A 479,867-nucleotide genomic window follows, 5' to 3' on the forward strand; every position below is an offset into this window, starting at 1 on the left:
TCCCTTGGCAACGTTCAAGCACACACAGTGCTGAGCCCCACCTGTACAGCACTGCCTCATTGGATTGGAGTCCTACCTGCCATTGCAGCTCCCATCATATACGGTATGTATACAGGACATACAAGTATGATTGATATGCAGAGATGAAGGTAGTGACGGCAGAGGAGAGGACAGAGACTGGATTTTTCCGAGACCAAACCAAAAGAGAAAATATGTGATCTTTAAAGCATCTTTGCTGACTCCCCATGAGATAACAGGAGGGGGTTACATAATTAAAGGGGGAGCGAGGTAAGGTTTAAGGTCAGGTTAAGGTCACAGGTGTGATCAGGGTATAGTTGTCGTTCACCTCAGCAGGATATTAACATGAGGAAGTGAGAGAGTGGTCGACTGTCGGTCAGATAGCAGATGGAAAGAGGAGGGAGGAAAGACAAAATGTGTGTGTTGGGGGTGTGGGGCTTTTTCAGACGGGTGATTAGTGCTGGATTGATAACGTTCTATATCGAGACTCAAAGGATCGCTCTTTCTTACATCCTTGTACCTCAACGCCAGCTCTCCATCACAGGCACGTGTTCTCACACACATACTCCTCACACACGTGTCTTTCTTTCTCACACTCACAATCACACACACACACACACACACTCACAAATACACTCACACGATGGGAAACACGGTAATAACTGACCCGTACATATTCAGCCTCGATGCAGCAACAGGGTGGCCAACCTGTATCTCTTTATTATACGATGCAAAATGCACACTCTGCACGGCCTTGGATGCCCTTTTCCACTTTATGCTCAATATGTTCTCACTAACTTTGACCCCCCAAAGCCCCCCACTCTGCAGTGGAGTGTCTAGCAGTGTCCACAGCCTGTCCCAGTCTTCTGTAATTCTAACAACGGCTCTCGCTCAGTGCTTTTGCATTGCGTCTCTCTCTCTCTCTCTCCTCCTCTCTCTCTCTCTCTCTCTCGTCTCTCTCTCTCTCTCTCTCTCTCTCTCTAATCTCTCTCTCTCTCTCTCTCTCTCTCTCTCTCTCTCTCTCTCTCTCTCTCTCTCTCTCTCTCTCTCTCTCTCTCTCTCTCTCTCCTCCCCCTCCCTTGCTGCCTTCCTGCCTCCCTCCCTCTCTCTCTCTATTAAATTTCCAGTCACACAACAGTGCAGTGGATATCCCTCCCTCTCTCTAACTCTCACACACTCTCAACCACCACATCCCTGCCTCCTTCTCTCCCTCCCTCTGTAGTCTGTGGAGTTGTTGTCGTCGTCCCGGATCTCTCCCTATCGCTTGGTCTTGATATTGACAGTTCTCTGCCTCCTTTACTTTGAACCTCTCAATCTCGCTCACGCTTGATACAAGGCTGCTCCCTTTTCACCTCTAGTTGTCTCATCCCTCCTACCCCCTTTGCCTCATTATTTAAAAGAGCCCCCTCACATTTCCTCCTCTTCCTCCCCAACCCACTCTGTTTGTATCTGTGTACTGCAGTGCTGCTCAGGCTATATGGTGTGGAGAATTACCTCCCCTCCTCTCTCCTCCTTAACTGTGGTGGGTGTGCAGGTCTCGCACCGCCAGGCCAGCCTTTAACTGACTGATTGAGTGGACACCACAGGCCGATGAATGAATAAAGATGGGAGCCACTGTGAGGATTAATGCATCTCACATGAAGACAGAAAGCTTGCCGTCTAGTATTTCTGCCTCTGCCCTGTGGATGAGGCTGCTCTCTCCGCCTGTGCTCTGCCTTGTGTTGCTGTGTGTTGTGCTGTGCTGGTATATTGGTTGAGAGACGTTCAGGCGCTCTCTTTGCCCTGGGTTATGTTCAGGTCCCAGGGCCTCGGTGGGTGAAACCTCTGCCATCGCCATGCTGTGCTAGAACGCCGTGGTGAGAGGAAGTGGGGCAAATACGTTGTGCTGTTGAGAACATGCCGCCTACCTTTCTCCTCCTGCCGTTTCTGCATCTCCCCCCTCCTTGCTCACACGCTATCTCCAGTCTGAACTCTCCACAGCCTCCGAGGCCCTAACTGAGCCCTGATCCGTATCTGATGGTGAAACAGCACGCCACCGGCTGTAGAGATTCCAACCTGTGTGATACCAAATTGAACACTCAGGGTTGAACGCTCCAACGCTTGTGTGTACACCCTAAAATGCTGTGTTTTCCCCAACAGAGAGAGAAGCTCTTCTAAACAAAGAGTAAACCAAGCTTGTATCTCCACCACTAAAGCCAATACTCCTCCCTTATCAGAAACAACCTTATCTGGCAACTGCATCCATTAGGCCTGATAGCACCATTGATCCTCCTCAACCAAAGCCAAGTGGACCTCAACCAGATGCGGAAGACAAATCCAATTTGAGGTGTTAAATGCTCCTCTGAACCCGCACCCTCATCCTTAATCTTTCCATGGGCAGACTAAACTCTTCTACCTCCACAACACATATAGGCCCCGTCCACACGGAGACGAAACGGGTTGTATCCGCTACAGTTCTCTATCGTATAGAGACGGTGCAACATCTACAGCAGGGTTGCCAACTTTGGGTACCTGGCTGGAGTGAGATTTTGAGATCATGGGTTTAATTACACATATGAACACTAAATGACTGCTATCGTGTCAGTAGCGGGACCTTAGCATATATATATGATATATATACAATATATACAAATACACAATATTGGGCACAAAGTTTCATTCACTAATGAAAGTCAAACACATGTTTGTTTCCACTGTTTTATTGACTTATCGTACGATAAACAAAAATGAACTCCATAACTTTTCTGACCTCCATAACTTGCCATTTACATGAGGATGTGACTAGCAGTTTGAAAGGATGTTACGGTGGCCCTGAAGTGCAAGACACCACAGCATTTCACAAAACGCCGCAGCATTTCACAAAACGCCACAGCATTTCACAAAACACAACAGCATTTCACAAAACGCCGCAGCATTTCACAAAACGCCACAGCATTTAAGAAAACACAACAGCATTTCAGAAAACACCACAGCATTTCAGAAATCACCACAGCATTTCAGAAAACACCACAGCATTTCACAAAACACAACAGCATTTCACAAAACACAACAGCATTTCACAAAACACAACAGCATTTCAGAAAACACAACAGCATTTCACAAAACACAACAGCATTTCAGAAATCACCACAGCATTTCAGAAAACGCCACAGCATTTCACAAAACACCACAGCATTTCACAAAACACAACAGCATTTCACAAACACAACAGCATTTCAGAAACACCACAGCATTTCACATTGGACGGAAAGGGTATTCCTTAGGGAGAACACTTCTTGTTTGTGATTGGACAGAGCCAGCCATAGAGCACTGCTGTTTTTGCTGCCAGTCAAGAAATGACGCTGCGTGATTGGCCCAACACATCAGCCGTTAGCTGTTAGCACACACTCAGAGCTCACAGCTCCTCATATCTGTTCAGAAACTGGACAAAAGTTAAACATATACAAAACACAGACTGTCTATGTCATTTTGAATACAGTCGCTGCTTTATTTATGTCTGTATGTATGACGTTGTTGTGAGTGTGGACGGAGCAGCTACAGGTTAGTTTAGCCTGATCGATCCGATTCCGATAGGATTTACATGGAGATACGGCCCGCCCCCTCTCCAGCGTCTTGTTTGAATAACCAACCCAGTCTCACGGCATTTCGTGTTCACCAACACGATTTGTAATCTATTGATTCGTGTTCACCAACACGATTTGCCCCTTTTCTTTCGTGTTGCACAGCACGATTTTAAAAGCAATGTATTTCTACTGCCTGCAGCACGTCTTTTTCTCCGGTCGGGTCGAGGAAGACCGGAAGCTGTGTGGTTCATAAAAACATGTAACATGTAACTCAATATCAAGCCACAGTTATTGCTTTGATTTGAAATCGTATAATTTCGGACTTTTGTTGCCGTCTGTGAGGAAAATAAATGGGGCTCAGAGCCTCAGAATACGGAAATCTGTATTTTTAAATATTTGTTTCCTTCTAATTCGATATTCTTTTCAAAATAACACACTGCTATTTACTCACCAATAACACACAATTATCCTTGCTTTTATTTATTGGTTTAATTCCATAATCTCGGGCTTTTTTGGCGTCCGTCAGGAACTGAATTTCAAAATAAAAATATCATGGCCACTGTTGCTCTGACCTAAACCATTCCACAGTAAAGAGCAGCCAAACAGCTCAGTCTTTGGTCAAATGTGAGGGTGTGTTCAGGGATGTAATGGGAAAGGTTAAGGGCACATTTGTTATGCAAATGTCGTAAATCTATATTCATACGTAAGGACCACAGTCTATGGTAAGGACACACTCTTAAGCTGTATGTTGGGATGCTTAATGCATGACAGGAGGTATTTTGTTCAACTTTCTTATTTTACAGCCATTTCATTTAGGGTTTTCAATATCTGTGCTGCATTTTTCCACTACTACTTTAAAGAATACCTCAATGTTGTTGAATTATGTGCTACGGGTGTAAATATGTAAGTTACAGCAACAGTTTTGCTGTATTGCATTTGGTTTCAGAGGAGAAAACATTGGGGTAAAATTGGTCACCAATAGAAGTCATAGAAATGTCAACCTTACAATGCAGATGCAGGGGGGAGAGAATAAGCTTTGGTGTAAAAGGCAGAATGGTTCAACTTTTTTTTGGTGACTTTTCACTGTCTCGTGCTTGGCAATTATCAATAGAGTTCCACCAATCCCATGCAGCTAATAATGGTCAGATCAGAGTTAATGGTATCACAAGCGGCCTTGAGTTCAAATTTGAATTGCATGACCACATCAATTTCCTCCTGAAGAAAAATAATGCGTGCCTTGATCTTCACACAATTATGAGAAATGTATACAGTAGGATCAGGACACTTGGAAATGTTTATGACATAACACAAACCCTTAAAATGTGTAAATTCTATAGCTAATTTGGGGCAAAGTAAGGTAGCCTACTTCTGAGAGTCGTTAAACATTTATGGCACACTTGGGTAAACATAGTGAGTTGTGGAATATCTAAGTTGCATCTTGATCACTAAATTACTTCTATTTGAATTAATACATGTTTTATATTCACTCAAAACATTACTAAGATGCTCTTCTTCTTAATCAGATGTTAAGGAATAATTTTGAAATAAAGGACTGATATTTGTAAAAAATATTATTACATTTTGATAAAGTCGCTACTCACAGCCAACAATCTTCAGCTCTCTGAGTGTATATAGACCCTGATGGCTTTGATGGCTCATATCAACAGCCTAGCATCCCCATACTCTCACAGCAACCCCCACATGACACCCTAGGGGACACCATCTCCACAAGTCCACAAAGCACATGTAGACAGCTGCCTCCACAATGGAGGCTTAGAACATCGCCCACTCAGTCACAATTTCTTCAGCCTACCCAGAAAGGAATGAAAATTCTTGTCTGAAAACGCACATTGAAGCCCACCTGAACTGGGACCAGCCAGACATTCCCAGTTCATCCTCACTACACTTCACAGGTCTGTCTGTCATTCCTGATTTCAATTTCAAGAACATTATCTCACAATCATGTTTTTCTTAGTATTCATACATTTTTGCTAAGCCATAATTTTAAGACTTAAAGTCACAGCTTTGAAGTAAAAGCCCCAAGTTGTCTTCATTAAATCGCTCACACATTCATATTTCTAGCCTATGTTGGAGAAGACATTAGTATCTCATCCAGTTATAGTGGCAGCCCTATGAGAGTCCAGTGCCGGGGATTAAAAAATGAGTCAACGGTTGACACTTTGGACAAACATTAAACACACTGTTTATTTCTATCCTGTCAAGTTATATTAATGTATTTCAGAACATTAAGGATTTCTACTTGTAAAAATGTGATAACCTAATCAGATCAGTTTTTTTGATCGGACCACAGGTTAATTCATTGAGTTTTTGAGATGTATAAATAAAATGTGGACCTAATGTACACAACAGTTTCACCATGAAGACTAATACCATGGGCCAAACAAGTTGAAATATAATTCATTAAATATTGATTTAAAAAGAAATATCATGAACTATATTTGCTGAAAGACCGTCTTGAATGGAGGTCAGTTTAGACCTCAATTTATTTACAACAGTTCATCACATGGACCTGTGAACATTGTTTTCTGTTAATAAAAGAGATACTGCAAAACTTATGAGCTCAGACAGGCGCTAATAGCTGGATAGTGAGATAGAGGCAGATAGATGGAGAGAGGGAGATAGTGAGTGAGAGAGAGGAAGATAAAGTGAAGCTAAGCCGGGCTCCGAGGGCCAGCCAGTGATTAAGGGATGGGAGGGATGAACACCAGCCACTGAGGGACTAGTGTCTATCTGTTTGAGTCCATGTGAAAGCGGGGTTGAGGAAAAAGCTCAGAAACAAGAACCCACTGTCACGGTATCTTAGCAACCGTCTCTGTCTCCCAGGTGACAGGGACTGACATCACTTCCTGTTGGTGAATGTGTGTGCATGTGTGTGAATACACAGTGTCCAAGTAAAAAAAAAGACCCACAAACCTATAAGTAAATGTGTCATGAACGTTAGTGTGAGGTTGAGCAAAGTTCCCTTGTTTCTCTCCTCGTGCACGGACATCTCGGCTCTGTCTCTTCAGCAGCACCCATCAGTCACCATCAGGTACAAGGATAGAGTTTGTTAATTTGAACTAGCATGGATTGTGTGTGAATGTGAAAGCACCTTTCAAAGGCAGACTGTGGGCATATACTTGGAGTCTGAGCCATGTGCGCATGCGATCAGCCTGATTGTACGTTATGCCAAGAGAAACATGGCCAACTGATGCCATCTGGTAGGACTACTTGGCACGAGGGGACTCTCTATGGTTCCACGACATATTGGAGTAGTTAAAATTAACACTGTGACACTATTTGGCAGAAAAAGATACTGAACTATCTATTACTGTGACTATTTCAGTCTCTCTCTTACCTTAAGGGTCCCAGCAGCATTCCCACAGGGGGGAGGAGGCAGGACTGGCTGAACATCAGGAACAAGGAAACATCCTCATGTGCATCAACAGGAAAGAACTCTTCACAATGATGCCACTTCTTCATCATTTTATTCTCATGAGACAACTTTATCAAAAATAAGAAAAAAAGTAATATCTCAAAGAAAAAAAAATAACACTTTCATATTGTAATGATAATATTCTAAAAAAAACATGTATAGAAAAGCAGAGTTTCCAGAAGCATCACATAATTTACTGTTTCAGATGGTTTGGCATCTTTAAGTGAGAAGCATGGAGGATTAGCATGCTGTTGGTTTGACCATTTCCATGAAAAACGTTCATTATCTGCCCCTAATTAAATTCAGCTTTTCAGAAAAAACTTTAAACTATTCATGATCCCTTAACTTTGTTGAACATTTGTAGCAATACAAATAACAGAGCAGATGCATGTGTCCAAATTGGAAAATTGGATGCAGAGTTTCAACAAAAATGTCAGTTCCTGACTCCACAATGCTCAATCAGATAAGGTCCATGAGGATTTCATCATCCATTGCACTGGAGACTAGGGGCATCCCGGGCTGGGGGGCCGCGCCTCTCTGACCTCCAGACATCAGCATCTGACCTGCACACAGGTTGGGGTGTAGGGGGGGAAGAGGAACATATGTGTAAATTAGGGATTCTCTAAACTTTTTCAGAAATGATCATTTCTGAAGAGAATACTAAAAGTATTGAAATGGCATCAAGTGGTTTTGAACCTCAAAAAACTAAACTACTAAGACTTGGTCAATTTTAGAATGTTTGGCTATGAACCTCATTACCCTTTAAAGAATACATTTTCAGGCCTATATTTTAATCTTAGATTTTCACTTGAGTCCCTTATGTCTGAACTCTTTCCACCTCTGTGGGGGTGCTTGCTGACCTGCCAAGGGCTGCCTCCACTGGCTCTGCATTTGAGCCCCCCCTCCTGGTGTCGGATGGACCAACTGCTGCCCTAAGCCCTGGTGAGACATCATGCCTTGCATGTGAGACACCCCACCCTGCTGCAAGGACACAGAGACAAAAAGTGACATTAACCTCCAAAAGACGCTAGACTTCCAGGAGAGAAGTTACTGTATGAGACATCCTGTGGCTGCTGTGCACTCTTACTGGCTGCTGTTGGTTGAGGAGGAGGCTGCGGAGCTGCGGGTTGGCTCCTGGGTTTGAGAGGCGGAGGATGGGACCCTGGGCTTGGGCCTGTCCGCCTTGTGCCACCTGGTTGGGTGGAGCACCTCCGACTGACGGCTGTTGGTTGGTTGGTCCGGTTGCTCTCATGGCCATCTGAAGGACATTTCAAAATGTTGTATTCCTCACATGTATTATGAATATGAATAAACCATCATGGGCTGCTGGTTGTGTGCTCTTCACCTCATGCACACTGCAAAGAGTTAAGATCAATTAAAATATAAAAACATGTGCATGCATGTTATCAATAAAATGTGTGCTTCCCAGTGCCGTGCATTAATCGGACAGGAGCAGGTAAAGTCAACACATGCTGTCCACACACCAGATGCTGAGCATTGGGAGTAAAGGGACAGTATTTCTGTTTGTATGTACAACACCAGGTTCTGATGAGGAAACAGGATGCACACAAGACCTACATTCTGTTTAACATCATTACAATACATTTTGAAAAGCAGCCTACTGACTGGTCATGTTTATATACCTTTTATCAGCCAAATAAAAACAAGGACAGATAAAGGACATGGATAAATGGGCAATGTGCTGGTACATGTGTTACAGGTTAACCTTCAATGACGGAAGATTAATTATAACTAATAAGTATATAATACTTTAAAACCCTTACCATTTCAATGTATTGCCTATGGAAACCCTAAAAAACATGGTGTTTATATGTTGGGGGTCTCACCATGTTGTTCTGCCTCTGCTGCTCCTCCATCATAGAGACCTGACTAACAGGGGGCATGCCCACCACCACAGACTGGACGCAGCACAGATCAGAGCGGAGGAAGGGGTGGTGGAAGTGTGAATAAAAAAGGAGGACAGTAGAGGAAAGGGTTACCAGTAAGGCATGCAGAAATCAGCGGGCACCTGGGCAGTAAAGGTTTCAACAACAGGCAGCGTGAAAAGAAAACTAGTGCGAAACCTGGGCAGACATGCCAGCACAGAATGCGTTCATTTACCTGCTGCTGAACGTTGCCGTGGGAGACTGGAATTGGGCCAGGAGGTCTGTTGAGGAAGTTCTGGTTGGGGGCGACCTGACCAGGCTGCATCGGCCCTGCACCGCCCAACTGCTGCATAGAAATGGAGAGAAAGGTATGTAGGTCGCTCTGGATTACAGCATTATCTAAATTAAATGTAAATGCATTGTAAGAAAGTGAAACAGCAGCAAGCATAAGAAACATTTCATAACCTTTATTTATCGTCTCAGTTTGCATGCCCTTCATTCTCACAGCCAGTCACCTTTAATCTTATTTTATCTTAAAGTTGTCCAGAACAAATGCATTGTTTTTTCTCTTGTTTATGTTAAGAGCTTAATGTAACTACACAACTTATTGAGTAGGGGAGAGCCATAAGGTCATTTCACACATTCATAAGCAATAAATAAATACATAAATACTCATAAGCCGTATACATTAAATACTTTACAGCTAGCTGCAAATGTTCTCATACTAGCCGCAGAGAGATCCCTTCTTTAATCAAGTTCAATGTGAGTGATGGGACTAAATCCTTGTTTTGTGCAAAATTGAATTCTGTTGTTCAGCAGAAGCTAATATGAGGCTTGAGCTTCCTGAGTTGGACAAATCAAGTGGGTATCTTCTGAGGTTAAAGTATTTTCAGTACAAACGTTGCTGTGAATTCTTGCAGAAAACAGTGTATTTTGTCCAACATCACTTACACGTAACTCTTTCATGATGGCTTGTCCGGATTAAACCAACTAGCAAAGAATGTTAACCTGTCCTTTATGAAGTGTATAACCAACAACCCTCTTATCAACCCTCTGATCTAAACATATATATGTTGGACAGACTTACGTCATAAAGTCTGATATCCGGATATTTTTGTATTGTCATAATCAATCACAATCTGTCTTTTTTCGTCAACATTGTTATGCCATGCAAAGGCTGTTACCGAACATATTCAACACACATATTCATGTTGTTCATGAGATACCTAACCCTAACCCATGCAGATGGAAGTAAAAACAAAGAGTTTGGATACGATGATGCACCATGGATACTAATCTTTAAACACCACCTGCTGAGGTGTTTGGAGTTCTCATTTTAAACAAACTCAATCTTGATGAATAAAGTGGTTCGGACAGTCGGGAGGGGGATAATGTCAGATAAAGTATCCAGTCAGAGTGAACTCTGAAGAGAAAGACAGGAAGCAACCTGTTACAGTGCCATTTTCTGCCTACACAGCTGCAAGGTAGGTTCTGATCACTCAGAAACATAACAGCTTTAACTGAAGATACACTGAGCACATTTCATTACACTTCTGTACTTAAAACAGCAATTTGACACCCAATGTACCTAAAGGGGATGGGTTACTGTAACCTGAAAAGATACTAAAGCTGTCAGATAAATGCAGAGGAGAAAAAAAGTACCATACTTTTTTCTGGAAGCTAGTTACATTACATTACATTACATTACATTACATTGCATTTAGCTGACGCTTTTATCCAAAGCGACTTACAATAAGTACATTCGACCAGGAAGACACAACCTTGAAGAAAACAGAATCATATAAGTACATCAGGTTTCATAGAGCCAAACATTTCAAGTGCTACTCAACTGGCTTTAGGTAAGCCAGTCCTTTATTAGTATAAAAGTGCTTCGTTAATAGTTCTATCGCTCGAAGTGGAGTCGAAAGAGATGAGTTTTCAGTTTGCGCCGGAAGATGTGCAAGCTATCTGCTGTCCTGATGTCAATGGGGAGCTCATTCCACCATCCTGGAGCCAGGACCGCAAACCCACGTGTTTTCGCCGATGGGAACTTGGGTCCCCCTCGCAGCGAGGGCGCAGCGAGTCGTTTGGCTGATGCAGAGCGTAGTGCACGCGCTGGGGTGTACGGTTTAACCATGTCCTGGATGTACGAAGGGCCAGATCCATTCGCAGCATGTTAAGCAAGTACCAGTGTCTTGAAGTGGATTCTAGCAGTTACCGGAAGCCAGTGGAGGGAGCGGAGGAGCGGCGTGGTGTGGGAAAATGTTGGAAGGTTGAAGACCAGACGAGCCGCTGCATTCTGGATGAGCTGCAGAGGTCGGATGGCACATGCAGGTAGACCAGCCAGGAGGGAGTTGCAGTAGTCTAGGCGTGAGATGACGAGAGCCTGGACCAGAACCTGAGTCGCTTTCTGAGTCAGCTGGGGACGTATCTTCCTGATGTTGTAAAGCGTGTATCTGCAGCAACGGGTTGTAGCAGCGATGTTTGCAGTGAAGGACAGGTTGTTATCTAGGGTCACACCCAGATTCCTTGCAGTCTGAGTCGGGGGGAAACAACTGAGGTGCCGATGTTGATTGTTAGGTCAAGAGTGGGACAATCTTTTTCCCGGAAGGAAGAGCAGCTCAGTCTTGTCAAGGTTGAGCTTGAGGTGTTGAGCAGACATCCACTGAGAGATGTCAGCTAGACAAGCAGAGATGCGTGCGACGACCTGGGTCTCTGAGCGGGGAAAGGACAGAATTAATTGGGTGTCGTCAGCGTAGCAATGGTAAGAAAAACCATGCGGGCTAATGACTGATCCGAGCGAGTTTGTGTACAGGGAGAAGAGGAGGGGACCAAGAACAGAGCCCTGAGGGACCCCTGTAGTTAATTGACAAGGGTCGGACTCAGACCCTCTCCAAGTCACCCTGTAGGTACGGTCTTTCAGATATGAGGTGAGGAGGGAAAGTGCAGAGCCTGAAACTCCAAGTTTTTGGAGAGTGCGAAGGAGGATCTGATGATTCACCGTGTCGAATGCAGCAGACAGGTCCAACAGGATGATGACAGAGGAGAGGGATGCTGCTTTGGCAGTGTGCAGTTCCTCAGTGACAGCAATGAGAGCAGTTTCTGTGGAGTGACCTGCCTTGAAACCAGACTGGTGCGGATCCAGAAGGTTGTTCTGATTGAGATAACAGGAGAGTTGTTTAAAGACAGCGCGTTCAAGTGATTTAGACAGGAACGGGAGGAGAGAGACAGGCCTGTAGTTTATAACATCAGACGGGTTGAGAGTGGGTTTCTTTAGGAGAGGGTTTACTCTTGCCTCCTTGAGACTGTTTGGAAAGTGACCAGAAGTTAGAGAAGTGTTGATGAAATGGGTGAGAAAGGGTAGAATATCAGGAGCGATAGTCTGAAGGAGGTTTGAAGGGATAGGGTCCAGAGGACAGGTGGTAGGGCGGGCAGAGGTAATGAGGGTAAGAACCTCACTTGGAGAGAGAGGGGAAAAGGAGGTTAGTGTGTGGGTGGAAGGAGGGTCTGGTGACCCAGCGGTGAGTAAAGGTGAGTCAGAAAAAGAAGAGCGAATATCATTAACCTTTTTTTCAAAGTGGGTAACAAAGTCGCTTGACAGAAGTGAGGAGGGGGGAGGGGCTTTTGGAGGGTCCAAGAGGGTGGAGAAGATGGAAAATAGTTTTTTAGGATTGGAATAGGAAGATTGGATCTTATCTTGAAAGAAAGTGCTTTTTGCCTGAGAGATCGAAGCAGAGAAAGAGGAGAGGAGAGCTAGTTGAGTAAAAGTAAAAGGTAACATAAAGAGAAAATACTTTATTAAAGTCAATGTTCCTCGAATTTGTACTTCAGTACGGTGCTTAAATGCTCAACATTTGAAACCGACTCAGTGCTCCGGGGTTTGTGTTGCTGCGGTGGCTTTTGTTAGCACACTGAGGGAGAGACTAGAGGGATGAGCACAAATTATTAACTACAGACTCAGAAATGTATTGGAGAGATATCTTCATCTTGCATAATCAGATTTACCCTGAGTGTGCTAATGTACAGTGTGTTTTTCAACCAATGATAGTGCAACACATACATGTAGGTATTTTGAGGGGACATACAGAACAGCTGCGGTTTTTTCTCCCATCTAGGATTTATCTTCTGTCTTTAACCCACAAACCTGTCAAATCCCGGAATAGGGCTCGCATCCCTTTCCAGAGAGAAATATGAAATGTTTTCTTGTGTAAACAGAACAAACAACAATCTGGTTTCCAAAGAATGCAACTCCAGGGCTTTGCACAGAAAAACCTTAACTACTGGTCCAAATTGAAATTGTAATTACGTTAAGATTGCTGTAGCGCTTCCCTATTAGCAATGCAGCACTGAATATGTTACTCAACAGCCAGAAAGAAAAAAAAAACTTCATTACAATTTCATGTCTTCTGCTTTTCTCTAAATGCACCGACACACACCGACACACACCCACACACCGACACACACACACACACACACACACACACACACACACACACACACACACACACACACACACACACACACACACACACACACACACACACACACACACACACACACACACACACACACACACACACACACACACACACACACACACACACACACACACACACACACACACACACACACACACACACACACACACACACACACACACACACACACACACACACACACACACACACACACACACACACACACACCTTCAAGTTACATATAGAGCTGACACGCTTTTGCAAAGACATACAATTAGTAGGGTGAGTAAACAAGCGCTATCACTGCTGATGAGAGCAGGCTGCAAAGAGACATTTAATTTAACTCATGTAAACCAGATAACAAGATTCATTTTTAAATGGAGACATGCTGAGTCCCTGCGACTGGATGCTGCATTGTTTCAGAGCGATGCAGCATCCCTCCTCAACGGATGCAATAAGTTGGAATGGAGCCCTGTGATGGAAAAGCCCGCTAATCCAAAAGACACATTTTAAATCACCTTGTCTGCAGGGATGAGGATGAGCAGAGAGGGAAAGTGACATTTCTATGTAATGTGGACAAGGCAGCAGCATTTGTAACCTGTAATGAACTCAGTGACGAGAATTGGTCTACCTTTAGAGGGAGGTTGAAAAGAGGGACCCTTCCTCTAGATTTTCCTGCCCTGAAAGATTGGCAGACACTTCTGCCTCTCCATTCCTTCTCCTACAGTGAGTCTCATGAAATGTTAAGATCTCAACACCCTAAACAAAAAAATTATAATATCTGTCCGAGTTGAGCTTAGTTTTAAAGGTCCCATGTCATGCTTTTCTGGTTATTACCCATCCCCTTGTGTGTTATGTAGCTTCTTATGCATGTAAACGGTCTGCAGAGTCACAAACCCTCAAAGTACACCCTGTAGCGAGAAAAGACCTGTCTATGCTGCCCAGAACGCCTCGTTGGAGATTTTTATTTTTCCATTTTTTTCTTCCAGGAAAGGTTGAAGTCACTCTCAGTGCTTCTCAAAGTGTGGTCCGCGGACCACTGGTGGTCCGTGAGCGCCCCCTAGTGGTCCGTGAGTATATTGGTAAAATTTCACATTTGAAATAAATACATTTATTTAAGTTTTTCGCACTCTCGCGGGAATATCTCCGCAATGGAACGAGCTTAAGTTTCACTTTCGATTGCATGATATAGCCCAGATAAGCACCTTCATCACACATGTTGCCACTTGTTTGTACAATTTTCAGGCGATTTGTAAAAAACGATGTGTTTTTGGATATTTGTGGAGTTAGGTGGTCCGCGAGTGTTTTTTTATTGGTTAAGTGGTCCTTGGTATGAAAAAGTTTGAGAAACACTGCTCTAGACCAAATGCACCAATTGGTCAAAATGGACCAATCCGCGGAGCTCCGCACACACTCACACTCACTCAGCCTTATCTTTTCTCAGCGGAGCACAGGCTGTGAGTGTGTGTGTGTGTGTGCTCAGGCTGAGCTCCGCGGTGTCTCGCTGTCTCGCAGACCCCACACAGCAACCAGGAAACGACACCAGTAATCCAGCTCACACTGTCCACTCCTCGAGCCTCACAGGGCGGAGCAGCGAGCCCCGCAACGTCCCTCCAACACGGCACCCAGACCCCACGCAGCATTCTCATCTGTTTGTCATTACTGGTGTCATTTTCTGGTTGCTAACAAACGCTATTGTAACACATAAACACTGATGTTCCGCTGTAACGGTGGTGGACTCATCAGAACAGAGTGGGCGAGCTGACCAATCAGAGGGAGGGGGGGCAGGAGCTCCAACAAGCCGTGTAGGACAGAGAGTGAATTCACATACTATACAGAGATGCTGTATGAGAAACCAATGTGAGTTTGGAACATTGAACAATATAAATCTATTCTAGTAGACCTCAACAATGGAATTATGATCAGTAGAAATTGCCATGACATGGGACCTTTAAACCAAATCTTACAACCTTATACATTATCAAAAGATGACAGTGAAACTACAGTGCAGATTCAGTTCTTAGGAATGTTTTAACCCACACGTTAACATTAATGTACTTTTGGACTGACCGGAAGCTGTATCCAGTTATCTTTTTACATCCATGGTATAACCACTGAAGACACTGCCCTATGTATCAAGAAGAGCTTAAATGTTGTGAAGATCTATGCATGTTAACACAGTATATTTACAAAAGGCAATGACCTAACACAGTACACCATATACAGTGTTACAGAGACAATTTAGTTAAGAATGCAATCAATTCAACATAAAGACTGCAGATGAATTGCACTTATATTTCCCTTGGAGTGATAATGAGGTGGGAGTGAAACGGTCATCTAATGTTGCAGTAGGAATTTGGCTAATGCTAGCCCCATTAGCCTCCACCAGAGTGAGAGACGTGAGTGGCTGCTGTGAAAGATACTGGGCAAGCTAAATGAAATGTCAATAACAATGCACCTTAATGCTGTAAACAATGCACCTCAATTCCCTGGTGCTGCTCTATAATGCCTTCTCATTATCACCTCCTTTTGGTCTCCCCACTCCACACTGAAAGCTTCCTCTCTTTCTGCTCGTATCACTACTCACCGCTCTGTGCTGCTGGACCTGCTTGTGGTTGGTGATGACTTGCCGGATGCCATTGACAAAGCCGCTCTGGTCGTTGGGAATGAGGCCCATGAATATTCTCTTTTTGGACGAGTAGAGCAGCATCAGCACCCTCACTTCACAGGGAGAAGTGGTGTGGGGGAAGTGAACGCACCCCGCCTGTAGGGAGGGTGGTAGGACAGATTAAAACCTTGACACTTGACTACTTTGTATATAGACTTTTTGTACTACTTTTTATATTTTATTATATATGTTGCATTGTTGGAGGAGCTCAGGTCAGAAGAATGTAATTGCCATTTCCACACTGTAGCTTTGTGCATATGACAATAATTGATCTTTTTGAATTTGAAAAACAGGCGACCCTGTGATAATTATCGGATAGGCTAAGGTTTGGAGACATAGCCTATTATTGAGCTCCTTTACCCAATCAAACATATCGGTTTCATGAATTAAATGCAAAATATTTCAATCCTTCATAAGGATCAGGCAACAAGGCAGAGCTCAGCTGAATACTATGAATGCCTCTGCTATTTGTCAATGGTACTAACTGGGTTACAATGCACCACACTGAAAAAATCATTGTGCTAGCCTTCTGGAAGAAATTCAAAACTGAACAATAAATATTTGTGTCTGATCTGATGGCAGAGTATGTTTAAAATCATAACATCTGGCGCAAAAGTGAATGATGTATGGCCTGGGCCCCCCTCTAGAGTCCTGCACATAGCACTGCATCACAGCTTCATGTTCAGAGCAACTACTGGACGGAGGTGGGAGCTGCACTCAGTTCTCACTCATGGAAAATGTATTGAAAAATACTGAATGATGGATAAGATTTGGGACAGGGAGAGAACAAGTATTCTGAACAAATTTAGTTTTGGACAACTTACAAAGCCGTTGGCCATAATGCGGTACAGGCCTTTCAGCGACTCCATGTCTTTGTTGGTGAAGAGAAACTGAACCATTCGAGAGTTTCTGAACAGGTGACCTAAGGTTGTCTACAGACAGAGAGTAATTAGTAATGCAACATTCATAAAGAAAACTGAAGTTATATGTACTAAACAAAGGCTAAAAGGTGTTCTCACCAGGAGTTGTTGTGGAATCAGCTGCATGATGAGTTTCTGTGGCCACTGCTCTGTGTTTCTGTTAAGAGACAGAATGGAATCTGTTAACTCTGTGCACAAAACAAACCACCCTTTACTAGAGATACAGTCCTAAATGTTTGATTGGCTACTCACAGATTTTCCCCTTGGTTAACGTGCACCTGACATGGCAGAGAACGCGTCAGTTTGGTGGTTGAGTCCATCGAAGCGGCTTTAGGCTTCTGCAGGAAAGGGGTGGTGAGACGACACAAAAAGAGAAGAAAAAGTTAGTCAGTTAGCCTGAAGAAAATAAATATATCTTATAACACATTAAAGTTGGATTCACACCTCCAGAATTATTAGGGGACTGGATGTTGCATTAAAATCTAACAGTTCTTGAGAAAGCCTACGCCAAAGTGCTGGACTCCAAATGACTGTCCAACCTCAGATTCAGACGTTATCGTGGCCAACATCTTTTCTTTTTCAAAACTAATTAAACAGATATTGGAAAGTTATTTTTTCTCTCCATGAAATGTTTTTATTTGGCCAAAAGCTTATAACTGCATAGTCCCTAAGGCGGTCTGAGGATGCCTCCAAACTGTCTCTTTCTGGAGGTGCTCTGGGAGTGAGCAGCTGCTGAAGACACCAGGGAAGACCCAGGAGGCGGGGGGGGGGGATTACATCTTCCAGCTGGCCTCGGAGCGGGCGGAGGATAGTGCTGAGGAGGGGGACATGTGGGCTGCACTGCTCACCCTTCTGTCACTGTGACCGCAATCAGGACAAGCAATTAAACAAAATGGATGGATGTTAAAGACCTGCAGATAATCTGTGCTTAGTAAAGTGTCAAGAATGAAAGAAAAAATAACTACTTTATAAGCACATCAATGCTGCAATCCCACAGGGGAAAAACAGCCAGCCACTTCATCTTCAGGACATCAATGAAGGATCAATGCTTAATCCATCACACATGAGTCAGGCCTACTGTAGTCCCTGTTGATAATGTATTGTGCCTGGCTTTCTCTGAGGACAAATGGCTTATATATCTTCAGGGATTGCTAAATCGAGAAATGAAAAGGAGCCTGAGATGTGGATACTAACAAAACAATTGTATTAATCTACTTTAAATGAGTGACTGATGAAACAAACTATTTTGTAAGGTTAACCTATAATTTAGACAATGAAAGCTTTTAGGAATTAATAGATTGAAATTCAGCCAAACAGGATGAACGATATTGATAACAAAGTACTGAATGCAAGCTGCAGCCAATTGTACTGGCATTCCCCTGAGAGAGTTTTTAAACAACAACCAAAAATGAGTGATAGTGGCAATTAATATTTCTCAACATTACAGATCACTCCATAGGAGAATCACGTCCAGAGCAGGTCTAATAGAGGTAGATAAAAACAGATTAAGGGTAATGCTTCATACTCCACTTTGCAACTGTTCATGCTCACAGGCAAGATCAAGAGTTTCCTGAGCCTCTACTCTTATTCCTGTCCATTTAACTGACTTAGATAATTTTGACAAACAGAAGAGGGATGATGAGAATATAGTCGATACAGGCGATTGATCCGAGTCGCTCCACAAACACAAACACTTGAAGGCCTGAAGGGGTTCCCATAAAATCCATTACCATCCATTTCCCTGGCTCAGCACATCAACTGCAAACTAAATTGATTGACCTTGAGCAAAGGCAATAGTAATTGGACAGTAAAATAATGGGCAATTAATCGTACGGTTCAATTATCAATGACAGGAGGTTATTAAAGCTCACAACAGTGATAGTTCCTAGACAGTGGTGATTTGTCGGCAGGACAGCCGCTCCCCAATCCAGCTCGAACAGTTTATAGCTGGGCTATTAGGTCAGCTGAGTTATCTAAAACATCAGTATTTTGTGAAATATGCTCGTTCTCTCTTGTTAGATTTAGATGAGTAATTCACATCGTCACCATGTGGTTACCAGGCCAGAGAAGACTCTAAGAAGGTAATATGTCTGCGCTAAGAAACCCCCGCAGACGCTTCCCCAGATAGTGCGCAGGAAGACCAAATGTTTATTGAAAATGACCCAAAGAATGACTCTAAATACATTGCAGGGAGTGATGAAAACAACTTTTAAAGGTTGCTAATATATTGAGCTTAATCCTCAGGGCACAAAGCATTCAGGAATCACAGCTTTTTCTTGGTATTACCTCTTGCCACTCCAGAACACCGGTCCATGCTACAATCTTATTGGCCACACTTTGCTGCTGTCCGATTGGGTTTGCATTGCCTTGAGGTACAGACACACCAGGCTGTCGAGATAAAAATAAGGATTGAAATTGTTGATTGAAAGTATAACAACAACAAAAAACACATTTTCAAAAAGTGAATAATGGCTGTTCTGATGATTAAACTGGAACGTTATTAGATTAGGCAATTTAGTTTCAAACAACATACAATTCAAAATGATATCAGTAAGTACTACTAGAAAGAAGAATGACTCAATGAGTTAGGAAAACAGAGGAAAAAACAACACTGAATGTACCCAGAATGGTTTTCTAGGGAGAATGAAACATCTTCAGGGTTTGATATGAACTAACATTTAAAATTCATTCTGATACGAGACTTCAGACAGTGCGTTGTTCTGAGCTCGGGGCTGCTGACGACACAGCATCACAAACTAAAGACTTGGTTGTATGATGTCTATATTGAGCAGGGACATTTACATGTAGAAATATTAATATTATTTAAACATTAAAAAAGTGTTTACAAGAGAGAAAGGATACCAAATAAAATCTAGGGGCTTGGCTTAATTTATTTTATGATGCTAAACATTAAGTGTATTAAAAAAACCTGAAGTTATTATTTGTTCATCTTGATTATCATGACCTACCATGTTGGGCTGTGCAGAAGGCACGATGGGCTGGTTGACGGGGGGCTGCTGCTGGGGCGGGGCCTGTGGCTGCTGGGGCTGTCCTGGGGGGGGGACAGGCTGCTGCTGATTGGGAGGAACTTGTTGCTGTGGCATCATGGGCAGTGTTGATGTGGTGACGGTTGCAATGCTGGGCACATTGAGCTTCACCCCAGCCACTGATGGGAGGGTTGGCTGTTGGGCGAACGGAGGACCTTGATTGACCATCCCTGGGACTGGAGGGGAAAAGTAAGAACAGATATATCACATGTAAAGCATGAGCAGATTGAAAAAGGAACATTCTAACCCTTGCACTGATTTCGGATGGCTTCTAATCTTTACATATCTAAAGAGCCCGTTATTATTATTACTATTACTACACTTATTAATAATAATTTGCAATTAAGTATCCGCCACCACGTTTTCTGCACTAGTATTCAATACTCAATGTACAATTATTTTACAGTTTTTTTATATGAATTATTTTACCTTCTATGTTTCTTGTAGTTATTAAATTAGCTCTCTGCACTGTTAGTTCACAGTTTTATTATCATGCTGCTGTGTTTATTGTATCTTTGTATCTCTGGAACAACAATTTCCTAAGTCCTATCTTATCTTATCTTATTATGGGTCCCTCCATTTGAGAATAAGTAGTAGATAACACAAATGTAATTTTAAAAAAAGTACAGTAATACAATCTTTAGAAAATTGTTTTCCAGAGAGAGTTACAGTAATCTGTACTGTAGAAACCTACACAGTCACACATACAATATGCAGACAAAGAACCGCCACTAAAATCTTGGCAAACATGAATCATTCAAAGAGTCTACCGGTAACTCACAGCGACTTTTCTGATTGTTGGCTGCCTCCACGGCCATCTGTGCCGCCACCTGAGCAGCAGTCATGGGGGTCGGATTCTGTCAGCAAGCAGATTAAAAAAAGACAATGCTTGGTAAAACGTTTCAGGGAAAAGAACATTAACACCACTGTTTGAAACTAAGCCAAAACCAGGCGACAGAAATGAGTCTCCAGGGAGCCTAGCGCTGTGCGGCTGCTTGCCCGTTACCTGATAAGGGTGGGTCGGGTTAATGGGTGGAGGCGGCTGAGAAGCCGCTCCAAGAGGCTGAATGGGAGCCAATGGCTGAGGAGGGAGGACAGGTTTGAGCGGCCCAGGGCCTCCACCTGAGGAAACTGGAGAGAGGGATGGATTTTTACAATGAGATGGAATTATATGAATGCTTCAATGTAGGAGTAATATAAGGCTTCACTGAGAGTGAAGGATAAGACATATTTACCAAGGATTTCACACCTACTCACAGAAAGTTGTAGGAGTAACATTTAGAAAAAGCTTTTATGAATGCTGAAGCTACCGTCAACTAAAGAATGGCTTAGCATGACCAATCAAATCGTCTTACAGTGGAATTTTATTAAATAACACACGGATATAGGACACAAGTATCTTACAACCATATCTATAGTGATGTAAATTCACCTTTTCTTTGTAATTTAGTTATTCTTCAATATTTGCGATATTAGCTGCTAGATTTCCAAGTTTCTGCTAGTCGCTAAGATCATCTTATGTTAAATGCTTGGCAAGTAAATGATTTTATCAGGGGTGAGATCAGTAAAAAATGAGAAGTGTGAAAGCTGTAGCTGTAGGGTTTTGTCCCTGTGTTTTCAACCATATAATGGTGTCAATGGGAATTAAGTGCTTTACTTGTGAATCACAAAAAAACTCTGCTTATTCAAATGCACAGATTAAAATTGGAGGGAAAAGAACATTACATCAACCATACAACAAATATTGTTCAACATATCCTCACAATGTAATTATTTTTCATTCAGAACAAACAACAGGTTTCTCACCAGGAAGGGAGATGCCTCTGACTAAGACCATGTGGAAGGGGTCCTGACTGTAGTCTGGATGGGGGTCACCAGCGCCTCCTACTGGAGAAGCCCGCTCAAACAGAGACCGGAGAGCAGGCAGTTTCCGTGGAGCCACAACAGAGAAGTGGATTCCTCTCTGAGAAATATAAAAATCACACAATTTTGTTTAACTATGTTTATCAAATGTAAACATCACTGATATAACCCTATTCATAACAATCTAAAATAATAAAACAATAACGTTTGATATAAGTCCCTTTTTGAGACAGTGTAAGTGTAGCCTTTTACATGTTCATCATAATTATTTGTTGCAATAATATATTTAGAGTCTTTTATTTTGAAGTCCAAGCTCACGTCTCGTTATGCTGTTCTCGTGTGAGTTAGAGCGAGAACGAGACAAAAAACTGAGAGTAAGATGCACAGACACTTTTACAGCTCCGTTAGTTTAAGTTTATTCTTATAAAGTTGTAAGGACTGAAGAATACTTCCCTCTGTTTTCAGAGCATGCAGCCAACGAGGTTGTTGTTGTGTTTGTATTTATTTTACGTTTATGACTTTGCTAAACTCATCTCACATGCTGTGTATGTTATTGTGTGTGTAACACAATACTAAGTTAGTCATTTATACTGTTTGTTTATGTGTAGTTTTCACAGTGGATTCGAAGAGGAATAAACCTGTTATGAGAAAGCCACTTGTGTCTGCCTGTGCTTCGAGGGAATTACAGACAGTTTAGGTGGTAACTCACATCTCTGATGATTTTGACCAAGTTATCTGCCGTGCAGCCGGTGTAGCTGACACTCTCCACAGCAGGAAGCAGGTATGGAGGAGAGTTACACAGCAGAACACACACCTTGTGGGTTTGACCTCTGGCAAAAAAGAAAAAGAGAAAGCAAAAAGAGTTAGCATTTGTAGTGGGAGTAAATCCCATCGTGAGTCACTCTCTAGAGCAGGGGTGTCAAACTCAAATACACAGTGGGCCAACATTTTAAAAAATGGGTACTAGTCGAGGGCCGGACTGGTTCAATGTTTATTGCAAAACTTGTTGAAATGAACTTATTGCACATATTAAACCTGGGACTAACAAAGCTTAAATTATTGCCTATAAAAACAACATTAAATAATCAGTTGCATTCATTTCTTATGGCTCTATCTGCAGAGTAATTTGTTATTATCCACAGGCCAACAACAGCTTCAAAAAAATAATTTCCCTCAAAGAAAAAAAGTGCAGAAGGAAACATCCATGTAAACTCAGTGTGCTGCTCTGTGATGCTAGTTCAAGCCAGATACTTGGCATCTCGTCTTGGGTGCAAGTTCATCAATGTTTGGGCTCAGGCTCTGAGCTGAGGAGACCCTCAGGATTGAGTGAAGGTGTGCGTGCAATATACCAGCGGGCCAAATCTAATAGTAATTAGAAATTATCCTGCGGGCCGAAATTAAATCCACCAAGGGCCTGATTTGGCCCCCGGGCCTTGAGTTTGACACATGTGCTCTAGAGGGCATCAGATGATTTACAGGTGATTTTGGGAGGCTTTATTACTCGCTTTTGGTTGTTGACATTAAAGAATATCAATATGTATTGAACAGGGAGATCTTTCAATTAACTGTCTCACTGAGCCAGCATTTTAGTATTATCAAGTAAAACATAATACAATTGTCCTTTAAGAAGTCTTTAACCTTGATCGCTCCCACAGATGTCTTTACTTCATAATGACTACCTTCCAAACTGTAATACACTAAGACTTAAATAATTTTAAAGGAGCAATCGTTTAGTAATGATCCTTCCATTAGTGGGAAATGATTCTACTTTAAAAATGTGTAAACTGTTCAAAGGAATTAGAGGGCAGTGTGAAAAAAGGCTGCTTTACATTTGCTCCCTCATCTTCTTAAAGTCATCAAACAGCTGCAAGGCCACCGAGAGTCCCTCTGCTATCAGACTGCAGCTTTCTGCTCCACCTCCCATGAACCTGTGTGGACAAACAGCATCATATTTACGATTAGGAAGATAATGCTGTCACATTTATCTCTGTGACGATAAACAATGTCAACTTTTGATATCAAGTAAACATGTTAAAGTTACTGGATGCTGTCGATCCATGAGACAAACTCAAAGGCAGAGCTGGTTGGTGCGTGACACTGCACGTATGACTCTGGAGCACAGTCTACTGTGTTGAACACCACAAGACCGTACTGTGTCCCTCCATACTACAAGGACAAAAGAAAAACAAGCAATGCAATTAACAAGTATTTTGTCTCGCAAGGGTTGCCAATGAACCCATTTTCAATGTATCATAAAAAGAGGGAAACACTCACATCTCCACCAAAATCTGTTTCTGCTGGGGGCCCTCCATTGAAATATCTATAGGAAATAAAATAAAGCATTTAGACATGACAACCTGAATATTAAAGGAATCAGTTAGCAAATCTTCGCAATCTTACTCAATAGCTGGAAGTATATAATTTTTCCGTAGAGATTCAAAGTAAGGTCCGAGGTTCGCCGTCCCTTCTATAACAAACACCACATCAGCCACCTGATTGGTCCCAGGCTTTGTGGATGGCTCCATGAGACCATGGATCTGGGCAAGAGGAGGAGGCAGATTCAACATTTACAATGAAAGAAGAAAAAGGTATCATTTATATTCTAAGTTCAGGTTGTCTCAAAAATGAGACCGCAGTGCGACTCAATAAGCATTCGATATTCATTACTATTAATTGCATGGGAAATCTGGAACTAAATTAGGAAGGACTATTCTCTGGAAGGGAGAAAGGAAAACCATTTTTTTGTTCATTTTAGAACTTAATTATATAACAAAATTCTTATCAATTCCATCCACTCTTAATCTGACAATATTCACTTGTTACTCTTCACTGCAGTGCAAAAATGAGAACGAACCATTTATACGGTTGTGTTTGTCCTCAAAAGTGTGCTTCCCTGGGCCATAAGCATTTTTAACTCCAATGTACAATATGATGACTTTAAAATCTTCTGGCTCTAATTGAATAATTACAATTGTTTTCTAGTGCAATAATTGCAATCATACGAGTGCAAAGATAACATATATTACATTTTTAATAGCGCATTAATCACATGTACATAACAAAGACCTGGAGTTAGTCTGCAGAGCAAAACTGGATGCATTCAGAAATACAAATCTTTACAGTTTTGAAAGAGAATTTGAACTTCATGCAACAATCACAGTAACCTCTAGATTCATACAGTATGTTATCATTCAACCTCAACTGCAAACTTTAATTATTTTACGAGTTTAACAACATTTTGTAGCTAAAGATCCACGTTTAACTCAACGACGATCAATACATGATACATGGTCAATACAGGTTCAACTAAGATTATTAATAACATGATCATGACAGCTGGTAATTCTCAATAGTTTAACATAATACATGAGGTTACTGTGTATGATAATATAGATTAAACTGAAGCATCGACACTCTATAATTCCATCACACAAACATACCAGTGGAAAATTAAATTGTATTTACTAAGAATCTAAGAAGTGTAGGCTGCTTTAAGAACAGAGCTCTGAATGCTTGTCTGCTGAAGTTGTTTTATTTTGGAGTTGTTTTCTGTTCCTGTTAACTTAGCAGGAGTCGAGCTCATTGTTTGGTTGTATTCGGTACAATATCAATAAATACTTTTTTAAAAAGGGTAACGTTTTATCAACCTACGATTAAATTATGTTTGTTAACTCAAGTTCTGCTGAACCCCAAAAAAGAAAGGCAGCTGAAGTAACAGCACCGGGGCTAAGCTAGACTTGCTAACATGTTAATATTAGTCTAACCTTACTCACAGCATAGGAATCATCGTTTATTTATATTATAGGCCTTTTTCAGTGTAAACGAAAGCAACATCACTTTGCACAGCCAAACTGGACAGAGCTTCATTCTCAGAGTTAGCTGTGTAACATTAGGTACGTCAGTGGGCGATATACGCACAATGGTTAAAATAACCTTAACTAGCCAGCGATGTATCTATACATGCATGTGGTGTAGAAGCGGACTGACCTGGTGTTGTACTGAAACCAGTCGAATCGCAGTTTTGCTTAGCTAAACACACATATATCGTTTGATAAGTTTGAATTAGCTCTCACATCACGGCATGCTAACATTTAACCCATTTGTTGTATTTTTGACGGAAGTGACAAAGAAAGCACCCGCCCACAAAATGTGACGTCACGAAGTCTTGCTCGTCCTTTTTTCAGACGGTCCGTGGCGGAGTGCTGCCTCCTACAGTTCAAAATATTAAAAAACAGATTACTTATTTTATGTGTAAAGGCAGCATCCATGGATGTAGACAGACCATCAGCATTCGTCCTTTTTTTCTTGATCATGTCGCAAGTACGGTAAGTTTGTATAGCATCTTTCCATACCAAGGCAATTCCAAGTGCTTTACATGAGATATATAAATGAAGATAGTTGAATTGAATGAAAAAGGGCATAAACAAGGGCACAGTAAAGCAAAAATAAATACAATAAATAATAACCATAATATTTTAGGGTCTAGAACAAAAAAAGAATATACAATTAAAGATGTCAATGTGGAAATTGAGAAACTAATTATTCTATTAATCTAGATAGAACATCATTGGCATTCAAAGTAGTTACAGTGCAGTGTAAGACATGAATGAATCAACAAAAAAAACTGAGTTGACTGTGAAGGGCAAAGAAATAAAAGCTCATATAGGATTACCTGATGTTTGGGAGGTTTAGTGCTGTACAAAAACAAAATTGTAAATATGTTTTGACACCCAATAAGTCAGTGCTAAGAACTGAGAAATGGTGTTCCACTGATCAATTTTTTATTGAGACCCGCACCCGTAAAAAAAACATTAGCAGTCATGCACTCATTTAATTAAGATACAAAATATAAATGTGCAACCCCATTTTACTAAATTTAGATGACAGCCTGAAATTATTTATTTAAACTGGTAGCTTTCTTTTGGTTCTTGTGCATAAACTTCAGATTTGAGATTCAACGTGTTTAATTCCCGCATGTGGCTGCACTAGCTGACTACAAAGGCACCTACAGCATTAGATGCCCACATTAAAAGGGAATGAAGCTTTGATGTGTGAGATTATCACTGAAGGTTATCTTGGCTTAAACCTTTTAACCTCACTCTTTGAAAGTGCTCTGCCAGTTAGTCATGAGAAAGGTCATCTGTTATCGTATCGGCCTCAAATCCATCTAATGGAGGCGGCTGTGGCTCAGTGGGTAGTGTGCTGGACTGGATCAGGGGGTAGCAAGTTCGAGTCTCACTGCAGTCAGCATGTCGTTGTGTCCCTGGGCAAGACACTTCACCCCAAATTGCTCCTGTGGGGATTGTCCACAGTACTGAATGTACGTAAGTCGCTTTGGATAAAAGCATTTAACAAATGACATGTAATGTAATGTAATGGCCATCCTGAAGTATACAGAGCTGTGTGCTTTCTTTAAGAGTAAATCTACACGATACTTCACATAATCCACACACATTATCATCCATTTCAATCTATTGTAAGTTAAAGATCATGTTCAGATTTGTCTTGTAAAAAACAACACTTGGTTACAGCTTTAACTGTGGAGCTAAGACTGGTCTGATGCCCAGTCTGGAGGGGAGATATTTTAGTCATAAACACAGACATAATCCTTGCGTTATGTAGCCAGCAGCAGGGAGGATGCTAGTCATGCGTAGAATCCACTGAATATTGACATTGCATACAGCCATTCAGTTTATGTCTGAAACATGCAGTGTTTAAGTATGCATTTCCATGTGTCCATAAGAAAGTCATGCTAGAAAAAGAAAAGAAAAATCACACAAGCAGAATAAGGACTCCTGAGAAATCATAAAGGTATTTTTACATTTCTTAAGAGATGACCTACTGTATATGTCAAGGTAGAGTTTGAAACTTCATGACATTGTTAATTAAGACAAACAAACAATTATATTGTGAACAATTAAGCATGTAAGGCTTTTGATATGTTATATTCTCTTTATATTATGGCAGCCAGACTTTGCAGATGCATTAGGTGGATTTTAGGCCAAACTATGACATTACAAAGAAAATATAGTTAATTTATCTTTTATGTTTGAAAAATAGCTCTCTGCAGTAACACTGGATAGTTTAATCAATCAATCAATCAATCAATCAATCAATCAATCAATGTTTATTTATATAGCCCAATATCACAAATGTTACATTTGTCTCAGTGGTCTTCACAGTTTGTACAGAATATCAGTATGACAATACGACACCCTCTGTCCTTAGACCCTCACATCGTACAAGGAAAAACTTCCGGAGAAAACCCACAGTTTACTTTTAGAGACTCTAGGAACAACCAACAACCCTGCATTCTTGGAATGCAATGCCCTAGTAGGACAGTAGGGTATAATGAGTTATTTAAGGTAAGATGGTGCCTGCCCATTAAGGGCTTTGTAGGCGAGAAGAAGAATTTTAAATTCTATCCTGTGTTCTAGGGAGCCAGTGTAAGGCAGCCAGAACAGGAGTAATGTGGTCCCTTTTCCTAACTCTGGTTAGTACACGAGCTGCAGCATTTTGAATCAGCTGAAGCGACTTGACTGACTTCTTGGTACACCCTGATAATAAGGAGTTACAATAATCCAGCCTTGAAGTAACAAATGCATGGACTAGTTTCTCTGCGTCGTTTTGAGGCAAGATATGCCTGATTTTTGCAATGTTACGTAGATGGAAGTAGGCGGTCCTTGAAATTGATTTTATGTGGGCGTTAAAGGATAAATCCTGATCAAATATAACACCAAGATTGCTTACAATCTCACTGGAGGCCAAATTAATGCCATCCATAGTTAGTATATTTTTAGATAATTTGTTTCGTAGATTCTTCGGGCCAAGTACAATAACTTCAAAAAATGTAAGGTCATCCACGTTTTTAAGTCCTTGAGGCAGTCTTGAATTTTATTTAGATGATTAATTTCATCAGGCTTGATTGATAAATATAGTTGAGTATTATCTGCATAACAATGAAAGTTTACAGAATGATTCCTTATAATATTGCCTAATGGAAGTATATAATGTGAACAAAATAGGTCCGAGCACTGAGCCCTGTGGCACTCCATGGCTAACTTTGGTTTGCATGGAAGATTCATCGTTGACACGTACAAACTGAGAGCGTTCAGATAGATAGGACCTAAACCAGCCTAAAGCAGTTCCCTTTATGCCAACTAAGTGCTCTAATCTTTGCAATAGGATATCATGGTCGATAGTATCAAATGCAGCACTGAGATCGAGCAAAACAAGAATAGAGACAAGTCCCTTGTCTGAGGCTATTATAATGTCATTTGTGACTTTAACCAGAGCTGTCTCTGTGCTATATTGTGTTCTAAAGCCAGCCTGAAAATCTTCAAATAAATCATTGTTTTTTAAGTAATCACACAGCTGTTTTGCGACCGCTTTCTCAAGAATTTTCTTATTCTCATCTATTAATGAAGAGTAGGCTGCTCTTGCTTTACGCAGTGCTTTCTTATATTCATTGAGAGTAATATGCCAAATTAAACGAGATTCTTCAAGTTTAGTGGAACGCCATATCCTTTCAAGTTGTCTCGACTTTTGCTTTATTTTGCGGGTTTCGGCATTATGCCATGGAGCTAATCTATGTTGTTTTATTTTCTTCTTTTTCAAAGGAGCAACAGAGTCTAATTGTATTCGCAGCGCATCTGTAGCACTATCAACAACATGATCAATTTGGGGTGGTGTACATTTTGTATACGTTTCCTCCCTTACATGCAGACATGCTATCGAGTGGATAGTATTGGTGGAATCTTTTCCTTAAATTTGGCTATAGCACTAAGTGTTAAAGTTTAAAGTGCTATATAACCTTATCTCCAGAAGGTGTCAGCAAATATCTACAGTAAGTACAGTCGATGCCTGTTTATCACAGAGACAAGGTAACAGATTGTTACTCAAAGGGCTTTGAGATTGTTTACCGAGTATTTATATGTTGTATATATTGAGACTAAGTGAAGCTAATAACCATGAGATCATGTATTTCCCTTAACTTTAAATATATCGTCTAACCATTGTCTTATGATATTTAAATCACATACAATTTTTGTGATTTATTACTGAGTCACTGACCTGGTTGTCAGGTTTAGCTGGTTAACATGTTTCCCTATCCTATTATTTCCCTAAATCCTTCCTTCTCAACACTTGCTCATCCTTTGCAAAACCTCAGAGCTCAAAATAGAAACATAGCATAACTACAAAGGTAACCAGCATGCCCTACTGTCAGATTAGATAGAGCTTTATTGTCTCCCTTAGGAGAAATTGGTATGGGCATCGAGATAATAAACATAAAACATTTAGGACAATCAGTCATAGATACAGAACAGAGATCACATAGATCAGCACAATGCACCACGTCTAACCTGTAGTCGTAACATCGGTGCTCTGTTTCTGGGTTCAACAACAGCCTCTAGTCCCCTGTGGCCCTTCAGCTCAGCACAGCGCTCAACAAAAGGCTTCAGAGCTCATCAAACTCAAAACCTCCCACAGTAACAACGCTCCATATCAATTAAACCCAAATCCTGGGGAGGGCAACAAGCTGTGGGCTCAAGCAGCTTTTACGGGCATCACAAAGCAGGAACGCTTCCAACGACCTAAGAGAAGTTATTTTGAGGAAAGGTTTATGCCCAAGGCTTCCCCCGGTTGCAAAATGCTTTTTTTATTTTCACTGAGCTACATGGCTAAATTAGACAGAATGTTTTGCGAACATGTGTGTGTGTTTGTGTGTGTGTGACTGTGCATGTGTAGGCACCCTTTCACTTTGCAACTCTGAGGCTTTCTGCTTTTCTGAAGGATATATTGTGTGTATCGCTGCTTTGAACTTCAACACACACATATCCAGCAGTTGCCAAGCAATTACAGAAAGCCTGCTCGGGAGCACCTTTTGGAAAACCAAACAATGTTTTGACTTTTTTTTTCCTATTTTGTTTTTGTTTGGTCAGAGAATGACATAATAAAATATGAATGAGAAATATGGTCGGTGCCTCTGAGCTCCATGTCTGCGAGGTCCAGGTGGCGAGTTATGACAATTCGTCTCCTGACCGCGGTACAGCTGGGACGCTGAGGGCCAGATGGTCCGCTCACAACAGGTAATCACAGCCAGCATGCTGATGCACTGACATCCTCACAAATGGGTTACCAGAACTAACCAGAGAATTTGGGACGCTGTGATAGTATCCCCTCCCCTGGCCGTCTCTGGGGCCTTCTATCGAGTCTGGCACCGGTGCTGTGTATTTTGTAAATAAATCCACATTCATAAATTCCCCTGTAGCTGTACTCATTCCAGGCCATGAGTGCATACTATAATGTCAAATGATGTTTCACAAAAGTTTGTTTGTGAAGTGAATATCATTTAGTCCTTTCATGAAAGCAATTTATAGCAAATGTCAGATGGGCCCAGCTCCTATTAAAGCTCCCCTGTAGAGGCAAGCTACTTTAATAATCCTACTCCTTGAGGTTTCCACTTGCATGAATTCATTGAATTAATTATTTTTGAAAGGTTTTGGTTATTATTTATAGTCTCGAAATAAAAAGTTTAAAACTGTTTACGTGGCATTGTAAGTGTTTTTTAAAAAAGGTTGGTGTGTGTGTGCGCAGCGCTTTCAAGGTGATGATGATGGGAAAACAAAATGTTCTCAAGAGTCACGAAAGGTATCAGCATGCAGGTACGGGTCATTGTATAATGTGAATGTTACATAAATATGTACTGGCCTACATGCAGATGGAAGATAATTGTTATACTAAAGTTAAGTATCACCAAAAGCTATTGTATTCGTCTTTAATAATGCAGTGGAAATCATTATGGATCATAATCAGATACACTATATTAGCAATAAGAGCTAATGCCCTTCTGTCAGTTTATAAATCCTCAGTACAAACAGCTCTATAATGCACACACCTCCCCCAGTCTCTAACTTGCTCCCCCTCCCTCTCTGCTTCTTTCAGCTCACTGAACTGAGTGAAATGTCTTTCCGACTAAATGATTTTTTTTTTGCACGGTGGGAACGTTGCCATAGAGACAGCAGCCCCCCCATCCCATCCCTCCTTCCACTTTTCTCTCTCAACAGTCTACACAGCATTAAAGCTGTGCTAACTGGTGCGTTGTTACGTGTGTATGTGCACGTGTGTGTCTCACTCTTCGTGAACCGTCAACAACACTGTCAGTGTGCTGCAGGTGCCCCATGATGAGTGCGTCTATATACAGAACCATCCTCCTCTACATCCTGTCTCCACTTCTACTCATACACACACACACCGCATGCAGCTTCACTCTCTTGTCCAGGTTTTCCCATTTGCGTCCTCCTCCTCCACTCTAGCATATCCCGCTCTTCATCCTCCTTCATCTGTTTAATCCTCTCCTACTCCTCCCTCTCTTCCATTCCCCTGCTCAGTCTTCCTCCTCTGCTGAAGCGCTGGAGTTGCATATTGCTACTGGTGTGCTTTTTCGCATTAACAAGAGATAATAACCACATTTTCAAAATAAAAAAGGGGGACAAATAGGCGCAGTGAGGCCAGATGGAGCTAAGCACACGGGGCAGGCAGCCATGCTCCATTTTGCATTTAGGCAAAATGCGGCCATTATAAAGAATTCATGACAAAGTGGCTGAATAATTACACATGACTTAATGCACAGTAGAAAGTCAGAGAGCTTAGTCATAAAAAAAGTTGAGTTCAGGCTGCTTCTGTCCAGGTAGAGTGTATTACCTCCCATGCCCGAGTCAAATAGACTATACATCGGAAATGCCCAGGGCCTATCATAATAAATATATATATAGCACACTGCATGGGATGTGTGACAGTAGCTTCACCCCCTCTCCAGCCTCCCAAGCCAGTGGATTAAAGAACTCAGAAACACGAAACTGGATGATACATATCCTTTATTTCCATTATCATTGCTTCAGCCACACTGTTACTTACACATTCACCGATATCCTGCGACCTGGTACAGCAGTCCCGACTGAAACAATCGCCTTGACTGAACCCCTCACTCAAATTCTCAGCTTTAACCAATAAAAAAAGTAAACTTCTTGAATAAATTAAATATAAAAAAACAATTGAAAAATAAAAAGAATACCAATTCGAGATAAATACAGCATAAACAATGTTATTTCATCATCGTTGTTTTTGACCACAGAGATAAACAATTGCTAGGTCTCCATTAAGTCGTCATTAGTAGTATTAGTATCAAGTTCATTGTCAGATTTTGCTTAAAGCATTACTTGTATAATTTTTCATTGCATCAAGTTGACATCATTCATGTTAATATAAGCATGCAAACATGTTTCCCCATTACCATTCAGAACTGCACTAACACGAGAAGACAGCGAGAGAGAATAGAGAGGACGGAAGGAGGGTGTCATACACAGAAAGAAAGAGGGCAAGATGGAGGGATGAGAGATAGCAGAGGAAACTGGAAGGTTGGGCTGGTGAGAAATTAGAGCGAGAATAGGACAAGTAAGTGGGAGCGGGGGGAAAGGTAAGGATTGCTGGAGGAGATAATGAGTAATCAGAAAGTAATCAGACAGACAGAAACAGAAAGAGAGGGGGGTGGCAAACAGAGGGAGGAAGAGAATAACGGAATGTGCTTGTTCCACTATGGTTTTGTAATCCATCACCAGGCAGTAACACAAGGGCTAAATAGGGTAGACACAAGCACAGAGAGAGAGAGAGGCTGGGAAAGAGAGAATTATGGGGCCTCGAGACCAATGGATCAATACCATATCTACTTATACAAGCTGGTCGATAATCCCCCTGCTGACATACCACGCAGAATACTTGCAGGTTTGATGCGGGGTGTGTCATCTCCTGTATACCCGATCAAGCACTACGGTGAGTCTCACAGCACTTGCATAGACCAAAGGTAAGAGAGAGAATCTAAGTCCCTACCCTGAAGCACACACAAACACCTCTGTAAAAGTGTGTGTGATAGAATGAGAGAGAAAGGGCAACGATAGCAATACAAGTAGCTGTAGTGAGGTGTTGCACTGTTGTTTTGCTGAGGTTACAGTAGTAGCGGTGACAGACATGGCTTTATAAGTCTGTATCGGTTTACACAGGAAGTGCAAAATCCCTGGCGCTTTCTCTCTCACAACACCTCCTCCCTGTTGTCTTTCTCTAAGGGGATCTACATTTGTCATGATCTGTAGGCCGTGACAAATGAGCCTTGGATACTTTGTTTCTTTTATTTTTTTTTCCTTCTCGTAAATGTAATCAAAACACTCAACAATTCAATTTTCAATCAGTGTGCAATTAGTTTTTTCCCTCGGACATACAGTTCACAATTTACTGAAAGAAGTACACGATCAACACAGTTACTTACATCAGGCAAAGAGTTAGAGAGGAGAGGGGTTGAATGATTGGCAGCTGATTTCAGAGACAACATAGACAATACAAACTAGTGTCTATGAAAGACAGTGTATCCCCACCTATTTCAATGAGGCACATATAGTACACACATACAAACCCACACACAAACAAAATGGCTCCTTGTAAAGACACGGGACAGAAGACACGTTTGGCTCCAAGACAAGCGTTTACGTCTGTGGATGCCGGGGATTTGGGGAGTGAAGGAGGCAAAGACAGAAAAAAGACGAGGAAGGGGGCGAGCAAAGAGACGTGTCACACACAAGGTCACAGTGACACACAGGCATACACAATCACACAGACACGCACAAATACAAAACAAACACGCCCATAAACACGGAAACACACACTAATAAAAGCAACACGGAAGTGTGTGTCCTTCTAAAGTCTTGTAAGGGGCATGATGGGGACTTGAAGATAGTCATTTAGTTGAAGCTGGATGATGACTTCTTGAGAAAAGAAAAGAGTCCTGGAATGATAGAAAAATCAAATAGAGTGGTGATATCCTTCCCTGTTGGATACATCCTCTAGCGAGTGCACTCCAAACAGATGCTGGTCCGATCCTAAACGCAGGTTTCGTTCAACCTGTGTAGTCCTACATTCGGAAAAGTCTGCCAGTTAGGCCAAAATGCAGAGGACGATCAAAGAGTCCATGTCTACTGGAAGCTCACACCACAGCATCCTCAGCGGATTGTAAAAATAGCATGACTAAACTCCTTTTCTGATGGTTATGTGTGTTCCGTATCAAACAGACAACAGAGCAAAATAATGATAGAAGTGTTGCCACTGATGAGCACCATAATAATGGTGACAAAAAGCACAAAGAAGAGGGACACATTTCAAGGTTGCGTAACATGCTTAAACCAATGAGTCAGTCCTCATTTTTCCCTCCTCTGACATCATTAAAGACCACTGGACGCTTTGTCGTCTTTCCTCTGGGGAAAATAAGCGAATTAAGTCTTAAACAATAGGACGTGGAGCCTGGAGAAGGCATCCAAAAGGGCTGGGAGAATCCACCTCAAATGTTTCGTCCTGCTAAGTACTACGTGAGATGTTTTTCCCATACAGTACGGCATATACTGTACACAAATATTGCAAAGAAAAATATCGACATAGTGATTTTCTTCTTTTATAGTCTGTACAAGGGCATGAACCTTTGGTCCTAGTTGAAACAACCATTTTAGGATGGCTTTCCTTTTTTTTTTCTTTTCAAAAAAGAAAAGTTTGTCACATCACACTCTTCCTAGATGAAATGCTACACTAATCTGAAGCACACATGAACTATGCACATACTACAAACTATGTGTGTATCTGTGTGTGTGTGTGTGTGTGTATGTATGAGTTATATGTTTTTTGTTCCCTTGCTAGATCCCAAATGTACACCTGAAATCACTCCTACTGTACCATTTAGTGTTAGCATGTGTTTGTTAATTTAAAGTCTGATGCTCAAGGTGTAGCTTGGGTTGGATGTTGTTTTTTTTCTCCCGGCTCGGTAAAGACAGCACAGGACTTGAAGAATTCATTAGCAGGAGCAAAACAGCACTAGCAGTAGGACACTAGTAGTGTCTCCGCGTCTCTCTTTCTTTGATGGAGAGAATTATTCACAGATGAGGAAAGAAAGGAAAGTCTGGAGCTGGAGAGATGATAAAGACCTGAGGAAAAAGGGGATAAGGGAGAAGAGACCGATTAAGCTAGAGAGAGACAGAAGGGGGCGAGAGAATATATAAACAGTATGCAGTACTGTACGTTTGGAAGGAGGAGGGGGAGATGCATTACATAACCCATAACATCTAGATTATACAGATGCTTCTGCCTTGGAGCTTCTACATCTGACAGCGCCACAGCCTCCACTTTATCACACACTCACAGCTAGGTCATGCCTTTAAAGACTCAACCACTTTTCCTGTGTAAATCTGTCTCGAGAGCATCTGCTGCACAGTACGTGGATGTACTTTAAGATTTTAGCATAGCGAGTTCTGTCCAGTTTACAAGCAGAAATCAAGGAGGCAGTGGATTTTATGTAAAATAGTGATGCAGATTCCAATAGCCTAGAAAATAAGAATACAGACTGTGTGACAGCATGCTGATAAGACGTTTAAAAATCAATATGTCAGATCTAAAACAGGAGAGGCTCACAGTTTTAATCGGAGTGAGGACTGTCCACCACGATGTTCGGCTTAGCGGAGGATTCTGGAGCAGTCTTCGACACAAATGTACCAATCGCTTTTTCCTGCAGGGAAATAGAGATTTTGCTTGCGTTAATTATTAATGGAAAATAGAAACTCTTTTTATACATTCAGTTGAAGTAATTAAAATGTTAATATGATCATATATTTAATGTTACTGTCATGCTTTGTAGTGGAGTACCACTACTATTTTTGCTACTGTACTTAGTGGTGGAAAGAAGGGTAGTAGAATTTCTCAACTCCTGTACATCAAGGAGTAGTTAGACATTTTTAGGACATTTTCTTATTCTTCTTCTTGCCAAAAGTAAGATTAATACCACTGTATGGTAAATATGAAGCTACCGCCAGCAGCCAGTTGGCTTAGCTTAGCACAAAGACAGGCATAACAACGAGGGTAAACAGCTATATCCCAGCTCCATTCAAAGATAACTAAATTCTCCTCTGAAGCACCTCTGACTGTGATATCATTAACATGTTATATCTCGGTTGATTAATCCACCCAATCAAAGTGTAAAAAAAAGGAAATCCTTTCAATAATTTACATGTTAGAATTGTATTAATGTATATAGATTAATTACCCAACAAGATGTAAAGTAATTAAAATATTTTGCAATTCTGCTTATTGCAAATAGTTTATCTAGAAATGTCACATAGCTAAATATGTTATTATGTATGCGAGACTTTTACTTGCTGAATAATTGTACCTTTTAGAACTTTCTTAAGAAAAAAAACACCTGAATAATTATGTTATCACTGCTGCTTTAATGTTAAAGTGCCATTACTTCTATTCTATTATCACAACTTTTGCTATTCTAAAGGCACACACAGTCATTACCTCCACAAGCTGATACCAATTTTCTATTGGTTTGCGTGGATTGGCCAGCATGGCTGTCCAGTGCTCCCTTCCTGGTCCTTCAGCCTCGCTGCCGACACGACACATCCCTATAACCTCGTTATGACCAATACTAACATGAAGCAAGGGATGGAAGCAAAGACAAGAGAGACAGAGAGACAGAGGGGGGGGTGATGGCATGGATATAATAAAGCAGAGAGGGAGAGAAAGGGCTTGTAAGAAACAGGCAGGCAGAGTCTAATCTATCAACCCTGAGTACTAGAAAAAGAATACAGTGGCTGTGGAGGAACAGCAGCTCGCAAATACATACAGCCTTGCATAAAAGCTTGATGAGAGCGGGGAAGCAGGCACGAGCACAAACATACAAAAGCATACACCTATGGAGATGCCAAATGAAGGGCAGTATACATAATAGAGGAGCAAGTATCTATTTACAAACACATCAACCAGCCGAATGTTGATGCAAGCGTCAGACAGACAAACGCTGGCAGGGTTACACTTCTTCCTGCCATTAGCATAAATCATGCTTATTCATGAGGTGCCCGACTATGTAAAACAGGGAAGGTCCACCAGGAGGCTGATTCATGAGAGGGCTCTCATCGTGTTCAACACAGCCGCAACACCATCAAAATGTTACGACCCAAAAGCAACAGCAAACACCACACTGCCAGCGCAAACACACATTCAATAAGCAGCACACTTCACAGTAATATCAGTTTCATGTCAAAGCACCCCAAACACGCTGCAATGTAATAACACTTGCTCACCAGTCATAGTCCATCACCGCAATGATGATGGAAACACTTTCTATATTTTCATTGGGAATGTCAAACACCAGCGCCTCGTTGTATGTGGGGTTCAGTGTGTTCTTCTTAATGGAAGTCTTCCTCTTTTTTAGCCTTCGCCCGTCACAGATCAAAGAAGCCTTCACATACGGATCTGAACGAGAGAGAGGAGGGAGGAAGCCAAGAAAGATGAAAGTGACGGGGTAAAAGGAGAGATAGGAAGCAAGTAGTGAGGGGGGAAAACAAGTAATGAAGAGAAGGAAAGGAGATGAGAAACAGCGAGGGAGGAAAAAAACGACCGTGAGGAATAAAATAAATAAGTGGGGACTCCTCCAAATGCTGTTGGGTATTATGCTCACAGGTATCCTGCTTTAACACATAAAAGGCATGGAAATCAAGTCACCTTGGCAAAGCTGGATTAAAAACACAAAGGGAGAAACGCAGCACAGGTTGAATCACTTCCATTATCCATTCAACATGTGCAGCTCGGAGACAGCAGCCAGGGAAAACACACACGCCCACGACTTCATCTTTATACTGCATTTTATGTATCTTTAAGGCACTGCAATTACCCTGGGATCACTGTGCCAATTATTACGGCATGCGGTCATTATCATTTCAGATTGTATTTAATCTAAGAGGGCATATGCAATATTAAGGTCTTTAAGTGAAGAAAAACTAAAGAATTAAAGGATTTGCTCTTGTTAATTCAATATTAGCGATTATATTATCACTTCAGTTTCACAGGTGAAACTCTTCTTTATCCACATATAATTAGTACAACACCTGCAGCTAATTCTGCTTGCAACAAAATACATTTAAACAATGTTTTACTGTGTTATTGTGTTAGTGGATAATAAACTAAAGGCTTCAGCTAATGCATTGATAATGTATAGATCTCTCTTTAGAACATCTAACCTAAGATCACTTTAACTGCACAATTATTTACAGGGGTTAATTAATCAAAAAAGTACTTTTCTGCATCTTCTTGTACTTCAGTAAGTGGTAAATAAAAATGTATTTGGTTAAAACCTTTTTGCACGGATGTGTTGATTTGTATCTGCCGGGAGAGGAAACTGATATGTTTCAAATCAGTTAAAATGCAAACTGTATTGTGCAGCTGTATTGCATTCTGGTCAATTGAGGCTACTGATGGGGAAAACACAGCTTCTTCATTTGGTGTAAAACGGCATCAAAAGGAACTCTATTATTTAAAGAAACTAGATCCATGTTTACTTGTGATCTTAACATGAAAAAGTATCCCAACTGCATGTTAGTGTGTGTAAGTGTGTGTATATATTTGTAATCCTTTACCTGAGAAGCCAGTGAGGTCCATGGCTTTGAGGTTGGTGGCCTTGATGACTGTAGCAGTGAGCCTGCCTGCAGTGGGCAGGTAACACAGCGAGAAATTGAGCTCCCCGAGATCAGCCTTCTCCTGTAGGTCACCACACACGCATATAGAGATCAGAAACTGAGCTGGCACAAAGTGAAGCACACACACACACACACACACACACACACACACACACACACACACACACACACACACACACACACACACACACACACACACACACACACACACACACACACACACACACAACACACACACACACACACACACACACACACACACCACACACACACACACACACACACACACACACACACACACACACACACACACACACACACACACACACACACACACACACACACACACACACACACACACACACACACACACACACACACACACACACACACACACACACACACACACACACACACACACACACACACACGGCATCCGAGACAGAGTCAGATAGGAAGAACATCAACACACAGATATCCTTTGGTGTGCTATGATTGTCTGTTGCCAGAAAAGAGCTACATCTGTGACGGATGGCGCTGACGGCAGGAATCCTAATGCGGAGAGGCAGAGTGTTTAGGCAGAGGGGAAGTGCCGTCACTGAAAATGAATCATATGCCAATCTGTCTATGTCCCCGAGTGGAGGAAAGTGTTAAGTAAGTAGATATGGCGATTCCTCAGGCTTTTTATAAACCCCCCCTCGCTGCCTGTGGTCTCAGTGGCACCACAGTAATGATACCAATGGTATTCAGGTCACACTGTGGCATGATGACTCCTTAGTGGCTTTGTGCCTCACTAATCAATACTTCCCCGGGTGAAACACTGAAATGCGCTAAGAGGTTGATGCTTTAAACTTATTTAATAAATGAAACCTTCATGCCAACAAAATGTACGACTTCTAATTTGCTAATAGCTTTCTATGAATATTTCATATAAATCTACTTGGACGCAGCACTGTGTGATAAAAAGTTTGGATATGGCCAGCAGTGCCTTTCCAGTAATCCATCTGGACTCTCCTGAGCTGTGTCATTACATTACCAGACTCCGAATGAATATATACACTGCAGACAATTTCCAGTCCACACCATTCCTGTGCATTCTCTCTATAGAGTACATAAAGTCAGACAACAGACAATAATGCACACTAGAAACAATAAGATACTGGAAACTTTTTCACCTGTATATAACCTTGAATTGATGGGCACTGCAATGTTTCATTTCTCAAAATTGTTATCAGAATTTCCAGAAGGTCATTTCAAGTTCTGCCATTTAACATAAGAAATTCCACTCAAGGTTTCTCAATTGCTCGTCTGAATAAATGTTTCTTGTGACTGACAAAACAAAACCTCAGGACAGAGGCAACCTGATAATTCAAACTTGACTGTATTGAAGAAGACCAGCTGTATTTTAGAAGCTTGCATACAGCAATACGTGAATAAAGCAAATACTTTAAACTGTGTTTTCCATTTTAAAAAAACATTAAGAAGGATGGTTTTAAAATTAAAGTCTGACAATACTTAAAATGATGTGGTGCTTTCATTTTAACATGCAGTATTTAGTGGTTGCATTTCAAAGTTATTCATTGACTGCTGATGCAGAATTAAACTGTGACCTTTCTTCTTCCATAGAGTCACTATGGCTATGATATCATGAAGTGAACAAACAGTATGAGACATAGCAAAACAGACATCTTGTAAGCATGCCGTATAGTATATCTGTACATTCAATATAACACACTATATTCAGCTGTTAATATACTGTAAGGCACACTATAACAGCAGCACATCCACATATTCGTTTTGTAATGTACTCATATGTTCACAAATCTTATGTTCCCATTAACCATTTGGCTTTATACTAAAATACATTGGACAATTGCATTTCTTATTTATCAGTCAATTTCTCTTTCCTCTTTGGTATTCACATTTTATTTCCAACCATGAATCCATGTATTTGTCCTGAAACTAGAGGGTCACGTTTGATATGCTCCATTATCTCTCTAACACTGGACTCTCCTGAGCTGTGTTTTGTGCTGGCCCATCATTTTCAGTGGCTGGATATCGCTACAAGGCTAATTTGAATTAAAATCTTATCTTCCCAAAATGAAAGTTATTGTTTTGCATTTGATGCAGAGCTTTGTTCTTACCGCTGTGCCCTCCACAATGTCCCTCCAGACGGGTTTGTCCCCGCTGCCCTCGCTGAAGTCCAGCAGGTTGTCCACCACTACCTGGCCAATCAGGTCGTGTCTGGAGAAGCGGTCGAAGTCGTACACAGAGAAATGCAACTTCCTGGAATGTAGCTCACTCAGCGGAACGCCAAACTGAAAGGTCTCATTGAACACCGGGTTCAAGGTCTTTCTGTGGACCTGCGAGACAGACAAGGACAGAGAGAGAGAGAGAATTTAAACTCTGTACATCAAAACTACAAATAACAATCATTATTTAGAACCTATAGTGTACCAATGGGTAGGTAACATGGAATGAGTACAAGGAATGATAGGGCAACATGTTTTTTTAACCCTTAGATGCACGAGTGACTGGACCCTACACTCTTCCACAAGTGGATCGAAAAGGACCCGTATTAGAATATGTTTTATGCCATTTTGGTTAAGAAAAATCACTTATTTTGGTTCACACTAGAAATATTTTATATTGAATTTTTCACTATTTATAATTTTAGACATTTTTTTTACATTTTGAAAAAAAACGTTTTCCCATAGGATTCCATAGAAAATGCATGCGGGTCATTTTCGACCCACTTATGGAAGCTTGGGGTATTAATACAAAAACTACAATTTCTTAAAATCTAAATAAAAAATTGGAATGGCATGATATACAAAACATGTTTTTTGAGGAATAGCTGTAATATGAAATGATAAAAAAAAATGTAATTACAAAGATACTTCAAGAAAACCACCTCACCGGGTCAAAAAAGACCCACTTATGGAAGCTTGGGGTAGTAATACAAAAACTACAATTTCTTAAAATGTATAACATTTAAATTTAAAATGGCATGATATCCTGGAATATGAAATGATAAAAAAAAAAAATGTAATTACAAAGATACTTCAAGAAAACCACCTGACCGGGTCAAAAAAGACCCACTTATGGATCTAAGGGGTAACACTACAATTACAGCAGAAAGGCGGTTAACATGGGACTTGCATAAGGGTTGCTCTTACACAAAATGTCAATGCTTTTTTTAGTGCTACCAGGAATAGCCATTACCTCTGCTTGAATTAGTCATGTATAAAAAACGTAAAAAATGTATAATTATTCAATTTCAGTATTCTTGCACTAAATACTGTCCAATTAAAGGTCGGTGAGTCAAAGCGTATATAAAAATATCAACACCATTTCCTAGATTTCCTAATTTCCTTGTTACATCAGACCTCCTGTTTTCTTTGATTAAATGGACATACTTGTATAAGTACACAGTATCTTATTTCCTGGTTGGTAAAGTACACTTTCACATTGTGACTTGATGTCTAGCACTTAGCAGAGTTCGCCTTCTGGCTTTTATCTGTGACTCGAATTAGTATCAATGCAAAACTCTTATATTTAGAAAGATTATCTTATCTTAGGGGCTCAGAACTTATGGTAAATACATTTTCTCTGAAAGCAGTAATGGACAAAATCCTCATATTCGTTTAATAACATATTTGGCACTGCACTCCCATTGGTGTTTTATTGTACTGAATATTTTCCTTAGAAAACATAAAAGGCATCCATTTCTATGAATCGAAGGGGTTCTCTCACATAGGAGAGTTGTTGTGAATGTAAAAGCTTTGATTAACAGTCTGTAGGATGAATCATAGTGTGCTGAAAGCAGCAAAACAGACATTATGGCACGCAAATGTCATTTTAAATTAATCTGCCTTTCCACAGAAACAGGACATTTCAGGGCACAGAATATTCCAGAGGGGTTTGTTTTGCCATAATAAAATGACCTCCAGCAACACAATTAACCTCTACCACACTGCCTGACCTCGTGGCTCAGCTAGTGGGATGAAAGTTAATTTGTTCCTTTTTTGTGGGATGGAGAATCAAATCAAACTCATTCAATACTGAAATGATATAAAAGACCTAAAACCAAATGTAAAACTCATTCTGTTCCCCAACACGTACAACATAGCCAGATGTCTTCCTCTTGGATGTGTTCAAAGATTTTATATTGGCAACTGTATTCATTCCAAGTTCACCTCTATTTTGAAGTTTGAATGTGTTCCTTCTCTTTTCTATCCGTCACATCAATATCAAGTAAAAAGAAACAGATGGTTTAAACCGGAGGACTAAGTCGGATGGAAAGCGAGCTGCTGTCATTTCCTGCTCGTCATATTTAAAACACATTGCAGAAACATTCAAATTTGTCTTCAATCATTCAATCATCAACGGTTTTTCTTTACTATTTGCTGATTTAGTGGTGGGATGTATTTGCAAAGAAAGCCTTTGATGTAGATGCTGTCATGCAATAAAGCTGGTGATAATTTAAATGACACTCGATTTTCCAAATCTAACTTTTATCACTGCATGACTGAGTCTGTCACTCCGGCTTATTAGCACTTGATGATTACTTGTTAGCTTTGGAATAAACACGCAGCTGATGGAGAAGCAGTGCCTTTAGAAACCAGAAACACAAAGCTTTAACAGCTACAGAATAGAGGTCTGTTTCTCTTTTGAAATTAGCTGGAGGGATAAAAGCAGGGAAAATATGAGGGGTCTGAAAATTCCACTTGATTGAAATTAAACAATAATCTACACTCTAAACAAAAGCAGGGCGTTGTTATGCAAATTACAGAAGCATTCACTCTTTTCAACGACTGAATCGGCTTTTGTAACATACAGGAGACAGTCGCACAAAGGGGGAAACCAAAAGGGAGACATTTCAAACGGGTACAGCTTCATTGTGACTGAAAGCTTACTTTTCACTCTTTCCTGGATCTACTGTCAATTGTGAAGGTTTTTGAATTGTTATCTTCAGAACGTTTCCCTGTGTAACCCATACGCTGTACAAAAGCACTGGTATAATATTTATGGATATAAAATCGAGAACTAAAACTTTCCACATTTGTGAGGGTTCAAAGCTAGTGACTTTTGATCTTCTCTACAGAGAATAGAGAAGATGATATTTAAGGGCAACGGGTACATACCCTGGTACAGAACATCCCAAAATGTACTCGATATTGACTCTAGGGAGCCCAATACCAGAATAACACAGGGGTTGAGTAGCAGTGCCTTGTAATAGTCTGAGGCACATTATCTTGAATACATTTAGCTCCAGATTAGATTACATTAGTGAAGCTGTAATGCTTCCCCATGAGGAGGCTAGGTCATCAGAGCAGCAGGAAACAGGCGGAGAGAAAACAGCCAGTCAGACGTGACGATGTTTAAATGTTGAGGAGGTTTTCTCTTTGTTTGTTTACACTAAGCAAACGAGTGAGTGTGGTGGAAGTGGGATTCACCTTGGTCTGGTATTTCTTCTTCCTGTCTGGCAGTAGGTAGATCTTTACATATGGGTCAGAGAAGCCGTTGGCATCCTTTGCTGGCAGGTCCAGAGCTTTCAGGATCTTCACCACCAACTGCTCCGTACTGAGACAAACACAGAAAACTCCGTTAAACTTTCACATTCCCATAAAAAAAAAAAGGCAGGGGTCGCTCACATTTACACAAATAATCTATGAGAGCCAGACAGGATCAACCCACACACACAAACACTTTTATACACACATAACGGTGTGGGAGGTTTTCGTGTCTCTGAAGTTAGGAAAAAACAAAATAGCATGTAAGTGAGTTTGTGTGTCATTCCTGCAGCTGTATTATGTTGCAGCGATTAAAGTAAGCAAAGATGTACAACGAGTGACAGAGAGTCTGCTTGCCAAGGAGAAGCTCATTAAAAAACCTTAACACAGTTCCCTTTATTCTACCCTCACTACGGTCCATGCTAGTGCCTTCCACTATCAAAGTATTATTTGTCTGTATTACCATTTTTTTGCTTTATTGTTCTCTATCAGGTTGCATAATGGATGAAAACATAGTCAATGTTTCTTTCATTATGTTTTAACATAAGGTTTTTTTCTATTTTACTTATGTTCTTTGTCATTTTTGTCATCATATTTTTTGCATGGGTGTTCCTTTCTCACTTTTATTTATGTATAGCACACTGGATTTCCCCTGTGGACAAAATGTGCCATGGAAATAAACTTGCTAGACTTTAAATCAGTACTGCAGTAAGAAAATACTGCTACACATTTTTATACATGTTTCATATTTGTCAAATACATATTAAAATGTAACAAAAATAATCTGTAACATTAGGATACAAGTAGAAGTGGCTCTGTTTATTAAATGATATATATATAATATTTTAAATTGATTTCATGAACATACTGTCAAAATTATATTAATTATTTGTTTTTATCCTCAGTTAATCCAGCTGCAAACAATAGTCAACCCTTACAATTAGTTAGTTAAATAATACTGATATTAATGTATTAAAGAACAGGAACTGGTATTAGCAGATTGTTTTGCATTTCGCCTAATGTATGACTCAAACAATGAATCAATTATCAAGATGTGCTGCATTATTGTTTGCCAACTAAATAGTCAAATAATCAATTCATTTTGTCAGCTCTACAGTAATGATGTCGTCTTTGTAGAAAGACGTGATATTTTCTGAATGAGGGAGAAAATGACATGAAAGTTAACACATTTAGACAATCAGCAGAATTGCGCCAACAACTGCATAATTGGTTCTCTAATCAGATACTCTCATAGAACAACTCTCACACACGTTTCACTATTTCTTTGTCACAAACACAAATATGAATAAACGCACAGTCGTAAGCGCACACAATACACATGTGTTTACATTCGATTGCTCCATCCAGAGTCATTGCTGCGTCTCATGCACCGTTTATTATGTATTTAATTACCAGATGAAGATGAGCACAGCTCGGAGGCCTTTGATCAGACCTCGTTAGGCTGTGTCTCCCCTTGTTAACCAGTGTGTCAGCACTTCATTAGCTGCTTAAGGAGAGCAGCGTGAATTTTGAGGCTGAGGAATGATCCGCAGGCCAAACGCCAGCAGTGACCCCAGCAGTTATAACGTCTTATGTCCGTGTGTACCAATCACAAGTAAGACATGCTTGTTGACGATACAACCGTGGCCCATCTGGACACGTGTTTACCTCTGAATCACATCCAATTATGGCAATCGGATAAATAAGCCCACTGTGCTATCACATCAAATCAGGGAGATGATGTTAGTGGAGGAAATTACATTTACAGCTCAGCCAGATAAATATTTTAACGAGGAAAAACTTGTAATATTCCCCTCTAACAATGTTTATTCCAGTATTATTTTTGGATACGTGTTGGTGGCAGACACACCGTGATTAGCCAGTGCGGTTCACAGCGATGCTCAAATGAACAAGAATTGGAAACGACAGGAACACACCTCATCATTTTCCCTGCATTGGTTGTTTGCTACAGAAACGCGGTCACGAATTCAAATGTCTTTTTACAGAACGAGATGTGAGCTTGGAACCCAAATTAAGGTTTTTACACAAGCATGAAGCGTGCTGTAGAGAATATACCTATTACTGCTCGAGCACAGAGGTAAATTCACGACCTTATTCCTGGCAGACAATGCCTGAAGGCTAGCTGTTATTCCCACAGTGGAAATGTGTCAGCTTTTAATGGGATTGTCAATAGAAATGCCTTTCCCAGAGGATCTGAGAGAGATTGACATTGTTATTCTGACTATTACACTCCAAACAGCTGGGTCTCACACATTAACAGACCGTATCACAGTTCCAGTGTGTGTATACAGACATGCCCACACACTAAATCTCTAACCTTTCTTCTGCTTCCCTAACTATAACAATGTGCCTACTATGTAATGACAGGCAACTAAAGCCAGACATACATTATCTTGTGACTACATAAATGGGGAAAAAGGGACACATGAATATTTGTCATCATTAACCTCACTGTCCATCCAATTTCCTTGCTAATTCTCTATATCTGTAACTCAAGTTAAAACACAGTCTGGTGTTATTATTTGTTGACAGGGGCTGCTGTTTAAAGTGGCTTGCCATATATAATTCATGCCTGGAACAGCGTCTCGCTCCTTTTCTTTTCTGACCATCAGCATTTTCGCTTGTTGTAATGTTTCTACATGTCAGGGCAGGCAGACATGGGGGAACTGCCAGCTGGGCTGCAGACAGAGCGAGCGAGCGAGCGAGCGAGATACACACTCCTCCCAACAACCCACAGCCACCTAGGACTGCAGTACAGCCTCACATTCGTACACACTCTCCCATTGAGATCAATGATCTTAATGGGATTTATCTGTATAAATAAAGGTTTGAAATGAAAAATTACCCAATCCTCACAGCATGGAATCCACCAATTACATACTCGGACCCAAATTCTGCAGTATAGAAGGTTCAAGAAAGAATCCTCAAAGGAGCTAAATAAATAGAACCAAAGTGTCTGCCGCACAGCACATAAAGACACTGAGGCTGCTTTGTCACTTACATTTAATAGTACCATTTTAAAATGTGTTGTATATTATTATGATTATCGTAAACAAGGGTTTGGCATATTTAAAGCCAATGCAGTAGCATTTCATTGGTTTGGCTTCTTGATAGCTTATCTACCTGTAGGAGTCTTGCTTTTCTGCATGTGTTTGTTCATGGTTAAATGCACTTATTGTAAGTCACTTTGGATAAAAACGTCAACTAAATGAAATGTAATATAATGTGAAAACAAAGGAGACCACGGAATGAATCTAGAGGTGCTTACTTAAAAAAAAAAAAAAAAAAATTTGCTCAAATTTGAGTCGGAGGCTTTGTTTACGTGTCTACTGAAGAGAACAAACACAGCTAAATATATTTTCCAAAGAAGCACCCTCTCTCTGTTCTGTGCCATGAAGGAAAGTCGGCCAACCAGTGTCTATTTGCACCATTCTTAGTGTTTGAAGAACTGAACACCCACTGCTATGATCAAAGTGGTGCAAAAACAGACGCAGCTACATTGACAGGAGACGGGCGAGACGGGCAAAACCGGCGCTGTGGCACTCAGACAGTGCTGGATTCATCAAACAATATTCAGTTCGTATTTTTAAGGATTACATTTCCCAGACTGTGCCTGGCTATCACAAGCATACAAAGAATGCAGAATTCATGTTGTTATTTCTTTATTTATCTATTGAGTTAGCGCCATGCATAGGAATGTTGTTCAGTCATTTTACCTCTTTGGTCCAGACCTAAACTAAAGAAAAACATAACTGGTTTGCCATGGAATCTTTGAATAAAGTTGTACCTTGTTAGGTGATAAAAAGACATGGAAAATAATTGTGTTTTGCAATGCTTCGATAAAAGCAGGAGGTGTTCCTGTTTTCCAGACAGCAAGTCGATTGGGCTCCCCACGGACACTGGTGCAGCATCTTCAGGCTAACCTGGTTGTGATGTAACCTCGATGTTTAGGTTTGAATATAATTGTCCATGTTAAAAGCCTACATGTTTCACATAAGAGGACATTGAAAAATCATTTAGCCTGTTTTGATGTAAGCTTGGTGACTTACTTGAAGGCGTAACGCAGGAGGAAGCTGATTTTGCCGCAGTTGTCGCCCGGTTTGCCGTCCCCTAGGTCGCCCTTGGGCCTGTAGAGCTCCGGTTTGATCTGCCCAATGCTGGTTACCTGCTCCTTCTCCTCGCCATGGAAATCAGGGCTGGAGAGCTGGTGAGTCATGGGCTTAGGCCTAAACAGACACATAAGAGGATGAATATTAAGTGAAGAGCCCAGCGTGCACACACACACACACACACACACTAAAAACGATGCTTTCAAATAGTATGATTCAGTAACTGGATGGGAGATGCAGTGGCATTTGAACAAACTAAAGTGAGTATAACAACTATCCGCATAGGCACACGTTTTTTACATATTCGTAGAAGTGTTATAAAATCAAGTCTAGTTGTGTGATGATGGTTCTCCTGGAGTACAAACCAGAAAACATGTATCAGTTAGAAATGGGGAATGTCCTACCAGAGTCCTTTCTGTTTTTGTAGAAATGATACCTGTAACTGTGCTTAGTAAATAACTGTTAATATCACCATCAGTTTTTAGAAAAAGACGGATGTTGTTCAAGATGAAACTGTATGTTCGAAAAAAGCCTTCATTAGAAGGAAGCAATATAGTCTTTTTCAGTATGCTCACAAATCAGCTTTTAAGCAGGTACTGTTTTCCTTTTCTTGAATCATTTTTTTTAATTTTATTGATTTTAGGAGTTTCCTTTGAGCAACAACTACGGTTACAAATGAACAATATGCACACACTCTTTTAAGCTGCAATATGTGAGGGATAGACAGAGTTTTTAGTTTACAATAGGCTTATATTAACAGAATGTGAAGAACCAACAGTTTTGACACAATTGCAAGACTGTGTAAGGTGTTGCAGAGATAGTATGCTTATCAGCTAGCCCTGGACGTCCTGTCTTAGAATACCACTTGTACCTAAGGAGGTAATAGTGAGTCACGGTAAAGTCTAGTCTGTCCTCAGTCCAAAAAGAGAGAAAATAACGATTAGAGCTGCTGAGTCAATCAGGTTGAAGGTAAAACCCCGGTTAAATTACGCAAAGACGGCTCGTACTCTTGGCAAATGACCTTTATCACAATCCTAACGACCTGCTCTTGGCAAGAAACCAAATTATGGTCAAGATAATAAGTGATATCAAAAGAAGCGACACAAGGGTAAACATTAGCATGGCTCTCCACCGTTGGGCAGCTCCTGGCAAGTGAAGAGATGAGGTGTGTTTCATTTAGACTGGTAAGTAACATCAAATGTTGGCTCATAGATAAATATATCTTTTGTGCAACTAATGACAAACCAAACCGTACCAGAATAACCATTACTAAAGACATGTTTGTTTTTGATGTGGCTGTTTTGTATGGTCTCTCTATGGCTACAACTGACCTGGGCAAACTATGCTATACATTATATGCCTGACAAACGTTGAGATTGTACAATGACACATTGCACCTTTTAACCCAAACACTCGGTACTGACCGGGAGGTGACCTGCTGCTGGGAATGGGCGTTCGGCAGGTCTTTATGGGGCTGGGCTCCAACCTCTGAGTTAGGGACGTCTGGAGACGTCTGACTCAGCTTCAGAGTTCCTGCAGAGTGAGAAATGGACAAACATGACTCGATGACTCACTTGTCTCTTTTATTAGTGCCTTAGTCATTACAGTGGCTTAGAGCAATGTCTTTTTTTCTAATGCAGGGTCGGCATCATCGATAGCATTGATTGTCTTACATTGATTTAACTGAGAGTTTTTTTAACAGCAGACAGAAGAGAAATAATTAACAGACGTTAACAACAGCAGAACATAATCCAGCATTAAAAAAGGCATAATACACAGATATGAAAGAAGGCACATCTAAGTACCATTTTGGCATCCAGAAAGCATTTGATGATTAATGATACTGATGAATCAGTCGGTGAAAATTGACCCGCCATTATACCGTTTTTGGGAAGGATCTCCTAAAGCTACGTTAATCAGTATCTTTATGTGTAATCGTGTTAAGGCTGCAACTAATGCTTATTTGAATTTCAAACATTTTTCTACAAAACATCAGGAGAAAGTGCGCAACACCAGTCAATGCAGATTAAATAATGAATTTGATTATAAAAAATGTAATCAAATAATTATCTGTCAATCAAGTAATTGATTAACCGACTACTTGTTGCAGCTCAACAGAAGAACACATCAACATTCTATGTGTGATGTGAAAGGGTTGCCGGTAGTAAAGGAAAAACACATCATTATTAGCCAAGTCGTAAGCTCCAGCGAGTTTCACTGCACACATGAGTTTTGAGTTCAGCGGTGTCAGGCAGCGGTTTCTTGCAACGAGCTCTGATAAAACTAGCTAGGAAAGAAAGTTGAACATACAGCAGCTAAAGAGGGATTCTTTCTCAGCGGTTGAATAGAACAAAACAGAGTTAAAGGAAAGTGAATAAATGAGTTGACCAGCATCATGAATCAAATGGCATGTTAGCAATGGGAACCTTAAAGCTGATTAGATCGCTCTGCACATTTCTTTGTTTAATAAACAAAAAAACCTTTAATGAAAATGTGTTTCATATAAGTGAAACTTCTCACAGTCACAGTCTACCTCTTTCTTAATGAGTTTCTTTTATAACCAAGTGTTTGTAATAACAGACTAGGCAAGTAACATGAAAAAGTATTATTCCTTAACTGTAGCACTACTATGAGAACAGCCATTTATTTACACAAAAATGGCCATTCATCACCCAGTTAAATGAGTTTGACTGTATGCAGGTAAATGTATTAAATTCAGTAACCTGAGAGTATATTCAAATAAAAAGTTATTGAGCGTGGAATTACATTACTCATTCTGACTGGGATTAAGAGTCTCTCCCTCTCACCTGCATTGTTGGGGTAGGAATCCATGTCCAGATAGGACGGCTCCTGGGTCTCCTGTGGCCCCCCCACCACACCACCGACCTCCCCCCTCTCCACTCCCACCAGGTCAGAGAAATGGGGGTGGTGCTGACCCTGCTGGCCCAGGGAGGGGTAGAGTGAGGAGGAGGAGTGACCCTCCTTCCTCTGCAGCAGGGGGGGTAAGAGTGAGGAGCCCCCGGGGCCTCCAAGGCTCCCGACACCTGCACTTCCGGGCAGCAGCCCCGACGTCAGGCTCAGGCCTCCGCCCTCCTTGTCCCTCCATGGCAGCCAGCAGAGCTTCCAGGAGACGAAGAGCGAGACAGAGAGGAGGACGATGCCACAGAATGTCACGATGACCGACAGCAGGCTGACAGAGATCTCTACAGAGGACCAGAGGAAGATATAAGGGGACATTAGAGGAACAAAGGGAGATACAGAAGGAAGCCATAACTTCATTATTAAAGTGTATATTTACACAAAAAGAAAATTTCAAAAAAGTGTGGGGGAAATGCAGTCGACTGTAGACTGCAGGCTACTTAGCAGTGCTGTAAGTCATAGCATTGCTGATCCAGTGTTTGTCTTTTTACGAATAAACAAATCATTATACAGCATCTGCAATCGGTTCAGCCCCCTGACTCCAGCCAAACTTAAAATGAACTAAAAGTAAGATTGTACTGCGGAACAGATGTTCTAATCAATGTTAGCTACCTTTGCCAGTCAGCCCAGCTGATTGGACAGGAATTGGCTGTGGAGAAGGAATGTTCACGAAGGAACTGAATCAAAGAGTCAACTCTTATTACATGCATATTTATAAATAGTATTTTTTTGGTTTTAACAGAACCAATAATCGAACTAATCTACACTGGTAAAGGTGGCGTAGGGGATGGGTATCGTTAAGGTTTTAACGGTACTACTACTTTTATCGATACCGCTTATCGGTCCGGTCTTTTAACGGTACTTTTATCGGTTCTTTTGGAGAGAAACAAATAAGGTAAACTAACTAAACAAATTGTGAACAAAACTAACATTGCTTTTTATTTAAATTAAATACATAATATTATTTCACATCAAAAGAAACAACGTTTTAACACATCGTATTAATTAAATAATCTGATGACAGAACTGTAAACAGAATAGCTGAAACTTTAACAAAATAAATAACTCAGTTACCTCTAATCATTAACCCATGTTTGTATAATGTATTTAACTCCGTGTGTTGCTGCTAGCATACATAACACCTGACGTGGAAACGTTACTCCTGGATGGGGCTACAGAGCTATAAAAGACAGTCGAACCCGGTGCATTTCTCCGTCTGAATGTGGTGCGCTTTTGCAAGATGTTTAGACAAATTGCTCGTGTTACCGCCCTTACAGTACATGCTAAACTCTTAGTGCACTTTAGGCAACGAGTATCGAGACGGGTAAAGTTTAACCACACCTCGGAGCGCGTTCTCTCCGCCATGTGTGTGTGTGCGTGCGTGTGTGTGTGTGTGTGTGTGTGTGTGGCTGCATGTAGCAGCCGCGTGTGTGTAAACTGCCCCGCCCCCTCGCAAGCAGGCGGGGGAGAGAGATCGAAAATACTAAAAATAATCATAGAAGCATTTTGCAGTCTTTTTGCATTAGAAACGGAGTTGGCGACACTAAAACTACAATATAATGTTTGTGTAGCAATAATACACATGACATATATGTTTTACATGTCTCCAGTACCGATAAAAATACCGTTAACGTCGGAGCTTAATGGTACCACGGTCTTTAATAATTCAGCCCCGGGGCCCGTTTAATACCGGGGCTCGGTACCCATCCCTACGGGTGGTGTTCAAATACAGGAAATGTTTTTTTGAGTTATAATCTTTTTTTCCAAGTATGTGTCCCAATTTTAAAAAGATAATTGGGAGCCAGTGGTGCTAAATGCAAGGGGGTCACTAAAGTTACATCCTGAGAGGGGCATGAATGTCAACCCTTTTAATAATTGTTGAGGCATTTAAACCACAAATGTGAACCTAATGGTCCTGCTGAGGAAAAATCAGGGGATCAATTAAGTCCGTAGGATTCATGGAATAGGTTTAATAAATGTCTGTAAAAACTTTCATCACAATCAATCCAACAGTTATAGAAATGTTTCACTCTGGACCAAATTGGTGGACTTGCCAATCATACATTGCCATCCATAGATACACAGTAAGCCACTGCATGATCAACAACCCATACGCCGCCTTCACACATCATCCGCATCATGACAAGGTGTCAAAAATCACAAATCACGAAGCCAGAGAAGGAACCCGCCGCTGTAGGCGTACATTGATGCAAACATCCCCTGAAGCTCATAACCAACGTTTGAATCCAGAGCCTAAAATGGGGGCAAACGTTGGCGGAGTGGATATTCTTAGGGGAGGAGAGGAGAATAGACGGATGTGGGAGAACGGAGGCAAACAATTACAAAGTAGCAACACCAACAATGATATCTCTCTGCGATGTCATCATGCATTTCCACATGGTGATGAGCTCTTTAATCTGTGACGGCTCAAGGACTGTGTTGGAGGGGTAAATAGGATCGGGGTTGGGGGTGTGGGGGGAGGATAAATATGGGGCAGTAGAAGATGTGTGTGTTGTGAAGGGTGGAGTATGACTCATCCGAATGAAAAAGTGTACGGAATAAAAAGAAAAACCGCAGTTTCAGCACCAGACAGCCGGACAGTTCCAGCCTCTGTTAAAGAGAGCAGAAATGAAAGTCCACATCAGCCCCAGAGCTCGGGGACTTAGTTCTGCTCATGGTTTTGAAGTTCACAACTGTACATGTCGGAGCCTATGATACGTGCATTCATAAACTCATACATTTGTAAATACCCTATAAATATGGTTTCAATATTTATAAATACATAGACTAAATATACAATGAATATTTATGCTGAGCCATTTGAAGTCTTTTTATAAATAGCATGATTTGGGTCTGATGACCGTCTTGATAAAAAGGACCAATCAGAGCCCACAATGAACTGTACTGTAGGCCCAGAGCCCTTAACATGAATATGTATAGGTTGTAGTCGACCGAGAGACTCATTACGAAACAGTGTGCAGATTTCGCTAACAGTAAGCTTCCCCACCTTGCAGTTTACCTAGAATATTTTCCTCTGGCCATCTTGGGCTCCGTCAAGATCAGGGCCGCCACTAACAATCCTTCCTGTCTGCCGGGAGATGAATCATAGCCTCATGCTGAACAATATTGTCTTACCGCCAGAGGAACATCTTTCCTGAACCACCGACCAGATTCTTTTCTTTAACCTTTACTTCAATGTAATTCAATTCAGAATGTCTTAAATGGCACAATAAAGACAATAAGTGTTACATCATAAAAAAGAAAATGACATCTGTAACAGGCTGACAAGACTGAGTGGAAACAAGACAGCAGCAGCCCATCCTCCAGCCCTGGGGGTACATCTTCTGGAATTTGGTTCGCCTTCTGTCTCCACCAACCGTGCCTCTCTTTCTCTTTCACTCTCGCCTCTTTATAATCCCCTCAGAAAACCCTTATTCCTCGCCGTCCTTTCTTTTCCCATGGCGTCTGCACGCCTCGACTTCATTCCTCTACTCAGCGGCTGTCTCTTTGATCGTCATTCCTATACCTCCTCTTTGCCTCTCCTTCCTCGCTCAGTCTTTGGTGAATTATTCATCAATCTGTGTATGTCATTAATCAGCACTTGTTCAAAAGATATGATTGGGGGGCTGCGAAGGGCGAGGGGACATCGATCTGTCGCGGTGGTGAACAAGACGGGTTGGGAAGTGAGGAGCAAGGGATTGAGAGAAGGGGTAAAAAGGGGACAAATAAAAGCCGGGCAAGAGAGAATGTGAGGATGGATATAAGGAGACGGGTAAAGGGAGGATGCGGAGGAGAGGAAAAGAGGGCAAAGGAAGGTAGGAGGAGGTAGCAACATATCAAAAGGATAGTAATGATTAAGGGGAATGGGGTGAAAAATGATGGAAACCACAGAATGGTCGACAGGGCAAGTAGAGGCTGGGAGAGAGGGTTAAAACAGATTGTTGCACATGTTGAAACGAACATATAAGCTGACTGGGTTTATTCCCTCATTTTTGTTTCCGAGGAGGAGGAGGAGGAGGAGGAGGAGGAGGAGGAGGAGGGTGAAGGGAAGGGAGGAGGGCTGATAAAGTCGATGCAACTACCACATGAAAAGGGATGAAACCAAAGAGGCAATGGAAGAGAGAAGAGAGAGAGTCCAGGAAAAGAGCGATAGAGGAAAACAACCTGACAAAGATTTAGAGCAAAACCTAAAAAGGGGAGGGGTTTGAGGATAAGAAAGGTTAATGTATTGATCTGGAGGGGGGAAAACAAAGAGAGGAGGCAGAGGAGTAGGTTGTGTGTGGTTGGCAGATCAGGGTGCGTTGATAAGACACGGCTGTGATCAAACGTGCGAGGGGACGCCAAACGGCGCTCATCCATTTATCTCTCTTTAGGGCAGTCGCTGTACCTTCACAAGCCTTGATCTTGCCAAAGATCCATCGCTTATCCACAAAGCATAAAAAGAGAGTGAGCGGGCGGGTAGGTGGGTGGTTAAGAGGCCTCTGAAGTGCACTGTGAAGAGGGACTGAGATTCCCTGTCAATCAGTGACTGATGCAAGCCCACTGGGAGTCGTACATTGCTCCACATCAAACACATTTCTGCTGCTTACACAAGCCATTCGCTGACAGCTTTCGGCGCCGCAGTCCTCGGAGGGTTCGGAGACTTCCGTCAGCAAACACCGAAAAATCACAGCTGGTAGGGGAGGGGGCCAACGCCTTAAACCATGCTGTGACATTTCTTCACAGAGCCATCCAAATCTCCAGAGGCAACATGCAGCCAATCCAGGCTAATCTACACTGAGCCACAGATATCCATGCTAATCTGCATAACAGCATATTGCACTTCCAAATGCTTCAATTAGAACCCTCACACAATACTCTACACACAGTTCGGTCAAATTGAAACAAAAAAGAAGAAGAGATAAATATATATGTATTGTAATCCAGTTTTAAGATAACAATCACAGAATTCTACCGAGACTCTTTTGGGGCTCTTAAAAGAAATGCGATGGATTTGTACTGAAGCCATTTCAATCTAGCAGATAAGTAATTCATGGAGGTTGTTTTGAGTGTGCACTACCTCGAACAATCCCTAAACATGAACACTTGTCTTAAAATGTGCCTTATCATACCTTAAAGTTTAACATATGTCATGCTGTACTTCAACTATTCAGACAATACTATAATGTTTCTGCTTAAGACTGTCAAAGAGGATATTTACATACACTATGTAAATCATACCATTTTTATGACAGACAATACCATTATTTAAAGTATCAAGAAGTTTATGTTTTATCAAGATGTAAAAGCAACTTTCAGACCACAATAATACTAATAATCTTCAATCGAGCTCATATTAGTTTTGAGTTGGTGATAAGTTCCTCAAAGCAATCCACAAAATATTTTCAGTATCAAAGACTCGGCCCCTGTAGGTTTGGAAGTTCTTTTCGATTAGTGTTTCCTCCTTCACATCTACAGCAGCTGTGGTCTGTTTTGATGAGGGCTGGGCATTTCAAGCAATATTTAAATACTATTCAATAATCACTACACACCTGTGCTGATACCGACCTGTGGTATTAACGTAAGTCACAAACTTTTTGTATAATTACATTTTGTAATTCAAAAACTATTCAAAAGTCATGACCCCTCCCTAATCTAAGATAAATGTACTTATTTTTGAATGGTGGAAAACATTGAGGATCTGGGCAGATGGGCAGAATGTTTTCCACTGAAAAATCTTGAATCAACATGAATCAAGCTGCCTATAGCCTCTCTGTTCTGTTAGAAGAAGGAAACTACCAACTTGTACAAGCCAACCTTCAAATGTACAGGGGTGAGCCTTTCAAACAGCAAGAGTACCTTTTGGGCAAAGAACATCTCACTGTGTGGCATGGTTCTAGGTATGGCAATGTTGGTCTCTCTATTAAATGGATTTCCATGAATTTCTTAAAGACAATATTGCCTTCATCAGGACAAACTGTAGTCACTTTGGTCGTTCCCCTGACTTTCCATCTAGCAACATCAACAGGTCAACATCTAAATGTTTGCAATGATATGGCTTATTATTAAATATATGCAGAGCTCATGACAACCCCATCAGCCCCAGCTGTAGTTTGAATTAACTGCTAGTAAGGAAATGTTAGCATTGAAGCATTGTCATTGTTAGCATGACGTTAGCATCTAGCTCAAAGCTTTGCCTCAGAGTAAATCCTCTAAGATCTGGCAGGGGAGAAACGTATTATTGTTACAAACTGTTGAATCCTCTGAGAGCAAACTTTGTAAAACAAATGTAGGAGAGTCTCCAGGTGTGTGAGTTGAGTTACCTGTGTCCTGTCTATTGCTACCTCTCAGCAGGTAGCTGAACTCCTGGCAGCGTTCACTTTGGCTGTAGCCTCTTGGGGAGTTGAAGCACAGTTCTTCCACCAACACCAGCGCCTTCTTACACAGGTCTTCATCCCAGTCCCCCGACATCCTCCAATCCGCATTGCACTCTCACCAGCAGTCAGCCAATGACAGCGCAGCCCTCGCCGCCCTCACCTATCGGACGGCGCTATGATAAATTGAATGTTGGCCTGTCCACCTTCTGCAATATATGTCAACTGAGTGAGAGGAGGCAGAGGAAGCTGCCGGCAATAAAGAAAGGAACAAAGGGTTCTGCCAGTGGCCTTGGTCTGGGTCACAGAGTGCCCATGTATGACTCAGCGTCACCCACCCCTCTCTCTTTCCCTGGAAGAGAAAAAAGGGAGAAAATTGGCAATGTGAGTGTAAGTACTAGTGTACAAATCAAGCTTTTAGCAGATTAGTCACCTTTCCTATTAATCAAGAACTCTGATGCGAGAACCATCAGTGTGTGTCTGATGGATCATTGGTTCTGGTCCTACAAAATATTACACTATACACTATGAAGAGTGAAAATAGATAACTGGCATCATGAAAGAAGTGTTTTCTCAGGTGCCGCTAAATTCTAAAGGCTAGCAAATGTGTTGATATCGTTAAAATCACATTAGGGTCAGGTTCCGTATTTGACCAAAAACACATTTAATTAAGCCTTTACCATTTACCAAGCCAAAATGCCGCTACCATCAACCACATGTCTCATTGTTGGTAAAAAAAATACAAGTAAAAAACAGTAAACAAGGCAGTCTGAGGGTATCCTCACCAGAGTGCCATTTATGCAAGGGCACATTGCTTTTGAATTGTTTCGAGGGAAACACATTTTTTTATTTCTATTCTCCACTGGAAAGGGATGGCAGCAAACGACTCCCGGGCAAATACAAATCACCATATGGTCTATGTATGGCCAGAAGTACCAGTTAGTTAATGAGCCTTAACCTACCCTTGAGGTGTGAACAAAGTATTTTGAAATGAATAAAAAAGACTCTGAAAGCTATGTGGAATTGCAGTTGTTGCCGATGTTGGTGTTGGTTCTTAGTGGGTTCGGCACGGCAAGCAACCTTTTTTCATTACATCTAATTTAATTCCATGTTAATATCAGAAGTTTCACCTAATGTATGTTAAAATATACTATCAATAAATTAGCCCATGGAGTTTTGAATTAAAAGGTAGTACTTTTCACATTTACCTCGAGCTGGAAACTTCCAATAGCTCAAATGTTGTATTTTATTCTCAAAATGTATTAATAACTTTAAATAAAGCCAGATGCTTTCATACTTTCTCAACATGATTCATATTTCATTAAGAGTCTTAATGATCTCCTGGGGATTCTGTGATGATGTTTGTGTCCAAAACTGACCAATGGTCTTCATTGTGACCAGAGTATTTTATATAATGATTAGTTATTTTGTGGAGTCCATAAAACAGAAATATGATGAAGGAAATGCCAACACTGTGAGAGAGAAGATAACTAGTTTCCCTTTTATCATTCAACATACTCAATTGATTGCCTTCCTCAGGCTTAGCTTTACAAATAACTAAGTCAAATCTATTGTACTAAAGAAACAATTCAAGTGAAAGCATTTTATCAACTTAAATAATGTCAGAAAACCATGGTTGTTTACCTTTATTGAATTTGACTGTTGAAGTTCTGGGCCATGTTGAATTTGCAGGACAGAGACACTCTACATCTAAAATTGTCTTTGCAAGCAAATTTGGCAGAGGAATAAGGAATTATGCCTGCAGTGCATGCATAACCTTTATCTTGTTATTTTCCTAACGGTTCCAAGACCAGAAAGGGGGCCCTGCGGACAAGTGGCTCTTTTTTCTTAACTTCCAATTAGGAACAGAGTGTAGTTCTCAGTCATCTGGATCCAACTGGGTCAGTGCAACACATCAGTTGTAGTGGTCCTGCCAGCACTTCAGCATTGATCTGCACCCACTGTCGGATTTGCGGAGACTCTTTTGAAGCTCTCCAACATAACCTGAAAAACAATGAAAATCAATCTGTCAAATAAGTGAAGAGACACAACAAGAATAAGAACAAAAAACACTAACATTTGGAGGATTTTTTAAATCTCCTTAAATATAAGATGGAGGTAAAAATCTGATTCATTAAGTTTGACTGCCCTGTAGTTGTGCTCCTTGTCTTTTCATCTAAGAAAAACAAGAGTGTTGTAGCATATTGTCTATTGTCTAAAAGCAGGTCAATGCCTAAACTCCAGTTTCTCACAGTTTGTGAGTCTCAAGGGACTCTGACTGTGGAGAACGAATGCAAAGTTGTGTCTAATAATACATAGCCATTGCAGGAACCCTGATATTGAAAATGTCCTGCAAATAATGTTGGACAAGCTGGAGTTTGGGTGGAAAATAAATCACTGGCAAAACAATGTTCATGGTGTGCTCACTTTTTCACCAATCTGTTTTGTCCTTGTAAAGCAGTTGCCCTATTTCTTAAGCAAGGTGCCTAGTCGGACAGGGCAAGGACTATTGATCAGTTGATGTATGTTGTTCTGTGAAATGTCAGTGTCAGTCTTTGTACATTGAGTGGCACCTCCCTAGCAAAGCGCTCCTTATATGTCCATCTGTCCCAGACCCATCAATCAATCACTGCATTAGGCAAAGACATACTTCACTCTGAACAAGTCCCTATCCAAATAATGCTTCCAATCTCTTTCGAGTTTTTCTCACTCCTCTTGAAAACAGAAACACACTTTTCTTTTCTTGTTCGCCCTCTGTTCCTGTCTCTTTTGAGAAGCGGATTGTCACATTAGGGTAAACTGTCAGTTGAGAAGAGACTCAGATAATGCACTCTATTTATCTGTCCACCACAGCTCAGCCTATAGCAGTTGGAGAAGAAATTAGCAAATCAAAACGTAATCCAGACCTTACATCCTACATCAGCCCTCCTCGTGCCCCCCCCCCAACCATTTTACCCATTAAAATAGTAAATCTGTCTGAGTGATTTTAAAACCTAGGATATCTCAATCTGAAGAATGGCTGTCTAGCACAAAACTGGCCGCTTCCAATGCCAATGACAGATTCAGGGGGAGGGAGAGGCAAAGATTTAATAGAGGAGACAGACAGAAATAATGATTGTGTAGCAAGACAGAGGAAGACGGAGAACGAGGGATATACGTCATTAAATTGGAGGCGAGACAGATGAAGAGGGTCGGAAAATAACTGGGGCAGAGAAAGTCCGAAAAAAAAACAGGAAGCTGGCGGCAAGGGGTGACACAGCAACAATGGTAATCAACGGTTAAGGGGGTGCAATTTACAACAAGCTAAATATTTACAAAGGCTCACAGACAAACATCAATTCAGAAACATGTTGATCAACAATTCGGCTCAGATAGCACCATGCCCAGAGATGCACATCATTTCTTATTTAGTGTACAGACCAATACTAAACCTCCCACAGAATCTACATTGACTGCTGTTGTGATGGGGATCAATACTATCAAGGAACAAATACACCACAACGAAGACCAGATGACCAGTGAGGTCACCGTCCAAATGGGAAGAGGAGGCAGGATGGCATGAAGGTCACAGTCTAATCACACTACGGAGAAAGCAGAATGGGAACTGGGGGAGGTAATTGCCCAATCATGGGAGAGGGTTGCCAGTCAGATCAAGAGCTAAATCTTGGAAAAAGGGAAAACTAGAACAGAAAGAAAGACCAGTCAGCCATATAGCCTCAATAAATATAGACGAAAATGTATATATGAGTCAGTAAGAAGCTGCAAGTTCAAACCTATAGCATGTGTCCTTCAGTAAGACTCTGAGCCCCTTGATGGCCCATCCTGTTAATCACTAAGGATAAGAGCATCAGCTAAATGTCTTCTTTTTTTTAATGGCTAAGTCCAGCCGTTACATCCTCGATAGCTTAAAGGCAACGAAGCAGATGAGGCATTTATATTTGTATCCCCTTATAATGAAGGGATCATGCATGTATTTGCACTGGCAGGAGTGAAGTCGCCATCAGGTGACTAGAGAGATGAGTAAAAAGAAGTGAGGATTATCATCCAAGATGTAAATAAAAAAAGCACACATTCATTATTTCTGGGACATACACCAATACATATTTATTTAATATCGAATGCACTCACTCATCTTTTATATATATTGGATTTCTATTTGTTGGCTCCGTGCTAGTCAAACAAGAATTTCAGGGGTTTTCTCCTTTGCTCAGAAATTCCACCGAAAAAGCTACAAACAAACACAAATCTTCAAGCAGGGCAAATGTGAATATGATAAAACCCATGGGGCGGGTTTTGAGTAACAAGGATCATGTTAGAGAGTGCGACTGAAATCTGAAATCTGCGTGTGCAATCTGTCTCTGAGGGATGAATCACACACCTAAGCAGGGTTTGGGAATTACAGTGATAAGGCATTTGAAACACTGCTGTCTGCTGAGTAAGAAGTAGCAGACATTTGGAAGCTTACCACAAACCTGTGATCTATTGCAACCCCATATCCTCGTTTGAAATTCATTTCCTAGTGAAATTATATGTTAGTCTTTGAATTGAATACAATACATTAAATATGAGTCTGCTACCATTTTAGCTTCTCCAGTTCAGAGGCAACTAACCAATATTATTTGTTGTGGCAGCGGTAGTATTACCTTGAGGTCGTTCTGAATATAATTATAGAGTTCAGATAGCAATCAGGCAGTTTAAAGATACTACCCTTATTCACTTAATAAAAGTTTATTTTCAGTCTCACCTTTTCTCTCTAACTGAAATTACCATTTAATGCTGACATTTACAAATGTTATGGGAAACACTGAATACCTTCCTAATTGGAAAATGTAATTGGGAACAGTCACAGTCTTTTTTGTTTGAGAACATAATGCTTCTGTAGACAATGGAGACTAATCCATTGGATATACTGTATAATAGGATATTACTTTGGATCTCAGTGAACCTGCTTTCAAGTCCTTCAATCTGCTGCTGCGCTCTTTCTTTTGTTTTCTACCGTATACCTGGAAGTCATGTTTTATTGGAATGCTCATTCTTGCAGATGTTTCTGTTTATGTTAAAGTCTGTAACATTGCTTAAGTGTTTAAGCTAATTTCACACTTCCAATGTCTGTGCTTGGCAGCATCTTTTGCATTATATATTTCCTTTAATAATTTTTCATTTACATTCTGTTTTACTTTACAGACATGGCCTGTGACCCTCACCGTTCCAGACTTTGATGCTGTCTGCTCTGCTGCAGCCTGCTGGGCCGTATCATGTTGTGTACCATCTCAAATCGATGTACTCATGTACCCTTAGATCATCCGCCATTCGTCGGGACTATCACTGATTCATAGAGGTCATGACCTCTCTCCACCGACACTGGCATATCCTCTTTTTTGTTTTGCATCACTTCCTTTCGAGGCCAAAGCGATGACTGCTCGAGACAATGCTTTCAACGCTCCTCTCTGCTCATTCGGCCGTGACAGATTGATGCACAGGGGTAAACGGATAGGGATACAACAACACATCTTTTTGGTTACTCCAGTGGAGCGCTACTTGCGCGGGACAGAGACAGCGGCGTATAAGGCCAAGATTGAGCGTGGGGATATTAATGTCTATTGACTAGAGGTAATAGCTTTGCCAAGTCTCTGCCTCGAGGTTGTTCCGATAATAGCTCCCACCCTTTCAGTAGTTCCTGAACACCATTTCAGCAAACAAATAATATGAGGTGGGGGAAAGTGTCATGAATGTGTGCTTAAGACCATACATCTCTATAAACATGCAATGAAACACGCATTCACAACCAAGCATACACATTTTCCTTTTTATCTCTACCTATTTCCATACCATATTTACACATATCAAAGGGGTTGCTGTTCAGGCTCTCCAAGCTTTTCCACAACTTGGGACTGCAAGTGTTTTTATAGTCTATAACATGAGAGAGGAAATAGAGAGCAAGTGGCCGGCCAGGAGCCTTCGGAAACTGGTGCTACCTTTCCTGTCTCTTGCTCAGCCAGTGTAGCTGCAGAGCAGGACCTATTTACAGACAGGGAGTGTAATCACATACACACTCATACACACTCACACCCACACACTGACACACACAGAACAGAAGGCTGCCCTTACTTAATTATTTATCCTAATGCTATGTCAGAGTCTGTATCTCCCAGTTTGAGGTTTCTTTTAATTATTTTTGCATAAAGATGGTTCTCTGTGGTGTGAAGCCAGAGCAACTGTGTATTTGATGGCTTGGGGAATGGGGTGTGGATGGGGTGGAGGGGGAATTACGCACGTCTTACGCACGTCAACCTGTCTTCTGTGTGTTTTCTGCGTGCTCGTGCGCGCATCCCACTGTCTGTTCATCTTATATGTTAAAGCGTTTGCGCGGAAGAAAGTTAAATCATCAGCAGCAGTGAGGATAGCTGCCATTGATACAGTTTTGATATGAGCCTGTTATCTGAAGGCTATTCCTATATAGCCTGTATGGACTGCCTCCACACAACATGCATCCCACTAACTCGAAACACACACATAGCCTACCAATGGAAGAATGCAATATGAAAGAGCCTGGGTGATGCACAAATAATATACATTAAATATGTATGGGAAACAGACACATGCTGCTAGATTTAGGGCATATTCAGCAGAGCCCAGTGCGGGATGCAGGATCAAAGGAGATGTGATGCAAATTACGCACACATCGCAATATCTCAGACCCGAATGCAAGCTGGTAACAGAATCAACAAAGGGAACATGTCCTACCTTGGCGTTGCAGAAACCACTGTATCCCTCTGTCCAATTTACTAGCTTCTCCGCTGTTTCAGTCAGATGCGACGCTTGTAAAGGGGCATTCCGCCCTCTTTTGCTCTGTCCACCCCCTCCTCTCGCTCACTCCCTCTCTTCTCTCGAAGACGCACCGAGCAATAAGCCCCGCAACCGGGATGGCAGACTGAGAGAAGGAAATTAACAGTATGTTATATCTTCCCTCCCCGCGCTTACCTTCCGTTTTCTGTGTTCTACCCTTATATTTTACCCCCTCCTTGTGTTTTCTCCTCCTCTCTGTTTCACTATCCCCTCCCTCTCAATCTCTCACTCGGTTCCTCGCTCCCTCGCCTTTTTTCCCTCCCTGTGCTCTGAATACTAATACTCTGTCTCTCTTCTCACTGCCTGTACAGCCCGGCCAGTGCTAAAGATATACTGATGTATGTGGGGCGTGTAGAGAGAAAGCCAGAAAGGCAGAGATGGTGTTAGTGGAGGTGGGGGGGGGGGGGGGGGGGAGTCCTGGGATGGTGTGGAGGGTAATGGCTACTGGGTAAAAAAAGAAAGCCTAGGAACTTGTTTGGTCTTATTATAGCTGTGATTAGATAATACCCCTGCAGATGCCCCTGGAGAGGTGGTGGTGGTGGGTGGGTGGGTCTATCGGTGGGGCCATAAAATGTAACTTCTTTTTATGGTAGCATCCCTGAGATGAGGGGATGGAAGAGGAGAGAGTGGAGGTAGGGGTGGAGGAGTGTGAGGAGGAGGTGTTGCTGGGATTTGAAGCGGCGGAGAGCAGAGATGGAAGGGAGGGCCAATGTTCGGCTCTGAGCCAAAAAAAAGGACATGGCTCTTATAGCCTGTTTGTACATGTGCAGGTGTGTGTGTGTGTGTGTGTGTGTGTGGTGTGTGTGTGTGTGTGTGTGTGTGTGTGTGTGTGTGTGTGTGTGTGTGTGTGTGTGTGTGTGTGTGTGTGTGTGTGTGTGTGTGTGTGTGTGTGTGTGTGTGTGTGTGTGTGTGTGTGTGTGTGTGTGTGTGTGTGTGTGTACCATGGAAACCTCAGCAAAAAACGAGAAGAGCAGATGAGCGATGCAGAGGCTATGATCTAGTTAGATTGAGACACAGCCTTATTGGAGTCGTGATTAGATTATGATATTCCGGCAGGCGTCATATAAACAGAGAAGGGACACATAAAAAACGTTCTGTGTTTTATGATAACATCATTGGCAGGATAATGAGGACTCCACGGTGGATCTGGAATAGGTAAGTAGCTGTTTTTTAAACGGTGCCCTCTGGGGTGCTTGACTTATTCCCAGAGGGGAGTCACCAAACAAAAATCTGGAAATTGTAATTGAAAAAATAACTACATTTTTTAATTAAGCTGAGAATGTAATGTAGTCCAATTATGCATCAAATCAACAAACATTTCTTCAAATCTATTATCTAACTAGCTGCTTACAGGGCAGTGAGCAAAAAAACAACACACAATAAAAAATAAAAAAAACATTGGCCCGTAGCAAACACAACAAATGTTACTTACATGTAAACAAATGAAGGATATTTGTCAAAAGGGCCTCAGACAAAATAATGAGAAGAAGGACTGGGTTTAATCCGTTAGATTGATGAGTTGAAAACATATCCCTTGCCTTAGGTTTTCTACTCTGCTTTCTGCTGCGACAGCGCCAACTTCATCAGTTAAAGTCATCCCTTTGCCCTTCAATATGTTCATTGCATTTAGGCCTGCTGCCATAGTGAATGAACATGGTGAACAGGGTGTGCATTTTCTTGATTCTTGTTGTTTTGTATCATTGAAAGCTTTCCCTAGATTTCTGCAAAACCACTGCAAATACACATAACCTAGTCAGTTATATGGTAAAACAGAAAGCTTTTTTATTTTAAGAGAAAGTCCTTCTACTGATTTATGTTGTCGCGGTAGAGGTATGCACCTTCATTTTTAAAGACAGCAAACCGATTAATTAATCATTCTCACAGAGTAGACTGTTCCCTAACAACACCTACTGGGCCACACAGCACTGAGAATACACAGGCCTTATTCTCCACTTTGGTATGGAAATTCTACCTTTATTCTGATAAAACTATTCTAAAAAGATGTTTTTTTTTCAACAATAGCTCTTATTAAACTATTATTTATTCATAAAAATGCTAATTACGGGCATCCAATGTTTTTTTTTTGTAAATTAGTGTGAAGGGGCACTTGAATTACCTTTGCTTAAGTGAATCCAAATTTGATCCTGTGGGTGTTATTTTGATAATAGAGAGCAAAGATAAAGACAAAGCTTTAAAAAAAAATGTGTAATCCACATCTTAAAAGGGTCACACAAAGAGAGCATTCAAAACTTATGTTCTGGTTGAGTAGGGATCTCCATCAGATTTGTATCAGACTCAAATAATATATAAGTGTCACTTTAATTGTAACAATTCACCCTGTACAAAATACTATCTTCAGGATCCATTACCTTATTCCACCGACAGAATAATTTTATAATAAAATAAATAACACAATGTACACACTGTCATTCTTATTACGTTGTAAAATAATATCTTGTCAGTCATCACATGTTTCCCTGAAAACGACAGGAATTATATTAAACGGATATAACACGTCATACAAAGTATAATACATCAACACCCCATAATTAAATGTCATTTTCATTGACATCCTCCTGGAAACAGTAATGGTAAAAGCAGGATGGAAAAAAAGCTGGTTGGAACCCTGCAGCTGCCGATGATTGACTGATGAATGAGTAAACAGTGACCTCTGTTAACTGTCACAGCGAAGCACAGAGAGAGTCTGAGACACACAACAGAAGAGGACAGGGACGCATAGCGAGGGAATCAGGATCACACAGAGGGGGGGGGGGGTGCAGAGGAAAGGAGAAGTCAATGGATTGACAAAAGATAGAACTTAAAGCTAAGCCAGTGGCAGCAGCTACTGTCAAATACCTTGTTTCCTCTGTAAAAGCCATCGGCATGACAATATTTCTTATTTATGGTGCAAATTATTCACTCTTAAAAATGTACATAGAACACACAGAGCAAACAGGCATACAATAAAGCAAATTTATAAGCTACAAGGATCTAAATATCACACGTGCATATATTTTTATATAAGTAGACCAAAGAAAGCTCAAAGGGATAAGAGCCTATGAGAGAGATTGAGAGTGACCGTCAGTGTTAACTCCAGAAGTCAAAATTCTAATTTTAATATCATTTTTTAAGAACAATTTTAAAGTTACATAATTGTTGATACGTAATAAAAATAGTGCTTAAGGAAGACTGTTTCCTGTGTCCTCTAAACTGTCCCTTAACATATACCACATTTAGCCTGAATAGTCTTGAGACACTTTATCCCCAAACATGTTGTCTGTAAAAGCTGGAGGACTGGTGGTTTTGTACATTTAACTAAATGCTTTGTTACATCTAAATTGTCAGTGAAAGTTACCAGTGTGCTCTTATGTTGACATCAACCAAAATCAATGGAGAGTTTTGTTTCCTGAAAACTGTGCTGCTACCTTTTTCTGGGTGAACAACATTTTTCTATTGGCGAGATCCACAAATCGTTACAACTTGCAAGGCGATGGTAATGTAACCAGAAATGTAGAGGAGCTAATCTCTTATGTAATTTATTGCAACTGGCCACTACTGATGCATGACTGTTCCACTGTTAGGCCTACCTTACCACCACATTGACTGTGGCTTCTGCAATTATGTTAGATGGTACAAAAGATTGTATGTTAAAAAAATGCTCCAATGGATACTGTAATGGAAACTGGAGCAAGGAGTCGAAACACAATGAGAACACGGTAGAGCCCCAAGTCGATGGCAAACGCTGAAGATGTATTTGAAGTTACAGCCTGAGAACTGACAAAGACATTTGCTGCAGCAACACATTGACACAGCTCCTGCTCAACGAATTCTGAAGATCTCCAATTTGTGTAGTTCAAGACTAAACTATTCTCAAGGAAAGAGAGAAAGCGGCAACCAAGGTTGCATGCCTGAATTCCTAACTATAGGAATAGAGTGATAAACTGCGTAAAAAGCAGATACCTTGGCAAATATTTTCCTCAACAGATACATTCCAGTCAAAGTATTTTTTAAATCACAATTTTCAAAACTAAACAAAAGAGAAAGAATAAGGACAGCAGGTTGATCAACCACCTTCTACATTTTGAGCATTCCATTTGAATCAGTGGAACGTTCATAGTTCACCTTTTGGTTGTTGAAATGGGAGGCTGTGGCTCAGTGGATAGTGCACTGAACTTGGAATCAGGGGATAGCAAGTTTGAGTCCTGCTGCAGTCAGCATGTTGTTGTGTCCCTGAGACATTTCACCCCAAATTGCTCCTGTGGGGATTGGCCACAGTACTGAATGTGTGTAAGTCGCTTTGGATAAAAGCGTCTAACAAGTGATATGTAATGTAATGAAAGTTTAAACATTGGAATACTTTAGCAAGTTTTGGCACAAGATGGAAAATTAATAACATGCATTGTAACATGATCTGTGATTGTTGGTCACCATTTATAGTTTTCATAAGTCGCCGAATGGTGCATCATTTTAAATGTTGCGGAAGCAAGGTATTGTGGGACTGCTCCTTCACCTTTCCTTGCTTAATGGTCCAGTGTATCCTATGCTAAAGGAGATAAGGGAAGAATTGAAGCCCCTTTTCTTATCTACAGAATTCAAACAGGTTTTATCATGGCTGCCACTTACTGTAGGTAATTCCGGTTCCTTTCACTCTGTTAGGAACCTTTCTGCGTAACCTATGTCTCACCAGAAGAAGAGGGGGTTGTCCCTCTAGGGAAGCCAAGACAGAGGAGACAGACAAAGATATCACTCAGGCCCGGTTCTACAGGGGTGCATAAGGGTGCATTGCACCCTCAGTTGAGTCGTTATGCACCCTCATTTAAAAAAAAAAAAAGTGAAAAAAAAGTGAATAATATTACATATATAATAATAGTAGTAATAAGGAGAAGAATTTAGTTGAAATAAAATAAATTGTAATTGTGGTTAAATAACATTGTCTGCTGCATTTATTTGGTCAATTTAAACGGTAAGTAACATTATTATGTCAGGTGCGCGTGACCTGTGCCGCTGCGCGTTCGTCATCTGCAAGGTGCTTACACAGCAGTCAGTGATGGACATCAGAACATGGTTAAAACAACCAGCCCTTATCGCCAGCAGTAACACTGCATCTACTGCAGGTAATAACAGTTCAGATCATGGGGACATTACGTTACCCGCGGCCACTGTCGTGGTCAGTCCTCCCGCCTCGCCCACGGAGGCGGAGCCCCAAACGCCGCCACCCCTCAGCAGCCCGCAAGTGCCAGAGGACCTCGGCAAAACAGATCCTGCCCAGGTATATTTAAAAAAGTACCCAACTCGCCTGTACAGTGGGGTAAGGCGCTCATTTTGCAGCTCATGGTTTCAAAACAGAGATTGGCTGGAATATTCATGTAAAAAAGATGCCATCTTCTGCATGTAGACATTTCGGTTCAAGTAAGTCAGATGCCTTCATCACAACTGGCTACAACAACTGGCGCCATGCTCTTAGGCTACGTGATAAGGGACTGGGAAGGCATGAATCAAGCAAAGAGCACATAGATCTCTTCATTTTGCTCTCAAAGTGCACCAGATTGATGCTTTTAACTTCAATATTTAAAAAATAAATAGCACTTTACCACTGCACCATCTCTAATCTCAGATGCACCCTGAGTCATTTTGTTCTGGAACCGGGCCTGATATCACTTAAAAAGCAGTACCTCTGTCTCTGTGCTCTATCTCGTCTTGCCAAAGGGGACAGACTTTCCAAGTTGCCCATAGCTCAAGGTTTTACTTTCCTCAGCAGCACCAACAAAACAAATCATAGGTAGAATGTAGCTTCTACCCAACAAAGTCCTCTAGCAAAACAATAGGACAAGCTGCTGTCCGGCAAAGAGCTCTCCCCAAAGTTGTTGCTGACAACTTATATACACTATAAAAAAAGGGTCCAACCAAACAGGACAAGAAAACAAAGCTTCAAACATGTTTTATAAAGAATAGGGAACTCAGGAAATGGTTGTAACAACAACAAAGGTTCAGTTACAATTCTTTATTGCCAAATGTGTTTAAAATATGTACTTCAAATCTAATATTTAAAGTATATGCAAGTGAAAAAGAAGAACCCAGAAGAGTGGGCCGAGGCCTTTAAATGGATAGGCAGGCTACTTGAGTGAAACTAGGGCGCTACCATATACTCAAAAGGTAGAAATGGCTGACCATGCAGCATACAAACATTTACAGGTACAGTATGAGGTTTTACCGTATCACTGGTGTGCAAGACAATGGCAAGCAGGACAAACTGTAAGGAAGCAGCAAAGGAGCATAACATAATACAGACTGAGGAGACCAATTTATCCATGTTTTAAAATAGACTGCCACCTGTACCATCAATCATGACAGACAGGGGCAAAGGGCAGAAGAAAGGCCAGCAAGTGCCTTTAATAAGCAGGCCTAATGAGGGGAGTGGTAGGGGAAGGAGCCATAAGCCAGGCCTTGAGCTGCATTCCACCCACTACCCACTTCACAGACAGTTTGCCAAATATAATATAAAATAACGTACCATAACATAACTTAACAGTGGATATGGTCAATTAACATTAACATGTTAACAAAAGGGAAATAAATGTGTGTCTGAAATGTGTTTTGGATTTGCTAATTTCCAGTGGGTTCTTCCTTGGCCCATACACCCATCCACTAAATTGTATGAAAATCCTGCTTGAAGTTTTTTCTGTGATTATGCTGACAAACAGTCAAGTAAATAAACTTAACGAAAGCATAACCTCCTGCATGGTGGTGATAAACCAATCGGCCGGGCCAAGAAAAATATCAATGTGTGTGCAATGCATGTGTGTGGGTGGCTGGTGGTCAAGGTTTCTATCGAGGAAGTAAGAGAATAAAAAATAAAGAGATAAAGCCAAACATGGTGGTTTGTTTTGGACGATTAAGGAAACATTAGCTGCGTCATGGCTTGTTGTTGCATGACTCTGTATTTCTTTGTGAGGGTGGGGTTCCTCTCTTGGATGGTTTTGAATGTGAACATACTGTGGATGTAATGGGTGCTGATGTACTGTGGGAGCCTCTATGCCATTTTTATTGCCTTGTTTTGGATGATTTGTTGTCTATTGAATTGGTTTTGTGAGGCTGTGGTCCAGGCTGGTGCTGCCAACAAACTGAACACAAAGGGGACATGCATAATGGAGGATCAGGCCTTTTTTTATTCAAAGGGGATAGAAACAACTAACAATTGGACTTAAAGAAGACAAAACAACAGAAAAGGAGATTCCCCAATGATGTGGTGCGGGAACCAGGTCAATTCTGATTGACCACTTTCTGTATTTAAAAAAGGTGCAATGTGTAAGATATGTTTTGTAAGCTAGTTCAGGCAATCAACTCGAGCCACAATGAAACACTTCAGAGGCCTTACCCCTGCCTACCAAAGAGATCTCATTCTTCACTTCACATCTTATTCTGGCGGAGAGGAGTAGAGTCTGCAGCCCTGGGGCGTGGACTGAGCTTCAGTTAGCACTTAAAGTGATCCTAAATTCAGCCACCACATCACCTGGTTTTATGCAGACTGCAAACTTTCTGGTGCTGCTGTTTCACATGTTAGACCCAGCTGTGGTTGGTTGCCAAGTGCAGGCTGTCCAGACTGCTCTCCTCTCCCCGGGGGGCTGCTCTCCTGACCGCGGAGAGGTTGAGACAAATGTGCGGGTCGTTTCTCGTTTCTGCCACTCTGGATTTGGTCCAATAAACAAACTAACAAAATGTAATCACACGGCCCATACAGCCCCCAGTTAGTGCCACAGTACATAAACAGATGGTTAAACTGTTGGCCAGCACCACACGTTAAGGTTAGAACAGCAGTGTTATCTGACTGGTGCTCAGACTTTCAGTGCATTGATGTAGATGTGAGTATTTCTTGACCTCCTGTACATTTTACTGTGAAGTAAAACTTAATTGTTAAAATAACAGATGATTGTAAATTGAGATTACATGGACCTAAAAGTAGAAATGCTGCTGTAATAACATCTGATTATGCAATAATGAGTTGCACAAAGAACCCAGCTAATTCATGAAAGCATTATTTAATTATAACAATTTCCCATGAGAGGTGATTTGAATGAAATGTTTGTTCATTAAATCTAGAGTGTAAAACGTATTGTTAAAACAAAATGTTTGAATACTTTTTCATCACATTTTGCCAACTCTGACATAATTATGTCCCGTATTGGCATTTCAGATCTAATGAAATTATGCATCTTCTGAATGTATTGGCACTTTCTTTCAGAGCCTTCTCCATCGCTGCCCCCACCCTCTGGAACTCCCTTCCACAACACATCAGAGACTGCACTGACCCCCCCCACTTTCAAAACACTGACCAAAACACACCTCTTCAGACTGGCTTTTAATTTGTGAATTATGCTGTGTTGCTGTTTTATAATATTTTGTATTCTATTTTATCTCTTTTTATCACCACTGTAAAGCGTCTTTGAGCACCTGAAAAAACGCTTTGAAATTAAATATATTATTATTATTCTTTCCAAAAGTCTTCTCTGATCAGTCTCAACATCATCATGATCATTGTTACCATGACAACTTGGAGGACAATCGCCCAAGCAGATTCGGCCCTCTCTCTCTCTCAGCTCTCTCTCTCTCTCTTCTCTCTCTCTCTCTACTCTCCTCTCTCTCTCTCTCTCTCTTCTCTCTTCTCTCTCTCTCTCTCTCTCTCTCTGCTCTTCTTTTGCTCTTCATTGTCTTCTTTGTCGTGACTCCCCCCTCACCCATCACCCACTACCATCACCCACATACATTTCCCATCAGAGGATTGCATTTGCTCATTTACTTAATTTGTTATCTTTCCTTTCTGTCTTTAGCTCTTTCTTTCATCAGATACCTGTGTGGGGTGATTCAGTAGCCTCTCTTCTGGAGTATCACCAGTCAGCACACTCACAGCAGCTGGCAGAGAACCCCTCCAGCAAACTCAATCAGGTCATTCCAGTCTCTTGACCATTGTCTATGCGGGGTCTTCCAACCTCGTTGCCCTAAGCCGGCGGCAGTTTGGACGGGCCCCATATGCAGTTTGTGTTAAGGTCAGGAACCTCAAAGTCCTACGATGGCGGCGGTTTTTAGAAGAGAGTTACACAACCAACTGCCTCATGGCTGTGTCTGAGGTAGCGTGCTCTGCCAGCAAACTGTCAAAATCAGTTGCCCAGTTGTTGTTACAACTCCTGATAGCATTGCCTTTACAATACGTTTATCTTAGATTTATCATTTTTTATTCTTTAGCATTTTATACCCTCATTTTTATTTTTACTTCAGTATTTTACCTCAAGGTGCTAAACCTTTTTTTTGTAATGTTATATATGACTGTTTGTACATGAAAGAAATTGCATCAAAAAGGAAACAGTCAAATTTAGAGACTACTAGTGAAAACAACAGAGCTTTTAATGCACAATGTCCCTCAAGAGTCGTTGAAAAGAGAAAAAAATATCTATAGTCATTAGCAACTAAGGTTTGCTACCAAGTTGAGCATTTCGGTGATTTAATTTATTTTCGATTTTCCACTGAGATTTGAGGGCATTCTGGATCAAAGGAAAAATAACATTGCCTTTTAGGTTGATATGGCAATTAGAAGGAGCCAGGGAGCAGTCATGGAGAGGGAAACATAATCATGCCAAGATTTTTAAGTTATTTGCACAAAATGTCTTGATAATTCATCACCAAGACAAAGTAAAACGTTAAAAGAATCTCTATCCAAATATACACAAGTAATCAGCAAGGGGCAGCTAGATTTTCGAAAATGACTCACATGCACAGGCAACATTTGTAAATTATTCAATTTGATCGCACAAATTAATCAAAATGCTGAATGATTTAATTAAACTGAGGAAAGGAACTACACACTGCGCACACTAATCAGCACATTTTATCTCAATGGTGAAAACTTGTTTTAGTCCAAAGAGGTGCAACAACTAGCAAGACATCGTCCAAGACTAAAACACTGACAGAACCGTTACAGGCCTCTCTTTCAAAGCCTCTCCCCCTCAGAGATGTCTGAATGTCTTGTTCTCTGACTGGACTATGTATTATTGTCTTAGTTATGAATATTTGGGGGCTCCAAATGTCAGTTTGTATGGTGGGAGAAAGGAGTCTGACTCACGACGTGCTACAGGGGATGGTAAACATGATTTCAGTGATACTTTAGATGTACACTGCTTTCTTTGTGTTTTCCTTCTTTGAACTTATCATATTTACTGTTCTGTCCTTTTGTGTGTTGTGTTTAATGTTAGTAATGTCTTATCCTATCCTGTCTCTTGGCGCTACTGGAGCCACAGAGCCGGACACTAATCTAATCATTTAGGCTCTTGAGTAGTAAATACTTTTCTTGGCATATCACAAGGTGTGTGTGTGTGTGTGTGTGTGTGTGTGTGTGTGTGTGTGTGTGTGTGTGTGTGTGTGTGTGTGTGTGTGTGTGTGTGTGTGTGTCTGTATTTATGAGTGTTGTGTAATTCTCCTCGCTCTTTCCAGTGTTTCTCACCATGCCCCAGCCCCCGAGGACAGCAGCAGCCCTAGATCATTTTCTTTTTGATCTTGTCACAGTGACACACTATGGTCTATATTTCATGTCACTCTGACTAAACTGCTCTGCTGTTCAGATGTCCACTTTAAAGCTTGATGCACTCCTTGTGTATGGATTTGGCTGCCATGCCAGCAAAGCACTTTGCCTTGAAAAGGAATTAAACTCATGAGGTTTTTCTAAAATAGATTAAATAGGGAGGAGGCTGAGAAGGCTGGGCTCATGGGAGGGGCACTACCCAAATCAACAGAACCCCCACCCCCCCCCCCCCCAAATGCCAACGGGTGTGGGTGAGGAGGCTGCCCTCTCTGATAGGTATCTGAACATGTGGGTGGGTGGTTGTTTGTGTACAATATGAGGATTTCAAGAACATATGCCTGTTTCTTTATATATGCATATCGGCTTGTGTGCACAGAAAGGGGTCAAGGAACATTACGTGGCAAACATTTCCAAGTTACATACTAGACAATATACAGTAGGAAGCCATCATGAAAATAAATGCTTGTTGATTGTTATTTTTTCTATGGCATCAATGTTGTGTTGATTGGATTTGGCATTGAACTTTCTCATCTCTACCTTTCTGATATTTTCCAGTTCAGGGTGAGTGAAGCGACAAAGTGAAAGATGAAGTGACAAACAAAGGAAGGTAATGCGCAGAAAGCCAAGAGAGGGGGGGATGACTTGGAATGGGAATTACAAAGATATAGTGCAGATCCGAGTGAGAGCCTGAGGAAGCCTTTGTTTGCTATGTCTCACATGTTGGTTACTCAAGCTAATGAGCAACAATAAAATAGCAGCCAATTAACTCTGGCTATCAGACTGAGACCGAGGTAAATGAAAAGAGAAGGAGCAAGATAGTGAGAGAAGGGGGAAAGTGTTGAGAGAGGGAGGGGAGATAGATGGGTAAATGACCTGGGAATCACAGCCGCTGTTATCTGCCAAGGATGTTCATGTGCGCGTTTGCATGCAAATGAGTGTGTGTGTGTGTGTGTGTGTGTGTGTGTGTGTGTGTGTGTGTGTGTGTGTGTGTGTGTGTGTGTGTGTGTGTGTGTTCCAGCAGGAGGAGCTGTGTAGGTCCATGTCACTGTAAGTGCTCTACATGACCATCTGGCTCTCACTGTCAGACTGGATGCTGAATTTACACTTAACTGTTTCAGTGCCAGCATCTCCTTCACATCTATATGTCATACATTAAAAAAACATGGACAATAAACAGATGCAGAGATTGCCTTTCTTTTGACAGTGAAAAGCACATATTTGGACAAAATTGTTATATGAACTGAATAAATCAACAAATCTTAACAAAGAATCAGAGATGCAAATGATTGATGAAGGAGGTGCTGTGATTCTGCTGCTCTTCTTGATGCCACTACACTGACAGATCGTGTATCTGCTTCACCATGGCGAGGGAAGAGAGCAAATGGTTCATTTCTCCTTCTCTGACTGCTGATGCAGTGTTCCAGCTGAACCCCTTGGAGAGTCTCTCTATGTACTCAGTGTACTGTAGTGCTTGCCATTCTTCAGAGTACCCTGCTGACCTCTCTTTAATTAGGCTAATTGAAATGTGAAAATAACCATTTTCTGGATTGCTTATTATTTTTGGGCAGTTTAGAATAAAAAGCATGTGTATACATTCAGAGGGCAAGAAGAGCTGTCCTACCTCTCTCCTTGGTTGACCTTGTTGCCAGGTTCTAATGAGTGTGGCCCCTGCCGGCTGGTACTGGTCTGTCCCCCTGGTCTCTGGAGTGGCCTTTGATCTGGTTTCAGTATCATCTCCTTGCACCTTTGGCATTCTAAATGCTACCTTGCCTCTGTATTTCCGGAGGGAGCATCCCCCACCGTCGGCCTTAGTGTTGTTTAGAGACAAGAGGGATTTAACAGACATACTTGAGACAAATGGTGAAAGACGGATTGTGCTCGAGTGCTCTTGGCTGGTCTACAGGTGGTTCTTGGGTTTTATTTGTGTTCTTAGCTCCTCTGTTAACCCCCAGAGCGCGCCCACTGTCGGCCCTAAGCATTGACAGGAGCCTCCCCAGGGCAGCATGAGCTTGTGGAGAGCAGGGTGAGAGAGACAGAGAGAGAGAGAGGATCTGAGGAAGAAAGCAAGAGAGAGAAAGAGAAAGAGAGGGGAGGGGGAGACGCCAAAGTACATTTGGAGCAATGTGCTTGATAGTATACAGTATGTGTATGTGGGAACCTGAGAAAATGTTCATATGTTTTGTGTCTTCCTGGTGAGGTGAGTCATTCCCTCAACACACTCATCTACACAACAAGTGTAGGCTACTGTGTACCAACGCTCCCACCAAACGACTGTGAGCACACACATACACTGACAGTATCTCACACACACACAATCTCAACTGCACGGGGAAAGATCACATGCTCATCATTACCCCTGCAGAACCAGCTGCAGCAGTGTACAGTTATGTTCACCTCATGATGTGACTTCAAACATCTATCATACGTACACATTATACACATATGGAGTCATTCGCTATGTGATTTCCTCATTAACTTCTCGAAATGTAATGAGTCATTGAACCAAGTTCTGTGGCTCTGTTAATTATGGCCCCATTTCAACAGCTCTCTCCATGGCAACCTAAAGTTCTGCCTGTCATCATATGAGAGATGAGGGAATAAAGACATTTTCCCATTATGCTACCACCCCAGCGAGCATATTTCTCCTCAAGACAGGCCTGCTGACGGGTAGCTGCTGATCCTTTAGCTCCCCCTGCAGGTGAACAGGACAACATCAAGCCAGTTGTCTAGTGTATGAGGACACACAATATGTGACTTAAGAGAGTGGTGACTGTTCACATTAGCTGTAAAGCAATGAAAACATTCATAAACAATCATGAAGTCTCATGTGATAAATAAGGTTATGTTTAAGAGGTAAGCACTCCTGCACTCAAGAGTGGGTGTCAACATGTTGGCCTCATGGATATAATTCGCTAAAACTTGAAAGTGTTGTGGTATCAAATTCAATATCATGGACTAATGCAAATGCAAATGAGCCGTTTCCACTCATTATTGTTCAGACAAACAAGCATCTGTGAATGCGTGTGTGATAACATTGCACCTACAATATGAATGAGCTGGAGCAAATGAATGTCAATGAGCAGAGTTTAGAATAGAGTTGTGTGCTTAGCAGCTAATTTGCCCTGAAAATATGATAGGGATAGGGGAATTCTAAATGGATGTAAACAAAACATGTGAGAACTAAAAAAAGGTTTGTTCAGGGTTGTAAATTGTAAGTCTTTTTTTGTTTGTTTATTGATTACAACTGAAGCATTAAAAAACATGTCACCCTAATGTACACCTCTAATGTTACTGGAAATACATTTAGCCTTGATGGAGATCAAATCTCTGCACCACCGGTAACAAGCCTTTGTGTGTGTCTAAAGTGGTCAACAAATGAAGCTGTCAAATCAAATGTCTTGAGATAGCTTGTAACGTGTACATTGTGTGTTTCTTATCATGTGGTATTTACATTTTATCTAACTTTGAATCAGCACAAGGCTTAACTCCCAACAGCAAAACAAATACTTATTTGAAGATGAGTGTAATCACTGGCAGTATAACCTTTTTAATGCAACGGTATGGTGGACCAAAGCCAAGACAAAATACAGTCTACACACCATAACAGAGCTGGCAGAGCACTCCGCTGCGGCACACAAGTTCTCAGGTCATGAACTCCGTTTGTCATTCCCCATAAATATACTCTTCAGCTTGTTGAAAACAAAATGAAGGATGACAAAGTGACTTCCAGTCAACCACTGCCTGTGGCAATTGTGCCATTTCTCTCACCTTAGTGCATTTTTAGGTGTCATGAGGGATTAAGTCATTGCTGAGCTTCTTGACAGATGGTTCCTGGCAACACCTCCTTACACCGACAAACTATCACTCAATGCAGTCAGGGGATGCTTAAATGAAACAGTTTAGCACGAGGAGAGATCCATCCATAGAAATTGATGTTCTTTTTATTTCACATTTAAAAAGACACATTTACTCATGAATCCCCCATGCGCTGGCTCGTGTGTCTTCCTTTCAAAACAAGAAGCCAGCGTCAGTCTTTCTTTTATTTTTCCTTTGCAAAGTATGTCCGTTTGTCAGCTAATCTCAGGCTCTTACTGTTCTTACTCACCTGTATTTATGGTCACAGATCACTCTACGTCTCGTCTACACTTAAGAAGTCTGTCATCAGGTAAGGAAAGATTCCTTAGGGTGACAATATTATTTCCATTACTTCTTGGAAACTGACATAGACACTCCTGGCTTCTTGTATTTACTGCAAAAAAAAGTGTGTGTTAAAATTACCAGGATTTATTATTGAACTTCTCCCTATCGTTTTCCTCAAACATAAACAGTGGTGTGGTCTGCTTGGCTGATGGCCATGTGTTGATGTCAGGCTGCATCTGCCTCTGTGGTGGCAAGATAAAGAGCAGCATTTGACCTGGACAGCCTTCCCTTGACACGGACACGAGGCCTTAAAAGTGTGTGTGTGTGTGTGTGTGTGTGTGTGTGTATGTGTGTATGTGTGTGTGTGTGTGTGTGTGTGTGTGTGTGTGTGTGTGTGTGTGTGTGTGTGTGTGTGTGTGTGTGTGTGTGTGTGTGCGCACTTTTGGACTCTAGAGCAGTGGTTCCCAACCTGGGGGGCGCCAGGCCTCAGATGATTTGAGGCCAAATATCATATTTAGATTTTTTTTACATATAATTGTAACGCAATACATGATTGTCACTATATGCCTTGTCTCTACATTACAATAAAAATATAAAAAATAATTGATTAATTAATTTGAATACAAATTCAAGTTAGTAGCTATTATAGGCATAAAAACACAGAAATGTATAATTCTTTCTTTAATAGAAATGTTTCTTCTGCGCGTAAAGTGTCCAAACCGGGATTTTCAGGATAAGCGCATTTTTAAAACATAGTCATTGTCCATGCTGGTTTCAGTTGGATTATTTGTCACAGTTGCTCCTCCATTTTGTAGATTATTTACGACTTTTGAATCCACATAAACACATCCGCAAAATCCGGCTTACTTTGAGCATGTGTTTTAAACAGTTTAATCCCTTTGTGAATTGTTTCCACTTCCGCGGCCGTCCTTTAATTTCTTCATACAGCGGGAATCCAAATGAATTAATCCTGAGTCCAATAACCATCAAAGTCACTCCAATAGTGCTCGTTAATTACGCTTTCATCCTCCTTTAACAACATACTTCACATTCATCCAGTTTGTGACAGTAGTTGTAGCATTTTGAGACTTTGAAACTTTAATTTCCGCTGTTGCCCCCCCCCCCCCCTTATGTGTGTGTGTGGGGGGCGCAACTTCCAACAGGAGTCATTTGGGAGGGCTCTTGGGAAAAAAGGTTGGGAACCACTGCTCTAGAGGACACACACACACGCACACACACACACGCGCACACACACACACGCACACACACACACACACACACACACACACACACACACACACACACACACACACACACACCAACTATCTCTTTGTGTCTCTCACACAAACAAACAGAGTCATTCTTTCCATACTGAATTAAATTATACAGTTTTGCAAATTTATTTCCAAAAGACAGGCAGCTGAAAATGCATAGTTGAACACACAGCTCATACACAGAAAGTCTACTGACGAATGCTAAGACAAGAGGAAGGCAAACCCAGTAGTTTCTGGAAGCCGTTTCCTTGCTTTGGTAAAGATGCCTGCATGATAAGCATTATACATGCAATATAGCAACAGATGATTACAGACAGAAAGTATTTGCAATGTAATGTAATGTATTTGTTCATAAGTACTTATCTTTAAGGAACAGTCTTACATGCTAAGAAATATGAATGTTTGGCGTCAAAGTGAGAATCTGATGAAGTAGAGAATATCAGTTTCATCACTAAACATTGTGTGCAGAGATAGCGCTACGTCTGGGACATGTTGAAACCTGGGTCCTGTTTGGCAAAGCATCTTGATGCTTAGACGTTTTTAGTCCCGTAAATAAATGCATAGAGAGTGGGTTCTGGCTTTATACAAGTCCTGGAAACAGGGAGAAACTCCTAGCTTCTTTCCATCACGATTGAAAAAATTATAAATAACCAGCGTTTATATAACAGTTTTCTATGTTATTGGGTATAATGCTTTAAAAACAGCTTGCTGTTGGTGAAAATGCCATGCAAGGGCATTAGGGCTATCTGTAAATATTGTGAGATTTAGTGTGGGATTTAACCACCAACCCTGCATGTAACGGACAAGCCGCTCTTCCCTGAGCCTTGGTCTGCAGAGCTCCACAGGTGTTGTTTTTATGCTTTTTACAATTTTCACTGAAAGCAGCTGCCTGCTTTAGCTGAAAACAACCCTGATAAGAGTGGTGGGACTGAACCGAAAGGTTGCAGGCAGAAAACCAAAACAAAGGCCTGAATTATCCAATAAAGTTCTGTAGAAGTGAGGGGTGTAATAACATGTGCAAGTGGAACATATTGATTATAGTTACTTTTAGTTAACAAGATCAAAAATAAGACAGCATCATGGTTACTGGAATGAATGTTGATGCTGCTAAGCTAGGAGTTCCCCCTGTACCTGACACATAGAGAAACTAAGCACATGTACTGTGTGTTTTACAGAAAACAACAGTATTATGAATAATGCTGAACTGTTTCTTTAAACACTGATAAACAGAAGAGAAACACAGGTTACTCAAAGTGTGCTTCATCACAGTATTAGCATCACTTTCTTCATATATTGAGGCTTTGTGGGCATTATAATAGCAATGTGTTGATGTGCAAGGAAATAAAAACAGTTCAAGGGAAAAAACGCAGTCCTGTAAAGCAATTTCAGCACCAAAAGGCTAGTTTTAAAATGTACCATAAGAGCAATTTTATACATTAAAGCATTGTTATCATAGGGCTCCATACAAATTATCTATGCGTTCTATATATATTAAAACATTTCTTAAAATCCTTCAAGAGATAATATAACCTTGGTAGTTTTTTTATTTCTCTGTTTGCTAAAACATCCTTATACGTGTGATCATACTCTCACCACAGACCTGATCTTTGGCTAACAGCTACTTGGTGTTTGACAGCATTGGTTTTATGTTTCTGACATTTGGATGTTATACCAGGTTGTGAATTTCCATTATATAATGAAGTATGTACTGTAACAAGATCTTTCATTTTCAGTCTACATGCACTACACCATCTCCACATAGTTTGCTGGGTAAAGCCCCTCACACCCACCATCGTTTATCCCCCGACACCAGCCCTGATCATCCTCATCCTCAATCTTCAAAAACTCTTCGCCTGCAGGAAGACACAAATAAAATAAAAACTAGGTTTGCAGCTAACAATTACTTTCACTATTGATGAAAATGCCAATTATTCTCTTGATTAATAGTTTGGTCTATGAAATACAATATTACAATGTAGCAACACAAAAAGCCATCACATTCTCCTGGTTATCAAATTGACCTCATAAGATTGCTTAATATTTTGTACTAAATAGTAGCTTAAGTGACAGAATATTCACATTTGAGAAGTTGGAATCACCTAATTGTTGGCAAAAGGTCTCAAACTTTCAAATAATTGACCAAATAGTTGCTGATGAATTTTCTAAAACCTTATTAAAAAGCACAATTTGACAGATGAAAAATAAACAACTGAAGATTAAATATAGAATAAACAAATAAGTTCACACAATATATATACACTTACACATCCTGTCAATAATGAATCCTACAGTCGAGTAAAGTAAGCTTCGTAGGGTGGTATTTGTGTATTTACCTGCTTTAAATGAAAGCTCATCTGTCTCCTGGCCATCATAATCATACAGAGCTCTTACTTTCACTCCTCCAATCATCACACTAGAGGAAGAAAAAGAGATGGAAAAACATCATTTTAAAAAAGAGACACAGATGGATTTCAATCAGCCGAACAACAAAAGCTACACAGCAGTAGATCACAGTCAAAACAAAATCCTGTCAAACTATTTGTTTGAAGAACATTTACTGACCTCTTCTCTATTGTTCCTTTCTTTTCTACTTCTTTTTTCCCTTTTTTGGTTTTCTTCTCAGGTATCCATTCCTAAAAATAATTAGAACAATATCGTTAAAAAACGTCACATCAATTTGTGAACAACAAATGGAGGTGGTCTTATGGAGATACCTGAAAGTGAGGCCAGTCAGTGGGCATGCCGGGCCCGTAGGTGTTTTTCCAACAGCGAAGGTCCTCATGCTCATCGATGGACATCAGTGTGTTGTGGAGCTCATTGTACACAGCCCTCACACTAAAGGAGAAGTGGAGAGTAAATAAGAGGAGCAGAATTGGAGGCAAACCAATGAAGAGCTACACTTGTTTTACAGAAGCTGCTATCCATTACCCAAAACACTTTTTACCATCTCCTGCACTCTTACCACTTTTACTTACACTGAAAATGTAACAAATGCTTCACTTTTTTGCGGCCAGTTTAAACGTTATAATTGTCAACATTGTTATTTTCCATATTAAATTATCAGCCTGTATCTGCCTAGGACATACTGTAAGAGACCATGTATGCTCATAAGGTTTTACATTGCATTGTAATCTGAGCATGGTATAATGAACACACCATGCAGGAATGTAGGTGGATGAATACTTTATGGGGCAGTTGTATGGTTAATTGCATAGTGTCTTCTGATGCTTATACTATAACTAAAGTTTATTGAAACTTGTAATTAGCACTTAATCTACTTGCACTGCCATCCAGCGTAAAGTAAAGGGCTGAAGGAAAGGGTTGCACAAAAATTTGGCGGATTAATAGAGTATATAATTACTCTACCCTTTATCCCCTTCAGATTTCAGTCATTTAGTTGCTGTCTTTGCTATAATTTCCTTTATGCTCATATGTAGTGGAACAGCAGTTATTTCATTATTATATTATTAATTTAGTCATTCTCATTTGATTGATTTTGACATACTGCCACACATACTATAAACTACACTAAACACAAAGCTGATCAGCACAGACAGCAACTTACAGCAACCATCACATGCACAGCATTGAAGTTCACCTCTCATTGTTAGTAATGTCCAGGTGTTTGTGGATGGACAGTAAGGCCTGTTTGAGGAAGACAATCCTTTTGCGCTCTTCGTCCTGCGATTGGTCAAAGATGGACTCCATTTCCTCCATGTAGCGTGGAACGTAGCGATTCACCTCCTCAAGGACTTTCTCATAGCGGGCACGAACCTGTTAACATTTAGAAACAAATTCAAAAAACCTGAGCAATGTTAAACTAATACCCGATTGACAACTAAAATGATGAAAAGTGTTGCCTACTTTCTCTGCCTCCTGTTGAACGAGCTCTCTGTCCTCCTGGATCTTCTTCTGTTTGTCAATGGCGACGTCCGGGTTTCCCTGAGCGTGTAAATCTCGCTCCCTCGCTGCATGCGCCTTTCGGCTAACTTTTTGGTATGCCCTCCTAACTTTATCTAGCTGTAGACAAAACAAAAACAGAACATATTATCTACAGTTGGGGACAGAAGAGGAAAACTCAGGACATCTTGGTTACAAAGGAAGATGTCTACATGGGTTTTTCACGACAACAACAATTGCAACCATTCAAGATGCAGCTCACGTCCAGAATAAAATAGTGGTGCATATCTCTGTGGTCAAATACTGACTTTGAGCTGAGGTCTGCTACTAAATGAGTATCCAATTGTGATTTTGCAATCTATTTAAGTGTGTATGATGTATTGATTCTCTAAGGGCCTTGGGTATATTTAGCGGGTTGTCCTCTTGTCCTTTACTGCTCTCAGATCAAAGAAAAGAACAAATTACTACAAATGTTATTTGATTGTTCTTATTTAGTTCTGAATATGAAATGTAATCAAGAAAAAAGGATTTCAACCAAAGTTTGTAGGAACTTTATGTATTTGTTCTTTTGCATTTTGCGAAACTTACAACACACGGTGTATTGTGTCTCATTCTCTCTTTGATTATAGGCTCTTCTGCTTGCAATTATTCTCACTTTGATTGGTACATTTTTATAATTGTCTTTTATCCCAACAGTGTACTTCTGTCAAGTGGGCGCTATTATGTTTTCCCTTTGGTCTCATAGAACACAGAACAAATTACTTACAAGGCACATATGTGTACTGCGTCAGATAAAAGATGCCATTTCATTTCAATTGGACTTTAACAGAGCTCTGTAGGTTTATCAGGCATTTTACATCTTCAAATGTGAACTGTCATCTATAAGTGAAAACTGCATTCATCTATTTGTTATCAATGTCTCAGATGAGAGCTTTAAATCATTTGTGCAACACTGAAGCTGCCTTCTAAATCTGACAAATCTGACCTTTTTAAGTCGCTTGGCCCACGGCTTCTGAGCACGTGTAAAGCCCGTCTCAATGTCCTGGGACTCCTTGAAGCCTCCAAATAACTTCTTGTGGAAGGAGTCCTTCTGCCAGGTCCTGACCTGGTCTCCATCCTCCGACACCAGGGAGCGACAGATGGAGGCGTGTAAGGAGGCCAGCCGGTCAGCCGAGGACAGAAAACACTGCCAAGCCTTCAGAAGAGATCCGTACAGAGGACCTGAGGAGAAGTAGGTAATGTTACCGTCTCTTATCACAATGGGAGATAGAGAGAGAGATATCTCACAGTTTACATGCTGTGGAAAAGAACTAGCTGGAGTTGCAGATACTTACTGGAATCCACTACTGGTTTCCATTTGGTGCTCCATTCACTGAGCTGCTGGGCGTACTGCCTCTCCACGCGAGCTCTCTCTTGGAAACACGCCACGATGTCATTACAGGCCTGGAAGGCATCTTCTGTTCGCTTCACAGTGGGCTGGTAGTTTCCAGGCTGCCAGGACACAGACAGAGAGGAAGATCAACTGTTTACGCAAAATAAACATGGGAAGGAGGGAGGCTTAGTAGACTTTGAGCTTTGATATTAGCACCCAACCACATAATGATTTGGATTAAAAAAGACAAAGTGGGCGATGTTTTTGCCAGTGTTAAATAGTCTTTTGGTTTGTGAATACAAAATTGAACATCTGCTCACCATTAATTCAGGCAGCAGCATGCCCACAAAAACGTATCCGAACAAATGAATGTAGAAACTAACACTGAAGATTTAAACAGTTCAAGCCAGACTCCACTCACAACTCATACTATGCTTTTACTGCATATACTGTAAACATTACTTTTGTCAATACAAGTATTACAGCCTATACTGCTTTCATTAATTGCAGTAGTCATGTTTTGTTTTGTTTTTATCTTGGGGAGGTTATGTTTAGTATAGCTTGTTTGTCATTATTTCAGCAGGATTACATACAACCTACTGGCCCAATTTATATGAAAGTTTGTGGAAAAAGTACGCTTCTAGTTTCTACTGGTCTTAGTAAGAGCAGAGTTCCTGCTCCTTCAAGTAAAGTAGCACCTTGCACAGCAAAAGTGTGTTTTGTGATACTGTGATTAAGAATATTCAAAATAATACATTAACAGTCGCTTAGCTTAGTTTACCATAAAGACTGGAAACAATCTGTCTCTGTACAAAGGAAACCACCAAAGAAGTTCAACAACAAGCACCTCTTAAGATCACCAGGTAACACATCTTATCTATTTGTTTTTGTCATTTAAAAAAAAAAAAATAGACAATTTGCTGTTTGACATGATGCTACAGTATGCGCACGGTGCATTCACTTTGTGTAGTCTCTTTTGGTTGTTTGGTGTCTTTATGCTAAGCTAAGCTGACAGGCTGCTGGCCCAGACAGATATGTTCTGTTCAGACGTGAGAGTGAAATTGATCTTCTCATCAAACACTCAGCAAGAAAGTGAATGAGCGTATTTCCTGAAATCTGTTCTAATCCCTTTAATGACTGCTTTGTTCCATTTACTGTGTCCCAGTCAGTGGTGCCAGCCTGCACAAATCCTTCAACTGCAACCAGCACAGCTAAATGGATTGTAGCCATTATTAATGTTATTAGTTAAACCTCTGTATAAGAACTGCCTCTTCCACCATTGTCTGGTCAGTCTGTCTGTCTGTCATAAAAAGGTCCAGCTTGCATTCTCATCTTCTTTCACAGGGATGCCACTCCTGCAGCCATCTAAGGTCAACCCTCTGCGCGCTACATGTGACACTTAACTGGCATTAGGTTTCCTGTGGTAAAGTCTAATGGCCGCAGCAGCGCAGGGTGTGGTGAGCGGACGTGAAGACGAGGCCTGGACATAAAAACCCAGACGGAGAGGGAGGACAGAAGGGCAGCAGAGGCAAGGCCCTGAATGTAATACCATATCTGTAGCAAATGTGTTGTTTGTGGAAGTAGTATTTAGAAATCTCTGCAATTCTCCTGGCAAGCGCCGTAGGCTCCTACTCTCCTCTTCACTTTCTGTCAGGCTCTATCTGTAGTTACTGAAACATTTAGACAGCCAGTGGAAAGTTTGTAGACACACTATATAGTTTCATGCTACGTTAAATCATCTGAAGCTATGAGTTTATTCCATACACTACAAAATGAACATAAACCAGAGAGAGACATAAGTGACCAGATTACTTTCACCTGTCAAATAGGTGTATGTCTGTCTAATAAATTAAGCTCACACTGTCTGCATGCTTTTCATTTACATTAAACATGTTTCACAAAATACTTGGCAGTATTTCTCAGTTCCTCCATGCTCCTCCTTACTTCTTTCTTTTTGGCAAATTCTCTGTAAGGTGATATTTCACTTCAGAGTAACTACTCACTCCAAGCAGACCACGATAACTTTGATTTGTCAGAGTATGTAACCTGATTCTTTAATGTTGTACGATTGATAAACAAGGTCTTCTATCCTAAAGGGACTCTTAATTAATCTTAAATTGAATAATGCATCTAAAAAGGGAGCAGTTTAGTATTTTTATGTCAAAACATATCATTGGTGAAGCAGCTAGCGTAAGATTAATATGCAGTCTTTTTTTCGATACCTATATTTAGTTAATATGCAAGACATCTGCAACACATTTATTTATTAACATTTCTTAATTGAATTACATATAGTCATTTCTAATATATTCTAATTAAACTTTGAGATTCTGCTGTAGTTTACATGTGTTGTTTAATGCATGTGATATTTTAGGCTTCAAGTGTAACACAGTAAACACAGCGTGTTTGAAAATGTGTACCAAGATGTTTACTTATTTTCTGCAGTCTTCAAATAAAGAATATTAGTCAAACATGCTTTTAATGAAACACTAGCTTCCTTTGCCCTAATCAGAATCAATCAGGGTACTTCTCATCAGCGGCCTTCTGTTTCTCTCTCTTTCCTTACTTTCTCTCTTTCTGCCTCTGTTGTGGTTTGCACTAACGCTCCTCACTCGTCTGAGAATTAAACAGAAACAGCTGAGGAATCCACTTTGAGGCCAACGGCAACGCTGCAGAGACCCAGTTGGCCAATCTGTGAGGCAGATGCAAATCCGCAACCAGATAATTTTGTCCAAGCAACAAAACGCAGCAAGGAAATGTCCACAGTCCTCCAATATAAAATACAATTACACGTATATAACCGATCCAGCCTATAAAGCGTGTCAGTGCACAGAGAGAGTGGTGGGAGCCACAGGCAGAAGAGCTACAGCATCAGCAACAGTCTTATTAGCAGTTATCAAGCTACTAATGGCTGCAGTTAACGTTGAAGTATAGTAGCTGCAGTCGCAATAGTAGCAGTAGTAAATACATAAATGGAAGTAGTATAAGCTAGTAGGAGCAAACTCTTATTTTTTTCTCCTTCCAAATAATATGTAGATCAATGCACAAAACATTTCATGAGACGCCTCACAGCATTATGGATAAAAAAAGAAAGCCTGAAGGAAATGTTTTTTGTTTTGAAGAGGCTAATCAACTCAATCAAACATTTACAGAGTCTGTTACAGATATAAATATCTCTTTTAGATTTGAAATCAGAAAAAAGGATGTGTTTAGAGAGACACAACATTAGAGCCTGAGCATTTCTCTGATCACAGGACGCCTCTATGTAATCAGCAGTGAGTAATACTGTGATGTGGGCCCACGGCAGCGTCCACAGCGTCATAGCACACTCTACAGAATACACAATGATTGCATATTAAAGTGGTGGTAACTTTGCAAATGTAAAACAAAAAGAGCTTAAATTGGCAGTATAATGACAGACAGCCATTGAGCGTGGCGGCAGGATGACACAGACGAGAACTGGCCTGGAAACACATCCAACACAACAGGAGCCAAAATGACAGGAGGGGAGAGATAAAAGTAGGGAAGTGCATCAAGGCCAACGGGAGACAAAGCCATTATTAAAGCGATAGCATACTTAAATTAGATGGTCGGGCACTTCGGATGTTTGAAGTGTTTACACACCTTTAAAACATGGTGGCAAAACAGTAGTGTGTCAAGTAACCAGAGTGCAGTGTATGCAATTCTGAAAAGTAAAATAGTATTATTTCTATTACTGGTAATTCATTAGATTAACATAATTATAAAGGTTATTTGTGTAATTAAAAGAAATGGCAGACATTTCTTAATCATTCTTCAAAAGAAGTGCAAATAACTTGAGTCTGCTGTCAGAGTAACTCATCATGTGTTTTCATGTGCTCTGAATGATGACTTCTGCAAGGGAGTTTATTACATTACATTACATTTAGCTGACGCTTTTATCCAAAGCGACTTACAATAAGTACATTCGACCAGGAAGACACAACCTTGAAGAAAACAGAATCATATAAGTACATCAGGTTTCATAGAGCCAAACATTTCAAGTGCTACTCAACTGGCTTTAGGTAAGCCAGTCCTTTATTAGTATAAAAGTGCTTCGTTAATAGTTCTAACGCTCGAAGTGGAGTCGAAAGAGATGAGTTTTCAGTTTGCGCCGGAAGATGTGCAAGCTATCTGCCGTCCTGATGTCAATGGGGAGCTCATTCCACCATCTTGGAGCCAGGACAGCAAACCCACGTGTTTTCGCCGATGGGAACTTGGGTCCCCCTCGCAGCGAGGGCGCAACGAGTCGTTTGGCTGATGCAGAGCGTAGTGTACGCGCTGGGGTGTACGGTTTAACCATGTCCTGGATGTAGGAAGGGCCAGATCCATTCGCAGCACGGTAAGCAAGTACCAGTGTCTTGAAGTGGATTCTAGCAGTTACCGGAAGCCAGTGAAGGGAGCGGAGGAGCGGAGTGGTGTGGGAAAATTTAGGAAGGTTGAAGACCAGACGAGCCGCTGCATTCTGGATGAGCTGCAGAGGTCGGATGGCACATGCAGGTAGACCAGCCAGGAGGGAGTTGCAGTAGTCTAGGCGTGAGATGACGAGAGCCTGGACCAGAACCTGAGTCGCGTTCTGAGTCAGCTGGGGACGTATCTTCCTGATGTTGTAAAGCGTGTATCTGCAGCAACGGGTTGTAGCAGCGATGTTTGCAGTGAAGGACAGGTTGTTATCTAGGGTCACACCCAGATTCCTTGCAGTCTGAGTCGGGGAAACAACTGAGGTGCCGATGTTGATTGTTAGGTCAAGAGTGGGACAATCTTTTCCCGGGAGGAAGAGCAGCTCAGTCTTGTCAAGGTTGAGCTTGAGGTGGTGAGCAGACATCCACTGAGAGATGTCAGCTAGACAAGCAGAGATGCGTGCAATGACCTGGGTCTCTGAGCGGGGAAAGGACAGAATTTATGTTTATGTTTGTTGGTTCACGGAAAATAACTATATTGGGTGGGATGAATGATCCAGCATGGGCCAAGAAAGGACCCATTCCATTTTGGAGGGGATCAACATCATGTTTATTCCGTCAAGATAAAAGTATCCTTACAATCAAATCGTTTGACACTTGGGGTTAAGGCTTATACTGTTGTGAGAGTTAGATGAGATGATCAATACAACTCGTATGTCTTTGCAGTAAATATGAAGCTATAGCAAGTTAACTATAGGTTAGCACAGACGTCACACCTAGCCACACTATGCAATTAACTAAATCTACCTACAGTACCAGCAATATTTTACACACTTGACATCAGCAAAGGCTTCAGGAAGTCAAAATCAAACGTTCCCTTCAAGTCACTTTGGACAAATGAATGTACATTTAAAACATTTTTAAATATATCTTATATCTGTTTAGGAGCTGACTATTTTTCCATATCAAAAAGAAAAACGCGACAAATAAACACATTTTGCTGCAGTGCTGTAGCACGACGAGGATGTTGCAGAGAGCAGTGAAGTGCATCCCCAGAGACACGAACCCCTTTGCTACACTTTGTCGAGCAAACACAGACAATCAAAAAACCTAATGAGCTGAGCACTATCACAAAAACCTTCCTGGGGCACATAACCCAAGCAAGGTTATTCAGAGAGTACAATGGTTGCTATTCAAATTTAAAAATGAAAGCACAGCCTTGTTCATGCTGATCCGTAGCCTTAACACCAAACAGTTTAGTCTGTTTTGACACGAAGGTCATTGAGTTTTGATACCAGGTGTAAAGCTATCTTGTGGATCCTTCTCTTACGCTCACTCTGAAGTAGCAGAGACAAAGACAGAGTAACACACAAAACACACAGTCTTACCATCCAGAAGCTGCGATTGCTGGCATCTTCAATGCTGTTTTCTGATGGTAGCGTCGACATCCTGTTCTCTGAGAGAGTAAAGAGTATGATTAGTTCAGATGGTATGACTCGGCCTTTCAATCTGCACACTGACCTTTCTGTAATCAGCTGCAGGTAATGAAGGATTTGGGGCTATTCAGCGACAGTGTGAACAATGAATAAGTATCAGAGTCAGACAGGTTGTATGTTTTATAAGAAAAAGCCTCTCTTAACAGAAAATCTTGTACATTCAGCTGAGAAGTGAACCCAGTCAGAAAATGTTTATGACTCATTCATTATACATATTATTCATACATGATTATGTCCCCACCTATAAATATAACCGTTTTATAATTTAGTTCAAAACCACTAGCACACATCCCTCCATATGGGAATCATTAAAAAACCACATATCCATTAGGAAACCATGTCCTCTCAACCATTTTGTAGGACATTGCCCACAGCTTGCCAAATGCAATCAAGTCCTCCTCAAGTATCGGACAATTACAGAGACAAACACCTCTCTAATGTACAGTATATGTATTTGAGGGTCGATCAGCATTTATCAGATAAAAGACTGCATTGTTCAATGAAGGCTTTGAAACCCTCAGAAAAGTTGCCAATGCTGTTGAAAGGTGATGTGTACAGTACATTTAAACCAGGAGGTGTACAGTTAATGTCTCACATGCTACATCAGAGAGCATGGAGTACCCTCTCCCAGCAATGCTGCCTCGAAACATGAGCTATCCTAAAATAAATAGGGGGCAACAAATCCTATCATCCGCTCTGACTCACTGAAAAACACAGACACACTTGCAATGCATAAGAAGTTCCGTCTGACTCAAGAGTATTTTTGCTCTTTTCATTTTACTTTATGGTTGTCTGTTTCCACTTCCAGTTAAATATTTAAGCACACAGCAGTTTTGCCTTCTGGTGTTTCAAACGCTCGATGAAATACTGAACTCCACCCAGACACAGCCCTCATGTCTTGCTTGATTTTCCTCCTTGCAGCTATCTCTCTCTCCTATGACTCTGTTAGGCGCACAATTAGATTCAATGATTTTCCTCTACGTCCTGCGGTTCACGGGGCATCACATGCTCCACTCAAAGCATAATGCCATGTCTCTACTGGCCTGGATCTTCCTCTGCTTGTGTATATCCTGTGTCTGATACAGAGGTTTCGTAGATACAACCCTGAGGACTGCAGGATGTCAGAAAAAATAATGAATCTCCTCTCTTTTAACCCTTGACTTGGACTTCCTGTCCCCTCGATGGCTGGCTCTCCCCGGGGTATGTCTGATTTTTTGAGAGGAACATGGGGGTGGAGGTCCTCTGCTGTGCCTGCCTAATAGCAAATCATTTGGTGCATTCCTGCAACTTTTACTACGTAGTCTCTCCAACCTCATGACACAAGCAAACTTCCTGTGGGAATTCAATCCCAACTGTAGGCTACATAAGATTTAAGTACACAAGCAAATCACAGTCTTAGCTGTGATCTAATCGCATGCCTCTCAAATAAGATTTCATACTCTTTAAAAGCATTATGATCTGTCTGTGTGCAGGAGAAAGCATGCTGTGCAACTTGCCTAACTACTGAAATCAATGTACGCCTTTTAAATATAATGTCATAGACTTCATAATCAATTTAAACATTGTCTAAAGGGCTTAAGTGGGCCCCGATTTAGCTGTGTCCTAATTATGTCAATAACGTAATGCAATCCTAGATATGCAAATTAAAATAAATAGAAGTAGGAAAAAAGCACGCCTGGAACGTCAAATGTTTGTCTTTGATAGAGGCCCATATTCCTTACTTAATGGTTTTCAATAGTAAGTAAGATAAAAGCAAATGGTAAAATATGTACCATACGAATCAGCTGTAGTTCAGGTTTAACACAGAATACACTTAAATAGTAATAATAATTAGTAACATTTATTTGAGCGCTTTTCCGAATGCTCAAAGCAACATGTAACAGTGCATACTGTGGACAATACCCACTTGATAACTTACCAACTACCAGCACAGATCTGATTCCACCATGGGTCCACCAGACGTTTTATAATCTCTTGGCAGGTCAGAAGGTGCGCCCCAGTACTCCCAGTATCCTAAACTCTAACTTTATATTTCAAAACTGTATAACGACTGACTAGACTGAAGGTCATTCAAATTAAGAGGTCCCATCTGAAGCTTCCAACCAACTCTTTCACCTCGTATCCTACACCCCTCTGGCACACACACTCGCTCCTCCCCCTGTCCCCATTTCTAACCCTGTCACACATAACTCACAACACACATACATTGCATAGAGGAAATATATAGTAACAAATGAACACACAGAGCAGAAATAGGAGCTCGATCACTCCATAAGATCTCTCTGAAATGCAACTACACAGCCATGGGAGGCTAACATGCTGCTCACAGTTCCTTACCTCTGTCAATGTTGGGGCCCTCTCTGCTTCAACCCCCTTCTTTCTTCTTTTGTTTGGCAGCCTAAAAACTTTTTATTTCCAAATTTGATTTCTGTACAGACTCTCAGGCTCCTTTTCTCTCTCTGTCCTGTCGTCTTTACACTTCTCCTTGTCTTCTGCAACTTTGATTTTCCACTCCTTCTGGACACTGCTGCTCCTGCTCTTCCCCTTTCTTTGGCCCACTGTTTGTCAGATGAGTTGGCTCCTTTTTTTTCCTTCTTTTCCCTCCTTCTCCTTCCTAACACCCTCCCTCCCTCTCTCTTCCCCTCTCTCTCCAAAACAGCTGCAGGAAGCTTCTCTTGTTCTTTGTGCTCCACCACTTGTTGAATATCGTCTATTTCTATTCCTCTCACTCGCCTCACCTCACTCGGAGAAGTTTTAATGAAGTGAGCCATATTGTTGGTTTGTTTATGTGTGCGTGGATGTCTAGGTGACTCAGACAATAGCTGACTCACCCAGCCAGAGGCTGTTTGTGTGTGTGGTGTGTGTGCGTGCGTGTGTGTGTGTGTGTGTGTGTGTGTGTGTGTGTGTGTGTGTGTGTGGATGTGTGTGTGTGTGTGTGTGTTGTGTTGGGTGTGTGTGTGTGTGTGTGTGTGTGTGTGTGTGTGTGTGATCAACTATGTTATACAATTTTACAAACAAGCTCAAAGCAGCATGACCAGATAAGGAGAACTCCATCCCCCTGTGCTCGTCCTCATACCCCCTCTTTCCTCTCCTTACGTTCCCCCGGGGTAGTTTGGTAAGGCCTGCCTCCACAGCTGGAGGATACATCCGGTGTGTGTGTTAAATGCAGAGATTCTTTGAAGTCAGAGACCCCTGAAGAATAATTGTTCACACTCCCAACTCCCGCTCTGACTTCATGCTAGGCTGAGCTTGTGCAACTTTGCCTTGCCAGAACATGTCAAGTAAATAACTAGACAGCTGGTATCGTGGCAAAGTCTACGCCCAGCTACAACTTGCTCTTAATAAACAGTAGTCCTGTGTTAGGTATACTATAATCAAATTTGGAATGATAAAACACATGTCATGAAAACATTGTGGGATCCTGTGATTAAAATGGTGATAACTAAAAGAGGCAGACAATGACAACAAGTGGAATGAGGTCACTGTTAATTAATGTTTCAGTGGCACAGCGTACATTCCTTAAAGCATAGTAACAATAATACTAGGAATTTGACATCAGCTTTCTTCTTCTGGAAAGTAGAAGCTGTATATTAATTATATCATAGCCCTAAGCAAAATGCAAATATAGACTTGAAACTCTGTCTACAAAGGGTTCACTTTAAATGAACGTTGTTTTGAATTTGTTTGGCTTGTGTAGTCAAGTACATGAACATTGTTTATGCTGATGTCAATTAAATATTAGTTTAACTTTGGACCAACAAATTAAAGCATCTCACGAGAGATTGTTTTTGAAAAGGCATTCTTCAGGCTACCCACCAAACTACTGCGGCCAGAGTGATGTAAAATATAATTCAAGACCTGCATGTTTAAAATCATTGACTTTTGTTTACAATTATTGATTATTTCCAAGCTTTTGACATCTGCAGAAAAACCTTTGTACAGCATCTGTGAATACTGAATCAGAACTGAGTAAAAATGTATATGTGAAATATATCTGTTCAGTTAAGGTTGTATCATCAAATGTATAGAAAGTAGCATGCTTTATTAATCTATTAATTAATTATTCATTATTATCTGTGTTTATTGAGCAATTGACACATCTGCCTATTAGTCGTCTCTCGCTTATGCTTTTTGTCATATTAGTGTTAATCTAAATCTAACAAGCAAGTATTATTTTGAAATGAATGTCTCCCGTTGTATTTTTTGTGAACATCTGCAGTTCAGAATCAGAATACCTTTATTCATCCCACAGAGGGGAGATTTACATAGTTGCATTCTGTGGGAACTATTTCAATAAACATACATTTGTCTGGCTCAAAGATTATTTTTGATTTTTACTATTAGAATATATTATGCATAAGTAAACAACATAAGTCTCAGTAAGAGATGAGGAACATATTTAGAAAAGTGTAAATTGATGGGTTTGATAAACAACCTGCTGCAGCTGGAGTAACTGCAACTGTAATCCATTTAAAAAAGGCGTGTTCGGTTCACAGACTGACGATTTGTATAGGCTACTATTACATCTATAAGGTACACTGTAAAATATTACCATGATTTCACAATATTTAGCTGTAATATTTTACAATAAATTACTGTTTTACCACTTTACCTGTAATGTTCACAATATAACACTGTAATTTAGAATGTCACAGTGAAATCAATACAGGCACAGTTAATTACTGTGAATGTACAGGATAAATGATTACCAGGATTTCACAACATGTTACTGTATTATTTCATAGTAAAATACTGTATTCAGACCATCCTCTGTGATAACACAACAAATTAAGTGATTTTCTTGCTTGTATCGCTCTTGCTTGGCTTTAAATACTAATTGATTTCTTTGGTGCAGGTTTTACTTAAATTGAAAGGGGCACCGCTGCATGTGCCTTAAAATAAATGAGGCAACATATACATCTATGTAAATTGAAATTGTTGTCTTGGCTTATTGTTTTCAGGTGCTTCCTGGGCATTAAACCTGAGACGGGCTCGAAAGCCAAAAAGAGGCATGGCAATTTAAACCCCCATGTCAGCACATTCTTCAGAAAAATTGTTGACTTTGAGTGGATGTCTGTGTAGACATGTGTTAAGTGCTCCCCTCCTTGTTTTCTGTGTCCCTGGCTCCGCCTCTGCCCAGGTGCACCTGGTCTGCCCCTGGCTCCGCCTCTGCCCAGGTGTTCCAAATTCCACTCAGCCGTGTGTATATATAAAGAGAAGCTGGAGGAGAAGGATGTCTCGCCTATCCTAACGCCGGGAGACAATCGCCGAATACCTCTTTGCCATTTTGAGCTGTAGGCCATATTTTTGCAGATGTGTTTATGTTTAGCCTGGAGGACCTGGTAGTCCAGTTTTTGCGGCTTTATTTTGTTTCCCACAGGGTTTATAATTGATTTCTGGTTAGGGGGGGAGATATGGGTCCTACGGCCCGTGGTGTGGCTGGCTCGGGTTCCCTCCTTCTGTTTGTTCCTTTTGGCCACGGCTCCAGACCTCTTTTTGTTTCCCGTTTCGCTTGTGTGAGGAAATGGCTGATTATCAATAAATGCTCGTTACCAAGTACCGGTTATTGCGTGTATTCTTTCATGTTGCGGGTCTCAGCACGAGCCACTACCGCGGAGTAGAGGTTGGGGCCGTAACAACATTTCCAAGACATTGTGAAATGTACTTCAATGGAGTAATAACAAGTTTAAATGGGCATTTTCTTTGTTTTTCTTTGTTGATTGAGCTGATTGAATTGTGTAGTTATGGTACAATCCCAGTCAAATTTACAATATATTATCGTATTATTAAGATTTGTATATTTACAGTAAATTACTGGCTACTGTATTACTTCTACAGTAATAGTGTGAACATACAGGTAATTACTGTAATTTATGTACAGCAAGGTACCATAATGCCACAGCTCTGTACTGCTATATCACAGTAATTCCATGGGCATGGCAACTGTAAAGTCATAGTATTTAGTTGTACTTTTATTCTAATTAACTGTAAAATATTTACAGTAAATTACCGTGAAATCCATGCAACTAGTAGCCAGTAATTTACTGTAATTTTACAGCCAAACATTTTACAGTGTAGGTAAGTGAAAATAAGTAAGTGAAAATAACTCCTTTAAAGTTACTGATATGTCAAGAAACATGTTGTAACGTTTGTTAAACTTGAACATTTCTCTTGTATTTTATATCCATTTAGTTTTTAGTAGATTTACTAATTATGCGTAACTTCATCTGTCTGTTGCAAACGTTTTATTTTGAAAGTATTATTCGGAAGTACTACTATATTGTGTTGTTTTGTTTACACAGAGCCGTATATATCTTCCACGGCTCTGGTTTGATATCACTAGAAAAGAGCAGTTGATATTCCTTATTTTAACCACTAGAGGCCATAGGCCTACATATTTCTGATTAAGTAGCTACTGGTAGGTAGACTGTACACACAGGTTGCCTGCCTCAGACTCGCAACCTGTGGTGCAAAGCTTCCCTCCTATTTTTCCTCAATACAATGTCAATCATCCCTTGGACTCATGTAAATGTTTTATTTTGAAAGTATAATTCGGAAAAACAACTGTGGTGTTGCATTTTACTTTACAAGTAGAAGGCAGCTGCAGTGACTCACTGTGACCACGAGAGGGCAGACATACACCTGATAGTACTACAAGCAGGTTGCCTCGCTCCTTACATGTGCTTGAAGCTATAGGCCTACTCGTTTTTGAAACCTGCTAACATACAGAGAAAATGCTTCAAGGCCTGTAGCATTTATCCTCATTTGACTGAGATTTGGTTGTGACAATGTAAAAATGTGTGCGAGTTTTCATGTATTTAAGCTTTTTAGTGTAACAGTGACGTAAATAAACACAATGTTATGCTTACAACACAGGAGGAAAGCGACACCTAGCCTATTTCAAGCTTTTATTTACACAAATATTGAGGTGGAGATACTTTCTCAAGGAATTTGGAATCTGCCACCTAAGAATATTATTAATAGTCACTGTTGGGACTTGTTTTTGGTCAATGTTCTGCTCCAGACCAGTAGGTGGCGACAATGGTTTTATAAACTGGCCTCAAACTGCCAATATTTAAAAGACGTGTAAACGCCAGCAGCAGTCACTTGCTTTCTGCCTGCCTCGACCGTAACACCGACCTAACTGGTAAGATAAAAAAGAAAATCGAAAAATAATTTCACTTCAATAATAACATGCTTGAGTAGTAGGTATTGAATAGTTAAGTATTGCATTGATGCAAATACAGCAATCCACCGACTTTTCCTGATCTGAGGATGAATAAGGGTTACTTAAACTTAACATCCACGCTAACGTAATTTACAACGTTAAAGTTGAGCAAATTATGTTTGATTAACGCTTATAAACACATTCTTGGAGGTTTTTGTGAAGGCTGTATAACAAAAAATACTTTGGTAATTTGAATGTGGACTTTAAAATGGTGACATGTGGTTAACACTCAAAGCATGTGCAACTTACAACACTAGTGTTGAGGATGTTGTAGGTCAGAACTAAACTCACCCATTTCTAGACCGTTCCTGGAATTTACATCTTTAAGCCGGTAAATCAGTAACCCAGTGGGCCTTTCTCCACGTGGTGAGCCTAGCAGCTAACATTAGCATGGTAGCTAACAGTCTGATGCAGTGTCTCCTCCCCTGATGACTTGCACTGGGCTCTGAGTCTGTATGAAGAGAAAAGTGCATCTTTGGCCCTGACAAGCCAGAGTTTCTGAGGAGAAAATCAGCTAATGTTGGTCTAATGTTATAGTCATGACAACACATTAAAACATGCTTCTGTCCCTTCAGATCACTTTCAACACGTGGAACCTCTCCTTGACTGGACTTTACAGGTATGTCAAATATAATTGCTCTACAAACTGTGGAGACATATACTTTATCAAATTGTTAATAAGACACCTTGTTCTGGATGATCATGGACTTTTTATGTGTTTTTTAAACGAACCATTCATACATTTCGCCACAATTTGTATCTGCTGAAGGTCAACGCTTCCTCTAATAGTCTGCTTCCACACCACGAAAAGACTAGGATTATACATTTGCATTTGTTACTTTAATAACAGGTGTTTAGGAGGTTATTCTTGTGTATCGAGATGTACATACCATCTACTGCCAGGGTGGATTTGGCTGTCTTTCTCCCCTGATGACTTGCACTGGGCTCTTAGTCAGTATGAAGATAAAAGTGCATCTTTGGCCCTGACAAGCCAGAGTTTCTGAGGAGAAAATGGGTTCATCATGATCAAAAGTAGGAATTATGACAAGAGACTAACTATTCATTTTGTTTCCCCTCAGGTGTCTCAGGCGGTAAACCCATTTAAAGACTGGACTTGCATCAGGTGTGTTTCATGAATCTCCTGCAGACACTGTGAATGTTGATCTCTTGTGATGTATAGCACTGGGCTCAGAAATACAGTGTTGACAGAAGTGCAGCTCTGCCCCTGACAAGGCAGGCTCTGAGGAGATGATTTCTGAAAGCATTTTGTTAACCTTGTGGGATTCAGACTATTCTGACTGCTCTTCTTTGCTCTCTTTCAGGTACTGGTCCTCTGCATACTTCACCTGCTTTATAACAATGTTGTAATGTGATTTGCTTGTATTATGTTTTAATATTCTGCATTTGCTTGGATTTTTAATCAAATAAAAGCATTACAATTACTTAGTTTTGATTCTTAATTTTTCTACAAATGTTACACTTGAGTAAAGAAATACAGATTATCATAACCACTGCATAAACTACCATTTCTGTTTATGGCCTTCAAGTGATTTACTCAATTGTTCTAATACAGGGTATCAATAAAACACTTGGAGTTAGCTTAATGTGCAGGGGCATGGAATGAATGTTTTATTTGTTGAAATAGATTTGATATCACTAATAATGGATTTGATCTCACTCTGTTAAAGTACATAGCATATACCCAAATTAACATGATGACTGTTTGCTGGCGTGATGATACATTTGGGACCTTAAAGTGAGTAAAAAATGTTTAGAAATGATTTCCAAACTCCACAGGGTAAATATACTGTAGGTGTCCAGGTGGAAATAAAACATTTTTCATTACAGAAAAAATAAAATAGAACTTTGTTTTTGTATCCTTATAATTCTAACAATTTATTATCTCTTAAAACATTTGAAATTCATGTGTATATGCATATCACATATACATATATATTCTGTAAGTTGCCTTTCACCAATTCATATTCTCATATTTTAAAAGATCTCTTAAAGGAAAATAAATGCTTTCTATAGAGTCAGACCAATTCCATCTTGTTCTCCTGACGGCAACGATGAGCCACCATATATATTCATTACTTTTAAAATGCAAAGAAAGGATTAAGGACAATTCTCCAAAAAATATGTTAATATAACTTAATGTGAACATCATTTTATCAGTATGTGATTATTTCAAGATGTCTTATCCACAGTTATTAATTGGCCTTATTTTCACTAGCAAATGTTTTAGAGACCTGAAGGGGACATGTACAACTCGGCTCTGAAATAAGTTTGGAAAGGATGCCACGTTCTGCTTGTTCACCCGATCAGAAACACGCCCTTTTAGATGAAAAACACTTTAAAACCTTTAAAGGGAAATGTGAAAAGCCAAAGTTGCTAATGGAAATAGGGTCATTGCATAATATGCTGGTAATAAACAATTAGCTGTGAGCATAGACAGCACATATGCACGACTGCAGAAAATGCCATGTAGATGCAAATGGTGGGAAACCGACTGGAGCTCTTCATACTGTCAGGTCATTAACAGTGGAAGATGTAGAGAACAAGTCAAACTGTATAGAAAGCACAACAGTTAAATAAATACATTGTAGCTTTATGTTAAACATTATTTGGAAGACAGAGATTCTTTAGAACTTTTGAGACTTTTTTTTTACATCTTGAACCATAATTAGATGACCATTGTTTTCATCGTCCTTATTGCCATTTCCCCTGCATTCAAATAAAATCCCTCCTTGACCACCAGCACCAAGCAATTACGGAGACAAAACCACTTTTGCTCATTCACGTGCTTGTGTGTATGTGCACTTTTGAAAAATAATTTATCTTTTTGCAAAAACAGTGAGGCTAGATAGCAGTAAGGAAACTCTCCATCTACACCTCGATGTAAATCGCACATGTGATATGTGTTTGAGGACTCGAAGCAGCAGGAGAGGTGAGCTGTTGTTCAAGGTAGAGAAGTCGTGAGAGAGCCCTTATATTTGATATCATCAACAGTGAGAAATCAGGACTGAAGTTGTAAGGCGATGTACATGTGCAGTGGAAGCTGATGGAGAAATAGAAGACATTTAGTACAATATGATTTGGAAAAACAATGACATAGATTTTTACTTTTTGTATTGGCATCCCTAATGTAAGAGTTGCTACACATTCAGTATCTGCATATTATTAAGTTGGCGACTAACTTTTAAAAGAGAAAACAAATATATATTTAAGCCATTATTGTCCTTGTCAAATGCCTCACAGTTTGACAAAAGAGAAGCAGTAGCCTAAGGAGAAAGAAAAAGAAAGTGTATCTGAAATGTGCTTCACATTAAGTTGCAATGCTTCTTATCACATAGAAGCAATGTTAAGGGTACCGTGCACAAAATAATATGCATCTTCAATTCAAAAATACCTATTTATAGTAAACACATATATATTTATATATATAACCAAGACAATTTTCTTCATCACAGTCAGAAAATAAACGTACTGCCCAAAGCGCCATATCAGCCACCAAAGGCAGAAAGCAGGAACCCTCTGAAACTATAACAGTAAGGACGATGAAAGTAATGATATATACTAATAATACATCTCTTCATATCAATATCAGTATTCCAGTATTCCCATTTAAAGTTTAAAAATTGTAAGAACAATCATAGTATTAAAACTCGATATAAGCGTTTCTCTCAGATCTCCTCGGCCGGGTGGCTGTTTGTTTCCTCCTGGATTTAGTCGAGAGAGGGGGGGGAGGGCTCTCCTGGAAGGAGAAGGGGGGATTGGTTGGGAAAGAGCAAGTAAATGGCAGTTTTTCCTCTTCCCCTCCCCTCTCCTTTCCAGTCTCCCTCGGACGGAAGTTCTGAATGGTTGTTCAACAGTTGTCCCGACGCTACGGAAGTCTTTCTCCATAAATAAAATCCTCGAGGGATATCTCTTCACATTGTTGAAAGCACAGTCTGTCTCCTTTTGTATAAGTATATCTCGGATCCAAACATATAGTGTGTCTATATATAAGGTGTCCCATAAACTCTAACACAACCACTTGCAAGTGCTTGTGGGTATGTGTTCGTCTACATGTTGGTGTATGCATGCAGGCGTGTATAGTATAACACGGGTGCCTGTGTGTGTATCAGTGTTTACATTTTTTATATTATTTTGTTGGTCTGGGCACTTATTTTTGCTACAAATGTGTGATACAGTGACCAGTCTGTATATATGTCGTTATAAGACTGCAGATGATAAAGAGCTATAGAGAAACACTGCAGATCCTGATCACAGGATCTGCAGTGAGGAAGGAGCCCTACCAGCGGTGAGGTAAAAACAGGACGTAAACCAATTAAAGCCGAACCCAAGCCAGCATCCTTGGTTTTAAATCAAGGACGCCAGTTATCGGTCTACATGATTTACTGCCCTGCGCCATCCTACGTTGACCATGCAGTTAGACAAAGCATCACACCTGCAGCCTCACCCTCAAATATGCATTCCTCAATGATATTCACACATATTTGAAAACTAACATCCATTCACACGGGGCAGGGTTGTCATTGATTGCACTCTAAATGTTCTTGGTGGGCTCCACTCTTAAACCTGAACAGATTTAACCAGCAGGCTGAGGGGTTAGAGCAACAAACAGCTGCACACTGACGGACACCTTTTCTTATTTTCAAACTCGACAACATCAAAACCTGCTTGATTTTATTCTAGAAATCTAACAGGCTTTTGATTGTTCCTGTCAAGTATTTGGTTCGGTTTCATCGCTTCCCTTGTTATATCTGCTCTCGCCATAGTGTCTTCGTATGCATTTTGGACTAAACTGTATTTGTGTTACTTGTTTGTTGATGGGTGTGACAGTGCATGCATATGGGGAGTGTACTTGTGTAAATCAGCGTGCCACAATTGGGGAGCGCCAGCCGGCTTCTTTATGGATCATCAGCTCTTTTTCCATGTGTTTCCATCTCCCTTTGGGAATTGCCTCCCTCTTTTTGTCGCTCTCTGTAAATATGTTCCCCCCTAATTTGTTGTGTGAATCCACCATGGATAGCAGCAGTTGTGCCTTCCTCCCTCATTGACTCAAACCCTTCTTTCCTTCTTCCTCTCTCTCCTGCCTCTGCGTTTGCAACCTCAGCTCCGACTCCCATCGTCCCTCCTCCTGTCAATCTGTCCATCCCGAGGTGAGAGAACAGAAATGGGAAATGGGCTGCTGGACAGCCTGAGGACAGAAGAACAGACACATCATTTTTTGTAAAACGATAGTGAATGGTGTTGTTTCATAGTGTTTTTGTAATGGAATCTTGCTTTATGAAACAAAAAAACATACAATAAATTACAATTTTAAATGAAAAGCTAGTTTAAATAAAATTGTTATAATGAAAACATTTTTCATGGAAGCTTCTGGTTCTAGGTGTTATTTGTATTAAATATAGTTTAATATGTATTTTGGTTACATCTGTCCATGTTAGGTTCTTTAAAAAAAAAGTTTATTAACAGAGAAAACTGCATGAAACCAAATGAAGCTTAGCAAGTTCAATCAGAAAGACTACCATCATTTTCATTCTGAACTCCTTTTCTCTCTCACTACTCTAACTCTAACCCTAACCCTACTAAGCTGACTATGGGCAGTCACTCTTTTAGCTCCCCAACTACATGTTGCTACAATCTCCAAAAGCCAATCATTGTGCTGCTGTCAAACTTTAAATCTGTTCACCTACCGTTGGCTGTAACTTCAGGCATCATCACTGCATCATCAGAAGTTTACTGAACATCTCAACCAGTGTCTAAACAATAGACTGTATACTGTATATGAAGGTCTAAGCCCACAGGTCTTTTGTTTTATACTACTTACAGCGGCACCTCTCCCTTAAGATGTGTCCATTAATGTAAATAAATATCTCTAATAAAAAAGAAAAAAAACTTTCATGATTGAAATAATTGACTTGGAAAGTTGAAGCCATACCTGTCCATTACTGTCCTCAGGGCACGCTCTATATTCATGCGATGGCCGACACGTGTTACACCCAGATCCAGAAAGTCGTCCTTTGTTAGGGAGGGCAGGTGGGAGCCGTCAATTTCGTTGTCCAGGAAACGATCTCTGTGCTCTCCCAGGTTCAGGTATCCTAACCAGTCTGCAACATCGTACTTGGTCCAGTAGGGCAGCGGCTTGGCGGCAAAAGGCTTTGTAGGGGAAGGGGGCGGTAGATGGGGATAACTCAGGCATGTAGGTGGAGGGTGAGGATGCATGGGCGGAGAAGAGGTCCCTGACAGGAAGTGAGTTGGGGAGAGGGAGCGAGAAACAACTAAAGCGTTGTTTGGAGGAGGAGGGGCACCAGAAGGGGCAAACAGGGGAGGGGAAGGCGAGAAGTAAGGATCTCCAAGAGGGTTTCCAGGTGATGGTGGGGTAACTGAACCCCGGAGGTCGTACATAGCACTGTAGAGAGGAGTGGTAGGGAGCAGCGGGAGGGAAGATGGTCGTGGTGGATCCACCTTGGGCCTCTCTGAGGGGGAGATGAGGGGGCTGGGTGCTCGCCTACGCTGCATCATGTGTGACTCTGCTTTACGGGACTCTCGACTCGGGATGAACTGAAATTCTAGTGCTTTGGTCCGGTAGACAGGTCTGTGTTTGGGGGAAGTTGGGTAAGGAGCATAACCTGTTGGGGACAGGGGGGATTGGGAACGTGGAGGCTGAGAGGCAACTTGAGGTTGAGGAGATGGGGAACGTCCCCAGTTAGGGTACTGGGAAGTAGGGGTCGGGGTCGGGGACGGGGACAATGATGGCTGCGATAATGAAATCGGAGACGGTGACGTGGATCGAGCTGGGGGGGGGCTCAGAGCTGAGGCTGAGTCTTCTGAAAATCTGTGAATGGAGAGGGAGAGAAACTGTTACAAGATACATCCTTATAGAAAAAACTAAAACAGTAAGCTGAAAATAATGCACACACATTAAGGGAAACATCATTTTCCAGTTATTTTAAGGACTTGTGGTCTTCAGCTTTTTGATTGTGTGCAAGTTAGTGCTCTACATGTTTAACAACGTTTTCTCTCCTTGCGTATCACAATAGGCGGTAAAGTCAAGCAAATGTGTGATGTTCTTCCTGACAGAAAAAAAAGGAGCGGAGAACCGGCACAATTACCTGTTTCTGCTTCTGAGAGAAACACATGAAAAGACAGAAAAATAAAAGGAGAGTTTTACACAGTATAGACGAAACACGTACACAAGACATAAACAGACAGTACAGCGTTTTTCACAGAAGGCTTCAACAACAACATGTTGTAACACTGAGAAACATAAAGCTGAGGCTCTCTCTGATGTGTACCTGTGTCTGCTCAGCGCTCTCTGGCTGCTCCAGGTCTCCTTGGTTCTTTGCTGCAGTTTACTGTTCAGCTCATTTATGATGCTTGGCTTCATACTGGATGCAGGAGGGTAAATCTTCTTCCCCTCTAAAAGTGCTGCAGATTGGTCACCGGCCATTTGCCCCTCGTCCCAGAGAGGCTTCATCTCAGGGGTGCGAGGGCGATCAAAGTACGGTGAAACGGGACGTCCCAAATGCATGTCCCTCGAGCCATACCGATCCCTGCCACTTTCATCCACTCCGTCATCAGCCTCGTCCTCCGTCTGCTCCTCCCTTTGTCTGTGGGAGTGGAAGGATGCAGGAGCAGTGCTGGTCTGCCTGTGGATGTCACTGGTGCGACCTCCCTCTCTGAACCTGTTGCTTTTCGGGTAGGTGGAGGTGGCTGCTGTCGCATTCTGCATCTCAAAAGATTGTCCGTCCAGATAGCTCATATAGGACTCCAGAAAATCTCCTCCCCTTTCTGATTCCCCTGTCCCGCCCTGTCCTCCCATCCGTCCTCCCCTCTCCCCACGGTCCAGCCTGTCTCCCCGGACCCCGGCCAGGATGCTGTCCAGGTGGTGGTCACTGCTGCTGCGGCTGTCCAGCTCTTCAATCCCAGAGTCCACTACCGTCTCCAGGGACTCTCCTTTCTTGGTAGTGGGGCTGGGACGGCGGTGCTCCCCTGTCTTGCGACTAATGGCAGTGGAAGATGTTGTGTGTGTGGTGTGTGTGCGCTCCTGGTAGAGCTGAGTGGAGGTGCTTGTTGTGGTGGCAGCAGCGGTGGTTGTAGCGGCACAGCTAGCGGTCATGGCATGTGAGGCAGCGCCCCTATGTGGAGCGGGGGTGGCAGCAGTGGTGGAGGGGGCTTGGGGACCACGGTAGGCCGGGGGGGGCGTGACTGTGTGTGGGGGAGGCGTGGGGGAGCGCCCAGGCGTGTGAGAGCTGTTGTAAAGGTGGTGGGGGTGGGACATAGAGAAGGGTCTGTGATAGGATCCAGGAGGAGGCGGTGGCGAGACTGAGGGGGGAGGCGGAGGTCTCGATGCTGAGGTGGGCTGCAGGGTAGAGGGCGAGTGAGAGGGCAGAGGGTTGGGTGAGGTTTGGGAGGGGGAGTGAGCGGACTGAGTCAGGTTAGCCACCTCGCTGTCATACGATGTGAGGCTGGAGGCAGTGGAGTCCCCTGCCTGAGGTGAGGGCAGGGGTGTGTGAGCAGGAAACCCACCTATAAATGATTCTTTTTGGGTTGTTGGAGGGGGAGGTGGTGGAGGAGGAGGTGGAGGTGGAGGGGGCGGGACCTGCTGTTGGCGGGAAAGCAGGCTGTTGGGGCGCATCCCGTGTTGCGAGTACCCTGACATTCCCCCCATCCCCCTGTCGAAGCTGTTAGCAAACTGTAACGGAGGTGGGAGAGGGTCTGCGTAGACAAACTCATCGTCCGCATCAATTGAAGGGGCAGGGGGAGGAAGAACCATCAAACCAGACCCAGTGCTCCCAGTACTGCTGGCTGTCTGCTGAGTACCGGTAGGGGGAGGAGAGGGAGGGGTGAGGGACAAGATATAGGCATCAGCTTGACTTTCCATCCTGAGAAAAGAGGGTCTCTGAGGCTGCTGGGACCCCTGTTGAGCAGCACTATCAGCAGCCTGCTCTGCCCTTCTTAAGTAACCCTCCCTCTCTTGTTCCCTCTCTCTCTCTCTTGACATCTCCCTCTCCTTCGACCTCTCCCGCTCCCTCGACCTCTCCCGCTCCCTCGACCTCTCCCGCTCCCTCTCCTTGTAGGATGGCTGAAACGGCTGAGACTGGTAGTGGTGTGTGTGGACCGTTTTATCTTCAGAAAAGCGAACTCTTAGCCCCTCACGTGCCCCTCCTCCTTCCCGCTCTCTCTCTCCTCCACCGCCTTCCTCATTCCACACACTCCCGACTCCTCTGAGGATTCTGGGTGAGGGTGGGCGGCCAACAGTGGCCGTGGTAGCAGCCAAAGAAGATGAGGTGACCAGGTAAGAGGAGCTGGAGGACTGGGCGGTGGAAGACACTGGCTGAGAGGTGACAGAAGAAGAAGGAAACCCCCCACTCGATATCTGGCGGGTGAAGTGGGGCTCTGTTCCCCTCCTTAACCTGCTGTCATCCCTCAGAGCACGCTCTCTCGCAGCGAGGGCGAGACCTAGGGGGGATGTGGGGTCAAGAGCCTTTCCTGTTAGAGGGTGAATGAAGGTGGTTTTACTAGAGGATGCGGACTGCCTGCCAGTGTAAAGGTCAGTAGGTACAGATTTGGGCTGATAGTCCTGGGCAGCTGAGGAGTACTCAGGTAGGTCAAAGGCTGGAGGCATACTGCGGGTGTGATGGATAAAGCTGTCCCCAGAGAACATGCCCTCATCAATAGACTTGGAGGGGCGCAGCCGTGTTGATGAGCTTTCAGCCTGTGTGCTAAGCTGTTGCTGCGACACTTGAGTCCTTGAAATGCCATCACTCCCTCCCCCAAGAATCACGTCCTCATCAGCAGACATGAACATTGAGGAACCCTTTCGGCGGAGTTCATGAAACCGTTCCCTGTCTCTGCGAGCAGCGCCAACAATGGCAGCACCAAACTGGCTAGTATAGTCCATATTATCCTGGGCACGCATTGAGGGTAAGGATGGAGGCGGTGGTGCTGGGATGGAAGGTGGGGCAGGGGGCTGCGGAGCAGGACTGGAGGGGGGAGGACCATGAGCTGTTTTGGCTTCATCTGCCTCCCCTGATGCAGGAACATCGGCCTCCACACTGCTGCCTTGGCTGCTGCGCCCACTGCTGCTGGTTGAAGGGGCCTTGACAATTATTGTGGGGATGGGGATGGAGCTTTTCTCCACTGTGCCTTTTCCCCCCAGTGTACCCTGGCTCAAGCGCAGGTCTTCTACCTTGGATTGCTTCACCAGGGGGCCTTTACCTCTCCGGGCCCCTCCTTTAGGACCGCCTGCTCCAGCTGCACTGCGCTCTGCGCGATGGGATTGGCTCTGGGCAGGCTGCTGTTGCTGGGGCATTACAGTGGCAATGCTGGAGGGGGGGACCGCTGTGCTGTAGCCTCTTCTAAGACCTGCTGCCTTGGCCCCTCCTCCAGCCCCTCCACCAGCCCCTGACCCAGCTCCACCAGGCTCTCCAGTATAGGCAACTTTCCTCGAAGCAGTCCTGCTTTGAGCAGTATGGGCAGCTGCGTGTGCATATGAGGTGGTGTGGTCCACTGCTCCACCACTGGGGCCAGTGCTGGGACCCCCTTCCCTTTCCCTGCCCCCGTGGGTGAAGTGCACTGGCTGGGAGTAGGGCTGGTAGTGTGCAGAGGTGGCTGTGGACTGGGACACAGAGACAGAGGGCTGCTGGGAGGACTTAGCTCTCCAACCAAGTGGCGGAGCAGAGGAGAATGGAGGTTCTGGTGGTGCTGTGGTGGGAGGAGGGGGGATTTCGTCTGGGCCGGGCACTGACAGACTGCGAGCAAACTTCATGGCTGGAGGATGCAGGAACTGCCTTTCGTCCTCAACCGCCCCTGCAGTAAAGCATTAATAAAAAAGAAAACAAATGGCGATGAAATAGGCATTAACCTACTGTATAATACAAATTGTGTAAAGTGAGAATAAGAACAGAAGAAAAGTTTGGGGGTGAATTAGAGTAGAGGGGAAATGGAACAAAAGAAAGGAAAATGAACGGTAATCTGAGAGTGTCTGTCTTAATCTGACTGCCCGTGTAACTGCTAGCAAGTCTGTCCTCAGATCTCATGTCTGTTAGTAGGTAAATCAGTTAGTGCTATGTATTCCACAAACAGGAAGCAACTGGGCAACATCACACAGCAGCATTCGTTTTGTTGGTCACCAGAGAGCACATTTCCATTTCAGGAGTGGAGATAGCAAAGCCTCAGTAAGCAACAAACCAGAAATTAATTCATTAGAATAAAATAAAGATTAGTGGCCATTCTTTATATAACAAGTAGTAGTAGGGTGAGTTTAACACAAACAAACAACTTGTTTTTACAGTACAAGTATAACATACAATAGCTACAGATACAGATAGGGTGACAGAAAGTGTGCACATTTTTAGGCACAGACAAGACAAACAGGTCGGCGCAGAGTTGATCTCTGCTGCTCCAGAGGACAGACAGACAGGCCAAAGGAGGGGCAGACAGAAAGAACAGACAGCCTCACCGATGGACTTCTGCCGCAGCATACCGTGCGGTGGGCCGTGACCTGAGGTGAACTGGCCACGGTCATAGCCGAGGCCCAACCCAGACGACATCATCCCCATCCCAGACTGATCCCCGTAGTTTGGCTGAAACGCCAAAAAGGAGCATGTGAAAAAAATTAGATTAACTTGACATTCAATTATGCAATACATGTGTGGGTCGGAGAACCAAAATCATTGGTTTTATGAGTCACACCTTTGCTTGGCTGGTTTGTTGTAATGTCAAAAATAATTATGCACGTTTATGCAGGTTTAAAATAGTCAACAATAACTGTTATTTAAAAAAAAAAACTGGTACAGTAGTTTAATTGTTTTCATATTTTTTAAACGTAAGGATGTTGCTGCAGAACTTAAGACGTTGCCATGTGTGTTCGGACTACATATTCTGCTCGACACAAATGTGAAAAATGTCTTGTGTTGTCCTTAAACTGGTTTATTACATTGCATTTAGCTGACGCTTTTATCCAAAGCGACTTACAATAAGTGCATTCGACCAAGAAGATACAAACTTGAAGAATCAGGTTTCATAGAGCCAAAACATTTCAAGTGCTACTCAACTGGCTTTAGATAAGCCAGTCCTTTATTAGTATATAAGTGCTTTGTTAATAATTATATCGCTCGAAGTGGAGTCGAAAGAGATTAGTTTTTAGTCTGCGCCGGAAGATGTTTGTTTGTAGCCTTTATTTAACCAGGTGAAAGCCCCTTGAGATCAAAAGATCTCTTTTTCAAGGGTGACCTGCAGGACATTAGTTACACATGTAACATAAAAACAACAGAACAACAATAAGGATGACATACAACATAATGTACAGGGTACAGTTTACAAACTCTATTTACAGAGACAGGTACCATGAGTATCAAACAGCATGTCACCCAGCCGAGTTTTAAAATGATGCAGGGGAACCAAAGTGCTCAGTTTTAAACATGTTTGCAGACTGTTCCAATTTAGTGGAGCTGCACAACTAAAAGCTTTCTTCCCTAAGACAGTCCTAGCACTTGGCACATTTAATAAAACAACATCATGAGATCTCAGGCAATATGTACTTTCAATTCGTCGAGAGATCAGAGAGCAGATATAAAAAGGTAGTTTAGCCAACATGGCTTTGTAAATGAACATGTACCAATGACTGAGCCTCCGTACAGTTAGTGAAGGCAGACCTGCCTTGGCATACAGGGTACAGTGATGAGTAAGTGCTTTACAGTTAGTAACAAATCTCTGCGCTGTGATAGGCGGCATCTAACCTTTCCAGGCAATGGGCAGGTGCATTCATATAGATCAAATCACCATAGTCCAGCACAGGTAAAAAGGTCACAGTGACTAGCCTTTTCCTGGCTTCAAATGAGAAACAGGACTTGTTTCTGAAAAAGAAACCTAGTCTAACCCTCAGCTTTTTAAGCAGGTTATTGACATGAAGTTTAAAAGTAAGACAATCATCAAGCCAGATACCTAGGTATTTATAACTGGTAACCACTTCAAGTACTTGTCCTTGCATAGTAACAATATCCAAAACAGGCTCTGGTGTCTTTTTAGCTTTTGTAAATAGCATTACCTTGGTTTTATCAACATTTAAAAGAAGCTTAAGCTCAGCAAGCTGAGTCTGAATAATGTTAAAAACAGCCTGTAATTTAACACCAGCCTCCTTAATGGAGGGACCTGCACAGTACATCACGGTATCATCAGCATACAAATGTAAAGTAGCTTCATCCACATTTTCACCTAAACTGTTGATATATATGGAGAATAAAAGTGGACCTAAAACAGAACCTTGAGGAACACCATTAGCAATGTTTAACCACTCAGAAGACAGCCCATCAAAGTGAACACATTGGGACCTTTCAGAGAGGTAGTTCACAAACCAACCCACTGCATGGCTGGATATGCCGATACTGAGTAGCCTTTGCTTTAAGATGCGATGATCGACGGTATCAAACGCTTTGGAAAGGTCAATAAATAGAGCTGCACAACTCTGCTTATCGTCTAAAATACTCGTAATGTCATTCACCACTTTCATTGTGGCAGTGATGGTGCTATGTTGTTTTCTGAAGCCTGACTGATGTTTAGACAGGATATCATTTTTACATAAAAACTCCTTTACCTGTTCACTCACTAGGCGTTCGAGCACCTTCGCCAGAACTGACAATTTAGAGATTGGCCTATAGTTATTTAATAAGGTGGCCTCCCCTCCTTTTAGCAAAGGCAAGACATAAGCTGACTTCCATACTTTTGTAATTGCATTTGTGCTGAGGGAGAGGTTAAAAAGAGTAGTAAGAGGTGGAGCAATAAAATCTGCAGCTATCTTTAAAAATAAAGGTTCTACGTTGTCCGGGCCAGCTGGTTTCTTAGGATCTAGCTTAGATAAGGCTTCATGAACAACATTGACAGTAAAAGGAGTAAAACTGAAAGGGTTTTCCAGACCACATTGTTCAGAGTCACGGATTGGGGTGTTCACAGAAGCAGAGTTAGTCACAGAATCAAACATAGAACCGCAGGACACAAAATGCTCATTAAAGCAATTTAACATAGTGGCCCTGTCCGATATAGTGCCAGATGCTGTGGTAAGGCACGGAGGTAGCTCATTACGGATCTCACCGGTGGATATCGATTTTATTGCTTTCCAAAATTTCCTAGGATTATTTAGGTTTTCTGTGGTAACTGACAAATAGTACTTTGACTTTGCACTTTTGACATTTGAAGTGAAGCTATTCCTTAGCTGCCTAAAACGCAGCCACTCTACCTCTGAGCCTGATTGCCTATCCTTTGCCCAGGCCGTGTTTCTCTCATGAAGGAGACTAGACAGCTCAGCAGAAAACCAAGGATTGTCTCGTCCCTTTACTCTAAATTTACGCAGGGGTGCATGTCTATCAATGATCTCCATAAAACCAAGATAAAAATAAGACCATGCGGTTTCCACATCAGCACACAGATCGATTTTACCCCAATCAAAATCAAACAGATCATGCACAAAACCCTGCTCAACTAAATGTTTTTTGTCTCTCTTAATGATAATGCAAGGTTTAACCTTTTGGACCTTAGTGTCCCTAATTGTGGCTACAACACAGTGATCGCTCAGATCATTTGCAAATACTCCCACAGATGAATATTTATGGGGAACATTAGTTAAAATGAGATCAATTAGGGAGGATTTATTAGGGGACTTAATATTTGGGCGAGTAGGACTGTCAACAATCTGAGTAACATTCAAAGAGATACAAAGGTTTTTAAAATCCTCTGACACTGCAGTTAACCAGTCCCAGTTAAAATCTCCAAGTAGCACTATTTCCTTGTAGTCTAGTTGTGATAAAAGATTTGCTAGTGAAGACAAGGAGTATTTGACAGCTGAGGGGGGTCTGTAACAACTCACTACCATGTGTAAGCTTTCTGATGTCAATGGGGAGCTTATTCCACCATTTTGGAGCCAGGATAGCAAACCCACGTGTTTTTGCTGATGGGAACTTGGGTCCTCCTCGCAGTGCGGGTGCAGCGAGCCGTTTGGCCGATGCAGAGCTGAGTGCATGTGCTGGGGTGTATGGTTTAACCATGTCCTGGAGGTAGGAAGGGCCAGATCCATTCACAGCATGGTACGCTAGTACCAGTGTCTTGAAGTGGATTCTAGCAGTTACTGGAAGCCAGTGAATGGAGCGGAGGAGCGGTGTGGTGTGGGAGAATGTAGGAAGGTTGAAGACTAGACGAGCCGCTACATTCTGGATGAGCTGCAGAGGTCGGATGGCACATGCAGGTAGACCAGCCAGGAGGGAGTGGCAGTAGTCTAGACGTGAGATGACGAGAGCCTGGACCAGAAGTTGCGTCGCTTTCTGGGTTAGGAGGGGACGTATCCTCCTGATGTTGTAAACAGTGTATCTGCAGCAGCGGGTTGTCGCAGTGAAGGGCAGGTTGTTATCTAGGGTCACACCCAGATTCCTTGCAGTCTGAGTCGGGGAAACAACAGAGGTGCCGATGTGGATTGTTAGGTCAAGAGTGGGACAATCTTTTCCCGGAAGAGAAAGCAGTTCAGTCTTATCAAGGTTGAGCTTGAGGTGGTGAGCAGACATCCACTGAGAGATGTCTGCTAGACAAGCAGAGATGCGTGCGACGACCTGGGTTTCTGAACGGGGGAAAGACCAAATTAATTGGGTGTCGTCAGCGTAGCAATGGTATGAAAAACGATGCGGGCTAATGACAGATCCGAGCGAGTTTGTGTACAGAGAGAAGAGGAGGGGATCAAGGACAGAGCCCTGAGTGACCCCTGTAGTTAATTGACAAGGGTCGGACTCGGATCCAGAAGGTTGTTCTGATGGAGATAACATGAGAGTTGTTTAAAGACAGCATGTTCAAGTGTTTTAGACAGGAATGGGAGGTAATGAGGGTAAGAACCTCACTTGGAGAGAGAGGGGAAAAGGAGGTTAGTGTGTGGGTGAACGGTGGTGACCCAGTGGTGTGTAACTCTCCAGCTGAAACTCTCCTTATTAATTTAAGCATTTTACTTATTAATGTATGCAGACAATAACACAATCTATGTGATTTTTGGATTTACCGTGCCTCTCAATTGCCCGTGACAGGTTGGCAAGGTCGATGAATCCTGAAGTTGCCCAAGGATTGTTCAGGGAGCACGAATCCTTGTCAAAAAGAAGACATGGCCAGCAAAATAGACGCTGAAGTTTAGCGCTTCCAGTTAGCCACTCCGTGCGGACATAATTGTCCTCATTGAACGTCCGATTCTCTCCCTTTTCCTCTGTGTACACACAGCTCGAGTGCGGGCATTGGCCTGTCATCTGATTTAATTTTCAGTTGCTGCTGTAGCAGAAGTTTAGTAAAGTTATGTTTGATTAAGTACGCCAAATCTCCACCCTCCATAATGCTTCATTTGCTTGATAATTTCTGACGGCGGTGATGACAGTTACAGTATTAAAACTGATGTTGATGTGATTTGATTGGATGGCAATGGTGAGTCGGAAAAAGAAGAGCGAATATCATCAACCTTTTTTTCAAAGTAGTTAACAAAGTCGCTTGGAAGAAGGGAGGAGGGGGAAGGGGCTTTGGGGGGGTCGAGGAGGGTGGAGAAGCTAGAAAATAGTTTTTTGGCATTGGAATAGGAAGATTGGATCTTATCTTGAAAGAAAGTGCTTTTTGCCTGAGAGATCGAAGATGAAAAAGCGGAGAGGAGAGATTGATAGAGTAGGAGGTTGTCAGGGTGTTTGGATTTCCACCATTTCCGCTCAGCTGCCCGAAGGATGGTTCTATTAGCACGCAGTTTATGTTTCATTGTTCATTACTAGCCAGGAGATAGATACAGTATATGTAAATCTCTGGAACTTAATCAGAATCAGAATCAGAAACAGGTTTATTACCAGGTAGGTTGACACGTACGAGGAATTTGACTTGATATCATGGTGCATACATAAAAGTAAAACAAAAATTAAAAACGCATATAGAGAACTATTTTAAGAAAACTATAATAACGTAAAAAATATATTAAAAAGTAATACAAAATATAGCAAAATATAGCATTATTTACATAGAAATAGAATATAATATAATCAAGGGGATCTTTAATTGTTCAGACTCTTTGATGAAGCAGTGACAGGATAATTTAAGTTGAAGTTGTGCCCGGTGCAGCATCCCTGTTTTACTGGTTGTTTGCTTTTCATTGAGTTGTTTCCGGCTGTCTCATACTACAACTCAACTTGTTCACAACCTGATGACAGACACAGTGAACACAGGAACCCGTATTTCAGGAAAATAGAAATTAAACTATAATAGATTTTTCTAAACACACCTCATTGCCATAGACACTTCGTCCTCTGTCTCTTTTTGGCCCCTGTCCCCGTGTCCCTGGTGCTTCATTGGTGCTGATGGTCTGCTGAGCTGCTGCAAGAATTTCATCTAGTTTATCTGAGATAATAAGACAGAGAGAGAGAGAGAGAGAGAGAGAGAGAGAGAGAGAGAGAGAGAGAGAGAGAGAGAGAGAGAGAGAGAGAGAGAGAGAGAGAGAGGGGCATACAACAATGAAACAGAAAAATGAACATCAAAAGTGAAGGAAACATTGTGTGGAAAGGGACCAACTGGATGAAAGTGGACGAGAAAACATCTGACAAACACAATCTCCCTTACTCAAAGCCATCTGATAGACTGTCCTCTTCTTCTCTGTGACTTGGGAGGATTCAAATTCTAAAAGGAAAGAAACTCAGAATAAGGCCAATAAGAGACTGAGCGGTGAGTGCCAACTAATTTTGGAAAGACATAAATACAATGCCTTAAAGGTCCTATGTCATGCTTTTCCGGTTATTACCCGTCCCCTTGTGTGTTCTGTAGCTTTTTATGCATGTAAACGGTCTGCAAACTCACAAACCCTGTAGCGAGTAAAACTCTAACAAAGATATAAGGTCTATGCTGCCCCAAAACGCCTCGTTGGAGATTTTTATTTTTCCATTGTTTTCTTCCTGGGTATGGTGACGTGCCCAAATGGACCAATCCGTGGAGCTCCTCACACACACACACTCTTTTAGCGGCGATGTCTCGCTGTCTCGCAGCAAGCAGGAAACCACACCAGTAAGCCAGCTCACACTGTCAGCTCCTCGCAGCAGCGAGCCAGTGGGCGGGCTGACCAATCAGAGCACACTGGGCTCACAGGGAGGGGGGGGGGGCGGGCAGGAGCTCCAACAAGGCGTTTAGGACAGAGAGTGAATACACATACTATACAGAGAGAAAACCAATGTGAGTTTGGAAAATTAAACAATGTAAATCTATTCTAGTAGACCTCAACAATGGAATTATGATCAGTAGAAATGGCCATGTCATGGGACCTTTAAGCAAGTGTATACCAGAGCATACCTGATTTTTTTTTCCAAGGGGTAGCAGCTGGAAGGAGGACAAAAGGAGACTTAAGTTTTGGCAGGAGTGAAAGTGCGATAGCGTTGTATACAGGGAATACTAATCATATCTCCTGGAGCCTGACAAAGTGAGTCCCCTCGCCAGGCTTTTCCATCTTCGATGTAAAAGAACGTACATAACACCCACACTTTAAGACAGCTGAAGCATGCACACTTATGTTACAGTAAACATGCTGCACACGCATACAGTATGCTTCTTGCTGTTACTCTCTCTTACACACTTGAAAACACAAATATAAATGTGGAATTAGTCTGAACTGACTCCCACCTCTCTCTACTGTTAAATGATTGAGATCCCGGCAGCAGTGAAGTGGGGACAAAGGAGAAAGAGGAAAGACAGAGTAAGTGGTTAAACCAGTGAACAGTAAAGGGATAAGTCTACAGGGGAGTAGAGAGGAGGAATTAAAGGTGACCCTTTGGTGTTTGCATCCGCTGGTGAGAGTGAGCTTGTGTGTGCGGACTGAATAGAAATAGGGTTATTCATAATACTCATACTGAGGCGGTTATATTTCATAATGTGTAGTTTATTGAGCCTGATTAAACATAAATTAAACGTAATGTCCGATGGTTAAACCAAGCATGAAAGGAATTTGAATGTGTCCTGATTTGATCTGTTACTTACAACACAAATCCTTTCAAAATTAAGCCATATTTTGTCCGTACAAATGTAAACAACATTTGGGTGAAATTAGTGTCAGGAAAACAACATTTATTTGGACTGAAATGCACTGCATGATCATTTCCATTTCAATGTCCTTGTTTTACTCCTTCTGAGTGAACTGGGACACTGCACCAATCACAGAGGTGAGATAGCTTAATAGGTGTCACAGCTAAATGAATTCTAATGCATTAGAATGAGCATATGGTGGGGGCTGACATGGCTTCATCACACACTGTGCCCCTCTCACCTTGATTCAGAAGGAGGCATAAGCAAACAGGGCCCAAGTTATTATAAGGTGTGTATTATAAAGTGTGCAAATACACTAGCCACATGACAAGGAAACTGGAGTATTTATTTATGAATGAACCTTTATTGATTCAAACTAACCATTTTATTTAAAAGCCTTATTTCCCATGCATAGCCCGACAAATACTGACATTTTTGGCGCCAATATGGATATTTGTGAAGAAATAAGAGTAAGATTGGCTCTAGTTTGGCTAAAATAAACTTTAGTTTAACATAATAACACACAAATAATATATCCAAAAATGAAAAAGATCCCTTTGAGATTTCAGTTTTTTAAAGAATGTTGACCAAGATACATATTAAGTTGGACATTTTCAGTTTTGTTTACGTATTGGCCAAAATATACACTGTACAATAAATCTGCAATAAGCTGTACCTGACTGACTTAGCTCTTGTACCGTGGCACTATTAAATCTCTTTATCACTTTAAATTATTCCAATACTGTACCTTGGTATGATGATGATGATGATGATGATGATGATGATGATGATGATGATGATGATGATGATGATGATGATGATGATGATGATGATGATGATGATGATGATGATGATGATGATGATGATGATGATGATGATGATGATGATGATGATGATGATGGTGGTGGTGGTGGTGGTGGTGGTGGTGATGATGAGGCTATTGTGCACAGTTAGAAAACAGCAACATGGTTACTGCTTTTTAAAAAATAATAATAACCACATCCTCTTAAAAAAAGAATGTGCCTTATATGTGGTGGAAGGAGAACAACTTCATGTTTTTGTTTTGCCAAAAAGCAATGAAGCAACTGTGTAATGTTTGTTTAAGTGATACTCTCTAGTCTAGTTTCACTGCATACACAGTGCTAATGGGAAATAAAGTGTATAGTGAGCAGTGAAGGAAAGATGGGTTTGGGGTAGAGGAAACTGGCACCTGTGTTCAGACTGGGTGCTCATGCTTTTTGTTGCTCAAGTGAGGTCACACCACAGAGAGGAGGCAGGTGAGATGAGGAAATTGGGGAGGAAAAAAGCAAAGGGCTTATTTATCTAGACTGATCCTGACTTACAGCATCAGGACCGGACTCAGTTGGTAGTTGCTGTTGTGTACCAGGCAAGTTTAGTCATTGTTTATAGGCTAAAGTACTGAAACCAGATCTGAAACCAGCTGATGTAGCCCTGCAGATTCCCCTCCCCTCCAGAAGCTCCACATGTTATCAGCACTCCTACATCATCAATTACTCACTGGGCATGCTCAGAACCAGCCAGCAGCGACACTTACAGCACCATAAATGTTCAGCAAAGATAACCCAATCACCAATAAAACACTGGCCAATTTCAGATCTGCAAATGGGGGTGTTGACCCTCACCATGCACTCTCCTCCCACTATTTTGCCTCAAATAGAGATGGCATAAGCATAGCCACACATAATGATGTTACCATAGCAACAGACCTGGAACAAAGTTGCTTTTTTGCTAAATTACTCATCTCAATAATTTTATCCTGGGCAAGATTTATTTTAAATTAATCAGAGACGTTCTCAACTAAATATTACACTTGATATGTTGCAACTTGCTCACTAAGACATGGAGACAAGACACTTAGCCATGATGTTTTCAGCATCTGGAAAAACTCTTCTCAGGTGACGCCCATTCCCCTGCAGTGTTACCTTGACGACAAATACTTGCTGAGTGTCTGTGTGTGTAGAGCAGACAAAGTAGTAGACTGCTCTGTGGGCGCTGGGGTTAAAGCTGTGGGCGGGCCAGGGAGGAGTGGGGGGTGCAGGGGGGTAAGAGAGGCGGGCAGTGAGAGAGGGATCACAGGGTGGTTAGCGACACTTTTTCAGGGAGGGGTTACCTGTAGTGGGTGTGCTGGAAGTGACAGTGTGGAACCTCTGAAAGAACAGTGAAATGCATTGAGACCTTCATCCACGGCGGAGCCACTTTTTCCTGTCCCCCTCCTATCTGTCCCTGAGTAACTTTACTTTCTTGCTGTCTAAAAATGTAGACCTAGCTCCCTCCCCTTCACACTTTCAGCATCTTAAACAACCCCAACACTCAGATCTCACACTGTCTATATTATCCTTTATCACTTCAATCTATTCATCTCCCCCTATTCAGCTTTAATGTGTTCTTCATATGTTTTTTGAATGTCCCTGTCTGTCTGTTGTTTCATTTATTGTCGATTTCCACCCATCCAAAAGTTTATGTAAGCCAATTTCTTACCCATCTCCTCCAGTTCTGAAGTCATGGATTTGGATCGTAGGGCGATAGCGGGGGTGCTCAGCCTCTTGCTCTGCTGGGGGACTGCAGAGGGGGGGGACAGACACAGGCAGCAGGGGTCAGTCAACAACTAGGTTCATCTATCGCTATCATTCATTTACCGCAGAACCCCAGGTTGCAGAAGATAGACTCCTACTTTTCTTCCTCGAACCCTCCTCCATGTCGGGGTTGCGGGTTACCATGACAACTTTCACCATAAGGCTGTTTCCCCCCTGCCGGATCATGTTGACGACCTGTCGGTGACCGACCTTCACCACATTCTGACCATTGACCTGGGAGAAACATGTAGAGACAAAGAAGGACAGAGAAGCAATTGAGTTTAATAACACGCCCACCAGCCGCATCCCCATCAGTTAAAAGGAACTGAACTAAATATTTGTTTTTGTTGCAGATCAATCGTGAATTAAAATATTTTATAAAAATAAAAAGTTTACAGAAAATTAAACATTTCCTTCACTGGAGAGGACTGTGAACCTTTCCTAACTTTTTACTTCCCCCTAAGGTTTTGTTTGAGTGTGTTTGTTAGCTTTTTTGTCTGGTTGTCGGCAGGATTACGGGAAAAAACTATTTGAATTTCATCAAAATTGGTGGAATGGTGTCACATTGGCCAACTTAAAAATTTGGAGCAGATCTGAATCATGGGGCAGATAAACACAATATATTTCACCTCTAAATTGTGCTTATAATTACAACCCATAATGCAGTAGTGAATCGTAGTATCACCTCTATCAGGAAATCCCCCATCCTGAGCCCGGCTCTCCAGGCGACCCCTCCCTCGTCCACAGACTCCAGGTACTGCAGAGCAGGGAAAGCCGGGGTGGGGGTGAACTCCTCGATAGGAGTCTGAGCTGGAGGCGCAATACAAATACAAGAATCCATTAGCATGTGATACAAATGTTAAATTATTTTATAAATTGCTAATACATTTAACCCATCCTATAAAAGCAATGGGAATCAAGTATATACGGCCAGCAGCTAGGGAGCAGCGTTTCAGAGTACCTGTCTGCTCCGGGACTTTAACCGGCAACCATCGGTTCCAGAGCCAACAGACTAGACTAGAGTAGAGACTGAGCTACTACCTATATAGCTATATGATAAGGACACAACCAACAAATGAGATTGCAAGGCAAAATGTTTCTTTAACATTACTTACCTTTGGCTCCTCTTAGCACAAAGCCGAAACCCTCGCTGTCCTTTTTCTGTAGAAGCACTGTCTTCTCCTTTATTATGTAGTCACTAGCAGAGATGGCACAGAAAACAGAGAGAAAGAGAATAAGAGATGACACAAGACTGAAAAGAAAGACAGGCAACTAGAAGGACACGCATTGTACATCCTTGCATGTCTTTATTAATCATTTAATCAATGGGATTAATGGGTGTAAAGGGAAGTTTTAAATCAATAAATAACAACATTTATCTCGCTGGTGTTACTTCCCCCCGTCGCCAGCTACACCCATCCTCAGCTGTCTGCTTCCAACTTCTTTTTCCCCCTTCTGATGACATCACCACCAGTATAAGCAAAAACATATTTCCGCAGTGTATTGGGTTACAACTGGAACCACTGTGTTTATGTATTTACAAGAGTAAACGTACTCGTCTAAATGTTTACTTTTGTATTATATTCCTGTTCAGGATTTATTTGTTGCTTTTTGTTCAGTTAACTATGTTGAAATTACATTGTAGCCTCCTGTTCTCATTTATTTTTCTCTTAGAGTGTGGAGAGGAGAATACTTTGCGGTCCTTTCCTAGTAAAAGGCATGTAGGCATCAAAAAGATGAGATTAGAGGAAATCCGAAATGAATATACATTTTCGAGCAGAACTCTTTGCTACAAACTTAAGTACATCTACAACCCCATAGATATAGCTTGTTGCCCTTTAGAGTAGGCTGACCCCTGGTTAAACTACCCAACTCTGTATACAAGAGGTAAAACTAGTCAAACTAGCTCCACCTTAGCCAGCAACAACCTACACTTTAATGCTTCAGTAATACAACTTTTCTTATAATGTCCTCTATAACACATTGGTGAGGGGTTCCTTTACTTTTAAAACTTTGAGTACATTGAGATGATAATGCTTTCTTCATAAGTTGGATTTGAATACAGAACGTAAACATGTAATGGAGTATTTTCACATTGTAAGTAAAGGAAATCTAGGATGCAGTTTGCAGTTAAAATCACAAATTTTGATAAACTTACTGTATGTTACTTAAAGAAAAATGTAGGATACCATTAAATCCTTAGGGTGTTAAAAGTGTCATTAAAATATTTGTTCCTGAGTTGTGTTGCCCATTACAAGATGCTTTTCTTGTCCTACTAGTAATAGAGGTGAGACATGTCACACACATCAATGCTGTGGTTTAAAGTGGACCTATCATGCTATATTTGAAACATATATTGTAGGGCCATACCTATACAAAACATGACAAGTTTTTTTTTCAAAATACCAAACAGATCACCCATTGTAGCCATCCCTCATACTGCTCAAACCCCTCTTTTGAAGCCCTGTTAGAGAAACGTGGATCTTGGGTCCCTAGCTTGGGGAAAAAAGAAAGAAGAGGAGGCGGAGCTAATGCCTGGTCAGAATTCTACCGGAGATAAAGTTAAATTCTGCTGTGATAAAACGCCATCCTGTTTAAACCACGTTTATTTCTGAAACAGTATGGAGTTCAAATGCTTTTTCTCTTGCAGGTTTGCCACAGGGTGAGTTCTTTTTTTATTTCCTGCTTTTTAAACACATATGCTCTCCAGTACAGGTTAGCTCTGAGTGTTAGCGAGGCTTGCTAGTGTAAACAAAGACGAGATTACGTCCAAAACACGTCAGGCATTGTTTATGATAGCAACTTTCTGTGGGTCCGCCGCCGATTTGATGTCATATCGGCAGCAAATCTGTATCCGCTCGTTGTACACCCGTTTTTAAAAGATTTGGGTACGGAGGAAAAGAGAGAGGGTTTTATTTTTCTGACGCTGCGTGAGTTCCCTGACACACCGGGGACACATATTTATGTATAAAAGACATCACAAAGTGCATTTTGCATGATAGGTCCCCTTTAAGTAACTTCTGTGTGAGAAACAGCACCGCCTCTCAGGGCTGCTGACCTCTCCGGACTCTTGTCTTCTTATGAATGGAAAGAAACATTCAGTCAGTCAGTGAGTCAGAGGGGTATATATACCGTGTCAGCTGTAACATACTGTAACCACATGCTGATAATCCCACTGGCACCAAATAGTCCCAGCCCACTCCATCTGTTCATCCCTCTCTCCTTTTCTCATGACTGGCTTTTCTCCTTTTTACATTTCTCCATCCTTATACTTCCCTTTATATTGACTTCCTTCCTTTGTTCTTTAATCTTCTGCTAATTTCTTTCTAATCACATTTCCCCCTTATGATCTTTTAAAGTCAGTCTATTGAGTGTGTGATGCTCTCCACAGGCTGTGTGAGCCTCTCTGTCTCTGCCAAGGCTCTGTCTCTTTGTTATTCTTGTCTTCTTCTGTCCATCTCTGTTGCCCAGCCCAGATTTCTAACACACTGAGGCACCAAACAAACACATTACTGTGTGCACACACGCATTCACACAAATCTTAAGGTAGGTCTGAGTGAGAGGAAATTACAATTGGGCAGTAGATGCAAAGTAATGTTGATGAAATATATACACACACATTTTTCTGTAGCTGTTCATCTGTCTCTGCAGGGAACACAAGCAACAAGTCGCTCAATGGAAATAAAGCATGTGTGCAGACAACAGACATATCAGTTCAGGAGACTTTACAGTTAACAGCAGATCATGTTTGCACTTGTTTCACTACTGACAGTGCTTAGTCTCGGTAGTAAATAATACAATGGATACATAGTTTCCTAGTTTTATGCAAACGCTAGACAACATGATTGAATGCCTCAAAACTTAAGACACACACAAAACTTAAAACTTAAAGAAATATTACATTGATCACTGGGGCTGATGATAAACTCTAAAATCTTGACTCATTAAAAAAAAGGCAGAAAATGCAAAATATTCCTGATGAAATATACTTTGTGAAACCAGCATTCAGAGAGAATTAAATACCTGGTCGGATCTGCTATTACAGTGACACACACATATGTTTAGTGATCCGATCACATTTGGTCCGTTTAAACCTGGCTGCAGAACTCATTGACATGTGAGTCTTGAGTTACCATTATCTCCTCAAATCTAATTTCAGCTCTGCTCCGGTTTGAGCGATCAGATCTCAATTTGACCTCAAAGCGCCTTGAGAGTATTCACACCTGTTCTTAGAGCTGTCCACTTGTGATTGAATCACAAGAGACACATGTCTATTCCCATTCTGAATAGGGCCAAAGTTACACTCACAAGTCTGCCAAGTCTTTCGCAATGTGAACAAATAATTATTGCAACTGCGAGTTTCTTTCTAACGTGTTCAAGAAAATGAGCCTGATCATATCTGTCATGTTTATGTTGTATTCTGTATCCTTTATTCACCCTGTTTGGTGTATGTGTGACCGCTCAGGGCTAATACATAGCACTCATCCCTAGAAACCCATCCGACCAACTCAGGCTTTGCTGTCTTCAAAGATATCATCAACTGTTCCAGTTCAGTGGCTCGATCAACCGAAGTCCAAATCATTTCCGGACTGAATGTTCCTCCAAGTTCGGCTGAGAAATAAAGCCTGCATGTGCAAAATACTGCACCAGTGAATCCTTAGAAGCCCCCATTGCCTCAAAGTGTACTGTGTGCTGGTCAACGGTATCAGAGAGTGTTGAGGCTTTCCTTTTCAACTTAAAAAGTTAGGAAGTATTACATGAGCAGGTCACATTTTAACACTGTTGGGTGTTAATCATCATCAAACTGTGTTTTTTTTGTTAGTAGCCTGCCTGATCATGTTGCACAAACAGGTTATTACGAAAACAGACCTTAAATCTACATATCTGCTAGGTAACATGTCATGTAAATGTGGGTATATTTCAACTTATCCCAGTTAATAACTTTGTTTTGACACTTTGTTGGGTGTTTGACAGAAATCTGCCAAACTTTGAAACTGTCTTTACAGGGTGACACCTGAACGCACCATTGCTTTTGCTCTTCGCTAGGATCCTGCAGCCACTAAACTGGTATCCAGGGAAAATGCCACTCAGCGTTGCATCCTCCTTATTAACCTAAAGTTGTGTCAGTATCTGAGCTGGACAAACCAGCACAGTAAAGAGATCAAGCCGAGATATTAAACAGATTTGGCCACGCAGGCTTCCGTAGAGGTGTCAGAAAGGAGCTGGAACTTGTCATGCATGCTGCATCTTTAAAACTCTCTCACCATGAGCTGTTTCCAATTTGTCGGCAGTCTCGCTCCCTCTCTCTCTTTCTGTCTCACACACACACACACACACACACACAGACACACACATTCTGGTAAACATACACACACCACATATTACACAAGAACACATGTAATTAACTGTCCAACATAGAAAAGGAGAAATCCCTCCCATTCCTCATCATTTTTGATGGACAACAGCAAACACCATCCAGGCACACACACACACACACACACACACACACACAAACATATGCATGCAGCCACTCAAACACACAATCAATCTGAACATCTGTAAAAACAGCAAGCATCACTTGTGCAGCATTGCTAGAGGACGTTTTTCAGAGAGCAATTTAAAGCAGAGAGAGAGAGAGAAAAACGGCACACACAAATGTTCATACAGCAAAACATAGAGCGGCTGCACTGCTCAATACCGGGCTGTGCAGCAGCAGCAGTCCGTCTTTACACATGCATCACACACACATACTCACACACACACACACACACACACACACACACACACACACACACACACACACACACACACACACACACACACACACACACACACACACACACACACACACACACACACACACACACACACACACACACACACACTCAGATTAAGGCACACTGTATATAACATCTTCATTGTCTGCAAGCATGCACTGCAACATCTGTCAATCTCTCTAATATATCCTGCCCTGCCATCCATGATGTACACATGCACGCATCCCTCTCTCCGCCCCCCATCTCCAGAGACAACTGGAGGGAGAGAGGGAGAGAGCGAGTGGAGGGTAGGGGGGTATAAAAAGCCATGGCAGGTACCTGTAAATGAACCAGACGCTCCTATTCACAGGGCCGAGTGACGGCCAGGAAGAAGAGAGGGAGAGGGAGAGGGAGAGATCCTCCTCGCCGCATGCCCCCATCGCCATTGCCTCCCCTCCCTCTCCTCCTCCTCCTTCTCCTGCTCCTTCTCGTCTTCCAGTGAGACAGCAGCGAGCACGAGCCGCGAGAGAGGAGGAGGACAGGAGGAAGAGGAGGAGAGAGAGATGGAAGAAGGGAAAGGGAGAGGGCCGAGCTCTTCCAACCTCTTCATACTTAAGACAGAGAGAGAGGAGGAATGGGAGAGAGAGGGAGATGGAGATGGTTCATTGTGACTGCGACACAGAGAGAGCAAGAGGGAGAGAGGAGCAGGGGGAAAGGGAGGGGGAATAAGGTGGCTTAGGAAAAAGGAGAGAGAGAAATTAGGTAATTTAGAGAGAGTGAGAGGTGTTTGGGTTTGTACGCAGGGGGGGTTTGATGCCCAACACACACACACACACACACACACACACACACACACACACACACACACACACACACACACACACACACACACACACACACACACACACACACACACACACACACACACACACAGTCCAAACATCCAATCATCTCATACACTACCACAAACAGCACGTACACTTCCTCTGTGTCCATCCTCTCCCTTACTTTCATCTGTTCTTTTAACCCCTCCACTTCCTTTACATGTATAGTATTCTCTCTTCCCATGTTTCCCTGTCATGATTTCCCATTCATAAAAACGGATGTGACTGAGATAAGATTTTTGGAATACAGTCCCATCTGATACAACATATTCAAAAGGTTTGATAGGAGGGTCTTGAAGTTGTAGAGGCTGCACAGGTATCCTCACCCTCGTCACGTGACATACTGATACAGGACAAGTCAGACCTTTGCTATGTAACATTACACATCTTGTGCAGATCTTTCTGGAGCCTCTGCTGCTGTCCTCCCTCTACTGTAGCCGACCGCACGTGCCTTTAAAACACACTTAACTTACCTCACCCACCAACCTCTAACATGCACTCACACACACATGCACACACAAGCACACACTACCCTCACATTTGATGTAAGCAAAGCATGAATGAGGGGCTACAGCAAGGAAAAGAGAGGGGGAGGAGGAGAGGCATCGACGCAGACAGGAAGAGAAGAGAAACAGCTGGCGGGTAAGTGGCGGAAGGAGGAAGAGGAGAAGGAGGAGGAAGAGGAGGAAAGAGAGAGATAGACGCAGAGAGAGGGGGAGAGATAGAGAGAGGTACAATTTTCTGGAATAGGCACTCACATCATCTCTCAGAGCCTCGTTCCACGTATGTTGAAGCTGTCCTTGGTCTACTTGCCCTCCCTCCCTCCTTCATATCCTCACTACGACTCCTGCTCTCTCCTTTGCCTCCCTCCTGCATTCGAGGACGATCACAGCCCCTTGTTCCCTCTCTGCTCACATCTCTGCCTTTTTGTTTCTCTCCCTGCATGTCGGGCTATACCGCTGTGATTCTGTGTAGAGTGTGTGTGTTTGTGTGTTTATGTGTGCATGCATGGGTGATGGGGGGGAGAGAGAGAGAGCGATAAAGAGAGGGCATCAAAGAAGGAGAAAGAGAGAGAGGGTCAAGAGAGAGCAAGAGTGACAGCGATAGGGTGAATTAGAGGGAGAGGGAGGAGGAGAGAGATGGGGAGGGAACAGGAGTACCAACAAAATGTTAACAGAAGGTCCACATGATTGTAGCTGCATGTCTGCCTGGGTGGTCCTGTATGTGTGTATGAATGTGTGTGTACATCATACAACAGCAAAACCTGATCATCCCGTTATTTTAGCCAAAAAGTCAAGGTGAAGTCATACATGGTAGTGAACAACTTTATATTGCACAAGAAGCAATGCATATATCTAACAAGGCACACACACCACCACCACCACAGCAGTGTACATCAGGGTGTTCTGCCTCCTGCTCCTAACTGTGTGTGCTCACTCGTCCTTATTCGACCCGCTGTTAGCAGAGTACTGGTCTCCTGCGGGCTGGGGAAGGAGCAGCTGCATGGAAAGATTGTGTACAGTTTGATCCGTGCAACTGCGGCAATGACAGAGATCTGAACCATCAGCTCAGAGCTTTCAACTCTTTTGTAATGAACAGCAGTGTTACAAGTCTTTTGTATGCCAGCAGATGCTGCTAAAACATCAAAGGTAGAAGAATCTGTGTACAGCCAAATGTTTACAGAACCACACAGATTTGTTAACAAATAACAAGGCTTGGGCGTGAAAGGAGGTTATGATTAGAGATTGGCAGATAAGACTCTCTTTATTAATGAGTATTAGAACAATAACTAGCTTCAGACCGAAGGCAATACTATGTTATTTTAGGATTGTCTACGAACCATAAATGTCTGTTTAAAACCTGGCAGTAGCAATCCATCCGTTTTATCCGACACGGCCAAAGTGATGGACCAAACTGACATTACAAACCTAAGTCGCATACTTTAATAATTGCCACCCTTTAAAGTCCATATTGGTCGTGGTTTGTTCTTTATAGTTTGAGTGAAAAAAGAACAAACACGGCAGAGGGCATTCTTCTTTAGACTTTCTTTCAAGCCGCTTTTGCCCCATGTTGCTTTCTCAAAAAACAATGCATTTGTCTCTTTTCACCCAATTGTAAACCTAAAATGCCCTTCTTCCTTCATCCAACCTCTTCATCCCTCTCCAACCCTCCTTTCCCTTGAGAGTGCCCTTCACCGTCTGACCTCCAGATGGAGACACCACAGGGGAGAGGGAGTGATGAAATGAAAATTAAAAAGTACAGGGGGTTAGATATACAGTGATAAATAGAAAGCATGGGAGGGATGCAGAGATGGTCGGGAGAGGTGGCCAAATAAAGACGAATTAAAGAAAGGATAGATGAGATATTACAAAGTAGGCGGTTCTGAGTCAGCCATGCCTGCCTGCCTGGCCAAACAAATAGTTTCTGCACAGTCTATGCAGCAGTACACAGCTTTCATTATCCATGATGTGTGTGTTTGCAAGTGTGCACAAACATATGTGTGTAAGTTTGCCTGGGTAAGTGCGTTAAATGTCACTGTTGATGAAAAGCGTGTTGATAATAAATGATACTGTGTGCATGTGAAAGAGAAAAACACAGTAACAGAGGCAAAACATGAGAAGCAAATAAAGCAGGCATGAAAGAGGAAGTTGAGGAATAATAAAGAATGATGATGAATGAAAAAGAGAGAAAGAGGGAGGGTGAAGGCGGGATGTCGTTTAAATAATTGATGTGATTGATAATGGATTTATTTCTATGTAAATAATTCTCTCTCTCTTCAGTCCAAGTCATGGACACTGGAATGAGTTTGCCTCAAAGCGACAAGGCGCTCGCCATGATGCAGATGGAAGGCATTAAAGGGAATGACATTATATTGGGGCGAGTTAATGAGGAGAAATCACACTCGCATAGTCAATACAGGACTCAGGCTCATGTGACAACAGACCAACTCCACAGAAGATCCAGAGAGGTTTCAGTTCTGACTCCATGATCAAAAAGCTAAATAGGAAGCGGTTTTCTGATGAAAACTGATGAAGTTGATCCGGAAGTAGCTTAGTATGTAGGGACTTGGCTTGAGAAGTGGAGAGTCACCGGTTCAAGTCCCAGAACGGACCAAGAGAGTGGACCTTGAGTGTGGACCTTGAGAGTTTGCTCCCGCTACCCTTCAGCAGGGCTGGTGCCACTACAGGTATAGTGTAATAATACTAGGATGGGTTAAATGCAGAGACTTAATTTCACTGTGCTGTGTACATGTACATTTGTGTATACAATCCATTTGCAGGTGAATGGTGTGTGTGTTTCAGCACAAGAAGCATAATGACCTTTTTTTTTTTTTAAAGTAAAGATCTCAGCTGCGTTTGAAGTACTTTTATGGTTTGTACCATGGCACAGTATTACAGTACAATGCATCAGTTCAGATAGTAGGGCAGTAATGATGACTGGGTGATTGTATAACATCGGTCAACACTTATATTTCAGACTTAGTCATCATAGTGGTCTGAAACCACCTTCATCATTGCTAAAAGGTTCAGACCACATAAAAACTGCAGCCTGGCAACACTGCATGCATAGCACCCTGAGCCAAAAGGCAGACAAACTAAAAGGAAAGTTACTCTTAAAACCCAATACGAAGAAATCAGCCCAGTTACTGTAACAACAACTCCCTGTCTCAACATGTGCTGTGTGTCAAACATTGCAGCAGCTGTGTCATAATGAAAGGATGTCAGTTTGACTAGCATCACCCAATGGGCGGATGGACAAGTTACATCATGCACTTAAGCAAAGAGCTGAACCCCTTCTTGGCTCAGTACTGTTCTGTGGACAATGGAAGCAAACATTGCAATAATCTGAATGTCAAGCTGCTCTTTTCTTAACCTTTATTTAACTAGAATACGTCAGAGTCATAATCTGACCCTTTCATGCTTCGTTCTGGTCCTCATATCACACTCAATAGGCATCGAAGCATCCAAAAGCCTTTTTGCTCAGCCCTATTGGTCCAAATTGTGTCCAGCTCACATACCCTTCTGTTAGGTGAAGTACCACTCTGTGGGAACTTACACTGGATGAACCCTTACCCCTAACCCTGTGAGCTTAAGCAACACCCTTAATCATCTTTGCCCCTTCGCTTAGAGAATAATGTGCAGGTTGCTTCTGCTTTGGAAAAAACTGGCACTCATTCAGTTTGCTGTACATCAGTGATGGCTGGCGGCAAGGTAACTCTTACCTGGGAGCATCAAAGCTGTCATAGGATCCCACCGTGTAATGACGGAACAGCCTTTTGGCCCGCTCTCCACGACTCTCTAAACAGAAAATCACATGATCGTCCTGCATTAAGTCCATTTGAAGGATTCATTATGCAGCAGGTACTTTTCAGTTACTGTATTACTATTACTATTACTGCCATCACAGGAGAATCTCTCTTTTTAACAGATAGTTTTTCACCGTTACAAGAAATGTGGTCTTCTGATTCAAATCAACTTAAACTAGATCTGCGACTTTAACCTAACGAGGATTATGTTGAATATATTCCATGTGCGGTATGCCATTTTAAAATGAACAGCTTTATTTGATCGACTGTTTGTCAGATCAACAAAAACAACCAAGTTAAGTTGTGAAAGGCATTTTGATTATTTTTTTATTTGCCCTTTTCACCTTAGTTAGAGAGAGTATACATGAAGCTAAAACCAGCCATCAGTTAGCTTAGCATAAACAATAGAAACATGGGTAACATAGCTAGCTGGTGGTAACTGACTAAATCCGCCTTCCCTGCACCTCTCCAATATACATTGTCTCATCAAAACTAGCATGTCTAACCATTGTCAGGCCTTTGTGAAAGGCTAAATTAAAGTTTATATGAGGTTAAATATGAAATTTGTGGCTAATGTTTTTTTTTTATTCATTGAAATTATGCTATGTGTTATGATGAGCCTGTGTATGTGAGTGTGTGTGACTACTAGTGATCACCTGATCGGTTGTCTTGGCTTCGAAGCATCACTTCCTCCACACAGTCAGAGGGGAACCAGCCTGTGCGCCCCCTGACCGTCCCCTCCCAGTACCCGCCCTCGCCAACACTCAACACTAGAGAGGTGGGCATGAAAGAGAAGCATGTCAGGAAAAGGCAACACCACATGCACCAACACACACACAAAGACACTAATTAAAAATGAACACACTCAAAAAGACAATATTGTACAGACAAAAAATAAATGATGTATACACACATGGACATGCAAACCTACATACTCACCAAGACATACCTGGCGACACCATAGACTCACTCACAAACACACACATATTCATACATGTAGATATTGAATACAAACATATATAGAGACCTTACACTTATGTTAAGACAAGGCCATTTTATAAACTCATTCCAAGACACTAAGATCTGGTCTGGCTGAGAATGATAGATCTCCTTAACAAGCATCTCCTGTCAGGCTTGTGTAATATGTTTATAAGTAATAAGCTAGGCATTGTTTATCAAAGCTAGTCAACTTAATGTTGTCTCAAGTGATCCTTGAAGTAATAGTTTGACATTTTGGAGAAAAAAAAAAATATTAACTTTGTTGCTGGGAGAGAGATGAGAATATTTATATAAAGTTATAGCTAGAACTGTCCTAAACGGTTGAATGTTACTTCTGTTATCAGAAATGTCGTCATATAATTTGCAGCCAGAAGCAAAATACAAAGACGTTTTAAGGTTCAGTTGGTAAATATTGATCAAAATAACATATTTTTCCCATTTGAAATTACATTTTTATTAAACTGTCACTTTTTATTTTAACCATTATACCAGCTGTGTTTGTTTTTGTTGATCATTTTAACTATGGTGCTTTGGTAAGTGGATATTTGCCAGTCTACAGTAGTATTAGCTAATGACAGGTAGATAAAGTACCTGTTCTTGTGATGCAGCATATTGCTTTGTGTCCAACATTTTTAAATAAATGCTGTTAGCTTAAAAGCTGCTAATTACATCTTAACTACATTTTTTAAACCCCTACAGTCAGCAGTTTAGATGTTATAAGGAACTATTTGGAGCGATGCCAAAGCCCTAAACAGAGAGGTATCTTCTACTTTAAGATATTTTAAAAAGATTCTGTAATGTTGCTTTGCATGTTTCTGAACCTGCCTTCAGTCTAAATCCGGTGTAAACAGAATCACACACACTGAGACAAACACTTTGAATATACATGGAGGACAAAATGTAGTATTATGCTCCAGCACACGCACACATACACATTGTGTTTCTTGATATGAAAATGAACATAGTCACCTTTGACCCTTTCACCCTTATTAAAGCTGATTTCCCGCTCTCCCTGGGCAGAATGTGATCGAGTAGCTACAAAGACTCGTCCTGGGACAGCACTGTAAAGGCGTCTCCGCTGGCCTGCGGTCTGTGCAGCCGTGGTGGCAGGGGCAGGCCTGGATTGGAGGAGCAGGAGATCAGAACGAAGTTTGAAACTTGAAGTTCCCTATAGGTATGGGTGACTTAATGACTATGTTCAACTGGTAACTTCAGATTGAATTTGAACAATCTTTAGGACTGTATGAGATAATGTTTCTATTTTTACTATTAAGTCAAATTGTATTGGTTTAATTTATGACAATTTTAAGGTGTGTACACTCATTTGACATATATTGCATTCTCCTTATAAGAAGTTGTAAAATAACTTATTAAAAGGCAGACATAAACCTTTTTTATTTATTATTGCTTATTCCTGGGTTTAATAATCCGCGTACCCTAACCAATCCTACAAAACAACTCATTGAAGAATTACCTCTCTCACGATAACAAAAATAGAAACTATATTTAAGACCTGAAAAATGAAACATTGACTTTTACAACCCTTTAATGACTTAGGTAGTAACACGTGGCGACCTATCAGTCCCATTCAGGAAGAGTACTTTTGGTCAGTCATCATTCTCGGTCAGAGCAATACAAAACTGGAACTCATACCACCTTCACAGCTCACTTAAAAACATGGTTCACTGAGAACTACACCTGCACACACTAGTCTGTGTTGAATATGGCGTGTGTGTTACATGTTGTGTTACATGTTGTGATCATGGATGTTGCCCCTCGTTTCTGTTGTGTGATTGTGATGTGCTATATGTGACATGTACTGTATATAGTAACGTGTGTTGTTTATTGTTCTCTTTTATCCTCTCTTATCCTTTCGCCTGTATCTACTTGTCCTTCATCCTTTTTTTAATTTCTTTTTTTTATAACTAATGCTGTTGATATATTGTGATTTTAAGGGTGTCTATTACCATCTGGCCGGGGACAACCGCTGGAAATTAGCCATGTCGGCTAAAGCTGCTCCATTTACTGTTTTTGTGACAGTTCATTGATGGGGACTGTCCACGACACTATAAATAAATAAACTAAATTAAACCAAACTAAATTACATCGAAAACATTTTAAGGACTCTTATGGGACCTGCAGACTCAATAATACTTTAACCAGCCTAGCTTAAAGACAAGTTCCTGTTCAGCAGCATCTTGTGATTAGATGCCAGCTGTTTGCCCCTCACCCCGGTCTCCGACTCTGCCTGCTCCGGTCCTCCTTGTCTCCGATTCTTCCTCGGGACGGGGAGCGCGTCCTCGCCCCTCTGGGACTGCTGGAGCTCCGCAGGGTTCCTGTATGTTTATAGCCCTAACAGAGACAGACAAACAAAGAAAGGGGGAGAAAACATATTTCTTTAAAGATGTTTATATGTAACACTATATTATTTCAATGTATACATATATTCTGTGATTTCACTTACTTTGCTTTAAAAAGCTCAAAATGTTTTCAAAAACAACATTCATAAAATGATTAAAACTTTATTTTTAATGCATGTACAAACATCTAATAAATGATGCTGTTTTATTCCATGATGTGGTATTCATATGGCCTATCACACAACATGGTCACTTGCCCAGACTAAAGTAGAGGACCATTGCACTGTTGAGGAACCTGCCATCTAAGTTGTTCCTACATTACATGATGATTAAAATGTAGTTTTGTATATGTTATAATAATAAACCTTGAATCTATGAACCTACATGTATGTATAGCTCAATCGAGTAAGCAGGATATATAAGCTGTAGTGAGAACTGTTCACCACTAGAGGTAGATAAAGGTTATGCATTATATTGTAAAAGTCCCCGTCAAATTGTATGATTTGCATATTAATCACAGGGATGAAATTGCTCAAGCTTCCATCTGTGCATTGTAAATATCCATTATCTGTGCATTAATCATTTCTCCAAGCTCAATCGTACTGAAATACAAGTTAGTAAAATACATTCAATACCTTCCCAGATAACTTCTGAATATGACAATACAATCCAGGAGTGTCATTTTGCAATAATCAGTGATGTGTGTGTTCATTGGGGATTAACTAAACATGTCAAATGCTCCAAAACCTAGACCTCAAGGTAGGGTTGTTTTGACAACTTCTGTTTCCACTGCCAATTATCACTTTAAACGTCAATTTTAAGTGAACATGGATGAGAAGTTTTAGAGATCTTATGAACATTTTCTTTATCATCGAAAATGTCATGGTGTCAGAAAAAGACTATTAATGAACATGACAGTAAACAACACACATGTGGGAGCCAGTTATCAGGGCCATCTGTTCTTCAGATCAAAGCTCAAGAAGCTACTAAATAGACTTAGGGGTGAGAGCTGTTTTCAATGTTCCCACACACACACACACACACACACACACATACCTGCACAGAGACAATATTGGTCCCTGGGGCATTGGGCACTGCCATCCAGTCTGGGAGGTTCATACTGCTGTCACTGTTTGCTCGGAGGAAGGGGTGAGGGTGAGGTATCGTCAGGGTACGGGTGCTCTCTCTCCTCTGCGGGGCGTACTTTGGAGATTCCACAAAGGGAACTGGGAGGGGAGACAGGAAATAGTGAAAGAAAAAGGTACATTGTAATCACATTTTTACTGCACAACCTCCCCATCCAGAGTGTACATACTCAGATGGGTGCTGTAAATGCTGCTCCTGTACATTCGTTATGTCATAGCTCCCCTATACTTGTGAATTGAACCTCTGAATCATCAAATGTTCAATGTCAGATAAAACAAAATGTCATTACGCAACGTTACACATCCCAAAACTGGCATGCAAAATGAAGCCTGACCTTAGCGACTTACCCACATCTGTGTCCCGGTGGTTTTTGATGATTTCTCCCAGCTCAAAATTGCCTGACATAACAGCCACCTGGCCCACAAACACACACACACATTTACAACTTCTTGTAAAATACACTCTTATGGCAAATGCATGCACAAAATAAAATGGTGTAACAGACCCTTGACTCGTTTAACCCCATTTTGTGTCCACTCTACTTGTACCCCTAATGGGCTAATTTACAAATTATGTAACAGATTTATGGACGTGGCATATTTCAACAATATTCACATGGATTTGCTGTTTTCTTGATACTAAAAGGAACAGCAAAATAAGTACATCCATGTGAGACCATGTTTGTGTTCTTTCCACCATTGCACAATTTTGCAATGGTGCAAGCTACAAAGGCCAGCACAAAGTCTGCCAAACTGGTGTTTTCTCCCTGTTGTCTCGTCACGTTTCCTCTCTTTCATGCACGTAAACACAACAGATTGTCTCAGCTGGCTTGTTCTGCATCGACAGAGTTAATATATCCAGATTAAGGGGTCACACGCATTCCTGCCACCTGGGACCTCCGTGTGCATCGCAGCACACTAATGGTTTGAAGTGAAATTAGGCCCTGGCATTTTCTGCTACGCTAACTTAATAAGACACTAAACCATAACACCACCCAACATGCATAATTACTCAGCCAGGCGCACAGCCATTACCTGAAAAGCGGTCTGCCCACTGTTGTTCTTTGTGTCTTTATTTGCTCCCCTGTAGAGCAGTATTCGCGAACAGCTTTCCTGCAACAAACCTCACTGATTAGTGTACATGAATTGTAGAATTGCTGTTTAATGTTGAAATGCACCTTTTCTGTTGTAAGCATTAGCTTAATAAAGCAAAGTATTACCTTCTATTGACATTTTGTACTATTGTACTAATAGTTAAAACTGATTTTTTAGAAAGGTATACCATACAATTCAAATCAAATATACAGGTATAAAAGTGTTCTATTTTTGATTAAATAGCAAAGATAAAGAGCATTTATGTTGCATTCACCTTGTTATACTGTATCTTTAAATGTTTTTATACTAAAGTGTTCTTTACTGTGTAGCTGACATTTGATCCCCGTTAAAAGAAAATGTGTCTACCTTGTTGTATAAAGCACAGATGTGCAAGGCAGTGTTTCCAGAGGCATTCTGGGAGGAAGAATCTGCCCCATAGAAGAGGAGGTGCTCCAGATGCTGCGAGTTACCATTTTGACAGGCCTGACAGAACATGAACAGATTGTGGAGGAGTCATGGTAGGACAGGAAGAGGTGGAAGGACAAAGAGTTTGTAAGGAAAGTAAGAAAATGTACCAACGAGTAAAACAGGAAGGATTTATAAGGTTACGTTTGATAGAGATAACAGAAAGGCAGAGAAGCAAACAATGATGAAGAACACACAGTGACAAAGGGACAGGAACAGGGTGACATGGATCAAGTGACACAACATTTAATTAACACCTAACTCAGAGGGTGTGAAAACACAGAGGGAACACAAGTGAGATCTAATCAAAATAATAATTGTAGAATCCATACAGTATGGTTACACAAATCCAGCCCATCATATAAGGGAAATCAAAACAGATAACTGTATATCACTTAGTCATAGGCAATTTATGGTGTTATCAATTATGCCATTGCATAATAAATGCTTATTTCAATATAATTTTGCGGAGAACAGATATTAAACTACAAGTTATCATGGCAACACTGCTTCATACTATACAATACCAGTTAACTTGGTTTGAAAATGATTAAATGAAATTAATAATAATGTTACCTTACTATTCAGTGGTAAAGGAATAGGAGAGGGAAACGGTATAGTGGGATTGATGAGAAAAAGTTTTAATTTGAAAAATGAAATGTTGATACCATAAACATATGTTAACATTGTGTAAAGAATCCAGCATCTCTTAAATTATTTAGTAATTGCTTAATTGAAGCCAATAACACAGGTTTCTAAAGATAATTCAATAATAGTGTTACTTTTTTATTATTTCGTCCATGATGATCGTGTAGTGAAAATATGGCAGCAGTATACAGCAGTAGTAAGGGCAACATATATATTTCTTTTTAACCTACACCTCAACCATACATTTTTCTTTGCAAAGGTAAGTGCAGTAACACTTACATAGCCGATAGAAGATGCTGATACCTTTATTTTCTGTCCACTTCACTGCTGGAAAATGTTGCCACAGAAGCTTTGTGGATGGGATGAAGGGTGAAAGGTGTCCGAGATAAAAGATGGGTGGAGTTTCATGGCATGAATGTTTTTTGACCCAGACAGACGCTGTACATACGGAGACACTGGAACATAGAGTACACTGGTGCATTACAACAAGGGTGCATGCCCACTAATACAGTGGTTCCCAACCTTTTTCCCCAAGAGCCCCCCCAAATGACTCCTGTTGGAATTTGCGCCCTGCAACAGCGGTTATTAAAGTTTAAAAGTCTCATAAATGCAACAACTACTGTCACAAACTGAATTAATGTGAAGTATGTTGTTAAAGGAGGATGAAAGCGTAATTAAGGAGCACTATTGGAGTGACTTTGATGGTTATTGGACTCAGGATTAATTCATTTGGATTCCCGCTGTATGAAGAAATTAAAGGACGGCCGCGGAAGTGGAAACAATTCACAAAGGGATTAAACTGTTTAAAACACATGCTCAAAGTAAGCCGGATTTTGCCGATGTGTTTATGTGGATTCAAAAGTCGTAAATAATCTAAAAAATGGAGGAGACCGATCTGATCGGAGCAACTGCGACAAATAATCCAACTGAAACCGGCATGGACAATGACTAAAAATGCGCTTATCCAGACAAGCCCGGTTTGGACACTTTACGCGCAGAAGAAACATTTCTATTAAAGAAAGAATTATACATTTCTGTGTTTTTATGCCTATAATAGCTACTAACTTGAATTTGTATTCAAATTAATTAATCAATTATTTTTTATATTTTATTGTAATGTAGAGACAAGGCTTATAGTGACAATCATGTATTGCGTTACAATTCTATGTAATTTTTTTTATAATTTAAAAAAATTAAAAAAATCTAAATATGATATTTGGCCTCAAATCATCTGAGGCCTGGCGCCCCCCCTGCGATCTTTGGCGCCCCCAAAAGATCCCAACCTGGGGGGCGCGCCCCCCTTGGGAACCACTGCACTAATACATACAACAGCATTTAAAATCCCAAGTTAAAAATAGACACAAATTAGAACACTGACACCACTGGATACAAAAAACACGAAGCATCCTCTGCTGTTGATTAGAAGTAGTTTAACCGGACAGTACCTGATGTGTCTCGTCCCAGCCGTTCTCGTCCCTGATGCCCAGTTTGGCGTGGTGGTAGAGCAGTGTTTCACAGCAGGAGGTGTCCCCCCCCGTCAGCACAGTGTGATAGAGCGGTGTCAGCCCTCGCCGGTCCTTATAGTCTACAGACGCACCCAGGGACAGCAGGACCTGCAGAGAGACACAGGGAAGATAATAATGCAGTGAAAAATCAGTTACTTTCTATTTAAATTCAAATCAATGACTTATATGTGCTAAAATTATATCAACAAAAAAAAGGCAGCAAGGAAAATATCATAAGGTGATTTCCAACTTCCAGTCAAGGAATATTCATGGGATTTTATAGAAGGATGCGAACACATAGTCAGGGATTCACAGAGGTCATTCAGTGCCTTGGGCTAGAGAGAATGATGTATTCAATCAGAGTCTGCAGTTTATTTATGCAGCTGTTTCTTTCCTTTGTGAAAAACGTTTTCTCTGACAATGTACCACATGCAATTACTACCCCCTAAATTATTTTGATCCCTCTTCACATGCCTTACTTATCGAAGGTGTGGGAGCATAAGTTCTGGACAAATGCCTTAAATACACACTTTTAATCCAGGCAATCTGAATTTAAATGTTTTTTTCCCTCTCTGGATGAATAGAATAATATAAGTGTTTTTGTTCTTGTTCTTTGTGTGTGGGTGAGTGTTGAGTGTTGATTGTTGCGTGCGAATGTTTGCTTAATCAGTCTTTAGTCCATTTGCTTACAGAGCAACACAAATGAAGATAGTGTTCGTTTCAGTGCCCAAGTGTAGGTTCGATTTTCTTTTCTTTTTTAATGGCATGACAATGAAAAAACATTACTCGTAATTAGATAACAGCATATCTAAAAAAAAAGGATAAAATGTGAGTCCATGTTTACCAGCAGGGCTGTATGGCGGTGGCCTCGCACAGCTTTGTGTAAGGGTGTGAGTCCATCTTTGGCGCGGAAGTCAATGTGAGCCCCCCCCTCCACCAGGACCCGGATGGACTCCCCTCCACCCGGCTCACACTGCACCGCCAGGGACAGAGCCGTCTCTGGGGGACACACACACAGAGATTCAAGAGTTTTTCATTACCACAAAAGGATTGGTTTGAAAGTCAAATTATTTGGAGGGCACTGTCCAGATTGTTTGCTCCTAGGGGTCCACTTGAAAACAATACATTTTAACACCTGCACCATTCTCCTTGTAGGTTAGACAAAAAACATATTAACAAATATTGAACTCCAAAAAAATAATGAACTGTCCACCTCTTCTGAAACTGTGTTTATGTTGCCCCAATGTTTTTTTGCTTCAAACTACCCTGTGGAGTTGTTGGTGGGGGTCCTTCATTAAAAAATGCAGCATATGTGCCTTTTTGATTCCCTTAAATTGAGAAAACATTATAAATTGCCCTCCAAGGTGTTCCAGACAGCTTGCATCCGCCACTGTCCCTTCTGACAGAGAGTTCAAACAAAAATCACTTAAATCCCCAGCATGAGTGAAATTATATTATAAATTATTTCCAGGTCACCACAAACCCTGAAAGAATTCAGCGCTTTAAAGTTTCCCGCATATGTTCGAATTAACTTCTGATTAAATGTAATATAAAATAAAAGCTCTTCTAAGAATTACCTCTCCAGATTGGTTTTATCCTACAGGTAGCAACATTAGCTTTAAAGTCAATATCAAAGCATTTATTCTTACTGATGCCTGCTACATCATACTTTGCCAATTATGCTAACATGAAATGGAGCTCCAAAGATTTCAAAACAAAGCAGTGCAGTGTCACAACACTTTAACTTCACTTAACATACTTCAATTTCTTGAGGAAGAAGGTACAATGGCCCCTATAAGAATAAAAGCAATCAAAGTGTTCCCACAAAAAAGTAAAAAAGGGTACAGGGCATTGGCTGCCAGGCAACACAAGAGTTTTTGGCAAAGAGGACAAAGACTGAGCGCTTTTATCCTCAAACTGATTCTGGAGAGCTCAAGTACAAATCATTTGGGGCGAATGTTTTGACGGCTGCCTACTAAACAGTTCCTCTGGCAGAGATGGACCTGAGCCATGCTGAACGTGGTAACTCTGTGTGAGCCTTCTGCTGGGTGGTAAAACATGAAGAAAATGTTTCAGAGACAGGCAGGTTGCATGTAAAAAAAATGCTTTTGATCGTCTCTTTGCCAATCCAAAACCTAATACCATAGACCTAATAGTTAATGGACACTTTGATTCAAACTGAAAGTCAAGAAAGAAGGAGATTCCACTTGAAATCATGAAGAAGAACATTTCAACATTTAGATTTAGGTTGAACACATGGATTTAGTGAGTTTTATAGCAAACCTTCACTGTTCTAAGGCAAGGTCATTGTGGTAAAAACGTTAATATAACTTCATTAATTAATTCGGTAACACTTTATATTAAGGTACACAAATTAACCATCAACTAGTTGTTAATTAACATGCATATTAGCAGTATATTGGCTCTTTATTAGTCATTATAAAACACTTATTAATGCCTTATTCTACATGACCGTATTCTACAAGCAATAGGCCATTAGTTGAGTTTTTCCACAATAACCCTCTAATTAGTGCTTATTTATTGCAAATAAGGAAGTTGTTGTACATGAGTTTTGGTCTTAATATGCTCTGCTCAATATGGGCCTAATAAGGCAGTAGTACCACACGAATAGTAATTCTCCCATAATAACACTTAACAAGTATGATCTATTCTTATGTAACAAGACATGAAACTACAAGTGTTAATTGTGTCTAAATTAGGTATTTATATCTAAGAACATATTCCCTATTTTAAAGTGAAGTCTTGTTCATAACAAATAAGCTAGTAGTTTGACTCTAATTAGGTATTTCTATTTAAGAATATGTTCCCTATTTTAAAGTGAAGTCTTGTTCATAACCAATACGCTAGTAGTTTGACTCGAATGGAACTGAACAGGTTCCCTATTCTAAAGTTGCCTCCTCTTCACACTTTGCAAATACATTATATCAATCAATCAATGTTTATTTATATAGCCCAATATCACAAATGTTACATTTGTCTCAGTGGACTTCACAGTTTGTACAGAATATCAGTATGACAATACGACACCCTCTGTCCTTAGACCCTCACATCGTACAAGGAAAAACTTCCGGAGAAAACCCACAGTTTAAAGGGAAGCACACAACTACTGAAATTAACCTCAACAGTACATGAACAAATTAGGCACACGTTGAAATATCTGTTTTATTAAACCACAACATTTCAGAAACATGTACCAAAACATGTCATGTTTCTCCAAGGCTGAGAACACATATGCAGCCTGTACTTTTTAATAAAAACAGATTTTTAACAGATGTTATGTATTTGTGATCATACTGTGTGACCTGCTTGTACGTACTTACACAATAGGTGTACTGTTCTCTCTATGTGTTGTACTGTCTGTGTGAACATAGATTACACAGCCAGCCAAACTCTTTTGAGAGCCAGGGAATGAGCAGCCATGCTACTTTATTGACTTATTTGCAGTCCACTGACATTCAAACGGAGTGAAACTATAAAAAAAGAAGTTACAAGGCACTTAATGATCTCATACATGCAAGTGTAACATACACAGATTAACACATAGGACCTCTAAGTGTAAACAAGGTAAATATAGCTAATGCTAGCTGTGCAATAAGCATGTAGGCTAAGGTGACCAGATTTTCAAAATTAAAACCGGGGACATTTTGAGTTTTGCAGTCAATATATCATTAACATTTTGAGTTTTGCAGTCAATATATCATTAACATTTTGAGTTTTGCAGTCAATATATCATTAACATATCCAATTTTCTTTACTGCTAAAGAAAAAGGGGGGACAATTCTGGTTCAATGTAATTCGAACATTTTAACTGCTGTAATAAACTGATGTGTACTAACTAATTACTATAAATGGTAACTAACTAACTAACTAATTAATGAAACCTTTCAGAAAATCTGATTTCAATACCATGGTAAGTGAAGTTAGAGTAAAGTATTAACTCACTTATTGAGTGTTTCATAGTTAATAACAAAACATTTTCAAACTACATAGGTTATAGCCTCAAGTGTATTTGATAATTAAAATGTACAAGATATAGAGACAACAGACAAGTAACACTAGCAAAATTACATACTATCAAAGACACTTCAACAGAGAGACACAACTGTCAGACACACTGGGACAAAGAGATCAAACTGTTTGTTGAATTTTTGGATAACCACCAGGACCTCAGCTGCAATTTCCTATGCTGTTTCTCCTTTGAGTTCAACAAAATAGAGTAGTTTTGTTTCCACTGATGTGCTATCATTTATCTTACAATATATTACTAATATTGGTAGCAGCTTTACATGTCCATGATTGGATGAGAATAATGAGCAGTAGGCCTATACTCTGTTTACCCATTGTTTCATGACATGAAACGTTTTATTTCACCTTGCTATGTGATTTTAACGTATATTAAAAAACGGGGACATTTCCGGGGACAGTTTCAACCGGGGACAAGCCAATAAAAACGGGGACTGTCCCCGGAAAACGGGGACATCTGGTCACCCTAATGTAGACTGTACAGGCTAGTATGGCTAACGCTACCATGTATGCTAACGCTAGCGCGAATGCTAACCCAACGCATTTTCTCATTGTGTTTAAAACATCTTCAAATGTCATCACATAAACACAATACGTGTTACTAATCCTTACAGTGTAAGTGTTAGGCTTACGCTTACACTTACAGTCATTGCTTTCTGACGGACTTGACCCTTTTACTCTTCAGGTTGCATAGAGAAAGTTAGTAGCAGTCTACTGTCTGCCAGTTCACTTTCTCCTACTTCCTGTACCCAGTTTCCTCTCTAACCTTCCGTACAAATGTTACACATATATAAATGTGCAAATAACAAATATACAGGTGAGTGTAGCTGAACTGTCAATACCCCAAAACATATTCTTAGATATAAATACCACATTTAACACTTATAGTTTCATTTCTTGTTACATAAGAATACCATATTTGTTAAGTGTCATTATGGGAGAATTACTATTCTTGTGGTACTACTGCCTTATTAGGCCCATATTGAGCAGAGCATATTAAGACCAAAACTCATGTAGCCTACAACAACTTCCTTACAATACATAAGCACTAATTAGAGGGTTATTGAGGAGAAACTCTCAACTAATGGCCTACTACTTGTAGAATACGGTCATGTAGAATAAGGCATTAATAAGTGTTTTATAATGACTAATAAAGAGCCAATATACTGCTAATATGCATGTTAATTAACAACTAGAGAATGCAATTCCTGAAGAAATTGCTAGTGGGAATGCTTTATGCTGAAAAGCTGACGCTGAATTGCTATGCTGAAATATAATGTGTAAGAAGAAAGTGAAGAATTTAGATTGAAATGATACATGAACACTGGGGGCTTGAATGTGTGATGAGAGAAGAAAGGAAAGTAAAATGGCATGGAAAAGCAGCAGAATATTTGAACTGCAAACTATTAAACTAACTTGATGGTGAATGATCTGTCGCCATGGAAACGGTATTTGATGACACCCCATAATACACTTAGATATGTTGATGGCTGCATCGTTACCAAACCTGTGAAGTTTTGGGCTGTTTGGAGCATTTTCACTGAAGTTATGAGAAAACCGTGTTTGATGGCGAGCATGTGTTGCCATGGCAACGGCATTTGAAGAAATCTCAAAACTGTCCCGTAGATGTCTTCACGGCTGGACTGTTAGCACACGTGAAGTTTTAGCACTTTTTGACAATTTTCATGTTATAGTAATATCGTGTTTTATTGCCATGGCAACAGCTTTTGAGGAAAACTCACTAATGGCACATAGACATGTTGAGGGCTGGACCATTAACTGTCATCTGAAGTCTGGTGGTGTTTTGACCATTTTCATATCAGTTACGACAACATCGTGTTTTTTGGCGAGGGATGCGTTTCCCATGGTGAGATCTCAGATTTGGCATAGAGCTGTTGAAGCATGGGCCGGTGATATACAAGCGAAGTTTGGGGACGATCGGACAGTGTCCATTGGAGTTACAGCGACATCGTGTTTCATGGCGAGGGATGCGTTTCCATGGAAACGGCATATGATGACACCCCATAATTGACATAGAGCTGTTGAGGGCCGGACCATTAACTGTCATCTGAAGTCTGGTGCTGTTTTAGACCATTTGCATAGGTATCACGACAACATCGTGTTTTATGGCGAGGGATGCGTTTCCATGGCAACAGCATATGGTGAGATCTCAGATTTGGTGTAGAGCTGTTGAGGCATGGGCCGGAAATATACAAGCGAAGTTTGGGGGACGATCGGACCGTGTCCATTGGAGTTACAGCGACATCTTGTTTTATGGCGAAGGATGCGTTTCCATGGAACAACGGCATAGGATGACACCCCATAATTGACGTAGAGCTGTGTTAACCATTATCTGAAGTCTGCTGCTCTGAGCATGTCAGTTGGAGTTATGACATCATCGTGTACCATGACACAGGTGTTTATATTTGAGCAAACGACGTGTCCAGAGATCAAAGGTTTCCATGGTGATGTGCAGTAATCAGTAAAAGGAGAGCATTTGCATTGTTCTGAATGAGAGATAAACCTCTTACATGTGAACGTTTTGTTGAAGAACCGTAACAGATATCGGTGAAGTTTCAAAGCGTGAAGCATGTCAAGGAACTTGAGAATCTGAAGTGTACTTTTTGTGTACTTTCGGGTTAATAATGTGGCCTTTTTGGCAGATTAACTAAAGGTGTGCGGCTGCTGTGGTGGGGAAAGATGAGGCTGAATTTACAATGGAGTTTAATGGAGACATGTTGAACGTTTTTGTCACTTCATGCACTCAAGAGGCATTTTGTTTAATTATTTTGCTTAATTTATTTTTATTTTTCAAGCTACGAGATGTTTTCCTACGTTTCTCATGAAAAATTATTTCTCAGGAATGTAGGGTTTGGGAATTATGGCAGGTTTAAAAGAAAACATGAAGGCAAAATTAAATCTGTCCTCCACTCTAGCTGTGACATCACGCACTCTAAAATCTGAAGAAGGCCTCTTTACCAAGGTCTGAACAATGTTTAATATCTCTAAAAGTACGAATCAGATTCAAAAGTTGTGTTAGACGAATAATGTCAGAAAGATGTGTAACATTTTAAAGTTGGAATGAGGTTTCTGAGTGAAAGTATGAAGGAGCAGTTAGCAGTTGAAGTTGCATGAAGATTGTTCAAGTGTGAAGAGTTTCTCCATTGACTTCCATGTTAAACATTTGATGAATTATGGGATGTATCTCTGGAATTATGAAAGTTATGAATACAAAAATGAATAGCCATCAATTGCCGACCGAGCTGAACATTTTGATGTTTGAACAGAGTTTCTGCGATGTGGAATGTGGGAGAAGAAGAGGTGCAAAATAACCCGGCGGAATAATAAAGAATTTCATGCATAGCATAACATAACATAGCATAACACATAAACTAGTTGGTGGTCAATTTGTGTACCTTAATATAAAGTGTTACCATTAATTCTGTTACAGTTACCCTTGGCTCTGTCAATTTTGGATGGTATCATTCAAATGTAGCATAGAAAAGCATAGAAGCAAAAATGTAACCCTAATGTCCAGTTTAGCAATATCCCATTTTAATGTGTAAGGTGTGTGGGTCTGATGATGTGAGTATGTTATTGAGGGGACTTCATCAGGGTTGTCGATTGCCCCCTGGTGTTCTGAAATGGAAATGTGTTTCACACCCATGATGACAGCCTGTGTTTGTGTTGTGACACTTTGCTCCCACAGCTGCTGGAATGACACAGCAGAGCACACCCAAACTGTAAAAGAGCAGTCTGCTGCGCCCCCCAAGCACTGCCGGGATCTGAGAAAAGACACACAATTGTGAACAACACTGGCCCAGATCCTTGACAAAGTGTTAGGCCAACAAAGAGAGCTTAGCGCAGAAATAACGAGGGGGAGATGGGCAGAGCTCCAGTTCAAAAAGCTGCTAATATATCTGAGAGAAAATGATTAACCAATAATGGATGTTAAACCTCAGATACACGTTTATATGTTTGATGGAAAGAAAGAACAGTTCAGTAAATATAGAGAGACATATAAGGGATTAGATTTTGCAATATAATTGTGTGTAGATGGGCATATGTACAGTTTATATGGCTCTCTTTGACTTTAACATCATTTTTTCTTTCTAATTTATTTCTCAAGCACATACAACTGCAGTCTGTAATTGCTATGAATGTATGATAATAGATAAAATGATGACGCTGTGGATGAAACAAATCCTCAGGCTCTGAGGCACTCCTTACCGCCGGTGTCAGGGTCCTGATAGTTGGGATCGAGGCCTTTGTCTAAGAACTTCGTCATCTTGTCCACAGCGCTGGTTTGGATATAATCCATGAATTTCTTCAGACTAGCCTGCATGCAGAGAGAGTATTTTAAATATTGTTAATGCAGTGACATGCATACTGTATAGTATTGATTTAAAACGTGCAGCTGAAACCCTTCAGGGATTTACCCTCGGGGCATTTCATACATGGATTTCATACCTTGGTGTGCAGTTTGGCTAGTTGCTTCTCATCCAGATTGGTCTGTTTGTACACCCTGGTCTTGTATCGAAACTAAACACAAGAGAGAAGAAGAAAAGTGAAGCCTTACTCCGAGGGCGTTTGTCCTTAATTCTCTTAGCTTTTGGCCTAGATTTACTAAATGGGTCTACAGATGTATTATAGAGCAAAGCCTTGTCTGCTTTGCCATACATAAAATGTCACAAGGAGCATTTACAGTAGGTGTAGTTCATCTTGAATCTTGACGTAAAATAGAAAAAGCTGTACAGTAAACATGGTCCCAAGTATTCCTTTACAAAAGTATTTTTTGGAATTCTATTGCTCCTTCCAACGACACCATAATTATTTAAAAGAAAGTTGACATTTATCTGACATGTATCTAAACTTTTTAAGATTACATTAGATTCAGATTTTGATCATTCGTTATTGAAAAACAGTGACATCCTGAGGACATGCAAGCTACATCTCTTCTCTATTGTGTAATAATGTGTCAATGGAGGACTGGAATATTACCTCTAAATATGGTACCCCTTTTTCAAAGGACTGTGGGTACTCTCTGAGCAGCCTCTCCTCCTCCAGGAATTTGGCATCATGACCATCAGTGGCGGGCTGGAACAGACCATAGTTCAGGACGTCCCGCAGAGATTCGGTCAGGGAGCACAGCACCTGCTGCTTGGCCTTCCACACCGTGGCCTCTGGGTTAAAGCGCAAACATTTCTGCAGGAGAGACAGAGGGAGACGTAGGTCAGCTTTAAGTTTTCATTTACATTGGTTATTTGGTAAACTCTAAATGTAAAGACATAAAAATGATTTCATTAATCAAAATCTTACCATGTGATGAATCTGAGAAAAATATTGGGGTTAACAAGAGATTAACATTTCATTTGACAGCATTGAACAAGGTTACAAATATAAAGGGCAGAAAAAGGGAAGTCAATGACGAGTTATTAATAGTCACTTTAAAAGTGAGTGAGTGAAACCGAGTTTTAAGAACTATTTAACTTGGCTGCAATCTGCCTCATACGGGTGAACTGATCTGTAATGTGTTGGTGGCCAAACCATCTGTGCTTTGACAAATGAACTGTTACTAATGCAAAGATGCTAAAATTAGGATGTTTTGAATTAACTGTTGCAGAATGAACCACATTTCACGAACTAGAGCTTTGGTGCAAAGGGAAATAAAGCTTATTATTTGTCTTAAAGTAGTTATTTACGGAAAACACTGCCTAAATGGGGCTCCTCAGTTGTTTTTCAAAAACACGACTTTGTATAATGTTTATGTTTAAAACTCTACCTTGACAAACTACAATGGCAAAATGCATTGATCAGTTTACCTACGTTTTAATCTCGTTACCCCTAAAACTCATTAAGGTCCCCTTGTAGATGTCACTACTGTCTACAAGACAATCTTGTGGCAAGGGATGCTCCAGCCTGACTGCAGCACACTGAGGCTGTTCCCCCGGTGATCCAGCAGGGGGAGACAGGCCCAGAATGAAGTGGGTGATTCCCAGTGACCTCGGTCAACAGAGAGTACATGAATTGCAGTTTTGTGCAGCTTTAGTGTCTTCGGTGGGGTCGTGAATGGCCAAATGCATAACAGCTTAGAGGCTCAGTCAGCAAAGTGGGATGTAACTCACTACACAGATGGCTGACAGAAGGTTTTTGGCACCACTCTCTCTCCTTCTTTCTCTCCATCGCTCACTCCCTCTCCTTGCCCAGAGTGAAGTCTCTGACCTTGAGGCTACAGCAGGATGATTGGCCCATGCATGCAGAGTACAGATGCAAGGATCCCTGCCTCCTACTGCATCACGGCATTGGCTCTCTTCTCAGATATACAGCTTCTAACCCAGAGCGTTCTCTCAGTAACTGTCACTCATCTTAATCTCTCACATAGCCAACAAACGTGTGTGTGTGTGTGTGTGTGTGTGTGTGTGTGTGTGTGTGTGTGTGTGTGTGTGTGTGGCTGTCCTTTCCTCTGCATAAGGTTTTTTTTTCCAACAGAGTAGAAGTAATATTACATTTTCTCCTTCTATTTTATTCAGTAACTCCGTTCTCGCACAGCCAACCTTGTAGCCACGGCAACCGGTTCATTAGTGGAGCAAGCTGCTTGTTGCCATAGAGACATCACTGTGTTCCCTTGGAGATGGGGTACTGGGAGGCTGTGCATGTGTTTGTGTGTGTGCATTAGTGTGTGTGTGTGTGTGTGTGTGTGTGTGTGTGTGTGTGGTGTGTGTGTGTGTGTGTGTGTGTGGTGTGTGTGTGTGTGTGTGTGTGTGTGTGTGTGTGTGTGTGTGTGTGTGTGTGTGTGTGTGTGTGTGTAAAGCAAAAGAGAGCAGTAAAAGGGAGGGAAATGTCTAGCGTATGAGCGGGAAAGAGGATAAAAGGGTGTGTCTACTTTTATATTAGATTTGTTTTTCACACACACACCACAATCATACCCACTACAATTACAGTCCCAAAAAAGGATGCCAGCTAGAATAAATGATAAATGATAATAAGGATTATGATTCAGTTATTGTGCAGGAGTAATATTCCCATAGTTAACTTGAACAATAAAAAGCAATGACAATTATAATAGAACAATGGAGATTAAAATATGTGCTATAGCTTTGCTTTGAACCTAAAAACCTTCAGATAGTTGCAGATTTCACTGAGGCAGCCACGCTGCTTATTGATCTGCTTCCAAGAATGTAATTGATTGTACAGTTTCTAACCGGCCAGCTAATTAAGGCTCATCACAATTTCCTCATTCCTACAAGGCATTCAAAACTGTTTCGCTGTACTGTTAGAAATGCAATAGTACAGCCTGTAAATTGTACTTTTATTATATTGCAATACATTTCATAGCTACCTATGGTCATAGTTCACTTGTTCTAAACCTCAAATGGTGCACTTGCAGTTGAGTGTTTGTGGCGCCCTCTAGTGGTGAGAGAGCTTCTTGGTAAGACTAAATGGATGCTGGAGTTGTTAGTTTGTAAAAGCGATTTGAAGATATATGTCTTGGTGTCAGATTATGAAAAAGAAAAATGCCAAGATGCTGTTCTTCATTTGTACTTATTCATGCTAGCATTCTGGATGATTAGAGCTCAATATGATTACAAAAAAACAGGTTCTGTCAGCTAGTACAACAAAAATAAAAAATGTGCTCCCAAAAGTACCAATGAAAATGTTAAAATACTCAGTAATACATTCAAAATCTAACTATGTCCATAGACAATGAATGGGGACTGATTTTTTGGACCCAGATAATGTTTTTTAAATGAGCTTTAAATGGGCTTTAAATTAGCCCAGTGTTCCCGATTCTGCAAAATAAAATGTACCCGTGTACTCAGAGCATTCCCCTGGGTGCTTTCAGTATCACATCTTTCCACATTAGATTAGATTAGATTGACTTTATTGCCCACCTCAGTGAAAGTGTGTCTTTGGCTTTTGCAACAACAGCAGCTCTGTTGTGTAATGTTTAATACAATACAGATAACACAACACACCATTTAGAAATACATTAATTGTCAATAGAGTTTTGAGTGTTTTGAGTGGAAAACGTTTACTGGTATTTTTACACTGTGGTATAATGTCTTTGCAACTATGTAAAATATCTTCTTCCACTTCATGCGCAAAAATGAACAAGGACACTGTGAAAACACAAAAATAACTGGGATGCTTGTCATCTATTACTGCCCTAAATGTTACAATTTTTTGCAAGACAAAACATTAATAGAACAAGCCAAAAAAAACTGTAGCACATGAAACTAGTCATTGAGGTGATGTTGTGTGCTTTGTTTATTTGATGTTGTATATGTGAAGTCTTTAGGGCTATTGGGTGAAAGTGGTGGAGGTGTGGGGAAGTACAGAGAAGAAACATATGAACACATGTATGTTAATATGAATATGTCAATGTCACAGCTTTTATATAACTTAAAACCTTGATATGTTTTACATTAAAATCTTAACGCAGCTTTCAGCCCTTCTGTTTCTCTCCTGTTTTTCTTTCATTATGCAGACTAAAAATGTGGTCTTGTCTCCTGAAGCTGTGATCACACTTTCCCACTCACATGCGCCCACTCTCTCTGTCCATGCTGCTCTTTATCTTCCGCTGCCTATCTCTATCTTATTCTCCCTGCACTTTCTTCTCCCTCCATCATTCTGCATCAGCTCTGTCTATCTATACAAGAGTCTCTCTCTCTCTGTCTATCTCTCTCTCTCTGTCCCTCTGGCCTTTTGCTGCAGGCCAAGTGCAGGGGGACTTGAAGCCTTTAATGAGATCTATGGGGAAATAAGCCCCCACTTGATACACATACACACTAACATGCACACAACGTCAGCCATGTCACCATTTCATTCCACTTCCTCCCCATATCTCACTATCCTTCTCGCACTCCCTGTTCTCTACAGCAGTTAAAGAGAGCAAATTATTTTCTTAAAGCACTTCTGTCCTACCGCTCTGCCTGCCGTGCTTCTTTCTATTCTCTTTTCTTCACTCACCCAAGCTGCACTCTCTCCTCTCTAACTCCTATACTTCTTTTCTATTATCTTTCACTTTGGGGGCTGACCCCTTTCATTTAGATATATCTTCTCCAAAGTGGTAGAGAGGTATGGTGGACACTGTGTCTGTGTCTTTCCAACAGAGAGGTCAAATATCTCAAAAATGCATTAAAACATTTATGGATGTGTTTGTGTTTCTCGTGGTGTCTATGCGTGTGAATTTCAAAGTGGAAATGAGCAGATCACATCCTGCCTAAGGCGCGGCTGCTTATACTTCAGAGTTTGCACAAATTCAGATCATGTCAAACTGTGGAGGAAGACTCATTTGTTTTACATTGTCTAATGCGCTCAGCATGCAAACTCCAACTACACTGCATGTGCATGTGCAAGTTAGACAATCTAATAAACCTTCAAATGAAACTGCCTGGACCGCCTACTGTGCCAGAGTCATATCAACTTCTTGTGATTCACATATCTTAAAGGCGCTTTGCACACGAGTTAATGGACCAGTTCCTTTTTCATCAGACACCAGTGGAGGAGGAACGATGAGTGCAGAGCAAACAGGTCCGCAAGCAGCATGTCAAGGGTGTACGATTAAAAAGGAATCAAATGGATCCTTAAGATGACACGCAATAAAATACATTATAATGCAGGAAAATGCCCCCTGTGAGATTTGCATCGTTTTAATAGATTCTTATTATTTAAACATTAACATTTAAGCACTATTCTAACGTTGTAGCTACGTTTATTTAACTTTACAGACGGTTCCACCTTTTACAATGAATCATAAAAGCACTGAGTGTCATTTCCCAGCAATCACTGAGTTGGTTGTTTGCTGGTAAGATGTTCAACAGATATCGGAAAGGGAAAGTGTTTTATAGAGTATTTTAAATGTAAAGGTATATCAATGTAAAATGTGGCACTTCAGAAAATACCAGATAAATAATACTTGGAACCCAAAAAACATCAACCTGATAAAGCCCTGTTTTCTGTTTTACCTGCAAATCACCAAAAACCGGTTTTACTAGATACACTGAGGCGAACACAGTTTGGTTATTCCAGAAGTTTCAGCTGATAAAATGGGACACATCAACTTTCCATCACCCTGCCCTTCTCTCTCACCGGCATGAGATGATAGAAACCATCCAACTGTCTTTCAGCTTGACCTATTCAAACTAAGTATGACATCCCAGATTTGTTCCACATTACTACAATGGCCCACTTTTCCTCTTGACAAATGTATCAGACTGATAGTGCACAGATCACTGACTGGGTCTCTCCGTCAGGGCACCAGCAGTGACACCCTGAGAGACGGAGCCTCCAGAGAGCCCCCCCATTATGCTTGTATGGCTCTGATAGGAGACTTTGAAGGAAGCAAAGGTAGGTGCCACTGAGGGGAGGAAGAAGGTTTCAACAGATGTTTCCTCTGAGGGCTCCTTAGAAATCTCATGACAAAGGTTAAGCGTTATTATTGCCATGTCAGAAAATATCCTGGTGAATTGATGGCAGAGAAAAGGCTCAGAATTGCAAATGCTTAAAAGCTGTTGTCCAAGAAGTGCCTCTATCAATGCAAATATTGAGCAGATCTTTAACTTTAGTATTGAGGGATCATTAGAAATGAACTATGTCAGTGCCTAAAAAGAATATTGATCATATATTAACAGATCTTAATTATTTTTAATATTCTTTACTATATCAGCACCAAATATAAAGTCATCTTAAATATAAATGCGTCCTGATGCGCAGCAGTCCCACTGGAATCGTAAGAGACATTTGTCAGGTAAATGTGGAAACAGCATCAAGCTGGATCATTTCAGTGATGCTCAACACTCATTTGTAATCGTTTTACATAGAGTTATATATTCTGGCCAAAAATGGTTATAACACTAATTACCAGTGTTGTGATTTCTGAATAACTGTGTGTGAAAGCTCTTACCCACCATCCTCCCCACAAATTCATAACATTTGTGTGCTAACGTCACTCCCTTGACTCAACACAATTAACGAGCAATTAAGAGTTTATTGAGGGGGAATTAGCTGACATATAGAACAACTTGATGTACTAGGAGTGGAAAAGGTTAACACCCAATAGGAAGAGGAGGGCAGGTGATGAAACCGTAGGACAACATCAAATCCCAGGGGTTTTTATTCTGAATGTGCATGATGAGTCAAACATTGACTAAGATGTTGAGCCAGGACAGGAGGAGAGTGAGTCAGTAAATGTCAGTGTTGATGATGGGTTTCTGACTCTCATTACCTTGGGTAACAAAACAAAAGGCACTAAGTCAGCTCATCTTGGAAGGAAGTCTTTAAGGTCACATGTAGTGCTGTCATATGTAAACGTGTATCTGCATGTTTGACTCACATGTGAAGAAAAAGACAATAAAAAATAATGTACTGTCAGACCAATCCGTTCATTGACACCCTGATTTGCATTTTCCCCATCAGTATTGTCCGTCAGCATTGAAATCAACTTTTTTTTTAAAGAATCAATGTTTCATTTCAACCTCCTTTTCCATCACAAAGACAAAACAGAGTTTATATAAAAACCTGTCCGGTAAAAGATTCAGAGAGAGAAATGTGAATTCGTCCTCCCATGATAACTTAACTCCTACTTCACTGAGTCATTTGTATTTTATTTTTAAATGATCTGAAACAGCAGGGAGGTTTTTGAAAGGTTATATTATCATCTTCTCAAAGTAAATGAGCATATTGCACAAATATTACATAATTATTGTAGTGATGATTGCGGTACTGAAACTCTATGAGATTAGTTTTTGCCACACACAGTACCTATTGTAAAAAAGAGAATATTTACAATTGTAAAATGTTTTTCAATTCAAAGATACAGGAAATCTACATAAAATAATGCTTATAGTCCGGTTCAAAAGTCTATATCAGTCAGCAACCACATGCTTCCTGTTGGCTGCTCACTAGTTCTATTTCTAGCACTTGAATCTCATTTCCCCGTTATTTACTCTGTCTGCTTCACTTTATCCTACTCAACTACCTTTTCTCAACATTGATCTACTTTCATATGCATCAGTGTTTACCTCCATCCCTTTATCTACTACCTCTCCTTTGTATGTGTACTATATCTACCCTGCTCCTCTTCCTTCTGCCTCTACTTCCTAACACGTGTACCCCACTCTGCATCCACCCATCTCAATGTGTCTATATGACAACCAAGCTCTTTTTTTACCTCATTCACACCAACGCAAATCCGGTTCAAGCTCCGTGCTAGAACTTTTCAGGTTCAGAACCGGTTCTTCGGTTTAGCTCCGGCTCTTTTCACACCGCCCAGAGTCCAACTGGTGCTGCGTCATTGCCTCATCGTTTGCGTCATGACGTAACCGTTTGCGTGCCTGCTTCATAAAGCCAAACCGCGCGGAAACTCTTCACAGCTCACAACAACAACAATGGCCGATTGTGCTCCAGCTTCCTCTGTACCTCTTCGGAAGACCAGATTCCCAGTAGGTAGCTGGTCTCTTCAGTGGACCACTGCTGCTTGTTAAGTTTCTCCATCGTTGTGTACAAACAGTTTGTACACAACGATGGAGAAACTTAACAAGCAGCAATGGTCCACTGAAGTGACCAGCTACCTACTGGGAATCTGGTCTTCCGAAGAGGTACAGAGGAAGCTGGAGCACAATCGGCCATTGTTGTTGTTGTCGGTGTCAGCTGTGAGGGGTTTCCTCGGGGTTTGGCTTTATGAAGCAGGCACACAAACGGTTACGTCACGACTCAAACGATGACGCAATGACGCAGCACCAGTCGGACTCTGGCAGTGTGAAAAGAGCCGGAGCTAAACCGAAGAACCGGTTCTGAACCTGAAAAGCTCTAGCACGGAGCTTGAACCGGAGTTGCGTTGGTGTGAATGAGGTAAAGTGTGGTCCGCGGACCACTGGTGGTCCGTGAGCGCCCCCTAGTGGTCCGTGAGTATATTGGTAACATTTCACATTTGAAATTAATTAATTAATTTAAGTTTTCCGCACTCTCGCGGGAATATCTCCGCAATGGAGCGAGCTTAAGTTTCACTTTCGATTGCATGATATAGCCCAGCGAAACACCTTCATCAGACATGTTGCCACTTGTTTGTACCATTTTCATCCATCCATCCATCCATCTTCTCCCGCTTATCCGTGGTCGGGTCGCGGGGGTAGCAGTTCCAGCAGAGAGCCCCAAACTTTCTTTTCCCTGGCGACATCAACCAGCTCTGACTGAGGGATCCCAAGGCGCTCCCAGGCCAGCGAAGAGATATAATCCCTCCACCTGGTCCTAGGTCTACCCCTTGGTCTCTTCCCAGCTGGACGTGCCTGGAACACCTCCCTAGGGAGGCGCCCAGGTGGCATCCTAACTAGGTGCCCGAACCACCTCAACTGGCTCCTTTCGACGCGAAGGAGAAGCGGCTCAACTCCGAGTCCCTCCCTGATGACCGAACTTCTCACCTTATCCCTAAGGGAGACACCAGCCACCCTGCGGAGAAAACCCATCTCGGCCGCTTGTATCCGCGATCTCGTTCTTTCGGTCATGACCCATCCTTCATGACCATAGGTGAGGGTAGGAACGAAAATGGCCCGGTAGACAGAGAGCTTTGCCTTCTGGCTCAGCTCCCTTTTCGTCACAACGGTGCGGTAAAGCGACTGCAGTACCGCTCCCGCTGCTCCGATTCTCCGGCCCATCTCACGCTCCATTGTTCCCTCACTCGAGAACAAGACCCCGAGATACTTGAACTCCTTCACTTGGGGTAAGGACTCATTCCCTACTTGAAGTGGACAGTCCATCGGTTTCCTGCTGAGAACCATGGCCTCAGATTTGGAGGTACCATTTTCAGGCGATTTGTAATCTGTTCTAGAAAAATGATGTGATTTTGGATATTTGTGGAGTTAGGTGGTCCGCGACTGTTTTTTATTGGTTAAGTGGTCCTTGGTATGAAAAAGTTTGAGAAACACTGCTCTAGCCGCACAATTTTTTGGTGCTTGAAACTAACCGGATTCCGGAGCTAAGGCTGCTCCGCTGCGGTGTGAACAGGAAAACCCGGTGCTTTTCAAGCTCCAGCTCCGAACCGGCCTTGAAACACCGTTGGTGTGAATGAGGTATTTCTGAGGTTTTGAGCATGAGTGAGCATTCTACTCACAAGCAATCCAATCCCATTTATCCATCTTCTTGCAATTAAACTTTGATGCCGATTTGTTAGAATAAATAGAAAGTGGTGAATTATTTATAGCTGGGTTTAAAAGAAAACACAAGCACACTAGTGTATCCATACACACCCACTGCTGAAAACACCCATGCACCGATCAATAATAAATCACACAGCAGCAAGAGGGTGGAATAAGCGTTGAGCGAGGCCTTTAAAGTGCACTGGGTTGGTAAATATAATATACACAAATACATTTACTTAATTTTACAGATAGATGGGGACAGATTACAGAAGCCTAGATGGCTTTAATGAAATGAGGCAAGAGAACCGAGCGCTAATGTGTGAGTAAAGCAGCCTTCTGTTTGTTGAACACAATGGCAGTCTGGTTCTGCTTTGTTCTGGCAATGATCAAAGATCCACTCTCTCCTCTATCCTCCCTTTTCCTGCTCTTCATACTTTCTTTGTATCTCTTTTGCACAAAAATCACACACTGGGATGCAGAATCATTCCTTTGCATCCCCTGCCATCCATACCTCCATTATCATTACAAGGAATTACTACTGACCATTCATTTGAACATATCACAAATACATTTTTCAAGAGTGGGAGAATAGCGTAGTGCACATGGATGCCGCTGCTATCCACCCCGCAAAGCTGATTTAGACACACTTCTGATGGAAGCGTTCACACTGATATGATGTAAGAACCCAACTGGGAAATGAAGAGCAATGTAGGATAAATCTCTCATGATTCTGGACAGCTCTCTTTAAGCCAGAAAAAGGCTTATAGCAGCTGTATGGCAACATTTAAAAGCTCTTTCTCAACACAAAGCCAGAGGCATCCCTTCTGTTAGACACCGCTCTCCACTTCAATTCCCCCCTGTTTGACTCCCTCGAAATCCTTTCTGGCTTGTAGTGTTTTTAAAATCAAATTCTAGCCCACATATTCTCATCGTGACTGCTCTTGTATGAGGTTTGGCTCTGTCTCTCTGGAGGTGGGTCACCTTGGAAAGTCTCTCTCACCCTCTCAGATCACTCACTTTGCTGACGAGCATTTGCCCTTCTCTCAGTGAACTGCTGGCGGTGCAGGGGAAAAAGTAAGCAATAGAAAAAGGGGAGATCTGTGTAATATCCTCAAAGTCTTGCAGTGTTTTTTTAGCACATTTTTTTTTGCACACTTTGACTGAATTAACCTACACTCATGGTTAGCTTGGAAATGATGGGCCTTAGGGCACAGACACATGGCTCCTTGATGACCTAACATAACTCTTCAAAGTACCAGAGCCCACACTTCATAATTCATGATAAACACACACTCCTATTGCAAGTTTTATGAATACATCCTTTCTGAAACAGGCCCATGATCACTTAGGCACACCATTTATATTGAAGGAAAAGTTCAAAGCTACTTTTGGGTCAAACTTGTACTTTCTTCCAAGAGACAGGAAGATGGACACTATTCACATATCACAGCCAGCAGCAAGATAGCTAAGACAAGCACAAAGACTGCAGGACATTGGGAACAGCTAGATTGGCTCTGAAGTCATGCACAGAGCACCCCCATAAAACAGCTGTGTTGTTTTGGTAAAGATTAAACAGACAGAATACAACATGTTAGTGAGCGTTAGAGGTGCTGGCAGGTGTATTCTGTTACCATTGGACAGAGCTTGTACCTCTGTTAGCACTCTTTGTCCTCATCTTAGCTAACATGGGGTGGGTTTGCTTTGGCCTTTTAATCTAGTCATCTTCTCAACAGTATTATGTTATATCTTATTTTATATACCTTGTCATATTGTTTTACAGTACAATATATTATAGTATAACATACTATTATAGTACCTATCCAGGGACGTTAGAGGCTGTTATTTCCTACGTGGTGAAATTGATAAACATAACTGGTGTATTGATGACGACTGTGAAAAGGTGTGAACATAGATAGTTGCCATGAAGTTGACAGATGTGTGGGAGTGTGGGGACAGCACTGACCGTTTGCTTTATGTCTGGGATGCCAATGCGGAACACCATCATAGCAATGTGGGTGTCTTCAGATGGAAGGGAGCCGGTGCTGCGCTCCTTCAGCCTCCTCTGCTGCGGCGGCTGCTGCGGCGGAACGTGATTGGCTGGCGGTTGGTGCGTGGGACCCGGATTGGACGAGTAGGGGTTTGCGGTGTGTCCAGGGTTCCCTGTCCGGACCTGTCTGTCCCCCGTGGGTCGTCCGGCCACTTTACCTGACTGCCTGTGTCCCTCAGCCCTGCCTACCCTCGACACGCCGCCTCGCCTGACCTCCTCCACCACCTCCTCTTCATAGTCTTCCTCTTCCCCCTCGCCATTCTCCTCCTCCTGGTCCTCCTCACGCTCCTCTTCCTCTATTTCCTCCTCCTCTTCCTCCTCCTCCTCTTCCTCGTTCTCTGCCCCTGGATAGAGATGTCGATTGTTTCCCAGCATCCTTTGGTGCTCCTCGTCGCTGGACAGGGGGCTGAACGGCATCGTCATGGCGACAGAGAGGGCGGCACAAGTGGCAACATCATCACTCCCAGAGAGACACTGCAATGTGAGGATGAAAGAGAAGACATGAATAAATCAGAGACAAAGAAGAACTGCAGAAGTTTGTAAGTTTCCTCCCCGGCTGTATCCAGGCCTCCGAACCGCATCAGTCCAACAAACTCTGGGCTCTATGGGAACAGACTGCTGCAGTTACAGACATGCAGTACTTCTAACCCTCACCGCATGATGACATACTATTCACACCTCATGTATAAATGATCCCACTTGTGCGGTTCATTTTCAGCTTTCAGACACTTGTTAGACACTCAGACATCCTGCCTGTGCTGTAACGCCAAGATGATTGAAGCCTCAGATGCTTCCTGACGCATGAAACATGTCAGTTTTTCACTCTGAGCAGTTGTACTATGGCGTTAGTATTATAATATAGTGCAATATGGTCATACATAGTGACACATATTAGTTAACTGAGCTATTTAACACAGAAAAAAAAGGCCCTATCCAAATCAAAACCTTGAAAATGTAGAGAGACCCATTGATACACATGCACTGATCCCATTGTATATCTCTATTTTTGTATGACCAAAATGTAGGGCGATAACTGGATTGTCATGACATTTGGTATGGTTATTTGATGCACCTAGAGGAGGAATTGCTGTGTTTTGGCCTTGTTTTTGACCTACCTTGTGTTACCACTTTTACACAAGCAATACCAAAGTCTATTAGACAAAGATTGTTCAGGGCTGTTATTGAGCACATTGATATATCGTATCATAAAATACGATTTGAATGTTGCCATTACCTTTCTTCTAAAGCTTCCATCAGTAGAAACTTAGCCAAGCAAACAAGGGTTGCACTTTATGTCCAGCATATTGTATTTTTTCTGTATTTCTTGTTACACTATAGCTGCTGAGACCAATCAACATCTGTAGAAATCGAAATACCCAACAGTGTTTCCTTCAAGCAAAGGTACTTTACAAAGCCATCAATATGCTTAGTGAACTAATTAATTGTTCTAACTCTATACAGCAGACTGCTTGTCAATGCACGTCTTCTATACAGACAGCAGCTCTTCATGCGATAAACTATGCACTCTTTTGCTCCAGCCATCACCCATGAGAGAGCCGAGGAGCCACTTCAGAGCATCAGTGATGCAGCGCTGTACTCAAGTGCAAGCTGAGCAAGTTAACAGATCTGTCCCTGGTGGCTCCTGGTTGGCTTTGAACACTGTTTCAGGATGTTCAGCACCACTACATTCTGGACAGCTTCACACCGAACCAAACAGCAGAATGACAAATGGCAGGGACAAACAGCGGATACATTGAACAACAGAGGAGTGACCGAGTAGAAGAGTCAGCTGTGGAAATACCAAACACATGTATCATACATTGGTTAAGCTAAAGTACAAGGTATTTAGGTATTTTCTACTTTACTTGCTATTTGTGTATGTAGTGTTAATTCACTACATTCAAGACAGAAATATAGTACTTTTAAAAGAATGACCATTGCACTAGTAATCTGAAAAAAAAAAAAAAAAAATCTTGCTCGGGATGAATACCAAGTACAAGATAATGAGGGTGTTTTAAATTGTAAATGGAGCTCGTGTTTGTGGCGAGGCACGAAAAGTGTTAGACACAAATGTCAAGACTTTCCTCGTGGGACGCTGAGCTAAAACTACCAGCTGTCCAGATCGACAAGGAACAGGAAGGAAGAATAAAAGAAGAAGAAGGGCTACAACACAATGTAACAGAAAAAAGAGACAATAGGATTTTGGCAAAGAATCTGACTTTCATGTCCTCACAACTCATTTGATTTGGAAGATAAAAGCGTGGCAGTAGCGGGAGATTTTTTCTACAATGATATTTTCTTCAAGAATTTCCTTGATTTAGGTATCACTTATTTGCTGCCAGTGGATCACTCTCTACCTACTGCAGTCTGTGCCATTTACAGGCAATACAGAAAGAAAATGTACTTGATCTAGCAAGAATATAAAGCTTTTGAAACTTGACATTTCTTCAGTTTGGAAGCTAAATGTGTGCTTTCTGTTTCAGTGTCTCTTTACTTCTCACACAACTCACACACTGAGTTCATGAGCGGCCGTTGAATCTGGGAGCATTTCAGCCTCTAAAGCTTGTTAGCAACAAAAGTTCTGTTAACAGTCATGAAGAAAGAGTGAGAAGCCAGATGATTATGAAGCAACATTTAGAAAATGAACAGGAACAACATTTAGATTGTATAAACCAAGCAAGGACAAATAAAGGATCATGATTATCACGTTGTGTCTTATTATCTCATTCTATGTTTTGCATGTCAAATCTTAATATTGGGAGTGAATCGTAACTACAGCCATACGATAAAGGGAGTGGAGCAAATAGAGTCTAAAATGCATGAAGGAAAGTCAATAAAAATACAATACTTGAGCTTGGGGTGTTTTTATAAAGTTGCTACAGCTAGATGAATTGCAAGCTTCAGAAAGGTTATCAAACCTCTTTCAAATGTTACACAAAGTTAATGATGCTTATATAAATCTGTTTCTGACCATTTAGAGGAGTGCTGGAGATATAGAAGAAAAGTGAATATGTTAAAGCAAACGTAAACTATACAACAAGGGAGGAGAAGAGGAGTCAAAAACCAAATTGTTTGAGGGAATTGATGAGTGAAAGAGACAAGGGCACAGAGACAGAGAAGGAGCGAGATAGAGAAAAAAGCAACGTTGGTATAGTCCTGTCAGAAAGCTGACCAACCGGAAAGACATACCAAAGGCAGATAGGATAATAAAGGGAAGTGAACAATTCATATTTTTGCATATTGCTGAGTAATCAAAGATAGGAGAAGCTAACGAGGAAGGAGAGGGGAGAGGACGAAAGGGGAAGCAGTCGGGGGGGGGGGGGGGGGTCAGATGGAGACAAGACGAGAAGGAGGGAATAAAACGAGAGAAAAAGAAAGAAAGGCAATTAAAAATGTGCTTTAACACATGGGAGGAAAAGCACATAACATACAATGCCATGCTAAATGCTAACACGTGTCTCATTTTATCATTAGAAGTGATCACAAATGATATATTGTTGGAATGTCATTAGTTTTGCAGGATTTTGTTCTTAAACAAATACAACAATGTGACCTAATGCTGGCATTAGAGATAAGGTCCCCAAAGTTATCCAAGGAAATCCTTAAGGGAGGGCTTAATGAATGTGTGTACCAAGTTTCCTGGCAATACATCTGTCACGATCACAGGTACAGATCAGAACCCAATAGCACGACTCAGATACAACCAGTGTATAGCAATGTTCAGTTTATTCAGGTCAGAGACAGGCAGGGTCAAAACCAGTAAATCCGTCAGACAGGCAACCAAAACCAGACAGGGAGCAGGCAGGAACTCGAGATCCGTAAACAGGCAGGCAGGGATAAAAAACCGGGCAGGACAAAAATCTAGGCTAGAATACAACACTCACTGGAGAGCTTGGCGGAAACGACAAGACAATCTGGCAAAGGACAATTGATAGTGAGGTGGTATAAATACTGTGGAGTGATGAGGGAATGAGTAACAGGTGAGGGGAAGGGCTGGGGAGACCAGCTGAGGGAAGTGAGCTGATTACAAGGGCCTGGAGGAAGGCGGGATCTGAAATGACAGGAGAGTTTAGTTGAGCCACCAAACAAACAATAATAGAAGTGTCTAACTTGTGACAGAACCCCCCCCTCTATGGACGGCTCCTGACGTCCCACGTGGTTGATCGGGATGAGCCTGGTGAAAGTCAGTAATGAGAGATGGGTCAAAGATACTGCGAGCAGGCACCCATGAACGTTCTTCAGGGCCATAACCCTCCCAGTGTACCAGGTACTGCAACCCTCTACCACGTCGCCGGGACTTGATGAGGCGACGGACAGTGTAAACAGTCTCCCCGTCGATAGTCCGGGGTGGTGGTGGGGGTCTAGAGGGGGGCTGAAGAGGGCTCACATTAACTGGTTTGATCTTGGACACATGGAAGGTAGGATGAATCCTCATAGAAGGGGGCAGACGCAGGCGGACAGCTGCAGGATTGATGACCCTAGCTATGGGAAATGGGCCTACAAAACAGGGAGACAACTTCTTTGACTCAACTCTGAGAGGGAGATCCCGTGTGGAGAGCCAGACACGTTGCCCTGGGGAGTACTGTGGAGCTGGCTTGCGACGGCGATTGGCGGTCCGTTGATAACGGTTGGAAGAGCGCAGGAGCGTGCCTTTAACCACATGCGTCGACATCGGCTTACAAACGCCTGTGCAAATGGGACGCTGGCCTCACGTTCCTGTGCCGGGAAAAGGGGTGGCTGGTATCCGCGGGAGCATTGGAATGGAGAAAGACCAGTAGCAGAACTAGGAAGGGTGTTGTGGGCATACTCAACCCATAGAAGCTGCCTCGACCAGGAGGAGGGAGTGGAGGAGGCTAGACAGCATAAGGCAGTCTCCATCTCCTGGTTCATTCGCTCTGCTTGACCATTGGACTGGGGATGAAATCCGGACGAGAGACTGACACTGGCTCCCAGCAGCCTGCAAAACTCGGACCAAAAACGAGAAGTAAATTGTGGTCCCCGATCAGAGACAACGTCACTGGGGAGACCATGCAGCCTGAACACATGTTGTAGCATGATTTCAGCCGTTTCCTTGGCAGTAGGTAATTTGGTTAATGGAATAAGCAGAGCAGACTTGGAAAACCGGTCTATGACTGTGAGTATGACTGTGTTACCGTCTGAGGGTGGTAGTCCAGTGACAAAATCCAAGGAGATGTGGGACCAGGGACGATGAGGGATAGGCAAGGGATGAAGAAGACCGGAGGGAGCTTGGCGTGAAGTCTTATTTTGGGAGCAGACTAGGCAAGCAGCAATGAATTCCTTGGTATCCTTCTCCATGGAAGACCACCAAAATCGCTGTCGAATCAGGGCTAGGGACCGTCTCACTCCTGAGTGACAAGCCAGGCGAGAGTTATGACCCCACTGGAGAACCTGGGTACGGAGAGTGTCAGGAACAAACAGATGGTTAACAGGACAGGCACTTGGGGCTGGATGTTCAGCATGAGAGCGCTTGACCTTATCCTCTACCTCCCAGGTCACCAGACCAATGACACATGTAGAAGCGATGATATTCTCAGTATGAGATGGAGAGCTCTCTGGCTGGAACTGGCAAGACAGGGCGTCAGGTTTGATGTTCTTAGAACCAGGTCTGTATGAAAGAGAAAAATCAAAGCGTGTGAAAAACAGAGCCCACCTGGCTTGACGAGAGTTCAGCCGCTTAGCTGAACGGATGTACTCCAAATTTTTGTGGTCAGTCCAGACCACAAAAGGCTGCTCTGCTCCCTCCAACCAGTGTCTCCATTCTTCCAGGGCAAGTTTCACTGCCAACAGTTCTCGATTTCCAATGTCATAATTCCTTTCCGCTGGGGACAGCTTTCGAGAGAAGAAGGCAAACGGGTGCATCTTCTGATCCTCGACCGACCGTTGAGAAAGAACTGCCCCAACTCCAGTGTCCGACGCATCTACCTCTACAGTAAACTGCCGAGTAGAATCTGGAAAAATCTAAATAGGAGCAGAGGTGAAGCGTGACTTTAACTCACCAAAAGCCCCTTCGGCCACCGAGGACCACCGGGAGGGAATGTTCTGAGAGGTGAGAGCTGTGAGAGGAGCGGCCACCAAACTGTAGTTTCGGATAAACCTCCGGTAGAAGTTGGCAAAACCCAGAAAGCGTTGGAGCTCCTTGCGTGTTGAAGGGCGTGGCCAGTCAGTCACCGCCTTGGTCTTTTCAGGATCCATTTTAATGTTTCCGGTGGAGACCACAAATCCCAGGAACGGGACTTCTGTGGTGTGGAACACACACTTCTCGGCCTTGACAAAGAGGTGGTTCTCCAAGAGCCTCTGGAGGACTAGGCGAACATGGACCACATGCTCCTGTTTTGACTTGGAAAAAATCAAAATGTCATCCAGGTATACAAAAACACAGATATTGAGAAGATCCCGCAGAACATCATTCACCAACCCCTGGAAGACTGCAGGTGCATTGGTGAGTCCAAAAGGCATGACTAAATACTCATAATGTCCACTAGGAGTGTTAAATCCCGTCTTCCACTCGTCCCCCTCCCTGATTCTCACCAAATGGTACGCGTTACGTAGGTCCAGCTTGATAAAAATAGTAGCGCCTTGTAACAGTTCAAATGCAGAGGAAACAAGTGGAAGGGGGTACCTGTTCTTGACAGTGATGTTATTGAGTCCTCTGTAGTGAATGCATGGGCGCAGAGTCTTATCCTTCTTACCCACGAAGAAAAAACCTGCACCAGCAGGAGATGATGAAGGCCGGATAAGCCCTGCATCCAAAGAGTCATTGATATACTTCTCCATTGACTTAGTTTCAGGAGCCGATAAAGAAAAAAGTCGACCTCTAGGAGGAGAAGTACCAGGTAACAGGTCAATAGGACAGTCATTAGCACGATGAGGCGGGAGTGAGGTGGCCCGAACCTTGTTAAAGGCCTCTTTAAGGTCCCAGTAATCCTTGGGAACACCGGAAAGGTCTTGACACTCAGAGATAATCGGCTGACTGGAATCAATTGAGGAACTAGATCTTAAGCAGACAGCATGACAATGAGCACTCCACTCTCTAATAGTCCCTGAAGCCCAATCTATATGAGGATTATGCCTCCTTAACCAAGGAAACCCCAAAATGACAGGCTGATGTGGTGCATGGATAAGGTGAAAAGAGAGTGTTTCGCTGTGATTACCTGACATGCTCATTTGAACTGGAGTTGAACGGTGTGTCACTCTGCAGAAAAGACGACCATCTAGAGCTGTAGCATTGATGGGCTTCTCCAAAACCTCCCGACCAAGTCCCATCTGAAAGGCCAGTGTTATATCCAAAAGACTGGCATCAGCACCAGAGTCAATAAGAACAGCCACAGTGTGCATTTTCCCCAAGCAGCTCAGCTGAGCATGGGTTAGGGGTCGAGAGGGCATTTCTAAATTCATAATTCGGCTCACCAGCGCCCTCTGGATGACTGGTGAGCCCTGCCTTTTACAGGACAAGAGAAGGAAAGATGACCCTCCTGGCCGCAGTAAAGACAGCAGTTGTCCCGCAGGCGGCGCTGTCGTTCTGCCTCGGAGAGCCGGGTCCGCCCCAGCTGCATTGGTTCAGAAGAGTTAGAAAATCCTCCTCTCACCTGTTCAGTAGCATGCGCTGGCGGGGGAGGCGGAGCCTGAGGGGCGACGGAGAAAACCCTCTCTTTCCTCCGCTCCCGCAGACGGCCGTCAATGCGGATGGAGAGAGCCACTAGCTCATCTAAATCAGCAGGAAGGTCCCGAGCTGCCAGTTCGTCTTTAAGGCGATCCGACAGACCGTTGTAGAAGGCATCGAGAAGTGAAGAAGCATTCCAGTTACTCTCGGCGGCTATGGTACGAAACTCGATGGAGTAATCGGACACAGATCTCCCTCCTTGCGCCAGGTTAAACAGTCCCCGAGCGACCTCTCTTCCGGGTGTAGCGTGATCAAAGACTTTACGCAGTTCATCGGAGAATAAGCTTACAGATGAGCAGGCAGAGGATTGTCTCTCCCATTCGGCGGTACCCCAGTCTTTAGCTTTGCCCGTGAGAAGAGAGACAATATACGCCACCCGGGATCTTTCTGTTGGGAAGGCGGAAGGCTGAAGCTCGAAGGCGAGGGAACATTGGACCAGGAATGGTCTGCACGAACCTGGGGCTCCAGAGTAGCGTTCCGGAGGAGGCAGGCGTGCATCCGATGCCGGAGGACTCTGGATTCGAACAGCGGAAGCTGGAGTTAGTTCCGGACTTTGGACCGTAGCAGGAAGGTTCTGAAGATGATCACGGAGATGATCACGGAGATTCACAAAGGTCCGTTCGTGACGAGCGGCCATCTCCTGCATTGCTTCCGCCATGAAGGTAAGCTGCTGCTTGTGGCGTTGTAACACGATATCGTGCGTAGGCGGTTCTGTCGCTGAGTCGGCTGGGTTCATGTTGGCCAGATTGTACTGTCACGATCACAAGTACAGATCAGAACCCAATAGCACGACTCAGATACAACCAGTGTATAGCAATGTTCAGTTTATTCAGGTCAGGGACAGGCAGGGTCAAAACCAGTAAATCCGTCAGACAGGCAACCAAAACCAGACAGGGAGCAGGCAGGAACTCGAGATCCGTAAACAGGCAGGCAGGGATAAAAAACCGGGCAGGACAAAAATCTAGGCTAGAATACAACACTCACTGGAGAGCTTGGCGGAAACGACAAGACAATCTGGCAAAGGACAATTGATAGTGAGGTGGTATAAATACTGTGGAGTGATGAGGGAATGAGTAACAGGTGAGGGGAAGGGCTGGGGAGACCAGGTGAGGGAAGTGAGCTGATTACAAGGGCCTGGAGGAAGGCGGGATCTGAAATGACAGGAGAGTTTAGTTGAGCCACCAAACAAATAATAATAGAAGTGTCTAACTTGTGACAACATCCAATCGTTTATGGTTGAAAAGCAAAAATAAGAATCTGATACTGGTGGTGCTAGACAAAAAAAGAGGGTACATATCCTCTGAGGACACTGAATAACTTTACCAAATGTCATGTCAGTTCTTAAGATGTTTTATTCTGACCTACAAATAGCAAGCAACCTCATTCTAATGCTAAAGGAACAGTTAGACGAATGGGCACACTAATATCTGTCCAACATTTCATGTCAATCCATCCAACAATTGTCTAACTCAGGGGTATCAAACTCAAGGCCCGGGGGCCAAATCCGGCCCGCCACTTCATTTTATGTGGCCCCACAAGAGCTTGCAAAGAATATAATTAGTTTATTATAAGGTTACGTGCCGCTTTACAGGAGCACGTTGCCCATAAACTACATGTCTCACAATGCAACTCATTTTGTGAGATGTGCACTGAAGAGACTTGTAATGATTTGCCCTAGACTTCTGCTTTCAGACGTAGTTAATTATGAAGTTATTACCCTAGATAATAATCCAATGCAGAGGAAATATTGTAAAATAATACATTATTTTATATATGTTATATATATTTATCTATGTATATTTATATAGTCTTAAAGTTACCACCGGCCCTTTGAGTGCAACCATAATTCTAATGTGGCCCGCGATGAAATTGAGTTTGACACCCCTGGTCTAACTATTTTTCAGTCAGAACCAAATTTCAACAACGAACCAACAGACTGACAACTACATCCTTTAGATCCAGAGAAATAAGAAAGATGACACATGGTTTGAGAAAAGAGAGAGTCTGAAAGTGATAGAAAGGAGAGGGAGGATAGAAAAACACTTGAGGGATGTTATGATGAAACAGGGATGAACCAAAAGAACAATGAGAAAGGAACTGAATGTGAGAGGTGGATGTGAATCAGAGGTGTGGACTCACAGGGCTGGATGTTGGAGAGCAGAGAGGAGCAGAAGGCAGAGAGGATGAAGGTGGGGTTGAACCATGATATCACCGCCAACATGTTGGTTGAAGCCGCCAGCAACCAGAGTTAGTATTGCTATTCATTGTATTGAGAAATGGCCTTTTCTTCTAGAATAGACTCTGAAGCCGACCCTCATGGGCTGCTCAAACATGCCCATCCATGAGGACATTTGTTTTATGATAAGGGGCTCATAAAAGCAGGCAGAAGTGTGTTTTAATGCAGGCTATAGATTTGAAGCTATTGAGTCAAACCCACCAACTCCACACATGATCTGCCTTCCAAGCAATTCATTGATTAATAAAGGAAATTAAATGATAATGGGAATAATAGGTTGTTGCAGTTTTTCTTAGTTATCTATTAGGTATAATATATTTTTGAGGATGACATTAGCTATCCTGATAGATTGCACCTGAGAAAATTAGCATGGAGTTAAGAGGCTAAATCCGAACTTTTGAGATAATCACTCATCCTCAATTAAGCTGGAACAGGTCAGGACAAAGGGAAAGATATGAGAGAGAAAGTGATCATCAGTTCCCGAGAGAAAAGTCATGACTCACACATAAAAGACCTTCATAATGCGTGTGTGTGTGTGTGTGTGTGTGTGTGTGTGTGTGTGTGTGTGTGTGTGTGTGTGTGTGTGTGTGTGTGTGTGTGTGTGTGTGTGTGTGTGTGTGTGTGTGTGTGTGTGTGTGAGCTTATGTGTGTCTATCTATATGAGTAATCATCTCTTCCGCTTCATACTGTATCTCGCTGATATAAATCTTTATCTCTCCTTCTATTCTCTATCATTCTCCTTGGAAAGCTGTTTCAGGTCAAATCATTAACACTTAGCTTAGGTTGCAAACATTTTTCTGTATTATTTCTTGTCCAGTAGCAGTGAATTCCTAGAGTCTAGTTATCAGGGTGACAGTCATACAAGATTTAGTGGATTTAAGTGGAAACTATGAGTTTACTGTATTATCGGTATTTCCTACTGTTTTCTAGAGCTGCTAGTAAGCAGGGTTTGTTACCTATGGATAGACCAAGGCTAGCTGGTTACTGGCCACTGCCGGTAGCATTATATCGAACAGGCATGAGAGTGATATTGATCTTCTCATCTACCTTCTTGCAGAGAGACTAAATAAAGCTGACACTTCAGATAGGTAGGTAGGTAGGTCAAACTATTAATGTATCCAAGGTCCTAATCTAAATATGCATGGTAAACTAAACAGAGTATAAAGGTATTTTGGCATTACGATATTTAAAACTTTATTTGTTTTACTAGCATTGTGGTGTTTGAATACCTGCCCCTGCCTTTTCACATTTGCAGTAAATGCATTTGTACTCTCGAAAATATCAATCAGCTTTTATTTATATCTGTTCTGTTGGCAGTGTCACTTTCAATAGTTGTTGTTGTTAAGTCTCAGATTTAAGAGACAGCAGGGTGTTATGGACCCACACAGGGCCGTTTCTTCCTATAGGCGGACTATGCAGATGCATAGGGCCCCCGCAGCCACTAGGGGGCCCCGAAGCTGAAAGTTCAGGTTCAACCTCAATATATTTGGGGAGAATTAAAATGAGCTGTCCTTATTTGTAGACAGCCAAGCCCCCTTCTGTGTTCGGTGAAGCATGATATGCTTAAAAACCAAATGTACATATAAACACAACTAAACTGCAATGATAGCAAAGCTGAGGCATGTGTTTTTGGGGTAATAAAGTCCAAATCATCGTTGTCACCCAATGAGTGACGTCTGAGGAAGATGTAAAATGTAAATTATACATTGTTGAGAAAATGCTGCATCTCTTGCATTTATTGACGTAGAGCAGCCTTATTGTTTACCTTTTTAATATAATTTTTTGTAAATTGCAATTGCTTGGTTTTCGTGAAATTAGCCTGTTTTCCTCTTAAAGTGTAACAGATTGATGCATCTCCACAGATCATCTTAAAGGCTTTGGAATCCCCCCATTGTAGTTAAAAAAAAACTGTAAAAACTAGGGCCCCCAAACAGCATCTTGCATAGGGCCCCCAAAAAGCTAGAAACGGCCCTGGACCCACAGGCTATTCTTAATTGTAATGATGTGTGTTGACATGCTGCTGTGCTGTGTATACAGATAAGTTATGTGTGAATCTTAATTGCCTATTATAAGGTCTTTGGTCATTCATAGATGCTCTTTTGGCTGTACAAATATATTAACTATACATGGTACTCAATGATTTGTTACATCTCTTCCATCAGATCTATTCTGGTGGTAACCCTGACATAAAAGCAAGGACATATTTCCACTTGCTGTTTTGGCCATAGTAAAATATGTTAGGCAACACACTTTTAAAATACAAAATGTTAAGATATTCATGGAGGGGAAGAAGTGAGATGAGCCATTAACCTGTGGCTTAAAGGATGCAAAGCTCACGTCAGAGGGACGTGGCATGTTAAGAAAAACTGTGTGTTGGCAAGGGAACAATGGATTTGATCTATGTTTGTTAACTCAAGACATAGTTGCTAGGTGTAAATGTTATCCAAATAAATCCTGTAGCAGACAAACCCTGCTACCGCAACTGAGCCTTTGCCGTTGTTTGCAGAAGATGATGAGCAGAGGGAAATGGGGTTATGGAGCAACAGTTCTACTTCCACTTCACAAAAGAAGGAAAATGAGGTGACATTGTTGGGTAACTTGCCGGAGTCTTGACCTGGTTTGACTAAGCTTTAATCCCTCTATCTGTATGATGCCATCAAAAGACTAATATCCCACCAGCAGCACAGTGACATTTCACCTCGCTTTCTCTTTTTATCTTTTTCAAATACACATGTATGCGCATGTGCTCTCTCCCTCCCTCTCATCATCTCTCTCACCCTCTCTGATCCACCCTCTCTTTTACAGTATGTAGGGCATTACGTGTATATAGATAGATATTTTCAGTGTCTTGGTCCCCAGGAAATGTCTCTGGGAAACTTCCAAAGAACAGATCGCCCCACTTTCGTGCCAGTAAACTGGAACGGCCAATTTCCTTTCCTCCTTGTTTGACATCTACACACAAGGCAGCACTCCGATGCCCACAATTCAACATACACCTCACCATGAAGCTGTGCATACAGATGGATAAAGGGCAATAATGTTTGTAGACTCGAGCCCTCGGGTCAATTGAGCACATAAGTAATTCATGGGAACTGTACGTCACAGAAAATGTCGATCTAAACTGCAGGGACCCAGGAGGGCTAGAGCAAAGGAGAATGAAGCCACGTGTTCTACGCTTGTTCTGATGTAACTATCCCTCGTGCTGTTAAACTAGGGTGAGCACCAGTGGAGGAATCTGATTTGAGTTTGAGACGAAAGGGCTGGGCAACAGCGTCACTGGTGTTAGAAGCATCTGGTTTCACAGAATTAGGTCCAGGACAACTTTGAAAATGAGACCACCACATTTTGTGTCCCAGAATCCCCTTTCTGTGCACCTTACACTCACCCAACTTATTCACACAGTAATACACCCAAGACTTACACAGTGGGGATTTCAGCGTAATGCTGATGCTAAGCAGGTATAATGTTTACCCAGTTCGCCATCTTAGTTTAGACTGTTAGCCTGATGACATTTTCTAGTTTTCACTCAACAAAACTTCCAGCTGATGGGATTATCATTTGTCTAGTTGGTTGTTGTTTTCTTTATCAAGAAACAAAGAACGAGACAAATGGAAATGTTGACCTGAATATAGTGCTAGACATCAAGATGATTACATTTAGGATTTATCAACTGAAAGTCATGAATGTCTTTACAAACTCTTGGCCTACAAACCCATCTAGTGAAGTGACATATTTATACTGCTGGTGGTGCTAAAAAAACAAAATATATGAGGGTTTATCTTTACGGTACCATGGATATCTGATCAAAATGTCATGGCAATCCAATCCATCCAGTAGTTGCTAAGCTTTTTCAATCTGGACCAAAGTGGTGGAAGAACAACTGTGACTTTCATAACAACATTATATATGATAAAAGTCTGGCCTCCTATTTTCAAATACCCTTTTTTGAGATTACAAAGTTACCTAAGCCCATGTTGAAATGTAAACGGAGGTCAAAACACCACAACTGCAAAACATTTGTAAACATATTCATGCTCACAACAAATCAAAAAGCTTTCACGCTGACAATGAGCCCGAAGACATCTATCCAATTCCGCCTCTCTGATTTTTGAGCATCAAAATAAATCATACAGTAGTACAGGAAGAGGAGACACGGACATGGTGGGGAAAAGCAATATAACAAACTCCCGGAAGGCTCTCTATATATAGACAACAGTGGATTATAGTAAAGATGTGAGTGGGTGATTGAAGACACATAAATACATGAGTGTGTGAGCTCTTTTTAAGGGGGAAGAGCATCCCAATAGCCAAGATTCCTGTGGTTCAAAATAGTGTTTACCAAACCAATCATTACTCAACAACACAGTAACTAAGGTATTTTGTGGTTGAAATCATGTTTTCCAGACTATTAAGCTCAATGTTTGCTGAGAGCAGAGCTTGTTGAATCCCCAAAAATAATAATCAGCACTAGTGGGGCTAGCTTTGTAATATGAATACAAATGACTCCAAGGTTGCTAATGTCCCTAAAGGCAGAGCATAGCTCATCTTCGTACCTATTAATCAAACAGAGGTCAGGTTGTTAACAAGGTGCTGTCACATTTTGACAGCTGATGAATTAACCACAAATAAAGAATGCTTTTTGACTGAGCAAACAAGCTAAGACTCTTATAACTTTGGCAGTTCGTTTTTAACCTTAAGGCAACATTATGTAACAATTTTACCTTAAAATAACTGCTTCAAAATATGTTTTATTCTACACTGACTTGTCATAGGGAGAATGAGGTGTCACTGTCGGTCCCACCCTTGGCGAAAACGGTTTATCTTGCACTACTGAACCAAAATGAGAGGGTCATACAATCTCCTGAAAGGGGGTAACGCTTTACTAAACTCAGTTAATTTAGGTGAACCTGGATGATATTGTGTGAAGGAAATGTATTCTGGTTGTACTCCATATATTCTGCCTTGAGCTGTGTGATTGACTTAGTTTCTTGATGAACAGAAAGCTTTACTCATTACTCAAGTAAGGCTAAACTCTAACTTTTGCTAACAATAGCTACCTTCAGCTAGCTAGTTTTTGACTTAGTTAGCCGTGCTGACGCTAGGATAGGACATTTGGACCACTCAGAGGACGAGGTTGGACTTGGAAAATGTTTCGGAATATTGTTGTAAATAGGATTTAAATAGTTGCTGATTATTTGTTCTATTGTCTGCCAATTGACTACTTGATTTTTAGACTAATCTACACGGCTCTATTACCTTGCAATAAAGCAGCCTTGTACATTTGATACCAGTCTTTCTCTGCATGCATGTAAGAGGCTGCAGTGTTTGTTGAAGCTTCTCTCTTCTCCACAGGAGAGAAAGACAGTCAATCAGCCGGGGAACCAGAGAGCTGAGATCTCATGCAAATAGCTTGCTAATTAATCAACTTTATTTGTCATCTTCACTAAATCTCAGTGGGACAACTCAGAATCTGTACTTGTTTTCAGCTAGCAGCCACATATGCTGTCTGTTTCAGAGAGCTGAGTAAAACCCTAAATCGACCTACAGACTCATCTATCTTGTCTGGCTGAAGAGCAGAAGAGGTGGCTCAGCTCAGAGTGGCAGGACCCACTCAATGAGGGCCGCACCGAGGGACAAGTTGGGGCTAATAGTTGGCAGCGCGTGGGGAGATCATGAATAAATAAGCCACAATGCGAGTAGCTGTAGGGAAGGAGACTGCCTGAACATACGATGGGCTGTGAAATATTAAAGGTGGATGCTGTTTCAAGGCTTCAGGCAACAAATGGGAGCCTGACCATGTGGCAACCCCAAAGTCGTCCCTTTTTGTTTTCTATGGACATACAGGAGACCAGTGAGACTTCACATGTCTCAGTAGTTCATATTCACAAGAGCCTGCTGGACTGTTTAGCTTCTCTGTTCAGAACATCCTCTGAAGTCTGTCAGAAAGCGTCAGCAGAGTCAGCGCAGCAATGGAAGTTTTGATCTCAACACTCTGGGAGTTTACCGAAGCAGGGATTTGAGATGAGCAAGCAGCTCTGACATAAAAATGCAAGTTTTTATTGTTGTTGGTATTAAACGCCATTAACCAGAAGACACGATGAGAGCTCTGATTCAAATCCACTCAAATTGTCTAACAATAAGGTGTAAGGAGCAGGGAGCCAAAAGTGGTGAAAAGCTGTCATTGTTTGAGAAAGCCTTGTTTGACCGACTGAAGGAAGGTTTTTATAGCTCCCTGCGGTTCAGCAGCGGCTGAATCAGCATTTCTTCCGTGAGGGCCTGTGCTTCCTCTTTTCAAGGCTTGGAATTGAAAATCTATTTCCTCAGACAGATACAGAATCCCAAATACATCAATTAAACGCTTCTTCCTGCCACTTTTTCTTTGCCATTCTTTGGGATGGGATTCTACCATCTAACATTACAAGTTAGCAGCGACGTGCAGTCAGGGGAGGCAGGGGAGGCAGAGCCTCACCTGTCATACTCCAATGTAACGGAAAAACAACTAAAGAAAAACTAAATAATAATAAAATGTCTCCACTGATCTGTGTTGTAAGTGTGATTTCTGTATGATTCCAATCGCTTTTTATAGTCAAAATCAGCAAATTGTCCGAGCTCCGCTACAACTACATGGGAGCGATGAGGAGTGAGGCAGGGACAAGCTCTGCCTCACGTAAACCCACAGTAACTGGCTGGAGCGCGGGCACTAATGTAGCGCGGGCACTTATTTTGTGAGCGCGCTCAAGCCAGTTACTGTGGGGTAAGGTGAGGCACAGATGAGCTCTGCCTCACCTCAGAATGCGTCACCCCACAGAAACTGGCTGGAAAGCGGGCCCTAAGCGCATGCCTGTTACCATCTCACTGTAGGTCACCAATGTAATGTTTGTAGATCCCTTTATTACATGTGTCCTCGCCATCCATAGTCTCTAAATAACCTATTTCACGTATTTAGGCCCGCTGGTCTCATCATATAACGGCAATGAAAAAAGCACCAGGAGAGGCAGCCATAACCTCTGCCGCACTGAAGGGGGCGCACGTGAGCCCACAGGTTCTTGTTGCTACTGTTATTCTACACAGAGACGGTAGACGCAAACAACAAGCTAGACTTTTGAAACTAGAGGAAGATAAGGAGGACTTTTACAAAAATGTAATGGAGATTGTTGTCCAGAAGGATAGCATGGACTTCATCTTCAAGTCAAGGTAAGACCACAATTGTAATGAACATGGGATCTTACTAAGAAAGAACAATCCAATATTTAGATTTTGGGTATCCTTTTGTTGAACAGTCTGTTTAAAATGAATCGAAGCATCAGACTAAAAAAGCTTTTGAAAATCACCGAACATTTCGATTAAGGTCAAAATATAATATTTGTAAATCTGACTCTGAAAGAGTCAGTGCCTCACCAGCCATGAACCTCACCGCACGTCACTGCAAGTTAGTTATTTGTCGTGACTGAGTTAAGCATAAAACACTTTATTACATTTAAGAGGGAAATATCGGTAATTTGACCCTGTCCGTTAAATGTATTTGGAAGCTGACTACATAGTATATTATTTTTCTACGTTATTATAATATATATATATATATATATATATCAGGGTTTCCGCCAGGATTTGTTCTCGCCGGTCATATGTCCGGACAGAATTAATTTTACCGGACAAATTTGAAATGTACCGGTCATGTTTCAATAATAATAATAAGAATTGTGTAGCAGTTTCCGTTAGCAGGTAATTACGGATTAGGACCGGATATGCTGATGTTTAAAACTCAGTTAATGGGGATCGTTTTTATATTGCTTCAGTTTATAATCGTAACAGATCGGAAAAATTCAGATTCATTTTTCAATAAATGATTCCGCAAACAACAAACAACATAATTATTACATTCAAATAAACTACTTTTAGTAGATGAAGTACATTATTCAAATTAACTTTGAATAATAACACGGGAGAAACGGATCATCTCTTTTCCCCTCTCCCTCTCTCTCCTGACAGCCCGTCAGTTTCTCCTGCAGCTCGCTAAACAGAGGCGGGGCTTCAGGTGATCATGCAGAGCTGCGTGTCTCGGTCTGACTCAGCAGCTGATCTGATCTCTCTCGCGTGTCCGGTTATACTTCACTCGCGTTTATGTCCATATCGATCAGATCCAGCTCTCCTGATCGGCCTTCATAGAGAGCACCGATCAAACTATTAACAGTGAATATCGGCCGATCGATCGGAGCATCGGACATTTTGACCGGCAGGTTTTGAATTTACCGGTTTTTATTAAATTTTACCAGCTAAAAACCGGTAATTACCGGCTAACGGAAACCCTGATATATATATATATATATATATATATATATATATATATATATAATATCAAATTGATTCAAAATATGAATGGTTGAATACAGTATCCTAACTTTCATTTGTTGTATTTAAATATTTTGTTAGGATTAAACTATTGAGGATTAATCAGTATATATAAAGAAGTGCAATCTACGGTACATATTTACAAGCAATTTACACAAGCTTCAGTAATAACAATACTATAACACAATGCATTTGTATAATACAACACCATCAAAGAAGCCGTTTAAAGAGCCTACTTAAATTGGACCTATCATGCTATATTTGAAACATATATTGTAGGGCCATACCTATATAAAACATGTCTGTGAAGTTTTCTTTTCAAAATACCACACAGATCATGCATTTTAGCCATGCCTCATTTCGCTCGAGTGGCGAAGTCCCTCCCCTTCCGGTGGACCTCCATGGGACCTTATTTCGGAAGAATTATGTATTGAAGTCAATGGAGAGAGAAAGATTATCTTTCGATCCCGTTTGAATTGTGCCACGAATTACACATATGATGTTTGTCAATTTAAAAGATAATTTTGCAAGTAAAACTGTGAAGTAACACATTTGTTTGTGTGAAACGCTCAATGAACTACATCTCTGGTCTCGCAGAACAACACACGTCACAAAGAAAGATGGCCGTCACTACTGTCTTGTCAACAAAACGATTGACTACCCTCACTATCACCACAATGAAACACGTCCAGAAAAATGTCATGCAAAGCTGCCTGCCTGCCTTCCTTTGATTCTCTCTGAACTGCCTGGTCTTTTTAATGTTTAATGTCAACCATTTGTGCAGATAGCATGAAGTAGAAAAGATCGGCGATCGCCGATGCTAGCGTTAGCATTTCTCCCCCGGCTTAAATTGTGTATTATAAAATGATCACACCGGTGACAGTACTCTTCAAAGGGTTCACGAAATATGACTACTATTCTTACTGTTTAACATGTTGGGTTACTTAATGTTACTTCATATTAAGGCTAATAAAAATGACACGGCTGTAATGCTAACTAACGTGCTAGCTACTAGCTAGGTAGCTAACTTGATCCAGCCACTCCTGGTCCTTTCATCAAACGGGAAGCGAAAGAACGAGCAAGACCCATTGCTGGTATGATAACAACCTGGTACTAAGCACACAGGCATCTTGTTAAAGTTATCTTATCTTAGCCAGCGCCATATAGATAGATTATATCTATATGGCGCTGATCTTAGCTACCTCTTAGTGGAGGAAAACAATTATGACATCACTTACGCGACTCTGGGATTTGTAGTCTTTCTAGTTGCGTATTTTTCATAGTCTTATATTTCAACAGTTTTACGACAAACTGACTTTTTTGACATGGAAATCATTTTTTAAGATTGACAAACATCATATGTGTAATTCATGGCACAATTCAAACGGGATCGAAAGATAAGTTTTCTCTCTCCATTGACTTCAATACATTATTTTTCCGAAATAATGTCCCATGGACCGGAAGTAGATGGGCGTGACTTCGCCACTCTATTTGCTCTTTTCCAGCCCTTTTTTTGCAAGGGCTGATTCTGCTTTTGTGGCAGACTACAGCGCCACTTACAGGCCTGGCATATGTACTACAGCGTCTCCAGCGCTTTCGAGCGGTCTCTCATTCCCCTGATAGGTGGAGAGTTGCCCATATAGGCGGAGCACCCCTTTTCTGACGTCAGAAAAATTCAAATAATAATCAGCTCCATTGCAGCCCCGTTTTTAGAGATTTGGGTATGGAGGAAAAGAGAGAGGGTTGTGTTTTCTGACACTTGGTGAGTTCCCTGACACACCAGGGACACATATTCATGTATAAAAGACGTACAAAAGTGCATTTTGCATGATAGGTCCCCTTTAAAGTATATTTTGCTGATTATACCTCTGTATTTTTACTTCCTCCACAACAGAGGAAACCACATTTATCACAAGACAGAACAGCTGTTGTTGCATGATATCACTGTTCTTTATTTCCCTAAATCCTGACTCTGTTAAAAACAGTAAATGAACCTCCTTATCCTTCTATTTCAATAATCCACTGAGACTTGGATGCATTTGATGTGTGACTGTCATCTGTGTTTCTTGTTATCTGCCTTGTAAGTGACAGATAAGTAATAAAGAAGCCGAGGAGCCTCAGCCAAACGACTGCCAGCCACAGATTCCATCAGACTTCACAAACTCTAACCACAGAGGGAAAGCCATCACACACTTACTGTATTAATCCAAGCTATATGTAGGCCAATCATTACGGCTTCCCATCAAATGTTTCCTATAGGCAACTTCTTCTTTGCCCCTATCAATGCTTTCCTCTATTTCTAGCTTGTTTCTCTTTCTCTTCTAACTTGGACTGACAATCTCAACATACTTTGGATCATCAGCAGCAACATGTATGATGTATTTTGTGCAGAAGTATCCACACTGTACGTCTTATTATGCTATAGTGAATGTGAATGTTTCTTTTCACATTTCAAGATCAGATCCCTGTCTGTCCACAACTGACTATCATAAGGACACTGACACTGATATACAGGCAAATTGGCAAGATGTACAGTTTTTTATATATCATCACCATTCACACTGCCACGGCTCCTATCCACTGTTACTATAAATACAACCAGCTGTGCTCCCATTATTAATGCAGCAATACGGCCAAACCATCCCTGGCCCAAACACTGCAGATTCATCATCTCCCATAAACTTTAAAACACCCACTGCTGCCTACTGCTGATGCAAACTGACACACATAAACAGGCAGAAAAGGTGCATGCTCACACACCAACACACTATTCTTTCATGACAAGTTCACTAGTGGAGGAGGAGGCCATCAGAGAGGGAGAATCAGCATGAAAACCAAAAATAACGCATTTCATTTTGATGACAGATCAGTTACTGTTTGAAAAACATTGCAAAATGGATGCAGGAGGCTGTAGCTCAGTGTAGGGGAATAAAATGAGGCTCTATTCCTATTTGCTGAGAAACTGTAACACATAGAGATGTAATACTGTTATGTTAAGAGGTGGCAGAGAGAATAATAGACAGAGAGCTCATAAACTGTTTTTGTAATGCCAAAGCTAATCACAACATTCAAAAATGTAGAGTCAAAAGTTAAACCACCCATATTGCATTTTCCATCAGCTGCATCTGTTTCCAGACAAGATTTAGTCTCTGTTGAAAAACAAACAGATGCAGCTCAACACCTTTCAATCACAAATTGCAAACTGACTCCAATTTGCACAAGCACCAAGCCATTAGCAGTGACAGTATCATCAGCAGAAATATCAACAACACCACTGCTATGGACAACTTGAACTGCTGCCTAAAACATCATTAAACTATCCAAAATCCTAATGTTTATTAAATCAAGACAAAGAGGCTTAGATTTTCAAGGAGCTTGATTAATATATTTATAAAAGTGAAGTATGTATTTGATAAGATACTGTACTTATCAAAAAAAAATTATGATTGAAATGATTTTACACATTTCTCTCTTTGGTTCAATCAAATAAGCCTCTCACAGATAACATAGTTTAAAAATACTTGGATACTTATTGAACACTGCTCAAAAATCATATCAGACTGTCTTTCTTTCAAAGCTTATGGGAATAATAGTGAAGATCAATAAGAATTTCCAGCAAAATACATGAAAGTGTTAGTATATTTAAAACATATGTATAACAATTGTATGGTCACAAAAAAATTTAATTGCAGTTTTTTGTTACAAAGCAAATAAATAATTGCATCTCAAATACTAATTCCGTTAAATCATTCATTGTGTGTTAAAGTAACAAAAACAATTCTAGATCAAATTAATAGCCAACCTATAGCCAACCCAACTACAGTTGCCAAACCGTAGATTTCTAAGATGTAAAACCACCTGAAAGCTGAACCACCTGATCAGTGCTTTCAAGTAAGTAGACCACATCTACTGACTTTCTCATAGGACCTGAATGCAGCATTACATCCACACACACTAATCAAACCACCCAGCACATCTACAATCCCGCCATATATATATGTCTGCTGCTGCTAAATATAGCAACCCCGCTTTGATGATGCTGCGGTGACTGTGGAGAACTCGAAATAACCCCCCTCTCTGCTTCTCAATGGCGCAATTACCCGTAATAGATTAAGTGCATTCAGGATGCATGGAGGAGTCTGGCCAAAGCCCTGCACCGTGCATGACCTAATGAAGAAGTGGCTAGTATGGCTATGCAAATGTGCCATGTGTTGAGTAAGCAGCCATAGCGTATTAACAGGGTTGCCAACTTTGGGTACCTGGCTGGAGTGAGATTTTGATATCATGGGTTTAATTACACATAGGCCTATACGCACTAAATTACTGCTATCGTGTTAGCAGCGGGACCTTAGCATATATATAGGATATATATACAATATATACAAATACACAATATTGGACACAGACTATAAAGGGCACAAAGTTTCATTCACTAATGAAAGTCAAACACATGTTTATTTCCACTGTTTTACATGTGCCTGTCGCGATAAGCAATTAATTGACTTATCGTACGATAAATAAAAATGAACTCGATAAATTGCCATTTACATGAGGATGTGACTAGCAGTTTGAAAGGATGTACTTGAATTATTATTATATATTATCATTATGCGGTCTAAAATGGTCATACAACGGTGCCAACAATATTATCGTTTATCGCAATAATTTCCGGGAAAATGTATCCAACAAAATTAATTATCGTGAGAGGCCTATATACATGAAACACACACACACAGACAAATCTACAGACTTACTCCAAACTGCCAAATATATTAATTAACACACTCTCACTCTCATATACTCTTTGACTCTATTTTGGCCTAGTAGAACAATAAGCAGCAGACTTTTACTTTTTTATCATTTCTACTGGATCTTAGATCTGCGCATGCGCAATACGGGTCGGGGATTGACCAACTGGCTCCGGCTCCCACTCGCTCCCACTGCTCTGCTGTCTGTTAACGTTGTTAAGTGGTGGGGGCGGGGAGGGAGCGGATCGACAGCTTGAGCAGCTGTCAACTCAACATTGTAAATAACCAACCAAAAACGATCGCCGGTTCATCTTGTTTTTGGGTGAGAATAGTTTGGGCAGCGTGAGAGTTGGCAACCCTGGTATTAACTAATGGGGAAAAGGACTTAGAAAACGTGAGGCAACCCGGGCTGTGTGAACACTCAAGTTATCAAAAAAACAAAACGTTTTCCAACATATAAAATGTAACTCCTCAGTTAGCATGTTCATTAAAGCTACATCCCACATGCTACCAGCTAGCTAGCAAAAACTAGCATAAGGAACGTTTTAACAAGTTATATACTTAGTACTTTGGGCTAATACCTGTTTGTGAGCAGAGACATTACAATTAAAACATAAAAATATATACTTGTATCATTCCAACTTACTTCTAAGCATGTTATCCCTTGGCTCAGGTGGTGCAGTAGTGTGTGTTGCACATGTGACTGGAGAGTGCGCTGCACCCTTCAGATTTGTTCTAACCTTTTCAAATTCATATATTAATATAAATACAATTGCTCGGATATGTATTATAACCTTGGCCTTTATTTATTTTTGAAACATTAAAAAGTACATAAAATGTTAACATGACACAGATCTGTGTTGCTTTTTGCATATCTGCAAACATATACATATTGATCTTTGAGCCCTATCAAACCATATGGCTGGCTTGCCAAGATTGGATTTGCTTTAATTAACCAATTGTGTTAAACATAATTTGAACTAAAGAACAATTAGCATCTACAGACAATATCAGACTGTCCAAACAGAAGACATTACAGGATTAATTACATTTTCTAAGTAATTATCCCTTACAGATAACCTGATGAGTGATATGACCTCGACTAACATTTAGCAGTTCAAACACTCATTCAAACACTTTTAAGAAACACTTTATATTAAAGGAAATGGTCATCACTTTTGTAAAGCAAGGCAGGTAAAGACAAATGTACTGATAGTAATGGGCCTCTGTCTACCAAACTCCTTGACAGCCTATTAATACTAGACAGAACCATCACTCAGGAATGATAAAACAATCAGGGTGTAATGACTGATAGAGATGGAGACAGAGCTACTCAATAAAAGTTAGGTGGAAAGAGTTACGACAGAAAATAGGAGAAACAAGAGAGAGGACAACGCTGAAGTAGGACAGAGCGCACGGGAGGCCCATCTGTCCCAGATCAGTCGTCTCCTGCCGGCAAGAGAGGGAGAAGGAAAGAGTGAAATAAGAGAGAAAGAGGGAGAGAGTAAACGAGATGGCTAAATCTGGAGTTTTGATCTACATCCTCCTCTGAGCAACGTAGCAAATGTTAAAAAAGGAAGTGAGGATTCACTCCCTGCACATACCAGAGGAGAGATTAAAAAGTAAATATACGCTAAAACCTAAAAAAAGGCTCTTGACAAGTTGTTAGCACCGCACTTACTGAACACAGGGATGTGCAGTTTAAAAGAAACAGCATTGACCTCATTTCTCTTCCTCTACGACCCCTGTGGAAGAGGTTTCAGAATAAATATGGCTTGAAAAAAATCCCAATTATTCCACTCAATCATCATGTATTTTCATAAGGCTTTTTTTGCCATCTTTCATACAAGTAAGCCATGTTGTGGTTAACAATCACCTTTTTCCCAAGCTTTGTAGAATCAAATGAGTGGAGAAAAGAGATGTTGGTTCCCTGATCCCAACATTAGGATTGCCTCGGGTGTAAATGCTAACTGTATGCTGTGTTCTGTGTGTGAAGTAGAACTTAAATGTGGCGTTCCAAAACACTGTCAAACAAGAATGAATCAAAAGTACTTCAGTTTATGGGGGATGTTTATGATGGTTGGTAAATTATGACTGTTAGCTGGACCTTAATTCACTCTGTGCCAACTTACATCTGAAGTACAAACAACATGACCGCTATAATTAACATTCAACGGCTTCTGCATCAGTCTATGAAATCAGATCAACTCGGCTTCAACTGGCCAAATGAATTGAGCTCCCAGATAGTCAAAATAACAGATCAGCTAAACTGGGATCAGCACCTCTGAACCTCATAAGACTACAGACTACAACTTCAGACACTGTATACATCTGACCAGCCGAAGGACTAGCAACATGAACAGCTGGATGTCATACGAGATTGACAGTGAAGGTTGCCTTTTGATGGAGCAAACAGCAAGACATAAAGTGGTGTTAATAGATTATTGCTGGACTCCAATTCAACATTCCTGTTAACTCTTTCTTACCAGAAGTGTGTTCAAGAAATGAATATAATGCTGTCCAAGTCAGATGGTGAAAATGATATGGCTACCTGATTGCCTGTAGCAAAGAACAAGGTGGGGATAACTAGGTAAAGAAACACAACATAAACTATTTACTACAACACAATAGAAAAAGAAAGTTAGACAAGAGGAGAATACATTTTTTGTGTATGAATGAAGCACAACTTAAACGGATCGGCAGAGCTTATGTTAGGGTGAAGCAACTGCTTGACATCAGTATGTGATGTGTGTTTGAAGCCCCACTCAAAGTAAAGAGTGCAGTGTGTGTTTCACACGCTTGCACACCAGAGATTAACAGAATAATCAGTACACATCATCAAAATAACACTTTTATACATCAATACACACTATATGCTTCTTGAAATCCACTGTTAATTAACTTGTCATTGTTATAAATTGTCTGTGTGGAGTGTGATGAGCACACAAAGCCTCAAACAACAAGTTGTTTGCAATTTAACTTTCAATACTTCTACATTATGCTGAAATCCACCTTACAGCTCTTGGCAACATTCTGCAGTACAGAAGAAGGGGTAATTATGTGTGTCCTGTAAGTGACCTGCCATCACCTTCCTATGGGCTATATCCAATAGAGACAAAGGCGTCTATAGATAGAATAACGTCAAGTACAGAGATAATGACAAGAACCAACCAAACACATGTTTCCTGCTGGCAGGATGACCCTTTTTTGTGAGGCAGTGGCTCAAGTGAAAGGACAGTAGTTTGAACATTAGCTATACAACTCCTCTGCTGTTTAATGCATGGCAACACTTATTATATCTGTACCTGAGTGCATTATTTCCCACAATTTTAATGCTAAGGTACACCTGTGTCCGTGTTCATCCATGCATACCCTGCTTTTCACGCTACAGTCAATATGTCAGGGTAGCATAAGTGAGAGTTACTGTGGGATTTTATGCACAATAAATCCAAGCATGTCTCATACATCTACCTACAGCATATCTCTCTTTTTGGGGGGATTAGCTAAATGTTCACATTTAAACTTGACTATGCCTTGTGTACAAATCTGTGTATCCTTCCGCGGATGCATCCTCCTTTTTATTTCCCCACGTTTTCTCTTGTCCCCTCTTCTTGTGCCTCCATGTAAAGCTGGAAGAGAGTATTCATCTGCTGGCATCATTGAGTAATCCACTGTCAAACATTGTTTGTTTCCTCTTTTCTGTGCATCCTTTCAGCACATCCATTACAGCTGTCTTGTCTTTCTCATGTCATTTTTTTCATTTTGTGCAACTGCTGTATATCTTAAATTAAAGCCGTGTGATAGAGAAGTTCATGTGTTACATCAATGCAGTCAACTTGAACATGCAACCCCCTCCCTACCCTATTGCACACACACACACACACACACACACACACACACACACACACACACACACACACACACACACACACACACACACCCTTTGATTCCAACACTATCGCTCCACAAACATGAAATCGTATTCTCTTCTGCTTTGCCATGCACCCCCCACCCCCCCCCGCCTCCATCTCCGTGCATGTCTCCTTGAGACAGAATAAAAGAAATGCAGAAAAGACAGAAAACATTCTTACTGTCTTCTACAATCCCAGAAGAAATACAGAAATGCCTCCTCGGGAAAAAGGGACACAAGTAGAAAAGAGAGAAGGGGGAGCCCAGCGGTTGCCAGTTGCAAAGGAGTAAGGAGTGAGGAGGGGCGAGCAGGAAGATGATGAAGACTGGATAAAGGGGAAAAAAGAAAAGATAATCACTGCTGCAAGAATGGAGACCCTCCTCCTCCTCCACAGCCGCCTCAAGAAATTACAAGGAGCCCGGCGTGCTGCTGTATGCTGAGGGATGGAGCATTATCCTCGCTCCCAGCTCGTCCTCCAGCAGCAACAGCAGCTCTGTAGTAACACTTCTCTCCACTCGGTCCGGCAATCTCCCCATCCCTCACTCGCTATCCTCCCCTCCACCCTCCACCCTCCACCCTCCCTTCAGCATGTTCAGAGTCCCATCTCTCTCTCTCTCTCTCTCTCTCTCTCTCATCAGGTATAATGTATCTCTCTCTCTCTCTCTCTCTCTCTCTCTCTCTCTCTCTCTCATTGTACTGGTTGGTTGGTTGCTCTCTCTCACCTCCCTCCCATACCTCTCTCTCTCTCTCTCTTTCCCTCCCCTCCTCCCTCCATCTCTCTCCCCTCAATCATTACCCGGATACAGGGCATACCCCTCCCACCCTTTATCTCTCTCTCCCTCTCTGTCTTTGATGTTGTGGAGTCTCTTAACTGTTTATTTTTTCCTTCTCACAGAAAGCAACATAGAACAAAGTGGGATCCACCCAACAGTGCAGTGATACACATATCACACACACATAAAACAGTATCCAATAACTAGCATGCAATATCAACAACAAAACCACAGACGTCAATTAGCGACATGTCTCTCTTTTAAATGGATGCTTTCCATAATCCAACCATTATTTCCAAACATACAGAGCAGCACAAATTGCAGCAGTGCAGCCAATATGTGTATTTTCTCTTTCACACACGCACAGAAATATGAATTAGAAATGAAAGAGATGTGTATAAGAGGATGAGGGAAGCCACTACTGCAATGCTTATTACCATAGAGGGGGGTGAGGGAGGAGAGGTGTGTGGGTGGGTGAAGAGGGAGCTTTCTACAGACGAGCTGAACTGAATAGCAAGTAGAAATCAACTCCATTATACCAATCAGTGATGAGTGAAGCATGTCAAACTTGCCTCATGGCTTTAATGAGCAAACACCTCTTTAATTGGTGGGGATGAGTAGGAGTGGTTGGGGGTGGCGGTCCTAATGGTTGTGTATATAGTCACAATGATCAAAGCGAAAACAGATGCTTCTCAGCAGTAAGATCTCCCTCTTGTTGCTGAGGGTGATACCTTTAAAGACTGTGCTGGCCTGCTTGACACTTGGTAAATCTGAGGCCCTTGTGGATGTTCAAGTGAGATCCCAGAGTCCCAGACCTGCCAAAAAAAACACATCTGCCATAGATTTCCCCAGCGCAAAAAACTGCTCTCTTTACAGATGATGTTCACGCTACATGTCAGATGTTGATGAATATCACTGGATAAGAATCCACGGATTAATGTAAGAGGCAAGGTTTCTCACAACAGGCTGTTCCACACTGTTACATTATGGAAAACAGGATTTTTATACAGTACTATGAAAAATGGCATTTACAACACAAACATGTTTGGATTTGTTTTCCCCGTCTCGGAGTACATTCTGATAAGGACTTTATATAAATCTTGTATAGTTGATAGTGACAGTCAAACTCTGACCTCAGCTCTTGCTCAGTGCTAATAATAAACTTCACCATCCTTCAATAAATGTTATCTGATTAACATTACATCCATTAACTCAAAGCATAACATTTGGAAACGGATGAGAATGAGATGTAACCTTTATAGCGGGGGCTGTGCACCTCTTCCCTCAATCATGACTCATACGGAGCAAACTTTTTCACACAGTATTAAAAGCATTACACCATCTGATCCAGTGGTTCTTTAAATATGTTTGTATTGATTAGTCAGCCTGCATCCTCCATCACTGCCGCTTTGACTAATTGAGTCTGTATGTATCGAAGGGGTTTCTTACACAGATTTTGTAGATCATGCTCAAGCAGGACCAACAGTATTAATTGGATGAAAGTAAGCAAGCTGTAAGCTTAAAAAGGGTTGCTGGGCTCCATCAAAATCACAACTGCAACTGTGGTTTGTACAAGGAGCCAGGGGAGTTGCCTTAATAGCACAGTCAGACTTAATAAAGAAAGATGGCCATAATGATGATAACAGCAATATTCCTGCTTGTGCAGCTGCCATATTTATTCAGCCCCCCCCCCCCAACCCACACAGGGTTTTGTTGGCCTCATAATTTACACTAATGCACTGACACCTCAGCCAGTCATTTGGACATCCTGCAACCTGTCACCTGGGAAATAATGTGCAATGCTAGGGCTCCTTTCTAAAGCGCTCTCCTCCCAGCCTAAGCTTGTTTCCTCAGGATTACACACTGACTGTGTGCTCTTTCCCCACAAGGGTTTCTGCTCTACTGCTGATGGGTGGTGGTTAAAGCTGCACAAAATGCAACTCAACAGTCAGCCATTTCACAGGGCTACTGCTGCCGTGCAACTCTCATATGACAGATCATTTCCCCCCAGAGTACTTTTAGTCATGTGGCTACATAGATTGAATGGAACTCTGATGTACGCAAGAGTAAGACGAGAAGCATCCAAGGTTACATCTAATGAATAATCCAATAGATGGAAAACTAGCAGGGTTCAAATGTTTTATGTGGCACAAAATTGAATTCTACCACATTTTCTATCAAGAAACCCTGCATGGCGTACACAAGATTAAAAGCAGTGGGCAGTAACTAAACATCTACTCAAGATGTGTTCTTACATACAAACCACTTGATCATTTATAACACGTTTCAACTCTTTCCAAACTTCCGTTAGTGCCATGAGTGACACAGAAAAGATTGTGTTAAAGTTTCAGACATTTCCCTGTAAGTAGATGAGAGGCAGAAAGCCTTGACTGGATGTCACTATAGGGGCATGTTATAACAAAATAGAGAAAAACGTATGAGTTCAATGTTTCTTACACCCCAATCACTTACCTAATTTGAAAATAAACTTTTTTTCTAGGACTCCGAATATCTTTGCTTTATTTCCCATAAAATCACCTCAGGACCCCTCTGCTAAACCGTTTTAGGAACCGCTGGACTAAACTACCCAACACTCAGTAAAAAGATTAAGCTCCATGTTGACCATGTAGCTAAAACAGTAAGAAGCTGCTTATCCTAAACAATGAAGCATCCATATTATCTATTTAAAACTTGATTCAAACAATAATTGACCAGTCACAGGGGACTTTGGAGCCACTTGGTTCTTCCACCACTGCTCAGGAGAATTAACCTGTGTCCTATGTTACAACAGCTGAGAAACACAGGGTTTTCAAATGAATACCTTTTTTGCATCCCTTATTTTGTTCAGTCTCTTTGAATATACCATCTCACTACCACAAGGAATAAGCTCTCACTCTCTTTCCGTCCTAATTATAAGAAAACCATTATACTTGGCATCAGAATTAACTACTGAGAAAGGCGGAACTGGGTCATGTGCTGAAGGAGAGGAGGGGTTCGAGGGGAATATACAGGTTGTATATGATGAAAGAACAGGTAGAGAGGAAGGCTGAGCAATAAACCAGGAGAATGAACGCTCGTCCCAAGATGAAGCAAAACAGGAAATCTTAAGAGGTGGTGGAGTGTAACTAAACACATTTACTCAAATACTTTACTACTTACAATGTTTAGGTAGTTTACTTTACCATGTATTTGACTTGTACACACACATATATAGATATGTATAACTAATAGATACATGTTTTCTGTTTTATATGATTGACAAAACGAGATAAGATAAATCTTCAATCTGAAAATAATAAATTAGAGTTATTATAAAATACTATAGAAAGGTATGTCATTAGATATGAGCCGATTTAGAAACGACAAGGGCTTGAGAAGTAATGTAAGCAGTAGAATAAAGGATTGAATGGATAATCAATCAAACATTTATAAGCTATGAAGTACTCTCTTTAAAATAACTATTAAAAGACTCAAATACAGAAAATATATTAAAAAGAATGAATTATCTTTAATGATATAGCCTACATTTATACAATTCTACAGCAGACTTTCAGTAAGACTAACTGTGAATAAGGAAAAAGACAGAACATTTTCCTGTAACAACTGAAACATTGAATAACATGTTGAATGCTGGGAAATTAAATACTTAAGTCTAAATCAATTCAGTATTTTGTCCTATTAAATAATACAAAACATTTAATAGTTTACACAATCAATGTTAAATATAAATTACATAAAAAGCACCATTTCAAGGATGAGGATATTAAAATAAATAATTAGCCTTTCCATATCAATACAGTACAGTACAATTTCAAAGTAATGAAAGGCTGTGCAGTCACACTGAACACTCGTGCCCACTGATGGAGAATGGATTCAACATACAGTACATCATGAAATGAGGGATTGCTTGCATGACTTCCACAATCGACAGAAAAATAATTCTGTTTGTATAAAGACACATATAAATATGTGGCTCAATCAATAACAACACATCTTCACTATTGCAGGTGATGCACAACATCTCCTTATGTTTTTCTTTCTGTATAATAATCATACATTTCCTTGAAAAACAAATGGGAGATACTCTGTAAGAAGATTGTCAGTTTTCTTGATGTACCATAGGAATATCTAAACGTTTCCACGTTGCTGAACATCCATAACAAAGATGTTGTACTTTACTTCAATGCATTGAGCACAACGCCCTGAAAAATAAAACATTAGTTAGTTTTTCAAGCCCACTCATCAACTAGTTACTCAAAAGAGCAGCTGTGAAAAGCTGAAGTTCATGTCCCACATCTTTACCCACTGAAGTCGTGGAATAATATTGAATAAACTGTATATTGGTTAAGGTCAGGAAATCATTTTACTGTACACCGTTCATGCACAAGCCTTTCACTAATATAAAAGTGACTAATGATCATAAACAGTCACACAAGCGGGTGCAACAACACACCTTAATTTGATCCCTTAAGACCTGCCTGTCAAGCACACACGCACACACAAAGTGAGAAAGGAGCTTACTGTGAGTATAAAAATGAGGGTTAACTGTTTCAACAGGTGCTTTAAAAAGTCACAAGAACATATCAAAGACTGAGGCACAAAGCTGCCTTCTTACAACCAACCAACACAAGTACCAGCAAGCAATGATGGTGTTTGTGTCTTTACCGACATACATTGTATAGAAAAAGTCATACAGCTACATAAAAGGGCTTTCAATGTTTACTAGGCCTGTAGGTCTAAAGTCACAAATATATTTAATTATCCGTTTTATTTATACATTTTTTATTTGGTATTTACAATTCGTTTGTATTAATTAATTGTTGTCAAATCACACACACAGTAGTTTTAACACACTGATACGCCCACTTTACATAAAACTCTGTTTAATTCATTCATACACTAACAGTCAATAAAAATGGTAATTTAGAAAAGTCTATGTGTACAGGCTCTCATGAATGGTGGAGTTACATTACAGAGTTTACAAAAATATCGTGTGGCAGATACTGTATTTCCCCTTTAGCAAAACAACATCCAAACTTTGTAGGGGTATAAATCAATCCGAGTACTGGAGATCTAAGTCTACTGTGCCGTCCGTCACCACTAACCTCACTCTCTTGGGTTTTGTGGCACCCATTGAGTGAGACAATGGAACATTCCCATAGTGTTGTGTGCCTTGTTGTTCCCCAGGCTGATACTGTTGATGCATGTCCTTTCTGCAATGTTCATCCTGACCTTTGAGCCCTGAAAATCCACCCAAAGAAAAAGATGCTGGGTTAGGCAGCTGGGGTCCACAGGGCTCAAGAACTAGTCTCCCTTGGGTACCTGAAGGTTCCATCAGACAGTGGTAGGTGTAGTTTGTCGAGCCTAATCCTGGGTAACCGTCAGCCCCATCCCTGAGACCTAGGGTCAATGAATGATCTCCACTGAAATTAACTACGTAAGGAGGACCTTGATAACCATAAGGGAAAGAGGCCGAGGAGGTTGAGGACTGACTCTTGTTTGCTGGTGCCGGCGTACCAGTAGGTGTACTGTGTGCCACTTGGGGATTGTTGTGCTGAGGCATGGGCGAACTGAAGCTAAAATCAAAGGGATCTTGCTGAATAAAGCATGACTGGTGCTTGTCTGAGGTTGACGAAGTGGATTTCTTGTCTTGTGTTGACGAATAACCATCAGACACTTTGCTAGGAAAGAAAAGGGGTCTTTGCGTGTTTTTGAATGTCAAGTTAGGTTCACCACTTTCATGTTTGTCAGATGGCATTGTATTTTTGCCAAAAGACAGAGGTAAAGAGTTGGGTTTGTTGAAATGAGGGTTGGCCCTGCTGGGGTTGCTGGAGGAACCAAAATGTCCAGCATCTTTTCCAAACCCATGAACAGAAATGTTGCCTTTATGATGACTGTCCACACTTAGTTTCTGGCACTGCTGGGTTTTCTCAAACGCACCGGATTTTGCACCAAATGTTCTAGATGTGGCAATCGGGCTGCCAGCAGCCATGGCGTCTTTACAAGGTGCACTATACAGGTTCTGACTCTGGTTCCCCCCCTGATACTTAAGCACCCTGTGAATAACTGTGGCGTTTTTCTCTTGGAATTTGAATGGATTGTCGGGAGGATTTGGATTTTTCAAAGTGAAGAGTTGAGAAGAGGGGAATTTGTTAGCAGTTTGAGATGCTGGGACAGATTTAGGCAAGCAATTCTGGGGCACTCCTCTTGCTGTGTTCGGCTGACAACTTGAAAAAGTCTGGGATTTACTAGGAATGGTCATACGATGGAAGGGGCCCTGGGTTCTAAGGTTTGACTGGGCTTTTGATTGGCTGGTGCTCGCCTTTACATTGATACATGGTGGGGTTAAAGTAACAGGGGTTTGAGGCGTAACAGAAGACGGAGTTGCACCAAATAATGGAGGCTTGCTGACCACAGGAAAGGACTGAGTTCTGAGATCTTCTCTGGACAGCCTCATTCCTGGATTTTTACTAAAAAGTCGATCCTTAGCAGTGAAGTCAATGTTGCCTAGAGCTGCAAAACTGAAACTGGTGTTGGGTTGGTTTCTGTCTTTGGGAGTATCCCTCACTTCACATTCCAAAGGAACAGTGTCACTTTTGGAAGAAATAAAACCAGGAAAAAACTGCAGATCCTCATTTGTAAAGTTATTTCCTGGACTTGGAGGGCCAAGGTACGGCGTCTCATTGGCCCATGTGTCAGATGGGCTGTGAGAAAGGGGACTGCTGAAAGGATCAGTGGGAGCATCCAGTGAACACAGATCTGATGGGGAGGATGGAAGTATATTCTGTGGTTGATAATAGCCCTCAAAGTTGAGGCACTGAAAGTCCAGAATATCATCGCAGCAGTTTGTGAAGTTAGGCTCAGCAGATAGCAAGGTATCTGTAGTTGTGAATAGAGGAGACTGGGACGTGGGCTGGATAACAGAATTACAAGCACTGGAACAGGCTATTGGCTTTTCCAAAGTCTGAGATGAACACAAGCCCTCTGTGAGCCTGGAAAGACTGTTGTCAATTTGTTGTAGAGTGTGACTAAGACAAGGGGTGGGTGTTTCAACAGGCACACACTTTCGTGGTCTCTCCCTTTTGTACCTCTGTTTCCTTCCTCCGCTGTTCATCTCTGGCCTTTCAGTGACTGCACGTGCAGGCGGGTATATCACTTCAGTTTTATTGTCATTGAGAGGGGAAGACAGCGACAGTGGTGACAGAGACAAGGAAAATGGCTGCGCTTCTGTTTTCAGAAAGGCCGAGTTCTTGTTAGGTCTTTGGAAAGGGAACTCTTCTTTGAGCTTGCTGAAACTAGGACATCCTTTATTTTGTTTCTCTAAAAGGTGACTGCACATCTCTTTCTTTACTTTGTGCTCTACTTTAAGTTCTGTTTGTATAAGCCCGTCTTTGCTGTCCACCTCCCAAATATTCTCTTTCTTTCTGCGCAGTTTAATAACTGGTAATGGAAGACCATTTGAATCTACTTCAGGCAGCAGTTTTTGCTGTGACCCAGTCTCAAACAAGCAGCAATTATTTACAAAATGATCTTCAATTTTTGTTTCTTTCGCTACAGCTGGCATGTCACTATCATTTTTACAAGTCTTGTTTTTTTCTTGTACCAGTATTACTCCATCAGGAAGTTCCTCATCAAGCTTTTCTGCAATCTCAATTTTGGCATTGGCCGTTTCACTGGGTGCTCGTACGTTTTCAAGGTCTGATTTTGTGTCCGAGGATGTATTTGTATTATTTTCACTCAGCCTCTCCCCTCTTTTTTTCAAACGATGCAATCTGCTCTTTGACTTTTTACTAGCCTGCACATGTGCCTGAGCTGCCTCCATCTCCATGTTTAAAACCGATACAGAATCCATGATGGCTTTAAAAGGGTCACATGTCATCAACCCATCTCCCTTTTCAGTTTTTAATGCCATATTTCCCAATCCTGCTTTATGCATTTCCCATACTCTCCCTCTCCTCCTCTTGAAACGAATCTTAAAATCAAGCTGCGGCTTTGTCTCCTCCAAACCACATTGTTGGATTACTGTTTCAACCTCATCTTCCTCTTGGGATGTATTTGGACTCGGCTTTTTAGCACGATCCCCAGCCTGTTTTTCCTTCGCGAGCCTATCACTCACTCGAGTCGGAGCCTTGTCAATGTCCGGATCTTGCCTCTCTATTTTAATATTCCTTACTTTTCTCAATAAATTGCGTCGCTGAACTTTATTAGAATGGGAACGAAGCAATCGCTTACAGTAGTTTTGTTTTGCAACCCTTTTGGGGTTTAACCTCTGGAGCTCTGTTCTCCTACACCTGACTTTATTTTCTCTTTTCATTTTGCTACTCTTCAGCTCTGCAGATGAATTTAACTCAGTGGCTTCTTTAGAAGCTTGATTTGAAGCAGAAATCACACCTTGTTCAGGATCTATTTCCACAGAACTGCGAAATGTACGTTTTTTGAGCGGTATGTTTGACTGTACATGCGCCTGTGTATTTGTACCTGGATGCAGATTACTAGCAGATTTTTCTGTAATTCCTGATTTATGAGGTAGTTGGTTAGAGCATGTGGCCGATGGGTCATTATGCCTTGGTGACGACAGAAGCCTTAAACTGTCCTCAATCAACTCAGTCTTCAGTAAAGCCGAACCTTCTTTTCTAAAGTCTCCCCTGGTTCTTTGATTAGCTTCTGCCATTTTTGTTGCTGTTCTAGGCCCCAACTGTCGTTGCCTCATCATCCTTCTCTGCGACAAACAACTGGACCTGCCTCTTCTTGTTTCGGTCAGTTCTTCCTTCCCTTGAGCACTTACCGTTTCTTTAGAAGGCGAGGAAGAAAGCCCTCTTCCTACAATATCACTGTGTAATCTCTTATCCATTGAATGTGCATCTTTTCTTAAAATATCAGACAACATAACCCTTGCCTGCTTTATGACAATATCTTCCTCATGGCTATTTACTGGCCGATTCATTACACTCCTAGCCATTTGTTCTTCTAATTTAACAGTTCCCTCCTCAACTTTAATTTTATCATACTGTATGATATTTTGTTCTTTAGTTTTTTCAACGGGCACAATTTTACATTCCGGCTCTTTCACTTCTTCCAGGCCTGTGTTATTTTTACATTCCACAATTGCAGAAGCTGCATTTTGCTTTTCTTCCCGCCCTTCAATTTTGCTTTTTACAATGTCCTGCTGCTCTTTCTGTATTCCATCTTTTTTTGGTGATATCGTTTTTATTTCTATAACCTTATCGTTTCCCCCTTCCTTGCTGGGGGAAAGATCATCAACAGCTTCACTTGCTTGTTGCTCCCTTAAATTTACTTTATCAATGGCTTTGAAAAACATTTCCCTTACCCCTCTGTTACCTTCAGCTGTGCAGATCTCTGAGCTTTCCACCTGCCTTTGTTGACATCTGGACAATCTTTTTTCTGACTGCACTGACAGAGGTGCTGGTCTGTGACACGTGCTATGCCTGGTCCTTCCACTTAACTTCACAATTCCTTTCCCGTCTTCAGGGGCCTTTCCTGCTTTTACACTTTGTGGCAACGATAACCTTGTAAGGTTGACTGTAAGGTATTGCTTTAGGGATATTAGTGGATTTTCTCCAGATTCCTCTGTGTTATCAGTGACACTCTGACAGACTTCCAGCATCGATGACGCTCTGGTAGTCCTGGGTTCTGTTGGCCCAGCAGCTGGGTTTTGAGCCGTATTGACGATGCAGGATTCAATGCTGCTGCACTTGTTGCTTTGACTCTCTGTGGTTGCTTTTTCAATCTTCTCCTGTGTTATTGCACAGCAGATTTTGTCATTTTGGACAGGGGGACAAACGGTTGTAGTGATCGCTGTGTTGCTGGACCCTGTTTGAATCATGCTTCTTTTTCTCGAAGAGTACCTCTGGGGAACTGCCTGTCTATCCAACACTTTGACAGATTTCCCATTAAGGCCTGGGCTGCATCCTGCAGGGCCACTTTTCCGAAGAACTGACATTGAGGAATTTAGAGTGAAAGGCTTCAAGTTAACCTCACTGTTATTTTCTTTGCCAGTCAGATTCAGTTCACTTATCCCGATATTTTTTGGCCTCACTTCCTCCAGCTGTTGAAGCAAAGCCCTTTCTTTGCTTTTTGGATTCTTACAATTGAGTAAGAACTCCACTGAGTGGCGCCGTACTCTGATTCTAATGTCCTTGAGAGGGAAGTCAGACAAAAGTGGATCTGTTCCACACTGGCTGGCGGTGGAGGATTGCACTGCGTGCTTCCCTGATAGTCTGAGCTTCTCTCGTCTCCACTTCTTTGTTCGACCAATTTTTCTGTTTTTCAAAGCATTTCTCCTCATCTGCTGGGTAAAGGAATTCCTTGAGGGGATGGCTATGAATAAAAGACAAAAAATAAGCAGTTAAAGTTGAAGCATTTCTTCTTTGCTTAATCCTCATCAAAATAAGCAGTGTACAAAAATCCTGCTCAATAAAGAAATAAAAACACAGATATTCTATTGTATTCAACTATATGGAAAACTCTTATTAATTTAAGCAATTATTTTCTTTTTCAGACATTTTGAACATCTGCTGATGAATTGTACTAGTCCTTACAAATGTATTAAAAGGATAGCATGTTTTGATTTAAGTATGTCTTCAAATGTCTTGTTTTGTCAATAAGTACAACAAAAATTTACAGTTTTAGTTTTCTCTTTGCCTGGAAGCAACAAATCATGTCTATTGGTCGTAAACACAGCAAAGAGTAAACATGTTTCAGATGACATGATACTGTCATTCTTGATTTACTCTATTTGGGTCCAATAAGAGTATAAAGACAATGAGCACTATGTGGAGTTTGTAGCAAATGGATATCTGCTTCTTGCAAATAAAATGTCTAACAACCACAGGAACAGCTGCAGGTATTGCTTGCAATCTGAATGAATCTACATCACCTGTAGTAATGTACATATACAATGAAGATAAAAAAAGAATCCAAATCTATTTAAGGGTTTCAAACAATTTGTATGTAGTCTAAATGTTTAAGGTTTTGACGTTTCTTTATAATTATTAGTATAAATAAAAACAGGTTTGAAATCATTCCAATGTATACTATAGGACAGTAATCCAAAAATATCGTTTAAAGTTGGAGAGATACAAAAATATGCATGAATAAATAAATAAAAAATAAAATAAGATATGAATGAACAACAAAAATAAAATAAGCTACATTTATTTGTTATTGGCTATGGTAGGTTATTGGTTATGTTCACATACTTATTTGATTATTAAAATGTAAACTGATCTTTTTCATATGGGTGTTTTAGAGTTGTACCCCCTAGATCCAGTCTCTAGTAATTGTGTGCTCAAAGTGCACCAGATTGAAGCATTTTACTTTAAAATGTTCAAAAAAACTTCCTGGGAGGGCATACCCCCGGACCCCCCTAGAGGATGTGACGTCCACCCCCCAATTCAAACATGTTCATACAATAATGAATACATTTGAAGCCATTTTGCCATATATTACCTATGTCAATAAGTTTCTGTTTTTGTAGTGTATTTGTCTTTTGTAGATATTTTTCATTTATTCTTTACATATAAAATCTCGCCTAGGGCAGCAAATTGGCTAGAACCGGCCCTGGTACTAGGCCTCAAGAGCCTTTCTTGTGCTGACACATAGAAACAAATTGGCGGGGCATACTTCGCACACACTAAAAAACATCCGCGCGCTCCGCGCTCACATTGTACTAAGCCCACGTGCCTTAGCACCGCTGCTATGACTCCATCCTAGCGGAAACACTGATCGGTTTACATTTTAATAATCAAATAAGTATATGAACATAACCAATAAACTACCATAGCAAATAACAAATAAATGTAACTTATTTTATTTTTGTTGTTCATTCATATCTTATTTTACCTAGTTAACATTTATTTATGTATGCATATTTTGTATCTCTGCAACTTTAAACGATATTTTTGGTTTACTGTCCTATAGTATACATTGGAATGATTTCAAACCTGTTTTTATTTAACCTAATAATTATAAAGGAGTGGCTTGGAAATATGTGTTTACATAATTTGTGGTCAAAACGTTCGAGACCCACTGAGATAACTTAGACTAAAATTAACTATCTAAACACTCAAGAGAGTCCTTTACCTCACTGAGCCTCTCAGTCTGACAGGAGAGCTCTCCTCCACCCTGGTTGTAGAAACATCTACTTCTTATATCCGTTAGCGCTGCTAGCACCAGATTCTAATAACAACAGCGCCGGTACCGGTGCGCCCTCTCTCTCTCTCTCTCCTTCGCTCGCTCTCTCGCTCCCACTTTGGCTGTGAGCTGCGGGCGCCTAATAAGCCAACATCCCCTACTTTCATCACTTACAGCGCCCATTGTACAGGGCAAATGAAAAGTGTAACCGGGGTGAAAAGGGTGTTACATTTACTTAATTATGAATGTTGTTACATCAAGGCCGAAAATTAGGATGAGCGCCAACGGTCAAAAATGTTTTTTCCCCTCCCAGAGCTACCAGCGCAGCGCCCCCCAGATCTGGCGCCTATGTCTATCTATGCCAAAAATCGGCCCTGCCTAGTACATACAGTGGCAATGGCTGCACCGCCGCTATTTGTATATAGGGGAAACACTGCACCATGCTCCCTTAAACAGGCGCAATTTACCTTAAGAATATATATAAAAACATGTATTCTAAAACAGGGTCTGCATGACTGCATTCACAGTATTTAATTGGAGACATCTGTTTCCAAAGAGTGAAACTAATTCCATTAACATATAACCGACTGCATCAGACTGATTGAGGTGTAACAGACATCTGTTGAACTGAAGCCACTACCCCTGAGTGTGTATCTTTTGAGTACCACTAAAACTGCCCAATACTTTGTTTGCACATTGGCTTCTTAGAAATCAGTAAGGCGGCATTAATTGTTGGAAACATACACATCAAAGTCTAAATAGGAAAGGGAAAAAAAATGTATATGCTTAAATCCTAGTTTATATTTTAAAGTCTGAAAACAGAACACATTTTCACTTCGTTAGCAATACTTTTGAGATGAGAGTTGTTGGCCTAATGTGAGAGACAATAAACAGGCAAGAGTTCAAATCTATCTTTAAAAAAATATATTCAACAGATATTTTGTCGCAATGATTTCGATGTAAGGTAGTATCTGGAATTCCAGCCATGTTTGTACAAATGATGTGCTGAGTGGACCTTAATGAACGAGCAGGGTTGGTTTTCCTAAAGGCCTTTAATTTGATGGTGCATTTAACAACCACTGAAGGGTTGAGAAAACTGTCAAGCTTTTAGTAAAACAATCTGCCAGTGTCAACATCCCTGCTTTATAATTGCATTGTACTGCTGATATTCCTATTCAGCTACTTCTGTCTAGCTGAGAGGACCCTTAGGTAGCAAGGAATACGAATTATCTGGCATTTTATTCCCTGACTTTAGAAAGATATAAAAAAAAAAAATGTAAAACCTAAAAGTGGTTACCTTTGAAGACTCCTGAGTGGGCTCCTGGTATTATCGTCCTTGCAGGAAAGTGACCCTTCTCTCTGTGATGGCGAAGAAATCTCTCTCTGAGGCGGTACTTCTGTCCCAAAGGGTCCTTTGTTTCTTCACATTCAGGCAGCTTTCCTCTGTGTTTGAAGTGACCCTCTCCATTCCTAACATGAAAAAGTAACAAACCGTAATTTAAGTCAAAAAGTATTTTTTATACTGCTAAACAACATCTTCAGTATATTTTAAAACCAAGCTATTAAAAAGACAACGTCTCCTCGAGCTGACAGACACACCTCTCACAGGTGCAGCATTCACACATTTCATTTCCTTCGCCAAAAAAGCTGGCACCGTAGAAGCACGTGATCTCCTCCCCAGGTGAAATGGGTCGAATCACCTCAACGCACGCAATATTCTTCTCCCCTGGGAGGAACTGGGCGGGTGAAACGGGGAAAGAAAAAAACAGCAAAGGACAAAGGTTTGTGAGCCCATGGGATCCATTAGCACGGAGCAGTTACAGTAGGTTGTATTTCTGTATCTACTTTGTGTACAACTTTGAATATCCACAATGTATTAATGCAAATATTTAAACATTTAATGTGACCCGAGTAAACATTTTTAATCTATCAAATATTTTTCATGGATAAAAAAATGTTGAATTGATGATTACCTTGCAGTTTGGTTTGCAGTCTTCAACCCGGGACAAACAAAGGGGAAATAAATAAAGAGATAAAAGGTTACGGGTTATTAATTCAATCACAGCAATGAATAAAAGGCTTGCTATTTTGTGGTTCAGGTGGCTGGTTCGGGATTAATTTTGCAAAAGGCTCAAAGGCTAAACTGATTAACTCTCAAACATTATTAAAAGATCTTGTCAGAGACTGCCCTCTGAGTGGACGGAAGAATTTACTTGAATTTCACCGGACCTTTTGTACACATTACAATTCAGTTCATACCCTAGGCTGTGAAGAGCAAGCTGCCAGTTACTTCTACTACTTACTTCTACCGTTTGTATTAATACATTTCTTTTTAAATGCACACTAGCAAGGACTTTTTTCTTTGTTTATTGATCTGCTGATTGTTCCCCTTTCACAAATAATCTTTTGGTCTACAAAATGTCAGTAGTGATAAATCACACCACAATTTCCCACAGCCCATGCTGACTTACTTACATTTCTTGTTCTTTTTGACATTCAAAAACCCTAAAATATTTAATTCCTTATCCCAAAAGACCAAGAAACCATAGAATAGGAAGTTTTGTTCAAATGATTAACAATAGGTTATTGTTGACTATTTTCATATCAATGTATGGTGGATTCGTTTCAGCTCTACACTTGTTGTGACAATACATAAAATACCAAAGTAATTCTTGTCACTTAAAGATACATTAACAAATAGTTCATTTTTTGACACATTAGAATATTTCTCAAAAACAAATTTCCTTACTATAATTTAAAGCTTCAATCTTATAAATTAGAAGGTTATAGTACAAAGTATTCTTATATAACTGGTTAATTGGCACAAAATGTATGAAATCCTGTGTTGAGAAGAGTGATGCTCACGAATCAAACAGACAAGCTTATAAAGGATGAAAATAACTAAACAAAATGAGTTATTAAAAGTGTTTGTTTTGGATAGCACTTTTCAATCTTGTGTTTTTGAGCGTTGATATATCATTACAACCTTTTTCACCATTGGATATGACTGAGACTTTTCTCAATTTTAAGAAAATGTTTTGTGATTCACATTGTGAATTGGTCAAGTATGTCTGTGCTCGGAAAATATGAATCATGGATGCAAACAAACTCACCATGGTTAATGAAAGCGGCAGGCCCAAGCCAGAGCTGAGTGCAGCGTTTGCGTGTTGAATACATCACACTGAAGTCATTGACCCCTGCCCTCAGCACAGCACCGTCGGAGGGGCTCAGTTCTGCTATGCAGCCCAGCAGGACCTCCACACGCTCTCCTGCAAACCTGCGAAAAAAACATATGAAAGCCACACATACACATATTACATAAAAAACAAAAGGTAAAGGAAATTCAGCAGCTATTGTTGAGCTACATGTTGCCTTGATAAATAAAATGTGCGAGAGATTACCATTGCCTTGTTGAGGTAATCTTTGCTCCATTTGTCTCTGAGGAGTATCTGTCACAGGACTCTATTTTGACTCCACTATCCAATAGGAAGGCATCAAGGTAGCGATACACCTGCAGACATCAAAGATTATATTCTCACATTCAAGTGACAAATTCAGGATCAATGGAAGCCTTCTATGATTTAATCCAGATACTATAAAACAGAAACTTTTGGCAACTTAATTATTGATTATTATATATTTATAATAATTCATAGGCTTAAATATATCAGCTTACATGTTGTCTCAGCAGCTCCAGTCGATGGCTCCCTAAAGCATTAAAGTAGTCACCAGCTTGTTCGCCCACTGTCAGCGCCTCGAACGTAGCATTGAAGTCATGCGTACGTTGAAAGCGCAACAGGGTCTCTTTGAGGTTACCCCATCGCCGGATCGCTGGTGGGGGACTGATGAAGAAAGAAAGCATATAACGGCATTTAAGAAAAGCAGAAAGTCACAGAACAAAATCTAATCAGCCTTAGTCTATATAAAATGCTATTTTATCTTGTATCTTTAGATATTAATTTACTCTCCATCAGCATTAATACTTATACTAATAAATATATGCTAGTTGACTAGTAAGATAGTAAGTATTGGTAAGATCAAGAAAAGACACAAGATGAACAAATAAATACAATCGCTCCAAAGTTTGTTTTTTATATTTAAAAAAATTATATTACGTGATATTTTCCAAACCATCTTTAAATTGGGTCTGTATTTTGACACTTTATGGAGGGTTTGGGTGTCATGACAGCTCATACGTGTCTCAGTAAAAATACAAATAATCAGAACAGAAAAAGCCCCCAAAAAAATATATCAGCATCAGAAGATCAGAGATCCTATATTCGTAGATTTCAAAAGCAACGGTGCAGTGCAGCTAAAAGGCAGAAGTAAAAGTCGACTTACATATTTAATAAGGAGGCAAGCACCCTTTAATAAAAATAAGAAAAGATAAGTAAAAATATACTTTAATTTGGGATCCTTTGATATCTTACTTTTAAAGGATAAATCCCCTCCACCTAAATTGACTGTTGCAGACTAATGTTGAGTAACACATTACCTGATGTTCATCTTATGGGTGCTGAAGCCCAGCAAAGGGTCCAGCACCAAACCGGTGGCCAGGTCATCGGTATCACACAGCTCCTTCACACTCATTCTAGTGCATCCGTCCATTGCCTCCCACCATCAGCATGCTGCAATCAGCGGGTCAAAGTAACACTACGAATTATATGATGACAACAACAACAAACCATAATCATCTAGATGTGTGCATCTCAGCAGAGATCGCAAATTACGCAACATTAAGTTAGTAACTAATTCACAGCCCCGGTATTATTTGAATGCTATAACGTTACGCTATGTTTACAATAACCGCTGCTTGGTACGGTTAGGAATGTGACTGATCGCCCGTTAGCTAAATCCATTAGCTTAACGTTAGCTTAGCATGTCGAGCTTGCTGGGAAAATATGCGGAGTTATCAGCTGAGTAGTGAAGAAGCTAACATTAGCATTACGGTCTGGAGCTAACGTAAGATGACCTGTATCATATTGTTTCCGACCTGTGAAGCAATATGGTCTCATATGCAATGTATACTGTTGATGTGGTTTTCCAAATACATACCTGGGAGGCTTTTGTAGTCGGCTAAAGTATCGTCAGATAGATACTTTATTACAAGATGCCTGCTTGCTCTGGCAGGGAAAGTTAGCCTAGCAGCTAGCTCTCTGCCGTCTAGCAGGCTGGTCCGGGCAGCCGCGTACGAAAATGGAGTCTCCTCGTCACTTCTGGAATGTGTAGCTTATTTGTTAACGATTGCGAATCCCAGATTGAATTGCAAAAGGTTGAAAAACATCACCAGTGGTAAAAAGTAGCTTAAAATGGATATGTTATGCTGCTAGCTAACTAGCTTTACACAACGCTCTTCTAGTAGCAAAAGTTGATGGGCAACGTCCGGTGCAACCGAACTAGTTTTGGCAACGCCCACATGTTACGCTATTGGCTGAGCTCAAGGTCATTTTTACAAATCAGGGGGTTTAAGCTCAATGATTGGTCAGGCTTTCTTGTAGGTGGGGCCATTCGTTTAGCTTTACTGTTGATCCAGAGCAGAGGTGAATATTTACCTTACGTACATGTTTCCCCAGGCCCAGCACAGCAGAATCCTGAGCGGGAAAAAAAAAATCCCCACATCATCAACATGATATAGATGCAGGCCTATACGTGCCAAGAGATGTTGTCTCTATTCCTAATGGTATATTAGGAACGGCGGTTTGTATACAGTATTGGACGGAGTTCTGGAAGCTTCCTCATGAATAACGTGACTAAAGTGAAGGAGTTAAATTCACATTAAACCCTGCCAGTAAATTCAATGATATTTGATGACATTCTCCAAAACACAATTATGATTATTGATTAACACATTTATAATATTACTAGTTAATAGATTTAAATAGGACAACGAAATGAAAATATGTATTTTTATTTTATTAATTTAAGGAAAAATTGAGTAGCCTACAGTGGCAAAGCATCTAATGTAATCATTCACAGAACAGCTAACCAGTACAGAACAGGAATGCTGTCACCAGTAGAAATATCATAGCAGGCTGCTGCATTTCTAAACGTCATCATCGTTCAATATAGGCTACAGGCCTGTTTTCTATAGTTTATGCAGACCAAAAAAAACACAACAACATCAGGATATTAAGAGATTGTGTCATTGTCTTAAGTTAATGTATTTATTAAATGGCCCATCAATCCATTTTAAAGAGACAAATTGGTCCAATCTTCTTATCTGACTTTTGGTTACTAATTGTGTCTTCATAGATATAAAGTTACCTTCAAAGAGCACGTTATCTTAAACAGTTGAAAATGTAAATCCTCGGTGCCTGATACACACCTGGCTTTCCTTGAATAACAAACTAGCCTATGGAGAGAGAGTCAAAGTCCAGGTTTATGGATCCTGACTCCCTTTGGAAAATAGACATACAAATAGTTTGCTAAAACCAGAGATGTTTTGCATTACTGTTCTGAAGCCAAGATCATTTTTTTATTTGCTTTTAAATATATATTTTAGGATACAATCTAATAGCCTACATCAACACTAATGTATTTACAATGAACCTATTCAAAATTGATTCACTCTCAATGAATATTTGACCCATATTCTTTTACCCAGCTGCCAAGGAAGACTAAGTTGATAAATGGGATTTTGTCACAAATTCATCCAGACTGCTGAAATGTCTTTGGAAATCAAGAAGCAAACTGGAAACAATCCAGAGTAGTGCTACTGCATATTTTAAAAGGCGTTAAGCCATTTAAGCTACCACAGACTACATCTCCAAGGACTAGAAGGAAAACGCAAACATCACTGTCATCACAACCGGTTAGGGCTTGGCATTTCATGTGAGTATGACAATCCATCCATCCCATTATGGTCCAGTCATTCTCTAATCACAAGAGAAAATATATTTTCAAATATACAAACATTTGTACACATATTTGGTCTGTTCACACTATCCAGGGTCATAAACAGCCTCATATGATTTACGAGCTGAGTGGAGTGACTTCACTGTAGAAAAGAACAACCTGTAATACATCTAGAAGACCATCACAGATCACGGATCCCTCTCCCAGGACGGACAGACGTGCAATAGATGCCGTATGTAAATCGAAAAGATAATACATTTACAACATAGGTAGTCCAAATGTTTGGAAATGCATGTGTCTATAATAAGAAGATGAATCCACGAGGATGTCAGCAATCTTGTGGGAGCCATCAGTGAAGTAGTATGGTGAGAGTCTGGCAGGACCGCAGAAACAGGTTGAGCCACGACTCGACTCAGATCCAGTGCTCAGGATAGAGGATCCAGGACACACGACCACAGCAACATGATTAGCCTCGACTCAGGATCCCGGCGTATATATGGACACAAAAAAGAGATTTGGGGGAAACTGGGTTAATCGGAACATGAGAGTACACAGGTACAAACAGCCAGAAAGACGGAGTAAGGTGCCCCCCTCAACAGTCCAAGCCTATAGCAGCTAAACTAACGTGTCTACAAACATGCACTCCCTTAGGATAGGTTGAGGGAAAAGGGTAGCAAGTAAGAAGTAGGAAACAGAGGTGGAGAGGCACACACAGGGAAAAAGGTCCCCATTGGAACCTGAATTTGTCAGAGGTAGGAGTGGGTCAGTGACTACGTTCCACACTACCCGGCCGGGCTAGGCGTTCTCTGCAACCTGTTACCCTCTGTGACGGCCCCAGAGCCTGGGGCCTGTGAGTGTGTTGCAGGTCCTGCGATGGGGTGGAGCTGAAGAGACTAATCAGCGGGATCAGGGACACCTGGCCGGAGCCGAGGTGCTATTTAAGCCCAGCTGCCCGGAGTCACATGGCCGTCAGTACTCTCTCCAAGGCGGCTGCAGAAGGACTCCCTCCGTGATCCTTTCCCATCGTCCATCCTCTCCTGTTTTTGGTGTTGCAAATAAAGTGCCGTGATTTTTGGAAACTTTGAGCGTCTCTTTTTTAACTTTCCTGTTGCGGCCAACGGGCCGGTCGTAACAACTGGGGGCACCCTCTAATAAACCTCGAGAGGTCATAGAGGTAAAAGGTTTGGATAAAGTTTTAAATATAAGATCTAAGTTTTTAGGATTTAAGTGAAAGAGTAAGAACTCAAATGTATAGGTGAAGAGGCACAACGTATCTACGTCAATGCACTCGTATTAGATTATTTTATTTTATCACTATAAGCTTTATCAAAAAAGAAGGTCTTAAGCGTACTCTTAAAAACGGATAGGCTGTCTGCCGCCCGAACACAAACTGGAAGCTGATTCCACAAATGTGGAGCTTGATAAGAAAAGGCTCTGGCTCCCATTGTACTTTTAGAGACTCTAGGAACAACCAACAACCCTGCATTCTTGGAACGCAATGCCCTAATAGGACAGTAGGGTATAATGAGTTCTTTAAGGTAAGATGGCGCCTGCCCATTAAGGGCTTTGTAGGCGAGAAGAAGAATTTTAAATTCTATCCTGTGTTCTATAGGGAGCCAGTGTAAGGCAGCCAGAACAGGATTAATGCGGTCCCTTTTCCTAACTCTGGTTAGTACACGAGCTGCAGCATTTTGAATCAGCTGAAGCGACTTGACTGACTTCTTGGTACTCCCTGATAATAAAGAGTTACAATAATCCAGCCTAGAAGTAACAAATGCATGGACTAGTTTCTCTGCATCGTTTTGAGGCAAGATATGCCTAATTTTGGCAATGTTGCGTAGATGGAAGTAGGCGGTCCTTGAGATTGATTTTATGTGGGCGTTAAAGGATAAATCCTGATCAAATATAACACCAAGATTCCTTACAGTCTCACTGGAGGCCAAATTAATGCCATCCATAACTAGTATATCTTTAGATAATTTGTTTCGTAGATTCTTTGTGCCGGGTACAATAACTTCAGTTTTGGTCGTGTTTAACATCAAAAAATGTAAGGTCATCCACGTTTTTAAGTCCTTGAGGCAGTCTTGAATTTTATTTAGGTGATTGGTTTCATCAGGCTTAATGGATAAATATAGTTGAGTATCATCCGCATAACAATGAAAGTTTACAGAATGATTCCTTATAATATTGCCTAGCGGAAGCATATATAGTGTGAACAAAATAGGTCCAAGCACTGAGCCCTGTGGCACTCCATGACTAACTTTGGTTTACATGGAAGATTCATCGTTGACACGTACAAACTGAGAGCGTTCAGATAGATAGGACCTAAACCAGCCTAAAGCCGTTCCCTGTATTCCAACTAAGTGCTCTAGTCTTTGCCAGACTGAAAATCTTCAAATAAATAATTGTTTTTTAAGTAATCACACAACTATTTTGCGACCGCTTTCTCAAGAATCTTTGAGAGGAATGGGAGATTAGAAATAGGTCTATAATTGGCTAAAACCTCTGGATCGAGGTTGTGCTTTTTAAGAAGAGGTTTTATTACCGCAACTTTTAATGATTGTGGAACATAGCCTGATAATAAAGACATATTCATAATATTTAATAAAGAAGTGCTAATTAATGGAAAAACTTCTTTTAACAGCTTAGTTGGAATCGGGTCTAAGATACACGTTGATGGTTTAGAAGAAAAAATCATTGAATTTAATTGTTCAAGGTTTATGGCTGAAAAGCATTCTAGTTTACTATCTAGTGTAATATTAGAACTTAGGTTTCCGGGAGCTGTTGATAACACTATACTGGTCAAAGGCAAGAGGTCATTCATTTTGTTTCTAAGAGTAACAATTTTATCGTTAAAAAAGCACATAAAATCATTGCTACTGAGTGCTATGGGAATAGAAGGCTCAATTGAGCTGTGGCTCTCTGTCAGCCTGGCTACAGTGCTGAAAAGAAATCTTGCATTATTCTTATTCTCATCTATTAATGAAGAGTAGTAGGCTGCTCTCGCTTTACGCAGTGCTTTCTTATATTCATTGAGAGTAATATGCCAAATTAAACGAGATTCTTCAAGTTTAGTGGAACGCCATATCCTTTCAAGTTGTCTCGACTTTTGCTTTATTTTTGCGGGTTTCGGCATTATGCCATGGAGCTAATCTATGTTGTTTTATTTTCTTCTTTTTCAAAGGAGTCCAATTTTATTCGCAGCGCATCTGTAGCACTATCAACAACATGATCAATTTGGGGTGGTGTACATTTTGTATACGTTTCCTCCCCTACATGCAGACATGCTATCGAGTTAAGTATTGGTGGAATCTCTTCCTTAAATTTGGCTATAGCACTAATAGATAGGTTTCTGCTGCAGGAGCTTTTGACTAATGCTTTGTAGTCTAGTAACAGTACTTCAAAAGTTACCAAAAAATGGTCGGATAAAGCAGGATTATGCGGTTCGACTAATAGTTGCTCAATTTCAATACCATAAGTCAGAACAAGGTCGAGAGTGTGATTATAGCAGTGGGTTGGTTTATTTACACCAACATAATCTAATATAGAGTTAAATGCAACAGTAAGGCTATTTTTATCATCGTCAACATGAATATTAAAGTCACCTACGATAATTACTTTATCTGTTTTAAGTACCAAAGTTGATAAAAACTCAGAGAATTCTGATAAGAATTCTGAATAAGGACCTGGTGCACGGTACACTATAACAAATAAGATTGGCTGCACAGTTTTCCAGGTCGGATGCGTAAGACTAAAAACGAGACTTTCAAAGGAGGTATAATTTAATTTTGGTTTAGTATTGATAAGTACATTTGAGTAAAAGATGGCTGCAACTCCACCTCCTCGACCTGTGCCTCGGGAAATATGAGTATTGATATGGCTGGGTGGAGTGGCCTCATTTATGCTGACATATTCTTCATGTCTCAACCAAGTTTCAGTGAGACAGCATATATCAATATGTTAATCTGATATTAAATCATTTATCAATATTGCTTTAGATGCTAAAGATCTTATGTTTAAGAGTCCACATTTAATCTTCCTGTTTTGTTGCACTGTAGTAGGCTAGTTGTTACATTTACTTTTATTAAGTTATTATGTGTGACACCTCTATTAGGTTTTACTTTAAATTTTCCTTGGGCAGACACACACACCGTTAATATTGGGTATTTTATTGGAGAGAGCGCAGAGAAACATATAAAACTGCGACTCCTCCTCCTGGTCTCAACTCCACTTTGTCATGGATTACGTCCACAAAGCTCTGAAATGAGATCTGCACCTTCCAAAGTAGGATGAATGCCGTCTCTCTTAATCAGACCAGGTTTTCCCCAGAAGGCTGTCCAATTATTTACGAAGCCCACATTGTTTGCTGGGCACCACCAAGACAACCAGCGCTGAAACGATGACATGCGGCTATACATGTCATCATTGATCAGATTGGGGAGGGGACCAGAGAAAATTACGCTGTCCCGATATTGTTTTAGCATATCTACACACCGACGCCACATTCACTTTGGTGCATTCTGATTGGCGTAAACGGACATTATTACTACCGACGTGAATAACAATCTTACTGTATTTACGTGTATTCTTAGCCAGCAGTTTAAGATGCGCCTCAACTTCGCCCGCTCTGGCCCCCGGAATGCATGTGACTGTGGAGGCTTTGGTCTCTAAATGTACGTGTCTCATAATAGATCTATACCAATAACCAGAATTGGCTTCTCAGCGGGTGTCTCGCTGAGTGGGGAATATCCAGGGGCGGCGGGTGCTGTAGGCTAGGGAAGGCTAAGCCTTCCCAAATATTTGTGTCACTGCATCCTGGTAAAATACAAATATAATGTATAATGTCTGTGTCTTTGACATTAGCGCTGCTAGCCACCTGTGCCCTGCACTGTTAAAAATGATTTGTTGACTCAATTTGACTAAGTCAAGTCATCTTGTTGCTTTGACTGAGTTAAGTTGTGTCAAGTTGATTCCACATTTACTGTCAAGTCTATTACACTTCAATACATTAGTTGATACAACTTGTAGTCTGTTGACTCAACTTCATGTGTCAAGTTATTTGGACTAGAAAATATTAGTTAAGATAATTTAAGAAGATTTTGGTTAAACTTATTTGATTGAGTTCTTAAAAATGTGTTAAGGCGAGACACCCCAGGTGAATAGGGTAATTTTTTTAACTTAAAGGTATCAGCTAGAAATTTCTCCAGTTAATTACTTACAATAAGACAATTGTCTTTTGTATTACAAGTTTTCTGAAATAGCATGTTTAAATATGCAAATTATCCATTATCTCATTAAATATGCACATATGTTAACACATTTCAGGAATCGAAATCTGAACTTTGGATATAGCCAGATTCAAAATTCTTGTTTCATTTTGTAGTCATATTAGTATCTAAGGCTTTTACAGAAGGGATATTGGATATATCTTTTTATCACTCCATAAATCAGGAAATACTGTCAACAGCCCTAAAATATCCATTTTCGCCATGTTTTTAGGTATACAATGTTGTATAATTCAGGCTATGAATTATATATGTACAAACCCTTCTGTAAAAGCCTTCATAATATTGATAGGAATATAACTGGAAGGTTTGGTGTATGTACGTGCTACTGAAGTTGAAATTTCGAACTCAGAGTAGGAGAAAAAACTCATTTTGAGAAAACGACCTTTAAAGATTGCAGTGACGCGCTAGCTAAACCTTCCTGTTCTTTGGATGATAGCTTGCGCATCGACGCACTCCGTGAAGGTATTTCATGTTCAGGGTCATTTTTTTTTTTATAACCTTGCTTCGTGCAAGTGACAATTGTTGTCGTCTTCTCTGTGAACGTTTTTTTCGCCGTTCTTTTGGCATTTTGAGATTTCAATTTCTAGCTGAAAGCTAACCAGGAAGTGTTTTAGCACACCACGTGACGCATCTGAACGAATCACGTTGTCAGAAATTGACACCAGCCAATGAGATTTCGTTTCTTGGTTTAAGACCCCTTTGTGCTTTCACGATTGGTTGCTGATACAAAGGAAATGACCATATTTGGATCCGATGAGATTGTGCAGGAGAGACGGAGCTTTCCAGCGATACCTCTGTTGACATGGTGCACACAGCGGTCGCGGTACTTTATGTTACGTTAGAATGCTAACTTTTGGTGAATTTAGGAGAAATCTACAGACGCAAATAGACAAACTATATTAAAATAAACACTTAAATGTGTATTTTGTACGTTTTCCTTCCAAAAGCCTGAAAGAAAACATGTTATGGAATCAAAATAGCACAAAATCTCAAAATTGACCAGTACTTGAAAGTTGGTTCAACATGTACAACTTGTTTTTTCAACTTCTAGTACCAAGTTAACTATACGAAGCCAGTTCAACATACCCTGGATATGTTTGAGTAGCTAACTAACTAACTAACAACAACAAACTAACAAACGAGATCTCGCTAAGCGGTCCTACGACGCTGGTTATCAACTCGGTAAATCAAGCCAGGGTTTCTCTCACCAGCTGAGAGCGCGTTCACGGGGGGTTAGCTACATTTGACCAATCACAAACAGGGACAAGTGTACTGACAGCGCAGCGTCATACTTCATTAATGAAAAGTAAACTAATATTAGACAAATATGAGCTTTAAACATCCATGATTTAAACATATAATCCAGGATACAAGCCACAGAGTTGCACCTGCAAGGTGAATACAGAACAACTGGTTAAAAAATAACTAGGCCTACCGAGTGTTTGAAAGCGTATAGTTTTATGATATCACTGTCCCATCTAAGACACGAGTGGATCTGACTTTAATTACATTTGACTCGAGTGTTTCGTCAACATAATGTGTTGCTTAAAATAATACTTCTGCATACAGTATGTGACACCGTGTTGCACGGCCAGATACGGCTGGAGAAGCTGACTCAGATAAGGAAATATATGATAGGCTATATTATGATATTATATGATCGATGATCTGATTGATGATGTAATATGAATGATAAGTGCGACACGTCGGCGTCTTCTCTGCATACGGCAGTTTAAACTGTATTTCCTTTATCCTGTAATATGACTTGAGATATTTAAACTCCGCACACTGAGTTGATCTCTTTTCTATAGACGCCGGGGGCGGGCAGCGTCAGGTAAAAAAAGTTATTTAGCCTTCCCAAACCTGAGCCTCACGTGCCGCCTATGGGAATATCTGTTAGATACATGAACGGGTTGGTGGGGACCTGCGAGTCTCGCTTTATGCCCCTTCTGAGCAGTCACCCAGTCTCCTAGCTACTCGGGAGTTGCCGGGGGACGGCTAGTACAAGCTACCTCTTGCCGGTCTATACCGGCTAACATGGGGTTTAATGTAGCTGAGTTACTTTCTAAAATGCGGAGCCGGGCTTCGATGGCTATGATTCCCGCCTCCAACCTAGCAACTGTACTACATTTAACACACGCAGGCCTATCGGTACCAGTAAAGGAGCAAGGGGAAATAGCCAAACATAAGACAGATAGAGCAGGAAATAGCACCCGAGGGTGGGGAAGTAGCCATGGTTAGCTATCAAGCTAAAATAGCTACCGTTAGCAAAACCGAAAGAAGTGTAAGCAACTGTGGAGTTACAGTCGCTAAGAGAAGAAGAGTTGTGAGTGCTTAAGCTGTAGTAACGTGTGATTATAACGCCAGGTAGCTGCCGTGATCAAGAATTGTAAAAACGATCGATTTAATTTAAGATAATATAATATTTCACATGTTTTTATTCAGTTGCTTCTTAACAAAGTACTCCCAACATGGTTCACACCCCAGGCCCATGTGTAAAACAGAAGGGGAAGAGGCTGCATGGAAACATGGATCGAGAAGGACTGTGTTGTAGATATTTAATTCTTATTTTACCTAGTAGCTGGCAGAGCCAGGTAAAGTCTAATAAATAATAATAAGTAAATGCACACAAAGGGATAAAGAAAACCCACTGATGCCTAAGCTACTTTCCATTTCATGTAAAAGTGAAATGTTGAAATGTATCTCACTTTGCAGTCAGACATGTTTAGAAAGAAACCCATACACAAGTATACAAATTCTATGTTTTATTTTTTACCTTGTAACAGAGACAACTTGTGATTCAAATAAAAAATACTGTTAATTTCTATTGTTTCTTTCCCTAATTATAATAATCTAATCATTTCATATCTACCTAGCAACAGTGCATGGTGCAAAACATCCCTGATTGATTAAAAAACATCCTACACTAATAAGCTTGCGGTATTTAGCATTGAATTGAGTAAAATTAATGAACGAAAAAGTAGTTAAAGACCAGATAATTTTGTGGAAATACCAACATTAAACATAGAGTAACAATGCTTTAAGCAGAGGTTTGTACAGCTTTGAAAATGGGAATGATAGTGGCCATTTTTTCAGAAGACTGAAATGTACAATTCAATAATGTTTCACTATTTTCTCTTAAAGGAGTCCCCTCATTGTTGAAGACACATTCTCTCCATTGGAGACGTTCTCCACAACATTATAACACCCATGCCTTAATTTCCTATTAACCTAAAATATTTTACCGTCAGACATTTCTGTATATTTTCAGATCCTTTAGACAATCATATCAACTGTATTTACAAAAGGCGGGCCTGTGTTATTAACAAATCAAAATGACCTTTAAACTAACAAATCACTGTGAACATTGTTCCCCAATAGACTCATCACCACGCCACAGTTGGGCTCAATTTATTTAAATTGAACATAAAAGACAAGTCATCCGACTGGTAAATATGACTATGTTATTACTTACTATTTGAATACAAAATAAGATTTCCTCATACCATTCATTTTATTTTAAATTTCACTTCCTGAGTTGGTCTTACTGTATGGGGCAGGCAGACAGCTGAAAAACAGCTTCCCCACCCTCTGCTTGAGTACGTGCGTATGCCTTGCACTCAACTTGACAATATTTACTGCCTCTGCAATCTGGAACGCTGCTGTGGCATGTGCTCAGACTTGGACAGAGGAATGAGGACAGACAGCAGACAAATAAAACCAGACACACTAAATATGTAATGGAGGAAAACTGTGTTTGGGTAATTAGAAATGGGCAGTGAGACACCCTGAAACACTGTATAAATTAATATTTTCACCAGTTGCAACAGCCAGCGCTGAACTATGGAATGCTTTCACTGGGGACACCCTGTATGCCAACTTAATGCACAGAAAAAGGAAAGCAAAATGGCCTGTTTATGGCATTATTCTGTACAGGACAGAATGTATTTTAAAAGCCTGTTTCAATAAGCAAAAATGTATTTTTGAGTCTGAATTTAGGTAGGTTGGCTGCGTTGTCTGTTGTCACAGTGTCCACTTTGATTCATTTTTAAAGTTTTTAATTTATTCTGTCTATGGCTCTTTATGCTTTTTCCAACAACAAGCTGCAAAAAGAAAGCAACTCAAAGATGATGACTGCCGTCACAAGCAATGCAAGCACTTCCATATTATGGCAAAAAATGTTCACAAAGCACAATCTAATAAGCATGAAAAATGATTTACTAATGCATGTACGGTGGTAGCTGTTCTCCTGGTTATTACCTGATGTTGCAGCCAAAAATGTAATCTAGATTTATTTTGGTTTTTCTGTATATTATTGCTTTGGGAACTTTAATAGTGAAACAATTACTTAGTATTATTCCCTATTAAGTTTAAAGGGTCATCTGCAACCCTTTTTAGAAATAAAAAGTATAATAGTTCCGTCCAAACTCTGCTGCCTTCAGGGCTTATGTTCCCAGTTCTAGCCTCATTCAGTGGGTTCAAATAAAAAGAAACCCACTCTTTATTTTTATGATGCTCTTCTTGACTAGAGCACTTGGACTGGAAAGTCAGAGCAATGATTCACCATCTCCTCTCCCTGTGATTATGGGGAGAACCTTCTATCCACTTTCAGCTCAGGTATCTTGAGTATGCTGTTGTAAAAGTTCAATACGGCTTAAAAGCCAGATAATATTAACTTGCTAGTCCTCCCGCTGAAGATTATTAACCACGTGTTCTCCATAATCATAGTCAAGATTCTAGTTAAAAGTATTGTGATAAAAACAGGCAACATCTGGTTCTAAGAGCACCTGTTCAGTCCTACATCTTTGAGTAGATTACACTAAAGAACCATGTGAAATTACCCTTTGTTTTAACTATAAACTAAACCGGACCAAAATGATACTTTTCAGTGTCTATATGTGAGTGGGTCCGATTCATAAGACATCTCTTTAAGCTGCTGTATTGTCAGATTAAGCTACCACACTCAATGACAAGCGCAGCCACTATGCTTGATGGCAAAGGTTGCTGACAAACACGAAAGCAATGGCAAACAGAGTGAGCAGCGTGATGGCATAATTCAAATAAATGGTTATTTTATTCATCTTGTAATTTCAGTGAACTAAAAACAAGAAAGAAATCAACCATGTAGGTTTCATGTATCTACAAAAAAAGAAATGAAAGAAGCAAAACTATTTCACATCCATGTCTGCGTTCTCAAATCATTGGTTTTCGAAAAAGGGAAGAGAAGAAAAAAAAGTATTATTCATGTGAATCCATTTCATTCAAGGGTTCACCTGCACATATGTCCACCTGTGCACCCAGTGTGTGGTATGTGCCGTTACCATTTGAGCGTGCAACTTGATCCCCCCCCACCCATCACACAGACATACACAAACCTCTGAAACAGGATGTACAAAAGCTTGTGTTTAGCATTAAACAGTGCGGGGCCTTAACATAAACAGCTAAGGCTCCTCTTTCTCTTTGCCCCCCTCCCTCCTTCACTGCCCCCAGGTTTGAATATACATCACAGAGCGGGAAGAAGAACCCAGCTCTACAAAATGACAAGGAAAAATGAACAGGAATAAGAGGAAGAAAGAAAAAAAACATACATACAGAATACAGCATTTCCCTCTGTATCATTCTCACTTTTTTTGATTACACACTCACACAAAAAAGTGCACGCAAACAGCCAAACCAGCAGTTTGTTTCAGAGAGAAAAAACATGATTGAACCCTGGACACTCGTCTGCTTTGTTGCCGTTTGGTGACGAGGGAGAACAAGTTTGGGAGGTAGAGGAAAGAAGAGTTGGGTAGACAGCAGGGTGGCAGGTTGAGGGAGGGGGATCCAGCGGCTGTTATTTCTTGGCCTTGGCAGCCTTGGCTGAATTTCGCGGCGGGGTGACCGGTCTCCCAGATCCCATTCCTCCTCCTCCGCCATAAGGATACAATTTCTTATCTGCTGGCTTCAGAATCTGTGAAAGAGACAGAGGAACTCTTATTTAGTTTGACGGACATAAACAGTAACTTCTGTAATGAAAAACCACATTTTATTAAAAAAAATTTTATAGGTCAACTTAAAGCAAAGATCAAAAACTACGATCAAACATAACCAAAAGGAAATGCTACACATTCATTACAACTAATTAATGATCCATTGTGAACAATTGTTGTTGGTAAACAAAATACATGCAGATGATGGCAAATTTGTTTTATTACAAAATTAGAAAAACAAAAACAAACAAAGGTTCTGCTTTACACACCTGGAAGGAGCACATGAGTGTTTCATCCACACTCATCATGGCGCCGGCATTGTCAAACTCTCCACAGTAGTTGGGAGCCGAGAATAAGGTGACGAGCTGCCTCTTTGCGAAAAACTCATAACCATCTTCTACCACCTGAGGAGGAAAAGGAACAGTCAACAACACAGACAAAAAAAAAGAACAGGTCAGTCGGTAGCTCGCTTGTTGGCAGTGTCGTATGGTTGGTTGAGTGAAGCAACAGAGTCAGATTTCAACTAAACAGGAACACTAGAAGTTACACTACTTCTGGTTGACACAGAAGGTCGTTCAAAATATGAAATATTGGCATTAAAGTATTTTTTAAGTTAAATAAGTTCACTAGCATTTTTTGAATTGAATATAAAATCCTAACAAAAGGCAAACTACTATTGGAAAAGAATAAGAGAGGTATAATCGTAAAGCTTCGGTTGGTAGGGGCATCAAGCCCACTGACTAAACATTACCTGATGCGCCCTGCATATTAGGTCCATGTCATGTTTGTGCAAAAATTTGGCCACCACATCCGCTCCAAATGTGAAGGAGACGCCGCGGTCGTTTTCACCCCAGCCAAGCACATCTTTGTCTGGATCGGCCCACAGCAGGTCACACAACAGACCCTGGTCCGGCACGTCTGTGGGTCGCATTACTCTGCGGATCTGCTCCATAGACTGGAGGTCAGGAGAGAGGCCTGCAGAGAAATCATACACACATCTAGTTCTTATCTTCTGATGGGCAAGGGTCCTTACAGCTAAAGAGTAGATTAAAACTCAAGCATGTTCAAGGAACCTAAACAAAACATTTAAAGATTCTCAACCCTTGTAAGCAAGTCTAAATTGTTGCTATAAAAGCAATTGCAAAAAATGTATTGACAAAAGACTTTATACCCATAGTATCTGTATTAGTAAAAGACTTTAGCTGTTTGTTCGGATGATATGCATTTAATGCTCATTTAGCTTCGGTCCGCCATGCGTCCGGTGTGAGAGATTATGTTGAAAATCACGCATTTTCAAGGAGCATTTTTGAGTTCAAGCATATTTCTAACTTTCAAAACTTAACAGTCAAAATGAAGCATCTTCCAAACTTTCAGGACTGACAAACCCTGAGTGTGTATCACCTAATCCTCATAACATCTTATTTAACACTTACCTCCATGACAGCAGAAGATTTTCTCATCTACAATGGCCGCCACAGGTAAACAGTTGAAGCAGTCTGTGAAGGTCTTCCACAGCTTAATGTTATACCGTCGCTTACCTACCAGCAAAAGAGGAAATATGAGACATAAGTGCACCAGCCAAGAGAGCAGATTGGACATGGATCCTGTTAACAAAGGTACTCTGCACTTACACTCGTCATAAAAGCCGTAGATACGATTAATAGAGGCGCATTCATGGTTTCCCCGCAGAAGGAAAAAGTTCTCTGGATATTTGATCTTGTAGGCTAGAAGCAGGCAGATGGTCTCCAGTGACTGCTTCCCTCTGTCTACGTAGTCTCCAAGGAACAGGTAGTTGCTTTCTGGGGGGAAGCCTCCATATTCAAACAGCCGGAGCAGATCATAGTACTGGCCATGGACATCGCCTGCAGAGGGCAGCAGAGGAGTGCAATGTTAACACCATTCTCACACTGCTACTGGGTGAGGCTGGTGAGTAACACAACTGGCATTTACAGATGAGCAAACTGTCAAGTTAATCAAGAACTGCATTAGTCAGTCTGCAGTGTAACTACTATGGTATTTCACATTTGGTTTGATACATTTTGAAAGCTTATTGACAACTACATTAAAGCTCACCGCAGATTTTGAGGGGCGCCTCTAGTTCGAGCAGGATTGGCTGGCTCAAGAAGATTTCACGGGACTTCAGGCAAAGGCCACGGATCTCACCCTCTGTCAGCTGGACATTCTTCCCTGGTCGAGAGCCCTTGACTGAAAGAAAGGTGAAGATAAAACATGTTTTATGGGAAATATAGTCAAAACAAAAAGACACTGCCAGTCTGAATGGAGAAGGACACAAGGAGTAAGCAATGAAACATGAGCCTCAGATTCTGAACACCAGACTGGAAGTAAAGAACAACCAAATGCAGGAAAATGTTAGTCGAGTCTTACAGCCACATACGCAGTTAATTACACTATTTAATGATTATTGTGTATGATTTACTCCTCATTTTTTAAATCGTTATTTACTATCAGAAGTTACACTTTTAATCTAGCCACAACACAGCAAGATGGTTATGTGCAGGATGCAGAGATGCAGCATCTGAGAAACCCTGGTCTGTGGAAACTTGCCTGACGTTGTCAGCCTCAAAGGCACGTCGTTCTGCTTATGTAGCACTTTAAAGCCAAGCTAGGAAGAAGAGGAGAAACCCACATCCCCTTTAGCTGATGTAGAAAAGACATTTCAAACACGTAACTGGGGCCCTCTTAATATGCACTGTTAAGAACGACACATTGTTATGACACTGCATCACAACGACGTCCAACAAAACAGACATTTTAATGAACTCTAACTGTATCTATCGTGTAATGTTGAATATTACTTTCTGTTTTTGGCATTCAACTACTTTCACTGATACTCTGACAAATTCACAAGGCTCGTCAAGTCTGTAATTGTCATATCTTTGACACTTATTACACACTCTGAAAGGAGCCAAACCCAAGATAAGGACTTCAACAAGGAACCAAGTTTATTTTACAGACAACTTGTTTAAAATGACACACTTAATGGCTCCTGAAGATAAGAGCAAAGTAAAAGACAGCAACTGAAGGGAGAGGAGTTGGTAGGCTTACAGGCATTCTTAAATTATTCATTGAAGTATCACCAGCGCTAATAATTTAGATCAAAAACATTTGCACATTGACAGGCCCACTGTGGGGTGACGCGACTGTATCTCAGCGACTGCGTGTACACTCTGGCCTTATGCAAGACTGGTGGAGTTTGGAATCTGGTTTGTTTGCATCTCTGGCAGAATGATATCACACCCTCATTTCCTACATGTGCTTCTTTATGCCAAAGTAAATCCCAACACAAGCTGTGCAACCGAATAATGGCCACTCTGTTTCCCACCCAACAAATTGCTCACAGCCTACAGAACAGGTCATGTATTTACAGTGGAGACAGACTTGCCTCCAACTGTCATAGTGACAATTATGAATATAATGCTGGGTGTGAACAGAGCTCTCTCAATAAAGTTTCAGAGTTGTCAGGTGGATAAACAGTCATTGCTTGAGACCTGCTTCGAAATAAAGTAACTCATGGTAGTTCTCTCACTTCTCTTAAACTACATATGAACAATTTAGAAATCAAACTTTCAAAACATTCTGCATTTTAACACTATAAACAGTATGGATCACAAAATATGACTGTAAAGTGAACATTTGGTTTTAAAATACAGATTACGTTTTTTGTCCATGTTAAAAACCATGAACATATCACACGTCTATCACTTGTGAATTATTGTTACAAGTAAACCCAATGTAGTTATAATAACACTGAAAAACACTTGCAAAGGGAAAGTGAGAGTATTCATTTTGTACAAATGGTTGTGAAATAAATCGCACTTTCCTGGAATGGGAACTGAAAGTAAGTCCCTTAACAGTGACAAGTAGGTATAAATAATACTGCAGTACTGCTTGTCACTTAAACCTGGATTACAGAAGGCTAAGCCCTGACAGAGCTTACTCCAAAGTTAGCCACATAGCCAGTGGGCAACAGCAAGCTTACCAAGAGGGATACAGACAAAAGGCTTTCCACTACGCTGATCAGGGGGCAGGAAACAAAGAGCTGGACCAGCACAACAGAAAAGCCATTGGGGTTCCGGGATTTCTGGAATCAACAGTTGGTTTGGTCCAGCACTCCTGACTCAGTGCTGGGCGTTCTGGCTGAGCTTATGTGATGTCACGCTCTCCAGACAAGCTATGAGCAACACATACTCCCAGAGTTCACTTAGCTTTAGATATACGCAAGTAATCCAATTGAAACAATCATTATCCAAACAAGTTTAATTGGGTTTGCCTTGCCTTGGTCTCAAAAAACAGTCAGCAAGCACGAAGAAAGTAACTTGTTCACCACAGAGGCTGAGATAGTGTGGGATATCATTTATCAGTCTTTTAATGCAGCGAGGCAATTATTCTTCACTAGTCTCCAACAGAGCGGCAAACACAATAGTATTTTTTTCTGGCGAGTAGTTATTCTCAGCAATAAAACCACAAATGCTGACAATAAGGGTCAAGTGAGTTACATAACAGGATAAAAATACTGCCACTATCAGGCTTGTTTGTGTTCCTCTGTGCTTTGCAGACAACCTTATCAAAGCATAAGAATCCATGTACAAAACAGAGCATAACAGGCAGGGTCCACAGTCAAAGTCAAACTCCCAGGAGGTACGATGACTGCACATGCAGATTTGACCATAATCCCAATCACATACACCAGCTCGCTTTAGGCTGGTCGTGAGGAGACATATATATATATATATATAAGGTAAATAAACAAAGGGCTAAGGTCAAATGTATTTACAGCCTCGGAAACACTTCAGTGCCCACCATCCAAATAAAAAATGGTCTTTTGATAGATGGAATATGAATCACATTTGTTTGAGATCACAAGTCTCCTAAATATGATGTTGTTCCTGTGAAACAGTCACACAAAGAAGTCTGGATACCAACTTCCACACCCAGTGAAAAGGTCAACTACAGAGGTCACGACCTTATTTTGTGTTCTTTTTATATGAACTGTACAGTTAGATCAGAAGAGATTTATGCTTCTGTTTGATGTCCACAGGGCTCCTGTTACACAACCATCACGTGAAGATAAAGACAGCCCTGTTTCCCTCACACACAAGCAACTGCAAGCATAACAAATCTGTTTACACACATTGTATACAGTGAGCATGCAATGGAGCAATGGCTCATGTCAGTTTGTTGAGCCAATACAGATGACAAATCACTCCATATAAAGTACATTTTGTGCAAAAGCATTCTAGAGAACACTTTTTTTTTTACAACTTGTAAGAATGTCTTTTAGAGCTATCCTGATATATGCACTCAGAAATAACTGTTTGTAAAGTATTTTGAGTATGGATCACAAAGGTAGAAAATAACTGATGCAGGCAGTACATATATTGCTTCAAAAACAGCATAAAGTAGAATAGAAGGCCGGACAGCAGTTTCTCTCAGTAGTGTGAGCATGTGCCAATCAAAGCATCTTTGTTTGTACACCTCATTGACAAATCACTCTAGGGAAGGTTGTGACTGCAAATTGATATCAGAGCCTCAACTACAAAACAGAAAGCACAACAAAAGTGCACTCATGTAACTGAGAAGCTCTGGTGGGAAAAGGGGATACAAATGTTTGAAGAAAACTATGATTACAAGAGTTTTCCTACAGTAAGCAAGTGTCAATGTATTAATGTGAATGAAAACAATACATCTAAAAACAAGGTAGAGTTATTCCCATGCCACCATGTTGCAAATCAACCAACCTATAACAGTGATTCTATAATTGTAAAGAGAGCTAAACTCCTCCCAACAGGAAATGCATTAATAATAATAAAATCCTAAGGTATGACTAGGTGTCATTTGATAAAATATGTTAAGTTCCTCTTCTTTCGTGCCATTTACTTCTGTAACGTCACCCATTTCGCCTTGATTTTCATACAACACAGTAACATGCATTCTTATGAAAACAGAAATGGGAAACCATAATATTAAAAAAAAAGCCTTCTCCAATCAAATACCGCAACTAATGACAAGAGTTGTTAAGGTGGATTTGGCTACAATTCTTGGTTCTATCCAAATGCAAATCTTAAGTAGGCTACTACACCATACTGTAACTACCTTTAACTTTAGCCAACTTACCTGCTATATTAAATACACATCTCTCTACCATCAAGATATGCATTATATAAAATAAGTATACCACTGCATTGTAAGTTTATTTCTCCTCACCTTCCAAGAGACGCTGAATTATAGAGTCGATGTTTAATTTGTCCGGCTCCGCCATTTTCTTTATTTTCTGACGTTCTCGGGCAGTCAAGACCTTGGTTTTCCGTGTTGCACCCTAGATCAAACAGAAAAAGAGACGGACACTGACAGTTAATGTTAATATTCGTTTTGAATCAAATCTGTGAATCAATGTACTCAACATTTAAGCAATGTTAGCAGACTAAAAATGATAGCTAGCTAGCTACTAGCCATGTAACATAAGCTAACGATACACATATACACCAACGGCTAGTTAGCTAACGTTAGCTATGTAACATAGCTACAAACAGATACAATGTCCCCGAACCTTTTCACTCGGTTTGACAATAATCCTCCCTGGGGTGAATTACAGGTAAATATTTATCCTCCGAGAACAATCTTGGCCCCTTTCCTTGGGTTAGTCCGGGTTCCTTCCCTCTTCCCCCAGGAACTTTGAGAGAGGGCCGTGTCCACCAAAGTGTCTACGGTAACGTAGGAGGCTGAAACCAGCTCTTCACACGTTTCTAAGAAGATGATTGGTTCATCCAATTTAAAACCCACATTGTCGCATTTGATTGGACGGATGCTGGGTCTTTCACCTAACCCCCACCCCCTTGTAACAGCATCAATGGAGACTCTAAAGAGAGAGATCCAAGTGCGCCCTCAAGTGTTCAGAAATAAAATAGTATTTTACCAGAAGATGTATTATTTAGAATCATTGGTTATCAAAACCACATTTTCTGTAAAATACTCGTTTTATTTTAGTTTTTTTTTTAAAAATCCATAAATGTTTTAAGACCATTACTCGTTATTTTTCATTAGAAAACAAGCAGTGTGCTGCAGATTACGGAAGAATATAAAGAAAACAGCAACACATCTACTGATCATTCTTGATGCTTAAGAGATATTAGAAGAGAGAGACCATTTATCAATTCATTTTCTGTCTTTTACTTGGTTATACTTATGTTAATAATATGGTTAGTTTCCCAAAGAGGCTACAGCGTACCAATGGTGGCAAGTGATAGGCAATAGCCATTATTAGGAATAAAATAAAAGGAATGGACATTAGTCACAGAATGTTTACAGTCCTTTATGAGGCTCAGAGTTTTCAGCCTCGTAATCTAAAAACATTTCGGAGACCATAAATGAGATCATACGGATGGAACAAAAAAGCCAATAAGGCTATTTACATATGTTATTTTCTTGTCATAGCTGAAAGCAAATATCTTGACTAAAATACATTTGTGTGTGCTTGAACAGTGTCATTTGGGTTTGTGTTGATGGATCCCATAAAGGCTCCTATGACATTTACAATGTTACATAACAAAAATAAAAAAAGATCACTGCTTCCTGGTCATGTTACATTATCTGCTAGTTAGTTAATACATTTAGCAGAAAGTAGAAAGTCACGATCAATCATGGGTTTCATTAGCATATGTTTCCTGACTGTCTATAGCTGGTTTAAAAGTTGGTTACACATTTTTTTCAGCTCAGTTTGCAGTGACAGTGAACGGATGTATGTACATTTATTAAAATACTAATTGCAGGTACTTGTGCTTAATTTGAGCGTTTCTATTTTTGTAATAATAAAGCAATATTGTAATTCATTATATTTATAACCTTTTGTAATATAATAAGGGGCTATATTCTTGGGTATTTTTGCATTGTAAGTACTTTAATACTTTAATTTAATCTAGCTACTAACACTTCTATAACCTAAGTAACATATTTGAATACAGGACACTTACTTGAAATGGAGCTTATTTAGTGTGTGATATTGTAGAGAAAAAAGTGGCACAGGAAGTCAAACTGGAAATTCAATTGTGGGTTGAAATTGCAAATAGGTAGCAGAAAGTGCTCCTCATTGTTGCTGACATTTGATGTTATGTTGATTTTTTTAAATTACAATTAAGTCTGCTCTTGGATGAATATTAAAGTTAAAACAGCATCTAGTTTAATTCAGTTAATATGGAAGTGAAATGTGAATTATGTGTGAGTTTGATTGCTCTGACTTGTTATATAGAGAATAATATATAGTCTGTCTCTCTGCATCACTGAACCCTTTTTGAGACTAAAATTTAAATTGGTCTCTAGATTATGCAAACCAAAACTATGCGTGTTAGTTTCAATTTGTCTGAGTGTTTATTTATTTGTTAATAAAGTCTAACCATCTAAAGTTACACAACATTCCTTTTTGTGTCGTTATGATCCATGAAACCTCTCACACAAATCTTGCGCAAAATTCCTAAACCCACTCTGTGTCAGTGTCTCAGTTTCCTAAATGTGTCTCCTTATTCATCATCACAGTTTCAACAGAGGTAGGTGTATGGGGGTGGGGAATCTAGGGCGTGCAGGTATGGAAGTGTGGGCGCCTTTGTCTGGGAGCAGAAAGACATTTTCAGCCTTTAGATGACTCAGTTCCGTTTTTCTTCGTATACAACGCATGATGTTTACAATCACAATGAGTCACTCACTTTCATCAATAATCACAGCAACATCTCTGTATATCTTTGTATGCATTTAGAAAAAAAGATAACTGATGCTATCACAACATTGTTTTTCATAGGGACTTTCATAGGTGTGCCATAGCAGAAAGAAGGTGGAAAAAGAGAGGGAAACATGCGTATAGGACAAGTCCAGTCTGGTTTTGAGGTCTTTCCCTCCTGTGCACTCCCCTGTTGGAGTATAACCCCACCCTACCCCTTACATTCCTCTACAAATACCCCATATTATCACAGTCTCTGCACAACACTAGTACTGTACATCAGAAAACAGCCTCTTAAAAACAACTCACACAGGAAGAAAGGAAGAATCTCAACAAACACTTCATAATTTTTTGAAGTTTTCAAATCAAGTCTAGCGGACAACGAATATAAGGTATGCATCTTTTTCTATCCATTTTTCATTCTCATGGAAAGCCTGGGCTTTGAAGGTATATGATTCTGCAAAAGCTTGACAAGACAGAAGATGAAAGGATTGGTTAGGGATTTGTTGAATGTCCTTGCATTGGCACCAGTAAATCATGAAAAGTGCAAATAAAAGCTGTAAGGGAGGAAAATCAGAAAGTATAAAAGGCTCAGCAACATTTTTGTGTTTTTTCAAAATAACTGTTTTGTTTTGTATTTATCTTTGATTTGATAACACTACTCATGCGTCACTTCATTTTAATAAAAAGTGGTAGTTAAAATATATGTAATTCTGAGATACTTGAAGCAAGATATTTATGTCCTGGTCTAAAACCAGCTACACTGACTGGAATCAATTATCTTTAAAAAAATCTATCGGAATTATTTGTTTGGTAAAAGTGAATGGTCATCTTTGGGAATAATATGAGACATTCACATTTAAAGAAAATCTGCCTTTTATTAGTGTTTTCCTATGCTTAAGGATTATTTGAATTGTATGTATGGATGAAGAACAAAGGGAAGGCTTAGAATGTGTTTAACCAATCAGAAATTATTTTAAGCATATGTGTTTTTATTATTTCATCTTGAATTTAGCACTTGAATGTATGTACAATTTATTGTAAAGTAAGTTTTAGTTACTTATTTTGTTTAACATTTTGAGATGTCAAAATATACCAATTATCAAAGCAAAACATTCAAACTTACTCAACATTTTAAATAAAATATATTTATAATATTAAAGATCCCCTTAGTTTGAATCAAAAGTACTTAAACTGCTTAATTTTTCATGCTAAGAATTTGCATCGTTCATCATAGTTACCTGTCTTGTGTGTGTTCAGTTCTTTCTACCTTTTTACTATAATTTAATTTGCATTAAGTTGAATTGTAAACTGAACTGAAAATAAATCAGTGAGAAATATTTTCCAGGTAAGGAGATTTGAGGGAGTGGTTACACAATTCCTAGGAAGAGATGTAGAAGTCCAGGACCTGTCAGGACTTGAAGGAGTTTTAAAACATAGCCCTGAGCAACACAATCCTGTGAGGGGAGATTGGATGTTTGTGTGTTCAGCTATGTGATCACAAAACCCCCATACAGATCACCGGTAACACCAGAGCAACAACAGATAAAACTAATCATATGAACAACTAACAAAAATAAACACATTTCAAAGCCTTTAAGAGGAAAGAAAAGTAGAAAATCTTAGATCTTGGGAAAGCCAATTAAAGAAGGCATCCTCCTCCTATGATAGCTGGGTATTGAGAGACAATACCAAAAACTAACCAGAAATGTTTTGATAAGGCTGAATTACTTCCCTTGTGCATTTCTTTATTGTACTTTGACAGAATGGGATCTGCTGGAGTCCATATTGTGTGTGTGGCCCTTGGGGTCTTGGGCTTGATCGGGACCATCGTATGCTGCGCTGTCCCACGCTGGAGGGTGTCCTCTTTCACGGGATCCAACATTGTGACTGCACAGGTAATGAAAAGGGAAGAACATGTTTAAGTATGGGAGGGGTGTAAAATCAACATATAAATCCCAACATAAATCCAATAACACTGGATTAAAAGCTACTTAAATAACTTCTAAGTATGTAGTACATACTTGGAAGTTATTTAAGTACATTGACAAACCAGAACCACCATTTCTAAAATTAAAAAGATTTGTGATACTACTTTCTGTGCAACACACAAGATTAAGCCACATTTTGAATTAAAATCTGATCATATATACACATGATCATAGTCCTGGTGAGTCATGAGTGTTTAAATAAAGTAAAACCTAAGAATGTTTATTTTAACTGTAACTTTAATTGTTGAAGTCATGGATATTTAGTGTAAAGAAGATTTGAAATCAGGGGGTTTCAACTTTAACATTGAATCCTATGATATGAGCTCATCATGTTTTGTTTGAAAATGCTTAATCTTTTGAAAAATGTAGAATGAAAACTTCCATATTTCCCTTTGGATTGTTGAGTCGAAGTGTAAAGCAGCATAAACTGGAAACACCCAAATACATGTTAGTTACTTTCCACCAATGGACATACAGTGAATGATTATGTTCTCAAATTACTGACCTCTTTCTGTCTGTGCGTGTGCGTGTGTGTGCGTGTGCGTGTGAGCAGAGCACTCAAGGGGGCCTGTGGACAAACTGTGTGGTGCAGAGTACCGGCCAGCAGCAGTGCAAGAACTACGACTCCCTGCTGGTGCTGCCCTCTGACCTGCAGGCCGCCCGTGCCATGACCATCATCGCCTGCATGTTGAGCAGCCTCTGCATCCTGATGCTCTTCTGTGGGGCCGACTTCACCACCTGCATAGAGAACGAAGCTGTCAAGCCCAAGATCGGCCTGGTGTCTGGGATTGGCATGATTCTGTCGGGCCTTTTGGTGATTATCGCTGTCAGCTGGGCCGCCCACAATGTTGTGCGAAATTTCAACGACCCCCTGGTCCATGCTAACCAGAAGAAGGAGCTCGGAGCATGTATCTTTGTGGGTTGGGGGGCCGGTGTGCTGTTCCTTCTGGCCGGAGGTCTGCTCTGCTGCTTCAGCAGGCCCAACTCTGGCTCCGGTGGAACCGCCAAGTACTACAGCAACAGCGCTGCCTCTGCCCCCAATAAAAACTACGTGTAGATCCTTTATAAAAGGGACTGGTGTTAGACAGAAAATAGGCGAGGTGGATTTAGTTGGTGAAAGACTGGCGAACAACAAAGTAGATTACATCAGGGGTTGTTTTGGGAAAACTGAAAAAATGTAAATATTGAAACCAATTTGTTTCTTTCACAGTCATAGTTATGCTGGTGATGTTTAAGTCGTAGATCTGTTTTACTGTTAGGTGCTGGGTTGGGCATTAGCTAGTTGGAGGTAAACGGAAAAACAAATGTTATACATGCTGTAAATTACACAAATTTTGTGATCCTAGAATAAGCTGTTGTATTTGGGTTGCTGTACAAAATAAATGATATTGATAATGATATTGTAGCTGAAAGATGTATGCATTTCCTTTATTTGTCTTGGAATATTTGACTTTCAAAGCTTCTTTAAAAAGAACCACCCACTTGCAAATCTAAATGTGAGATTCGGAAAATGTAAAAAGCGTATTTGTTATAAGAAAAATCATCTGATAAACTAAACATGAAACGAATTGTCCAGCCTCTTAAGACAAATGCATTATTTGTAATATATAGTTTGGATAAACCATTCTGATTATATTACATGTGTTATCATTTATATTACGTCTTCTTCTTTTCAATCTTGTTTTTATCATTCATATTCAGAAAAAGCTGCTGTACTTCCGTCAGCCTCAGGGAGCACCTGAGTCACTTGTTTATCTAATAACATTTCAATTTGCTCTGTACCATTTGTTATTTCTCATTTTGTATTTTTTCTCATTTTGTATGATGATGAATAAAAAGGATTACAATTTGGCATAATTCAAACATGTGTTTCATTTGTATATCATTTCACAACAAAAAAAGTCGAAACAGTATTTTGAAAATACAGAGGATTTTATTTGAAACTAAAAGCATATATTAAAATAGGAATTTAAAAAGTTGATCAGACAAACCAAATAAACAAATTAAGCTTCATGCCAAAGAAGTTTCATTACACCTGTAGATTCAGTATCTCCCTTTGTCTCACTGTAATCAGCCAATGGTCTTCCTTTGCTCCACTGTTTCTCTCTTGTCTTTTGCTTTTAATTTATTTTCCATGTTTATTAAACTCCTCTACTTTGATTCTCTCCAGCTCTCCAGCTCCTTCATACGGGTGGTCAGCTCCTCTATTGCTGCTTTCAGGTCTTTCACTTCCTTCCTCAAGGACTGAACCTCCTAAGAGACAGACGGACACAAAAAGAGTTAGGATGTGATGGTGAATGTTTGAATACACATTTATTGTAAGATTGGGTACGACCAGATTTGCTTTCTTGTTGCTGTTGTGGGTCTAATTTTAAAGACATGATTTTCCAGCGCAATAAAAATGGTTAATGTACTATTCAGTATGCAGATCATTTACTTCTATAACAAAGTTAAAAAGATACTTAAGCACAAGTTAAGAAGATTTTAATAGTAGAGAAGAATTATCAATAATGTACTTTAAGTATGAAAAGTAAAATAAGCATTACACATGTGAGATATATTCCTATATGTATTGTGTTATTTAATCATAATAAACGTACATCCTAATGTGTAAGTAGGACATTGTGAAGCTTGTTTTAATTGATTTATACTTCATTACTTGTACCCACATGTATCTAAATGCACTATATTTAATGTTTAAGTTGACCATTGAATGACAAGACTGGTGACTAAAGCTGTGAAATCAATTTAATTTGAAATGAAGTTGAGTAGAAGTATAAAGTAGCATAACATGGAAATACTCAAGTAAAGTTAAATGTTTTCAACTCGTTACCTGATTAAGTTTACTTATTACGTTCCACCTCCACAACTTTAAACAGTGTGAACCCTAAATGTAAGAGGATGTTTGTCTTTAAATGTCTCACCCCGCTGTTATCTGGTTGATTCCCAGCAGAAGCAGACGTGGTCTTCAGGAGACTCTTGTGAACTTTGAACTCCTTAGCTTTGGTGGTTGCTGTAAAGCCGTCCTTTAGAGAGATCAGGATGGGCTGACCATCTTTTCCCTGAAACCACTCATCAGCTTCCACTGAAGGCTCAGGACCGATGGTGTCCGGGTACAGATCCTCCTGGAACAGATCGGACTGCACAGGCACAGAGGGAAAGAGTTAAGAACAGAAAAACACAAAAAACCCACAACAAGATTTTGACTGATAAAAGTACAAGTAGTGTATATTGTACCTTGCGTGGCACGGTCATGACAATGGGCTCACACTTCCTCTCGTGGAGTTTGTAGAACCTGGAGGAAGAAATGATTGATCATATTTTAGGTTGGTCTAAATTAAGATAATGTTTTCTGTTGAGGAAGTTGACTCATGGTAACATAAACATTATAAACAAGTGATACATGTACCTGGTAATTTCACATTTGTTGACTTCCAGGCCCCTCTTGGGCATGCAGCCCATCCCCTTCTGGCTCTCCTTGCTGCTGTACATGGACAGGTAATGGACATAAGGGGCTTCATCTGTCACCTCAAAGTAACGGATACTGCTCTCCCCCTGGGAAAACAATATGTGAGTCAGCTGTGTGTCCTTGTGGGTGAGACAGACACAGAAAGACAGTCGTTTCAACATCTCATTCTAACCTTGCCACAGAGGTAGACGACGCCAGTGTCTGGGTCATAAAACGGCAGAAGGACGCCACTACCGGTGTCCAGTTCCTGCAGGCAAAGTGGCTCTGCAAAGTTATTCTGTTAAAGAGAGTAAGACACAAAGAGTTGTACGTTTAATTATATGCAATGTAATATTATGTATAAAAACGTCTGCTTGAGTATTTGCAGGTAAGCCAAGGACTTATTTGATTGAGCCTAATGTGGGATATTGCAAAGCAACAACGCCCTTAGCTGGCAGTTGTGAAACAGCAGTGTTGTAAATTCAGCTGTAAATAACAGATGAGTAATATATTACTAACATTTAGAAATGAGCATTTAAAGTCCAACTGGGATATGATGACTTCCTAAAAACCTTTTGAGCTTCACTATTTTTTAGCATAATGTATGAGCAGAGCAGAAAAGTTTTTTCACATTCATCTTCTGAAATTAATCAAACAATAACTTTGCTTGCTGCAATGAATTTTGTATAAAAATTAATATTGTAGAGAAATAATAAGGATTATAAAATATGTCTTCAGGGGATCGGAATAACAATCATCGATCTCATTGAAGTGAAATGGATTTTGAGCCAAAGACAGAAAAGTCTGTAAATGAGAGACTTTGGTTGACTGAAACACTCACCGGGTCCCACAGCGCCACCTGTCTCTCACTCATGCGACTGAATCCGGTCGTGAGGATCTTCCCATCGGACAAGAACACCGCCCTGACAGGCCTAGAGCCCTCATGAGTCTTCTCCTTCTCCTGGAGGTCAGAGGAGGAGCACAGTACAAGTTGATAGACAGAGCTATGGAAGTTGTGACACAGTTATTCATATTCTCGTACATTCTGGGTACAATCTCAAACCTATTATTCATATAAAATATCACTCCATATTATACAATAATTCACCAATTAGTCTATTGATAGAAAAATACAGCACGCAGCAGCACGCTGGTTCAAGCCTTTCAAATGTTCCTTGTCTTTCTTATATCTTTCTCTATCTTACACTGCACTGTAACTTTTATTTATGTATTTTCTTTTAATGTTTAATTTATATATTTGCTTTTAATGACTGTTTTTAAGTGCCATTTTCTTAATGTCCTTCATTTTTGTAAAGCACTTTGAATTGCCTTGTGTTGAAAGGTGCTATATTAATAAACTTGCCTTATATTTTAGTAAACTTCATATCTTTAGAAAGTCTGATAAACTGAAAACATAATTTATTTATGGAGGAAATGATTGTTAATCAAGAAAATGACCGGTAGATTAATCAGTAATGAAAGTAATCCATAGTTGCAGTCCTACTCATTACGACATGAGGTGAATATTACTCAAGATGTTGACAGATCATTTTATTTAATGTAAAAAAATACATCTTAAGTGCAGGAAAACCTACGAGGAGCACGGTGCCCTTGCGTGGGTCCAGCACCCGCATGGTCTTGTCTTTGCAGGTGGTGAGGATCTGGGAGCCGTCCTGGTTCCAGCAGGCGCTGTAGATGAGGTCAGGGTGAACGCTGTCGATCTTCACCACTGATTCCCCACGAGCCACGTTCCAGAGGATCACCACGTTATCACAGCCTGCAGGGACACACCAGTGACAGAAGTGCTTAATAAGACCACTGTGTGGCTTCACATTAGGTCAATACAGGGTTATTCAATTACGGTATAATTCAATTAAATTCCAGTATATTTGTAATATTGTGCCATATTTTATCATCCCAAACACTGTTTTGTCTTTTTCACTGACTTGCGATAGTGACTCAGCCTCAGCTAAAATAATGAAAGCTTTGGCATTGACCTCCCTAAAAGTTTCAGTGTTCTTTCCTGAAATATCCTCTGATACAAATTAGGTGACATGTTGACATTTCTACAATAATAGCTGCCATGGCTACAAAGAAAAACAAAGTTAAAATCTAGTATTTAATGTATTTTTCTGATGGTTTGTTTTTGTTTTGTGCTAGCTGCCATTAATTAATTTACTTATCGTATATTAGCAGTGGTCAGAGCTCTATTATTATTCAATTATGTCTATCTAACATTAATATCCTGAATAAAATCAATTTCAACCACATTGCCCATGCCTAGGAGCTCTCAGCTGTTGGAAGGATTATTTAGCAGCAGTGTGTTGTGTTGAAGTAGTTCTGGTAATGATGCTAACTGAAGTTAGTGTCACCAAGACTGTTGATCAGTGTTCAGAGGGAACAAAATGAGGCTGTGATAACTTCCTGTTCAACAAAGGTGCAAGTCTAATTTAACAAAACATCTGTGACCTTATACCACCCTGTTTCCTCCTGCTAGGCATCTCCAAACTGCAGCATGTGCTTAGATGGACTTGCATGAACTCACATGTACATGCATTGAGCAATACAGGATGTGAGGCTGGTGCTACTGTCTGAAGTAGTACATGATGGAGCTGTGCTACGCTTAAAGGATACTTCCTCATTAAAATAACATGTTTGAATAGAAGTACTCTCCAAACAGCATCACTGCTATGAAATAGATGCTGGTTTTACATTTTTACATCCACAAACAGTTGCTTAAGCATAATGGATTAACATATACTGCTATAATTATGGAGGTCTCTGTCAGATCATGTAAGCACAGCTCTGATGGCAGGTGTTCCTGTGGTTTCAGCCGGTACCTGCACTCATCAGCACATTGTGGGCGGTGGGGTGCCAGCACAGGATGCCAACACGTTTGGAGTGACCCTCCAGCTTGACAACAGGATCTGTGAGTGGCGAGGTCAGGCCGCCATCCGGGATTTCCCAAATCTATTTTCCATGGAAACAATATAGACTCACATTACAGAGTAACATTACAATACAACATCATGTCATGAATAAATATCTGAAATACTTGAAGGATCAAACTTAAGACTCTGATAGAGAGTAGTACTGCATACCATGACACTGCAGTCCTCAGAGCCACTGGCAATGATGTTGTCATTGTGAGGACAAAACTCAATGTCCAGGACCGGCCCTGTGTGTCCGCACACAGTGGGGTAGGACATGTCGATACGTCCTGTCTGCAGAGAGAGGAACATCAAGACAGATTGAAAAAGTGTACGTTAAAGCCAAGGGAATTAAAGGTCACACACAACTAGGATGGAGTAAAACAACTTGATGATTTTGTCAAGGTGGTGGAACATAGTTGATAGTCAGCTGATACAAATACCACAGCTATGCCTCCAATTACTTCTAATGTCTAGTAACTGGGTTAGAGAGGAGATCAGGGCCAAGGAGATATAATCCCATTGCTCCTCTGCTCCTCTGAGCTGCTGCCCCTCAAAACACCATGACTCATCCAGGGCAAATTAAATATTAAATGTATGTTTTATGTGTTTGACTGAAATGTCTGTAAAGACATTTTAAGCGCTTTTTTCTGCATAATGTGTCAATGATATCTGGCTCCATTATGTGTCTGAGGTTGTTCTTTACCTAATTGGTTTATTAATAGAAACCTTAACTCAAGTCATTGATCCTTAAGAAATAATTAGACAAACATCTTAGCAACAATATTCATTTTATAACAGAATGAGTATTCGACTGCAATGTCATGCCCACTGGTCCCTTAACACATTTTATCCCATGAGAATTTATACTACAGGAGAGATAAGACCATGACTAATGTGTATTCTGCAGGGTTCACTAGGTTATTTGAATACTTTTACCATTGAATGTGTATTAGTTCATTTTTGACTGTCATACCGGCCATAATATGAAAGTATGATACAGTAACAATATGGCCTCAAATGATTTTACTATAGCATTTTTTCTCAATACATCCCAGCAGTATATAAAACAAACGATTTAACAGATAAAAAAACATGACCTGGTCTTATTTGAATAAAATGGATGAATGGCTTGACACATAGAACAACTTATTTTCTGAGAGCCCACAATCACATATAAAAACATTTTATACCTAACATCAATGAGTGTAAATTAAATGTAAATACTTTTTAATGCATTCTTTTTGGGGGAAACTGAAAGTAAGCTTTCAAAACTTTTTAAGACCTGCAGATACCTGACAGTAAGAAACGCGATGAAGAAAACCATATGAAAGAATAACTACGTTGAAGCCACATCCTGCCCTGACTGAGCTGACAACAAACTCCTAATATGGTGAAAACTTCTCAACAGCAGAGCGTGTGACGTGTAGAAAGACTCAAAGTCGGCATCAAACTTCCTTATTTAGCAGAATGTTTGAAGGTGACTGGCAACATTGAAAATGTCTAATATAAGCATAAAAAAACACATCACAGCATCTGAAATGTTTAACACATCCTTAAATGTTATGAAGAGAAGTACAAGTGCGAGATATTCGTTTTCTTATCTTCTTTGGCCAATGCAAGCATTTCCTGTGACCCACCTTGCTCAGGGGCAACACCATGAAGGCTCCTCCACCACTGGCATCCACAATCATGGCCACAAACTTTGGGTTTACGGAGCAGAAGTTGCTGTCCCACGTCATCTGAGAGATTCGGATGTCATCGTAGCATTGGTCATATTTCACAGCCTGGCCAAAGACGTGACGGAACTTACTGGACCTCACAACCTTCCTAGACATGGTGAACTGAACAGAAAGCAAGGGTTATTATGAGGACAGGCACAGAAGGAGAAAGGCAGATTTATATTTGCAGGAAACCTGTTGCAAAAATAGTCTCTTGCAATGCAAACTATTGGTGTGCATTTCAAAATCACACCAAACGACCTCATTTGATTGCATATAATACTAATGTCAAAAAGAGTTACCTTACCTGTACTATTTCCTTTTATATTTACGCTTGTAGATTTCATGTAGAAATAAACTGACAGACACTAAACTGACGACAAAGATGAAGAACACGACAGAGGATAGCTAAAAAAAAGAGGAAGCAAAGGCTTTCACAACTGCTTCCTCTAGTCTGTTTGTAACTGCTACTCTGTCCCATTATCACTCTTTAATTTGGAAGTCTGTGTTGGTTTAATAATTGTTCATGCAGAAAGCAATTGTACAAAACAACAGCAGAAAGATAACAATACTATTTACATGATTTAGGCTGCACGTTCTTTAAGCCTAAGAGTGTAACCCAAAGCTGCAGTTACACCACTTCCTTCAGAGGGAGCAACAAAACCACCAATCTTTCTTTTTTTTGCTATATTTGACGTTCACATAATCATGCTCTCATCGATTTTCCCACAGGTGGAAAGCAAAGTAACATACAATAAATGTAGTCTTTGCTAGAGGAGGTATGTGTTAAGCATCAAATAATGCACCATCTAGTCAATACTAACTGTAAAACTGTAAAAAAAACTATAAAAAAACTTGAAACTCCATAAAATATACAGAATAGGTTTAGCTTTACCTCCATTTGTAGATTTTACTTCCTGAAATCTGCAGCCACGCCTAAGCTCAGACTCAGAGGAGCACAACAGCTTTGCTGCATGGGCATCACAAGACCTCTCTAGCTCTCTGCACCTAATTTAATTATCCTTTATAGAGTGAGTTGTAATTTTATTAGGAGCCTAAATGCATGTCAATAACCTCTCTCTCTCTGTCTCTGTTGTGATGGGAACAATTCACTAGCTTGAAACAGCTGAACTCAGGCCATGAGGAACATGATATATCAAATATGCTAGATTCAAATCAACGACATTCTGTTATCGTAACCTGTTTTTGACCTATCATATATAGATGAAACAATATCCCCACGGTTGTTTTGTACGTGTAAACAAACTGTGTGACAGATGTTGCAGGCCTACCTGAGAGTCGTGTGGGAGCGATTCAGCTGAAGGAGTTTCGGCAGAGCACCAAACACCCTGCCACCAGAATGAGGACTTAGAGGAGACAGTAGGTTAAAGTACATTTCAAAAGGACATGGAGGAAGTGAGACTTTCAAATGAAGGTGGAAGTGGGAGGTGTCTTGCGTGACATTTTGGGGTTGAAAAGCCGAAGAAGGGGAAGATGGTGTACGTTTTATGAGATCATTTTGTAATATTATATCAAGAATTGTGAGAACAATGTAGATGAGTCTGTTTCAGGTGTCAATAAAAGCAGAATCAGGACGTAATTACACAGAATCGCTATATTGCAAATGAGGGATGAAACCTGAGGAAAGGTTTAGATGAAGAAAAACTGAAATGTTTTATTCTTATTCATTAAATGTACTGAACCAAATGCCTATATCAAAGAACATGATAGTGTAGAGTATATTATAGTGGAGGCCTACTTAGTCTACTAAGTAGACCTTCCGGATTTCTCTCACATTGTGCAGTTTTTGAGCACAAAACACTAACCCTGACTCATAATTGAACCAATATTACATTTCCGATTACAGTTCCAATAATAAACTCAATTTTAACTTCAAGCACATCAACAATTTCATGGTTAACTTTGGCTGTGAATTAAGTCTTGTTAAGTCTGAAGTCAGCCAGGAGAGTCACAAAGAACATTTCATTGTGGAAAATGTAAGATTGAGGGTATGGCCTATACAAAGTCAGTATATCACCCTCTGGTCCTTCAATTATGACAATTATGTCTCTTGCCAGTTATGGACAGGCAATTTAAAATTTCTGGAACACCTATTTAAACACCTCACCCTGGGCTATAACTTTTAATTAACCTGTGCAATTACAACTAATTTACTTGTTAGAGATGAGGTTAAGTTGTACTAAGGTTTTATTACAGAGCTCAGAGAAATACGTTTTTATGCCTCGTAATAACATTGCCACACACACACACACACACACACACACACACACACACACACACACACACACACACACACACACACACACACACACACACACACACACACACACACACACACACACACACACACACACACACACACACACACACACACACACACACACACACACACACACACACACACACACACACACACACACACACACACACACACACACACACACACACACACACACACACACACACACACACACACACACACACACACACACACACACACACACACACACACACACACCTCTAAATAAAAGAAACATGGATGAAAGAGATGGCCAGTTTTAAAAATATAGACTTCAGTTTATTGCACAATCGTTGCTGGAGACTGAGGAGTGCAAGAGCCTGTCTGTTACACAGGACACTGATGTTTGACACATGAGTGAAACAACAGCACAGGAACAAAATGTGTTTGTGCACACACACACACACCGGATAATGAGGCACTCTGGGGATGCAGTCAGCCCCCGTCAGTGCATAAGGGAGAAATGAATGTTGACAACAGATGTAATGCTTGTGTGGACTCTGCAGGAGAGCTCATACACACACGTTAACATACATGGTTAGGAAATATAAATAAAAAGTAACTGCAAACCAACGCAGACAGTATTACACAATGTCAATTATTTTCATTTGCCTGCAGTATGGCTACAATAATGCCTGCATCAGTGCACACGAACTTTCACTAGATGGAGCCACGCTTACTCCTTTGTCAGTTAGAAAATGTGACATTGCACATATGAAATGATTATAACAGACAGACCCTCCAGAAATCTCCCTTCATCCTAAAAGGGCTTGTCTCTTTATCTGTACACATTGACCAGTGTCATTATTAGGATCCACAGAATTACAGTTATCAGAATAATTAGAATATAACAATACAGGTAGTCGATTATAAACAGGTCATTAACAGGCTATCCGGCACCTGTGTTATATTAAAAAATGAATTTTGTTATGTTAGTTATGTGTTCCTACATCTTGTAATTTTTTCATTTAACACACAGCAGAAGGACAACATTTGTCTGGCCAGGTTTCACTCCTGTAACATGGTTTTCTGAGAAATATTCCACCATCTTTGTCCCTTCTGTCCAATCTGTTACCCAGTTAATATGAACAAGTTGGACACATAGGACAGGCGGAGGTCAATGGAGGTCTTGCAGCCATGTTTCAGACGGCAGAGGACAGGCCTTGAATGTTACAGCTACTGTTATGGCACCCTGAGAAGTGGGAGACCCAGGATGTTGGCGCAAATCCCTCCGTTACAGCGTATCAGCTGTTTCAAACAAACACAAAAACGGACTTCACTGTTACGTATCCTTCGGCTGATAATGCATAGATAGACCAGTGGTTGTCACGAGGTATTCACATGCCTGCCAAGATTCCCCACAATAGTAACAAATAATTCCTTACCAACATAAAGAAAGTGGTACATTTAAATAATCAATGCATTCTTAGTTAGGGTCACAAAAAGGTCAAACAACTCTACATTAGCACTGAAACCATTATTTTCTGTGTTCACATACATATGGACACATCTAAGCAAACACACATCTTGGATATTAATCTGAAGCTCAGCATCGAGCAACGTCCCTCACTCATATTTCCCTTGGCTGTGATAGAGAGCAGCCGCTTCTGTGAGGCAAAATCCAATTTCTTCTTATCCTATATTTTATTCCCTTAACATATTGTGTATGTATCCAAAGAAAATTAAACGGGGTATATCGTTTGCATTGTATGTATATATAATCTACATACATGTATTTACATTATTTATATGGACTTTAAATGTTTCAGAACTCTAATTTACTTTAATCCGAAGCCCTTTTAAGAATTATGAAGAGTGCAGTTTATTTGAAATTGATGTTATGCCTTTTGATCTTTGAAAACCTCCCACTACCCACAGTCTTTTCCTGGAGCGAGTGACATGGCCTGCGGATGGCTACAATAAACAAACAATTTCCGAACACTATGAGACATCAGCATCTGTTTTATAGCTACTTTCATGCATATTTTTTTCAGTTTCATTCAGTGGCCAATAACACATTAGTTTCAGTTTTTACATTGTACCACAGTTATATAGGTAATTATCACTGGGTCAGAGTGAAACTAGCAGACATTAGGTGTCTGACTTTTAATCAAGGGGAGGTGGGGAGGACGCAGTCTGGGACTTGTGTACGTGATTAAGACCCTGTGAAATCTGTCTTCACCTATGAGTCAGTGTTAGCACAGGAAGCAGAGGGTGTGCTACACCTCGATCTCTGCTAATTTGGCAAGATAAAGTGTGTCTGACGGGATTGGCAACTAGTCAGTGGGCAGCTGTGACTGTTGGCATGGGAAACAAGTGCAAAGTCATTAAGAAAGTAAAGTCAGCCTGTGGAAAATAAATCAACCACTAGTCTCGAGCATGAAGGAACAGAGCAACAGTTTCTTTTACTCAAGAGTAGTGCCTGAGATACCACAGAGGAACACAGTGGCAAAACAATCATGGACATTCACACAGAACTGATACATAAGAGGAGGGGACAGGGGTTCATTCCGGTTGGTTCTCAGCCAGTTCAACACAACTCTGCTCTTAAAAATAGTGCCTAACCTCTATTCAGGTAAAACATATCTACTCACAGAACATAAATCCAGCTGCAGAGCATATTCCGCGCATTTAAATAAGAACACATAAATATTGGTAATAAAGTGCACCATTCTGTGGCAACAGTGAGTGACCCTTATAATCCATCAATCAAGAGTCAGTGTACAGGCAAACATCCAAATACATAAAAAACTTTTTCATTCAACTTAAAAAAAAGGACCTAACATCCTTAAAATCTAAGATCATATTCCTATTCTGTAAGAATGCTTTGCTTGCCGATTATTGTGATTGTTATTGTAAATGGCAATGCATAGAGACACATCATTTTTAACAATATTACTGAGGGACAGAAGTCAAAAATCATTTTGGAAAAGGTGTGTAGGGAGAATATATGAGGAGCTAATCCTCTGGATGTGCACAGTTAGAATAAAACTGAAGATTTTCTCTGACCTCTATCTTGATCTGTCGTCCTGCACAGCAGTGATTGGTTTAAACAGCCGGCAGAAACACAATGTTACCTGTATCTGTAAGTTAATAGAACTGAGTAAAACGCGTAACAATTTTAAACAGTTCATAACAGTATTTTGTGCATAATGTTCCAATAGTCAGTTACAGTGTAAAGATATTTAATTATTTAGGAATTAACAATTACAATCAACAAAATATGGAAATGTAACTTTCCTTTAACTTTCAGTGATATATATACGTAATTACGTATATATATATATATATATATAGTGTTTTTTCAGTGTGATATTTATCATCATAGTGCCTGTTCATATCTGTTCTGTGATTTTCAAGTGCACATAGGAAGGCTCTTCTCCAGAACAAGTGTGCATAAAAGATTTGAACGCAGCTTATAACTTCAAAGTTATAAAACCTCAACTTCAATAAATATAAATAGTGGTTACAATCGTCCTTACAATGGCAGATTTTTACAAATGTAAACCAATAAATAGGACTTTGCTTAGTCGCCAAAGCAAATTTGGTGAACAATAATGCCTCTGAACAACACAGTTTTAAAATGTGTGCACCAGTCACGTGCCGCCTAAAGCAAGTGAACTGTTAACATGCTAGCAACCTCAGGAATGAACCCCCGCACCGATCTTAATTTCCTCGTCATCATGTGACATTACTGACAAATCAGACCGACACAGGAAAAAAGAGGCAGTGGCAAAAAAACAAGTAAACAGGGACAGAAGAACCAGTCCAGTAACACTCTGTCAGTTGGACGTAGTGAAACTCTATGAGTGCTTTGTGCAGCACTAACAGTATATATACATGTAGTACAAAAGAAAAAGGTGTGAGGTTGTCTGAGAGTGTGTGTTGCGTGTGTGATGTGCATGACATATAGATGTGCTGCATAGGTAGCAACAGTGACATCTGAGCATGTGATATTTTCAAGCCTAGAACCGTCTTCACCAACCAAACTAACTAATGCTTTAGGAAAACTTCTGTTATTAGGCTAAGGCTTCAAACTCAGCCTAACCTTTACTAGAACCTTTAATTAAGACGTCATAGTGTTCAATACTCAGTCCTTATATTTAGTGTTTAAAATGTACCATTGTGTGTGTAAGTGTGTTTGCCCGTATACACCTGTGTTTGTATGTGTGTACGTAAGTGTGTTTATGTGTGTGTCCGTAGACACCTGTGTGTCCATGTTTATGAAAAGACACAGTCAAAATGCTTGTGCATGTAACTTGACATACTTTAGCCTGCATTGGCAAAAAGTACCTAGATGGATGTAGATATGAACATTCTGAATTTGAGTGCATGAGGTGAACACATGCACGTACAACACCTCGCTGCATTAGTTCGCGCTGATGACCCCTCCTCCCCCTCCCCTACGCAAACACCCCCCTCCCCTCAGAGGTCCTTGAACCTTAGATCCTAGTGCTCCTTGTGAGGGGGTGGGGTCAGTCTGAGGGACAGTTGTAGCTGTTGATCCACAGCAGGTCGTCCAGCACACCCCAGTGCAGGTAGAGAATGGAGCCTACCACCAGTACATGCATGATCTGGTGGCTGTTGCACCAGTAGTCAAAGAGGCCAGGGCGGAAACGCTCCGGAATGCGTGTGATGTTGATGACCCCGCCCAGCACGGCCAGCACATCCATCATGAGGAAGTGGCGTAGCGAGGTGGGGCTACCGCCACCCATGCCCACCCCGCGCAGGAGAAAGAAGGAGAAGCGGAACAGCGCCTGCCAGGCAAAGGAGCGCAGGCGGCGGATGCTGCTCCGCGCGGTGACGGCGCAGTAGATGGCGTGGCTGGACAGCAGGATGTAGACTAACAGGGCCACAGTGCGGATGAACGGGTAGCACAGCAGCGTGCTGTAGACAATGGGCAGCGCCCCTGAGACAAGAAAAGAAACAGAGGAGAGTCAGCACAGAGATGGAGCGCCCTACTCAGCACGATGCAACGCCTGGTGCAAGCCACAGTGACACAGAGGTCATATTGTTTGTACAGAGACACTGCTCATTCAGAGGGTGGTGAGCAGCAGTCACAATTGCTGGTTGCACTGTCGCGGACATTCATTTCGGAAAATGTTTGTCTTTCTCACATGCCTGCCACGATGGTCCTTCAGAATTGTTTTTTAAACTCTAATCTCACTTTCGCGAAGTTTGCTGGTGACTCTAGAACAGCTGACAATGTATGTGTGTTGATTAAGAGGAAAAGGTGCTTGGTATTTTTATTGTTGTTACTATCAGGAAATGTACAGCCAAATCCAGGTCCACCTAGCAGTATTAGTCAAATAGCTACTCCTGCTGATTTTATATCTAGATCTGGGCTAGGTTTAATTCATTTAAATGTGCGTAGTCTGTTACCTAAATTAGATTTTGTCCGTATTTGGGCGAGTTCGACTGATGCTGATGTCATTGTCTTATCAGAAACGTGGCTAGATAAATCCATTTACATAAATGGTTACAGTGTATATCGTACTGACCGGCCTAAAAAAGGTGGTGGCGTTGCCATTTATGTGAAAAATAAGTTTTGTGTAACTAATATGGTTTCCAAATCTGTTAGTAAACAGCTAGAATTTTTAGCCGTGAATATTGAGGTAACAAAGGGTCAACAGGTCATGGTGGTGGGCTGCTACAGGGCCCCCTCGGCTGTCAAGGACTCTTTATCGTCATTGACAAAACTGTTATCACAACTTTCCTACAAGGAAATAGTGCTGCTTGGTGATTTTAATTGGGACTGGTTAACTTCTGTGTCAGAGGATTTTAAAAACCTTTGTACCTCTTTGAATTTTACCCAGATTATAGACAGTCCTACTCGCCCAAATATTAAGTCCCCAAATAAATCCTCCTTAATTGATCTAATTTTAACAAATGTTCCACATAAATACTCATCTGTGGGAGTATTTGCTAATGATGTGAGTGACCACTGTGTTGTAGCCACAATTAGGGACACTAAGGTCCAAAAGGTTAAACCACGTATCATCACAAAGAGAGACAAAAAACACTTTGTGGAGCAGGGTTTTGTGCATGATCTGTTTGATTTTGATTGGGGTAAAATCAATCTGTGTGCTGATGTAGAAACTGCATGGTCTTATTTTTATCTTGGTTTTATGAAAATTATAGATAGACATGCACCTCTGCGTACATTTAGAGTGAAGGGACGAAACAATCCCTGGTTTTCTGCTGAGCTGTCCAGTCTACTTCATGAGAGAAATAATGCTTGGGCTAAGGCTAGGCAATCAGGCTCAGAGGTAGAATGGCTACGTTTTAGGCAGCTAAGAAATAGCTTCACATCTCAAATAAAAAGTGCTAAATCAAAGTACTATTTGTCAGTTACCACAGAAAACCTGAATAATCCTAGGAAATTTTGGAAAGCCATAAATTCGATTTCCACTGGTGATATCCCAAATGAGCTACCTCCGTGCCTTACCACAGCATCTGGCAATATATCAGACAGGGCTACTATGCTCAATTGCTTTAATAAGCATTTTGTGTCTTGTGGCTCTCTGTTTGATTCTGTCACTGACTGTGTGTCCAATCCTTGACTCTGAACAATGTGGTCTGGAAAACCCTTTCAGTTTTACTCCTTTAACTATTGGTATTGTTCATGAAGCATTATCCAAGTTAGATCCTAGGAAACCGGCTGGCCCGGATAACTTAGAACCTTTCTTTTTAAAGTTAGCTGCAGATTTTATTGCTCTTCCTTTTACTACTCTTTTTAACCTCTCCCTCAGCACAAATGCAATTCCAAAAGTATGGAAGTCTGCTTATGTCTTGCCTTTACTAAAAGGAGGGGAGGCAACTATTTTAAATAACTATAGGCCAATCTCTAAATTGTCAGTTCTGGCGAAGGTGCTCGAACGACTTGTGAGTGAACAAGTAAAGGAGTTTTTATGTATAAATGATATCCTGTCTAGACATCAGTCAGGATTCAGAAAACAACATAGCACCATCACTGCCACAATGAAAGTGGTGAATGACATTACTAGTATTTTGGATAATAAGCAGAGTTGTGCAGCTCTGTTTATTGACCTTTCCAAAGCATTTGATACCGTCGATCATCACATTTTAAAGCAGAGGCTACTCAGTATCGGCATATCCAGCCATGCAGTGGGGTGGTTTGTGAACTACCTCTCTGAAAGGCCCCAATGTGTTCACTTTGATGGGCTGTCTTCTGAGTGGTTAAACATTGCTAATGGTGTTCCTCAAGGTTCTGTTTTAGGTCCACTTTTATTCTCCATATATATCAACAGTTTAGGTGAAAATGTGGATGAAGCTACTTTACATTTTTATGCGGACGATACCGTGATGTACTGTGCAGGTCCCTCCATTAAGGAGGCTGGTGTTAAATTACAGGCTGTTTTTAACATTATTCAGACTCAGCTCGCTGAGCTTAAGCTTCTTTTAAATGTTGATAAAACCAAGGTAATGCTCTTTTCTAAAGCTAAAAAGACACCAGAGCCTGTTTTAGATATTGTTACAAGGACAAGTACTTGAAGTGGTTACCTGTTATAAATACCTAGGTATCTGGCTTGATGATTGTCTTACTTTTAAACTTCATGTCAATAACCTGCTTAAAAAGCTGAGGGTTAGACTAGGTTTCTTTTTCAGAAACAAGTCCTGTTTCTCATTTGAAGCCAGGAAAAGGCTAGTCACTGTGACCTTTTTACCTGTGCTGGACTATGGTGATTTGATCTATATGAATGCACCTGCCTATTGCCTGGAAAAATTAGATGCCGCCTATCACAGCGCAGAGATTTGTTACTAACTGTAAAGCACTTACTCATCACTGTACCCTGTATGCCAAGGCAGGTCTGCCTTCACTAACTGTACGGAGGCTCAGTCATTGGTACATGTTCATTTACAAAGCCATGTTGGGTAAACCACCTTTTTATATCTGCTCTCTGATCTCTCGACAAATTGAAAGTACATATTGCCTGAGATCTCATGATGTTGTTTTATTAAATGTGCCAAGTGCTAGGACTGTCTTAGCGAAGAAAGCTTTTAGTTGTGCAGCTCCACTACATTGGAACAGTCTGCAAACATGTTTAAAACTGAGCACTTTGGTTCCCCTGCATCATTTTAAAACTCAGCTGGGTGACATGCTGTTTGATACTCATGGTACCTGTCTCTGTAAATAGAGTTTGTAAACTGTACCCTGCACATTATGTTGTTTGTCATCCTTATTGTTGTTCTGTTGTTTTTATGTTACATGTGTAACTAATGTCCTGCAGGTCACCCTTGAAAAAGAAATCTTTTGATCTCAAGGAGCTTCACCTGGTTAAATAAAGGCTACAAACAAACAAACATCCTCTTATGTTTAGCCACTGCCTGTTGGTGTGTTAGATACAGCACTCAACTCGTTGAGCAGTTTTCTGTGTGCTCCTGATAAAACTACGTTTTCAAGATTTGGAAACTTTGGTGCATTAAAAATTGAGCTGGAGGAATTTGGATAAATGTATTAAACCCATATGGTGAGCTAAAAACATTTCAGTTGTATTAAACTCACTTAGAACTGATGGATTTCATTCATTTTTAATTTGACTTAGCGCGAAGAGCTAAGCTGTATGGTTAGTTTATAAAACACAGATATCCAGGCCGTTTCTCAATCTCGAGGATACTGGCCTCCAAGCCAATATTTCAAGGATGCTACGTCATCGAGTGCCGCCGAAGTACTATTCCAATCTCCAGCATACTTGGAATTCCACTGAGGCCGCGTCCTTGGTTTGGGGGACATTTCGAGGCTGCACATGGGTAGACTTCGCGTCCTTAAAATCCCCACAATGCTTTGCGCACGGACCAATTAAAAAAACCCTTGCGGAGAATGGCTGAACCGACGCAGCACACATTTAAATGTAAGTATGTAGTGGCGTAGAACATGTGTTGGTAAATATGTTACTTTGTTACATTTGTTTGTTATCACCAAAAATGTGTTCCGTGAAAGTAAAGCAAGTTCATAATTAGATAGACATCGTGAAGTATTTATTTTCGGTACAGTTTATGTTGAAACCGTTAGAGAGAACACACTTGTTAGCATGTTCCATTCTTCTTCGTTTTCCAAAGCCGTGGCTTGGAAGTATACTTGCTTTGTTTCTGAAGGAAGTGACTTGGAAGTACGTGACTACCAAGCCAGCATCCTCGCGATTGAGAAACGGCCCCAGTCTCAAGTCACAATATTAATTATAAGTGTATTATCATCAGCATATGTTTATATTGGCAATCTAAATTGTTTTAACCAAAGTACATAAATAAGTAAAAATACTGCATTTGTCATTTTAATAGGCAAGCAGCATGAATAGATCAATAATCAACTTGGATCATCTCTTACATTGGCTAATTTACTCGGTAGTCAAATATGTAATCAGTGTTTGAACACCTCAGAGCCAAACACTTCCATTGTAAATCATTGAAAATCAATAAAGAGTACTTCCACCCTCAAAATAAACAGATCAGCAATAACACAAGGCCAGCAAAATGATAAACGGTGAAGAAATCTACTGAGCTTACCTAACGTGTTGATCATGCAGATTCCACACACGTCAAGTTTGAGGAGGGTGTGGTAGACGGGCTCCCCCCCCTCGTGGTTCATGAAGAGGTGGTAGAGCACAGAGCCCAGCTGGGGCGACAGGCAGGCCAGGAAGTGCACCACACCCAGCCACGTGACACTGATCTGAGACCAGGGGATGTTGAGCGGCAGCAGCACCAGGAAGCACACCAAAGGGATGCCTGGAGAAACAGAGAAAGCACAGGTTGTTAGAGGAAGTTTACTGAAGTAAAAGATGAAGCCAATGTGTAGCTCCCGTCAGGGCTGCACACAAAACAAACATGAAACACTTTTAAAAGGGAGATGCTGCACTCAGTCATGTTTTTAATTAATCTAGAGATCTTCAGTACATTTTTCACACTAAAATGTGTGAAACACAACATTTTGAAGGATTATTTACTGTTAGAAGTGTTTCTTGTGCCTGTGGTAATGTGCACCTGGTCCGAAAGCCATCAGCTCAAAAACAAAAAAAGAACACTAACTTTGATAAATCCAATAAAGTGTCATGTTTATTTTTGATGGATTATCTAGCTCAGGACTTTCGAGGCCTGTGCATGTTATTTTTCATACAGTGCTGAGTGTGTGCAGACACCAGCAAGAATAATTTGCAAGAGAGCAGAAATCTACATGACGAGCACAAACGTATCATTGTCACCTTGTGAGCGGAAAACAAAGCCACGGCTAACTATTTTTTTTTTATTCAGCTAAGAGACATATTTAGAATGGCCTCGTAGCTTTAATGTATGTTTCCCTTTTGGGCAAGGGAGATGTGTTCACTGCTATGTTAGCAGAAATACAGACCTTGACATTTGATACACATACAGTTGTTAGGATCATTTATCACTCTACAGCCACACATACTGCACTCCATTCCTTTTTTTTGCTCGCTCTGCTGTTCCCAATGTCAAGGCATTTGTCCCGGCCAGGTGATACTGGCATTGCGTTCTACTGTAACACATCTATTTTAAGTGTGTTATCTGTGCTCCTCCCCCCACTCGTCCTGAGCCGACCGGCCAAGCTGAATCCCATTCAGGGTTAAATACAGTAGAGAGTACCTCCTATGAAGCCATGAACGCAGTGAAGAGTCTGCGAGCTGAGCTGCGGGCAGGATGTTTTTAGTTTATATGCAAAAGAGTCAACAAGAACCAGCTCGTGAAACTTATATAAAATGTTACAACACAATAAAAGACTCATGAATTGCATGCAAAGCTCTGAATCTTTTCTACTTAGTTCAGAAAACTGGGCAAAAGCTTGTTGCCCTAAACATCACTGCCTTATATAGGCAATAGTGTTAAGGGTGTCTGCAGGCCACATGCTCAGCTGACGTAACAGGAGTGTTATAAGATTGCACAGGGCCACTTCCCTGATGATCACTTCTGCAGTTTATTCTGTGACGGCTGGCAGTTAGAAGTGAAGCAATTACCTTCACAATGAGGAAGTTGTCAGACTCGCAGGAGTCTCTGTGAACACACTGATGATGTACTACACCTTCCTACAGCTGTAGGATGTTTGTTATTGGTATTATTTCTAAATACAGTCAATGGTATTAAGAGGTCCTGCTACTGTGGGGCATGCTATTGGCAGTGAAATCAGCCTGAAAACAAGCCGACACATCAGTCTCACCACTGGCTACACAGATTAACATATTACTACAATTAATCAAGCCTATCAACAGATTGACATTGTTGTGTAACCATGACATTTTTACCACATGGAAATGCCACTCAGAAAAGAAATGTAAGGCAAACTTCTGCCTGTAAGCAAAGAACACACACAGCTTTTTTAACTTTTTGAGTGCCTGAGGAAAAGTGGTGAAAAGGGTACTCGTATCTTTAGGGTTAGGGTTAGGTACTGGTAAAAGTTCTGAATTCAAGATGATATTGTAGAGATGTACTTAAAAAAAGACCTCTCTTTTACTCTTTTAAGGTAGCTGGTTGGGCTCAAGACAATTTTTACCAGATGATAGAGCTGGAACTAATTTTTAATCAAGAGAAAGAAAAAGTAAACTGGAACTATTATGATAATCCCTAATAGTTTCTGTCGTTTTCAAGTTATATCAAGAGGATTTGCTACTTTTTGTACCTATAGGTTTTGGATTGTTGCTAGGACACAAGACATTTAAAGACATAACCTTAAAGGTGGGGTAGGTCATTTTGGAGAAACCAGCTCGAGTGGGCTAGAATTTGAAAATACACAGCCGGAACAAATCTGCCACTTCCTTACAGAGCCCCTCTAATGACCAATGAGGCAGGTAGGCCATCCAGTTATTTTAGCCGGGCTAAAATGATTGGTCGTGCTTTTTACAGTACTACGGCTTCCACAGATGACATTTTTGTATGGATTTGTTGTCAAAGCACTTAAGATATTCATTGCTATCGGGATGTTAAGAGCATTCCATGGAATATAACAAAAAGTGTATCTCGAGCTGGTTTCTCAAACTTACCTACCCCACCTTTAAGCATGAAAGGTTTTCACCATTAGTGTATGTTTCAAAGTCTATAGACAACACTGATTAATCCAATAATATGCCAAAAACAGTCCTTATGTTACAGACAAAAGTTTGTTATATTAACCTGACATTATATTCCAGTTGTTATGTTTATATCCACTTGTTTTGTAGAGCACACTGTGATGCAATTGTTGGTGCTGTACAAATAAATACCATTGTTCAAATATGAATATGAATAACTTAAATGCACATGGTCAAAAATGAAGGGGTTATGTCATGTATGCCTTTATGAACACAAATGGCCCATGCATTAGTGCAGAGTCTGGCTGGCATCCTTCCGCAGGAACAGTACTGCTGTGGGTTAATACCTATGGTTAATACTCAAAGTCACACAGAAATCTCACCTGCTGACTAAGCAGTTCATGCTGAATTGTTGTACTCACCGTGAGTGTATATGTTCCCAAGTTCATTGTGCAGGTAGAACAGGCTTCTGATGCAGTCTTGCACAGAGGAGCTTGGCCGGTATCCCGTTAGGACGTATTTGTTGAACTGAAGATGAGGGGGTGAACTCGCCCAGTCCAGCAGCCTGGGTCCATTCAAATATGCCATAGCAAACAACCCCGTCAAAAGGACCCCGCCGAAAAAGTAAAAAACAGACTGTACACCTATATACACATTTAATAGGATTATTGCGACTAAAACCTTATGGGATACCATTGGTGTTGTTTAGGGGTTCTAGCTTGTGCTGTAAGCCTCCTAGCTTTGGCGCTAGTCTCTCAACACGGTGTTATCAGCGCCGCCGCTGTTCGCTCTGAAACGCCGGTACCTGTGTGAGTGTCATCCGCGAGGCTGGAGACAGACACGGCCAGCCACGTACATGGTGCGAGCTCGGGACGGTCATTACATTTGGCATCTAAAAAATGTCTGTGAAGCACCTAAAAGCTTGCAGCGGTTGAGAGGCAAATTGTTCCTCGTCATGTTAAAGCCACTTCCTCGTTAGTTAGCATTCCGGCGAAGAAGCAGCAGGACGGGTTTGAACGCCTCCCCGGCGGCAGGGATGCTGTGAGAGGTCCATCCAACTCCAGAGGATGCTAGCTCCTAGCGGTCAGATCTGCAGTAGAGGACTAGCAGGTCATAGCTTTAGTGTTATGAGAGCAACCCGGAGACAGATGCTCGGGTCGGTTCCGTTTAATGCTGAGTAGCTTTCGTAAAGCGTTATAAGAAGAAAAAACTGATGAGATCCGTGATTCTGGAGCAGAGATTTTGGGAAGGTCTGCGGGCTAGCAAGCCGGGCAAGTCGGCTACAGATGTCCAGTGACTGGGGATGAGGAAGCAGAAATTTGAGCCGGGTGATTTAAAAAACAAAGCTTACATTGACTTTCTTCAAAATCTGTTTCACACATTATTTCCCAACATTATTTGAGGCTGGCTGTATTCCTTGAAATGCGGAATCTTCCCTGGCGGCCTTTAAATCCCCTGCATTGCCTTTACACAACTGTCAAGCTAGAGATAACAACAACAACGACACTTCCGCTCACTGATTTCAAAATAAAACGGGCCACAATATTTAGCGTAATCCTCACATTAGAGAAAACTGCTCACTCTGTAATTTTATGAACGAAACGCTAGAACATTTGTTTATTTACTGTGTACATTTGGATCTCTTTTTGATTGGATCTTAAAACTAATTTTGGTAAGGAAATCTTACTAAAGGAATCCGATTTGATTCATATTCAACAGTCCCAATTTCTCCAGCAACAATAGATGTTACTGAACATTATTGCCCATCTATTTGTCCACTCCTTGCCCTGTCAGCTCACGTGATATTATACCGTCACTCACTTTACTTGGACTACTTGCCCCTTACTACATAAATATCCTTATTGTAGGCCTACCTGTTTTTTTTTATCTTTCTGTCCGCAGCAGGCAAATATAAATATGTTCCTCTACATAATTTCCTTGACTTTATAAAGATGGATGACAATTAAGTCTATCTTATGTAACTATCATGTGTTCATTGTTGTGTATGGCAGTTTATATGACCAAATAGCCTATGTAAAAATGCTCATTTTAATTAATTTCTTATTTCATAGTTTTATTTGTATCTTTAATTGTATTAACCTGTGTGAATCTGTGCTGTCCTGTTTTTCATCCTTACCCTGTTGCTGTTTGAACTACTGAATCTCCCCACGGGGATTAAAAAAGGTCCATCTCATCTTATCTTGTTGGGATAAAACTATTCCTAGGTTTTCTTAGTGTCAATTTGATTAAATACAACTCCATTAAAGAATATGCACTATGCAAGATCTAAAAATCGAACATTTTAAATGCAGAGAGATGCTAAACCTCTGCAGTGCAAGAGTCATCTTAACTGTTGGTGCATATTCTCTAACACATTTGCACTTAACCAAATTACCCAAGCCAACAGGCCAACAGTGACCGAGTAGTTTTCCTGGAACTCCAAACAAAATGCCCTCTATGCCCACTTTGTAATCCATCATTTTTCTTAATAAAACACACATTGTTTATAATCAGAATATTTGAATAAAGATCACATTTTATTTTGAAGGCGAACAGTTTTCACCTCTGGTCTTATTCTGTTTCACTGGGACCGCTTTCATGCTGCTCGGCGGCACTGGCAGCAAATGCCGACACTGACTGAACAGCTGCCTTCAATACAGACGGAAATAGTGCAGTTAGCAAAAAATCTCACATTGTAAACAGAAATAGCGTAGTTGTAGTTTCTTAGTTATAACTAGATACATATAATTGAATTAAAGCAAAATGTGTTCTTTCTTTAGAATACTTTGGAGAAAGAATAAGACCAGCCCTTCAATCGTGTGTCCAAAGGTCAAGACCAACTTGATTTATACAAGACATAACAAATACAATTTACGATTATAGAATAGACCTATTCTATAATCGTAAATTGTGATAAATTGTATCTATACCATAGATTGTAATCATGACGAGAAACGCTTTTGCAGCTGCAGTACATGAGTTACTATCCAGATGACACTTTGAGTCCAGAGCTCAAATCTCTGTGCTTGATTTATTTGAATTTCAAAAATAATAAAGTACTTTCATAATAGGCTTAATTTTTATTATTGAGTGTTTTTGTGTGTCTTTTAACAATAAAAACGTTTACAACATAGGGTGTGTGTGTGTGTGTGTGTGTGTGTGTGTGTGTGTGTGTGTGTGTGTGTGTGTGTGTGTGTGTGTGTGTGTGTGTGTGTGTGTGTGTGTGTTTCCAATAATACTGCACAAAACCTACTCATGCACTTGGATTTAGACTTTCCCGAGGTTCACTTGAAGGCAGCAGGTGACGTGCAGTAATCCTCTAATAGGAGAGAAGTGAGGATCTGCGGATGAATCACACCACCTCCACCTCTCACCCATCGGCTGCCTGGACCTTTCGCCATGTAGCAGCCCACAGCCACACCTCTGTGGGGCTGTGACGAACTAGCCCCCCCTCCCTCACTCTGGACCAACCAAATGTCACTTGTTTATCATATTCATGTATGTAGTTCACATTAAAGTATCCAAAACCACAGAATGTCGGGGAGGGAAGTGGAGAATATAACGTTAATGTTGAAATTGATGCTTTTTTGTATTGATTACTTTGTGTTGCCTTGATCTGTAATATGTAGCATAACCTCTTTTATAAATGCTCTTACAACACATTTTTATACTGTCCATAATTTACTTAATATAAATCTAATGTATTCATAATGTATATGTCTGGCTTGATTTGACTGATTTGTTATATGTATATATATAAATAACATTTGTATAATTTAATTTGGTTAGACAAGGGTTTATTTTAATTGTACATAAATATTATTTTCAGTGTCAATATTTGTAGCTGAAAGGTCAAATTGTTCTCAACCTGGCTCACTAACATTTTAACTTAGGCCATCATATACAATTTTAAAAAACAAATGTTGTTTCGGAAAGTATTGAGAAATCTATAGTGTCAGGCTTCTCTTCTCACCTAGATGACCACATACCACTAAAACTTGAAATAATTTCAGGTTCACATATAGATAAAAAAAAGTGTGATATCACTTCATTTCAACCGCCTTTATTGTCTCTAAGACCACTGTCACCTCACTCCCTCATCGCGTCCTGCCCTTCACCTTCATCTATAAAAACACGTTTTGAAAGAGATACACAGTCAGATTCAAGCATTGAATGTGGGACGTGCAAGGACAAAAGGTTAGTGACCGGTAAGCTGATTTGCTCTTTTTGCTTTGGACAGTATGAGTAAAAGAAAATTGTCCGACCATCCTAAATATTGCTTTTCAAACAAAGTGGGAATGCATTTGGATAGACAGGAGCAATATTTCTGGAGAAAGATGCCACTAAAATAAATAGAAATAGTGTTAATGTAATTAGGTTATTTAGCATCTGCTAAAATATGTTCGTTGCTACTTCAATGTGGAATTCATCAGCATCAATTGCTCATGAATTATATTTCTTTTCCAGGAGATCAGCTTGTTTTCATCACCTAACTAAACAGAAACATGTTTCTGTTACATATTTGCATCTATGCCAGCCTCATGCTGTCCCTCCCTCAGTGTACATATCAATCCTGCACAGAGGGGACACCCAGACAGTGTCGAGATGCAGAATTTGCTCCAGGTACCAATTTGGCCGGCGAAGGCTTTGATATCACCAACATGGAACGTAAGGGAGCCTTTGTGCTCGACATGAATCAGTGGAAACGCAAGGACAAAACATGCACCCTGTGCAGCAACCCCTACCTGGAGAACAAAAAGCAAAAGCTCCCCTTGTCAGTCATGGACTGGATAGCAAAGCAGTCCTGCAGCATGAAAGTGTCTAGCACGCTCCACAGATCCAGTGAGTCTCTGGTCAGTTCCAGCTCCTCTTCTGTGGAAAACAACTGGAAGATCAATCTTGATGTTGATGTGGGTGACAAGAGCGGCTCATTGATGCTAGCTGGTACTCATTCCAAATTGGCTGAATACTCCATGGAAAAAACTAAGAATGACAAGTTTAGCTTCACAAGCCAAAGCATGTCCTGTGAGTACTACAGGTAAGAACACAAGGACTGGGATGAAACTTTATCCACACAATCCCCTTCATGCAAATAGAAATGTTATGAACAATGGCATAAATACTGAACTGTTGTTTGTCTGTTTCAAATCCTTTTTTTTCTGGTCTCACTATAAACAGCTACAGAGTGTCCAGCACCCCCAAGTTGCACAGAGAATTTAAGAAAGCAGTGAACCAGCTTCCCAAAGTCTACAGTCCAGAAAACAAGCAACGATTTTACAAACTGTTTGACACCTTCGGCACCCATTACGTCACCAAGGTAAGGAAAAAATAATGGCAGGATTGGAATAAAACAAAATCAATCTTCTCAAATTCAAGCAGTACTGAAGATTATAGAGAGGAACAATTTGCTTATTCGGGATGTGTTCCACATATATAATATGTATATATATTATATATGTATATATATTATATACTGTATTTCCAGGTGAAGTTGGGAGGAAGTGTTCAGTCTGTGACGAGCATCAGGCAGTGCCAGGCCAGCCTGCAGGGCATCAGTGTGGAGGAGGTTCAGATGTGCCTGGAAGCTGAGGCGTCTGCCAGCATCAAAGTAATTACAATCAAAACAGAATCAAAACACTGCCAGAAGGACATTGAGAAGACAGAGAGCAAGTCGTCCTTCTACGGCCACTTCAACGACAGGTAATCACCATTTGTCTAATGTTTTGCATACATGCACTTATAAAATGTAAAATACCAAACTGTGGTTGAAATGAATTTCCACAAAGAAAACATTTCAAATTTTAAAATCACCACCCACTCTCCTCCACAGGTTCACAGAAATAAAGGGGGGCCATACCACAGAGCCAGACCTTCTTTTCTCTGCTGACAAAAATCCATCCGCCTACAAAGAATGGCTGAATTCACTACCGCATAACCCAGACATTGTCTCAAATTCCCTGAGCCCGCTTCATGAGTTACTTCCTACTAACACTCCTCTCTGGAAGAACCTGCGTTTAGCCATTAGCCATTACATCCTGGAGAAAGCCCTGTGGAAGAACTGCAGTGAGCACTGTCAAGCCGGCATCAAGAGCGACCAGAGAGATTCCTGCGTGTGCCAATGCCACAACGAACTCGCTGTAAACCAAGACTGCTGCCCGACCCGTAAGGGCATGGCACGGGTCATCATAACTGTACAACGGGGTGCAGGACTGTGGGGAGACCACAGCACAGCCACAGATGGCTATGTGAAGGTGTTTTTCAATGGGCAGATGAAGCGTACCCATGTCATCAACAATAACAACTACCCACACTGGGCCACTGTCATTGACCTGGGCACTCAGGATGTGTCCTCAGGGCATCAAGTAAAATTTGAAGTGTGGGATCAGGACAACAACTGGGACGACGACCTGCTGGGACAATGTGGGAAAGCTTTGTCTGCTGGAGTCAAGCAGGATCTCTGTAACCTGCAACATGGCCAGCTTTTCTACAAGCTGGACGTGAAATGCACTCCCAGTCTGAGTGGAGCTCTATGCAAGGACTATAAAGCCTCTCCTATGAGTCAAAGTCTGAAGGAGCTGTACGTGTCCCGTCATGCACATCCAGTTCCAAAAGCTATTCTGTTAGAGATGGGTGTGTTTGTGGATGAACCAAGCCCACTGAGCAACCAGAGTCTTACTGCAAAGACTCAGAAGTATGATTTAAAGTAACAACTGCGCTAGGCTTTACTGATGCTTATATTGAAGGAATTAGCAAAATTACTTTTATTGTATCAATACGGTTAACCAAAGCAAAACACATCATCCATATCTGTCCTCACAAAGCTATTCTGATTTAGTTTTAACCTTTTTTTTAACTATTAAGGTCATCTTTTTTTTAAAGAAACTTGTGTTTGACAAAATACTGTTGTTTTAAAGTCTAGAAAGACAAAATAGAAGTTTCAATATTTTCATTTACCTTCATATTTGCATCATGTAATGCTCATTATACTATATTCACTGGGCTAGTCTTTCACAGTTCAGCAAATCATATTTGAGTGATTTAAATTGTATTCTTGCCGCTTCTACTTAGCTAATTTTTTCTTATGTTTTATCAATGCAATTTCCCTTTTCTTATTATATACATGCATTTATTAAAGGTACTAGTTTATTGACATTTGCGTCATATTTTTGCTAATTTGACTTGACATTAGAGAAGTGAGGAATAGAACGTTAAGCCTTTGCTTTCGATCACACATGTATTGCCATCATAAATTGTTTTGCTATATTTTATAGTCAATTACTGTACTGCTTTTCTTAGACTCATACATGTATACGATTTTAATGATTGTTTACTTGTTCTGTTATCTGTAATGTAATCCAATTTTTGCTGTTAATTTTTAACATGTCACGTTTTTAAAATGTTGGTATACTTAAATAAATGACTTTTATCATGCTAAAAGTACTTATTTCTGATCATATGGCTGTAGGTGGTTTGTGAATATTAATTAATATGAATTTTCTTTGCTGAAACAATATCACTTCCTATTACAGGGCTATCTAAGAATCTTATACAAAACGGTACCAGACTTTCTTTGCTTTGTGTATGTCATAAACTTAAAAAGTGTATAATGTTGTGGAAATCCAAAAACCACAATACTGTAGAGAGTATAAGTCAAAGTGATCAAAAACAAATAAATGGTGAATCAGACAGAGTTGTCTTTCTGGTGATTTTATTTGAAGCTTCAAATAACATGGTACATAAAATATAGGAAAGGCACAGGTCCCACAGAGTGTATGAATAGTCTGCGCGAGTGTGCGCAGTTCAATATAGTAGCAAGGCTTATATACAAGAAATGGTGAGAAGGTAAGAAATCTGTCTTCACACGGTCACATTGTTATTAGACACATGTCCTTGTCCTGAGCTGTATTCTCAGGAAAGGCAAGTTCTCGTGTGACTATGTGTGAGTCTCAACATAATAGCAGCTGTGGCCTTGAAGTAGAGTAGATAGAGCATCTAACCAAATGAGAAGCATTTGGTTACTTTGAACATATAAGGATATAATAAAAATGTCCACTACAATAATTAGAGTTCTCTGAGAAGGGCCACAGCCCACCACCACTTCAGAGAAGTTAAGGTTTGTGGTCTCTGGTCCGTTATTGACTGGAAAGCCAGCTTTAGTTTGATGTTGTCACTATCAGTTTGAGTCTGTCTGTAGACCACCAGCTCCTCCCTCTCAGCATCGGGGCTGCTCAACATCCAGTAAACTTTGAAACAACTTTTTCCCCCACCTCTCCAAAAGACCCCCACCACCTCCTGCCCTTTTTTTTGTTTAAAGCACAGATAACAATGCTCACAGACAGTTTCACAAGTGCGGCGTGAACAGGCAAGACAAAGGTAAGTCTTATGCGCTCATACTGAAATATTCGTTCACGTTATTTGAATATACACCACCACCACCCTCTGTGGGTTATTTCAGAGTGCGTTGAGTTATTAAGCAGCCGGTAAACTGTACATTGCAAAATCATCGGGTAATTCTATAGTAAAGCATATTCTTGTTACATCTGGGGGGAAACAATGGCAAATGTTTCATCATCATTGGCATTTGACTTCGAATATAGAATATAGAAAATAAAGAGTCATAACATTTGGGAGTTTAATTATATAATAGATGCTTAAGAGATCTTAAAGTAAAGTCAGATTAGGTTTTCATTTTGCAGAATATCTATATGTATATATATATATATATATATATATATATATATATATATATATAAAAGAGCTATGACAGTTTGTCAAATGTTAAGGCAGAATCAAAAGGGACACGTGGCCCTTTTTATGCTGAGGGACATTTGCATCATGCTCTCAATAAGTGGTAAACATATTTTGGCCATCCAGTGCTTGACACCCTTGTGGCAAATGAGAAGATATTTAAATGGTGCCCAACCAAGTTGTTATGTAAACAAACAAAAGTAATCTTTACATTTTGTGTTTTTCACCAAAAACGCAGGTGGTATATCCTTTAGGTTTAACAAAGGGCATTGAATACATTTCTGTTCATATAAAACTTTCACAAAAAATCCATCGGATGTCATGTTTTATATAGGTAAACTTAATGAAAACACAATACAAATAATCCTAAAATAGGGCCTTGAGGAACACCACAAGACGAAGAATCAAAAGTAAGATAAAGAGTTACCACTTGAAGGTGAAACTGATATATTGTACAGATAAAATTCAAACCACAGGCGTGACTGTGAATATGAACTATATGAACAGGATAGCACAAAATCACCAACTTTATCAAAAGCAGCAGAAGTGTCTAACATAATATTTTAGTAGTCTAATTTCCAATGACTAAAGTCATTTGTTTTGTGGAGCAAACTCTACAGATGGAAATTCATCCAAAATGTGTTTTATAATCAACAAAAGGACAGAAACAACTACAAGAAAGTGTTTACCAAATAAATGTGATACTCATATAAAAAATTATGCCTTAAAATTGGCCATAAGTTATAAGTGTCATCAGTTAGGGAAGTTATTTTATTGAAATGTTTATCATGTTTTATGATGTTTTAAGGATGATGGAACAGTTGACTGAAGAGGTGTTTATGAGTATGAGGTTGCTTAAAAAGGTCAAACACACCTTTAAGAAGAAGGGACAAAATGACTTTATGTACAATGACCAAGTAGTAGTGGTGTACTAATTCACTTTTTCAATTGATTAATAAATCATGATTCTTTTCAGGAGAAATCATCGTTAGTTTAACAGAAACATGTTTCTGTTAAATATTTGCATCTATGCCAGCCTCATGCTGTCCCTCCCTCAGTGTACATATCAATCCTGCACAGAGGGGACACCCAGACAGTGTCTAGATGCAGAATTTGCTCCAGGTACCAATTTGGCCGGCGAAGGCTTTGATATCACCAACATGGAACGTAAGGGAGCCTTTGTGCTCGACATGAATCAGTGGAAACGCAAGGACAAAACATGCACCCTGTGCAGCAACCCCTACCTGGAGAACAAAAAGCAAAAGCTCCCCTTGTCAGTCATGGACTGGATAGCAAAGCAGTCCTGCAGCATGAAAGTGTCTAGCACGCTCCACAGATCCAGTGAGTCTCTGGTCAGTTCCAGCTCCTCTTCTGTGGAAAACAACTGGAAGACCAATCTTGATGTTGATGTGGGTGACAAGAGCGGCTCATTGATGCTAGCAGGTACTAATTCCAAATTGGCTGAATACTCCATGGAAAAAACTAAGAATGACAAGTTTAGCTTCACAAGCCAAAGCATGTCCTGTGAGTACTACAGGTAAGAACACAAGGACTGGGATGAAACTTTATCCACACAATGCCCTAGCTAAACAAATTAATGCAATTATTTTGGTCTGTCTTTTTGGCTGTCTCCCTATAAACAGCTACAGGGTGTCCAGCGCTCCCAAGTTGCATAAAGAGTTTCGGAAAGCAGTGAACCAGCTTCCAAAAGTTTACAGTCCAAAATTCAAGCAACGATTTTACAAACTGTTTGACACCTTCGGTACCCATTACGTCACCAAGGTAAGGTATTATTTTTTTTAAAAGACTAAAGAAAAATGTCATACATTTTCTCAAACAGTATGTGTTTAAAAATAAATTTCCAGGTGAAGTTGGGAGGAAGTGTTCAGTCTGTGACGAGCATCAGGCAGTGCCAGGCCAGCCTGCAGGGCATCAGTGTGGAGGAGGTTCAGATGTGCCTGGAAGCTGAGGCGTCTGCCAGCATCAAAGGAAATACACTAAAAACTGAAGCAAAACACTGCCAGAAGGACGCTGACAAGATGGAAAGCAAGTCTTCCTTTTCCGGCCTCTTCAACGACAGGTACTTTCGCATATATTTTTCATGTTTTCCATTTATCGTAGGACTGCAAAAAACAATATTTTTTTCCTTATCAATTAATCCACAGGTTATTTTCTATTGACTTGGTCTATAAAACATCATAAATTGAAAAATCAGAATCAGAATACCTTTAATAGTCCCACAGAGGGGACATTTACGTTGTTACAGCAGAAGAAGAGCCACAGACAGCTTAATATTACATGAGTTACATGCATTAAAAGGTATTAAAGCCTACAAAATGTCTATCCCAGTGAAAACCATTTTATAAATGACTATTTCCAGAACCAGAAAACCCCTGTTGGCTCAGTTTTTTAATCAACTGTCCTCCACAGGTTCACAGAAATAAAGGGGGGCCATACCACAGAGCCAGACCTTCTTTTCTCTGCTGACAAGGATCCATCCGCCTACAAAGAATGGCTGAATTCACTACCGCATAACCCAGACATTGTCTCAAATTCCCTGAGCCCGCTTCATGAGTTACTTCCTACTAACACTCCTCTCCGGAAGAACCTGCGTTTAGCCATTAGCCATTACATCCTGGAGAAAGCCCTGTGGAAGAACTGCAGTGAGCACTGTCAAGCCGGCATCAAGAGCGACCAGAGAGATTCCTGCGTGTGCCAATGCCACAACGAACTCGCTGTAAACCAAGACTGCTGCCCGACCCGTAAGGGCATGGCACGGGTCATCATAACTGTACAACGGGGTGCAGGACTGTGGGGAGACCACAGCACAGCCACAGACGGCTATGTGAAGGTGTTTTTCAATGGGCAGATGAAGCGTACCCATGTCATCTACAATAACAACTACCCACACTGGGCCACTGTCATTGACCTGGGCACTCAGGATGTGTCCTCAGGGCATCAAGTAAAATTTGAAGTGTGGGATCAGGACAACAACTGGGACGACGACCTGCTGGGACAATGTGGGAAAGCTTTGTCTGCTGGAGTCAAGCAGGATCTCTGTAACCTGCAACATGGCCAGCTTTTCTACAAGCTGGACGTGAAATGCGCTCCCAGTCTGAGTGGAGCTCTATGCAAGGACTATAAAGCCTCTCCTATGAGTCAAAGTCTGAAGGAGCTGTACGTGTCCCGTCATGCACATCCAGTTCCAAAAGCTATTCTGTTAGAGATGGGTGTGTTTGTGGATGAACCAAGCCCACTGAGCAACCAGAGTCTTACTGCAAAGACTCAGAAGTTTGATGTGAAATAACTGCGTTGTCTTTTTGTTTTTCGCGCTTACATAGCAACATTACTCTTCCTATTATGTACATGGATGATACATTAAGCAAGACCATTAATCATTCACTGACATCCGTGATTAAATATCTAATGATCAGATAGAATGAGATGTCAATGTCTGTTGGGAGCAATTGGTTTATGTGCTTAATAAGCAGCTGCAACTCAATTATGATTTTAAGAAAGCATTTTACAGTTTCTGTAGCACGTGTTAGACAGAATAGTCAACGTACGCTCTCTGAAATCTACATCAGCAGAAGATCCAAAAGGACTGAAATAGATTGCTAAAATGTTTAAAACAGTTATTTTATTGTTTATGCTGTATCTGTGTTTTCGTTCTGTTGACTATGGCTTGAGAACAGCAAAGCATATTTTAAAAGTCCTTGCTCCGGATGCAAACTTTTGAGTTTGAGTCACTGCAGTTTTAACTTATTCATATATTTATTTCTTTTTTTACATACCTTAACATAAAAACGTATAGTGCATTTTTGTAGGTTTTTTAGTATATTTACAAGCAACATTTACTTGTGTGATTTGTGTATTGTAATCATGTCATTATGTTAAGGCTTTTTGTTTATCCATAATAAAAGCATTGCATCTGAACCGTTTGTGGTCATTACTTTTGGTTTTCAATTGAGTGATTGTGTTTCTAAGGTGTTTCTATTGCCTGACATTAGAAAGGATGTGGTAACACTTCCTGTGTACGGATGAGGCTTTTCTGATGCTGTTATATAGAACAATGTGTGAACAATGTGTGAACAATGTTTGTACTCAGATGCTTCTATACAGCAAAATATTACATTTATTGGATTAAAACAGTACATCATTTTATTTTTTTAATTGTAAAACATTGAAGCACATTTCATGTACTTAATACAAATGCTTGTTCATCAATCACCACATATTTTATTCAGTGTTGACAGAATAAGACTGGTGGGTCACTGCATGTTCAGGACCAACAAGACAAACAGGTAACACATTACACTTACAGAAGAAGACAAAGGAGGTTATGAAAAATAAAGCAAAAGACAAAACAGACAACACAACAGGACAGATGAAGAGAAACACACAGAAAGCTTTACAAACACATGTAACTGAAGACATTATGTAAATGGTCCACTTTAAGAAGCGCAGGTTATTTGAATTAGCCTAATTAAAGACAGAGACAAAGAGGTAGGGGGAGGAACATAAAGATATTGAATCAGGAAAAATAGATGAATTTGATTGGTTGATGACCGACACAAGTATGCAAAACATATTATACAGTGGCAATTAACTCATGCACTTCCTCCCTCATAAATGTAAATAACTGACCTTCCCGCACCCGCATCGTAAGCCCTCCAACATTCTCACCTTTGTATACATTTCCAAGGGCAGCGTTCCCTCTGTCATATTTGCCAGCTTGCTCTCCTGCGAAAGGATCAACCCAGTTCAATGTTATAAATGTGTAGAGAAGGAAATGGCCGCAGCAAGAACAGGTTTGGACTTGTATTAGCGTACTCAGCCACACGCTATGCAGGCCAAAGACCTTTGAGTGGGAAATAATATATAATGCATGCAGTTGTACCTTTGGTGTGACAGCAATTTAGGTAAAAGCTTATGTGCATAAAGTATAGAGTATAAAGTATAGAGTTCATTTTCCATAGCCTCACTTCTGTTTGTTTCAGACAGGAAAAGAGCACACATATTTCGACACATGCAAGACCGCACACTAGTTAGTTATGAACAAGGCCGGATTAACCATATGGGCAACCTGGGCAAGTGCCCAGGGGCCCTTGAGCAAAGAGGGCCCTCAGTGACAAGATGAAAAAAATTATTATTTTAATTATAATTTTTTTTCGGGCACAACCTCACTCATCATACATTGTTTTAAATTACACTCACTCTTCGCCATAAATAACACAGCTTTTCTATAGGGTCAAATTAATATATTTTCTAAACCGTCTCTGTACTGTAGGTCTCACTCAAGCCCCCAGGAAGTGCGCCGGACTCTGATGAGAATATTCGTTGTGGCCAAACGGCAGTACTACACCTCCGTTAGGTTGCTGGGCCCGGAAACACTTTTCCCCATTGATTTACATTGGGAAAGAGTGGTCTGTAAATCGTTGGATAATTTTTTTTAAACTACCCAGTATGAACGTTTGTATAGCCCTTATTAAAAACATTCGGTCCTCAAGTTGTAAAATGTGCTAATAACATTATTCTGAGAGTTATTTTCCTCAGCATTATGAACACGCATCTAACCCACGGGACCGCGCTGCCCGGCACGTTCGTAACTAATAAAATTCCTTGTGTACTTGTACAGCCAGCCAGTCATATTTTGGCATTAAGTGGGGTGCTGCTCTGAGGTTTTGAGTGATATTACCTAGGTATTCCTGAGCCATACACTGTCTTGGGATCTTATCCATTGTATCTTTGTCTTGTGATTTTTTACTAAAAGGGCAAAAGGCTAGACCTACTTTGGTTGAACTATGTGGCTGAGTCCCTGCTTTTGACAAATGGGTGTGCGATTTGACATGCCAGATTGACTGACAATTCTAAATATTGGTCATGTTGGTATGATTGGGTAGGCGTGGTGTTACTTGTTGGTACGTGGGTTGGGGGGGGGGGGGGGGGGCATGAGAGCTCAGTGCCCAGGGGCCCCTGGAGGTACTAATCCGGCCTTGGTTATGAAAGCTAATTTGTAGCACTGCAAATTGTGCAGTACACTGTAATAGTGCAAGAAGACTTGACTAATAAGGTCTCCAGAAACAGCAAAGTGAGAGGAAGTTAATTAGATCATTAATGAGGAAGTCTGAGGGGTTCTTGCTTACCCAAGACATCTTGAGTTGCTCCTAGCTGTGCACCAAATCCTTAACAAACACAATCAAACACATTTTACATTTAATACAGAAATGATACACAAAATGATCTTTTGTTATGATATTTGGACTTTGGGAATAGCTGGATAATGTGTGCAGCTAAAGTGTGTTCTTAAAAATTGTAATCTCAATTATGCAAGACATACCGATACTAAAATACTTATTACTGCCATGCTCATGTGGCCTCATCTGTGAAGTGCAATCTTATGTTCTAGTAGTCGGACAAAAGACATACAGTAGGGCCTTGGGAATTGTGTCAACGGTGTGCATGTGTTTCTCTGGGTGAGAGAGTGCAATCAAAGTCACCTGTTTGCTGAGGTCCATATCCTGCAGCAGCTCCTAAAACAACACAAAATATGAAGAAACTTGAAATCCATTACAAGGTACATTGTTTAAACATTTTATACATAAATTACATTTTCATATATTGTTTTGTTTCGTAATTAATAAGCAATGTTATCCATTTGCTCTATTATCAGCTTTACTGGGATTGAAACCTGACTGGGACATATCTGGTTAAATACAAATTAACCAACAGCACGCTACTTTAGAGAAAAAAAGCCAAACAATTTACCATCAGACCGTTTCTCACAGTTTGTAGCTCTCTCATACACACACTAACACCCGCTCACTCCTTCTCACCATATTTGTTGGCAGTTTTAGCACCTTCAGCACCGAGGTTGAGCTGCTGAGCAGGATACGGGTAGCCACCGTCACCTGAGGGGGGGCAATGTTATACGTCAAGTATTCAACTGTTCTGCTAGCATGTTTAGGTAAACTGACAGGATGGGTGAGGGCCTAGATGTTGATTTTACTTTTGTTATTGTCTAACTTAAGTGCGATACTTGAGTAAATGTACTTTGTTACATTTCAACAACTGTTCAGGACTAACATACCTAATGTCAGAATGCTGCTAGTCACCCAGGTTTGATTTTATTACAAATTAAGATTAGTTTATCAGCATCAAGCCCCTCTAATATCGTTGACACAGTTTTTCACTGGCCCTGCCTCATGGTGTATTTTGTGGGCAAGTTTATTTATATTGCCCATTTCACCAAAAGGCAAATCAAAGTGCGTCCAGACAGTTTGTACAGCTATTTAAGGTGCTTAATATAGTGACAGGGGTAAATGTGGTCTTACAAATCTCGGGCTAACGTTACTTGCAAGGGCGATGAAAGCGGTGTCCATTACTTTTGTAAATCCAGACACCATAGAGTACATTAATATGCTAACACCATGGCAATGGCGTTTTTCATGGTCAGTTAACCCTTACTGTAGTCAGTTCCAGTAATACTAGAATGAGTTGTATTAGTATCGTAGTTTCGATAAGAAGTAATGTTGCAATTATTACCTAAAGAAATAGTTCATAATTTTGGGAACTTTGCATGTTTGCATTTTTTGTAAAGATGATCAGAAGATTGAAATTGCACTTCTGTAAGTGGGAATAATACAACTGTAGCCAGCAGTCACTTAGCTTGGATAAGCACAAAAAACTGTATACAGTGGGAAAGAGCTTAATCCTCTAAAGCTTAATTTAAGCAGTATAAATGTGTTGATCTTCTCAATAAGCTCTAAGCAAATAAGATAAACAAATGTCCTTAACCGTCAACCTATTCCGTCAAATGTAGATTACATACGGACACCTGTCAGCTATTAGTATATTTTATATGACTACAGATTACATTATGTTTGCAGGGACCTGAGCAGCTCCTCCTGCTACAAGGACAAAGTAAATGGGCAGAAGGGAAAACGTACTCATGTCTATTCTCTCTTTTCACCCCTACATGCTGTAAACCAGCTCTGTGCTATCCACAAGCTCAAGTCTGACTCATGCATGCCATGGAAAGGCTATTTGACAGAAGCCTGACTAATAGTGTGACAGAAGGATGAGGTCATGTCAGTGCTGCTCACCAAATTTGCCACCAGTTTTTAGGCTTCAGAGACAGACGTCGCAGACAATATATTCATACAGCTCTTAGTGGTGCAGTCGAGGAGCTTATTGTCTTCCAGGTCAATACATATTCTCAACAAATATTAGATCTGACAGAAATATGGCAGACAAGTAACTTAAGCTTGTATGTTGAATTTGTGTTTTAAATTAAAGCCATCCTGCTATATGTTATATAATCAACTCGTAAAATACCACAAACCAACCATTACAAGGTGTAGTTTTCCGTTTCTAGTCTAAAATGAGTTTATTTGTAACAGTATATGGCAGTCAGAGTAAACATACAGTGAAAACTCTGAGGATGCCTCTTACCATATCCTCCCTGGACTTGTCCAGCATAGCCTCCAGTACCGAGGGCTGGAGAAACAGGGAAAGATCATTAACATGCAGGTGAGACACTGTTTATCTAGTCACACCTTTAAATGTAACTATGTTATAAGCATCTACATGAGCAGGAAGACGGAAACCATCAGATTAAACTAGTCGGCTCATTTAAATAAGAGACAATAGCTACACCCAGTGGATATAATATCACATTGGATGTCCTCTTATTTCTTTCGCCGTTAAATGTCGCAGGTTAAAGCATCTACTGGTTAGTGCCATCACCTCTAATGGGTTGAAGCAGGTTATAACTCTGCAAACTGTTACCTTGGCGCTTCCCTGATTTGGTCTCAGCACCATCAGATAACTCTGAAGTGTAACCAAGCCCTGAAACATAGTTCTAATTAGCATTACACTTTGTCTGTGAGTTAGTTACTAACCCTTTACCCCCTTAGTCCGTTTTCCTTTATAGGTCACTCACCAGCCCCAAGACCATCGCCGTAACCATTGCCATAACCTGCTGAGAGAATGAGATATATGTTAAAACATGTCAAATAAATAGTTACCTTCAACGAATATATATAATTAATTGGTGTATTTGATATTTCTGACTTTAACCAGAATCAAAAGGAATACAAATGTTGAAGATAGTTTTCCTGTGTGTTTGTGATATGCCTGTAAACAAAGCTTTGGCACCAACATCTCAGAAAACAACAAAAAAGACTAAACACAAAGGATCCACCTGTCGTAACTAAACATCACCACTCCTGCCAGTGATGGTTTTGATGAAGAGGGAAGCTTGGTCATTGCAGTCAGACAATTCACGTTTCAAGGATAAAGTTTAGTTTTTTGTATTTAAATGATCTTCTATGTAGTCTTCTTTAGGTGGCATTACACATGTTTGACCAGTGGCGAGCCGTCAAGGCCCTCTAGGCCCTCTGTGAGGGCCTAAAATATTCTAAAAAATAATATTTGAAAACATTAAAAAAAAAAAACGTTTTTTTTTTTAATGTTATTTTTTATATGTTTTTTTTGTTACATTTTTCATTAGTTTTACCAAAATAACTTGATTTAATTGTATTTAAAATAATATTTCCAAAGAAATAAATCCTTCGAATCTGCCTGTTCAGTTTCTGTTGGAATGTGAAGGGTTAAATGCCGTCTCTGCGAGTTATGTGAAGACGGGAGAGCTTGGTTGGTCCCTCTCTACATCTACATTCACAGAGGGCCCGCTATAGTAACTCAACGAGAGAGTAATGTCAAATGACAGTACAATTGACCAATCATATCTTCCCTCTAAATGGGCGGGCTTTATTTTCGCGGACTTTATGACAAGTTCCGCCCACTGTGAAGTCTATGCAAGGGGTGCAGTGACGCATCCTAAAACCCGGAAGTAAGCTTCACTCGGATTCCCTCGACAGAAAGCAATGGATAGGATTTTGGAAAATAGCTCGAAATAAGGTCTGTGGAAAACAAACCTGTTAGATAAATGCACGTTTTGTTCAGCCGGATAATATCCACATGTCTACCCTACTTTTATTATTTTCGAATCATAAATCTAATCGATAGATTTATGATCGATAGATTTATAATTAGCATAAGTTCGTTCATGGTGGCTCACTTCAGTGATAGTGAGGACATCATTGCGAAATTATTAACTGAGTCATTTTCAAGATTGAGTTACAATGATAAACTGGAGTGGCAAAGGATCAGCTGAATGACCCGCAAGTGCCCTTCAGAGGGCCTAGGTATACAAGTCACGGCTCGCCACTGTGTTTGACTGATAGTATTTTAATGTTTCTATACATATGGTAATGAGTTGCCATTTACCGTGGCCATTGCCTGCCATGGGACCCAGGTATCCTGTTGCTCCCTCACCATAGCCTGTGAAGACACATTCAAAGCATCTTGTATGGGACATGGACTCTCGCTATTTCTGCATATTTTTGTTAAATACATCAATATTTAACTAATGACCAATTTAATAAATTGTAACATGAAACACTACTAGAAAAACATGACTTTCGTGTATATAAAAAAGAGGGAAAAGCTTCCATGGGAGTGCAATTTACAAAAACAGACTGAAATGGTTTGTGAGTAATCCTTTGATTTCCAAAACACTATCAATTATTCAACAGAAAAGAAAGGAGGAGACCGAAGCAGCTTCTCTTTGACCTTGAAAAAGGGGGAAGTATTAAATAAAATGCAGTTGAGCTTTTCTTTCTAGAAACTCAAAAGCCAATGAGGGGTTTACAGGGAAAAGTAGCAGCTGATTTTCTGCTCCTTGATACATGATCTTATGTGCTCCATTCAGAATCTGAACATGAAAAATCCTGATTCTCTTTGTTTTCAGACAAGCTTCTTCATTTGCCATTAGGTAGGCATAATAAAGGAGCAACAATTAGTGGATACCCACCTTGTCCGAGAGCAGCAGCAGCTGAGTTTTGGAGAGACAGAAAGATAAGAGTTAGAAAATGGCGCAAAAATAATCCATATCTTTTCAAGAAAAGAGTAATTAATGAAAATGCACCTCCAAGTTTGCCAGCTGCACCCCCCAGGTATGCTCCCTGTCCTAAACCTGCAGGGAGTGATTGGAAATCTTAACCACAGGTTATATAAAGTATCTGCTATCTGCTAGCAATAAGTGTTTTCTGTGTTATGTATCACTGGCCAACCTTACCTGCTCCGTAGCCCCCGGCCCCCAGGCTGGCTCCCAGATAGTTTCCTGCTCCACCCATATAACCTGCGGAGAAAGGAAACACAAGCTTAGTCAAAATCATCTGTGGTTTTCTGTAAACTGGAAAGAAATGTCGCCAGTTTTTATCTGTAATTAAAAACATGAATATTGATCAGTCAGTACTGCTATGGGTTAAAAGTTTGAAACGCATGATGACACCGGGACATGATATCCCACATCCTTCGTTTGTCTCCATATATAGAAGATACAGAAGCTGCTGTTAATCGAGTGTGTGGTGTAACGTGTGCCGCTGACAGCGGAAGAAAAAGCAAAACACACACACACAATAGATTTTAACATGTTTGCCAGGATTGTATGGTTTTTCGCACCGTCTGCCCTGGACAATTTCCTGGATTGAATCCTAAAAACCACATCACCAGATGCTGAATCGTCTTCATACATCTCTGTTTAATAGCTCTTTACAAGTCTACTTAGAGGGAATTAGACACATTTCTCTTTGTTTTACATAATGTCTTCTCTGTCTCTCAATCTCACTCTTTCCCTATTAAGTTTTCTATAACACAGTGATTTCTGAATAGTTATACAACAAAAAGAAAGACAATAGGATATTGAAATATTGTTGTAGGTATTACTTCTACTGTAAGAAACCTGATAACTATATCAGGATGACTTTCTAGAAACACAAAATGTAATACATTCAAAGACCCCAACATAAAGCACCAGTTTTGTCTCTTTAGATACAGTTTAACATGCTGCAGCCATTATATAATAAATGGTGTAATGTGAAGGTAAAGAGATTACGTTTTAAAATGCCAATTATCTTCTAAAACAACATACCAAGGACAATAGAAATGTGTATTTTTGACACTGGCACTGTTGAACACTGTAAAGGGAAAATACTTTTCTAATTTACAAGATACTAGTTTAGGCCTGTATATTACACATGATACTACATACTGTACATCAAAAGTAGATATCAAAGATATCAAACTATATTGTGTAGTTTGATATATAATCAGGAACACATCAGTACAAGAACTGAAAAAGGCCTTTGAAGTAGATCTTGTATAATAATAATAATAAGCCACACCCATCCTACCATGAAGCATTCAAATGTTAAACTGAAAAGGAAACTGATGCTGATTTATTCTCAGTTGGTTTGTTATTTGGGTCGAAATAAATCCTGAGAGCATGCTGTTGGCAGCTGAGGGTCCTAAAGCACCTGGACCGTAAGAAACCAAATGCCCAAGGCCTTGAATCCATAACAACTGAAAGCAATAAAAGCCATGTATCTGATTAAGCTATATCCCAAAGATCACAACAATCATTAATTCTGTGAAACTGATTCCAGCTTACAAACTCTTCATAATGCAGAAAAAAGAATAAAACAAACATTGTGTTCTGGCCACTACTCTCTTGTAGTACCAAGCTAAGTGACTGGAGCAGTCAACAACAAATATTTCTTGGTTGCATTTTTACATCACATTAATAGAGAAAGAACACAGGGCCAAAGCTTCAGAAAATAGATCAGTTGAGTTTTTAAAGACAACAATCTCCAGAAAAACAAGTCATACTTGATGAATCATGCAAAACAAACACATGTACAGTAAATGAACTGCATTTAAGTTGTAATTTAGTATATGTGAACTGATAGACAGTGAAATGTGGGCTGAGAAACTGTAGATCTAAAAAATGCACAAAAAACATTATGATGGTATATATTATATAAAGACAAAGCTTTGCTCTTACTTGTTCCCTGGTCATTCCTCCCAGTCTGTCCTGGAATACCGAGAGATTTTGCCTCTGTGGCATCATGTTCAGCGTGGGAAAGGTGTTTGGATTTCTGACCCTCAGCAGTGAAGCGTTCAGCTTCCTGCCCTTCCATTAAGGTGATGCCTAACCTTTGGGTGCCTTGAGTTTGAAGATTTAGTGAACCGCGACTATGATTTTCTACAGTCACGGCTCCATGGATTCTGGGCTTACTTTTGTCTTTAGCCACAAGGCCAAGCTCTCTGACACCCTGCCCGTCTGCTACAGCAGATACATGGCCTCTGCTTCCCTGCCCTTGTTGAAGAGAGAATATGTTGTCTCTGCCATCTTGATTTGGTGAAATAGGCCGTTGATAAGTTGTTTCTTCTTGAGCTTGGGGAGTTGCACTTCCAAGATGTTTGCCGTCCTTCCCAAGCTGAGCCTGGAGCAATAAACCTCGGGTGGACTGTGTTTCCGAACCCAAAAGCTCATGGTGATTGATTCCTAGCGCATGTAACAAGTCTCGATTGGATGCACAGTTTGGTTTTTGCTGATTATGTTGGATAGATGAATCATAGTCTCTTGCACCCTGAACCTGAGCGGAGGCAGAACTCAGGCTTTTGATGTTGTCTTTAACAAGAGGCAGTTGGTGTCGTACACCTCTTGCGGCCAGTGTGGATTCGCGGCTTGCTGTGCCCCTTCTTTCTAAGAGGGTAGGATCATATCTTTCTCCTCCTTGTGGAACACCCATCCCAAAACCTTTACTCTGTTTATCAAGGGGTATCAAAGGTCCACGATGTGATGCTTTAACCAGAGGATTAAGGTTTCCATGTGGCAGTACAGCAGGTCTAAAGCCAGTTTCTGCCTGTGATTCAGAAGCAGTAAGTATATTGCCTCTCCTCATGTTGGGTATTTCAGGTCCAATATTTCTGTCTGCATACGAGGGACCAAGTGCTATGCTCTTTTCTTTCTTCAGATCTTGAACAGCGTGGCCCAGATTGGCCATCATAGGTCCACCCAATTCTGCTGCAGACGCACCTGGCAGAGAAATATCATCATGCATTCACGATGTCTTGGTGGTTCAGAGACAACAGTTTCTTTGAGGGTCAACAGCACACTGTAGTGGCCAGTGGCAAATATATTTAGTATTCTTTTTAATTGATGTGTGTATTAGAGCAATTAATGCAATATAACACATCATCCATACAGTAGTCGGTACTCAAATAGAGGTCATTCGAGACCAAACAGACGAGACAAAATGCATTATGGCCTGAAGTTAGTCCAGTTTCAGATGACAGAACCAGATCATCACCATAATAAGAACTAAGAAGACACACAACTGAAGCCACACTTTGGAAAGACAAGTGCTCATCACTGAGAAGAGCAATGACATCAACACATGACAACAAAATGTTGCCACCCTAAATTGTTTGAATGCCATAAAACGCATCAGTGTTACAGCACAAGACAAAGTCGCAAAATGACTCATCATTGTGTAGAAAACAACTGACAACAAAGTTTAGTAAAACACGGACAGGGTACAAAGGCAGAAACCTACATTTCAAAACTTTGAAAAGTGAAAATATTTGCAGTTTCAAATACTTTTCTTGAAACAACAGACATTTTAATGCATTCTCTAACCCAATTACTTTCAAGAACCAGAACTGTGACCAGAATACGGTCATTTATTATTATATGTCATTGCTCAAAAAAACTTGATATCGTCCCAAGAATTAAGTGTGCGTGATAACATTGTTTTGGTGCAAAATGCAGCTTTCACAATCTCAGAGTGTCATTATAATCTGACTTCAATTCAGATGTTTGTATATACTAATTGTGCATAACCTATATTCCGGCCCTTGTAAACCACTAAGCACTAAGTAAATATCAAACCACATTAAGGTTTTTAACTGTGGTAATAAGAACTGGGGAACTCATGCAACATGCAACACAGATGAAACACTGATAGACAAACACAGTTAAACATCAGCCCTGTGCACACTGAAACAGGAGCTGATGATAACAGTACAGATGGAAGGTGATATTTCATGCACACAAAAGCCAGCATGAACTCGACCTCAGTGAATCACAAGACACTCATTTCACAGAGGTTAAAGACAAATACAACAGAGGACAAAGACAGACGCAGACCGACAGAAACAAACAAACAGGTTGCTTTGTTGAAGGTTTTACCAGGTTTGAGCTGCTTAGCCTTCTGTCCAGTTGGATAGCCAAGTCCAATTCCTAATGATAGCAGATCAAAGTTGAAATCTTTTTTAATTTTAAATTAGTTTTCATTTTATTATTTCCGTTTATTTTGCTTGCTATAGTAGTTGAAGTTTACTTTCAATTATTCTAAGAGGTTGCGTATTTCTTTTAAAATATATTTCGTTTTGGTAAACATTTTTTGGAAAAGGTAACATTTCGCAGAATTATGTAGCTGCCCTTTCACTAACACATAACTAGAAAATGTGTCAATTGCAATATCATTCTGACCCAATACATTGAAATCATGATTTGATTAATGAGTCCAACAAGACTAGACTGAATGTGAAAAACAATGGCGATTCATTGTGAAGCAGTTGCGGCATAGCGCCATCTCCAGGTTTTTAGATGTATTATTTTAATTGTAATCAAGCAATATTGTTTCAATTTGTTTGTAGATTATTGCTTTTAATGGGTTTCAGTTTGGGTATGAGAAATGTAAATTATTTCACTCACAGAGTTCCATGAATGAGACCATACAGTTCTACAGTCTTCAGTCTACACAGTAATTTGCGAGGATGAGCCTCTCTGTAAATGTGGTTTAGGACAAATGGTTATATATTTTATTTTTTTTAAATGTTGGCCATGGTTTTGCAAGACTCTCTGCAATCTCATAAACCTGATAACTGACAGCAGAAGTGTGTTTTTGGCAGGAGCGATGGTACACAAATAATCCCCAGCATACAAATCTGAGCAGATGGAAGAAGTAATGGGTTTTGAGGTAAGACTTGATTATTCACTTACCTGGTCGCACACCCTGATATCCCATGCCGGCTAAAGACCCGTATCCTGGCAAGAAAACAAATGGCCAAGTTCAGAGGATGTGGAGTAAATCTGTAACTCTGACAAGTACTCTGATTACATCACTACCTCCCTGGGTTTTTCAATCTGCGCCTTATATAAAGTTCAAAGACAATGACAGAGTGCCCCAGAGTGGAGATTCATCAAAAGAACAAGCTGAGGGTTTACAGAGAGTGCAATTCACGGTGTGCTCTCTCTTTTTGGCAAACAGCGTAAGGAACTCATCAAACCATAAAATGACTTACCTGGCTGAATGCCGAGGCCAGCTCCATAAACTGGAAAAATCACAAAAACAGAGGTTTATTTACAAAGTTTCTACCGCCAGCAGTGTTAACATGAGATTTGCCTTCTTCCTTTCCCCTTAGACTTTACACAGGCTGATTTAATGTAATACCAGTAAAACACTAGTGAACAGGTTTGAATAAAGGTTGTGAACATAAACAGGAAGTCCTGTTACTAAATTGCAGCTGCTTGGGATAAACACATTCATGTGAGACAACAATGGGTTATGTAAAGCCAGACAACTTTAAAATCTTATTTCTCTATAACAGAAAAATGTATTTATCAACCAGCAACATCTATATTTCTAAATAAAATATAAACTGGATAATAACATCTTCCTTTATAGGCCAGTCTTACCACGTTTCCCCCCCTGGCCCAAACCCATTCCCATTCCATTTGGGAGTCCAGTCCCTAAGCCCATTCCTGTGCCCAGAGCAGCACCTGAAATATCAAGAAAATGTTATGTCAAAAATAGGCAATATATTAATAAATTACATTAAATATCAACATGGAGCAAGTAAATAATGCACAACAAAATTCAAGGGAATATAATAAATGTTTATATTGATGTACCATATCCGCCCTGCGCTCCATATCCGCCCTGCGCTCCATGTCCACCCTGTGCTCCATATCCACCCTGTGCTCCATATCCACCTTGCCTCAGGCCCGCTCTACTTCCTAACCCAAGAGATCTGTAACCTCCTGTGAAAACAATCAAAACAAATATTTCACATTGTTTTTGGATCATCATTGTGACCAATATGAAAACATTATATATAATATAGATGTTCTTAAGACAACTTACCAAGATTAAGCTGAGCCCCTGCATAACGGCCAACTAAGATTTAAAAAAAGGAAAAATAAGCACAAACATTACTTTTCTGAAGTGAAAGTGATATGAGACAGTGCTGTGTGCAGAGAGCTGAACTTACTCCCTGTCTTCATTGCTTTGGTGCCATATCGGTTTCCCATTGCTCCAAGGGCACCTGCAACTGAGAAAGAAACGGCATTTTATACCCATTAAATGTCTTCTACCTGTGTAGCTGTCCTGCGTTGAAGGAAGGAATATACATACCTCATAAATGGAACAATTTGAATAAATATCAAATGTCTATCTGAAGCAACTTCAAGTTCTAGTTCAATCGTATTAGCAATTAAACAGAAGCAGGAGTTGGCAATGAATATATATATATATAAAGAATGTCCTGCTCTACAACATATAGCCTACAAGTTAGCTACAGAACATTTGTATATTTTAAACTACTAAGCATCCACAAATGTATGATTCATTCAGAGAAGCTGCTAATATTAGGGCATTCTTTTTTAATTAAATATATGTGCCCTTTAGAGTGAGTTACCATTTAGTGTAAAAGTTACGTTATAGGTTAATGAATGCCAAGAAAATCACTGACCTCCAGGTTTCACTCCAACGCCGACACCTGCCCAAAAAAACACAGACACAAAAAGAAGGGACTGCTAAGTAACTTGAGCAAATATCAAATGTAATAACAAATACTTGTTTTTGTCTTGTCATTTCCAAAATGTTAAAAATGTAAAACGTTGTGACTTACCTCTGGCTGGCAGCATTCTCCCCCAGGCTACACGTTGAGGTCTAACCCCTACAAATGAAAATAAAACACAATAGTATTGTACATTTGGTGGGAGTTTGTTCTTTACATGTTTCTTAAAAAAAGCAAAAATGCAAAAAACAAAATAAACAGAAAGTAAATAAAACATTTATAAATTGCTACAGACAGGTAAATACAAATATAAAGTAACTCTACAATGAACGAATGAAAATCATGATCACATAATGCACTTAATGAAGCACGTGCCACAATGCACAAAATTGAGCATTGTAGAAAACAAGGTTTTTCACATTTATAGTTTTCAGTTATTTGCCACCTAAAAAAACCAATACATGTTTATTTTCCTGGCTTAAAAGCTTTCTAGATAATTGACATGGAGTGTCAGTTATTTTAATTTGTATATTACTTGCAGGCGTTTACCCTTACCTCGTTGAACACTCTTTGGCAGACAAATAGATGGCATTATTTAAAAAACAACACAAATGCCACCACAGTGTCAGATGAATGCTGCCACCTGTCATGGCAGCAGGGAGGAGAGAGGAACACATCGCCCTTGATGGCTACAGAAGATGAGACAAAATGGAGCGACTGTGTGGAGTCTGTTTGTTCTCCTCACGATTGGTTGTCAAATTTGACCTGCCTCTGTTATCTTTTCATAGTATCCTTTGATTCAAATACATTTTATAATATAATCTCCTGATGGATCCATGTGGGTTTTGCTCTACCTCAATCTCACAGACATGATATTTAACAAGTGAGTGAGATTGAGTCGCCTGAGATCTAGCAGAGCATTCAAGGTCAAATCATTTTGACATAAAGAATAATGCATCAAATGTTGGCTATTTGCTGGTTTATAAAGCTTTGAATGGTTTAGGCCCAAAATACATTTCTGACCTCCTGCTAAATTATGAACCATCCAGATCTCTCAGGTCTTCAGGGACTGGTCAGCTTTCTGTCCCCAGAGTCAGAACTAAACATGGAGAAGCAGCGTTCAGTTATTATGCTCCAAACATCTGGAACAAACTCCCAGAAACCTGCAGGTCCGCTGCAACTCTGACTACTTTTAAATCCAGGCTGAAGACTTTTCTTTTTATCGCTGCTTTTAATTGAAACTGAGCCATTGTGTTCATCAGTAAAGTGGAACTTCTGTGTGAACTATTCATATCTTAAACTGCACTGTAACTTTTTATTCATGTAATTTTTATTCATGTACTTTTTATTCATGTATTTTTTCTTTTAATGTTTCTTTTATTATCTTTTTAATAAATGCCTGAATGTCTTTCATTTTTGTAAAGCACCTTCAATTGCCTTGTGTTGAAATGTGCTATATAAATAAACTTGCCTTGCCTTGCCTATTTAATAAAGTGACATCTTACCATAATATAACTGCCACGACTTATAAATGCAACGTTGGCAATGCAAATATCAAACGTTTTTGCAGAAGTAACCAGAATGTGCTTTACATTTGAGAAAGGTCAAAAGTGTTAAGTCATTTTGTTTAACCTCAACAAATATTTAAGTTTTGTGTTAAGTTTCAATGTGTTTTAACCCTGTGTTTAAATATTATTCAACCAATAATCTACAATAAAGGATATTTCCTAAAAGTGCATAGTATCCATGATCACATAAAGATTACACAAATCTAACACATCTGATTATTTAAAGTTAGTATGTACAAGTAATTCTGATAAGAGGTAAATAGAGGAATTGATTAGGAATTAAGAGCACAGAATATGTGCTACAGATAATACATTTCAAGTTCTTTGCAATAGTTTAAATGTGATCAAAGAATACAACCAGGGTTCGGTCTTAACATTTGAAATACTTTTTTCTTCCTTACCGCCTTGCAGAGTTTGCTGAGTCAACCAGAGAACCAGGGAAGTCTGGAGCAGAGCTCGAAACAGCATGATGGAGGAGATCGGGAACCAAAAACTGATCAGAGCTGACAGAGAGCAGAGAGACCAAAGGATGGACAGATGAATGGATACTAAAAGCACCAATACCCTGATGTCTTATATATGGTGTTCTCTCTGACACACTCCCACTGCCCAGTCCTGCCCTCTGCACACACACTTGTATGATTGGTCAAAGCCAAAGGCCCATTTCTGTTAATTTCCATTAGTTGAGAATGCACACACACAAAATGACTAAGATACATTTTTTTCCTGCACCTGACAATTCACACCTCTGTGCTTGGTAGAGTCAGATTGCATGAGTAGTGGTTTATTGTAGCATAATTCTTCTGAAATTCTAAATATCACTGTTTTACCGGGTGAAGTTCAAATGCTTTATTCCACAGTAACAATAGAAAAGGAAAATCATTTAAATCATTAAAAAGACTATGAGCAAGGAGAGAAATTGAAGTGTTCCCCTGTAGGTCTTGTGAAAAGACTAGTGTGGAAAATAAGGGTTATAAAGTAATAATAAAACTATAAGGGAGGTATGAATACACAAGTCGCAGCACAGAGCAAATAATTTGATCTGGACTGTGAGAAATAGAGAATGCAAATCACGTCAGATATCAGCATCCTGTGGGCTTGAGGAAAGAAGCTTTTTCTCAGCCGCTCTGTGAATTCGCTACTGAAATGTGTATTCTGTTGCTTCCTAATCTTACAAGCGCTGGTGCTGCACTTTTTGGTGTATAAGTCCTGCACAGCAGAGAGCAGTGTTGATCTGATGGTACGCTCTGCTGAGTGCACCACTCTCTTTAAGGCTCTAATAATTGACTTCAGGAAGAAGCCTCACTCTACTTTACCTGCAGTTATTTATGGTCACGCTGTTGAAGTAGTTCAACAGTGTGGCTGTGTATTGGGAAAATATCTGGCATATCAATACATACTGGGACAGGTGTTATGATTCACAATCAAACAGTGGGATATATATACCGTATATACCAACACTGACTCTCTCCCCATTTTCAAATCACGCCTCAAAACATATCTCTTCACACTCGCATATCCACCCTGATCATTATCCATCACACAACCTCTGTTTTTTATTTATTTGGTTATTTGATTGATTTATATACTGCATTGTCTTGTTTATGCCTCTTATGCTGGTGTTATGTATTGTGTATCTTGTTTTTTATGTGTTTGTACGGCGACCTTGAATTATTATTATATCCCCTGTCACCTTACCTGTTGTCTAGCAGAGCAGTTCCCAGAACAGTTGGCAATGCCCCCTATTGGGATGCTTTCAAGAGCACCACGGTAAAACTTTTCAAACACACACAACATTATTGTCCTGGTGGAAAAGCATCAGGAACAACAGTTAACATTCAGACATAACTATCAGTGAACAACGTCAATACAAATGAATTGCCCTTCCCCCAACATAAACAAGCAAAACAATTTGATAAAGACAGAAAATGATATGTGTTTTGTGAGACTGGGTTGGATGTGTTGAAGTCAATGCTTCTTTGAACAAACTCACCTGAGACAAAGACATTTCTTCTTAGGATTTGTTAGTGGAGTAAACGTAACATCTCCTATAAACAAGAAGAGGAAAAGAATGAGAGAAAGCAAACAGCATAAAGCTCCTGGGGAAAAGTGGAAATTGCAAAGTAAACATGACATACTTTTTAGGAATTTGTGTGTGTTTAGTTAATGGAAGAAGAGAAGAGCATTGTAATCTTACTCGGCTGTCATTGGGAAATATAATGTGTGACAGTGTTTTGAGACTGTGTACAAGGAGCATTAGCCCATGGTGGCATAAACACCACATTCCAGGATCATCCACATAGTCCTATAGCGTGGGAGGTCCCTAGCCGTTTCTTAATCAACATTTTACTTTATGTCTTAACCTCAGACAAGGCGAGATTTGATGCAAACATCTGACTGGAAAACCACATATGATGGTTATGCTTTGAAAGACACCAGTTGTTTTTTATGCCACCTGAGGAAAACTGAAGTCACACACGTGCAGACCACCACATTGTCTTCTTTGGTGGTATTGAGCATAAGACAATAACTTAACCCACGTCTGACTCATTACTCCCTCACCCATGATTCACTTCTAAACATTTATCTGTCTGCATGTTTGAGAGGTGCCCCAATCAGATCCATAAGGAGTGTCCATTTTTCAAGACGAGCTGATGTTGTCAGAGGATGTGCAGACTGTGTTGGCTCATTAACCCGGAGAACTGTATGGGAACAGGGAGTGCAGTGTCTCTGGAGACACATCTGGATGGCAGTTTCAGTGCGGTCGAATTAGAAACACAGTGTGCCCCAATATATACATACATGTTACATTGTGTGTGTTCGTGTCCTTGTGTCCTTTAAGGTCGATAGAGGAGGGAAACATGTCTTGAGTCTGGCTGGTTAAAGACCTGCAGGTAGACACAGGATTATGTTAAGGTAGGTTACATTTACCAAACAGCATATCAAAAACATCTTAGAGCTACAATAAATGTCACTGTAATTTTTGGAATAGAAAAAAACATAGCATTTTGTGACTCACAATGGATGATAATAAATATTGACTTACCCTCATATATAAGTGCATCAAGTAAAGTTCATAGGCAAGAAGAGTGTAGCTAAATAAGTTTATGTTTTGCTTAAAACATTTTTCAAAATCTATAATGAAAATATAATATTGTAAGCTGAAAGCATTATGCTAAGCTAAGCATCATGGTTTTAGAAGGTGAACAATTTAAAAACATTTAGGGTTATTGCCTAATTAGCTTTTAACCTACTTCTGACAAATATTGGATGTCAGCACAGGCCCATTGTATATTTTAAAGTCAGTTTATACAAAATGTAAGAGTACTGGGGTCACATGGTTTATGTTCCCATATATAGAAATCATCTTTAAACTTCAAGGCCGCTTTTTCATGAGATTCTGTACAACATACAACATATCCAGCGTGACCATAAACAATGGTCACCCGATGCTGTCGTAGAATAGTCCATTGTATGGCATTGTCCTAAAATAACAGAGAACAAAACCACAAACAGGAGAGTAAACACAGACAGCAGTGTCTGGGTTAAAAACGATGTTCCTGTCTAAGGAGGAAACACCTGCAGCTGATTAACTTCGTCAATTAATTTCCTCTATCATCTCAAAATTCACAGAGCGCCACTTATTGGTCGGAGGCGAAAATACAGATAATCCCAACTGAGCATCCAATATGAACATTTTCCTTAAAGGTTACCTATTGTGCAAAATCAACTTTTTCATGTATTTTCTACATCAACACGTGTCCCCTCTGTTTAAAGAGATTCTGAAAGTTTCAGGAAAAAAGATTCACTCACTTTTAGTCCTGATCCATTTATATAAAAACCTGTCTGAAAATGAGCTGATCAGATTTTGGCCACTTTATGATGTCATACATTTGTTTTGGGTTGTGTAACCATTAGCCAATCACCAACCAAGGTAACCCCCCACACCTTATCACCTGAATCCCCTCCTAGAGCACCATTGTGTTCTTTTTAACCAAATGTCTCACAGAGGGGCTTGGGGAGGGGCTCCTTGTTTTCATCTAAAGTAACAGACACAGAATCAGCACTTTTGAAACAGGGCTGAAACAGAGGGGATTATGGGATGCAACAAAGCTCTGTTTGGTATTTGGGGCCAAACACTTCAGAGACATGTTTTGTACATATCTGAGACCAATAATATATTGATGAAAAACAGTATAATAGGGGACCTTTACCATCTTCACCTTTGCTGTTAAAAAAAACCAGTTTTAATAATTGTATTCTTAGATTTGTTTTTCTTTTTTACCTGGGGACTGGAATAGTTGTGTTTATTAGTGGTTTTATGCTCTTCTTCTTTCAGCTGGTAAGCCATTGGGCCACCTCCAGGGGGGTTAATATTAGTGTTCAGCTCCATGTAGCATATACACATTAGGGAAGGAACAAAAGGCCTACAGAGGGACGGCTCACTCTTTATTCAGGTGTTTCAGTTAAACCTGCATCTGGCTGAAAGGAATTGTTCCCAGAGGAGAGGAAAAAATGACAATTAGGTTTACAAGACATAAAGCATCAGCAAATGTAATCAATCAATCGGGAAGCTCGTTCAGTATTCCACCACTGAATGAAAAACAGTTAAGTTGGCTGCTGAAAAACAAATGAATGAGACGAATGATGTTGAAGTTGTGAGGAATTGCAGAGATGTCATAAAACAAATTGATTATAGCCTTTTAGCTGCCTTCTTACTGCCACTAGCAGCCAGTCAGTGGTACTGTGCATTTCCACTGGCTTGTTGAATATAACATTTAAAAACACAGACCGGTAATCAAACAAAACTTGTCAGCAAGTGTTTGGCTTACTTGCTGTGTGAGGTTGTAAGTAAACAGCTGCAGATAATAAGACATTGAACTCTCACTCTGTCTGCACGGCACCTGCTGATGTGATGGACAGAGTATGGAAGTTTCCAAAGAGTCTGTCCAATGAGAGGCAGCCCTCTCATTGCTGAAAATCCACTGCTGTCTCAGTGTTGGTCAATATTAATGGTGGATTTTGACTACTCGTGGTTTGTTTAAGTGTCTGCAGCCAGAGCAAACCTACAGACAGCTCACAGTCCCACACACTCACAATTAGAGATGTCATGTATACAAGCACATTCTTTATACATCATTTCCTTTTTTGCCCAGTCCTATACTGCCGAAACAAGTATCAGATAGCAGCAAGCCATAGTTTAAAGTCCCTAGTTGTGGAAGGAAAAAGTACAAGGCAAAGTTTAGCATAAAAAATATACATCAAATATCTTGAATGGTCTGCATTGAGGGGAGAAAGCTAGTCCCTGTCCAAAAGCGGTATAACTTCAATAAAGCGCTGTGGGCTGCTCTGAAGTGAATGCAGGAATATGGTAACCAAGTGTGCAGAATAGAAAGAGCTACACAGATTTACAAGTCAAAGCTGGGACAGAGTGTTACAGCGGCTGCTTTCACCTCAGTCCAACATCACACACACTTACTGCATTGCACACAATCCACAGTATTCTTTCTCCTGGCATAAAATAAACACAGACAGGGGTGATGTGCGTGGGATATTGTGAAAGGTGACTGGTCTGAAAACGTTTGCAAAAGCTGATTTGCCCACACTAAAGAATGATTTGAATTGTTTGAATTTTAGTTTGCTGCATGTTATCCTCTCTTTCTCTGTCCTATTCCAGCATTTAGGTTTTTATCTAATAAAAGCAAAAGGCCATGAAGAAATTGTTTTAAAGAAAGATTATAAGAGGATACATCATTACATTTGTGTCTGTCCACTTTGCTGTGTTGAGTCTGACAGCAGATCAGAGCGGCTGTTGACAGCAATATTAGTATGCTAGAAGCACAAATCTCAGTAGGATTCATCCTCTGGCCACCATGAATGTAAAAATTACAAAATCTAAAACCTTTAGGGCTGGAACTTCTGATTACTTAAATGTATTGGCTTTGTTCGTTTCGTCTATAAAATGTCAGGAAAGTGAAAATGTCCATCCCAGTTTCTCAAAGTTCAAACCGATGTCTTTACATGTCTTGTTGTAGCAGTCCAAATCTCAAAGACATTTTGTTTAATGTCATATAAATCAAAGTAAAGCAGGAAATATCCATATTTGAAAGCCTGCACACAGCAGAGCAGCTATAGCTAAACAATAGAAGTATTGCATTGACTATAGGTTTGGAAACATACACATTATTAACACAATGAAGCTGATAATAAAAAGATATACAATGTCTGCGGAGTGTCTGCCTGTGACTAGCCTACATGTCTGTGCATGGACTCTTCATGATGGTGTTTAACCTCAGCCCACAATAACACAAGTGCGAGACGTTCAGACAGACTGACATCACAGCTGGCTCTGCTGCTGTTTGCTCTGCAGCCGGCCGCCGCCCAGACGGAGGCCACAGGCTCACTAATATTGTGTAAATCAAGAATTAACCCTTAACACACTTAACAGAGAAAAAAATAATGAATTTAAAATGTCAGACAGTGGCTTTTTGTGGAGACGTTTCTAAGATAGTCAGGGTGTAAGAGAAATTACAATCCTTCATTTGATCAAAGTAGGATGACCATTATCTAAAATAAAGTAATGAAAGGATATTACTATCACTATTATAACTTAGTAACATGTTATTTTGATTGTCAACAAATACTCAAAAGAGCATTTCAATGTTGTAGTTCATCAATGTGAAGCCAATTTTAGATACTTTAAAACGTTTAAATAATACTGGGTAGATGAGTACAACACTTCATGATATCATATAAGTATATTGTGTGTTTTATATTTAAAAAAGTAACTTAAGCCATCAGACAAATATAGTGGAGTAAAAAGTGCAACATTTGACTCAGATTAGAGGTATAAGCATTACATTGAACTTGTAAAACTTAACTAATGATGATGACAGTATTAAAAGAGAATACAGCATTTTTGCCAAACTTTAAAAGTTGCAATAAACTAAAATGTACTTGCATGTACATTTAAATCCAAATGTATGTAACACATTTTTTTCAAAGGTTATTCTGAGTCACTTTATCTGTCAGAACTAGAGAGATCTCACCAACAGGAGGCAACATTACTGCAGAGGTGAGCCTGTGCAACACAAATAACTAAAGGGAGCGTTTAAGGGCAGTGCACTTACAGTCTACACTGTACAGTACACTACTCCATCTGGTGGACACTCTATTAAGGTAACAACAACAAACAACAAATATAGACCTTTCCTCTGCCAAACAAACTACCATTGGCCAATATGAATAAATACTTGATTTATAAACATTTCATTTCATAAAGGTTTATTTTTGTTGTTGATTCACATGCAGGTCTACCAAAGATGTGCAAATGATTCACATTATTCCCATAGCTAAGGTAGAGCAGTATCAAGGCACTGTCTACTATAAGAAAATAAATAGATGTTTTTAACCTGAACAAGATTACCTGTTTGTATGATGCTTGTGAAAAAATGTGTTCTACATTCCAAAAGAGGCGTGCACATTATTTACAAACATTAAAATAACTTTTTAAGCACCGGAGATGTAAATCCTACTGGACATTTCCAAGAGGTCTACTTAATGGGCCTTAATGGCTTCAATAGTTTACTTTTACTTCATATCAGCTTTCATCTAACCTGGAGGCAAAATTGATCAAAACAAGAAATAAATACAACTAAAATCAAAAGCTTGCACACTGTTGAGGACACCCACACACACACACACACCCTCCCCCCTATTCTCTTCCTCACATATCAGACAGCCTTTGCACTTGCCCAAATATAAACGAAGTTTCTTGGCTTATGTACAGGTAGGGAGGAGTCAGACACACAGAGTTCAGTCGAGGACAGACTGAAGGACGAAGAAGCAGGAATGAGAAGCAAATACAAGGAGTTAGCCAAAAAAATAAGAAGATAAAGTCAATTGAATACTGCCTGCCTGACGATCAGTAAGTTCTTGCTGGATTTTGAAATTATATTTCTTTTAAAAGGTTTACCACAACTCATCGTAAACAGCAACACAGAAGGCCCAAGCTGCTGTTTATTCGAAGGGAGCCATGATACATTGCTTAATATTTCAGCAAATGACTGCTTAGAAGAGAAATATGTGGTGTTTAAATGGCTGTGTAGAGGTTCTCTTTATTATTATTTCAACATTACTCTTTTGTGTGTTTTGGCTCAGTGCAAAGCTTAAGGCTCTTCATATTAAACTAAAAAGAAGATAACACTTGGATGATTTTTTCTTGTGATTAGAATTTCTTTTTTTTTAATAATTTATGGCCAATGTGTCTCTCCACCTCTCCAGATGTCTGTGTCTCCAGCTGCCTTGGTGGCTCGACGGGCGCTTGCTGCTGCGTCAACCTCCAGCCATGCAGGAGGAGGTCAGTGTGTATTTTCTGAGCCCCTCAAACCAAAACACAAAAAAAATGAAATCAGTTGTGAAAAGTAACATATGAAATGTACATATGAGCAGTTTAGAGCTACATGCATATTTAGTAAATGAATAAAACAATGAAAAAAATAATCAATAATTAATCAAATTTACAAATAAAATGAGTTTATCATTTTTGATAAAATATACGACTTCTTTGATGCCTTTGAAGCACTAAAACAGTAATATTAAAGTGAACAATGCATGAATAACAAAAATAAAATTATATATTATAGGCTATAATATTCTGAAATGGGAAACTGCATAATGACTACTTTGGTTCTTAATGTATCTGGTGATAATTATGTTGTACTTAAGTTAAATTGCATGCATTTTACAGAGTTTTTCTGTACTGTCATATTGCTACTTGTACTTTGGAATAAATACTAAGTTCTTCTGAGTACCTCATCACTGAGCAAAATGCATCAAAGCCTCTAGATTTAGAGATTCTGCATGTAACTCTCGTACAGGTTATTTTGTTGAACATTAACTGAAATGTCTGCAGAGCTGGCATCCGTCCTGCAAATTAATGCTACTTGGCAGAAAGACAGGAAGTACATTTCATTGTTGATAGACTCAGAAGAGACAGCTGCTGTGAGGTTGTTTCCTCATTGTGCCTGCGCCTCATTCAGGGCTTCAGTAATGCACTTTCACTGGTCGTTGTTTCCACAGCGAGGACCTGGAAGATTCTGAGCTTTGTTTTGGCCTTACCTGGTGTTGCTGTCTGCATGGCCAACGCCTACATGAAGATGCAGGAGCACTCACATCATGAACGCCCAGAGTTTGTTCCATATCCTCACCTGCGTATCCGCACCAAGGTGAGTCTCAATCAGCATACCTGCACCTGGGTACATAATCTCTCTGCCATTAGATCAATGTTATTGTTGTTTTTTGCCTTGTTGTTGACTTGATTTGATGTCTCCTTCTAGAAATTTCCCTGGGGCGATGGCAACCACTCCCTATTCCATAACCCAGAATCCAATCCTCTGCCTGATGGCTACGAGACTTCCCATCACTGAGCGCTTCGATCACATTTCTCAGATGTGCTGTGCTCCTTATTAAAACTTGAGTCTGTGGTGTACTTGGCTTTATTTTACTGATCGAGGGCCCACACCTTGCACCCAGACTGGAATAAAATCACTTGTGCTGGAAGACAATGAGTCCCATTTATTTTTGTTTAACATGTAGTGCTTAATTTAATCAACCCTTAATGCTTCAAAATGTGTTTTCACATCTCATTATCAAGACAATCTTCTTCAATTTCAGGTGTTACGTCTGAATGCACTGCCATCTCTCTGGTGTGGTTGTAAACGCTAACACAAGGGGTCAGAAAAGTAGCAATTGATGAAATGCTGCACCTACAGGCTTTCAAAGCTTAAAGAAGACAGGCTAGATGTTCTTGTCAAAGCACAACAAGGTATGAAGGGCCGTGTAGGCCAAAATTAAAACTTACCTCGCACACACACTACTGAAAACATCTGGCCTTGCACACACACTACTGAAATACTCTCACATTCACTACTGAAAATTAAGCCTCACACATATTACTGAAAATGAACCTCACACACACGCAACTGAAAATTAACCTCACGCACACACTACTGAAAACCTCTGGCCTTGCACACACACTACTGAAATCCTCTCACATTCACTACTGAACACCTCACACACACACTACTGAAAACATCTGGCCTTGCACACATACTACTGAAATACTCTCACATTCACTACTGAACACCTCACACACACACTACTGAAAACATCTGGCCTTGCACACATCCTACTGAAATACTCTCACATTCACTACTGAACACCTCACACACACGCTACTGAAAACATCTGGCCTTGCACACATACTACTGAAATACTCTCACATTCATTACTGAACACCTCACACACACGCTACTGAAAATTAACGTCATACACACACTATTGAAATCCTCTCACATTCATTACTGAACACCTCGCACACACACTACTGAAAATTAACCTCACACACACACACACTCCTGAAAAACATTTTACTGAAAGGTTCTCAGTAGGGAATGTGCATGTGTTTCACCTATGTGTGTGTGAGGGGATTCTTGCTGTAACGGAAGTCATTCTAATGTAACGGAAGTCATCTGCTAGTGGGTCTCTTTGCTAGCCCCGTTAGCTTCATTAGCTCCAGGCTGCTACTCGGACGTGTTTGTTGTGTTGATGCCTGGTGGAGTATTCTTCATTGAAATATCGCACTTATCTTATGGCTCTGCGGTTCAAACAGACCGTCCATGAATGCAGTTTATTCGGTAAGTGAAATTCAAGCACTTTATTTCTTACTTGTCTTTTTATTCAGCTAACAAGCGAGACGAAGCTACATCTGTGCTAACGATGCTATCCGTAGCATACAAGTTAAAACATAATAGAGAAGTGTAAAACATTAAGAAGGATTATACTGTAAAACATAAGGCTTCTCGGTGAGGTTGGTAAAATAAGGTCATGCTTGTACATTAGTTAGTTTGCTAGTTAGGTAACTGTATGCATTGTTATTGTTAATTTAAAATAGCTATGCTCGACGATACAGACAGCTAGCGTTACATTAGTGTTGAAGAGCAGAGTACTGTATGAGATTAACCCATAGATTAACCTCACTATAAGATCTGTGTATCTTAAAAATATGAATCTCACATTTCCAGTTGGTTCCAGAAATAACGTTAACATAGATATTGCAATATGGTTTGTTGAGCTGGAGTTGATTATTGAAGCTTACTGGTTAACGTTCATCACATTAAACGAACGAACTCAAACGTTGTTGTTTTTATTAATATTATTACCAATACTTACTTAGCATTTTATTATCATTACACTGGAGAAACCGACTTATTGTGGCAGCAGAACGTGAACATGTAACTTAATGCCTGCATTTGAGGACGAAAAATAGCTCAGTCAATGCTTTAGGGACAAGGAAATGATTTGTTTAAATATTAGATATGACGTTATGTGTGCTTCTGTGACAATGAAGCTTATTCATTGCATTACATTTGTTGAAGATGTGTGTCTTTTACCCTTACGTGTGTGTTACAAATGAATGTGAATATGGCATAGGACCAGGGCCGGACTGGGACAATATGTCAGGCCGGGAATTATACACCATACATACAATACATACAAATCTATAAATGCCTTAAGGTTTCTAAAATATACAATATGTGGTAAATTCAACAGTGGACCCAGCAAAGATTCACATTTTTGCATGATTTTTGTTATTGATTTGTTGCTGTTACTTAATTATACTTTTAATAAATTCAAGTCAAGCTTAGTTACATGTGATGGTAGCTATATGCTCTCTGTGTGCCTCCTCCGCAACCAGACTGTATTCAAACTCTCAAGTACCAGTTATATCTACTTTAAACAATTAAAAAGACAAAATCAACTACATTTATTGATATACCAATCTTTAAACTTTCAGATGTGAGATATTGAAATACAGTAATAGTTTTGTCTATTTAAAAAAGAATGAGCCATTCCTTACAGTTAACTTCATATTTCTTATTGTCTAAAGCATTTATGACACACATTTCCCCCTCATATTCACAGTGTGGATCAATTGAGACAGCGTGCAGAGACTTTGGGAGAAACCTCAGCATGACGGATGTCCTGTCTGTGGGTTTGGCTGGAGAGGTCTTTCTCTGGGAGGAGGCCCAGGCCTGATGAAGAAACCCCCTAACTGCATCTGTGAGCACATACTGGGCTCAGCTGTCAAACAAATGATGGTCCTGTTTGACTTTGTGTTCACAATAAAAGTGTAGTTTCTTAGTGAATGTCCTGTATTGGTCTTTAATCTGAAATCAGCTTTTCATTTTCTTCTTGCCCCTCTGAGAAAACGGTGAGGCAGTTGTGTCCTTCAGGTATGTCCTTTCCTAACAGAAATGACAAGAAACATGACATTATTGCAGAGTAAGTGTGTTATTTATGAAAGAGGTTTGTTTATTTAGCGGCTGTAGAAATAATGTATTTTTTTAATTTTAATGTGTTTTTTTAAATCATCACTTTGTACTACAAAGATAATCAGATTATGAATGAACAGTCTGCAGTTAATCAACATTAAAATATCTTATTATTAAATAATATTCAACTGCTCGGTTGTCTCACTGCAAGAACCACTTTTACCACGTCTTTTACAGACAATATGTAAAGACAAATGGTAGCAATTCTCAATGTAAAATAATAATTGCCTTAAATACATTGAAATGTGAAAGCTGATTATAGTTGTTACTTTATTTAAACCAGAATGTTTCTCGATTCTTTGTACAGTATGAAAGGAGTCTTTGTACCTTTGAGTCCATGCTGAAGTTCACTGATGTTAGGAATAGGTCTGTCTCTCGTGGTCAGCATCCTCTGGTCTGTCTGCATCACCTGGAAACTTGAAACAAACATATATATATGTAAAGTAACAATGTGTTGGTCACAGACTTTTTTTACATGCAAATGTCATGTGATAATCTTTTTGTTATCCTTAAAAAAAAGTGCTGGATATCAAAGCCCTTACTGTATCTTATCAGTTGGATTGTGTATTATTGTATAGTTGGGGTCCTTTTTTATTTCAGAATCGTTTTTCATGAGACAGTCAATTTAAATATTTGTCCTATGCCATATTCACATTCATTTGTAACACACACGTAAGGGTAAAAGACACACATCTTCAACAAATGTAATGCAATGAATAAGCTTCATTGTCACAGAAGCACACATAACGTCATATCTAATATTTAAACAAATCATGTCCTTGTCCCTAAAGCATTGACTGAGCTATTTTTCGTCCTCAAATGCAGGCATTAAGTTACATGTTCACGTTCTGCTGCCACAATAAATCGGTTTCTCCAGTGTAATGATAATAAAATGCTAAGTAACAAACAACAAACCATATTGCAATATCTACGTTAACGTTATTTCTGGAACCAACTGGAAATGTGAGATTCATATTTTTAAGATACACAGATCTTATAGTGAGGTTAATCTATGGGTTAATCTCATACCGTACTCTGCTCTTCAACACTAATGTGACGCTAGCTGTCTGCATCGTCGAGCATAGCTATTTTAAAATAACAATGCATAGTTACCTAACTAGCAAACTAACTAATGTACAAGCATGACCTTATTTTACCAACCTCACCGAGAAGCCTTATGTTTTACAGTATAATCCTTCTTAATGTTTTACACTTCTCTATTATGTTTTAACTTGTATGCTACGGATAGCATCGTTAGCACAGATGTAGCTTCGTCTCGCTTGTTAGCTGAATAAAAAGACAAGTAAGAAATAAAGTGCTTGAATTTCACTTACCGAATAAACTGCATTCATGGACGGTCTGTTTGAACCGCAGAGCCATAAGATAAGTGCGATATTTCAATGAAGAATACTCCACCAGGCATCAACACAACAAACACGTCCGAGTAGCAGCCTGGAGCTAATGAAGCTAACGGGGCTAGCAAAGAGACCCACTAGCAGATGACTTCCGTTACATTAGAATGACTTCCGTTACATTAGAATGACTTCCGTTACAGCAAGAATCCCCTCACACACACATAGGTGAAACACATGCACATTCCCTACTGAGAACCTTTCAGTAAAATGTTTTTCAGGAGTGTGTGTGTGTGAGGTTAATTTCCAGTAGTGTGTGTGTGAGGTGTTCAGTAGTGAATGTGAGAGTATTTCAGTAGTATGTGTGCAAGGCCAGATGTTTTCAGTAGTGTGTGTGTGTGAGGTGTTCAGTAGTGAATGTGAGAGTATTTCAGTAGTATGTGTGCAAGGCCAGATGTTTTCAGTAGTGTGTGTGTGAGGTGTTCAGTAGTGAATGTGAGAGGATTTCAATAGTGTGTGTGTGAGGCTTAATTTTCAGTAGTGTGTGTGTGAGGTGTTCAGTAGTGAATGTGAGATTATTTCAGTAGTGTGTGTGCAAGGCCAGATGTTTTCAGTAGTGTGTGTGGGAGGTGTTCAGTAGTGAACGTGAGAGTATTTCAGTAGTGTGTGTGCAAGGCCAGATGTTTTCAGTAGTGTGTGTGTGTGAGAGGTGAGTTTGAATTTTGGCCTACACGGCCCCTCATAACAAGGAGCTGCATCGCTGCCCCCTTTTGACACACACACACACACACACACTAACCCACCCCCACACACACACACACTGTCGTGTTTATTTTAAACTCGTCAATACTGTAAAGATATACAATGAGAGTAATCAATAATAAACTGGTGTAAGCAAACAGCGTTGTCTTGTTGGTTATTTATTTGAAGCTTCAAAGGCACAGGTCTCACAGAGTATAGGATAGTCTGCAGGAGTGTGCGCAATAGTCACAGAATAGCAAAGCTTATATACAAGATAGTTTTGTGTAGCATGGTGGAACGCCTCAGAAATCTGCTTTCACACGGATGTCTCATATTGCTATTAGACACCTGTGTCCTTGAACTGCAGAAAGTATAACGGTTATCAGCATATGGAAGTTCAAACTTTGTGTGAAGAGGAGTAGTTTCAACATAGTCTGCCAAATCAGCTCTGTGGCCTTGAAGCATTTGAGAATAATAACCCTCATTAGAGTATGCAGAGAAAACAGCACATATCAAGAAATGGTACAGTGGTGTTAGACCAGGGATTCTCAAAGTGTGGCCCGCGGGCCAATGGCGGCCCTCGGAAATGTTTCTGGCGGCCCGCGATAGTTAATGTGACACGCTGAAATGCATGCGTTATATTTTAATCCTCCATGGTTGTATCTAGTAAGAATTAGAATGGAATTTAAGAATGGTAAAACTGCGCCCCCTGGGTTGTCATTCCTAAATTATGAATGACAGCTTGTGGAAAGTTTGCTAGACTACTAGTTGCATGGCAACTAGGCATCTCGCGAGTTGCGGTAATTGGTTAGTACAATAAAGAAATAATTTGTTTTTGAATTATTTTGTGTTCCGTTTTTTCTTGGGCGGCCCTCAATCCAATATTGGGTACCTAAATTGGCCCTCACTCATCAAAACTTTGAGAACCCCTGTGTTAGACAATGCTTTTAGAAGCATTTGGTTTTAGCATATAAGGTAACATAAGAAATTGCCACACACACACACACACACACACACACACACACACACACACACACACACACACACACACACACACACACACACACACACACACACACACACACACACACACACACACACACACACACACACACACACACACACACACACACACACACACACACACACACACACACACACACACACACACACACACACACACACACACACTCCTGTCAGTCCATGTATTCACAGCAGCACAAAGTACATTTTTCAAAAGCTGAATATAGTCTCCTTAACATTTACTTCTGGTAAAAACTACAATGCACAGCTATTTGAAATGATAGATTCATTACCTAAGTTTAAAGATTAACATCTTCAATATGAATCAATGAGCTTGAGTCTTAGAGCAACATTCGTGAAATTGGCTAGATAGATAGATAGAATGGGAGGGATGAAACCCTCTTTAATGGTCACACATGCAGAGCACACAGTACACACAGTGACATTTGTTCTCTGCTTTTTACCCATCCTAGTAGTAGGAGCAGTGGGCAGCTATTGTACAGCAATGGGAGTGAGGGGGGGAAGGGGGTTGTCCGGTGCCTTGCTCAAGGGCACCACGGCAGAGCAGGAGGTCTCTCCAAGTAGAGGTCCCAGTAGCAGCCCACACTCCATATTTAGGTCTGGTCGTGGACTTGAACCGGCGACCCTACGGCTCACAGTCCAAGCCTCTACTGACTGAGCCACTGCTGACAGCCATATCAGAGTTTCTCCCCAGATTGACTGCCTTGGAGTTGGGGGGGCTTGTCACCATGCAGCCTATGGTATTATACATTGTGTAAATTAGAGTCGCACAAAGCAGACGTTTCCTTACTCACAGCTTTTCCATTATTGAAATTTTAATTCCAGCAAACACCACAGTTGAATTTAAGCCTGATTGTACATTTTCTTAGCTTAAAAGGTCCCATGTCTTGCTTTTCTGGTTATTACCCGTCCCATTGTGTGTTATGTAGCTTTGTATGCATGTAAACGGTCTGCAAAGTCACAAACCCTCAAAGTACACCCTGTAGCGGATAAATCTCTAAAACAGATAAGACTTGTCTATGCTGCCCCAGAATGCCTCGTTGGAGATTTTTCTTTTTCCATTTTTTTCTTCCTGGGTATAGTGACGTAACGGCTCCTCACACCAACACATTCTCACTCCTAACTCGTACTATAGTGACGTTATGTCAGGATCCCTTGGCGTCACTATCAAATGCAGTGGGGGCCCTTTAGCATCAATTTTCAACTATCAGGGAGTCCCATTAGGCGCTTTCATACAAAGTACTTTTCCCAGGAATAGTTTCCCGGAACTCTTTAGTTCCGGAACTATCTAGTAGATCTCGTTCACACTGGAATAAGTCCCTGAGGGAGGATTACGCAAATGAAGCTGCTGACGTCACTTCTTCTTCTTCTGCTTTGGGTTTACTGGCAGGCCGCAAACAACTTCACGGCGTATACTGCCACCCGAAGTCCCGGGTAAATCACCAGAAGCGCCGACACCTTCTCATCATTCCACAGCTCCCACGTTTTATTTTGTGTTGCCATAAGTTAGTCTCTCTCTGTTGGTGCGCTGGGCTAATGCTAATAATGCTAAAGGCTTCACGAAACAGTTCGGAGTTTTACGGGGCGTGGTTTGCAATTCGCCCAGCCAATCAGAAATAGGAACCTTTTCCTCCCCAGGAAAGTACCACCTCTCTAGCAGCCAGGGACTGAAAAGGGGTGAAAAGGTTCCCGAAAAAAAGTTCTAGTTCCAGATCTTTTTGGTGTGAACGCAAAATCCCAGGAACTGTCGGGACTATTCCTGGTACTCCGGTGTGAAAGCACGACTTGCATAGAGCTCCCTGAACGTTGGTAATAGATGAGTTGGGATCGTGGAGAAATGCTCTCCGCAGACCCATTCTCACAGCGTTTATCAACCTTTTTCTTACTCAATATCAAGCCACACTTATTGTTTTTACTTCGGCTGTGAGTGTGTGTGTGTGTGTGTGTGTGTTCAGGCTGAGTTCAGGCTGAGTTTCACGGTGTCTCGCTGTCTCAACGCAGCAACCAGGAAACAACACCAGTAATATAGCTCACAGTCACACTCTCCGCGAGCCTCAAAGGGCGGAGCAGCGAGCGCTGCAACGTCCCGCCAACACGGCACCCAGACCCCACACAGCATTCTCATCTGTTTGTCATTACTGGTGTTATTTTCTGGTTGCTAACAAACGCCATTGTAACACATAATCACTGATGTTCTGCTGTAACGGTGGTGGACTCATCAGAACAGAGTGGGCGAGCTGACCAATCAGAGCACACTGGGCTCACAGGGAGGGGGGGGGGGCAGGAGCTCCAACAAGACGTGTAGGACAGAGAGTGAATACACATACTATACAGAGAAGCTGTATGAGAAACCAATGTGATTTTGGAACATTGAACAATGTAAATCTATTCTAGTAGACCTCAACAATGGAATTATGATCAGTAGAAATGGCCAAAACATGGGACCTTTAACATTGTTTGCAGCTAATATTGGTAGCAATAAATTAGTGCAACAGTAGGAGATAATCAAAGTCATTCATATTCAAACCAATTGAATAATAGTTAAACAAATAGCTGTTTTACTCTGTTGTGTGATTTAAACAATATTGAAATTGTCATAAGCCACGCAGTCGGATTCTGAATAGTCAAACTGAAAAAACAAGAAACGGAAAGCAGAATGATGTTCCAACAATATATTTAGTGGCATAAATTTATATGGGACAGTTGGAATCTATAAACCGTATACTTGCTAATTCAAATTATCTCTATGTACAAAATAAACAACTGGTTTCTAGACCAACCCTGATAATTCCAGTACTTCCAGCTAAATGACATTTCTCAAATAAATTACAGATTTTTTACCCAAAAAAAAGAAAGAAAAATCACAATAGAAAGAAATGATAATACAATTTTGTCATGCTGTCACACATTACAGATCAAAACTCAAATGAAATGTATGCTTCGAGTTTATGAAAATAAATCAGTCCTGTTAGTACTCAAGGAATTCATACAGCAGGTTCTCATGTAATCATGCTGTTGCTGTAACCTGCACTTTAAAGTTAAAGACATTTGATGAATTGAGTACAATGGCAATTTTTCTAGAAGCTTATAACAAGCCCTAAATTCGACTCAATTAATCTGTGCCCTCTGAATTCATGCCACCAAACACTCGCCATATTATTTCCTCCTCGCTCAGCTCAGAGACACTGCAGCCAGACTTAGCAGACCCTGTTTCAGAGTCTCTATACAGTCAGCCTCTCTGGCAAGTCTGCGAAGGCAATCCCCAGCTAGAGAGGAGGACAAGAGGGGCCGAGGGGAGTCCTGACAGCCCAGCAGCAGAGACAGGCAGGCCTGACCCAGGGCAGGGTAGCTGTAGCGCTGAGAGAACCAGTACACCTGGGGGAGGAGGGCAGCCACGGACCCACCCTCAGCACTCGCTGCTGAGGAAGACATTGAGTCCTGAGCTGATGATTTTAGACGCTGTGCTGAACCTTTCAAGTTCTTTGGTCTTAGCCTCAACTTTTCTGGATCACGTGATTTGTCTACCCCTGACACACAGCTTGATTTTGAAACTCGAATGAAGCCATTGATTGTCTTGTGGTCCAAAGCACGAGAGGTTATATTCTTGTCCGTCTTGAGCAAGGAACTGTTTTGTTTCTGCCCTGGTACATTTTCAGTTTGAACCTCAAAACCCGTCAACTCTAACTCAGATGTACGATTAGCCAGGTTCTCCTCTGCAGACTCGAGACAGTCTTGGTCCGATTTAGATGCAGCCTTTTCAACCGTGTCAACTGTTGGAGCTGATGCAGCTCGATAAGCAACCTTTGTGGAGCAGGACAGGAGAAGAGACACGCAGAGATCTTCTAACTCTCTCTGTAGCTCAGTCACTAAAAATCTGCACGCCCCAATCATCACCTCACCTAAAGCTGTTTTCTGGAAATCCAAGTCTTCTGATGAGCGATCCTCCCGCTCTTTTTGGCAGAACCCTAGTCCTTCGAGAACTAACTTGTCCAATACCAGACACTGCCCCCTCTTCTCTCCTTCATCACTTTCGCTTGTTGTTTCCGTGTCCTTGGTAAGGCGACATCCGTGCAGATAATGCAGAACTGGTAGCAGCATACCTTGGCTGACATCTTTGATGCTGATGGCTTTTTCTACACTACCCTGAGCTTCACCAAAACCGCCTCTCAACAGAGCCCAAAAGTATTCAGAGCCAACCCCCTCTGTCCCTTCCACCCCGGCCACGGCCTCCCTGTTGGCCTGGACCTGAGTCCCGTCATCCAGCAGCAAGAGGAGGTCAAAGTCTGAGACTCCGTACGGACAGGTGTCAGTCAGACGAGGCCTTTTCGAAGGAGGAGGTGACGCTTTGTCAATTTTACTGACTGAGTGTGTTGTAATTAGACTAAGATGTTTCTTGCCAAGCTCCATTTTGATGCTACCTGTCAATGTAGACAGGCATCCAATCAGGAGGGAGGACAACAGCGAGTGGAGCTGAGGAGTCAGGCCTGAATGTGACGTGTTAAACCAATCAGAAAGCAACTTTCCACATTCAGCGGGGTGGTCTTCCTTCACATCAACCTCATCGCAACCAAGGGGCTGCAGAGCTAAGAGCAGCCCCCCGGAGTCCAGGAGAAGCTTCTTCAACAGGGACTTGTTGCTGTCGGAGTAAAAACATACACATGGTCACTTACAGAAATTATTCTGGATCCATTCAGCAATGGCGTAAGTAAATATAAAACCATTCAATAAATTGCATGGTAAAGTTTCTGACAAATGTAATAAGGAAATTATGAAAAGCGGAAAAGTAGAATTTTCTATTCATAATGAAGGCTTTTTTCTATTGATATTAATAACAACATCATTTGGTACAGGTCTGAGCTTAATAAAGCAGGTGTCAGGTGTACATGATTATAAGTAAATACATTTAAAATTAACAAAGAGGTCATAAAACAGATTTCATTTTTGACTAGATCTACCACTCACCTGCAGATTAATGGCAGCGACAGCGCACAGTTCATCTTGTCAGACTCGCAGCCTGACAGCATCACGTGGGCAACAACCCCAGACCCAAATCCAGATTCACACTGGACGCGCAGATTATTAAGCAGAGTAAGACCTGCAGAGAAAATAAGTGCACATTTAAAAACTACTCTTAAAAATAACCAATATTGAGTTAAATTACAGAATAGCTGGTTCTTGTGTATTATTCATGTGAGAAGTAGGCTCACATTGATCTGTATCGGCCCTCATACTGACTCATTCAGAGCATCAGCTAGATGGGAATGATCCACATTAAATATTTAAGATTTATTTTGTTCATGTCGTCGTCGTCATCATCATCATCATCATCATGTCAGGCAGATGAGTCATACAGCTAGCCTTGGCCTAATGTTGCCTAAGATATAATTGTAATGCTCCTAACAGTTTGGCATACACACTTTTTAATTGTGTAAAGAGAAAACCTTGGATAAATGTGTATGGCTTCATCTAAAGATAAGGGACTGGGAAGATGGATGGGTGCATCCCTAGTCAGAGAAAACTTGAATGATGTTTAAGTTGAATGATCTAACGAATAACATACATAATGCTACAAGTAATACAATATAATACATGTGAATTATGTATAACTTCACAAGGCAATAAGCATACACATAGGTGATGCTTTCAATTATATTTTAGAGGGGCATAAGGTTCATATGTCAAATATTTCCTCTTAACTGTTCTAAAGTTACAGTGCTGCAGGTTGCAGATAACTCATCTGGGTAACATCTTTATCTTACCGAGTTGTTTGACTTTAGCTTTCACTCGTTCCGTCTGCCTCTTCCCTCCCTCGAATCCTCCCCCCCTCTGGCAGAGATGGTGATGAATGAGAGCTACAGATCCAGTTCGGACCAGCGCCTGCAGACAATTTGGGTTGCAGCTCAGCCGGCACAGCATCCGGAAGCACCTGCTGCTGGGGTCCTGGTGCTGGGTGAGGTAGTAGAGCAGGCCGGACATGACGCCCGGGCTGATCAGAGCAGCACTCGGGTCAGTGGAGTGGGAAAAGCGTGACAGCAGCAGCAGGATGGGCGACTCAGGGGTCCAGGGCTCCGGGTGGTAGGGGTGGTAAGCCATGGTGCGGGGCACAGAGGGAGGGGTATCAAGAGTTACTTTAGTTAAACAAGCGGCTGAATTAACGCGCTGCCTCCTTCTGTGAGGGGAGAATAACTTTGACGGAGAGACGGGTGTTTGGGGCGTTTTAGTGGGGGAGGAGAGAGTGGAACTGGGCTGGGTTTGGGCTGTGAGCGCATTCGAGGATTGAGGACTAGAAGGCGGCGGATCAGTGATTTTAGAGGAGGAAGACAGCTGGGGATGGGCTGAAGAGGACACGGGTGAAGGCTGTGCAGCTTTTTTAAAAGTGGAAAAGGCAGTAGGGTTGGATGGAGAAGAGTTTTTAAGAGAGGAAAGGGAGTCAGGGTTTGGGGAGGAGGTTTGAGGTGATGAAGAGGGTGGGATCTGAAGACTCCCCCATTCCCCTTCAACTCCAGACGAATCGAGCAGGTCGCCCTCCGAGGAGATCAAACCCTCAGACACCAACCAGGACCTGAAGACAGAAAACAAGCATTAGGGCTGTTCAAATTGACCTTTGAATATTTCTCCTAAAAAAGAAAATCAATACATACAGGTAATTGTGTATGTGTTTTTCACACATTACATATTTACACCGTAGTTGTGTATATCTAAGGACAATAGACCTTTAAATCTATTGAATCTTGATAAACAATAGCAAATAGTAGAATGAAATTCAGAGAAAATAGAAAAAGACATTTAATAGACCATACCTGAGACTTAAAAAGCTTGATGAACATAGCTCCTTTCCAGCTTCCTCCTTCTTGCAGCCCTCAGGAGAAGGAAAGTCAAAGGATTCAAAACAAGACGAGGGCAGGAGCTCAGCGGGAGACATGCTGGCGGAGAGGCTCACATCCATCTTCTCATCAGATTGTTCCTCGCCTCTGGTGATCTCCACCAGTCGTGCAACAAGCAGAGGGACCAGTCCCAACTCCTGCAGCTGCTCCATAGCAGACTCATCAAAAACAAAGTCTACACAGGCAAGGATGGTGAATCTGGAGAGGGGGTGACCCTGATGCGCAGCCAGAAAGCCAATCAGCACCTCCAGTCCACCGCTCTCCTTCACCTTGGCCCGGTTTACCGCCTCCTTGCAGCACAAGCACAGCGCCTTAAGGAAGACTCCAGACTTCAGAGGGTCCCTCTTCACCTCCTCAGTGAACTTCTGAATGACCCCCAGTGACCCCACCAGAGGGCGCAGGCAGCCTTGGGCGCACAGGTTGGCGAGGGATTTCAGTGCCAGCTCCTCAAAAGGTTTACCTGACTCCCCCGACGCCATGACACCAAGCTGAGTGAGGACTCCAGAGCGGGACGCCTCCCTGGCACATTCAACCCCACAGCCACGAGTCAGCTCGTGGAGTGTCTTGAGCACCGCCTGTCTCAGCGCCAGGGGATATTCTGGAGCGATGAGGGGGGCGAGAGAGGATAAGGTCCCCTGGGTGAGCAGCGACAGGCGGTTAGAGGGCGTGTCTGAGAGGTAGAGGAGAGCCCGAGCAGCAGACTGAGCGCACTCCAGTTTAGGACAGGGCTCTTTGGGCGGAGCATCAGTGGGGGAGGACGGGCCAGAAGAGAGAGACACACAGAGGAGGAGAAGAGGAACCCCACCTGTGGAACACAAATAAAAAAATAAAATGGATGTTAATCTGACAGAAAATCATTTACCTTTCTCATTTTTGCCAATTTACTAATAAATAAATAAATAAATAAATAGCACTGTTCTTTTATTGGCCTCATAACAACAATTTATTTTCCAGTATAAATATCTAACTACCAATTAATATAATTAATTGAGTGGTATCCCACTAGCCAAGAGGGAAACATCTACAATGTGAAAGTGAAATATGTAACATCTTACAATTACATGAGTTATTAACCAATTAAATGAGAATAGTAACAGTTAGTGAGTACGCGAGTTCAATCTGGTAACATGATGAGAACCAAACCAATTACACTATTAAATCTTAAAAGGACTGCAGATGGAAATGAGCTATTAGCTCAAATCTGGCTTTAATTAATCTCTTCTCTTGTATGAGATTAATGTAATGTATGCATGGTCCTTGTTGAAATAAATACATAATAAAAAATAAAAATGTAAGATGCACGTCCTTTTGGACACATGCTCTCTGGGTGTAAAGCTGTAACTACAGCAACACAAATACTGATATAATTGCCCAACACCTTTTCCGTATAAAATTGCTTTGTTTGTTAAATTTGACATTTAGACTAACCTGCAGAGTGGATGAGTGCAGAGCTCTGAGCATCCATGGCCAAGTTTCCCAAAGCCCGGGCTGCCCTGTTCTGGACGGTCTCCAGGGCCATATTTTCCTTCAGGATCTCCACTAAGACAGTCAAGAAGAGTTGGCATTTTATTATGTGCAAATGATTGCAAGCCTTAAAGAGTCCTAATTCTGAGATCAAATGTCCGTACAAGAATGTAAATGACCACTTACCTACAATATTTATTCCATCAAGCTTACGAACCTGAGAAAAACATTCAAAAAGTTAAGAATTTCGCTGGGCGGTTTTATAAATATAATGTTTAATATAAGTGGTGCATCTTGAATATTTCCATTGGAACTTCATAATCCAACTATAAAATTAAAATAATCACAACTTTAAACATCTACAGAAGTGATATTCTAAGTGCACATTGCAGCAGCAGTAAGAATCCAAAACATTATATTCTGTATAATAGTCAAAAAAACTGACAGGAAACATTTTACCGCACAATGAGCAGATATACCATTGCTTCAAGTACATTTTAGTGGTAATTTTTGAATAAATGTTATCTGGAAAGGATGGATCTGAATAATTATTTTAACACTGTTCAATACAAGGACTCTCTTGGAAAATATATTTGTAATCTCAGTGAGACCTATCCTGGTAAAATGAAAAATAGCCTCTCTGTTATTCCTTACCTCTATGCGTGTTAGCAGCTCAGTGCAGCAGTTTGCCAGGATGCTCAGAGCCAGGTCAAGGGGTTTCCTGGAGCACTCTGGGTGTTTGAGCAGCTCCAGCAGGGGTCTGAGACCACCTTGAGTTCTGAATCTGGCAATGCCAGCCTTGTCCCCCTTAATGTGCTGAGTCCGGATTGCAACCAGGGCTCTCCACTGAGAGGCTCTGATCCTTTTGTCCCCCTCTCTGCCACCGCCTGAGTCACCGTTGCCATGCCTGTGGTGTTCAGCTCCTGATCCGGGTTTGCAGCAGAGGTGAGCCAAGCACCAGGTCAAAGAAGACTCTGGTGATCTCTGGTCTCTGGAAGGAGCTCTTGACTGATTGCAGTCCATTTGAACAGGTGATGCAGCCATAGTCCCCGGTTCAGTTATCTTAATATTTCTCGTCTCAGTTTAGACAGATTTTAAACACATTGTGGAGCATCATTGAACGCTTCCAGTGAAATAGAGAAATAAAATAACATGTCCGTTTACTTAAAAACGTTTAAGTTTTTTACTCAACTAATGAATGTGTGCTCTTAATGACTTCATTCACGTTTCAAAAGTTTCCACAAAAAACAACATTCTGGTGTCAATAAACTACAGATACCATGAAAAAGTAAATGTGTACCACCTGACGCCGCAATCGCTGATGGGAGATGGAGTTCCACCAGCTTCGGTCCCCTCCCTAAAAACAGGCCTACATCGTGGGAAGGCCGAACAAGCGTTATTCTACGTGATATACGTGTATCATCTCAATGTAACATATTTTTACATATGAAATGACGGAATAAAGCTCTAATTGATCAATGTGCTGTTACCACTGGCCGAATAGTTTTTGTGAAACAAAATGCAATCGCCTGTGTTAGCCGCTAACGCCATCTTTAGCCAAACAACAAAACAGGGGCGGTAGCGGAAGAGAGCAGGGAGTGAAGAGGTGGGCCAGTTAGATATACGCTGGGATATGTAGTTTAAATCAAGCTGCATTTAAAATCACCCAATGCATTTCCTCTCTTTGAAAACTACACTACCCATAGCGGTGATAAAGCGTTGACGGTGTTGAACAGTTCGCAGCGTTTAGGGATTGTAGTTTAGTTGATACACTATAAACATTAGAAGCCCGTTTATGGCCACTAGAACGAACTACACGTCCCAAGCGGCTAAGTGACGTTGTTATTGTCATCGTTTTACGCGATGCATCGGTGCTTCTGAAATGTTGTTAAATGCCACGGTAATTACAGATTAATACATTGAGTTCTGTAGTATTAACTCCATGGAGGTACTCGAGACAATTGTGATACACAGTACTGAAGTTGAAGGAAAGGAAACTGTCGTGTGTAGCGTGGACATCGATAAAGCCAAAGCTGGTTAGTAACGTTACATGGTGAAGTTTAAAATGTTTCATCCAGTCATCGCATGCAGCGAGGAGGGCCTGATGAATGCGCACTAATCTATGATTATTATTATTGTCATAAACCATGATCTATATACTGTCAGTGACACTAAAGAAACTGAAAGTTATCCATTAACTTGTGTCCTCAAATAGTTGTTTCCATCAGACAGGTTGTGTAAAATAAAAATGATTCATTTTTTTTAAACACAGGGGGAAAACTGTTAATGTTAAGGGTCTCTATATTCATACATTCTATGATAAGGAGGTTAAATGCAAAGTTATATATTTTGTCAACAAATTAAAGAAGAAATTCAGATCAGAATACTTGGGTGAAAGTACTAATACTGCACGGTTCACATCCTTCAATACAAGTAAAACCCATGCTAAAACCTTACAAAAGTAAGTAATAAGTATTTGTAAAGCAAGTTTTATCTGTTAACTACATTTAAAGTATGAAACGTTTGGGAGGTAATTATTCAGTTATATGGATACTTATGCTGATAGTAGTTGGGTAGAAAAATATATCATACTATACAATTATCATATGCTTGTATGGTTTCTGGCCTGTGCAAATCACTGAAAGGAAAGGGGATGAAAAACCTCAAATCTAAAAGTTACTTAAGCTGCCAGACACCTTTTATAAAGTTAAACCTAAAAGGTTTACCTATGAAATGTAGTGGAATTAAAGTATGAAGTTGCATACAATGAAAATACTCCAGTGCAAAGTACAGTATTGGTGTAGATGTAACTTAAAAACATGTTATATGTTTGTTTTCCTCTCTAGAATTTATATGGACCCTGCAGGCTACATGGCACCTTGTCAACACCAGACTTGAAATGGACCAGGCTTTTGATCAGCCAGTGTGCAAGAAAAAGAAACTTTGGGAGATGGTGGCAGAGAAAGTGATCACCAAACTGCGGGAGTCAGAAGTAACGAATGTCACAGTGAAGGCCTATGAATGTGACCTCAAGTGGAGAAACTTGCTGGCAACTTACAGGAAGAATGCTGAGAGGGCAAAAAGGCTGGGGGTGAACAGCGTCCACTGGGAGTTTTTCAAGGCCATGCACGAGGTCCTGGGTAAGAGCAGGGAGGAGGTCGAAGCCCAGCGAAGGGCAAAGCTCAGTGGGACCAGAGTGGGCAATGCCATAGCCAGCAAGAGGTTTACCCCAATCCTCCCTACACCTCCTGCTACATCAGCTGCTCCCTGCTCGGCCCGGCCGCCACAAGACGTCCTGCAGCTTTATATGGAGCTGCAAGAGAGGAAGATGAACATGTGGGCTCAGCAGAAAGCCCTGGAGGAGAGGAAGATAGAGGCTATTAACAACCTGGCCCAGGCTATCTCCAGCCTGGCTGAGAAGAACAGCATGCAGATGTCAAAGGATGGACACTAAACCCCAAAAGTTGTTGCTCTTATCAAAAAAGACGTTTGACAATGCACCAAGAAAGGCAAAGGCAAATTAGGGCAATTTTTACGATTCACAATAGATAATAATTACAGAGCTGGGGGAGAATAGAAACATTTATTTGTGAAAGTTTGTGCTTTTCTCCTCGTAAATGTAACACTTTTATCTCATAGAATAATCGTTTTGGCAAAATGTTACAGTTTGAAGAATGTGTAGATTTTTTCAAATATTATTTTGGCTGTTTTCGCCTTTAATCGATAGCCGACGCCAAGGACGGAAAGGAAAGTTGGGGAAGGATTTTATTTTTATTTTATCTTACCTTTATTTAACCAGGATAGGTTGAGATGACATGCAGCAGTCTTTGCACTAAGCCTTAGCCTCTGTACATGGGGCGCCAGCTTTAAAAGGTAAGCTCCCCGGCAAGTCCCACAATTTTAGGAATAGGTCTGACTTCTGCACATTTCAACCTGACACCAGAAGATGAGACATGAGACACAGACCCACGAAATATACCCTGGACAGCTCTCGATTCTACTGCAAGCAGATCACAAGCCGCCTCAAAGTTGTCCTTTTTTATGTCCTATTAGATGTTATTTATACTTATTTTTTTCCTAAAAGATAAGAGCGAGTTATTGTACCATTATCACTGTTCCAGTTATTGATATTTAATGTCAACAACCTATGCAAGAGTAGAACATTTTTAGTCTGCTTTAATACATGGTGCTAATGAACAAACTGAAGTGGAAATAATCACAGCAGGATTATGATTATTGTTCAAGGGAAGTCAAAATAAGACCTCTTCATACTCACATTTGACTCTGGAACCATAGTTAGTTAAACTGATCATCTTTCCTAATAGAGGTAACGATAACAACTATAGTATTCATAGACATGCTTGTACTGTTATTGTATTTATAGGATACACTTTATCAGCCAGTGTGAACACATTAAGAATGTAGAGTATTCTAATAAAGAGTCCTGCCATAAATACTGCCTTTGCAAATGTTTTGTCTGTCTTGGCTATGAGCCTGATCAAGTAGAAAGTGGATTGTTGAACTTGTTTGCCAACTAGTGGTCAAAGTGAGAAACACACTGTGGCATTTCTGATCAACTTTAAAGCAGGAGGGTCTGATATGAAGAAGAGCTGTGTAAAGTTAAATGTAAACTGTGTCGAAGGGAGCTGTGGCCCTCAGTCTCATTGCAGACAAGATCTGCTCTAAGGCAAAGCAAACATTTTGTAAAACAAAAATATATTCCAATAGGTTTCTGATGTGTTTTGTTCATCATTGTTTAAGGATTTATCCCTTGGTTCCTTAGAAGAAAAAAAATTTGACACTCAGTTTTTTTTGTCTGGTATAAGTCCTTTTTTGTTGTTGTGAGATTACATTTTCATTCCGTTTTGATGTCTTTAAGGTCGTTTTACTATTTATACATTTATGTGACATCCGTGCAGCATAAACATTCTGAAAGTCTTCCCCTAGATATCATCACATGTGTTTACAGAACCAACGTTTTTAAACAACAAATCTGAGATGGTGTCACGTCTTTGTGCACCTTCTTCATCTACCTCCCCATCTTCCTCTGGGGTTGTGTCTTCCTCTTTCTCAACGTCTCCTTGAATCACTTGTCCCATGTCCAAAAATACATTGTGCAAGACACAAGCTGTTAGCACGACAGCTCTCGCTCGATCATAGTTTCCTATATCCAGATACTTGAGCCTTTGAAATCTGGCTTTCAGGTTGGCAACAGCTTGGTCTAGGATGTGAAAATGCTCCTCCAGATTCTTGTCAAAGAGCTCCTCTCTGGGTCCCTGATTCCCTAAATATGGAGTTAAAATCTGAGCTGTGAGCGGATAGCCAGCTCTGGCCAAGAGGCAGGAGCCAGGGGGCATCAGATCAGGATGCTGTTTGAGTTTGTCTTTCAGAGCGTTGCCCATGTCCATGTTCGACCCTTTACTGATTGTGCAGTGTAGGAACCGGCCCTTACGGTCACATACGAATTGAAGGTTGAGCCAGGAGTCGGGATGAGCCTCCTCCTTCATCCTCTTCACCTCAGGCATTGTGCTCTCCACATCGTGTTTCCCTATAGGCAGGCGGATGGGGATGCGGGTGTGTCCCAACACTCCCAGGACCTGAGGGAGACTTTGCTGCTGCTCTATCTCTTGTATGCAAAGTGGGAAAAGGGCTTCTACAGCTTCTATGCCTTGAGAAAAACGGGGAAATACCATCAATATTATTATTTTCAAACTACTCTTAAATCATTGACACTTCACTGATCATGTCCCACAGACAACATTGAAGTCAACCCACCGACTGGCCATCTGATTTGCCTCTCTTCCAGTGTGTTGATGCGCTCACAGAAAGAAAAGAAGGTCCTGTGGATGTTTCCTTTCTCCAGGTGGAAGAGGCGGGACACAGAGCGGTAGCTGACTCGCTCAGAGAGCAGAGTGAGGGACAGCTGGACAGTGTTGGACAGGGACAAGCGAGCCCGTCCTGCCATTCGAGCCCTGGATTTGGAGCTCTGAAGCAGGTCTGTGATGTACTGATAGAAGGGGGGGAAAAAAGAAGATTATGTTCCAGTATCAGTCAGACACTGATTCAAGGTATTTCAGGCGACATTTTTTCGTATCATAATGCATTCACTAACTAATTTATTGTTGCAAGAAAGAGTGTATCTCCATAGTCTAACAGCAAGAAAAATAAACAAATATATTGGTCTCTTTAATGGTTTGAAAGAAGGGGCAGCTCGAAAGAAACATGAGGCCAAAGACAGGCAATGTAAACATTTGGTGTGAAATGTCGCAAAAAGTTTTTGTATGATACATTTCAAATGACAAACGTAAACTCAGTGGGCTTCAACAAACATCAAAAACATATAAGATAAGGATATATATGAATATGATCAAACTTTTGTATTATTGTTGTCGTAATTGGAATAATAATATTGAAAGTAAAATAAAAGTTTGACCTGTTAACCACAACAAAAATATTTGCTTTAAACTGCCTTTTTAGGTAAAGTTGGTAACATTGAATTGTGCTAGTTTGATGTGCATTTAATGTGTATCTTATTTGAATACACTGTAGCCTTGAGTGTTGTGTCAACCCTGGGGTCTTACAATGTCTGTGTACACTTGTTCGAAGAAAAACACGTGAGAATATCAGATTAGTGCACAGCAGATAAGTTAAATCATGTTACCCCTTTTGACAGAAACTTATTTTAACAGTAAGTGTGTTCGTATCACCTAACACAGACTGATACCTGGACTGCAGCACCGTCTGAAGCCTCCAAAGCTTCCTCCGGGTACTCTTCCTCCGCGGGACTGCTGCACAATGTTGTCGTCTGCAAATCTTCGGGCTGCACATTAGTTTGACTCTGCAATGAATGTACGTATAAAGCAGTAGGAGACTGAGTTTTAAGTGTCGCCATCATCTCAGCTTCCAGGACCCCCTCCACCGCCTGGTCCAGCCGCTGCTCCAGCTCGCCCGGGGACAGGGGCTGCCACTCCCGCTCCACCATGTCCAGCACGGCCCGGCCCGCAGATAAAACATACTCCTCCATTTGTTGTTGTATTATGTTGGCCTATCCTTTGTTAAGTCATGGGTACTCTTTTTTGCCCATGTATAGGACACGTTAGTTAAACCAACTAAGTTGTTAGTAGTTGCATAGCTAGGACTCGCTGATCACCGAGGCTAGCAGAATGCTAAACTAGCCTGCTACTGCTAGCTAACGGACGTTGCCTTCATGTGTTCAATAAAGTTCAGTATGCTGCCTTCAAGTGCTTTCGGAAAATTCGGAAACTTGTTTTCAATCATTAACAACAATACACAAAGTAAAAATAAACATATACACAGGTTAATGTATCTGAAGGCAAATGTCAAGGGATAAACACGTTTTAAAATTAAATCAAAACATACAGTAAGTAAGTATGTCTATCTAAATAATACAATTTTCTCTTTGAAACATGTTAGTGAGGTTTAACTCAAGCACATTTCATTTATGAAAAAGTACAGTACCTATGGGAATGAACTTAACTAACAACATTGTTTGCAAAGTGGTATATGTTAAAAGTGTATTGTTTTATTAACCAATTTATGAAGTGACTGAGAAAGCAAGTCATAGTAAATGCCATCCCATCTTATTGAATATAGTTACAGTATGTGTTCAACTCATTACCTTGCCATTATCTTCTGTGATAGCTTATGTTATTGCATATGAAGCTGACTCTTAGCACTGCAAGTAAACACTGTATGATAAAATGTAAAGCAAAATCAATAATTATTTTTAGTTGGCACAAAATAATTCAATATCTATAACTATCTTGTGTTTACCTTGGACTGTATACAAAACACCACAGTGCACAGGGGTGAAAAACAGATGTTTTAATGTTGAAATCATTTACAAGTGCAACTTTGATCATGTCCTACTGTTTAACAGCCTCCACTTGCAAATGTTAATGTCAACCATGTTATTCAACAACCCACGGTCAGAATGTAATTTCCTGTTGTAACTAATAGAGGGTTTTAGTTGTTTCTTTAAGTGTAGTTTTCTAGATCACAAGACCCAGTGTTATATTTAAATTTGATTATACAGCTTTTTATGTGATTTTTTGATTTCATTCAATGTGCAGATAATAATTCCCCTTTTAACTTCAGGAAAACTATAAGAAATAAGGTAATCAGGTATAATACAACACAAGTTGCAGCATGAACTGAACCTTAATAGGAAGGGATTCTGGTACAATGCAGAGTCAGATGTGCAGCCAGCTATTCACAGGCACGGTTCATAACTTTGCACATGACAAACTTCCTGTTCAATTAAAACGGTTTGCCCCACTGATTAAAGTCAAGATCTCATCAACATCTCTAAGATGTCATCAGCTGCAATAAACATTGGAGAGGAAATTGGTAAGGTAAAAAAAAATCACTCTTAATTTATTTTTGATTGCTGCCTGTCGAACTTCACATTCAACACCAGGTCCATGCCAGCGTAACATGTGTTGTAAATACCAATGAGTGCATTCAGTCTCAGTAACTTCTGTGAGCAGCTACAACTACTGATTGGTAAAGAACCTGGAAAATGCTCATCTTAAATGCCAGATCTCCTGCCAACAAGTTAATCTATTTTATTTCAGATTACTATGGTTGTTTTTGAAATACAGATGGTAACTTAGAAATTCACAAAATCCAAGCTATTGTTGCAACACATATCCAGGCCAAAGACCAAAAACATGTTAAATCCTAGTAATAGTTTAATAAAGAAACACACAAACATAAAGCCTAAACATGTCACACCTCATCAACTCCAACGTTTAAGCCAGCAAAATAAAAAACACAAGTAAGGCAGCAATAACCTTACCCCAAATAAAGACTAGAATGAATTAAATACGAGGTACAATTTCTTATGTTCAGTCGTTACCAATCCCATGGGTGACTGACAGTGTTGTGACAAGCCCTCCAGGAATCTGAAGGGTCTTGTGTGAAATTATCAATTTATCTAGCATGCGTTCACCGATTTCAGGACAAATAAACCACTTTGAAGCACCCACCCTCACATTTACAACAAGGGGTATCCGTGTTTGTAACTGTTTATGCCCAGCTGAAGATCTGTTGTCGGCATGGTAAAACTCACCCGTGGAAGCATCACTTCCCAAAATTCTACCCTCCCTCCAATCCGTGCATTCTCCCTCCGACCCCCGTGTGTCCCTTTGGTCTTCCTGCCCCCTCCCTCACTGTACAGCCTGCTCGTTGGCTGTGCTGCCCGAGTCCTGGGGCTTCATGACGTCAGGGAGCTCTGGGGGAGTGGAGAAAGACTCGAGCCTCAGCTGCTCAAATGAATCATCTGGGAGAATGACAGAAAGTGACAACGGTGAAAAGAGAGAAAGAGTTTACAAAACGGAGTAAACCAGGGCACACAAAAAAACAAAATAATTGATGGTATTTAAATAACAAAACTACCTGAAAATGTTTTAACATGGGGGCGATTAAAGGCTACACTACTTACCACTCAGACGGAAGGCTAATCCCACCGTTGCTGGGGCCTGAGGTCGGGCTGTTTGATTTGTAAAGCCACAGTTCCCAAGAGTTTGACTGTCATTGAGCATCACGTCATCCTGGTAAAGAAAATGGTAGTGTAGAGCTTGATTCACTTTATATTTAACACAGTGAGTCACACAGTATAAAGTAACAGCCTTTACAAAGATTGAGTTCAAGGCATCTGAAGAGATCTAGGACTGACAGTGCAGTGATATCTAAAATAGTTAGAAAGGTATCTCTGTTTTTATTCATATAGTGAACCCAACAAATTGATGCAATTCATCACATTGATAAAAAAATATGATCATATACAGTAGCAGTTCATTCATTGAATTGTAACATTGCATATATATTAAATACAGACATACATGCTTTAAAAAGATCCCATTAAAAGTATCTCATAGCCAAAAGCGACGTTTTAATATGGTTGTTTTGTCTGTCTAAAAGTAAGAAGGCTGAATATGTTCAATTCACTGACAAATATGACAATGGAACTTGAAAGTGGTCCACTAACTAACATTTCCCTATCAAGGACAGGTCTTTTACCTTGTAAAGTTTCTGATCTTCAGGTGGCCTCTTTAAAACGCCTTCCACAATGCGCTTGAGTTCATAGACTGTGGTTGACTCTTTGGCATCTGTGAAGATGGTTGTCTTGTTACGTCGGATCATAAGAAACACATCCTGAAAGAAAAGTCACAGAGGAAAAACTGGACATGAGGCACTGATGACTTCAAGGTGTATTCTTTACTTTTTTTAAAAATATTCCAGCACGAACATCAATAAAACCAAAGCCGATTAGGAACGTTACATCCTGAAGTTAAACTGGTTTATCCGAGTCATTTCATGAAGCAACATCTTTATGAATGTTCTCTAGTCTCTGTATATTGCAGATTATTAGTCATAAAGTGATATGAACTGAAAAATGTAGGTCATACTGGTGTTTCAGACAAGCTGTGAAAAAACTAAGGCATTATACTTTAACATAACAAGTTGGACATGTGATGCTAAATCATATAATGACAATGACATGCAATAATGGTAGAAGTACCCAAACCCTTAAGTTATGTAAAAGTACTAATACCAAACAGTTTGAGTAGCAGATAGCTTATTTTTTATGAATGTAACATTTTTGCTTCAACTTCCTATGTTTGTATAAATATGTGTTTATTCATTTTCTAATATGGTGCAACTGTTACAAAACCTTCTCCCTGGCATTAATAACATATAGGTAGTAGTAGAGGTGAAGATTTTGGAGTTTAGCCTGAGTTATTGGCATGTTATTATCTACTTTATTTGCTTATGGTTTACAGTAGGTTGATAGACTGTTTCATTGTCTTTAACACAAACATGAGATTGTGCCAAACTGAAGATATTGCTCTGTGGTTATTTGTTAAACTCGGGGAAATAAAATGCAAAACTTATTTTACCATTATCGGTGTTCAGAAAAATCAGTAAACATATGTAAATGTATGGAAGTTGTAGTGAAGCTGGCAGGGACAGCAGTTTGGTTATTTAGTTAATTATTCTTGGCAACTTACACTTTCTAAGGTTTTAAACTGGTTTCTTAAATTAAATGTTAACTACTACAATCAAAGTTGTAGATCTATGTCTTGAAATACCATTTATACTGATAAGAATGTTGTTGTGGATGTCTTTTATTTTCATTCTGACTAGATAAAAGTACAATTTTAAAAAGTAGTCAAGTTATTGTGCATATCAATGCAAATAGTGTACTTCGATAAAATGATCAAAAAGACTGGCCATAGCAGCTGCTAGCTAGCGTCAAAACGAGCTAGGTTAGCTTAGCTCTGGCTACTAAGGTGGTCGGTAAACCAACTGTTAGCTGCAGTACTTTAGCTTCCTCGATAGAAAAGTTACCACTGAACACACTTTTATGCATACATGTAAATGTTGACATCAAGTTTATTTTAATATATGTCGTTTTGTAGATAACAACGTTAGCTGAGCTACAGCATCTATCGTCCCTGTCAACTTCAGCTAGTTAGCTTCTTCATGGTAAGCTAGCCATTTCATCAAAAGCAAAGTTTGTTGTTTGAGCTGTCACTTTTTAAAAACAATGCTAATATATATGCCATTTGTATTGGACCCTGCTATGCGTTCCTTGATATTAATTCTAGCATTGCAAAGCCCAGTCGAAGCTATCTGAGCTACAATGTTGACGTTAACCAATGTAAGGAAGCTAACTCATGCCAGCAAGCGTTAGCTAAACAAAGGCATCAGCTTTAGGAGGACCGTTTTATAAGACAGGCTTAGTTTACCAACTGTCAGCATGTATCTTTAAACTCAGACAATGTCTAAATGAGAAATTAAAGTAAGGTTTGTTTAGTCAACAGGCAATTACACTGTGAGCTGTATCTGTTTTCCTCACTCACCATTTCTTGCGGTTGGTTGCACACAGGAAAAAAAAACTGCCTCCACCGCACAGCGACTACTGAGATCACAGCAGACAGAACAACTCCAACACCAACCAGCAGGTGGCGGCACTTTAACCCTCTTATTCTAGTGTTATTTTGGATTTTATTTAATATTTAAATAAAACGATTCTTTAGAAATATATGCTGGAATACATTTAAAAAAAGGCACTGAGTTTCTAAATAAATGCATAGAAACATAGACATGAGATAACGTGGTTGAATAAGAAATCGATTTTCAAACAAAAAGGTTTTCAAAGGACTTTTATAATGTGTGTGTATAATTCCACATTAATTTAGGGGATTTATATATCCTATTTCCCAGCTTCTTATTTTATATTCAAAGGAATGGGGTGTTGTTATTTCACATTCAAACAAATCAAAGGCATATTTATTTATTTTCTACTAAATTCAATAAAGATATGTATTTATTATTTATCTGTGATACTAGAAATGTGATTTGTGGTTTTTAAAGTTCGACACAATTGTACTTTCAAATTCATATTATATATTGTTGTTCAGTTTTACATGCAAGTACATTTGCTAAAGTAAAACCCCACTTTCATGTCTCAAGAAAGAAATGAAGCTATATATGGAGACAACAGAGCTTCATCATCAAACCAATGATAAGCCTTCAGCATGTCTCCCTCCCTAGTGAAACAAACAGGTGTTTATTTTAACTGGTTGCATTTCTTCATGTGGAAGAACTAAACTTCCTCCTCTCAGCCCGAGGCAGCTGTCACTGCAGTGAGTGTGACAGCTGAACTGACAGCAGCTGAGAATAACAAATTAAGCAAGGTGTGACAAAATGTGAAAGAGGTCTGTTTTTCTGTAATGACATCTGGTTGGCAGATAAGAGGCTGCATCAAAGTGTGATACAGAAAGAATTACAATCATTTAAAAACCTACACAAACGGGTAAATACTACTTCGAAAGGTGGTTTTAAAAATAAAAACAATTAGAATTTATAAACTAAATAAAATAGAATGGGCATACTAGAAAATGTGTCACTTGAAACATGCTCCTGAAACCTAGATGGTGTTTTCGTTTTTTTGTCCAAAAGATTTCTTATTTGTGTAAAAGCTTTTTCATGTTAACACGTAAAGCTGACTGCTGAAAAGTTGATTTATTTCAAAAACACATTGACTACGCAGGAGTATTTTTTTCGTAGTCTCATTTTGCAAAATGCCACTTAGTCAACACAATTCTCATTTAAAGTTATTATACATGTTTTACATTTTACATACATAAACAACAAACAATAAGGCAAAGAGGCCTAAAATGTTCCAACCCAAAATAACTGGACTCCAGCTGTCTCACAGTTGCTCAAGAAGATTTAGGAGCTTATGTAACAGAAGGGCCAACTCACAGAATCTTGACGTGAATCATTGTTTTATCTACAAGACTCAAACTAACATCACCAACAGAAATCTAGCACATTTCCATGACAGTTCTTGATCGGTCATAAAATAACCTTCTTCCCCGCTTTGTTAATGACACCAACCGATTTCCTTCCACATCAATTGACCTGTAAAACAATAATAGAAACAATTGGTAACATCAAAGTAAACTGTTAAAAAATACCCTAATATCCTCAAACTTGTCTTAGAATGTTTTCAAATTCATTGACTTTCTCTTTCTGGATAACACCTTAAAAAATGCCAAAATGATTCACCAGTACACCAGCATTTTCTTAATATTATATAAAAATGTGGTATGTATTTGGACACATAAACGTTTGAAAATGTATTCAACTCACCAAATAAACTTGAAATATTTATCTCACAACAAAAGCACTCTCCCGGATCTTGGAGTAAACATACTGTGGAACAAACAGGCAAGAAAACAAGAGTCATTTTACAGCGTGTGTGTATTTATCATAGACAAGTCAAATGCTTAGAACCTGCACTTACATCCAGTCCTCTGGGGGAATGAACAGGCTCTGGTCCCTTACAGCAGAGCACTGAAAAGGGTCTCTCCTTTGTTTTTGAATGCTCTTTGAAACACAGACTGAAAACCTTGGCAGGCAGATAGACATCCCAGTCGGGCGCATGTTCCTCTATTAGATCACTTACCATCCTGTTAGGGAGCAGCAAAAAGAAAACATGTTGGAATAATAAGAAACATTTCATTTCCAGGAGTGACCTTAATGTGGCCATGACACATACATTTGGACCTCTGAAATGCACCAAAGAAATACAGATATAGTAATAAGAGAGCAAATAAGATCTGTATGTAAAGTACAGACCTGTCAATCATCTGCTGTGTGACCAAATCCAAAGTGCCCGTCTGCTGATGATAGACAACAAGAGCCATGGAGACCTTCAGCTGATCTTTCAGTTCTCTGTTGATCTAACACAGTGTACATGTGAGAAACTGGTCGATAAGGAAACAATACTGCACCAATACAATTATAACTAATATCTGTAGGGAGCTAAAAAGTCTGCTCATACTCCTTGCTAGGGTCCCACTAGCATGTGTCTAAATGTAATTGATCAAAGAAGGTTTTTTTCTTGGTGTTGTTGTCAAAGCTTCATGGCTGGATTGATAGCAAAGAAAACAACAAAAGATCTTATGCAGCAGCTGCATTAAGTGTGATGGATGGTGGTAGAGATTACAAACATTATCATGTTTACTATTGTGAGCGTTCATGTCATTGCTGAACAACAACAGAATTAGACTATTAAGGGTTATAAATCCTATGCAAAGACAATATGCCACTATATCTATATCCCTTAAATGTGGTTTTAAAGAAACCTTCAATGACAGACTTTGGGCTGATTTAAGGCCCCTATGTTTGGTTAGTTTTCAGGAACTTCTATCAAAAAAGTATGGTTATGTCAGATGAATTGAATATTGAGATGGAAGCTATTTACAAGTCTGGCAATTACAATGACTAAAAAGGGGCGGTTATCAAAAGTATCAATTCAATCAACAATGTACTCACTTTGTGGACTATGTCATGAGGCAGTCTGGAGAGGATTCTGAACGGGTATCCAAAGTGGGCGATGATGTCCACGATTTGCTTTGCCACATCTGGAGGGAGGCAAGACTGCATCGGCACAGCTTCCACCCACTTGGAGTAGTAGTCCGTCACAGTCAAGATGTATTTGTGCCCGTTCAGTGTTTGATGCAGCGGACCCCTGACATCCAGGCCAAGCCACTGCCACGGCTCTTTCACCTGCCATCACATCGTGCACACATGCCATTGCAATAAGAATCCCAATCCATTTAGTTTGTATTTATTTGTTTCCATACAATCAGATTATCTCAGAGTAACATACCTCTATCAACTTTTCGGGATCTTCACACGCTGTCTGTGAACACTACAGAAGAGCACTTGTTTAAAATACATCTTAATATAGAAGTCCAAGTTTAAAAGGCAAATATTGCATTTTCAAATCATGAAGACTACATACACTTAAATTGTCATCTGGAGCCCACTGAATGTCCTGAGGGTGTGTGTGAAAAATAGAAAATAATCATATTAGAAAAATGTAAGAACAGTAATGGATAATAATAAACTTAATAATTATGGTAAATATCCAACAACATAAGGCTTTTAATCTGCCTAATGTCATACCATACATGCCCTGATTTATGCTATGAAAAAATATTTGTTTTTAAAATTATTAAAACACGGATTTGTAATTATATTTGATATATAATAACATCACTTACACGTGGTTCGCAATAATCTCCATGGAAGAAATGTGGAAATGACTCTATCTTCAACAGCCCTTCATCGACAATAATCCTCCATTTGTCATTAGTCTTTTTTGGGTCTTTGTCTCTGATATCAAACAAGACAACAAGACGCATTAAAAAGGCAAGAATACAAATGGGTACAAACTTGATAAAATACACTTTCTATAGTAACATACCCAGCAGGCTCTTCTGTCTGTCTGGCTTCTTTGCTCTGGACTCTTGTCTTTGCCTTGACAGGAGTCCTTGTTGGAGACTGAGGTGGACTTGTGTGAGAGGCTTTAACATCAGGGGGCTGCGTTCACAATGCAGAAAACCACACACTGTTTCAGAGATTTCAGAGATTGAGGTCCCTGATTTATATTTTTAACTTCAGTCAAAGAAAGCTCAAATGTTTTATTACAGTTAAATGTCAATACAATATGCTCTCACCTTGTTCCTCTTACTTCTTGGGGTGCTGGAAGCCTGCATCAGGTGGACAGTAATTACATATGATATATATATATATTAGAGAATTATCAAGAAAGGACAAAGACGTTTTTTTGATGAAGCAGCTAGCCAATTAAAGAATTTAAATATCTTGTTCTGAAAAATATGTTGGCAACATACAAACCTTCCTTTTTTGTGCATCGCCAGGGGATGGAAATATGGTTGGAACTGCATCTTCTAGCAGTTTCACACATTTTCCTGATCTGTCGATGCATTGTTCCTCAAAGTGGTCGATGCACAGCACTGAGAAGCGAGATGGCGTCCAGTCCTTCCACTTCATGTTGAGAAGCCATTTCTTCAGTTTTCTGGGATTGTACAGGGGAAACCTACAGTAGCACAGACATTATTAACTTATTATCATTTTTAAAGACAGTAACATTTGCCTTGTATTTTTCTATTTGCAATTCATCACATTAACAGTGTCTGTCTAAAACCCACTTTCAAATTGGTGAAACCATTAGACCACATAGAACAACTCGTTAACAAAAACACATACCTACAATTGTCAAATTATGACTACATTTTCACAGAGTCCAGACTCTTTTAAATAATAATTGAAATGTGCGTTATTTTCATTTTGAAAGAGCAAGAAATAAAGATTTCAATGACTTTTTCTATACCCCATTAGGCTCATCATGTTTACTTTTATACTTAAAAAGCATTGCTAGATCAAACATCAAAACGAGCTGGAAACACTACGCCGGGAAACCAAAAAGTGGCTACCTAATGTGATTCATGCTGATCTTTATGTTAGCTAAGTTAGCTTAACTTTCCACAAATCTGCAAGGTTTTCCCTGTTTACGAGTGAATAATGTTAAAACTCACTTAAAATACTTCACATCGGTCTCGCTGGAGCTTTCGCAATTGTAAGCACATTTATATCTTCCCATTTAGGACAAAATGTTGTTTAATTTGAGACTAACACACTGATATTGTGGCCAAGATATTTGTTTGATACAGTAGTCAAGTAAAAAGAAAATACCACTTCAATATCCGGTCAGAATTTTCAAAATAATATCATGAGGGGTTTGAAACCTTTTGTCTAAAATAAACCCTACATAAATTAAATACTATTTAGCTGTTCTTTAGATGTGAATATGTGCTTTTCTTGTATTCAACCCATAGACTGTATATATAAAGATTCAACCCTGTTGTTGAATAATTGACGGCATATGTTCATTAAATACACGAACCGGAAGTGCTTATTTTCCACCTACAAAATGTGAGACACAAAGGTTTCTCTAACGGATGTTGTTTCTTGCACAGGAACCGAAAGGAATCTCCTGCAACGCCACCTCATGGATAACATATTGAATGGCAGTCATATTTTGTTTATTTGACACATTTAAACACATTTACATGCAATGTATTGTAGTTTAAGACAAGAATGAAAAAAACTTGAGCAATCCCCTTCAATTAACATTCACTCACTGACCCCCCAGCTTTGAATTTTAATATACACGTAAAAATCAAAGTCCTCACATACAAAAATATGTTTTTCCTTTTACATTTATCATACAAATTGATTACAAAAAATATCAAACAAGGGATACTTAAAAATGTCACTGTTTAATTATCATTAAGAAATGTTCAATAAACAATGCACTGCAGAAGTCTCACAGCTCAATTGCTTTTTGTTTTCCACTCCACTCTCCACTCGTCCCAGTCAAGTAAAGTTCGTTTTATGTCCCATCCTGCAGCTTCCACACCTGGAATTTATAAGTACAATTTTTTTTCAAATGTTAAAACTACACAGGGTAATGTTGGTGACATATACATTAAAACTGTTTAGTGCTCACCTGTGAGAAATGGATTGAAAATGGTGTCCATCAACTTGTGACTCTCATGCACCATTTCCCAGTTACCTTTTGAAACATAATAAAGCATGTGAATCCGAAAAATCTTTTTTATTTATGTTAGGTAAAGAAATGAATGGAGGTAAAGGCTCACTCTTCTGTTTCGGATGATCTCTGGAAGTCAGAGGGCTCAGGACCCTGCTGAGCCACAGAGCTTGGCACATCGCTCTGATTTCATCATGTACTGATGCTTCTGGTCTCAAACAAACATGTACACATCCTGAGAAGAACAGAGCAGGGTTAAGGAATGTTTTATAGCTTTTTAACAAGCTGTTCTATAGTGGGGATTGAAAGATTACATACCATTTCTTACTCCCAACAGGTAAGGCAGGTTGTTTTCCTTCAAAGCCAAATTCAGTTCAGCCGGACTTCAAAATAATAAGCAAATACATTTTACTACATTGTTGAAAATGTATTGTTGTTTCATTATTGTGTTGTTTTTAGTCATTTAAGTGAAACCTGATATTACCTTTGTACAACCTCCTGTAGCCTCACTCCAAGTTTTATTGGCATAGTTTTCCTAAACTCTGGAGAGAAAAAAAAAAGGAAAATTTCTTAATTTTGAATGCTCAGACTTATCATATTGACATTTATTGCGTATCATCGCTGAAACTACTTTTTTACTTTAAGACAAAACAGCTTACATTTAGGCATAATTAAATAATGCATGATGACTTCAATAGAATGCTGAATGTTTTCACATAGTAGCAGGAAATTATGTAACTGTTATATAGTGTAACAGGACTGGGCAGATAAAGAGAAAAGTGGTAGTGCAGCAATCACGACAGAGGCAGTGTTCAAATAAAAAAAAGGCTTTATTGCTATTAAACTCAAAAATACCTTCCCTTTAACAAAGGCTAACGTAGCCGGGCCGCTAACCGACTTACCAGCTTACCAAAATGTTTCCTCACGCTGGGAGCCTCCTGCTCCCTCCATGTGCCACACACAACTGAGCAACTCTGTGTGCTTTGTCTCCCTTGAGGGAGTGATTAGCACCAGGTGTGGAGCCACCTGTTGGGAATGTAGGTGCCTCCTACTACCCTGCCTCTCAGCCCCTTACAATAGTTATAACATAATAGGTTTATAAGTTATTTCAAAAGGAAAAAAGACAATAAAATGATTAGTATTAATGTTATCTAAATTGTATACATAATACATAAAATAGTCAATCAAATGTCAGCAAACTCATTATTATTATTACCCAGAAGAACTGGTTCTCTCTGATTGGCCTCCAGTGGACACAGGATCTGTTTGTCTCGAAGGTACTGCTGCAGCACGATTGAAAGCCTCGCCTCGTTAAAGGTATCCATGACAACCGCTCGCACAGCCTTGTAGTTGGCGAAGAGATGGAGAATGGTGAAGAAGAAGAAGAGGCTGAGAGTCAGTCTGAGGGGGAGAAAGAAGTAAAATATGATTCACTGTATAATAATATTATGGTAATTATTAATCTATAACAACACTTACATTGGATTATCAGTGACAAGGGGAATGAGGATTAAACTGATCAGAAGTCCAGCCAGATTCACTAAAGTCTCCTGTGAGGAATTAAAGACATGATGACAAGAATTACATTCCTTCTTTGCAACCACATCAGAAATGTGAGAAAGTAGTTGTTATGAAATTAAACTGTTTAGATATGTTACAGTAGAACATGCATATCTGTAAATAACAAAATCCATTCTGGAATAAATCTATTGAGGTTCATAATCAAGGGCCTGGTATTGTACATGATGGATCATTGTCACTAAATCCCAATGTTATTCTTCACAAGTAATTAAGCTGTTCCCCCTTATCTACAATAAACAGTCTGACAAAATAAGTAGTATAAGTTGAATACCTGACTGCCATCTTTGGCGGAGATGTCAGCCATGTTGTCTCTGCGAGCCTGGTGAACCGTCAGAGCAGCTCTGGTCGCACCGCCTGCCACTCCAACAAGAGACTGGAGAAGATTAAAAAAAGTCAGCTTGAAACAAATAACAATTTACTCTAAGGAAGTTGTATCTTGCGCAGGAGTCTTGTATCAGTTTGGGAACCACTAGTTAAAGCTTATTTGTCAGGACTCTGTTTCTTTATGACTGGTATTTGTGAATTTAGAAGTGTATAAATAGTCGGTATTTGGATGATCGTTCTTGATATTGTGAAATCAAACATCATCTTCGAAACAAAGCTCAAGGTTCACTTATTTAGAAAAGTATTTATCTTAGAGAAGAAAACGGTGACTCCAAGTTTTAAACTGTAATCACACCTGGCTAAAGTTATTTAAAAGGTGTCCTTTTACCTTGAATACCCCTGCAGTACACACAATCAGGGTAAAGCCAGCAGGAAAGTATGGAGCCGATATTTCCATGAACATGGCAATGTCATTGAGAACATCAGCAAAAAGTCTGGTAAGAATTTAAAAGAAAAAGTTAATGTTAATGAGCAGACCGTAGACTGTTAATTGTCTTAATTGAGCGCCTCTTCACCATGCATACCTCCATTTTTTGGCCTCAGAGTCTAATTTACTCCTGGAATAAAGACAAAAAAACTGATCATAAAGTGAAATTGACATCAGTGAAAAAGGGGCACAAATATAATATAAAATATGAGCCTACCCTTTCTGCCAAGCGAAGAAGATTCTTCCCAACATGCCAGTTCCATCTGCAGGAGAAACATTCGTTCAAAAGTTGCACTCCCAATGCAAGAGAAATGTACAATAATGGTATATTTCAAGGTGTCACCTCTTAGTAGCCAGGTCACTGTGGCTGCTGCCACTGTTGCCTCTTGGTTTCCAACACCCACACCTTTGAGAGAAGCTTGAGTGGCCAGAGTCCCTGACAGAGAGCTGCAGAAAGCCTGAGAGAGAGAGAGAGAGAGAGAGAGAGAGAGAGAGAGAGAGAGAGAGAGAGAGAGAGAGAGAGAGAGAGAGAGAGAGAGAGAGAGAGAGAGAGAGAGAGAGAGAGAGAGAGAGAGAGAGAGAGAGAGAGAGACGGGAGTTTTCATCTGATGAAGAAGGTGATGATCTTAAGAGTTTTGGTGAACTATTTACTGTACCTGCACAGTATCCCAAAACTGGTAGTGCACGTAATCCTCACTGACGCTTTCTGGATAGCCTTGAGGCAGAAAGACACTCTGAAATAAGAAGTTAAAATGTGTGTCTCAGGGGGGAGGGTTGGATCTTGGATTTTGAATATATTTTCCAGTCCAGATTTTACATCTCATATTTTATTTTATTGGACATAGAAGGCATATAAATCCTTACTTTGAAACTTCGAACAATGATGTTTCCTCTTGATTCCCCTTCCCTCTCGTCTCTTCTCCTCTCTAACACTGCATCGCCTGCACAATACTTCCAGGACTCGGAGCTGCCATATCGCTCTGTGGCCAGAACCACACATCTGTCTGTCTCCATTTAGCCTGTGAGGATCAAGAGACACGCGGGCTGACTAAACTAAAAGCAGAATTATACTACAGTGTGAAATCTGCTGGAATGTATTTACTTTTAGCCCATTTATGTTAGTACAGCATGAAACTCGACACAATATACGTGTCGTGTTTATCTATGAAGCGCTTCCGTGTTTATTTCCGCGTTCACAGGTTGGAGATTGCTGATTGGTCAATTGGGAGTCAAAGGCGGAGTTTATGGAAACGGTCCAATAATTAATAAGGGTTGAAAACTCCTGATTTGAAAATACTAAATAGAAGTCACTGTGGCATTTAAAAAAATAAAAAAATAAAGAACTACAATTTAAAAAAGAACACTTTTTTAAATGTATTCAATACTTTGTTTTGCAATAAAAAACTAGTCCATCTTGAATTATTTGTATGAATGCCGACAAAGTAAATTCTTTTTGATCAGATACAGATTAAGTGTTGACTATTTTTACAATAAAATTATATTGAAAGTGTGGGGGAAACTTCTGAAGCAATTGGAGTCAGGACTCAGAGAGAAACGAGGAGAGCTGGAGCTTAGATGGCAAACACTGGCGGTTTATTTGGAGCTTCGGCCGGAGAATTCACAAGACATGTCATGAGCCACGAGTTGACACAGGTTGAGATGCCAAATCAATTCTGAAGATCTCTAACCCAGACCCATGTATTTAGCTAGTCCTGAGGGAATAATCAACATTGTGCACAACAAGATAGAAGCATAACACCTCTATCAGCTGACGCCAACAGGCAGGAACAGGGAGACAAAACACTGAGAGCACAGCAGTCAAGGTTACAGGTGCGTGTGCTCAGTCAGGACAGTCTAAAACTGATAAACTGGATCAAAGTTATGGGCCTAGGAAAATATTTCCCCAACAGAAAGTAAAACACAGTTCATTTTAAACCTCATAATTTGAAATCTTGTTTGCATCTATTTTGGTCATTTTGAATCTCTGTGATCTTTTGAATCTGTTTTAAATCATTTTTGCTTGTCTTTGTGGTCATTTTACATCCACTTAGCCAATTTTGGGTTGTTTCTAGTTGTTTTGTGAATATTTAGTATTTTTTTTTTCGGCCTGGTTTTGTAAGTAAGGACCCCTGACCTACTGGGCCCCTGGGCCGGTGCCCAGTCGGCCCATTAACCTTTGATTTATGTTTCTTTTTTCATACCACTAATTCTGATGTGAGAAAAAGCCTGGTTTGTTGTTGCTATACTTAGAGACATCCAAGCATTGATTATAACTAGTTTCAACTTCACTGACGTTTCTTATGTATCCAGAGTTTGAAAAGCAGATTCACAACTATCATTTTAACATGTGGCTCCATTGGCGTCACTTCCCATTGTTGTGCTGTCTGGTAACAGGGAGGAATTCATCGGACATGATGATTAATACTTAGTATATGATGCAGTCAACACGTCTGAGCCACAACAATTGGATGAGGTGACACATCATATTCCTCCCATACTACTTTATGTTCTCGGTGAGGAAAGATTTGGCGGTCTGATAGGGTGTACAGAGGGTGGTATCAGCTGTGGAAAAATGCAGTCAGGAATTCGTCTATCGTTGAGCAAAGTGGAAGTAAATATTTCTTATCTCTGGGTCATAAAGCAGATAGAGGCATGCGAAAAAATATATTATGGGCAAGAAGAAACCTCTTCGACCAAAGCAAAGAGTATATGTTTCAAGTTGAGATAAGGTGTTGTTCAAAGTCACAATGTCCGATACTCTTCCAAGATAATCTTAGAAAAACAATGAGGCAGGTTGGAATCTGTGGCTGTTTCACCCTCAGGCAAGGCAAGTGCTGACACACCTTTCCCAAGACCTCTGGTATGCGACATGGGAAAGAAGTGGGGGGACTGTGCTGTGACTAAGAAAGAGAGAGGAAGCCTAACCTTCGATGACAGATAACAGTATATGAGGACTAATGTAACTGGATGATCGAAGGGTTGACAGCCGATGTGTGGCAAGAAAGAGAAAAAGGGAAGTGCCTCCACAGTAAATGGGCGTGGAAGTTTCACACAAGAGTTTCGCTCCCAGCTCTCTCTCAACAACTTATATGGCACAGGGCTTTCACAGGGACGGGCCTTCAAGCTGTTTGTTTTTTGAATTCCCACTACATTAACAGTTATTGTGTTTGGATGACCACACGTGGAAATCTTAACCCATCCGTTCATATATAAAGGAAGAAAGACACTTCATTTGGCAGCTGTCACCTTAAACTGGAATACTGTTAAAAGCAAAAGAAGACAAAACACCTGCCTGCTACTTCATTAAGATTTTCATATACATCTGGATACACAGGACAGACTGAGGAGCATTGCATTTTAGATTGAATCAGGTATGTACTCTAACGTAACAATTTATTCATTGAGTTATTGAAATTTAGATCTGTTTTACAAGAAAGACCTGAGTGAATTAGGTTTGATTGTGTTTAACAATGTATTCCTGTGTGTCTTTTCTTTTCACTATACTCAAGAAACACCTGCAAGATTTGGTTTTACATAATATAAATCTTTATCTTTCTCACTAACGTTTCGTAATCAGCACTGACAGGAAATATTACGTTTCTCATTACAAATGATTCACAGGCGTGTGCATCATTACATGAGAGAACTATTATTAACCCAGTCCAACTCTCTGCTACTGCATTCTTCGTACATGACAAACACGCAGAGTGTGCTGGTACTCTGTGCACCACGCTTTGATCAAATCTTAGATTAGATAACCTACATTTTATGCTCCCATGAAAACTTGCCAAGCAGGTTTATTTATTTTCCTAAAGTGTGATCATACAAGTTTTTTTGTTGATAAAAAGGAACACTGTGCCCCATGTTGAACCATTCAAAGGATACCTTTGGTTTCATGTTGGAAATAACCTGCTATGGGGAAACCTATGCTCAACAAAAAACAAACTTTGTGAATATGCATGTTTAGACTTGTAGGCACCAGTTATTTTTAAATTCTTTAAACTTCTGGTATTGTGATTCAGAGTAGTCTAGCCCAAACTGCTCACGCATCAAACAAGGTGAACACAGGACACAAAGGCAACTTAGGAAAACATTCTTTTAGCAATAATCAACCCAGCAGCTTGGCCATCAGTTAAGGAAAGCAGCAATATTTCTCTCAAGGAGATCATGTTCAAACCCTTTGAAACAACTGATGTTCCCTTGGGCCAGGCTGAATAATACCTGAACTGATTGTGGCTTTGTTATCATTGTTTGTCCAAAAAACATACCAGGTTTAAGAGGAGGTTGATCTAAAAAGTCAACTTCAAAGTACATACAAAAACACATAAGAAAACATTAAAGCTCTACCATCAGGTAAAACCCAACAAATTAGTATAAATACGAAGGAAAAAATCAATAGGAAAAGCATTTACTTCCTGTTGTTTCTCTGTGTCTTTACTTCAAGTGCAACATAAGACAAAAGGGAAACATATTTTGATATTTATACATACAGTAGATAGACATAGATATCGACACTACCAAATGAGTTCAATTCAACAAAAATAAAGAATATGTTTGTGAAGTTGACCATGTTCAAAATTGAACAATAACTTACCTAGAATCCCTTTGTTATTTTTATCTCCAGTCAGTGAGTCTAATTATTAAGGGATATTTAAAATGTACGTACATTTGATCAAATCTATCATTCTCTTTAAAGGTGTTTTACTTATCATGTGCAGACTTACAAAAATAAGGCTGAATGCAGGCAGTGTTCGGCACTGTTTTTCAAGTTTAATAATGAAGGGAGTAGCCATCATTGTGCCTTTGAAGTCAGTAGAAAAGTGATTAGGTTCAGATTGGAAACAGGATCATAAATTAAACATACAAGGTTGAATACAATATGTGCACTCAGTGGAATTATGTCCCATTGTATCCGACCAACATTCCTAAAAGAAAAAGTTAAAATATAAGCATTTACCTGGCTGTGCTTGCCATTAGACAACAGTGACATCAGTTCCTTGCATGTCCTTTTATCTTTAAAACAAACAATGTTTTTTTGCAACTCTTAACAAACTTAAAAGCATAAATCCACCACTTAGACAAATCCTAAAATGGTTCTTTCTTTTCAGATGTCATTTGCATATTGCTTCCTCAAAACGTTTTCTTTTGTTTTAGTAATTATTAATTGACCCTTTCTTATATGCTCTGTAGTTTGCAGAAATGCCCAAATCTCAGGAGACGAGTGAAATTAAAATGGAAGAAGTCCCGCTGAACACCATTCCAGGGACTGGGGGCACTACAGTGATCAGCATCTCTGAGCGGTGTGCCGCCGCCTCCTGCTGCGAGGACAGGAACCACAGGATACTCGCCATTTGCAGCATCATCTGTGGACTCTCCTGCATCGGAATCCCGGCTCTGATCAATTCAGTCAAGGTATTACAATGTCATTTCACATTGCTGCTGAATGCTCTAATCAGCAGTGTAGAGGAAACTTCTGTGTAGCTATGCAGTGGGAGTCACCGACTCAGGAAGGAGACACGGTAGGAGCAGTAGCTTTGATGTCAAACACTGATGGTTTATTTGGAGTTAACGGCCGGAGGATTCACATCACAAGTCCAAGAGTCAGAGGTTCTGACTTCACGGTAGAGTTGCCACGTCAATTCTGAAGAACTCTACCCCAGACCCATGTATTTAGCTAGTTCAGAGAGCATCATCAACATGCTGCATAACAAGATAGAATCATAACACCTCTATCAGCTGACGCCAACAGGCAGGAACAGGGAGACAAAACACTGAGAGCACAGCAGCCAAGGTTACAGGTGCCTGTGCTCAGTCAGGACAGTTTTAACTGATAAACTGGGTCAAAGTTATGGGCCTTGGAAAATATTCCACAACAAGCAGGATTTTAAATTCTATCACAAACTAACTAACCTAATTAAAATGTGAAAGCCACCTTTGTGACGGAGGAAAGGTGACCTCTTGAAGACTTTTCTACCCACTGGGTTTAAAGTGCACCTATCATGCTATTTTTAGGCAATAGCATAGGTCTCAGATATATAAAAAACATGTCTATGAAGTGTTTTGCTCAAAATACCAAACAGATCACCCATTTTAGCCATGCCTCATATCCAGGGGTGCACATAACTGGTACGCAGGCACGGCAACAATCTGAAATGCGTACCGTCACTTGTGTCACAAAGCGCATTTGCGTACCGACCCTATGGTACCGACGTACTTGTGGAGCTTTTCCAGAAGGCGGTTAGATCACCGGACAACAGAGTCGGTCTCCGTGTGCACAGACAGGGCTGCTGTTAACGTCGGCCTGTACCTTTCTCAGAGTACCTCACTGAGAAAGTTATGTGCACCCCTGCTCATATCCCTCTATTTCACTTCCTGTTTAAAAAGTGCTGATTTTGAATATAAAGCTTTTTTTTTTTTAAAGAAAAATTGATAAAAACTTTCCGATAGTGCCGTTGGTCCACATTTCCGATATTACTTCATATCGGACGCAAATCTGGATTAGCTCCATTGTACCCCCATTTTTAGAGATTTGGGTATGGAGGAAAAGAGAGGGTTTTATTTGCTGACGCTGCGTGAGTTCCCTGACACACATATTCATGTATAAAAGACATAAAAACGTGCATTTTGCATGATAGGTCCCTTTAAGTTAAGATCAGGAGGTCAGAAAGAAATTTCAAATTGTTTTAAATTACTTTTTAACACAAACAGCTGTGAGGTTGAATATTGTCTTTTTAAATCCAAAAACTACACTAACTTAAAAACTAGATAATGCATATTACATCTGAGTCCATATTTTACATCTCAGTTTGGCTAGCAGATAACAGAAAAACTACTGGCTAGATTTTCAAGTAACTTGGTGGAAGATCCATTTACATTTTGGATTAGGACTCGAATCACAGAGCAGATACATTAACATTGGTAGATACGATATTTAGCCTTGTGCACCCCTAGTTTTCTTTTACTGTTTTCTGATATAACACTACATTCAATGTAATTGTCCTTACGTCAACAGGCTGAGAATACTACAGGTCAAGAGAGAAAGAATTTCTTAAAACGGGCAAGGAAATGTGGCATCATCTCCATCGTGGTATGGTTTGCCATTCTGGTTTCAATTCCCATCCTGATGGCCTTCATCTCATACATCATCACGCTGAAAGAATGACAAACTCTGATAAACCTCTACTGAAGACAACCATAAGAGTGACTTTGGATGTTGATGTTGACAGTGGACAGTACAAACATCATCCATGAAGCTATGAGGAAACTGGTTACACAAAAAGGCAGCTTTAGTGTTTCTTGTGCCGACGAAGTGTCCCAGTTTACACTTTTTTTTTTAATAATATTTTTTACACAACACTTAAAAACAGTACCAAAAGCTTTACAACTTTTACATACTGTAATATTTATTTAACAATGAGAACATTTGGAAAATTCTAATCTAAATGCCCATATAAAATTCACTTTGAGACATGGCACTATGACAAATTATATATTAAAGATTAGAAAATGTCATTCCCCAGTAATGACCCAACCCTTATATATTTGCACCTTAAATGCCATTACAATAACATCATTCTTAGATACCGTATATACTCCAGAAGTTAATACATTACTTAAATCTGTGAATCTAAAAAGGTGGAGAACGGACTCGTTCATCAAGGATGGGGTCCTTGCAGAAAATAAAATGGCAGCGCTACATCAGAACAAGACCCTGCGCTTGTTGCCAGCATTATCTTCTTGTTACCGTAATACTTTTATTAATGTCAAATGTATCAATATGTTGTACTTTTATACATGTATATAAAAAGAAATATTTCGTAATAAAAACCTTTGTGCTAAGAGTTGCTTGAAATTTCCTCATTTAAATGACGATAACAAATACACCTACAAAACACCTATATAAAAAGAGAACGTCTTACAGTTAAGGCAGCCACAAGAAAATACACAAAGATAAAGAAGTTACTTTTCCAATACACATTGACACCATAAATCAATCCAGAGAGAACAGGACGTAATAAAGCCAGCAGTGGAATTTCAACACCGCCACTGTTGATTAAAAGTGCTCTCTAAAAGGACGCTATATTTTAGACAAGAAAAACCCTGTTCTGCCATGAATGTACAAACACAATTGATAAATATTGCTAAGAACATTACAAAGTAGAATGATTAACACATGTCGCCTGCAGACAGACATGACTACACACTGGTTGTGAGATTGGCTACAGCCAATACAAATCTCTTGCTGGCATGTTTTAAAGTTACATTCAGCATCAATAAAGAATAGCTGCCTTTATGGCTACACTTGCAATAATGCTTAAAGTCATGTAAGCAGTACCAATATGTTGTTACAATGCTTTTCTCTCAAACACAACAATGCAAAATAAATCAGATGCATACTGCATTTGCATTTTTAGAAAAGAAAACGGGCAGTGTAACAAAACGGCATGATGACTTACCCAGGGAGGTTGTACAGGTTTGCAACTTTGGGTCTGAAAGAAAAAGTAGGTTATATTGAAAACGGTATTATATCGTATAAGTGTTTAATTTAAGGCTGGCAACATTTGTGTATGGACAGTTTCACTCGTCACAGATGGAAAGCTGTCGGGGGAAAATGGACGGCCAAGGTTTAAGTGCATTAATGACAAAAATGCCATGTACAATGCGATTACCACCATGTTTATAACCAACTTCTATGAGGCAACACATTTCTGGTGCTATGATGTATTGTTCTTCTCACAGGGCTACATATATATTACAGAACATTATTCTTTAAACAATTACTTCACAACAACAATCATATGTGCTGGCAACAACAGAACAATTCACATGTGAATCTTCATGTTGGAAATGCATTCGGAATATTCGTATTAACAGAATGATCTCTCGCGGTGATTTAGCCTTTTCAGAGGCAGCTGTCAACTGTCGTTGTGATCATGGATCAACCACAGGTTCAGCTGATGGAGCTTGGCACAGAGGAGGGAGTCTGAGTCCTGCACGCTGAGGGGCGGCTCGTCTCTAGCAAAGGACCCTCGCCTCTTCCTGGAAGATGAATTTCCTGACTTTCCGACACCAACAAGGGGCTTCTTCGGTCTTCGGACCTCGCCGGCATCCAAGAATTCCATAAAACGTTTGACTCGCCTCTGGCCGAACCAGGACTCTGAGCCATTTTTGCGATTGAGAGGCACTTCGAGAATGGTCTCCAGCCGGCTAAAAACAGAGTTAGAAAGTCTTATTAAATGTATGTATAACACATGTAGAAATGTTGACAATAAAGCTGACTTTGAATAAGTGAGTTGAGGAAGTTAAGGGAATGTAACAAGTTGTTAAGGAGTAGTTATTGCGTTTCACATAACTGGGAACTGATTTGAGTGAAGAATGATTCCTCTGGTGCCACCCTGTGGTCAAACCTTGCCTTACTAGCTGTGTACACATCCACTATGCATACTAACAGGTTTTGGGTGTGTTCACAGGGAAAGGTGACAAAATAAAGTACACTTAAACCATTCCTATAATTCAATGTGGACAAGGTCCTGCTGACAGCTGCTTTTGAAGGTTTGGAAAATGCCGAGTTATCTTTAAAAAAGGTAAAGATTATTCCTGATTTGAACTATACTTGATTTTAAATTTGAACATAATCTGTTGATAAATCTAAACAATACAGCTTTATTTATAAAGCACTTTAAAACCTCCAGACCAAAGTGCTGTACAGTCAAATAAACAAAACATACAAAAACAACACAGCACAGCTCACACACAAGTAAAAACAATAGACAATTTAAAAGCAATAATCTAAAAGATGTCAATACGCTAAGGAAAAGAGGTGGGTTTTAAGAAGCGCTTTAAAAGCAGACCGTGTGGCGGCCTGCCTGATATGGATGGGATTAGTTTTGTATCATAAAGATAAAGCAACACTTTCTCAGAATAAAGCAAAACTATGAGTTTAAAAGAAAGAAAAACTGAGTCAAGCAAAATAAAATAAATTTCAAAAATAAAACTAGAAGTTGCAAACAAATCATTTGTGTAATCATGTAAACTATAAGTCTTTTTTGTTTTAACATAGGTATGCAGAGGCAATCCTAATAACCAAAGGTCTTCTTATATTTGATATGAAACAAACCCTTTAAATATGTTTTGAGTGGCGCTGAGCAATAGAAGTTTAAATATGAAGACATTTTCTAATAATACATATACAAGTGTTCACAGCAATGCTTCAACTAAGCCCTTCATACATTTGCATCTTGAAGACTAAAAAAAAAGTTTAAAATTACATTGTGTGTGTGTGTATGTATATATATATGAATCATTTAACGTGCGATTACAGTCGGTGCTGTAACTGATCTTACCCGTCAGGAGGTTTGCTGAAATTCTTATTGGTGTAAATTTCTTCCAAACTAAACTCCTTCTTTTTCAGCCTGTGATGTGACAAAGAAGAAGAACAACAAACATAGCAATCAGTCTGAATATTGATCAAAGTGTTCAATAAACAACAGACATGTATTGACATAAATTAACTTTCAATGGCATAGCAGCGTGACCTCATAGTATTTGACCTACTTTCAAACGCTCACCCAATGTAAAGGCAGAGTGACTTTACATTGACTTTTTAAAGCTGGTTGTACAAAACCCGATGAAATAGCACCAATGACAGGCGAGTCAGCTCCATTTGCTGATGAAGGCAGTGAGATGCCTTTTAAATACCAACATCAGTGAGTCTGTAAACATTGTGTGGGGTTTAGGGTCATTTGTACCACATACCGAGGTCTAGAGTAGGGCTGCTCGATTATGGCAAAAATCATAATCTCGATTATTTGGGTCAATAATTGATATCACGATTATTAAAAACGATTATCCATTTACCGTAATTTTGGGACTATAAGGCGCACCTGAATATAAGCCGCAGCAGCTAAATTGAATGATGTCTACATATATAAGCCGCACTGGACGATAAGCCGCAGGTGTTTTAATGACCATATGTAAGGGTTCGTGCACAGAGGGGATTGTCGGGAAAGAGATGGCTGTTTGAGGAAGCTCCCATTTATTAACATTTCAACAAACAAGTTGCATATTTGCATAACGCATTCAAGTGTTACCATTTAGTGCAATAGTAGCTACAGAACATGTACTGTGCTGTGTAAACTGTACTGTATCACATAGCGTTTCAGACACAAACTTTTCCATTTTCAAACTTAAACGGTGCGCTCCCAGCGCACGAACCGGCAGTGATCTACAGCAGTGGTTTTCAACCAGTGGTACGGGGACCACCAGTGGTCCTTGAGGGAGTGCTAGGGGTTCCCCAGCAAAATTAGTTAATAGCGTCACAATCATTTAACCACTTAGCTTTGGCTATTTTTTAAAAACCTTGAAAAAGTGTGCACATCTTTGAATATTTATATTTTCTAAAGCGAAAATTAACTGATATCTTTGCTTCTGGGGGTCCCTGGCACAAAATATTTTCAATTGGGGGTCCGCGGCCAAATGTGTATCAATTTAGGAGTCCTTGGCATGAAAAAGGTTGAAAACCACTGATCTACATTATAGCCTACAGTAGTACCATAACAAAAAACAAAGCTTACAGCGCTTGACGAGGCAATATCAATGGCTAAATTAAATGTGTTTTTTTAAAAGTGCAAAATAAAGTGCCTGTAACACGACAGTAAGCGCGTAAGCCTAAAGTTGCAGTAACACGGCTGCTTAAAATATACGGTAATCAGCCTACCAGAAAAGTCATTACTCCTCGTCTTCATCTTTTAGGCTAAGGTGCAGTACACGATTGTAACCAGAAAAGTAAAGTCATTAATCCTCATCTTCGTCTTCTTCCTGCGTACTAAAACCACCAAAGTCCTCATCTTCAGTGTCGGAAACGAACAGGCTCAGGGTGGCTTTGTCAGCCACTCTCCTCTCTCCTTCGTTGTCGCTCTCAAAACCAACGAAATCCTCTTCGTCACTGTCGGAATCGAACAGCCTCTGAAGGGCCTCAGCTGTGGCGGCGTCCTCCTCTTCATCACGCAGCAGTCCAGCCTTTCGGAACCCGTTGGTGATCGTGGATGTTTTGACACTCCTCCACGCTGTCAGGATCCACTCGCAAACTTGAGCGAAAGTTGCTTTTCGCATGCGACCAGTTTTGGTGAATGATTTATCGCCGCTAGTCATCCACGCCTCCCACTGAACGCGTAGTGCCACTTTGAACGCACGATTGACACTGATGTCGAGTGGCTGCAGATGCTTCGTTGTGCCCCCAGGAATCACAGCTGGAATTGAGTTTGTGCTCTTGATGGCTGCTTTCACAGAATCTGTTATATGGGCCCTCATGCTGTCCAAAACGAGCAAAGCTTTTTTTTGGCGAAAGAATCCTCCAGGGCGCTTGACGTAGCACTCATTCAGCCACTCCTTCATTACGCTTTCCATCATCCACCCTTTCTTGTTGACTTTAAAGCAGATGCCGTTCGGGATCTTTTCTTTTGGCATTGTAATCCGCTTAAAAATCACCATTGGCGGAAGCTTTAATCCAGATGCTGTGCAGCCAAGAACACAAGTGAAATTCGTTCTCTCGTGGCCAGTGGTTCTCAACGTGATGGACGATTCACCTTTCTTGTTAACAGTCCTAGTGAGAGGCAGGTCAAACGTCAAAGGCACTTCATCCATATTTATGATCTGGTCCGGTCCGATGGAATATTTCTATCTTTCTTTGTGTGAATTCGGTGGCGACTGTTTTGGCCTTCAGTCGGATCTGCACGGTGGAAACACCTCGGCCGTCTGCTCTCTGTGTGTTCACCCAATCTTCAAGAAAGTCTTCAAGTTCGGGCCATCTGCTTTTATTACCTCGGAAAGCTTTTTTTGACTTTTTGCATTGAGACAGTTCTTCTCCAACGTCTCACCATTGACTCATTGATGCCAAGGGTATGTGCAGCAGCTCTATTTCCTTCTTTTACTGCCAGATTGACTGCCTTTAACTTAAAAGCTGCATCATATGCATTTCTACGTTTGTTTTCCATAATGAGGGTTTGTGCATGAAAACTTCCTTTGCACAAACTGTCTCGCTCTCGTAATGTCTGTCTGTCTTGCTCTCGTTCTGTCTCTCGTACCACTCTCGGTTCCACTTTTACTTTTGCGCGCTACCTGTCTCACTCTTTTCCGGCCTCCAGCTTTTCCTGCTGGAGCCCGCCGCTTAAAGGTGGGGGCGCGGACCGGCCATAGAGCCCATAGAGTTAAAGGTGGTGGACTGTAACCTGTAAAATCCATAGATTTAGGAGGTCCCCTAGTGGCCGTTAGCTGTAAAAATCCATAGATTAGCCGCACCGTTATATAAGCCGCAGGGTCGAAAAATGGGAAAAAAGGCGCGGCTTATTGTCCGAAAATTACGGTACTTTGAAAACATCAATTTATTTGAGAAAAAATGTGAACTGTATGTGTTTAACAGTTGATTACCCTGAACTTTAAGTATAATTAAACTGAAAAACAAAAAAAATAATTAAAATAAAATAATAATCGTTTTATTTCGCTTATGTTGTTTTTGTAATCGTTGCAAGCCATAATCGTAATTGCGATTAAAATACGATTAATTGAGCAACCCTAGTCTAGAGTAAACTTCCATGTGTGAGTATTTACCTGATGGCTTTGGGCAGGCCCATTGGGGTCAGGTTGTTCTGAGGTTTGGGTAAAGTTTTCCGAATTCTAATAGACGACACCTTCCCTCGCTCCTCACGTTTTTGCACCACCTGCGAACATGAACAAGGGGATTAGTTAACTGAATCTAAATCGGTTTTTATACTTTTAGTTAAAGATGTCACTACACGCATGTTAAATAATGTATACCTTGATTTCAGAATCTGAAAAGGCCTTTTCTTCTCTCAACCCTATATCTTCAAACTCCTGACTGGATGAGCTCGTGTCCTCGCCGTCATCCTCCTCCTTACTCTGTCGTCTTCTCTCAATGTCACATTTCCCACTGCGAAAAAGACGATGGTAAATACCAGCCAACAGTGAAAACACTCTTCAGAACCATTGATATAAGTACTAATACCACACTGTGAAGACGCTCCATTAAAAGTCAGAGCTCTCCATTCAAAACCTTACTTCGGTAAAAGTATTTATATTTTTTAATCAGCAAGGTGTACTTGAAGTATCAAAAGTAAAAGTACTCATTGTGCAGCAATTAATATCAAAACATTTGAGTATCATTGGCATCATCAAGTGAAAAAACATATTACCTGCTGCTAAAGTCCAACGGAGCTCTCAAGTCGTCGATTTTTTGGATGGATATGAATGGGTATAAAGGAAAAGAGGAGGTGGGGGAGGAAACAGACGTGCTGGGGCTGACTGCAGCTGCTCTACTGTCAACTTTCTTGGAAAGGAAAGCCAAGGGGCTTGAGAGGAAACAGGAAGCAAGAGCTGAGAGGGAGGAGCTGGGAGAAAGTGCAAAACTGGGAGACAGGAGAGACAGGAGAGATCTTCTGGACGGGTACACCTCCTTACGCAGGCAGAGGGGGGCGATCTCCCTCTCCACCTCCTTACGCAGGCAGAGGGGGGCGATCTCCCTCTCCACCTCCACGCTGCAGACCGTGTGTCGACGAGCCCGCCGCAGGGCTTTCTGGAAATCAAGGACAGAAGGAGTGTGGGGGGCTAGGGGCAGGTGTGGGGAGCGGATCCTGCTGAGCTCCGGGGAGTGCAGAGTAGAAGTCCAGAGCGTGTCGTCAGGTTGGAGGGACAGGATCTCTGGACAAGAGTAGCTGCGAAACAGGCGTGTTGAGGTGCCGTTCCCTGAGGAGCGGGAACTCGCTGTAGCCAGGTCTGCATCGTCCATAGTGATGCAGTTTGTCCCCTGCTCACCTTCAAGAGTCCTACTTTGCAAAACTCTGCCTTTTCTCTTGTGGTTTTCTGCTCTACTTGGCTTAATGTTAACCCTTTTTGTACTAGACCTTAGCCCAGACACAGTCACTCTGCTTTGGTTACTGGCCTCTACCTCTTCTGACACAGGAGCAGCACTCCTGTCTTTCCCTTCAACAACATGGTTAACTTCAATATCCAATTGTACATTACAGTCTTCATTAGGTTGAGAGGATGAAGAAACAGGTTGTTGAATACTTTCAAAAGGAGTCATTTCAAAATATACAGGGTCGATTGAGATTTTACATTTGCCTTGTTTAGGCTGGTTTTCTTTGGCTAGCAAATGAAGGTTATTGACACACTGCTTTGTCTCTTGATTCCCAGCTGACATGGATGATTTATCAGCAACCTTTAAAGCCTTTTTGGATCGTTTGGGCAGCTGCTTCAGTTCCTTTTCCAAGCCTGAACCTGATTGGGTTGGCGATTTCCGTTTTAGTGGTTTGTCGTTGATATTCCTGCGCTTGCTTGTGCTTTGGAGGGGCTTTATAGAAGGACTGACAAAGACCACTGATAATGGTTCCTGCTCAATTTCTTTTGCAGAGGTGGTTTCTAGTTCCTTACTGTTCGACCTGGTCTTTAGTTTTTTGCAGGAGCCACCCGTTGGCTTCACCGTGCAACTGCTGCCCTTTTGGTTTTTTTCTGACACACCAGTGATTTCATCCAGAGAGCAAACCAACATTGCATCAGAGGGACTTTCAGTCTGTGTGTTTAACTCGGGCTGTAATTCTTGTCCTACTTTTCCTTTCTTATTTTCTCTTTTTGAAGCAGCTTGTCTTTTCCTAGCAGGCTTCAGTGGTTCTCCCTTATCTTCAATGGGATTTGCCATCACAACTTCATTTATATATGGTTTCAAAAGGCCACCTTCTGAGGCGACATTTAAAAGCTCTTGTCTTTTTGTTTCCATTTTAGATTTATCTACAATCAATCTCTTCTTCTTCACAGCTTCTTGAGAATCGCAGTCCAGTTCCACACCCCTCTTTGCTCGGACAAGAGTTGAAACTGAGTAAGTTTCAGGGCTTAGTCCACACTCCAGCTGTTGAATATTCACATAAGGCCTTAGTGTCCATCCATTTGCGTCATTTAAGTTATTATGATGTGTTTGGCGAACCATAACTTCTAATCTTCTGCCTTCATCCACATGACCAAGCTGAGGACAGTCGGTGTCAGGCTGAGTAGAACAGACGGAATCAGTTTTGTTTGATTTAACAGAATTCATGAAAGAAACCTGCTCATAACTAACCTCAGACTCTTCCTTCTTGACTTTGGATTTTGAAGACTTAGAAGCAACTTTCTTTACTCTTTCTTTACAAATTCTATTAACTGTACATTTCCTAGGCAGTAGTTTCAGCTGGACAGTCGCATTCCCTCTCTGGTCCTCCATAACACCAGAAAACTTGACATTGGAATCATGTGAGGCACTTCCGTTGACAACTTCCTCAGAAACAATGCAGGGTAAGGGACAGTGTTGCAAAGGCTCAGGAGAGCTTATTTCCTTTTGGGTTATTGCACTTTCATCTGACTGTTCAGAGCCGTGTGTTGGCAACTCCACATCCAACAGTAATTTATTTGAATATTTAAGAGCAGCAGTTTCTGTGTTTTGTGAACCTTCTACTTTACTGAGCCTCTGCTGATCATCTTCAGCATCCGGATTCCTATTCTGGCTTTGTGCTTCTGGATGAAGTGTACCGCTCTGCTCCGAGTGTTCAACATCAGATGATGGATTGGCCTGTAGCTCACCCTCATCGAGTTTGTCTGGATGGTCTGTGCATGGTGGAGGAATATTAGCTTTGAAGAGTTTAACAGGACTCATCACTATCTCTGTGAAACTGACCATCTTTGACTTGAGCGACTGAAATAAGGGGACAATCACCCATCCCTTCGGAGCAACAGCCAATCCCTCCATGCATGCGTCCATGTCAGATTTAGTGGTGTCAGGATTATGTGTGGTTTCCTCAACAAACTGCTCCACTTCAATGTCCGCAGCAGAGACGTTTGGTTCCTTGCGTGGGCTTTGCCAGGTCTTTTGCCTACTACAAAAACGGAGAGGAAAATTAGGCTCTCAAAACACATTCCACTGATAAGAAACATTACTGTTATGTCAAATAACAACACCTACATATAGTTGTTTCATGAAAACTTTGATATATGTTTAGTGTCAATACAAGGTCTGAGTTCTTTATTTATTGAAACATTCAAAAATCTATGCCTGTTTTTATCTAGCCTGATGTTGTAGGTCATATGGAAAACTACTCAAAGTATGCCTGCATTATATATTCTGACCAAAGAGATTCATGTTATTTAAATACTGTTTCTTATTGTTCACAAGTGTTGAAAATATATATTTTTAACCAATACAATTTAAATGAGCACATGCATAAAAGGAACATGTTGGAAAGCAGTTTTTCTAGATAAGTCAAAACTTCAAAGTAAACATCTCAGACTTACTGATTTTGGGGCTCGGCTGTTAAACTGACATCAAATCCATCCTTGAAAAAAAGAAAAGAAAAAAGCATAAAGTTTAGAGTCCTTTCTCATAAAATCAACTAAACACAAATGCTGTCGTTTAGAAAATGTATTATCGGCTACTCTTTCATTATAAAACAAAAAGTATATATTTATATACATTTGAATTTCAGTGTTCTAATTTAAGATTAGCAAAAAAGCTTAATTTGATCAAATTTTGTTAAAAGAATAGAGGACATTAAGTTATTTTTTATATATATTGGTTTTTAGTGTTTATTCATTCACTTCTACCTTTTTGCAAAACAAGAAGACAAATACAACGCATTGTTAGTCCCCCTTACGCATTAGTGGGTGACATTAAGACAGTGGATTTCTTGTCAGATGCAGTAGACCATGAAGGAGGATTACAATCCCTCAATTAACCCTCACACCCTGCTCACTCTACAGGTCTCCAATGTTGACATACACAGCTGTACAGCAAGCTGCTGCACAGATTAGACACAGAAAGCTGCATTACATAAAAAACACCACCAAGTAGGGCATGAAGACCAACAGAGACAGAGAGGGTCGAGTGTGGAAACCTCTAGAGCAGTGGTTCTCAAAGTGGGGGGCGCGCCCCCCCCCCTGGGGGGGCGCAGAGGCATGCCAGGGGTGGCGCGAGAGACCAGGAGGAAAAATGGTTTTAAAAATGTAAAAGATAAAAAAAAGAAAATCATAATGTTAAAAATTATTGATTCGAAAATAATATGATACAGTACAGTACTATTACGTCTGGGTCTCTGTGTTTCATTAAAGCTCAGCTCTGTGTGTGCGTGTGTGTGGAACGAGCCATTTTGTGTGCGCGAGCGAGAGAGAGAGCGCACCGGTACCGGAGATCGTTGTTGTTAGCTTCTGGTGCTAGCGAGCTACGCTAACGGATATAAGGAGTTTTTTCAACAACAAAGTGGAGGAGAGTCCTCTCCTGTCAGACTGAGAGACTCAGTGAGCTAAAGGACTCAGTGCTATCTCAGTGGGTCTCAAACGTTTTGGTCACCATTAATGTAAACAATTATATGATCATTATAAAAAAATAAGAGAATAAATGAAAAACAGCTATGAAATACTATATGACAGTAAAACAAGAATAAAGTTTAAAAGGGTGATTTGTAAAATATTCATAAATAAAAAGTAAATCTGTTTACAGTTCTGTGTTGAGAGATGTATCCATAGATCTCTTCACTTTGCTCTCAAAGTGCACCAGATTGATGCTTTTAACTTCAATATTTAAAAATAAATCTTCCCGGGGGAGCTTGCCCCCGAACCCCCCTATGTGAGGTCCACACACCACCTATAAAAATAGCACTTGACCCCTGCTTACACCTATGTGCCGTGAGCTGATTATCGAGCCTTCATTGTAACAGTTGCGGGAACACTGTATGTGCGTGGGGAGTGTTGCAGTAGAAAATTCCACTGTAGCGACCGGTACATTAATGGGAAACCCTAAATGTTTGAGCACCCTCTATGAAACGTCACGCTACCCCACAGCACCCCCAAAAGAAATCTCTGGCGCTGCCACTGAGCCTGATTATTTGTGTTGGGGGGGACAGAAAAAGTTTGAGAACCACTGCTCTAGAGCAAGGAGAGATGCCACTGACCTCCTTTTGTTTCTCCAGTACATGTGTGCCTTCAACACTTGACTGCTCGGACTGCGACACCTACAAACCAGAGATATGCATAAACAGGTACTCATTTGATTGTCGTAACATTAATTATCAGAACCAAGATTATTTATTTTTAAACTCCTACCATGTTTGCACTCTCCCTTTGTCTCCGTGTGGGCGACGGATCCAGTCTGGATGATTCCTGAGCTGTTCCGCTGTCTGTGTGGCTCTGCTTTTCAGGGGTTTGTGCTTTGATCTCTTGAATTCGGCCACTCCGCTCGTGTCCAGATATTCCATTATCCACACAGCTGTGAATGTTTAAAAACATTTTCAGAAAATCAAGTCAATATGAAGTATTTTTTGTTTTAAGTACAGTGAGAAAAACAGTACTTTAGGTCTTAAAGATGAGCGGTTCAGTTGTTATGATAGGGATGTCCCAATCCGAGTCCTTTAGTATTAGGAAGGAATCTACTGATATTCAGTTAATCAACCTTGATCTTTCATAATTAGTTATGATTTAGTCTAACACCTTATTCTTCACACACACTACCATTTTTGAAGGTACTTAATAATAAATATTAAGTTGTTGAGTTAAATTACTGACTTGATAGGGTGAAGGTATTAGAAACATTTCAGGAATCAACATGAAGCGATAAGCTAGAGAGAGGATGTCTGACTGTTGGAGTCCCTCCGGACTACAAAAAAAACACTTTGCTTGCGTTGTTACAGAGTGATGCTTCAATTACCTCGTGATTTTGGCTGAGCACAGACACAGACACGTTTTATTTTAGTCTGCCATCAAGTTACAAACAGCGTTGACTAAAGCAGTGACGGCCAATATGACCTGCCGTCGCTTCATCTATTTAACCGTCAAAAGAGTCACATCAAAAAGAGTAGCTGCTAGCTGAACGTTCTGCACACCGCTCTTTGTTAAGAAGAAAGAGACACACCATTAGTGAAAATGAGGAAATATCAAATCCATTAAATTGCCAACAGAGGTGTCAGAACTCTGTCACCAAATAATGAAAAACATCAACGTTTGAATGATGCATGGCAGTGCAACAGATGGAAAATACACGTTCCTAGTATAAGAACTGATGGAAATGAAAATGTAACAAATAATAGCAAAAGTTTCCAGAGGATGTACTCGTTTAATCCGTAAGTCCAAAACTGTGAAAAAAAGTGTCACAAAGAAAGGAGGGGGAAATAGACACACAGCAAAAGAAAAAGGTGCTAGGACAACTATACCTGGGAGTGATGGAGGAAAGGGGGAGGAGAGGTGGAGGAGGTTCACTGTGGGGGGGTGCACTACAGAAACTGTTAGAGGGAATAGCATGTTCATCCATTGGACAAACTATCTGAGGGAGCAAGTCACAGGGATAAGTCAACATCCCCTTGCTCGCTCTTTCTCTCCGTGTCTGTCCTTTTCTGAAAATAACAAGAAAAAAACATGCAGGGTATCACATCAGCATTAAAGCACTTCAAAATAGGTCTTAAACATTAACATTCACTTACTTTTCTGACCCATGGGATGGTTGTTTCTTCTGGAATGAGCAACAACGTATTTTAGTCATTTCCTTTTTGAGATTTACATAATTGATTTCAAACCTGGTTATTTTTTTAAAAATTATCACAAGATAAAATGTAAAAAACTGACACAATTTGAAAATGGCCTTTCTCATTTTTCTCGCTCAAGATGATTTTTTTCAAATGTCTCGTTTAGTCCAAAAATAAATAAATACTGTCTCAGAAAAATACAGTATGATGTGAAATGGTTAGAAGAAAAAGACTAAACAAACGCATGTTTTGGATTTGAGCGTATGTGAGTCATTGTCGTTAGCACATAAATTAGTTAAATTGCCCTTTCTTTGGCAAAAGGTTGGCTACATCTAACGTTGGACTAACAACCTTAAAAGCTAAGCGGCTAGCTATTTAAATATGTATTTATTTCATTGCATTTTTTCAATCAAATAGAAGGTGCGATTGGTTCGATTAACACTGGGCTAGGTCTAAATGCTGGAATACTGTTTCACATTCAAACTTTTATGTTGAGGCTAAGCAAACAAATGGAAAGGTTAGCGAAATGTGTTGTATTATATACAACGGATATGTTTTTAAAAAGTGTATTAGGGCCGACCACCTTGGCGTTAAGCGCTACAACTAAGCATAGCTTCATTGTAATTCTCGGTTAACACTGCATGGTTTGGGCTAACACCGATATTCACACAGTGTGTAATATACAGTTAACACAGTCTGTTCCGGGGAATAGCCGTAGCCACCGGTAGCTGTCATCTCTGCTAACGCTCAAACGTTTTCTATGTGGTAACCAGGCACATATTGGTTTAACAGTTCAGTTGCTTGCAGGTTTTATTGCTGAATCACAGTGAACAAACTTACCAGAAACGACCAGCTGGCTGGACTGAGGGTAGTATTCCGACCTCACCGTAAACAAGACATGCCGGACGGCGCCCAACAAGCGACACCCTCTCGCAAACGTATCCGTTTTTGCAAATTCAGACAGATAGATCATCCAATCACAAGACGAGTTACGTTTCCTTGTTGAATTCTGACCAATGACAGAAGACTTTGAAACGTCGTAGGTGGATGGCATGGTGAAAGAGCGCTGATAAAAGGCTCAATTACAAAAGTGAGTCTTCTATTATGTCCTCGGGTGACCTAGAATATTTTTAGACAAATAATTGATTAACTGGAAATGATATATGAGATATCATATTTACATTAAATCAGTGTTTTAGTGAGGTAGAGCAAGAACATCTCTACTTTATTTATTTCCCATTGATGCATGTGATAACTCGGAATCCACCGCTTCATCTCTGGTCGTGCAGGTTTCCACGTTTAATGGTTGCATCTGCATCATGGATTGTGGCTGCGCATGTTGCCATGTTCCTGTTTGATGCCTTCTTCTACTACTATTGTTAGTCACATTATTAAGAGTTATTATTTAAAATATGTTTAATTGTGTTAATCATAACGTGGTTAAAAATGAAGGCAAGCCTTGAACCTGGAAGCGGCCTAGCATCCCATTGATCCATCTCTTTTAAATATGTTCACATTATCTTTTTTGCCATATTTTTTATGACTAATCGTAATTCAATATTGATGTTTAAAATGATGCCAGTTACATTTACAAATTAGTACAGTAGTACATTTTACATTAACAGTAGTAGGTAAACAAGTGTAAAACAAAGAATTAGCCATAAATGTCAATGTGCAAATGAAAGTCATGTGGAACAGCCATTTATATTTTACTCAGTGACCAGAATTAAGTCAATTCTTACTGACCTTAACAAGTCCTTAGTTAAAAACAGAATAAAATGGTTTAGAGCAACACCACGTTCATGAGTCATTTATTTAAAAACAATGTACAGAAAACAAAGCCTCTGTTAAAATCACATATTTAACGCAAAATCCTTGGTTGAATAGACAGAAGATAGGCTTAGGCCAAAAGATGACTGTCAAGAGTGATTGTGATTATAATGAATTAGCCGTTACACACAAATCATGTATACAGCTCAAAATCTATTCTCTTAGAGTTGTAGTACTGCGCTCCCTCCTGGTCGATCCTCTTGCAGTAAACGCCTGTGCTGAAATAGCCTTCATCCACCCAACCCTGGAAAACAGACAATAAGAAGATTAGAACCAACCAGGGGAGATCATTGAGGCTAAAGGTAGAACCAACCTGGAGCACAATCATCTCAAAACATAATGGAATTTACAATTAAGTTTGCACGTACATTAGTTCTGAGGAGGAGAGGAAGAAATAGTAATAAAGGTAAATGCCTGAATTAGGTTGCATCAGTACAGGTGCAAGTTATATAGTTTGTTCGTGTGGAACTGATTCAAGCACTCCTCCTAATGCACATTATCATTTGTGTCTTTTTTCTTTCTATTATTCTCTCTTTTTTTGGAATTCTCAATGAAATCTTAGTATTACATCATAGGAAATACTTTTCAGTTCGATAGGGTAATGTGATCTGTTCCCTTTTGGGAAAAGTGTATGTTCAATCTTTGCAAAGTGTGAAATGGACATATGAGAAATGTTCTTTATTTTTTCAATGAAATAGCTCCACCACAGTTGTCAGTAATTTGCGACTTCAGTCCCAAACAAGAGGATTGTGTTGAATCTCTGCCTTAATATGAAGTTGTTGTTTTTTTGCTGTACCGGACTCACACCAAAGCGTGAATCCTTAACCAGAGTATGACCCAAACCGAAACACTTGAGAACTGCTTTGTCATTAAAAGAAAATGGGTTTAAGAGGATACCTGCATCTGCTGACTGTTGAAGGGTCCAAAAACCTCTGAATCATCCGTATTTTCCCATTTGTACTCCCACATCACCCCGTCACTCACTGAAAAAGACAAAACAGAATTTAACAAAGCAAGAAATATAGTTCTATTTAAAAAAGGGAAATGAATACCAGTAAAACTGAAAAACCTGTGTTGTCTTCTTCCTCGTCTGATTTTCCTGTATTCTTCTCGTCAAATTTGTCTGCGAACATGTCCAGTTCATCTTCCTCTCCATCACCACCTGGGCTCTTCTTCACGGCTGGGCGCTTGCTGTTCATGCTTTTCATCAAATAGGCCAGTTTTTCATATGTTTGCTGATAGATCTCAAACATCCCAGATCCAACCAATCTGTCAGCTAATGCTGTGAGTCTGTCAAGCTTATCTGTGTCTCTTTTTGCCTCCTCTGTGGGTTTACTGTCTTCCCTCAGCTTCCCCTTCTTCCGTCCTCCAAGGCCTCCTAGCCGCCGGAGCGCCTTGGCAACCGTCTCCCCAGGATGCAACAGTTCGACCACAGCCTCAGTGAGCTGGTGCTGTGTGAAGGACGCCAGCGGGTCCTCTGCAGGCTCCATTTCCTCCTCCTCCATCTCCTCTGCTTCCTCAGTGTTTGCTTGGCCTGCCTGCTTCTCTTCCCTCTGTTTCTCTTCCTCAGCCTCATCCTCATCACCGACTCTGCGTTTCCGTTTGGCTCCAAGACCTTTCTTCTTTTGTTTGAAAGGTTGTTCTTTTACTCTCACCTGGAAGAAGCGACTTATATTATTGCACAGTGCTTGAAAGGTTTTCAGAGATGAAGAAAATATCCATAAAATAAACATACCCAGTCAATGTTATCAAGCCAGTTATCTCTTATCTCTTCCTCCTTTTTGACAAAGTAGTTTCCTTCAGAGTCAAAGTATCCTTCCTGCATCTCCTCATCCAGGTTGAAAGGTGTAATAGAAACTCCCTCGTCATAGTCGATTGTTGCTCCCTCTTGGCCTGAAGACATAGTGAGTGTGGTTTAAGGTGACATCTTTACTGACGCTTCATGTTTAGACAAAATATTAACTTACACATATCACCGGTATATAGAAAGGCTGAACCAACTCATTTGAAGCATAATCCATAAAATGTCTTTTAAAATTCTAAATTAACATTTGAATGCTGCACTTTGTTTTTTGCAGGAATACAATATTGTTTAAATTCTGCCCAGTTGTATATAGAGATTTAGCTGAACTTAATTATATTATTATTATTATTATTATACTATTTGTAAAATTAGATATTTTGTGGTGGCTGCATAGAATTGTTTTTGGAATAATTTGATCTAAACATTTCACCAGAATAAATAACACAATTTCAAAATGACATTCAACACAGCCCTAGTATGTAGCAGACGTAGTCAAACTTTCTTTTAGAAGAACATGGAAATATAAAAGCAAAAGTGTATGTGCCTTTTTGTTTATTCAATACGTGTATACTTGAAGCCTATGTCATATCATAGTTCAACAATTAAACAAGACATACCCTCCACGTCATCACTGGCCAGAATATCATATTTGTTGGTGATTTTTGCGTCTTCCCCTTCATCCTCTTCATCGCTATCAAGGGAGTGTTTGCCCTTAAACCTAGCGCCTGGTCCAGTAACAGCCTCACAAGTCTGGTTCAAGCACAAGGGAAAAAGTACAATATTTACATTAAAACATAATTGAACATTTCAGTAAAAAAATTCCTGCTAGTTTAAGCAACTTATTTCAATGTCCTGATAACGATGTTGTTGATCTATTATTATTGATGAGTATTCCCAATGGATTGTTATGATTTATTCTTCTCCAATATGTATTTGAGGCGAACATTCAAATGTATACTCCACTACATTGATGAAAACCATGTGTCTCAAAATGTGTTGGTTCTTCTGTAAAACTAAAAGATGAATATTCCCTTATGGTTTGAAAACATTCTACTTCTGAAGGTAAATAAACTATTAAAACCCCTTCTTGGATGACAACGAGGCTTTTTAAGGGAATACAAAGTTGACTTTTGAAATACGCTACTTGAGTGGGATGTAATCAGATGTTTTGTTTGTAAACAATGATGTGAACGGGACGGTTGTACCTTTTTGCTTGGGACGTCTTCTTCCAGCTCTATCTCCCCTTCCCCATCCTCAAATGTTACTTTCCTCTTCGGCATGGTTCTACAGAAGACAAGACAGTGGCTCTTATTATTCAGAAGTGGCTGTAACAGTGGTGGCTGTGCTACTTAGATCCTGTTTACGTTGTGAATACGAGCGGTAACCTCAGAGCTCATGTTAGCATCGTTGCTAAAACATTAGCCAACAAAGTAGACACGCAGCGTGTAAACAACAAGAAAAAGCATAGGTCACAGTCCACCCTCACTTTAGAGGCAGGTTTACATGAAGTAAACTAGTACAATTCAACCTGCATATTAAATTGATATGAAAAATAAACTGATATTTAGCTGAAAAAAACAAACCCTGCTGAAATGAATTCAAACGACGTTCGTTTTATTTTCTTCTTCTACGGTGTTCTTCTTCCTCTCTTTCTCAATGTTAATGCTGGTTGGTAGATGACAGACCGGGGCATTACCGCCACCACCTGTTGGGGAGGTTGGTTCACATTCTGAATGACGGTGATATGAATTTGCTGGTCTATACTAAGTGTATTATCTCTTAGAATGGGACATATGATATGATGTACATACTTCATTGACATACATACTTCATTGACAAGGATAAGGAAGAGGAAAATATGGATGTTGTATCCAACAGTTTCAATGATTTCTTTGTAAATGTTGGACCTGAATTAGCAGGCAAAATCTCTGATGGAGAAACATCAGAAAAAAAGCTGGAAAACTTAATAAAACGTAATCCTTTGTCAATGTTCCTCACAGCAGTGCATGAAAGGGAAGTAGTTGATATTGTAACGAAATGTAAAAACAAAAAATCTACCGATTGTGATGACATTGACATGACTGTATTAAAAAAGGTTATAGATGTTAATTCAAAACCATTCACACACATATGTAACTTATCATTCCAAACTGGTGCATTTCCTAACAAAATGAAAATAGCAAAAGTCATACCTTTGTTCAAAGCTGGGAACAAACATCACTTCACAAACTACAGACCTGTCTCTCTTCTACCACAATTCTCAAAAATTCTTGAAAAGCTTTTCAATAACAGACTGGACAATTTCATAGAAAAACTAGGGCTGTCAAACGATTACAAATTGTAATCAGATTAATCACAGCTTTAAAATTAATTAATCATGATTAATCACCATTCGAACTATGTCCAAAATATGCCATTTATTTATGTATATTGTTGGGAATGGAAAGAAGGCGGATATATCCATTTAACATACAGTATCTATGTTTATTATAACATTTTTCTGCGTGTCAAAATGAAAGACAACCCACACACCTATCAATCATCAAACCGTGGGGTCTTAATTCATTACGTGTTGATTTCTATCAACGGGGGAGTACTTCAGGAAAGTCGACAGAGGGGGGGGGGGGGGAGAGGGGGGGGGGGGGGGGGGGGGGCGGGGGCGGCGGCTCGTGGAGTACTTCTTGACCACAGAGTGTGAACGTTGTGATCAGCTGTTTTAGCGCAGTTCTCCAGTGAAGGGGGGGGGGGAGGAGTCTCCCTCCGCAGCCGTTTGGCGTAGTTTTGGCACAATTCCGTTGTACAGACCGACGTTAACAGCAGCCCTGTCTGTGCACACGGAGACCGACTCTGTCGTCCGGTGATCTAACCGCCTTCTGGAAAAGCTTCACAAGTACGTCGGTACGCAAATGCGCTTTGTGACACAAGTGACAGTACGCATTTCAGATTACGCACATAACCTGCGTACCAGTTATGTGCACCCCGTACTACAGCAAAATTATTCTCCGTCGGGACTTCCTGCAACAACACCACGCCGTTATCAAAGATGTTCTATTGAGAAGACGATCACTACGTGACAAAAGTTTTCAAAACCGTGGCTACTGAAATCAATCTTACTAACTGCTGTCTGTGCAATTTACTCCGCGAGTTGGCAGACTTTATTTTTGCTTACTTTAACATCATTTTTCATGGTGGGGCTAAGCCATTTATTGGTATGGGTGTAGCCTACCCCAGCCATACCCTGGCGCTGCCACTGGTGGCACGTATGGGGCGGGCCATTCTGCACATGCGTTAAATGCGTTAAATATTTTTAACGCAATTAATTCAAAAAATTAATTACCGCCGTTAACGCGATAATTTTGACAGCACTAAGAAAAACACAAACTTCTCACCGAAAGTCAATACGGATTCAGAGCCAATAGATCAACATCGATGGCTTTAATAGACTCACTTGAAGAAATTACTAGCTCAATTGACCAAAAGAAACATACCATTGGAATATTCATTGACCTAAAAAAAGCATTTGACACAATTAATTATGACATATTAATAAAAAAACTGGAACGTTATGGAATCAGGGGTGTAGTTTTGGAATGGGTAAGGAGTTATTTAACCAACAGGCAACAGTTTGTGAAGCTGGGAGAGTGTTGTTCTTCATATTTGGACATTACATGCGGTGTCCCCCAGGGATCAGTATTGGGGCCGATACTATTTATTATGTATATTAATGAAATATGCAATGTATCGACAGTACTCAAGTTTGTTTTGTTTGCTGATGACACTAATATATTTTTTTCTGGGGACAATGTACAGCTACTATTGGAAGAGATCACAGCTGAAATATGCAAACTAAAGTTATGGCTAAACAGTAATAAGTTATCATTGAACTTCAATAAAACAACATTAATCATATTTGGAAATAGCAATACACTAGCATCCATTAAGATAGATGGGATTTTCATTGATAGAGTTAAAGAACATAAATTCCTTGGAATCACAATTGATGAGAAACTGAGCTGGAAACCACACATAAAACATATTCATTCCAAAGTCTCAAGATGTATTGCAATATTAAACAAGGCAAAACAGATTCTTTATCAAAACTCCCTCTACATTCTTTATTGTTCATTGGTGTTACCTTATTTAAGTTACTATGCAGAGGTTTGGGGCAGTAATTATAAAACTACAACACAATCCCTATTTATTCTACAAAAAAGAGCAATAAGACTTATTAAAAATGTCGGCTATAGGGATCATACAAACCCATTATTCTTAGAGCTAAAATTATTAAAACTGTCAGATCTTGTTGAATTCCAAATTGCACAAATCATGTTTAAGGCAAAAAACGTTCAATTACCTGGGAATATTCAGATATTGTTCAATGAAAGACAAGGGAATTATTATTTACGTGGTTCATTTATATTCACTAATGTTAGGGTGCGCACAACAAAGAGAAGTTTTTGTGTTTCTGTTTGTGGGGTGAAGATCTGGAACAATTTGAGTGAGGAGCTAAAGGGATGTCCAAACATAAAACTATTCAAAAAGAGGTATGAAGACACAATTCTCACAAGGTACAGGGATGAAACTGCTAAACCATAAATATTTATATTCTTGTTTTGTATTCAATTTATGAATTTGTGTTTGTATGAATTTGTGTATGTACATAATGTATATATATATATAAATATATAGAGACCATTCTCCTAACTTGCCTGTATATATTATATGAATGATTATATAAATTATTCAAGATTATAAGTATTGTAATATAATATATAAGTAATATTGTATGTTAACATATATTAAGATGTAAAAAAAAAAAAAAAAAAAAGGGAGAAGGGGTCGGATTAAATAACTGTAAACTTCTTCCGACCCCTTTTCGGACGTGTAATTAGCTAAAGCTTTGTTGTTTATTGATATCACACAATAATACTACAGATTATTCAATTATTAATTAAATATTTCGTTTTGTTATTGCATTCATTTGTATAGTACTGTATCATGTCTGTATCGTCTTTTGTTTCATTTGTATTTTCTTTGGTTTTACACGCTCGAAAAAATAAAATAAACTAAACTAAAACGTATGTGTAACCCACACTCAAAAGTAAAAAGTAAAAATTCAAACTATTGGCGTTCAAGTTTAACCTTTAGTTCTCGATTAAGGCTACGGTGACGCACTCCCCAGTATAATAAACCCTGTAAATCTCTTCACCTTGGACTAATTTAGACTTTGAATCACTTGGGGTCCTTCAGGATAAAAATAATAAGTGTGTCAGAAATAGAAACAACAAGCAAAGAAATGTAGAGGCACAATCCAAAGGTCATGTAATGCCCATATTTCCTTACATTAAATAAGAATTTTAGAGCTAAATGCAGAGCAAAGGATCAGGGCATAACATTGAGATAATTTGACACAGGATAATGTCTGAAAAGAAGTGTGACACATCCTCTGAATCGTCAGTATTCACCAAATGACATTTGCTTTACACACCATTATAGTTTAAAATAACACTCAACTGACATCAAGAAAAGTGACACAGAATGCAGAAGTGAGGGCCGATGAAAATACATCAGATCTCACTTCAACATCCAGCATCTCACTTCCAGCAGTTTTTATCAGCGACTGCTTGGTTCGGCTGATCCACCAGGCAGCTCAGGGTAGACTCAAGCGGAGAGGAGAGAGAATATAATATGTCAGGATTTTGTTACCAGGAAGTGGGGCGAGTTATTTATATTTCAACACTCATCCTCTCGTACCCGAGGGAGAACCAGTGGTAGTAACCTGAAACTATATATTCAAACATTGTCTGGTTCTGGATGCAACGAACTGATGAACAATTAGCTTTCTGCTTAGAAACTCTGCGGACCCTGAGAAGAGAATCTGTAAATGTTAATTATGTAAGGACTGTGTGGAAGGGTAAAGTGACCCTGTGAGGGATTTAACATTGGCAGAGGTAAGTCTGAGTCAGTGTTTTCTATTCTGTCACTGCTGTGTGAGTCACTATGAGAACTATGGAAGAACATGTTTTTATTGGTACATTAATTTTGCTACTGGTATTGTCATTATAACATATACATTATTGCAATTTGTAGTATTTGACTATTACATTAGTATTTAAAGTAAAGGGTCCTGCTTTATAGTTAACTTGGGGTCACTCTGACAGAGGCTTTTAAACCTCAAGCATAATAAATATTAATATAGTTGAAAGTGAAACCCCTATAGCTCTTATTTTAAACCAGGTTATTGGATGATTTCAATTGTTTTGCTCATTCCTTTACTGTTAATAAAGATTTAGATGGGGCCCATTCTTCTTCTTCATACAGGCCTGCAGGTTCCACTTGTTTTCAACATGGTGGGTGCATTACACCTTTCATAGTTTTGTTAAGTAAAAGGAATAGAAATAACTAAGAATAAATAAGCATATATGTATTATGTTTGAAATACTAAACAGATGTACCTCAAAGAATACTTTGTAATCCTTAGGTAATTATATTGTCTATTACATGGACAAAGCTGCTTTCGAACCTTAATTATAAGTATAGTTTGCGGATATTTAAGATGTACTGAATTTAACTTAATAAAAAAGTGAGAATTTATTGTAGCTGGAGTTATTATTAAAAGTATACATGCCGGGGAGTTTCTATATCTTACGTCCTGAATGTTAAATCACCACTTCTTCAGGTGGTGGGATGAAGCTCCATGAGAAGATTCTGACCCATTACCTTTCATGCACTTCTCCGGTAGATAAAGAAGGATACCTTTTCAAAAAGGTTTGGAAGAACAAAAAACACAGACAATATGATATAACTAAATCATAAATTCTGATTTCCTTGTAAGGGTAAATGTAATAATCCAGTTTTCCTTTGCCATGTTTCTTTGTAGAAAGAGAGAAATGCGACCTACCAGCGACGGTGGTTTGTCCTGAAGGCCAACCTGCTCTTCTACCAGGATCGCCCCGCTGACAGACACCTGCTGGGGGTCATTGTGCTGGAGGGCTGTGCGGTCCGGCGCTCGGAGTCTGAAGGACAGTTTGCCTTTTCCCTGGTGTTTGAAGGGCCCGGACTGAAAACATACAGGTTTACAGCCGGGGACGGTCAGACTCAGGAGAGCTGGGTGAAAGCTTTGCTCTCAGCCAGCCACTGCTACCTCTCCCTGCTGGTGAGAGACCTGGGGAGGCAGTATGAAGGTGTGTGGTCTGTTTATTGGTACCAAGAGATATTTCTATATGGTTAAAAACTGTTTTCAAAATAAATCTTTACTCATTGCCTGCATTATGATTTGCTTTCAGTATCTTGTGAAGTTCTAAAAATTGTTTAAAAGAATAGTTACCTTCTATTGAGGAGTAAAAGCTATAAGCAATAATTAGGCAACAAGCAAATACTTCAGAAACAACTTTTTTGAAGGCCTAGTGATGATTTAATAGATGTATTACAAACATTTAGTTGGTCTAGATAGAAGACACATTTAGTTGCCCTTTTCCCCCTGTTGCATTACATTACATTACATTGCATTTAGCTGACGCTTTTATCCAAAGCGACTTACAATAAGTACATTCGACCAGGAAGACACAACCTTGAAGAAAACAGGATCATATAAGTACATCAGGTTTCATAGAGCCAAACATTTCAAGTGCTACTCAACTGGCTTTAGATAAGCCAGCCCTTTATTAGTATATAAGTGCTTTGTTAGCAGTTCTTTGTTAGTAATTCTATCGCTCGAGGTGGAGTCGAAAGAGATGAGTTTTCAGTCTGCGCCGAAAGATGTGCAGGCTTTCTGCTGTCCTGATTTCAATGGGGAGCTCATTCCACCATTTTGGAGCCAGGACCGCAAACCCATGTGTTTTTGCTGATGGGAACTTGGGTCCCCCTCGCAGCGAGGGCGCAACGAGTCGTTTGGCTGATGCAGAGCGTAGTGCACGCGCTGGGGTGTACGGTTTAACCATGTCCTGGATGTAGGAAGGGCCAGATCCATTCGCAGCATGGTATGCAAGTACCAGTGTCTTGAAGTGGATTCTAGCAGTTACCGGAAGCCAGTGAAGGGAGCGGAGTGGTGTGGGAAAATGTAGGAAGGTTGAAGACCAGACGAGCCGCTGCATTCTGGATGAGCTGCAGAGGTCGGATGGCACATGGAGGGAGTTGCAATAGTCTAGGCGTGAGATGACGAGAGCCTGGACCAGAACCTGCGTCGCTTTCTGTGTCAGCTGGGGACGTATCCTCCTGATGTTGTAAAGCGCGTATCTGCAGCAACGGGTTGTAGCAGCGATGTTTGCAGTGAAGGACAGGTTGTTATCTAGGATCACACCCAGATTCCTTGCAGTCTGAGTCGGGGAAACAACAGAGGTGCGTTAGGATAACAGGGACAGTGTTATCAATCTCATTATCTAAAACTAAATTAACATAACATGTCAAACTATTCCTCTGCGAAAGCTTTTATATAAATATGTATCTCTTCATTTGTTTTATGAAGAGACTAAACTCATTTCCTGTTTCCATCTGCAGAAGCTAAACAGCAGCAAGGCTCCGGTGCATCTCGTCACAGTTCCTCTCTCAGTGCCCTCACACAGCCCACTCACTTCCTGCCTGTGCAGGGCCGAGCAGCAGTGGTCCGGGAGGGGAGAAGCTACAGCGCCTGCCCTGTTTTACAAACACAGTCAACACCACCCAAAGTGGTGGCTAAAAAGTCCCCTAAGCTGTGGCCCAGGAGAAATGCTCACGTTACACCGCTTAATGGACCGGCACCTTTGTACGGGGAATGGCCTTTGGTCGGTTTTGATCCACTGGAGGACTTCAGCAAACTTCATGATTATTATGGCCAAGAAGTGAAGAAAGCAAGAGAGGAATGGCTGCGGCGTCGACGAGCAGAAGATGAATGCATCGATGGACACCTCATTGATCTTGGGTGAAAGAAAAACCTGAGGGTTACAGACCATGTTAGAGGAAGCGAGATGGAGTGGTTCATGCGTGTCAAGAGGAACTGAACCTGAAAGGTTGTGGGTTCGTCTGTATTTAGGAACATAAGAGACAAAGCCCTGACACAAGCTCTAGGCCTACATGTGATAAATGTTCCCAGTGTTTAAAAGGATGAGCTTTGTATTTTAGATATGTTTTTAGAAGTTGTTAATTTTCCTGAGTCAAGACGGCCTTCAGGTGACCATGGGATGCAACAGAGAACAGGCTAAGGAATCTGTACCAGAGGGTCAGAACCAGGAGCTGCTGGTGTCTGCACATCTGCACCTTTTGGACATGAAGCAGGATCTTTTACTGCAGCACCTTGAATGACATTAATGAATTTCACAATGTCTCTCTTTTATTTAAGTGATTAATCCGCAACAGTGTAACAGTCAGCGAACAGGAGCTTGATGGGGTATTATTACCACTTAAGATTTTCATACTTTGACATGTCAAAATGTCTTCCATGCAAACGCCCTTTCCTTGTTTGTTCTCATGGACTTCCTGCTAAAAGGGACCTACACACCTGTTGCTGACTACATATTCATATACTGATATGTGGTACAAATGATGAGTATTAGTATTAAGCAAAGAGTATTATACATGTATCATTGCACTTAAAAACGAAATTGATATGTCAACCTGTAGGATCTATGAGTCAAACAGAGAACAAGACTTTCATATAGACCTAGTTCAAATCAGCAAGTTATTTTTAAAGGTCCCATGACATTCTACTGATCATAATTCCATTGTTGAGGTCTACTAGAATAGATTTACATTGTTCAATGTTCTAAACTCACATTGGTTTCTCATACAGCATCTCTGTATAGTATGTGTATTCACTCTCTGTCCTACACACCTTGTTGGAGCTCCTGCCCCCCGCCCCCCCCCTGCGGACAGTGTGAGCTGGATTACTGGTGTCGTTTCCTGGTTGCTGCGTGGGGTCTGCGAGACAGCGAGACACCGCGGAGCTCAGCCTGAGCACACACACACACTCACAGCCAGGCTGTTCACCACACACTCACAGCCTGAGAAAAGATAAGGCTGAGTGAGGGTGTGTGTGTGAGGAGCTCCACGGATTGGTCAATTTGGTCATCGTTACGTCACTGTGACCAGGAAGAAAACAATGGAAAAATAAAAATCTCCAACGAGGCATTCTGGGGCAGCATAGATAGGTCTTTTCTGTGTTAGAGTTTTACTCGCTACAGGGTGTACTTTGAGGGTTTGTGACTTTGCAGACCGTTTACATGCATACAAAGCTATATAACACACGAGGGGACTGGTAATAACCAGAAAAGCATGTCATGGGACCTTTAAACAAAAACATATATATATAGCACACACACGTGTCGTGTTACGTGTCAAAATGTTCTTCATAAAAAATGCCTTTTTATCTTTGTTTGTTATTATATTAAGCAAATAGTGTTATAAATGTTTCTTTGCATGACAAATAAAATTGGTTTGACTTATAACATCATGATCATAAGGTTGACACACACACACACACACACACACACATACACACACACACACACACACACACACACACACACACACACACACACACACACACACACACACACACAACCATACCTGTGTCCACATATGGCCACATACAGTTTATCGTAAATGGCAGTCAGTAGAGGATGGTCAACAGCAGAGGGCGCTGCAGGCACAATGTGTTGGAGGGAAACACCTGCCTTACAGAGTAGGCTGTACAGTAGCCTATATTAATCAGAAACAGCACAGCTATTTATAGAAGTATGCAGGAAACAAAAATATAAAGCAGCTGGCTTTTAAACTGAGTTGAATATTTTAGTTGTGCCTTTAATCGAGTTATCTCCCCATTTACTTGGATCATTACAACGCGACTGACTGTGATTTCCATTAAATCCACTGGATTAACGACACAAAGCAAGTGAATGCTGTCATCTCACTTTACCCAAAACGTTAAATTAACTGTATTGTGATGCATGTTGCACAATCCTAAATGGGGTCACATGACAAGACATGCCACATGTCAGAGTTGTATGATATATATGCTGGTGTTTGGGAACCTCACTTGCCCTAAGTGAGGTTCCCAAACACCAGCATATATATCATACAACTCTGACATGTGGCATGTCGCCGAGGTTCCTTGAGGTCGTCTTTCCCCATAGATTAAGCTTCCCCACATTCCTCCTCCTACAGACAGACATACCAATCGCCTAAAAAATGATAGATGGCTTCAGAGAAGCGTGGTGACAAGTGTCCCGTTACCGCAGCAAACCCCACAAATGTACTCACATCTATGGAAACACTTCCTCGCGGGAGCGTCGTACACACACAGGGTTATGTCAGACCATTTTTATTACAGATATCATATATGTTACCAGAGATATCATTGAAAAATAATCTCATACTTTATAAAGATAAGTATGAGATTATTTTTCAATGATATCTGTGAATGATAGCATATGGAAACTAGTGCGCCAAAACCTTTTGCAGTTCATTTATAAAAGGAGAATGATCCTTTCTCTTCTTTTTACTCATTTCTTATTTTTTAGTGTTATGAGACATTTGAAAAACATAATCAATAACATTTCTCGACAACAATATTTCTAACAATATTTAATTTCATTAAATAGTATGAGTTGAATGCCAGACATTCTTTTTAAAGTATATGTGTCTTCATGGAGAGGCCTAGCACTGACTCTTCAACATGCTTTTAAATGTAATAATCATCACTTGATCAATGCACAAATATCTTAATATAAATATGTAAATTGTTAACCTTAATGCCTTAATTTCCCCTTAAATTACAGCATTAGAGGACTGTTTTAGGGGACCCCTTTAATGTACTGCTTCCATACACATTCCACCTTAATTTCAATATAAACGTTAAAAGGGGAATTAAAAAATATAGAGCATCTTGTTTCATATTAAATGTCAATGTGTACACAAATCCTTTAATTAATTAACCTACACCTCTTGTTTAAAATCCCAGTAAGAACATGCACTGTGCCATATTTCATTTCTGCAACAAGGTGGTGATAATCTAGTGAACCTGGGGTCAAAGGTCAACAGGAAAACAAGGGGGAGTCTGAAAGCTATGACAGGCTCTGGATGTCTGGATAAATAAATCCCTGTCTGATCCTTATTACTGCAGGCGTGGAAACCAGTAAAAAAAACTGAGTCATGACTTGTGAAAGAGCATCAGTGGAAACAAAGGCAACAATGACCAATAAGCTGAGAATGGGTGGGGGAAATATTTCTCCATTAGAGAAGATTAGAAAAGTGTTTAACGAAATAAAAAGAGATTATCTGTGAGGGAAATTTGGATATTAAACCTTCGGCAAAACGACCGGAAAGCTGTTAGTTCTTGGGGCCCACGCATTGGCAGACTGTCAACGTTTATTTAGCTATTCTGGTCGCACTCAGCTGTCCCTTTTATGCTATTCTGGGAATGTCTGCTGCCATCACCCTGCCAAGTAATTCCTGTATATTTAGGGGGGAGAAATGGTGGGTACACACAAGAGAGGGGGAGCCGGGGGGGCAAACAGGTGGGAAAGTGATCATAACTGAGGCCAATCACCAAACACACACATTCATAGTGATGAGAACCCGGACTGCAGCCAGAAGAAAATGGTGCCTTTAATTGGCTGGCATGTTGTTGTTCATTTAACGCTGGCAGCAAAAAGTCATCCTGTCCTCGAGGAAAAAACTATTAAACTATGGTAAAAATAAAATGTATTCCTATTTTTCTTTCTATTTCTTTCTTTAAGACCAGACATACAAAGTAGTTGCCAGAAAACCACACCATGGTGCACGTAAAGAGTGAATCAGGTAACATTGAAGATAATATTTTAAAGACAATCATACATAAAGACTTGCATAAAAACAGGGATTGCAAGAAGTGGTTGAACCTAGATAGATGAAACTATACAATAATATTACATTTACAAAAAAGACGAAAAAAAACAACCAATGATCAATCAGTCAAATAAGATGCTTCAACTTTTGAACCACTTCTGCCCACAGTAAATGTATGTAAACGTCACAATTTCTTGTGTCTTTATATTTTTCTATATTTTTCTACTTTGTACTACCTGATAGTGTTTGACAGTCTTGGTCTTAGTCCATGGTATATCATGTAAGTTAATCACAAAAAAGTATTATGTTAATGTCAATGATGTCAAAGATAATGATGATGATAAATAGTATTGTTAGTCGATTACATTTAGTTTAAACTTTCAATTGTAACTTAAAATATAACCTTAAAAAGTTAAGTGGATATGAATTTTACCGATTTGACAGATTCATTTTACGTAGTTTGAGTAGTCACAACTAAAATTGTATCAATCATTTTCAATGTGTTTATACTTTATTGTCATTAATTAGATTAACAAACCATCTCAATACTCCCAATTCATCAAAACAAGTAAAACTAGTACATTTGAAAAAGCAATGAGGGAAAAAACAAATACATAAAGATGTGTCCTTAGGAAAATGAAGCCTGGATAAGCATGAATGCATGTTGAGAGTATGTAATACAAACCTATGGATTACATTCAGTGTGGGCATGCATATCTAAAAATATATTATTATTTTAATATATATATATATCTTACACCAGTTAAATGTGTAATATTGCCTTGTGCAGTGTTTCAAATACAAACAGGATACATATATTCTCCCATTATGTTTGTTGTGTGAAAATATATTTTGATGAGATGATATCTAAGAGATGAGTTAGAGAGAGATCCTTTAATAGTACATACTTGATGTTACTACAGGGCCCCTCCCATCACCTTGGATGGGAAAATCTCAAATTGTACATTAGCATAATTAAAATTAGCAAACGGAGCTTTGCACATAGTAGAAGCTGCATCGGTTAAATCACATTCTGTAATATAGCCACGAACATCACGAACCAAAAATAAAGTCAGTGATTGGCTGCTGCGCCTCTCTGCAGGCCGATGGAGGTGAACAGAGCGGGTGGGGAGACAGTGTCCAGTGGTCAAACAAGCATCTATGTCCCGAATGTCCTTATTAGTCCAAGTGGGACTGCAAAACCTGCAGCATGGTCCCTCAGATATCAGGTTTACTTAATTCCAAGACTCCTGTGTCTATTTCTGATCTCCTGTAAGATGATACACAGCCCCGCCATTCTGTCTCGATCACTTTTGCCATCAGTTCATCCCTGACCATCCTCGCTCTCCCTCCATCCCTCTCTCTCTTTTCTATCCCCATCCAAACTTGAGGCTGTGGCTAAAGTTAGATTGGTCAGCAGAGGGGTATATAAGCCCCCCGTGATGTTTGTATGATGCGGCTTCACACAACCTTCTCCTTCTTCATCAACCAAACCTCCACTCACACCGTCTAAAGATGGTGAGTACCAGGCCTCCCCACATCTCTGCACTCCTCTGGTGGAAATATCAAAGCCAACCCTGTGGATTAACTCTGATTTTGATGCTTTTTTTTGTAGGAGTTTAAAATAATCATTACAAAAAAGATGGGAGTATTACCAGCAATTTTTTAAGATGAAATCATTTTGGAAATTTTTTGTGGATCTTTGGATAATTCCAGCAGTTGGCGATGCAGTTGAATGGATGTTTGGGTTCTGATGTGTCGTTACATTTTATTTTTGCTTAATGCATGCAACCAAATGCATCTCATATTGGTAATCGGATGTTAACTAACCTGAGGATTGCACATTAACTTGTGTCGGCTGCAAAAGCAGTACCTCCCAAACTGGGAGCTTGTTAACCTCTCCATGGTTAACAAGTTCGATCAGAGGGGTCAGTGATGTGGACATGAAGAAGGAAAATATTAATTTGCAAGACAAAACTAATTTCTCTTATCCTTGTTCTTTGAAGTTTAATCCTTTTGGGCATCAAACAATTATTCAAATTTAACAATGAAAATTAAAGAAGTTCATTGGAGACAAACTCTCTTTTTGGTGGATATCTGCAGGTATCGCTTAGTGCTAAGGGCTAGCATTAATGTGAGTTTGACCTAAAATGTAATTGACTTTCTTGACGATGTTCTCATGTGTTTATCCTCCAGGCACCAAAGAAGGCAAAGAGGAGGCAGGCAGCAGGAGACAGCGGTTCTTCCAATGTGTTCTCCATGTTTGAGCAGAGCCAGATTCAGGAGTACAAAGAGGTAAAGTTTGTCCGGCAACACAGCAATACTCTCCATATGGGAGCGCCTTTATTCTACTCTATCAGCATCATTCATGGCAGGCATTCGAGACTTCTGTGTAACTTCTAATTCATTGATAGTTAGATGTTTAGAGACTCAGATTCTGAATTAAAGTTATGTTTGTTTCAGTCGGTTACCAAAATACATTACGATGTATACAGTTGGATTATGCAGCTCTTGTATCCATTTCCACAGCAGTTGCTGTTTTGCTGCTCCCCCTCATCTCCCCTGACAATTTAATAAGCTTGAGAATGTCATTAGGAGGAGCTTGGACATTTCTGTCACCATCTGAAGCTCTCTACACTGTGTTCACCTTTGACCCACCACCCCCAGCTGTCACTCAGACATCTTCTTAAGGCTGAGGCCAGGCAGAACAACTGGATCTCATTACACACATTGTAGTGTAGAACAGATCATGTGAAGGAAAAAGCACATGTGCTCATTTCCATTATTACTTTTGGATGTGATTTGCTGAGCAGAGAAAGAAAAAGGAGATCGTGTGAGGCGTCAAGGGTGTGTGTTGAAATTCAGTAAGGTCAGGGAGATGGGATTTTATTTAGGATGCGTTGCCAAGAGACAGGATAATGATGGTGCTAGTGCTTTGAATGCATGGTCAAATCATATGTGCTGTGAGTAGAGGAAACATGCCTCCTGTGATAAGGGATATGCGCTCCTTGAGTGGCACTTTGGGAATGTTTGACATGATGATTAGGGAGATCTTAGCACATAGCATAGATGTAAAGATAGCAGCTGGGGGAGATGTGTTTTGTATCTGTCTGTGTGTGTGTGTGGATGTGTATGTGTGTGTGAGAGAGAGAGAGAGAGAGAGAGAGAAATAGGAAGGCAGGGGGTGAGTTCAAGTTTAGGCGGTTATCTTAAATTTCATGGACGTAAGTTGCCTAGGGTGAGGAGATCCGACAGCTGTTCCCTAATGATACTTTCCTAATGTAACAGCCCCTCCTCACCCCCCTCGCAAGGCAACTACAGTTACATCTGACTTTTCGGGTGCAGCCTTTTTCTTGCACAATATCCTCTAACAACATTAGTAAAGATACTCACCTGCTGCTGTGATGACAGAGGCCTCCCTAAAGGGTAACAAGGTATCATACTGTCCATCAGTGCAGTCCAGCTGTCACAAATGCTTCCTTCAGAAAAAAAAAAACTAAGTCTTCTTGTTTCCTTTTTAGGCGTTCACAATCATTGACCAGAACAGAGACGGTATCATCAGCAAAGATGATTTGAGGGACGTTCTGGCCTCATTGGGTGAGTGCCGCTGTGAAAGATCTTCTGTGGAAAATCATGAGTGACTTTGGCCTCTTGTACTAATCCGACATTTTGGGGGCTTTTTAGGTCAGATGAACACCAAACCTGAGGAGCTGGACGCCATGATCAAGGAGGCCAGCGGCCCCATCAACTTCACCGTCTTCCTCACCATGTTCGGAGAGAAGCTGAAGGGTGGGCGTCTAATTTGAATCAACTGTCTCTCCCACATTGTTGGATGTTTTGTTTTGCAATTCATTAATGATAGTAATCCAATAATATACAAATATGTCACCTTGGGCTGTTCTGTACAATAAGTATTTCTATTACTCATAGATCTATACTTTCACTTCTGAAGGAGTTTTACTGATAAAGGCATAATAAATATTTTGTATTGCTACATTAACAAAGTTTTGAATACTTCGTCCATGGCTGTCAGTCTTTGCAAAGGTTAACCGGCCTCTATCTCTCTCTTGTTCTCACTAGGTGCTGACCCCGAGGACGTTATTATCACTGCCTTCAAGGTTCTGGACCCCGAGGGTACCGGAAGCATTAAGAAGGAATTGTGAGCATTGTTTTTGTAAATAATTGTAATGTTCACCATGCATGTCCAAATAGGATCAATTCAAATGTTGACTATCATAATCTGTTTCTCCCACTCCAGCCTTGAGGAGCTCCTGACCACCCAGTGCGACAGGTTCACCAAGGATGAGGTAAAATCACAATACAGATACAGTATCTTATTACATAGATATAATGTTAGGTTTTCCATCTCATTTCCTCTATGCTGTAATACTGGTCATCAGTTTTGATTGTTTATTGCAAGTTCTCAAGTGTTGTGTGTATTGGCAATGGAGATATCTAACTTCTCTCAGATGGCCCTTGGCTTGTGTTGCTCAAATTGTAAAAATAAATACATTTGATACAAATTAAGTATGATTTTTGTACAAAAGATTATTAGTTGTCCAATCGCTAAAGTTTCACCTCAGCTAACAATTTTAAGTATGATTCCTTGTGAGTGTGACTTTTTTTCTTGTATGTTTAAAAGTCAGAGGATAGGTTGAACAATTGACCAAAAACATGTCAAAATGTCAGTAAGATAGTACATATTTTGCCATGCTAACTTTCCAACCCTGATTTTCTCCCTCAGATCAAGAACATGTGGGCTGCCTTCCCCCCAGATGTTGCTGGCAACGTAGACTACAAGAATATCTGCTATGTCATCACACACGGAGAGGAGAAGGAGGAGTAAAGAGAAAGAAGCCCAAGAAAATACAGCAATCCCTATGCTATTCTGCCTCCCTTTCCTCCTCACCATCCCTTTGTGTTAACCCATGTGCTCAGCCGCTCAAGACTTGTCACACTGACACATGAGAGTGCTGATGCACATGGGGTGTCTGTGTCTGCTTATGGGGAAAGGGGGTGATTTCCAATAAAAGATTATTCTTCTTTAACATCATTTCCATCCACAAGCTTTTCTCAATAATCTTTCCTTGCAACCATCTTCTGTCTTCTCACCTCCACATCTCTGTCTGCCCCGTCACTTCTGCCTCTGAGGTGTTTGTGGTAATAAGGTGTGTCCCTATCCTTCCTGCAGTATCTGTGAAGAAGACAGGCTTACTACTGGGATAAGGCACACACTAAATATGGGGACCTCATTCCAAATTTTGAAGATGTCCTCTAGGGTGGAAAAGGTGAGAAGAGGGAGAACATTAGGAAGGGGGAAAAGTTGCGTCCTTAAAGTGACGACAACTTTTTCCTTGGAAAGTGAAAAAAATAAAAACACAGAAAAACATAAGACTGAAGTAGAGGAGGAAAAGGGTCGAAAGAAAACATAACGGTCTTCGATTTCTTTACCTCCGCTACTTCCTGCAACTATTAAATCCCCTTTTTCCCCCCTTAAGCTTCCTAGCCTTTCCTCTGTAATGAATAAAAGGGTCAAACTGTGAATAAAATCTCTATTCTTTTGTACAATAGTGTGTCTGTTCAGTACATGTGGAGTAAAAGTGACCTCTCTAGCTTTACATCTGCATGTATAAATAGAAGTAGAAAGTTCAATCTAATCCCAACAGATCAACACCATGTTCCTTTATGCACTGAGAGCAAATAACCAATACCAAACCACTTTTATAGCAGTGTCCATTGATGGGCACTGGCTAGTGGCTACAAATAAATGCTATATACAAATCTAGCCAAAGAAATGTATCAAAGTATATGATTAAGCTTTATTGATTTATCACACTATTACTAATTCATCACTAAAACTGATCCTCCGAATTTGAAACTTCAAGAAAGACCAAAAACACCATGACTTAATATATTATGGTTTATTACTCATCACAAATGTCATTATCATCATCAATTAAATACATCAGTTGTAGATCTGAAGGAATGAATTCAATTAGCTATGATTTTATTTCACTTCCGCCACAGAGTGACCATGTAAACTTAAAAACACAAAAGACAGAACGGCATGGGGAGAAAAAACTGCTGTAACGCTTTCTTAAAATATTTTCATCAGTTTGGGTAGTCATTCCTAATCAACTACAACCAAGAATGACGATTTCATGATCAATGCAGAAATGTATAAGGACCTGATAGAAATGTATTTCTTGGTTCGTCATTCATATTGCAGCGCTAAGTGATGATTTCCACGAGTTAGCGAGATTATTCATTGGATCATCAAAACATGAGCTGCGATGACGTATTGCTCAGAACATATTGAAGTCCATGAGCATGAACATGTGCTCAGAAATACCTACCGAGACATAATTCATGTTTCCCCATGGCACCAAACTGATCATCCGGATCAGAAGTGAAGTCAGTGCTGCTGTCACACACACACACACACACCATCAGCCTTATGATGGAGCGTGGTTTGCATAGATGTGTTCAGGTTATCCTCACTAACACTACACTAATCTATAATGCACTGGCATCAAAACATAAGAGGGGGAGTGTATTCTAATTATATATTTCAATGACAGCCATGTGAAGACCTGAAATAAGTGAAAAACAATGAATATGAAGGACAAGTTGGCTACAATTACACGAAAGTCCCTCTAATCCTTAACTACAAAAACAGTACAGTTAAAGAGCATCAATGTTTTTTTGCCATCAAATGATTTTTACACTCACTACCTGACACTATTCACCGTATACTGAAAGGGGTCAGTGCAGTTTAATGTATGCATAAATATGTTACAGTACGGAACACTGAGTGTAAATAGGTTAGGGAGTTAGCCCATAAGTTATCATGAATGTTATAACACAATTTGGTGAGAAAGACACACTTAAGATCTCCAATTAAAGAACTGTTCAAAGCTCATACATCACCTCTTAGTAAATGATACAGTACGATTAAGACCTTTAACTCCCAAAGAATCTGCGTGAATAACTCCTCTCACCGTTTGTTCTGTCCGAGGCCCATTTTCCACTCAAGTCTTTTTAATACTGCACTTCAGTAAACAGGAGACTCGTGAACCTTCAGTTGACCAAACCAAGTGACGGTAAACTTAAATAATCGCAAAGACATGCATCGAGTTTGTTGTATAAAAGCAGAGGACTTAGCGTGCAAAAAAAGGGAAATCAAAATAATTAAACACTTCATTGATCCCCTGCAAATAGAAGTGTAGTCGGGCATCGTTCCAGTCAACCAGGTGTCTATAGAAGGTCTATCGGTCTATAGAAAAATAGTCAGATCAAAAATAATAATAATTCATAATATACTATTCGATTAAATTAACCACTTTGTACATAAATACATAAGAGCCCGAAGGTCAAAGGTCAGAGGTTCATGCTACATTGGCACACCTGGCACCTCCAGTCCAGTGGCTTCCTATATCGAGGCGCAGTTTCTAACTCTGAAAGCGCCCCGGAGACTTCTACTAACGGAGTGGTCGACTTCAGTGGTACTTTGTGACAAAATCACAAGTGCAAAAATCCTCCTTCATTCTTTAAGATACTTGAAATCACATTCTAATGGGTTAGTGAACTTAAGTTCCCACCCATGCTGACATTTGGCTGGATGAAATATGTAGGACTTTGTTCGTCAAAAGCAGAGATAATACTCATTTTGATGGACATGTACTCTGCAGGACTCGTGCATGGTCGCTGCTGGGTATTGAATGTTGTCACGCAACCAGTTTATCAATAAAGTTGCGGCCCGCTTTTTGCAGAAAACTACCTAGGACACAAGAAAATGTTATTGACATAAAAGAAATGAAATGCTCCCTATGTGTACTTTTGTCAGAGAGAAAACACACACAAATCACTAAAAACACCACGTCAAGGTGTTTGGTTGTATTCTTAATTTCTCCCTCTTCTTTCTCTCCATTTCCTCCTTCTACTGTAAGAAGAATTTGGGGGGGACCAATCAGGAATGAGTGGTCTTCAGAGAAAAGAAGCAGCTAGAGAGAGATTGAAAACCGGGAAGCCACACACAGAACACTAACACATCTCACTACACTACTAAGGCACACACTCACTCACAACATTTAACATGACAATAAATACATCCTCAACAACATTACTAGCATTTCTGCCTTCAGTGCCGGTTTGTGACCAATGGTTTTCTTTTGTCACATCCAGATAACCTGTCTACAGGTGAGACATGGGGGGCATGTAGGCTGCTAACAGGATCCTATGTACTAGACTTATTATTTACATACTCTATGGCACCAAATCCATTTCTGCAATCCTTCAACAATCCATCGAGTCCATCCAAACACTGCCACCTATCTGACTAAAAGAATAAAAACGACAAAGAATACAAAACTAAAAGAGATAAAAGACTTATCTGGGTTTCAGTCCATGCTCCAGTTGAAAAAGGAAATGTGTCCCCTCGTACTAAAACTTGGTGAAACAAGAGAAGCATTGAGCGAGGGGCTAGAAACCCCTGAGGTGCTTTTAAAACCATGATCCAGTTTCCCCGCCATAGTCCTGGGACTACATGAAGTCTTTGAAAGGATGCGTTTTAAAAGGAAGCCATCCCATTTTCTTTTTTATGAATCACTCTTTCTGTTTCCGGGGTCTTTGTTCATCTGACCTGTTTATTGGTTTCGCGTCTCTTTTCATTATCCAAGAATGACGGGGCGGAAAACTAGGCCTCTCTTGCTGCTGCGCCTCCGTCTCTGTCCTCAGCCCCTCCCCCCCCCCCTCTGTCTTTTTTCTTCCCCCCTTTCTTCTTCTCTTTTTCTAGCCTCTCTTTCTCCTTCCTCAACCTCTCTTTGTCAGCCTTTTCCTTTTCCTTCCTTTCCTTCATTTTTTTCTTGTCGTCTTCTTTTTCCTTCTTCTTGTCATCTTTGCTCTTCCTCTTCTTCTTGACCTCTTCCTCTCCAGTCGTGGCATCAGACGCTGGCGACGCCTCCTTGTTTGAGTCTTGAATGAGCGTCAGAGTGGAGTTGTTAGCAGTGGGAGAGGGGAGAGTAGGAGTGATTTGCTCAGAGACGATCTTAGGGGCGGGGGATAGAGTGTTGGGGGGTGGTGCTGTGCTTTGTGTCGGGGCTGAAGCAGCAGGCTGCTCGTGTGCTGGGGGGTCTTCTGGAGCCTGAGCCGGCCCCTGTGATGAGCCTTCTGCCCCCCTCACTAAGGGGCTCCGGATTTGGGGTGCCGGAGCCTTCTGACCGGCCCCTGGAGGAATAGGCGGTTTGTGGCTGGGGCCTCGTTCAGGTCTCGATGTTACTACAGGTCGAGAGTCCACTCCCGACGGCCCCGAGAAGGAGCCCTTCTTGGCTTGGGAGTGAAAAGGAGCCTTGGACCTGCGGAAGCCCGGGAGAGAGAGGAGGCTGGAGGAGGCCCTGAGGGGGCCCGGGGGGGGGATCTGGCTCCCCAGGAAAGAGAAGCTGCCCCCCGAGCTAATGGAGGCGGCGCGGCGTTTGTGCTCGTAGAGCGCTCTCGTACCGTGGAGGCGGCGGGCCGGCTGGTGGGTCAGCTCCCCCCTCGACTCTCTCCACTTCCTCACCTGGATGTTGCTCTCCCTCTCTATGAGCGACTCCGTCACCGGGAGGATTATAATCTGGTTAGAACAGACAAGAAGAGACCAAGGTTACTGTTGTAAAATAAATCTGAATCTAAAACGGAAATGAGCAGTGAAAATATTGTTAGTAACCTAAAACTAAATAAAATGTATTTAAAAAAGAAGAAAATATTGCCAGGTTTAAAACAAAATATACTCTTATTAAAATAACTAACATTCCTTCACTTTTAGTTTTTTTGGTTATTATATATCACTACCAAAATTAGGGGACATCATTCATTTCTGTCAACTCTCCTGACATCTACAGTCGTGGAAATATATATGTATATATAGCTACATACTGAGACATCATACCTGGCTCTAACAAAAACAAACTAAATACATAACAACTCAAATGTAACATTCCTAAAAAGTGGAAACTAAACTAAAACTAGATGCTGAAAACCAAATTAAACTAAAATAAAATGTAACAGCTATTTTAACCTTGGACGAGACAGACTGGGGAAGATATAAATACTCGACTGGGTACTACAGGACTTAGTGACTCACAACTCGTGTTTCTGAGTAAAAACAGACGCACATTTCTCTTCATAGTCTGTGAGGCTGAGAGAAAGAGACCCACCTCCTGTACCAATATCTCCTCTCTGATGGCGTCAGGTGCGATGTTTCTGAGACGCTCCATAGTTTCATACATGCCCTGTACTTCTCGAAGTTTATCCACAGAGCCCAGCATCTGTTTCAGCAGAACCAAGCCCACACGAAACACTATCTTCACCCCTACAAACAGAGGGTCAGGATTTGGTCAAACTACAGAGCAAACATGCAGTGAAAGAAGCCGAGTTACACAAGCAGGGTTTCTATTCATTTACATTTCACATAAAAACCACATGCACTCTAAAAACCTTTTGCAGCTTGATAGCAGTGTTGTAATCAATGTATAGCCATTTCATTCAATTACTCAAATGTAACAACGTAAACTAAGACAGGAAGTAGCATGAGTTCTAGCTTACAGTCTGTATGGATATGAATAGTACCTTCACAGAAGAACATATCCCACACACGCAGTACACTGGCCCATGGCAAGGTGCGGGCGAAGATGCACATGAACCACTCAGTCATGTAGAGAATCGGGTCGATCTTGAACTTCTTGAGATGACGGTACGCCATCGGACACGTACGTCTCAACAGGGAGAAGAAGATCTCACCATCCAGCTGAATCGCTTCCTAAAAACACAGAGGTGATAAGTCAGGAAAGCTGAGAGAGATGACACAAAGTGTTGACAGAGGGTTCAGATCATCTCTCACCAGTCCAGCGCTGTAGTAGCCAGGGAGGTACTTCTCACATATCTGGACCAGGCACCAAAAAGCTTGCTGTGAACAGAAACAAAAGTGAAAGTAGTTGATTATTCATAAATAGGTATACACATGTTTTGGGTGTATATTTACATTTACATTGAGAAACATGCTGCGTTAACAACTTTGTACAGAGGAGTACAGATGGCCGAGAGAGAGCTTGAATCACATGGTGCAATGACCTGAAGCTCAACATCAGCTGGAACAGTGAAGTTAACCTTCTGGGTAGAAAATATAATATAGTCACTTCATCGGTTGACCTGTGTGTTAGATTGTGTCATAATAAGCATTTTCATTTTTGAGTTATAGCAAAAAACATCACCATATACATTATAGCTAATCTTTGTGGATGTTTGTGTAATTATGAAAGAAATTCCCTCTCGCTGTTCCTAAGATAATATATTATATAGGGGAGCCAAACTGAAGGTTAAATATAGAGCCTTTCCATCCTTCTGTTGAATAGAAAGTGTGATAACACTTTGAGTAGATACAGTCACACTGTGTTTGCTGCTACCAGGCATTAACTATAGCAATGGTACAGTGTATGTCACAAATAACACACACTGTTAGTCGAGTATCACTAGATAAGAACAAAACCCCCTCACACTGACACCCATCGACTCATACCTATTTATATAAGGGACTGAATGAAGTCACATTTCAAACCGTCAGAATAAGGACGTGTATGGTCACCTTGCTGTAAAAAGGCCAGCCAAGCAAAGCCCCTGTAACTCGAGTCCGGTCTGAATCATACTCTTCATGTATGCAGGACACCTTGTCCATTGTTTTAAAGTCTGTTTAGTGAAGTGACAGCAGTGTTAACAGCCTGCTACTATTTTTAACTAGTTCTTTATTTCGCTTTCTTACGAGGCTTCTCTTTTTGTTATACATACAGTGAGGAAAACAGAAAGAGTTTACATCTTAACAAAAACCTACCATGATGTCATCTAAAGAAAAAACATAGAAAACCTTTATGCAACTAAAGCATTTGTCCTGTTGTCATTAAATGATCGTTCTCAGCAAGGACAGCTACATCAGCATTTTACATCTATTTATGTAGGCTTGCTTTTGTCCTCACTATTGAGTATCTGGTGCTCCTTTTAAATGCAGCTTTGATTGTGTTTCAAGTTGTTATGAGTGTGTTCAAATGTGTCATGTAATCTCAATCTGACTGTTCAGTCATCGTTACAGAATTCAACCTGACTATATAAACATGCGCAACATTCAGTGGCGGCGCCAGGGTATGGCTGGGGTAGGCTACAGCCATACCAAGAAATGGCTTAGCCCCACCATGAAAAATGATGCTAAAGTAAGCAAAATAAAGTCTTCCAACTCACGGAGTAAACTGCACAGACAGCAGTTAGTAAGATTGATTTCAGTAGCCACTTGTCTGGAAATACCGGAGACCAGAAACGGTTTTCAAAACTTTTGTCACGTAGTGATCGTCTTCTCAATAGAACATCTTTGATAATGTCTTCTGGCCAATCGGAATCAAGATAACGGCATGGTGTTGTTGCAGGAAGTCCTGACGGAGAATACTGTTGCTGTAGTACATCTCTATATACATCGATACAACATTACTATGATTGATTTCTATCAACACGTAGTGAAATGAGACCCCATGGTTTGATGATTGATAGGTGTGTGGGCTGTCTTTCATTTTGACGCACAGAACAATGGGGGCATCCACCCTTATCCACAATGTAAAGTCATTCACACAGCCTCTTCCCTCTTCTCTCTGTGAGGAGCAGCAGGTTCAGCTTTCAGAACAAAGTAACAAAAAACTAAAATGGCATCATTTTTTAAACATGTCGTGTAGTAATAGATTTATTCATTTGTCTTCTCAAGAGAGTACCAGAATGTGTATTTTATGTTAGTATTTCAAAGAATCTCCTGGGGGAGAATCCCCCCAGACCCCCCTGCAGGGGTTGGGTTTTCAGCACGTCAACTCTTTCACCTGTGGGGAAGTTGCAGGATTGGCTCCAGGTCGCCCTTTTTATTTACTACAAGACAGATGTGCCTTTTTATTTCATACAGTTCAATTTGGATTGAGACAGGGAAATAATCTAAACCTCACGCGTGGCGTTTCACTGTCAAGGGGAGCGTGTATGTAATTACATTGCAAATACTGACTTGAGCCCCACCGCTGTATGGGTTAGCCCTACCATAGATTACCCGACACAAATACTCTGGAGCCGCAACTGACAACATTTGAGTGGAATATGAATGTGCATGGAAACATAGTCACTCTTCTCCTTCCCCACCTAAAGACACTGTGCACCCCCCTGACTCAGCAGCCCCTTACCTCAGCAGGCATATGCATGAGCAGCACGGCAGCCACTGGAGCCTGAGCCTGGCAGTAGCCCTCCTCAGGTCGGTAGATGGTGTACGCCTTCAGGATCCGGTACAGATCCTGTTGCCTGCACAATCAGACAACAGAGTTATCCATTAGCCAAATAATGTGCTGTTACTTTTCATACACGAAGAGTTTATTTGCAAATACAGATAAAAAAGGCATTCTTGCAAGTGTTTGTCTGATTGATTGATCCTTCCTGAGAGACATGATAATACATGATAATAGATCATGTCATGAAACGTATTCTCATAAATAACAAGGAGAACAGAGGGATAGACTAACTATTAGACTGACTCCGTTCTCAATGTTTCAAATGTGTTTTGATCTAAAGCACTTTAAAAACCTGTGTCTTGAATGGTCCTATACAAATCACATCCTGATTATTATAATGAAGAATATTTATAGGGAACCATGGGCATTACATGGAGTTCGCAATGGGTGCAGCACATTTTTAGTTGATTGTGATTTATAAAAAGGGAGACCTACGTAGGACATGCGCACTGTGACAACAGTGTACCTTCAGGCCCAATCCCAAACCACGCCCTACACCTACACCCTACCCCTACACACTACCTCTACACACTACCCCTACACACTACCCCTACCCCTCCGTTTGTGCGTTCGCACGGAGGGTCCGCCACATTAAGTGCTGTTCCAAACCAACGAGTGTGGAGGGGGAGTGGGCTATCAAGCCCTCAAACAGCGAGTCTGCATCGGTGCTGACTTGAGACCGGTCTCTACCTGTCCGTCAGGAAACACGCTGTTAACAAGTAGTTCCAGCAAACATCCACTGATAAACTGCGATGTTAACAACCTCATGATAACCTCACATTGTTTTTAACTTAGGATCGTACCTGTGTTTAGTCTAGAACAAGGTAAATGTGTGCATTTTATTATAAAGTTGTGTATATTTACAGACTGTTGCAAATACTAAGAATCTTATAAACATCAGGTTTAAAACTAAAAGAGCTTTACAAAAAAGTAACACAATTAAAGATGTTTGGAGTTTTATTTGAGTTATTAATTTAAATGTTTGGTCTAAGAGATGCTGATTTGAAACCGTTGTTACATACAGCTACGACATTTCGAGGCCGTCCCAAAGCTTGCCGCTGTATTTACTCCCTCCATCTGACAGGAGGGAGCCTCGTTGAGCTGCGAGTGTCACTCCACGGAGTTCACTTCGTCACGGAGGGGGAGTGTGTAGGGGTAGGGTGTAGGGCGTGGTTTGGGATTGGGCCTAAGTCTGCTAATGGCTACATTTGAATTTGAAGTTTATGATTAGTGTGTACATTACATTTTACTTTGTCAATCATTCATGTTTACTGTGATGTAAAACAGACTGTGTTTTTTGTACCCGTGTCCACCACGAGCAGCAAACATCTCGTGGAAGGGAAACTGTCTGTGGAGATCCTTCTCTATGATGTCCAGCCATTTAGCTTCTCCTGGCTCTCTCTCCAGCTCCTGCAATTACAAAAACATTCAATACAAGATTACCAAAACAATCTCATTTACTCATGGAGTCTGTTTTCAGATTGCCCATCCAATTGGATAAGACTGCAAAACCCTGTATGAGACCACGTCTAAGAGTATTTTACAGGCAAAACAAACAATACTAAACAGACTGCTTCAGAACCCCCCCCAACCACACCAACCAACCAACGTGGACCAAAGGCAGGCAGGATTACCGCTCCTGATAAGAGGCTTACAGTTCACCAGGGCTGCGCCTGCGCCCCTTTAGCACCCCTGAAGCTCACATTGGCCTACAGCTCCCCACTTTGAGACTTTTTATCTTCTAAACCAGGATGAAAATAAAATAACACAAATAACTGAGTTGATTTGAGAAACAAGGGATTCAAATATAGGTTCATATTTCCATGTGTGGCTGACTTGCTACTAAAGCATTTTCAGATCTATGAGAGGCTTAAAAAGGAGGAACATTACCAAATGCATGATGGATTTACGTTGCGAACACAGCGGCACAGACTGTAAACAGCATGCAGGTCTATGTGGACGAGTTGCAGTGTGAGAGATTAAGACATAACGTTTGCAATTTGTAACAAATGCAAATCCAAAGTAAACTATAGAGAAACCTTAAGAACAAGGTTTAACAAAAATATGGTATAAATTAAATGTTATAAAGTCAATGTTTTGTTTGAATGTACCGATTACATTTATTTTCCATGCAAGAAACGTTGCAAAAATGTCTGTATGCTTTCAATGGCAGTTCTACAAGCTAGGAAATGGGAGTTGAATTTCATCTATGAACTGTACCGACGACTGAGTGAATATATGAGAGCATCTTAGAGTTCGTGTATTTTGTTTTATCCTTTATCCTCCGTGTAAAAGTTAAAATGACAACAACATGGTCACAGATACCTCGAATTTCCCAGGGTTGGCGTCCAGGAGCTCTTGGCTGTTGGACAGAAGCTGCCAGGCTTTGGATCTGAGAGAAGAGGGAATCCCCTTCCTGCAGCGCAGCTTCACCTTTAACACACACAAAGACACTGCATCAGCTCTGGCATTATGTTTAGGGGTGCAACAACTAATGGACTTAATCGATTCAAATCGATGACCAAATTGGTTGCCAACTAATTCAGTCGTCGATTCGTTGGTGACGTCATCACGTGTGTTTTACACGCCGTTAAGCTCCAACGTTATCGGTCTTTTTATCGGTACTGGAGACATTTAAAAAATATATGTCATGTATTATTGCTACATAAGCATTATATCGCAGTCTTAGTGTCGCCGACTCGTTTCTAAAATGCAAAAAGACAAACAAATGCGTCTATGGTGTATTTTCGATCTTTCCAATCCAGACAAGATCTCTCTCCCGTCTGTGTGCGAGGGGGCGGGGCAGTTTACACACACGCTCTGCTACATGTAGCAACACACGGCGGGGATGGCGGAGAGAAGCGCTCCAAGGTGTGGTTCAACTTTACCCATCTCGATGTGGAGAATGCTTGTTACCATAAGTGCAATAAGAGTTTAGCATGTAAGGGCGGTAACACGAGCAATGTGTCTAAACATTTAGCAAAAGTGCTCCACATTCAGACGGAGAAATGCACCGGGTTCGACCGTCTTTCTAGCAGCTCTGTAGCCCCATCCACGAGTAACGTTTCCACGTCAGGTGTTATGTATGCTAGCAGCAACACACGGAGTTAACTACATGATACAAACATGGGTTAATGATTAGAGGAAACTGAGTTATTTATTTTGTTAAAGTTTCAGCTATTCTGTTCACAGTTCTGTCATCAGATTATTTAATACGATTTGTTAAAACACCGTTGTTTCTTTTGATGTGAAATATTATTTATTTAATTGAAATAAAAGCTATGTTAATTCTGTTCACAATTTGTTCATTTAATAATATATGTATTTTTGAATCAAGTATTCATCTTTGTCTTCATTGTTAGTTTCCACATGCCTAAAACAACCTCAAGCTAAATAAGAGCGTTTGATCAATTGTGCAAGGCATAATAGTCCGAATAGTCGATTAATCGTTTCATTAATCGATAGATTCATCGATTATCAAATGAGTCGTTTGTTGCAGCCCTAATTATGTTATGTATAACCAAACCAGTTATGTATAAAAAAACATATCCAAAGACGAGGGTTGTACCGAATGTTTTCAAATGAAACTTAAAATGTCTGTCGACGTATTGATGTTATCAAACTAAAGAAAAAAGAAAACCCTCAATTTGAAAGGCTCAATGCCAACAAAAAAATGATTGAAGCAGAACGTGAATTTGGGAAAATATAACTATCCATCTATTTTCATTCAGTTCAAGTGGACTTTTGGACCCTTTGTAAATGTCTGGATCACACAAGTCAGAAACAGCCTTCCCACTGACATCTTATTCTACAAATAGTATTAAACATTATAGTGTCAGTGTAACCTAATCTTCCCTGCAACTTCAGGAAATACCAGGTTTTAAATGAAAGAACAGACATGACATAATTTCAATATCGATTGATAATCTAAATGTCACTGTTACGAACAAAGCTTTAAAGTATTTTGTTACAGCGCTACAAGGCTGACATGCATACCTTCTGGAAGCGATGTTTGACCCATTTGTCCCAGTGGTAAAACATATCCAGCCATTTGACTTCCCGCTGTCTGGCAACTTCAACTCGAACATCCTTTTCACTAGAATAGTGAGTAACACAAAAATGACCTCATTATTGACAGAATTAGGACAGAGTCATTTTCCTTCCACACTCCTAAACTCTCTGAAACATTAACTTTGATCTAATGACACATACAAAATACCACAATCTCTCTTTTACATACATCTGTACAACATTCAGCTAAATAGCTCAGATATAGAACATCCTTTACATTGTACAGAATGTACACTACTGATGGTGAATCAATATATTTTAAATTATTCAACAGCGGAAGAGCAATTAGCTTGAGAGAAAAAGTAGAAGCAAATGGGACCGAAAAGAGGAAGAGAGCAGATGGGCGTGAGAGGCGACACCAGAGACACACAGTCAGTACATATTGAGTCACTGAAATGCTCTCAGCATTATCTGAGTCAGGCCAATGAGAGATAAAGGACGGACAGATATGTTTAGGGCAGTAGAGAAGGAGAGGAAGACAGGAAAGGGGCAGAGAGGAGAGGAAATCTCTTTGGGGCAGATGGAGGACAGTTAATAAGATGTTCGGCAAAGTGACAGATTGAAAGGAAGATAGGCAGGATTTACATTTATCTGTGCAAAGCAATTATTTGGTCATAATCGAATAATATCTTGCATTACAAAAAGTGATCTTTCTGCATCAAGGCTAAAACAATTCCTCAAGAAACGAAGCAAAAGTCTTGACTATTGTTTCATGATTTAATTAATAAGTATCAACTCTGAATTCGAAGACATCATCACAGTTGAATCAGTTAAAACGATTGCTTTCTTAGGTGAAGCCCATAAGACGAGACATTTTGTGTAAATATTATATATTTTTCTCTTTGTTATATTTCTTTCTAAAAACATTTGTATTTGTATTTCTTATCAGTTTACTTGATTCATTGATGGAATAATGTATTAAATACTTGATTATTTAATATAATTGATAAAGTTAAAAGAAGAGGTCTCTCTTTCCCCTCAGCCATCTTTATTTCTAAATATCTCAGACCTATCTGTGATCAATACTTTGCATAGACAGGAGTTTAATGCTTACCCGCTTTCACTGTACTGATTTCCACCTAGGAATCCATATTTATCAGTGCGTCTGCTAGACATGCCGTTGACCTCAGAGTCTGAGCCCACAGAGCTGCCGTCCTCTCCCAGTCCAGACAGAGACTCCAACGTCCCTGACATGATGCTGGCTGACTCCAGGTAGCTCAGGGTGTCAGGGGCCGGCCGGGGCTTGGGCAGCGGGAAGGGAAAATCTGGCTCCAGTATCAGTGGGACACCAGGGCTGGGGGGTTCGGCTCTGGTGGGGGTGCTTGGCAGTTCTGCTTTAGTTGCTTCACTGGGAGTTGCAGGCTTTGGGGAGAGAGGAGGAGGAGGAGGCAAACTTTGAGGGATTTCTTCTTGTTGAAGTGGCTGAGGTTTCTCCTCTACGGCTGCCGTGCTGTCGATGGACGCTGCAGCAGCAGGCATGGCATTGGAAGCTGCAGCGATCTGGGGTTGGCTCGCTGTAAATGTACCATCATCCATGACAGGATTTGGATTGTGGGTGACATGCACATTGGGGTAGAGATTAGGACCAGGATTAAGATCAGGAGAGGGTGATGCCTGTGGCCCTTCACTTGGAGCTGATGGCTCGCTCGGCGGAGCTGATGATGGCTCGCTCGGCGGAGCTGATGATGGCTCGCTCGGCGGAGCTGATGACGGCTCGCTCGGCGGTGCCGGGGTCACTGTTTCAGTATTCAAGCGTTCTGCAGCTGGTGGGTCACTTGTCTCCTGCTTCATAACATCAGGTACAGTCTCTGCATCTTTCCCTGGTGATTCCTCTCTCTGTGGAGAAGCCTCATGTACCAATAACGAGAGGGGGGTGTCAGCAGTGAGTTTTGTAGGACTCAAGGGTGGGGTGGGGGGTCAAGGGTGAACCCCCTGACTGAGCTGCAGGAGTGTTTCCAGTCAAAGCTTTGTCATTGTAGAGGGAAGACATGGGTGAGGGCTTCTCCATGGCAGACTCTGGAACAGGGTGGTTGATAGCCTGTTGTGCTGATGAGGATGGAGGGATGGATGGAGCTACATGAGGATCCCCCAACGCGGGGGGTGATGGGGATAGTGTGGAGAGTTCGGCCATGGTTCCGCTCTGATCTCTCCTTTACAAACGAAAAAGAAGATGATGGAGCTTAGCTTTCTTTTTGCCAAATAACAACTGTGTGTTACATCATGACTCTTGCCATTAGTTCAATACAAATAAACGCAGCTTTGATCATGTATATATGTTGTTGTTTTTTTAAAGTGGATAGAGACGCAAATATTCTCAGCAACAATTCATGAAGTTTATCACAAAAGATGACCAAATGTTTATGAAATTCAGATATGCCATTTTCTGTAATGCATAAGCAGAAAGTTCCTCTTCTTAAATGTGAGTCAGAGAATTGGATTGGAGAAGCAGCTACATAACTTAAGTTTGAAACAATAGATTTCTTGGGAGACAGCATATAACAAACAATCTTTATAACTTTAAATCCCCTGTCAGCCTTAACTTATGTATGTGTAACTTCACATCATGTGGTATTTATTTGTTGTTACTGAAAAAGGTTTCCATGAATACATGTTTCAAGTTGCTACATTTCATGTTTTGCTGCACAGAAGAGAATATCAAACATTTAAATGATAGCATAGCATACATACATACAACTTATTTTTCAAGAGAGAACATATAACCCCGGTTAAGCACTTTGATTTAGTCAGTCAAGAGCGACAGGAAACCATTACTGTAGAAATAACGGTTTAATCGACCGATGTAACAATGCACTGGCATTTAACTAACGTTGTCAACAAAGCATTCCGACAACCATAGTTATCCGGTATTCTGCTGATGAGCCAGGTTGCTGTCTGTAGTTCCAGACACTATATCAGTTTCATGCTAGCAGCTAATGTGTTGTTATATGCTCATATCCTCCCCTGAGGCCTCAACTTCCCGATTCAGCACACAGGAGCAATGGTTTACTAATAGCTAATAGTCAACACCCTCCCTCCCTCCCCGCCAGGCCCTGGCCGAACAGCGTCCTCGGCCTTGTCCACCCCGCTGCCCTGGTCAACTTCAGCTCCGCTAGTCAACTCACCAACACCGGCGTGTCACTGTGATCCGTCCGCCTGGACAGCCAGGGGGTTCCTATCCGTTAGTTCCCCCCGCCACAGCTCCGGTCCCGCAACCTGTCCCGTGAAATGAAAACACGAAAAACCAAAGGGGCAGGAGCCGCGGCACAGGGCGAGGACCTGGAAGAACTAACGTCCTGCAATCGGCGAGCTAGCTGGCTAAGTTAGCAGCTAGCTTAGTTTAGCAATATGTACTATTAGCATTAGCGCCGATAGTGTTTCAGTTAGCATAAATAGCTAGCTGAGTGTTTCGGTTACCTCGGTTAGACACGCACTCTTTTTGCGACCATTCTCTCTTAATTCAAATAACCATTCTAAGTTATAGTGTTCATTCTGAAACAAAAGGGAATTTCTTTGTTAAATGTATCCAAGCACAGCGGCAGGGCTACATCCAACACCAGCCTGCATTTCCTACTGACAGCTACGTGCGTGTTCTCGTCAATGTCGGCGGGCACACGCACGTACGGAGCCTCCCTTCCACAGCAGAAAGACGCTTTATTACACTAACAATGCATTATGCATTTTACACAGTTTAGAAAGTCAATTATTGCACTAATTCAGTACTGTACTTAACAACACATACTTTACTCGAGTATTTCTATTTTGTGATACTTTGTAGTTAACTCTACTACAGTTCACATTCACATATAAATATTGTAGGCTATTATATACTCACTACATTTAGGCCTGTCTTCAACTTCAGTTAGTAGCTACTAATGGTGGGATGCAGAGCCCTAGAGATACTAAGAGATTAGTATCTCTAGGGCTCTGGTGGGATGTAACTACACTTGCTCCAGCATGTACTGAAGTACAAAGTTGTGTTACTCTCCTGGAGCCTTCACGTGAAAACAATATTTCCCCACATTTGGTGAGTTTGAATCTGTATAGCAAACTGAAGGATAAAGTGTTCATTATGTATTTATAAAATAATAATACCGTAGGTTAGTAGGCTACCTAATTTATTAAACTCTTACACTGGAAAATAATTGTCAAAAAAGCTAAAAACCAGGTTGTGCATGTCTTTTACTTTAACTGTGAGCATTTTACACTCAGATATTGATATTTTTACTAAAGGTAATTATATTATTACTTATAAAATCATTGACTATACACTAATGGTTAGTGGCATTTTCATTTTATTTCATTTTACCACAATCACACACATTAATTACACTATTTAGGAATCAAATGTGTGTATTTGTAAAGCACCCTCAAAATACGTTTACAACATTCTCAATAAGTTGTTATAATTAAAAGAAAACATGAATGTCCAATGATGGTAGGGGAAATGGAAACATCTTATAATAAAAACGCACAATTATCTGTACTTTCGATCTTTGACTTGTATGTTTAGTTGAACCAGTAGATGGCAGTATCCCGTCAAAAACAAGCAACTCTGAAGGTTCAGAGTCAAATCCAAAACACATCTATTAAACATACTTGTGCCCAGGCATGCTCACACCAAACATACAGTATATATTACAGGGATGCAAACTTGTCACCTTTCGGCCAAATTCGCCGTTTTGAATCCAAAATAGGTCGTGTGTGTGACTCATGTAGATCTGCAATAAAAATGTTTTTGGGGTATGGGGGGGGGGTCTGAGACCCGGAGTAATCTGCGGCCGCGATCATGGTCTAGCTGCAGCAGCTACATTACCTACGGTGCGTTCGTTAATATTAACTGCTGGTGAACAGCTGTTAGAACGGGCCGTTCAGGTGTTCAGATCAGAGCGGCAGAGAGTGATGTGCACTGAAAAGTTTTTCTGTCGCAATATTATCGTTGAGCTGGCTAACTAGCATACATTGTCACTATCTGCTAACGTTCGTTTTCTAATAGTTTTTTTCATAGGCTATAAACAGAGGTGGTATAAGTATAGATCTTGTTCTTGAGTAAAAGTAGAAGTACTCAGATCGTGTACTTGATTAAAAGTAGAAGTACTCAGATCTTGTACTAGAGTAAAAGTAGAAGTACTCAGATATTGTACTTGATTAAAAGTAGAAGTAATCAGATCTTGTACTAGAGTAAAAGTAGAAGTACTCAGATCTTGTACTTTAGTAAAAGTAGAAGTAATCAAATCTTCTACTTGAGTAAAAGTACAAGTACTCAGGTTTGAGTCAAAGTAGAAGTACCAGAGTGTAGGAACAATCCTGCAATCAAAATGTTCCTCAAATAAAAGTACAAAAGTATTATCATCAAAATATAGTTAAAGTAGCGACACTAAAAGTAGAAGTACTCAGATCTTGTACTTGAGTAAAAGTAGAAGTACTCAGGTCTTGTACTTGAGTAAAAGTACCAGAGTGTAGGAATACTCTGTTACAGTAAAAGTCCTGCATTCAAAATGTTCCTCAAGTAAAAGTAGAAAAGTATTCTCATCAAAATATAGTGAAAGTAGCGACAGTAAAAGTAGTCGTTGTGCAGATTGGTCCATTTCAGAATAATATATATGATATGTTTTATAATGATTGATCATGAAAGTGTTCTCAAAGCTGGTAAAGGTGCAGCTAGTTTGAATGACTTTGTATACTGCAGGGTAGCTTGTGACTTTACTCCAGGTGGAACTAAAGTCTGAGTTAACACTTGGTTATATTTCACATCATTCATCCACATCTGTGAAGTAACTAAAGGGATTAAATACACGCAGTGGAGGAGAAGTACACCATTTACCTCTGAACTGTAGAGGAGAAGAAGAACAAAGTAGCAAAACATTGAAATACTTAAATAAAGTACAAGTATCTCAAAATTGTACCCAAGTATAGTACTTGAGTTTATGAACTTAGTTATTTTACACCAGTGACTATACAGATAGAAAGACTAAGCCTTGCACAGAGGCATGAAAATACATTTTCAAAATGCTCAACAGTGCTGCCAGAATGATAAACTGACTGCTACACAATTAAAATAAATGCTTTTGTATATTTCTATTAGATGTGACTCTTTGGCGTTTCTGTTATTACTAACTGCTGCTTTAGTTGTTCTGACTGCTATAATCCTGTTATTCCTCATTTTAAAGCCGATATTCCGTGGGGTCGGGGGGGCTCGGATGCTTGTCACCTTTTTCATACCTGATGAGTTTGCATCCCTGATATTATAAAATGCAGAATTGAACAACTTGATACTTTTGTTAGAAGACAAATGAATGCTATTTGAAATAGTATAACATTTCCACAACTGTCCTTTGTTTTGTTTGGGGAGATTCAGTGTGGGGACAGTGAGTCATTTCTCTGCGCTCATGTTCTTGACTAGCAGGCATGTGATTGTTATGAGGATTACCATGGTTAAAGCCACAGGAATGGGGGACACCCAGGCCTGTAATGCTGGAATGATGTCAAAGGGAACTCCCATATCATTTGTCTTACTCATACAAATAAATACCATACAGCTGGTAGTCATGGAGTCTGATGACAAGTTTCCACAAGAGTATAACGAAAGCCTAGGTCCTTTGTGCTGTAAACAAAGTGTATTGTCTCCATGGAAATACAGTTGGAGAACTCACATTAACCATGTGGGAATGTTAAGGAATATTTTTCAAAAAAACAATGATCAAGGACTTAGATCGTCAAGGTGTACAACTGATGCACACTGCACATCATAACAATCATTAATAAAATCAGTTATGGAAAGAAAAATAATGGAAAATGCATTCTTTTTTTGTGTGAATCAAGTGCAAAATCCCAACAAGCAGAGCCATGAAGAATATATTAAATTATATTTATTTCAAATTACAAACATATATTTCATCGTCTATGTCTTTATAAAAAAAAAAAATGTAAATGGTGTTTACAATTGTCTTATACACATAATTACATGATGTAGAAATGTTAAATATCTGAATACTATTGCACATTCTTAACAAGCTTATCACTACAATACAAATGATAGACTTACTTAAATATAACTTTTTATACTGTAAATGCAGTTTGCTTTTCTTGATTGCATTGTTGCCTAATGGCAGGTTACTCCTCTACACTGTATACCTGGAGTCTTGCATGTCTACATAGCAGCTTTTGGTGCATGTTGAAGTAGTTGAGTTCACATTAGGCGTCCTTGTGGTTATCCTTGTTAGGGAATGTATCAACCCATTTCTGTGTGTGGGCCAGACATTGTTCCCAGTCGTACAGAGGACTGTACTGGAAGAATCGCTGGGCTTTATCTGAGCGGACAGTGAAGGAGGTAGAAGCCACAGCAAAGGTGTAACTGTTCAGCAGCGGTGTGTAGTTGTACAAGGGGCTCACGATCCATCGGAGCAGGTCATTGAGCATGGCCAGGAACCAGAGCACCAGTAAGGGCATGCGAACCAGTCGGAAGTTAAATTTGGAGAGAAATAGCATGTTGAAATCCTCGTAGTTCTTGTAGGGTGAGTCATCGTAGCAGAAGAAAGCTTCACCTCCGACCGTCATGGGCCGCTCAACTAGGGCTTGGGCTGCGAGTACATGCATCCAGGCCACGTTGCCTAGGAACACAAACAAGTGGGTGAACACCAGATTGAATGATGGAAGAAGTATTCAAAAATATGTACCTTAGTAACCTAAAGATAATTTATTGTGACATTAGGCAATGGACATAACATTTGATTGATGAGTAGAACTTGTTAACAGTTAAATATCCCAGATTACCAAAAGAAAAAGCAGCCAGTCTGAAGGTCTTTCCTCCTGCCCACCGCTGTTGTTTTACACACTTTCACATTTCTTTCTATAAACAAGTTTATAGCCCATAATAACCCTTTGAACCCATTATTTATTAATATGAAACATATAGAACTTGTGTTTTACTAAGTAAACATTTATTGTTAAAAACAAAATATACGGCTGTATGTGACAACACCAATGTCTAATGCGCAAAAACCAAAGTTGTATATGAAATAACAATCTTCTCTTTAACTAGTAAAACTAAATCCAGTGGTGATCAATAAATATTTATCTTACATCTAACTTGTGCAGAACAACTCTCAAGAAAACATACACGGTTGCTTCACAGCTGTGACCACATCGCAGCGACAAAGTCCTATATTATATTTCAGAATCTCTAAAGTGTTACATTTACATTTGATGAAGCCATATCTAGGAGCTTATATTATTTAATAGTTATCCATTTATTTTATTGTTCTTTTTTGTTTATAGTAAATCTTCCTTTTAATTCTTATTTAAGTTGATCAAATAAGTTGTACCATGCCTCTGTTTTGTAAAGACAGCCTTTGGGCACCGGGGGAGGGGAGACCGGCTCATTATAAATATGGGAAACAGGTGGTAGTGAGCGGCGCACCCGGTAGGCTTATGGTTTTTTACCATCGGGTAAGAAGGAAGAGAAATGCTTGATGTGTTGACAATAAATTGCACTGAAACGACTTTTGCTCGGACCTTGATTTTTACCCATGCGTAAGATTCGCTGACGGGTGCCTCGGCGGCACTTTGCGTTATATTTCTTTCTTATATTTTTATGATTTTGGCCGCTATATCATTTCATTTGACTGACGCTTTTATCCAAAGCGACTTAGTGCAAAAACCATAGAGATTAAAACTCTGAACAACAAGGAAAGTGCAGATATATTCACTTCGAGCAAGTCATACCATTGTAAGAGTGCTGGTGAATTAGTGACTCATTTTATTTATTTGTATATATATATATATATATATATAAGAATTGAATTGCCAAGGTACAATCGAAACAAATACGCTTTCAGTGTCTATTGTACTAATAGTGAACTTGCCTCCACATTAGCTAAAATATATCAACAGTAGATCCTTTTACATTAAGGTTCTGTTATATCAGTATTAGTTAGGGTGCTAAAAATATTAGCTATAAATAGCTATAAATGCTGACTCATGCTCACGTGCACTGCTGATGATACTAATTTGGTCCTTGACAACAGCCTTTGCCACGAGTGAATACAAAAAAAAGAAATGTATCATCACCGAAACCAGCATGTTGGTTTGTGGTTGGTGGGACAGATGTATTTAACAATGTGTATATAGATTTATGATACTATTCACATATCACAGCCAAGCCATCTGGATTGAAGTATCCTCACTGCTCATGTTATCATGTTGTACAATCTCTAAGTTACACATCTTCTTTTAGCTCACTGACTAGCAGCTGTTGAGGAAGTGGTTTAAGAGAGCTTCAGCCTTTTTTAAATGTTTGTATGGTCTGGCTGTATCAGATATAAGGAAACGCCTGTGAATGCAGAGGAAAAAAGCTCTCACATAGCAACATTCCTTCTGCTTTTAGTCTTGGTGTGAACAAAAGCCATGTTCAAGAGCTATATTGGTTACTTCTGTCCCTGATGTTGTGGCTATGACTCACAAAGAAAGTAGCATTACCTGCATAGACACGTCCATGTTCAGAGGACTCTGGGATGCCGCCAATGATCATGCCTCCCCGCTCTGCACCCTTATCGTAGAAAGCCTTGATTAGCTGGTGCCCCTCTCCATAGATCCCCGTCGGCCTCAGGGAACACGTGTATAAAGTCTTTCCACCCTTTATCTGGGAATGACAATACCAGGATTGGGAATTGAGACAGGAGGCAAATAAAAACATATTCATGGGTGGACAAAGGATAGATTGTTTTGGAGTTGGATTGTAAACAGCTAGAGTGACACCCCAGCAAGGCCACAAGGGGAGAATCTAGCATTTTGTGGCCAAGTTGCCCAAGACATTTCTTCATAACGTGTAATAGGCTGTCAGTGTAAATAGCATAGAAAACAGTTTGTGGGTCAATCAAAAAAAGAGTATACAAGTTGATGTCCCCCATTATAGTACTTATAATAATCTATACACAGATATCTTAATGCCAATACATGTGTTTTTCTATTTTGCATCTGCAGCTTTAATTGTTTCCATTGCATCATTTTCTGAAACTTATAACCACTGCAGTTTATTTCTGTTGAAATTAGATTTGAATACATCTGCCTCAATAAAAACACCCCAAACCATAACATTGTTAAACATAAATTACCTTGGTGCCATTAGCTTCAAGCACAATTTTCTCTGCCTTTGCCTTGCTCTTAGGATAGGCCATAGTGTGTTCCACTGTGTACGGTGTGTCTTCATTGCCCCTGTACAGAAAGAGTTAATCAGTCAGAAAAGGACAGAAAGTGTTTTCTTGACCTTACCATATGTGAGAGGAATGTGTGAGTCAAAATAGAGTTTACGGAGGTTGGGAGAGAGATAGGAAGGAAAAGACCAAGGTTCATTCTTTCCCCTTGACTCGGAGTCTTGTGAAATAAAGAATTCCAAATATTTCCCTGAGGTTCAGCTGTAGCAATTATCAGTACGTGCAGACAAACACACTGCCCATCTGTGAGACTGACTGACCTCCAAGCAGATTACTGGAAGGATTTTCTACCTTTTGTTACAAGGTAAATAGGTTCATATGCAGTTAAATATACAAACAGGAAAAGAACACAGTGATAACATAACAAAACAAATCTCAACACATGGAGTTTTCTATTATGGGAAAATTCTCTCTCTCTCCATTACCATCTACCCTTTTGGTTAGGTTCTCCTCTCTTCTCCTCTTCTTTTCACTACACTACTTAGTTTAAAAATGTATATTAATTTGTTTTATAATATATATATAATATAGATTTGAGTCTCATGAGAAAGTGCGTTTTCGCTCGTGTGCATAAGTACAACAATGACAGCCCCGAGCTAGGGTTGGGTGTGGCTTTCCCACAACTTATTTTGCACAATAAATCGGGGAAATGTTTAGCAAGTTTGTTCAAGTTATGGTTTCCGTACCGTTCCTGGTATAGAAAATGAATACATATTATTCCGAAAAAAACATTGCACTCTAATGAAGGACACAGGCATCGCTGGAGACATTCAGTATATTTTAAAAAGAATATCGTCATGTCTGGTAGATTAGGCTTTGAGATAAAGCTGCAGCTGTATTACTTGCATTCCAGCATTATGTAAAGTGTGACTGACATACCAGACATGCTCAAGCAAAACATCACTTAGGGACAGTCTGAGAGTAAGATAGTGAGTGAGTCTAAATGTGGAAAATGGCTCCATTTGATGTCTTTTTTAATCCAAGATTCCATCTACCTAAAGTAGGTTGAAAAACCCTTGGATATACCGTTATGGCGCTAGAAACTGTGTGTTGTGAACCTTTGTCTCCCCCCTATCATATCTATTATTTTCAGGCCTTGGTTTTTTCCCCGTGATAGTGCATTCAAGAGAGAAGAGAAACAAGATAGTAACAACAGAAACGTTACAGAGGGAAAGGCATCTGTAAAAGTGCTCAGTGAGGAAAACACTTGGACTTGCACAGTAGGTAACTTGGTCAACAGAATACAATTAACAAAAGTTTAGCAACATGTGAATACAGAATGATATTGTATTATATTTTATGATTGAGCCTAACCTGACAAAGTGGTCTCCGTTGACGTTGGGACCGATCACTTCCATGCTGCTGGTGTAGACCAGGGACTCGATGCCACACTCCACGCAGGCGTTGATCACATTCTCTGTTCCTGAGAAGACATAAAGCATTCAAGAGATTTAGGATACTGGGGTTGGATAAATCAGACTGAATTTTATTGAGTGACATATTAGGTTGGTGAAACTCCCAAAGCCACAGGACTGACTTTAAGACAGTTGGATTTTTTCAGTGCCGAATTTGATGACACAGTTACCGGATGAAAGTCTTGAAAATATAATTGGACCCATAAGGAGAGAGTCAACAGGAAATTAATTCAGGGAGATCCCAGCTGTCTCTGCTTTAAACAGACGGACACTGTGTAATGTATAGATTTGATGACATTAAAAAACAGAGGAAGTTCCAGCACTACAAGAATTAAACATTACCAGACACATATAAGAAGGCCTTAATGATCCATGCAATTCAAGGTCTGTTGTAGTCATGTTTTGCGTTAGAGAGACTATCAACTAACACAGGAAAGCATGTTTTGTCTATCTTGCACATCTAGACATTAACCCTAGCCTTACAACCCGCATCATAAAGACAGACACAGATACTGAATATGTAGACTCCACCACTTGCTTCATTAGTTTTAAACAATATCCTTGCCAGGAACTAGTTTAGGTTATCTTAAAATGACAACAATTTAAAATGAATGGATGTCCACAGAAACCCATTAATTCATACAAGTAAGCAATTTGACGATAAAATAAAAATGTTGATGAACTAACTTACAATATCACCTCAACTTTATAACGTCTTCAAGTGTCCTCTTTGAGTCAGCCTGTTTAGTATTATGGCCAACAAGGAGGAAGACACATCCTTGAAAATCGTTCAAAACAGGAGAAGGTGTGTGTTTCCTCTGTTTTCTGATTTCCCACAGTTAACATGAAACCAATGAATCATTGATGTTTCCTACCCATTCATTTTCCTTGTAAACACTGCCTTGATGTCTCACCTGTGACGTTGACTAAGGCGATGAGGTTCTCTGGAATTTTGTGCCAGACGTCCACAATGCTGGCTGTGTGGATAACAACATCGGCCCCCCGGGAGGCCTCCAACACGCTGCTGTAGTCTGTGATGTCCCCCTGAATCACCACAACTTTTGTCCGTTCTGAGGAAAAAATAGAACACTTAGGTTAACATGACATGACACTGTATCAGAGCGTGGATAAGGAGCGTTCCACTATGAATTCTATACATGCTTGGAAGAATCTACTCGTTTTTTTATGTTACCACTTACAAAAGTCCTATTTTATTATCTTTTTGCAAATAATCTGGATAATCTTTCCACAATTCCTCTTCTTTAAATTGTAAAGATAATGTTGTTTATAGATTATAAAAGAAAACATATTAGAATATCTGTTTTTAGCCAACCAATTTTATTAAAAACCCGATGTGCTTTGTCAAATTGATGCAATAAGCCAGAGTTAGTGATCCTGCCGCAAATAGGACAATCCTTGTGGTATTCTCATTCCCATCTGTAATTTAACTAATTACAGAGAGGTGGTTGATTAAAGTCTAATTCAAATAGCTCAACAACCCAACACACATTAAAACATATTTTTCAACAAGGCCTACTATGGGTGTTACTGACAATGAGCTCTCCTGTTACTGTTAGCTTATCAGTCAGGGGCCCAAACAGCAGGCCTCAGTTGTTCCGGACAATAAATAAGGAAAGCTGAGCAAACGATTCTCCGTGTCGCATACGAGAACAAATGTGGTTAACTGCATTCCTGACAGGAAAAGTAAACTGGTGAAATGCACCAGGAAGAAAAACTGTGCTTGTGTTTTGATGTTTTTATTCCTAGGAAGAAAGGCTAAACATGTGAGAGGGGGATGTATATCCACGTGAACCAGCTCAGGACAACCCTTAGTGCCATGGAAAACACAACACAGCTCCCTTGTTCATGTAATCTAATGGTGCTGACAGCAGCTGTTAAGGGCAACAGGTTGCAAAAGAGCAGCAACAAAGCATAGACTATATAACATCTTTATCCTTCCTGACACAGGAAACGTAAGGGAGTTGGCTGTCCAGGATTCACAGGTCAACTGTCAACTCTGCAGGGTGACCCGGTGACCATACTGCATAAGGGAAAATATGTTCATTTTTTTCTCCCGGTGGAGAGACACATACATCACTGTAGTTCAACGCCCAATCCACTCCTCTCATGCTCCAAAGACGTTTTAGAAACCTGATGTTCTGTTATTTATAAACTGCACACATATAATTTACACCACTTGAGTTTCATTCAAACAACAGGTGTTTGTTACCTGCTGGCAAAGATCATACACTTCTATTTCCACATGCTCACATCTAAGTTTATTATCACACGTAAAGGTGACTTAGTTATTTGTATAGTAGCCTAATAGGTCTATTCATCAAGAGGAGGTAAAACAGTGTCACTGTAAACCGAAGGCTCACATACTGAGGACCATGGAAATTAACAATAAAGAAAACGTAACAACATAACAATCTGCACAGAGAAGACTTCCTTCAACCATCCATCAATACAGATAAAGACAACGTTCACGCAGAAATACGATACGAAGTTGTAAACCTTACACAGCCTTAACATAAATTGCAGTAATAGATTTGTAAGCGTGACAAACGTTAACCTTATTAAATAAAACAAAGATTCTTGAATGCAGTTGAGTATTTTGTAAACGCCTTACCTGTGCTGAGTGCATTTAAACTTGAGTCTACGTGTTTGTCAAAAACCCGGACCTCTGCCAGTTTGTCCTCCTTTTCGATCAAAAGCCTCACCAGATGGTTTCCGAGGAACCCGCAACCTCCGGTGATCAGATACACGAGACCAGCCATGATATGGGAGTCCGATGGTGTCTGGGACTTCTCTCTGCAAATACTGTGAGCTCTGCACCGCCGACTCGGAAATAAGGGGCTGTGTATAGTGCTCAACCCCATGACGTAGTCTACTCGCTGCCAATGGTAGGGCCGTGGCAGGGTCATTTTCATCATTTCTTCCATTCTATTTTAGGTGCTTGTCAGAGTTCTTGTACTTTACTTGATTATTTCAATAATCTTTCACTATATGCCTTTACTCCACTATATGTATGACTGCAATAAAGATGTAATAATATGATTATAAAGATGTAGTTACTAGCTATAGGCACTACGGTGTCAGATTACAATAGATAGCCTAGATAGATAGCCTAGATAGATAGATAGATAGATAGATAGATAGATAGATAGATAGATAGATAGATAGATAGATAGATAGATAGATAGATAGATAGATAGATAGATAGATAGATAGATAGATAGATAGATAGATAGATAGATAGATAGATAGATAGATAGATAGATAGATAGATAGATAGATAGATAGATAGATAGATAGATATCATAACTTAAAACACAATTGTCCTGTTAGCAGTGTTGGGCAAGTTACTTCCAAAATGTAATACATTACATATGACGTATTACTGTATTTTTAAGGTAATAAGTTACATTACAATATTACTGTCTCTGAAATGTAATGAGTTACACTACTTTTATATTACTTTTGAGTTACTTTCACCAAAATAACCGCAAAAATAATGGCTAGGTATTTTAAATACTAAAATAGGGAGGGTGCACCGGTACCGCCGGCGCTGTTGTTATTAGAATCTGGTGCTAGCTGCGGATATAAGAAGAAGATGTTTCTACAATGATGTGGAGGGAGAGTCCTCTTCAGTCAGACCGAGAGACTGATAACTACAGCTCAGTGAGGTAAAGGACTCTGAGTGTTTAGATAGTTCACTTTAGTCTAAGTTCAAACGGTTTGGTCACAATTTATGTAAACACATATTTTCAAGGCACTCCTTTATAATTATTGGGATAAACAGGTTTGAAATCATTCCAATGTATACTATAGGACAGTAAGGCAAGGCAAGGCAAGGCAAGTTTATTTATATAGCACTTTTCAACACAAGGCAATTCAAAGTGCTTTACAAAAATTGAAAGAGATTAAGAAAATGGCATTTAAAATCAGTCATTAAAAAGAAAAGCTAATAAAATAAACATTAAAAGAAAAAATACATGGATAAAAGTTACAGTGCTGTCAATTAAACATTAAAAGAAAAAAGTACATGGATAAAAGTTACAGTGCAGTCTAAGATATGAATAGTTCAATTAAAAGCAGCGACAAAAAGAAAAGTCTTCAGCCTGGATTTAAAAGTAGTCAGAGTTGTAGCGGACCTGCAGGTTTCTGGGAGTTTGTTCCAGATATTTGGAGCATAATAACTGAACGCTGCTTTACCATGTTTAGTTCTGACTCTGGGGACAGAAAGCTGACCAGTCCCTGAAGACCTGAGAGATCTGGATGGTTCATAATTTAGCAGGAGGTCAGAAATGTATTTTGGGCCTAAACCATTCAGTGCTTTATAAACCAGCAGCAGTATTTTGAAATCTATTCTTTGACACACAGGAAGCCAGTGTAAAGACTTCAGAACTGGAGTGATGTGATCCACTTTCTTAGTGTTAGTGAGGACTCGAGCAGCAGCGTTCTGAATTAGCTGCAGCTTCCTAATAGATTTTTTAGTGAGACCTGTGAAGACACCATTGCAGTAGTCGAGTCTACTGAAGATAAAAGCATGGACAAGTTTTTCCAAATCCTGCTGTGACATTAGTCTTTTAATCCTAGATATATTCTTTAGGTGATAGTAGGCTGATTTAGTAACAGTTTTAATGTGACTGTTGAAACTCAGGTCAGAGTCCATGACTACACCTAGATTTCTGGCTTTATCTGTTGTTTTGAACAGTAACCAAACATATCCTTTTAAAACTGGACTTTCAACCCAAAACCAGCTGTTGACTTGTGGATGCAAGCAGCTAATCGCAGACTCAACCAGAGAGAAAATAGGCCTACATCATCAGCTACCATGTCTGACAGAGAGGAAGACAGTGAGGAGAACAGTCAGGAGGGTAGTGATGACAGCTTGTAGGATTACTGGTCGTGCTAATGTTGTCTTGTGTTCGCCTCTGCATGTGTGTTCTGTGTTCACCTCTGTGTGTTCTGTGCCGTGTGTCTGACAAATAAAGACCGGTTTATTTATTTCATTTTAAGGATGAGCACCAAGCAACATCTCCAGGTGCTCATTTGAGAACCAGGGCAAAAAAGTTATGTGCACCCCTGTGTATAGGCCCTTAGATAAATGAACAGAATCACAGACAGACAAGAAGTAAACACTAACAGGAACACGGTATGGGCTCTGCAGTGTTTAAGGCAGGGGTTCCCCACCCCTGCGGCCCCTGCGGCCCCCGGGCCGTATACGGCCCGCGAGACAATTTGGTACGGCCCTCGAGGTAATTTATAAACACACGCAAAAAAGAAAAAAATTAAAGAAATCTAGACCGCAAAAAAATTAAACAAGCGAGTGCCTGTTTTTCCTGGCCAAGGTGGGGATCATTGAACACAACACAAGCCTAACGTGTCATCACGTGGTAAAAGTATGGAGTCAGATTTGGGTCAATATTCTCGCGCGTAAAACAAGCTACTCACGAGCGGGAAATGTGCTTTTACACGCGCATAAAATGACCCTCGCGCGCAGATTAAACCCCCGCGAGCGGCTCTGCGCCCGCGAGCGGCTCTGCGCCCGCGAGCGGCTCTGCGCCCGCGAGCGGCTCTGCGCCCGCGAGCGGCTCTGCGCCCGCGAGCGGCTCTGCGCCCGCGAGCGGCTCTGCGCCCGCGAGCGGCTCTGCACCCGCGAGCGGCTCTGCGCTCGCTCGCGAGAGAGACAGCCCTCTTGCTTGCTCGCGGGAGTGTCAGCCTCGCGGAGTCTGTCTGCGCGCGCGTGAAAAGTTTCTGGCACTTTGGGGCGGAGCCACTGGACTTTGATTGACAGCTGCCAGGAAACCCGGGGATGCCAGGTTTGATAAATGCCTGAACCAGAGCCATGTAATAGAAGAGTTATGACATCTCCGTTCACTCCAATGGACCACTTTTTTACAGCGGTAGAGTTGCAGCACAATAACCGTTCGTGACGGACTTTTAAAGGTAAGAAGAAGTTTAAAGATTTATATTGCGGATATTATCAGTACATCTGATTCAAATTAACATGTGTATTAAAGGATGTCAGTGGATTATCCCTAAATCAGTAGATTTAGGGAACGTTTACAGATAACAGATCAAGCTAGGATACCGAAGCAAGTTAGCAACAGACGTTGAACAACCTTTTAATTATAAATTCCATTCTCTTAATGTCATTTGGTCCAACGTTGTTGAATTAGAGAAGAGGGGCTTCTAAACGGGATTGTATGCGGGGGTGGAGGGAGTTAAATATTAGATAAATATAACTTTGGTGCGTGTAAGAGTGAGTGTTTTTAGCAGAGCCATATTGTGTCCTTGTGATTATGTTGATTATTACCTGCCTGTATAATGTTGCAGCTCAGATGATTTTGGATTGATGGTAAAGGGAGAGGGACTTAAGTGAGTGTGAAAACACAAGGTAAGTTTAATACTACTGTTTTATATAAGTAAGCATACTAAACATGTATTCTATCACTGTATTATATAAGTAATCTTGTTAGTAACCTACTGTATGGCAGGTGGAGGGGCAGTGATGTTACAGGTGGAGGAGCAAAACTGCAAGACTGCAAACTCACAAGACAGAGAAATCGAAGTTTGTTCTCCAGAGAAGAGGTTGATTTCACTTCAATTTTTTCATATTTTCTAAAGATGTGGAAATGGCACACAAAAAAACTTGAGAGCTGTAACCAAGACAACTGTAACAACATGAGTAGACAGCCACCAAGGTTTTTCAAGTCCCTCTCTTACTCCATTTTGCCAACCCAAACTTCCAGGTACATGACGGGGCACCTTGCTTGTTTTTGTTGTTTGCCCTCCTCTGGCAGGTGGAGGGCAGTGATCCCTTCCCTTCTTCCCTCAATCTTTGAGACTAATGTAAGTAGAAGACATGGCACTGTAAATGTTCGAACATTTAAAATATTATACCACTTAAAAATAAGAAATATTACTTTTGTTACTAAGAGTTCATACTTATTATACCTGTGTCACCTTTCACACTATCGCTGTGATCATGAGCTATGGGCTTTGTAGATACAGGTCCCGGGGTGAATCGTGGTGCAGGGGCCCTTCTCTTTTTGACCACAGGGCGATGCACGAAGATGGTGGTATAGCCTCTGCTCTCAGCCTAGTCTTGCCCTTTTTTGTCTTGACAAACTGGTCTGCATCAAAATGTGCCTGCGGAGTGACTTGAGGTTACTTCACACACAGAACAACTCAGTTGTGTCTGCCCACATACATATTCGATAGTGGTTGAATACACAGTATTAGGAAACACTTTATACTTACTGGACATGTTATACTCATTACATACTGTATATACAATATGACCAAGAATGTGAGACAACTTTATAGAAATTCATATCACATATGTTACTGATGCCATTTGTCATACTTTGTTAAACTCACAAATAATAAAGTTCCATAACTTCAGTTGGGAACAAAGACCACACCTTATCTCCCCAAGGCAATTTCCCATCCAATAGGTATACTATATAGGTGTGTATAACCCTTTCTCCTGTCTGTTTATCCCTCTTTCAGCACAAGAACCAGAGGGGGATTCAATGGAGCCTGAATACCTGCACTGAGACCCTCACCCTGCACCCTGAGTCTCAACTCTCAGTGTTTTTCAAGCCTTTCCCTTTTTTTTGTATTAAACAAAACATTAAGCTTTCCCAATGGTGTGGTTTTCGTTTTGTGAAAAAGTGCAAATGCAGTGTTTGTATATAAATCACATATTTTTTTGCTGTTGGTCGTGAAATTGCTCCTGCTTCCTCCGCTCTGTGTCAGTGGGGAAGCTGTACATTCGTACTCCTTTCTCTGAGCGATTGGAGCATCCCCAGGCAGCACAGCAAACCATGGTGGCGACTAGGAGGCAGCACAGCACACCAGGACAACACGGAGGAAAAGGCACAGACAAACTGCATGATATGCTATTCAATGTTTATTGAATTCCATGTATTTGCAATGCATGTTCCTAAAACAACACATTTAACATCATCATCATCATGCTGCTGCTGCTAGTCCTTTGATAGTCACCTGTCGGTCTCCTGTCCTTTCTGAAAGCCATAAAGATGACATTAGTCATTTAGATAACTTGTGTCCTCAATTACCATGGGATTACTGAAACTACCATGAATATAAGAAAATGGTAGACATTAATCTAATCTGAATTGTAAAGCATTACTTTAGATCCCCTCCCTCTAAATATATCAATAAACATTAGAAAGTGATGCTCCTGACTACCATACAGGTTTAAGAAGATAGTATTGGTTTTAAAGAATTCAAAGCTATAAATAAACAGCAACAGGCTCTTTAACCAAGGCACTGTTAGCCTAACATGTAAACTAGTTGTTCACACTAATCCTAATATTATCACTTAATATTAGCAAATTCTATTTTATTTTTAAAAACATATTGATGTAAATACATACACATATCGATTTGTTGTATACATTTTGCAAATCAAAACCTTTATTCACTAATAATTACCAAAAATCGTAGTTCTATCTCATGTTATCAATGCATTCACATTGCCCGCCATGAACTTCCGGGGGACGATCCTCTTCTACATGAACCACGTGACGATAACCGTTTTTGGACTTCCGTTGTCGTAACTCTTCTATTATACGGCTCTGGCCTGAACTACCAAGAGCCGAGCAGTGACGGCAGCAAAATCAGTTGGACGAGATTGAATGGTAAACAATTATTATATTCGTAAAGTGTACAGCTAATATATATATATATGATTCTGTTTTCTTCAAGGTTGTGTCTTCCTGGTCGAATGTACTTATTGTAAGTCGCTTTGGATACAAGCGTCAGCTAAATGCAATGTAATGTAATGTAATATACATTAATTTGATATAAAACAATATATTTTTCAGTGGGCTGTGTCCGTCGAAAACTGCTAGCTACTGTCTGCTGTACGCACCTAGATGTTGCTGCCGTCACTGCTCGGCTCTTGGTAGTTCAGGCATTTATCAAACCTGGCAACCCCGGGTTTCCTGGCAGCTGTCAATCAAAGTCCAGTGGCTCCGCCCCAAAGTGCCAGAAACTTTTCACGCGCACGTAGACAGACTCCGCGAGGCTAACACTCCCGGCCCCTACACACGGGGGCGTGCGTTACCGCTTCAACGCTTCTGCCCATTCACTTTGAATGGGGTGACGTCACGATTCGCCGAACTGCATTGTGGGAGCAAAGCGTAGCTTCTCTCGCGGTGCTCGCTGCAAAAGTAGAACAATGTTCTACTTTTGCCGCCTCGACGGAGGCGTCAGCCAATCAAATCCCGCGTATGCAAATCTGACAGCACAAGCGCTAGCCAATCAAACCGCGTGTATGTTGGGAGAGCCAGACCGCAGTTATTTCCCATGTCAAAAAATGGAGGAGGAAATTATCGTGACGTTAGGGAATCACCCGGTACTATATGACCAGTCCCTCTTTACATACAGGGATACAAACCGGAGGAGCCAGGCGGAGGTGGCAGAGACAGTGGGTGAAACTGGTAGGTGTTCGCCTGTTTGGGGAGTTTATAGCCAGTGTACTTCGTTTGAATGGACAGCTAGCAAGCATAGACAGTATATTTAGCCAGCATGGATGTAGCATGAATGCTTTGCTTTGTATGTCCGGGGCGGGACATTCATGTGATTGGTTGTTGGTCGCGTTGTTCGTAAAAAATCCCCAAGCTTCAGACACGCCCACCGCCAAGCGGTAACGCACGCCGCCGTGTGTGGGGGCCGTCCCGCGAGCAAGCAAGAGGGCTGTCTCTCTCGCTCGCGGGCGCAGAGCCGCTCGCGGGGGTTTAATCTGCGCGCGAGGGTCATTTTATGCGCGTGTAAAAGCACATTTTCCGCTCGTGAGTAGCTTGTTTTACGCGCTAGAATATTGACCCAAATCTGACTCCATATATATGTCTCGCCTGACCGTCTGACAGGGGTGCAGTTCTGACTCCATAGAGAGCACCAGAACGCCGCTCCGCTCCTGCACTTCCAAAAATTGCAGAACCAATAAGGAGCCGTACACATGCCGCAGTTTTTGCGTGGCTGTGTCTTTGTTGTAAGCCCAGTTATGGAGTCAGATTTGGGTCAATATTCTCGCGCGTAAAACAAGCTACTCACGAGCGGAAAATGTGCTTTTACACGCGCATAAAATGACCCTTGCGCGCAGATTAAACCCCCGCGAGCGGCTCTGCGCTCGCTCGCGAGAGAGACAGCCCTCTTGCTTGCTCGCGGGAGTGTCAGCCTCGCGGAGTCTGTCTACGCGCGCGTGAAAAGTTTCTGGCACTTTGGGGCGGAGCCACTGGACTTTGATTGACAGCTGCCAGGAAACCCGGGGTTGCCAGGTTTGATAAATGCCTGAACTGCCAAGAGCCGAGCAGTGGCGATCTGTTCATCTGTCATACTGATCATACAGTCAATTACTTTGTTGTTATTAGCATCTGGTTCGCTAGCTATGCTAACGAAGCTTTTTCTACAACCAGTGAGGTAAAGGCACATCTTTATATGATCATTATAGTTATACAAAAATAAGAGAATAAAGTAAACAGGTATAAAATACTATATGACGGTAACAAAAAGTTGTTATTAATAAACAAGAATACAGTTTGAAAGGGGAGTGATTTGTAAAATATCCATAAAGAAAAATAAATCTGCTTACAGTTCTGTTTCATATGGGTGTTGAGAAATGTATCCATAGATCTCTTAATGTTGCTCTCAAAGTGCAAAAATCTTTGGAAACTAAATACATTTGCACACATCTTGTGTCCATATCTTTCTGTTTTGGTGGTCATGCCACAACCGTGCACGTGAATGCATGTGCGAGTCATGGTAAAAGATCTGGATTAAGAGGTTGCTTTTTCTTTGCACAGCATGAAAGAAAGGTGAAATGAATGGGCTGTGATTTTAGTATTTTTAAGCAGAGGTCAACCATTTGTACGGCCCTCGGAGGATGTTGAAAACATTGAAATGGCCCTTGAGAGGAAAAAGGTTCCCCACCCCTGGTTTAAGGACTTGTTAGTGGATCAGAAACTGTGAACAGAGTTGGACAGTGCTGCCGTAAAGTTTTCTTAGCGGAAGAAATACGATAATTTTAAGTCAATAAAATCATTTCAATTAATATTGGGAGTCGATTCCTTAGTTTGATTAGTATCTGGCCATGTAATAAGCGGGATAATGTGCAGCGACTTGGTCATTATGGGGAAAAGAACATCCTGAAGTTCAGGCTGATCTTGATTACGTAAACACCAGGTTTACTTATCTACCGGCACACTTTTTCTCTGGTGTCGGAATATCCCGCGATGTTAGTGAATTCTTAAAAAACAAAACACCATTTCGGGTTAAAATGAGTTGTAACTGTGTTACTGAGAATTGTAACGGGTAGTGTATTATCCAAATGTCATTAGTAATGCCTTACATTACTTCGTTACAGCAAAAACTAATACATTACTGTAAATCCGTTACTTTTGTAACGTGTTACTCCCAACACTGCCTATTAGTAAATGAAATGGTGCTCTAGAATGACCAATTAACAAAGTCAGAGACATATATAAATAGTTTAAGTGAGTCATCAAACATAATCATAGGATGGATAACAATGAAATGATGTCTAACTAAGACATTTTACTTTATAAAACATCCACTGGGGAAAGGATTTATTGACAATGTGTGTGAAACATATGTTGGTATCCCCTTGCAGTGGTGACAGCTGAGTGCTGTAAGTACATTATGGAAACAATGTGTACAAACAAGTTATTTACTGTAGTTTGCACATTGTAGATCTTGTTTGCACACGATCACTGTGCCTAATATGGATGGGACTTCAGAGGGTCTATGGTTAAGAAATAATATATAATATTAAAGATACATCATCAAATGACAACCAAAGCTGTTACCCAGACCATGTTTCTAAATATACAGCATCTGAAAGCAGCACTGCAGTGTTTTCATTTTTGTCAACCATAATTATGTGTAAATTACTGGCCACTGAATTTCACTAAGTACACTGTTGCTTCTTTTGACTGATATTAACCTTTGTGGTTTGAAATAATTGCTGACCTTGATGTAACACCATATATTATTAAAGGTTCCTTTACGGTCAAGGCCGTTGCACACCCCGATTTGGAGGCCGGTCAAAGGGAGGTTTACTTTACTGTGTTATCATGCCATTTGATCACTTAATCAGACTTTGCTTGGCTCTCCCTGCAGCCACTAAAGGCTTTTTATAACATCACATTAGTATCCTGCAACAGGATGACTAACGGGAGGGCTACTTCTGTATGCCTTCTGCCCTCCCACTTCTACTAATTTTGTTTGTTTTTTAGATGTATAAACTGTCTAAATTGTTGAAATACTAGAATAAATAAAAACATTCAGTAATAGTCCCTAAGAATGTTAAACACTGTATTGAGTATTAGGAAGGGAATTAGTTGACTGAAATGCATTCCAGATTTTTGAATGAATAATTATGTTTTAAGTACACATGCAGGGGCTTCACACACATTTTTTCAAACTGTACGTAGTGATTGCATATGGCCCCTCCACCCTTTCCCTTGTTTGTGTGTATTTCTGTTCAGTTTATTCAAAAATAAGCCAAGAAGAGAATTATCATAGTTTGGGGAACAAAAACAGGTGAAGTGTTTTTTCAAGCTGAGATTATTTCAGGTCTAGTAAATAATGCATCTTAAAAATACTGATTATTAAAGAATCATGTGTTGAAACCTCTTTTTACTCACGCCACCTCCTGGCGTGAGTAAAAGGTCTTCCTCTCCTATCGTCATCCGATTGAATAGATTTCAGCACTTCCTCTCGTTTCTCTGAACAGGAAGCATCTAAATTGCAGGTGCATGGTAGGAACCATTTTCAAGTGAGGAAATGGGACTTGGTAGTTTCCACTATGCAAGCAACTTCCTTTTGAACACTGCATATTACCCCCTAGTGTTTCAAAATGTATTCGTAACTTCTCTGTGACATGTAAACACTAGAGGAACCTGTAGACTGACTCACAGTTGTCTACATTTCTCTCCAACACTGGCTGAACCTTTGTGCTATGAACAGTAGGAGGACAGTTATTGAAAAACATGGTTTCATTTATTTAAAAAATATTTTAATGCACCATTAATAAAGGGTCCAACGCATTAATACAAGAAATATTGCAAATAATATTAAAATAATCATCAAATTAAAAGGAAAAACAATAAAAAATAAATGAATGGAAGGTATGTACATGTTTCATCCTCATGGAGAGCAGAAAAGGAACAACATATTTACAGCTTGAAATCAGTGTGTTTCTACGAGAAACAAACACTTCTACAATATTTACATGTACTTCTTTGATTTCATCTTTTTATACTGTAGTAAAGAGGGTTTGTTTGTGATGAAAGGCTTTCATTGCAACACAAAATATCTTACACATTTTCCTGTTTGGGAGGGAACAAAATAAAACCAAACTTTAGTGAAAAGTTTAAAATGAAAGTTAAACTTTGGACGGCCATAGCCATGTGAAAAACAGAGACACAACACAAGGGCCATATACATCCTGCTGTCTGCGGCATATTGCAAACCCACGGAGCGTATCTATACCTTCCACCCATCTACACTGCAAACAGATCCTACGCTGGACACTTGTTTACATTAGGCCGATGCATTTCCAGGGAGAGATGTTTCTTTGGGGCGAACCACTCCGCACTTCCAAATAAAATACATACTAATGTATTCTTGAAAGGCCCTCAAACCAGGGGGATAAACACTCACAATCGAAACATTTAAAGAGACCTGACCAAATCCAATAAATGTGCCTTTTAAACATGTAGCACACAGATTGACTAAGTTAAAAACTGAACACAGATTTGAACAGGACCTGAATGAGTTTGGTGGTAATCATTGCCTGAAGAACGTAGTATGCCTACTTTTGACCTTTGCTTTGATGGAACGCAGATAAACATATAGAGAGAGATTATGCAAACAAACATGGTTCTTGTTCTCGTCACAACACTTTGTTAACATAGCTCTAACTTTGGGGAAAAAAGGAAAAAGAAACACAGGCTAAATCCCTGTTGTGCTGGTCCTGCAGGCAGAAATTCAGGAACCATGTAAAAATAAAACACAATTTAGCAACAACCTAACTGACATATATCCACGTGGGTCAAAAACAAGAGTTGAAAGGTTTTTTTTCTCTCATCCAGAAGAAAGGTTGTGGCCAATCAGGGGAGCAAGAACATGAGGGTTTGATGGGGCTGGTGAACAAAGGACAGTGGGCTGGGTACACTGAAGCTCATTTCACTGTAAGATACTTACAGCTAATGCAACTGAATAACAATATAATTAATAATAGCTATATTATTATATAATACTATGAAATTGAATTTAAAAAAAGCTCTTCACAATCTTCACACTTGGAAATCTTGCATAACTGAAGACCAAATTGAATGAAGTTTGTCATTTTAAAATGCGCCTATAAGAAGCGCTTTTAAAAACCCTGAATTTGTCAGATATTCCTGTGCGTCTGTGCGTGGATCTGTGTGGATGGGTGGGTGGCAGCAGGGAGGGATGCGACACGGCAAGAGTGATCCAGGATGTGTATTATGTAAGCCGACGTAGACATAGAATAATGGCGTTTTCTGTTTTGTTTTACCGTGCTCCTTCAATCTGATAATGGCTTGGAAATAGAAAGACCTTTTATGCCTGGCTACACGAAACATCCTGGTTAAAAAAATAACAACCAATGGAGTCCAACAATCGCCCCACAAAAGAAGCGGACGTCCCCCAACTAGTATTCTCATGCCAGGTGACACTAACCTCTCCCCTGGCTTGTGAAACTGCCATGTGAATGAAAAGTGGGCATGAAAGTGCAAATGTGTGTGTCTCTGTTTCCTGGGTAATGTGAGGAGGGTGGGTTCATAGAGTGGCCTGGCCTTTCGATGTACACTCTACAAAGGGTGAATCAAGTGGGGGTCTGGGTGTTGCCAGGTGACGAAGAAAAGCACATCCACTAGTTCAGTGTCCCGCGGCAGTTCTCCGTCCCACACAGGCAGGGGATCTTGTTGTCCTCCAGAGGGAACTTGTAGTCGTAGGTGATCTCCTCGTTGACGGCGATGGCCTGCTTCGAGTAGATCACAATCTTTTTCTGGGACTCTATTGTGATTACCTTGGCGTAGCAGTTTGGCTGGAGGAACAAAGCAATAAGAGAAGGATGAGGAACAGCGCCAGAAGAATTTGAAAATAAACATTTAAAATGTGTCAGTCTGTTAACTATGACAACGACATGTTTTTTGTATCTTACATTGGAGAAGGGACCAGGATTAGGCTATTTAGTTTTGGTGATGTGGTTTCTTTTTTTTACCTTTTTGTACCTTGGAAATATTCCAAGAAAGAGTTGTAAATAAAACGAAAGAAAAACAAAATGCTCTCGAAGAACCCTGCATCCGTTGCCCTTCTTAGCGACATAATCAACTCTCTCTGCTGAATGAACAGAATTCAACTTCAAAATGGTAAATACTGGGAAGAATAGGACTGAAGATGTTCGGGACTCACAGTGCAGCAGTGGTTGATAAATCTTGCCAGGTTGCCAACTTTTGTGGCATCAATAATGGTGTCGTGGTCCACTCTGAACAGGTAGCTGCTCCCGATGCCCTGCTGCGCGTACCGCTTCTCTCGATTGTCAGCCACCATCTGGACACACACAAAACATGTTGTTCACAAATCTTATAATAACTCTGAGCCAACAGCAGCAGTATCTGAAGATTTCTATATTTAAAAATGACTAATCGATTATCAAAACAGTTCTTTTTTGCAAAACAATTATGAAATGAACCAATAATGTAATGATGATTGAGCTTTCTAAACAGAACACTTGCAGTTCAGCTTACATATTTTATTAATATTGTAGCTGCAATGTCATCACTGCATGAAACTTGAGATGGATAACTGGAAGGGTTTGCTTTTAAAACACACAGTGAATCAGACGGGAGGCCGTACCTGTCGGATGTTCTGACCCACGTACTCGATGACCATCTCATCAGCAGCTATGGGCTCCATGGCGAAAAGACCCCACTCGTGGATTCTGCTGCGTCCGAAGCGAAGCCTCTTCTTTCGGTACTGCACAAAGACAGAAAAGACTCACTGTAATAAAGGTCTTGGTAACAAACAAAGTATGCAAACACTCAGATGAATATGTTTAAAGTTTTCATTAAAATGCTAGTACATGTGTGAAGTAAATGCTGATTGTGCTTTTAGGTGACTTGGTTTGTAACTGCACTCATCACAGTTCCAGCAATAAACAGCCTCCACCCTAAAATATGACCTCAGCCCTCCTTTAGGGTGTTGCTAATGAAGGGAGGGCATCCAGACTGATTTCCTGTCGTGTTTCACACAGGGTTAACTCTGTGAAATGTTTGGCCTTGGCAGCAACAGAAACAGGCGGCCTGCGTTGAAGGATTAACGCCTTCCTAGGGAGCAAGTTAATCACCAAAAGTGTACAGCTGGCAACTCCTCATTGAAAGCAGGACTTGTGAAAGGAACCAGCAGTTTGTTGGTTCAACAAAAAGTTATTTTGTGTATGCAAAGTCATTAAACTACATCAGGGCTATTCAATTAGTTTGGAATGGGGGCCGGTTGATGAAAATGATCCAAAGCAAGGGGCCGGGAAAAAGATGGCTTGAAATATGAGCAATCATATTAAGAGCTTCAGCTACAGTAAATAGTGGAGTGCATATATTGTGTTTAATTAAACCAAACAACAAGGCCTTTATAGATCTAAATGGCAAGTTCAGAACTAGGGATGGGTACCGAAACCCGGTATTAAACGTGCCCTGGGGCTGAATTATTAAAGACCGTGGTACCATTAAGCTCCGACGTTAGCTGTCTTTTTATCGGTACTGGAGACATGTAAAACATATATGTCATGTGTATTATTGCTACACAAACATTATATTGCAGTTTTAGTGTCGCCAACTCCGTTTCTAATGCAAAAAGACTGCAAAATGCTTCTATGATTATTTTGAGTATTTTCGATCTCTAGCCCCCGCCTGCTTGCGAGGGGGCGGGGCAGTTTACACACACGCGGCTGCTACATGCAACACACACACACACACACACACACACACACACACACACACACACACACACACACACACACACACACACACACACACACACACACACACACACACACACCACACACACACACACACACACACACACACACACACACACACACACACACACACACACACACACACACACACACACACACACACACACACACACACACACACACACACACACACAGGAGATGGCGGAGAGAACGCGCTCCGAGGTGTGGTTAAACTTTACCCGTCTTGATGCTCGTTGCCTAAAGTGCACTAAGAGTTTAGCATGTACTGTAAGGGCGGTAACACGAGCAATTTGTCTAAACATTTATCAAAAGTGCACCACATTCAGACGGAGGAATGCACCGGGTTCCACTGTCTTTCTAGCAGCTCCGTAGCCCCATCCACGAGTAATGCTTCCACGTCAGGTGTTATGTATGCTAGCAGCAACACATGGAGTTAACTCAATTATACAAACATGGGTTAATGATTAGAGGTAACTGAGTTATTTATTTTGTTAAAGTTTCAGCTATTCTGTTTACAGTTCTGTCATCGATTTGCTAAAACGTTGTTGTTTCTTTTGATGTGAAATAATATGTATTTCATTTAAATAAAAAGCAATGTTAGTTTTGTTCACAATTTGTTTAGTTAGTTTACCTTATTTTTTTCTCCAAAAGAACCGATAAAAGTACCGTTAAAAGACCGGATCGATAAGCGGTATCGATAAAAGTAGTAGTACCGTTAAAACCTTAACGATACCCATCCCTATTCAGAACTCAGTAGGCCTACATGTGAAGCTAATTTAACCATCAACATCATTTCATTTAGGTGAAATTATCTAATCATTCACGCAGAGGTAGGTGGGTTCGAAACCCGAGCCCACCAACGTTTTCAGGCAATGTTTTCCCCTCTATCTCATAATTTAACACCCTCTCTGGAATAAAGGCACTCTGGCCCAAAAAAAATCTTTCAAAAAAAAAAGTAAGATTACTTTTTAACATACTCAAAGGGCCAGTGAATATCACCCGGGGGCCGGATTTGGCCCGCGGGCCGCCTATTGAATAGCCCTGAACTACACTAATCAAGCAATCAATCAAACTTGTATTGAAGTTGTTAGAAGACACCATATACACATTTAGGGTAGCAGTTTGTTTTTAAGTGTTTTTGCATGGCAGTGTTTTCTCTGTACTATGCACAGCAACATGCTCAAAGGTGCCTGTTGTTGCAATAAGGTGGCTTTACCGACTGCTGATTCAATCTGAACGTTGTCATGGCAGTGAGGAGATTACAGTGTTTGGAAAAAGAAAATGCTTCACCAATGGCTATTACCTTTACAGAGGTGTGTTTCTTTCCTAACGCCATGATGGTTAAGAATGATTTCCGCCAAGGACGTTCATCTTTTTTAAAGTATTTTCAAGGATAGAATATGATTTTATTTTATTTCAAGAATAATTAAAGTACTATACACAATACAAAATATAAGATAATTGTATTGTGACATTTTAATACTGGCAAATGCTAAGAAATTTGAACCCTCGGGGACCTTAAGGTTTTGTAGCTTCAATGTGAATCTGGTAGCAGAACATGAGATAACATGGCCGTATGTACCTTCAGCTGGTTGAGTTTGAGCAGGTCAGAGTCCACGACCGCCGTTGTGCCGATGGCGGTGAGGAGGCGGCGCTGCTCTGAGCGTCTCTCTGACAGCACCCTGTTTGCTCCCTGGTAGAAAAAGAGACGGTAAACAACATTAGAATTGCACCACTGGCACAATCGCACTTCACATGGCCTTGACCTAGAGGAGAATGACCCAGACTTTTAACTTTGACCCTCATTTGTTCATGTGGGTAAGGTTAATTTGTTATCTGTTACTGTGCAGGCAGATAAAACCAATTAAATGCTAAGAGGAAGCATGATGGAGGACTCAAGTTTCTCTCAATCCAACACATACTAGATGTGAATTCTGAAGGCTTTGAAACAATTATTACAAGTTGTTTTGAGTGGATCTTTCATTATTTAACTCTCAGAATGAGGTTCTCAAGCATATTTTTTTCAAACGAAGGAGCTCTGTCTATTTTTGTAGATGTTGAAAACATTTTGTATACAGTCCTATCTCACTGAGCTTTGAAAATATTTCCAAAGTGAACTCCTCCACAGTCAGATCACAAGGAAAAATAAAAGCGATCTCTGTGTACCTGAGTCAGGTGCTAATTTATTCATGATATCAAAAGGTGCTGACTGATGTGGTGTCTAATTACATCTCACTTTGTTGCGGGTGATGCTGACGGAGGTTCCATCATTAAAATGCAACAACAAATCTCCATGGCGGCAGTGAGACACGGCACAAAGCCAGAATGGAAAACAAAGGTTGCATAGGAACACAAAACAACCATTCGCTGAGTTTCCCCTGGAAATGCCAAATGTCAGCATCTGTGCTGACGTGTCTGCACAAACCTCAATCCAATTACACATTTGGTGAGCAGAGACCTAAATGTTTTGTCTACTGATGCCTTCCAGGATGTGAGGGCTCTATATTGTTTGGGTTGATTGTTTCAAAGTGGGATTTTTATAAATTAAATCCTTCAACAGGAGGGACTTGTTACATTTTAGGAGGTTTGTGGACTATCACGGATTATGCCTAAATATTCCAAATGGAAATGTTTTTGGATGAAGGTTAAAGTTTAATTAGTTTTAACAATGTTTAAACCCATGCACACGGTGTTGTTTTAAGAGCATATTTGGGACATCTGTCAGCCATCTCAGGGTTCTTACACATTTTCCAAAGTCAAATTCAAGCACTTTTCAAGCATTTTCAAGGTGCATTTTCCAGCTTTTCAAGCATCTTACAGCTGTTGTAAATTACATATTTATATACACATACTCAAATGATTATTTCCCTACCTTACATTAAATCAGATGTTCTTTATGCTATAAACAACCAAATGTGTGTTTCATAATAGCATTCTACTTGAGGATGAAAAATTAAAGAAAAAAAAACTAAGTTTAATATTTCAAAATGAGTGACCCATCTGTATGTTCCATATAACCTGGCTGAGCCAATATACAACAATCAGCCAAATAACTTTTCAATACATTATTGATTACTATTTTTGAGGTACTTTTAGGTTGGCAGTAAACACAAGTCAGAGGTACATGGTGTACTTCTACTCCACTACAGTTTAGAGGTAAATGGTGTACTTCTACTCCACTACATGTATTTAATACCTTTAGTTACTTTACAGATCAGGATGAATGATGTGAAATATAATCAAGTGTTAAATCAGACTTTAGTTCCACCTGGAGTAAATCCACCAGCTGCCCTGCATTATACAAAGTCATTCAAACTAGCTGCACCTTTACCAGCTTTGAGAACACTTTAATGATCAATCATTATAAAACATAACATATATATTATTCTGAAATGGACCAATCTGCACAATGACTACTTTTACTGTCGCTACTTTCACTATATTTTGATGAGAATACTTTTCTACTTTTACTTGAGGAACATTTTGAATGCAGGACTTTTACTGTGACAGAGTATTCCTACACTCTGGTACTTCTACTTTTGCTAAGTACAAGATCTGAGTACTTATAATTCCATTACAAGATCTGAATACGTGTACTTTTACTCAAGTACAAGATCTGAGTACTTATTCCACCTCTGGTAGCGTATTAGTCTGAATTGAGAGCTGCATAAAAATAGACTCACAATGGTAACAAGTGGAAAATAATATTTACAAATGTGTACAATGATTTGTAGGTAATGCTGACTACTCAAGACACCTGACTTATACATCTGCAAAGGAAGACTGTGTTCATTCTACAATTACATGGGATTAAAGCAAAATGTAGTTTTACTTGTATAACACTTCATTTTTATATAAAAGACAGTTTGTTTTCATTTGTTTTCAAATAAACAAAGTATTGGCTTTCAGAATATTAAACTTGTTTCGGCAAATTCAGATGATAAATACAACTTTGAAGCTTCGGCATAATTACAAGCAGAGAACGGACTAATGTAACGTCACAGCAAGCATAACAACAGCCGGTGTTTCTTGTGAGTCTCACACACACACACACACTCGCGAGCTTCCCCCAGACCAGTAATACAAACGAAAATGTGTCTTCGGGTCAATGTGACTGATTTCGAGAGAGCAAGTCACATTTGTTTTAGGCACGAAACATACAACCAGTGGAAATACATTGCTTTCAAAATCGCTCTGTGTCGAATCAATAGATTATATTTCGTGACTATAACACGAAATGCCGTGAGTGCTTCATCCTCTGAACACCACAGGATGGCGACTGTAACGCACATATTAACATAGGTACGCTCCTCTGAAATGATTGTCCCCTGCAATTATTATTATCCCTCAATCGAGTTCGCTAATCAGCTAGCTAACGTTAGCTTAAACAAACGTAACATGCAACGTTAGCCTAATCTAAAATGCTCTACTACGGCGTACCTTTCATGTGGCTCGTCAGCGCAGACTCTCGCATCGTTATTTTTGCAAACTTTGCAGGAGGCTACTCGTGGGCTTGACCCTCGTCTTAGCCATGGCTTGTATTTGTCTTCTGCTAGCCAACGCTCGTTGAAACGGCAACCTCCTGGCACACAGTCATCTATCACTCTCATCAGAATGCCCAGGTCACACGTAACACAAACACTTGCAGGTCGCGCGCATAGCGCGGGAAGGCCGCAGCGGAGCTGTTTTATGTAAAAGCAAAGCAATTCTTTTCTTTTAATCTAAAAAGCGAACTATTCAGTCAGACAGCAATTTATTGTAAAAGTAAAGCATTTACATTTTCAAGCACTTTATCTCAATTTCAAGCACCATTCCCAAAATTCAAGCACTTTCCCAACCTTGAAAACACCACGTCAAATTTCAAGCATTTTCAAGGATTTCAAGCACCCGTACGAACCCTGCCATCTGTATCGCAGAATGCTACTCTGAGTGTAAGAAATAAATTATCTTTTTCAATAAAAATAAAAATTAGGACTACTAAGGAACTGTGAATGTGTCTTTTGAACGTTGCTATTCAACCAGTTACAGTTTTGTTTTATAGTCCTAAAATTCCAAATAGCCGAGCAGCTATTTGGAAAAGCTGTATCACTGTTCCACAGATCTCAACATTTTAATCTCTACTGGAAACTCTCTAATTATTCCAACTCGCAGCCAAACGGCTGAGGGCCGATTCCACTTACCTACCTCCCTGCCAATTCAATTCCTAAGGGGTATTAATAAGCATCATCAAGCGTCATCTAAATGATAAAAGAAATATTTAAGGTCATATTAACCATCTATAATAACTATATCAAGTACTGTACCCCCTAGTGTTCATTTACAGAGCCAGCACAGCAACAGCAGGGTGCACTGGAACCACATTTGGATTCAAGCAAACTTTGTATACATTTTTTAACACAAACATTTTTATGCTTGATTTCATACTCATTTGTAATGAAATGGACTTACCAAACTTTAGTCCAGAGCAGTCCTTTAAATTCTCTCCTTTATAGTGAAGATTGTTCATGCATTGTTTTAAAAATGTTGTTTACTGTATCTTCATTATTTTAAAAGCTGGTTTAATAATTGTAATCAATAATAAAATAGGAACAACTGCAAAAGCACGGAGGGAAGTTGAATAAAATCTGATCAATACATTTCTGATTTCAAATGTTTCCTCTCCTCTGTTATTCATTTAAGAACCGGATAGTAGTTCCTTATTTGTTAAACAGGGGAGAAGAACTGCCAGTCTCCCTCGTGGTTTTAACACTCTTCGAAGAAAAAACATTGTAATAAAAACTTTTTTTACCAGAAAAAACGTTTGCCTTTGGGCATAAACCCAGGAGATTTGGAAACCAGAAATAGTTGTTCTCCCTTGCCTTTAGGGCTTTCATAATCAACAGAACCAAACAGGCAAACCTTCTTAGAATGAGTTGGCAATATCATTGAAGAAGCACCGTGTGGCATTCCTCGCTTACAATCTGAATCCTCCAAAAAGAAAGTAGAAGTGGTTATCAGTGGGGTTGCAGAATGAATGGAGTTAGGAGCATGCTTACCGAGAGGTCCACATTCTCCACCTCCCGAATGACCTGCTCCGGCAGGTCCAGGTCCAGATAGACGTCCTTCTCCTTGCGGCTGATGGCGTAGTAGCCCTCACTTCTGGCTGAACCGGTCACATGCTGACGCAGCTGTCCTGGGTTCTTCTTCTTACGCCGGGGGTTCGGCAAATTGGTTAGTGAAGCTCAAAGGTCAAGGACAATAGAAGACCACACGGTAAAATGGAGATACAACATAAATAGCAATATACTTGTTCATTCAAAAAAGCTTTAAATTGGTAACTGGGGTTCATTTCAACGCCAATCAAAAAACACATACTTAATGCAGGAGTAAATCATAGAAAAGGATATTGGTGTGATTGACCCAGTGGGTGTCGTTGAGCCAGTCCGAGCTGTGGTTGTCCTGTAACAACTTCTCATAAGTCTTCTTCAGCAAACTCAAGTCCTCGCCGTCCAGACCCGTGTTCCAGATATCATACAGGATGGTCATCTGCTCAAACTCACTGCGGTTGTCATACTTAATGGCTGATGGCTCGGATGCAGGGGCAGGTTTGGGCCAGCGCTGGGACGATGTTACCCCGGCCTCCTGCAGGAAGAGACGCTCGCTCTTCCTAACGTCTTCAACCATATCGTCCTCTGTGTCTGAGCTGGAAAGCTCCCCAGACTCAAGCTCCTCCACATCCACCTCTTCTTCTGAGTCCTGCACAGAAGGAGATGTTGTGATTGTTATTATGTTTATGAGTCATGGTAGCAGAGATGAGCAATAAGAATACCAATGAACTGTTACTAGATTGATCACAAGAAAAATCAATTTGACTCAGAAGATGACAAATTGATTTCATCCTATATCTTTGTTTTACAGTAATTATTTTTAAAAGCATGCTGCAAAGCTGCAAAACCGGCCTGGTTCCAGCCAGAAGCAAATGGCCAAATAAGTCAGTCAACCAGGTGTGCTGGAGGCCGAGCTACTTTCTCACAGCAGCAAGTTTGAACACAATTAATGAAAACACTAAGACTGATGTGACTGATTAGTTTGCTTGTAGAAAGGAACGGGGCCACATTCCTTCCAGCTCCAGGCCAGAATCCACAACAAATACAATGCTGGAAATACAAATGTTATGTATGTCTGTTATGCCAGCAGTTTCCTTTTTGATGAACACTTTGATTAGCGTGTTGGTATAAAGGCCAATACTATCTTTTTATGAGGATGGGAGAAATATGTGCCATCATTAAAACCTGGACCAACAAATGAGTCACTCTTCTTTTGTGTCACACACACTGACAGATTGTAAATGATGACACGCTGGTTACAGTAAAGACCTCAGAACACTTTTACAGGAACAAAGCAGAAGCTGCACGCACCTCTAGTTTCCGCTTCCTCTGTTTCTTACTTCCTGGCAGCTCCTTCTGAAGCTCAAGGTTTTCTTTGTCTTTCCTTCTCCACTTTTTGCTCATATCCTTTTCAAGTTCAAGACCTTTCCCAGCTATGGCCTTCTTCTTTGACGATGGCGGTAGAGATGCAGCCTGGCCTGCATCCTCAGACTCACAAAGCACTCCCATTGTGGATAAGAATTCCCCTTTATCTCCTCTGGATGAAAGGGCTTCTCCAATGACCTCCTCTGGCGCTTCAAGCACCCCAGAAATATTGTTAAGGTCTGCTGGAAGCAAGACTGAGGGGTCTTGTTTGGAGGAAGTCCTTTTGGTACCGGACGGTACTGTGAGAACAGGAGGTTTGCAGTAGTTGTGTTCCGTAATGACAAATATACCCTCTTGGCTCATTACCCGGGCCAGAGACTCTGAGGAGGAGAGATCACCTTCCATCTTCTGCTCTTCTGCCTCGTCAGATGTCTCCGTCTCCTCCGAGTCCCCGGTGTCAGGGTCCATTTTCAAAGCAACGTCAGCCAACACAGACAGGTCAGTGGTTGAATTCGAGGCCAGCTGCAGGAGGCTCGATGCCCCAAGCTGCTCTCTGAGTCTCAACCTCTGTTCACTTTCTTCCACATCCTCGTCTTCCTCTCTGAGGGAGTGACTGGAGGACGCAGACAAGCTGGTGGTCCGAGGCCTGCCTCTGGACCGTTTGTTGGCGGGATGGTTCGGAGGGGCCTCCTCGAAGGCCATCCTGCACAGAGAGGCGTGGTCCAATGGCAGGTTCTGCACAGTGCGGCACACCATACCAGGCGGGATGGGAGATTTGGGGGAATCTTTTCCTGTACCCCGTTTCCCAGCAGATTTGATAGGGGGGGTCTGAGGAGAAGCAGGGGGTCCCTTTTTGGATTCATCCAAATCTTGGTATCCAGACGGGGGCACAATGAGGGCATTGCCTTCACCTGGTTTGGAGGCAAAGGGAAGCAGTTGGATGCCCTTAGAGGGACGAGATGTGGGTGATGGAGAAGCGGTGACGGGAGAGTCTGGGTGCCTCCCAGGGGAGAAAAAGGGAGATTCACCTGACAGTTGGGAGGGAGATGGAGATACGGGTGCAGTCGGCAGCTGCATTTTGCTGTCGTTCTCGCCTGTGGAGAAAGAGACAGTCTTCCTGCGTTTCTTGAGAGGGGGCACAAGAACAATAGGGGACGAAGGCCGTGGGTACGGGGGTGATGGAGGACGCTTGCTGGGTACTGTTTTTGTATCTGGCTTGCTGTCCTTGGTTTCACCTGAGAGAACAAATATGAGTTTTGAGAGACCGATCCAAACTTTAGACAGTGCATTTAAAATGTTACAATTGTTGCACTACACATTTTAGCAATAACAAGGAGTAAAAGGCACAATGAGTAGGAATTGTATTAAAAACAATGTTTAAACTCATACAATAAAGCAACAAAAGATGCATATAAAATTGCCTACTTGTGTTTTGTAGTTACAAACAGCGACATATTCTAATAATTGTGCCTTTAACCTATGGTAGTGATAGTTGTTGTTTTTGCATTGGATAATATCAGGGATGCAAACTCATCAGGTATGAAAAAGGTGACAAGGATCCGAGCCCCCCCGACCCCACGGAATATCGGCTTTAAAATGAGGAATAACAGGATTGTAGCAGTCAGAACAACTAAAGCAGCAGTTAGTAATAAGTTAATAACAGAAACGCCAAAGAGTCACATCTAATAGAAATATATAAAAGCATTTATTCTAATTGTGTAGCAGTCAGTTTATCATTTTGGCAGCACTGTTGAGCATTTTGAAAATGTCTACTTTTACTCAAGTACAAGACCTGAGTACTTCTACTTTGACTCAAGAACAAGATCTGAGTACTTCCACTTTTACTCAAGTACAAGACCTGAGTACTTCTACTATTACTCAAGTACAATATCTGAGTACTTCTACTTTTACTCAAGAACAAGACCTGAGTACTTCTACTTTTACTCTAGTACAAGATCTGAGTGCTTCTACTTTTACTCTAGTACAATATCTGAGTACTTCTACTTTTACTCAAGAACAAGATCTATACTTATACCACCTGTTTATAGTCTATGAAAAAAACTATTAGAAAACGAAGGCTAAAGCTAACGTTAGCAGATAGTGACAATGTATGCTAGTTAGCCAGCTCAACGATAATATTGCGACAGAAACCCTTTTCAGTGCACATCCCGCTCTGCCACTCTGACAGGGAGCTCTGCTCTGAACACCTGAACGGCCCGTTCTAACAGCTGTTCACCAGCGGTCCAGTCTGTGCCACAGTGACTCCGCACCACAGTTAATATTAACGAACGCACCCGTAGGTAATGTAGCTGCTGAAGCTAGACCATCATCGTGGCCGCAGATTACTCCGGGTCCCAGACTCCCCCATACCCCAAAAATATTTTTATTGCAGATCTACATGAGTCACACACACGACCTATTTTGGATTCAAAACGGCGAATTTCACCTAAAGGTAACAAGTTTGCATCCCTGAATGTGATACGCAGTTTTTAATGACGTTGAGGAGGACTTTTGACCAACCTGTTTTGACTTCTGCCTTTGAAAAAGCACCTGCATTATTTTCCCTGGAAAGAAAAGAAGAAATACATTTGAAGCCAGTGATATTGACAATGAAACGTGCATTCAGTTGAATGAAATAGACAAATTGTATTTGTGGAATGGACAGATATTAGACATGGAACATGGAATAAACACAACGTTTCAAACTCCATACCTGCCGTGTTTTTCGCTTGTGCTGTCCATGGTCGAATCATCCATGGAGTCTGGCCCTTCACTCTCAGCCCTCTCTCCTTCCTCTTCATCCTCATCTTCAGAGGAAGATGAAGATGTAGATCCTGAAGATGAAGAGCCGTCAGAGGACGAGGAGAGGCTCTCATCGTCACTATCAGCACTAAGGGCATCATCTAAAAAAAAGAAAAGAAGATATTTGGGATCCTTATGACCTTTAACTGAAAGTAAACAGAAGTAAATGTCTTGTAATAAGATTGTGATTTACCATCAGATGCCTTTTCACTTCCCTCTTCCTCTTCATCCTCCTACAAATAAAAAGGATTATAGTTACAAAACTAATATATCACAGTGAAATGCTGCCATCTAGAGTGAGAACACAATTCTTAACAAACCTGATAACACAAAACACATTTGAAATCAATACCACGTACAAGCTGAATACATTCATACAAAAATATGTTATAATTCAACGCTCAGTCTGCTGTTTTAGTGAATACATTTGATGTAAACGGGTTTCGCAAAGTCTCATTTAAGCATACCTTTGGTTTGTTTATGTGCTCTTGATTTTTTGTTTGCTTACAATAAGAGATAACAACCCGAACCTTTTCAGTGGAGGAGCCATCAGATGTTTCCTCTCCCTCGCTGCCCAGCTCCCAAGGTTTACGACTTCTTGGCTTCTTTTTCCTCCTCTTGTTGTCTCTTTCAGCTCCATGTCTGCTTGCCTCTGGCATTCTCCCCGCACGAGCTGAAAACAATACATCAGTTTGAGAGTTAATAATAATAATTCATTTATTTTCTATAGGCGCCTTTCAAGGCTCTCAAGGTCGCAGAGTTAAATGCAGCAGGCCCTTTAAATCAAACCAGTCTTTACAATGTTAAAAATGAGCTCAACAAACCTTCGTCATCCTCGTCTGGTGGGGTCGAGGGCCGTGGCCTCTTCATGTCTCCCTCTTGAAGCTCCTGCGGTTCTTTCCTCTTTACCTAAACAAGTGGAAATCAACAATATTTTTTATAGCAATGAAACACAGCCAAGAATGGACTTTAACATCTTCAGGGTTCTTACACCTTTTCCAAAGTCAAATTCAAGCACTTTTCAATCATTTTCAAGGTGCATTTTCCAGCTTTTCAAGCATCTTACAGCTGTTGTAAATTACATATTTATATACACATACTCAAATGATTATTTCCCTACCTCACATTAAATCAGATGTTCTTTATGCTATAAACAACCAAATGTGTGTTTCGTGATAGCATTCTACACGAGGATGAAAAATTAAAGAATGAGTGACCTGTACGTAGACTGGGCCTCCCATATAACCTGGCTGAGCCAATATAAAACAATCAGCCAAATAACTTTTCAATACATTATTGATTACTATTGTTGAGGTAATTTTAAGTTGGCAGTGAACATAAGTCAGAGGTAACTGGTGTACTTCTACTCCACTACATGTATTTAATCCCTTTAGCTACTTCACAGATGTGGATGAATGATGTGAAATATAACCAAGTGTTGAATCAGACTTTAGTTCCACCTGGAGTAAAGTCACCAGCTACCCTGCAGTATACAAAGCCATTCAAACTAGCTGCACCTTTACCAGCTTTGAGAACACTTTCATGATCAATCATTATAAATCATATCATATATATTATTTTGAAAGGGACCAATCTGCACAACGACTACTTTTACTGTCTTTAACTATATTTTGATGAGAATACTTTTCTACTTTTACTTGAGGAACATTTTGAATGCAGGACTGTGACAGAGTATTCCTACACTCTGGTACTTCTACTTTTACTCAAGAACAATACCTGAGTACTTATTCCACCTCTAGTAGCGTGTTAGTCTGAATTGTAGCCACAAAATCACGCAGAGCTGCATAAAAATAGCCTCACAATGGTAACAAGTGGAAAATAATATTTACAAATGTGTACAATGATTTGTAGGTAATGCTGACTACTCAAGACACCTGACTTATACATCTGCAAAGGAAGACTGTGTTCATTCTACCATTACATGGGATTAAAGCAAAATGTAGTTTTACTTGTATAACACTTCAATTTTATATAAAAGACAGTTTGTTTTCATCTGTTTTCAAATAAACAAAGTATTGGCTTTCAGAATATTAAACTTGTTTCGGCAAATTCAGATGATAAATACAACTTTGAAGCTTCGGCATAATTACAAGCAGAGAACGGACTAATGTAACATCACAGCAAGCATAACAACAGCCGGTGTTTCTTGTGAGTGTTTCCCCGACACACACACACACACACACACACACACACACACACACACACACACACACACCACACACACACACACCACACACACACACACACACACACACACACACACACACACACACACACACACACACACACACACACACACACACACACACACACACACACACACACACACACACACACACACACACACACACACACACACACACACACACACACACACACACACACACACACACACACACACCACACACACACACACACACACACACACATCACACACACACACACACACACACCACACACACCACACACACACACACAAATACACCACACACACACACACACACCACACACACACACACACACACACACACACACACACACACACACACACACACACACACACACACACACCACACACACACACACACACACACACACACACACACACACGAGCTTCCCCCACACCAGTAATACAAACGAAAATGTGTCTTCGGGTCAATGTGACTGATTTCGATAGAGCAAGTCACATTTGTTTTAGGCACGAAACATACTACCAGTAGAAATACATTGCTTTCAAAATCGCTCTGTGTCGAATTAATAGATTATATTTCGTGACTATAAAACGAAATACTGTGAGTGCTTCATCCTCTGAACACCACAGGATGGCGACTGTAACGCACATATTAACATAGGTACGCTCCTCTGAAATGATTGTCCCCTGCAATTATTATTATCCGTCAATCGAGTTCGCTAATCAGCTCGCTAACGTTAGCTTAAACAAACGTAACATGCAACGTTGATCTATCGCATCGTTATTTTTGCAAACTTTGCAGGAGGCTACTCGTGGGCTTGACCCTCGTCTGAGCCATGGCTTGTATTTGTCTTCTGCTAGCCAACGCTCGTTGAAACTGCAACCTCCTGGCACACAGTCATCTATCACTCATCAGAATGCCCAGGTCACACGTAACACAAACACTTGCAGGTCGCGCGCATAGCGCGGGAAGGCCGCAGCAGAGCTGTTTTATGTAGAAGCAAAGCAATTCTTTTCTTTTAATCTAAAAAGCGAACTATTCAGTCAGACAGCAATTTATTGTAAAAGTAAAGCATTTACATTTTCAAGCACTTTATCTCAATTTCAAGCACCATTCCCAAAATTCAAGCACTTTCCCAACCTTGAAAACACCACGTCAAATTTCAAGCATTTTCAAGGATTTCAAGCACCCGTACGAACCCTGCATCTTACATCAACTTAACTAAATCAAAATATCTATGTTTAAATAAGACTAATTATAACGGGATCCTGGTGGCAAGTAGGATTAAAAGTATCGACTGTACACCCGGGACCAGCACTGTTAGGGGATGTCATGGCAACAATGTTCATTAAAATGTACACTTGCGAGTTATGTTATCAGGTGTAGATTAGGTTAGTCCCTGATCGTTTATCAATTATCAACAAAACCTTTATTTGACAGAACTGTAAAATGTACTGTATTAATAATAATGCAACAAAACAATTTGAATCTTGCATCTACTGGAAATGTTCTTATAGGATTCTTAAAATAAGTATCTCACCAAAATGTAAATAATTGACTCAATGTCGAATATAAGAGGGCGACCGCTCCTCCGCTCTATTCACTGGCTTCCGGTAACTGCTAGAATCCACTTCAAGACAATGGTACTTGCGTACCATGCTGCGAATGGATCTGGCCCTTCCTACATCCAGGACATGGTTAAACCGTACACCCCAGCACGTGCACTACGCTCTGCATCAGCCAAACGGCTCGCTGCACCCTCGCTGCGAAGGGGACCCAAGTTCCCATCAGCAAAAACACGTGGGTTTGCTATCCTGGCTCCTAAATGGTGGAATGAGCTCCCCATTGACATCAGGACAGCAGATAGCTTACACATCTTCCGGCGCAGACTGAAAACTAATCTCTTTCGACTCCACTTCGAGCGATAGAATTACTAACAAAGCACTTATATACTAATAAAGGACTGGCTTATCTAAAGCCAGTTGAGTAGCACTTGAAATGTTTTGGCTCTATGAAACCTGATGTACTTATATGATTCTGTTTTCTTCAAGTTTGTATCTTCTTGGTCGAATGCACTTATCGCTTTGGATAAAAGCGTCAGCTAAATGCAATGTAATGTGTGTGTTTTAATTCATCTAATCACATTGTGAGCTGTCGAACATTATAATTCAGTCAAATTTCTGCCAAAGTGCTTTTACCTTGAAGGAAGGAAGTCGGACTGGTCCTCGGAGAGAGAACCCTTCCATGCCACCGCTCTTCGCCCAGTCCACGAGAGACGTATGAGGCTCCCGAGGACGGTTGATCTTTTCCTCTTTTTTCTCATCATCCCGTAATGCAGACATCCCTCTAACCATTGTCTGGAAAGGCTGGAGGAGGAAACATGGTGCAATTACAATTTGTATTTATTTCCCTTTTCCATTTCACAATACAACTCTGATGCTTGATCAATGTGGTCGGTGGCATCATGTTGCCACAGAGAATAAAGGAGGCCATATGAACTGATGGTAAAAGAAGGGGCAGCTTTGGAAGGCACCCAGTGGACAAAGTAATATTAACAAGGTTTAAATACTTTTAAATAGTGAAAAAGTTCTGCATTTGAAGTCTTAAGTGAAAGTATTTGCATCTAATTACACTTAAGTATAAACAATACAAGTATTCAAAATGCAGAATGACTTGTTCAGAATCATATATACTGGACTTTAATAATCAATTCACTTTAATGCTATGCTGCTAAAGGTGGAAACAATTGCATTTACTTCATTTACTGCTCAGGAGCTTCATCTATGTATTTTTTTTAACTAATAACTGGAGAAAGCTACATTTGTAACAACACTGAAAGGCACGACAAGTCAAAAAAGGTGCTGGTCGATTTTAATCTGAACGTAGGATTCGCTTGAATTCAAGGATTGTAGAAAGATCTAGTCTGAGTTTATTAATACAAAATTATTTGTAATAAATGTACAAATAATTGGATGAAGCTATATTTGTGTACACACAACAAAACAAGCTTCAAATATACACCATTCTTCCTTACCTTGGCCTTGGTCTCTTTCCTCTCCCACCACTCGTCAAAAGTCGCAAAGGCAACGTTCTCCACCATTTTGCGGTTCAGGTCCCTCTGCATGATGTTTTTCATTTCCTGGATCAGAGTGCCCAGGACCATCTGCACTGTGGCTTCATGTGGATTTTCAGGCAACATAGACATCTCCTCCCCCTCTGGAGCCCTGTACTCGTCTCCCTCCCCGGGCAGCATGGTGCCATAGCCCGGGGGGGGCATGTAAGAGGCGTAGTGGGGCGGCAAGACGTGCGGCGGCCAGCCAGTATGGGGAGGCGGGATGCCATGGTGTTGAGGGTGTGCTATCTGGGTGCTGTGGGGGTCTGGGTAGGGGTAGGGCATATGGGTGGGCATGTAGCGGTGGTCCTGGTCATAATGAGCGCCTGCTCCACTCCCCTCTTGGTCCATATAGGGGTGGTGTGTGTGGGGTGGCGGCATAGGGTGGAGATGGTAGGAGGAGTAGTCTGCAGTGGCTGCCTCACCGGGGCCGGGGGTGCCGTTGGAGGACGACACCCTCAGCTGGTGTAGGCGACTGAGCATGTGGGTCTGCATCTGGAAAGACATTGGAGCTCCACCGCTGTACTGGTTCATCAGCTCCATGGACGAGGCATAGTCATACATGTGGTGGGGCATGGGAGGATACTCGGAGTGCAGCTCCATGTGGGAAAGGGGAGGGATCCCGGGCGGAGGTGGGGGTTGGAGGGAGTAACCAGGAGGAAGTGGCAAATGAGGAGGGTAGGAAGGTATGGGAGGGTGCATGGAGGTGCCAAAGTGCTGTGCAGAGTCTGGTTGGGGCGAAGATGAGTGGTCTGTTGTTCGTGAAGGCATGGCAGCCTGGGAGGAACAGGGTGAGGAACCTGAGGTGAGGGAGGCCTGGTGGGAGGTCACTGTTGTTATGGTAGTCACCTCCTCTTCCTCGTCTGAGATCTCCATGTCTTCGCCTGAGGAGTGAGGGGAGGACTAAAAGAAAACAGAGTTTAGATTGTTAGTATACACCATGCACATTAATAACCACACTTTCAAAAGACACCACAAAAAGGCTTAAGAAATGTACTGTTTGAATACCAGTGTGATAACCAGTCCCATATATGCTAACAAAGTAGCAAAAAAGTGATTATGACTTGTCAGAAGTCTCCCTTAAAGCTTGATTATGCTACTGATCGTACCTGACTCTGTCCATTGTAAGGTGGTGTGTGTGCTCCTGTCCTGCTGCGTGTATCAGCAGATCCAGTCTGTGAAGATTCCTCCTGCAAAGCTCCAGTGAGGCCAACCTGTTTTTGGGTTTCCTCTGTGGGGTTGTGAGAGGAGTAGGAGGAAGAGGATGGTATGGCTGCTGTATGTAAACTGGGACTCTTCCTACCATCTCCCCCCTTTCCCCGCTTCCTTCCTCTGTCTCTTTCCCCTTTCTTCCTGTGGTCCTTCTCACCATTGTCTCCCACCAGGTTACCACTTGTGTGCTCCCCTGTCCCATCACCTCTTCGATCTCCTTCCCCACGTACACCCCTCTGCTTCTCCTCCTTCCTATCTTCTTCATCCTCCTCATCGGAGGCAAGGAAAGAAAACTTCGCCTTCTGTTCTTTGAGGAGCATCTCAATACGAGAGTCCAGGCTGCTGCTGTGGTAGACGAACGGTAGACTCTCATTGGTGGAATCTGGCTCTGGAGAGGAGGAGTCACGCTGAGGTGGGGAGCTGGAGGAAGAGGGAAGATGGTGGGGAAGGGAGGTAGAGGAAGGGGACGTGGAGGAAGAAGCAATGGGAGGGTGGGGCGGGGAGGTAGGCGGAGGCGGAGGCGTTATCGGGGGTGCTGGTGGCGTGCTTGGACGGCGCTTTGGCTTTGTCCACTGCTCTTCCCGGGCCGGACTATCCTGGTTGAAGTCCAGTGTTCCCAGTGTCTCAGCTACAGCCGCTGCTATGACTGAGGCTGGCGGGAGGGGGGCCGGCGCGGGGGGAGGCGGTGGAGGAAGAGCACTGTGGTGACCAGGGTGATAGTCTTTGTCAGCACCAACCGACGGCAGGGAGCCCCTCTCTGCAAGGCTTGAGCCTGCAAGACGGGTGGAAGCGTCCAATCCCTGAGGAGGGGCTGGCTCTTTGGAGGAGGGGTATGCGGAGTAAGATGAGGGGGGAGGAGACATGCTGTTAGAGGAAGAACGGTAGGAGTTGGAATTGTATCTGGGGTCAGAGCTGTTGGAGTAGTCACTGTCTCTGTCCCTGTCTCTATCTCTGTCCCGGTCATGGCTGCTCCTTCTGTGGCTGCTGCTGCCGTGGTGGTTGTGTGAATGGTGGTGGTTGCGGTGTTTCTGGTGGCCATGGTCACCAGACCGGGAGCCCAGGCTGTCTCGCCGGTACGCCCTGTCCTCCCTGCGCTCTGAGTGGTGATGGGAGTGATGGGAATGGTACTTTGTGGAAGAGTTTGTGTCTTGCTGGTGGTAGGATGACCTTCTGGAGCCGATCCCCGCCGGCCCGTAGCGCCCCGCCGAGTCTCTGTCACGGTCCCTGTCTGACATTGGGGGCTGATCAAATTGGGCGGCAAGAGGTGGAGGAGGCATTGAGGAGTGGTGCGCAATGTGTGGCCCAGGCCCTCCAGCATTGGGGTATGGGGGGTAGCATGGCGGCTCGTTGGGACGGTATGATGTGTTTGGGGGGTATATAGGGCGACCTCGGTGAAACACTGAAGGTTCCTGTGCGTCCTCCGAGAAGCGAGGTGCTTTGTGTCCTCCAACAGTAGACGAGACTGCAGAAGACGAGGAGGACGAAGGTAGCATGTCCTGGGGAGGGTAGCCACTGCCCAAAGTGACAGTGTTGTAGCCAGTATGCCTGCATGACACAAATGAAGTTATTAAAAAATATTATTTTGCTGACCTGCATGACAACCATACAGACAATCAATTAAATTAAACATGCTTTATTGGCATAAAGATAACCAAAACAAGTAATATTCAGAGGATAAAAAAAGGTGTATTGAACGCTTGCATGTGTACGTGAAAGACTGTGGATGTTTTAATTGATGTGGTCTAATATTAACTGCCACTCTAACACCCACTACCCATGACAACACTGCCAGTTTCACTGAATGATCAAAAGCATACATTTCCTTACTTATTGTTGATTAAGCAATGTATGTCAATTCAATAGAGAATCTGTACAGTGTACAATGGAATCTTCTATGCAGAGCATAATAATGTTACTGTACTTGTAATGGAATGATTACATCGGTGCACTGTCCAAACATGACATCCTTGCAACATAATTGCTATAACGAATCAAGAAGCAAGGTATTAAGAGTTAAAGCTACATTTAGACTGTAGTACAATTGCAATTATGAATACAACAGAAATAACTATAATATCATAATGTACAGAAAAAGATAGAGCGTTTCAGCCTTTACCAAGGAACCTGAATAATAACACCAGCACCAAGGCAATGGTACAGTTTTGATGCAACTCTCTCTTTGGCCAAGTATCGTCGACTAACCTTCCGCCAGTGTAGCCCGAGTCTTGTGAGAAAGGAGTCCCAGATCTGGAGCTGTATGGTGTTCCTCCTCCAGCACCCTGAGATGAGGCAGTGGAGCCTGGTGTTAAGGGGCCCGACATGGAAGAGGGGGGCGTGTCCAGACGCTGATCACTGAAACCAGTATCCCCAGAGGAAGGGTCTGCACTTCCTGACGTTAGGGCCTGGACCCCTGCTGCCAAAACCGCAAGGTCACTGGAAAGCCTCCGCCTGACTTCTGATGACTGTTCAAAACAAGCACATCAATGAAAATGTAAGTTTCCTTACAATCCAATATCCATATGAACTTTAGCAGATCATTAGGGAAGTGAAAGCGGGCTTCATCAAATAGTTAGAACATTCATTCACTACTTTTGAATTGCACATTTTCAACATTGTTTGACATGACTATGCCGCAATGTTACCTGACAATTCATTGCATTTTATACAGATGTTTCTGCACAGTTTTCTATCAAGATAAGGCTTCACCAATAGCATTATTATGATAGTATTGGTAGAAATCCAATCCATTTGTGGCTACATAGGATTTTTTCAATCTTGTGTGATCTGAAACATCTCCATAACCTTAGAGCTGTGAAGTCCAAACGGTCATATTTATTGAAAAAAGGAAGATGCAAGCCTTTACAAAACACAAAACATGTTTTTATCAAACAAAATATTTGCTTAATTTAATATTTATTGGCATGTTGCCTGTAAAAAACAATTTTTTTTTATTTGGTTAAAAGAAATGATCTAGCAGAAATGAAACAGCACCATAAAAGACCACAATAAAAAAGAAAACATTTAAAGCTTCATTTGATTTAATATAAGCTTTTAAGAATAGGAAAAATAACATTACATAACATTCTGAAGTGAAAATGATGCTGCGACTATACCGTGTCAGGCTGTGGCTGCGGCGGTGCTGGTGCTGGTGCTGGTGCTGGGGCTGGGGCTGGAGGCGGGAGCCTGTCAGTCAAAGCCTTGCCTCCCAGGGGCACCGTCTGAGGAGTGTAGGACCCGTTTACCATCAGGTCATAATACTTTTGCCTCTGCTGGCCTGTGGAAATAAACAAAAGCCACAGAAAAATAAATGCAGACCGAGAAATGAGGGCACTACAGACATCACCCATATCCACCGTCTCCACCAAGGAACAGCTAATGTCCACAGTAATGACTCTTACATGTCTAATATGTGTAATGTGTAATTGTAAAGCGCTTTGAGCACCTGTAAAAGCGCTCTAATAAAAAAATGTAATGCATTATTATTATTATTATAATGTCTGTTTTTTTTTTATAGTCAACAGGACATATAGCATAAAGGTTTTTTTATTTGGATATAAGGTACAGATAAAGGAATTCCAAAAGCATTTTCCTCATAAGCTCAATCTTTAGCGATAAAAAAAGCTGGCACATATATCTCATGACTGCATTACCTTTCAAACTATGTGTATAGATCTCAGATATTTTTTAAATGGCATAATATCAATTTGTGTTTATGACAATGTGTGTGTACTTTTTTCTTTTTGGAAGAGACAAACACAGTTTTCAGCCAATGCATTACATGTTTGTACTGGCGATGTATTTCTCACTCCACACACAATGTATAGTATGATTGATCACTAGGTTAACTTTGAAGATGACGGAGATAAGGTGTTTAATAAACTTACCTTTTATATCCAGTTGAGCATGAATGATGTTACCCATGACAGAAGTGTTGTGCAGATGCTTGACTGTGTCCTTAGCTCCTCTGGTGCTGGTAAACAACACCCTGGCCAGGCCCAAGTGCTTCCTGGTCTTGGGGTGAAACAGGATCTCCATCTCCTCCACCTCACCAAACTTTGCACACATTTCTGCCAGAAAGGGCTCCTTGATGTTGTCATTCAGTCTAGCAAAGCTCACCTCCTTGAGGGGTATGGGACCCACATAGAACTCATCAAGCTGTGAAGAAAATCAGGTCCAATAATGTGTCAACATATTAAGCCTGAGGTGAAGTATGTCTTAAGTTAGTGCTCAGAGCAGGGTTCATACACTTTTCCACCAATGATTTTCAATGACTTTTCCATGACTTCTCAATGACCTTTACCTAATTTTCCATGACCAAAAAAAAATGACCACTGAAAATGGTTTATTTTAACATGGAACAGGAAAACAAGGTCTACATATGAAACATGTAGTGCCTATCTAAAACAAATCAAATAGTAGGCTTACTAGCTTCTACACGCTGAAGCAACTGCAGTCAGGGAGGCAAACTCATCAGGTATGAAAAAGGTAACAAGGATCCGAGCCCCCCGACCCCACGGGATATCGGCTTTAACATTAGGAATAACAGAGGATTTGAGCAGTCAGAACAACTAAAGCAGCAGTTAGTAATAACAGAAACGCCAAAGAGTCACATCTAATAGAAATATATAAAAGCATTTATTTTAATTGTGTAGCAGTCAGTTTATCATTTTGGCAGCACTGTTGAGCATTTTGAAAATGTATTGTCATGCCTCTGTGCAAGGCTTAGTCTTTCTATCTGAATAGCCACTGGTGTAAAATAACTAAGTTCATAAACTCAACAAGTGCTATACTTGGGTACAATTTTGAGATACTTGTACTTTATTTAAGTATTTCAATGTTATGCTACTTTGTACTTCTTCTCCTCTACAGTTCAGAGGTACATGGTGTACTTCTACTCCTCTACAGTTCAGAGGTACATGGTGTACTTTTCCTCCACTACATGTATTTAATACCTTTAGCTACTTTACAGATGTGGATGAATGATGTGAAATATAACCAAGTGTTAAATCAGACTTTAGTTCCACCTGGAGTAAAGTCACAAGCTACCCTGCAGTATACAAACTCATTCAAACTAGCTGCACCTTCACCAGCTTTGAGAACACTTTAATGATCAATCTTTATAAAACATATCATATATATTATTCTGAAATGGACCAATCTGCACAACGACTACTTTTACTGTCGCTACTTTCACTATATTTTGATGAGAATACTTTTCTACTTTTACTTGAGGAACATTTTGAATGCAGGACTTTTACTGTAACAGAGTATTCCTACACTCTGGTACTTTTACTCAAGTACAAGACCTGAGTACTTCTACTTTTACTCAAGTACAAGATCTGAGTACTTCTACTTTTACTCTAGCACAATCTCTATACTTATACCACCTCTGTTTATAGCCTATGAAAAAAACTATTAGAAAACGAAGGCTAAAGCTAACGTTAGCAGATAGTGACAATGTATTCCTTAAATGATATTGCGACAGAAACACTTTTCAGTGCACATCACGCTCTGCTCTGAACACCCTGTTCTAACAGCTGTTCACCAGCGGCTCAGTCTGTGCTACAGTTAACGAACGCACCGTAGATAATGTAGCTGACCCTCATCCCGGAGCAGCATAGTTCAGCCGACAGGCAGGAAGACTCGAGCACACAGCTCGCGCTTCATAATATTAAAAAATAACACCATGCGCGTCATGATGGCACATAACAGCTCGCGACCGCAGATTATTTCGGCGATTAGATTAAATGTAAATTATATTTGACGCAAATGTAATTTCCATGACTTTTCCAGGTTTTCAATGACCGTACGAACCCTGGCAGAGGCTATTCTCACCTTAAACTTGGGCACTGGCAGGGACATTTCTGTATACCTGGACCATAGTCTCCGGGGTCTATGGTCCCGCAGTTCACCGATGGGAGGAAATCCAGAGTCCTGAAAATTAAGAGAAGGATATTATTTCTTCTAGTAGTAACACAACTTGAAAACACACACTGTATACCTGAGACAGAGATATGGAAAGTAGAATAATTCTTCCTACAACCAGGATATGTTCTATGACCCTCGCTGTTTACTGTTAGCTTTTAGGCAACATTTATTTTTGATTGCACCCTACTGTTTATAATTCAAGGTTTTTGACAGAAAGCCAAAATTCATACCACCACTGTACCATCCTAGAAAAGTTTTGACAATTTTAAGTCTTTTAAAAGTATGTGTTATTTTTATAAATGTTTACATGGACTGGCACCCTGAGGGGAATTCATCCACAAAAAAGACACTGGACGCTGCACTAGGTCAGAAACCAGAGGAGACTGTGAAGTCCACCGTAGACGGACAACTTGTACAAAATGTCCTCTCTGTTAAAAGGCAGCTCATTGTGGAATAGCCTCCCAACTGAGATACGGGATTGTCCTACTCTCAATAGCTTTAAAGAATGGTTGAGAAACAAACAGACGTGTAATCACCGCTAAATGCACTTTTATACAGGGGTATCTCCTCTTGCACTTTATGTAGCTCTTTTATCTTATCTTGCACTTTATATGTCGTAGCTGCTACATTGTACTGCCATGTGGTAAATGCTTATATGCTGCATATCATGTATTTATTTTTGCTATGTATATAAATGTCATGTTCTTATATGTTGTACGTGACGGGACTACGGATGGAAATGAGCTCAAAGCTAAAATCCGGCTCATTTACACGTGTAAGCATTATTTTGTTTTAAAGTGTTGATCAATGTGCACTGTCCCGGTTCAAATAAACGATTACAAAAAAAAAAGTTACACATACAGTTAACCTGTTTACATTTCTGGCATTGTGTACATTTGGCTTTTGCAACTTACTTATCATGTATATTGTTTATATTTGGTTCCTTGCATAGTATATGTTTGCACTATTTCAGACTTTATATTATTTATATTTCTCTTGTTAGTTAAAATACTTTATTGTCTACATTGTTTTGGGAGAAAGGCAGATATGTGTCTTCGGTCTGAATGTGTAAAACCTGCTTTTAAAATAGTGGCATTGAACTCATATCACATCCAGACAGGATCATAATAAAACACATGAATTCACACACAAAAGAAGCACCAGGTATTTGATAGTGAAAACAGAATGAAGGTTCAGTAAATGGATGGATCAAATGTGTGCTGAGGTAGAACATGACTATCCTCCTTGAATAAGAGATAGGGGACAAACTATTTTCTATAGAGGTGTTTTTTCTAAATGAATAAAAGTTCTTCATATAAAGTTGTATCATATCCTAAATTAGACATGTTGTATTTAAGGAACACACATGTATTAAAAGAGAAAGACAATCAACTCACTGGCACACTGAAATGCACTCCATCATATCTGTAGATTTTCTGTGCAACTCGCCGGATGGCTGGATCCTGGACAAGTTTGTAGCTCTGCCACTGCAAACTGACAGCTTTTTGAGAATCTGCCCCACCGTCTGGATCCATCCTACAACTGAAGTGTCAAACAGAAAACCATGAAACAGCAGCTACAGTATGGGGACGTGTACACATGTATATGTTCCCAGGGTTCTATGCTCAGCTCAATACCCTAGGAACATTTAGGAGACCTTTCAAAGCTCTTCTGTTCTGTATGTATATGATGTTTCCCTGGGTCAATACAGTGTTCTAGATTTCAAACATTGTTATCTCCTTAATAGCAGAATGGATTGTTGTCATTAACACTGCATTTAAAACATCTATCTTAATTTGTGCTTTAGCCATTCGAAGTGTATATAGAGACCGTAGCAATTTTAGAAAACAGTCCAGATAGCGATATGCTGATGAGAAATACTGCAGTAATTACAAGACAGAGTATATTATTTTGGTCGCTGGCAGAGGCTAACGTTACACTGTATGGTACTGTAACAGAACGGTGAGCTGCGTCACATCAGTTAGATACACGTTAACTTTTCTAACTATTGTCTGTTAGAAAAAATAATCAACAAAAAAAATAACTGAGCAAGATAGTAATATACACGTTTTAGGTATGGGCTAAGATGCTGCGTGCTGTCAAAACAATGCCCAGCGTTACGTCACTGACCACTTAGTTCAGGTAGCAACATGCTAGTTGCAACAACAAAATTCAAATATATCGTTTTTTCAGACGTCAAAACAGAGTTCACGTAAACGAAATATAAACCGGGTGCCTCACTATTCTGCAGGAGCAACATAACTGGTAGCTCCGATACGATATAAGGTTTGCAAATGTTAAAATGACGCTTTAGCTAGTGCAAGTTACCGCTGCCGTTGGCTAATGCTAACTAGCAAGAACATCAAGTTAGGAGTCAAACTCTGATAATGTTGCCCCTCCGATCACATCGGTAACATGTTATCTATGACATGCATGTTATGCAACTCTCTAAGAAGCTCTACGGACTTGTTTTGACTCCTAAATTCAGACCCCACCTCTTTGAGAGCTACTGCCCGCTCATCCGAAAGTAGCAACCCGCCGCTACAGTGTAGGCAGCTTCATCCAGGCCCGGGAGACGAACAAGAAAAACACTGAAAGCCTAACAGAAAGAGGACATCTCCGAGCCGGCGCTTAAGCAAATCTGACGGGCTAAAACAACGCCGCTATCATTCCGGTAGCTAGTCCAGACATCAATAATCCTCTCAGAGCGGCAAAACCATTGTTTTCGCTTTAAAATCCAAATATTGTTGAGAGAGCGGCCATCGCGTAACCAACCTGAAAGCCTCGCCTGTTCTCCATCAGTGTTTGCGAATGCAGCCCACGATTCCTCACCGGCACTTTCTTCAAAGTAATACATAAAATAAAGAAAGCCACCGCAGTAACATATCATGTAAATATAACTGAATATCAAAAATACATTTATATTAATAAACGCCTGTATTTTTAATAGTCACGTTTCTGCACTTTAAAGATATATGTTCGAATCTGCTCATGCAAACCCAAAACCAGAGAAGTAATCATAGCGCCCTCTAAAGGCACAACTCGTCTAATGCAAACTATTCATATATTTAATGACTTTTCTCAAACAATTGTGCAGTTAAAACAATGAATATGTGTCGTATTTAGATATTTTCAGCAAAAACAATACAGTGACTGAAACTATATTTTTGGATGAAAATAAAAGAAAGCCTCAATAAAGGTTAAAGGCCAAAAAAAACTATTCCATGTATTCTGTTGAGTATATGGAATGAACAAATGAAACATATTAATACAGGGTGATAAATGCCTCAGAACTCCGTTTCTTATTTTATTTATAATACTTGATCTAAGGAACCATCTTACATTTTGTCAGAATTTGTATACCATTAAAGTGGTCTATGAAAGGTTTTCATATATATTAAGGTATACATTTTAGTCTTTTCTTTTCATTCTGCTTTTGTGTTCTACTCCACTATATCTCAGAGGGAAAGAAGATGGTACTTTATACTTCACTACATTTATGACAACATTAGTTAATAGTTAGTTAATATATTTAAGGTTGCACTGCTGGTTGACTAAATACTGCAATGTTGTTACTTTGGGCTCAATTCATCCTATTTTATAACTATAAGAGGTTTTGTATTCCAAGTCTTATTAAATTATTTGACCACAGATGTTCAATAAATATCAGAGTGAAAAAAAGGGAAATACTATAAATTGTACAGCACATATGTTGAGTAAATATACATTCCACGAATGATAATTTATTATTGGGCACCAGCAAATAATAAACAATGTGATTTTGATTGGTGAATGAAGTCAATACAGTTTGTAATTCATGGTAACAACTGCTAAGTAACAGACCATTACTACAGATGCAGCTCGAACTCTGACAATAAAATGAAAGGCAATACAATCGTTTTTAAATCAGTATTTCGTGACCGATTATTCATTTAAGTTTGGGATGAATAAAGTATAACTAATATGATCTTATTAGTCAAGTAAGCTGCCTGGTACTAAGTTTGATCATTTAAATCTCGCTGATAGCACTATGATAGGGTCAACTTGATTGTAGAAATGCAATATTCTTTCACCAAATTGTGCAGTTTCTGTGCCTTTGTGAAAGATTGTGTTTTCATTTGACCAAGGAGGATCATAGTTTTAATCTTAGAGTTCATTCAGACTTGACATGGTCATTGTATCCTTTTTAACCTGACTATTGCAGATGAAACCAAATCTAGTTCAGAGACTGCTGACACAATCTCAAAGTTAACTTTAGAATTAAGCCTCACCCATTCTGCTCCCCGTTATAGACCACTCTTTAAAGTGCTACCAAAGTGTCTGTGTATCAGTTTCTAGTTGTCTTCATCAATAGCCTTTAAATCAAGTAGATGAATTTCCCCCAGTAAAAACCAACAAACAGTTTCCAACAGACTCCAGTGCATTTTATTATGTTTGCTTAGATATTCATCAGAAACAGCCTGCAAGAAACCAAGCTCATAGCAGATATAAATTACATTTTTTATTGATAGTCTCATCTAAGATTATATTAATGCTATTAAATTTCCTTTTAGAATGTGGCTCAATTAACCACCAAAATAGTTCCTTCCCAGCAGATGAAGTTAAAAAAAAGCTCCCAGAGCGACACAGCTTGCAAACAGAGCTCAGATTAATTTTGACAACAAAATTAGACGAAAAAAAAAATGGTGAAACATGGTGATGCGATGGTGAAAAAGTCCCTCTCACTTGACATGGACAGTTCACTCTCAGTCATTTGAGTTTAGCCACACCAAATGGCGCAGGTGGGGACAGAGACAGCAGAGCTTGACACACCCGGAGGCACAGGATGTCTGTTTGGTGCCAGAGCTGCGGACCGCGGTGACTCGAAAGAAGCGGAGCACTGTTTCAGGTGTGCTTGTATCCCTGGGGTTTCACATGGCTTTCACTTTGATTTGCTTCATCTTCATCTGCTTCTTCTCAATCTTCTTCTGGTCACGTCGCTGGGCTGCTTCCTGAAAAAGGCAAAAATAAAATAATTAGTATTACATTTTGAAATCTTCACTTATTTTGGATGCCCTTTTGTCAGTAAATGTTTTAAAGATTAAAATGTATTAACTTTTAAAAAGGTGACTCCTGATCATTACTTCTACATTTTTATAATAAATCAAATTTCAGAAACATTTGAATTTGTTTATACCTACAGCAATCAATGTAAATTGTCACTTTGTTTGTTACAAATAGCATGACAGCATTGTATGGTATTAAATATAAAAATAATGTTGGTCTTAATGTTCGATTGTTGCTCTAGCTTTTTATTTATAGGTCACCTATTATGGGAGCTCATTAGCATTTAAAGCTACAGACACAGAACCAGTGCTTTTGAAACAGAGGGGTTTATGGCATGCTACACTGCATGATCCGGTTTGTTTTTTTTAAACAAAACATACAACAATAATAATATATATTTTTTTTCTTATAATAATAGTTTAGAGCCAAACACTTCATAGACATGTTTTGTATATATATTGTTAAAAAAGTGTAATAGGGGAACTTTAAAGTCGTGTTGATGCTCTTACTTAAAACTACTTTGACTTAAACAGTAAGAATCATGCAACTACATCAGACTCAGCGGATATGCTGAACTGCTTCAAGTGATGCATTTAGAAACAGTAAGGGATAGAGAATGACTTTATCCATCGTTAATTCCTTTATCTGTGTTCTTGTGTGTGGCATTGCCAACCTCCAGTCGACGTTGTCTCTCAGGGTCCTCCTCGGCCATGATCCTCTCCTTCTCGGCTCTCTTCTTCTCCTCCCGGCGAGTCTGCGCTGCCTCCTGCCGCTGAGCGTGAGTCTGCTTCAGGAAGTTCTCCTCCACACGGGCACGGTTTCTGTCTGCCTTTATTTTGCCCTAAATATACAGAGAAGATTAAAAAGGGGACTCGTAGCTTGACTTTAAAGTTCAATTTAATAGCAGGAAATACTGTCAACAAGTGAGCGGTCACGTGGCTGAACTATGACAAACCAGAGCACTGAAATCCTGCTCACCTCTCTGTTGAGACGCAGCTTCTTGACCTTGTCGATGCTGTAGATCACCATGTTCATCAGAGGGAGAAGAGCGTCCATGTCTTTGGGAGAGGTGTTGCCCATGCCAGGCACTACAAAACACAAGAAACAAAACATTCAGTGTATATTACATTACAAAGTCTAATTATGGGGTCTTCTAAAAATAGGATAAACTGAATGCTTACCATTAAATGTAAACATAAGTGACTTCTTAGTGTCAGGCAGCTTTAAGGGCTGACCCTCCCTGTGAAACAACACAGAAACTTTTAGAACCAATAAAGAATATCAACAACAACAAAAATCCTGGATAACTCCCATGTTAGAGATTAAAAGATGACATGAATACTTACTCTTGCATAACTTTTGGACCAGAAAATTGGTCCGAGAAATGGATGGACTCGATCTTGTCAGCATTATTGGTGATATAATGCACCATCTAAAAAGACAAAAACAGACCCAAACACATGTGGTCAGACAAATGCTGTCCGCCGAGACAAACTGTGCTTTGTAATAATACTGTGTGACGCGAGATAAGCACTAAAGAGACATTACCTTGTTGTCCATCACGCCATCTGTGACCTCGCCCATCTCACTGAGAATAGTCAGGGATTCTGGGAGCCCATACTTCGCTCCAGACTTGGGCTTGTCACCGCAGAACTCACTCTATGGAAAAACAACCAAAATAATCAAGTCCATTGTTTAAGTGTTAATGTCTATGGGTAACACTGTAACAGGGTGAGAAGGAACTACAGATAAATGTATTATTTGTGTAGTTTAACTTTATTAATAAAAGTTAAAACCGTTTTGGAGGATATTTACCAAGTCCTGCATCTCCTTCTGAAGCTTGGCCATCGACTTCTTGGTGCCAACAGCAAACACAAACGTGTCCATGTCCTCTTCATTTAGAGTCACTTTTATTTGCTACAAACAAACAGACATTGTTAGCGAGACAATGACAACGAGAATACTTTTAGAAGCAAAGTCACTTCACAAACGCCACACCAGGTTTTCCGTAGCCGGTAATTACCGTTTATAACCAGGAAGATATGTCAATGTGTGATATATCTAGATGTCACAGGTCTTTCTGTCCACTTTAGCTCAAATGAAGACGTACGGATGTGAGCTGTTCGCAGATGTGCCGCAGAATGTCTCTTTAAGCCCAGTAAACACAGGTAACACTTGACCACATTTCTCCCATTATTGGAGTTTAAAATCTTCCAGGACACATGGATAGGCACAAATATATTAAAAAAGGAAACCCTGCCCCTCACAAACATATTTGATTAGTATACACACCACTTGATCCCCGGCAGGCCTCATCATCCTGGCCAGCACGTTGAGCAGGTCCTGCCTCTTCAGAAACTGAAACAAACCACAAGGATGATTACATGGCTGCAAGTTAACTCAATACAGCGACCACCACACACTCCTTCACATGAACACGCTGCCCATACCTTGAGTTGGATCAGCATGCCCTCGCAGCACACACGTCCCGAGCACCACAGGTTGTAGATGTGCTCATTTTCCTGATTCAGCTTTCCAGTGCTGACTGCATCTTTACTGGTGCCGTCATCACCTGAACATACACATCATGGACAATTGAGACGGGTTGTGCTTCAAACAGACCCCCACCCTGTCATACAGTACTTTATTATGAGAACACTTGCAGTGGGAGGTACTCACCCACTAAAGCAAAGTTGCTCTCCAGCAGCTCCTTGTGAGAGTTGAACCAGGACTGAGCCAGGCGGCTGTTCTTGTTCTTGCCAATGATGTAGTTCATGATGTAGGCCAACAGGCCGGTGACCATCAGGATCTCCATGTAGTAACTCTCCCAGCTGTTCTGCAGATGTGCAGGAACCTGCAGGGAAACAGCCAGCAATGGGTCATCAGTATTATAGCTCACTTTCAGAAAAACGATCGTAACTATGCAACAAGAACAGATCTGATCCTTATTTAGATTGAATCATTCTATGTGTAAAATACATGTTAAAAACAGCTGAATTGGAATAAACACATCTTCTATGTCTTCAATTTGAAGTAGAGACAATTTTAAAAAAACTAGCTTTGAATGAATGGCAAAGTCTATCACAATTGGCACCCTGCAAAAACTTTGCACAAATTCACTCCGGGTTGTCATGTAATGTGATCAAAGGGATACCCATCTCAGTAGTTCTGAACCTCCTCTTGGTCATTATGTGTTGTTCTTTTTAAAAAACAAGGAAACCATGTGGAGGCCTTAGATTATTTTTGCAAGAATTAGTATTCAAATAAAAACAAACAAGGACATTTGTCAGAAAATCAACATACTTTAACAAATATGGATTGAAGCTGAATACTTTTTGTTAGATAAAACATTATATTAGTACCAACAAAAAAGGATTTTGTTTTCAGTTCCAATTACATTTTTACTTTTGGACCGTGCATAGCTCTGGAGTTATACGACAGAGTGGATGAAACAAGTCTGAAACAACTCAACACAGCTACCACCGGATTGTCCTTGATAAACAGTATCACGCTAAATTATACAGAGGCCTGTTTTTTGTCTAAAAATGTGCAGAAAAAATGGGTGGAGGAAAAAGGAAAAGGTAGCAATTCAAAAGTCAACATTATGAATATATTTGTAAAAAACTCAAATTGGCGAATTATTCGGTCTATCTAAAATCAGTATCAATGTAACTGAAATAATGGTAATTTCGAACAACGTCGATTAGTTGCCAAGGGCTACAATTTCAGTTGTTCTTCCATGACAAGAGTTTATGTTAATTTCCTCTATTTACATTACAATGACAACAGCATATGTTTTGTAGGCAGCTTGTTCACATTCAGAGCCTCAGCAATCAGTAGCAGACAGAAGAGTGTGAAACTCGCTAGTGAGAAGATTTAACAATAAAGCCGGCTTACAGTGTGGATTATGAGGGGGTCCTTCATGGAGTGGCCTGGCTTCTCCATGTCTCCAATCCCTTCAAACTCCTCCTGGTCATACTTGCTGTACATGTCTTGATCCTAGGGAAATATGCAGTTGCGTTAGCTTTGCTACAGATTCTGTGTAACTTCATATAATGGCATAAAAAAAGAAGAAGTTATAATGTGCTCAAAAAGTAAGCGGTTAACAAAAGCAATTGACCTGTGTCTCCGAGTCGTCAAACCCATCCATGCCATCCTCCAGCTCCACAGTGGCTTCATCTTCATCTTCGTCCTCTTCAGGCTGTGAGGACGGTGAGGCGCGAGGCGGGGGGGCAGTTTCTGCCTCCACAGCTTGATCTTCGTTCATGTCCTCAAACTCAGCGAAGTCATTGTCATCAAAGTCTGCTAGGTCCTCACCATCGTCAAAGTCATCATTGTAGCGTCCTCTGGAGAGTGGAAGGGCCAAGAGGAGCAGGAGCGCCGGTATCATGAGGACACACGCGCTTCGCATGGTGGGACCTGCACCAGAGGGGAAGGCAGAGTCAAAGAGAGCTGATGCAACATGTAGGGAAACCGTCAATAAGGGTGGTGTAAAAACTGGCAGAGAAAGTCAAATGCAGAAGTGTAACAAGGTCCACACAAATGCTAGACAAAGAAGGAACATTCTTACAGACTCGTCAAAAAGCAAGAGTGAAAAGCCAAATCAGTTCCCGAAATCGGTCAACTACGGCTGAAACTCACCAACTAATGATAACTTTCATTATTATATTATTATTCATCTGCCATTAATCCAATTTGGTTTATTCGTGACAGAAAGTAGTAAAAACATCCAATTGAATAACCGCCATAGCTCAAAGTGATGTCTTTTTATTCAGTTCAAAACCCAAAATATTACATTTAAAATGATATCAAATAAGCAAAGATGAAAATCTTCATATTTCAGTATGTGTAAAACAGCATGTTTTGCCACTATTGCACTTTAACAATAAATTGCTTATTCTAAATGTTTGGGTCAAAATTAAGCTTAAGTGTTTAGTGTCTAGAAAGCTAAGATGCATTTCAGTAAAACCTGCTGAAAGTTATTACTTCCAGCCACCAATGTTACTCTAAAGTTCTAAACCAGGTAAATATTTAACATGGGGGAGTCTAAACTGATGCCTCTGGCAATAACGGTTATAACTGTGACAAGGGCCCAGGTATAACTAGTATAAGGGAGTCCCTGCTCACACAATGGGTATTCCTGTGACAAATCCCAAAGAGGCAAAACTAATCCCCATGGGCCGAGACTAACTACAAAACAACAATGAAGAGAAGGAACTCTGTTGTCAGTATTGGAGATGCGTTTTTTATCTCCAAATAAGCTGTTAGAATCAGACAAAAAAAACTGTATTTATTATTGGCTTACGTTACAGTCCAAGTTTGGAATACAAAAGTATATAAACATGGAGAACAAATAAATGTATATAGGTTCACCATACGTCAGTTTAATAGTTGTTTTTGGTCAATTGCAAATTGCTTAGTTAGTGTTTAGATGATTCCACCATTAACTCAATAGGTAACACTTTGGGTCATTGAGTTAGCTGTCACTTGTCTATTTTAACCAGGTTTTGGCTGATGCTAAACAATAATGATGGTAAAAGTGCAAGAAATAAGAATACTGGTTAATGTGTTCAGTACAAACATATGCAGTATAACTGTCCCAGTTAACAGGAGTAATTCATAGTAGTGTTATCTGACGCTTTGCCATTGCTAATAAATGGGTAAAGCTACACATACAGGTAAGACATTTTAACGACACACGGCGACATATCTGGGGCAAAGTAAAGGCAAAGCTAGGTCAAAGTTAAGCAGCTACTGGATGGGGGTGCAATCTGGTGAGTTTTAACCCAGTGAGCTGTCGCTAGCCCAACTAACTTTAGCCAAAATGAAAGCGACACGCTTGCTAACAGGCTAAATGGATACTACTATATGATGTGGATTTCAAGACACAACTTAAACCGTGTACGTATCTAATGACACCCGTAGGATTACACTTAAACAACCGTAATAATACCCGACCCATCCCCCAGCTCTCACACACTTTTTCATTAGCTGTTAGCAAATCTGGCATTATCATGCTAACGGTGGCTAACTAGCATGGCACCTTGTTGCTAGCAGCCAACCTGATACTAAACGAAAATCATCAATCTTTTTCTTTTTAACACAACTCGGTGTTTTATTTAAACAAACATTGACGGACCGAACAAAGAGCTTACCTGGAGAATTACTGTGACAATAACCGTATCGCTGATTGAGCTCAAGTAGCCTGAACTGTCCTTGTAGTGATGTTACGCCTAAAGCAATGGGAGAGTACTCGACACAAGACCGGACTTTCAGAGTAAAAGCATCGCAGCAAGATGTACGCTGCTAATAATCCAACTGTTTTATTCTGAAATGTTTCTACCGGAAGTTTGTATGCGGTTGTTGTCTTGACTTTCTTTGTATGTGCAACTTTACTTATTTATTTAAATTGACAACATGAATTTAAGAACTGTTAGGTAATCATTACGATCATTATTATGTGTATCCGTCTAGACTGAACGGACAACCCATGGGCCATCAACACATGTATGTACACTGACAATACAAACATGTGTATACATTGTTGATAGATTAAGCAGAATAAAAGTAATAAATATTATTTATATTGTAAAGGTTTTCACATACAAGGAAACTGTTTTGATGTAATTTGTACATAGACAAGACACATACATATAATATTGAAAATCAAAGGATATCATATTAAATAACAATACATTACAAATAATATTTCATATTTACAATTATTCTAGGGGTCATACAAATTATCACAGTATAAATAATTGAAAGAATAGGCAATGTACAGAGATAATAGTCCATAAGATAAAATAGACAGGATTTAACAAATCATAAATAAATATTCTCAATAAATAACCATTTCTAGTAATAAAGTCTTTAGCCGCTTTCACACCAACTACTTTGCCCAGCACTTAGTGCCAGCACCTAGTACACCCATGGAACTAAGTACAGATCACATTTTTATTTCATTCAAAAGATAATAGTGAATGTCATTGTATTAAATACTTACTTATATCATACTTTGGAATAACAGACATTTTCATAATTGCTATAACTATATGGAGGTAACATAGTAAAGAAAGTAGAAAGTCACTTCTAACTTTCTTGAACAGCTGACGGTAGAGGTTGTGTTCTACTGTTAATCGACATGAGCATGTCTGCCCTCTAGTGGCCACATTAAGTAACTACAACTTGTTGTCAAACTAGACGTAATAGCATCGTGTCATACTTCCGATTTAAACATACAAAATAAAACTCACATACACAGTTCGGAGAGAACATGTTTTTTTGTAAAACGTGTTTGGCCATAAGTAAAGCAGTGGTGGAAAGTAACAACAAAAGTGTTATTTAAGTATTGTTCTTAATTTGAATATTTTATTTTCTGTAACTTTATTCTTAATCAACTACTTCTCAGTCAATATTGTACTTTTCTCCACTAAATGTTTAGGATTTACAGTTCAGACTTTTTCATACAAAATATAATACTTTATGATATATTATCATATATTAAACTACCCTGCAGTATATACAGGCTCGCTAATAATTAGTTCCACCTTCACAAGTTGCATCTTTTAATTATTTATACATCAATAATTATAATCCAATGGTGTGGATGTACCGATGTAGTTTTTTTGCCCGAAGTTTACCTAGTAGGCCTAAATGGTTTTGGAGTGATTTTGATGTGTCACTTGTGGTGTACCTGTTGGTTTCACTCATCTTTAATTTGAAAACACAAGAGCAATGAGTGACATTTATCCACAACATCAGGAAGAGGATTAGGGACACACGTGAATTGAAAATGGAAAAATTCTGACTTTAATCTCAGAAGTAAAAATATAACTTTTGGTCAGATCTCTAAAGAAAAATTCACATGTGGCCCTAATCTTCTTCCGTAACAACGTTATAAGGATGAAATCGTTTTCATTTTGTATTTACCAGTCATGGAATGTGTTTTATCACAGACATTATTACCACCAACACAGGCAGCTAACCAGAGAAGATATAGTCTAAAATGATGCATGAATTAAGTTAAAGTTATAATTAAATATTACAGAGAAGGTTCATGTTATTATTCAAAAGAAAGTCGATAAATACTAAAAGAAGCTAATTCGACTGTGAAGGCTTTCTGAGCTTTTATTGTTTAAGATAAATACCGGAAGTCGCATGTGCTTCGGTGGACTTGACAGCGCACTAAGTCATAACGAGCAATGGCACTCTTTGTTAAGTAAAGTGGTGAGGGATCTCGCTCCTAAACAAGACTAATGTTATTAAAAGCTCATTACCGCCACACTGCTGATATTTCTCATTGTCGATCACAGTAACTGCTGGTAGTTGACTGCACGACTACTTATTCTGTAGTTAGCTAATTCTAGCGTGTTAGCTGCTGGGACAACAGCTGCAGTTGGAGAGGATGTCGCTTCACGGAAAAAGGAAAGAAATCTACAAATACGACGCGCCATGGACTGTTTATGCGATGAGCTGGAGCATCCGGCCAGACAAACGCTTTCGGCTAGCACTCGGGAGTTTTGTGGAGGAGTACAACAACAAGGTGCGCTGTCAGTGTGGTCCTGGCCATTCATTAGTTTAACGTAAACAAGCTAATGCTAATGCTGATTTTCTGCGCAACACTCGTATGCTTATAATAACTATAACATAAAAGCAGCCAGCAACCGTCCAAGTATCAACATTGTACAGCCATGTCTTTCTTATCTTTAAAAGCAGCATCCTACAGTAACACCATATATAGCTGGTGCTATTTCTAACCCTCGTCGCCATGTAAACAGTGGTTCAGCAGCTCGTCTTGAAATAATAACAGAGACTATTGTTTGTTCGTGTCCAGGTTCAGCTGGTGGGTCTGGAAGAGGAGAGCTCAGAGTTTGTCTGCAGGAACACTTTTGACCATCCTTACCCCACCACCAAGATCATGTGGATCCCAGACACCAAGGGGGTGTACCCAGATCTGCTGGCCACAAGTGGGGACTACCTGCGCATTTGGAGGGTAGGAGGTTTGATCTGATTGGATTAGACTGGTTTGTTTGAGTCATGACCATAGACTGTATATATAAATATATATATTTGGTCATGACCAAACCTTATACAGTCAGTGTTTTTTTAAATAGCAAACTATGGAACTGGTGACCACCTTCACTGCAACTCAATTTAAGTGTTATTAATAAATAATAAATAATATTTTTAATATTGGTCAAAAAGAAACTTTTGTGTGTATGTATGTATTTTTTCTTTAAAAAAAAAGAAGCATCCCGTGGAAAGTTGTTGTGACCAATATATCAATGGCTTTGTAACTACAGTATGTTGATAGAAAGACTAACACATTGTTAGTTTTGCCTTTACAATACAATGATATTACCCTTTACCTTCCTGTCTTTCTAAGCAAACGACAATAGTCCAGAACTACCTTACAGGAGATACAAAAGTGTCTGGGAATTATCAATAATGTTCAACTCCAATAAGAACAGAAACACCGGCCAGAAGATTTTAGTATAGTACTTGTTAAGAAAAGTTTGCTCACTCACTATGACATTTCTTTGCATTAATCACACAGGTCAGCGACACTGAAACACGTCTCGAATGTTTGCTGAATAACAACAAGAACTCTGACTTCTGTGCTCCCCTCACATCCTTTGACTGGAATGAAGTTGATCCTAATCTGCTAGGTGAGAAATCCACTTTATAATAAATAGTTAGGAGGCTGCAATTAGACTGTGTTGCTCTGTCATTTGTATTTTTTTTTTTAACATGTTGGTTGATCCTGCAGGTACGTCCAGCATTGACACCACCTGCACTATCTGGGGACTGGAGACTGGTCAGGTATTGGGACGAGTAAACCTGGTCTCTGGACATGTGAAGACGCAGCTCATCGCTCATGACAAAGAGGTCTGTGTGTGCCTACAATTTTAATTACGATTTTGGCTTCCAACCAGTAGGAAAACAAGATGTACAAGAAAAATATATAATAATGATACTCTTGTTTTGAAAACATGAGCAACCCGCGTTTCTTTCACAGCAAAGTGTGTTTGCCCATTGCTGACTGCAATCATTTTAATATAGTTTAATTTAATGTTGAACCTATGTTCAGGAGTTTTCAGTAGGTTGTGTCAGTGCACTACAACATGTTTAAAAATGCATGTTGTTGCAAGTCAATGATTCATCGTGTTGTATAATCATGACCAGATAACATTAACATTATTTTTGCTTATGTGTACTGCTTAACAGAATATTTAGATTACTGTTTTCATGCGTCTCTGCAGGTGTATGACATTGCGTTCAGTCGTGCAGGAGGGGGCAGAGATATGTTTGCCTCTGTGGGAGCCGACGGATCCGTCCGCATGTTTGACCTCCGGCACCTGGAGCACAGCACCATCATCTACGAAGACCCCCAGCACCACCCACTGCTCCGCCTCTGCTGGAACAAGCAGGACCCCAACTACTTGGCCACTATGGCCATGGACGGCATGGAGGCAAGTTTGCTACAGATTCTTTCGTTACCATTTCTGTATTATGAATTAATTTGATTCATTCTTAAATAAACTTTTAACCCCATGTTTGATATTTATATTATAATGCTATTAAAATACCTGGATATTAACCATCTTTGCAATTTGGGGTTTGGTGTTTCTTCTAATCTCAAGCGTTATTCTTTCCGTGTGGTAGGTGGTCATCCTGGATGTGCGTGTGCCGTGCACTCCCGTGGCTCGGCTGAACAACCATCGAGCTTGTGTCAATGGCATCGCCTGGGCCCCTCACTCATCATGTCACATCTGCACGGCAGGTAAGTGCCCCTATAGATTGTGGGTTATAGCAGAGTAACGTTATTAACTCTCATCATTCATCTCCCCTTGTGTTTTTACAATTCAATCTAATCTTAACTCTAGTAATCTGCTGCACTTCCCTGCTCCCTCATTCTGAAATCTTTTTGTCAACGCCCCCTCTACACTTCTTCATTTCTTCAGCTGACGACCATCAGGCTCTGATCTGGGACATTCAGCAGATGCCCCGCGCCATCGATGATCCCATCCTGGCCTACACGGCTGAAGGGGAGATCAACAACGTGCAGTGGGCGTGCACGCAGCCGGACTGGATCGCCATCTGCTACAACAACTGCCTGGAGATCCTGCGTGTGTAACAGCCAAGGACACTTGGACGAAGGAGAGACACTCCTTCTTGTTTAATATTTAAGAATTTGTAGTCCTCGTACTATTACTTTGAAGAAAAGGCCGAGGTCACGAGTGAACTTTTTGAACATGTTTGGAGTATCACACACACACCTACCCACAATAATCTGGATGACATATTGTCGCACTGCTCTTCTATTTAACGGGTTTAAGCTCTTATTTATTTTTGTTCACAAGATAGAGTTCAGAATATCTGAACTCTTGAGTAGTTGCCTATGAAATTAAGATTTTATATATTTCTTGGTGTGATTTCAACCCACTTTGAGATTATCTTGAAGGGTTTAAATATTGTGAGTCACATCTGTTGATAAAACTACTGGAGGCAGAAAATGGCCTCTCCAATACGTAGGAATATATCGTAGCCTTGTGGTGGACTCACAAATTGCTGATTCAAAAATCAATATATTTTGTTCACCCCTGTACATTTTTCAAATGGGTGTATGTCAAGTATCCTCCCTCAAAATGATTTTATAAACTGTAAAATAACCTGAGAGGGATTCTTATTGTCACTGCAGTGGTATCTGTCATGATACAGTGTGCTTTAGTTTGGCCATGGACAGCAACAATCAGAAACTAGCAGAGCCATGTCGTTCAGCCTTTTTACTCTCCCTACTTTATCTTTTCTTCTTTATTTATAGAAGATTCTGCTTTGAAAGCTGCATTTTCTTTGTGTTTTGGAATGGATGAGTGTGAAACAACTTTGAGTCTTTTTCTCTATTTGTTGTATTCAATAATCAAAGGGTCATGTCCTTGTAGCATGCCATTACAAGGCACAAATGTACATACATATAATATATCAACTCAAGATGTTGGTAGGACAAGTGTTCATGTGGTAGCTTTTTCAAAAAGTTTATTATTGAATTTGCTCTAATAAATTGTATTCCTCCAAACGTGATACTGCTTCATTTTGTGAAGTTACATTTGGTTTAAAGATTATGCCTTAAATAATAAATACATATTTTTATAAAGTACACACACACACACACACACACACACACACACACACACACACACACACACACACACACACACACACACACACACACACACACACACACACACACACACACACACACACACACACACACACACACACACACACACACACACACACACACACACACACACACACACACACACACACACACACACACACACACACACACACACACACACACACACGAATACAGAACTAAATAAGCATAGTTGAACTAAAATGAAGAAATAATTTAAGATTGTTATGTCCTGTTACAACATCTACTTAGAAATCTATTTTGGCATTTAATAAAATCTTTATGTATTTATTTGTTTGATTGTACTGAACTGGCAACCTCTTGATCTGAGCCAAATGCTCAACCACTGAGTTATACCCCCTTATGTAGATTACATTTCCCTAGCAGCATATCACTGTTGTATTCCAGTCTGGTGCCCTTTGAAGGGCCATAAATGTAAGGCTGGTGTTCACTTCCTTCAGAAGAACCTGCACTTCAGATCTATTGACATTTATTTTTACATTTGGAGTCCGGTACTCCACCTTTAACAGTTTTGTTAAACCTTTCTAACACCCTTTAAGTTTAATAAGACACTTATGAAGATATTTGTGAATGAGGCCCATACTCCTGGTTCTGTTAATGATTGCAAACTGCCCTGGTCCTTAATAAACAAAGCAGCCCCAAATAACACTTCAATATAAACACTAACAAATTGTATATTAACAAACTTGTTAATATACTAGTGGAGTTATGAACATTGACATTAGTCCATGTAAATGAGAAATGGTGGTTCTCTTTGACCTCTTAGATTTGTACATGATTCACCTTAAAGTGCATTTGTAAATGATGAATGATTTTGTAAGTTTCCCAGTATCGGTTTCCAAAATCCCAATCCACAAAGAAACTGTTAAATGTACTTTGGTAAGAAGAACAATATTTCCAAAACAGTAACTTATAACATACTCATGAATAATTACATTCTGAGAGATCTTAGAAAGTGTTACTTTACTGGTGGTGCAGTTTGTACGTCAGTGCTTTGTTGAATAATACAATAAAAAGGATTTGGACTCCCAGTGTAACTCTGTGTTGTGTCTTTAATCTAAAAAAAGATAAAGAACAGGAATTTGTGCTTCAAAAAACATTACAGTTATTAATAAATGCTTAAAAAGTCATTACATTCAGCCTGTAGTTGGAGCTGTGAAATCATCTTAACAAAAGGCGCCTTGAGGACGTCTCTGTGTCTGTATGTGATTCACAGTGACTATCCACTTCACCTGCTACTCATTAAAACAACCTTCTGCAATCACGGCTTAGAATACAAGTCCTCTGATGTTGGCACTTTCAGAAAAACACCAAATCAGGAGCATTATGAAGTCATGTGACCATAAAAGACATTGACACATTTGAGTTTAACCGAGCAGATATAGACACACAGAAATGGGGGGAAACAGCTCAGCAGTCATGATTGAAACAGAACCGATAGAGCTATTTGTGAATATAAAAGAAACTATGACATTGTACGCTGTAATACCTTCTCATGATGACTGCTAACAAGTCTCTAGATTCATGTCTTAATGTCAGAACATGAAATGAGATGAAAATGACACTTTTCTTTGAACCCATCACCCTTCACAGTGTGCCAGACAGCTACCGTATGCCTTTTGATATTTTTTCACCGTACACCAAAACTCAGTCTCTAACTTATCACTTATAGTTCATCACATTTACTAGACGTATTGTTCTTAATGTGACCAATACATCTCTAATATTAGGAAAATAAATTATATTCCAAATAAATGATTACATTCTACTAAGTCTAAATGTGCAATTCTTATACAAAGTGAATGCAGATAATTCTTCATGTGAAACATAAAATACATTTTACTTCTCTTCACAGAAACCTTTGTCTGAGATGCAGTTTGTGTGGCTTTCAGATCCGACGACTGCACAACGCATGTATATGTTTGTATGTGTTTACTGTCCACTCGTGTACCACCGTTTTCCGACCGTGCTGGGCAGGAATAATCTCTTTATTGCACAGGACCTCGGGTGTGAAGGGATGCTGAATCACAAAGCCACAGCCGCCTGTCAGGGCACTGTAGAGTCCGAACATCAGAAACAGGGGGCCCCTGAACCCTCAGGGACGTGGAAGGCAAGCATCCCACGCCCTACAGCAGCATCTGAGCAGGACAGAGGAGGTTTGAAGGGAGGGGGAAGTAACAGAGCGGGGAACATATGGCCGTCCCATCCAAAGGACCAGGCTTTTGTGAGGTGTTTGCTGTTCTAGCTCCCCGGCAGCCCAGGGTCAGAGACGTGCCTCTGGATCTCCTGCGGCGCTCTGGAGGTCTCCAGGTGCTCAGGGAGGGAGGGGAAGCGCTGGCTGACACATAACAGTCCAGGAAGCTCCTGGGCTCCTGAAAATTGAGGAGGGGTGATTTCCATAGAGGGCAGGTGTGGGGGGACAGCCTCTGGCGACATGGACATCGTGTCATCAGAGGCCACAGTGAGATGGATCCCGCTGGACAGAGAGTCCCTAGACTTAGGGTTGAAGTCCGAGTCTGGACTCTGGAACGAGAGAAAAGGATTAAGCCTAACTCAGACAGGACTGTTGTGTTTAAAGGAGTAGTTCACAAATACACTTATTGAATTACCTCTCTCTGTTTGCACAATACATATGTTGTTAGAGCAAGCAGTCTGTTATCTCATAACAGTGGTTCACAAACCTTTGTTAAAGCAACCCTGTTGTGTAGATACAAATATTTTCAAGTCCCCCCAGAGACAGCGCAGACCTATTCATCCTTTACATTTAGACATGACACGCCCTTCTTTTTAAAACTCTGGGCCCTTTATAAGGGAGTGCTCCCAGGCTTGGGAACCACTCTTGCCAGGCAAACAGTGGACACTCCAGGAAGTTACTGGTTGAGTAATACTCTGGCAAAAAATATTTGTTATAGATTAAACACATGTAATGTAAAATGTTTATTGATTATCTTTAAAGAGGCTGGTAGGTGGATTTTGTTACCTTTACACAGAACCAGAACAAATACCCAAATGTCAAGATGTCCCATTAAATAAAACAATAAATAATAGGTAAGTGAAGTTTGTAAAGTAAACACAACACCTGTAGGAGCGAGGCAGTGCTGCCGATCTGGACAGGCGGGATCAGAGGGACAGTGTGGATTGCTCCTGCGCTGAACAGGGTGGTGGGGGGAGGCGGGTGAGGGCGGGGGGACACAGCACTGTAGGCTGGAGGCACCGGGGCCATCTGCCTCTGCAGGAGCTGTAGAATCACATTGATGTCTGCAGTCATTCGGGTCTCCAGCCTGGGAAGGAAAATAAATAATTTATTTTCATGATCGGAAACACACACATCCCAAAGTGCTTTTGATGTTATTTTGATGCCGGATAGAACAAGTCATAAAAGAGCCCTCTCATCTGTTTTTTCTAAAATGTCCACTAGGTTTCTCTCTTGCTCTCTCTACATTATATCTCTCTGCCTCATATTTCATGACAGACATACGAAAGGAGGATTACAGATGACTGACTTCACAGAGAATGTTTCTAAATATTTGAATCTCACCTTTGACCCTTTCTTATTTTTTTTGTCTTTGTATCCTCCTCTATCTCCTCCCTTTTTTTTCCAATACAAATGCAGCTCATGAACACTACCGGCTGGGAACTGATAAGCAAACACAGCAGGAGAGGCAGGGAGGAGTTTCCAGAAGTATTATAATGGTGACGCTAAAGTAAACATTGGCTGTGAAATGGAAAGAAAATCCAACATCTGTTTATTGATTTGCAGTGGGGGTATAGCTCAGTGGTAGAGCATTTGACTGCAGATCAAGAGGTCCCTGGTTCAAATCCGGGTGCCCCCTCTTTACCACTTTAAAAAAGTAAACATTTAACCAGCTCACCTGTTCAAATGGGACTGCAGCAGATCCAGTCTGGTCCCCAGCTCGCTGGGTCGAGCTTCAGGGCAGGGTGGACGCTGGAAGCTGGCTCTGACTGAGGACGCTCGTCTCTGACTCTCTGAGAACTGGCTGGCTTTGCGGTCCGGCCAGTAGCCGTACAGGCCGGACATGCTGATCGGGGCTGCTGCTGTTTCTAAGAAGGAGAAATCATCTGTTCATATGTGAGGTACTTTTTAGTTTCTTATTCAATAAATAATAATAATTATAGTAAGAGATAATACAATATGTTAGAAATCCAGACTGTCTACTCTAGGAGTCATGATCAGCCAGTGTCTACTCTAGAATGGGATTTTTTTTAATATTTCTTATTCATATAAATATAATAACACCTTTTTCCATTTTATTCTATTCTTGTAGTTTTTGTTCTAGTTTTAGAGCAGGCGTAATCTGATGTTTAATTGTTTATAAATTCATTTTGAAGTTTGTTCTTTCATTTGTACTTTTTTACTTTTACTTTCCTTTTTATGTCGCTTCAGTTCCATTTTACAAGTATTGGTTGGGTTGTAACTTTAAGTATATTGACAATTTTATGTCGTTCTTGAAGTTTAAATCATATCAAATGTCATTATTACAATATGACTTTACTGCATCCACTTGGATAAAAGGTAACATTTAAAAATGCACTAAAGTATGGTACACTTTGAAAAACAATAAAAACCTTCTAAACATTTTCTACCTTGATTTCATATTCAGATTACAATTTAGTTTAGTTTAAAGTGTGTCTTTTATTTACATTACAGTTTGTAACATTGAATTAACTCTTGGACTTTGGACTTGCCTTGGCACCAAATAGTTTTAATATCTTTAAAAAATATTACAACTCTATTTACTCAACCTCATTACCTAAGGTAAGATCTCAGGAGGAAATCTAAGAGGGAACTGATGTAATTGTGATTTCAAATGTATTTTTGGTACACCTCTGTTTTAAGGTTATAACAAGACATGACGGGTAAAGAATCGCAGGAAGTCTTCACCTGAGTATTGTGATCCTCCGGGGTCAACAAGCGGGCCCATCCCAGCTGAGGGTCCACTGTGCGGCAGGACGTTGACCACGGGGGGGTAGTCTCTGGTGTCCCTCGGTGTGGGGTACAGCTCCCCCTTGCTGTGTCCCACAGGCCTCATCTCCTCATCACTAGACTGCGAAGAGTTGCTAGCACTGCTGCAGATGTCTTCCCAATGGGATCCTGCCATCATTCCTTGGTGGTGGTTGGCTACTGTGCAGGACTGATCGGGGTACGAGTCTTCACGGTCCATGCCGTCTGTGTGACAGGGTCCCCAGGATAAGATATATTACAGTAAAATTCAAGCACTTCCAAAAAACTTTTACCAAATATTTCCGGACTCTAAAAGCCTTCAAAAGCACAACTAAGTTGTTTGAAAACATAAAGTTTACAGAAGTGTATGTATTTTAAGCAGCTCACATTAACACAAATGTTATGTTTTACTACGATAATTTAAAGGTCCCCTATTTTTGTTTAAATTAAACACCAGACTATGATTACAATCAAACATTTTGTACGAACCCTGGAGGTAACACAACACAGAAACATAATGGAAATATGTTAAGCCTCGCCCCTCACTCACCTGGTCGGTTTCGGCGACGCAGGGATCTTCTCCGACGCCTTGTCCGCCGGTAGTCACAATCAGAGTCCCTGCCAGGGGTTGGTAGGTGTATTCTATCTGCCTGATACATATCAGCTTCAGTAATTCAAAATAAACAGACCTGATCTCATGCTTAAAGAAAATGTACAGTCTTTGAATATTTTCACATCATTGTGTTTGTGTATTTATGTTTATTGCAACTATGGGCCTTTTCTTTTTAAAATATAAATCAGAACAACCTGTTATGATGGTGAGTCAAGATGAAGAAGAAGAATGGGGGCTTATGTGTAGCTCTGGTGGAACTTACATCTCTCAGGTTGAATGTGATCTCCAAGTTGGTCCAGAACTTGTCAGCGAAGTCAGGATACATGTCCATCACCTCCAGCAGGTCCTCTCTCTGGATCTTGTGAAGGTCGCAGTAGGTCAAAGCCCTGACGTCAGAGCTGGATTTGCCTGGCCTCCCATAAAGACTGATGGGTTCACCAAAGATATCGTTCTTCCCTACAGACAGCACAGCAACAGGAAAGAAGAGCATTGGAAAATAGTAACAATCACTTAATGTTGTCAAAAGTAACGCTGTACACAACACTAAGCAGTTTAGCGTTAAACATGTATTTTATTGGTGTGCCCACATATTATCAAAAGTATTTCTGTATCACTTTTGATAATGTTATTTGTAAATGTGTGAATGGGTAAAGATAAAACAGGCAGAAATGGTCAAAAATAAGTTTCTGTTCATGGCCTAAGCACCCACCTAAAATAATATGATAATAACATATTTGACATTTGTAATCTTATTTTTATTTAATCACCACAAGGCACAGGTATGCCACCCCCAGCAATAGAGTAGCACTGATATTCAACAGCACTGCTGCTCAAAACAAGGGAGGCTGGAAAAGAGATGACCTACAGTATGCAGCCTGGTTCTGAGTACTGGGCCTATTGATGATCAATGATACTGTGGAATGGAAGTGGAGCTATGCCCAAGCACCTCTGGCAACACATCACACAGAGGGTGTGTGTGTGTGTGTGTGTGTGTGTGTGTGTGTGTGTGTGTGTGTGTGTGTGTGTGTGTGTGTGTGTGTGTGTGTGTGTGTGTGTGTGTGTGGTGAAAACGGCAGCGTCAGTTGTGGCTGGTGTTTTGTGGTAAAGAGACGAAAGAGTGACCAATAAAGAGACACAATATGGCCATATGCAAAAAAAACCATCATGATTTGGTTTTGTTTTTTTGTAGTGTGCATTAACATTGCATTAGTAAAATGTTTTTTTGAAAACATAAATGAGAAACCAATGACATTGATAAACTTACTAAGAAAAAAGGACCAAATAAGCAGAACCTCCACTTTGGCGCGCAACTCACCTAGTATGGCCACCACCACATTATCCCTAAGGATCTCTATAGAACCTCTGGAAAGGAAGTAGAGGGCGGTAAGAATGTCCCCACTGTGGACCAGCGTGTCACCCGGTGGGGCGTGGGTGGTCTTGAATCGCATGGCCAGAGCTCGCAGGCAGCCTTTGTTGGCACCTCGAAAAGCTTTGCAGTTCTGCAGCAAGCACCGGTTCAAATGGAGGCAGATGTCAGCCTGAAGACACTCAGGGAAACCCTTTAAAACCTGCAGGGCAACAGAGGGCATTGGGTAACTTCGGAATTATTATTTTATTTTTACCTGCATATATGTGTCCTGGATCTTTAAAAGCGTGCATCAAAACATGGAAAATGAGTTTAAAAGGTGCATAATAATTAAAATATGGGGTGAGAGAAAGAGAGCAGATTGATTTGGCCCGGGCACAAATGACAGTAGCTCTAAGTGATTATCTATTCTCACATTGAATTGACAGGCGCTAATGCTGCTCTCTGGCTGTGACATGCTCCAGTGCTGTTAGCAGCTGTCCCAACCAGCGATGTGACGCACATCCTCAGTGAAAATGAAGTCTCCCAAAGCATCAGCTCGGTAGGAAACCCTGATGTTTATTTAAATGTGAAGGGGGCACCCAGAGTTGAACTGGGGACCTCTTGATCTGCAGTCAAATGCTCTACCGCTGAGCTATACCCCCTGCCTATTATAGTAAGAGTGAGGTTTGATTTGATCTACACCAGGGGTGTCAAACTCAATTTCATTGCGGGCCACATTCGCATAAAGGTTGCACTCAAAGGGCCGGTTGTAACTATATAAAGTTAAAACTCTTGACCTAACAATCAACATCGGCACCTCAGTTGTTTCCCCGACTCAGACTGAAAGGAATCTGGGTGTGACCCTAGATAACAACCTGTCCTTCACTGCAAACATCGCTGCTACAACCCGTTGCTGCAGATACACGCTTTACAACATCAGGAAGATACGTCCCCAGCTGACACAGAAAGCGACTCAGGTTCTGGTCCAGGCTCTCGTCATCTCACGCCTAGACTACTGCAACTCCCTCCTGGCTGGTCTACCTGCATGTGCCATCCGACCTCTGCAGCTCATCCAGAATGCAGCGGCTCGTCTGGTCTTCAACCTTCCTACATTTTCCCACACCACTCCGCTTCTCCGCTCCCTCCACTGGCTTCCGGTAACTGCTAGAATCCACTTCAAGACACTGGTACTTGCTTACCATGCTGCGAATGGATCTGGCTCTTCCTACATCCAGGACATGGTTAAACCGTACACCCCAGCGCGTGCACTACGCTCTGCATCAGCCAAACGACTCGCTGCGCCCTCGCTGCGAGGGGGACCCAAGTTCCCATCGGCAAAAACACGTGGGTTTGCTGTCCTGGCTTCAAGATGGTGGAATGAGCTCCCCATTGACATCAGGACGGCAGATAGCTTGCACATCTTCCGGCGCAAACTGAAAACTCATCTCTTTCGACTCCACTTCGAGCGTTAGAACTATTAACGAAGCACTTTTATACTAATAAAGGACTGGCTTACCTAAAGCCAGTTGAGTAGCACTTGAAATGTTTGGCTCTATGAAACCTGATGTACTTATATGATTCTGTTTTCTTCAAGGTTGTGTCTTCCTGGTCGAATGTACTTATTGTAAGTCGCTTTGGACAAAAGCGTCAGCTAAATGCAATGTAATGTAATGTAATAAATATATAATATATATATAAAATAATGTATTTTATTACATTTTTGCTTCTGAATTGGATTATTATTGGATAGGATAATAACTTAGTAAAACTTCTGAAAGCAGAAGTCCAGGGCAAATAATTGCAAGTCTCTTCAGTGCCATATCACAAAACGAGATGCATTATGGGACATGTAGTTTATGGGCAACCTGCTTCTGTAAAGTGGCATGTAACCGTATAATAAACGTAATATATTCTTTGCAAGCTCTTGCGGGGCCCCCGGGCCTTGAGTTTGAGACCCCTGATCTACACAGTAGCAGGTATGAATCCAAAAACAGGTTAGAGATAGAACAATAGAGATTGTGAAGCAAAGTAAACATGCATTGTCATCTCTTCTGAAAATGTTTTCCAGCTGGGTGGCAGTTGTGGTTTGGGATTATGTAGACAAAAGGATCACAATGGGTGAACAGGGGGCATCCGGATTTGAACCGGGGACCTCTTGATCTGCAGTCAAATGCTCTACCACTGAGCTATACCCCCACATAGTTAACAATAAATATCAGCCTTTCTGATTGAAAGTTTTGATGTAAAAGCATATAACAACAACTCCATCTTTCTCAACTGTCTAAACATCCGATTTCCTTTTTACACAAACATAGGGCTATTAATTCTACTACACATCATGTGCCTGATGAATTTTCGAAATGACTTACAGCGTTCATGTCGATGCCGTTGGTGTAGGACCAGGCATGTTGAAAGTACTCCTCCAGCCTCTGTCTCAGGCTGCCTGGGATCTGGTGGAAACGGATGAACTCTTTGACCCGCAGCATCTGGGTGTGGTACCGTGCCGTTCCTGAGTACAGTCTCTGAATGATGGCTGACACATTACCAAAGATGCTGGCATACATCAGAGCTGATTGGGACAGATGACAGACATTTGGTTATGATGGAACAATTGATGATACAAAGATAAATGTACAATTTTGTATTTATTTTATTTGTTTAAGAGGGCCGTCTGATTTTAGTCTCAATCCCACTCAACTCACAGCCAATAAGCATGACACAGATGGAGAAGATCTTCTCTGGGTTGGTGTTGGGTGAGACATTCCCAAAACCCACGCTAGTCAGGCTGCTGAAGGTGAAGTACAGGGCTGTGACATACTTGTCTTTGGTGGATGGACCTGCAGCTGGATCACTGTCGTTGAACGGTTTACCAATCTGGTCCGCCAGGTTGTCCAGCCAGCCGATCTTGAGGCCTCCGATGCGGGCTGAACCTGTTCGCTCCACGTTGCCGATGGCGTACCAGATACAGGCCAGCCAATGAGCAATAAGGGCAAAGGTGCACATGAGGAGGAAAAGGACTGCAGCTCCATATTCTGAATAACGGTCCAACTTCCTGGCCACTCGGACCAACCTCAGCAGTCGCGCTGTTTTCAGTAATCCAATCAGAGTTGTTGTCTGAGGCTGTTGAAGAGAGAGTGGACATCATGTTAATGATATTAGCAATCCTATGTGCCAGTGTAAAATATGATCAAATAAATAAACACAAATTTGTTTGCTGCAGATATAAAGTTTATTGAAATTAAAAGTTTCGACCATGCAAAGAATTAAAATTCAGATTATAAAAAAAATGTATCAAATTATTTGTGAAGCAAAAACCTAAAATAAATGCAGTTTAATTAATGACCAATTTATGATATAATAATTCAGATTTCTTGGAAGGCCAGTCAGAGAAAAAAACCGGATAATCAACCAAACATGTGCCATGTACATTGGAGAAAAAGAGGTTTAGACAACTCACTTTATCTCAAGCGCTAACTGGTTAGAGTTGGGCTGGGCAGCACTAAGTGGGGTTTTATGATGCACATATAAAAAACATTCATTTTATTATGAATGAATTAAAGCTGTGGATGAGGGCACAAGCAAAACATATTTGAAGCTACCAAAATATACATAAATATCGGCATATGTGTAAGCCATATTTTTTTAATATCATATTTAAACCGCTTTAATGTTATTTTACATAAACATTAAGGCAGATGCTATTTGCACCCGTGTGAAATTAGTCAACAACGCTATTTGAACTGAAGTGACTAGTGAACAATGCTATTTTGATTATTTTCCGTGCTAGTACTTCTATTTTATCTCAAAACTTGAGGTTTGCCGACTGCCATCTAGGTAATACACCAAATATCCCTTTTAACAGAGTCATCAATAACGTTAGTTGCTGCACAGAGACCGGTTTGGTAGTTTGACCTTGTGTCTGTTGTGAAAGAAAATGTGTTTATCTTTTTCACACAACATTGGGTAGTAAAAGTAGACAAAAGACCAATGTCTCCCCTTCTTTCTCACCTCTTCAGACCCAGAGCGGAATATGAGCAGATCGAAGGGTATGGCGGCCACGATGTCGATGAGGAACCAGCCCTTGAAGTAGTGCTGCGCGATGCGTCCGGGATGGCTGACCACCTCATCGTTCTGGTTGACGTAGGTGGTCCTGAAGTTGATGAGGATGTCCACTATGAACATGACGTCCACCACCAGGTCCACTACGTTGAGCGGGTCACAGGTGTAGCCGCACGTTCTCCTCCGCTCTTCCTCCACCTCGTTGAGAAGGAAGGCGGCCGAGTATGGTGTGAAGATGGCGGTGTAGATGACCAGCAGCAGGATGACCCAGTCCCATACTGCTTTGAAGGGACTGTAGTGAAGGATGGTCCATTTGTGGATGCGAGGGGCCTGGAGCTTGTACTCTGGCAGAACATCAGCACCGAGAGACAACACCTAAAGAGATGGACAAGATAATGATAGTGTTATTAATAATAGAGGTAACTCAGTAGGATACAAAGTGTGAAAGACTGTTCTTTATAGATGTGAGCTAAAAATAAGTTTCTTCATAAAAAGTGTCAAAGCCAATCTTGCTGACAGGTCAAGGGATTCAAAAGTAAGTGATAACTTCCTAAAAATATGTTCACCAACAGAGCACACTGAGTGAGTTTCCCAATATGCACATTTCATAAAGCAGCAAAAAACCCACAAACAACGCTTGTGTTTGGCCTATGAGCCTGTAGCTCTGTCCGCTCTCTACAGGCACAAGTCAAATCACTGACTGCTGTTTTAAATTGTGCCTTGCATCTTCACTTGCCGATGTTGCACCATGTGACCCCCTTCTACTAGAAGTCAGATCAATTGTCGACCAGAATAAGTGCCGGCATTGATTAGGAGCCATGCAGAGGAGTAATTTTAGTTAATTATACAGATATATATTTGGCAGATTTAAAATAGCAGTGAGTAGGATTAATGGTATCTAGTGGTGAGGTTTCAGATTGCAATCAACTGAAAACCCCTACGCTCACTTCTCCCATCCATTCATGTAGTTATTATATGAACTTCAGGTAACGTACAAATGTGAAGCCCATTTATAGAGCAGTTTTAAGTTTGTCCAATCTGGGCTCTTTTTGAAATATGGCAGACCTGCCACTTTGTATCAATGAAGAACTCCTTTAAAGACAAAAGGTTTCTTAGTTTCAGGTGATAATCCAATAATAAAAACATAGTTTTGAACATTATATTTGTACTTACTGCCAATAAAAAACCCAAGTCCTACAAATGTTTCCCGACAAATTGTATATTTCTGTTGTCCCACTGCTTACATCCATGCTCAAGCTGACCAACTATCCCATGAGAGATGTGAGACTCTAATTAGCATTTTGATTTGCATAATAACCATAACAACATTTGCAGGACTTGTATGACAAGTAGCTTTAGAGCCAAAAAATAGACTTACACAGGAACCAAAATGTAAGTCTAACATGGTTACTAAACTCTAGTCTAGAAAATTCGGGTTATTTCTACTTTCCAAGCTTAGATAAAAACAGTAATCAGACATAGTCAAAGTAAATTGCACATTCAAAATATTACTAATTTTGTCCATAGCCATATTTGGTGAAAAAAAACGAGGATGGTAATAAATGAAGTTAGGTTTTCTAGGAATAATGGTGGCTTGTACAGCTTTCCAGGATATCAGGCCTTTCATGACAGAGGGATGTTAGCTTCCACCCTTATTCTGTTTTTTAATGAGCAATAGACAGGGCATAGTAAAATAAAAATATGTTATAGTGGGAGACCTCATAGGATTTACTGAACACACAAACCTCTGGCACTTCTTTGTGTGTCAGCAACTGACCACAGTAGCTGAACAGATGTGAAAAGACAACATGCTAATGAGAATGTAAACACGAGCAAAAGTTCACTCATCCAGGAAATGTTGTTATTGATGTTGTTCGCAGTTCTGTTTCATAATGACAGCCAGAGAACAACTGCCACCACCAGTTCACACGCAACAGCTCTGTGTCACTTCTCTGACTTTATAATTAACATTGCAAGAGTTTACTGTTTCAATATTTTAATATATATATATGGTAGAGGCTGATAGTTGAGGTGGGAAGTAAAAGGAAAGCTTCAAGACTGAACCGGATTTATAATGAAGCAACTTTGAAACATATGAAATTGCTGCTTCTAGGACATTAAATGTTGAAATAACAGCTTAGTAAATACTCACAGGCTGGACTGTAGATTATCTGATATTAAAAACAAATCTGTCACATGTAACTCATTTCAAGCGTCTTTAAGCATTAGACAAATCCCATGTAGTATTATTATTATTATTTCAGTGAATTTTCTTTTTGCAAAACTTCAACCATAAAGAACTACAGAAATGTAAAACACATAATTCTTCGATGCATCCTCCGTGTCTTGTCTTATTCCACGCTTAACACAAAAACACAGCCATTTATTTGCTTTAAACCCCTTAAAGTAAACCTAAAAGAGCAGCAACTCAAACGCATTGTGTAAAAACTGTCCAAACAAAGAGATACAACCTTTGCATAAGCCTAACCTGGACAAAGCTGCTCACCTGTGCAGTTACAGTAGGTGAGCAGGAAGGGGCAAATTGGAGTATGAAGATATGAGGACAAAAGAGGGAGAAAGAGGAGGAGAGGTGACAAGAAATAAACAAACAGTGAAGTGGAGCTCAACAGGGAAAGGCAGAGTGTTGGGAGGACACCAGGTGGCTTGAGAGACCCAGTAAGGCTGAGGTACTCACAGGCTGCAGTTTAAGCTTGAAGCTCATGGTGAAGCGCGTTCGGTTTAACAGCAGTAGACTGAGAGATACAGAGGGGGGAGGAAACCCCTATCAATTTCTCTGTATCTCCCTCTCTCTCTCTCCTCCCTCCCTGTAGTCCGGCCCTCACAATAGGATCCTCCTTTAAACATAACCAAAATGATCTATTGGCTATTTGAATGATGGCGTCCGCAAACAATAATGACTTAAAGCAGAAATAGCCTTGCTTTAGCACTCCACACTTTATTCTTAACTGTTGATAGCGGAAGCCTGATTTTCCTTCAGATTTCACTCAAAGAAATCTCACAGCGGCCAGAAATCTGGCCAAAAACCATATTTTGGGGAACTAATAGAGCCAATTGGACTGTTTTGTAAGTTTCTTTGGACAAAAACGTCAGCTAAATTAGATGTAATGTGTGTTCCTGTGAGGTCTCCTGTTATAAACTAATTCAAAGCTAGGGGGCAGCATAAAAACACTTCTGCTGCCTACGGTTACCAGTGTTTTACAGTCACAGTCTGGTGAATCACACTGTGTGCTTCATGTTATGCAGACAAATCAATATGCCAAAGATCAATAGCAACCTTCATTTCCCTTTTTGTAAGGTGCCAATCGAAATCCAATTATAAAAACAAGAAAATTAACACATTTATTGTATAACGTGATAAAAGCAAAAATAAAACAAAAAATGTGTTTATAGATTGAGTAACTTTTAATTCACATGATCCTTCTTTTGAAAACTCGATATACTTATTGACCAATGCTACCATTTTTTTTCCAATATGACAGCAGCAATGATTACTGTGACCTAAAACCTGACCTTCGTGGCTTCACATTCGTCCGTGACCCCATAAATATGATATGACTATTGGTCTGTTTATGGGCAAGACAATACAGCCATAAATAACTTTTTTGAGATTTTGGGCTATTTTGCTCCCATATCATGTCCTCTTTCAGGGGTTACAAAAACCTCCAAAATATACATCACGGGTTATATTTTACTAGCTCATTTTTATGTAGATTAGCATTAGATAATGCCTCCATTGCATATCTTAATATACCATTTTAGGACATAATTATAATAATCAATTTCGGGAGTTTTCATGGGGATATAAAATACTTTAAAATGTTACACTGTTCACCTGATATGTCTTGCAAGATGTATGGAGTTTTACAATACAAATGCTTGAAGGACATTTAAAAAAAAAAAAAATGTTTTCAAACTTCAAAAAGCTCCACTACAGTAGCACTTACAAACACCAACATTTACATTTGTATCCCTCTCTGTATTCTGAAGGTTTTTACAGGGGGGTTTGTTAATATATCATTCAAAGCCTGATATTTGTCTTACTCTCTAATGCTGGTTCATTTCTATTTCTATTTTGAGATGTTTCTATTTTAGAATTGTTTATTTCTACTCGTTTAATTTGTTATGATGTGCAATGCCTTATTTTGTTTTATGCTGCTGAAACTAAATGTTTTCCCAAATTGTGATTTGACAGCTGACAATATTTTCTGATTACTGAAGCAATAGAAAAATAGATTTACAAAAAATCATTCTGTACAGACCTTTGACTCTAATATGTTAACAAATGAAACCTGCATTTTGAACCTGCATTTATGTAATTTTCTGTTCTGGAAATGTAGGCAAATTAGCACATATGAAATAAGATGTCACATTAGACTGTTCAAAGATATACAATTATATAAAAAGTTAATATTTTTACCCAATTCACAAGAAATGTCTACCCTTATCAGCACATAAACACTCTATAGAGGACTGCAGTGTGATTCTATTAGCAGAGTTAGAGGTCTGACGGATGCACAGAGAGCATCCCCACTGCCCTCCACTTCCATTAGCTCTAGACACCAAGGTCACTGGCATCAGGCAGCGAGTGCCACTCAATAGCCTCACAGCTGTTGGCCTTTTTACTCGCTTTCATATCTATATCTCACCGGGACTTCTCCACACTCCTGCAGACAGCTTCAGACTGTGATCCCCAATCACACTCACACCATCACCACATACACCCTCACACACCCAAGGGAGAGGACAGTACTCTAGTCTGCCAAGATACCTTTTATACTGACAAATAATAATTCTTAATGTCACTTAGTCTGTTTAAATGTCCAAAAAGTAATTAAACTGTTATTAGGAGACACATTTCTTCAAGTTAATTAAATCACTATGATGTAAAAACAGCTACTTAAAACACCAGGTTGATTTGTGCTGGAAACAGGAGAACATTTCCTGTGTGTGGTCTGTCAGCCGGAGACATAACAGAGACAGATAGTTCTAATAACTTTCTGCTTTCTACCTCCCAACAAAAACATATCAAAGAGCAACCCACCGCTTACTCACACAGAGGAACTCTCTTTATCTAAACTTGTACATGATGTCAGCATAGATAACAAGTTAAGTGTTCCTGCCAGGCATTTTAGGAGGCCTTCTGTTCTTCCTTTCAGTCTTTCCAGGGCCACAGAAGTCATGTTGCTCCACATTGTGCAGCTGGCCGTTGATACCACTCAGCCAACTGGTGTGAAGGAGTGATCTCCTATCAAGGGAGCTGCAAGTATATCAGGGAATAGTACTCATTCTTTTGTTTGTCCTATGTAAACGCAAAACTGTAAAAAAACAATAAATCCAGATGTGAAACGAGAAAGCACTAAAACCTCCCCTTTCCGAACTTCCTTTATTTACTCAAAGTAATAATCATGCTGAATGTCTGATAGTGGCAATTCTTTATGAAGAATACTTTTAGATTTAATACCTTCCTATTTCTACCGGATTAAGGTTGGATTTTTAAACATATCATTAATGTTGTATATTCAAAGACAAAACAAACTAAACGGAACCAAACTTTCTTCGTCTGGTTATGTCAAGTTTAATTATTTAACATGCAGATGTAAATTCAAATAAGTGAACGTTGACATTTGGTTTCTCACATGAGACGAACAGCGGCCTGTCTTATGTTAATGTGGCTCTTTGGACTCAAGTACTTACAATACTAAGTTGTTACTACTGTGAATCACATCATTTAATTTCATTACTTTTTTCTGTGATAATTGTGCTTCGTATACCACAACATTTATCAAACGGCTTAAGTTAAGAGCTACCTAAGATTATGATTTTATATTAACATAGATACATAAGCTTATACAAAAGTGTGCATCAGTTTAAAAAAAAAAAAAGTGTTCTCTAAGTGCAGGGGCGTTTTTAAGGCTTTCATTTATCTAATTGATTTATACTCTCCGTTTTCAACATTCACATAGGGACCGCTTTTAGAGCCACATTTTAAAAGCAGAAACTTATAAAAGTCCACTGTGTTTTTTTCATCACGTCTCTGTGTGAGGTTACTGTGTGCCCAAAATGTGCACTGACGCACAGTAGTGTGATGACAGGTGGCTCACACCTCAGGTGAGATTATTTTTTCACACTTTCACCCTGTGACTGCAGATGTCTTTTAGCATCTTCAATGAGCCAGCAGCAAGCAAACATTTTTAGACGTCTTTGTCTGAACTATGTGCAGAGACAATGATGAAGGTGACAGCGCAAGGAGATCAACGGAAATAATGGCCTGGACGTGTCCTGCAGGACGACAGGAGATGTAACATGATGTGATGTGAAGTGTTTCGTTTCAGGAAAAATAGCTACTTGACTAAGCTTTTGAGAAAACCTCTAAATATGAGGCTAAACCTGAAGTTATCAAAATACATTAATCCTACAAATCAAACAAAACTTTCCATCCAAACAAGCAAAAAATCCAATTCATAAATAATAATGAAAACAGGAGATCATTTTATTTCCACTTAATAATTTCCATGAACAAAACAACATTGATTCCAGTGCAACAATCTGTCTTATTTTCTGTCTTCATGGTAGAGATACTTATGTAGACAATTCCAGAAATGAAGGAAACTGCACTCAGAACAAGTCGACTCATCTCACCTGATTTGTTTTTGTATTAAGTCAATTAAGTTGTGTGTTATATTTGTCAGGTTTCAAATGAATTTATATTCTATTTCTCCATCTTTACGGATTTTCTTTGGAACAGAAATTATTTGGTAAATGATGTTAATAATTTCGAATTGAAAAAGTACTACAAATTACTTTAAATGAGGTCACAAAATTACATTTTTGAACAATAAATAGGTGGAAGCAACCGACAACAATACTGTGTCCAGTAACTTTGACCAAAGAACGATTGAAATATAAATAAAGGCAAATAGGTTTTATCGCCTATCTTTCTTCACTGAGATGTTAATGGCCTTGACTTACCTGAGTGACGTGTGAGACCTTCTCTGTGACGTTTTGAGTTCGGTCTTTAATCTTGCTGGGTGCAATGATTTCAATTTCCGTTGGCGAAGGAGGTCTCATCCTGTCTGAGCCGAAGGTGAGAGTAACCTGAGGAATGCGGCCGATGGTTCGATGTCTCATCAGGTCCGAGTCTGACGTGGAGTTCAAAACGCTCGGCTTCAGATCTGCAGCAGAGAGCAGCAACATCAGCACAGATCAAGAACATTCATGCAGATTATACAGATGTGAATAAAAATAAACAAGAACAGAACACATTTGAATATCTGTATTTAAATGACAATATGATCTTTTACATTAGCTGTGTGTGGGGATGTCAATTCATGACCAAATGTTAAAACTAAAATATAACACAGTTAAAAGGTTTTCTAAAACAAGAGGTTTTGTGTCCACTATCAGGACAGCATTTCACCTCAGCCTCAAGACACAGATGGGCATACAGGCGTTAACACATGGTGAAAATGAAAGAAATGTTAGACTCCAAAAGATACTTCAGAAAATAACAAGAGGAATAGAAGGATATATGTGCGATAATGCACAATTCTACCACAAAAGTACCACAGACCCACACACAATCATACACACAAAGAGACAGAGGGATTGATTGTGTCTCTGCTGGAACAAGCAGCACATGCTCAGATTGAATCGCACTGAGTTATGGATGTTGGATATCTGATTTTTTCTTTACCTTTGCTGTTTGATAATGATGATTTCTGATGTGTACTTATAGATGCAATTATACCTGTATACATGGATGTACTTGTACATGTAAAGAATATAATGGCCTTGATGGGGTAAACCTCTTTTCTGCCTTCATCGTTCAATCCTCATTGTAAAAATAATCAGTTTTGGAGAAAGGCTTATTGATAGTAATTTCTTAATAAACCACATTTTCAAAGGTGATGTGAATTTATTCTTTTAATAACCCTTTCAGTCTCAAAGACTGTAGCTATTAGTTTATTTTAACAACATTGAAAAGACCATATTTGTGTTTAGACAAAGGGAACAATCGTTCAATCATTTCTTTTCAAAATGACAGGTCATATATGATTCAACTTACGTAATTTCCTGTTTTCTAACCACAAAGCCAGACACTCACTACTGTTGGTTTGGGAGTCTCCAGGCCGATCGCTCCATTCTGCCCTCATGCCATCGATGTCGTCCAGTGACGAGGCTCGTCTGAGGCTGCGGACACTGTCCCGAGAACAGCTCAGAGGTAAGGCTCCTCCGGGGAAGGCATTCCCGGGGTCGAGGTGGTCTGTCAGCAGGGAGCGCCGCTTGGTGGAGGGCTGGGCTGCAGGGGAGGGGGGGGTCCAGGTCCTGTTCTATCAGGGCTTCTGTCTCAGACTGCATGCAGCTCTCCTTGGACGGGATCCGAAACTCTCTGAGGGGGACTTCCTCGCTGTTTGGCTGTCAAGGACAGAGAACAGGAGCCACGTTTTAAGTGTAGGAATGTGATCATCTGAGAATTTACTGTCATGATTATCTTCGGCAAAATATTTGCAATATTATCCAAATAATCATTAAAATAGGATTAAAACAGCACTTAAGGTTAGGATACATATTAAACACCAATATTTTGTGAGTCTGTTCCTTCTTAAATAATATTTAATGTATTTATTTTTAATCAGACTCTTTTGAAAACTTACCTACCATGACAGCAATCCTTCGTTCATGTGAGGATATTTATGATTATCTGGATAATGGTAATTCACCACAATAAACGTATTAGAAGTTTTATCGATTTACTATTTCATCCCATCCCTACTATGGAGTACAGAGAATAATTTTAGAAATAACCAATTGTTTTAGAAAATAAACGTGTAGCTTACAACACGACACTAGTCCTTTAACAGAAAATACTGTTTCATCCCTGCCAAAGAGACTCAAAGTGTACATTTGTCTACAGTACATTATCCAATACAGTTTCGGTCAGGTATACTGACTTCCAGGAAATATTCTGCACTAGAAGTGATGAATGAAAACAGAGAACAGTTACTCTGAAAGTACAAGGAGATTCTGAGAAGAGAAAGGCAAGCTCAATAATGGATTTTCCCACTCATTCTTCCTGTTAGTGTACTTTCAGTTGAATAATCAGTCCTCAAATTTCAAACAATTCTTACTGCTATTTGAGGCAGCTAACATTTGAAACAGCACAATGGTTGTAATTATATGTGGAAAATCAGCAAGGTTATAAAAAAATGTAATTAGAGCAGACTACTTTTAGGTTTATGCTCTTCACGAAAGCCTAATGTTTTGTAAGTGAATTCAAAGATTGAGTCACTGCGATGCAAAGCAGATATGTATTAGTACTGTTTGTAGATATTAGCTACAGTCACTAAGTATTAGAGGATTGCATTATCTTTGAGTGTCCTGTGAGTGGGTGAACACAACTTCACCTGCAAGTAGTCCACTACCACTCCTTCAAATTGATCTTTGGAAAGTGAAGGTCGTCGCCTTGACCGGAGCATCGGCAGCCTCATCTTCAACCTGCGATTCTGACCTGAGAGGAAAAACCTGTGTTATGTTATATGTATTTATTTTGTATTAAATCAGATGTTAATGTAATATGTTCATGACAGAGAACTAATGGTTTGGATACAGCAATACTAAAGATGTCAACACTGATCACTATGATAACATGACACATATTCATTATTGTGAATCACTGGAGCAAAACATGATCATTCCTACAGTTATTCATGTGAGCTGTTGCAACATTAATATGGTATAAAATATGTTAAAGACTTTACAGAAAATCAGTCCTTGGGTGACTCTGTTCCTGAGGCCTGACTTTTTGAGAGATGGATCAATCAGCTCCTGGAAGTCGAGAATAAACATGATGACAATTCCTTCCTCGTTTTTTACGGGCACAATGTCCACCAGGCATGGTCTGCAGGTACCTTTTGACATAGAAAGAGATGGAAATAGACTTTAAAAAAAACTAAAACCAGGGGGCATCCGGATTTGAACCGGGGACCTCTTGATCTGCAGTCAAATGCTCTACCACTGAGCTATACCCCCACACAGATCAGAAAGCTCCCCAACAAAATAGCATATTACAGAGAAGTGAGGTGGGGGGGGGGGGGGGGGAGGCAGAGAAGACAGAGACATTCACAATGAATGATTTGAATGGGAAATAGGAGGGACACAGATTTGAAACACTGAAAGCTAAAAGGCTTCAGGATCAACACATGTCAGGTCTAGCTTCACTCTCAAAGGAATTTCTATTCTGGAAAAAAATCAGCCGGGTAGTGAATGCAGCCGAATCACATTGTATCCATTTTTTCTGCTTCTTCAGTCTGTAATCACAGCAGGGAGCATGAGACAAAACAAATACGTAAATGCTTAGTGGATTTAAGCTTGCATGCTGATCGCATTTCCATGACAACAGTGCCATAGACTGCCCATGCCCACATGTCCAAAGTTGCAACATGTGTGTGTATCTGTGTAGGTAAACAGTAAATGTACTTGTGTTTATGGTGGATGACAGTAATCTTCCTGAGCCTGGTATGTTTGCTTGCCCCTATCATGTGTTTCTGCCTCAGTGCGTCTGGCAGATAACAAGGTGAAAAAGGAGGTGAAAGAGATCAATAGGGCAAAATGCAGACCTGAGCACAGGTTCAGTCTGCAACTGACAGCAGCATTGAGATTAAGTCAGAGAGAGTCTAAGGGAAATTAAGCTTTGAGAGGAAGGAGCGTTCAATAAAATACCACGATTGACAAGTTTAAATGTCGTTCTTACTCTGTTATTTCTTACAAATCTAATATCCCCATCTCTACACTTTTCATTCCTTCTTGTTTTCCAAACTATGACAACTACATTTTAGTTTGCACAAAGATGTTCTTCTAAAACCCAAGCTTTGCACTGTAGAAAATACAGGTGGAAAATATGAAAAGAAAAGCATGGGACCGATATTGAAGAGGGAGTAGAGTAGGGATTAGGGTTATACAAACAAATTTATGAATAAATACTGGAGGTTCGGAACAAAGAAAAAAAACATAACGTGTGTTTGCTGGGGAAGCTGTGCTGAGAACACACTGACACACTCTATGATTTAAAGCCTGATTATCAAACTTTTCACTGATTTTGAATTGTGAACTGTGTTTCATCTCTAATTTGGCTTTCCTAAACAGAAAACAACAGCATGTTCTCACAAAAGCCAGTTAGCACGTTACAAATAATCTGGTGGATACAATTCATTTTTCACTTTTTTTTCATTAATATTCGGGATTTAAAAGTTTGGTTGAAGTTGGATAGCAAAACATACTGATTATTGGGACTGTGACCCCAGGTATCTGAGGTTGCAACTCTGCCTTTCCTCCAGTGTCTTACCTTCCTTATCATAGTAGAGGATCTCCACCTTGTGCTCTTCGGAGCCGAGCAGGGCCTGAGCCAGCTGGGCGAGGGCACTCTTCATGGTGCCGGGCCCCACCAAGAACTGGCAGGTACAGGGCTGCTGCATGATCTCCGCCCTGGCAAAACCAAACATCTGGCAGAAGCCTTCATTGCAGTAGATGATGCCACAGTTCTTCATCTGGGCATTGGCGATGAGGAACTTGCGATCTGAGGGGCAGAAGTCATATTACAGTTATGGAACTAAATCAATGTTAAAACATGCGCAGTGATTTTTTTTATGTCCCATAGTGAGGGTTGGAACAAGGTATTTTGCTTTAAAATTCTTCAAACCTCCATGGTGTCTGGCCTGAGATGGCAGTTATAGCTAATGTTGCTTTGCTATGATAGCTAGTATTTGTTAGCAGTTATACTGCTGTTAGGCTACTTTTTGTCATTAAACTGCTACCTTGTTTATGTGAAAACTGAATAACTTACAATTTCGGATTGTCAAAGTCCATTAATTAGTTGCCTTAGGAAGAATCTTGAAATAAAGAGTTGGGGAGTTTAGATTTAGCTATGGTTAGCTGTTGCTATGTCCAGGGGCGGTTCTAGGGGGGCAAGGGGGGCCAGTGCCCCCCTAACACTGACCTCTGACCCCCCTGTGGGTAACAATGAAAAGTCTTCTCTTTTTTTTTTTTTTCAATGTATATTTTCTGGTACTCGGTTTGCCAAAAAACGCAGGATTTTGTTGCTGTAATGTGAAATTGTGCAGATACCCTTATGTAAAGTAGAGATGTAACTATTCATTGCCTTTATTTTTATATAAATATGGTGTTAGTGCAAACATTGCACTATAACTTAAGCTGAAGCTAACAGTAATAACTATAAGATCAATCTGAAATAAATAAGTGTACTGAAACAAATACCAATAACTGTATTGCATTGTTTTCTTATGCGCAATTACTTCATACTGTCTAGTTCTCTTTTTCGTCCTGCATTTATTGAGCCCCCCTCAGAAAATAACTGGCCCCCCAGTGGCCCCCCCCAGTCAAATTGGTCTAGAACCGCCACTGGCTATGTCACACACACACTTTCATTAAGCTAATGCTATGAATGCTAATGGTGTTGGTTTGTTTAGCTCTGTTTTGAGCGTTGCAAACTTTACTGTTACATGCAAAAACATTTATATGTAATAATAATATTTCATATAGTAAGAAATAATAAAATGATGTTGAACAAATTCAGATAGGCTACTGGTCTTTATCTATTTTTTGAATATGTAAAAAAGGTACTGCTTTTCTTTAACATTACATTTATAATAAATCAATCCTAAGGATGTTCACAATACAATTGCACGTACACGGTTTGATTGAATCAAACACACTTCAAAATGTCCTGCATGGTCTCCTCTCGACAATCAGCTTAAGTGGATCTGATTAAAGTCTACCACTCCATGGTGCTAATGTCATATTTTCCCCCGATAGACTGAGGAGAAGATGTTGGCACTTTTATTTGTGGGTCTATGAGATTAGTTTTGTTTCATAAAGATAAAGCAACACTTTCTCAGAATCAAGCAAAACTAAGAGTTTAAGAGAGAAAAAGCAAAATCAAGCAAAAATAAATGTAATTTCAAAAATAAAACTATTCCTGAGGAAGATATGAATAATCAACAGATTTGAATGGAATATCTAACATTTTCACATAGAATACAGACAAAAGAGTGATTATAAACATTTTAATTTTAACCAGAAGATGAATGTATATGTAAAGACATTTGGTCAAATGAAATGACACTGAGCAAGTGATAACAGCAACGCCCAGCGTGGATGAAGATGGTGCAGGTCTTTCTTCATGCCCCCCCTCCGTGGATCTGATGCTGTCCCCTCAGAGGAAGTGGGAAAACGGGATAAGACCTCTGGACACCACGCTGTCTCAATGATCCACACTGTTAATATGAGAGGGAAATAAATGCTTTAGGAAATGAAAAATATTAAGTTAACAAATAAAACTCAGCTCAGTGGCAGTCATGGATGGTAGGTTTTCCTACAAAGAGAATAAGTAAACTCAGCCTCCATTGATTTTTATATCAAATTAGCGTGTTAATAAAATAAGCTATCATGGCTTATACTTGCATATCTAAACAGAATCATGAAAGCCTGTTGGTAGGCACAGTCCGTTTGAGTGTGTGTGCCGGTGTCTGAACGCTCACTCACTGCTAGCTATGTAGCTAACTGTCCCTGCTGTTAGAGGCTACTTAGCTTGCATTGTTATGTATCTAAAGGTAGCTAAATCTAACTTTCATAGCACAGCTTTTCTTTACTTCTCACTTAACACAATAAAGAAACAGACCGTATAGTACAGCACAAACAACACAAATGATCAATACTTACATATATTTTCACTTGTAGTATTATAATAATTGAAATGCTGGTTCTTCTGGGGTATCCATGCTCAGCTACCGCACTGCACTGTACAATCGCTGGAGGACTGGGCTGTCACTCAAATCCCATACTTTCCCTGCTCTCAAGTAACTTGAGGGAATTAACAAGTTGTTTGCAAAATGTTATCTGACATTTGACTGATACTGTTTCTATTTTCTTTCAAAGGCCCCGACTGTTACTTCTATATAGGAATATAATTTCATGAGATTATTGTTATTTATCAATTTAAATGCCCACACAGCTCATTCTTACAAGAATTGCACCAAAGAAGCAGTTATATAATAAAGAAGAATTAGAGAGATTTGTTGCCAGAACTTTGATTTTTTGATTGAGGTCAAATTATTTCTGTACTTTTACTAGTGGAATATTTTCCATTGATTTATCGTTACTTTGGCTTAAGTAAACCATCAAAACTACTACTGCTGGAAACTGGACCACAGAAATATTTTTTCCTGCAATGTCAAACTTTTGAGTATTCGACTCTGCATTCAGAAAAAATCCTTAATAGTAATTCCAAGCTAATATACTATCCAGCTCCTGTTATTGATGATTGTAATATATGTTTCAGCTGCAAAAGCATGCCGAAACATTGTCCACCATGAAAGTGAAGTAGGACAGTTTTGTTCGAAGCTTGCTAATAGAGTAGTGTGAGCTGTTTTAAAAGTACTTGCCTATCCACTGACTGACCCTTTTAATATTGTGTGGTGGAAATGGTTGAAACCGATGACCTATACAAATGCGTGGAGGGGACTCTTCCCTCAGTCCCTCTGTTTAGAGTAAATGGGTGAGCTCCGCTGGTTGACATCTCATCCTGTCCAAAGTCATTATATCTGGGGCTCAGAGCAGAAACACTGATCGTCACACGGTTGCTAAGCAGCACTGCTGTGGCATGTGCCCTCACCTGGCCGTGCACATCTCCATTTTGGGTCAGAATCTGCTCAGGATGTCAGGGTTATTTTCAGCCCTAAATCCACAACATTGTTATTTGTCAATAGTGAGGTTGTTAAGGGGTACATGTGTGAGAAAACAAAGCGTAAATTGGGCTGACTTGTATACTTAATTGGAAATACTTGTAACATAAACAAACAATATAAAAACTAAAGAAATGTAAATGACCAATCCAACATCTGAATTTTTTCTTCCTAAATGCGTGAGCGGTGGTCTCTCTTTGCATTCAGTGGAACATTTGAGCTAATTACATTACACACAAACACATTCAGGTGGAATAACACCTCAAACAGTGGGGAGAGGGCTGTTAATGGCCCTGACACAAAGCTGATTTATGTAACATTAATTAAAAGCCAACCCGTCTCTCATCTGTTCAGGCAACCGCAGTCAAAATAAAATAAATAAATAAAAGGTATTTGGCACCATATAAAGAAGACGTTTTGCACACATTAAACAATTGGCTACTTTAATTTAAAAGTACATTCAATCCAGTTCCATTCGCAAAAATGCTATATTTGTTTACAATCCATATACTGTTGGCCCCCAAGTTCTACTGATTATAACCACTAGCACAAATTGGGGCCCCTTGATGTGTTTTAAATATATAGGATTGGTTAGCAGTTCTCAAGAAATGTGACTAATGGAGGTCTCTTTTTATGAAGTTTTTAAGCACACCAGTTTGGGTCTGGCAGACCCTTAACAGATCGAAAAAATATGGCTAAATCTGAATAGTTTAAAATAGATACAAAATATCCTACTGAGAACTATTTGTTTTATAATCACAATGTGCACCTGTGTGTGTGTCCTCCTAACTCTGAAAGCATGACATGTTCACAACTAATCATGTGTAGCCTACTTACTCTGACCGTCGAATTTCCTGATGATAGTGTCCAGGTAGGTGTTCTGGAGCGCCACATGGCCGCGTCTCACAGGCATTATTTCCCCGACACATAAACCTAACTAAAAAAGTAAAAATAGAATAGAAAGCAGGTAATGAAGTGCCACCTGTGGAGAAAACAGCCTGTAGCCACTTGGAGCGTCAAAAATCAGGGATAGGAGGCAACTGATGGTGAGGGATGAAGAGGATGGAGAGCAGGTCTGGTTGCCAGGATGATAGCAGATGCAAGACGCAGTAAATGCTTTAAAAGTAGTTTAGGATACTGCAAAAACCCCATTCAACATCTCTTACGCCAAAAAAAAAAAAACAGCTCCCACACGATTTTGTCTTCCCAAGGGAGAAGACGGAACCTGTTTAGGGAGAAGAAGTTGAGAACAAAGCCGGGATATCTCAGTTTGTTAATATTATCTCAGTATTCTCTCTCTCAAGTTTGGCCACTGCACGATCCTTAGGGCAGAGAAGAAGCTCCTCTCAGACCAGACTCCCTGATCCACTCCCCTTCACCTCCCCCCGGAGCGGCTGGCAGCAGCGACGAGTCAGCCTGTTATCCAGGTCAAAAACGGAAGTCAATTTTGTCACACTTTCAAAATAGAGGTCTATTTATTCCATTTCTTTCACCAAAAACGTTTTTTATTTATTTAAAACGAATACCATAACAACTATTATTATACTATAACAAATATGTTCAAGCTAGAGGAATTTATTTTGAGTCAGAACATTTTAATTTGTGGATTTAGGGTTTACAAAACATATTCAGAAGCTGATTGAATTAGATAACCAGTAGTTTAGTAGCCATTTTTGCTAATCTTTTAAATGTATATAGCCTATGAGGAAAAAGAATAAATAGTATAAGCTTTTTGGTAAACAAATGATTCTGATACTTGCACATATTCAGTAGAATAATCTCAACAAATAGAGACCACTTTTATGCTTTTTAAAGCATTACACATGGGGCAACAACCCCCCATTCCATAAATTATATATAATACATATATGTATATAATGTTTGGTCATATTTAAAGATGCACTGTCTCAGTGTTGTAAAACTGCCCTCAAATGCCCCCAAAATCTTTTGCAAGTGAGAACTTTTAAATATATAATGGTATGCTTTATTACATTTAGAGGTTATCAAAGAATAGGGGAGATATGTTGAGATGTTTGGACTGAACATGAATTAATATTTCTTAAATTAAGGGATGTTTTATTTTGAAATCCCTGTCCTGAAGTGATGTTTACACTAGCTGTGATTAGTTGACACAGTGATCTGACACTGACAGAGTGCAGACCCTCATCAGTCTACTCTGCTTCACTCAACATCACAAGTCTCTGAGCTCAAAATAGCAGCAGCCTCTCTCTGTCTGTGGCTGCCATCACACTTCTGGAGTATATCAATCAGTGATGATAAGCTTTAAAATGCCACCCTTGTGTGCAGTCTTTTGAGTGTGTGTGTGTGTGTGTGTGTGTGTGTGTGTGTGTGTGTGTGTGTGTGTGTGTGTGTGTGTGTGTGTGTGTGTGTGTGTGTGTGTGTGTAATCCTGTCTCCTTTAAATCTTTCCGAAAGCTGTTGAAAAATATTCAACAGCTTTGACCTGGACTTGAGTATTGTGATTTTAATTTAATACAAACATCTTCCTGAACCCAAAAAGGAGACATATAGCTGGCTCAAGCTCTGTATTCAGAGACACAGCAGACATCCAGGCTAGGAGTTTCAATTGTTTACCTAAAGGTCATATGAGGGGGGCTTAAAGTGGCTTCTTGACACACTCACGTGCACGCACACACGCACGGGCGCACGGGTGCACGGGCACGCGGGCACACACACACAACAGATTTTTGGTTTTATTTGGGAATATCTCCCTCCGAAGAGTTTGATTGAACATCTTGGCTGAGTGTTTTTTACAGGCCAGTCTATCGCATTTCACTGTCTCTCTCACTGTGTCTCAAACAGCATGAACTACACTGATGCTGCATCAGCGTTGAACTAAAATCCTTAATATTATTATTCGAGTGGATATCTGAGATCTATTATAAGTTAAATGATTCAAATAGAGGCCATCATTATTGCTCATGCAGCTGTTAAAGAGATTATTTGCAAAATTCCCTCTCCTCTCAACTCACAACATTTTTCACCCCTCACAAGAGGAATATACTTAGAGGACTTTCCGAGGACATATGGCAATCTACATTAATGAACATGAACTAAACTTCAAGTAATACATTTTAAGGTTATGGTACATGGACTGCATCGTATATCCATTGAACCTTTTGCAATCATATCAATATTTGGCCGAGTACCGTGGGATCTCTGTCCCAATGTGGCAAAAACATGAAAGCTTTACTTAAAGTGGACCTATCATGCTATATTTGAAACATATATTGTAGGGCCATATAAAACATGTCTGTGAATTTTTTTTTTCAAAATACCAAACAGATCATGCATTTTAGCCATGCCTCATTTCGCTCTATTTGCTCTTTTCCAGCCCTGTTTTTGCAAGGGCTGATTCTTCTTTTGTGGCAGACTACAGCGCCACTTACAGGCCTGGCATATGTACTACAGCGTCTCCAGCGCTTTCGAGCGGTGTCTCATTCCCCTGATAGGTGGAGAGTTGCCCATATAGGCGGAGAACCCTTTTTCTGACGTCAGAAAAATTCAAATAATAATCAGCTCCGTTGCAGCCCCGTTTTTAGAGATTTGGGTATGGAGGAAAAGAGAAAGGGTTGTGTTTTCTGACACTTGGTGAGTTCCCTGACACACCAGGGACACATATTCATGTATAAAAGACGTACAAAAGTGCATTTTGCATGATAGGTCCCCTTTAAACTGCTTAAATGGAAAGAAAGATTTCAAAAAACTTGGCTGTGCCGTCTAATTATACGCCAATTAGCAATCAATAAAAAAATATTAATATTACTGTAAAAGATGGATGCCTCAGACATTTTCTTTTTCTCCCTGTCTTTCCACTTTGGATAATCTGAAAGACAAATAAAACACTTTAGTACAAAAAAAGATAGACACCATTTTGAGCCATTCATGACCCTTTAAGCGTGAAGGTTGTTGACCTTAAGAAGCCATCACTCCACTTTGTCCAAAGAAACATCATTAGCTTATGTGTTTGTTGACAGGTTTCAGTCTGTAAAGGGTGTTTGGAGATCAGAGGGAGAGTGGCTTCACATGTTGAGGTGGTTGCTCTGTGTTTTGTCTCAATGGCCTTGATAAAATGAAGGCTAAAATTAACCAGAGCCAACATGCCATCTCCTGACCCCTTAGTGTGAGAGCCAAGTAGGACAGGACTGTGCAGAGAGGGCAGCGAAAGACAAAGAGCCATAAAGACAAAAGGTGTTGGCTCCAACACTGGATAATAAGTGTGACTTTGTTCAGAATCCGAGTGATATCTGTTCATTTAGATAATTAAAAAATCAATCATAGAAGTTCAATTTTTATGTATTTACTAAAGATGTTATTTTCTGTCCCTTTTGAGGTTTTGCTTGGGTGTTTATGAGTCAGCAGGATATTCTAAACTTAAAAGTTGAATGTTTTTTTTGCAGTTGTAGAGGTTATCCAGAAGTTTTTAATTATGCTTGTTAGATTTTGAAATATTCAGCAAATGTTTAAAAATGCAATACACCATTTCCTGAAACCTAAGGTGACATCTTCAGATTTTAAAATACAACAAATATTTTTCTTATACAACAGCTATATTTAGTTTACTGTGACATAAAATAAACAAAAGCGGCACATCTAATCTGAGTACCTTGAACAAGTAAATGTGGGGCATTTGTGCTTGAAATATTAATTATTATATTAATATTATAATTATATATATTATAATAATTATTAATTAAGTTATCAAAAGAGCCTCAGGTGAATTATGTATCGAACAATTAATCTACCTATTGTTTCAACTTTATCTTTGATGTCGGCTCAGCGCAGATAAACATTTACAAACATTTCAAATGTTTAATTAAACAAACTGTGAATCTGGGGTATGCACTTTCCAGTATGTTGAAGTTATTGCTGCAACCATAATAAGCCATTCATTAGGAAAGTAAGGAATTAATTCATGATAGCAAACCATATGGCAATCTTAATATCGCAAAAGATATTTAGGTTATGCCTCTACACTTCCTGGAAGTCCATGCTTGTTTACTCCAACAAAAAGTGTTGGCATTTTCTAATGGGATTGGATGACTCTGTGTATTCATGTTTTCTATAGCTTGCATGACAGCTATTGTCACCTCGCACCCGCTGTGGAAAGATAATGAGAAGGAAAATGCCCATCGTTGCCCCTTCCCAACGACTGTAGACGGGAAATTCTTTCAGAGCTATACGTCAGGAGCAGATCCTCAACCGCCTGAGAGTTTTATCTGCCTCAAATTCCTTCAGTTCAGGGTCAACTTCTGTGCAGACCTGAGACCCACCATTCCTCTGATAAGAGCTGGGCAAAACAGACACTGTACTCAGGGCCGGCCCTCGGCATAGGCAGTATAGGTGAATGCTAAGGGCGCATCAACCCATAGGGGGCGCCGAAAATTGGGGGTAAAAAAAAAAGTTAGAAATAAAAAAAACACAATTTCCCAATTTTGGATCAACAAAGTACATCTTATTATCTTATACTAACAGAACTACGCCTATATTGCGTACAGCGCCCATAAACTATGGCACACCCCCCCCAAAAAATCAAGTTGAACCACCCCAGCCAGCCCCAGTAAAAACCAGAGGTTTATGTGAAATTGTTCTTTTTTTAAAATAATAGTTTTAGTGTGCAATTATAGGTTTTAATTTTGTATTTGTGTTCATTTAAAATAAATCAAACTCCCAAAAAACGTATACAGCTTCTGTGTGCTTTTATTAACATTGGAATTTACTGTGTAAGCGGCCGCGGGGGGAGAGCTTTAGAGAGCTCTCTCCTGAAAGACTGAGAGGCTCTGATAACCTCAGCTCAGTGAGGTAAAGGCACACCTTTATATGATCATTATAGTTATAACAAAATAAGAGAATAAATGAAAAACAGGTATAAAATACTATATGACAGTACAAAAAAGTTGTTATTAGTAAACAAGAATACAGTTTGAAAGTAGAGTGATTTTTAAAATATCCATAAAGAAAAAGAAAATCTGCTTACAGTTCTGTTTCATATGGGTGTTGAGAGATGTATCCATAGATCTCTTAATGTTGCTCTCAAAGTGCACCAGATTGATGCTTTTAACTTCAATATTAAAAAAAAAGTCTTCCCGGGGGAGCATACTAGAGGAAGTGAGGTCCCCCCCTCACTTAAATCATGTTCAAATGGATAGGATACTATATACAGTTGCACACATCTTGTGTCCATATCTTTCTGTTTTGGTGGTCATGCCACAACCGTTCATGCGCGAGTCATAGTGAGTGTCTGCATTTGGGGGGGGGGGGCACCAGCTAAAATCTTGCCTAGGGCAGCAAATTGGTCAGGGCCGGCCCTGACTGTACTTCACACTCAGTGACACTTTACTTCGACTTACACTTCAATACACATCATCCCATAGAATGATGCATTATATGTAAGGTTTTCATGTTTTTATTCAAGTACCACTATCACCTGCAATGGAAAGCTTAATCCTGGACTAACATGTTGGGTCTTTAAAAGCCTTGAAGTAACTTGTACCTACATTTCTAGTTTGGCTGATATCAGGCTGATATGTATTTGTATATTATTGTATTGCAGTATTTTTCTACTACATTGCCTGAATACTCACAGCAGAGCAGTCACCATACTGGATGTTTTAAGTTGATTCAAACTATTTTAATTTGAGAGATATATTAGTATGTGATGTGAAGGAAAGGTAGTTAATGACACCCAAGATGATTCAAAGAGTGTGCAACAGCTCGTAAAAAGGATATATGTTTACAAAGGGAGAAACATAAAACCTACAAAATTGATTCACAAGATTTGCTAGGTCTGTCAAATTAAACTCACTTTCCGACATTGAAATAGCTTTTGCTCTCTGTAATCATTTCTCCCTGTTGGCTGTTAAAAAACATCATAATGTTATTCCAGTAAGAAATGTGTTTCTCAAGATTCTTAATTGTTTTTGCACATACTGGAGGCTGTGAATTGTCTCCTCCATCACTT

At 40.4% G+C, this 479,867-nt stretch overlaps 30 protein-coding genes, 3 long non-coding RNA genes and 4 other non-coding genes across 53 annotated transcripts; 15 read left to right on the top strand and 22 right to left on the bottom strand.

The window, feature by feature from the left end:
* Positions 1-7,050: 7,050 nt before the first annotated feature.
* Positions 7,051-26,012, bottom strand: med25 (mediator complex subunit 25). Of its 5 annotated transcripts, none has more exons than XM_034219620.1 (20): positions 25,867-26,012; positions 24,280-24,416; positions 24,154-24,199; positions 23,921-24,045; positions 23,709-23,807; positions 22,589-22,709; positions 21,823-21,979; positions 21,023-21,147; positions 20,798-20,873; positions 19,939-20,192; positions 19,256-19,357; positions 17,222-17,307; positions 17,069-17,126; positions 16,874-16,981; positions 15,969-16,145; positions 9,139-9,249; positions 8,865-8,936; positions 8,105-8,275; positions 7,878-7,998; positions 7,051-7,580 (listed from the first exon to the last, which is right to left on the bottom strand). In XM_034219620.1, the coding sequence occupies exons 2-20, from the start codon at positions 24,402-24,404 to the stop codon at positions 7,477-7,479; spliced, it is 2,238 nt and encodes a 745-aa protein (XP_034075511.1). In that variant the 5' UTR covers positions 24,405-24,416; positions 25,867-26,012; the 3' UTR covers positions 7,051-7,476. The 5 variants fall into 5 exon arrangements, with proteins under 5 accessions (XP_034075511.1, XP_034075513.1, XP_034075512.1 ...); XM_034219622.1 differs by having other exon boundaries at positions 7,293-7,580; positions 17,222-17,304; XM_034219621.1 differs by having other exon boundaries at positions 7,293-7,580; positions 9,139-9,246.
* Positions 26,013-32,739: 6,727 nt separating this feature from the next.
* Positions 32,740-65,484, bottom strand: syt3 (synaptotagmin III). The gene is made up of 13 exons (XM_034219625.1): positions 65,103-65,484; positions 60,003-60,362; positions 58,308-58,710; positions 51,894-52,289; positions 50,511-50,619; positions 49,027-49,203; positions 44,900-45,026; positions 41,585-41,803; positions 39,381-39,501; positions 38,049-38,220; positions 37,264-37,393; positions 36,379-36,472; positions 32,740-35,894 (listed from the first exon to the last, which is right to left on the bottom strand). The coding sequence occupies exons 3-12, from the start codon at positions 58,453-58,455 to the stop codon at positions 36,383-36,385; spliced, it is 1,689 nt and encodes a 562-aa protein (XP_034075516.1). The 5' UTR covers positions 58,456-58,710; positions 60,003-60,362; positions 65,103-65,484; the 3' UTR covers positions 32,740-35,894; positions 36,379-36,382.
* Positions 65,485-81,274: 15,790 nt separating this feature from the next.
* On the bottom strand, positions 81,275-94,945 carry si:ch211-51c14.1 (protein kinase C and casein kinase substrate in neurons protein 3). Of its 2 annotated transcripts, none has more exons than XM_034220289.1 (10): positions 94,709-94,945; positions 92,264-92,331; positions 86,420-86,576; positions 86,071-86,306; positions 85,050-85,205; positions 84,784-84,959; positions 83,900-84,020; positions 83,748-83,818; positions 83,519-83,598; positions 81,275-83,038 (listed from the first exon to the last, which is right to left on the bottom strand). In XM_034220289.1, the coding sequence occupies exons 2-10, from the start codon at positions 92,321-92,323 to the stop codon at positions 82,929-82,931; spliced, it is 1,167 nt and encodes a 388-aa protein (XP_034076180.1). In that variant the 5' UTR covers positions 92,324-92,331; positions 94,709-94,945; the 3' UTR covers positions 81,275-82,928. The 2 variants fall into 2 exon arrangements, with proteins under 2 accessions (XP_034076180.1, XP_034076181.1); XM_034220290.1 differs by lacking the exon at positions 94,709-94,945 and adding an exon at positions 94,290-94,473.
* Positions 94,946-99,458: 4,513 nt separating this feature from the next.
* Positions 99,459-101,041, top strand: LOC117548386. Its single transcript, XR_004569328.1, has 4 exons — positions 99,459-99,518; positions 100,175-100,218; positions 100,679-100,722; positions 100,922-101,041. It is a non-coding gene; the product is annotated as an uncharacterized LOC117548386 (long non-coding RNA).
* Positions 100,017-100,108, top strand: LOC117548896. The gene has a single exon (XR_004569389.1). It is a non-coding gene; the product is annotated as a small nucleolar RNA SNORD88 (small nucleolar RNA).
* On the top strand, positions 100,519-100,610 carry LOC117548895. Its single transcript, XR_004569388.1, has one exon. It is a non-coding gene; the product is annotated as a small nucleolar RNA SNORD88 (small nucleolar RNA).
* LOC117548897 lies at positions 100,761-100,850 on the top strand. The gene has a single exon (XR_004569390.1). It is a non-coding gene; the product is annotated as a small nucleolar RNA SNORD88 (small nucleolar RNA).
* A 49-nt stretch (positions 101,042-101,090) lies between the features above and the next one.
* shank1 (SH3 and multiple ankyrin repeat domains 1) lies at positions 101,091-188,125 on the bottom strand. 6 transcript variants are annotated; one of them, XM_034219636.1, is made up of 28 exons: positions 187,756-188,125; positions 160,567-161,124; positions 149,470-149,673; positions 148,939-149,010; positions 148,699-148,807; positions 141,269-141,423; positions 140,365-140,532; positions 138,173-138,289; positions 137,747-137,824; positions 137,060-137,126; positions 136,623-136,792; positions 135,437-135,558; positions 134,176-134,324; positions 132,864-132,977; positions 132,124-132,199; positions 122,377-122,459; positions 121,947-122,071; positions 121,360-121,495; positions 121,167-121,247; positions 118,269-118,277; positions 117,942-117,968; positions 117,222-117,278; positions 116,887-117,002; positions 111,100-111,199; positions 106,907-110,423; positions 106,724-106,735; positions 105,550-106,446; positions 101,091-104,805 (listed from the first exon to the last, which is right to left on the bottom strand). In XM_034219636.1, exons 2-28 carry the CDS (start codon positions 161,071-161,073, stop codon positions 104,718-104,720), a joined length of 7,356 nt encoding a protein of 2,451 aa, XP_034075527.1. In that variant the 5' UTR covers positions 161,074-161,124; positions 187,756-188,125; the 3' UTR covers positions 101,091-104,717. The 6 variants fall into 6 exon arrangements, with proteins under 6 accessions (XP_034075527.1, XP_034075524.1, XP_034075528.1 ...); XM_034219633.1 differs by having other exon boundaries at positions 111,076-111,199; XM_034219637.1 differs by lacking the exon at positions 117,222-117,278 and having other exon boundaries at positions 111,076-111,199.
* A 3,706-nt stretch (positions 188,126-191,831) lies between these two features.
* kmt5c (lysine methyltransferase 5C) lies at positions 191,832-205,894 on the bottom strand. Its single transcript, XM_034219748.1, has 9 exons — positions 205,556-205,894; positions 204,996-205,128; positions 204,177-204,342; positions 203,902-204,011; positions 203,614-203,777; positions 202,474-202,493; positions 202,100-202,236; positions 201,798-201,970; positions 191,832-198,685 (listed from the first exon to the last, which is right to left on the bottom strand). The coding sequence occupies exons 2-9, from the start codon at positions 205,106-205,108 to the stop codon at positions 193,401-193,403; spliced, it is 6,168 nt and encodes a 2,055-aa protein (XP_034075639.1). The 5' UTR covers positions 205,109-205,128; positions 205,556-205,894; the 3' UTR covers positions 191,832-193,400.
* A 9,501-nt stretch (positions 205,895-215,395) lies between these two features.
* On the bottom strand, positions 215,396-225,383 carry ppp1caa (protein phosphatase 1, catalytic subunit, alpha isozyme a). The gene is made up of 8 exons (XM_034220066.1): positions 225,181-225,383; positions 224,838-224,949; positions 220,686-220,817; positions 220,244-220,474; positions 220,046-220,150; positions 219,364-219,587; positions 218,882-219,016; positions 215,396-218,593 (listed from the first exon to the last, which is right to left on the bottom strand). Exons 2-8 carry the CDS (start codon positions 224,890-224,892, stop codon positions 218,477-218,479), a joined length of 999 nt encoding a protein of 332 aa, XP_034075957.1. The 5' UTR covers positions 224,893-224,949; positions 225,181-225,383; the 3' UTR covers positions 215,396-218,476.
* Positions 225,384-227,563: 2,180 nt separating this feature from the next.
* On the top strand, positions 227,564-231,191 carry cldni (claudin i). Its single transcript, XM_034220067.1, has 3 exons — positions 227,564-227,729; positions 229,103-229,235; positions 229,882-231,191. The coding sequence occupies exons 2-3, from the start codon at positions 229,104-229,106 to the stop codon at positions 230,383-230,385; spliced, it is 636 nt and encodes a 211-aa protein (XP_034075958.1). The 5' UTR covers positions 227,564-227,729; position 229,103; the 3' UTR covers positions 230,386-231,191.
* Positions 231,192-231,241: 50 nt separating this feature from the next.
* coro1a (coronin, actin binding protein, 1A) lies at positions 231,242-238,852 on the bottom strand. Of its 2 annotated transcripts, none has more exons than XM_034220063.1 (11): positions 238,720-238,852; positions 237,347-237,550; positions 235,878-236,000; positions 235,617-235,746; positions 234,372-234,553; positions 233,618-233,737; positions 232,970-233,074; positions 232,738-232,883; positions 232,566-232,623; positions 232,253-232,468; positions 231,242-231,581 (listed from the first exon to the last, which is right to left on the bottom strand). In XM_034220063.1, exons 2-11 carry the CDS (start codon positions 237,542-237,544, stop codon positions 231,480-231,482), a joined length of 1,380 nt encoding a protein of 459 aa, XP_034075954.1. In that variant the 5' UTR covers positions 237,545-237,550; positions 238,720-238,852; the 3' UTR covers positions 231,242-231,479. The 2 variants fall into 2 exon arrangements, with proteins under 2 accessions (XP_034075954.1, XP_034075956.1); XM_034220065.1 differs by lacking the exon at positions 238,720-238,852 and adding an exon at positions 237,735-237,846.
* Positions 238,853-239,999: 1,147 nt separating this feature from the next.
* paqr4a (progestin and adipoQ receptor family member IVa) lies at positions 240,000-253,290 on the bottom strand. Its single transcript, XM_034220291.1, has 3 exons — positions 252,202-253,290; positions 249,273-249,491; positions 240,000-244,656 (listed from the first exon to the last, which is right to left on the bottom strand). Exons 1-3 carry the CDS (start codon positions 252,473-252,475, stop codon positions 244,223-244,225), a joined length of 927 nt encoding a protein of 308 aa, XP_034076182.1. The 5' UTR covers positions 252,476-253,290; the 3' UTR covers positions 240,000-244,222.
* Positions 253,291-255,962: 2,672 nt separating this feature from the next.
* LOC117548750 (perforin-1-like) lies at positions 255,963-259,130 on the top strand. Its single transcript, XM_034220190.1, has 5 exons — positions 255,963-255,987; positions 256,247-256,817; positions 256,958-257,096; positions 257,265-257,479; positions 257,610-259,130. Exons 2-5 carry the CDS (start codon positions 256,285-256,287, stop codon positions 258,484-258,486), a joined length of 1,764 nt encoding a protein of 587 aa, XP_034076081.1. The 5' UTR covers positions 255,963-255,987; positions 256,247-256,284; the 3' UTR covers positions 258,487-259,130.
* Positions 259,131-260,054: 924 nt separating this feature from the next.
* Positions 260,055-264,463, top strand: LOC117548326 (perforin-1-like). Its single transcript, XM_034219508.1, has 5 exons — positions 260,055-260,152; positions 261,504-262,064; positions 262,171-262,309; positions 262,393-262,607; positions 262,958-264,463. Exons 2-5 carry the CDS (start codon positions 261,532-261,534, stop codon positions 263,832-263,834), a joined length of 1,764 nt encoding a protein of 587 aa, XP_034075399.1. The 5' UTR covers positions 260,055-260,152; positions 261,504-261,531; the 3' UTR covers positions 263,835-264,463.
* A 278-nt stretch (positions 264,464-264,741) lies between these two features.
* On the bottom strand, positions 264,742-273,573 carry LOC117548628 (glycine-rich cell wall structural protein 2). The gene is made up of 12 exons (XM_034220000.1): positions 273,438-273,573; positions 271,671-271,733; positions 271,521-271,568; positions 271,407-271,427; positions 270,821-270,874; positions 269,472-269,510; positions 268,982-269,026; positions 267,364-267,438; positions 267,028-267,060; positions 266,674-266,712; positions 265,214-265,270; positions 264,742-265,009 (listed from the first exon to the last, which is right to left on the bottom strand). The coding sequence occupies exons 1-12, from the start codon at positions 273,571-273,573 to the stop codon at positions 265,005-265,007; spliced, it is 615 nt and encodes a 204-aa protein (XP_034075891.1). The 3' UTR covers positions 264,742-265,004.
* Positions 273,574-280,250: 6,677 nt separating this feature from the next.
* On the bottom strand, positions 280,251-281,843 carry LOC117548334. The gene is made up of 3 exons (XR_004569322.1): positions 281,807-281,843; positions 281,512-281,617; positions 280,251-280,316 (listed from the first exon to the last, which is right to left on the bottom strand). It is a non-coding gene; the product is annotated as an uncharacterized LOC117548334 (long non-coding RNA).
* Positions 281,844-287,609: 5,766 nt separating this feature from the next.
* On the top strand, positions 287,610-289,376 carry LOC117548675 (cytochrome c oxidase subunit 6A, mitochondrial). Its single transcript, XM_034220074.1, has 4 exons — positions 287,610-287,740; positions 288,097-288,172; positions 288,895-289,040; positions 289,152-289,376. Exons 2-4 carry the CDS (start codon positions 288,097-288,099, stop codon positions 289,239-289,241), a joined length of 312 nt encoding a protein of 103 aa, XP_034075965.1. The 5' UTR covers positions 287,610-287,740; the 3' UTR covers positions 289,242-289,376.
* An 8,626-nt stretch (positions 289,377-298,002) lies between these two features.
* On the bottom strand, positions 298,003-305,262 carry armc5 (armadillo repeat containing 5). Its single transcript, XM_034219548.1, has 7 exons — positions 304,348-305,262; positions 303,880-303,910; positions 303,658-303,768; positions 302,146-303,034; positions 301,105-301,907; positions 300,308-300,440; positions 298,003-299,981 (listed from the first exon to the last, which is right to left on the bottom strand). Exons 1-7 carry the CDS (start codon positions 304,735-304,737, stop codon positions 298,517-298,519), a joined length of 3,822 nt encoding a protein of 1,273 aa, XP_034075439.1. The 5' UTR covers positions 304,738-305,262; the 3' UTR covers positions 298,003-298,516.
* Positions 305,263-305,353: 91 nt separating this feature from the next.
* On the top strand, positions 305,354-308,147 carry si:dkey-66i24.7. The gene is made up of 2 exons (XM_034219551.1): positions 305,354-305,729; positions 306,540-308,147. Exons 1-2 carry the CDS (start codon positions 305,636-305,638, stop codon positions 307,145-307,147), a joined length of 702 nt encoding a protein of 233 aa, XP_034075442.1. The 5' UTR covers positions 305,354-305,635; the 3' UTR covers positions 307,148-308,147.
* Positions 307,853-311,073, bottom strand: LOC117548344. The gene is made up of 3 exons (XM_034219549.1): positions 310,418-311,073; positions 309,469-309,700; positions 307,853-309,361 (listed from the first exon to the last, which is right to left on the bottom strand). Exons 1-3 carry the CDS (start codon positions 310,715-310,717, stop codon positions 308,637-308,639), a joined length of 1,257 nt encoding a protein of 418 aa, XP_034075440.1. The 5' UTR covers positions 310,718-311,073; the 3' UTR covers positions 307,853-308,636.
* LOC117548347 lies at positions 309,566-312,000 on the top strand. The gene is made up of 2 exons (XR_004569323.1): positions 309,566-309,761; positions 310,410-312,000. It is a non-coding gene; the product is annotated as an uncharacterized LOC117548347 (long non-coding RNA).
* On the bottom strand, positions 311,524-315,668 carry elob (elongin B). Its single transcript, XM_034219552.1, has 4 exons — positions 315,585-315,668; positions 313,738-313,872; positions 313,160-313,268; positions 311,524-312,997 (listed from the first exon to the last, which is right to left on the bottom strand). Exons 1-4 carry the CDS (start codon positions 315,585-315,587, stop codon positions 312,885-312,887), a joined length of 360 nt encoding a protein of 119 aa, XP_034075443.1. The 5' UTR covers positions 315,588-315,668; the 3' UTR covers positions 311,524-312,884.
* Positions 315,669-316,730: 1,062 nt separating this feature from the next.
* zgc:153292 (uncharacterized protein LOC100003014 homolog) lies at positions 316,731-320,798 on the bottom strand. 2 transcript variants are annotated; one of them, XM_034220299.1, is made up of 12 exons: positions 320,643-320,798; positions 319,942-320,143; positions 319,761-319,793; positions 319,508-319,623; positions 319,305-319,416; positions 319,043-319,075; positions 318,908-318,940; positions 318,571-318,804; positions 317,872-317,975; positions 317,537-317,702; positions 317,383-317,445; positions 316,731-317,151 (listed from the first exon to the last, which is right to left on the bottom strand). In XM_034220299.1, the coding sequence occupies exons 1-11, from the start codon at positions 320,705-320,707 to the stop codon at positions 317,401-317,403; spliced, it is 1,143 nt and encodes a 380-aa protein (XP_034076190.1). In that variant the 5' UTR covers positions 320,708-320,798; the 3' UTR covers positions 316,731-317,151; positions 317,383-317,400. The 2 variants fall into 2 exon arrangements, with proteins under 2 accessions (XP_034076190.1, XP_034076189.1); XM_034220298.1 differs by having other exon boundaries at positions 318,908-318,949.
* A 340-nt stretch (positions 320,799-321,138) lies between these two features.
* rusf1 (RUS family member 1) lies at positions 321,139-325,288 on the bottom strand. Its single transcript, XM_034220300.1, has 14 exons — positions 324,915-325,288; positions 324,707-324,784; positions 324,394-324,508; positions 324,268-324,313; positions 324,148-324,180; positions 323,952-324,057; positions 323,511-323,612; positions 323,138-323,208; positions 322,875-323,059; positions 322,143-322,200; positions 321,977-322,041; positions 321,768-321,893; positions 321,617-321,682; positions 321,139-321,526 (listed from the first exon to the last, which is right to left on the bottom strand). The coding sequence occupies exons 1-14, from the start codon at positions 325,062-325,064 to the stop codon at positions 321,441-321,443; spliced, it is 1,287 nt and encodes a 428-aa protein (XP_034076191.1). The 5' UTR covers positions 325,065-325,288; the 3' UTR covers positions 321,139-321,440.
* A 1,666-nt stretch (positions 325,289-326,954) lies between these two features.
* LOC117548503 (transmembrane protein 265-like) lies at positions 326,955-331,891 on the top strand. Its single transcript, XM_034219849.1, has 3 exons — positions 326,955-327,421; positions 329,241-329,462; positions 331,063-331,891. Exons 2-3 carry the CDS (start codon positions 329,250-329,252, stop codon positions 331,210-331,212), a joined length of 363 nt encoding a protein of 120 aa, XP_034075740.1. The 5' UTR covers positions 326,955-327,421; positions 329,241-329,249; the 3' UTR covers positions 331,213-331,891.
* prr14 (proline rich 14) lies at positions 331,436-345,532 on the bottom strand. Of its 3 annotated transcripts, XM_034219845.1 has the most exons (12): positions 345,434-345,532; positions 344,552-344,580; positions 344,285-344,464; positions 343,182-343,344; positions 343,031-343,090; positions 341,867-341,881; positions 341,379-341,431; positions 338,258-340,963; positions 337,863-337,995; positions 337,656-337,765; positions 334,394-334,462; positions 331,436-333,257 (listed from the first exon to the last, which is right to left on the bottom strand). In XM_034219845.1, the coding sequence occupies exons 3-12, from the start codon at positions 344,425-344,427 to the stop codon at positions 332,966-332,968; spliced, it is 3,744 nt and encodes a 1,247-aa protein (XP_034075736.1). In that variant the 5' UTR covers positions 344,428-344,464; positions 344,552-344,580; positions 345,434-345,532; the 3' UTR covers positions 331,436-332,965. The 3 variants fall into 3 exon arrangements, with proteins under 3 accessions (XP_034075736.1, XP_034075737.1, XP_034075738.1); XM_034219846.1 differs by lacking the exon at positions 344,552-344,580; XM_034219847.1 differs by lacking the exon at positions 341,867-341,881 and having other exon boundaries at positions 341,379-341,419.
* Positions 345,533-346,380: 848 nt separating this feature from the next.
* On the bottom strand, positions 346,381-349,916 carry cd2bp2 (CD2 (cytoplasmic tail) binding protein 2). Its single transcript, XM_034219469.1, has 7 exons — positions 349,811-349,916; positions 349,433-349,511; positions 348,845-348,977; positions 348,159-348,316; positions 347,493-348,078; positions 347,321-347,406; positions 346,381-346,667 (listed from the first exon to the last, which is right to left on the bottom strand). The coding sequence occupies exons 2-7, from the start codon at positions 349,505-349,507 to the stop codon at positions 346,557-346,559; spliced, it is 1,149 nt and encodes a 382-aa protein (XP_034075360.1). The 5' UTR covers positions 349,508-349,511; positions 349,811-349,916; the 3' UTR covers positions 346,381-346,556.
* A 3,930-nt stretch (positions 349,917-353,846) lies between these two features.
* On the top strand, positions 353,847-357,992 carry zgc:153733 (uncharacterized protein LOC556313 homolog). 2 transcript variants are annotated; one of them, XM_034220185.1, is made up of 5 exons: positions 353,847-354,178; positions 354,549-354,577; positions 354,907-354,995; positions 355,108-355,411; positions 356,724-357,992. In XM_034220185.1, exons 3-5 carry the CDS (start codon positions 354,915-354,917, stop codon positions 357,125-357,127), a joined length of 789 nt encoding a protein of 262 aa, XP_034076076.1. In that variant the 5' UTR covers positions 353,847-354,178; positions 354,549-354,577; positions 354,907-354,914; the 3' UTR covers positions 357,128-357,992. The 2 variants fall into 2 exon arrangements, with proteins under 2 accessions (XP_034076076.1, XP_034076075.1); XM_034220184.1 differs by lacking the exon at positions 354,549-354,577.
* Positions 357,993-362,416: 4,424 nt separating this feature from the next.
* Positions 362,417-366,078, top strand: mylpfa (myosin light chain, phosphorylatable, fast skeletal muscle a). The gene is made up of 7 exons (XM_034219538.1): positions 362,417-362,543; positions 363,222-363,320; positions 364,547-364,622; positions 364,710-364,814; positions 365,106-365,184; positions 365,284-365,332; positions 365,770-366,078. Exons 1-7 carry the CDS (start codon positions 362,541-362,543, stop codon positions 365,869-365,871), a joined length of 513 nt encoding a protein of 170 aa, XP_034075429.1. The 5' UTR covers positions 362,417-362,540; the 3' UTR covers positions 365,872-366,078.
* Positions 366,079-366,467: 389 nt separating this feature from the next.
* Positions 366,468-382,025, bottom strand: LOC117548335 (TBC1 domain family member 10A-like). The gene is given in 11 exon segments (XM_034219536.1): positions 366,468-370,635; positions 371,219-371,373; positions 371,631-371,820; positions 371,902-371,967; positions 374,255-374,369; positions 375,660-375,766; positions 376,682-376,789; positions 378,353-378,452; positions 379,482-380,335; positions 380,337-380,578; positions 381,550-382,025. Coding segments are annotated over 10 exon segments (2,832 nt in total). The 5' UTR covers positions 380,559-380,578; positions 381,550-382,025; the 3' UTR covers positions 366,468-369,720.
* Positions 382,026-385,278: 3,253 nt separating this feature from the next.
* hsd3b7 (hydroxy-delta-5-steroid dehydrogenase, 3 beta- and steroid delta-isomerase) lies at positions 385,279-392,881 on the bottom strand. Its single transcript, XM_034219504.1, has 6 exons — positions 392,683-392,881; positions 390,965-391,120; positions 389,950-390,058; positions 388,537-388,636; positions 387,902-388,064; positions 385,279-386,034 (listed from the first exon to the last, which is right to left on the bottom strand). The coding sequence occupies exons 1-6, from the start codon at positions 392,828-392,830 to the stop codon at positions 385,619-385,621; spliced, it is 1,092 nt and encodes a 363-aa protein (XP_034075395.1). The 5' UTR covers positions 392,831-392,881; the 3' UTR covers positions 385,279-385,618.
* Positions 392,882-403,109: 10,228 nt separating this feature from the next.
* On the bottom strand, positions 403,110-432,649 carry setd1a (SET domain containing 1A, histone lysine methyltransferase). Of its 2 annotated transcripts, none has more exons than XM_034219859.1 (21): positions 432,633-432,649; positions 431,255-431,399; positions 429,765-429,863; positions 427,814-428,084; positions 427,043-427,203; positions 426,132-426,391; positions 423,827-425,474; positions 422,640-423,620; positions 421,804-421,971; positions 418,217-418,301; positions 417,923-418,065; positions 417,586-417,625; positions 417,304-417,493; positions 417,111-417,154; positions 414,537-415,825; positions 413,526-413,874; positions 413,175-413,353; positions 408,722-408,832; positions 406,002-406,121; positions 405,558-405,695; positions 403,110-405,189 (listed from the first exon to the last, which is right to left on the bottom strand). In XM_034219859.1, the coding sequence occupies exons 2-21, from the start codon at positions 431,390-431,392 to the stop codon at positions 405,016-405,018; spliced, it is 6,588 nt and encodes a 2,195-aa protein (XP_034075750.1). In that variant the 5' UTR covers positions 431,393-431,399; positions 432,633-432,649; the 3' UTR covers positions 403,110-405,015. The 2 variants fall into 2 exon arrangements, with proteins under 2 accessions (XP_034075750.1, XP_034075749.1); XM_034219858.1 differs by having other exon boundaries at positions 432,353-432,648.
* A 1,610-nt stretch (positions 432,650-434,259) lies between these two features.
* Positions 434,260-441,180, bottom strand: ccdc47 (coiled-coil domain containing 47). Its single transcript, XM_034219416.1, has 13 exons — positions 441,059-441,180; positions 439,024-439,322; positions 438,801-438,902; positions 437,583-437,757; positions 437,354-437,475; positions 437,196-437,261; positions 436,719-436,820; positions 436,452-436,562; positions 436,250-436,335; positions 436,085-436,143; positions 435,882-435,991; positions 435,577-435,744; positions 434,260-434,848 (listed from the first exon to the last, which is right to left on the bottom strand). Exons 2-13 carry the CDS (start codon positions 439,312-439,314, stop codon positions 434,768-434,770), a joined length of 1,473 nt encoding a protein of 490 aa, XP_034075307.1. The 5' UTR covers positions 439,315-439,322; positions 441,059-441,180; the 3' UTR covers positions 434,260-434,767.
* A 1,898-nt stretch (positions 441,181-443,078) lies between these two features.
* On the top strand, positions 443,079-446,987 carry dcaf7 (ddb1 and cul4 associated factor 7). Its single transcript, XM_034219482.1, has 7 exons — positions 443,079-443,448; positions 443,740-443,898; positions 444,463-444,574; positions 444,676-444,794; positions 445,169-445,378; positions 445,572-445,689; positions 445,871-446,987. The coding sequence occupies exons 1-7, from the start codon at positions 443,311-443,313 to the stop codon at positions 446,041-446,043; spliced, it is 1,029 nt and encodes a 342-aa protein (XP_034075373.1). The 5' UTR covers positions 443,079-443,310; the 3' UTR covers positions 446,044-446,987.
* A 308-nt stretch (positions 446,988-447,295) lies between these two features.
* On the bottom strand, positions 447,296-474,258 carry kcnh6a (potassium voltage-gated channel, subfamily H (eag-related), member 6a). The gene is given in 17 exon segments (XM_034220285.1): positions 447,296-449,649; positions 450,206-450,407; positions 450,999-451,188; positions 452,030-452,314; positions 452,640-452,739; positions 452,965-453,158; positions 454,018-454,270; positions 456,420-456,619; positions 456,753-457,170; positions 458,059-458,484; positions 465,100-465,302; positions 466,235-466,445; positions 466,447-466,545; positions 467,535-467,638; positions 467,889-468,038; positions 469,472-469,702; positions 473,724-474,258. Coding segments are annotated over 17 exon segments (3,624 nt in total). The 5' UTR covers positions 473,800-474,258; the 3' UTR covers positions 447,296-449,367.
* On the top strand, positions 450,888-450,959 carry trnac-gca. Its single transcript has one exon. It is a non-coding gene; the product is annotated as a tRNA-Cys (tRNA).
* Positions 474,259-479,867: the final 5,609 nt, after the last annotated feature.

Source organism: Gymnodraco acuticeps, unplaced genomic scaffold (assembly GCF_902827175.1).
Source record: "Gymnodraco acuticeps unplaced genomic scaffold, fGymAcu1.1, whole genome shotgun sequence".
In the NCBI taxonomy this organism is placed as follows: Eukaryota; Metazoa; Chordata; class Actinopteri; order Perciformes; family Bathydraconidae; genus Gymnodraco; species Gymnodraco acuticeps.

Coding starts and splice junctions, on each gene's coding strand:
- med25 (XM_034219620.1), bottom strand. CDS start 24,404: ATGGAGCCATCCACAAAGCCTGGGACCAATCAGGTGGCTGATGTGGTG. Junction 24,200..24,279: donor TATATACTTCCAGCTATTGA/GTAAGATTGCGA, acceptor TATTTCCTATAG/ATATTTCAATGGAGGGCCCC. Junction 7,581..7,877: donor GTGGAGGCAGCCCTTGGCAG/GTCAGCAAGCAC, acceptor ACCTGTGTGCAG/GTCAGATGCTGATGTCTGGA.
- syt3 (XM_034219625.1), bottom strand. CDS start 58,455: ATGTCGGGGGACTGGGATGAAGACCTGTGTAAGAAGGCGCTGGTGTTG. Junction 39,502..41,584: donor ACATTGTGGAGGGCACAGCG/GTAAGAACAAAG, acceptor GGTGACCTACAG/GAGAAGGCTGATCTCGGGGA. Junction 38,221..39,380: donor GGACCTCACTGGCTTCTCAG/GTAAAGGATTAC, acceptor TCTCTCGTTCAG/ATCCGTATGTGAAGGCTTCT.
- si:ch211-51c14.1 (XM_034220289.1), bottom strand. CDS start 92,323: ATGTCGACGCTACCATCAGAAAACAGCATTGAAGATGCCAGCAATCGC. Junction 85,206..86,070: donor GGGCCAAGCGACTTAAAAAG/GTCAGATTTGTC, acceptor TTTTGTCTACAG/CTAGATAAAGTTAGGAGGGC. Junction 84,021..84,783: donor GACATTACTAACAATGAGAG/GTGAACTTCAAT, acceptor CTTCTCCTTTAG/TGTGAGGGCTGTGTACAATG.
- shank1 (XM_034219633.1), bottom strand. CDS start 161,073: ATGACGATGCCGTTCAGCCCCCTGTCCAGCGACGAGGAGCACCAAAGG. Junction 135,559..136,622: donor CCAATATTGTCTCTGTGCAG/GTATGTGTGTGT, acceptor TGTCTCTGTTAG/GGCTATAAACATACAGGAAC. Junction 117,003..117,221: donor AGTCTATCAGATGGCTTTGA/GTAAGGGAGATT, acceptor TTATTATCTCAG/ATAAACTAGATGAAATTCTT.
- kmt5c (XM_034219748.1), bottom strand. CDS start 205,108: ATGGACGGATGCACTAGAATGAGTGTGAAGGAGCTGTGTGATACCGAT. Junction 204,012..204,176: donor TGGAGCTGCTGAGACAACAT/GTAAGCTGATAT, acceptor TGATGTCTGCAG/GTGTATCGCTACCTTGATGC. Junction 203,778..203,901: donor ATTACCTCAACAAGGCAATG/GTAATCTCTCGC, acceptor TTTTTTTCGCAG/GTTTGCAGGAGAGCGTGTGG.
- ppp1caa (XM_034220066.1), bottom strand. CDS start 224,892: ATGGCGGAGCCGGACAAATTAAACATCGACTCTATAATTCAGCGTCTC. Junction 220,475..220,685: donor GGCGCCCCTCAAAATCTGCG/GTGAGCTTTAAT, acceptor TGCCCTCTGCAG/GCGATGTCCATGGCCAGTAC. Junction 218,594..218,881: donor CACTCATGTGCTCCTTCCAG/GTGTGTAAAGCA, acceptor TCTCTTTCACAG/ATTCTGAAGCCAGCAGATAA.
- cldni (XM_034220067.1), top strand. CDS start 229,104: ATGGGATCTGCTGGAGTCCATATTGTGTGTGTGGCCCTTGGGGTCTTG. Junction 229,236..229,881: donor CCAACATTGTGACTGCACAG/GTAATGAAAAGG, acceptor GCGTGTGAGCAG/AGCACTCAAGGGGGCCTGTG.
- coro1a (XM_034220063.1), bottom strand. CDS start 237,544: ATGTCTAGGAAGGTTGTGAGGTCCAGTAAGTTCCGTCACGTCTTTGGC. Junction 233,738..234,371: donor GCAAGGGCACCGTGCTCCTC/GTAGGTTTTCCT, acceptor TCTGACCTCCAG/GAGAAGGAGAAGACTCATGA. Junction 233,075..233,617: donor AGGTGGCGCTGTGGGACCCG/GTGAGTGTTTCA, acceptor TCTCTTTAACAG/AATAACTTTGCAGAGCCACT.
- paqr4a (XM_034220291.1), bottom strand. CDS start 252,475: ATGGTATCCCATAAGGTTTTAGTCGCAATAATCCTATTAAATGTGTAT. Junction 249,492..252,201: donor TGGGAACATATACACTCACG/GTGAGTACAACA, acceptor CTGTTTCTCCAG/GCATCCCTTTGGTGTGCTTC. Junction 244,657..249,272: donor CTGCATGATCAACACGTTAG/GTAAGCTCAGTA, acceptor TTCTTGTCTCAG/GGGCGCTGCCCATTGTCTAC.
- LOC117548750 (XM_034220190.1), top strand. CDS start 256,285: ATGTTTCTGTTACATATTTGCATCTATGCCAGCCTCATGCTGTCCCTC. Junction 256,818..256,957: donor ATGTCCTGTGAGTACTACAG/GTAAGAACACAA, acceptor CACTATAAACAG/CTACAGAGTGTCCAGCACCC. Junction 257,097..257,264: donor GCACCCATTACGTCACCAAG/GTAAGGAAAAAA, acceptor CTGTATTTCCAG/GTGAAGTTGGGAGGAAGTGT.
- LOC117548326 (XM_034219508.1), top strand. CDS start 261,532: ATGTTTCTGTTAAATATTTGCATCTATGCCAGCCTCATGCTGTCCCTC. Junction 262,065..262,170: donor ATGTCCTGTGAGTACTACAG/GTAAGAACACAA, acceptor CCCTATAAACAG/CTACAGGGTGTCCAGCGCTC. Junction 262,608..262,957: donor TCCGGCCTCTTCAACGACAG/GTACTTTCGCAT, acceptor TGTCCTCCACAG/GTTCACAGAAATAAAGGGGG.
- LOC117548628 (XM_034220000.1), bottom strand. CDS start 273,573: ATGGAAGGGCAGGAAGCTGAACGCTTCACTGCTGAGGGTCAGAAATCC. Junction 271,734..273,437: donor GAGGAATGACCAGGGAACAA/GTAAGAGCAAAG, acceptor CTTTCTCCGCAG/GTTATATGGGTGGAGCAGGA. Junction 270,875..271,406: donor TGCTGCTGCTCTCGGACAAG/GTGGGTATCCAC, acceptor GTGTCTTCACAG/GCTATGGTGAGGGAGCAACA.
- LOC117548675 (XM_034220074.1), top strand. CDS start 288,097: ATGTCTGTGTCTCCAGCTGCCTTGGTGGCTCGACGGGCGCTTGCTGCT. Junction 288,173..288,894: donor CTCCAGCCATGCAGGAGGAG/GTCAGTGTGTAT, acceptor TTGTTTCCACAG/CGAGGACCTGGAAGATTCTG. Junction 289,041..289,151: donor ACCTGCGTATCCGCACCAAG/GTGAGTCTCAAT, acceptor GTCTCCTTCTAG/AAATTTCCCTGGGGCGATGG.
- armc5 (XM_034219548.1), bottom strand. CDS start 304,737: ATGGCTGCATCACCTGTTCAAATGGACTGCAATCAGTCAAGAGCTCCT. Junction 303,911..304,347: donor AGCTGCTAACACGCATAGAG/GTAAGGAATAAC, acceptor TGTTTTTCTCAG/GTTCGTAAGCTTGATGGAAT. Junction 303,769..303,879: donor TGATGGAATAAATATTGTAG/GTAAGTGGTCAT, acceptor TGACTGTCTTAG/TGGAGATCCTGAAGGAAAAT.
- si:dkey-66i24.7 (XM_034219551.1), top strand. CDS start 305,636: ATGGAGGTACTCGAGACAATTGTGATACACAGTACTGAAGTTGAAGGA. Junction 305,730..306,539: donor CATCGATAAAGCCAAAGCTG/GTTAGTAACGTT, acceptor TTTCCTCTCTAG/AATTTATATGGACCCTGCAG.
- LOC117548344 (XM_034219549.1), bottom strand. CDS start 310,717: ATGGAGGAGTATGTTTTATCTGCGGGCCGGGCCGTGCTGGACATGGTG. Junction 309,701..310,417: donor CAGACGGTGCTGCAGTCCAG/GTATCAGTCTGT, acceptor CCCTTCTATCAG/TACATCACAGACCTGCTTCA. Junction 309,362..309,468: donor GCAAATCAGATGGCCAGTCG/GTGGGTTGACTT, acceptor GTTTTTCTCAAG/GCATAGAAGCTGTAGAAGCC.
- elob (XM_034219552.1), bottom strand. Junction 313,269..313,737: donor AAGATCAGAAACTTTACAAG/GTAAAAGACCTG, acceptor TTTCTTTACCAG/GATGACGTGATGCTCAATGA. Junction 312,998..313,159: donor ATTAGCCTTCCGTCTGAGTG/GTAAGTAGTGTA, acceptor TCATTCTCCCAG/ATGATTCATTTGAGCAGCTG.
- zgc:153292 (XM_034220298.1), bottom strand. CDS start 320,707: ATGGGAAGATATAAATGTGCTTACAATTGCGAAAGCTCCAGCGAGACC. Junction 319,624..319,760: donor CAAGAAGTAAGAGGAACAAG/GTGAGAGCATAT, acceptor TTGTGAACGCAG/CCCCCTGATGTTAAAGCCTC. Junction 319,076..319,304: donor GAGATTATTGCGAACCACGT/GTAAGTGATGTT, acceptor ACACACCCTCAG/GACATTCAGTGGGCTCCAGA.
- rusf1 (XM_034220300.1), bottom strand. CDS start 325,064: ATGGAGACAGACAGATGTGTGGTTCTGGCCACAGAGCGATATGGCAGC. Junction 324,314..324,393: donor AGTGACCTGGCTACTAAGAG/GTGACACCTTGA, acceptor TTTCTCCTGCAG/ATGGAACTGGCATGTTGGGA. Junction 321,894..321,976: donor CCTGTTGGGAGTAAGAAATG/GTATGTAATCTT, acceptor TGTTCTTCTCAG/GATGTGTACATGTTTGTTTG.
- LOC117548503 (XM_034219849.1), top strand. CDS start 329,250: ATGCCCAAATCTCAGGAGACGAGTGAAATTAAAATGGAAGAAGTCCCG. Junction 329,463..331,062: donor CTCTGATCAATTCAGTCAAG/GTATTACAATGT, acceptor TTACGTCAACAG/GCTGAGAATACTACAGGTCA.
- prr14 (XM_034219846.1), bottom strand. CDS start 344,427: ATGTTGACTTATCCCTGTGACTTGCTCCCTCAGATAGTTTGTCCAATG. Junction 343,345..344,284: donor CTTTCCTCCATCACTCCCAG/GTATAGTTGTCC, acceptor AAACATTCACAG/CTGTGTGGATAATGGAATAT. Junction 337,996..338,257: donor CCGTTGGACTTTAGCAGCAG/GTAATATGTTTT, acceptor TCTTTTTCGCAG/TGGGAAATGTGACATTGAGA.
- cd2bp2 (XM_034219469.1), bottom strand. CDS start 349,507: ATGCCGAAGAGGAAAGTAACATTTGAGGATGGGGAAGGGGAGATAGAG. Junction 347,407..347,492: donor CGAGGAAGAAGACAACACAG/GTTTTTCAGTTT, acceptor TGTCTTTTTCAG/TGAGTGACGGGGTGATGTGG. Junction 346,668..347,320: donor TCAACAGTCAGCAGATGCAG/GTATCCTCTTAA, acceptor TCTGTTTTCCAG/GGTTGGGTGGATGAAGGCTA.
- zgc:153733 (XM_034220185.1), top strand. CDS start 354,915: ATGAAGCTCCATGAGAAGATTCTGACCCATTACCTTTCATGCACTTCT. Junction 354,996..355,107: donor AAGGATACCTTTTCAAAAAG/GTTTGGAAGAAC, acceptor GTTTCTTTGTAG/AAAGAGAGAAATGCGACCTA. Junction 355,412..356,723: donor CCTGGGGAGGCAGTATGAAG/GTGTGTGGTCTG, acceptor TTCCATCTGCAG/AAGCTAAACAGCAGCAAGGC.
- mylpfa (XM_034219538.1), top strand. Junction 363,321..364,546: donor AGATTCAGGAGTACAAAGAG/GTAAAGTTTGTC, acceptor TTTCCTTTTTAG/GCGTTCACAATCATTGACCA. Junction 365,185..365,283: donor GGAAGCATTAAGAAGGAATT/GTGAGCATTGTT, acceptor CTCCCACTCCAG/CCTTGAGGAGCTCCTGACCA.
- hsd3b7 (XM_034219504.1), bottom strand. CDS start 392,830: ATGGCTGGTCTCGTGTATCTGATCACCGGAGGTTGCGGGTTCCTCGGA. Junction 390,059..390,964: donor CGCCTTAGTCAACGTCACAG/GTGAGACATCAA, acceptor ATGTCTTCTCAG/GAACAGAGAATGTGATCAAC. Junction 386,035..387,901: donor ACATGGACGTGTCTATGCAG/GTAATGCTACTT, acceptor TTGTGTTCCTAG/GCAACGTGGCCTGGATGCAT.
- setd1a (XM_034219859.1), bottom strand. CDS start 431,392: ATGGATCCAGACGGTGGGGCAGATTCTCAAAAAGCTGTCAGTTTGCAG. Junction 417,155..417,303: donor ACAAGCGAAAAACACGGCAG/GTATGGAGTTTG, acceptor TTTTCTTTCCAG/GGAAAATAATGCAGGTGCTT. Junction 408,833..413,174: donor TGGAGAATGTGGACCTCTCG/GTAAGCATGCTC, acceptor TTTTTCTACCAG/GGAGCAAACAGGGTGCTGTC.
- ccdc47 (XM_034219416.1), bottom strand. CDS start 439,314: ATGCGAAGCGCGTGTGTCCTCATGATACCGGCGCTCCTGCTCCTCTTG. Junction 438,903..439,023: donor TTGACGACTCGGAGACACAG/GTCAATTGCTTT, acceptor ATATTTCCCTAG/GATCAAGACATGTACAGCAA. Junction 436,144..436,249: donor GGTCCAAAAGTTATGCAAGA/GTAAGTATTCAT, acceptor GTTGTTTCACAG/GGAGGGTCAGCCCTTAAAGC.
- dcaf7 (XM_034219482.1), top strand. CDS start 443,311: ATGTCGCTTCACGGAAAAAGGAAAGAAATCTACAAATACGACGCGCCA. Junction 443,899..444,462: donor ACTACCTGCGCATTTGGAGG/GTAGGAGGTTTG, acceptor TTAATCACACAG/GTCAGCGACACTGAAACACG. Junction 444,795..445,168: donor TCATCGCTCATGACAAAGAG/GTCTGTGTGTGC, acceptor GCGTCTCTGCAG/GTGTATGACATTGCGTTCAG.